The 544,119-nt window shown below is 48.1% G+C and overlaps 1 protein-coding gene across 5 annotated transcripts; it reads left to right on the forward strand.

Annotated features, from left to right (window-relative positions):
• The first annotated feature begins 68,293 nt into the window (after positions 1 to 68,293).
• Tnr (tenascin R) lies at positions 68,294 to 458,047 on the forward strand. Of its 5 annotated transcripts, XM_047521320.1 has the most exons (24): positions 68,296 to 68,818; positions 270,978 to 271,074; positions 372,952 to 373,074; positions 375,154 to 375,712; positions 378,021 to 378,497; positions 384,600 to 384,863; positions 387,135 to 387,250; positions 389,688 to 389,838; positions 394,505 to 394,774; positions 400,405 to 400,590; positions 412,390 to 412,479; positions 413,557 to 413,820; positions 414,374 to 414,643; positions 416,011 to 416,130; positions 417,287 to 417,433; positions 420,151 to 420,270; positions 423,122 to 423,265; positions 424,122 to 424,252; positions 425,100 to 425,232; positions 440,423 to 440,574; positions 441,932 to 442,028; positions 445,575 to 445,736; positions 449,724 to 449,887; positions 450,710 to 458,047. In XM_047521320.1, exons 4-24 carry the CDS (start codon positions 375,214 to 375,216, stop codon positions 450,827 to 450,829), a joined length of 4,077 nt encoding a protein of 1,358 aa, XP_047377276.1. In that variant the 5' UTR covers positions 68,296 to 68,818; positions 270,978 to 271,074; positions 372,952 to 373,074; positions 375,154 to 375,213; the 3' UTR covers positions 450,830 to 458,047. The 5 variants fall into 5 exon arrangements, with proteins under 5 accessions (XP_047377278.1, XP_047377277.1, XP_047377276.1 ...); XM_047521319.1 differs by lacking the exon at positions 372,952 to 373,074; XM_047521321.1 differs by lacking the exons at positions 372,952 to 373,074; positions 384,600 to 384,863 and having other exon boundaries at positions 68,295 to 68,818.
• The last annotated feature ends 86,072 nt before the right edge of the window (positions 458,048 to 544,119 follow it).

The raw sequence follows: 544,119 nt of genomic DNA on the forward strand, positions 1-544,119 counted from the left end.
AAAAAATTTCTTTACATTTCCATTTTTCAAAGAGTATTTTTAAATTAAAAATGAATGTGGAATTTTATTAATGCCTTTTATCATCTATTGAGATTATTGGTTCCCTAAAATCTATACATGCAAATATTTGCATTACTTCATTTCTCATTCTAGTCACTTTCTGTTTTCAAAATGAACCTGACATGGTCATAATAAGCATGGAAGATGTGTGTGGTGGATTAAATATACAATTATTTTATTTCATTGAAATGCTCTTGAAAGCCATACTGATATGCAATTGAAGGTTCCTCTTTTTGTTATACTTATGTCCAGCTTTAATATAATTATGCCTTCTTTGTGAAATAAGTGGGAAACTTTTATATCTTCTTAAATCCCTTGAAGAGTTAAAATAACAAAGAGTTACTGGTTTACAAATATTTTATAGAATTCACCTGATCCTAGGGACTTTTGGGGAAGGTAGGTTCTTTTTATTTTCTTCAGTTATTGAGCTAACCTGGGCTTACTTTTTTTTTTTTTTTTTAAACAATTTTAGTAGTTTGTTTCTCTTGCAAATAATCCTTTTGACCTAGACTTTCAAATTTAGTGGTAATCATTGTATATGATCATAAACATTTTTATAATCTTTAAAATTTCTTACATAGCTGCAGTTATATACTTATTTTCATCCTTGATTATATATGCCAAAACATTGTCCTTTTAAAGTTTATTCACTCTGTTTTAAATAAGTCATTATTTTCAATTATTTATTTTTGTTTGTTTGTTTTTTGGGGTACCTGGAATTGAACTCAGTGGCACTGAACAACTGAACCACATGTGCAGTCCTATATTGTATTTTATTTAGAGACAGTGTCTCACTGAGTTGCTTAGTGCCTTGCTTTTGCTGAGGCAGACTTTGAACTCCCAATTATCCTGCCTCAGTCTCCCCAACCTGCTGGTATCACAGGCGTGTGCCACTGCACCTGGCACCCAATTATCTCTGTTATCTATTTAAAAATTATTTTTGCCTTCTTTGGTCTTATAGCTCCTTTACTTATACTAATTTTAATTAGATTTTTTCTTAGTTCACCCTATCATTTTCAATTTCTGTTCATTTCTATTTTTATTAATTCAGGTAAAATGTTCACACAGTGAAATGAAAAGATCTTTGGGGTGAAACTTAATAGGTCTGATAATGCATAAAGTCATGTAAGATACAGAACATTTCCCTCCTACCACAATCTGGTCAATCTGCACATGCACAATGACTGTTCTGATTTTTCTTGCCTCACAATACCCTTGCTTGTTCTTGCATTTCATATACATGGAATTTTGTGTCTCACTTTTACTCATCATGTTGGTGAGATTACTTTATGTAGTGGTGGTTTCTTAATTCTCATGGCTGTGTCATATTTCACCATAATTGTGCACAACGTATCGTCTTCCTTCTGATGGACTTTTGGACTATGTCCAGATTTTGTTAATTATGAATGAGGTTATTACAAAATTGTTTTGCAAATCAGTTTTTGGACATGTACTTATATTCTCTTGGGTGAGATTTCTAAAGTGTAGGATGGGTGCAAGTTTCATGTTATAAGAAATTGACAAGCCATTTTCCAAAATGGTAGAAGCATTTTTTAAAAAAATATCTTTTAGTTGTAGATGGACACAATATCTTTATTTGTTTTTATTTGGTGCTGAGGATCCAACCCAGTACCCTGCATGTTAGAAGCAAGGGCACTGAGCTACAGCCCAACCCCTGGATGAAGCCTTTTTGATTTGCAGAAGGAATATATAAAAATTCTAGTTCTTCCCACATTTGATGATGTCAGCATTATTAATTTTAGCCATTTTAATTGTTGGTGTCTCCTTATGACTTTAATCTTGATTTCTATATTGACTGTGATATCAAATGTGTTTTCATCATTGACCATTTATATGTTTTGTTTTACAGATGCCTCTTCAAATCATTTACTCAATTTTTATATTAAGAAGCTCCTCTTTATTATTGATTTGTAGTAATTTTTTTCTGTAGTTTGTATGCAAGTCTTTTGTCAGAAAGAAAATACTTAGCTTCTTATGGCTTGCCTTTTCATTTCTTTTAATATATCTTTGGATGGCAAGATTTTAAAATCTTAATGATACCTAATTTATTAACATGGTTTTTGTTTAATTGTTTTTCTTTTCTTTCTTTTTTCTTTTATTACTGAGTTGTTTTCCTAGCAAAAGTTTGCAAAGATGTATTCTCATGAATTCATTTAGAAAATTTATGTTTTTCACATTTACAGTTAGACCTCCAATATTACTTTTTGTATTTGGCTTGAAGTAGGAATTGAGTTTATTTTTTCATTTGTTTGTGTAGATCTGGTACTATTTGTTGATCAGCCTTTCCTTTTAATTTCTGATACTTTTATTGATAAAGTGTCTATTTTTCTTTTCTCTCTTTTATTCCATTGATCAAATTTTTCTTTTTTTTTTTTTTTTTTTTTTTTTTTTTGTGGTACTGGGGATCGAACTCAGGGCCTTGTGCTTGCAAGGCAAGCACTCTACCAGCTGAACTATCTCCCCAGCCCTCAAATTTTTCTTTGAACCGATTCCACAGTCTTAATTACTGTACCTCATTGTTAATTTTTTTTGCATGAGCAAAATAATTTATTATTAGTAAAGCTGTGATTCATCTGTTCAATATGTACATATTTGATTTCTTATTGATTTATTCTTAGGAACAAAAAGAATCATAACATCATTGTTAATTCTTAAGAATGTCATTGATATTTTATTTTGATAGGATTTACATTGAATATGTATATTCCTTTTGGGAGTATGGCCATTTTAACAGTATTAAATTCTGCTGTACATGAATATGGGAGGTCTTTCCATCTTTTTTCTGTTTTTTTTTTGCAAGTTCTTTCTTCAGTGTTCTGTAGTTTCTGTTGTAGATGCCTTTCATTTCCTTGATTATATTTGTTCCTAAGGTTTTTAAAGGCTATTGTGAATGGGATTGTTTTCCTAATTTCTTTCTCAGCAGATTCATTATTGTTGTATAAGAGAACTGTTGATTTTTGCATGTTTGATTTTTGTAACCTGCTATTTTGCCAAATTTTTTTTAGCTTTAGCAGTCTTTTGGTGGATCTACTAAGTATTGGGTCATATCAACTTCAAACAGTAATAGTGTGACTTCTTTGTTTCCTATTTTTATGCCTTTTATTTCCTTCTCTTGCTTAATTGCTCTGGATAGAATTTCTAGAACTATGCTGAATAGGAGTGGTGAGAGTGGGCATCCTTGTCATTTCCAGATATTAAAGGAAAAGCTTTCAGTTTTCCCCCATCCACTGTGATGCTGACTTTGTGTTTGTAGAGTTTTTGATGTTGAGGTAGGTTCCTTCTATCCCTGCTTTCTTCAGTGTTTTGTCATGAATGGGTGCTGAATTTTTGTAGAAGATTTTCTCTGCATCTATTGACAAAGTGATTTTTTGACTTTAATTCTATTTATGTGATGCATTAAAATTTTTGATATGTGTTGTTAAACCATTCTTGCATTGCTGGGATTAAATCAACTTGGTCATGATGTACCCATCTTCTTAATATATTGTTGAACACAATTTGCTAATATTTTATTAATGATTTTAGCACCTAAATTTATTAGGAATATTGGTCTTTAGTTTTCTTTCCTTGTTGTCTCCTTCTCTGGTTTTGGTATGAAGTGATACTAGCTTTGTAGAATGAATCTGGAAGTGTTCCATTCCTTTCTGTTTCCTGGATTAATTTGAGGAGCATTGGCATTAGTTCTTCTTTAAATGTCTAATAGACTTCAGTTAAGAATCTATCTGGTCCTGAGCTTTTCTTTGTTGGAAGGTTTTTTATTATGACTTCTGTCTAACTTGTGGTTATTGATCTGTTTAGGTTTTCTATGTCCTCTTGATTCAATTTTGGCAGATTGTATGTGTCTAGAAATCCATCCAGTTCATCTAGATTTTCCAATTTATTGGAGTATATGTTTTCAAAATAATCTTTAATGATCCTCTTGATTTCCATGGTCTGTGGTGATTTTTCCTTTTTCATCTCTAATTTTATTAATTTGGTTCTTCTCTCTTTTTCTTTTGGTTGTTTGACTAAGGGCTTATCAATTTTATCTTTTCAAAGAACCAACTCTTCATTTCATTGATCCTTTGTATTTTTTTAAATTCTCAATTTTGTTGATTTTGGTTCTAACATTATTTACTTCCTTCTACTAATTTTGGAGTTGGTTTGTTCTTGTTTTTCAAGGACTATGAGATTCATCGTTATGTTGTTTATTTGGGGATTTTTCTGGTTTTCTTTTGTAGGCATTCATAGCTACAACTTTCATCTTGGAACCACTCTTGTAGTGTCCTGGTTCTGGTATGTTGTATCACTATTCTCATTTGATTCTAAGAATTTTTTAAATCCTCTCCTGATTTCTTCTATTATCTATTCATCATTCAAAAGTATATTGTTCAATCTCCATGTGCTTATATAGTTTCAGTAGGGTTTTTTCTATTGATTTCTAATAATATTCCAGTATGATTTGATAAGATGCAAGGAATTAGCATATTTTTTGTGTTTTTGTTTTATTTTATATTTTGTTTTTGCTCAGAGTTTCTTTGTGGCCTAAAATATGACCTGTTTTTGAGTAGGTTCCATCAGTCACTGAGAAAAAGTTATTTTTAAATGTTTCTATCTCCTTATTGAATTTCTCATTCATACCCTGTACTGCCTTCCTAATTCACTCAGTTCACTCAGTCATTTTTCTGTATTCTCTTGGAATTTACACATCCGCAGCCCTGTTTTGTATTTTTTATTTAGAGACAGGATCTCACAAGTTGCTTAGTGCCTCACTGTTGCTGAGGCTGGCTTTGAACGCGTAATCCTCCTGCCTCAGCCTCCTGAGTCACTGGGATTACAGGTGTGCACCTCCGTGCCTGGCCATTTGTTCATTTTTATAATAATTCTTTTAAATTCTTTATCTGATGTTTCACCTACTTCCATTTCTTTGGAGTCAGCTACTGGTGAAATATGAACTTGAAGACACATTGGTTGATATATATATATCATATATATTCACATACACACACATTTCTTGTACTTATAGTGTTGGGTTTTATGCTTCTGTTGGGATAGATTTTTCTTGTGCTATCACGTATGGCCCTTTTTAGCACACAGCCATCTCTCGCTAAAGAGTGATCTAGAGTGAGACCCCTCATAGATGATGTATTCACAGGCTTTGTTCTGATCCTCTGTTTTGCTGTAGGCATGGATGTCCATGAGTGGGCCCTGAGTTCCCACCCTGCACAGCCTTCCTACTTGGGATCTGGTTGTCAGTTTGGGGGCTTTGTCCCTTCTATTCTTTGTATTAAAGTATAGCTGAAGCTTGGATGTGGTTAATTTATGTGTGGAGCAAGGTGCACTGTCTTTTGGCTGGGTGTGGTTCAGCAGCAGAATCTCTACCCTGTGAACTTGTACAGTCCCTGGAGGTTCCCAGCACCTCACAGAAATTGGGGAAACAATAAGAACAAAAACTGAGGCAAACAACCTACAACATTAAAATAATCACCCTGTGCCTACTATGACATCTACAACACTCATTTCCACCCAAATAGGAATTGTGGGGTAAGCAATCGTAAATGGCAAAAATAATAGGTAAGTAAGTAAAGAGAGAAAGAATAGGAGCATTTGACTGTTAATGGGAGAAGAAAGGGGAGAAAAAGAAAGATAAAAACAAAACAAAACAGAAATAAACAAAACAAATACCCTAATCCTCAAAAGAAAAGGAAAAATAACTATTGTAATTAACGCTAAAAAGGAGTAAAAGGAAGACACATGTATATGCATATCTCCACAAACCAGTTAACACACCAAGAATCACCCTCCAAAAAAAGAGATTCTTAATGAAAAATGAAAGAATTTACTCCATTGAGGTGGTCAAAACAGTCAGCAAAGATCCATGGTCACTGCCTGGGCCTAACTGTACTTCTTCGTTTCTTTGTGGGCTCTGTGCGGAGGGGGTGGGGAGTGGATTTCAGCAGAATGAGGTAGGATGGGATGGGAGTACTGTCGCTTGGAGTTCATGCTGCACAGACCAGATTAAAGCACTCCCAGGGTGGGGCTGCCGCTGGGTTTTATGAGGGGTGTTCCCGTGGCTGGGGCTTAAGTCTGATCAAGCTTTAGGGACTGTGTTGGGGCATCTGCCCTGGAGAGATTGGATCGGCACACTTCTAAGACCAGGCCATTGCCAACCTCTGCTGGGAGCCTGGATCTCAGGCTCCCCGAAAGACTTCTACTCACGGGGCTGGTAGCAAACTGCACATTCTGCTGCTCTCGACTAGTCTTCCTAGGCTTAGTCCCTGAGTGTACCACACCCACCTGTTGAGTGTCCTGCCCCTCTTCAGCTGGTCGCTTGAGCTTCCAGACTGAGAGGGAAAGTGAGTTGCTCTCCTCTCCACTTATCTGACCTGAATCTCCCCGGGTACAGTTTTCTCTGTGCTCTTATCACTCATGCTCTGCTAGGTGCACCCAAGACCTCACAGTAGGCTCTGGCCAGGACAGTCTGGCCACGTCTGCGAGGATCTCCTGGGCTCTGCAGTAGCAGCTGCGGTGCTCTCAGGATGGCTCCTCCTCAGCTCTGTGTGGCCACTTGAGAAACCGCATCTTCAAACACGGGTTTCTCTCTGTGGCCCGTTTTGTCCTGTGTCTCTCTCTGTCATTCCTCCCCTCCACTTCTGCTGCTGACACCACCAGCAGCCATGACACTGCCCCAGCCGGCTTGGCTCTTCTGTGCTCTTTCTGATCCTTGTTCAATGCACGTGAATGTCTGGGTCTCTCTGTCTGTCCAAAATCGAATTTCACCCACCTCGCTAAGCAGCAGGGCTCCGACTGCTGGACCCCTGAGCCACAGAGCGAATGTAATGCAGTCCTCCGCCAACCCGCCATCTTGAATCTCTGAGTTTCTTATGTTTTTGATGCCAGAAAGTAATTACTTAAAACTTTCATTTTGCAGGGTTATATTTTATTTATTTATTTTTTTGCTGCTAATATAGATAATGTTTTGGTATCGTGATAAATTCAATTATTAGCTTATTGGCTTTTTCTGTAGTTTTCCAGGATTTTCTACCTAAATAAGGTCCTCTATAAGTTAAGACCATTTAATTTCCTCCTTTTGCATTTGTATGGTTTTTCTTTGCTTTGCTTTGCTTTCCCCCATTGGATAGACCCTCAGGTAGGAGTTTGAATATATGCAACGGGAATGAAATGCATGCGGGTTTCCATTGTTACCATTACGTATGGCATCAGCTGCAGGTTTCTCAGAATCCTTGCCTCTGACTTAGGAAGGTCCCTTCTATTTCTATGTTGTCCTGTGTTTTTAAAAGGATGTTGCAGAATGTTGTCAAAGGAGCTGCCTGCCTCTGTTGAGCTGATCAAATTTTTTTATCTTTTATTCTGTTAATAAGTACAATTTACATAAATTAATTTTAAAAAAGTTTTAGTTTTTGACTGACACATATATTTGCATGTATTTTATGAGGTATAAAGTGATTCGTGTGTATATTGGTTAGTGTTGAACTCCAAATAATTAGCATATCCATCACCTAAAAGTCTTATCATTTCTTTATAATGAATACATCCCAAATCCTCTTTTCTATTTGGAGATATAAAATACATTACGGTTAATTATATTCACCCTTTTGTGTCATAGAAAGCCAGAATTTTTTGTTCTTATCAAACTGTAATATTCTACCTATTGACTGACCTTTCTCTGTCCTCATGGACTTATTTTTAAAATATTAAATCTACCTTCTATTTCTAGAATAATCCTTACTTCATCATGATGTATTTTTCCTTTTGTGTATTTCTGTGCTTGACTTGATAATATTTTGTTAAACATTTTTGCATTCGTTTTTATGAGAATATTTGTGTGTAGTTTCCATAGAATTTCATTGTCATACTTTGGAATTAGGGTGATACTGGCCTAACATAATAAGTTTAGAAATATTCCCCTTTCTCTGATATTTTGAAATAGATTATGTAAGATTAGTATTTTTTTTTCCGTAAGTGTTTGATAGAATTATTCATTAAAACAATATGAACTTGGAGTTTCCTTTATTTCAAAATTTTTTATTACAAATTCAATTTCTTGAATAGATATAAGGCTATCCAGATTTCCTCTTTCTTTCTTATGTGAGCGTTCATATTTAATAATTTTTAAGGAATTTTTCATTTCATCTAAGTGTTCATATTCATTGGTATGAAGTTCATATTTCCACATGGTACTTATAGTGTCTGTAGCGTTGGTGTTACGTTGGTTTCCTTTATTGGTCATCTATTGCTGCATAATAAATTACCCCAGAACTTAGGAGCTTAATACAATAGGAATTACCATCTCACCATCTCTGTGGTCAGGCCCCTCAGTCTTTTCCCACGTGGTTGCAGTTAGGATGTCAGCAGGACTGCAGCTACCCACCATGGTTCACATGTTGGAAATTTAACCCCCAATGCAAAAGTGTTGGGGAGTAGAAACCAGTAAAAGGTAATCAGTTAGAGAGCTGGGCCCTCATGAATGGATTAATGTCACCGTGGAAGGGGGATAGTTATCACAAGAGTGGGTTTGTTAGAAGTTTGGCCCCCTCTTGCTCTCTCATGTGTTCTTAAACTTCCACCATGAGATGATACAACCCAAAGGCCTTCAGATGCAATCCCTCTGTCTTAGATTTCTCAGGCTCTACAACTGTAAGAAACAAGTATCTTTTCTTTACCAATTACCCAGCCTGTGGTACTTTGTTATAGCAACACACAATAGACTAAAGCACCCCCTCCCAAAACTCCCCAAGTTCCACTCCATTATAGCATCCAGAGCTTCAAAGTTCAGGAACTCATGATCTAAGTCAGCTCTAGGTTCAGATGGAACTACTTAGCTAAGATCCTTGAGTGCAGTTCTCTCCTTATGAAGACCTCCAACTAAAAAGATAAGTTGTCTCCCATCCTCCCTATGCCTTAATCACACACACATGCAATGGTGAGACAGTAGACATAGACAACTACTGTAAAATTCTCCAAACAGGGGGACAGGAGAGGCACAAGGAGGGCATTGTCCACAGGAATCCCCAAATCCAGCCAGGTAAGTGCATGAAGTTCCGTGATCAGGACATGGTCCTACCTGTTTTGAGACTTACGTTCTTTGGTTCTCAACTCTTTCCTCTGAGCTCTTGGTCCTACTTCTGAGTCTTCTTTCTTTTTTTTCCCATGAAAGGTAGCCTGTGGTTGCAGCTGAATAGTCTCTTTCATCTTTTTCCTGCCAGTAAAATTTTGAGGGTCCAAAAGTCTTCGTTCACTTTCTACTCTATCCTTTCAGCCCAAGATGGGAGTTTCCATTTATATAATTCCTTTACAAACCTCTGGATCTCCTGGGAATCTTATGGAGATCAAGTCTATTTGGTAAAAGCTACACCCACAAATCTCTTTGAAATAAACCCTTCTCTATCTTGTGAGTTTGCTGAGAGACACACCTGTAAGCTTCTTAGAAGCCCTATGAATTGATTCAGAGAATCTGTGAGGAACACCCTTGAAAACTTTAGAGGGTTTTTTTTTCCTCTCTGACTAGATGGTACACTGATGTAGCACGTTTGATCTTCCTGAGATTTTAACAAAGGATTTACAGCCATACCCTCGGCTTCATCTTCCTACGATGCTTCCCAGCAGTGCCCTGGATGCGATTTTTGCTCAGAAGCCATTTCTCTATGTTAGCATCCTTTGCAGTCTAAAGAGCCTGAGAACTTTCGAAGCTCCTTCATGTCTAACAGCCTTTCCTTAGCATCTCTCTCTCCTTACACTTTACTATAAATACTCAAAGCACTTTGCCTGTTCAACTTGACTACCCCATTCCACTGAGTACATCTTTTCTTTCCACATTACTTGAAGTGACAGTGTTGCTAAACTTTCTGCCTCTACATGACGAAGACCTTCTTTCCTCCAATTTCCAACAATGAACAAATCGCAAGAAATCGTTATTTTTGTAGTTATAAGAGGTTGGATGTTGGCCACTTAAATGCAGTTCATCCTGAAGATAACCTGTTTCTTTAGTTTTGTGAATGAGAGGGATCACTGACAGTCTCTATTTGGTACATTGTGTATAATCTTCCTCCTTTTTGCCTTTAGGAACGTCCCCTTGCTTCAACCTCTTGAATATGCCCAGAGGTTTCTTTGGCATTCATGTCCCCATTTCAGTGTTATGCTCAACTAAGACTCGATCTCGCTTCAGTTTAAATTTCTTGGTGTTTCTCTCAGTTAATGATTTTCCGTGATAGAACTACGCAAATATTGCTGTGGACTTATGCTGTCTAGGACATTCACCTGATTCTTCAGCCCTGACACTGATTGGAAAGTTAACACTTGAATTGCTGGAAACTCCCTTTTAAAATTCATTTTGAAGTAAACACTGGAATAACTTGTTCTGAAAGTAGAAAATTAGAATAGCTAATCTATCACGCCGTGCTTAATTAATTTCCCTTATTATGTCTTCTCGTGCCTGTGATTTCAAGGTTTCTCTGGGCAACCTTGGGAAATTCACACTAAAAAATTCAACCTGTTGTATCTGTAGCTTCCTTAAATTTGTGAGGTGTGTTGCCCACCTCCTCCCACCGCCCCACTTATCCTTCAGGTGAGTCTTCTGGTTGTGGAGTGCTGGTTGGTCCCTCTCTTAGTTTTCCAGCACTGATATGGATTTATTTTAAAATTCCTTTTGTTACTTTAGTGATTATGCAAGAGGAGCGAGGCAGTACTCTGAATTCAGTTATTGTTTATTGAGCACTTAATATGTGCCAACTCCTTTCCCAAGAGCTCTTCATCTACCAGACCATTAATCAACTTGTGAGGAAGGCTTCACTATGATTTTATAGATGAGGAAACCAAGGTCCATGGTGGATTAATTAGCTCATCCAAGTTCACGCTGCTCTGAGTGCTGGTGGGGGCTTGGGAGCCCAGTCAGTCTGGTTCTGGAGAAATGTTTGTGGGCACGTGCTCACTTCTTCTCCATCCACATGCTTCCTCTCGGTGTGGGTTGCTGAAGGCTGGCATGGAGCTGGGAACCTACTTGGTACATAAGGAGAAAGAGAAAGTTCTTAGGGATGGGAGAAAAGATTTCCACCACACTGAGAGCAGGTGAGGCTCCAGAGCAGGACTGGAGGTATGACCTGGCTTCCGAAACACTCAAGGATGACCATATTTCTAGAGGCAGCGTGCGGGACATGTCTCCTCTCCACTTTTCAGCCCTTTACAATAGACTTACAGAACACTTTTTTCTTTAAAGATTATATTTTTTTAATTTTAATTTTTTTCTTTAAGGGTTCTATTGCCAATGCTTAATGAAAAGCAAGAAGAAAAGGTATGATTTTTTCCCCCCACATAACATACTTATGAGAATTATAAAAGATTCTAGAAACTTCCAGAATTCTTGCAGGAAAACTCCTCTATTTCTGATTATTTTCATCTTTTAGTAGCTGGATGATCTAATGGCCTTTTTAGTTCCTGAGGGTAGAACTCATGAAAAACTAAAATTTCAGGAGTATAATTTTTCCAGGCAAATCTTACTTGATTTCCCAATATATAAATACTTCAAGGCAGCATTTTGGAGATACAGATTTATTTAGCAAATATATACTTATACATTTTCCTAATTATTACAAAGTCAGTTGAAGGGAATACTGAATCTACTTTGAAGAATACAAAAATTGAAAGTCAAGATTGTGGCTGACATTTGTAGTCTTATATAAGTCTCAATATCCAATTTACTTCTATAATCTGTTTTGAATATACAATATCAAGAAAATCCTCATCCAAACAGATAAGCAGCTTACCTTGCAATTTCAAGATTCTCTTCAATCAAACTGATGAGAGCATTTGAGAGGATTGTAGGACATTTTTTGTTTCAAAGTTGAATTGCCAACAATATCTACCAACTAGCTCACTTCCTTATCATAAATATCTGTCAGTCAACAAGCATCCCATGCTTACAATAAATGCTAAGTCTATCCATTTTATGACAGTAATATGATGAAATATATTCTGATATTGCTTGATATTGTGTGTTAGTTATAGCTCAAGACAGGCTGAATAAATATGCCTGAACCTTGTTCATGGTTCTGCACAAGGGCCTAGAGGAGAGTGTACTGTCTTGCAGGCATAAAATAGATGTTTGTTGAATGAATGAATGAATGAACAAATGAACCAACCTTGCCTGGTATCTCCTTAAGCATTGGGTTATATCTACATTTTTATTTTTGATCTTTGATTTTTCACTTGTGCATGTTTGAATTTTCAAAAAGATCAGTGAAGAGCTACATGCACCATAATCAATGACTCATTTACAAGAATTTCAAATATATCTGCAGATCTGGCAGTAGAAGCTTTTCTCTAAGGTCTTCCTTGAAAAGATTTGCAAGGCGGTCTGAAGTTAACCCATTAGTGGTTGTCTTTGGTATATCAAATTAAGCATGAAACATTGTGTTGATTCTTATTATAGTTTTGAAAATTATATGAGAAACTTGAATCAAAACATTGATGGAGCCCAGTGTGGTGGTGCAGGCCTGTAATCCTAGCAGCTTGGGAGGCTGGGGTCAGAGGATCACAAGTTCAAGGACAGCCTTAGTAATTTAGCAAGGCCCTAACTAACTTAGTGAGGATACTGTGTCTCAAAAAATAAAAAAGGCTGGGTTATAGCTCAGTGGTTAAGTACCTTTGGGTTCAATTCCTAGTATAAACAAACAAACAAACAAACATTTGTGGAACTCCAAATCCATCATGAGATCAAGTGCTCTGGGTTCCAAGGCAGGCAGATGGAATCCACTCTGGAAGTTTCTACAGACTACTTTCTCCAGAAAGGTCCATTCTCATCAAGACAGGGGGCACTCAAAGGGCAGTCACAAGGGTCATTCAGGTACCTCATAGTTTGAAACATTTGTCCCCGCCCACAAAACCAAGTTACATGACTGATTTTTAAAAACCTTTCTGTGCAAGGTACTACATAAAAACTTTATATTTATTGACTCATTCAGGACACACAACAACCCTATTCGGGAGCTGTTAGCTTATTACCATTCCCATTTTACAGTTGAAGGAACTGAAAGAAGTCAAACAGCTGGGAGATGACAGAGCAGGGATTTGACGTTCCCTACTAATCCACGCCAAAGCCTGTAGCCAGGACTTCTGCCCTACACTGGGAGATAATGGTGGCTTCTGGAAGCCACCTTGCTGAGAAATGTAGCCTCAGACTGACTTTTATATTTTTTTCCTTTATTTTGATCTCAATCATAATGATACAAGAATGTCCGTAAGTATATATTGGTTCATATGATATTGGTAAATTCAGGGCTGCATTTTATTTCCAAACAATCATATCTCAACCTTGAGCAAAACTGTTAGCACATCAATCTCAAATGGCAGTTCTAATGAGTTGTTATTTAAAAATTCTCTAAAGGTATCTTATTTCCTTAAAGAAAAGATGAGTACTGCAGATTTTACTTAATGCAAATCTGTCACACAGAGATCCAGAACTCTGTCCTGGCAGTAGATGAGATGACTCTGCTCTTCCAACAGTTTTTCCCTGCGAACATCTTAGAAATCTTGTTCACGCAGAGTGGCCTCACCCAGTTGGGCCTTGGACTGGCTCAGGGCCAATAGGAGCGTGGAGTTCCAACCCCACAGTGCGGCTGGCTTCTAACTCCATCATATGATTCCAGTATTTTTAAGATTTTGATCAAAACAAAACTACAAAATAAAAATCACATAGAGAACTAAGAATACACCCTTGGGCCGTCCCAGCCCCAGAGGTCCTTGGATTCTGGTGCTCCTCCTGTCTCGCTCCCCCCCGGGGGACAGGCCCAGCTCCAGGGATGGGAGGTGAGCCCTTCTTAATGCACGCTGCTCCTCGCCTCTCCTGGCAGGGCGGCCACCTCGGCCCCAGGCTGGCGTGCAGGCCAGCCTCCTCCAGGCCAACCCTGCCATCTCCAGGCCCAAGTGTCAGTCTCTGCAGCTGCACGGGCCAGGCAGGTGTCTCCAGGCACCACCCCACACCAAGGAACAGATGAGCTTTTGACTTGGTGCCTCTGCTGGATCACCCTGTGGGCCCTGATCCGCATACCTGCAGCCCCCCCGGCCTCCACGGCACCTTTGACCAATGACCGCCGTTGTTCATGCTGCCCTCCATCCTTGGCTCCCCAGGAGCAGGATCCTTCGGCTCCCTCAGCTTTTCCTGGTGTGTGATTCTGGTCTCCAGGGAGGACTGAGCAGAGTGCAGGGAAAGCAAAGCAGTCCCCCTGCCCTCCCCAGCCCTGAGGAGTCCCTGCTTGTCACCAGTCTCATCGTTCTGTCCGTCCGTCCCTGTCCCTGACCCTGGACCCCACTCTCCATCCTGGCCCAGGCTCTCCTCTGGCCTCTGCCACCTGGCTCGGTCTCAGCTCTGACAGGCAGCCTCCCGCAGGGCGCCAGCCTCTGACTCCTGTGGCCAGGTCCCTGAGCCCCTCTTCCAGCCTAGGACCCTGCTGTCCTGCTGGAATGGTCTTCCTTCCTCTTCCCTAACCATTGTGAATCCTTATTTTGTTTGGTTTTTCTCTGAAATCACACCAAGTTGTCATGTGGGGAAATGCTCCTTATTTCTGTCACCTATCATGAACTATTTAGATCATTTCTATGAGAGTGATTCTCAAATCCTTCAAATATAAATATCACCTTTTCCTGCTTTAAAAAACTTCATAATGGACATTTTGGCACAAAAGAAGGAGAATAGAACAGGAAGTCTCCTTGCCTGCTTGTTGCTGGGCTTGCCAGTCTTTGCCAAGCGTTTTCTTTTTCAACATAATTAAAACATCAAAACGGTTGTGCAAACCGCCAACATAATAGATGCATGACCTCGTCTGTGCTCAGTCCCTGCTCAGATGGTCTTGGGTGCCTCCGCAATGCCCTGGTTTATTGGTTCGAGGATCCAGTCAAGGACCAGACGCTGCAGTTGGTTGGTTGATCTGTCTCTTTAAACCTGTTGACGTCCCCCACCCGTTTTTAAGTACCACCTATTTGTTGAGGACGTTGTCCTTTCTCCCACATTCTGGATTTGGCTGATTACACTTTTCAGGTTTCGTTCGCTGTGTTCTTCAAGACCTCATTCTTCAGAAACACTTTTTCAAATCAAAACTTCCATAGTTTTCCTCTGCCCTAAGCCTGGCCCACAGCTTGCACACATTCTGGCTCTTTTGTGTGTGTGTCCACTGAGAAGATTCAGAATGACAAAGATTCACTGCGAATCCACGATGTTATGCAGCAATCTAGAAATGAGTCTCACTGATCACCGCAGCATGGCCTCTCTCCAAAAACGCAGTGTCAACCCATGCACGATGCCTGGTTTTTAGTCTTCAATATCTGTGGAAAAATCCAGGTCCCTGAAGTCACTTAATGCTTCCTCTCTGCCATCAGTGGCCACTAGCCATGGGACAGGTCAGTAACCACTGCTGCAAAAGGACAATTACTGAGAACAATTCCATGTGCTGCTTTTCTGAGGGGCCTTTGCCTTAACAGGAGAAAAGATTTCAAGCCCCGAGGAGGGGGTGTGTTTTGGGTCATTCGGTAAAGCCAGTGGGATTCTTATGATTTCTTAGCTGCTCTTTCTCTGTGATGGATTTAAGCAGTCGTGTGTTGGAGCTGCTGGCAGGGGCTCATTGAGAGCTCACGGTTAAATTTTCACAATATTTTATATGGGTAGCTTGAAAGAGGGCATTGTGGGAGCATTTCCACTGGGGAAATCAGCCAATGCTCTTAGTAACCCCAGACCCGCACTCCAGGACACAAGTTTAAAAATGTTTATTAGTATGTGGCTGGATTCAGGCACTAAATATGGAAATCGTATGAAGAAATCCAAAGTGCGTTCTTCCCTCCCTGCCCTTCCAACACTCTTTTCAGCATCAATAGAAAATAAATTGCTTTGTTGTTGGCATGAGAAAGAGCTGGAAGCTGGAACCTTCTCTTTACAAACTCACCCTGCCAAACCTATCAGAAGAGCCATAACTTGGGAAATTTTCCCTTCCCGTCGTTTCACTGAATGGTTCCAGTGTTTCCCACTGGGAAGCTGTGAGCTGGGTTGTCTGTTCTGTGCTGGTCAGCCCCCTCCTTACTGGGTGAAGGACCCTCAGCTCTTGTTTGACTGTGAGGAGGGAGGCCACGCCCAGGCTCTGGGGGAAGATGGGCTGGCTTGCCCTTCCCCTTCATAGCTGCTTCCTCTTGAGCTGTCCTTCTCCTGCATGGGGACCCTGACAGCTTGTCCCAGCCTTGTGTACCACTGATGATGTAATGCATAGCATGGGTGTCCCCCACCCTTGCTCAACATCAGGAGCAATTTCTCTTAATTCTTTTTAAGGACAAATCTTATCAATAGTTCATCCCATGAACCAGGGCTCATCTGGAGGTTGCTACATGCAGGTCCCACATCTGGAAATCCTTCCACAGACATCCAGCCTTCTGGGAGAGTTAGGAGGAGGCCATGCAGGTGGAACTTCCAAACAGGGGTGTCTGGAATATTGATCCCCTCGGGTTATGGGACATCTAGCTTCCTGTGCCTGTCACCTCTGGCTTAGAGCAAGCTCCAGCAAGACTCCAGTGAGCCCTGTGTTCTACACCAATATTGCCAATTTATCTTTGGGCCTATTCTAGAAATGAGTGGGGGACACTGAGGAAAGCTGGGTGTGAGAAAGTGTTGTTAGTGTCCAGGAAGTTGTTGCTCCTATTTTTTCTGGAGGACAGATGGAGTGTCTGGCAGGCAGCCACGATGGGACTCATTTCTACCTATTCCAGTCAGGGTTGCCTTCTTTGGATAGGAAGAGGGAAACTTGTGTGGATTTTCTGCTCATTTTTCTCAGAAGTTTGAGGAAGCAGGCTGAAAGGTTTCCCTGGAAGGATACTGCAGGTGTGCAGGGGGCAGGTTGTCAGCATCTACGCTGGTCTAGAGCAGTAACAGGGGAGCTAGTACCCGAGTGAGGCTCAGTCCAGCTGCTGTTCATCTTGCACTTATTTTCCACAGTCCCAAGAAATCATCCTTAACACTCATCATGAGGAATTTTGGAAAAGCCACAGGAGCAGCTCAGAACCATGTTGCTCAGAGATGCAATTTTGGGTGGGAGTAAGAGGTGAGGTAGATGACAGGAGGGGCTGGGGGCTTTGGTGGAGTCAAATGGTCCAAGTGAGTGAGTCTAAAGATCCCAGCTGTAAGAAGGAACTTGATGGACAGAGATGTCATGTCCCCGCATGGGTTTCTTCCGTAGGAAGAGCCCTGTGGATGTTTTGCCCTGGCTCCAGTGAGCTCTTTACTTAGTTGGTGTGTGCATGAGCACACTTTGTACTGCCTTTTGAAATGCCTGTCAGAAGAAATGTATGTTCTAGAATGGACTACAGAAAAGACTTGTTTTTGCAAAACAGCGTGGGATCAAGGTCATTCCATAAAAGAAATCTGGCTTTTCTCTTTTGATGAAATTTAGCAATTTATCTTAAGAAAGTTATTGAAAAGCTAATTCATTTATTTGCATAATGATAAAATGTGCCAGAATTTCTCCTCTTTGCTATTATTGATGAATAGAGACACACAAAACCCCAGTAAAAAGACATAAAAATCACCCAGGCATCCTCTGGATCTCTTTATGAACCAGTCAGCCTCACCAAATGAAAGAGGCACTTCTCTAAACACATATCTACAAAAGCTCGTGTCACCAACAGCTGCCTGTTTAAATGTGCTGGGCCACATGCTTCTTCCCTCTTGCGTGGTGTTGGCTGTCAAGTTATCTTCACATGTGGGAACACACTGTCCCCCCACCCCCCAGCGGTCTCCTTTACTCCATAAACAGGACACCTTGCTTCCAGAAATGGAAGAAGTTCCTGAAAACCTACTGGATGTGGGGGTTGGAGAAAGGGAGAAATCCTAGATAACTTACCCATTGCTGGCCTCAGGGTCTAGGAAGGTCACTGTGTGAGACAGGAGAAACCCCAAAGCACAGCATCCTGCAAATGTACAACCCTGTGGTGCAGGGCAAGGACTCCGGACACTGAGTCTCCGGTAGGCTTTCCCGCTTGGCCGTGCTTCACACGGTTTCATCCATAGTTTCTGGGAGAACTAAACTCGCCCTGTGAGGCTCCCTGGGCCTTCATCACAAGAACCTTTCCCTTCAATCTGCACCTTTCACTCTAACAGGTGGAAGGCGTGGCTGGAGCTGCTTTCCTGAGTCCTAGTCCTCCTCCTTGACTTGTGGAACCCACCACAGTCTTGGGGACCCCTGACACAGATCCTCAGATGCAAAATTTGGAGGAAAGGTACAGAGTGTGAAAAAGCTTGGGTGTCTAAAAGACCCTGAATTGCACGGGAAAGCCCAGGGGTGACAGTGCAGTAGAGCTAGATATGGAGCAGGTTCTTGGTAGTATGTCCACAAAGTTCCTCATGAGAAAATAGATCGGACGCTAACTTGGTCCTGCGAGGAAGGAAAGGATGAATCCATCAGCGAATCCGGGGACTGGCTCTTGTTCAAGACCCCCAGGCCACACTAGGAGTAGATCCTGACACAGATGTGACCTGACTCCACCTCGCCTTTGTGAGTGACCTTGAGCTAGAAAGAGGAAATGCACGGTGTGAGGGAAGACTGCAAAGGGAAAGGACTCCTATGCCAGGTCCCAACAGCTCGCTGACCACCTTCAAAGAACCTTCAGACTAAAGAACTAGGCTTCCGCTTTAGAGATAAAACAAGGAGATAATTCCCACTCTCGTCAATAAAGTCAGGTGAAGGAGTCTCCTGTTTCAGACGCCTATAGACAACACAAACAAAAAGAACACGGGGCCAAGGATTGTCCTCTGTTAGCGAGAAACAGAAGGAAAAAAACCACAAAGATATGGCCTGAGCCCCAAACTTCAGGTTCTCTTTGAATGTCTCCAGAATGATTTCCTGTTTTTCTCCACAATTGTTTTGAATATGACCACGGTTTGCTTCTTCTAGGGTGGATAGATTATTTTCCTTGCCAGAGTGTATGGCTATAAAGGCGGTGAAAAAAAAATTGCTTGATTTCTATGTTCTGAACCCGGGGAATTCCAATCTATTTCTCTGGTGGCAGGGATACTCATTTTACTGGAACTTACATTTAAAGAGCTCTGCAAAACCTTTCCCCTTACCCAGAAACCTTACAATCCATAAGCATGAGTCTGATTTTTGTTACTATAATAAAATACTGAGGCAGGCTAACCTTATAAAGAAAAGAAGTTTATTTAGCCCTCTGTTTTGGAAGTTCACATGCACAGGACTGGCCGGTGTCATTGAGGAGATGGGATCCCCCAGGGCCAGGTCTGCATAATTTCTAAGGTTCTGCCATCACGGGGCAACTCTGCACAGCTCTCAAAACCCATCTCATCAGCACGGCACCACGTGCTGCAGCCCAGGGCTAACTTTCCATTGTCCCAGGAGTGTGTGTGACTGTGACTCAGGCTTGGGGACGCTACACAGCTTCTGCTGCACAGCTGCTGAGCCTGAGGGAGGGGAGGGAGCAGTCCTAGCTTGGACCCTTTGGTCCTAGCTTGGACTCCGGGAGGTGGTTTTTGATTGTGCTGTGAGAGTTTGAAAGTCGGAGATCCCTGGTGGTCTCCAAAGGTCAAGTGAGGCAGAGGGTCTTGGGGAAAGGCTTGAGGGCCTCCCAGAAGAGGGTTAAAGGGAGGCCATGGCTGATGGAACTAAGAAATCCGTCCTGAACTCCCAACACCCAGGACTCCAGCTTCCGGTAGCTCAGTTACTCTCTCTCTCTTTCTTCCTCTAGTGGGCAGATGTCATGGAAAAGAGGGAGGAGGAAAGCAAACAGTAAGCTTGGAATGCAGAGGACGACGACCAGAATGCTGGGGTCCTGGGCAGGGCCGCATGCGTGGGGAAGGGGACCCGGGACGGTCAGCAGCTTTTTCCGTTCATGGAGGGAGCAGCCCGTGGCACCTTGTCAGGGCAGCCCTGGGCAAGGAAGGCAGGACCCGGGTGCCTGGAGAACTGGGGTACACCAGACCGCTGCCTTTGGGGCCTTCCTTCCTATGGTGGTGGCTACGTCCTCGCAGAGAGGGACCTTCGCTTCCCAGCGCCCATCACTGGAGAACCCCAGAGGGAGGTTCTGGTGCCCTGGTTCCTGCTGTGCTGGGTGAGCCACAGGGCCTCTCGGCGCCTGCTCTGGGGCACCAGGACTGCTGACGGGGCCCCGTGCTCGGTGCTGTGGGACGGCCTCCCTGACAGCGAGGCTCGGCACACGCCCGAGTCACTCCTAGATTACAGAAGAAATCACCCAGGAAGGAGGCGGGCGGAAGGCGAAGGACCCTGAGCTCAGCTTCTGGGCTCTTGTCATCAGACTGTGTCCCTCTCCACATGCATATGTTGACGTTCTAACCCCCGGGACCCCAGAATGTGACTGGATTTAGCAATAGGGTCTTTAAGGAGTAATTAAGTTAAAATGAGGTCATTAGAGTGGGCTCTGACGCAGTACGACTGGCGTCCCTGTGAGAAGAGGGCATTTGGATGCAGGCTCACACGGGAGGGAGAGCAGGGAGGCCACTGAGGTGGCTGCTTACAGACCAAGGAGAGAGGCCTCAGAAGAAACCAGCCCTGCCTACCCCAACCTCTGACTTCCAGCCTCCAGGACCTGAGAAGGTCCACCCGTCCCAGGTGCCTGGCCATGGCAGCCCTGGGAGTGAGTTCAGGCGGTGGGAGTCTGAGGGGCTTCACCACCCACCCATCATGGCTCTGCCCGGAGCCTTTTCCACCGCCATGACCTTGCCTTCTCCCAGCCTCCTGCTATTTCCTTTTTCTCACTTCTGGAGTCTTTTTCTTCCCAGTGTTTCTACTTTCAGATTGGAGTATACAAGTTCTGACTCAGAGATGCAGAGAACAGATTTATTCTTTATGAGTCAGAATAAATGGGGGAATAAAAAAAAAAAAGAGGAGGAGGAGAAAAGCAAGAAAAAAGAAAAGGAAGGCATACGTTAAACTGATAGCTACAGAAAATTTTTTTCTGACTGTTGCCAGGGGCCCTGGAAAGCTGAATGGAGTGAGGAGAGGGTGGGAAATGAATATGTAGAATGGGGGAAGGGCAGCGACTCCCGAGTGCTAAGTAGAACATTCGCAGAGGGCTGCTTAAAGCCTTCCCGTCCAATGCGCCTGCATCCGAACTGCCTGAAGGACTCCCAGGAGACAGTCTGCTGCCTTGGCCTTCCTGCCGCTTAGCCTGCGTACAGGAGCGCTGTCTGCGGTTTGGAACTGGGAGTTTGGAGGAGCCATGCTGGGCCGAGCCGGTGGAGAGACTCCAGCCAACATGGCGGGCCTTACGCTGCCTCCCTGCCTCTCTTCTCTCTCTGACCATCATCTTCCTTCGATGTGCTCTTGGTGTATCTGAGGAGGGCACAGGAGGGCCGTCTGATTTGGCTCACCCAAGTGCAAGGGCTCCATTCTGCTATGTCTCCATCAAGTGGGAGCAGGAAGAATAAGGTGGCAAGTTCAGCATGGCCTGCTGTGTCCGCAGTGGGCTCTGCTGGAGGCCAGCTGCTCTGGGGACTCCAACTCTGCACCGTTCCCCACCAGGGCAGGGTGGCCGCAGGACGCTGATTTGAGATGAACGTCCACTTGGGTCTCGCTGAGCCCACTTCTGTACTCCTCTACTTCTAGCAGCGCCCCACAGCCCACCTGCCTGAATTGTCCTTCTTAGCACTTAACATCACCTGACGTGTCCTGTGTGATGGGGTTTTGTCCGTGTTTGTGGGATCTGGGCTGCTTCCTCTGGAAAAGAGGCTGCACGAGGGCAGGTCTGGGTTTTTCTTACTGCTACATCCCTACTCTGCGCCCGGGGCCTGTGGTTCCGAGATTTCTCAGATGGACCAGTGAACTGCCGGAGCTGAGGCAGGTTATTATTCGGGTTATTATTTTGTTCACCAACTTTACTGATGGGTAACCCGAGCGAAGTATGAAATCCTGAAAAAATACATTGGGGACTCTGTAAAAGTACATTTGGGGACTCTGTTTCTCCATGATACCACTCCCTACATTTTTATGTATGTGAAATCATATTAATTATAACAATAGCAACACCTGCTTTTGTGTTTAAAAATTCAAGGGATTTTTACCAGTGTGTACCATTAACTGCAGTCCTCGTGCTGTGCATAGGTCTTGGGACTCACTCCTCTTACGGGGCTGAAAGTTCGTACCTTTGACCCACTTCCCCTCATTCGGCTCATTTCCCCACCCCCAGGACCACTGTCCCACTCTCTGTATGAATCTACCTATTTATTTATAAAATTCCACAGGTAAGTGAGATCACGCAGCATCTTTCCTTCAGCATCTTTCATTTCACATAATGTCCCTTACGTTCATTCCTATTGTTGCAGACGAGGCCTTCTCTTCTAACACGGAATTACGTACGTAAACAGTTGAGTGGAGAAAGAAATGGTGATTACCTATCTATTATCTATCATGCCTCCACCTCTATCTGTTAATGAATGCTTAGGTTTTTTCCTTATTTTTGCTCCTGTGAATAATCCCACAACGAACATGGGAGCATCGATGTCTTCATGGGGTAGTGCTTTCATAAACACCCAGAAGAGTTTCTGAGTCATAAGGCGGTTCTGTTTTTAAAAAGTTTTAGCGATGCTCATATTATTTTCCACAATGACTGCACCAATCTACATTTCTACGGACAGTGTACAAGAGTTCCGTCGTTTTTTTCTTTCCCCATATTCTTGCCGATACTTGTTGTCTTTTATCTTCCTTTTTATGGTTTTTGTTTGGTGCTGGGGATTGATCCCAGGGTTGCGTTACCACTGAGCTATGCCACCAGTCTTTTTTATTTTTGAGACAGGGTCTTACTAAATTACCTTGGGCCTTGTTAAGTTGCTGAGGCTGGTCTTGAACTTGAGATCCTCCTGCCTCAGCCTCCAGAGTTGCTTGGATTACAAGTATACAACACCACACCTGTTTGTCTTTCACCTTTTTCATAAGAGCCATTTTCTTAGTTATAATGAGAGAGATGTAGAAGGGCGGAGGCAGCCAGGGCAAGGCGGCCATGCGGAGGTCAAGGCAGGGCCAGAACAAAGGAGCTGGAGAGGGCCCTCTGATGAGGTCCACTTCCTGCTTCATGAAAGCACTTGGGGACACATTGGGGGACCCAATCAGACAGACACTTGGTACTCATGCTCCTAAGTGGGGAATTCAATAAAAAAACTAAAACAGACATGTGGACAGAGGGGCACCACTCAGCAATAGTGAGAAGCGTGTGGATGGGAGGAGATAAGGAGAGGAGGAACTTCCAGAGACCCTAAAAAGAGCAGGCCCAAACTGCCCCACCAGATTCCTGGCTCTGGGGCCCCTTCTCTCCAGAGAAGTCTGTCTCAGTCACTTTTACAATGAACCTACTTCTTGCCTGCTATCTCTGTCCTATTCTCCAATTCTTTGCTAAACAGAGACATTGAACCCAGCACCCCTAGATGGTAACAATAAGGTGATAGCTCATAGTGATTTTGATTTGCTTTTCCCTGGTGTTGAGTGATGTTGAGAACTGTCTCATATAGCCATCTGCCATTTTATGTCTTTGGAGAAATGTCTACTCAGGTCCTTTGTTCATTTTTTTTTTTTTTTTTTTTTGCGGTGCTGGGGATTGAATCCAGGGCTTTGTGCTTGAGAGGCAAGCACTCTACCAACTCCTTTGTTCATTTTTTGATGAAGATATTTATTTGTTGCTGTTGAGTAGTGTAAGCTCCTTTTATATTTTGGATATTAACTCCTTATCTGATAAATGGTTCACAGATATTTTCTTCTCATCTGTCCGCTGCCTTTCCATTTTGCTGATTGTTTCCTTTGCTGTGAAGAAACCTTTTAGTGTGATGAGTTTTGTTGTTTACATTTGCTTTTGTGGCCTGTGGTTTGGGTATCATATCCAAAAAAATTATTGCCAAGGACAAAATCAAGGAACTTTTCCCCTGTGTTTTCTTCCAGAAGTTTCACCATTCAGATCTTTAGTTCAGGTCTTTAATCTATTGTCAGTTTACTTTTTGGGCCTGGTGTAAGTAAGATTAGGGTCTGTTTTCATTCTTTTGTGTGGATGGTCAGTTTCTTCAATACAATTTATGGAAGGGACTGTATTTTCCCCATTGTGTAGTCTCAGTGTTCTTGCTGAAAATTAGCTGATGGTATATGCTTGAGTCTATTTCTTGGCCCTCTATTCTGTTCCATTGGTCAATGTGTCTGTTTTTATGCCAGTACCATATTGTCCTGTTTCATACTGCTGTGTAATAGAATTTGAAATCAGGAGTTGTGGTGGTTTTTTTTTTTTTTCTTTTCTCAGGATTTTTTGGGTTATCTTGGGGTCCTTCATGGTTCCATATAAATTTCAGGATTGTTTCTTTCTATTCATTTCTATGAAAAATGTCATTGGAATTTTAATTGAGATTTCATTGGATCTATCATTTTGAGTACTATGGACATTTGAACAACATCGATTTTTCCAATCTATGGACATGGGATGCCTTTCCATTTATTTGTGTCTTCTTCAAATTTTTTCATCAATGTTTTCTAGTTTTCAGTATGTAGGTCTTTCACTTCCTTGGGTAAATTTATTTACAGGTATTTTTGAATGCTATCATAAATGAGATTGTTTCCTTGGTTTCTTTTTCAGACAGACAGTTATTGGTGTGACCGGGAGTGTTACTTATGCTTGTGGATCTGTATTCTTTTACACTGGCTACACCTCGAGTCTCAGAGGTTCCAAGGAAGTGAATATACATGAAATCCAAACGAGAGAACAGGAAGTATTAATTTCTGAGCCCTGATTTTAGGGTATGAATAGGGAAGAATTCACGGAACTGGAGACTTGAGCTGAGTTTGGAAGGCTGGGTGGGACTTGGAAAAGCAGAGAGGAGGAAAGGAGACATTCTGGGGTCATGGAACAGCATGAGCACCACATGGAGACTCAGTGAGTGTGGTGTGTTTGGTGCAAGTGAGGACTGAGGAGACAGATAGGGGCATGCTGAGAACAGACATCTGTGAGAGGGAATAATTGGGGCCAGATTGTGGGAGGCTGTATCAGGCTAAGAATTTGGTCCTTAAGTGATTGGTAACAGAGAGCCCTTAAAATCTGAGGGTACAGAAGCGACAATAGCAAAGTGATAATTCAGCAGCCTGGACGTGCAGCTTAAGATAAACCAAAGGAGAAAGAGGCTGAGTTTCTGGACCCCACCCTCGATGAGGACCACTCCTACCATGAGCCACCTGCACTTCTAGGAGGGAGGCGGCAGAGTGGCCTTAGCTAATCAAGTTGGAACGAAAAGGGAAGTGAGAGGGGATAGACAAAGAAGGAATAGGAGAACACAGAAACTGACCCAATTTGGTAGCCAGGAAGAGCCGGGAGAACGAAAAGAGACAATGGCAAAATGACTGGAGATCTCAATCCGAGTGAGTGGTAAGTGGTGCTGTGTCATCGGTAGAAACCGACGTCTCTAGGTGGGATTGATTGGGAGGGTAAGTAATAAAATCCCCAAGAGACATTTTGAGTTTTAACTTGATTTTGGAACATCCGAGGGTAAGGGTCCTCTAGGCAGTAGGAGGTGAAATGCTCAGGAAAAAGATCAAGTCTGAAAAGGAGCGCTGGGCAGCGTTCACGTGGGCGAGGAGCGATCGCCGAGAGGAGGCGAGCTCTCTAGGTGTGAAAGTCTGAACACCACCCCAAAGGTTTTCCAAGAGGAGGGCTTTAAAAACGATTTAGTGAAGCAGATCCGGTATAGCGCACACAGACAAGGTTCCGCAGAAGGACCCAGTGAAACGCCAGGCTCTTTTGAAAGTTGCAACCCTCGTCGAATCTTCTAGGCTGGAATCTGCATCCCCATGAGAGGGTTGATAGAGAAGAGCCAGACTTCCAGGCCTGGGGGTGTGTGTGAACAGCATTCTCCCCAAGACCAGGGGATGGAGAGGGATGCCCAGCGTCTTAACTCAGGGCAGGGGACAGGGAAGCATCAGAACCAGCTGGGAGGTGGCTTCCAAGAACCAAGTATGCTCTGCAGAACTTAATGCACCCCTTCTATGAAGACCGCTCACAGTGAGCCACAGTTGCCAACCTGGAGGGGCATCTGTGTGGCATGCTGGGACAAGGAGGCAATCGGCAGCCACTGAGGCCTGAGGCCCGAGGGTTAGTGGTGGGGAAGGTGGAGAAGGAAGAGCCCATTAGAGAGAACAGAGATGGAGGGAAGGGCTCAAGGACACAGAAGAAAACCAGGTGGGTCCAGAGGCAAGGAAGCGGGTGTCCCAGGGGACGTGGGGCTGAGTGCTGGTGCAGAGGGCAGGAGGGGGAGGCCTGGCAGGATGAGGAAGGCCACGCTGGGGAGGGGCACCCACCTCCAAGTTCACGTTTTTGAACAGGAAATGCATTATAAATAATTTAGGAATTGGCTCTGCAGGAGTCGGTCTCAAAGAGGGTTAAAGTATCTCACTGGAAAGTGGTTAGTTTAATGACCATGAGTAGCTATGTTCTTAATAAGCAAGGAAAAAAAATCAATGGGACAAAAATGAACTATTTTCCATTCACTGATTTTGTTGCCCTCCAGAGCCGCGGCCTCCCCCTCAGTTACTTCTTACACGTTTCGAACTCCCCGCGGGCAGTCCTGCAATGCTGAGGGCACCTCTGAGACACCAACGGCCAGGGCTTTTCCCCAGAGGAGGCTCCAGTTGGTCCCAAGGGCAAACGGACCCCTGTTTGCCCCCAGGCTGCCTCAGCATTTGAGAGGAGGAGGCGGCTCTCCCAGTGGACCTCTGACCCCAGCCTCTGGCTCGCTGCTCCTCACCGTCTCCCTGTCTTCTGTCGCCTCAGTTGTGCACAGTTCTTCTCCCAGGCACCTACCCAGTGGGTGCGGCTGGTCTCACTGCCCGCTCTCCTCTGGGTCCTCGCTGTACCCTGCAGCAGTCATTTCCTCGTTTGTGCACCTATTTCCTTGCCTGTGGCTCTCAGTGTCTCTGCCAGACTTTTCTCCTTCTTTCTGAGCTCTTTTTTATTTTATTTCTGGGGTCTTGAGCTCCCATTTTCTTGAACAAATCAAGTTCTGACTTTCTTTATCATCCTTCCTCTCTACCCACAAACATCTCTTCTCCATGTTTCAGAGGGCAAGGAGACTCTGGTATATTGATTTCAAAATGTCCTCAAGTCTTTTCTTCCCAGTATCCGCTCTGGCAGTGTAACATCGTGGGTCTTCCAACCAGGTGGCATCTCCCCGGCTCCTGGAGTCTGCAGTGGCTTTGTGACTTGCTCAGACCAGAGCAGCCAGGAGGAATGGTAGTGTACTAGTTCTCGCCGCAGCTTCAGGATCTGCTGCTTCTGCTCTTTCTCAGGACACTGCCTCTGCCTTCAGAACAGGCCCAGGCCAGGCTGCTGGAAGATGGGACACACAGAGCGGAGAGCTGGGAAGCCCTGGCAGGCCCCGACCAGCTCCACAGTCGATGGCAGATGCTTGAGCCAACCTACGGGTGTCCGTCACGCCAGGTGGGAATGTAGAATTGCTCAACCCCCATGCAGACTTGGGACAAAAATGAAAGGCAGTTGCCACGGTTTATTTTATGAGCCAACTGGCTAGGCCATGGCACCTAGGTACTTGGCCAAACACATCTGGATGCTGCTGTGAAGGTATTTTTCTGTAAATCAATAGACTGGTAAAGCAGATGACCTTCCATAATGAGGGTGAGCCTTAAGGAGCAGACCCGTGCCTCTCAAGGAGGGGACATTCTGCCAGCTGGCTGCCTTGGACCTGCATCAGCATCAGCTCTGTGCTGGGTCTCCAGCCTGCCAGCCTCCACAACTGCATGAACCAACCCCTGAAAATCTCCCTCTCTCTCTCTACACACACACACACACTCACACACACACTATTGTTTCTGCCTCTCTGGAGAACTCCAATGAACACAAAAATGGTTCAAGCCACTCGAGTGGTTTGTTATGTGGCAGTAGCTAACCGAGAGACCTTCCCTTTGTGGGGTGAATGTGGTCCCCAGCCACCTCCTTTTCCTCCTTAGAGGTCTGGCTGTCTCATGTCTCTTCTTCCCCACAGGCCTCCCGCACGTGTCCTTGCTTAGAGGCGAGGACACCAGCCCTTCACAACTTCTGCATTCCTTCATTTCTCCTTTCATGGCTGACTTTGGTGAAGAAATGGGGGCTGCTTCTGTCGGGTTCTCACTCAGATCTCCCAAAGTGCTCCCCCAACGATGTGTCTCTGAAAAGGTGTCCAAGGGCCACTTTCTCAGAAGATCAACCAGGCTCTCTTCTAGAGGTGGGGCTGAAGGCTCCTGGCTGGACACTCCCCTGGCCTCCCCTGCACGGTCCTCTCCTCTCTCTGTCCTTCCTCCCAGCCACGCCTCGCTCTCCTCTGACCACTCCATTCCCTCTGCTTGTGCCATGGCATCTTCAACTTTCCATCACGTGCTTCCTCTGGCAATTTATTTTAGGCAAGTGACTCACAAACACGTTCTGAAGCCCTGGCCTTGAATCCCATCCTGTAATCTCGACGGTGTAATGGGTCCTCCGCTTCCTGGCTGCCATCTCGGCCTCGGCACTTCTGGGGACGAGCTTGCCCCGCTTCGTGGTCTGCACCAGGCTTGCCACCCTCTCCTGCTCCGTCCAGCTGGCGGTCTCTGAGTGCTGTCCTCCTTAGACCCCGGATGCAAACCTTTGGGCAGCGTCTCACATGGTTCCCTCTTCCTCCATCAGTGCAGCGGTCCCTCCCACTTTCTTAACCACCATGGAAGCCACCAGCACGGCTCCTCCATCCAGACCCTTCAGCAGCGATCACCACGCCCTCTGCCCATTCTCCCAGAACACCCCTTTCACCATGTAGCACCCCAGAGTTTCCTGGGCTCCTGTTCCCTTCTCCACCTGATTTTCCAGCACACTACCCTGAGAGCTAAGCCAGTGGGTCCTGAACCTGGGGGTGGGATAGTAAGCAGACCCAGCTCTTCCTTCATACGGGTGGCGCCAGGACTGGAGATTCCTTCCCACTAGACCATCCCGGGGAGCAGCGGCCCACCAGGAGGACCATGGTGGCAATCGCTGATCTCAGAGCCCTGCCCCTTCCTCATGTGCTCCTCTGACGAGGCTGCCATCCCTGGGACCCCGTGTGGGCCCCACCTGGGGCTCTTTCCTATCTTCCAAATGTACTGCGTCTGGACGCTTTTCCTGTCCTCAAGGTCTGGCTCAGATCCCACTGGCAACCACTGCCCACCCTGGGAACTTGCAGTGCCTCCAACCAGACGCCCTTCCGTTCCGTGCTGTGTGATTTATCATCACAGCCTGGGCCCCGAACACTGCCGCTGTGGAATGAGCTCTTTTTACGGACGGTCACACCGTCCCATGGCGTCGGCTGCCTCTCTTCTGCCTCATAGTGACCCAGACGGGAAACTTGTCTGTTTTCTTTGATTCGTGATGTGTGAGTTTAAAGCTGACTTTACGCTGATCTGGAATGAGGATGTGAAGAGGTTATTTAGACTGCAGGAAATCCACAACTTCAAATTAAACAGGTATTTATGTCCTGGAAACTCGCTGACCACCTGCCCCCAAGACTTTGTTGAAGGCTTCTTGGCTCCGTATAATGCCCAGCCTTGCCTCTCACTCTGGTTGGGCACCTGGACCTTCACCCCTTCCTACTCTGTCTGTACAGAGCCAGTGGAAGGTGCTAGAGGAAGGTTCACCCCTTTCCTTGGCTCACCATATTCCTCAGAAGCTCAGAAGAACTCGGAGCTGCCATTTAATCAGACGCGCGCGCCCTCCTCAGGACCCTGCTGCAGTGACAGTCTTCAGACTCCTCCCCATCCGGCAGTTTTGTCCGAGAGACTCGGGCTGTACTCTGCTCCTTCTGGTTCCTTCTCTGCTGCCCCTTCCTGGTCAATCCAGCCTGGCGGCCATGATGGCTCTGAGAGATGTCTGTGGCCTGAATTCCCTACTGCCACCAACTGCGAGAGTGCTCTCAAGTTCAAAACTTCTGTGCACGCTGGAAACTTGGCCTCCTGCCCTTGGACCCAGTGCCTTTCTAATGCCAGCTTGCTGGTAGAAGCTGCTCAGCCAGATTCAAGGGCTGCAGGCTGGGAGCAGTGTGGTCCCTGCCGCTGGTACCTGACTTGCTCACGTCCTTGGCAATGGGCTCAGGGCCTGAGCTCACTCCTGCGTCTCAGGAAGTGACTTTCCTTCAGACATGGTGAGCATGGCTCTTTGCAGGTACAGGTCTTTTGAAGTATTCCTATGACAGAAGCCTACATTTGTCTTATGTTTAAAAATGATCATTTACTTGGGTGAGTTTGTTTTAAAACTTCACACTGCCTTTTTGAAGGCAAGTGGCAGTTTAACTAATTGTTCAGGATACCACACTAGTGAGAGAGCATGAGCCAGTGGGGTCTGTTATTTTCCCTGCCTGAGGTGACCCCGGATTCTGGTCTTTAAGCATTTCTGAGCAGCTTAAATATAGCAACGTGCTGGTGACTTTGCAAAGTAGAGGCTCAGCAAAATGGACAGTGGAGACTGAGCTGTAGCTGAGCCTTCAAGCCACGTGGACTCGGGCCAGAGCACACAGATGGGAGCCAGCACGGGGTCTCGGCCCTCCTCCCCTGCCTCAGCTCGCATGCTACAGGGGACTCCAGACAGACGACAGGCCACATGCACAGCCAGCCTGCTCTCTCCCCTTGCTCTCCACCCGTGATTGCTCAGGTGTGGCTCGATAGCCCATGACTCGTTTTACCTTTTAGAGCCCTTGAGACTCTTCATGGATCTAACAAAGGATCATCTCTGGAGTGGGCTAAGGCACACACTGGGGCTTTTCTCTGTCTCTTCAACGACATCCTCTTAGATGATGAATGGAGAGAAGAGGTCTCTGAAGTCAGGGACGTGCCATCTAGTCGAGGGTGGACCAACAGCTGGATCCTTCTGTTGGAGTTGTTGGTCAAGTACAGCACCAGCACCTGGGCCCACAAGCGGAGCTGGAAATGTGCTGTGCCCGAGAAGCTCAGGAGTGCCTGGGACACAGGTGTGCAAGGTGATGGGGGTGAGCGCTCCGTAGGTGTTTCTAGGCAGATTTTGCAGGAGCAGTGACCTTTCACTTTTAAGGATGACGGGAGTTTTGCTAGCAGAGGGGGTGGTTCTACCGCAGAAATAACACGCGCGCTTTGTGGAAGCGTGCTGACCAGCAGTGGCTCCTGTGGAGGAGAGAAGAAAGGGAGACGGGCTGGGCTGGGGCTCAGTAGCGGAGTGTTGCCTCGCACCTGTGAGGCACTGGGTTTGATCCTCAGCACCGCATATAAATAAATAACTAAAATAAAGACATTGTGTCCATCTACAACTAAAATAAATATTTTTTAAAAGGTTAAGAAAAGGAGACTGGAAAATGCCATTCGAGGATTTGCTCTTGGTGTGGGCGGGGGAAAGGACTGAAAGTCAGATTCTTATTTTAGAAAGAAAATCGAGAAAAGGGAGGAGAAGATGGACTGGTGGGTACGGGGTGAGACTGAGATTAGAGACCAGGAGGGAGGCCATTATGGTCTCCCAGGCACACGGCAGAGGAGGGGAGGGACACGTGGGAAAGACGTCCATGGACCAGAGCCTCAGGCTTTGTTGAGAGAGGGAGGGAGCACTGGCCTGGGGTCCAGTTCAGTTGGCCGGGAGCCAGAGCGAGGCTTAGAGGGCGGGGAGAGCACAGGCGTTGAGGGAGCACGTTGGGAGTGTAGAGGGGTTCCCCAGGGCTGGGGGCTTCAGCTGGAAGGGAAGCTGCAGGGAGGAGTGGGAGGCCCATCCTGGAGGGTTTCGTATGCTGGTTGAGGAAGTGTGACGTTCATCCTGCAGGCTCCCAAGTGCCACTGAAGTGTTACGCAGAAGAAAAAAATGTGAATGGATTTGTGTTTCTGAATTATCACTCGGCTTATCACAATGGCGAAGGAGACTGCCCAGGAGGAGGTGCAGGTGAGGAGGGTCGAGGACGGAGCCTTGTGACAGAGCCTCATCTCAAGTGCGACCTGGGGGACTTGGAGAGGGAAACCATGAGGAAACTATCGACCTTCTGAAGTGGGTGGTGCTGAAAAGGAGCAGGGTGGGTGGCCAAGGCCTCGTGGGCAGGAGGACTAGAGCACGGGTCCGGTGGGAATGGAGGTGGCTGGGTCAGGGTTTCAACTTAGTGGTTTGGCTTCTTTCTCTGTGAAGAGGATACACAGAACCTTAGAACCAGCCATTCAGTTAGTTGCCTTGCCAGGGAGGCGACAGGAAGGGCTTAGCCATAGTGAAGGCCTGTGGGGTGCTGGTGGGGGAGAACCCGAGTCTCCTGCAGGGGACTCAGTGGCTTCTGTGCAGAGCTTCCTCCCACCCCAGAGGCCCATGTGGACACACTTGCTGTGTTCATGTCTCATCCTGGGAAGACTTTGGAGTATAGCAAAGAAGGACCACAGTGAGACCCCGTAGATTCCCTTAAACAGAGAGGGGACTGAGGCGTGGGGAGCGATGGGCACCACAGGAGGGCTGGGACCGGTCTCCAGGCTGGCACTGCTCCTGAGTGGCAGGTGCTCTGGCTTTGTTGCCTTTGGTCCTCGCTCCCTGTTGGCTGGTGTGTCCCCACAGCTCCCCAGATTCACTGTGCAGTGACAATGACGTCATGGGCTCTGTTTATATTTAATGGCTCCTTGAAATTCTGGTCCCATCCCAACTTACAGAGCTATTTCTGCTGAGTGCTTAATCAGTAGGTTCAAGATGTACGCTGGGCCACGCACAGGGAGGAATCCTGCCTTTCACACGGGATGGGGACTTTTCCGGCCCACACCAGCCCGCTGGTACCTTCCTCCCTTTGGTTCAGTAGCAGATGTTCACCAGGAACGCACTCTGCACCCGGGAGTGGTGCTAAAAGGTGCGCCTTCCTTCACCTGTCCTTTAAGACCTGAGAGCCCAGACTGGAAAAGCAGCAGCACTGCTCTTAGAAACAGCTCCGGCCAGGCCCCAGCCTCTGTCTTTTGGATTGTCACAGCCTGCCGTGCTCAGAGTACGGCTTCATGGGTTCCTGGGCACGACTCTTAGCTAAAATAAGTGTGCACATGTGCACACACATACACACACAGCATGTATGTGCACACACACAGCATGTATTTATGTGCACACATACAGAGCATGTATTTATGTGCACACACATACACAGCATGTATTTATGTGCACACACACACACAGCATGTATTTATGTGCACACATACACACAGCATGTATTTATGTGCACACACACAGCATGTATTTATGTGCACACATACACACAGCATGTATTTATGTGCACACATACACACAGCATGTATTTATGTGCACACATACACACAGCATGTATTTATGTGCACACATACACACAGCATGTATTTATGTGCACACATACACACAGCATGTATTTATGTGCACACATACACACAGCATGTATTTATGTGCACACATACAAACAGCATGTATTTATGTGCACACATACACACAGCATGTATTTATGTGCACACATACACACAGCATGTATTTATGTGCACACATACACACACAGCATGTATTTATGTGCACACATACACACAGCATGTATTTATGTGCACACATACACACACAGCATGTATTTATGTGCACACATACACACAGCATGTATTTATGTGCACACATACACACAGCATGTATTTATGTGCACACATACACACAGCATGTATTTATGTGCACACATACACACACAGCATGTATTTATGTGCACACATACACACAGCATGTATTTATGTGCACACACACAGAGCATGTATTTATGTGCACACACGCACATTATGTATTTATGTGCACACACACACAGCATGTATTTATGTGCACACACACACAGCATGTATTTATGTGCACACACACACACAGCATGTATTTATGTGCACACATACACACACAGCATGTATTTATGTGCACACATACACACAGCATGTATTTATGTGCACACACACAGAGCATGTATTTATGTGCACACACGCACATTATGTATTTATGTGCACACACACACAGCATGTATTTATGTGCACACACACACAGCATGTATTTATGTGCACACACACACACAGCATGTATTTATGTGCACACATACACACACAGCATGTATTTATGTGCACACATACACACAGCATGTATTTATGTGCACACATACACACAGCATGTATTTATGTGCACACACACAGAGCATGTATTTATGTGCACACACGCACATTATGTATTTATGTGCACACACACAGCATGTATTTATGTGCACACATACACACAGCATGTATTTATGTGCACACATACACACACAGCATGTATTTATGTGCACACATATACACACAGCATGTATTTATGTGCACACATACACACAGCATGTATTTATGTGCACACACACAGCATGTATTTATGTGCACACATACACACACAGCATGTATTTATGTGCACACATACAGCATGTATTTATGTGCACACATACACACACAGCATGTATTTATGCGCACACATATACACACAGCATGTATTTATGTGCACACATACACACAGCATGTATTTATGTGCACACACACAGCATGTATTTATGTGCACACATACAAGCAGCATGTATTTATGTGCACACATACAAGCAGCATGTATTTATGTGCACACATACACACAGCATGTATTTATGTGCACACATACACACAGCATGTATTTATGTGCACACATACACACACAGCATGTATTTATGTGCACACATACACACAGCATGTATTTATGTGCACACACACAGAGCATGTATTTATGTGCACACACGCACATTATGTATTTATGTGCACACACACACAGCATGTATTTATGTGCACACACACACAGCATGTATTTATGTGCACACACACACACAGCATGTATTTATGTGCACACATACACACACAGCATGTAATTATGTGCACACATACACACAGCATGTATTTATGTGCACACACAGAGCATGTATTTATGTGCACACACGCACATTATGTATTTATGTGCACACACACACAGCATGTATTTATGTGCACACACACACAGCATGTATTTATGTGCACACATACACACAGCATGTATTTATGTGCACACACACAGAGCATGTATTTATGTGCACACACACACATTATGTATTTATGTGCACACACACACAGCATGTATTTATGTGCACACACACACAGCATGTATTTATGTGCACACATACACACAGCATGTATTTATGTGCACACACACAGCATGTATTTATGTGCACACATACACACAGCATGTATTTATGTGCACACATACACACAGCATGTATTTATGTGCACACATACACACACAGCATGTATTTATGTGCACACATACACACAGCATGTATTTATGTGCACACATACACACAGCATGTATTTATGTGCACACATACACACAGCATGTATTTATGTGCACACATACACACACAGCATGTATTTATGTGCACACATACACACAGCATGTATTTATGTGCACACATACACACAGCATGTATTTATGTGCACACATACACACAGCATGTATTTATGTGCACACATACACACACAGCATGTATTTATGTGCACACACACACACAGCATGTATTTATGTGCACACATACACACACAGCATGTATTTATGTGCACACATACACACAGCATGAATTTATGTGCACACACACAGAGCATGTATTTATGTGCACACACGCACATTATGTATTTATGTGCACACACACACAGCATGTATTTATGTGCACACACACAGCATGTATTTATGTGCACACACACACACAGCATGTATTTATGTGCACACACACACACGGCATGTATTTTGGATGTCTTTTTCTTTTCACCTAAAGTGAAGAGAACTAGAGAAACAAATCCTCTTGCTTAATGAGTGGTGGAGGGAGACACCACGGGTATGATGCCAGGTGGGTTTGTCACATGATCTGGGATCACCCTGGAAAGCAGGCGCCTTGGTCTTCGGAGGCAGAGATCAAGGTTGACTTCCACCTTCACCGTCACCGTCTGTGGGGCGGGGAGAGCCGCGTCGTCTTGCCGAGCTAGCGCTGACTGAGTGGCGACCAGCCCTGCACTCCCGTCATTGCATTTGCCCCCAGAAGGACACAGGCGTCACATCATTAGCTACACTGACCCCGCTGGGCAGCGGTGGGGCTGAGAGCAGCAGCGCTCCCCCTGCAAAGCCACAGTGAGCACTGGCTGGGGAGATGCAGGCCAGCTACCCTGCGGGGGCTGGAGGATGGGGTGCAGAAGCCGGAACCCGGGCAGCGGATCAGCTCCAACATCCTGGACGCTGTGCCCCAAGGCCATGAGGGGAAACGAGGGGCACAGGGAAATAGGCCAGATGTTGCCTGTTCATACGTTTTGTCCAGCTTTGTGCCCTGCAGGAGGGTGGCCTGGCCTGGCGATGGCAGGGCAGATCAGTAATCAGCTTTCGCACGCGCTCTGCCTCTTCAGCATGAAGGACTGGTTGGCAGCTGTGACTTCGGAGCCAAACCACCTGAGTTTGTAGCCCATATCTGCCACTTTCTTTCTGGGTAGATATGGGCAAGTTTCTTAACTTTTTGGGTCTCGGTTTGCTCATCAGTGGAATGGGGAGAGTAATTTCCCAGCCTCATTGACTGATGGCACGGACACCATGAAACAGGACACACCAGGCTTAGCACAGAGCGAGGCAGGCGTTGAGCACTATGTACGGCTTCGTTAAAACCCTGAGCCCCAGGGAGTCTGGCATCATTTACTCAGACCGTCTTTGGCGGGGCCTGTGTAGTTATCCAGCTCCATTTTAGGTTTGTGTGGGATACAGATTAATTTAAAAACACATGTGCCTCCCTCAATAACTTTGTTTTCTTGGAGCAAATTATATACAGGAAACTATAAAAGAGAAGCAAGAACATCTTCCAGCATCTGAGGCAATTTCCTCGATTGCTTTCCAATTCTCTGAGCCCATTCATTTTGCATTTTCTGGGACCCAGTCACAGCAGCGCATGAAGAAATCTTGGGGTTGACCTTCAACCAGGATCCTCTCTCTTCGAGGAGCTTTCTGAATGGAGATTTTCTTTGTCAACACTATTGTTTTGTCATTGACTTTGACCAGTAACTGCATAAAGACATCCAGTTAGGTTCTAAAATATGTTCAGTGAAGGTCCTCTCCCTCCCTGTCCAGCTCATTTCTTCTTAGGAACACAGAGGACATCCTGTGCTTGAGGTCCTTCTAGAGTACTTGGTCTTTACCTCACTTCCTCTTTTCTCAGGAAGCAAAACAAACAAGTATACCACGACCTTGGGCATTTGTGCCCCTCGAATCTTGCCTGTGAACCTACCTCCCAGGGAGCTCGTTCCCCAACAGGTCTGTTTCTCATTAATCAGTCATTTGAGCACTTGGTGAACACCTGTGCTGTACCAGGTATGTGCCAAGTGATGGACGGCAGAGAGGTAGAAGATAGTATTTGCAGTCTCCTGGGGAAACAGACATGGCGACAGACACAGAGAGGATGGCAGGTGCTGTACAAGAATGCTACCGGAAACTGTGTGGGGACAAGCTGTGGAATGAGATCAGGGATTTATGGAAGGCTTCCTGGAAGAGCTGATGCATGAGCTTAATTTCAAGATGAGCAGTAGTTTGATAGCTGAGTAAGGAAGTATCACCGGAAGTAAGGTGCAAATATGAAATGCTAGCATGATAAGAGCCCAGTGTGGCTGAAACCAAGAGTGTGTAGTGGGAGGATCAGGGGACAAGCTGGAGAGATGCACCAATACCAGGTCACAAAGATGGAGGTCGCTTGTGCCCAGAAAAAGAGTATGAATTTTTTTTTTCTAAAAGACATGGAGGGTTTTAAGCAGGACATGAAAGTGCTTTGTTATTACTTGGGTGTTTAAAGTATCACCATAGTTAACTAAACCCCTGAGAGTCGGTGTTGTTGACCTTTACCCACACGGTCCCTCCCAAGAGGACCTTGAGAGTCTCCACTAACAGTTAGCCCAGCTACCCTGGTAGCCCTGCACATGAACTGCATCATGTCTGAATTTGCAGTCCGTGCATCCTGGACCCCTTCAGGGTGCCTCAATTTGCAATGAGGACAAGCAGATTCTCTGTACTGGGACACACTCGAGATATCGTCATCTCTGTTATCAAGTCATCATGAAAAATAAATGACATTAATTGAGCACTAATACATGCTAGCCACGATTCCTAGTGCTTTACATAATTTTCTCATTTAGTCTTCACTAAATCCCAATAGGTAAACAACAATAGGTAATTATTGCTCTCAGTTGCCTGTGAGGAAATATATAAATACATGCAGTTGCACAGATATGATTGCTTTCTTATCTGTAGCCCGGAGGCCTGGTCTTTCACATTCATGCAGGTCCTGGTTGACAACAAGACTAGCTCCAAACAGGAGCAGGAGCATTTGTATTCCAGGCGGTATCTCTTGAGACAGAAGGGGACAGTACAGGTCAAACCAAACAAAAATAAATAAAAGAGATTTCAGGGTTTTAAATGCACTTGTTAGTAAAAAGGAATCCCCTGCAGAAGGAAGCAGCACGGACTACAACTCCCATTTTAATGAGAGTCTACTCTGTCAGGCCCAGTTTCACTACTTGTGTTCTTCCTAACGGTTCCTAAGAACCCTGCATAGTCCCGTTTTTGGTTAAAGACACCAAGACTCTGCATGATTAAGGCTGTGGAGACAAGATTCAAGTGCTCAGTCTAAAGCCGGTCAAAGCTTGATCAGCGCATCCCAGGGCTCTGGGTGGGACCAGTGGCAGCCGGAGCTGGGAGCTGTGCGTGTCAGCCTGTTCCTCCTGGCTTCAGGGGCCCCTGCAGGAGTGCTTCAGAAGGTTTAGTCACTTAATGGAAGAGCCATTCATTCGTGCACCATAGGACTGCCCTTAGTGAGAGGGGAGGAAGGGAGGAGCTTCGGTCCCTGGAGGGGCCTTTGCCCATGAGTGGACCCTGCAACCTGACAGGTTCTGGGCCCGTGGGGTGGCGCACATCAAGGCCAGCCCTTGCCGGCTGCCCTCTCGCGTGCCTTCTCTAGAGCACAGAGGTTGTCGTTTTTCTCTTCATCTGCTGTTCTTAGTCGAGTACTGTTTTTCTCCTCTCAGGAGAAGCTCTCGGGCCCTCCCTCCTCTGTCTGTGCTTCTGTCCTGCTCCTAGCCACTCTGGCCATTGTTAGCTCTTCTTTCCTCATGGAGACGAATCCGTCATTATTTATAAATGGGACAAAGACAGGTGATGGCAGAGCTGATGGTGGCCCGCCACAGGGCTTGGCGCCCTTGCTGTGAAGCAGGTAAAAACTAGGAGTCAGAAGTAGCAGAAGGAAATTCTCACAGCTGCCAAATTTCCTGATTTTTCCGGGTGGACTTCCTTCCTTCCTTGCCTTAGGCAAAATGACTGTTCGTTCCCTTCTGAGGATTTACTGCATTTTCTCTGAAGCGCCCCGGGGAGTATACACACCAGCCCTCTCCTCAACTCGGGTGCTGCAATTAGAAGGCACTAAATATTTTTAGCGGGCTTAGTCATGTCACTGTGCTCTGGCTCAGCACCATCCTCTGGCTAGGATGTAAAAACAAGGTCTAAGTGTAGTGCTGTGCCAAGATTTTCCACAGGCGCTATTCTCAAGGGCACGCGGGCACTTTGAATTGTCCCAACACATTACCAGGTGCCTACGGTGCTCCTGGAGCTGGGTGGAAAGTGCAGAGTACAGATAAACAAGGCGGAGGTGCCTCCCTCACGAGTTGACAGACACCAGCAGACAGATCGCTTCACCAAGTGTGGCAGAGGCCTCGGTGGGCTGGGGATCCGGTGGCTGGTAGGGAGGGTTGTGGAAGGTGACTGGGGACGCTGTATTTTAAGAGGCACACTGGGTGATTTAAGGCTCACTGAAGTTTGAGGACTGCTCAAATGGTTAGGAAAGAATTATCACTCAATTTTGATTATTTTCATGTAAGAATTATACAGATGTTCTTCATTTGAGGCGATGGATGTTTAAGCTTCCAAATACTCCCCAGATGTGCGCGTAGGGCTGGTTACTACTCCACGCTTGCTGTGTTCGGGCAGGAGCAGCAGGCTCTGCCTCCCCTCTCAGTCATTCCACCCATGAGCGCAGGACATGTGTGTTCCCAACCTGTTTTGCAGCGGGCAGTTGTCGAGGTTAAGTGCCATGACCATCAAGGCCCCTAACTAATGCCCCGCTGTGGCCCTGGCTGGGGCACATGTCTTTGAGAGTCCCTGAGGTATCTGTCAGGTGGAACCCCAGGACAACCAGGCCTCTCTTCCCTGATCCCTACAGAGGATGAGCCATGGGCCTGTGGCAGCCTGTGAGAAGGAGGGGCAGCAGGGACGGGCAAGGCTGCTGGGGCCTGGCGTGTGGCGGCAGCAGGCTGGGAAGGAGATCCAGTGACCCTCGGCTCTGCTCCCAAGGCTGTTTGTTGTCTTCTCTCTCTGTTTACATTCCACCTTGTAATTAAGCAATCAGCTTTTTCACAGTGATTATTCACAGTCTCAACTGGCAAAAGTCACTTGATCTTTGGCTCCATACCTTCTAGTCAAGAATGTCGCTCAACACGTGCTAATTACTAGTATCCCTGCCGCCCTGCTTGGCATGTTCCCTCTGGAGCCAGGCCAAGCCACGTGACCTCAGTAGCAGCTGTCCCACTTGTCCTGACTGGAGTGACTGGTCCCTAGATTTTCTCTCCAGGAGAAGAGTCTGGGTGGATTTGGTCCAGGTCTGCCAAGACCATAGCTTTGGGGGTGGGGACAGCTGCCCGGGTGTGCATTCTCTGGGGAAGGCACCTTGCAACCCCAGAGTGTGGAATGAAGCCAGCTGGAGAGGCGGTCTGCCCCCTCGGGCGCTCACTGGCAGGTCTTCGCAGAGCTTAGTCTGTTGCCTGAGACGTTTTAAATGGCAGCAGACAAAGCACTAGAGGATACGCCGTGCCAAGTGAGGGCACCTGGGGGTAGACTCCATCAGCACCGTCCACCCTGACATTTATGTGGCAGCTGAACAAACAGCCTGCGAGCCCACAGCCTGGAGTCTCTCACCTGCTTATTGAATAACTGCAAGGTGGAGGGTTTAAAACACACACACACACACACACACACACACACACACACACACACGTCTATGGTAAGGGGATATAGTGCAAACACTCTGTGGCTCCAAAAGCTACTCTTTCTTCTCAGGTCCATCTGTCTGTCCTCTTTCTGTCCCTCATCTTTGCCTCGCCCTCCTCCTGGCAGGGCTTCCATCTCTGGGTTTCCCTCCCTCCTCCCTTTATAATCATACTTTGACACTCCCTCAATCCTTTTGTGATCTGGGCAGGAGCTCAATTTGATTTCGTTGTCACACACAGGGTGCACTGTGAGCAAGGAAAAGTGTTCAAACAACTCTGTCCTGGGTGCTCACCGTCTGGCTTTCCCAAGCTCCCTGAGGGCACACTTTCTTGTCGTTCTTCATATCTTCTTCCTCCCCTACCCTGTCATTGGATTTCGTATGTGCCATTTAATTAGCAAAGAGGCGATGCAGAAGCAAACTAGATTTCTGGTTCTGTGCTACTTGGAACCAGAATTTATCCTCTCTAAAAGGAGATGATCGATTTGAGCCTCCAAGTAATTCCCAGGGCTCTGTTGTGTCTGAGGCTTGTGGGCCATTGAGTGACTAAGGTGGCCATGGGACATGGCACCCTCCTGTTCTATGTGTGCCTGTCTCTTAGCTCACGTGAACAAGTGCTATAGCCTGCTGACATCTTCTGCTGGGGTCTTGGGTCCACCGTTACCAAGCCTCTTCCACACACCCATCTGAACCCATCCCTGATGAGCAAGAGGAGAGGAAAAGGAAGAGGGGAGGGCGGGGTGAGAGGAGGGGGCATGAGTGAGTCACAGTGTTTTAGAAGAGGACACAGTCCACGAGGTCAGAGCAGAGCCCAGAGACACTGTCGGCTAATGTTTATTAAGTACTCCTTGCCAAGCACACTGGTCAGTGCTGGGGATATGATGGAGGCCAAAAAAGTCCTGGGGATGGCTCTCATGAAGGTATCTCCTAATTCAGAGCAGAGCTGTCTTTCACGTGCACACAGACCACATGGGCATCTTGTGCAATGCAGTCTGACTCAGTAGTTCTGGTAGGACTGAGATTCTGCATCTCTAATAAGCTCCCGGTACTGGGCTATTGGTCCATGGATCGTGTGTTGTGTGACCAGGGCCTGAGAAGCAGTGAGTCAGAAGGGACCACAAATCCAGGAGAGGGGCCAACCCAAACTAGCCTAGCAGGCAAGTTGGACAGGAGAACAGTATGCGATAGAAGGAAGGGCAGGCTTTTGAGGAATCAAGGAGGTGTCAGATGGAAATGGAAAGGTAGAGATGGACAGTGATGGGAAAAGAGACTCGTAGTAGAGCAGTCATGATTGCAGGGTGTGAATTCTGCAAGTGCAGGCCCAGGGGCTGAAGTGGCTCTCAGTCCAGAACAGGCTCCCCGGAGGAGCCAGGCCAGCACGGATAGGCCACCACTGGGTGCAACCCAAGGAACTGGGCGACAGAAATGGTGAGGCCCTCTGAATTTTGTCCTACCATATTGGAAGAGGAAAGAGAGATAGAACATGAGCAATTCAATAATGCCTCAGCTCATATGTGCTAATAGTAGGTGATTAATGAAACATACCAATCATAGAGAGAAATGGCTTGTTCTTCTATTTTCAAGAAAATCCTGTATCTCAAGCAGGTGAATCAAGGCTAGCCAGTTCATAAAGAACCCCTTAAATGAAGAGATAAAAATGGTTTGTATTCAGCCTGATAATACACAGAAACTATGTAGATAGATAAGGGTACTCGAGAACAGCTGTTCCTGTGCAACCCAAAGGGTCTCCCTGTAGTTTAAATCTGCCCAGAGGAATAAGGCTCTCCGGAGTTCCTGTTGTCATCACTACCACCTCTGGCAGCGGGTGGTTGAGCCAGTAGTGGTTCCCGGGAAAGGGTGGACCTGAGATTGGTTCGGTATGAATCTCCCCTTCCCCTCTCTGCTCCTCCCGCCTCCGCCTTCAGTGAGGGGCACGCAGTGGATAACGCCATGATGAGATGCGGAGCCCTGTGCCTGGCTCTCAATAATCAGAGCAGTCCATGCAACCAAGAGCAGGGTCAGTGGCTCAGAGGCTCTGTCACCTGAACTCTTGCTGTGAGAAGGCACGTTGTGACGGCAGGGAAAGGAGAGGTGCCATCTGTTTATGTCCCTGCCTGACTGGCGCTGCCTTGCAGAGCCCTTCACTCCGTCTCTCCCTGGCCTCGCAGGTGGATTTCCTCAAGGTCCCTTGATCCCATCAGTGTACGACACTGTGATTAGAGAAGGCGCAGCGGGCAGGAAGGGAAAGGGCCAGGGTTTACTGTGCAGGTGGAGAGGCACACGGCCATTTCAGAGGCTCCTGAATCAGGTCTCGCCTGGAGGGGGAAGTAAGCAGGCCTGCTTCTGTCCATCTTGAAAGAGAGCTGAACATGACAGAGACTGGGGAGAAAGAAGTGGGGGACTCTGCAGGAATGCAGCCTGCTGGGCACTGCAACAGACCTCCAGGGCCTAGGGGTCTTGAAAGACAGGGAGGACTTCCATGGCCCTTGGATATCCAAGTGTGTTCCCACATAGAAGCTGCACGAGGCACTTCCTTCTCATGCTGGATTCCTCCAACCTGTGCCCTTTGGGGATGACTAGGGGTCCTTCCATTTGCAGGACTGATGACATCCCTACCTCCCAGGATGTATGCTCCCAGGTGTGGGCAAGGATTCCCCATGGGACCCACGGTAGTAGGTCTGGTCCCAGGTACCATCCTGATGTGCCTTCTGCTCCAGCTGCTGAGCTGGGTCATAGATCCCAGTGGAGGACTCTCTGGGATCAGGTGCTAATAGCCACTGAGGAGAGTCCTTTTAGCCATTGCTACTAACTCCAGGACGGAAGTCAATCAACAGGTGCAGGATTCCTTATGCCAATGCACCAGGCTTTAGGTAGGAATCATGGGGCCACGGAAAAACATGAGACCTTGTTCTTATGTGAGCACCTCAAGGAATATTTAGTCTACCTGAAAAGTCCAAACATGTCCTCTGAGAGGCAAAATGTAACCTGTCAAAGATCCTGAGCCACACAAGGGCCAGATGCTGTCAGCAGACAAGCTCCCGAGTTGGCATTGGCGCTGGTTTGCAGAATGTGGATTACCCTTGGGATGACCATGCTTTACTTGTGTAAATCAGCTTCCATGCTCCTGGGAGACTGGACAGAATTGCTTTGAACAAGCCTGCAATTCCATGGACTGTAGAAGTTCAAAGCCTTTTCCCAGGTTTTTACTAATCTCTGAAATAACTAGACTTGTGCGAAGATGACATTTACACTGTCTGACTGCCTTTGCCTTTTCAATTCCACTTTCTTGAGTGATATCTGTCTCCTCTCCATGTTGACCCCAACTTGAAACACAAATCTTTTTAAAAAATGTTTTAATTTCATTTGTTCTAATTCGTTGTACATGGAACAAATCTTTTTAAAGGCTTTTCCCCAACCAAAAACTTTTACTCATATTAAGAACTGGGCTTTCAGACTATTGTACTGAAGATCCTGGGGAAGGCACAGACTTCTGCCATCTCTGGCTCTCTCCTCTTCCCTCTCCTTCCCAAATCTCACTCCTAGACTCTGGAGGCTCCCTTCCATTTTGCAAATGACCTTGCCCTCCTTAACAGTGTGGTGCCATTTGGCCTTCGGGGATTGGTGAGAAGGCTCTCCTTCCTATGGTAGACGCTCACCAGAGTATGTTCTCCATTAACAACTCTCTGAAGGGAAATTAGGCATCGCCTGTTATGGTGATATGAACTTCACTTTGCTGCCATGAACTTGGATGGACTTTGGGAACCTTCCTGTTTACAAACAAGGAACCTGGAACAGTGAAGTGAACGAGGTGGTCAGGTGTACAGTGCACTGGAGAGATCTTGGGGGCAGGCAGAATTAGTCTGAACCTCTCCTCTGCAACTTGCTGGTGCTTGACCTCAGGTAAATTACTTGATCTTTTTGAGCCTCAGTTTGCTCCTCTGTGATTACTACCTAGCCATAAAATCAGGAAGAATAGATAAGAAAATGCATGTGAGAGTGTCTAGCATAGTGCCCAGCATAGAAAAGGAGACTGGTCCCTTATTTGACCCAGGATCCCAGGTGGACATGTCTCCTGTAGGTCTGACCATCATAACAAGCAGGGTCAGCCAGTAAAACAACCAGTTGGAGATACATTTTTGGCAATTTATCACAAGGAATTAGCTTACCCACTTGTGGAGACTGACTAGCAAGTATGAAATGTCTAGGGAAGACCATCAGGAAGGGCAGCTGAAGCCCTCAGGTAGGGATCAGAGCTGGAGTCCACACGCAGAAATTCTTTTCCAGGAAGCCTCAGCTGTGCTCTTGAGGCTTCCTGACTCGTTGATTCAGGTTCCTCCAGTGTATCTAGGATAATCCTCCTTAATGTCAACTGATTATGGACTTCAATCACATCTACAAAATACTTTCACTGAAACACCTAGACTAGTGCTTGGTTGAATAACTGGAAACTGCATTCTGGCCAAATTGATGCATAAAACTAACCATTATGCCCACCAGGCTAGGGGCTCTCTGTGGGCAGGGCCATGATTCTATCCCCATGACTCCATCTGTGCATTCATGAAGTCGGGCTCCCAGTCGCCACCAGGCAGACACTCAGCCACTCTTCATTAAGTGAAAGCTCACCAGTGGAGGCCAGATCCTGGAGTCCCTTGAGGGGCCTTCTAAGAAGGCAGGGTTTTCATGGCATTGGGAGCCATTGCGGCATCTTGAGCAGGGGAGTAGAAGGGATGCATGGCTCTTTCCTCTGCTGGAGCCCGTGCCAGCCCACAGCTTCTGTCTGAGAAAGGGAGGGAAGGAGTCGGATCCCCACATTCCCTGTGGGTGGATGGCTCCTGCTCAGGGAGACATTTCTCTTGAGTTCTCTCTAAAGGGTAGAGACACCCTTGGGAATGTGTTCCAGACAGGCTGCTAAATTTAATCTTCTGCCTTTTTTTATAAGAGCAAAGCCAAACCATGATATTTTACCCTACAAGTATGCCCAGGCTCTTGGGGAAAGTGAGTCCCCACTCTAGTGGAGGCAGAGGGGACCCTCTCAGGAACGTGATCCTGGAGGGCTCCTTTCTGGTGGCTACTACTCTGGAGAAGGGCAGCTGATGACTTGAACAGGGCAGCTAGTACAGGCACTTGCAGAGCAGATGCCAGGCTACCTGGAGTCCCTGCCCTGAGTCTCCTCTCCCAGTGACATTAGTCATGCTGTAGTGAACATGAGGCCAGGGCTTTTCACACTGTGATCAGAAAACAAAGAAGAAGGCGCCTAATTTATGGGGACAGATCTACCCACCCAGCCACCTCTTTGCAGATTCCACAGGCTCAAAACCTCAGTAAAACTCCTGCTAGTCGTTCTGACTGCACTGGACAGCCAGGGGGCTGCAGGAGAATGGCCCCACGTGTTCCTGGTACTCTTCAGACAGGTGGAGCTTGCCTACCCAGGAGGGCGCTGGCCAAATGGTAACGGTAATAGGAATGCAGAAAATGTATGGATTTCTTCTGTCCATGACCCAGCGAGTGAACCCTCCCATGCTCCCTCCCCACCAAGACATAAGCTTTTCCTCTGAGAGGATTTAATATTGCTTTCAATCACATCATTATTAGAATTCTTAATGAGATTTAGGGAGGTCTTCTGCTGCTCTCAGAATTTCTTGAGGTTTGAAGGTTTCCTGCTGGGTCCCAAGACCCATAGGATGGAGCCTCATAGGCCTTCCAACATGAGATCCTGCTGATCCCTAGGACCTGGGAAGGCCTGAGGGGCAGGCCAGCTCATCCCATGGCCCCGGGCTGCTCAAACTAACTGAACTTAGTTCCAATCCATTCCACCAACATTTAATAACCCCTCCCAAGCCATGGCCTGCGTGTCAGAGGAGTCGAATGTGACTTTCTTTTCTCGAGGACCACTGTGGATCTGAGGAGGCAGAAACAGGCGGTGAAGATGGGGTGGTGCCGAGTGGGCCTGGAGGAAGGGCACCAAACCCACTCTGGAGGGGATAGGCTGTCCAGAGGTGGAAACCCCTGGACCGAGTCTTGAATGGAAAGCAAGGGTTTTCAGGTAAAGAGGAGATGAAGTGAGTAGAGGAGAGAGGGACAAGCAGAGCAGAGGAAAGGGGTGTGCAAGGTCACACACTGCAGCAGAACGGGATGGGCTGCAAACCACACCAGGCCGTGCTGCCAGAAAGCAGAGCGTGAGGCCGCGTGGCCAGCACCCTGGCCGCCTCTGGGAGGGAGCGCAGTTCAGACGTGTCTTCTCAGACACGTCTTTGCTGTGCAGAGGACAACGTGGAAGAGAGCAGGACCAGAGGCCCTTAGAGACCAGCCCTGCTGTCTGGTGAGCGATGTGTGCCCCTGACCCAGGAGAGGAGAGGACAGGTGAAGACCCACCTGAGAGAACTCGTCAGGCCCTGAAGTTTTGCAATTTCCTTAAACCGTTTGAATTGGTATCCCTGATATTGTGAAATTCTTCTTCATAGGTGGCCTCCGTCTATCTCACTCAGTGCAAGTTCATTCCCCAGTACAGTGTTGCTTCTGTCCTGAGGATGCCACCTCTCCATAGCTTCAGGGGAGTCTGGAGGGAAGACCCACAGACACAACCTCAGTTTTTCCCTGTTGCGTCCGATGCTTGGCTCAGATTTGCTGTGACTCTAATAGAAAGTATGGCCTGTTGCTGGTGAAGGGCCTTCAGGGGCTGGGGATCCCTTCAAGGTCTGGGGACTCCTCTCCCAGGCCTCTTGCCCAGTTTGGCTTCTTGCCCTTTGCTCCCTCCTATTAGCTCAGTCAGCGTCAAGAGGGAGACGTAGTCAGATGACTGTCTGTGCCTAACTGAGGTGCAGAAGCCACAGTTCACAGGTCTGCCAAAGTCCCCAGGCATGATGTAGGCCATACTCTTGCCCTGGCTGGGCATCTGTTTGCTCACCTGTCAGCAGAGTTAATAATACAACTCTCTTGCTGCGTGATTCTTGCCGGAACCTGCCGGATCTGAGAAGGTGCCTCTGGAAGGCTCTGGGACAAAGTAGGGTGAGTCACAAGGCATGGGTTTCTGGGGCAGCAGGCAGGGCTTGACCACTTTCAGGTTTTCCCCCAAAGCTGCCCTCTCATGCTTGGGGGCTCTGGAGCTGAAGACGGGAATGTACAAGCAAAACACCGGGACCCTCTGCGGTGACCCTCATCGCCAGGCAAGAGAAAGAATGAGAAATATGCTTTGATCCTGCCCATGTCAAGCCCTGAGAATGAGGCCACAGAACTCTAGGTTCATCTTTTCTCTACCTCAGGAGGTTGTACTGTGTTGCTGTAACAGAATACCCAAGACTTGGTCATTTATAAAGAACAGAGATTTCTTTTTTACCATTCTGGAGACGGGTGTGTCCAAGGCTGAGAGGGCACATCTGGCAAGGGCCTCTCACTGTTAGGTAGCCAGGGCTTTAGAATTTCTATGCCTATTCCTGTCCGAGCTCTCTGCTTCCTTCTCTGTTATATCTTGGGACTACATGTGGAATCTCATTTGGAGACAGAGTTTCTCAGTTCTTAAATTTTGAAAACTTCTGGGCAGAATAGTCTCTAAGATAGCTTCCCTGTTTCCTCTGTGACTCTCTGAGCCAGGTCTCATCCCTGATCCAGCGTGCTCACAACCACGCCTCCTCGGCAGGTGGTGACCAAGTCTCTGCCAGGTAGTTTCTCCTGGGGTTGGGACAGTCTGCTCAGACCTGTTGCCTTCTCTTGTTCAGGAGCGTGTCCCCAGTACAGATGGAGTGTGGACTGACTTCTTCATCTTGGCCTTGGAGGTTGCAGGCGATCAGTAATAGGGATGGGGCAGCTCATGCCAAGCAGAAAGACTTCCAGAAGGCCCATCCCCAAGACACTTGACTTGGACACTGCAGCCCATTGACCCCTGGTCCCTACAGGGGAGACGAGTAGCCCCTGGGGAGGGGGACTATGCTAGGATGATGTCTTTGAGCCCCAAGATGAAGCTCCAGCACCACACAGTTACTAGTGAGCCGTCTGGGTGCCTGTTAGGACAGTTTTCCTGCTAGCACAGAGAGGCCCAGACAGGGACTACGGTGGGTAGTCCAGGTGTCCGTTCAGCCCATTGTTCACTGGGATCTGGAATCTTTAACCTTTTGCCACTTTCTTTCCTCTCATTTAAAAGCAGAGGGCCTTGTAATAAGGCCAAGATCTCATGACCTCCTCAGTTTTTGGCGGTGGCAGGTGGTAAGGGGATTATGTGATTTCCGAGGGATCGCTCTCCACCTCCAGTGCAGTGTCCTCAGTCTTTCTTCCTTTTACAAAGCAAGGTGGTATTTAGAGGGTGGAGGGAACCATATGGTGCTGGAAAAAGATGGATCGGTGGAGTGGGTGTGGGACCCAAGAGTGAAGACATCAGGCCGGGTTGTCCACGGCTGCACTGGATGTCTGAGTGCCCACTAGAGGCCACCCCCACCACCCCCATCACCATGGCCACCAGAATGGAAGTGATCTCCACGTGTGCTCTGACTCTGGATGCATCTTTCATGTTTTGTGCTCGAGATTCAAAGTCCTGAGAGAAGACATGTGATTGGCAGAGCTTACTTGCACGTCTGGTCCCTGACCATACGTGTTGTAAATGAAGTTTCTGGACCCCCTAACTTCCATAGTGAGAGGTGGCTGACAAGGAGGAGAGCTAAAAATGACCCTTCTTTCAAGATTCCATAAAATAAGGAAAAAGCCAAGTACACATAAGTAATCTGGGGCATGTAGCAGAAAGTGCTAGCTAATTAACAGCACCTGGATGCAGAGCTAGCAGGTGTTTCCCAGCCCCTTGCCACTGGCGTGGCCATGTTCTAACCAGGGAACATGAGTGGAGCAATTCCATTCCCCAAGGGTCACTTTTATGCATGTTCCTGCAAATGCTCTTCCATGATCCTCCCCCGGCTGCCCGGCTGCTGTGACCCTACAGGTGGAAGATGCCTGATCCTCAAGACACAAGGGACTTGGGGGTCTAAACTACATCCTGGAAGAGAGGTGCCTGTCTAGACTGTTGAATGAAGAAAGAAATACACTTACTACATTAAAGCACTGTAATTTTGAAGTTCACCTGTTTCTGACTGGCGTTACCGTGAATGAATATAGGGTGCCGTAGGAAGCTGGGCAGTAAAACAGTGGACACATCTCTACTTCCCAGAGAGGCAAATCCATGGGGAGGTTGGGATCAGACTGGAGAGGGTCCTGAATGCCTAACCATCCGGTGGGGAACACAAAAGTCAGATCTTTTTTCTCTTTGTCATCATGAAACCAGTCAGAACGAGGAAACTGAGAGAAGGAGATTATCTCCTTGGTCTTTTGGTTTGTTTTTGTTTTGTTGCTGAAGCAAATTCTTATAAGTAAAAACTGAGTGGGGATGAGCAGGCAGAGCACAGAGATTTTCAGGCAGCGAGCTGCTTTCCGTGATGCTAGCACTGCGGGGTGGATCCTGTCACCATGCATCTGTCCACACCTGGAGGATGGACAGCACCAGGTAAGCCCTGATGGAAGCTGTGGACTCGGTGAGAATGATGGGTGGCTGCAGGTCCAGCAGTTGTGACCAGGCCGCATGGAGATGCCGGTGATGGGCTGGGCTGGGCATGTGTCCGGTCAGGGGGTTAGTGAGAAATCTCTGCTCAATTTTCCTGTGAATCTAAAGTGACCAAAAAGTAAAACTGAAGGGCAAATGATGGGCCTTCCTCAGCATCCATTTTTCATTCTTTCCAGTTTTGCACAGGTTACTGTTGGGTTCCAAATTCACCCAAGACAAACATACTTCTTGAAGACAGGAGCCATGTCTCAACACTTGGCTTCCCTTAAGCCAGAGCCCAGCGTTGGATGGATAGAGCGAGCTCTCTGGTTTTGTTGAGGGAGAGATTTACCTCAACTCCTTCCATTCCTGCCCCTGCAGGACCTGTGAGGTCATTCTTTCCCCTCCGAGTGAAGGATGAGGACCAAGAGTCCTCAGGCCAGATCCATGACCTTCCTGTGCAAGGCCCCTGCATCCACTGGGGTTATGGGAGGGATAGTCTGAGTTTGGTCCCATCATTATAATTCTTCTGCTTCCCTAGAGCTCTTGACGCCTCGTGATGACCTTCATTCATGTCCAGACTCCCTCCTCACACCAGCAGGCTCCAGTCTCTGCAACTCAAGTCAAGGGCAGCTCACAGGTGTCTGTGATTCACGCAAGTCAAGAGGTTTATTGTGGCCTCAAACATTTTGCTGTGGTAGAAAGGAGGCTGGCACTTGTTGGATGTCAGAGCTTCCTTATTAAAAATAAGTGAATACATAGAACTTGACGCGGCCAGTTGTGTCCTGCTGGGGATGGTTTTGGAAAAGCCAGAAGGCTGCCTGCATGGAACCCTCTTCATCTGATCCCAGAGAGTGTGGGCCTTTCTGATTGGATCAAGGCTCTGACTCTGACTTTCCAACAAGGTTTATGGCTACAATAAAAACATTCGGAGTTCTTAAAATGATCAGGTGTGGAGAAAAATCTGGAGCCCTGGGGTTTCCTTCCGTCTCTGCTTGGTGTTCCTTGGACCTGCGGCCGCCTGTCCTGTGTGCCCTCAGACCCTGCTGTTAGGCTTCACTTTCACACCTGGGAAAATACATTTTAGGCAAAAACAGAGTTTGCATGAAGTGAAGTAGGATTTCCAGCTGCGGCTTTCCCTGCACCTGCGCTGGGAGGTCGGGTGACGGAGTCTGAGGGTCCTGCACCACAGTCGGAGCACCAAACCCACAGGTGACAGACTGCAGAGAGCTGGGCTGAACCTAAGAACGGTGAGCCTCCCCAAGTGCACGGATGAAGGAGGAGAGTAGCCACGGCCTCCTGCTCCGGCTGCCTTCTTCCTCCCCAGGGCCTCATGCTTGAGCCTCAGGACGGGAGCTGGCCGACAGCCATTAGGAATGCCAAAGATTCCTGCACCCTCCAGCCAGCACCGAGGGCCCATCCTGGCAGCAGCCTAGTGGTGGCTGCTTTGGCAGCAGCTGTGCTGACGGGAATTGCAGGTTTGGGCAGAGATGCTGGCTCTATATGAAGCAGTCTGGTGACAGTGGCTGTGGCCCTTGGTGCCAGGGCCATGGTGGCTCTGCCTGTCCCTGGGAGTCATGATGCAGGAGATGGGAGGGCCCTTTTAGCTTTCTGATACCAACAGTGGCAGGAGCCTTGGGGACACCACGTGGTGACAGAAGTGGGCATCAGTGAAGATACCACGTTTTAAAAAGGCAGGCATTTGTGGCAATGTAGATGGGATACAGGACAGACATTCTCACTGAGAGGACAGGGAGACCTGAGAAAAACGTGCTGAAGGACAGGCTCCGTGTTTGTACCAACATGGCAGAGCCAGCTGGAGCCCCACCCATACCTTGAGGGAATGATTTTCTCTCTTTCCCTAGCCCTGGCTCTTCTTCTAAAATATTCTCTACGTTTTACTTTCCAAGACCAAAGGCATACTGGCATAATCCGTTCCCTACAGCTCAATTTGGGTTCATTCAGTGGAGTTCAACAGGTACTTACTGAGCAAAGAAGTCCTGTGCCTGGAACATGGAGACTACACATAAAAGGCAGATATCGTTGTTGCTCCAAAGAGGTTGATGATCCGCTGGGGCTGGAGGCAGAGCAAGCCAAGTACACCTGTGCCCACCACACGCACACACCTCTGAACACACATGCCCATAGACAGACACACCCACACCCACACACCTACACACACTCACACCCTTTTTAAAAGGTTATATGTCTTTAAAACACATTAGGAAAGGGAAGTGGTAAATGTGGAGGGTTCCACTCTCCCCAGAACCCCTCAGGGAGGCTCAAATAAGGCCCTCTTTTTGTTCCCACAGGAGAGGGGCAAGTGACAGACTACACTTCCTGTTTGTCCTGCCCTTTTCTCCTTGAAGTACAGCTCAAGGCTGTGTGAGGTTTGCCAATAGGCTAAGGCCATCAGATGATGTTGTGGGTTGAACTGTGTCCCTGTGCTACCCAGGACAGTGACCTTATAGGAAATGGGGTCTTTGCAGATTTTATGACTGAGTAAAGACGAGGTCACCCTGGATTAAGTGGGCCCTAACCCAATGACTGATGAATTTAAAAGCAGAGGGAAATCTGGATGCAGGCGGTAGGCCCTGGTGCAGACCCAAGTGCTGCAGTTCGCAGGCCAGAGAATGCCAAGGAGCACCCGCAGCCAGCGGCGGTGCCAGCCAGGAGAGGCGAGGAAGGAGCCTCCTCATGGCTTCAGGGGGCGAGCGACCCTGCGGACGCCTTGAGCTTGCTTTCTGTTCTCCGCAGCTGTGAGGCAATGCATTTCTGTCATTTCCAGGCTGCCCTTGTGTGGAACCCATTCCAGCAGCCATAGGAAATGAACTCAGATAGAATTCCCTTGCAGAATGGGAAAAAGATGGAGAAAGCAGGTACCATTTTCCACCCAGCTGGAGGAAGACGATGGGCACGGAGCCTCCCTTCCTCAGGGTCCCCCCTTGGCACGCTCCAGCACTGCTCTCTCGCCCTGCCCTCAGGACCGTCCGTGCTCTCCTTGTTCACTATTCTTTTGGTGATGCTTCACACATGCAGACATGGCACAGGGGATATGTCCTTCTCCAAGACTTGCAGCTGCTCATCACGTCAAGACTGATGTGTTCACTGTAGAGTAAGCACAGTGGAAGCCTTCAGCAAGCCAGCCATGGGGCCATGCCACCTTGGACCGAGGCGGTGGGTGCCTGCACATCACGTGTGGCACCTTTGGGATGACTCACCAGTGCCTATCGGAGGGCACGAGGACACTTCATATTTTCCAGTTGCCATGGGACACACACACACACACACACACACATGATTGCTATTGTCAGAGGCCCTAGGTTCCCTCCTCTGAGGGTCAGACGCTCTTGGCATGGGATTCTACCTGTATTACCTATGCTATGCTAGCTCTTAACTCCTCCAAAGCCCTGTGCCTCTTACTGTGCGACTATTCCATAAAGCAGAAGCGGTTAGTGACAGATTTGGAATGCAAGCTCTTTGGAGTAGAAGATTCTTTAAAACAGGCTCTGTTCTGTGGGTAGATATTCAGGTCACATATCTCTCCCGCTCTGCAAGCATATGAGCTGAGCAGATGCCCGAGGTAGAGCATGATTGAGAAGTGAGTGATCTTATTATTGGACTTAGTGACCTGGGAATGCATAGAAATGAAAAGAATATTTTTTTCATTTTTTCAAGACATAATTTCTATTTCCAGCCCCTCCTCAGGGATGGCACCACACTTATGTCCCCGATCACAGGACGTGTGGCCCTGTAGCACGCTTGTCTGAGGAAGCTCTTCCTGCTTCTTTCCACAGAATCCCAGAAGTGGAGAAGCAGAACATGGAGTCTGCCTCCTGAAGTCTGAGCAGGCCCCCACCCCCGGCTCAGCTCTGTTCAGATAGCTCATTTTCTCTCCTGGTCTCCCTAAATCCTGTTTATCCTGCTCTTTCTCTCGCCCACCTGTTGACTGGCATGTTCTTTGCACCTTGGATGTTTCCTCCACCGCCCACCTCTTCCTTGCCTGCACTACTATCTGCTCAGTTGTTCTTGATACCACATAATTTGGTTTTTGATTGTAAGGCATTAGAAGGATTTAAAGATGTCAGTTTATTGCTTTCTAGATTACAGTCAAACCCTCTTAATATCACTGTTGTCTCAGCCCAGTCCCCCATCTTGCCCAAGCTGCGGGAGCCTTGGGCCCTGCCACTTCCCTCTCGGCCTCTAGAGGCGCTCTCGGCACAGGCTATCAGGGCCTTCTCCACCCCGTACCAGTCCTGCTGGGCACTGGCTGCCCTGTGCTCACCTAGGCGCACATCCTAACAAGCTCTGCCTCAAGCTAAGGCCTGGCTCCTACCCCAGCTTCTGCAGGCTGGGGTTCTTTCCTCTTGTTGTTATTGAGTTTAAGATTAGAGATCCTGGGTATCCAAGGAAGACAGCAAAAGGTTCACATGGAATTTTTGAACTTTGGCTCAGTTCCTGTTTGGAGTGAAGAAATTGTGTGTGTGTGGTGGTTGGAAGGTGATGAGGGAGGGAAAGTTTTGTCTACATTCGGTGATTCAGGAGCACTGAGCTGTGGAGTCCATGAGCTGAAAGGCCTGGTCAAAGTGCTGCTATTTGAATATGGCTTTGTTTGAGTTTTATTTTAATGTCTCTGTCCCTCAGTATTCTCATCTATGATTGGGTGAATGCCTGTCTTAAAAAAGGCTTCTATGAAAAATAAAGGAAAAGAAATATATGCATACATGCATACATATGTGTATGTGTACAAATATATACATGTATAATAACTTAGATAATAATAACTGGTAAAACACAATACATGCTATTTATGACTATTATTGCATAGGAAACACAGCCTTAGAGATATGGGACCTCAGCCTCCATAACTTTTTGCTGTGTGAATATAGTCATATTTTGAATACTTTATTATGATCACTTACTTATTATGTATATTTTAATCATTATCATTTATTATCGATTGCTTGATACCTTTGAGCCAGTGCAACCTCACTGGGAATGAGGTTGAGAATTGCTGTTCTGTGTCCTTCATAAAGGTCAGATGAGATGTAAATGTACAGAGTAAAGTGATTCTCTGGGCGAAGAAGAAGCAGAGGAGCTCCCTGCAACTTCGCCAGCCAGCTGTGCGGCGCGCGGACACCTGACCACGTAAGTACTGCTCTTTCCTGCCACGCCTTTGCCCTTGTACTGTGGTCCTGACAGAGGCTCTCTCCTAGTCCCCTCAGTACCAGCCATCTACCAGCACTAGTGAACTACTAGTAAGACTGTGGTCAAGACTACTGCTTTTCTGTAGGGAATGAGGAGAGAGGCTGGTATCAAAACTTTCAACTAATTGTGCCCTTTGCTTAAATCATTTTACCAATAACTTTTACTGGTTGGGTTAAGACAACTGCCATGCAGGCAGCTCAAAAGTTCTGTAAGTTCCAAGGAGCACCAACATGCCAAATGAAGGATGCCAAGGCTAACTTTCTTGTGTTTTGTGGCTAGGTCTCAGGAATGACGCTGGGGCCACACTCCAGGATAAAGCTAGTTGGCCTCATGAGCAGATGCTCCCAGAAGACAGGGAGAGTGCTTTCATTACGAGGGGCCTGGGTTAGTGAGTTTGGCTGTTAGCAAGGGCCCTTTCCATGCAATGGGCAGTGACGGTCATTGCCTAAGCACAGGTTAACAGGTGAATAGGACGTATGTAGAGTACCGGAGGAAAAATGTCTTTAGTTCGTGAAACATGGTGGCTTAAAAATCTGGCTGATGGGCGAACAGGGGCACTTAGATCTTTCTGAAAGACCCCTGGACAGGAAGTGGATAAGAGACACGTCCAACTGGGTCAGGGTGGGGATGCCACTTCCCTCTTGGGACCTTGGCAGCTTCACCTGTAGCTGGACAACATGGGTTCTGAGGCTCTTTCCAGCTCCAACGTTCTACAAGTTCATTATTTCCTGTCTTCTAGATACCTCTGGCGAGCAGCCCAGACTAAAACGTTCTCTGTGAAGGATCCAGTTACCTACTTTCTTACCAGGGCTTTTCATTCATCTTCATTCTCTGGTACAGGATAAATATATGCTCTCAGCTACTTAGAAAACTCTGTTCCTCAATTTTTCTTCTTAAACATTTAAATAAATGAAGTCTGGCATGTGAAGTTCTTAGCACGATGTCTGGCTCGTAATAATGTATTCATAAGTGTGTGTAATATGCAGATTCTCCCAATAATGTCTTCCTCTAACTTTTTCTCTAAGTCTAAATATCTGTGTCATTTAAAAATATTTCTATTTTGTGAAATCCAGGTCTACTTTGCATGCTGTTTGCAAGAAAAAGGTTTTTGTTTTTTGTTTTTTGTTTTTTTTTATTACCCCAAGCACCTCCTATGTTCAAGTTCACTGCACCCTGGACCCCAGTCGCTTCAAAGTGCCCAGCACTGTATCAGATTCTGACTAAGTCAAGGCATCTGCCTTCAGAGAGCTGTCAACCCCAGGAGCAGGCATTTTCTGGAGATCCAGGCTTAGCTCAGTTTGGATGGGATGTGTGAATTTGGGACGTGGATACAGGCAGGGGCAGCTTACCTAGGAGGTCAAGGAGTTGACATCTTCCAACAGTGCTATTCCAGTAAGCGAATGCAACTCCATCACAGACGGGCTTGCACCTTTAGATCTGGGCTCCTCTCAGATTTGCAAAAGCAATTCGAGGTGGATCCCCAATGGTGTGTTAATAATGAGGACAGCGGGACATTCGCTGACTACTCCTGAGGACCTTCTCCCAAGATGCCTGCAGCCCCAGCCTCACTCCCCTCCCCCAGAGTGCATACTAAGGGACATGGTTGTTTTCAAGGGAGGAAATGCCAACTTAAGGGGCTATGAATGGATGATGGGGAAGGACAATTGGCCTTGGGGAGGGTGGCACGTCCCTGGTTGGACCAGGATTATAGCCTGTGCTCCATGAGCTTCGCAGAGACCCCGCAGATGATCTTGGGACAGGGCTGGGAAGAGCAGGAGTTGGACCTAACTCGGACCCAGCTGCGCTCTCTCTTAGTTCAGAAGATCCCATGGGGAGTCTTTGTATTTGTTCTAACTGGACAAAACTTTCTATTTACTAACAGAATGGTATGCAAAATGCTGGGCAGGGTGAACCCAGAGCTTTCACTTGGACAGCTTGACTAGAGAGGGACTGGGAACCACAGGGATAATGGTCCCCATGACAGAGGTCTCCCAGTGCTGGGCCTTCTACCTCTTGCTGTACCTAAATCTTGGACTCTTACCAATCTTACCACCTTCTCTCTAGAGAGAGGGAGGGGGAGGCGGGAGGAGAGATAAGTCTTTCCTGAAGAGTGACAGATTGAAGAAGATGGAAAGAGGTGCAGGATGTGAATATCGGCCTTAAAGAAAAGCCAAACATGGAGCCATAATGCCAGTGGGCGCTGATGATGGCTTTCCGAAAATTGGAAAAATGCTCCTTTGCCCACTCTGGTGCCTCTGGCAAAATTTGTTCCATATTTGTGGCACTTGAGCTAAAATAGTAGCCGACCCCTGCTTTAAAGGGTAATAACTTCCAACGCTGATCCAGATTGCTGTTGCCAGCAGGGACTCGGCGAGACAGATGCCCTGTGGCTGAAGGATTAGCAGGATTCCCCGTGTGCCAGCCTCAGGGAGGGAAGGAAGGGCAGAAGCAAGAAGAGAAAGGCTGGGGAAGCAGGCGATCAGATGCGGGAGTTCATGCAGCCTCTTCCTTCATTTGGAAGGATTTAATGAGCTGCCTCTGGATGTCAGTCATTGTTCTGGTCATCATCCTGTTCATCTTCACAATAACCCATGATGTGTTTTCTTTGTTTTATAAAGGAAAATTAAAAAAAAAAAAAAAAACCCAGGAGCTCAGAGTATATTTCTAAAGGTAGAAAAGAGAAGACTTAACTTCTGTTCTGCCTGATTCAAAACCTTGCTGCTTGCCATAGAGTATTCTACCAGGGAACTAAAAATGACTGGGATATAAAATGTGCTCTCCGGTGGCAATATTTATGGGATATGTGGGCTTGAACCAGGGACTGTTCTGGGCTGTGGGGGCGTGGCTCAGACGGAGGCCCTGGCTCCAGGGGAGCAAGTACAGAGGAAGGTCCAGCAGTGAGCAGGAGGAGGGCTAGGAAAGGCCAGCACAGCTCAGGGGTGTGGAGAAACACAAGACTGGGGCCACTGGGAGGTGGCCATTCTGGGGAGAGATCTCCCTGAGGGGTGACCTCCCAGTAGTGAGGGAGCAAGACCACGCATGTGCAGGCAGATGTTCAAACTCAGCAAACATCTGTGCAGTTCCTACCGTGCTTCAGACTGCTCTTGGAACTCCCAGCCGTCATTTCAGTTAATCAGTACAGGGCCCTGGGAGGGCGTCATCATCGTGACCCTTTTTGGGGGAGGGATTGGGATGTGGAGAGAGTGAGCAGGCAGAGGTGCTCAGTGGAGTAGTTTAGGAGGAGCTTAAACCCGGGTCCCTTGACCCCAGGTCCAGGTTCCTGACGATCTCCTTCATCACTGAGGCATTTTCTTGGCAGACCTGACAAGGCCCTCAAGAATCAAGGGCACAGAGTCCTATTAATGTTTAGCCAAGCAAGAGGCAGGGGGCAGGTGCTGAGCCCAGAAAGGACATTACTTATAAAGTCAGCACCAACCCAAGATGAGAACAAGGTTTTTTCTTTTTTTAAATATGTGTATTCAAAATTGTTTGCTGAGTAATAGCCTCAAGGGAGCACTCTGCCTGCCATGGATGCTTTCTAGTGCTTTCTATGAGTTCATGCACGTGAGGGCACAGCTGCCCTATGAGGAAGGAACCATTGTCATCTCCAGTTTACACATAAGAAAACTGAAAAGTACCCTCCCGGGACTTCAGAGCAGGAGTGCCAGACAAGGATTCCAACCAGGCACCCCTGCGCAGGGAAGCCACCAAAGCTACCACCATTCTCTTCCTCCCGCGGTGACTATGCCCTGAAAGGTGAGGCATGAGGGTCCTCACAAGTGGGAAAGAGGCAGCTCCCGGGACTCTGGCTGGGGAGTCGCAGAAGGTGGGAGATCATGTGACAACAACCTAGAATGGGCTCTGGCCCCTTCCGCCCCTGTTGGAGCCCATTTGTGCCACTCTAATAAAATACCTGAGATCGAGTAAGTTATAAATACAGTCACGTGCTGCAATATGGCAATGACAGACCACATATAGGAAGGTGGTCCCGTAAGATTACATCACTATCTTGTCTGTGTTAAGTATGCTCTATGATGATCACGCGGTGGTGAAATTGCCTAACAACACACTTCCCAGACTAGCCCTTCTATCAAGTGACATGGGATTGTATTAGAAACGGATTTCTCACTGCTCTGGAGGCTGGGAAGTCCAAAGTCCAGGAGCCATGCGTTCAGTGTCTCATGAGTCCTGGTCTCTGCTCTGTCCTCACATGGAGAAGACACAGAAGCTCAAAAGGGACTTTGCTAGTTCCTTCAAGCACTTGTATAAGGTCACTAATCCTATTCATAAGGGGCCTCCTCACCTCCTAAAGGGACAACCTTTTAATACTGTTGCACAGGAGATTAAGTCTCAACATGAATTTTGGAGGGAACACAGATGTTCCAACCATAGCAATCCCCTTGCACCACTGAGGAGGGATCTAGAATGCAAAGCAGCCAGAGAAGGGAAGGCGTGACTCTGGGGCCCAGGGTCTCCCACAGGGATTGCACTCAGAGGAAGGAGACCCTAAAACTGGGCTTCCATTTCTTATTCAGAGGCTGTGGAAATGAAAACCAGAGTTCCAAGAACAAAGTGAGTAAGAAACGAGTGGGGAGGAGACTGCCTAGCAGCCAGGGACAGGGAACTGGGCAGCGTAGGCTGCCGGCTTGACCCCCGGTTGCCCAGCCATGGTGGAGGGGAGGCCCTGGGCCCCCACAGGTGCCCTTGACTGTGACAGTAGGGGAGAAAAGCCAGCTCTGTCCCATCTCGTCTTTGGCTCCACTGAAGGGAGACATCTGCTTTGCTCTGGCTAATTCAGTGTGGGAAGCCTGGCTTGCTCTCTGGTGTAGATAACAATTCCCGCTGGCTGGCAGACAGGCTGGGGAGCCAGGGGCTCAGCTGCATCCCTCCCTGGCTAGCATTCCATCACCCAGCAGCCTCCTGCCCAGACGGGCTGCAGCTGGCCAGGCCCTATACACAGGAGCCTGAGGCTCCAAGCAGGGCTCCTACCTGAGAGAGAGATGCTGCAAACCTCATCGCACAGGCTCAGAGGGTAGCTTCCCAGAACAGGAGGACTCTGCTCGGAGCCCCCTAACCCAGTTGTGACCAGAAAGTCACCAAGGGAATTGGGAGGTCAGAGGTGGTGTCCTGGGCTAGATGTGCTGAAAACCAGAGGGTGAAGGGCAGGCTTGTCAAGGATGAGCACGGTTCCTGGGACGGCCATCCTGGTGCAGGTGGGCACTCCACAGAGCAGCACAGCTGAGCCCCGACAACCTTCATGACTGATCTCCACTCTGGGGCAGGTGCATCTCCCAAGGTCACCATCTTCTGCATGGATGCAGTAAGGCCACCTTATCATTCCCTGGGGATTTTTATTACATTCCCCAGGAAAAGTACTTGGGTCTCCATACTTGTCTTCTGCGGAATGACATGGAAAGAAATGTTCAAGTTTCTTTCCTGAAGGCCCAACCAATTCCCTGATCTTGCTGCTGCTCTCAAACTCCAGGCAACAAAGAAAACAAAGACTCTTAGGTTCCTATTTAGGTCTTCCTCACCCTGGGTGCAAGCACATACCTAAGGGACATTTAAATTCTCCTTAGAAGATTGACAAGTTGAACTAGCTTGACAAAAACCCAACGCAAATTAGCTTAAGTGAAAGGAGTGTTTATTGGTTCATGTAACGAGGAGTTCAGGGCTGGTTACATCTAGAACCTCAAAGCCTCTGGGCTCCTTTCCTCCCTGAATTGGGTTCTACTTCCTGCATCATTATTTGTAACTGTGGGTGGATTTCCCCATTAAGCCTGGAAAGGTGACTCTGGTCACCTGTTTCATGGTTCCTGTTTCTGCTTGGGATATGCACCCAGCCCCCAAACCCCTACTGTATCTAGAGGAATGAGGAACTTCCATGGCCAGGAAGCACCCAGGGCAGTGCCCAGGATGGAGGATGGGCAGGTTCGGGTTCTAGCAAAGAAGTATGGGGTGGGGAGCGTATTCAACAGGAAAAGTGTTAGCTCTCAGTCTAGCACAGTGGTGTTTCATCTTGTGGCACCAGAGCAGGAGGGAGATTTTCGGCAGGGGTCCCTTTTACCTATTTCACTAACATAACAGGTAGACCCTGGTTGGTCAGTGGGCTGACAAATCTTGGAACTGTCCAGCCATAAACCTTCTTTTCCAGCTCTGGCAACCTGCCCCCCCCCAAGGCTATTCTTCCTCTAGGGAACTTCTGTCCATCACTGTTCTTAAAACTTATTAGGGCTGCCTCCTTGGGTCCCCCAACTAGTGCCTTCTGTAACTCCAGCCTTCCTGTCCTGGTGGCAGTCAGCTGGCTCTCCAGAATTGTCCCCAGACATCAGCTCTATTATGTAATGAGGCCACCAACTCCTGCTGAGTCAGGTTGGCACAGAACCCAAGCCCAGCCCAGGCATGAGTGAGACAGGTCCTTCTCTATCTCCTTGTGAGGGTGAGCACTTGGGGTACATTATCCTCAGGGTCATCTTTAAGAATTCCTCCCCCTCCCTCCCAGAATATAAGTCCCAGGTCCAGAGTCCTCCCTTAGCAAATTTCTTAGTCATTTGGTCAATGCAATTTCACATTATCTGAGTTGAAAGGAAATGATGAGTCATTTATTCCAGCCAACCAGCTTAAATGTCCCTATGGCATCCTGACAAGTGATTGTCCTCCCTGAGTTGGACCATTTGGGGGAAGTTCCCATTATTAGACAACGCGGACTGTTGGCACTTTTGCTCTCTGCTGGTCTCTTTCTTAAAGGCCCTGAGAGCAACACCCTTATTTTAAATGTCAGGGAGTCTGTAGGCAGCTTCTTTAGGATGGCCGACATATTTGAGCCCTGATTATCTGTAAGGTAGGTGGAGGGAAGATGTGATCTCCCAGTCACTGCAGAGGCTCCGCTAGTCCACACTGGGTCAGAGACTGAGGTGTGGAAGGGGGCCCTGAGACTTCGTCCACCCTTGTCCTCTCTCCTCCGGGACAGGGCTAAGCTGTGTCATTCTTTAGTAGCTGCTGGGTCACCACACCTAACACTCCTGGACTCCCTGACTGCAGAATCCACTCTGGCCTCTCTACAGAATGTGGCAGTGAGTGGCCTATGGCAAGAGGAGTGTAGGCACAGAGTGGGCAGTTCAGAGCCACAGTGGGTAGAGCCACTTAAGACTGCACACGGCACCTAGCTTCCCCACCTTTGCTATGGGGAAAGAGTCAAGCCAGGAAAATCATCTCCCAAACAGTGTCTCCAACCTGGAAGAACCTGGGTTCTACCCACTTACTCTCTTAATGCTGCCCGCCTTCCATCTCACGGGGAAGCACTCTGCCCTGGCCCTTCCTCTTCCCTAACACTCTCCCTCTCCTGGATTCGCAGAGCCCCCCAGAGTACTGCTGAATGGTTCCCGAAGGCAAAGCCTGTCCTGGCTCCCTGTCTTCATAGGAGGAAGGGCTGCAGCTTATAACCCTACTACTATGGCTCAGTTAGCACCAACTTTGGGGAAGGTCAGAAACTGTGCAGAAGGGAAGGGAATAATATGGCTTGCTCGAAGGTTTCCCTGACTACGATGGCTTTGGATGGTGGTTAGCTATGTAGACCTTATCTGCTGCTCCTTCCTTCTCTGCTTGGTCAGAGTGCTATCTTATGTGGTCTTCCCACCAAACCTCTTCCTTGGAATGGTGCTATGACGTTGGCCTTGGGTAGCCTAGGAATTGAGGACTTCCCTTGGCTATTCTGGACTCACCATCTTCCAAAATGGAGGCCTAGGTCCCTTCCCTTTTCTGTCAAAAAACCATAGTTATACCTTTTGAGTTGCTGTGTCCAAGTTCAGCTTCTGGAAGGGTGGACACTAGGGCCTTCTGAAATACGAACCATGCTATAGATTTTCAATGGGAAACAACATGATGGTGACTGACCACACTGTGGCTTCTCATTCTTTGGGGGCAGCTGAATGCCCGAGGAAATACTGGATTTCTTCTAGCTGTGTGGATGTAGAGTAATGCCAATACAGCAGAGGGCTAGGGACTGGAGTGATCAAGGTCCAGGGCCAGTGATTACCAGCTTTCACAGAGTAAATTGTAACGGAGAAGTGGATCGGAAGACAAGGTACCAATAACTGACCTTGGCCCAATATTATTCTTACCTAATACATTTGGGTTAGGTAAAATACATATGGTTATGAACCAATCAATAAGTATTTTGTAGATATCTTCTGGGCTTTAAGCATTTTACCTCTAAGAACTAAGGAAGCATAAAACCTGATCCAGGGATTAAGAAAGCAGAGCTGAGATCCTGTCTTTAGTACTCTAAGTTTTCTCCCATTGATGGTTTCTAGCTACTAACAAGCAGGTCTAGAAAATGGGCTTTGGATCTACATTGCCAACCTCAGAACACAACCTGAGTTCCAGAGACATACTCCAATCACTGCTAGACATTTATGTTACAATACCTATTTGTACCTTCCCCAAACTTGACCTGTCCCAAACCAAATTCATCCACCAATCTTACCGTTATGGTTTGGATGTGAGGTGCCCCTGAAAGTGCACGTGTGAGTCAATGCAAGAAGATTTGGAGATATAGCCTTAACCTAACCAGAGAATTAATCCTTGTTGGGATTAACTGAGTGGTAACTGGAGGCAGGTGGGGTGTGGTTGGAGGAAGTGGTTCATTGGGGGTGTGGCTATGGGGTACATAATTTGTAGCTGAAGAGTGGTGTCACTCTCTGCTTCCTGATCACCATGTGAGCTGCTTTCCTCTGCCACACTCTTCCACCATGATTTCAGCTTCACCTTGAGCCCCAAGGAATGGAGTCTGCTGGCTGTGGATTGAGACCTCTGAAAACATGAGCCCCTAAATAAATTTTTCCTCCTCTGTAATTGTTCTGGCTGGGTCTTTTAGTTACAACAGTGAAATAGTTGACTAAAACACTCACTTTCCCACCACCCTTCCCAAACCCATTCATCTTCCAAAGCTTGACATCTTTCTACCTACAATCATTTTCTAATCTTCCTTTAATCAATGTCCCACTATTCTTCAGTGCAGTTCAGATCCCATGTTTTCCATGTATCTAATATCTGGGTGCAATGGGCCACAGTTTTTGGAAACTACATTCTTTAAGGTCCAGACGCATGTCACTTCCCGCGTGAAGGCCCCATAATCCTTACAGGCACGAGGATCTCCTCCTCCTCTGGGCTCCCATCCCTTTCTCTGAAACTTTTTGGCTCTTTACATGTTCTTTTCCTTTCAAAAGCAAGTCTCTACTATCTTTGTTGCTCTGAAACATTCCCACTTTCTAAGACATCTGGTAACTTTACGTCCAGCTGAAACAATCCTACCTCCTGAATTTCTCCTTTGCTGAACTGCCTGGTGCCTTCTTGGTGGTCTTCTCATCTGATGATGACGGATCACACATCCTGCTTCCTTGAAGATGACACATTCTCACTCACTTAGTGACTGCTATTGAAACACCCCACGTGCAGGTCCAAGTGATAAGAAAAGCCATCTTACTGGCTTCCCAAAAGTGGATAACGTAAGAGTCAAAGACATTTGCTTTTGATATTTTTGATTTGAGTCCTTGGATCCTTACTAGATGTGTGACCTTGAGCAAGCACTTACCTTGTCTGGGCCTCGGTTTACCCAGCTGTAAATGGGATGGCAATGTTAGCCTTGAAAACTTCATGCTGTGCTCTCTCCAACCTCTGTGAGTTTGCACACTCACGCCGGTGGCTCCGCTCTCTCCCCCGCGAGAGAACATCTCATTCCTCAGGCCTCCGCTTAGGTGCCAGCTCGCTGGGCAGCCCACCAGGCCTAAGACGCGGGTTAGGTGCTTTTCCCTGTGCTCACTTACTCCAGGACCTCCGCTCTGTCTCCACACTTGGCTCTGAGCTATAGTGGTCTGTTTCTTCCCTCTTCTCCCCACTTTGAAGACAGGAACCAGGATTTGTTAGCTGTTCCATTCCACCTTGGCTCTGCCCTATCCACTTTTTTTTTTTTATTATTGTATACAAATGGGATACATGTTGATGTTGTTTCTCTATTTGTACATGGAGTCAAGGCATACCATTTGTGTAATCATACATTTACATAGGCAATGAGGTTTGATTATTTTTTCCCTTCCCCCCCACCCCTCCCACCCCTCTTTTCCCTCTATACAGTCCTTCTTTCCTTCATTCTTACCGCTCTCCTTATCCCTAACCCTAAACCTAACCCTAAACCTAATGCTAACCCCTCCTACCCCCCATTATATGTCCTCATCCGCTTATCAGCGAGATCATTCGTCCTTTAGTTTTTTGAGATTGGCTTATCTCACTTAGCATGATATTCTCCAATTTCATCCATTTGCCTGCAAATGCCATACTTTTATCATTCTTCATTGCGGAGTAATATTCCATTGTATATATATGCCACAGTTTCTTTATCCATTCATCAACTGAAGGGCATCTAGGTTGGTTCCACAATCTGGCTATGGTGAATTGAGCAGCAATGAACATTGATGTGGCTGTATCTCTGTAGTATGCTGATTTTAAGTCCTTTGGGTATAGGCCAAGGAGTGGGATAGCTGGGTCAAATGGTGTTTCCATTCCAAGCTTTCTGAGGAATCTCCACACTGCTTTCCAGAGTGGTTGCACTAATTTGCAACCCCACCAGCAATGTATGAGTGTTCCTTTTTCACCACATCCTCAACAACAACTATTGTTGCTTGTGTTCTTGATAATTCTAATTGGGGAAATGGGCTAAGGAAATGAACAGACACTTCACAGAAGAAGATGTACAAGTAATCAACAGATATATGAAAAAATGTTCAACATCCCTAGTAATAAGAGAAATGCAAATCAAAACTACCCTAAGATTTCATCTCACCTATCCACTTTTGATTCAAAGAAAGTAAAAATAAAGTGAGCCTCATTAGGCAAGGAAGTTGCAATTCATATTAGTTAGGAAGTGCCAGTACCTCACTGAGTGCTTATAATCTCACATGTGACAGTGAGGCTATAGGTTCCCAGCTCCACTGTGTACTGCGTTAGGCACCGGCAGCGATCTGGTATTGATAAAGTAACTGAGTGATATATTATCTGACCTGATGCCAAATTCGAATAGTTTCCAATATCATGGAATTTGTGATCAGTTTTGTGAAGGTAGAGCTACCCAAATCTCCAAGAGAATTAGTTTTCTTAGGGGATTCTCATTGTAAGAGCGATTCTGACAGTTTGTGTGGCACCATTAGTTGTAAATAATTAAAAAAAAAAATCTCAGCCACACATAAATTCATTATAAAAATCTAGGCACTTAATCATAAAAGGAACAATCACTATGGTGTTATTGTTACCTTCTGTTTATTTTAGACATTGCCACTTCTGAAATGACATTTATTGCACATGGTGGCTCTCAGAAAGTTCCAAGTTCAGATGTCCCATGTTCCAATGCCATCCCTGATATGCACCAGCTGTGTGATGATGGGCACATTATTCCTTCACTCTGTTCCTCAATTTCCTAGTCTATCAAATGCAGTAATAGCATTTATATTAGGATGATCATATGAGTTAAATGAGCTAATACAGTCAAAGGCTTATGGTACTGCCTAGCACCTGGTATACATACTCTATAAATGTTAGCTGTTTTATTTACCCAGGGTGAATCAAACAGAAGAAGGGTGTTTGGACAAGATTACCTTGAAATTTCCTACCAGTCTGAAGTTCTGTGTCTCTATTTCACTTCGATCCATCCACATCCCTATTCAGTAGGGAGGGGGCAGCACTATCCACATTTTACAAACAGTGGAACTGAGCCATAGAGAAACAGAGTGTCCAGCAAACGAGTGGCAGTATGAAACTAGGGCTCGAGTTTGCAGATGCAAGTACTAGGACACCTTCCAGGAGGCTGCGAGACTCTGCACTTCAAAGCGAGCGAGCCTGTGAGCAGTGACCCCTTGAGGCTCCTTGTCAGCCAAGGTTCTCCATGGATGCCCAACAGGGTCACTTCCATTTCTACCTCTGAGATGATCTAAGGATATTTTTTTCTTACTAGCTCTCAAAAAAGTCATATTACGGAGTTGGACACAGTGCAGGCTGGAGACGTTCTCCTTGGCCTCCTACGTTCCCCGCCAGCCTGGGTTGGGTTGGGTATACATATTCCTCACCTGACTCTTTGGAGGATTCCTTCTGCTGAGCCAGGAACTTAAGCCACTTGAGAAACTCACAATCACCTTATCCCAAAACGTTCTGTCCCCAACTGAGCCCCACCCCTTCCCAATCCACACTTTACTCCTCCTGCCAAAGGATCTGCAAAAGCTCCAGGTCCCCTCCCACCCTCTGCCTACCCGGCTTGGCCAGAGGGAAGACTCTGCCCTCTCCTGGACCCTGGCTGTGTGGAGGCAGTCCTCGGGAGTTTGTGGGTGCGGGAGTCTTCCCGAGCTTGAATCCAGACTGTTGAAGAGGACTCAGGATGTTTTTCCTTTCTGTCCACTAGGGGGCTACTGGCAGAGGAATGGGAAAAAACGGAGGCTTAAAAAAATACGCTGCTGAAATTTCAGCAAGAGGGGAAAAGAGAGAGCGCGTGAGAGAGAGACAGCAGAGCAGTTCCAGGCTTCCTCTTCTCGTTCACGTCAGAGGCAGGAACCGACTGTGCTAAGGCTGTTGGCTCAACACGCAGACAGACAGGAGCAGACCCACGAGGGGGCGAGCAGGGGTCCTCCCCGCGCCGACGATTACCACTGGAGGAGCAAGCCGCCTGACTTTTTTGCTCTTATCTGGGCTGCCTCTTCTTCCACTCGCAGCCCTGCCGGCTTGGATTTCGTTCCTTTCTTGGAGCCTCCTCTCTTCCTCTCGGAAGGAGAAGGAGGAAGGGAAGAGAAGCGAGAGAGGTGGGCTCTCTAGGTGAGCGCATCAGCTGGCTCCAGCCCGAACCCACAGGAATCCTCTTCCCAGGAAGCTCCTCTGCTCCTGCCGGCACCCCGGCCCGGGTGAGTCCGGAGCACTCCGCTCCTTCCTTTCCTCGCTAGCGTGATTTCAGCACCAAGGAGAGCAACGAGGTGCATTTTGGTTTCTGTGTGTCGTCTGTGTGTTCCTGCAAGGCGTTTGGCACTAAGGTTACATTTAGCTCTCTTCTGCCAGTGGAGCTGGGTTCTGCGTAGGGAACAGAAAGGCGCAAAACTATGTCGCCCGAATTGAGGGGGGACGTGGACCTGGGCCTTGCGGATGTGCATGAGCGTTTGTGTGTGTGTACTGTTGCATAAGACAGGTGAGGGCTCAGCTAAATTGCCGGTGGTTTCTGCGTCTCGCGCAAGGCTGTTCTTTTTGTATGGAGATGAGAGAGGGTTTGGGGAATTAGTCGTGCACCTTTTTTTTTTTTTTAACTCTTTCCCGACAAGCCCTCCCTCCACTGGAGGAAAGTATTGCAAAGGAAGCCTGGGGGGTTGGGAGTGGAGGTAGAGTTCAAAGTTATGCTCCTCTGAGGGAGCTTGAAAGAGGTGGTTTTAAAAATGTCAGTTTCCCCAGAATTCTCTGAGATCTTGCTGTGGAGAGCGCCCAACGTGACCTTTTACTTTCTCTCCTGAAGCAAATTCTTGGCAGGTGGGCAGGTGCAACAGGTTAGCCACAGCTTGGGCGGTCTGGGGGCAGAGGGCTCTCTGACTTCCTGATAGAAGGGGAGAGGTTGTGCCTTGAGCCTTGGGGAGTTTGGCTAATGTGGCTCCTACCACGTCACAAGGATCCGGGAGGTACCTTCCACTTTTCTGTCATTCTTGGCTATGTGCAGTTGGAAAGAGGACAAAAGTCTGTTCTGTCCTGTTTTCTGGGGCATTTGGCAGTGAAAAATAACCCCAAAGGAAGGTTTGTCTGCACATGTTCAGAGAAACAGAAGTGAACTCAGACTGGCCCCTGACTCAGGAGGACTTGAAGTGGTGCCCTGTGTTCCCCCAGCACTGAGGTTCCACAAACAGGAGCTCCTCATTGCAGCTACTTCTGCAAAGTATTGCTGTACATCTCCTGCTTCCTGCCTCCTCCTCCCGTGACTGTTCAGCCCATTCCCCATATCTGTCTTGCTTTTCCCTTGGACATACTATGTGCATGTGCCCCACTGGTTTCAGATCTGCCCAAGCCCCCTTGGGCGGAGCTATTCAACAAGTGGTGTTGGGTATTTTCTTCAACTGCCCAAATCTCCATGCAATCAGTATCTCAAGGGGTAAAGAGATGTGGCTTTTTCTAGGATCAAGCTTTGCCTTGATTTGGTCTCTTAATTTAAGTTTCTTCTGGCCATTTTTTCCAAGTATACCGAGGCACAGGAGATGTGGCCAGTAGTGGTTCACTCTTTCCAACCCTGAGTGAACCTTGTGGTGTGGTTCTTTGTTCTCTTTTCAATTCAGCTCCCTGGGTCCTTCCTCCAAGGTGAAGAAAATACTTCCTGCCTTTGGTTAGGGACCCTTCTGGGTGAGAGACATCTTCTGAGATGGTACCCTTTTTCTTTTTCACTATGCTTAGCATCAGATACAGACACTTCAGTGTCTCCTTAGAATGGCAGGTAGTAGAATATAGTGAAGAAAAGAGTGACATCAGAGGTTGTAATGGTGGGGAAAAAAAGATGGAAATAGAGAATCAGAAACCAACACTGACTCATTCATATTTCAACTCTCCCAAATCCTTCCGTCCTTGAAATCCCACAGTTTGAATAAGTGAGTGGATGGATTTCTGTATGACATGTCCCTGAAGGTTTAAAAAACTCATGCCCTTGCAGTGGACCCTGTCCAAAGCCACCATTTATTACTCAAGTCCCCACACTTAGTGGCCATTATCTCATTAATGCCCTTAAATTCTCTGTGAAAGAAGTGCTCAGTGACATTATCAGGCCCATTTTTTTAAAAGGAGAGACATAGATGTTTAAAGTGCAGGGCCAGAGGGTAGCAAAAGCGGAAATAGAACTTCTGGTCTACTCGTATCGCATCACCTGTAAAATGTAGACCGACTCATGTGTTGGGGGCAGGGATGGAGTGCTTCCCGCAGACAGATTAGTAACCGAACTCTTCCAGTGAGCTCTATGTGGAGCAATGACCTCTGAAGAATGGGAATCAGCCAGGAGTCTCAAGGCGCCATTGACCTGCAAGTCTTGGCCAAGAAGATGACCAGAAGCCAGTGACGATCACTCTGCATTTCTATAACCATGAGCCCTGGGTCCACATCAGGCACCCGACTGCCACACTCACTTTGTCTCAGAAATCCCAGTTGAAGGCACTATTCCCAGGGCACATTGCCATACAAGTATGGGTTTTAGGCATTTGATGACTTCTCTCCTATGAACCTTCTCCAGGACCACCTTCACTGAACCCTTGTGGCTCAGAATGTGGAGAGGATGAATAAGGAGAAGGAAAAATAGAAACCCACCCACCATACAAAACCTCCCCTCCCCCATCAACTCTACCCCTCCTGTCAGGCCAGGGTTCTAGTGAGAAAGTCACTGTATTCTCAAATCTGTTCCTCCTGCACTGAACAGAGGAGATCCCGCTGGTCTGCCTCTGAGATCCAGAGAGATGAAAGATGGTGGGGAAAGGTGGAATGATGAAGAAAGTCAGCACCCTGCCCTATTCTCCATGACCATAGGAACTTTAAGATAATGGGTATAATTCACACACAGTAAAATGCACAGATCTTAAGTATTCGGATTAGTAAGTTTTGACAATTGTGAGTACTCATTTAACCCCAACCCCAATGAGTCATGCCGAAGTTCCCTCATTCCTCTCTCCAGCCAATATTTCTCTCCTCCAACCCCATCACTTTCTGACTTTTATCAGCATAACTTAGTCTGCCCCACTATGTAGTAGGAATGTCTTGCTGAATGTATTACACAACAAATGCATCATGTGAACCCAAGACTTTTAAGAGAATATCTGACACAACTGTTACTAGGTGGATAGCAGAAAGAGTGAGAAGGGGTGCATTCTGCATCCCAGCTTGAGGTCATGATGTTGGAAAGTCAAGTCATTTCAACTGTGTGTACAGAAGCCAACGATCAAGTCCATACAGGATCTATGGCAGATCCCTGCCTGTGAGCTGACCTGAGTTGTTTGATGGTACAGTTCCTGAAAATGATGTTGAAATTTATACTTAAAATGTGTAATGCTGTATTTAGGTGATTGGTCATGAATCACCTTATTTGAGCTCCAGGAGAGAGAGCTGAGGAAAGAGTACCAGCTGAACTTGGTAGAGAGAAAGAGAAGAGAGCTCACTGTGGTAGTGCTTATGCTATGAAATCCAGCTCCATCTAAGGATCATGGCTGAGTTCAAAGTGACTTTAGAACCAGAAACACTTGTTGAGACTCATGGCCCTGGATCATAGCTCTATCCAAGAACGTCCCTGTTCAACCTGCTTCCATGCCTGGGCTGTGCACTCAGGTACAAAGTACTCCTTTCTATTTTACCATTAAGAAGCAATGGAGTTATCAGAACATTTTTATGACTTTGTTGAATATACAGATGTGTGCATGTGTGTGTGTTTGCACATGTGCTATCGGAAGACACACACACCCAACCCACCATGCCATCTTGCCTGTCTGATTCTTTTCTGTTCTACCTCTAGTTTAAGGACCACTGGATTGAGATGGAACATTTCTTGCACAATTTGAACATGGGCTCCTCAACTGAAAAATCAGTTTCTGGCAGATCAATCCACAAATCAGAGTCTTGTTCTCAAAATGTGTCCAGATAGAACACAGCTATTTGCAGGTTCAATGGGTACTGAGATTTTACTATAGCACTTTCTTCCAGGGTCTTGCCCCTTTCTGGGTTCACCTTCTGCAGAGACTGTACTGAGCCAGCTTTTGTATGAGTAATCTCTCCCACTGGGATCCCATGAAGTAGAGTACAGGTTGCTAAGCCATCAGCTCAGTGCAAGTGAGAAGACAAAGCAACGATTTCCTAACACAGGCGGAAGACTGTGCAGGGATACAAACCCAGATGATGCTCATCAAGCCCACCATAGTAAATGACTTGAAAGAAGGACAGGGACACACCTTTGCCTCATCTTGATTCTGAGCTGTGTTAATGCAAATGAGATTCCCTATCTAACTCAAGTTTCATCTTCGTAAGAGAGAATCTTATGGAGGAGACTCATTACATCTTTACCTTGGAACAGAACTTTGGGCTTGAACTTAGTGAGTAAATGAGTACGTCCATTGGCAGGGGGAATCAACCGCTCTGCTCTATTCTCTTTCCCTCTTTTTTCTTATTTTTCGTCTTAGCCATTTTTGAGTGTGTAGTTCAGGGGCAATGAGTGCATTCACATGGTGTGCAGCCATCACCACCACCCATATCCGGAACATTTTCACCTTCCCAAAGTGACACTCTGTCCCTTTAGATAATAGCTCCCCATTTCCTCCTTCCCTCAGCCCCTGGCCACCACCATTTTGCTCTCTTTCTGAATCTAACTATCCACTTTCCTTATACAAGTAGAACCCTCCAGAATTGGTCATATCTGGATCATTTCACACAGCATAGCATCTTCTGGGTCCATCCATGGAATAGCCTGGGTCAGAATTCTCTTCCTTTCCATTGCTGAAGAACATTCCATTGTATGAATATACCACATTTGGTTTATCCATTCGTCTGTTGATGACACTTGAGTTGTTTTCTATTCCTGTCCTTCAATTCTGGCCAATTGCATCTGCTTTACTCTCTAACCAAATCGGAAGGGCAACTCTGGTTAGCATTGGCTTGAGTTGAAATTGTTCCCATTCCCTATGAAACCCAAGCAGGTGTCTTCCCGGAGGCAACCTGGAGAGGATTCATGGGGCCTGTGCACATGAATGGCTGGGTCTGTGTCCGATGCTCAGGCTGTCGTTAATGTGTACAGCACAGACCATTCAAGGGAACTGGGATCCTCTACTATCCTCTATTCCCCTATGACTTGCCCCAATCTTATCCCAGGGAGGTGCCAGCACTCAGGGGGAGGCACAACTCTCACTCTTGATGGACCTGACCTAGGTGGTGACTGACAAGGCGAAACTCCAGCATGAAGAAAGGGGGTCAGGACAAAGGAGGGAGCCGCCTTGTTACAGTTCACTGAGAGCTTCCAGCCCTGATCTCTTGGGGACCTCTATGCTTACAGCAGGGCACTGCCAGCCTCACCTGACTTGGCTTCTTCAATGGCATCTTGTGCTCTGGCTGTAGATGATTCAGTAAAAGGTTATTATCCAGACCCAGGAGGAACTCACAGGTGTTTTAATCTGGATGTGCCCCAACATTCTGCACAGTACAAGACTGACAAAGGAGAAGAAGCCTGGAATGTGGATCCAGGAGGGCGTCAACCAGGGCGGCTAATATTTGACAACAGCTTAGCAACATCTCTGAGTTGGAATTTAATCTTTGATTCTGGTCCACCTAAAAATTCCCATTCCTGGGCCCTGGCAGCTTGAATCCTTTATTGCTCAATGAAAATCTCAGCCAACCTCCCCCCAGTGCTAACTCAGAGTGCTAGCCCAGGGCTCAGTGCAGAGAATGCACTTAAAAATGTTTGCTGATTAAAACACATAAAATAAAATAATTAAAAAGTTTGCTGTTATTACCATTAACAGTTTCATTAAATACTCTGTATCATTTAGTGCCTAAAACACTATGACATATACTATTATCTTCACTTTACGGATGGGGAAACTGAGGCATAGTGGTGCTCAGTAACTAGCTCCGCATTTTACAGCTAGGAATGATAGTGCAGAGACTTAAGCCCGGGTTCAAAGCCTGTCTTCACCGCTTCCTTGTCTTGTCTTTCTTTCTTTCTTTGCTCCTTGTGTGGTGCTGGAGATGGAGCCCAGGGTCTTGCCCACTCCAGGCAGGTGTCCACTGAGCCACACCTGCAGCCCTTAACTACTTTCTTATGTTGTTTTTGTCACTCACTTAGCAATTAATGATGGTGTCCTCGTGGTTCATCTCAAACACCTTTATATGAATTTTGTCTTTCATTATTGCTCAGCTTTACATGTGAAAAGATCTTGCCTCTCTGCCAGATTACCTGGCCCCTAGGGCTGGGAGAGTCCATCAGGGGTCTGGAACGTAGTAGGGCCCCATGAAAGGTTTCGGAGTAGCTGCTGGCTCTGCTTGACCAAGTACAAGTATCTCCTCGCTCGTTTTTCTTTTCAGTAATAATAACAGCAGCTGTGGTTTATGGAGTGTTCAGTGTGTGCTGGGCTCTAGACCAGGCCCTGTGATGGAGGATGGTCACATAATAGTAAAAGCAGCTCTCATGGTTTTTTGGAGGTTTCTCTGAGAGCCGCCATGCTGGTGTTGTAGGTAGTTATGGTTCGTTTATCTAATACCCGGAAGGCAGGGATGGCAAAGACAACCAATCACGTGAGTCACGGACTGGTCAGGCCCACACTTCAGCCAACACAACCCCTCTTCCCTAGGAAGACCACAGAACACATAGATGACAAACACAAAACTCCCAGGAGGCTCAGAGAGGTTAGCTAGCTTGGCCAATGCCACACAACTGGCGGCATCAGAACAGGCTTGAACCAAGGCCCAAGCTCTTCCCTTTCTCTCTCTCTCTCTCTCTCTCTCTCTCTCTCTTTCTCTCTTTCTCTTTCTCTTTCTCTCTCTCTCTCATGTCTCATGTCATCTCCTTCCCTGGGTCCATGTGCACTGAACCTGCAGGACAAAGGAGCAAGAAGCAGGACCTGGGGGTTGTTGCCAGGAAGTTTGGTTTCAAGTTCCTACTCAACCAGCTACTGACACTGTGACCTTTAATCTGAGATGCCTCGTCAGAAGTGCCCCCCGACTCCAAAAGCCTAGAGATTATCATGCCGTCCCTAAGTTCTCATGAGAATTGAATGGGGCACAAGTACTAAGTGCATAGGATGGTGCTGGCATGCATCATGTCCTTATGAACGACTGTACCAGCCCCGGGTACCTGGCACTTTAACAAGCTAGCAGTGAGCAGGGCTGACCTGGATTTGATATTCTCCTCAAGTGCTAATGGGTTGGGCTGGCCCTTGTTTTACATCACCTTGATTTCATGAGCATGTGTTGGGCTATTTTTTCTTCTACTCTTTTAGCACCAAGAGCCTGGCAGGCTGATATTTAAAAATATCTGAAAGATGCCTCTTGCCAATTAATTACCTAGAAATTGTACCGGACTAAAATTAATTTGAACCTTAAGGAGACACCATGTTTTTGAGCCCCATTCCACACTCAGCTGGAGACTAGAAACATTTGGATTCCTCCCCTCCTATTTTCCCCTCCCTCTAGGTTCTTCTGCCATTCTGAGTTTTATTTATGAAACATTTTCCCTTCGTTTATAATTATGTTTTCCATAAGAAGAACATCCAACAGCCACCTCCCGGCTGGGCTTGAGTAATTGTTTGAATTTTTTGAAGATGTGCAATTCCAAAGCCTTGAGTTTATATAGATTACCTTGAATTTATCTCTGTGCGTGTCGGGAGAGACACCATGGCCTGCCTGGCGAAGCAATGGAACCCCTCCCGGCCTCCAAGCCCCAGTGTCTGTGTGCATAGACTGTTTATCTAAACGGATTTCTGTAAAGCACACGCCTTAATAAACCAGAGTTTGCCAGCCTATCCTGTTTAAGCGCCCTGATGTCCCCTGTGAGCTTGTCAATACCAAGGTCAGTAGCAGCGACCAGGCCAGGGACAGGTGTGGGGAGCCGATCAGCTGACAGCCTGTGCCCTGCGCCTCCTCTTGACAGCAGCCAGCTGTGCGTGGGGCAGAGGGTAGCACCCAGCTGGACAGCAGTGTCTGCGGGCGCAGGCGGGCAGGGTGGCCATCTGGGCAGAGGGACAGGGCCCTGCACAGCAGAGGACAGCCTTGCAAATGGCCGTGCTGAGAAGGGCAGGGGCTACCGCTGTCTGCAAGGGGCTGTCTCCTCACAGTGACCCCAGATGTGCCACAGAGAGATGGGACTTATAAACCCAGCCATAAAGGCTCCTATTCACAGCCGTAGATATTTATAGAGATATAAATGGAGTTTAATGCTGGTGAAACTCATTGTAAAAGCAAAAGACTTCATCTGTGTCTATACTTCAATGCAGATCTGTGCAGGGCTTGCTGCCTTTCTGTGGCCAGGAGTGTGTGTGTCCATGCACCCTGGTGCCTGCCCAGCTGGCTACACGGTGACAGCCAGCGAGGTCTCCTGGAGCCTTCCAGGGAGGGCTCCAGCCCTGCTCCACTCCCCTGGTCTCCCAGGGCAGCTTATGAGCAGTTAGGAAAGGAGGAAAGGCCAGAACACTGCTAACATCAAGCGCTTCCAACAGTCGGGAGTCTGGCTTGAAATAAAACCATCTGAGGAAGGTGAGCTTTGCATCTGCCTCGGAAGCTGCCAGTTCCTGCTCCTCATAGCTCCAGACGTGCCGCGATGGCAAAGCCCGCCTGACCGGCCCCCAAGCCTTCGTGTCTCCTCGGGCTTTGCATGCTCACTGCCCATGCTGGGCGACAGAAACACTGTGAAACTCTGCCCCACAGGAGTTTGAATCCTGTCTCTGCCACCTGCTGGCTGAGTGGCCTTGGGGAAACCTCTTGACTTCTCTGAGCTTCAGTTTCCCCATGCTTGGAATGTGGTAAATAGCTCCTGCCTCTCAGAGTTTCTAGGTGTTAAATAAGCTGTCATTTCTGTATCAAGGCTCGTAAGTGCCCTTAGGTAGCACACAGAGGGTCTTCAGTTCATAGAGTTATCACCCGGGGGGAATGTCCACTGCAGAAGAGGTGCATTCAGAGGGCAGAGGGCCCTTGCTTTGACATGCATTGTCTCCACAGGCCAGGGAGGCCCAGGTGGCCTGAGCCAGCTGCAGGAGCAAGTGTGTCCTCCAGGCAGGCAGTGGGTGTGGCCTGCCCTCCTCTCACAGTGTCCTCTGGGCAAAAGGCCTGGGCAGCAGCTCTGTGAAAGTTGGTCTGACCAAATAAGAGAGCTCTTATCTCGTTGGAGTTGCCCTTGTAGTTGGGCCTGTGTCCTTATAACTGGCTGCTTGAAAAGATAAGAGGCAGCAAGGAGACCACCTGGGGCACTGATTCCCTGGGGAGTGAGTCTTCCAGCAACTAGGGATGCCCTTCGGGACTTGACCCTGGGAAGGTCAGTCAATCATGCAGACAGCGTGGCGTTCACACTGGGGCACCCTCCACCTAAGGGAGGGGCCAGGTGGAATACTCTGGAGGAGAGGAAAGGGTGCTATTGATCTGGACCCTGATGGGCACTGAGCGGGGTGGGGAGGAGGCCACTATCACTCAATCTCTTATTAAAGATGGTCCAAGGCTGAGCGCCCGACTTATTAAAATGCAAAGTAAGACTGAGCATGCCTCCTGCCCTCCCCCGCCCTCTTTTTCATTTGTATTTTATCAGCTTAATGTAGCAAGAATGAAGGGCCCAGGCAGCTCTCCTCAGGGACTGGAGGTGAAGGGAAGAAAACCCTTGAGAGGCCAGGGGTTTCTGTGACAGCGACTTCCCTCCTGGGGCAGGGCCTCCTGGGCCCCAGCAGCACCGGTTCAGTGGCCAGAGGCCCAGGAGACAGCGAGCCGTGCGACTCTGCAAGCAGTGACCCCGTGTGATGGCAGCCATGGGAACCCGCCTGACACCCCAACTCTGTGATGTGGGGAAATCCAGGACGGACACTCGGCTCCTGCCTCTGGAGACTCTCTGCCCCCTTCTTTCTAAGTTCTTAAGGTCGAATGTCATTAAGGGCGTATTCACTGGTGGCGGAGCCTGCCTGCGGGGAAGTAGCTTGTTCATGTCTGATGTTTTGCATCTCATGCTGGAGTCGGGCTCAGCATCCAGCCGGAGCAGGCCCTGCCGGAGGTGGGAGGGGGCTGTGGAAATGGCTGCCCAAGATCTGCTCTGAGGATACTTGGGGTCTCCAGGGCTCTGTGTCACCTGCTGGATCCAAAGCTAGCACCCCGCCTATTGCTCAGCAGCATAGCAACTGCTAATACCTACCTGTGGAAAGCTCTTCTCGGGCACCCTCCGAGTCCTTCACTCTCAGAAACTAGCCAGATGTTCAGTCTCCTTTTGAGTGAACTGCTGCTATTATCCCCATCCTACCGATGGGAAAACTCAGGTACAGGGTTTGCCAATTTTTCTGAAGGCACAAAAGGCAGAGGCAACTTCCGAACCCAGGCCCTGTGCACTCACTGTGCTGTCTGAGCAACACTCGGAATCCTTCCAGCTTCCCTTTCTGGACAGTGTAAGGACAGCTGGAGAACCCACCCCACAAAACATGGCTTGAATCCCAAAGGGGGCGTTGAGAGCAGAACCAGAGAAGTCGCTGTTCATGGCTGGTGCTCAGGGGGAGGGGGCGTGCTCCCCCTCCCTCCCCCTCCTCCGGGGGTCCCTGGGTTTATTGGAAAGCTTCACCTAACTCCTTCAAGACCAGAGAAGAACCAGGTCCAGAGCGGGCGCGCTTTCCTGACTGTATTTCCCTTTGTCCAGTCTGGCAAGGTGGTGTCAGTTTTCATCTGCCATGGTCGCCTCAGCCACTTTGTGGCTTCCCACGACGGGGATTATCTGCGCTGCAGTTGTAACTACCCATTCACTTGTGGGCCACTTCTTCCAACTCTGATCAACCCTCGCACCAGATGAAATTCCCGTAACGGACTCTCAAAGGACGGGTCCAGCAGGCGGGCGTCGGGCAGGTGTGGGGCAGGCAGGGCTGAGAAGCTCGCTTTGCTCTGCTGTGGCGTCCTGTCCGGCTCTGAGGCCGTCAGTGGAGCATCAGTGGCAGCCACTGGAGGGGTCTGGGCGGGAGCAGGTGGTGCTGGCGGCGGGGGGCAGAGGTCAGGTCAGTGGCAGCCCCGGCACACAGCTGCCCTCTGGTCAGAGATGCGGTCAGCGGCAGCAGAATAGTCACAGAGGAAGTGCGAGGGCAGCTCAGTGCTTCTGAGCCACGCACGACGCCCCAAGAGGCAGACACCCCAGAGCAGATGCAGGGGTGGGGCCCCGAGAACCCAATGCAGGCAGGAAGAAGGCTGGTGTTCAGTTTTTGCCTGGGGTGGTGGGTGGGGATACTTTGGGAGAGGCCGTCACAGCTCTGGGTGAGTTGATTCAGGGCTGAGTTCATCCCCGGCTGGGAGCATCTGCCTACACGCAGGAGGGTACTGAGTGAGGGCAAAGGAGCCAGTGAACTTGAGTCTGGCCCTGCCTAGCTGTGCCCTTATACTGAAGCCACTTAACCTCTCTGAGCCTCCATTTCCTGGGCTCTGACTTTGCGATGATGATGCCTCATAAGGAATTTTGAGACTATTGAATAAGGCAGCCTGGGTGCTCCGTAAATGTTGCTGCTCTTCCCCAGCAGAAATACTAATTCACATTTCTGCTGTATTTCTGACTTTTCAAATTCTAATTAAAGCAACACATTTGATTCATACAACCCTTTCTGAAGGTCTGTCAGGAATTGCACCCACGTTATGGAATGGGAGGACAACTACCGAGTCCCAGTGACTTATCCAAGGAGGCACAGGTGGGAAGTCACAGAACTGGGACAAGCCCCATGGCCTTGTGCCTTTCCACTTAACCGTGTGCAGCCCCCTTGTGCTGTGATTGGGCAGGTCAAGGAAGTCGGGTCAGGAAGACCCACTGCCCGGATGTCTCTGCAGACGCTGGGCAGGGCCTGGGGGTCTCAGAGGCTTTCTCCAGACTTCCAAGTCTTTATTTCCACAGTGTGTTCTGGGGCAGCTCCTTCCGGGGATGGGTGTTGACCGCTACCGAGGTCAAGTTTCCTGTGGGCCAGAGAGCCTCAGAAGCTTTGCCGCTCCCCAGCCTGAGTCACTTGGGGCAGCCACCATGTAGGAACTAGTCACCCTTATTCCGTCACTATAGAGAACACAGAGTCCAAGTCCTGCAGACAGGAGCCTGAGGCGTCACCCCACAGAGGGCCACTCCAGCCAACTCATCTAAAGCAGCCCCCTGTACTCCCCCAGTTTGTTTTGTTTATCACATTTATCACCAGCCAGCCTAGCAGGTATTTATTTGATTTCCTCCTTATTGTCTGTTTCCTCTCAATAGAACCTAAGTTCTGAGACTAGGATTTTACCTGTCTTATGCACAGCTGCGTTCCCAGCCTGGAACACTGTTGGTGGTCAATAAATATTGGTTGGGCGAAATGAATGAGCGGCTCTTCATCCAGTGTGCTCTGTTTCAACAAGCTGTTACTAAAGACCTACCCTGAGCCAGTCGTTTTGCTAATGGCTGGATGTGGAGTTCAGCGGGCTGGGGCTCCTGTCTTTGAGGCTCTCCCAAAGAGAGAGGTTGGAGCAGAGAAAAAGTTAGAAATACAGGTAGCCAACCTCACAGCATGAAGAGCTAACACCTGGGGACCAGCTGTGTGGGGGGAGGCAGGGAAGGGCTGCTCAAGCTGCTTGGGGATCCCATTATGCTCCGCAGAGGGACTGACATGGGCCGTGGTCAGGGTTCACAGGGCTCTGCTAACCAGAGAAGGGGAAGCAGGCAGAAGGACCAGCATGTGCCAAGGCTCAGAGTCCTGCAGAAAGCATGCGGGAAGCCGGAACCAGCCCTGGGTGGCGAATGAGGCTGAGCAAAGAGACGGGAAGTTGGTCTCCCTCTTTGGACACCCATGGGACAGCTGCCAACCGCTGGGAGGACTGTAGGTATGACATCTTGCTCTAGGTTGTAGGATGCAAGTTGCCACCTCTTTCTTCAGAGAAGCAAAGGAGCAATTTAACCAAGTTGTATTCACTCTCAAGATACTTGCTCACACTGGCCACATCTTTACTGTCATATGCCTAAGCCGGAGAGTGATGGTGAGGACTTGGGGTGCAGAGATGGCCCTGCGGAGGCCTTGCTGGGAACTGGGGGCCGCTATTTTGTTCTTACTTCAGCAACACAGGGCCAGCTCTCAGCTGCCCACGAGCCCTCTAACTCCTGCCGTAAAAATGACACACTCTGATTGATAACAGAGGCTGAAGGCGAGATTGTTCAGTGAGAGCAGCGGGGAAGAGAGAGACCCCGAGACCAGAAACCCTGAATGTTCATTCTGTTTCCTCTAACCGTGGCTTGTTTCAGAGAATCGTCCATTCTGTCTATTCAACTCCTCTTCTGGAAGGAAGATGTGGCTGGGAGGCTCCCAGGCCAGTGGCTCCATCCAGGAAAATGCTTCTCTATTGATTTGTGTGTCAGCAATTCAAATGGGGGTATTTATACTGCGGCTGAGCACCTAATAAAAATTTAAATTATTGTTAAAAAAAAAAACGGAAGGAAGGGAAAAAAAAAAAAAACTCATCAAGAAACAAGCTCCTGAGCAGAGGAAAAGACAGCCAGACTCATAATATGAGGGCCTTGGGAAGGGAGCCGGAGGGCGGGGATTGTGAGGTTGGCCAACATGGGCGCCAGGCTCTTGAATTTCTCCCTGTAAATACTTCTCCCTCCAATCTGGACAGGTCTCCCAGGCTCTGCAGCTCTGACTTCAGCCCCTGGCTTCACCACCCATTGGCTGTGAGCTGGGGTAGATAACAGGCATTTCTGTCTGACCCTCCTGTGCCATAGAGAGGAGGAAGCAGGAGCATCTGAAATGAACCCACTCGTGCAAAGCTGTTGGACAGAGTCCAGCCCTTAGTAGGTGCTCAACAAAAAAGCTTTCTTCCCCATCCTCCATTACAGGGTCCCATGGTTAGGTCCTTCCTACAGGTCCTTCCATACCCCGTAACCTATGGAAATCTGACTGCAGCTGCTACTTGAAAGGCCTGAGCACTTAATCACACCTGTGTATAAATGATGGATAAGGAATTAATAGGTTAGGTGTGGCACTCATGGAAAGCAGAAGGAGAGAAATGAAGGAAGCTTAAATGGCAGAATGTCAGGACCCAGGCAAAGCCTCTAGGGATATTTTGGGCGATAGGACCCTGCAATACCTTCAGTCATGCCCACTGGGAGACCAGCTCCTGGTCTCCTGTAAGGACAGGTGATACAGAAGGTCAGGAAAGCAAGGGGTGGGGCCTTCAAACTTTAAAGCCAGCATCAGAGGACAGCCCTCTTCCATGGCCACTTCCCTGGCCTTGACCGACGCTAACCTACCTTCCCCACAATACTGAGATCAGCTTCCTGCTGGCACCACTGGCTAGTCCTCCAATTCCAGTGATTGCACAGTCGATGGCCTCCTTCCAGCCACCTGCTGCCTTGCGCCTGCCTCGCTGTCCAGACCTGGTTTCTGTCACCCTTCATTGCTGTCGATCCCTTGCAGAACCTCTCCGGACTCTTTCCTGTGCTCACCTGGCAGAACTCCTACCTGGTTCAGCGGGGCTGGCCTCTCCATGCACATGTCTGAACAACCGTGGGGCAGAACAAAGAGCTGCACTCCCCACTCTGCTCACAGGAATGGCCACGGGCCCAGTGAACACCCGAGGCAGCCGGGCAGTCGCCACCCTCAGCAGCAAGCGACCTCGCCACTTTCCACCACTCCGTCCCTCCTCTCTGCAAGGACCGCCTGCCCTCCCTTTGCAGCCTCCTCTCAGCTGACCCTGTGCCTGTCCTCTCCGGCCCCCCCCTCTGTTCAGAGAGGTCAAGGCCAGCCCTCCCGCTGTGCGCCCCACGTGGCGGCTTCCCGGGTGCTCCCCTCTCGAGTCTTCAGTCTCCCTTGTGGGTTCATTCCTGTAAGCACGAGGCACGCAGATGTGCCCCGAGATCTCCTCCCTTAGAAAGCAAAAGCCTTCCTGCTTCTACTCTCTTCCAGTTTCTACCCCACTTCTTATTTCTTTGTCTTCAGCAAAACTTACTGAACATGTCGTCGTCCCACTTTCTGACACCCATTCTCCTTCCACCCAATCTGGCATCCATCTTCACCATCCCAAAAGCCTGCTCTTGTCAAGGTCTCCAGTGTCTTCACGTTGCCAAGTCGTGGTCACTTCTCTGTGTCTTCATACTTGACCTCTCAGCTTTATCAGGCAGTGGTTTCTTTCTGTACATCATGGTCTTCCCCTGGCTTTGGTGGCATTCCCACCAAGGGTTTTCTTCTCTCTCAAAGGCTGCTACTTTGTGATTCCTCTCACTGTCCTCAATCTTTGAAGATTGGAAGCTCTGGAATTCGGTCATGAGCCTCTTTCTCTTCTCTGCTCTCACTTTCTCGCTCTCGGGTGAATTTGTATCATTAATACACCAGCGACTATCGCGCCTGTGTCACTAGCTCTGGCTTCTCTCTGGGACCCAGCCTGGAGAGTTCATTGTCCACCTGGCATCTCTACTTTGATATTTAATGAGGGCCTCCAACGTAATGTGTCCCAAGAGAACTCTGGATCTGTTGATGTCCTAAACTGCCCTCTCCCAGTCTCTTCTTTCTCCATAAAAGGTACCACGTCTACCAGGTGGCTCAAGCAACAAAAATGAGAAAGAGCCAAATCTTTCCTCTACTGTTACCACCTCAGGCCCCAGTTGGGCTACTGCAAAAGCTCCCCAAGTTGCCTCAACTTTCACTTGTCTCCTTGAGTCAATCTATAACCAAAATTAAAGTGATCTATTGAAAAATTAACTCGAGTTACACTGTTTGGCTTCCTTTATGATAGTCTTCACCCTTAGGATAAAACTCAAAATCTTGCATGATTTAACTTCTACATATGTCTTAGACCTCATCTTCTACCTCTTTCTGCTCATAAACTATTACACTTCTGTTGGTTTATTAAAAATGACAATCTCAGGTATCTGAGAACCTTTATGATATGTTTCCTAGAAATATTAGGATTTATAATATCTGTGTCAGAGAAATCTTAGGAAGCATATAATTCAACTCCCACAACTTATGAACAAGGAGATTGAGACCAGAGAAGGGAAGTCTGAAGGTCAGTCAAGTCTCTAGATGACCAACTCTGTGTTCTTTCCACTAACATGTACAGGATGACCCTCACCTTCTGAATGTCCCATCAGCATCTCACCTTTTGAGTTTCGGGGTCCATCTTGGTAGAGAGATAGGTCTTGGATGGGGTTCATTCTCTGTTGTCATTTTAATTGGGTCTACCTGGTTGACTCTCTGCATTGCATTGTAGTTGAGAGTCCTTGAAAATCACTATGGAGAGTTTGGGATATTAAACAGAAATCTAATGAATCCAAAGTTTCTGGGAAATATTTAATTCCTTAGAAAGAGAGTCACTGTATTTTGTCCCCAGGTGAAATGTTAAGTAGACAGTAAGTCCAGTTGACATGAGAGTCCTCGTGTGGTTCGTTGGGGGGAGTGGGGTGCTTGTGATAGCCTGGCGCCATCTTTCTCTGGAACCACCAAGGAGCAGTCTGTGGAAAGGATCTTCCTATCCATGTAGCGTTGATCTGTGGCCTCTTCCTGCCCTTGTCTGTGCTTGACTGTCACTCCTTACATGCCACATTGGGGCTCACTCAAGCTGATTTCCCCAGCCCCGCCCACCTCCTCCTCTCTGTTGATTTTCCTATAATCAAGGATTATTTGTGTATCAGGTTCACTTCACTGAAAAACAACCATTGCCTTGAAGGATTTTACATCATTTTATCACGTAAAATTATTTTGGAAAAATAATCATATTTTTAAAAATACCCAGCCTTTGTGATAATTTGGGGTCACATTTTTTCTCTGCTTTTCCTTTTATATTCTATATCTTTGGTCTGGCTGCGGGCTTTTAAAGTCCACACCTCAAATGCAGATCTTTTCGATCTGCATTTGCTGATCTCCTATCAACAAAGAGGATGTTGGCTTAGTCACATCATATTCTGCTTTGTATACGTACTTTCTCTGACCACAGGTAGGGAGGCTAGGATGTCCTCTGTGAAAACCCTCTGAACTGCGTCTTCTGACTCTTATGTACAGCATGTACTTTAGGAGACGGGGGAGGAGTGTCTGGGTGTGATTTTACTTGCATGTTGGGCTCAGGCCCAACCTGCAGAAAATCTTTCCAATCCGTTTTTTACTTGAAAATATAACAAGCAACAAGCTGGACTTCATCCCACATCTCCAAAGAGCCCACAGATTGTACAACTACTCCTTATTTCCTGGCCTCTTAGAACCTTGCAGGATGTAACAGAATAGGTACCAGATCATCGGTTCAATGAAGACGAGCCGGTGGGGGTTGGGTTTGTCTCTTACTCTTACGTGGGTGATCCTTGAGGGGTTCTCTAAGGTGGTGTTTCAGCACACCCAACAGCACTGGTAACTTTATGTGCTCTTCTTTTACCATGTTTACTATCATTGAAATAATCCATTGTTGGTGTCATTTATTTACCTGCTCTGTGGAAGAAGTGCTGAAATCCTCGGGATGGTTCCTAAGCACACTAAACTCTGTCCTTGTTGCTTTTTTTATGGATTGGCACTGCAGAAGCCACCTCCCATCACCCCACTTCCATTGGCATGATACATTCTTAAATGCAGAAGCAGGAGCCACTTGATGACTTCTCAATGACAGGTGCCCCTGTCCCGGGAACTGTCCTGGGTCCTGAACCTCCTACGGCAACCAAGGTCTCTGAGCTCACGAAACATTCCTTCTGAGGAAGACGTGCTACACATCCTTGGCCAAGCTCTGTTGACTTTGTCTCCTTGTGTGGTGTCTCCAACTTGTCATTTCTCTCCTTCTCTAACCTTCTGGCACTTGGTTCCAATCATCCTCCTCTTTCTCTTCCATTATCAAAACGAGTCCCTCATTATCTTCCTGGCAGCCTCTCTTGCTACCTTCTCTTGCCCCTCTTCTTTCACGTTTTGACCCTCTATTCTCTTTAGAATGAACAGTTCCTGTGATTACTGTTGATGAAGAAACGGATGTCACTGAGCCATCATGGGTGCTGATGTGGCTGTGTGTTGGGGTAGCCTGTAGGATGGTGCAAGTGGTTGTTGTAGAGACCCCTCGTGTTGCCATCAGGAACATTGCTGAGGTTTCATGGTGGTGACTGTAACGCTCCTGAGACTAGGGCAGCTGAAGTTGCTGATGGGTCACGGTGCTGTGGAAGAGCCCCATGCATGGCTGGCAGGCCCTTATGGGATGTCCCAGTTTCAGAGAGTGGGACATCTGGAACCAAAGAGTCAGCAGATGCAGTGCCTGTAAGGGCTGTGCTCTACTTGGTGGGTGGTGGCTTCTCACTGTGTCTTCACATGTTGGACGGGGGTCTGTGGTCTCCTTCCAGTCATTCCCCATGCTTGTAGCAGAGGTCTCGTCTACACATGCATCTGATCTTGTCCCCCTCCTGCTTGAATCTTTAAGCACTTCCCATCGATCTTAGAACATAAACAAAAATCCTTCGGGGGGCTGTGCCGGTGCTGGCCCCTGCCTCTGTCCAGCTTCACCCCACCTCACTTCCTGGGCTGCCGCCATGCTGGGCTCCTCTAAGAGGCTCGCAAGCCACCAGGTCCTGTTCCATCTGTGTTCCTTCCTTTTTGCCCATCCCCTCCTTCTGTCTCCTCTCTCCACACCTTTTCCCCTTTGCCTAACACTCAACTGCACATCTCAGCTAGGTGCCCCCTTCTCCAGGAAGCAATCCTGGATCCCAGACCCTGTTATACTCTCAGAGTATCTGCTGGGTTTTTCTTTACCATTTGAAATTTTTAATTGCAACATGTAACACATATATAGAAGTGTATGTAAAGCACAGATGTCAAATGTAGTCCATATAATAAATCAAATTCCCTGTCACCACCTCCCAGGTCAAGCAACAGGACATCAGTAGGACTCCACACACACCCTGGGTATCTTCCTGATCACAAAGCTCTCCCTCCTCCAGAGATAATGGCTTTCCTGGCTTCACGGTAATGATTTCCTCAGTTTTGAGGATTTAGAATTTACCAGTTTAAATATCTGTGAGGACCCTTGTGGGGACCCCTTTTTAGGAGGAGGCTGCAAATTGGGCTTCAGGATGTCTAGTGCATATAGGACCATGTTCAAAAGTGTCTGTCACTTTCCTCCTAAAGACTTCAAAGAAGAAAGGTGATAGAGGTACATGAAAGAACAACTGTGCTCCTTTGTGCGTCTATTTATGTATCTAACTGTTCATTTATTTAGCGATCCATCCAACCATGAATATTATACAAATGTGCATCTGCTAAGATACACCAGAAAGTGGAGCACTGTGGAAGAACAGTGGGGAAATAGTCACTGTCCCCTAAGAAGCATAAGCATTGGCCTCCACTTGTGACCTGCAGGAATAAACCTTGTCAGCCACTCGGACGAGAAGATGGTGAGAAAATAAACTGGGTCTCAGGGATTTGATTCATGAGGGAGGAGAAAGCGTGATAGGATCATGGAAACCCATGAATTATTCACAATCCCAACTGGGAGAGGGGAAGGAGGAGGAGGAGGGGTGACCAGGAAGCAGACATCAAGCAAATGAAGCTCTCTGCGTGGGAGGGGCACAGGGCGAGGTGGGAGGGAGCAGCCTCACAGGGGACAAAAGCAGAGTGGCCCAGGAGGAAAGCCAGCACGTCCCGTGGCCAGGTGAACGGAGCACCCCTGGTGGGAGACAGTGGCTCGCAGCCCTCCGGTGGGTAAACTGAGGGAGTGTCCCTACATCTCAAAGCCGGTTCCAGCTGGAGTAGCAGCCTGGCAGCTCCTGATTGAGTTTAAAAATAAACCCTGGTGCTGGGCTCACTGCTGTCCTGTGATTGCAAGAGAGGAAAACACGTCGCCTGGGGAGGCAGCCTGGTGGGCGGTGTGGGCGTGTGGGGCTGGCAGAGCTGAGAGTGGCTTCAGAGAGGGGTACCGAGGGGCTGTGGCCGCCACACTGTTGATCTCTGCCCGCGTTGTGTTGGCTGCATTCGGGTGTGTGGGGAGCACAGGAAGGCTGGGGAGAAAAGACCGGGCTTGCTCCTCAACAGGAAGGAGAGTCTTGGGTTGGCTAAACAGAGGCGCAGAGGGGAGAGGAGCCAGGCGTCAGGAGTGAGTAGAACGAGCAGAAGAAGAGAGGAGCCCACGGTACCTCAGGAACAGGACCTCAGCCGAGCTGCCTCAAGGGAGTCAGCTGGGAGAGAGCAGGTGGAGGTGGGCCAGGGGCCAGCAAGAGTAACGGCGACATCTGCACCTGTTCATTCTTACCTCACCTGGGGACTCTTCCAAGTGCTTTTCATGCACAAGCGTGGTGCAGTCTCCTAATGGTCACCCGGTTTTGATAAGAAAACTAGAGAAGGTTAAGAAACTGCCTGTGTGCTCACGGCTGGTGATAGCAGCTGTAAACCCAGATCTGAACGCTGCAGTCCAGACCCTAACCATTGCATCACCCTGCCTCAGGGCTGTGGCCTCTGCTGTGGTGCATACCTTCCGAAGGGCGAGCTGCAGGACCTCTCTGCTGGGCAATAGCCTGAGCTCCTCACTTCTGGGGACACACTCAAGCACAGCCCGAGAAGTGAGCCCAACCTGGGCAGAGCCACTGCCTCTCCTGGGGTTTGGGGCACACGGTCCCTGGGCTGGTGTCCCCTCCATGTCCTCCCGTTCTGGCCTTTTCTTTGGCCTTTTTCTTCAGGTTTGCGTAGCAGGAGCCAGAGGCAAGGAGGGGCAAGGGAAGGGAGGAGAGTGGAGAGAGAAATACAAGGGAGAGAGAAGCTAGGAAATGAAGTCCAGAAAGGCCTGGAAGGCCACCTGCCATATCCACCGCAGCTCCTGGGACCTCATCGGCAGCTGCGCATTCCCCAAGCGTGGAGCAGAGGCGGGAGCAAAGTCCTTCTAGTACAATTCAGAGAAGCAGCTGATCAGCAAGGGTCCCCTGGTCTGACCTCCTGAGATGAGACAGGAAGTGGCAACCACAAACCCTGTTGAAGGCGTGACCTCACATCCTGTCCAAAAGAAGCCCTGACCTCAGGAGGCTTGAATTCTAGACCCACCCGTCTTGGCCATGAAGGCCTGCGCAACCTTGGGCTGCTCATATCATCTGCCTGAGCTTGTTGAAATGAAGTGGCCGCATGACAGATCCCCAGGCCTTCCAGCTCCTGCAGTGGCGGAGTCTGTCTGACCCTCGGGGTGCGGGGGTCTCGGCTTACGGTTTATTTACAGTTGAGGACAGTGTTATGAGGCTCATGGAGGAGAGACTCTGCCCTGCTCCAGACCAAGTCGGTCCCTCGCCTGCCCAGCTGGGAAGCTCTGCCTGTGACGCACACGCACTGCGGGTTCCTCCCACCTGTTTTTGCCTCCCCGTGGCTTTGACCTCCTTGCACCCCTGTCCAGGTCTCCAGTTCCTCCAAAGGCTTCAAAGGCTCCATGGCAGTTCCTTGATGCCTGCAGTCCTCCCTCGGGTTTATGGGGATAAGCAGGATACTGTTTTCTAATTACTTAGTGTTCCTCAGAGCGCAAGCGCTGTGAGTCAGGATAAAGGACTCCTAATCTAGTTGCTTTCAGAGATTATCCATCCAGAAACATAAATGAGCATTCCGAGGAGAGGGAAGGCTGGAGCGTGCAGGCAGAGCGGCCAGGCCAGGCTGGCTGGGGAGGCCAGTCACTGCGCTGGAAGCCGCCTGCAGACAGCCTCTGCTCTACCTGGCCTTCTGTTTGACCCTGATCTCTTGGCCTCAGGTTTCAGCTTTCCCCATTCCAGACTCATGTCCCTCTCTTGCCAAATGTTTTATTAACTCATTCAGTGACTGTCCAGAAGGGACTGATTGCAGCCAACTGCAGTAGGAACCTGGTGCTTCCAGGAGGACCGTCTTCCGGTCAGCACCTGAGCGGTGGGTTCTAGAAGGGGGCGGAGTTTGCTCTCAGCCTGGGCCTGCCCTGGAGACACTGTCTCCTGGGAACCCACTGTCCCGATTGTGTGGGCGTGGTGAGAGGGCACCCCTGAGGTCAGCCTGCATGAAGACAGAGAAACCCTGACCTCTCTGCTTTTGGTTTTGACACCTGACAAAAAGGTCATTGTTTAGGTTTCATACCCGGGGAATGTGACAGAGGCAGTGAGGAAAGCAGATGTCTCCTGACCCCATGTAGGCAGTGTGGGCCTGTGACCCCAGGTGACACACTTCAGGGCATTGATTTCCTAATTTGGAATTATTTTCAGGAGGAGAAAAAGTCTGAGCTAAAAATTTTAATATATTTTTTCCTTTGTTCAATGTTCACTCAATAATTGCTTAATTTTTCCAGGTCATTCTTAAGCAACAGGATGGGGACAAATTATTGTTAGACTTCTACTAATTACTGTTAGCGCCCTTATGAAATAGATGGGTTCGTGATTCCCAGTTTTGATGTTAGTGCACTATGGTTCCACATACTGGTAGGGTTCACTGTGACATGTTCACGCATGCGCATGACATAACTTGCTCCAATTTTGTCCCCAGTACTTCCCTTTCCCTCCCTCCATCTGGCCCACTTCCTGTACTCTCTGGTCTCCCTTCTATTTATTTACACATACGTACTTTTTCATTGTTGTATTATAATTACGTGGAGGTGGAATTGGTTGTGGTTTATTCATACAAGCATAGAGCACGGTCTGGTAGACTTCACTCTTCAGTTCTTTCTCTCTCCTTCTCTTCTGCCCTGTCCCTAGATCTCCTACCTGCATTCTGCTGATCTTCCTCCTATTTTTGTGAGATACCTCTTTTTTAATTCCTTTTTTCTCTCTAGGTTCCACGCATGAGGGAAAACATTTGACCCTTGACTTTTTGGGTCTGGCTTACTTCACTCAGCATGATGTTGTCCAGTTTCATTCATTTACTAGCAAGTGACATAATTTCATTCTTCTTTGTGACTGAGTAGAACTCCATTGTGTATACATACCACATATTTTTTTTATCCATTCGTCTGTTGATGGTCACCTGGACTGGTTTCATAACTTGTCTTTTGTGAATTGTGCTGTTATCAACATAAACATGCAGTGTACTACTGCTGTAGTACACTGATTTCAGTTCTTCTGGGTAAATACTGAGGAGCGGTCTAGTTGGGTCATGTGGTGATTCCATGCCTAGTCTTTTGAGGAGACTTCTTCATACTGATTTCCACAGTGATGGTAGTGATTGACAAGCCCGCCAACAAGGTATACGTGTTCCTTTCTCCTCACATTCTTGCCAGCATTTACTATTATTTATGTTCCTGATGACTGTCGTTCTGACTGGTGTGAGATGAAATCCTAGTGTAGTTTTGATTTGCATTTCCCTGATTGCTAATGATGTTGAACAGTTTTTCATGTATTTGTTGGCCATTTGCATTTCTTCTTTTGAGAAATGTCTGTTTAGTTCATTTGCTCATTTATTGATTGGGGCTTTTTTTGGTGTTAAGTTTTTTTGAGTTCTTTATATATTCTGGATATCCATCCATTTTGCAGAACAGGAAGTAGAGAATTTAAATAACCAATCCAAAATCCTATAGTCAGTTTTTCTCGTGAGATGTCGGGATATAAACTTAGCTCCTCTGTCTCCAAGTTAAATGCCCTAAGAAACGTTTCAGTCTCTCAAGGAGGTGACAGATAAAGGGGATGTAGCGAGGCCACAGACCATGGCACAAAGAAGAGCAGGACATGTACTGTGGATGAGGTGTGAGTAAGGACAAAGAGAGTCATGGGGAGGGATCCAGAAGCTTCCTTGGAGGGATTGACATTTGAGCCAGACTTGGAAGAATGGAGAACATTTTCTTTGGTGGGGGGAGAAGTGGAGGTCCTGCTGGGTGGGAGGAAGGGTGGGGCCAGATTACAGAGGAGGGTGAGTTGGAGTGTGGTTACAAACAGCCCAACTATGGTGCTCACCCTGGCTATGTGTTAGCCACCTGGACAGCCATTGAAATTACCAACCGTTGGGCTCCACATCCAGTTATTTTGGTTTAATTGGCCCTAGTTATTGGTCTTGTCATTTGGATCTTCCAAAAGCTCCCCCAGAGGTTCTGCTGTGCAGCTTGGGTTGAGACCCACTTGCAGAGGGGCAGGACTGGGGGGTTCCTAACTGGGGCTATCACAAGGACCCAGGTTAACTAAGCAGACCCTGGATACAGTGAGAAAAGCAAGGGAGAGATGGGGAGAGTCCTTTCAGAAGCAGTGCCTCTGGTACTGAGTGACAGCAGTGGTCAAGTTGTCATGACAGCAGGGCCAGGGTAAAGACGGTGGGGGGGCAGTTTGGGTTTTGAACATGGCGAGTTCGAGGGGTATAGTCATTGGGCCGTCCTGCAGGAATGCCAGCAATCACGTGAGCTAGAAGCTGAGTAGAAAGGGTAGCAGGACTGGGAGGAGGCCGTGATAGGACTCGTGTGTGCAAGTGGCAGTTGAGCTGAGCGGGTGCATGAGACCTGGAGACAGAGGAGGAAGAAAGCGAAGGCTCAGGTGGAGGCACCTAGTTTAGGAGGCAGAAGGACAAAGAGAAGCTCAGATGCGATTCCTAAATGGAGAATTATTCCATTTGCATAAGCCAAGGCTCACATCTGGGGGCGGGCGATGGGCAACGGTCATTTTTCACGGGCCTGGCTGCCTGCAACTGGACATTGATCAGCTGAGTCAATAGCTCCGTGCTCAGACACGTGGCCCGGCAGATGTGTGCGCAGGAAGCAAGGCAGCCGTGCCCCGGCTCTCCCTTGCCAGAAATGCGGTCTGTTTAGCTCATTTTGCCACCGTCCTTGGCTCCAGCACCACAGAGAGGATGAATCCCGACTCACATGGGTCATGAATTCACTCAGCACAAAGAAGACCTTCATGCTGAGCCGTCCCGTGGATGCATTCTGTCCTCCTGGGAGAAGCAATTCAGTCACCCCCACTGTTTGAAGAAGACCCTGTGATAATTTTCCTAGGACATCTTGGTCCATCCAATGGGACCAGCATCATCCCACGGGACCAGTTGAGCCCTGGGAGGAAACCTGCAGATTTCCCTCAGACCCCTCCTTCAAGTGTCCGCCTCCTGGAGGAGGGCAGCAGGTGGGAGCACCTCAGCATTAGGGGTCCTGGGCTTGGGAACAGGGCCCGGCATTCTTGGCAGATGGTCAGGCATCTTCATGGAGGACAGAGGAGAAGAGGGTCCAATCAAGCCTAGGACTTTCAGTTTACCTGCCTTTGGGAGAAGCTGCAGAAGTAGAGGGGAAAGAAGAAATCTCTGAGTTCCTAGGTTGTAGAGGTAGCTGACCACGTCAGAGCTAGGACAAAACTGAAGGTCGCCTTCCTGTCCATCCCATGGACCCACCAGTTCTGTCCTGAGGTCCCTTGTGGGACTGCCTCCTCCCACTGCTGACCAGGGAGAGGGGGCCGAGAGAGGGATAACAGGAAGGTGGGCAGGTGGTCCCAGAAGGCATCCCCAGCCCGAGTCAGGCTCTCACCACCTCGCACATTGCGAGTGCCTGGCTGTCTCCCTTTATTGGCTCCCGAGGCGCCCGGCTCAGGCAGAGTAATTACAGTTGAGGCCCTGATGAATTGGGGGCCAGTAATTAAAGCGCCTATTGATTTTCTACTTAGGAGTTCCCTGTAGCTGGAAACAAAAGTGGGGAGGGGAGAGAGAGGAACAGCCCGAGAAGGTATTTCAAATCAGGGATGGCTCCTGTGCATTCACTGGGCCTCGTGCCTTGCAGCCTCTGCAGGGGCTGCGGGGTAATCGTTTATCACTGGCCCATCTATCTAGAATTTGAGAATCGATCCGCTGGTCAATATGCTCCTGGGACACAGTGCCAGCTGGGATGGAGGAAGGAGGACCCTTCTGCAAAGGGTTCACACTTAGATCTCCACACCATGAATCTGCCTTGTTTTGCTGCTTCGTTTGGCTTATTTTAATTATGTATTGAAGCAATTGGCTTGTTTATTTCATCTGCTGTCATCAGGCAACAATGGGCTTTCCTTCAGTAGAAATTTGGCTTCAGAGGCCAGACAGCAGGAAGTCTGGGCATCATGGGAAAAAGGTGGCAGAAGGAGAAGGGCTGAGACCCTGAGCGGGAGCTGGGGAGAGGGTGGCACGGAGGGCACTGGAGGTGGACCCGAGCCAGGGGGCACCAGGAGGGGTTTGAAAGAACAGGAGGGAGATGAAAGCAAGGAGGGAGGAAAGAGACAAAGGGAAGGGACAAAGGAAAGATCAGGGACCGCATGAGGGAGGGAGGTGAATGAAACAGGAAGAGGGCTTTGGAGGAAAGGGCGGACTTGAGTCTTATTTAAAGATTGCTTAAGTTATTCTGGTGCATTTAACTCTTAATTCACCTCCCTTTCACTGAGTTAATGTGGAGTGTGAAAGAAGGACCAATGAGAAGGCCCTAACTGGCAATTTTATTTGAGTCAGCTCCCAGAGCTCTGCCTTCACTCCTGCTGGGTCACTTGATCAGAGATGACTCCTTTGTTTCTTGAGCAATGCGGCTGTTCTGGGCTCTTCTGGAAGCCTTTCCCTCTGCCTGCCTGCTTCACGGCTGCAGCTGGTTTGGTTGCTTAATGACGATGAAGTTAGATTAGGATCTGGTTTGGTAATGATTGAAGCTAGGCAAAGAGAAACATTTTAGCATAATGCATGTTGAAACACAATTACCCATTATACCAGTCAGGGCAGACAATGGGGTGGCAGGGCGCAGCGAGCTGGGAAGTAAGTGGGCTGTTACTTGTTATAAGTTGGAAATAAAAAAATTTCCGTAGAAATACAGAGTGGATTTATTCAGCTTATTCAACCTAATTGCACAATGCACTTGCATCTGAAAAAAAAAAATCTTCTGCAAGTATACCCAGTAAATGGCAGAAAGGAGGCTGGGGTGGGACTGCGGCTTACATGTTAAGTGACTGCTGAGCATATGTGACTGCTGAGCATATGTGACAGCATGTGGCCTTGCCTGGTCCTGCACTCACAGCGCTTGAAGGACCACAGGGCATAACTCCTATGTGTACCCCCATCTGCTGGTTCAGATCCCAATGGCACCCTTGTCTACAAAATGAAGTTCACCTCCCAAGACTTGCAGGAAAGGCCTTCCTTGCTTGGCCATGGCTCCGCTTCAGCACCGTCTGTCCCCTTGTGTCCCCTTTGCTGCATCTACCAGAGTCCTGTGTTCCCTGTCTTGATGAATGGCACCACCAGCTTCCCCATACACACCATGAGCTTTGCCATTAGGCTCCAGGTCAGTGGGCTCCGGGTCAGTGGGCTCAGGGTCAGTGGGCTCAGAGTCAGTGGTCCTGTTGCCTTGTGACTCCTGGATCCTGCTTCTTCCTTCCCATCTCTGCAGCCATAGTCTGAGCCCCTCCAGGCCACCTCTTGCCTGGGCTCTGGAAGTACTGCAATGGCCTCCTGGCTGGCTTCCTGCTGTCCACTCTATATTTAGGGCCATTTATATAAAACCAACATTTGATAATGTTATTCCCAATTCTTAAATGGCTCCTAACTGCCTGCAGAATGAGCGAGGTGGGGTGAGATGCCTAAGTTTTCTAGACCTGAGAGTTTGCAGCTGCAGGACTGGAGATGGTGCTGCTGGCTTCGTGGGCGGCTGTGAGGAGAGAGAGAGCTGCCATGGGTTCATTGCTCAGCAGGCGCCTGGGCACAGGGACGGCCCGCGGTGCCGGGAGGAGCAGTGGTGGGGGCTGACGGGGAGGGGAGGTCTGTGGTCTTCAGAGGAGCCTCGACGATCTGAGCCCAAATTTCCACCCGCAGCTCCTACCTTTCTGCTCAGCTCCAGACTCACATGCACAATGGCCCCGGCGTTCCCACCTGGATCCCTAGTGGACGTCACAGATTCAACATGTCCAAGACTGAAATCCTTGTATTCTACCTCCCAAGCATGCCCCACCCACAGTTTTTATAACTCAATGAATACAATTGTTTCCTTTTTGTTTTTATATAAGTTCATATCAGACACCTCGGCTGCTCTCGTTTCCTGCTGGTTCCACATCCAACCCATCCGTAAGTCCTGTTTTCTACATCCGTGGATTCCGTCCAGAATCCAGCCCCTCATGCCTGGCCACTGCTGCCGTCCTGGTGACCACAGGCCTCTCCCCGCCTTGCTCGGCCTCCCGCTCAGGACTGTTCTCTCACGCAGACGGGGAACCTCCTCCCGCCGCCCCTTCCGCGCGCCAGTTCCTGCCCTTCTCCCTCTGACTCCTGTGGCACCCCTGCTCCTCCTTCCTGCCCCACTGTCTTCACCTCCACCCACTCTGCTCTAGACGTCTGACTCCTTCCTGTCCCCCAGCAGGCTCAGCTGGCTCCTCCCTGGGCCTGTGGCTGGCATTCCAGGGCCCGAAGCACTCTCCCCAGAGGGCACAGGCCTCAACCCTCGGCCCCACACGTCTTTGTTCAGCCATGTGTCCTACTACAGCCGTCCCCGGCTCATCCACCGGGTTGCTTTCCACGATTTCAGCTACCGGTGTTCAACCATGGTCCAAAAATACTTGAGAGAGAGTTTCAGGAGTAAACAGTTCATAAGTTTTAAATCATGTGCCATTCCGAGGGGGTGATGCAATCTCGCACCATCCCCCTCCCTCCTCCCCAGGATGTAAATCACACCTTTGTCAGGTGTCTCTGCACTGTATACTCTTCCCACCCGTTAGTCAATTGGTAGCCACCTTGAGCCTCAGATCAAATGTTGTAGTTTGCAGGGCTGGTGTTGGAGTAACCTTTATTTTACTTATAACGGCCCCCAAGTGGAAGATTAGCCATGCTGACAATCTTATTGTAGTATATTGTTGTAATTTTTCTATTTTATTATTATTGTTGTTCATCTCTTATTGTGCCTAATTTATGAATTAAACTTTTCCACAGGTGTGTGTGTATAGGAAAAGCATTATATAGAGAATTTGATTCTATACCGTTTCAGGCATTCACTGGGGGTCTTGAAAGATCAGGGGGACGACTAAAGTGCTTGCCCTGATGGTCTTATATCAGATTGCAACCGCCAGTCCTCCCAGTCGTCTTACCTGGCTCTTTTCTTCCACAGCACTTACCACCTCTGACATACTATTTGGTCTACTTATTCATTGTGTTTATTACTTATCTCCTTCCTTTAGAGCAGGGGTTTCATGAGGGCATTGATTTTGACTGCCATGTTCATGTTTTGTTCAGCTTCTGGAATATTACCTAGAACACAGTGGATGGTTAACGATCTTGCTAGAGGAGTCAATTGCCACTCATACCATCTGCCAACCCCGTGTTTCATCCCAGGGAGCCCTCCTTGGTGCATACTGGGACGTTTGTTTCAATATCCTAGTCCTCTACTGGACTGTAGGCTTCCATTTCCCCTCTAGGGATGTTTCACAGTGCCAGACAAATATTTGTTCACATATTACTGATCGATTGGCGTAAATAACTTGAATAACCAAAGATACAAGCAGAATTTCCTTCCTTAAAGTTCCTCCAAAATGGACTGAGGCCCCGTTTGTCTGAAATGGCTGATTGGCCACTGAAATGCTTCCTTCTTAAGGCCGGAAGTGCGTCCCCTGTATCATCTCCCCTCGGTGGTTCATTTGACTCACATCACAGCCACTGATCTTGAAGATTGGGGGACAGGAATGTCGAGAGGCAGATGTCCATCTCTGAGGTTAGAGACACATTCTTTTGCTCTGTGTTGTGAATCCTCTTGGCATCCTTGCCCAGGATGTGAGTGATGGAGAAGTGGAGGAGGACAAGGTTAATAACGTGATCAAGGCGGCAGATAGTCCCTTTGATGGAAAGCAGAACAAGAGGGAGCAGCAGCAAAATAGGTCTGTGGAGCTCAAGGCCAGCTCAGGCCTCACGCCCTGGTGAAGTGATGATGCTTTATTAGGCAGGAAATGAGGAGACACTGAAGGTTCTGGAGGAGAAAAGCAACATGCCAGGAGGCAAGCTTTAAGAAAATTCATTTGGCAATGAGAAAAAAGGTAAATGGAAACAAGACAGTGGAGACCCCGAGACCCAACTATTGCAGTCATAAGTGGTTAGAGCCTAAACTCGAAGAGTAGTACTGGAAGGAAATGGGCACAGACGTGAATCTGCTGAAGCCAATAATCAGCTATAGGGCTGGGTAGCTGGTAGGACATAGGAGGGTGCCATACTGAGCCTCATCCTGTGTTAGTCCACACGCTCCCCCGGGCTGATCTCAGCCATTCCTGTGGCTAAGCTGCAATCCACATTGCCACAATTCCCAAATATGTCACTGGCACCTCCATGGCTCCTTGACCTGGAGATAGATACTTCCTTAGCTGTTTTCCTGGGAGACCTTGAGGGACCTCAGGCTCAGCAGGCACAGGACCAAACTCCCCATCCAGTCCTTCATCTCATGCACACCATATCTCAGAAAAGGCTCCACTGGCCAGCCAGGACCTAGAAGTCACCCCTGTCCCCTCCCTCTCCATCTCCACTGACTCACAAGCCCTCCATTCCTGTAGCCTGTGCCTACTTCTTTCCCTCTCCTCTGTCGTCCTGGTTATGGTAGCCATTTTTTCCTTCCTAGACAATTATAGCAACTTCCTCCATGGTCTCCCAGTGGCTCCTCTGGCCCCCCTCCAGCCATTCACTGTAATGATGTTTACTTTATTTGTAACAGAACCCGAGTGATCTTTGAGTGATGCAAGCCTAATCACACTTTTTCTTATGAAAATCCACCAACAGCTTCTCATTGTTCTTAGAATAATCCACAAAATCCTTACATGGCTTCAAAGCCCTTCCCCTGAACCTCAACCCACATCTATTCCACCTTCACTCTGCATTTTAGAGTGAGTAGTTCAGACCTTGGTCTCAACTGGTGACCCACGGGTTCTGAAGGTGAAATAACATCTGAACACGGAGCAAAGTGCCTAGCACACAGGTCGTGCTAAAGATACTGTTGAATGAAGCCGTGGGGTGCTCAGTGGGATGTAAGGTGGCAGGGGCCAAGAAGGGCTGAGCAGAAGCCATCAGGATTGGCATGGGAACAGAGAGCAAGTCTCTGTACCATAGCGCAATGTCCAGAGCAAAAGAGATGTCACTGAGCAAGTGAGCCTGGGTGACTTGGCCTGCTAAGGGAGCCAGCACTCTGGCTGGCCTCTGCGTCTACTGAAGGTGACAATAGAAATTTTTCAATTTCAACTCTGTCTGGCAAAGTTATTTCTTTCTGCAAGAAATGTACTTACTTTTTTGCCTTTGGAAATTGCACTGGAGCAACTAACTTCAGGAACCTAACTAATTCATGAGTTTCTGGGGGATTTTTAGAGGCTTTAAGCTCATTTGAACTTTGGTCATCGGTGTTTGAAGCAAAGGTGGAAAGTGCCTCCTTGACGGCAATTTGAACTAATTGTGGATTTGTGTGTGTGTGTGTGTGTGTGTGTGTGTGTGTGTGTGTAGGTGAGGGAAGGAGTCTGATTTTGGTTGTTACAAAGAAGCTACATTACATGGGGAAAGTGCCTTCATTTGCTTCCAGTGGGGTAATGCTGGCCACACCCACATGGCAGCGTTGTCATGGTTACATGAGATAGCACACATAGAGGACCCACCGCCCCATGCCTGACACATGGTGGATGCTTCCTTCCAATTACATAACCGTGAGCCCCAAGATGTGTGGAAAAACAAATGACAGAATGTACTCTTGCAAGATGTTCAACAAAGTTACTTTCTTGCTTTACAAAATGCAATGATTTACATTTTACTCATAAAAATTGAGAATACAACAGCAACAAAAACCAATGAATTAAAGGCTTTAGTCAACCCAGACCTTACTTTCTGTTCTCACCCCATAGTTTTTGACAAGGAATGCCTTGGTTTGGAGAAAGGGAGGAAGTTCTAGACGTGAGATCATTATCCTTATCTCCTTAACCCTGGGAGGCCAAGGGAACTGGTGAAGGTCCTGGTGTGGCATCTGGACAGAAAGGGAGGTGACCACCTGGAGGACAAAGCAGTTGTCCCCAAGAGCCCAGGGCAGACCTGTGCTACAACTCTGCCTGAAATGGGCTTTCTGAGTTGCTGGGTCTCTGTAAATGGAAACTTCTAAGTTATGCTGTGCTAAGCCTTTCCCAGCCTTTATGCACTGAACAAGATGGAAAATTATACCTGTTTTTCTTTTAAAGGAAAAAAAAAAAAAAAACACACGTGGGGCTCTTTGTACCTGTTCTTAGTCATTAAAAATGTGTTTCTGAAATGCTAAATTTACAGTTAAGTGCACAGTTAATTCATTACATAGCACTATTTTTTTTCTTTATACAACACCAAACTGAAGCAAACCCAACCAATTACTTGAAGTCTCAGAGATATCACAAAAGGAATGACTTAATTTAGTAAATAATTTTAAATAATTATTTACTGAAAGAGAGTTTGCCGAGGGCCCCAGGAGAATGCTTGCTATCGGCCTCCTAATAAACCTTCCATGTAATTCCCGATTAATTACTTACGCAAGCAACATTTTATTTACTTTGAACTAGTTGGGTTTTAAAGAGGTTGTAAAATATCAATGAGGATACCCAGCAAAACTTCTTGGTCTTTTTCAGGTCTCTGAAAGACAGGGTAGGGGTGGGCTCCAACTGTCCCCTGGTAGGCTGGCCACCCAAACTACCTCTGGGCATCTAGTCTGTATGGAAAGTGCTTTTTCATGCATTAGGGATTGTCTACCATTCCACAGTAGGGACAAGCGCTGCGTGTGGTTTTGTTGTTTTTTCGTGTGCTATAAGGTGTCAAACACACATCAGGCTCTCAAATAAGTATCAGATAAGTGGAAATACATAGCAATGTCAGAAGCAGCATTTTAAAAAATATAAACAGTTGTCAGATATAGAATAGGAATCAACACAGCATTCAGAGGATATTAAGAAAATGCAAGATAATTAAAGTATTTTGTAAATAGAGGAAAAATGGCAAAATGAGCCAGTGATTTCAACTCATTTGGAATTGCAACCAGGAATTTTGATAGTGTTCCTAGAGCACTCTAAAGCATACATTTATTTTTTAAATTAGGGTGAACTAAAAGAGTGTTCTAAGAATTTTATGAAAACCAGAAATACCTTGAATTACCAGAGAAGTCTCATTTTAGGGTCATTACTCTGATTTTTAAGCATCTTTACAGCCCAGATGATGGGCGGGTACAGTACAAGTGAAGTCAAGCCAACGGGGTCTCACAGCTCATGTGGTCTCTGATCTGTGCAAGCAGAAAAGAACAGAAACAAGGCCCAAGTCTCTGCCGTAGACAGCTGCCCATCCCCAGGGCAGAAAGCCAAAATAGGGTCCTGAGGATAATCTTTAACAACAGACCTAGTTTGCTTGGAAAAGTGTTTGGGGGTTTCTACCCATTTTCTGGTCTTATTTAAAGGGCTGTTTATGTAGAGGACAGGTCGAATTGCCTGGTATGGCTGCAGGTGCCAGAACCTGGACCAATGAGTAGAAGTGTCATGGAGGAGAGTTATCCATGCAGGGTAAGAAAAAAGTTTCCAGTGCACCTGCCGGAAGTGGCTCCCTCGGAGTGATGGTATGGTCCCATCTACTGTGTTCAAGTGAGGACTGGCATCTACAGGGCAGAGTGAAAGACCCCAGCCAGGGGAGGATGATTGGCTAGAGAACTTAGTCCTTACCACACAACCTGAAGATGTCTTATTGCCATCTTGTCCCTTGTCCCTAGATACCCTCTGCTGTCAGGCTTGCTAATGTCTTTCTCAATGGGTGGAGCCCAATACTGAACATGGCTTCCCAAATTCAGACCAGGGAATTGAGAAGACCACGACCCCCTTTGATTTGGACGCCATGACTTATTAATAAAGCCCAGCCCATATCAGTCTTCCTGTGCCCTCGGACCTGATGTATGCCTTTCTGATGTTTGTTCCAAACTTAAAGTTAATCAAATCCCTGTGACTTCCTTATTGGACTTGCTATCCACATAGATCTCTGACATGCTCACCTTATAGAATGGATTTCTTTCAAAAATCAAAACTTTATGTGTTACATTTTATCTCATTGGTTTCAAATGATAATGTTATTGACTTGGTGAGGGCAGTGTAGGTGATTTTGAAAGTCGACGCTACTGTCCAGGCGGTAGACACTATACTTTGGTTAGCATGTCTTGGTTTGATAAGCTTGTCCCCTGCGTCTGATCCAAGCCCAGATGGGGCCTTGACAAGTCTCGGGTAATCCCCTTAGGGATTTCCTCCAAGTAATATAATCATAGGCCAAAGAGGTGGAGAAACCCCAGTGGATAGCTAATTCTACTTCTATAGATGAAGAAATCTAGATTTGCAAAATTAACAATCTCAGGACAACGTTGTTCAGTCAGCCTCTATTGGTTAATATTCTGACAGCTCTTTCCATCTTTTCCATGAAACATTATTTTCAAAGTCTTGCTGGAATCAAAATACATTGTACCTATGCACTTGATAAGGATAGATTATAACACGGCATTTATCTAGGACCAGTCTAAATAGTTTAGGCAAACACACACCTCACACACACCCCATTGACCTGACGTCTCTTTTTGTCTTATGTTGGCTTGAATTCGTCAACTTTTTCTTTCTCAAGGCTCATAACTGGATCTTTCTCTTTCTAGAATTTAGATCAATGTTCAATTAGAGAATTGCATCCCACTTTTTTAAATCCTATAAAAAAACATAGATTCCAGATCAAAGTGGTTTGCTAATTCCCTTTCTTTCTTTTTCACTGTTGGCAAACAAGAATGTAAAGATCAGAATATATTTTAAAGTTTGCCCTAGAATCTGGGGTCCACAATGGCTGAATTCAAGGTTTTATTATGCCCACCCCCAAGATTTCCCAGAGCCAGCTTGTTCCTCTCTAGGTAGCAACTTTCTCTCTGCTGAGTGGCCTCAGCAGCAGGCCATGTGAAGAGCAGCTGACAGACACCGGGAGAGAGGTCTGTGACCACTGTAGCTGCCCTGTGGTAGACTAGGGTGCTCCTTGCCTGGCTCGGGGTGAGCTCCCACGTTTGACCATCTTCTGAGGAGGAGACCCTGGATTCTTGCTGCAGTCCTCCCCCATGATCTGCTTTGTATTTTTGTCTTTACAAAACACCCTTCTGTCTCCTCCCTGCCTTCCCTGGCCCAGACACTGTATGGGAACCTAAAGGGATTTATCCAAAGGAAGGAAGAGCCTTGATAAGCCTCTGTAGGCGTCTGTGAAGGCACACAGCCTCTGAATGACAGGTTTGCATGTAAACAGCCACAACTCATGAAAATAGTTTTTAATCTACTTGAAAGGCATATTCTCAGAAGGAAATCAAGTTCCCTCCAGGTGTGCGGATGCTCTTTGAAAGAGAATCTGCTGCAGCAAAGAGACAAGTCATTATGAGAAGCTGCTCTGTGGACCCTCTGCCTTCCCTGCCAGGCTCTCCCCTCCCATTGGTGCTTGAGCTGGGGAATGGGGGAGCCCAGAGTTAGAGGAATAATGCTCCCTCCTGGCAGATCAGGGTCACAGGCCGTGAGTGAGTGGGCACTGAGGGGTATTCCCCACAGTCTGTGTAATGTCCTTTCCTGTCTTTCCTCAAGTCTGAACTCTAGGCAGACAGCCTCCCCAGACTTTGTCAGCCTGTCTGCTTAGGCCACCAAGTCACCCCTGCCAGCTCCTGCAGTTCTTTAAAGAATCAGCTTAAATTCCAGCAGCTTTTGCACTGGGGGCAAAGACTAACCCTGGCTAGATTCTTCCTGTTACCACCTGTTATAGCACAAAGGACTTTTTATTGAGTTACATTTTTCATTATGGTAAAATTTATATAATAAAATTTGTCATTTTAACCACTTTTAAGTGTAGAGTATAATGTAACATATACCTGATGGGAAATTCACATCACTGTGTGAACATCCATACCAGTCGGCTCCAGAAATTTTTCATCATATCCATTGTATCCATTGAATAATTCCCTGTTCCCTGCCACTAAAGTTTAATTATGCAAACAGTAGAAGAATATATTGTGAAAAGTAAAATAATACAAATAACGTAAAATCATATTTGACAGCCACACCCAATTCCAATTCCTCTCTTGGAGTTAATGACTACATCTATAGGTATTTGTATCTATATGCTTGAATTTAAGGTTTGGATGAAGTTTCCACACACACCATATCACAATTGTACGGACTGTATGTATACTTGCTATTTTTACTCAGTCAAGTCTCAAAGATCAGTGCATATCAGTACCTAGAAAACAACCTTATTATTCGAAGTGTTGAATGGCATCTGTTCAGAGTTACACCATAGTTATCCACTCCCCAACTGAGTGGTTTTTAGATTTTTTCATTACCACAGTGAGCCTGAGAATTAAACAAATATATGTGGGTTTCAAGAGTAGATACTCAGAAACAATCACAAGTTTGCAGTAGAAGCCACTGGATTACCTTCCAAAAGGGCTGTATCAGTCATATTCTGACCAACAGTGTAAAAAAGTATCTGCTTTCCCATTCCTCAATACATGAGACTAATAATGGTTGTATTTATCAAATGGCTACTTCCTGCTGGACACCGTTCTGAATCCTTAATGTGTATGAAATCATGTAATGCTCACAAGAACCCAGAGGCAGGTATTAATATTATTGCCTCTTTACAGTTCTTTGCAAGTTTAGAATCTTGTTCTGGGATGTATCCCAGGGCTAGAACTGGGACTCACCCTGACTTTGTTATTCATTTTTATTAACATATATTAATTGTCCAAAGCAGTGGGATTCACGCTGATATTTCCTATTTGCTTGCAGAGTGCATCGACCTTGCCCCCCCATTCTCCTACCTCCCAACCCCCTTCTTTCTGGCGCTTTTCCCAGTCCCAAATGGTCCCTCTTTGACTTTCAGGTTGACCTTTATAGTTCTGAGTTTCCACGTGGGAGAGAACACGCGTCCTTGTCTTTCTGTGTCTGACTTATTTCTCTTAACGTGGTGCCCTCCCGTTCCACAGCTTTTCAGCCTGACCTTGGCACTCAGGCCCTTTCAACCCTGTGCTGTTTTGTCTGATTGCTCCCCATCTGGTGGGGCAGACATGGGGTGTCCTGGGTGTCTTAACTGGTATTTCTTTGGTTGCTAGTTACTAAGGAGCATCTTTTCATATGTTTGTCTGTGTTTTCTCTTCCTTTTCTGGGTGAATTACCTCTGCATATCTTTTGCTTATTTTTCTCTTGGATGGTTTATTGATTTGTAGTTTAAGACATTGTTCTGAACTAACTTCTCTTGTGACAGATCATTATTTATACCTTAATAAATATGATCAGTCCAGTCAAATATTAACTGAGTCTGGACCCTACCCTATTAGGGAAGTACAGGGTATATAAAATTTGAACATTTTTGTAGATGTTCAAGATATTTTGTATAAATACTCCATGAGTAATCTTTTAATGGAATGATACCTCTGAACCAAGCACTGTACAAAGTTTAAGAAAAATTACTAAGGTTCGTTAATAACACAAAGGAACATCACAGATCACAGAGGGTTACTGGAGAACTTATTCAAAACAAAAAGCTATTAACCTTTACAGTAAATTGATATATAATGAACACATTACTAATTGTTTTCAACTACTGTTGCCAACAGCCTTCTGCTAAAAATATGTAGACTATCAATTAACCAACATAAGAATCTGCCAATGTAAATATTTTTAAAGTTTATATGTTATTAGTCTTTCAGAGAAGAAACTACCTTCAGAGAATATTTCTTTCTTCCTTCCTTTCTTTCTTCCTTCCTAAGAATTTTTCTTGGAACACTAAAATATGGTGCTCTGTACAGAGCAGATGCTCAAAATTCTGGATGGATATTTTGGATCACTATATTTAAGCAGGAAGCTGTCTATGGTAGCAAACTGAAAACCCTAGAAATAATTGTGCTTTTTAAATGAAGGCAGAGCCAAAGGGGTTTCTGTGTTTTGAGCACAATTTTATCCTGAACAGGAAGAAATCTACATCTTCATTTGGTCTTGATCCAGAACAGCCCTGAAATGCAGAACGTTTAATGGCTCCAGATGTTTCTCTATGTATGTTGGGCAGGTGCCTCCACATTAAACCCCAAATCTCATAGAACTTGCAGTCACAGACATTCAGAGAGAAATGGCTTCTTCTTGGGACTCTGGGTGACCACTAGGAGTACACACACACACACACCCGCTGTGTTTGTAGAAAGGATGATCCACGTGCATTTCTACCTCTTTGCCAACCAGATCCTGTCCCTCCATATCAGCTCTCCTGCCCCTTGTCTACCAAGAGGGTGAATTCAGGTTGCTGGGTCACCTGCCAAGGATGTCCTTCTTTCTGTCTGTGAGTCTGGAAACTAGAAGACATTCATGGATCCTAAACTCAGTGTTTCTAAGGTTCTCTGGCTTTAGATTACAAAGAACGCTGGCTGTGTGGCGACCCAGAGATAGCTTGTCAGTCTAGGGATAGCTTGGGGCACTGTGCAGCCTTCTTTGGGGGTGGGCAAAGGTCAGGAGCCACGTCTCTTATTTGCATATAGTCACTAGATTTTTCTCAACAAATGCACCCTCCCGAATGCAGTGGGATGCCTGCTTGAGACCCCTTAGCATATACAGAGGATACAGTAGCCACAGAGTGTCTTGGAGTCATCCTTCAGAAAGAGTCCCTGGACAATGAGTAACCTGACTTGCCATTTATGGAAGACAAAAATAATTAAGGGACAGGACTGCTTAATGAGTGTGTCGGTAAATACATATTGATTTACGATCTCTTGTGCTACGGAGAGCTCTCTGCACTCTACTCTAAATTGACCACCACATACATGTGTTCTGAGGTCTCTGGTCTGGAGCTGGGAGGTGTGGTTGAGCTCTCTGTGTTGGTGCTTCTTATACTTCAGTGTGCGTTCAGATCAGCTGAGGAGCCTATTAAATGCAGATCCTGGACCCTGCCTTTCTAACCAGCTCTGCTGCCAAGACTCTGGGGTTGTCAAAAGCCTACACTCTCTCCATAGCTGGAATTTCTCCTTGGCAGCATTGTTAATTCAACTGAAGTAATACGGATTGAGTGTCACATACCTGGGTTCTAGTTCTGCCACTTAATAATGGGTAACATTAGGGAAGTCACCTGTAGAAGCCACTGGCAGTTTTCTGATTGCTTGTCCCTAATCTCTGAGCACCCAGGTCCTGTCCTGTGGGGATGTGAGGAGTGAAGCAGGCCCTCCGGATGGGACTGCAGAGTGGGGCTCCTTGGATGAAGGTGCTGCTGGGCTGGGTCCTCCTTTGGATGGGGTTTGGGTTTGCATGCTTTATGTGTTTGGTTTGTAGAAGGCACTTTTGAGGTTCCTACATTCTTCAAGGCCAGGGTGGGAGAAAGAGGTGGGCAGGGCAGGTAGAGCTGAGACCCAACCTGGCGGCGAGGAGGGGAGAACGGGAGCAGGAGAGGCAGGCGCCCAGTAAGAGGGGGGAGACCCGGGGAAGGAAGAGGGAAAGGATGAGGGGACCCACAGAGGCGGGAAGCAGTACATGTTGTTAGTCGAGAGGAATAACTAGGGCGTGAGCCACGTTTGGCAGCAGGGATGACTCGAGAGAGCGGTGAATTCCACATGGGGCCTCGTCAGAGACGTGGAGCGAGAGGAATTGCAGAGGGCAGAGGAATCAAAGGTGCATCTCAGAGGAAGGTGTAAATGGCCAGGGGCTGAAGATGGGTATTTATTTGGGTGGCAGGCCTGAGAAATCAGGCTTGGGCAGAGGACAAAGCCTTTGAGACAAAGTGTTGTGAGGACTGAATTTTCAGGTGTCAATGAGGAGGAAATATGGGGCTGAGAGTCTGGTGGGTCATGAAGAATGCTGAAGAGAGAAAATAGCCCTTTAGGGTCAGCAGAGGAGTGACAAATGGGATCCAAGCAGACCCCCGATTCCACCTCTACAGCCAGCTCGCATGCCACCCTGCCCTGATTTTCTCCAAGCCCCGCTCTTGCAAGCCCAACGCGGGTGTCCATGTTAATGGTGGCAGCTGGACACGGGTTTGGCAGGCAGCAGGCACAGTGCTCCCTCCTCAAGGCACCAAAATCTCCTGGGAGATGAGTCCAGTGGGGAGAGCACCACTGTGTGCAAAGGAAGTTGGGGGCACTTTGTCCCGTACTTCCCTCAAGAAGGTTCCAGCACCTTGGTGTTGGAAAGGGCTGAGTGGCCCAAGGCGGTGACCTCGCTCCTGAGCTTGGTCCTGCTGCTGGAGTCATGTGAAAACATTCTTCCTAGAACTCCAGTTGTGGGTGGCATGGAGGGCCAAGGCCCCCGGCAGGGCTCTGAACCCCCTGGCTGCGTTAACTCCAACCCACACTCCCACGCGCTGCTCTCAGCCGGGATGCAGTGTGTTCCCGGGAAGGGGACCTCTGAGAGACACCTTCGGCCAAAGGACTTCTCCACAACCTTGCGGGACCCTTGAGACACCTGTAGACTTTGCAGCTATCCAGACGCTTCCGTTCCATCCTCTTCCCTGGGGTCAGGCATGCAGGGGGCGGGACGCTGCCCCAGCTCCCTCCCGTCGCCTCCCTCACAGACATTTCCCCTGATGGAAATCTTGCATGTTTAATCTTCTCAGAGGACCCAGACGAACAGCAGTGGGGACCCACAGGGCAGAGCAGGTGCGTTTGTTTCAGCCAGTGGTAATAAAGGTCAGCAAAGGAGGGGATTCTTGGCAACTGTACAGGCGGAAGAGCAGGGGTTGAGCTCGGCTGGAGGAGGAGGTATTAGCGAAGATGACCCCGAGAGCCACCCACTGTCACGCTCTTCCCGTGAGCCTCTTGCAACTGATTTCTACAGCCCGTGCCCAGTGGCTACTTGAGGCCTTTCTTTCTCTGGCCGCCTTCTGCTGTCCAGCTCACATCCCAACCCCAGCAGCTCTCCCGCCTTTCCAGAATGCTCAGCTATCGTCACTGTCGTCTCTCCTGTCTCACCCGCTCCCCACCGTCCTCCCCTGCATCAACGGCAAGTCTCCAACTTGGTTCACGTCAGTTCTTGACCTATTCACACTTGGACAAATGCGACTACAAATGGCAAGAGGAAAAAAAAAAAAACCACCCATGACGTCACTTCCGGTTCCTAGCCACAAACCTCAAGTTACCCTCGTTCTGCTCTGCGACCCCCTGCATCCCCCAGTCCACTGGCTCTCCTGGGGTACTACCAGGCTGTTCTCGCCGCTCTCTTCTCGGACCTCCCCTCTCCTTGGTACTATCTGATGTTCCCCCTTCCACCGTTTTCTCCTTGGTCCTGGTGATTCCATGCTTCCTGTCACTTAGACCAAAACCTTGAAGTCAGCCTTGGTTCCTGTCTTTTTCCTCACATCCTACGTCAAGCCATCAGCAAACCTGGTGGGGTCTGTCTTCCGAATAGCTCCAGGATCCAGCCACTCCCGGCAACATCCGTCTCCACCAGCCTCCACTTGGACTACTGGGAGACCCGGTCAGCCTTCCCACGCCTCGTCCTGCCTCCTGCCCTGGCCCAGTCTTAGCATGACAGCCTGAGGAATCCAGTTAGATGGGTCATTTCTTTGCTGAAAACCTTCCAATGACCTTCTGGCTCACTTAGTTGTTGCAGGAATAGGCCCTCCAGCTCGGCCTCCCCTCTCGGCCGACCTGAGCTCCGCAGCTGGCCTGGTTGGCTCTCTCCACTCCACCTCACCCGTCCCTCCTTCTTGACCACAGTCCCTGCTGTGCTGACCCCTGCTGTCCCTCAGACAAGGGCCTCAGGACTTTGTACTGGCTGTGCCCCTCTAGTGCTGATCCCTCACCTCCTCAGGTCTCCTCTTCAGTGTCCCCTTCTTGATTTGGGCCCTGACCCCAGGGTCCAATGGTAAACCCTCTCCACCATCCCACGGGCTCTGTCCTTCTTGGGCTTTTCTCCTTATTCAGCACTTACCACCACCTGGCTTGAGACTCTTCTTCCCAAACTAGAATATAGACACCACCAGGTAACTCCCCTGTCCAGGAAGGAGGTGCTCAGCAAAAAGGTATTCAAACTATTGAGTGAATGAGTCTCATAGGAAGGCATGGAGCCCAGCTACCAGGAAGAGACTACAGACTGATTTAGACTGCTGTGGAAAATCCTCGGGAGAGTGTTTTCATGGGAAAGGCAAGAAACATTGGAACAGGGAGCCAGAGAGCTCCCAGTGGTGGGAAGGCAGGACTGACCCCAGTCAGAACTCCTTCCATGACTATGAAACTCGCTCTCTAAGCTTCAGTCCCGTTATCTGCAAAATGAGCTTTGGAGCCACCTACCAGAGAGTGGGCTGGCACGAGGCCCAGCCGGTGGTGGGTGCTCACGGGGGTTAGCGGGGCCTGAATGACAACAGCGGGGATGATTCTTTCTGTCCACCCATCCCTGGCCTCACCAAGTGGAACTAAGGGTGAATATCAAACTCCATTTTCTCCTTAAAAAATTAATTCGGTCGTGCAAAGCATTGCAGGTGAGGCCCAGCGTCCTTTTGGTGGAGATGATCATGGGATTTGAAACCAATTGTAGTAGAGAATCAGAGGATGGGGCTGGGGAGAGGTGGAAGGCTTCGCAGCCTGGGCTGGGCTGCGGTTTTCCAGCCTCTGTCTGTAGCCAGAGGAAGAAGCAAGGTAAAGGGGACACAGTGGTGATGTTCCTGTATTCACAACACTGACGTGTGGCTCCAGTAGGAAATGAGAGGAGATTATGCAGGCAGGGAATTGAGTCTGTCATGAGCTTCAAGAAAGAAAGGAAAAAAGATGTAGAAAGGAGCTGTTTGTTGCTCTTTGTTCAGGTTTTTATCTCAAGAGTCTGTTTATAAAAATGTTCTCTCTTGCCCAGCCTCCTCTCTCCAGCCTGGTCGCTCTCCCCCTCACCTCCTCCCTACTGGCTCTTGTTTGAGTTAAAGCTCTTTCCTTGATTAAATAATGAATAAAAGCTCTTCCCGAGCCTGGCTCTCCTGGTCCTAGGGAGAAATTACAGATATATGTACATACATATACATGCAAAACAGCCCAAGATAAAGAGGCTCAAGATAAACAGGCTTCTGCTTGTTTTTTCTTTTAAAGAAATGTCATTCATAAATGACACTTAGACACACAGCAAATTTAAGCCAGGGCAAACCAGCCTAAGTGCAGCTAAGCAGCGTGACTTAATAAAGCTCTTATTTAGAAGCATTTGTTTTTATTTAAAATTATGGAATTTATTTTTTTTTAATGGATTGGAGCTGTCTCTCCGGGGATCACTAGATCAGGCAGGTACATGAGCTGTCTACACAGGGAAAGGTTATCAGTTCACTGCCAGCATTTCTACTTGGCCTTCTTCCTTGAGGCCCATCGATTAGGGCAAACCTGTTTACTGAGCAGCATCTGCATAGCTGCTCTATCTCCAGTCTAGGAGAACGGCTGGAAAGTCCTCCCCATATCCAGCCCCTCTGATTGTGTGCTACAGCTGGAGAGGGGCAATGGTAGTCCCGGTCGTCCTACCCGTGCCTGCTGGGCTTACCTTGTCATCTGTTCCAGATTTGGAGAATTCCTTTCCTCTCCTCACTCATAAACATTGACATATGGAATTTTGAAAGGAAATTTTACAAAGATACTAAAGGAAGGCAAAATAATTTCTTAATGACATAAAATGAATGAACCTGTACAGATTCCTGAGCCCTAGTTCACACATTTAGCTATAGATTAGTCAACTGTGTTTATGTGTTCATACAGGATCCTGTAACCAAAGACTTTAAAGAGCAGAATTGTGAAATATAAGACTTACTCCTCAACAGACAGTGGCTAACATCCATCCATCCACCATCCATCCACCATCTACCATCCATCCATCCATCCATCCATCCTCCATCCATCTACCATCTATCCCACCTACCATCCACCCATCCACCTTCCATCTATCCATCCATCCATCTATCCACCATCCAATTACCATCCATCCACCTACCATTAATCTACCACCCATCCACCTACCATCTATCCATCCATCCATTCAATTATTATTGGTGGACAGTATTGTCTGGTCACATAGATGTAACTAAAAGCAGTGCCACCTCCAGCCTTGAGGAGCCTGTAGGCCCAGGGGAAAGCCAGGTATTCATCTGTAATCACCCTAATGCACAAACAATAGTGAACTGAAGAAAGTGTTCTAAAGGGAAGGAACTTGATTTAGTGAGAATGTATGACTACAATGGGGACCAGGAAAGACGTCCCTGAGAGAACAGTACTGAAAATGTGGTCAAGAGGATGAGTAGGGAAAAATTGGGGTAGCATTCTAGAAAGAGGAGCTTAGGGAGAATTTGAGGACCAGCGAGAAAGCCAATGGTCTGAATCTCAGAGGCAGGACAGAGCGAGAGAGACAGAGAGGAGACATGAGCCTGGAAGAATAGAGTTAAGCCATGCTGGTTGTCTACTGCTGTGTAACAAATTTCCCCAGGCCTTAGAAGCTGAAAGCAAGTGCTGATGATCTCATTGTTGTGTGGGTCAGGAGCTGGGAGAGCCTAGCTGAGTCGTTCTGATTCAGAATCTCTCTTAAGTTGTAGTCAAGACATTGGTGAAAATCTTAATGATTCGAAGGCTCATCTGGGACTGCAGGCTCTGCTCTCAGGCAGCTCACTTTGGGCTGTGGACAGGAGGCCTCAGTCCTCACCATGTGGACCTCTCCATGGAACTCTGAGAGTTCTCATGATGTGACAACTGGCTTCCCCCAGACCATGAGATCCAAGAGAAAGAGAGCAAGAAGGAAGCCATGCTGGTGCTTATGCCCTGACTCCAATGTCACACACTCACTTCTACCTCATTGTATTTGTTTGAGGTAAACCTCTAAGTACAGTCCACACTCTAGGGGAGAGGAATTAGACTCCACCTTTTGAAGGGAGGAATAGCAAAAGTTTGTGGATGTATTTTAAACCACTACACAAGCTATGAAGGACTTTGGTTCCCTATGAAGATGTATTAGTTTGGTAGGACTGCTGTAACAAAATACTACAGACTGAGTGGCTTAAACCGAGGAAATCAATTGGCTCAATTTTAGCAGCTAGAAGCCTGAGATAAAGGTATCAGCTGACCTCTTTCCTTGGCTTGAACATGGCCGCCTTCTCCCTGGTCTTCATCTTCTCTCTACCCATCTGTGTCCTGAGGCCCTCCTCTTATAGAAATCCCAATCATATTGGACTAGGGCCACCTGAATGACCTCATTTTGCCTTATTTACCTTTTTAAAGACCCAGTCTCCAAATGCAGCCACATTCTGAAGTACTGGGGGCAGGGGAACATCACTTCAACATGTGAATTTGAGGGGACAACTGAGTTTATACATTTTGATTTTTATTCTTAGAACAACAGAAAACTATTGAAGTCACCTAGGCACAGGGTGTTGGAACTATTGGATTTGGATTTAGAAAGTCCTCTGGTGTAATAGAAGGATCTGATGAGGGAGGGGGCAAGATGTCATCCGACTGGAAATCCTTATGGTGCTTCAGGTGAGAGAGCAGGGGCATTGGGTGAAGGTGGTGGCACTAGAGACCAAGGGAAGTTGGTGGACTCGAGGGACACTTAGAAGGCATATCGTTAGGACTTTGGGCAAATTGAACATGGAGGGCAGGAACAAGGGCGGTGACACTTGGGTGTTCGGGCTTGTACCCCAGAGGCTGGTGACGCTAATGCAGAGATAAAGGATAATGCAAGAGATTCAAGTTTGCAGGTGGCGGTGGGAGGATTGTGAATTGAATGTGCAGTGCTGAGGAACCCAAGATGTCCCTTGGAGACATCTACCAAATAGAGCTGTCCCTTGGAGTACTGTCTAGCACTCCATCCTAAGACCGAGAGGAAGTCGGGACCACAAATACAAGTGAGTGAGACACTGGCAGAGAGGCAGTATCTGAAGAGAGGATGTGGGTGAGATCAGACGGCACCGGAGATGAGGAAGAAGAGAAAGGGGCCCAAGGCTGAACCCCAAGGAACTCTTGGGCTTACAAAAGTTGGATTTTCAAACTTCATTGTTCTGTTTTTCTATGTATGTTCAATTTAAAAGCATTACCTAGTTAAGTCTTGAGAGAACTTAATGTCACACGTATGAGAATAAGTTAAGGGCAGGAGAATCATCCATGAGGCAGGCCCACAGTTTTATTGCACAAGAGTATTTCTTTTGCACTTCTCCCCAAGAACCAGTCAATGGGAGGATGCTGGCTTCACCATTGTGTGTGGGTGTGGGTGTGAGATAGGAGTGAGATGAAATCAAAGCATTCTTTGTCCTTCGACATGGCAAATATTTGAAGAGTCACCTATGGAATGCAAGGAAGAACTTGGTCTCTGCCTCGTCTCCCGCCTCTCTTCTGGATGACCCAGAAGGAATGACCCAGAAAAGGGGGGTGCTGTGGGTGATAAGGCAGAGATGGGCTCCAGGGAGACCCCAGAGGAGGAGGGAAAACAATTACGATGGGAATGAGATTTCCATTTTTCTCTTCTCCTGGGACCATTTCAAGTATCCTTGGATAAGCACCTTTGCTGTGTGTGACAAGGGGAGGGTCTGTGGAAATGGGTCTCCAGGTCTTGGTCAACGGAAAACAGATCACTCAGAGCAGGACTTCCGTCGGGGGCATCCCAGCCTAGGATGATTAATTTGATGCCACATGTGACCACGTGCCTTCTGTGTGTCTAACACTGAGTGTTACAGGTTATGAGGCAGACAGCTAGATGGAGGAGGATGTCGATGGGAGACTATTGGGGAAGTGTAGCAACTCTGGCCTCAGAGATTTCTGTCGAGATAATAGAGAACAAGCTGAGACTGTGCACGATAATTGTGCAGTATTTAGGATGGTGTGTGCTTTGGGAAAATGGTCTTTTTTAAAGACTTGGCTCTCATTTATTCTAACATCCTGCATGATGTATTGTTTATCATGTGTAGTTTATTGTCTGAGTGCCATCCCTGAATTATACAGTTGTGTATTGTAAACACTTTGAATGGTCCTTGCACCTAGTAGATGCTCAATAAACATTTGGTGAGTGAATAAATGAATGAGCATTCTTCTTAATTCCATGAAGCAGGACTAATGTGTGTCTCCCTGCAAGTGGTGATGTCTCTCCAGGGCCTCATCTGTGCACAGAAAAACATATAATTAAAAAGCATCATTTTCCTGTTTGTCTCTATGTGTCCGCACACATGGGAGGAGAGATTCTGGGGCTGATGAGGTTCCTGATGCTTTTCCCAGGTCTTGCCCTGTCCTATGAGCCCCCTCAAGGCAGTGTCTCCTCCAGGCACCTCCTTGTGCATACACCTGCTACCCCTCGGCTGGCTTCCTTTCCTCCCTGTGCTCTGGGACACGAGCCCACTTGTTTATAGTTGCAAAATTAAAGGCTCTGTTCTTCAAGCGTGCATACTGCAAGCCCTAAGCAGATGGGAAGAGATGAAGGGCACCTGTTGGCAGGGCAGGTTCCTTGTGCAGATACATTTGGATGAATGTGACAAGTGCCAGGTCAAAGGGACACTGCACTCAGGCTCACTTCCCAGATGGCCCCTCTCTTCCCTCTGGAGAACAAGCCAGGACCATGTGTAGCTGCCCAAGGCCACATGCCAGGCATCGCTGGGGCCAGGAGCCTGGCCCTTTGCGAGCCCCAGCTGTCCCGACCCCTCCTTGCCTCTCTGTCCAGCCCCTGCTCCTGCAGGCCTCTGCCTGAGGCTCCTGGCACCTAATAGCATTTCCCCTCTCGGGCCCCTGACACCCAGGGACTCATTTCTCCCCTTCGTTGCTTTCCCCGCCTCTGGTAGTAACGTGTTTGGTGGCGAGGTATGTCAAGGGGCCCCGACTGCTTTCCCAATGCCCAAGTACAAAATCGAACCTAATTAAGTATGAAAATTAATTGTATCTGAAATAATTTCTGAGGGATCATAGGGATAAATGTGCATAGATTTCTCAGAGAAGTCCCCTTAGAGGAGGGGAGACCTGGCTGAAGTCTTGGGAAAGCATTTGGGCAGTCCTGGGGGTGCGAGGAACAGCCGGAATATCACATGGTGGGTTTAGCAGCTGCGGGGAGGATGAGCTTGGAGAGAGCCGTTCATGTTGGAGAAGAGAGAAAAATAAAAAACTCAATTACTCTCCACGGCCGCAGCCTGCTTGTCTGTCAGCTAAGCTAGCAGGCTTCCCCGGATCTGAGCATTGAAACCGACAAAGAGATTAATAAACCGAGTTCGCGGCTGGAAAGGACAGGACCTCCGGAGGACTCGCTGCTGCGTGAGGCTCTGAGCTGCGTGGGGCAGGGGCGGGACTGGACGTTACTGATGCGTGATGCGTCGGGTCGGAAGACCCTTTCACTTTTCGGTGGGCCTCTGTGCCTCAGTGTCTCTTCTATGACATGGAGAGAACGATACAGCCCCCCAGGCTGGCTGTGGGAGTTAAATAAGCTCATACTTGGGGCGCTCTTAGAACTGGGCCCCACACACAGCAAGCTCCTGGTGCTCGACCCTGACCCCTTCTTCCCTCTGCTCCCCCGCCCCCTCCTCTTCTTATTATAACAACACGCGATCGCTCAGCCCCTGACACCCACTCTCCAGGGTTTCTTCCCCGCTGCCCGTTTCTCCTGCTCTGGGCCCTCTTCCTCTGCGCTCCTCTGGATGACAGGGTGGGCCAGGATAGATGGGGACCCTGCCCTCATCCATGGAGAGTGTGTGCCCTGCCAATCACTTGCTGCAGGGATGTTTAATTGACACCTGAAACCCAGACACCACGCCCTACCCAACCCCCGGAAACGCACCACTGAGCCTCCCCGTCTTCACCACGGCACCCCGAGTCCCCAGGTCACTCAGGTCTGAGGACTCTCCTGATCCCCTGTCTCCCTCACACCTCACACCCAGTCCAACCGTCAGCCGTTGGCCCCCTGCCTCCTGGACCTGGCTGGACTGCTCGGCTTTTCTCTGTCCTCACAACTGCCACCCTAGCCTCAGCACCTGGGGCCAGAGCCTCCTGACGGTTCCTTTCTCCTGTGTTCCACTTGGGCACTCCACAGGACCCAGGGGACCTTCAACTAATTACATCAGATCGAGCCCAGTGACTTCTCACAGCAAAATGAAATGCAAATGGTTTCCCTTGGAGTGAGAGCCGCTGCACCCGGCCCGCCGCCTCTCCTGCCTCACCTCCCACCCCACACCTTCCACCCGCTGCCCGCGGCAGCCACAGCGGTCCTCGCCTTTCCTCAAACCCACTGGCTCTTCCTCCCCCAGGACCACAAGCTGTGGCTCCTGAAGGTCTCACGGCACGCTGCTTATCTCTATTCATGACTCAGTATGACTGTCCCCTCCTCAAGAGGACTTTCCTGGTCACCTCAACTAACAGCTGAAACCCAGGTTTTTACTACATGACTATTATCTTGATTCTTGGTTTTAGCTGTGTGACCTGGAGCTTACTTATCAGCCACTCTCAGCCTTGATTTATTGGTCTCCATTAAGTAGCAATACCACTTACTGTGCTGAATTTTGCAAAAATTACGTGAAATAAAAAATGTGTGGAAAACAGTGTGCCTTGCCCATGATGGACCTCCAACAAATATTACTTATTTTTACCAGCAGTGAACCTCTGAGTAGTGATGGACACCAAGGCCCCAGGTGTTGGAGAGAAGGAATAGCGGGGGAGAAACCCTCTGCTCCGAGAGTGAACCAAAGCTGAGTGACAGCGAGATCACAGCCACAGTGTCCCCACACCCCGGCTGGCCGTGCCGTTGCAATGCTGCTGTTGGCAGTGCTGTTAAAATGTACATAAATACCGCGCGGTCTAACGGGAGCAGTGTGGAATCTGATGAAGGCGATGAGAGGCAGGGTTACTGATGTCCGTCTGAGGCCTCTGCGGGACCCAGGCCAGGGCTGGAACCAGGATCCAGAAGCTGCATCAGGCCAATCGATCCCCTATCACCCCAGGAAGTCGTGCGTTCAGGGGAGCCGCGGCCTGACCAGCCACGGCCTGCATCACCGAGAGCTGCGGCGGGCCCTGTGCTCCCAGCAACCCACAGGCCTCCCATCTGAGGGCACTTGGCACACAGCACCTACGCTGATGAACACATGGAGGTAAATCCCGGGTAGGCAAAGGTAACTGGCAGCTACCTGGTGTCCCTAGGGAAACAGGAATTCTTGGTGACGTGTTTTAGCAAAAGGGAGGTGGTGGGAAGCTTTGGGGCACTCTCTGGCGTTGCTCTGGGTGGCAAGTCTGTAGTGAGGAAGCCAGGCAAAGACTCCAGGCCCAGGTCCTGGGCTTCACCCTCCCCATCTGAGAAAAGGTCCCTGACATGGTACCAGAGGGACGTGGGAACCCTGAGTCCACAAGCTGTCTTTTTCTGAGTGAGCTTGTCCTGCAGCGTTTGTTGAATGGACGAACAGCTTGAACGACACCATCCGGGGCTCCTGTCACCAGATGTGCGTAGGCCTTGGAGCGTGGGAAAACCTGTCCGAGAGGAGCAGAAAGGCCAGAGTGCAGTGACCCGTGACCCAGATGAGGCACAGGACGAGGGGTCCTGGGGAGAAGCAGTGGAAACCTGCCCAGGCCCCTGCCACCCACATGTCACCAGACAGCAAGCCCTCGCGTTGTTAGGTTCCGCCAGCTTTAAGGAAGGTTGGTGGCAAAGACAAGGCCCCTTTGGCCCTTCAGTTCAGTGCCATTTCCTTGAGCCCTACTTGGTCCCACCTCCCTCTGCTCCCTGGGCTACATCAGTGAACAAAACCCAAGGAAACGTGGACTTGCAAGGAGCAGAGGGTTTGGGGTCTCCAGCAGATTCGCCCTTTCTCTTATCCATTTACCCAGCTAATGTCCACAGCAACTTCCTGGGCCCTCCCGACAGAAGGGAAGAGCGAGCCTCAGGAAGCTCCCACCGCCTTTCCTCCAGACTGCTTCTCACAGGCAGGGCTGACTCCGAAGAGGGCCTTCTCCAGGTTGGCCATGCTAACGCAAAGCCTGTGAACCGAGGGCCCTTGCCTGCCGCAGTTGACCCGGGACCAGCTCCTCCTCGTCCCCAGCCCAGGACGCTCTGGAACCTCAGCGCCCAGCAGAGCGCAGCTTGGAGAAGGCATCTAGGGGCCTAGTTACGGAAATGTCAAAAGGTACTCATTAAAAGTCGGTTTCCTCTCCGAGAGATGCCTGTTCTCCTTCTTGTTAGTGGAAGAAGCTGGGGGAGAGGAGCTTGCACTGTGGCCCATCTAATTTAATTTATAACTTATGTCACTGCAGCAATTAGTATGTATTGTTTACGTTCCTTCTTAACACTTCCCGAGTCCCTGGGTGTCTGAGATGGCTGGTCTATTCACGCCTGGCTTGGTGGAAGATTTGAGCGTGTTCTGGGGGAGGGGAGGTTGGGGGGCACTGACAGCAGAGGAGGGGAGGCTGGGCCGTCTTCAGCCGGAGCCATATGGGATGCGTCTCGTCTCCTGCAACAGGGATCCTGACAGGAGCAGCTGCCTCCCACTGTCTGTGGCCGGTGTTTTCCCAGTGCAGAGTGGCAGGCGCTGCACAGTGGTCCTCTGGTGTCTTCCAAGAAGAGAGGAAGGAGCTCAGGAGCAGATCCGGAGCACGGGGAGCCTCAGCACCCCACACCTCTTGTTGGTTTGGGGGTTAGCCATCATCTGCTGAGGCCTACATGGTTTCGAGAGGGGAGGGAAGAGGCAAGCTGGAAGTTGCTGTGAATGACACACAGGAAAGGCAGGCATGTTTTTCTGGAACGGTTGCTCTTTCTGTTACAGCCTGCTTCCTTCCTGTGGTGGTAAGGAATTGACGGGACTGATGTAGCCTGAGCTCTCAGAAAAATAGGCACTTATAAGACTGTGGTGCAGGGATGCAGGTGTTGGCGGGGACAGAGTGGGTGGATGGGCCCTCGAAGGATGCAGAGGGAACCAACTTGGCTCTAGAGACACGTGGGGGAAGGAGGGAGGGGCTCGTCCGTGGAAAGGGTGCTGCTGCTGCCTTTCCTCCTCTGGTCAGGGCTGAGGAGGAGCGAGGGGGAGCTGTGCGGGGGCAGAGGAAAGTGAGGCCAGAGCTGGCAGAGCTGAGCCAAGGAGGCCTCCTCAGCCGTAGCCCGTGCATAGCCTGTACAGAGACTGGCTGAGCCCAGGTGTAGCTCTGCTCCAAAGTCCCACCCACCTGACTGGGAAAGGATGGAGAATCCCTGGTGGGAGGTGAAGGAAATGAGGTTTTGGCCTGAAACTGTGTAGATGGCCTTTAAATTAATGTTTGGCATGTGTGTTACTAGTGTTTTCTATGACTCTTCTTAATGACGCCGTGTTTATCTTATGTTTTAGAAATTCCCAGGTGTCCTGGGGAAGCAAGAGTAATAAGTGCTATTCCGTGAAAATAATTCCCCAGTGGATTCCATAAATACCTAAGTGAACAGAAAAACAAACTTCTGATTTTTTTTCTTCCTATGGAAAAACAATGTGTATATATGTGTGCGTGTGTGTCTATGTGTGTGCACACGCGTGTCTGCATGGTTATCGCTGAGAGCCAGGCACACGGTGGGAGCGAGCTTCTTGCAGAAGGGGCCACAGAACCAGTGCTCCTGCTGCTGGCTGGTGAGCCTCCTGCGAGGCCACGTTTCCCTTTCCTTCAGGTCCAGGTGAAATTTCTGAGCATTGGGTGAAACCACCCTACAGAGGATTAAAGAAAAAAGAGTTAACAGGAAAAAAGAATCAGGTTTACTTGAGTAAAAGGGAATAAAAGACACATTAGCCATTTCCTGGTGGAATACCTGGGGGATTTTAGAGGGCAGCGGTTTGGGAGAGGGGACCTGGGAGAGGTGGGTACAGGCTGATAAATGGTGTTTGCTGTCACTTGGATGTACTTGACGTGAAGGTCCTGGGCATGGGTTTGGTTGTTTTCTTCCCTTTAGAGGCGACGAACTGAACTCAGCCACACAGACTCTTGTATTTCATGCTTCTCATGCCCAAGGATACGCATTTGAGAGACTCTCGGTCAGAGTGCAAAGTCTTCAGCAGAGGCTGAGCTGTGAGCTGAACTGTACTCCCCACAGTGGGAGGAACTGGCCCCCTGGTTACCAGGAGGAGGGAACTGACCTCAGTGCGGCCCGTACTTCAGTTTCAACAAGCACTGTTGGAACACACGCTGAGGTGAATCATGTTGAAGACGGTCCTGGGCCGAACCTGTGAGTTATCACAAGACAGCCGTCAGCGAGTTTCCAGCCCTCTCCTGGACCCCTTGGAAAAAGCAAGTTTGAAGTCAACTGAAGATCAGTTACTGAGGTGCAGAGAGAATGAAAATTCCCCAGAAATGATTCAGAGAGCAAAGTGAAGAGAACCGGAGACCCCAGACTTCCTGGGAGAAGGGGCACCCAGAAATGTGAAAAGCCTGAGAGCCGAAGGAGAAGGAAGAAGCAGATGGAGCATCACCTCGGGGAAGAGCACATCTCCTTGACGAGACAGGGAATGGGGAAGGGCAGGCCCGTGTCTGCACCCCTGCACTCCCACTGATTCCGTTTGTCCCAGAGCACCGAGCCCCGTGGTGCGTGGTGTCCAGATGCGCAGTCAGTAGAAGGGCTTCCTCGGAGCTCTGAGCCTTTGACGGCGTCGTGGACACTGTGGCCTCCATAGAGGACATGCTTGCCGGCGTTTTCCCAACGTATGACTAAAGAACTTTTTTTTTTTTTTTCTCCATGGAGTGTTTGATGAACACACGATGGAAATGTTGAAGATGCTTCATTCATATTGGGTCCTCTGGGACTACAGCAGTGTGGTGTCCCAGGAAAAGGGTGCAAAGAGGAATGGAAATCCTGTAGACCCAGCCTATACCATCCACTCACTATCTGTGTGACTTTAGATGAGTTATACAACCTCTCTGGTCTTCAGTTTCCTCATATGTTACACAGTGATGGTGTAAATTATACTGATTCTGTTTTAGGCTTTAGTGTTCTAACTGGTTCTCTTTGAATTGTGTAACCAAGGATATATTATGGGATGCATGGATGAAAGCCATTCGTCACTTAACTAATTTTCTGTTGCCCTCACTAACTATAAGGTCTGCATCTATTTTGTGCACTCTTGTACCTGGAGCACCTGACACAGGACTGGCGATGTTCTGGAAGCTTAAAATAGTTTGTGGACTGAATGATATTTGGCCTGCCACTCTGTCATGTCTGCCAGAGAGGAAGGTGGAGTGCTAACGTATCAGCCTCGCCTTCCTCCAGAGACTGAGTCAGTCTGGTGCACACGCCAGCACCAAGGTGCCCCAGAGCCCCCCAGGATGCCTGGGCCAGGCAATGGGGTGCCCAGGGGCCACAGCCCGTCTGGGTCCTGCATCTACATAGACTGCAGGGTGTTCTGGAAGGGGTTAGCGGCTCCCCTCTCCAGGAGTGGGTGGCTCCTTTCCCACAGTGAGGACCGGCCCCCCGCGCCCTCCTGCTGCTTCGGGAACATGAAGCCCACGATCTGCCTTCTCACGGGACAGGGACACAGCAGACGTGGTGGCTGGCAGAGAGAATCTATTTCTTTCACTAAATTAATCCCTGTTGGAAGCTGATCCGGGGTTTCCTCACACCCTCCCCACACACCCTCATGTGCCCGTCCCTCTCTCCTCCCGTGTCCTGTGTCCTGTCCCTCCTCTGCTGCGGCAGGTGTTTGGGCTGAGGCAGGAGCCAGCCAGTCAGGGGTCGGCATGGAAGCCACCCAGGTCTCTGTATGATCGTTCAGCCTGGGCTGGAGAAGGAAGATGGGGCACATCTGTGGACATTGCCTGGAGAGGGACGTGTAGAGGGGACGGCTAGGAGGGCCCACTGCCAGGGTGGCCCTTCATGGAGAAGGGTGGAGGCCAACCACTCCGGCAGGAAAACCCTTCCAGGAAGCGTAGTTCTGGCGTGGACCACGGGCCAGCCGGGTCCCTGTCAGTCTCTGTTTGATCAGCATTGGTGACACATCGTCCCTTGCTGCCTGTAAGGAAATGGGCATTAGGCTTGCCTTTCTAGGACAAGCCTCCATCATCTTGCTTGATTAACCTCCGTGGGCTCGTTGATCTCTCGAGGGAGTGAACACATCGTGCACACACACGGGCATTTGTACCCTCTAAGGAGGGGACGCGAAGCTTGTTCTAAGCAGTTCCTTGGGACCCTTCGACGCCTTCTGAAGTCGCTCAAGTTGACAGACTGAGGAGAGGGGGACAGGGAGCGCGGCCAGGACCCCCAGGCGCTGCCGCTGAGTGCTGGGCCTTGCCCAGAGGCCGCCACTGTTTCCGCAGGAGTGTCTGGAGCTGCCCGAGTCTCGCGCCACCAGGGTGGCCCATTTGTGGGCATCCTCCACGCCTCCAGCTGTGTGCAGCACTTCTCGGGCAGCGTGACCTTGGACTTCAGGCTTAGCCTTCAGAAGGGGGCAGTCGCGTGGCCCCACAGGTGGGGGCAGCACACCCTCGTGCCCATCCTGTGTCACAAGAGTCGAGAGGGGGGTTCCTTGTGGCCCCAGAAGTCCGAGCAATCAGCGAGGGAGGGAGGCAGGCTGGGCTGGGAAAGGGCAGGCTCCTGCTCTGGGGCCCAACGGTCCTCTGTCACCATTCTGGGGTGGGGTCTGAGCCACGAGGGCAGCCTTTGCTGAGCCCACCAGCCCATCCTACAGGGTCAAAGTGGTGAGAGTCTAGGGTGGGCTGTGCCTTCTGGTGTGACCAAAGCTAAAGTAGAAGCTGAGGGGAAAGCAAGTCCGTTTCCTTGAGAGAACCGGAGGTGAATTTAGATGTGGGTCACTCTGCCTGGGACAGTGACTCACCTCTCGGTTCCTGTGTCCTTGTCTAGAGCAGAGGATCCTTGTCCCTGCTCCAGGGTGTCCTCAAGAGGACTTAGGAACTTATGGATGGAAGGACCTGAGCCCTGGGGAGGTTTGCCGTCCTGAGAGCTGTGATTATAATATTCATAATCACAAGTGAGCATTGGCAGTTAGTAATTAATACAGTTTTACTCTTTCAGTGTGTTCTTATGATTGTTGCTCTGGGCTCAATTCCAGCATCACGAGCCTGGTTTAGCAAACATGGGGATTTAAGATACTGGATGCCTGCATTTTCCTCAGGAAAAATGTTGGAGTCTCACCTACTCAGGAGCCATGTCCAAGGACACAGTGGTGTTCACGGAGTGTCGCCCACTACACGCAAGGTCCCGCTCTCAGGGTTTCCGTGTCCTGCGCCCGAGCAGTGGCCCTCTTCAGGGTGGGTGGGTGGAGGAACCGTCCCTCCTCCACTCAGACCTCACCAGACACGAGAGCAGGCTGCCAGCTCAGGTGGGGATAGCCGCAGAGCAAGCTGCCTGTCCCTTTCCACCTTCCGCCTCACGCCACAGCCGTGCCCCCGGCTGCTCCTGCCTCTTCCCCCTGCAGTGGTTCGCATCTGTGATTCTGCCCTGGCGTTTCTGCATCTTGCTCGGCAGAATGTCCTCTCCTGCTGGCGTGCAGTTGGGACCCTAGCCACCGAGGAAACCACTGCTAGGCCGCTGGCATCAGTGTGGGAGGAAAACAGAACCCATGCCCTGGAGGGCAGAGTGGAGGAGCACCCGACTGAGTCTAGCCAACCCCCTGCTCCCCAGATGTATGAAAAGGTCCTGGGGCACGGGCGGCACCTCCCTGGGGGCCAAGGCCCTCCCTCTCTGCAGCAGGCCTGGCTTGCGCTGGGAGCTCCCCCAGCCTCCTTGTTTCTTGGGTCCTGCTGGCATTCCCTGCCTTCCGGGTGCTTCTCCAGAGTCTCTTTTGACACTGAGGGAAAACAGGTTCAGGTTGGTCCTCTGACTACATAGGGTCACACTCAGGATTGGTAGCACGGGGATCCATCCAGTGTCATGGTTCAGGGTCTGTGCCCTTCTGATGCCTGAGTGGGCTCCTCACATAATGACCACGCAGAGTAGGGATTCCTGGCCATCCCGCCTGGCCTGCTCTCTTCCCTGTGGCTGTCTCTCCCTCCTGTGTTTCCACAGACCTCTCTCCCTGCTTCAAGCCGTCTGCGACTGTTTTTCTTCTATTTCCCCCATTTGGCCCTCCCGAGTCATGGGGTTGTCAGCGGCCACCCAGGCCCTCTCCTGTGACTCTGTCCACACCTCTGGCTCCCGGTGCCCACCTGCACACCCTCGCCCTCCTCACCCTCCTCTGCCACTTCTCCTTTGTTTGCCCCTCTTGTTCACTTAGTGACCCCTTTTATGAGATCAGGGCCCAACCAAGAGCGTCCCTGTCTGTCTCTGCCTCCCCACCCACCCCTCCGCCTTCTCTGAGTCTCTCAGCTGCAGATGGGAACCATGTTCAATCCAAGCCTTGTTCCTCGCCAAAGAATAACAATGAACTTGGGAACCACAGGGGCACAAGAAAGAACATCTCTGTTTTTCAAGAGACATCCCAGTCTCTGGGACAAAATGACTTCTCTGGCTTTCTTTATAAACTCCCTGGCTGGGGAGAGCCCTGCATGCAGATGCACCAGTTGGCCGGTGGTGCGTTCGGTGGGAGGCCCACACCCCTCCGGGCTAGTGCCTCCTATCGGAGCCAAGAGGTAGTTACATGGTCACGAGGCAGCTCTGTCTTCCCTCAGTGCCCTCAGCAGACCAAAGCGTGTGCTTGGAGGCCCCATGGACTGCGTGGTGTCCAGCGACCATAGGTGTTATGTCATTGATACCCACATCACCAGGCAGGTGAAACTCTACTGATCCAAGCTGAGCTGGAAGCAGCCTGCCTCCTTCCTCCCCCCCTGCAGGCTTCCCTGCTCCTCCACGCTGTCTTCTGGTACGAAGGTGATCACAGAGAGCCACAGGGCCTCCTGGTCCTCTGTCCTCCCTGGGCCTTTGCACGGGTGGCCCAGTGTGGGACCTACTCACACTTACCCTCTTGCAAGCGACCGTTGACTACTGCAGCTCATGTCAATCCCTCCTTCCCTCAGTGCCCCTCAAGCCGCCTCTGTCTTAGTCTATCCCTGCTGGTGACGGTGGGTGACATCATCTCATCATCATAGCTGGGGACGGCACTTCACAACAGAATGGACATGCACTGGCCTCTGCCTGGCTGTAGTGTGGGCATCTTGAAGACACAGATCACGTGTTCCAACAGCATTGTCTCCTTCATCTCCCGCAGCTGGTCTCGCCTGGGCATCCAGCCGCGCTCAGGTCCCAGCGGGCCTGCACCTGGCTGGACATGTGCAGTCTCTCACCGGGACCAACTGTCTGATCCAGCAGCCTCTCCTGCAGGGCGGGGAGGACATGAGATGTCTAGACTCCTGGGAGGGGAGCCCAGGCATAGAAGCCGAGATCATCCAAACAAGAGTGCAAACGCCCTCCCTTATCGTACCCTGCCCCTGAGGTTGTACTTGATCGGTACCCAAACAGCCAGAATTAGCTGGAAAATTCTCTTTGCTTAAGAGCCTCTGTAAATCAGAAGCTGCTTTTTGGGAACTGCTTTCCTGCTTCTGGCAGAAGAATGGGCTGCCGGACAGGCACAGCTGCAGGGGACAGGTGGGGCCCTGTTACTCTCTGGAGCCAGAGGGGGCACAGCCGGCCACCCCAACCCACCCACCCTGCAGCACCCACCTGTGCACTGAAGCGCCGAGGGTCTTGCCTGAAGAGGGACCCCTCGTCTCTGCCTCCTGGAAAGGTCACGGCCGCGCCCGCTCTCCTCCCCACATCGCCGTGGCCCTCCCCCTTGGTCCTCTGTCTCTCCCCAGCCCTGTGGCTTTAGGCCAGTTTTTTGTGTTTCTAGTTGGTTGTCAGTGTCTCCCTGGCCCCTGGACCTGTCTAGTTGCCTGATGCCCTGTGAGCCAGGTACAGCTCCCGGGCTGCCTCTGGGTCAGCAGAGGTGTGCCAGGTGCCAGGTACAAGGAAGCAAAGAGCAGGGAGACGGGATGTGGCAGCACCGTGTTCTCTGAGGAAAGCAGCCACACCCACAGACTGGTCCTGTGCACAGGAGGGCATGAGATGGACAGAGGGTTTTCACACCAGGCCCAAACCAGGTGGTACATAAGAATAACCTGGGGCAGGAGATGATGCAAACCCAGAGCCCTGCCCTTGGAGTTGAATTTGGTGGGTCCTGGATGGGGCAATGGAATCTGTGTGTTCAACGCATCCTGTCCCCACCTTTACCCCACCCACAGTCCCAACCACGCAGGCCAGAGTTGGGAACAGAATCATTACGTTCTACCGACCACACTCCCCACGGGGCCCCTCACTCATGTCCCCCTCCTTCATCCCTAGCCTTGCCCTTCTAGGATGGCTGAGGATAAGAAACAGGAAATTTTGTGTACAAGGCTGGGGTTGGGAAATAATTGAAAGGATCGCTATGATATCTCCCAATCACAGGTGCCAGGAGCTAACTCTTAAGTCTTATAATTGATGCCCATTAGGAATAGCTTTTCCTTTATGATCTTCTAGAAAAGAATGAACCTTTGAGAGCGCCTAATGCACTTCTCGGTGGGAAAGCATCCATTTCCGCTGGCACTTACTCCTAGCCCGCCAGCTTCTCCCTCCTCTTTCTCTGTCATTCTTGATCTTCCTCCTTCTACTTAATAAAAAATACCTTTCATTTCTGTGGCCCTCTACAGTTTTCAAACCTCTTTCCTATACATTATTCTGTCCCAACAAGAATCCAGTGAAACGTGCAGAGGTTTTTAATTCCCAGCTAACAGGTAAAGTTCAAAATGTTAATGACTTGGCTAAGGTCACCATGCCAGGAAATGGGGGCGGGGGGTGCTGCTTTCCTAATTTGAGCCTTGCCTACTGCTCTGCCTGTCCAGGGAGGGACCTCCTCTCTGACCCCCTCCCGCCCAGCAACCTGCCTCCGCTTTTCCTCCTGGGATCCTGTTGTCAGACAAACAATTGTTAAAAGGTTGCCCGGTCCCACCCCCAGGGCGATGTGGGATGAAAGGCCTCCACCCTGGTGGCCTGGCAAGAGGAAGGAGCTTGTGCTCTGACACTGAGTCCCCTCTCGGGGATGTGCTTTCGCCTCCTGCAGCTGCTGCAAGATAGCCAGAGGGCCACTGTGCTTCACCTGACTAAAGAGAGGTGGTGGCCCCGGGACAGAGAGCAGTGGAGGGAAATTTGGGTAGAGTCGTGGGAGGTGGAAATGCAGGGCAGACCTCCTTGGGTCACTGGCCTGGGACACACCCCCCAGCTTTGCATCCCAGCTAATATGCCCTCTGCCCTCTGGCAGCTAAGGAATGGCAGAGCTCCTGCATCTGACCCACCTTTTACTGCTTCTGTCAATCTCCCCTCACGCTCCTCTGGCCACGACTGAGGCCCAGGAGCCCCGGGTAACCCTGTGGCTCCCCACCACTAACCAGCTCCGAGCCCAGGAGAGCCCTGGCCTTCTTTCCGGCGCCAGTATTCCGCAGCTCTATGGTGGCTAAGGATGCTGGGAAAATACCGGTACGAGCATGAGCAGCAGGGTCCAGGTCCAGGGCAGACCTACGTAGAGCAGGGTCCCCTCAGATCACATCTCCTGGCAATGATGTCGGCACCGTGAGGAAGCCACCCAGCAGCAGCCGCGGCACAGACCCATGGCTAGGCCATGCACAGGTTTGCAGTCGGAGGAGTGGCTGACTAAGTACAGGAGGGAGGGAGAAATGGGCTCCTTCCACTTTCTGGCAGTTTTCCTCTTTTTAATCTTTTTTGCTTGTTGCTAATGAGTCCTCTGGGCTTTTCTGGTTGTGATCTCACCAGCCGTCTCCTCAGTCCTATCAGGAGAGCAGCCCTGTTTCAGTCCCGAGGAAAGCAGTCCTGCTAGCTGCCCCAGCACCCGCACACAGAGCCGGGTCTGCACGGACCGCCCCACTTGCTGGTCCTGACACCCACCAGGTTACTGCCGGTTAGCTATGTGATGATCTCCATGTCCCAGCTTTTCTCTGATGTCAGCAAGAGTGCAGAGAATGCCCGCAAGGCCTCAGTTGGTCAAGTCCAGCGGAGGAGGTGAGGTGGCTGCAGAAACAGCCCACTCCCTCCAGGAGCTGATGTTCAAGAGGCTCGGCTTCCCTCTCCTGAGACAAAAGGTAGCTCAAACCCGCCCACCTGCTTTGCAGGTTTGCCTCGGGGATTAACTCAGACAATTGGTGGCTGAGCCCTGGTGAGATATCAAGTGCCTGGGAACTGCTAAATCACAGCTTTCTTGCCCTAATCTCATCACCTGCCATTAAAGATCAGACTATGAAAGGCACACACTTGTAAAGCTCAGCACAGTGCCTGTCGCTGTGCTGCAATGAGACTCAAAATAGTTCTCCCTCCTCGGCAGTTACTATGGCACTGTGCCTTACCAGGATTGATACCCCCCACACCGCACCCCGAAGCCAGCCCCCACCTCACCTGTGTGACACTCCTCAGAATGCAAGCTAACAGCTGTGGCCCCGTCCCACCAGGAAGCAGGCTCTTGGACCTCAGGAGGAGAGTGGTGGCTGGGTAAGCGCAAGCCCCTATTGTGCACAGGAGGGACCTGGTGCTCGGGTGGACTTTGAGCTCCACGTGCATTTCTGTGCCAGGGATTCCATCCGTGTGGCCGATGTCTGTGGGAGTGTGTTTCTGCTGTGGAGCCAGAGTGACACCGGCACACCTGTACTAGTTCACACATGTGAGCACTCACAAGCCACCTGGTCGCATGGCATGCTTGTGTGAGTGCACTTGTGTGGCTGAGGGGAGTTAGAAATGCCACATTTGTAACAAACTGCTCTCGGTTGGCAGTGGGGGTCTACGAGGGTGAAGGGGTGCACTTGCTCTGGTTGGCAGTGCCAAGCGGCGCCACCCTCTGTGAGCAGGTTCAGTACCGTGGCTTGTAGCGCTCGGCAGCTATCTATACAGCTTTAGACGTGCACAAGGCCCCGTTCGCTCAGGCATTGCTAACAAGCCAGCGGCGACAAGCCGACGTGCACAATGGGACTGAGTGAGGAGCTGAAAAGAGAGGCCCTTTGTCTGCCTGGCGGCCCTGCAACTCGCCAGCCTTCCGCTTCTCTTGCAAACTGAAGGCCGCCTCTCCACCCTGTGCCCAGAATCCCACCCCCAAAGGAAACACAGACTCCGCAGTCACCTCGAAACTCCAGCACCCCCCCAAATCCTGCTCCCCTTCTTCCTAGCTCTCTTTTCTTCCTTTCTGGCTCCCACAGAATTAGATTAGTCACATTCTTAATTAACTGTGCTGGTAAGAGCTCTATTAGGTATTAAATGTTTGTCACAATCCAATTAAAAAATCCATCACAGCAGGACAGGTTTTCTGAGGCCCAGCAGATTGATGCTGGGCACCCAGCGCTTTCCTCTCTGTCAGGGAGTGGGGAAGAAGAGCAAGACCCAGGAGGCAGGGAGAGCTGGGGAGGGTTTCTCAGAAGGCCACCTGACCTGGCCTGGGGACATTACTGTCTGAGCATCCCTAATACCTGGAGAAGTCACTCTACCTTTGGGACAGAGCATCCTGGATTGCCTCAAACGGCTTCAGTTTAGAAAAGGCGGTGCTATGAGATCACTGTTTCCCTTAGTCCCATAGGGTGATGGATAGGGCCAGTGTGTGTGTGTGTGTGTGTGTGTGTGTGTGTGTGCGCGCGCATGCGTATGCACGTGAGTGAACGTGCACCTGAGTGTGCACATGTTCATGTGCATGTGGGGGTGAGCTGAGGTGGGCTGGGCTGGGGAAGGGCCAGATGGACAGCTTAAGCCTGGCGGTAGGTTTTTGGGCTCAAACATAAGGAATGCAACTTGGTGGTGCTGGGCTCTCTCCAGGGTTCAGCTCTAGGCCAGCGACTCTGCTAAGACCTCTTCCATTCGGAACTTTCTCTGCCGTTTTAAAGAGACTTGCTCTGGAGGAAGCCATCTCTTGGTGAAAGGAAGAGTCAATGGGCACTCGCCCCTGGATCCCAGCCTTTTTTCCTACACTGCCTCGGCCCTTTCTTCTTTTCCTTTACCTTTTTCCAGGTGGGATGCCCTGGCCTTTGTATCTGCTTCCTGGCCAGGCTGGACACACACAGAATTTGTTCAATGGACACCCAGTTTTAGACCCCAACTCATCACAGCACCAGACCCATCTCCCCGCTTCTTCAGTGACCAGAATGGAGAGAGGAGAGGAGACACTCAGCATTGCTGGCCCCCCGAGAGGGTGACAGCCAGCATGTGGCCTTAGTAAATTCCCCGTCACCTCCCAGGTTGGATCGTAATTACCAGTTACTCTCCACTATCGCTGCTTCAAGTCTCCCGATGTGCTTTTGAGTTCCTTGTTCTTTGGGTGCAGCTTTTGTGGCTCTGTCAACAGTAATAGCCACTTAATGTTTGCTTTCTTATCACGATTGTCATGCCAAAAATATCTTTTACTTTCAGTTCTTTTGAATTCTACCCTCCATATCAGCACATCTTAAAATTTGACCTTCCAGGGAAGACTGTCTGCATCTGTCTGCCAACGGGAAGTGTTTGCTTGCTGGGATTGGGAGGTCCTGAGGGGCAGGAAGCATGGCTTGTTCATCTGTCTGTCTTCGGCACAGGGCACCAGGCTGAGGCTCATGGAGACATTTCTGAGCATTTGCTGAGTGACGAAATGAATGAGCTCACATTAAGACTCCCTTTCTTTATTCTTCTGGGGCCCCAAATAGGCTTGCCCCTTTGCTTCCACTAAAGCAAACTCTTTAATGTTTATCCAGCACCTGCTCATTCTTCTGGATGCTTCTGCTTGCTCTCTCAGGGTCACCTTGTGTATCTGAGCCTATAAACCCCTGAAGGGCAAAACCCCTGTCTGTTTACCGGCCTCCCCGCAAGATATGAAGCCATGTTAATTCTTTTGACAAATTAACATCCTTGGTGCTGGCCCTTCATTCCTTCCTCAGCTCTGTCCATCCAGTGCTCACTCCAGTGTAGCCGAGCCCAGGACGGGGAGGCAGGACGGAAAGGTCATTCTGCCTTTCTTTCCAAGAGCTTGCAATCAGGCTGAGGAGACAAACCATTCAGAGAAAATCTGAGCGGCAAAATCAAGGCAGATTTAATTAGGGCCTCCTGGTGAAGGATGCAGATGTGCCTTCTTTAGGGACTCAGAGATAGGCAAGGGCCATGGGACGCCTCGCAGCCCTAGCAGGCCTAGGAAGAGGCCTGGGCCGTGCAGCAGCGGCATTTCCAAGCAGAGAGCAGAGCGTGAGATGTGCAGACCTGGACTCAGCAGTCAGCACTGATTGAGGGGAGAGGGATGCCTGGAGCTTAGCAGGAAGCAGCATCTCAGCAGGCTTTGCAGAATTGAAAGGGGCACATGAATGCCAGCTGATGACAATGACAAATCAGAACAACCCTGTGGGATGCACCTGCTTCCTCCTCCTCAGCAAGCTCCCAGCTCTCGGGAGCCCCAGGGCCGCTTGGCACGGGAGTGGCTTGGAAGTTTCTCAGGGGCTGAGGAAAGGAGCTGTGGGGTGTCTTCTGGCCTGGTTAGGATGCACCCCTGAGAAGGCACAGGCTTGGGACCTGGGTGTGAACTGCCTTTGCTGAGAGGCCTGTGGATTCTGTCTCTGGATGGGGAGTGAGGGTTGTCAGTCAAAGGACGTCAAATGACACAGATAGTTTGGGAGACAGGATTGTCCCACCCTCTACTCCCTACTGTTAAAAAAAATAAAATGACTGAAGTCAGCCCATCTCTTTTCCTACCCCAGGACCAGTGTCTGGGTTGTCCAGCAGTCAGGTGGCTGCTGAGTGAGGACGTGGTCTCCACGAGAAGCTCCTCCTTGTGCGTGGGCTGCAGGTGGACGAGGCCAGGGAACGTACACTGGCTGCCCAGGTCGGCAGGCAGGGAGCGGTGTTGGCTCCTGTGTGTCACGTGGGATACTTCATTTGACCTCCCAAGATGTCTGCGGGAAGGGTTTGTCTTCTCCACTTTACTCAAGAAGGAATTGAGACTGAGGAGAGTAGCCTGCCCAAAATTGCTCTGCTGTGGAGCACAAACTTGAATCTGCCCATCCATCTCTTCGTTTGCGAATGTGTGTTGGGGGTCCAGGAGGTGGCAGCCAGTGCGCGGCACTAAAGCCTGTGCCCTTCGCTGGAAGATCAGTGCTTCCTGCCCCTCCCCACCGCGCATAGAGTGGCAACTCACAGGCCCCTCTGCACCCAAGGAGGTCACATGTCCAGGGGGCTGTCCAAGAATGATTTTGTTACTACCAAGTGTGATTTCCTGGGTCCAGGTGGCCAGGACCCGACGGTGGGCTTGCTTCACCCCCTTGTGGGGTTGCTAGACTAAGCTAAAACAAATAAAGGACATGCAGTTAATTCGAAGTTGATGAACAACAAAAATTACTTGGTATAAGTCTATCCCGTGCAATCTTTGGGACATACTTATACTAAAATTTTTATTGTTTATCTGAGAGTAAAAGTTAACTGAGTGTCCTGTATTTTATTTGACAACCTTCTCCCCTTGCCACCTCTAACTGTCACAATGCTGAGTGAAGGGTGATGTCCATGCCCATTGGGGGTTCTAGCAAGGTGGGTTCTCTCAAGGGGCCCACTCTCTCACTCCCCTCACACGGTCAGCTTTCCACAAGGCAGCAAATCCGCAAGTCTGCCTCAGTGTCGGCTCCCGCGTGGGCCTTGCTCCTGAGCACAGAGGAAGCGCTCGGTGCCCTCCCCCCAAGATGGCCACTGGCTCCTCAAAACTCAAACCGGTTGTGTCCAAAGCTGACCCCCACCTTTCCCCAGAACTGCCTCCTGCTCTGAATGGGCTCACCTGAGCTACACACTTCCGTCATTCCCTTCCTTCATAGCCCACAGCTGGCGGTACCCACACTGTCTTCACAGTTCAGGTCCTGCCCCACTCTCCTCCTCTCTGTGCCTGACCCGGGCTCCAGCCATCCTCTGCCCTCACCTGAATTTATCTTCATGGCTTTGAGGTCTTTCTCCTAATCCAGCCGTCACGGAGCACTCTTAAGTGATCATCCCAAGACATACACCCGATTCTGCACTTGCCTGTGTTTAGACCGTCGCTGGCTTCCCACGGGTTGCAGGGCAGTAGCTTTCAAACCCTTAGCTGAGCCCACAGGTCTCTGATGACTTGCCAGCTCAGCCCTTCCTCTGTCCCTCTGAAACCACAGGCACTTTCCTGAACTTCTGACGCTATTAACTTTACCCTTCAAAATTCAGCCATTGTCTTCTCTCCCAGGGATGCTTCCTGGCTCTGAGTTTCATGGATGGTCCTCTCTGTCACCTGCCACACTCTGGCCTGCTGGTTCAATCACTTAACGCTATCACACTGCCGTATGTGACTTTTCCTTCCCATGTGGGTGGAGCTGGGTTTAACATGAGGTAGTTCCCCAATAAATGATAGCTGAAGAAGTAAATGAATGATTACAAGGTTGGAGGTTTATTTCCTTACCAACCCTCTGAGCCCACAACTTGCCAACCTGGGGCGGAAATGCTTCTTTTCACTCTGGTTGCTCAGATTCTGCCACCACCCCTCGCAAAGTCCTGCTCCGGGAGACAGTGGGAGCAGAAGTTCACCAGCTTTCCCACACTCAGTCTTCATGTCCTGGATCTGAGGCTCCCAAGGGACTGGATCTCATGTTATTGAAATCCCCAAATTGACTTTGACAGCTCTCAGGGGTTAATGAAGCAGCCAGCCTTATGCCCCTGGAGACAGGAAATATTGCGGTGGCAGAGGTCACAGTATCAGTGAAATGAATTTCATGACCTCAATCTGGTGCCCATGCAGACATTTTCCTGGACTCTAAAACCTCAGAGTGGCCCAATGCTGCTGGCTGACTGTGGGGGGAGAGGAGAGAGGATAAAGGGGCTGGGAGAGGGGAGCTTGGCTCCCTGTGGGCTCTGAGGGGGAGACCCAGAGCCCCACGCCCCTGCAGTTCTCCCTACATCCAAGTGCAGGATGGGGTGCTAGGAGGGTCTCTGCTCCCCAGCTGCCGATGCTCAGTAGCCATAAAGGTGAGAGACAGAGAGGTCGTTGTTTTCTGAGAACATAAAATGAATGACTTGGATTGCTGTTTGTTAAGGGAGCCGCCCCTTCATCCTCACCTGCCAGGCCAGCTCCAAGACCCCACATTCGAGGCCTCCCCCTCTCCTGTGCAGGTTACACCTGCTGGACACCCTGGCTCAGCGGGTGGCTGCTAACAGTCGCACTCGCACGAGGACTTCCTTCAAACATTTAACTCAGGTTTCTGCTGGGAAAACATTCACTTTGGTAATTACACGCCTAAGACTGGACCATGTACAGTTGTACTAAAAAATGGTTAGCCGTTAATCCCCAGCCTGTGGTGGCCGGTGGAGCAGGAACAGTCACCCCGCAGGGTTGACCACTGCACAACTGCCCTGCTTCCCCTGGGAGTGCGATCAGACAGGCTTTGGGGTTTGCACCCACTGGTTCATTCAGCTACCTGCCTGAGTCCCGGGCTCTGTGCTTGGCAGTGGGCCTTTCTAGGGAATGGCTGCTGTCTCCACGGAAGGGCGGGATGCAGGGAGAGCCTGCGGCAGCAGGGATCATGGTGGTCACTGCATTTTATATTTCACATGCTTCACTATCACCGTCTCTTCAGCTCTCACAGCCTCTGGTGAGATAATTAATTACCACTTACAGTTGCCTGCTGGGAGAACATGGGGAAACTGAGGCAGATGTTTTGCTGCAGGCTTCTGTCTAAGGAGGGGATCCTGGAGGCTGTTGGGAAGCTCAGCCCTGGGGACCATCTCCACTGTACAGGCCCACCCCCCAGAACTGAGCGAGCGCCGCTGCCTTCCCAGGGTGGCAGCGCACAGCCCGCCAAGGAGGCAGGCGCCGGGGAGATGGCAGATTTGGGTAAGCAGACCTGACTTCAGATTTCAACCCCGGCTCTTGCCATCTGTTGGTTACTGGCTTTTTTTCAGTCTCAGTAGTTTGCTTTTATAAGAGAGAGGACACACCTTCTTGTAGGTCATTAGGAAGAATATATGATAATTCTGACATGATGCCCCGCACAGGAGGTGATCAATACTTGGCGATTCTTATGCCTATTACTGCAGGGTTCAGTGTCAGGCCCCAACTCATTTTGTGAAGGCAGGTGGCAGCATCCGTGGCTATCAGGACTTGCTTCTCCCCATGGCCCCCTTGCTTCCTCCAGTCAAATCATCTTCCTCTCTCCAGCATGGACTTGTGAGCCAGGACCCAACTGGCAAGTTTCAGAGTAGCCGTGGTCAGGGACAGCTCCTGAGTAGCTTGGGTTCAGGCCATAGGATTGGAACATCAGGCCCTAAAGAAGCTCTAGGAGTCAGGTAGCATCATCCAGCACCTTAACTTTACACAGAACCCTCGGAGGGGCAATGCAGCTTTCCAGGGTTGTGGGGGAGGGGAGGAAAACTGCCATAATTACTTCAAAGCTCTGTCCCACCCCGAGAAGACCAGCTGGCTAGTGTTAAGATGAAGCAGTTGATGTTTCTGCTGTGTGAATATCAGCCGTGTCGTTTGCTCTTCAGTGGGGAAGATTGTAGAGCCACCTGCTCAGCTACTGTTGTCCCATTGACCACTTACTCCATCTTTCCATCTGGAAGTTTCATTCATCTTCACTGAGCAAACCCACCAGGGCTGCTGTCCTTGGGCCCTCACTGGGAGTTGCCCCTTCTGTCCCATTTTCCTTTCTTTTTTTTTTTTTTTTTTTTTTTTTGCAGTGCTGGGGATTGAACCCAGGGCCTTATGCTTGCGAGGTGAGCACTCTACCAACTGAGCTATATCCCCAGCCCCCATTTTCCTTTCTTTGATAGTCTAGGATGTGCGTGCTTCCCATCAACCCCGCGCTCCAACCTTTCCTGTCTTGGCTTGGCGGTCTGTGCCAACCACCTGTGCACAGCTGTGTTTTGAGTACTATCAATAAGCAGGGGCCATAGGCCTACGCTCACCTGAATCTTTGTTGCCGGTTCATGCAGATGTTGACACGTTTGCACGCCCTTCAGCACCTGCTCATGGAGACCGCGCTGTGTTCTTTTCCAAACAGGCTTTTCATCCCCCTGCCACTTGAAAGGCGGGAGCTGGGCCCGGAGACCACATGCCAAGCAGCACAGTGTGGAGCTGCTGCTTCCCTCCTGCAGTCTAGAACCCTCCAGAGTTCTCCCTGCCTGCAGGTTCTTTGGCCCTCTTATCATGTCCCCCTGGTTCACAGTGAACTTGGAGTTGGCAGTGGCCCTCGTGGATTTTCTGCCTGTGCTGCTGACCAGGCATCCACCTGCCTCCTTCACTTGAGCAGTTGGCCACGTCTTCCTTGTATTGTAGCACATTAGCAGTCCCGGCAGCCTCTGCCTGCCCGGCGGGTGTAACCAGTAGGTCTCCCCTGCTATATATGGCGGAGGGTCTCCTCTTCTTTGAGTTTTTCTTTGGAATGAACCCTGGCAAGGACCTGCCCTGATTGGCACTGGAGCCTCACTTACAATCTGAGACAGAAGGGAGAAGACAGTGTCCCTGAGTGAAGGGCCAGAGCCCAGGCCACCAGGGTGGCCGCGTGGGGAGGGGGCACAGAAGAGGCCTCCTGGATTTTAATGTCCTTGACTGCTAGGCCCAGGCAGTGTGGAGCCCCGTGATTTCCAAAGATAACAGTATGTGCCATATTTTGAGCTAAGCCAATGCCTTTCCATGAATTAGCCCACGTGAGTCTTATAAAAACTCAGTGAAACAGAAATCAGACCCACGTCCTGGATGAGAAAAGTGAGGGTTAGAGGTGTTAGTGGCCCGGCTGGGATTCAAACACAGTTCTATCTGAAACCAGACCTCAAATCTTGGTCACTGTACTTGGGACACTAAGCGTTGGCTCTGTTGATGTGACCTGCATCCCAAGCAGCCAAGCAAGGTGAGATCCCAAGGGGCAGGAACATCCTGCAGGAAGCTGGTCATAGGCCTTCTTGGCCTCCCCTACCTGCCCCTCACACCCAGATCATGGCAAGTCTTGTGGAATTGGTGGAATAATTGCTTCCTTGGGTCCAGAAGACAGACACAGATGTCCTCCAGGCCCTTGTTTAACATCACAGTGAGAGTGGATGCTCGACCCTGCCTGCCGTATGGGTCTGCATGAGACTTAAACTCAACTGGTCAGTGACATGCTGTTGACCCCCGACCAGATGCTTGTACAACACCGAACCCTGACCATTGCAGAAGCAGCATCGGGCCTACTGGGGAACAGGACTTAGAGGGAACAGCAGGAGAGGGAGGTGGGACAGTAAATTATCAGGAGGCAAATGGTGAGAAGGTGCAGCTCGGAGCTGGGAAAGAGTTCACCATATTTGTGGATGAGCCGAGACTAGGGTAGGGAGGGCGAGAGGGTGGGTGGGTTGTGACAGGAGGGTGGAGCAATGGGGGAGATCATAGAGGGGGCAGGAAAGAAGACACACAGCAGAGGGTTTTGAAGACTGGCAGGGCGGTGTGCTAGCACACGGTGTTATTAAATACCGTGTTGCATTATCATGGCTATTCTTGCACAAATCTGGATCGCTGACATCTGCTCTAATATTCAACAGCCTGAATCTGCCTCTCCTCCTTGACCACCTGAGGCTTCTGGTTCTAACTCCTGATCCCTTCTTACTAAAACATGGAGACAGGCAAGTGTCAGGGCCCATGTCTTTCTGGACATTCACCTTTGGAACTAAGTGGAGTCAGGGTCTGGGGATGGAAGCAGGAATGTCCCCTCCCAAGCCTGTCAAAAGAGTAGCTTTTCCTGGCTGTAAATCCATGAGCAACGAGAGCATCGCTCCAGGCCAGAGAGCAGCTGTGGAGAAAATTCCTCCTGCCCTGGGGAAAGACAGGGCTGGAGCAGTCAGAGGGGCAAGAGTGGCAGGGTGGAGAGGCCCAGAGGGGGAGAGGTGCTAGGAGGGAGGAAAGGAGGGAGAAAGGATGGGTAGTTGCAGAAAAGGAGAACAGAGCAAGAAAAATCGAGTCAGAGGAGAGAAAGTTCTTGCAGGGAGAAGGGAGAAAAGCACGTGCAGTCAGGGCTGCTGCTTAATCTCTTTAAATTTCTCTTCATTGATCAGGGATTTGCAGCCAGATCCCTCGCTGCGGGAAGACATTTGCTTTACTCCCACTCTGCTGTCAAACAGACAGAGGCCTCTCCTTGCGGGGAGCTGGGGGCCAGCGTGAAATGGGATCTGGAGCAGTTCTAGAAACGCTGGCTGGGTCAGCCTTCCTGCCCCTCCCAGGGATGGAGCCACCTCAACGCCCCCCCACTACGCGGGCTCCCTGTTTCCTGCTCTGTTGCACCACCAGCCCTGGGGACTGAAAGCAGCCTGCTCCCAAGAGCCCCAGGGCCAGGGATTCAGACGGGGGACGGCAGAAGGGCTCATCTCTTTTCTAGGTGAGGGTAACCGGGACCGGGGTCAGGCCCGAAGCTTCTCTAGTCAGGTCCAGCACTCAGCAAGGGGACACCCAACCATGGTCTGGGGTCACCACCTTGCTGCTGTTTGGCTCCCTGGGCTCCTCCTGAAGTGTGCTGGAGCACAGGAGTGAGGAGCTGAGAGTTGGTGGATGTGCACGTGGCTGCAGAAGGAGGGAGGAGGCACCACATGCAGGACCCCGAGCTGGGTGGCTGGCCACTCGCACCTGACTGTCCTCACTGGAATTGTGCCCCTTGCCCCCAGGGCCTGCACCTTCCAGAGCCTCCTGGCTCTGCTTTTCTGCCGCCGCCCCCAGCCCCAAGACCCTGCTGAGTCAGCAGAGGGGAGCGGAGGTCCCTGTTGACTGATCACTGGGCACTCCATTCTTTGTCCCTTGATTTTGTTTGGGCTTGCTGTCTGGTCTACCATCCGACAGGAGCTCTGTGGCTCCAAGGGACTGTGCCCTCTGGGGTCTTTCTCACCACTTCTCTCTCCCTCCCCCCTATCTACAATGACACTGGGCACTTTTTTGAGTAAGTACTGAGTGGACAGACTGTCACTGGTGGAAGGTCTTTTGGATCCTCCTCACTCGCTCCTTGCTGCGAGCCTGGGAGGTATGTGGGTGCTTTGCTGATGGAGAAACTGAGGCACAGACAGGATTTAGCTGCAATGACATTAAAGAGCCCTTCCATCCCTGGCGTGATTCTCTGCTGGCTGGGTGGGTGACCTTGCCACAGGCCCAGGGTGATGAGGTCCCCAGGGACTGCTCCTGGAGCTGTTCCCAGCTCCTGCGCTGGTTGGGGCATGGCAGGGACTGATTAAACAGCTCATGACAAATGGCAGAGCTATTGATTTGTTTCCCTCTGCTCCTGGCCCCCTTCCTTCCTGTCCACCTGAGTCCGTCGGAAGGCCTGTTCTTGTCCCTTGCAGCCCTTTGTCAGAGCCTCGGGCTTGTTCCACACTCTTATTTGAGAGGCATGGAAACTGGGTCCTGAGAGGAGGTGAGGGGGTTCAAAGTCACTCAGGTCTCCTGCACACACTATGCATCTGGGTCTGAGGTCATCAATTTTCTGGCATTTATCCCAGGTCTACCTCCAAAATTTATATCCATGAATAATTCGCTTAAAGAACAATTAAGAGCCATAATAAAGGGGAAAAAAATTAAAGCCACAAAGGACCCTATGTGCAAGTCCAGCTTTTTTTTCTAACAACTTTGGCCCTGCCGCCACCCATCACCTGGAGTTATTCCCAGTTCCTGGCCCTGCAGCTGCGTGGCTTCTGCAACTGTGGTCTCTGCATGGCACCCAGGTCTTGATGACCAAAGGAACCCCTTCCTGGCCAGGCACAGTGGGGCATGCCTATAATCTCGGCTCCTGGGGAGGCTGAGGCAGGAGGATCACAAGTTTAGAGTTAATCTCAACAATTTAGCAAGACCCTGTCTCAAAATAAAAAGTTAAATGGGCTGTGGATATAGCTTAGTGGTACAGCCGCCCTGGGTTCCATCTCCTGTATCCAAAAGTGAGAAAAGAAAAGAAAGAACAAAACGGCACCATGAGCAGTCTTGATAGTCGATACACTTCAGCTCACTTGTCCCTCATCATCTTTGTGAGAAGGAAGGGCAGGGATCTTGGTCTATGTGATTGATGGAATTCGGGGGAGGCAGTGCTGGCCTGGGCTCTGAGGCTTCTGGTAAAGCTGGACTCCTGAGGCCCAGTCGTGAAGAACCCAGCCAGCCTTCCTGGGCTCCTATAAGGGATCATTCTGCAGGTGGAAAGTGTGACTTAGGTTGGGAATCCCTTGCTGGACATTTGCCACTTTCCCCCGGTTCTGCTCTGTTCAGTGGTACCTGGGAAAGTCCCGTGAAGCACGACACTTTGACGCTTCCTCCACTCTGGCTGTTTCCCAAAACAGGCTCCAGGGACTGGCAAGAGAGTGAAGGAGAAATTCTATCTTCTAGTATTGACTTAGGAGAGAAGAGAATTCCCCGTTTGCAAACCTCTGTTTCAAGGAATCAATGGAATGTGTTTATCACGAAGCGTCTGACCCCGCCAAAGGTTTGTGGCACAGACGGTTGAAGGAGGGAAGGAAAAAGGCATTGCCAGATCTTGGGTGTTGGTGCCGGGAAGTCCTAGCCACTGGGGCCACCTGAGAAGGTTGTCTACCTGGAGCTGGTTTCCACCAGCTGCTCACGGGTGTCCTGTTCTAGCCAGGCCTCTGTAGCCCGCCTTACCGAAGCTCCACAATGGGGTGACGGGGTTGGGGTGTGACTTGGCCTTGGCACAGGTCACTCTAGACCCTCTGACATTCCACAGGGAGCACAGGCTGAGTGTCGCAGCTGCGGGGCCAGCCCGGCCCCCCAGGGACTGAGTTCCTAACCTCCCAGCCCCTCGTGTCCTCAGGACAATGTGAGTGAATGGACTCTGGTGACCCTACTCACCTGCTCTGCCTCAGTTCTCCTTCCTGTAATGTCAGGGAAGTAGAGCTTGCTTCCCGCCCTGACCTGGCCCACACCCAAGGACAGCTAGGAGCCCGGCCTAGCAGGGCAGAGGGTGGACTATCAGAAGCTTAGTCCCACCTGCCTGGGGGCCGCTGGCCTGAGAATTTGGGTTGAGGGTGTGGCAGCTGTGGCTCCCATCCTTGGGGTGTGGGCCTCCCTCACTTCACCAGGCACTGGCAGAGGGGCACCTTGGGATTGGGGCTGTGGCATAGCCCTGTGCCGCCCGAGTGGCACCCTGAGTATTGCCGGGGCGCCTCAGTGACCCTGCCCTGCTGCAGCTGCTGGGCTCTCCTGCCCTCGTTAACCTGGCCCCTCCTGGGGACCTGGGAGCACGCCTCTGTGGGGAAGGCTGCAGCCCTCTGCTGCGGGGCGCCCACCGCCTCAGGCAGCTCTTCCCTTCCCATCCATCCGTCTCTTCATGGCATCTCTCCTTCATCCCACCCTGCCTCCTCGCCTCTTCCCCACCTCCTTCCTCAGACCTCTCCATCAGCCTCTCCGTCTCTCTTGCACTCCAGATCACAACAAACAACCACAGAATCACATGTCACAAGTGCATAACCACGCCCACGTCATTCCCACCCCGCCCCGCACACCCACCGCACGCACGCACACACACACCACGTGCCAAGCTGGACCTCGCGCAACCACAGCCAGCACAACCACACTCACCACACCCCCACCCCGTGCGGTCCTCACCGCTCACCTCTCCAGCTCCTGGTACCACTGACGTGACCGACAGCTCTGTCGTGATGAGCTGTCATGCTATGGGGACCAGTAGTTACAACCCCCCGTGTGACCCTCCTACCCTCAGCCTGGGATAATTGGGAACAGGAGAGAGCACGGGCGCTGGAGCGCGTCAGAGTCAATGCCAAGCCTGTCTGGATACATGTGGCTTCGGCTTCAAGACTGAACCAAGTCCTGGAGCTGGGCTGCTCTGGCTGACTTGATGGAGTGACAAGGTTTGTACTGAGGGGTCGCTGGTTCTGACCCAGCTCCTGCCAGCAGGAACTGATAGCTGGCAGCCGGTGACAGCCCTGTGAGCTGGCAGGGGTTCCCCTGCCCTCCCACCATACAGGTGAGGTCACTGAGGTTGTGAGCAGCCAGTCGGGGCTGACGCAGGGCTGATGCAGAGAGCTGCAGAGCTGGTGGAAGTTGGGGAGAATGGGAAAAGGTGCCCCCCAAACATGCACACACACTGTCCGTCCTCTCTCTCTCCCCATGTGACACAGACTTTTTAAAAGGTGCCCTGTCTGGCTTGGTGCTTCAGTGTGGCTCAGTCCCTTCCTCTGGGAGGTCCCCTCCTGCACAGAGCCCCCAGCTTGCTGCACCCAGCACGGCTCAGCCTGGGGCCTGAGCCTGTGGGCAGAACCACTGGTGGAACCCTCCAAAGGCCTCTGAATAGGTATCCCCGGGCCGACTCCCCACCTGTCCTTTCAGTGACAGCTCAGAACCAAAGGGCGGCAAACCCAGATCTCTCTGTTCCTGTCCCTTCACAGGCCAGAGCCTTGACCTGCACTCAGTGAAGGACCAGAGCAACTCGCTCATAAAAGTCCATGCTAATGGCAGCAGCAATCGCATCCTCGATAGCAGCTGAATCTCAAGGACTCCTTCCCAGGGTTCTGAGTGCCTTTGCACATACCCTGCTCCATCAGCCTTCAGAGAGACCGTGACCTGGACAATTCCTGCAGCACTCACCAGCGCCATTTGTTTTGAGGGGAGCCCAGCATGGAGGCAGGAGAATGGAGTGAGGAGTCCGGCAGAGCTGGGTTTGCCAGTTGCTGTTACTACTAAGTGACAGCTTATAACCTCTCTGAGCCCCAGGTTATTTGCAAAATGAGGATAATGCTAACTACCTTATTGCAAAAATCAATTTTATTTTTGCCTTGGATGAATAAGAAAACACGGAACCCAAACAAGGAATTATCTTTCTGGATTATAGCAAAGATCTAACGAGAAGTATTTAAGAGACAGAATTTTGCTTTTGATCTACTTCCTGGAACATCTGGGGTATTTGTAACAATCCACAAGCCACAATCCCTGCCCTGCAAGGGTTTAGGAGTGACACAGTCCAAACACACCATAACCCTAAGTCTGTCATCAGCATCGAAACAGAGGCTTGTGGTAAAAGGAGGAAGAAGTCACACTCTCTTGGAGGAAGAAGGAACCCAGTTGCAGATGGAGGAGATTCACTGAGATAAATTTTAAGAGTGAAAGATGGAGGCTGGGTGGGAGGAAGGAGGTAGCAATTCCAAGAAGAAGAAGACGCAGAGGTGATACATGTGGGCCTTCTTTGGACCTTGGGAGGCACACAGCACGTTATGTCCTCATTGTAGAGACCTGGAAATGGTGTGGCCCCGTGAAGTCAGGAGGCTCACGGGAGAGAGTGGTCTTCCATCTCAAGTTGGCAGCAAGGGGCAGCATCCTGCCCTAGTTCAGGGAGGCCACGTAGACCCCTTTTTTCCAAGGCACCGTGGGATTCCTTCAGTTCTGTGTTCTCAAATTCTTTGTTATCCATTGCAAAACCTCTTCTAGATGCTTTCTTGACACCTGGGACTTCCTTTTTTTAATTTTTTTTTTATTTTTACAGACTGCATTTTGATTCATTGAATACAAATGGGGTACAACTTTTCATTTCTATGGTTGTGCACAATGTAGATTCACACCATTCATGTAATCATACATATACAGAGGCTAATGATGTCTGTCTCATTCTACTATCTTTCCTTACCTCATCCTCTCCCAGCCCACTTTCCTCTGCACTATCTAAAGTTCCTTCATTCTTCTCCTCCCCTGGTCACCGGCCTCGTTATATATAGTCATCTACTTATCAGAGAAAACATTTGACCTTTGGTTCTTTTGGGCTATTTCACTTAGCATGACATTTTCCAACTTCATCCATTTACCAGCAAATGTCATAATTTTATTCTTCTTTATGTCTGAGTAATATTCCATTGTGTATATATACCACAGTTTCTTTATCCATTCATCAATTGAAGGGCATCTAGGTCGGTTCCACAATCTAGCTGTTGTGAATTGAGCTGCTATGAACATTGATGTGGCTGCATCACTGTAGTCTGCTGATTTTAAGTCCTTTGAGTATAAACCGAGGAGTGGGATAGCTGGGTCAAATGGTGGGTCCATTCCAAGTTTTCCGAGAAATCTCCATACTGCTTTCCAGAGTGGCTGCACCAATTTACAACTCCACCAGTAATGTATCAGTATGCCTTTTTCCCCACATCCTTGCCAACACTTATTATCACTTGTGTTCTTGATAATAGCCATTCCAATTAGAGTTAGATGAAATCTTAGGGTGGTTTTAATTTGCATTTCTCTAATTACTAGGGATGATGAGCACTTTTTCATATATTTGTTGATCACCTGTATATCTTCTTCTGTGAGGTATCTGCCCAGTTTCTTAGCCCATTTATTGATTGGGTTCTTTGTATTTTTGGTGTAAAGTTTTTTAAGTTCTTTATAAACTTTGGAGATTAGTGCTCTGTCTGAAGCGTGTGTGGAAAAGATTTTTCTCCCACTCTGTAGGCTCTCTTTTCACATTATTGATTGTTTTCCTTTGCTGAGAGAAAGCTTTTTAGTTTGAATCTATCCCTTTTATTGATTCTTGCATTTATTTCTTGCTCTATGGGGGTCTTGTTAAGGAAGTCTGCTCCTAAGCCAACATGATGAAGATTCGGGCCTACTTTTTCTTCTATTTGGTCCAGGGTCTCCGGTCTAATTCCTAGATCCTTGATCCATTTTGAGGTGAGTTTTGTATAGGGTGAGAGATAAAGGCTTAATTTCATTTTACTGCATATGAATTTCCAGTTTTCCCAGCACCATTTGTTGAAGAGGCTATCTTTTCTCCATTGTAAGTTTTTGGCACCGTCGTCTAGTATGAGGTTACTGTACTTATGTGGGTATGTCTTTGTGTCTTCTATCCTGTACCATTGGTCTACCTGTCTATTTTGGTGCCAATACTATTGCTCTATAGTAGAGTATAAGGTCTGGTTTTGTGATATCTCCTGCATCATTCTTCCCGCCCAGGATTGTTTTGACTATTCTGGGTCTTTTGTTCTTCCAGATGAAATTCATGATTGCTTTTTCTATTTCTATGAGAAATGTCATAGGGATTTTAATTGGAATTACATTAAATCTGTATAGCTCCTTTGGAAGTATGGTCATTTTGATAATATTAATTCTGTCTATCCAAGTAAATGGGAGGTCATTCCATCTTCTAAGGTCTTCCTCAATTTCTTTCTTTAATGTTCTGTAGTTTTCATTGTAGAGGTCTTTCACCTCTTTGGTGAGATTTATTCCCAAGTATTTTATTTATTTATTTTTTTGAGGCTATTGTGAACAGAGTTGTTTTCCTCATTTCCCTTTCAGATGTTTCATCACTTATGAATAAAAATGCTTTCAATTTATGCATGTTATTTTTATATCCTGCTATTTTGCTGAATTCATTGATGAGGTCTACAAGTTTTCTGGAGGAGTTTTTTGGATCCTGTAAATAGAGAATCATGTCATCAGCAAATAGTGACAGCTTAAGTTCCTCTTTTCCTATTCGTATCCCTTTAATTTCTTTAGTCTGTCTAATTGCTCTGGCTAGTATTTCAAGTACGATGTTGAATAGAAGTGGTGAAAGAGGGCATCCCTGTCTTGTTCTGTTTTTAAAGGGAATTCTTTTGGTTTTTCTCCATTAAGAATGATGTTGACCATGGGCTTAGCATAAATAGCCTTCATAATGTTGAGGTACATTCCTACTATCCCTATTTTTTCTAGTGTTTTGAGCATGAAAGGGTATTGTATTTTGTCAAACACTTTCTCTGCATCAATTGAAATAATCATATGATTCTTAACCTTAAGTCTATGGATATGATGAATTACATTTATTGATTTCTGGATGTTGAACCAACCTTGCATTCCTGGGATGAACCCCACTTGATCGTGGTGCACTATCTTCTTAATATGTTTTTGTATATGATTTGCCAGGATTTTGTGTGTGTGGAAAAGATTTTTCTCCCACTCTATAGGCTCTCTTTTCACATTATTGATTGTTTCCTTTGCTGAGAAAAAGCTTTTTATTTTATGTTTTTGTATACGATTTTGTTAAGGATTTTTGCATCCATATTCATCAGAGATATTGGTCTAAAATTTTCTTTCCTTGATGTGTCTTTATCTGGTTTGGGTATGAGGGTGATACTAGCTTCATAGAATGAGTTTGGAAGGGTTCCTTCCTTTTCTATTTCCTGGAATACTTTGAGAAGTATTAGAATGAGTTCTTCTTTGAAGGTCTTGTAGCACTTGACTGAGAATTCATCTGGTTCTGGCCTTTTCTTGGCTGGTAGGCTTTTGATGGCTTCTTCTATTTCATTGCTTGAAATTTATCTGTTTAAATTGTGTATGTACTCCTGGTTCAGTTTGGGAGGATCATATGTCTCTAGAAATTTGTCGATGTCTTTGATATTTTATATTTTGTTGGAGTATAGATTTTCAAAGTAGCTTCTCATTATATTACGTATTTCAGTGGTGTCTGTCATGATATTTCCTTTTTCATCACGAATATTAGTAATTTGACTTTTCTCTCTCCTTCTCTTTGTTAGTGTGGCTAATGCCTGGGACTTTCTGTAGCTAAAACCAGCATCTTGCATTTGAAGAGTCCTACTTGAAAACCTCTTTCACATATACACACCAAATTGGGTGTATCAGGGCCATCAAAGGCAGTAAGAAAGAATCTGATGGCGTTTGCAGAAATATTCTAATACAGGGAAGGAACAAAAAGGAACATAGCCATGTTTTGGAACATTAAACCAGTGTGCCTGAAGATAGCACTCAGATTCCCCCAAGATAGGGCAAAGTCAACTTCTCAAGTAACGATTCATATATGGAAGTAGAGAAAAAAATTCCCATTAAAAATACACTCAATGACTCCAAATTTATTGATTTTATTAATTGTACTAAAATTTATATCAACACAAAACTAGATGTACATTCCTAGTATTTGGAAATCTTTTGTAATTAAAACAAAAGTGACTGCATCAATTAAGTCAAAACTGCCAAATACCCGACATTCAAGTTAATAGTATCCATTGAAGGCAATATGTTGTCATTTTACTCAGAATAAATCTTACAAAGGAGGGACGAGTCCGACTGTTGAGTGACATAGTGTCAATTCTTTTAGCTTTGAGATTGGGGTGCTATACAGCACCCCAGTGTTTCCAACCTGTCTTTTAATGGAAACTCAAGATACAGAAAGTTGAATTTATTGCATCCCCTAAATCATGGCAAAGTGTCCTCATTTGTCAGTTCATGGCAACTCGCTCTGTTATCCATCTTCTTCTTCTCCTTTGCCCTCCCCCAGTCCCTGCCTTCCCAGTGCCTCCTGTCCCATACACACCAGCTAAATGTGTCCCCTTGGACATCTGCTTCTTTAGATTTTGTTTAGTGAACTGAATAGTGTGCTGTTGAGCAGTGCGTTTGAGTTGGCGGGAATGACGCTGAGCAGTACAATCCATTGTCCCCACTGTTCTGGTCGACTACCCTGTTTCTGAGAACTGGCCCTGTTGCTGAATGAGCTCCCAGTCGGGCAGGTGCTTCATGCAAGGCACTCCCCACCTGCTCATCATCTCCTAGGGTCCTTTCCCAGGGGTGACACCTAGGATGATTCCAATTTCAGTCGCCACAAATTAAATTGTGGCAAATGTCCTCCTAGATCGGGTGCAGGTGTCTCCAGTGTGGTCCCCAGAGAGGCTGGGTGGTTGTAACATCCCTAGCTGCAGGAAATTTCCATTGTTCTCCAGAGTGGCCTCTTTCCACTTTGGGCAGCAATACATGGTTCTTCTCACTCCTCTCCAGCCCCCACAGTGCTGGTTGGAAACTGTTTGCCAACTTGCTACGTGTAAAGTATTGCCTCACTGTTTCCATTGGCTTTTTTCTTTTTTCAAATCAATGATGAAGTTGACCATCTCTTCATCTCTTTAGCCAGTTTTGCTCTCTGCTGCTATAGATTCTCTACGCCTAGCTTTTCTATTAGTTATCCTTTCTGTTTCTAGGAGTTCTTTTATAACACAGGTAGCAATTTCTTATTGCTTTCAAACATGAAAAATTCATTGCCTGTTATGACCAGTTTGTGAATTTTGCCTATGATGGCCACCAGTGAATGAGAATTTTAAAGTTGGATGTGTTTTTTCATCTTATTCTTTGCTCTATTCAAGTCTTGTTTTAAAAGTATTTTTCCAATTCGAAGTGACAAATATGTTCACATATATACATATAGCTCTCTATGTATCTCTATACACATAAATCTGTTAGCTTAAGGCAAGAGGTCTGCTCTAGGTTTTAGTATGCAGCCTTGATCAGGTTAGGAAAGTTCTATTCTCAGTTTTTTGAAAGCTGTTTTAAAATCATAAGTAGATTTATGCCTCATCAAATACATCTCTGAGTCTATTAAAATATTACTGTGATTATTCTTTCATCCACGAACACCATGATTTAGAACTGATTTATGAAGTTAAAATGCCCTTTCTTCCCAGGATGACTTTTATGTGGTTATCCTGTTTTGAATGTTTCAATTCACTGTTATATTCCGCTAGTTAACAGCTTTTCCAGAACTTTTGTTTCCAGGCATATGAAGTGCAGCGAACCTGTGGTTTTTGTCCCTGCACGGTCCTTACCCAGTTTTAGGCTCCCAATATTATTGGCCTCATGAACCAAGTAGGCATCTCTTTCTGTTTTCTGGAACAATTCACATATGTAGGGATTATCTATTACTCAAACATTTACCAGCATGTACCTTTATAAGTTATCAGAGCTAGGATTCTTCAGAAGTTTCTCTATTACTTTTTCCATTTCTGTAATAAATATTTTATATATATCCATGTATGTGTGTGTGTATATATACATATCTATGTATCAGAATTTATCCATTTTACCTAGTTTTTTCCCCAATCTTATTGAAACATGCTCATAATTTTCTTACATTATTAAAACAAAAACAAAAACAAAAACAAAAACCTCTGTTGTGCCTGAATTTCTTCTATCAGAGCAAACAATCTTTTGCTCCTCTCTAGATCTGATCCTCCCTATCTGCAACCTTTTCCTTCCCTTGCCCCAAGATGACCCTTCCCCTCAGAGGACATGCTGAGCCCTCTGCCCAGGTGACACTTTTTTTCAATGGCTGTGTCTCTTGGCCCTTTAGTTGTGGTGCTGGAAGAAGAGTTAAGAGTTGGGCAGGCAGGGGCAGTAACAGGGAGGGAGGGACTCTCTGCTGTTGTGGCCACACTGGTTTTTCCTTCCCCTGTCACTGAGGCCAACTTCACTGCCCAGGTTATTTGAGCAATAGTACAGGTCACTTCAGAGTACTTGGTTATGAGGTGGCCAACTTGATCGTCCAGGTTATGCTTTTATTAACTACTTTTTAAAGATTGATATCAAAATGAAAAACAAAATTTAAAAATTCCCTAAGCTTCTGCTGGTCCCAATTTGAAAGGCTCTACTTGACTTCCTGTTTTGCTCTATTTGTTTTCAATATTAATCCTTTGTCATCTTAACACATATTTGCGTGGGGACATCGCAATGTCTTACCAAATTTAAAAAATACATGAGCAACATCTTCCAAAACATGCACAGAGATGGAGGCGGGAGCAGGGAGATGTGAGGGGCACCAAATGGAGAAGCTTCTAGACACACGTGCACGTAGAGTGGGCAGTGAGGTGGAGAGAGCCTCAGGGTACGCTGAACACCAAAGCCATCTAGAGGTGGGGGCAACCAGGGTGCAGGGGGCCAGCAGCCTCAGGAGAGGGCGTGGAAGGAGCCTCTCTCCTGTGGAGCTGGGGCTGGCTGTGGAGAGCTCACGCCAGGTAGGGGTGCAAGCTCACCTCAGGGCGCTCGGCCCTGTCCTGAGCCCATTCCCTGTATGGGGCCCTGCGCACTGTGCATAAGACAGGTAACGTCCACCCCTGCAGAGCTGATGGCGTATGGCGGGGAGTGGACGTTGCGTAACACAGTATGGTGACATCACAGTTTCTGATGACCTTCAGTCAGGACTGAATCCTGAGAAGGCAATAGCAGACCAGTGTGATTAAACCTGACAGCACAGGGGCCCTTCAAACAGGGAGTGAAGGGAAGTGCCCCATGGGGGCTGCTGAGCTGTGACCTGAAGGTGCAGAAGGACAGCCTGGGAAGGAACTTGGGCTGCAGAAGGAGCAGCAAATCAATACCCCTGAGACGGGAGCTGTCGGGAGCAGAAGGAGGCCAGAGTGGCAGGCGAAGGGGTGAGGGCGAGTCTAAGAAAGGCCTTGGGTTCAGACAGTGCAGTGGGAGCCTGGGAGGCTCCGGGAGGAGCGTGGCCTGGCAGGCTGCATCCTCTGCCTTCAGGAGGAACCAAGGTCACGGGTCAGGTGGGCAGCCGGGTGCATGCTGCCGGTGGCCGGTGCAGGAGCTGCTGGGTGTTGCCATGCGGGGAGGCGATGGCAGACTGGGGCTGCGTCCTGGAGGCAGGGCTGACTCCAGGTAAGTCCTGGGGCCCAGGAGAGGCGGCTGGGAAGATGAGGACGTGTGTTCTGAGATGGACACACCAAGGCAGAGGAGGCTGGGGACCAGGCGGGCTAACTCCTGGGTTAGTGGTCAGGAGGGAAAGAAGACCCAAAGGAAGGAAAGAGGTCTTGAATTATTATTATGGGGAGAAGAGTGAACTCACTGCCACAGGAGGACAGGAGTGCGCAGACCAGTGTGAGAAGGGGTAGCTGGCGGCCAGACCCCCGCACCCAGAAGGAGCCGACTGTCGGGGAGGCTGCAGCCCCTCTCAGCGACAGGGAAAGAAAGGGAGGACATTTGGAATGGTGAGAACGGAATTGGCTCATCTCGGTCTCTCACACAGATGCCAGGCCATTTGGTAGGCAAGCGATGGGATGGCATGGGGCAGGGAAGTCCCTCGAAGTTACTTGAAGCTGAGTAACCCAGGCTGCGTTCCCATAATCGGTCTCCGCTCTACCCAGCTGGCGTCACACTGCAGCCTCCGCCCTGGCGAGGCAGCCCGTTTGCACAAAGCGGAACCCTATTCCCCTTAAACGTGTGTGGGTGCTTCCTGTGGACAGCAGCAGGCCGGCCTGAGGTATAAACAGCCCAGGCACCGTGCGGGGTCTCGGGGACGCGGACTCTCCTAGGGAGGGTGACAGCTAAGCGGAGCCCTAGAGCCAGGCAGGAGGCACTGCCCACCACGGCCAGCACGTGCCAGCGGATGGCCCTGGGGTGAGGCGCCCGGCCTGGAGAAGGCTCTGTGGAGAAGAGAACAGAAGGCTGGTCGGCTCTCGTGTCCAGGCGCAGGAGAGGGAGGTCCCGAGAGGGGACCCGGAGCTAAAGCTCACCTCACCGGGCACCTGGCGGAGGCAAGGACAAGGGCCAGGCGGTGAAGGCTGGCAACCGGGGCCCCGGAGCAGAAACCGAGCCCACGGCTCCTGATCTGGCGTCGCCAGGGGCTACTTTGGCCTCATTCCCGCCCACGCCCTGGACCCCGGGGCTCCCAGGTAAGGAGGCCCCACGGCCACGCGCGCCTGCGCGGTGAGCACCCGCCTGGCCGGACCGTGGCTCTCGGGAGCACAGCGCGGAGTGGACGCCTGCTAGGCCCGCTGCCATCCCATCGCAGCCACCGCGTAATTGGCATTTCACACACTGCCTGTCAGCTCCTGCTGCCGCCAAGCGCTTGCGAGTGTTCCGCTGCGACTCCTTGGTCGGGCAGAACCGTGTCCCTGCGTCCCCTCCCGCCCCCTCTGCTCCGCTCTCCCCAGGCCGGGGGCTTTCTTTTTTTAAGCACAAGATAGTGATAAACATATTTTCGATTTCTGTAACAAAGAAAGGCATTATGTGGCGGAAAGAAGTGCTCTTAAAGAACTAAATAAATCCCTACCTCTTAAGTTCTCCGTCTCTCCATCCCCCAGGAAAGCGCCCTGAAGGATTCCGGCGCGTGTGCGTGGAGACCGCGTCAACTCGTTCCTGGGGTACAAGTTTTAAAGAAAACACGAAGCTCCCGTTTTTGCATATGCCAAACATTTCCACCCAGGGCAAAATCATTTGCTGTTTTAAACAAATTGATTTTTCTGGAGGATGCTGTAAAATATTATTGCAGGCAAAGCCAGCCTGGGGCAAAATCGTGGGAACTGTGTGAAGCTTGTCTGTGGCTCATGGCTCCAGTCTCCTGTTCAGCCGCTGGCCTCCCTGGCACCTGTCCCATGCAGCCTGCTGAGGCCTAGAAGCAGAGACCTGCTAGCCTGGAGCCAACTCACACTAACCAAGTGCGTGACCTTGAGCAAGGTCCCTTCTCCTCTTTAGGACATAATATGTTGTGCTGGATCAGGCAGGATAAAGCACAAAGTTCAGGGCATGAGGCAGGTGATGTAAATGGGTGAAATAGATCTGAAGAGAAGGCACCAGGGAGCGGTGGGGACTGGGGCAGCACAAAGAAACCCTCCCATGACCAAGGGGCATAGGCCACTGTGCTCCAGCAGGTTTCTATGAGGCAGCTCAAGCCCACTGTTGCTAGAACTTGCCATTTTTAAGAGATCTGAAATTTTTGAATTTTATGTGAAAATTTTGTGTTTTTAACTTCAGCTCAAATGTATCTGCAGGTCTAATTTGGCCTTCAGGTGGTCAGCTTGTGCTCTCTGGACGGGATTATTCCTATGGGCCTGCTGGTTCTGGTAGCTGGTAGAAGATTAAGGTCCTATTCTTTCTGTCCCTCTTCTGAGTGCTTTTCTTTAGTGGGGAGGCACTGGGGTAGAGTGCAGGGGTGCTGTACCATGGAACTGTACCCCCAGACCTTTGATTTTAAGACAGGGTCTTGCTAAGTTACTGAGATTTGAACTTGCAACCCTTCTGCCTCAGCCTCCTCAAAAGCTGGTATTACAGGGTGGACTGCCATGCCCGGCTCTTCTGAGTGTTTTGATAGCAGCCTCTTAAAGACAGGAAGTCAGAAAAGTGACTCTCTAGCAGCGGAGCTGCAGGCTCATGCTGGGCCTTTGGGGAAATGACTTGCAGCAAGAACTCTAACTGGCTCTGTCCCTGCCTCCCCGACAGTTTATGCCATCCTGGCAGCTTGGTGTCTGCCCACACGGAGGGCTGGCATTCGTACAGTTGAGCTTCTCATAAAGTGAGTCAGGGAGTAAAATCTAGGTGCCAGGTTGGTCTTGCACCAGAATAATGCTTAATGAGGCGGGAGACCCTTTGGTAGCACGTGGCGTGGCGACTTTGTAGAGATCTGAGCTGTGAGGGAAGAGGGAAGACCGTGGGAAGTCTTTGATCCCGTAATTGTAGCATTATTTACCTCCCTGTCTCAAACTTGTTGCTGTCATTTTCTTCTTGAATGCCCCCACAGGCCAGAGCGTTAGACTCTTGGTTCCCCGTGCTGGCACTCTTGAGGGCTGGTGGAACCTTTGGAGATGGGGCCTTGTGGGAGGTCCGTGGGCCCTTGGGGCACACCCATGGCAGGGGTAGAATACTGGCCCCTTCCCCCTGTGCTGCCTTCCCATGTCATGAGCAGTTCTGCTGTGCCACATGCTCCCCCCATGATGTGCAATCTCACCACAGGCCCTATGCAACAGGGTCAACTGATCTGGACTGAAACTTCCCAAACCATGAGCTAAAATAAACCTTTTATCTTTATAAGTTGATTATCTCAGTTACTTTTGTTATAGTGATGGAAAGCTGACAAATACACACATAAGCCTTTTAATAGACTACCAAAAACTCAGGTTTTTGACTCAGTATGTGGGCACTGAGAAAAATTTGTCCTTGTCCAAAGCTTTTGTTATGATCCATAGTGAAGGCAAATAGTTGTCAGGTTTATTGACTTTCACAACAAAATACCAGCTTTGTCTTATCTGCAGGGCTGATAACTAAAATATATGAGTCTTCATTAAACATTCTCATATTTTCCAGTATTCAGTACTAAAGCAACTGTTTTTTAGTTCCAGACAAAAGCTTTGTTGAAATAACTGATGGATGTTAAGTGAGATCAAAGTGTATGCCAATCATTTATTGCTTAATGTTTATTAAATTCTCTTCTTGACTCTTGCTGGCTGTTCAGAAAGCTATATTCCTGGACCACATTAACTTCATTCCCTGCAGAAATATCTTTACTGAGTCATGTTGGTTATCTTGCCCATGACTTTTATAGAGGCCATTTTAAGAATCAGCCAAATGAAGAACATTTCCACATTTTCTCTAAAAACTGTTGTGGAAGATATTGTCCATTATGTTGCTCAATGTTCCTGATACAATGATCCACGTTATAAATTCCTCGTAGAATCTAATACCAGGAAAATGTTTGCTTCTTTTGGCAAAATGGAATATGCTCCCTCCTAGTGATCACAAGGCTTCAGGAGAAGCTCAGGATGTGCCATTTCCACTTTCCTCTTTCTCCTTGGCTACTGGGAATCTTAAAGCCAGTCTCATGCTGGTGATGTCCTAATACAGAACAACCATGTCTTTCTGCTTCATTTTCTTGGTCTTGACCTGCTGTTTTCCTGCATGTGTGTTTTATTATGTATTTGTTCAAACAGTTTGGGAAGTAAGTAGCACACAGTGATCTTTCACATGGTGTCATTTTATCATTGTTTTGAAGTTACTTCGTCTGTATGTATCTCTTTAATTTTCTCAGCTGAAATTGTAATTTCTTTTTAAAAATTTTTAATCATACATAACACAGAGCTCTATACCCAGTTAGCACTCAGTAAATACTTGCTAATTTGTTCACTTCACCATTGACTAATGGCTCATTCCCCAGACACTGAAAGAAGGAAATAGTCTAAATCGTGAGAAGAGTGAAAGTTTATTCTTAATCATGAAGTGAGAGGAAGGGCATTTTCACGAACCCTCTTCCTCTGTAAATGAACAGGGTGTCTCACACGGACAGCAGACATGCGGGGTGCCCAGCCACATCCTGGTGCTGTCAGGGACTCCTAAGGGGCAAGGGCATGTCATGACCAGACAATGGCTTGCACTGGTTTTCAGATTCCTGTAATTGCAAGATACACTGAGTATTTGTTTTGGGGAAGACAGAGGTGACGGGGAATTGTCCAGTCTGGGGGCTTACACTGAAAGAAAACCAATTGCAGGGCCACAGTTTACAAAATGGCCCCCTGCCCTCGCCGTTAGGGCCACCCCTTCCTCGGAGGTGCTCAGTTTGTGCAACTGGGTGAGGGTGCTAAAGCATGGTGATGATAGAGAAGCAAGCCCTGGCCTGTCCTTACGCAGCTCGTCTCTGTCAGCTCGCCCCCTGGTGGTTGGACCCCTAAGCCCAGCACCTCCATGTTTTTGCCCACAGTCATGACCTGGCCAGACTGAGGTGTGGCAGCCCACACAGGGATGCCGAAGTGTGTACCTGCGAGCAGTTGGGAATTTTGACAAGGTGGCACTGATTAAATTGGCAATAAATGGAGTCTGGCTCCCTCAGAGCTGAACAGTCTGCACTGCCAAGGGAGGAATGACGCTGTTGGCCGACATGTCTGTTAATGTGCATTTAACCAAATTGTTTACTGACCCTCCGGGGAAATGGGAGTACTTAGTAGCTAGCACCTCCTATATATACCTAAAGTAGCAATTATCTAGCATGCATACTCCTGTTAATACACCAGGTAACCGGTACCTAGGTGCTTCAGCTGTTCTAGTCAAAATATTCTTGGGGAAATTGCAAATCCTGGTCACAATTTATTTCAAAGCATGCTTAGTAATGTAGCATGCATCTGTGAAGTGTTACTTAATCCTGAATGTTCTCTGTGCATAATTATATTTTAATTTGCACATGATTGCTGACTTTCATATCACTTAAACAATCAGGGTGCACCAAATGACTGGCTGTTGTCTTATAACATTTTGTTTTCCCCTTTGGAACTGTTGGAAAGAGACTGTCCCATCCCACGACCATCTGCAATACCGCATGTGTATTGCTGAATATTGAAGAGATATTATGAGTATTGGATTTGGCATCACTTTGGTGGTCATATTTTCATTCTGCAGTTTTCATTGCCAACTGGAAAGAAAATGAAAAGGAGGCAATGATTAAGAAGTTCTTGGGCTTTGCGGAATGGCCTTTGCATTTCTGGATCCTTCTCTCGCCATCTTGTATTTTGTTTCCCTCCTGTAATAGTAGCAGTAGCATCTGACCTTTGTAAAGGGTGCATATTTTAAAGGCATTTTCCAATAAAGAACTACGTGTGGTCTTCCCTTTGACCCTGTGAGGTGGCCGGGCAGGTCACTGTCCATTGGAGAAAGCAGGGTCAGAGTTGGTGACTTGTGGACAAAGCGTCACTGCTACTCAGTGATGGCTTCAAAGGTAAGCACCTCCGATTCTTCCTTCCCAGCGTGTGGCCTCTCAGTCATGCTGCCTGCTAACCAGAGGCTGGTGGCAAAGGGGCTCAGCCCAGCTTAGAGGAGCAGGGGTGTGACTCCCGGATGTCAGAGTGGTTATGGAGGTGGACCTGAGAGGCCCACCTCTATCTCAAAAGAGGCCCAGTACAGGCGTAGGCCAGAATACGCACCTGCCTCTCCTGGGCCCTGGGCGCATCATCACCCACTAGAATGCAAGAAGCACCTTAGACCCTTCCCCTCGCCCCTCACCCTCTCACAGAGTTCTGTTGATGTTTCTTCTAGGAGTTTCAAAGCCACCCTGACCCCTCCTTCCAGTCGTCATTGTCTGTTTCACACTCCTCCTTTCTGATAGGCTGTTGCAACATGGTAGCCAGTCTCCAAGTCTGTCCCTCCAGCCCCATCCTGGCTGCCAACCTGGATCCTTCCTCCACTGCACTACAGGTGCAGGGTAGAAGTGGACATGAGCCTGCCACTCACCACCGAGCCACTGCAGAGACTCTTCATTGCTTAGAAGAAGTCAGAGCGATCTCATGCCCCAACCTCGGGCTGCTTCTGCAGAGGAAGTCCCTGAGACTCCCTGCATGTCCCCTGGAGCGTCAAGGATCCAGAGAGCTGCCTGCGGTTTTGCTTTCGAGGTTCGCACACTATTCCCCACCACAAAGACGCGTGTGTGCACACGATGCTGTTTCACTTTTCACACACTCGGCCCTCTTCTGTGGGTTGGGAGCAAGGCGGGAGAGGCGGGTTCTTTTAGACTTGGTTCATAGGCCCTCTGCTCTGAGTTCCCCTTTCTCCCTCTGGGCTAAGTGAGAGACTGCTTCCCTTTGAGGCCAGAGTATTCTTGACAGTTGACATAGCCCTGGATTTGGATTATTTCATCTGCTTTCTGTCTCCTCTGATTATGACCTACTGGATAGCAGCAACAGGGTTTTATTAATCTTCATAGCATTAGTTTAACAGTTCCTAATACATATTAGGTTCTCAATAAATGTCTCTTGAGCAGAAGTGAATTGAGCATGAAAATTCCATTTTCTCCCTACAGTGATAGACTCCAGCACCTTGGATAGCTCATTTCTTGGACCTGGGCTATGAGGCCTTCCTACTCAATAACTGACTAACCCATCTTCCCTCCTGGTTTCATTCAATTGTTCTCAGCACAACCCCTGAGCCTTCAGCAAGCCATCTGGAACCTGGCTTCAGAAGCAAAGGGCTACATTAGTGGAAATTATTTTTTTTTACTTCAATGTTGGGTTGAGAAAGACTTTTTATAAATCCTAGCTGAGAAACAAAATGTCTAAGGAGAGTCACTGCATGACTGAGCAACCTCCTGCTCCTACCCGGAGGGTGGGAAAGCTTCCTGGTCCTGATGTGATGTCCTACCCCACAGTACCACCTCCACAGCGAAAGATGGAGAACATGTCAACCCTCCTGTTAGTGGCCTCCCTGTGACAACACTTATGAGCGTTTATTTTTTGTTCCCACCTGGAGACTTCTCCTGATCAACTTATTTATGTTTATCTTGTAGATAATGCAAAGTAAACCAGCAAAATGACATCCATTCCCCCTCCCTCCTTCCTCCCCGCCACCAGCTGTCAGTGTGAGAAGCTTGAAATTAACCTTGTAGTTGACTACCTGCATTACACAACACCTCGAAGCTTGGACTTTGAGTACTGATCTCATTTTCAAAAGCATCCTTTCCCCTACTATATTTTCATTTGACTGATTTCCCCAAAATTCATGGATTTTATTTTCCTATATAGTATATCTCTATCAGCTGCTTTGAGTTCTTTGGATATCAGGATAAAATACCAATATACAAATACATGTCACAATAATAACATATAAGTTATATGAATTAAAACACACTTAAGTTAGAAAACAGCATGGTGTGGACATTCTGCATCCAATCCCATAGTCTCCCCTTTTCCAGCTCCACCTGAGTCACCCGTGTGACTCACACAAGCCACTTCCACTTGACGGAGCGTGGGATGACTCCTTCCACTCTAGGCAGCTAATGCTCATCTTCTGGTTAGGTACTTAATGGTGATCCCAGCAGTTACAACACACAGTTGACCAGGTACAGCGGGCAGAATGGTTAATATCTAAGGTGAAGCCTTCAAGGAATGGCTGAAAGCTTTGTCTGGTGCAGGAGACAAAATCATACAATTTCAGATCCCTTTGAGCCCCAGGGTAACCAAAGGGGATGGCAGAAACTGGACCTGGGTCCTTCCACATAGTGAAGAGCCACTAAGCTCATAATAAAGTCCTTTGAAGTAGGTAGTACAAAGTAACCTTTTAGAACAAGGGTTCTTAATTAGACGAGGAGGCAAACTTGAAATCAAGCACTGCCAAGAATCTCTGGCTGGCATTGGTGCTGGGGACAGTGGTGCCAGCACCTGGCTTAACAACCAAGTCCCCTTAAATTCTGCCTCCCAGGCAGATGTCCAAATATTTGTGAGTCTTGTTGCCCATACAGCTCACAGAGAGCATTCCAGAAGGGTGCCTGGTGCCCACAGGAAAGGAGAGGCTGTATAGGAGCAGGAAGAAGGCAGCGGGGAGACAGGAGCTCTTGTTCCATGCTGCACAACTCGACTGAGTTGAAGCTAAGTTAAGGGTAAAATCTTCAGGCTCTCTCTTTGAAGAAAATTATCTCTGAAATTACCTACTTTGCCATATCACCTCCCAAATAGGCAAGAAGCTTTATTCCACTGATTTTTCTCACTCAGTCAACAAATAATGATTGAGTATACACCATCTACCAGGCACTGGTCTAGCCCCTGGAGACACAGCAGCGATGAGAAAGAGTCCTCGCAATCACTGGGAGCTCCATTCTTGTCAGGTCCTCTGGAGGAAAATAGGCAAGGTGAGGGGATGGGGGTTAAGTTAAATGATGGTGGAAAACCCCTAAAGAGGACACACTTGAACAGAGGTGGGAAAGCGAGCTATGTCAGTAACTAGAGGGCACATTCCCAGGGTGGGAGTGAACTGCAGGCTGATGCAGAACCTGCCCAAGACCCTGGGTGAAGTTGGAATGTTATCTGGGACGAGATCATGAGAGGTTGTATGGGTCAGCATGAGGCCCTCGTCTTTGTATGAGCTGGAAAGCATCTGGGGTGTCTGAGTTGAGTGACATGATCCGACTTGGGGTTTAAAAGAATCCCTCTGGCTGCTCTACAGGGACCAGACCACTGGGAGGCAAAGGTGGAAAAGCCACTCAGCTTCCGGGAGAGATGCCGGTGGCTCTGAGCAGGGATGTGTGGTAGAACTGGAGAAGCGATCCGCTTTGAAGATCAAGTTGGTAGAATTTTCTGTATGACCAGAGGTGGGTGTTGAAAGAAACAGAGAAGCCAAGAATGATTCCAAGAGTTTTGGTTTGAACATCATGAAGAGAATATTTCATTGAATAAAACTCTGTGTTCTCCTAAGAGAGAATAAGAAAAACAAAATCAGGAAACTTTGATAATAATTTTGATTCTTCTCTTTGGAAAGAATATTCTGGATACAAATAAATTAGGGGTTGCTTAGTTAAATTATTCCGTGGGGCATAATTGAACTCTGCAGGTGTGTGATTTGTTGGAATTTGGGCTTGGTGACCATGCATTTCTGAGTCACCCAATTGATCAGGGAAGGGATCCTGCTAAACTGAGGAAGATGGTTGGTGACGCTCTGGTATCAGATGGAAGACTTTGCTCTCCTAACTTTCCCTTCCCCTAGCATTCTGGTGTGTGGGCCTTGGTGACCCCCATCTCACTAGGTTCAATACCAGTTTGACTTCTTCCCTGACCCTGCTGCTGAGATCCAGAGCTGGATACTTTAATACTGGGGCTTGGCCTGAAACCTTGTGCTCCAAAGATCATTCACCAGAGAGCCACCTGAAGGAGAGCTGATCCATGTGGATCTGTGGGTCCTAATAACATGAATGAGAGAGAGTTAGCCATTTTCCCCAGGAAGGAGGCTGGATGGCCACTGCAAGTTATGCAGGGATGGTCCTAGTACCTCATCCAAGATGGTCACGATTGATGATTTTTAGTGAGACTCCTTTTGTAATTTATTCTCCTGATCAGCTAAACAAGAGCAAATCCATGAGGCTTCTCTTCCAATAGGATTCTGCATAAAGTGTTCTTGCTGTTTCTACCTCATCCTGTGTCTTGGCATCAGAGCATTAGAGACATTACCAGAAGGTCCACAGTCCCTGTTCCACAGGAGTCTGACTTTCAGGCTGACTGCTTGAGCTGAGTTTCTGCAGAGAAGAGCAATGAGGTGCTCATGTGAAGCCTGCAGGTGACGGAGGAACCTGGAAACTCCACAAGGCCCTTCCACGGTTCCCTAGAGGTGGGGGTGGGGGAAGAAGCTTGTCACCTCCGGGGACTGATGCTCATTTTTCCCATTATACTCATCATCTCCTCTGCAGAGCAGGTCTGATGATGACCATGAGGCCACATGTACAGATAAGAAGTCTGAGCCAAGAAATCTAATCCAAAGGCACAGCTGAGACAAGCTTCAGACAATGAAAAGGAGCCCAGACATTAGATTTGACATTTCTCCTTAGTGGAAGATTTCTTCTTGGAGCCACAGAGCAGTTCCTCCAACACTTAATTATTCAGGCACTGATTCACTGATACCTGGATTATTTTGGTCCATAAAGATGAACCCGTCATGAAAATATGAACATATTACTTCTCACTTGTTGTCTCCCAGGCATGATCAATCAGGCTGTGGATTACTCAGGACTTCTCTATGTTTTTCTTTTGCTTCTCTCTGTCTCTTGATAATTTTATTCCAAAGTCTTATCTGCCTCCATGACAGAGTGAGCATGAGTAGGAAGATTTTATGTATTTGTGAGTTAGAAATATGATTAGGTTGGGAAAAAAAACAGTGGCTTAAAAATGATATTGAATTCTCTTTAAGTTTTAATTATCCATGTTATCTCTACTTTCATTATTATGGATTCCTGAATGTCAGCAGTAATGGCTGCACGGATGACAACTGCACCCCATAATAAGAATGTCTGCTCTGTAATTGTATTCCAGCATGCTATTTATCAGGGATGCTAGAGAGTAACGAAATTAAGCAAATGACAACCCCAGAGCACCATCTTGAATTCTCAGCCATCTTTTTATTATCTTCTGATTTCTTAAATATAGGATTCATAGGGACTACTCTTCCTTACAAATTTTCAGAATCAAATCTCTAAGAGCCATGATGGAACAGTACTATCACTCTCTTCATTATTGGTATAAATGGAGGTGGTTTTTAAATCATACCAGTGCATGTTAGTTGGGAGGTAGCAGAAGGAACTCACTTTTGGTAAGTCTGACATCTTGTGATTGTTTGATCCAGACTTTGACCTGAGGCATCAGGTGAACACATGGCATGGGACCTACAATCATCCAGCATGGCTTTGTTGAAGCTCATGAGGTTCAGTGTTCTGAGATGCCACTTCAGAGATTGACACAGGAAAGAGCACTGTGGGTCCAAGAGCCAGGAGCCAGGCTCCAGTAAGGATTCTGCACAAAAGTTAGAAATCAGGCAGAAGATGATATAGTCATTGCCTGGGAATCCTATCCATGGGTGACTCAAAATGGAGTTGGGGACATGTCCTCAGTCTTAAAAGAGGAACTACGAAAAGCAGGAGAATCAGGTAGTCAGCAACGAGTCAAAGGGCAGGCCTGTGACCTGGGGCCTAGGAAAGAGGACAGGACTCTCAGGGATCACCATGACTCAGGTGTTGCTGGGCATACCAAGCACCTGTGCACTTCAATCCCAGTCACCATCTGTAAGTGTTGGCTGCTATTATTATCACCACTACCGTTACTTTTACGTGACCATCCTTGGAATGCCAGATCCTGATTCTGACAACAGAGGAGGTAATGGTTAATACTGGACACCATCATCTCAGTTCTGCAAGATGGCCAATCCTAAGCCACCTGCTAATGGTGAGAGTGCTTAGAGACTGTTTTTCACATCTTTGGATTAATCTTGAACTGGAATAAGGCTGATCCATCAGACAAAAGGAATAATAGGTACAATTTGGGACCTGGATAGAGAGGAAATGAGGGGTAGGCTGGCACCCATGGTATAGCCTGAGAGTTTCCTAAATTGGTAACTCTGGGGCAGTAACATGCAATAAATAGCTCTCAAAAACTGAGCACGCATGATTTCTGTGTGGGGACACATAAATCCTCTTGGATTGAAATTGATTTTTTTTGTATTTCTAAAATAAACACTCAGGAATCCAAATGTGGATAATGGGAACGCTCTTCTCAGTAACCTATGGGTCTCTATGGACTGCAGTGATCCAAAATGAATCTGATCTATCATTTGACTGACAGTCTTTAGAGCAGGGTGGGACGCAGCCTCACACAGGAGCACGGATACTGGCACGGTTGCCGAGGTCTCCCGTAATTAATCCAGTTTCTATAGAATTAATTTAGTCTGAAGCACAGTTTCCAATTCCATCTGTATTGGTGTGTCTGGATTTGGGGGGATTTTTATTAAAAATTCTGAAATCAGTGCAATACAAGAGAATTACCTCCTTGCCACTCCATGTCTCTTGCCAAGTACTTGATAAAATGTGTTCTACAAATGTAGATCTGGAGTCTTGATAAGAAAACTCACTCTTGCTGAATATTGGACTTATCTGTCTGATATTGCAGGCAAATGTAAAAACCAGGACAAATTTCAACTGGAGAATTTTCAAACTTCTAGAGATTATCCCTCACCCTGGGGCAAAGTTTAAGGGGAGAAATCAGAGGCCCTTCAGCTTGCTCACAGACGGTGGAACTAGCCGGGCTGCTCAAGCTGAACCACATCCAGATACGTCCAGTTCTGATGGAGCCTGTGAAGTCCAGGCTGGCCCCTGCGTTGGACCCGCGTGTTGGGTCTGCTTGTAGGATGATCCCCCACATACCTCGAATGGCAGGGGTGTGTGATGTGGCACAGGCCTCTCGTTTTCTGGGATACATTTTATTCATTCTCTTGCAAACTAGGGCTCCTGTCCCTGCTGCCCATGGCCAGTCTCACTGGCACCTCTGAGAGCGAAAGAGGGGCTGGGTAGGAAGCAGTGGCAATAGGACATTGGTGCAGGGCCATCTGCCATTGAGGAAAGCTGGGGAAACCTAGAATAACCAAGGCAAGCTCTTTTGAGTTTGTTTGTTTTGAGCAGTTTGGTAATAAGTACAGCACCATATAAAATTATAACTTGTCATGAAAAGAAAAAACCAAGTAGTTTATCAGAAAAAGGACATCAGGGGCTTGGGGATATAGCTCAGTTGGTAGAGTGCCTGCCTCACATGTGCGAGGCCCTGGGTTCAATCCCCAGCACCAAAAAAAAAAAAAAAAAAAAAAAAAAATAGGACATCAATTGGGAAGAGGGAAGTTGGGACTGACTGCTGTCACTTACTGTGGTCTGAGTCTAGAAGTGTTGCCCCAGAAACTCATATGTTAGGAAATGCAGCAATGTTCAGAAGTGAAAAATCAGATTATGAGAACTATAACCTCATTGATTATAACCATTTGATTAATAGACTTGAATGGGCTACATAGTAACTACAGGCAGGTGGGCATGACTGGAAGAGGTAGGTCACTGGGGGTGTACCCTTGGGGACTGTATCTTGTCCCTGGCTTCCCTTCCCTTCCCTTCCCTTCCCTTCCCTTCCCTTCCCTTCCCTTCTCTCTCTCTCCCACGCCCGCCCCCATCTCTCTGCCATGAGCAGCTTTCTTGCACCAGAGCCTTCTTCCATCATGATGTTCTGCCTTACGTCAGGCCCAGAGCAATGGAGTTAGCTGACTATGAAACCATGAGCTAACATAAACTTTTCCTTCTCTAAGTTGTTCTGTTGCGTATTTTGATCACGCAATGAGAAGCTTACAAACACAGTGCTGTAGTGTAAGTCAGTCCTTATCCATTCTGTGCCTCAGTTTCTGCAGCTGTGATGTAGGATGATGGAGACAGGGACGTCTAGGGGCCATAGTAACACCCTTCCCTCTTTGGTATTTTAAGCCCATGCGTCCTGTGCTATGGCGCTGGTTAATAAGTCCCGACCGACACCACATTCTCACTCCAATGACTTACATTTCTTCGGTGCGTTCCATTTTTCACACACACTCGAGTTATTGAGATAAACCACTTACCTGAGAGAGTCAGATGATCATTTAGCCAAGAAAACAAAACGGGAAAGAAGATGAAGGCCCATCAGCAGGATGGATGGCTTCACACACAAGGCGAAGAGGCCCACAGGTGAGCCAGAGGGCAAGCTGATGGGGAAGCAGGATAAGAGGCAGCTCCAGGCTGGATGGATGGATGCAGGCAGGAAGGCAGAGCCGGCGACAAGCAGAGTAAGCGCCTCACCCGCACCGGCATCATCTCACACACAGAGGCCATCGTTCAAGGGAGCGGAAGGGCAGAAACATGCAGCTCTGTCCCTGATAGAAACCTCAAACAGTTTTCAAAAGCAAAGCAAAGGATTGATGACCCCCGAGCGCCCCGGCGGGAATTACTGGGGCAGGTGGTTTAGGTGCATTAGTCTACTTCCTCGTCAAAATGGCCTCAGGGGCTCTGCTTAGTGGTAGTATGTCCAGCTCCATGAATGAGAACAGCAGGTCAGGGAGGGCCGCTCGGCTGGTAACAGCCAGTGCCGGCTGAACTCGGGCTCTCTGTCACCTGGGTCCCCAGCCCCTCACTGCCCCATGCTGCAGCCAGAGCCCCTTGGGGTCTGTGGAAGGTTAGCTTGGGTTTCTCTCCTGCAGGCTTCCTCTTCCCATCCCCTCCTCCCCAACTCAGACCATCCCGTGGAGGAGCGCCTCCAGCCGCCTGGCTGCACTCTCCACTCTTCCCCCTGCCCCTTTTCTGGCCCCGAGTTTCATTTGTAATACCGCATGTGCTCAGTGGCCATCCCTCCACCTCTTCCCTAATTTTTATGGCATTTGTGATTAAATCAACTCAGAGGCTGTGAGAAGTTTGGTAATTAAATAATTTAGGTAACAGAATATTTAATTAATTGTAATTACATATGCCATCTTGAAAGCCATTTCAATTTTAATTTTAGCACAAGCTGGAGTGTACAAAACGTGTTCTTCCTTTGCCACCAGAACTTCTCTTTCCTTCTTGCCCACCATTCCTTGACCCTTGGAATCTCACCCCCTTGGTCGAAGCCCGGGCTGTCGAAGGTGCCAGGACACCTTGGCGCCGTGTGCTAGGGGCGGTGGAAACAGAACAGCCTAAGACCTCAGCCTGCAAAGGAGCCTGTGGTCTGAGACAATCCCAAGCCAGTGAAACACGAGAGGACCAAGAGCCCCACAGCTGATAACTACAGGCGGCGTGGACTGAAGGGGATGGAGGTGGATCTCATCCTGATAAGCAGGAGCAGGTTCCGAGGAAGAGCAGGTTGGGGTGTGTAAGGACTGATCTGTGTTTCTTCTCTGTTTATCCCCTTCTTTATTTATCGATTCATTTACTCAAAAAAGACTTTGGAGCACCTTTTGGATGCCAGGCAGTGGCCACTAAAACGTCTATCCTGGACCCTCAGAGCTTGGAAAGGACAGTAGAGCAGTCCCTGCCCTTGGTGCTACTGCAGGCACCGCTACCATCATGGCGGGCAGCGGGCCCTCTACTTGTCTCACTGAGCGAGGGAGTGCCCTGCCTCCAGGAACAGGGCTCAGATCACACCCACGCCAGCCCCTCTGCATCCACCAGCATCCCACTGGGCACTGGTGTTGCAGAGCTCCGGCAGGTTCCCTGCAGCTCCTCTGTCCCGAGTGCTCGGACCCACCGTCGCCTCCTGGTTGACATGAGACTCATCTCCAAGCTGCACTCTGAGTTTGCTCTGGGGATCTGTATTTTCAGGCTTCTTTTGCCCTCATCGGGAGGCATTCTAGCTTTACTCTGAAAGGGGCCCTGCACAGCCGCTGTTCCCTGCTGTTTGTGTTTCACTTGCTCATTCATTTGTTCAATAAACGCGTGTTAAACAGCTTCTGTGCGTTGGGCACTGTGGAGCGTAAGTGGATACGTGATTTTGTTCTCAGCACCCCTGTTACAGGTAAATGGAGTTCACTAGACACAATACTACGACTCAGGGTAAGCTAAATTTTACAGTGCAGGAAGACGGAGGGTGTGTCTCCCTCAGTCTGGGGACCCGCACCAAGTCTTGAGAAGAGTATGCCATTTTTATAAAGCAGAGGAGACAGGGTCTAAGTTGCTAAAGTCGTTGCTAAACTGCTGAGGCTGGCCTCCAACTGGTGATCCTCCTGCCTCAGCTTCCCAAGTTGCTGGGATTACATTGTGCCCTGTGACTATTTGATCCTTTTAGGAAAGGGCTGTCATGTCCTCATGGAAAGGCAGCATTGTATAGGGAGAAAGTTCTAATTAAGGGTGAGAAGTGGGCTGGGGATATAGCTCAGTTGGTAGAGTGCTTGTCTTGCAAGCACAAGGCCCTGGGTTCAGTTCTGGATTTGCTCTGAGGTTGAATTCTAGCCTTGCCATGTACTATGGTCATGGGGGCAGGGACACAAATTTCCCAACTCATCTTCGTCACCGGTAAAATAGGTACGGTAAGACTTCCCAGGCAGTGCCTCTTGGGACTAAATGAGATGAGACCTACAGGAATAAAGAGACACTTAGTGGAAGTTAATACCAATATTACTTTTGTTTTTAGTGCTGAACCTTTCTGTAGACGGGTGTTTACAAATATGAAGAGTTGCCGGGTCTCTCTGGTATTTTTCTATCTCGGAGAGTTTTGTGGTTCAGCCTCGTCCCAACCACCTGGACCCCAGATTCCAAGTAAAATGGAATAATCTGGTGTTGAAATGAGTTTGTGTTGGAGCAGGGGTGACCTCAGTGATCCTGTGGGTGTCCCACTTCATCACACGCCAAAGTCCCAGAGGCCTCAGTTTTGGGCAGCAGGGGTCCTGGCGAGCCTTGGGAGGACTCCACTCTGCTCACACCACCTCGGTAATGAGCTTGAGGAGCTGTTAGCCAAGCTGTTTTTCTTTTGTTTGCAAAGTTTTGACCAAGCTCTCTTGATGCTGAAGCAGCAGAGTATGGTCATGAACAGGCCACTCTACAAGAGCTGGGTGGCTCTGTCCTTGGAGGTCCAGGCTAAGATCTCCCAGGGAGCTCAGATGCCTTCTCCAAGTCCTCTGGGGCATTGTATGGTATTCACCCTCCACCCCCACTTTCTTCAATGGTTAATGAAGAATCACATATTGATATTGTTAGTGGTGGGGGATGTTAATACAGGCCTCCTGACTTTTCTAGACTTCAACATGACTTGACAATTTTGTTTTAATCAAAAAGCATCATATGTTTTTAGAATATGTAAAATAGTGTAGAGAGATGTAAAGAAAGAGTGAATACCCTCTGATCCCTCTACCTTCACCCATGTCCACAGTTTAGGGTGTGTGTCCTTCCCTGGCACTCTGTGTTCACGCAGCACAGCATTAGTACATTCACACATACACAAACATGAACACACTCTCTTGTGTGCAAGTGGGATTATTCCCACACATTACCCTGCAATTTGCCCTCAGTCTGTGGATCTATAGGAGTAACCCATTTCAAAATAGCCACATAATGTCCATTGTAAAGATGTGTTCAAATTTAGTTAGCTGTTCTCTGAATGATGAGTGTCTACATTGCTTCTTGTTTTTATCCTAACAAACAGTGCTGGGAGACATATTCTTACCTATGTATTTCATGTGTGTGTACACAGACCTGTATACACCTAGGTACACTTCAGCACTGAGGTGTCATAATAAGTGTTTGCTGATCAGACTTCTGCATTTTTAATTTTATACGAGTTTTATGTCATTTCCACAAAGATTGCACCTCAATATTGGAAGGTACCCTTTGCTCCCATCCCCAGTCCTGGGTAGCATTGATTTTTTTTAAACGGATGAACCAGAAATTAGTTCACCTCCTTGCCCCACCCCTTCACTCCAGTGTGGCCTGATGACCACTCTCTGGGTGCCAAGGGACCATGGCCATCCCTGCCCCTTGGTGCTGAGAGTTCAGCCCGTTTTCTGCTAACTGTCCAGCTTCCCTCGTTTTGCCAGCAGAACTCAGCTGTGTTCTTAGGTAGTTTTAGGAGCACAAGTAAATTTAGTGTGAAATGGCCCTGACGGCTACAAAAGACTGTGTTTTATTCATTAAAAGAAGGCCTAACGGTGAAGCTAAGTACCGTGGTAGGAAAGGGATTCCCCAACCACCTGAGAGGCATATTTGAAATAGAGGCCAGAATCCTCCTAATCTGCCAAACCTTCCTATTTCCAAACATGAAAGAAGAAGAAAAGGAGAGAGGGAGGGGACGAGAGTCTCATCTGACCCTTGCAGGTTGCCTTTGGAGCATGCCTTACTAACCCCCAGGTCTGCTGTGCGGCGACCACTTAATAGTCATTGCTGTTGTCATTATCAAATAACAACAGCACAATTGTTTCCAACTTGTCATTTGCTGCTGATAGATACTTTCTCAATAAACTGCAATGTCTTTGCTTTTTGTTTTGTTTTTTTGATACTGGGGATGGAACCCAGGGGTGTTCTCCCACTGAGTTACATCTCCAGCCCTTTCTGTTTTTCGATTTCAACACAGGATTTTGCTAAGTTGCAGAGGCTGGCTTGTGATCCTCCTGCCTCAGCCTCTTAAGTTAACGGAATTACATGTATGTGCTGCCACACCTCACTCATAAGCCGCCCTTTCAGGAAAGTTTCCTTTAAAAGGCTTTATTTGTTTGCAGTCTCTAGGGACAGGACCAGAGTCCCTCTTTTCTACAGGTCTTAAGAAAAGACTCTTCTCTCTAAAGCTGAATGGGAACTTGCTGCTCTTCAGATCTGTCCTCCGACTCCAGGGCATCAAAGCCACCTTTCACCTCTGATCTTTTCTGAGTCTGCCAAATGAAAGGTCCTTGTTCCCAGACTTGGGCATGCAGCTCAGCAGCTGTGGTAAGAAGACCTCCAAGCCCCGGAAAGTTCTTTGTGCCCTCAGGGGTGGCCTGTGCCACCAGAAAGTCCCTGCCCAGGATTCAGCATGTGTCTGAGGTCCAGCCTGAAGGACTAAGGCTAACTTATTTGCATAAAGGGGAGCCACGCCTCAACTCTGGTCCGGTTTAGTTTTTCTAGGTGTCATGTGTGGATTTCTCTTCACTTTCCCTACCAATGATTGCATCTGCCCTATTCTCATTGGGAACACCCAAGAATAAAAGTGACCCTCAAGCACCCCAGGGCTGTTTGTTATCATTCGGTTCTTTCCTCTAGTCTATTTCCAACCTGTGAAGCTCTCGGTTTCCAAATCTCCCCTTTGGCCTTTTGACGGGTGTTGGCATTGGTCTTTCATTGCTGACCCTGAGTCTCCCTAGGCCCCTTAGAACTATCTGGTTCCATGCCTCTGACACTCAGTGCCTGGCCCCAGCCTGGAGACTGGAGGCTTGGCTAGGCCAGTCCCTGCTGTCCCCACACTCCCTTGATGCCATCTCTCCACAGCAGGGTAAAGGGCGCTGACCCCTTCACTACCTGCCAGCCCCCACGGACCTTTCCTCCGTATTTCCGCACTTCTTGTGTTCATGGCTGAACAGCACATCGGCTTGACATTCCCGCCTGCTCCTGGGAGCCTGGTTTAGGGCTGTAGGCCTGTTGTCATTTCCAGTGATTAGAAAAGTCTGACACACCCAGTTTCCCCAGGGGAATCTGTCATAGAAACATCCCAGGCTGGAACTGCAAGATGTCGTCAGTGCCTGGTCCCACTGATCATATGTTAACGCAAAGGATGACGCGATCGATCGGGGAGTCAGGAGGAGAGGCGGGCGTCGCCCTCTGCAGGCTGAGGCCCTGTGCACTGCAGGCAGCTGGGCCTCCGCCTGCCCCTGCCCGCCAGCTCGAGGGTGCTATCGAAAATCCAATCTGATCCACTCCAGCTGGGCTATTACACTCTGGTCCTGATAGGATCATACTCTCAAAGCACAGGATAAAATTAAATTTGAGAGAAAATGAGATTTCTTTTGTTTTGTACCAAGTCCCATAGATAAGTGTTCTTCACAACTTGACCTTGATGGCCGCAGGAAGCCCCTTTGTAGCCCAGGGGGATCTGATAGACAAATTGAATGAGTTGGTGGTTCCTTCATTTTGCTGCTTGACACCACCTGGGGACAGTGGACCTTTTTTTCCGTCTCTTCCAAAGCCAGTGTCCCTGCCTGGGTTTCTCCAGCTCCCAGCTAGAGCCCACTCACCAGAGTCAGAATGTAACGGTGGTGGGAAAAAAAAAAAAAAAAAAAAAGGCTAACTAACTCTTTACCTCGTCCTAACATGACTCCAGGAACCTGGGGGAGAGGTCCGGACTCCACACACAGCCTGCTCCCGGGAGGGCGGTAAGCCTGGCACAGGATTTTCTTGCTGACTTGAGGCAGGATTTCTCGGTATGCTTTGCAGACAAAGCTGCATGGGAACTGGCTGGGAGGCTGGTGAAGGGTTTATTTTTAGTTCCCTGCCCAGAATTATTAAGCCGGAATCTCTGCCCTGGCTTCCAAGGAAATAGCCTTTTAACCTGCCTTCTACAAGTTTATTATTATTTTTTAAAATTTGTTCTTTTTATGTATACATGACAGTGGAATGTATTTTGACATATTACACATACATGGAGTATAACTTCCCATTCTTGTGGTTGTACAGGATGTGGAGTTACACTGGAAACACATGAAGGTTATATCAATTCATTCCACTGTCTTGGCTATTCCCATCCTCCTCCCTTCCCTTCATTCCCCTTTGTCTAATCCAATGAACTTCTACTCACCCCTCCATTATTGTGTGTTAGCATCCACAAATCAGAGAGAACATTTGGCCTTTGGTTTTTGGGGATTGCCTTATTTCACTTAGCATGATAGTTTCCAGTTCCATCCTTTTACCTACAAATGCCATAATTTCATTTTTCTTTATGGTTAATATCCCATTGTGTATATATACCCCATTTTCTTTATCCATTCATCTGTTGAAGGGCACCTTGGCACCTAGGTTGGCTCTATAGCTTAGCTATTGTGAATTGAGCTGCTATAACCATTGGGGTGGCTGTGTCACTATAATATGCTGATTTTAAGTCCTTTGGGTATAGACCAAGGAGTGGGATAACTGGGTCAAATGGTGGTTCCATTCCAAGTTTTCTAAGGAATCTCCATACCGCTTTCCCAAGCAGTTGCGCCAATTTGCAGTCCCACCAGCAATGTATGCATATACATTTTTCCCACATCCTCACCAACATTTATTGTTACACGTATTCTTGATAATTGCCATTCTGATTAGAGTGAGATGAAATCTCTGCCGTTTTAATTTGCATTTCTCTAGTTGCTAGAGATGTTGAACATTTTTTCATATATTTGTTGACATCATGTTGCTTCTTCCGTGAAGTATCTGTTCAGTTCCTTTGCCCATTTATTGATTAGGTTATTTGACTTTTTTGGTGTTAAGTGTTTTGAGTTCTTTGTATAGTCTGGAGATTAATGCTCTATCTGAGGTCCTTGTGGCAAACAGATTTTCTCCCATTCTATAGGCTCTCTCTTCATGATCTTGATTGTTTCCTTTGCTGTGAAGAAGCTTTTTTTTTTTTTTATGAACCCAGGGCCTTGTACTTGCGAGGCAAGTACTCTACCAACTGAGCTATATCCCCAGCCTGTGAAGAAGTTTTTTAGTTTGAATTCATCACATTTATTGATTCTTCTAAGGCACAATTTGAGAGCCAATGGTGACAGGTTCAGAGGTATTTCCCCCAGTGGTCCCAGTCCTTTTGACCACCATGTGCCCGTTGGCTTATCTCTGGGGCAACAGAGACTGCTGGCTCTTTTGGCCTCCATAGACCTCTAGCTACTCCCAATGGCTTCTATGATAAGGGCCAAGGGCTTTGTGGAAAGCTGCAGTTTCCTCTCAGGACATCATTTGAGGCTGGCTCCAATAGAAAAATAATTGAATCTTTCCAGAGAACACATCTGGATGTTTCAAAATGTTAGGAGAACCCCAGCTTTACTCAGTACAGAACTGGTCATACTCATGTGGGGGCAGTAATGATCAAATTATAATTGCAACAATTTATCCAAGGGCTAGCAGATTCTAGTCCGGGGCAGACTAGTCGTAGCCAAAATTTCACCTGCTCTTCACAGTGATCTACATAGTGGTATCATTATGCCCTTTTCACGTGGCTCAAAATCACAGACCCAGTAACTGATGCAGTGTGAGCCTAGTCTGTCTGAATCTAGAAGCTCTTTTCTAGGGAGGTGTAAACTCACAGAGGTGCGGCCCATTTCCATCCACTGTTCTGATTTTCCCACCCACCCTGTGAGGCAGACAGAGCAGATTTCATAAATGAAAAAGTCAAAGCTTGGAAGAATTCATCATACTGGGCGGAGCACTAGGAAGAAACACAGGGAGAGCTGAACTCTAGGCAGTGGCTCTCAATCCAGGGCTTGTTCCTTCATGGTTCTGCTCTGTCCTCCTGCCACGTCCATCTCAAGTTAGCCTCAGGAGGCAGCAGTGCTATTGCTTTAGATTAACAAGCATGTGACCTTCCTAGGGCTAGCCTACAAATCACTGCAGACACTGTGGCTTAAAACAACACAATTTTATTTTCTCCCAGTTCTGGAGGCCAGAAGACCAAAATCAAAGTGACAGCAGGACCTGGCTAAAGTCTGTGTGAGGGCTCTAGAGAAGAACCTTTGCTTGTTCTTCCAGCTTCTGGTGGCTACAGGTGTCCTTGGCTAGTGGTCACCTAACTCCAGTCTCTCCCTCTATATTCGCTTGGCCTTCTTCTCCTCTGTGTCAGTGGTCTCTCTGCTTCTCTTGACATTGGCTTTAGATCCTAGGTAATCTCATCTCAAGACCCTGAACTTAAGTTACATCTGCAAAGACTTTATCCTGAATAAGGTCACATCGACATATTCTGGAGGTTAGGGCATGAATACATTTTTAGCCCCCCCCCCTTCAGTCCACTATCACAGTTTACTAGTTTTGAAGACATAATACTCTAGAAAGTATAAACATATTAAGCCCATTAGAAAATATCTGCATAGGCTTGGGGTGTAGCTTAGTGGTCCAGCACTTGCCTAGCATGCACCAGGTCCTGGTTTCCATCCCCAGCACTGAGAAAGAAAGAAAAGAAAGAAAGAAAAGAAGGAAAGGAAGAAAGAAAGAAAACACATTCAATTCATTTACATATCTCTCCAAGTTGTTTTCTTCCCAGATACCAATTGAGGGCTGCCATGGGGTGAGACCAGGGACAGGGAGGAATTCTGTTGGAGCAAATCTTCAGGTTAGGGCATTCTGAGTAGGTGGCTCTGGAAAGTGAGAGGTCCCCTAGAAGGCAGAGAGCAGAGGCTAGCTCTCAAGGAGGGGGCAGCAGAAAGGGAGCTGGAAGAGCTGGAACACTCTGGAAGCAGCAGCTTTGTAGACATGGCCTGCCGGGGGGCAGTCATAGCTATTGAAGCTGACTTGTGGGTTTGGGGAATGTAGGAGCGAGAGCATATGAACATCACCCCCATCTTCCTGTTTGGCTTCAGCTCACTTGAGCCTGTGGGGAGACGTTCATGGACTAGGCTGGGGGTTGAGCTAGAAGCCCCAGAAACCCTTGCTGACCACCACAGGAGCCAGGCTCTCTGCTGATGGGGGAGCAGCCTCCTTCTCCCTTGCTCTGCTGCTGCTGTTCCAGTGACCGGCTCAGGTGGAAGGAGGGGTAGCCCTCTCAGAGCTGCAGAAACATTCTCCAGGGGAAAGCAGGGGGGCTGCGACTCTCCTGGGAGGCTCTGCTCTGAGTTGCTTCCACTTCTATAGAACTGCAGAGCACACAGGCCTGGCTGAACCAGTCTGGCACAGGGGCCTCTGGGAATTCCGCTACACTAATTCCCACAAGGAGAGGGGGGCAGCTTACAGGCCAAGGAAACCCTTTTTCCCAGAGGCTGCTGGCAGAGCCATTGCGAGCCCGTGCTGGGGAGCACCCCCTCCTTCTCTCCAGAGCTGGGACCTTCTGTGTCCCTTCACACATTCCCTCTGGTGGGGCCTGACCCTGGTTAGTACAGTTCCTGCCCCCCTGATGCTGTGCTTCTCTGGTTCTTGAGAAGGGGTGTTTTATAGTCCAAACAGGCAGAGGGATCACCCTGTGGTTTTTCACAGTTGTGGATTATGGGAGAAGAACAACAATAATAAAATCATGAAAATGATCATCAGAGCTGACCTGGGAATCGTAGAATCCGTGAATGTGGCCGGTGGAGGCTCTTGGGAGTTTTCCCAGCAAATGGAGGGCCCTTTCCTCAAAGCCTGTAGCATCAATGCTTCTGGCCCAGCTTAGGGCAGGATTCCAGCAGTGCTGCTGAGCCTCTCCTCGTGCAAGGCTGCCCCCAAACAGAGGCTCATGGGAAACTAGAGGCAGGGGATGCTCACCTGGAGACTAGTCCCCACTTAGGGGCACCACCCTGTGGTGGGCCCGTCCTGGAGCAGGACACGCTTGTCTTTGAACTCCCTTTTCTTTGTCCTTTACTCTCTCCAGCTGCCTCCTGGTGGCTTCCCACGCCCTGTACCAGGAGCCCACTCTCCCTGTAGCTCTCTCTACAGGTTACCTAGAACCACAGTAGCAAAGAACCATAAATGAGTGACTTAAAGAACAGAATTGCGTTGATGGACGGTTTTGGAGACTTGAAGTGTAAAATCAAGGCACCGGCAGGGCCATGCTCCCCTAAACCTGTAGCGGAGTCTTTCCTCCCCTCTTTCTGGCTTCTGGTGGCTTTCAGGAACTCCCGGGCGTTCCTTGGCTTACAGTCATCATCTCTGCTGCCTCCAGTCTCTGTCTCTGTCATTACATGGCATTCTTCCTGGGCGTGTCTGTATCCGTGTCTTTTCTTCTTATAAGGACAACAGTTGTCTTGGGTTATGGGACCATTTACTCCAATAGGACCTCATCTTAACTAGTGATATCTGCAAAGACCCTATTTTAAAATAAGGTCACATTTGGAAGCTCCAAGAGGAACATGGATTGATAGGGAGGGCACTTGGTCACCTCACTACCCACTCTCATTCATTTTCAGAAAAGTATTGTCTAATCTCATCTCACTCTAATGTGAGGACTGACAAGTCTGGATAAAAGTCTAGGTATATAAGAGGTACTAGCATGTAAGCCAGAGGGAGGAGGGCCTTGGGTGGACAGAAAAGATCAAATATGAACGAATCTCAATGGTAGAACTCTATGCACGAGGGACACTTGAACACCAGACCACGCCAAATGGGTATATGCCAACTCTTCCTCATCTCACCAAGGGGTTCCCGCTAACATTTTTATATAGGTGACAATAAATATCAGGGCATACTTGAGAAGAATAAAAGTCAAAAGAGCAAAGTAGTACAGAAGAAAGAGATCCTTGACTTGTATTGAGACACCGAGGCCCAAACCTGGATGTGCCTCTAGTAAGAGTAGGTGGGCCCTGGAGCCTGTCAGTGAGCCTCAGGCTCCTTGGTAATATGAAGGGACAGGCCTGGAAGATGCTAAGTCAACTCCTCCTGGACATCTTATAACCATAAATGTGGACAAACTTTATCATGATCTTCAAGTTCACTCTAACACCTGCTGCTCCTCCCTGCTACCTCTTCTTCATGTGCAAGGTACTGTGAACACCGAGGTTGGAGCCTCAGCAGGAGGGTTGCTTCACAGCATTAGGAAAACCTTGAAGGCTACATTCTAGGTTGAAAAGTCTTCCCTGAAAGTCTGATTTATTCGTCCAGGGACTATGTCAGTATACTAGACATACTCAGTAGTGGTGAGTTAGGCAGGGAAGATCCTTGTCCACACAGCTTACAATCGACCAGGAAAATCTACCACATAGACAAGCCACCAACAGGAGTAGTTTGTGATGCCTTGAGATCCAAGATGAGGAACACTGTTATGGGTTGGACTGTGTCCTCCAACAAAGATCTGTGTGAGTCCTGACCCACAGGACCTCGGAATGCAATCTTATTTGGAAATAGGGCCCCTGCAGATGTAATTAGTTAAGGGGGAAGTCACAATGGAGTAAGGTGAGCCCTTAATACAATATGTCTTGTGTCCTTATGAGACAGCCCTGCGGGGACAGAGACACCCAGGGAGCACCATGGAAGATGAAGCAAGCTGGCGTTAGGCCTCTGTAAACCCAGAGGCTGGGAGGAGGAAGCAGCCTTCTCCTAACAGGCTTCATAGGGAGCATGGCCCTGCTAACATTTTCATGTTTTTACTTCTAGCCTCCAAAGCTGTTCGACAAGGCACTGGGGTTGTTTTAAGCTGCTCAGTTTGTGGTACTTTGTTACAGCAACCTTGGGAAATCTAACACAGGCACCCAACACACTCTAGAGGGTCTCAGGAAGGCTTCCCAGAGGAAGAGTGCCTGGACCGCGGCCTCAGGGACGTGCCGGGGCTGACAGGCGAACACGCTAGTCAGCCCTGCATCACTGACCAACGCCCAAGGTGATCAACTCCTCAAGAGGACGGTTTTATTTCGGCTCACGGTTCTAGAGGTCTAGTTCATGATTGGTCAGCCCTGTTGCTTTGGGCCTGTGGTGGAACAACACCTCCCAGTTGCAAGCATGTGGCAGCAAAGTTGTTCCCTTCATGGCTTGGAGGTGACAGAGAGAGGAAGAGGAAGGAGCCGAGGGCCATAATCCCCTCCAGGGCACCCCTAGTCACCCAACTTCCTCCAATGGACCCACCCCGTAAAGGTTCCACCACCGCTCAAGAACACCAAGCTGGGAACTGAGTTTTCAACACAAGGACTTTTCATGGATATTTAAGATCCAAACTCTAGCAAAGGGTGTGTGTGGCATGTGGGGATGTGGTTAGAGGGTGTTGTAGGGAAACGAGGTGGCATAGACAAGGGCCTCAGGAAAGAAGCCTGGTGAAATGGGGGTCAGTGGGGTGTCCCATGGGGCTCGATGGGGAGCAAAGAGTAATGAGCTAGGCAGTGATCAGGAGCCAGATCTCCTGCTCCAGTTTAGGTGGTTCTCCTGAACTCAATGCCACCCTCTCTGGCTCTACCACGCACCTGCACACGCCTGATTCATACCACAGAGGAAGAGTGTTGCAGGGATTCCGGGAGGGATGGAAGCTGGTCAGGAGTCTGCCTACCATGCTCCTCCAAGGTTCAGACTCCAAGACTCGTTTATTCCCCAAATATTTATTTAGTGTTCAAAGTTCTACTGGAGGTATGTAAGATCCAGAGATGTATAACAACGACACCTAATATTTACCCAAGTTGTCTTATGCACAAAGCACCAGGGCTTTTCATACCTTCACGCAGTGTATGACATTATTAGCCCTACTCCACAGAGGACACCAGGTCCAGAGAGGCTGGACACCTCGCCCAAAGTGCTTCAGCCAGGAAACTGTGGAGCTAGAATTTGAACCAGGGCCAACCTACCCAGGTCCTTAACCTCTGTGAAATACACATCTTTGCTCCTGAGATGATAGGAAATGGGACAACTCTAACTTAAAGATTGTTGAAGCTTGAGGGTTTCTAAGTACTTAAAGCAGTAATCAGATGGTCTGGACACAGGGTGGGGAGTGAAAAGCGGGGAGCAGAAAGTTCTGAAGGAGGAGGGCTAATCTGAGCAGACATGAAAGCTTGAGAACTAAGAATGTTAATAAGAGCGTGTCTAGTTGTGCTGACGTCTCCCATCCTGTGCCAGCGGCTTCTCCAGAGACCCTACGAAGTAGCTGCTACCATCAATCCATTTGATAATTAAAGCAAAGGCACAGGAAAGCTGAGGACAATTTACATAGAGTAAGAGCAGAGACCAGAGGGAGCTTTCCTCCATGACCTCAGGGCTGGGACTGGAGTCACGGAGCAGCTACATTTGGTGGGGATCTCAGATCCATGGAGGGAGGCGAGAAGGGCCAGACAGGTCCAGACAGTGGCAAGTGGGGGATTCAAGCTAAGGGCTTGGATTTAGTGAAGAGCCATGAGGAAGCATCAGAAGATGCTAAACAGGAAGATGAACCTGGCAGTGGAATTCATCAGTGAGGACAGATGTAGGGAGATGGGCAGGGGGCCTGTCCCAGGGCACTGTGTTCATCAGTTGGTCAATAGAGTGTAGCCAGTCCCTGCCATGTGCCAGAACAGAGGGGTCAGCTGGAAAGGAGAGGCCTCTGCTTTCCTGCAGGTGACAGTGGAGGACAATGACAATGAGGATATGAACCAGGGCAAGAGCCATGACAAAGGGAGGTGGTGGAGTAATAGCATTTTGTGTTTCGAATCAAGAGGACTTGGCCATCAGGTCACTCAGAAACAGGCTTGTGGGTTAGGGGCCACCCCGCCCAGAAACTAAGCACCACAGGAGACTGAAAATATCAGCTTAGCTTATGAAGCGAGCTGCAATTGAGAAGGGTTCCCTTTTTCCTCTTCCCACACACTCAAGCTCATCTGAGGTTGAATTTCCAGCTCAAAGCACATCCCACATGCCTGCCCACCCCAGCCTGGGGTGCCTGGCATGAGCGTGGCAACTCTGTACAGGAGGCCAGTGCCAGGCACGTGTGACTGCACAGGCCGAGGGTCGTGAGCATGTCCTGCGCCCTCAGAGCCTTCTCACCACGGCTCTGCCTGGCTGTACAGACAGGGCTCCTTCAACTTCTCTGCTTCCCTCCTCTCCCCTGCCACCAGCCTTTGCACGGTGCTCTGCTTGTCGGCCGCTCTGCTGGAGGCTGGGTACGGGGACAGGAGAGGTGCTAGAACTCAGGAGTGATTTTGGCCCAGGGGCTCCTCAGGATAGAAGTCAGGCCAGGAAGGGTTTGAACTTAGTGGGTCCAGTTCTGCCCCTGATTCCTCACGCCTGGGTGTTGGGCGTCCTCTGACCACTTCTCTCCGCCTATTCCAAGCCTGTCAGGCTTTGGGGTTCGCCCAGAAGATGCTCTGTACTGGGGTTGGAGACAGCCGAGAGCACCCCTCTCCTGAAAGTGCACCCTTGCTACTGAGCCTCCTGTGCTCTCATCCGCGACACTGTCTCTCCTATAAACCAGGGAAGGCTCTGCGCCAGGACTTACCTCTGGGCCCTGAACTCACTTCTTGGACTTCCTTGCCCACAAAGTCAAATGGAGAGTTACCAGCCAACATGGCTCTGCCTGAATGAGATTGCCCATTATTGCAACAGTGACACAGCACGTTACCTTCCATTGAATTCCCTCCTTCCATTTCATTGGTGAGGTGGGCTTCATGTTCCCACTTTGTAGTTGGCTGAGTTTCAGTTCAGTGATCTGCACCAGAGCTGGGGTCAGCACGCCATCCCAATGGACTCCATGTCTGTGCTCTTTGACTGGTGATTTGCTTTGATTATTACATTTTTTTTCCTCCAGGGGAAGAGCAGGGACACATTCTTGACCATTACCGATCACCTGGCCATCATGACTTGGGCAGCACTCCTTCAACCTGGGCTAGTGTTGGGTTTGGGGAGCAAATGTCACAACATGGCTGGGCTCTACTTCCTCACATATGAGAGATGGTGAGTTTGGATTGAGTCATTTTCCCAGACTCAAGTTCCATGGTCAATGTTGGCTCCCTCTCCTCTGATCCAAAGCAAGCCGTAGACAGGGCTTAAAATTTCCCCAACTTGACCAGTGCTTGATAGACTGATGAACCCTCTTAGCTCTGTTCTACCCAGTACATCAGGAGGCTTATCTGTGTGACTTCTTGCATCCTAAAATTAAAAAGGTCCTGTAGTAAAGTCTCTCTATGATATATCTATTCCTCTGGGCCCAAATCCTGGAGGCAACCTCTGCTGGGAGTCTCATAAAGTTTTAGGTGTTATAAGTTGATAAAGCCTCTATTAAATACTAGATGCTCCCTGTGGCACTTGGTGTAGCAAAGGACAATGTCCTCATGGTCAAGGATCATGTCTGCCTTCCACTAGGAAATGAGATAGCCAAGGAGGAGTGTGGGGGAAGAAACTGTGATAGAGGAGGGGTCCCGAGGACAGGGCCTCTGAAAAATGCCCTCCCAGCACCCCAGGGAGCCCCTTTCCTGGGGGCCACTTGCTCACTAGTTGCAGAAGTTGCCCTGCCAGCCCTTAACCCCTCTGGGCAACAGGGCCAGCAAGGAACAGCTGCACACTAATGAACAGTCAGATGGAAAACCAAATGGGCACGTTGGGTTAGTGGCCAACCACATCCTCAGCTTCCTGAAAGGGTCAACACCTGCATGCCAGGCATCCCGAGGCAGGCAGGGTGATCAGTGGCTCTGCCGAAGTAAACCTCGAAGAGCCCTTACATCCATGTCGGGGTGTCCCAGGAGGTGGTGGGCAGGACCGGGGTCCTCAACAGATGGCAGAGCTGGTGCATTGCAGCCAACCAGCCTGGGCTTCCAGCTCCTGTGCCCGTCAGTGGCCCTCTGGCTTTCCATGGCATGCTCTTCAGCAGAGCAGGGCCCACCCTGGGGCTGAGGGGGTGTCTGCCAGCAGGGTGGGCAGGAGACAATAAATGGTATCCTCTGAGCCAGTGTGGATGGGGCCTCCCCGTGTGAACAGAACTGCAGTTTAATGGCATGGAACAAAAGCAGCTGAGCAGCTGCCAATAGGCATCCAGAGGAGGCCAGGAGCCGCAGTAAACGACGGGGAGAGGGCAAGACAAGCAGCCTTGCCCAGCTGATTTGTAGTGTCTGCATTGACGCCACATTTGTATTCTGTTTCTCTGAATAGGAGGTGGGTTCTAATGATATCACTTTAAATCTCAAGGCCAGAGATATAATCGCATGCCATTACTCCTTAATTACATGGTAACTACTATGCCATTACTTTCTAACTCTAGTCTAATTGCAACTCACTTCTGATTAGTGGGCAATAAACATTCACAAACAGGGTTCGAGATCTATTTTCATAAAATTTACTCTGCTTTAGTGAAGGAATGCAAACATGCCAATTGGGGACCGCAGGGACTCGGCCCCAATAATTGCCACAAGCAGGGTTGGTTGAGCTTGAATGACCCTCTGGATTAAATCATCAGAGATTTGGGGGAAATGTAGGTAGCTCTACCTGGGGATAATGCAGGAAGGCAAGGGGTGGTGTCCCTAGTGTTGAGTTAGGGTTCTAACCCTAATTTACTGGCCCCATATGATCTTGGTCAAGCATTAAACCTTTCTGGGTATCAGTTTCCTACTCTAAAATCAGTAACATAATAAAAACTGTTCTGTGAAGTAAAGATTAAAATAGATTATGTAAGTGAAAAAACTGTGAAATAAGAAAATGTTGCATGGTTATTATTACTATTATTCCCAGGGAGAGGAACATCCTTTGATAGTGACAGAATATAACACTGCTCTCTCAAAGCCTCTCTCCAGTGCTTCTCAGACTTTGGTGTGCATACAAATCCCCTGTGGCCTGAGATTTGGATTCGCTAAGTCTGGGGCAGGGCTGCTGGGGATGCTGGTGCTGCTGGTCCACAGACCACTCAGACTAGAAGACTGGAGGTCATCAAGGACCTGGCTGTGGAGCATGACGGGACCATAGGGCAGAATGATCACACGGTCTCCAAATTGCCCCCACCCCTTGAGGGGAGCCAGGACCTCCACTGGCTCACCCTCCTGCAGATGGCCACAAGAGACATAAAAGTACCTGCCATATCCTCAGTTTCAGAGTCCAATGCATAAAAGGGTCAGTCTCCTGGGGAGGGGATGCAGGACAATTCCGAGGAAATGATGCTTGTGTCAGATGATTGGTAAAGTTGTTCCTGCATCAGAAAACTCTCAGGAACTGTGACATCATGGTGGTCCTGGACGGGGCACCAGGCAGGCTACTGCAGCCTCAAAATCCACAGGGTGCCTGGACCATGGAGGGGCTCGATTAGTGCCTGATAGAAGACGGATGAATGGAAGGAAGTGAGAAAGGAAGAAAGGAGGGAGGAAAGAAACAGGTTCCTTTTGGAGACTGTGGGAGGACTCAGCATTGCCTCTGTCACCATTGTTAGTGGCCAGCACTGAGCAGACCACAGGATGAGAGACAGGTGAAGCTGGAGGGCATCTTGGAGTCATCGTCCAAAAAGCTAAGACAAAGTGTCATTCCTGCAGCCACACGGGATGGGCAGAAACCCAGACCCCAGATTCCCCAGTCCTCAGTGCTCCCCTTGCTAAACACATAGAAGGTGCCACGCGGAGCCTCTTCTGTGTTAAGCACCTGCTCGCACCCAAGGCACGGCTGCCGGAGCTGAGCTGGGTCCCCAGGGATTGCACCTGTCCTTGACTTTTTGCTGAATTTCTCCATTCCCTCAGCTCCAAACGCCACCCATTTGATTTCCAAGAGAAGCCATTTTCTTCTTCTGCCCTATCCTGCAACCGGGAGAGCTACGCCAGAACCCCAAGCCTTCCAAGTCATGCTTCAGAGCGGTGGGGCCCCTTTCACCTGCCTGCCCCGCCCAGGACGCCTGGCATCACTTGTCAGCATCTGGGAGATGTGGGTGCCGGGAGAGAGCCGGGGACAGTTTCCAGGAAGCATGAGGTGCATCCTACGCGCTGTAGTTCATCTTGGGGGTCCAGACCCGCCACAGTAGGTGGAGACCTCATGGGCAGGGCAGGCGCTGAGGGCTGGAGAAGGCGTGATTTCATGGTGAACACAGGGGCACGTCAGGGCGAAGGCAAGGCAGCCTCTCAGATTTGTGACTCTCAGAGGACACGGTTGAACAAAAGTTTTGGAATTCCCAAATGCCTTCCAGGATGGCACGAGGAGAGGTGACTGACCCATGCACCTCTGGAGGGCCCTTGGTCCCACATAGGAAGAGCAGAGCTGATCTCTTCAAGTCATTTTTCAAAATTACCTTAATCTAGGACCTATAATATATACCTTAGTTGAACAAATTTAATATGCACCTATCTTGCAGCATTGCTTTCGAAACTCCAAGCATTGAGAATGGAAAGTCACTAAATATCCTTTTAGCAAAGACTCCAGTGAGATTTCTAACTACTATGTGGAGTAAAATCTAAATATACATGAATGTGGGATATTTTAGAAGCCTAATTGGAGGGTGCACACTATGTTTGTGATGGAGACTATAAATAAAGGTGTTTAAACTTCCAGCTTTGTTCCTCTTCTCCCCTGAGTCCTGCTAAACATGCCATGCTTGGGAAGGCCAGCCTGTCTTCATACCCCTGTCTGCACACCAGCTCCCACCTGCACCAGTGGATGCTGAATTTCAGGGGGCTCAGGAGACGGTGCAGAGTGACTTGGTAACAGGGCTGTCCTCACCCTGTTTTCAGTCTGTTTGCCTTTTGGTTGTTGGGGATTGGACCCAGGGCATTGGGCATGCTGGATCACTGAGCTGCACCCCAGCCCTTGCTGGGCTTGGAGCTCGCCTGCTTGGGCATCCATCATATGGAGGAGATCCATGGTTCTATGACCTCAGAGCCCAGACCCTCTGGGTGCAGCATCCCTGGCTCTGGTCACTGCAAAACTTGGTGTACTAAATGTCCCTAAGGCATCTCAAGGCCTGCAGACCAAGACTAACCTCTTCCTTCCCAACCCAGTGTGTGAAGGCTGAACTCGGAGCAGGGTTATTTGCTGTCCATTCATCAGCCCAAGCCTGATGTCCAGGTTCAACACTCCTCTCTAGGGAAGCTCAGAGGGAAAAAAAGGAGAACAGAAGGTCCCAGCCTCTCCTCTCCCTTCAGCTGGGAGACATACACCAAGGGAAAATAGAATCTGGCTGTAGTCTTTTAGGCTCTGGTCAGGCCAGCCACCTCCAAGATGAGAGGTTCATAATTTGATTAGCACACTCAGCCCTCATCAGCCCTGCTGTCCTTTCTTTATCTCCACTAATGTCATTAAGCCATTTCCTTTCTGTCTTTGCTTCTGATTCTCAGGAAGGAAGCTATTTCACCGCTGCTCACCAGCCCCGTTAGTTGGTGGGTTTCTCTGAAGCGTCCAGATGGCCCCATAGCAACCACCTTCCAGGCTGCCCCAGGGGAAGGGACCCCTGTGGCTCTTTCTTCCTCAGTACTGCTCCCACCACCTTTCCACCACCCATCTGCCTTGCACTCAGCAGAGGCCACCACTGTGCACGTGATCCCCAGGACTGGGTGGCCTCTGTGTGCTCACCCAGGGGAGGGAGGAGGCAAAGTTGTCCCCAAGGAACCCTCATGACAGATGTCCCTTCCCAGGGGCAGCAAATGCTATGGAGGAGTTTTTGGAGAAGGGCTTGGTTTTAGGAGGCCCCAGGGGACAGCAGGGCCATCAAGGGAACTATCTAGATCCCTGCTGGAGTGAGCACCTGTGGTGTGTGCTAAAAAGGGTCAGGATTTGGGGGATACTGCAGAGGGTTTTTAAGTGCTTTGACTTTTTAAACTAATTTGAGATGTTGATGAGAAGCTTCAGAAAGGATGAAAGAATAATCAAGGAATAAAGTCACGAAGAAGAAGATGCCTAGGAGGTGGTAAGAAAACAAAGCCTTTGCCAAGAACATTGTAAGAGAGGACACAGCAGAGAGGAAGGGGAGGGAAGCCCTCTGGAGCTCTGCCTGGGGTGCTGGGCTCCCCCCAACCACACGGCAGCTCCCACTCAGCTCCACCTCCACCCTGCTTGTTTCCACCCTGTGGGCGCCATATTGTCTTCCCACTCCCAACCCTTCCCAGCATGCTCCATGTCAACAATGATAGGGTTCACATGGAGAATGCTCAGTCCTTTAGTGAGACAAACCACAAAATGAATATGTAAGCAAGATGTCAGAGCTGAGCTTATTGAGTGCCTGCTATGTCCATCATCCCCAATAATGATAGAATCAGGCAAGGTGGACACTGGGGCCCCAATTTATAGAGAAGGAAGCTGAGGTTTAGTAGGGTGCTGGAACCACATACCCGGGCAGGGCAAGGATCAACCTCTACAAGGCACACACCTTCTCAGAATACCATAAGCTGACAGAGGTTGCACACTTCTTGAGCAGAGAAGATGTCGTGTTTATCTCTATAGCAGGCAGTGAATAAAGATCTGATAGAGATCACACATGCAGGCTGGATTGTGAGCCAGCTTCATCCACCTTGCTGAGGATGCTTGCCCCCAGAAGGGAAGGGCAGCCGCTTGGCAGGATGAACGAGCACAGGCCTGGCCTGAAGTTCCAAAGGCGAGGTAGAGGGTCATCTGGACGAAAGGTAGCAGAACAACACACTCAACGCCTAGGCAAAGAGGTGAGCAACTAGGCTGAGTATGGGGCCCAGAACCAGAGGACAGGAGGACACCTCTCCGAACCTGAGGTCAGTTGTCAATGGAGGGACCAGACAGGGGTACAGGTCAGCTGGCTCTGAGGCTGAGGGGATATGCACCCCAACTTGTAGAATTTGCCAATCTCTGTGGTGTAAATTCTCCACCATGGCCAATTTCAAGCTAGCAAGGTGTTGGTAACTGGCCCACAGAATTGCCCCAAATGTGACATTCGGCTTTCCCCATTTGAACCAGGCAAGTCCTAAGGCAAGAGCTTGGACCTTGCCCAGCAAAACCCACACCCCAGAGGCTCCGAGGTCTGATGAAGATCCCATGAAATTCAAGGGATTGTGGCCTCGCTTTGGGACACATTTTTGAAGGACAGCTCTTATCTGAACCATGCCCTGAGGAGTCCCTGCAAAGCCTTCTGGAAAACACCCTCTGTTTCTGACTCTCATAAGACACACCTCCAGGTATCTGAACCAAATGCCTCCAAAGAATTCAAATTCGCAAAGAATTCGCTCATTGACCAAACATGAGTTTCAGAGTTCCAGGCACGGTGCTGGGCCCAGAGAGCCTCGGTCAATGGCAGGTATCTAGAAGGAAGGGGCTGTGCTCATACTTTAGTTCCTAGCACAGTGCTGGGCACACAAAACGCGTTTGTGCATTTATCGAGAAAATGGAATCGAGATCACTGATTTGAAACAAAGTCTGAAAGAAAGTCAACATATCTTCAGGGAACTTGGAAGAGTTTCTATTCCCATACTATCTGATTCTCTTCTCAGTTTTTCTCTCATCCCATAAGTGGTTTGAGAGTCTAAAGACAACTCAGAAAGCTTAAGGGTACATTTGTCAAGGTTAGACGGTCCTCAATCCTTTTTAAAACAGCTAGATTGTTTTCTGCATTAAGAAAGGTGCGCGCTTTTTTTTTCCCCCTCAGGAAACAAAAATCTATCAGTGCCAGCAGTTAAGTATTTGGGGGGACAGAAAATCCAGTGGGCCCAGGCTTTGGATGACAGAGCAGGGCCTGACCCTCTGACCGCTGCCTGTCCCGGCAGGGCATTTCTGGAAGAAGGACACGCCACAACCTGCATTTCCTCACTGTCCAGAGAGTTCCTATAAAATTCAGCAGAAATGCACACTGGGGACAGATCCTAGCAAAACCACATGGGTCACTTAGAGGGCCACCGTTGCTGGGACACCTTTTGGCCCAGGGAAGTGCACAAAAAAGCAAGGGGCGGGGAGCTGTACTCACTTGCATGCCGGAAACGTGGGGGAGTGCTCTGTGGGACTGTGAAAGGCGCGGTGGCAGGTGAGGGAGACCAAGACAGTGTTCCCACCCCGAACCCAACCTGTGGGCTGCTTCTCCAAAATAAACATTAGAGTCTTCAGAGTCCTTCGGGGGAAGACCCCGAAGCAGTTTCCTAAATGATTAAGAACCACGTGACCCGATCGCAGGAACATCTCGTCTAAAGCGCCCTGAGGGAGGGCGGGGAGTTGATAGCAACAGGATGCATTTCCAATCGTAGCCTGTCTGTTCTTTGTCCCTCCTGCCCCGTGATTTACACTCCATCTACAACACTTTATTTTTCTTCCGTATCTCTTTACAGGATTAATCATGTTGTGCCACATTACTTTCTGTCTCTCTGAGCGTCCCGGTGGCAGAGACTCTGCCTCTGTGGGTCCCCAGGGCCTGCAGTCATCCACACTGTATTGACAGTGTTCCGTATCTGCCTGTTCAGTTAGCGAACCTATTAATTAATTCCTTAATGGGTCAGAATGAGGAGAAAGGAGGAGAAGGAGATCAAGAAAGAGCAGGATTGAAGGAAATGGAAACCTGGATAGGTCCCTGGAGACCTTAGAGAAAGACCCACACAGATATCATGCCACAGCAACAAGACAAAAAAGAACATCCCCACACAGCCACAGGCTTGGGAGCGGGGCAGACACAAGGGGCTTTCTTCCCACAGGAAGAACCAGGTTAAGGTAGTCTGTGACTTTTTAAGTTAAAACAAAAACAAAAGACAAAACTACCACTGAAGATCTAAGCCAAGGGGAAGGGGAAGAAAAGGATTTTTGTAGAAACTTCAAGGGGTGACTTTTAAAGGAAAAGGTGGTCAAAAGCAGGAACAGGGACAGATTAGGTTTCCTGGCCAGCAAAGAACACCAAGCACACCGGGCAATCGAGCTGCATAATGTTCTCCACATAAAGGATACACTTGCTTTGTGCCTGGGGCCCACCATGGTGTCCCTTCCCCGTGTCTTCCTGCCACATGTGTTGCAGTGACAGACCCTCCGAGGGTCTACAGAAGTTGGAGGGGATGATCTCTGCGATGGGTCAAGTGGAAAAGCAGCGCAGACTCAGGAGGAGGGCCTCATTAGAAGGGATGATTCCCGGGGGTAAAGAGGCTGTCGCCGTGGGGAGCCTGCTGTCACCAAGGATCTGCAGGCATCCCGAGGCTTAGGCAGAGATTTTCGGTACAGGGATGAGTAAGCAAGGCCAGAAGAACCCAGGGTGGGGAGGAGGGGTGAGGCTGCCACGATGGGATCATAGACCAAATAACATTGACCCCAAGGCCAGCTGCCTCTCAAGAGGGCTTTTAAAGTGAAGCTGGGTGCCGACCACAGCTCAAAGTTTGGTCGAAGGCATTTTTCTTCTGTGGATCAGTGGGAAGGAGGTTTGGGGCCACTCACTTAGGAAACAGCAAATGGGATCTGGGGAGCCTTCTGGCCTCATCCTGGGTCAATAATGTGCACATCCATGGGTCTTATCCAAGTCACACCGGGAGCCGTGTTCTTTGTAGTCTGCCATTCCCAGAACACGGGAGGCTAGGGGATCTCCTAACCTTGGCAGTCCTCCAGGGTCTCGGGGCTCAGCTAAAATTTCGCAGTGCCAGGCGTGAGAAGCTGTGTTCATGCATTCCTGACAGTCCGCAGAGACCAGGGGAGGTTTGTTCTGAGATTGGTTTTTCGTGGGGTGGTTGGCTCTGTTTTGTTTGTCTGTTTGTCAGGAATCAGGCCCCTGCTTGTGTTCAGAATCGTTTGACTTCAGTCTATCTTTCTTTGTGCCCAGCTGTATTTAATTAGGTATTGCCTATGTGTCCAAATTCCAGCAGATATGTAATCCCAGTATTATGTTCCCATTAGCAAGACTGTGTCGTGGGACAATCTGTCAGGCTCTCTTAGTTGATTGACTGTTTATAAGATCATTTAAATTCCTTTTGCTTTATCTCTGTCCCCATCAAAGGAAACTTCTGATTATGATTTGGCTTCCCATGTAGTTTGACTACAGGGAGAGAATGCGCTAATCAGGCAGCTGTTAGAACTCTGGTGGTAGGACAATGACTTCTTATTGTAACCCAGTCAGTTGGCCCTCAGACATCTACTTCTGTCTCAGGTACATCTCAGGTAATACGATCCATCACCTGGCCAATCACAGAAGCTTGTCTCTAAGCCTACAAAGTGAAGGTCAAATCCACCAGTGTAGGGACTTCTATAGGGTTCTCCTTGAATTGAATGCCTGTGTGACACTACTACCTTGTCCAGTTACCGTTCCATGATACGTTCAGGTCTCTTCAACCAAAGACTGTCAAAAAGGTGCATCTTCTGCTGGACCTGGTGGCACTCGCCTATAATCCCAGTAGCTCAGGAGGCTGAGGCAGGAGGATCTTGAGTTCAAAGCCAGCCTCAGCAAAAGAGAGGTGCCAAGCAACTCAATGAGACCCTGTCTCTAAATAAAATACAAAATAGGGCTGGGGATGTGGCTCAGGGGTTGAGAGCCCCTGAGTTCAATTCCTGGTACCAAAAAAAAAAAAAAAAAGAAAAGAAAAAAAACCCCACAAAACAAAACAAAAGGTGCATCTTCCAAATCACTTTGACTTGGCAAACACAGAAAAATGAGAGCAAATATGAACCCCATTCTAAGCATCTGTTTTTCCCTTCTTTAATTGATTGGTCACTGTTTCCTCCTGGTCCCCACTCTTGGTGCATGATGTGCTCTAGCAGAAGACGTGTGTCTTGGTTTGGGTTTTGTATTTATGCCAGCCACGTTGGGTTTCAGGTGTCGGTCGAGGGCTTCCTTTCTTTGCTTGGCACCGTGTGAAAGCTCCATCGGTGATGCTGTATGTGCAGCTGGTGTGTGCTCCTTCCTGCTTCGTGGTGAGCATGTGCCCTGCTCACCATATCCCCTCCCCAGGACACTCAGAGAACCACCACCTCCCTTCCCAGCTGGCAGCACATCGAGGAGTGGCCCCACCAGAGCCTCTCCAGACCCAAGGAAGGGTTTCTTGGGACTCATGCCCACGGAGTTGCGTGTGCCCAGGCTGTGTGCCCTCAAGGTGACCGAGGATAGCCAAACTCCTCATGGAATGGCTGCACCAACCTACACTCCACCTGCAGCCCAAGCTCCCCGCAGTCCATGTCCCACCCCCTTGGGTGTCCCAGCTTTCTGATCGTTGCTACTGCAGGCTTCACTTGGGGTCTTGTTTCATTCTGCACATTTCTGATTACTGTGTCATTGGAACAGCTCTTATGTCCTTGGAAGACTTTGGGTTGAATCTTCTCTGTTTCCTATTCTTGCCCTTTGCACAGTTTTCTGTAGGATTTGCTGGGTTGTTATTGTTGTTGATTTACAGGAGCTCCATTCATTCTATGTATCAATCCCTTGTCGGTTTTAGACATTGACATTACAACTAGATTTTTCTCCAATACCGTCTGTCAGTTATATCCACATTGTCTATAAATCTTTAACTCTCCGTTGGTCCAATTCTGCCTTTGGGCCTTATGTTTTATGTTTTCTAGGTTTTGTTTAAGAGTGCTCCCCTACCCCAAGGTCAAAAAGTTATGCTCTTAAATTTTCTCCAGTTAACCTGCTAACCTTTACAGTTACTTCTTTATCCCTATTTCTGCCTTTGTCTATGATGTGCATTTGAGGAATCCAATTCTGGTTTTCTCCAGAAAGCTCTCTCCAATAAATGTGGAAGTCAGATAAGTACAAAAAACTCTGTGGTTTGCTCAACACCATCCTCTAGGTCGCCCCTGTCCTTCCCCCACTGATTCATAGTGCCACATTTATCATATATTACTTTTCCAAAGCAGTGTGTATCATCAGAAAGCTTACTGATTGGACTCACTTGTTCCAGAGTAACAGGACTTCAGAAGATTTCTTGAAAATTGTAACGACAAAGACCTGTAAAAACTGCTGTGCTTCCAGGGTGAGTTGCAATCTAAGAAACACTTGTGCAGAGAGCAAAGCTCCTTGACTTTTCTAGTGAGGCACAGTGACTTCAGGTCTGAGCACCTCCTCAGCCTTCTTCTGACTGCAGAATTGACCAAGCTCAGCAACCCCTAAGTCAGCAAAGTGGTTGCAGTGGAATCAAAACTTTGTTGATTCCTTTAAATGCATGACCTCATTAACACTTAAAAAAATCTTCCTGAAGCAGTTGGCACCATATCAGTTTTACAGATCAGGAAGATGAGATGCAAAGAGGTTAAATAAATGGACCCCAGCCTGCCGGGCAGATGAAGGAGAGGGCTGGGTTTGAACGCTGGTGTACTTAACTCCATTCTAATGGCCCTGCCTTCTTTGTGTGCACCCCACATTGATTTTTATTGCTTTGGGCATTCTGTTGACTGAGTTCTGACTATTGCAAGACATAGTGCTTGGCGCAAAAAGGACTTATCATGGGGTCTCTCCTTAAGGAGTGCATACCTAGTCTTGCCTGGAAGACCAGACATATCTATACATGGGTACGACATGGGCTAGGACAGTAGGACCACCTTAGAGGATAGCTGAGCTCTGCAGTTGCTTGGAACTGGGAGAGGTTTTTCCAAACTTTCCCTTTCCCCAGAGGAACCCATCCCATCAGCTTTCTGTGGATGTTGTAGTAGCAGATTTGGATGTTGACTGTTGGGCTACGTGGGTGCTTTGTAAGGTTGTAGTTTCAGGGATTCCTTCTAGGAGTTTAGGACTTCAGGACACAGCCTCCATCTGGCACGAAATGTCCTTCTCACTTGAGCCACATGCAAGTTTTAGCATCTGACCCACAATTTCAATGCCACTCATTCTTAACAATCCTCCACTATCAGCAAAGGAATACTCAGGCCAGAGACGACAAACACCAGAGGTGCAGAAAGGAAGGCAGAGGAAGAAAAGGGCTAAGGGGGCATTTCATTCACAGAACAAACCAGCTAAGTTTTCAGGTGTAAAAAATGTCACAGGTTGGGTTCCCCCAGAGAGAGACGACGCTGGGACAAGGATGCCTGCCAAAGTAGCTTAAGAGAAGCTAGTCAGGGAGGGTGGAGGAGGACAGGGAGGGGAAAGAAGCCAAAAGCAGGCGACATTTCAGGCAAAGCCCTGGTCTCGGCCAGACCAGCACAGGGCGAGTCAGAGTGTGTGCACGCTGCAGACATTGCTGCAGGACAGTCACCTCTTGCCATCCTTGGGGGTTGGCTCAGGACACAGGAAGAGGGTGTGGCGCAGTGTAAACTCAATCAGCTCCGTGGTCTGAGGGCTCTCTGCAGAAGGGGCAGGGAGAAGTCAAGGCTCACAGACGCCTGGGAAGCTGGGGCCTGGGCAGAGCACCGGCAGGGCCACTGTGAACCAGGGTCTGCAACACATGGTCGGTCTAGCTCAGGAATCCTGCTGGGCTACACCACTCCTCGGGTTCCTAGGCACCCCTCAGGGTACAGATGAGAAAGCGAGGCACAGAGACGTTAGACGATTTGCCCAGAGTCATGTAAACCGATTTGTCACAGAGGTTGAATTTCAAGTTCCTAAATTTAGGTCCAGATCCCTTGCGACTACTCTTGGCCACCTCACTTCCTCCTGATGACCACAGCCACAGAGCCTGGACGACCACCATGCCAGCTCTGCAGATCGTACCTCTCATTTCATTCGCATCATGCTCTCCCAAATCCGGCTTCTCTGAGCTCAGCATCTGTCCCTGCAGGCCGCAGCCAGCCCACTGAGCCCCCCTCAGTGGCAAACAGACTTCTCTCCCTGACAGAGGGCCCGGCAGTCATCTGGAAGACTTATCTGGGCAGTTAAGGAAACCTTGGCGCCTGAAGAAGCCACTCAGAAGATGACAGGTCTGAATAGTCTGACAAATTTTTATTGCCCCCAAATTTCCAGTCCTGTAAGTCATGAAATAAATCTCAGCCCACATCAAATAAATTATTGTCTGTTTAAGAACGAAAGAGTAGATGAAGCACAGAGCGCACAATCTGCTTCTGCCTCCGCTCTCCCTCAGCTCAAGAGGGGATATGTTGATCCAGAGCTTTGCCTAACCCTTCCCAACACTAAATCTCTCCCGCCAACTCCTCTGACAGATAGCAGGGCCCAACTGCAGAGAGCCACCAAGGGGTTAAGCTTGCTTTTGAAGAATTGTGTGGACACCCAGGCAGGGAGGAAAGAAAGTCTGAAAGATGAGGGAGCTGTCATGCTTGCTCATTGGGCAGATGAGATGACCAGCAATTCCTTAGAGCACTAAAGATTTATCAGCAAAAGGGAAAAAAAAATCAATTGGGCAGATAATCTTCAAAGAGTAGGAAGGAGAAAAAATAATGCAAGGGACAGGGAATGGGGAAAGAAATGCTAAGACTGAAAGGGGGAGGTCTTCTCTGGTTTCCCAGGGCTCAGACTGTGCTTCCTTCATCCTTGCATGTAACAGACTGAATTATAATTGCCAATTTGCTTGTCTGTTTCCCTGACCACAATGCCATGTCCCCAAGGGTGAACTCTTCTTCGTTCACCCTCAGTATATGCCAGGCCCGGTACAACGTGCAGTACACAGTAGATGCTTGTTAAATGACTTGTTAAATGACTAAGTAAATGCACAAATGCACACAAGCGCACAAATGTTAAATGACTAAGTAAATGCATCCAGGCACAGTGCTAGACACCTGACGCCCCTGAGCCATACAAATGTCTCAACAATGAGATAGATACTATCAAATCCATTTTGCAGGTAGGAAAATGGAAATTCAGAAAGGCTAAATAACTTTCCTGAGGCTAGACAGTGAATAAGTGGAAGAGCTGGAATTCAAACCAAGGTCTAGCTGACTTTAAAGTCTTTGACTTTTATTAGATTGAGTATTTATTTATAGATAATTTTTTAGGCTATTGGGCCTGGCTGCCTGATGTGAAAACGAGTCATCATCCCTCCCGCACTGACGGTCTTCTGTCACCCCCTTGCCTACACTTCCTCTACCTGGTACACTGGAGAAAGGAAAAAAAGACGAAATCTGAGCGGTCCATTAATTAGACGTGCCAGGCTCCTCTCTGGGTGTTCCATTTGCATGAGCGGCCCCCTCCACTCTGGGCTGCCAACTCCTTGGGGGCAAAAGCCACATTTGTGCTTCTCTGGCCACTCATCCCCAGGCACCTGCAGGTAAGATTCGGGTCACAAGCAGTCATGACACGCTGGTCCCTGCTGCAGTGGAGGGTGACAGAATGAGGGCGCCCGGGGACCTGGGGGCTGTAGCACGTTGAGGGAAGGGGCACAAGAACTTTTCGGAAGGTCTACCAGTAATAGAATCAATCCATCAGTGGTGCCCAGAGCAACCTGGTTCTTGAAGGACACTTGAGATTCGCACACAGGGAGAGCAGGGCATCGAGGTAGATCCTGGAAAAACTGGAGCACGGTGGAGCCAGCCTGTCTGCCTCTAAGTCCCTTCCCTTCTCTCTGGGCAGCCAGAGAGCATCGGCTAAGGAGGTTTTCTTCCCTACTGCCCAGTTGTACCACTGTGACCTTGGGTGACCTTCCCCAGCTGACATCTTCCCAACTGAAAGAGGAGGGCTGAGGCCAGACCCACTTCTCCCACCCAGAGCCCTGGGAAGCCCATTGCATTTGAGACCTCCCATGTAACTGCTACTTCTCAGGGCTAGTCGCTCCCTGGAAAAGGAGAAATCTATGATGAGAGTCAGAAATGCTGAATTAAGCTTATTATTAAAAATACACTCAATGCTGGCCTGCTGAAGGGCCATCCATTCCGGCTGGGCTGAAGGGCTGGCATGTGATTAATGCCGCTGGGGGGAGGGTGGGCCCGCCTCCCCTGCTCCTCCTCTGGATGCTGCTTGAAGAATCCATTAAGAGAGCAGAAAGGGAGGGGCAGAGCTACCCCTGTCCCAATCTCCCCATTTCTAGCCCTCTCCCATTGGCTTCCCTAAACAAGAAGGTCAAGTTTGATCGGGGTCTGCTGGATCCTCACCTGGGTATGGGAGAGAATTAATACTGGTTTGCCTCTCCCAAAACTGCATAGGAAGGGTTAAATGATTTTGATTCTATTTGCCTGGAAATAAAATAATGAAAATAGGGCCCCTCTTCCTCGGCTGATGGAGCTGGAAACTTCTCTCCAGGGATCCCCGATGGAGCTTGCCATCTAGCCATGTGGGCAGGAGATAAACTTCAGCCTGATGTGGTGAGTGCAGGACACGGGATGCAACAGGAGGCCCAAGTAAGGGCTGACCTGCCCTTACTTGGGGTTGGTCAGAGGATCCCTGCAACACACCATTCACAGAAGCCTGGAGTGATCCCTGCAGACCACCATGCAGCCAGAACCGGGATTCAACCCGAGACACAGGGCACGCAGGCAATGGCTATTACTTAACAAGGATCACTCTTCGGACCCTATAATTTTCCATCTGAATTCATCAAAGCATCATTTTTCACATTCTCTAAAAATCAAACACTCCTTGCCTCTGCTGGTATCTATTTAATTATTGCTACAGTGATTGCTGAGATGTACGAGGATTTATTGGCCCCCTCCCAGCTCGAAAAAATCTTCATTAATGACTCAGGCCGTCTCTTCAAGTTTTTACACATTCGTACAGTTGTATTTCCTTTGGGAGCCAGAGACCGGGCTTGAAGCAAACTCATTTTATTGATTTCTCAGGTCGGATCATCTGACACCTAACACCAAAGCAAGAGCCCAGTTATCTCGGTGCTTTATGTATGGGAAGCAGGAAAGGCTAGAAAAAAGGTCTCTGTCGCTAGAGCAAGATTTATACTCCAGGGCCAGGTCTACAGCATATAGCTGGTGGAGTTTGGGTAAATCACTTTTGTTACCTGCTGCACTAAAACAGATGAAAACACACATTTACTGACACTAACTTCTATTTCTCAGTTATTTCTTGTCTTTTCGGAACTAGTGCACATGATTTTTTACCATTATTTATTTCATCATTTATGTATTTATTTATTCTTCCCTTAGTCTAGGGATAAAAAACTTACAAAAGAGAAAGGGAAGACTGTCTAAAAATAGATGAGGGGAAAAATGAGTGCCCTAAAGTGAGTGCAAGATTTCTGCTGTTGATTAGAAATAGGCTGTGTGTTGGGTCTCGGTTTTCCAGCAGCCAAATGAAGTCATGGAATCTGAAAGGAGCAAGTGTCCAAATTGTTCCGGGAAGAAAACAAGCGATTTTTCCTCCTCCTGAGAACGGACAGAGGTCTCATTCTTGTGACCCTAATAAAGGACGTTGGGGGATGTAGGAACTGACACCCTCAACAACTTCCAAGGGTTATGATGCCAGAAATTTCTTCGGGCTGTTACTTGTATTATTGCCCAATGCGGGGAAAGAACATGGTGTCAGCAGGGAATTTGGGAACAGATCCCCTACAGATGGGGATCAAAACCATGCACCCTGAGTATGCGTCTCTGCTTTAGGCTCCATCTGTTGGCGCAGTTGATATTATTCAGACAAGGCATCCTCAAGTGTAGCCCTAACTGATAGCATCCGTATCTCCTGGGAATTAAAACGCCAAATTTTGAGGTCCAACCAGGCCTGCTGAATCAGAAACTCTGGATGTGGAGCCAGGAACCTGTGTTTTAACAAGGCCCCGTGTGAGAGGCCAGGGGTGGGGGAGCAGAGACTAGAAGGCATGTCCTGCTGACAGTTACGGAACACTATTTCTTGTCTTGAGCCTCTAATTAGAGATGGGCAACAGGTAGTTGGAGGATGTATTCTCTTGGCAGGAGGCCGGGGAGCAAAGGCTCACCTGATGAGCTAACACGGATCTGTGAACTTTGAAACCATACTCAGAGGAGAGTCTGGCCGGCATCTTCACTCCCCAGGGGGTCCTCTGGCCTCCCTACCCTGGTAGCTGGAAGTGGGGCTGGTGGCCGCTCCGAAGACCCCCTCCCGGCCTTGTGTGCCTTTCTTCACAGCTTCCTTTAAACTGCACGTGTGTGTTTCTCCTCCATATTCCCTCTTTCTTCCTCACAGAGCTTCCCAGATCCCAAATGCCATGATTCGTCCACTAGACAGGAATAGAATTCACCTGAGCCCTACAGCTGAAAGGACTGAGGGGACGCTGGCAGGGGGCCTCCTGCTTCACAGGTCAGGAGCCAGTGGAGAGCGGCGAGCTTCCCCCACGTGCTGCTGCCTAGCTCCATGCCTGGCCCAAGAACAGGTGGCCGCCGGTCCTCAGTTGGATCTGTGTGTTGGCGGCGTGCGGCGTCCCGTGACTCTCACGTGCCTATGGCATGTTTTCCCCAGGGACATCCTATAAGTGTTCGTACCCCATTCTCAGAACAAGAAACTCAAGTGTGGGGGGTTCCATGTTTACCAAAGTCACACAGCGTTAGCCTTTTACATCCATAACCAGGACCAAGTCCTTAACTCTGCCACAGTACTTTTTACCAGGGTGCTTAAAGTCATGCTGGTCACACACTGGGATCCCCAGAGATCTACAGACATCCAGTAATGATGTAAATAAGGACCATCACCACCCGCGGTCAACTTAAGGTCACAAAAGTCGGCTTCTTAAGTGCCTGGGACAACCTCTACACACACTGCACCTCGGAGTAAGGCTGACCATGCGACCCTACACACATCCCACTCTTTAAAAGCAAATTCAGACAGAGTGGCTTTTACCAGATTCCTCTGACAAATAGAGCTACCAGAGAAGCACAATCAGCTGCACAAACTGAAGATGAAGAACAAAGGCATTTCCACATCTTCCCGTGTCTACATTTGGAGACGGATTTCTGCTCGCATACAAATGTGGGTAAATGTGTAGAAGCCGCATGGCATTTCTATTATAAGCAAGGCGGTTTGGTCTCCTCAGCAAAATTAATCTAAACCAATGCCTCGTAAGGTAGCAGAAAGAAATCAGCAAATCGTCTGATTGAGAAAAATGCAAGAAACGGTTTTCAGTAGAAACTACAAAACACAGACCAGAGTTTCCTTTGTTGATGAGTTTTTAATCCAGAACCTGATTCTGAAAGAATGTCTTGCTCTCTTTTGGTTCTTTGGTTTTTGTTTGTTTGTTGTGCTGTGACCTTCACAAAAGCAAAGCTGCTGAGAGGGCATGAGGAACCTTGATTATGACAGTCACCCCTGGCCTGTGGTGGCCCGGGCCTGTAAGCCCAGCTACTCAGGAGTCTAGGCAGGGCAACTTGGAGAGACCACAGGACTCAAAATAAAAATGAAAAGGGCTGGGAGGTGACTCAGTGGCAAAGTGCCCCTGGGTTCAATCCCCAGTACCAGGGAAAGAAAGGAAGGGAGGGAGGGAGGGAGGGAAGGGAGGAAGGAAGGGAGGGAAGGAAGGAAGGAAGGAAGGGAGGGAGGGAGGGAAGGAAGGAAGGAAGGAAGGAGGAAAGGGAGGGAGGGAGGGAGGGAGGGAAGGAAGGAAGAGAGGGAGGGAAGGAAGGAAGGAAGGAAGGAAGGAAGGAAGGAAGGAAGGAAGAGAGGGAGGGAGGGAGGGAGGAAGAAAGGAAGGAAGGAAGGAAGAGAGGGAGGGAGGGAAGGAAGGAAGGGAGGGAGAGAGGGAAGGAAGGAAGGAAAGAAGGAAAGAAGAGAGGGAGGGAGGGAAGGAAGGGAGGGAGGGAGGGAAGTAAGGAAGGAAGGAAGGAACAAAGGAAGGAAGGAAGGAAGAGAGGGAGGGAGGGAAGGAAGGAAGGGAGGGAGGGAGGGAAGTAAGGAAGGAAGGAAGGAAGGAAGGAAGGAAGGAAAGAAGAGAGGGAGGGAGGGAGGGAAAGAGAAAGAAAGAAGGGAGCAGGCAGGCAAGCAGGACTCTCCTTCAGGCAGACTTTAGTTCCACACCAGGGAGTCCAGCTTGGGAAGTGAAGCCGAGACAGAATTTCTGCTCCTACTCACCCCCCTGCAGGTACCTTTGCCCAGGACACAGTCAATGTGTACACGGCAGCCCTGTCTTTCTGTGCAACCTCTGTGTCTACTGAGCCTGCAGGTCCATTCTATCCACATGATCCATATCTGGTGGTATAGTTCACATAAGACGCGAACAGAAGCCTTGCTTTCTGCTAAACCAAGTCACCTTTCTATCAGACTAGATGCGGGTTGTCAAGAATGGCATGAAGATAGAACTGTCCCACTCGTGCAATGGAGAATTACTTCTTCCAACTCTCATTTTATGAGCGATCTCCCTAGCGGAGTCCAGACTGATCTTACCGATGGAAACAGCTAACATATTTAATGCTTGTATATGCCAGCCATTATCCAGAATACCACATGTAGGAACCCACCTTATCCTCCTAGCTTTTCTTTAAGGTGGTTCTCATTACTCCATGGTACAGAAGTAGGACTTCTCTGAAACATGTAAGAGTCAAGTAACTGCTCCAGGTCACAGCTAGTAAGTGGTCAAGCTGAGGTTCCAGCCTGAGTCCAGTTCCAGAGCCTATGCCAACTAACCACTCTGAGCCCTTTTAAAAATGCCAGCACAGGTAGGTATGTTCTCAAATACAAGTCCCACGGGGCTAGTAACACTCTGGGCCACCCTCCTTCCTCCCAGGAGCCCCCTGCAGGCCACCTTCCCTACTAAGGGGCTGCCCCTACCTGTGCTGTGGCCTCCAGGAATCCCAGTCCCCCTGGCTATCTGGGAAGTGCATTTTCTGGATTTCAATAGGTCTGAAAGTGATAAGAACTGTGTGCGGTGGCAGGGAAGCCACGAACCAGGACTTCCAGGAAGCTGGGCCCCAGCCGGCCTTCCTCCTCCGCTCTGGCCCCCAGGAGCTGCAGGCGTCCTGCAGGTCTCCGACCTGGCCTGCTCTGGGGCTGACGCTGCTCCCTCCTGCACGCAGGTGGCCCAGCTCCCGGGCTGATGCAGGCCCTTCAGAGTCCTGCGAGCGAGACCCCATTAATCCCGCCGCCGGCGCTGCTCCGTGGCACGTGTGAATTACTCCGTTGCTCAGCGGCCCTGATCCTCAAGACCCCCTCTTCCCCTTTCCCAGGAGAGCTCTAATGGCCTCTTTCCGTTGCCATGGCAACATGAACACAGCTCTGGTGCCCTGGATGTACCTGAGGTGAAAGCAAAGAGCCCGCCTGCTCCATGGGCCACCCCGCATGGGCGTGGTCAGTTGAGAAAGGCGCTTCCTGGCCGCTGACCCCGAAGCCTGGGCGACAGCTCCCCTCCGCCTCCTCCCCATCAGCTGTACGCACTGGCTGGTGCTGGTGGAGTCTGCAGCCACTGCTCCATCCTGCCTCTCCATCCCTGAGCTGGGACCGCAGAGACTGCTTAGCTGGACCTTGGGTTGCAGGGCCGATGTCTTGTAGGCCCTGCAGGCTCGTGAGCACCCTCCCAACGTCTGCCTTCATGGAGCTTACAGTTCATTAGAGCATTGCAGAAAACATGGGGACGTGGGGGCCTTGAGATTTGTCACAGAATAGTTGACATAGCCACTGAGCAGAGGGCTGCCTAAACTAATGGAGACCGACCCAGGCCCTGGGTTTGAGTGTTTTCCCTTGAGGAGAGAGACACACACGCTTGACCACAATCTCCGCACCTGTGTCATAGAGGACCCATATTCTGTCCTAAAACCTAATTGTAGAGTCCACACTTCCAATACACATCGGGATTCATTTGGGTCCATGACTTTAGGCTTTTGTCATCTTTTTGAATTTGTATTTGAACAGTCACCCTGCTCTGTTTTTATCTATGCCTCACATTTCTATAGCATCTGTATATCCCAAGAGTATTTATTCTGTGCCCATTTCCAAGGCCTTGAAAACATAGAAAACCTGCTTGCCACAACCATAACTGTACAGCATTGGCACGGATCATTCAGTGCTTAATACACTCTTTGTGTCCCATGAAAAACAGTACCATGAATCATGGTGAGTTGATTCGTTTTTATTTTTGCAATGATATAACCAATGAGATGAAGAACTTGACCAAGTCACTTAACCTGTTTGGACTTTAGTTTTTTTTTGTTTCGGTTTTTGTTTTATATCTATTTATTTCTGAAATTTTTTCTTTTTTAAAATTTTTGTTTGTTCTGATTAGTTATACATGATAGTAGAATGCATTTATGTACTTCCATAGATTATACATAGGGGTTGGGGAGATAGCTCAGTGGGTAGAGTGCTTGCCTCATTAAAAAAAAAAAAAAAGATAGGTTACATATTAATGGGGTAAATTTCTCATTTTTCTGTTTATGCATGTTGTAGGGTCACATGGGTCATGCAGTCACATGCAGTCATCTATGTACATAAGGTAATAGTGTCTGTTTCATTCCACTGTCCTTCCTCCCCATCACCCTGCCCTCCCTTCACTCTACCTAATCTAAATTTCGATAGATGCTCTGTAAGTAGTAATTAAGTTGAACTGAAATAAGGAGTTGAAGGCACCAAAGTCTGCGTGTCCCACAGAGGACGCCTTCACTGGAAACAACCTAGAGGAGTAAGTCACGCCCCAAGAGTCAGTAGTCCCAATTCTCTTGGCACTCATTCTTTTCCCAATGCCATCACTGTCCTTCAGGGCCCAGCCCCTTGCTTTGGAGGTCACTGTGTCAACACTGAGGTAGGGCTGACTGAGGCTGACTGCCCTCCCCAGCCCACTCCCCATCTCCTGCCAGGACACCCCTCAACAAGTCTTACCTCAAACACACAGGCCTCTTCCCCCTCCAAGACCATCCCCAGGTACAGACACGTCGGACACGTGTGAATGGGCCCCAGTGTCTCCAAAGTAAGGGAATCCTCAAGAGAGTCAGTGCTCGGGTACAGGCTGAGCGTGCAGCGCGGCCGAGGGCAGCTGCGTGTCTGGAGACGACACTGGCATTCACGGCTTCAGCTCCTGAATGCCCCTCTATCCGCAGCGTCCAGAGCCCTCCAGATGGGAGGCCCCGGGCCAGCTTTCCCATTACACAAGCCTCTGGACGCTGTGCAAGGACACGTGGGGAACAAAGTCACTACTGACCTCCCAGAGGAAACACTGCTCCCCCACAGGGTCCACCCAGGGCTCCACACCGGTGCTGCTTCCCTCGGGCTTGTGCCCTGGGATTGTGGGCCGCTCATCCCACCCCGCCCGCTCAGGGGCCTCCTACCTCAGGGATAATCTCTCTCGTGGTTCCTTGCCTCTCGGGATGTCTGAGAGGATTTAATGAGATAATGTTTGTAAATCGTTTTGAGCTCCTCAGAAGAATGAATGGTGCTATATAAATGCAAAGCATCATTATTACAGTGATCACAGGAGCGTGGCTCTAGTTAAAGGCAAGGAGGGGGACCTTGATTCCATTCTAATCGCCTCTTTCCCAGAGCTGATAACGCTCCGAAATATGCTCCCCTTTTCCAAATGAAATTCTCCACTTTTATAATCGGCTCAGAGGTGAAATGTTTGGGGAAAATTTTAGAAATTTCCCTTTAGTCTCTTTGGAGAAGGAAGAGCCTTAAGTAAGTACACTTTGCCTGCTTACAAAAGAGCTGTTTTGACCAAAATCATTCAAAAAGGCTGAGCTTTATGACTTCAAATTTAGCTGGTCTTTAGTCCCCACTGAGATAATGGAGCAGTGTTGAATCTGAAAGGGGAACATGGGCTTGGCAAGGTTCTGATGTTGGAAGCCACCGTCGGAGGGCTGCGAAACACAGGCTGATTTTTCCGTATAACAAAACCATTTCCTTCTAGAGGAATTAGTCCACTGACTCTTCCCACACTGGAAAACAAGGTTTGTTATTTCAACAATAATCCATTCTGCCAATTGAGAAAGATCATCAATGTTCAGAAGAACCTCAAAATTCTTTTCCTTTTATAGAGTTAGTCCCCAAGAAGCAGAAAAGAGCCCTGTCAAGCAGGGGTCTCAAACTGAAATGATGCTGGGAGCCAAGCAGTGGGCCAGGCATCAAGACTACTGAGCATGGCCCCCACACCGGGGAGCTGCGGGAAGCGGGAGTGTCCCCAGGAACTGGAAAACCCCCCCACCGAAAGGCTTCCACCCTTAGCCCCTGCTAGCTCTTGCCAGGTAGCAACTTAGGCCCAGGTTTTCTTCCAGTCTTTCAAGGGAAGTCAAAAATCAATAATTCTATATACCCTCTCCCGATTATCAATGTAACTCATAAATTATTTTTCTTTTTTTAAAATGCTATGCAGCCAGAGAAAATGCCTGGCCCATGGGATATTGTTTTTGACCTTAGTTTTAAATTAATGTGAATTTTTCTAATGAAGTTAGAGTGTGGGGAAAAAAATAGATTTTTCTCTATTAGTCCAATAGAGTCTAAGAATAGCAGAAGAATCATGGAATTCTGACGGCTCCTCCTCATTATTGTGTTCTCCTTCCTCCACCACAAGTTGCTTAATTTCTCTGTGCCTCAGCCTCCTCATTTATAAAATTAGCATAATAACAGCACCCACCTTATAGGGGTGTTGCGAGCGATAAAAGAGAATATATACGTAAGAAGCCAAGATACCAGCGTGAGATGAACACTCAGTAAATTCTGTCCATCATGACTGTTGGCTCTCCTCTTTAACTGTCTACACCAGGGCCTGGGCATGGAGTCCACACTGCCTTGCTTGCTTCAGTCCAATTCTGTCTGATAATCTTGTGGGCCTATTATATAATAGTCCCACCTTATCTGAGGAGGATATGTTCCAAGACCCCCAGTGGATGCTGGAAAACATGGATAATCCTACATATGCTATGTTCTGTTTCTACCATAGGGTTTAGCAAACTCAGCATACAATTTTTTTTTTTAAGTGGAGAACTTCAACTTTTTTATTTAAAGGAAGCACTTTACATCTTCTCTTTGTCTTATTCAGATTGCCAGTATCACTTCTCTTGTGCTTTGGGTCCATTATTAAGCAAAACCAGGGTTACCTGACACAAGCACTGTAATACCATGCCAGTTGAGCTGATAACTGAGATGGCAACTAAGTGACTAATGGGAGGGCAACATATACTGTATGTATACACTGAACACAGGATGATTCATGTACCAGGCAGGACAGAGTCAGTGAATTGGAGATTTCATCATGCTACTCAGAACACATGAAATTCAACATATTTTCATGGGGGGCTGGGGCTGTAGCTCAGTGGCAGAGCACTTGCCTAGCAGGTGTGAGGCACTGGGTTCAGTCCTCAGCACCACATAAAAAAGTAAACAAAGGCATTCTGTCCATCTACAACTACAATTTTTTTTTTAAGTATTTGGATTGTTTATTTGGAGAATTTTTCATTTCATATTTTTGGACTGAGTTTGAGCTCAGATAACTGAAATTGTGTGAAATGAAACTGTGGATAAGGGGAGACTACCATAAACTTGAAAAAAAAAAAAAAAAGATGGGAAAGACCATTGAAAGTCAGCACTTCTGAGGACCAGGGAACAGGAATAACTGCAAAACCAACTGAGTCGATGCAAAACTGTCCTAATTTTACTCTCATAGCTTCTAAAAGGAACCTGAGAAGTTCTTCTTCTCCATCCATCTGTTTCTAGAAGGGAATCTTTGGTCTGCACTCCAGCAGAGGGGCAGGAGAAAAACTGAAGTAGGGCTTACTCCAGGTTCCAGTTTCGATATATGCTTAGGCACGTGAGAGACTCTTTCTGTATTTGCTCTATATGTAAAATATAGAAGACTTGGCCTTGACAGCCTCTCAGCTCCTTCCACCTTTAACTTTCTGAGTCTGTGTCTTCTCCTTATACCTTCTCCCAGTGACACATTCCCTAACAATATTAGGCAATCACCAATTATCTACTGTCAATAATGATTCCTGCCCCAAGAGTATTTTCATCTCACTTGGAAGACTAATATCGTAAACTTGAAACAGAAAACAAGACAAAGCATGATTAAGTGCAGAAGCAGGAGATACATAGAAATGCTGTGGGAGTTGGAAAGGGAAGCAGACCAGCCTTACAGTGACGAGGACGAGACTGAAGGGCGGTGGCCAAGAAAGGAAAGGGGAGGGGGAGGGGATCCAGGAGGAAAAACAGCAGGAACAGACTCCAAGACTAGGAAGTATTTAAAAATAGCCAGGAAGCCCTTTGCCTTGCTCTGTACTGACTGACAGACACACAGAGTAGGAGAAACACAGTCCAAGAGGCGGAATTTCCATAGGCCCCAGGATCACATTTCCAGTGTCCACCAGGGAGACCTTGGAAAGCTACGTTCTCTAACTGGTTTGCTGGTCTTTTCTCTGTGCCTTTAGAAAGTGTGCCATGGGGCTCAAGGAACAGAACAAAATCCATCCCAGGACACAGGCCTCTCCTTAGCGCTCAAGTAGCAGGCACCGAGGCGTGTGGGGAGAGAGGCCCCTCTCCCGCCGCCCTCCTGAGATCCACCCGGCGGCTTTATGGGTGAATAATTACTCCAGAAATAAAGTCTAATAAAAGGAATTCAGCCCTGCTGCCAGCCCTGAGTTCTGGAGTCGTCCATGTGAAATATTCCGCCCGGGCCTCGGCTGTTCGGGAGGACGCTGGCGTGTGGAGGCGAACTCGGCAGCATCTCTCTATCTCAGAGGAAACAAATGGTCCCGGGCCCTGCTTGCCATGCAGGCCGCCCACACGCATCCCCTCTGCAGACAAGAACTGAGGCCGAGGCTGCCGAGCACTCTGGGCTGGCCTTGGACAGGATCTGTGAGGGACGGGCTCTTTTGAAATGTGATTTTATTGATTTTGGTTCTGTGGTGAGGGAAGCTCATGGTGATGAGGGAATCAAGGGGCTGACAAGTTCCTGAGGCCTGTGACTCCTGAAGGGGTCTGACGGAGGGTCTGACGGAGGGCCTGCGTTGCTCTCAGCAAGCTATTTTTGCAGGAATTAGCCGTAAAGCCACTTGGCAGCTCTCACGAGGGCCCCACATGAGGGGTCTCCATGTTTCACTGATTTGGGGGTGCACCCCATTCACAGGGGTTGGTCAGGATGGCTCTATATTCTCCCCAACTTCTCTGCCTCTCCATTGACTGACTTCCTGTGAGGCCTGCTTTACAGTGTGAGCAGAATGCAGGCAGGCTGGAGGCTCAGGGCTGGCTTTACTACCCATTACCTCTATCAGCATCCTCCATTCGAGCCTCGCAAAGGGACTGTAGGGCGAGCTCACTAACTTCAAGTAGGCTGCTCTCTCTGCAAAGTCAGCTCCGAGGTGAGGCCCCTCCAGCCAGATTGCTACCCTAATCTCTTCCCGTAGAGAATTCTACTGCCATCTATTCTCTCTAGGAGAAAGCAACAGGTGGCATCAGCGAATCCCTAGTCAGAGAGGCAGGAGAGATACCTGCCTCCTTTCCCATGGCCAAGGACAACATGGATGTCTCTCCCAGCGCTGTGGTAGATAGCCACCAAACAACAGCGTTTCGTCGCAGTCAGAGGCTCCTGGAAAAGACACATTCGCCCTTGAAGTGCTCGTTTAGCTACTAACAAGGAGCAGGCAAGAGGGGAGGAGAGAGGGGGGCTTTAAAAGTCACTGTCCACCCTGGAACCTAGAGGAAAAAGCTTTCCCCATCCAGGAAACCAGCACTGAGGGAGCAAGGGCTGGGCCCGCCTGGTGCTCCAGCCCTGAGCTGTGACCTTGGGGCAGTGATTTCACCTTGGGAAGTGCAATCATATCATCTGTAACTCACAGGAGGCTCTCCACTGGGTGATGACTAATCACACAGTGGAACAAGTGGCCGACCTCAGAGAAGTGTCGCGAGGTGCGCGTTGGGAGGCCAAGGGAGAGTAGACACCATTTACTAGGCAACAGCAACAGCGGGGACATGAGAAGCAGGGCTCCTGTGGGCTCCTACGGCCCAGGAGGCCATGGTCAGGCTCCCCAGGACGAGGGCCATCTACACACAGCATCACCCGTGGGTCACTGTTAGTAACGCACAATCCCACCTAGGGAGCTCCTGGGCTGTCCCTCGTGTGACCTGGCTGGGGAAACACTGGCCAGTCCAGGCCTGGAGAGGAATCCCAGCAGCGAAGCGTGGGGGACATACCCCCAGGAGCATCTCCCAGGCTGGTGTTCAAGCCCCGGGGGCGGTGGGGCCAGAGGCTCCGGCCTGCTCCTGAGCTCCCGGTGCCAACAGGGGACCACAGCAAGCCCGGCCCTCTCTCAGTTTCTTGCTTCTGTTGTCTTCCCTGAGGCAAATCCAGGAGGCAGAGGCCTTGTGATTTCAGTCTTATCTTGGGGCTTCTGCGGGGCACTGAGGGCCATGGGGAGGGATTAGTGGAATGGCTCTGTCTTCAGTTGCAAACAACTGTGGCAGTGGGGCACTGGAGTTGGGGACAGAGGTGGGCATGCAGGACTGGAGAGTTGGAAGCAGGGCTGAGGACCGGCACTACACCAGGCAGTGACACTGTGCTTAGGGGCTGCCTCCTAGACCTCACAGGAAGAATCGTCCGTGAGCCGAAGGGCCTGGAGACGGTGACCCGTCCACAGGATCTGGGAATGTGGGAGGTGGCTGGGGAGGTGGGGCGTCAGAAGGGGGCCTTCCAGGTAGCTCCTGGCAGGGAGCTGTCACAGCTCCAGGGGCAAAAAGAAAACCGGGGGCAGTTTTCTCTCCCCTATGCAGTGTCTGCAAAACACATCTCCCTTTGCACACTTTAATGAGTTGATTTTAAAAACCCAGTAAACAAAAGAAGAACACTCCCCTTCGTCATAGGCCTTACTTACTATTCATGTTTTCTTTTTAAAACTGGGTGTTGGGGGTCAGGGGGGCACCTTGCAGAAACTTCTCTTAGTAGACTACGTTCACTCCTGGACTTAGAGGACTTTAAGGGATTTTTCACCACTCTGGCACGAGGGAATCGGTGGCAGGGTATTTTCTTTGTCTTTTCTGGATTGGGTTGGAAGGCAGGGGCTGGCATCCTCTTAGCTCTAGTGTCAATCTAAAAAAGAGAATCCCATCTAGAGGAGCTGGACACCAAGAGTCAATGATTCCACGAGGCCATTCGTTCACTCATCCTCTCATTCATCATTCAGCAATGTTTTCTGAGCACCTACTGCATACCAAGCCTTGAAACTATAAGAATGAGCTAACCATGGTTCTTTTATGACATGGAAAATATGACAGATCAAAGACCCAGGGTAACTGCTGAAAGGAAGGCTACTAGGGGATGCAAAGGGAAGGGGCTATAGCCACAGTGTCCAGGGATCAGCAGCTGGGGGTCAGAGCACAGCCACAGAGTGACCAGAGCGTGACAGTAAGGAACTCTGTGGGCAGGCAGTCTCCACCAGGAGTGTCTGCCCAAGGTGCAGGACCCCAGCAGAATTCAGTATCCAGGGTCTGAACCCCAGATATAGGACAGTTACTAAAAAGGCTGTCATTGGACACAGAGGAAATAACCTGAGAACCCAGTTACCATTTTGGAGTTCCAACATGGGGGAGGGCAGGGTTCCGTGAAGTTGGCAGAGGTTCATCAACTGAAGCACAGAGAAGGGCAGTTCAGTGGGAAGGGACAACTTGGTACCACAGTCCTGAGTGTCGTGTTGGAATGGTTTTCAATCCCTCCTACTGCAGTTGAACCTGGTCTCAGAGCCTGAGAGTAGGGTTTCATTTGCACATGAAAGACAAATACCTTCAGCTGGGATGGAGAAGAGCTGCAGAAACTGGGAGCCAGGCCCTAAGACAAGAGGTGGAATAACAAATATGATAACTGTATGATAACAGTAACTGCTCCAACTAATTATTAAGCACTATTATGAACTGAGTATTTGCTAATCATTTCACATAAATTATCTCTTATAAATCTTACAGTTATATCATCTGTAAGATGATATTATTATCCTCATTTTATAAGTGAAGAAACTGAGTCTTCGAGAGGTTGAGTGATTTGCCCTGACCAGTCAGGATAATCCATGTTAGGCTGCAGTAACAATACCCCCCAAGTCTTGGTAGCTTGGAGCAACTGTTTATTCCTCATCACATTGAAAGCAGGCCAGCAGGGGTCTCTGCTTATCCAAGTCACTTAGATTCCCAGGCTAAATCAACACTGACATGTGCTTCCTCAATTGCTAGAGTAGAGGGAAGGGAATGTGGTGAATTTTGCACTAGCTTTTAATGTTCTCGCTTCCATTTCTCTTCCTGCCATGTTCCTTGGCCAAAGCAAGTCTGCTGGCCACACCAATTCCCAAGGGGGCAGAAAAGTCCAATTCTACCATGTAGAACTGAAGTATTTGTCAACAGCCCTTTCGCTGGCCACCCAGTTTCAGGGAACTGATAGGTGGGGAAGCCTCGCTTCAAACGCACATCGGGCGACTCCAGAGTCTGCTCAGTCCTGGAATAGAGGTCAGCCAGCGGACAGTGCCTCATTTCCTTCATGCCTACCCACGATCCTCACAGCCCCTTCCTTCCCCTTCTCAGGCACTGGGTTAGGAGACAGGCACTGGGTGATTGATGGCTCCCAGCAATCGTTGGGGAGAGATTTTCTACCAGCATGTGCTGAAAGCCATGACTGGAAGCCTGCTCATCATAGCAATTGAAGCACTAGTTTCTGCAGGGTTTGGAGCACCAGGGTCTCAAGGGCTTGTTAATCCCACAGCAGTCCTGGGAGGGTTCATTGCTGCTGTTATTTATACCTTTTTCTGAGCTCATCCAGCAAGGGGAGTCCGCTGGGATTATGTTCCAGGGACACAGAGCCCTGGCTGCCATCCAAGTGAGGGCTGCAGAGGACTTTCCTTCCCTGCTGGCTCCCGGGCTGTGTTCATCCAGAGGCGTGAATGGATGAAGGTTCAGTCGTGGGGTCCGGCAGAGATGCGCGCATCAGAGAGGAAGCGGCCAGCGGGTCTGCAGTCTGGGGACTCTGCTGGCTTCCTCCTAGCCCACTCTACAGGCTAGCTTCTCTGTGATCTCCCCTCCCCAGTCCAGTGTGACTGACTGACTGACCTTCCTTGGAACTGCTGTCCTCCTGCAGTCCGTCCTCGCACCTCTCGTTTGTCACCTGGTGTTACAGTCTCTTTTTCTTTGACATGCCCTGTATCCGCAACTCACATGAATTCCCAGAGCACCGATTATGACCGATGCTCCGTGGGGAGGCTCAGCCCAGCACACATACAAGTTGTTCCATGGCCTTTGCCATGGCTCCTGCCGTGACCCTGTTGGCTTTCACCCACACTCCAGCCCGCGGGGGAGATGGCTCATCCAACATGGTCCTCCTCCTTGACTTAGCCCACGCACTCCTTTGGCCTCAAATGCCCTTTCTGTCCTTCTTGCCAGGTCTAAGTCTCAGCCGAGCGGACCCCTCCCTCCTGTGCCAACACTGTCCCTTGCACAGAGCTCTATCATAGAACTAATTACATTTCAGTGAGTTGTTTACCCGCCTGTCTTTCCCACTGACAGAGCTCCTTGAGAACAGGAACACGTCTCTTGTTTTGTGCTCCTCTGCCTTCTCAATGCCTGCTCAGCCCAGGACTGGGGTCAGATGCACGAGGCTTTTGCTGGCAGCACGAAACCTAAGGGGGCACCAAAAAGACCATTGTCGAGACAATTCCTATTAAATACAATGTTTTCAAAAGTCAAAATTAAAGCAAAATCTATTTTGAACAAAATTTTGTTTTATTATTTCTTAAAATTCAGTGTATAAAATATGAGGTCATGATACATATTTGTTTGTTTATAGACATACATATTTAAATGATTACTACAAATCTGTTAGTGAACACACCCATCTCATTCCCAGTTACCCGATGTGTGTGTGTGTGTGTGTGTGTGTGGTAAGAGCACCTGAAATCTACTCAGAGTTTTCAATACATAATATTATTAACTATAGTCCTCAAAATTTTAAATAAAGATGAAACCAGGAACAGTGCTGTGTTGAGTTATCCTGGAGCCTGAGGCAAAGAGGAAAATCAGAAATACCGATTCTGTCTTTATTTCAAGTTTTTAAACTTTGTTCATTTGGAAGTTTTTTTGCAGTAATTTTATGCATCAAGTTTTGCATTGATTCTTTGTTTTTAAGAATGTTGCCTAGATTGTGGGAGGTGCTGCATACACATCGCCGAGTGGGTGAGTCAGGGAGAAAGGGCGGCCTGAGAGGGCACAGGTGAATGGATGGAAACGTGTTCCAGAGCCAGGCTCCAATCCATCCAGCGACCCAAAACTTCCATGTTCACTTTTGGAATTACCCATGTGTCCCTGCCAACTCCTTTTACATTCTATTATCTGCCTTTTGGTGAAAGTTCTCTAAATTCCTTCCCAAGTTTAGAGAAAAAGAAGAAAAGTGGAACAGGGCCCCTAGCTCAGGCCTGTTAAATGCACTGTGCTCCCGTATTTGAGCTGTGTATCATGGCACCAGGATTTGAGGTTCCCACAGGCATAGATTTGGGTTTGGTTGGGTCCACAGACAGAGTGCCAACCTTTCCTGCCCTGCCCCTGGTTGTCACTGTGTAAACAGAAAGCCTGGTCACTGGGAGCGCTGATTAAGAAAGCAGCTACTACAGCCCACCCTCTTCACCAACAGGAGTGCAGGGAGGGCACCCCGGGCATGGGCTGTCATTTTTTCGAAGAGTTCTGATGTCCTTGTACATCACTGTTGCCCAGAAGTCGGCCAGGCAGCTACTCTGGAGCTACTCTTGTCCCAGTTGAGACACTGAGGTGGGTTATTGTGGGCCCAGAAAACAGGAGCTTGGGTTTGGGCCCAGCTTACTCTCTCCTGAGCTGTGGTGCTGACCAAGCTGCTGAGCCATGCTGAGCTCCCATTAGTTCATGTGTTATCTACTAAATTGTGGTTTTCAGCTACTGGTGTGGAAGCTGTGGTGTGGTGAGCAGGTCTCTCTCGGGAACCCCTGAAGGACCCGTGAGGGAGATGAAGGTAGCGTGACCTCCCTCTTCAAGGCAGCTCCACTTTGGTCGGTTATTAGATTCCCAAGAACATTTCCACTGCTTAAAAGGGGAAAGAGGCCATTTGACTTGAACCCCTAACTCATATAGCTAGCCCTCCTCAGACATGCAGGACAAGCCAAATCCCTTTCCATACTGTAACCCTCCAGATAACTGGAATGTGGTTGTCCCCTCCTGGCCACCTCCAGTCAGTTCAGCTCATCGCCCCTATTCTTGAGCTCTTCTCTTTGCGACTTAGAGGTGATCCCCTGACTGCGGACCTGGCTGCCATGTTCGCTTTTCCTCTCTTAATGGTCACTCCAGAATGCAATACAACATCTGACCCAGGCTGGTCAGACCAGAGGAGGAAGAACAACTTTCTTTTCCTGGTTCAGCGATTGCCAGCCCTCTGTGCATTAAAACTACCTGGGCAACTTTTGGGGGAAAAAAAAAATTCTTTTCCCAGTTTCATCCTTGAATTATTTAATTAGCAATTCTGAGGATGGAGTACAGGCTATGATTTGTTTTTTAATGTCCAAATAATCCTTCTGTGTGGCCAGAATTAAGAGGCACTACCTTTGACACTAGGTCTTTGATTTTTGTTTTAATTGGCCATTGATTCACTATTTGGTTGCTGGGCCAACATGAAGACAGAAGGAAGCACCCCACGCAAGTACTTGCTGGACACTAAGCACACAATTCCATTTCATCCTCATCTGCAAGGCAGGGCTTTTGCCTCTGTGTTAGAAAGGAGAAGACTGAGGCTCAAAGAGATCAAGTAAAGCACTCCAGCTTCCCAAGGGACCAGGTTCCCATTCGGACCCAGACGGGCCTCCGAAGCCCATCTTCCTTTCGTGCCACTCTGCATCCCTGAATTCAATTACTCCAACCCTAATTTATTAAGAATCAGGACCTACCATATGTCCGACGTGCTAGGCCAGTAACTGTTGTGAGCAGAAGTCTGCCAAGCTGTGCTAGGACACGAAGCATTTCTGTTTTCATTCAATGATTTGTTTATGGGTACATTTTCTTGAAGGAAAAATCATGTCGACGTAATGCAGTCTTTGTAGAGAAATAAGTCTTTGGTATTTGGTTGTAAAATAAATGTCAGAATAAAATGTTAGAGAAAATAAAGAGCTGTATATGAAATCACTTCCCACAGAGCCATAGAATACTGAAGGACTGTTGTTGCTGGTGTTTCATTATTTAAAGCAAATTTGGTATGCAAGGCGAGAGCTGCTGTACCTTGGCCATGATGGATCCCCAGAACTATGGTCCCTTTGGCAGGACTGTGGAGTGGCTTTCATGTTATTTCTATCACAAGAGTTATTTCATCCTTTGGTGATCATCCCAAGCAGGTGAGTTCCAGCCCCTGAGTGACGTGACAGCATCCAGTGTCTCTGACTCCTTCAGCAAGCTTCCAGAGCATACTCTAATGAAGATGGGCAACTTTTTGACCTCAGATGGACTAGGCAGGGCTATTTAGTGGTCCAGACAAGAGAAGAGAAGAGAAAGAACAAAAGTGAAACAGAGAATGGAGGAATAAAAAGATTCTTAAAGGTGTGCATGGGATACCCACCATTTTTAGATGAGATTCCCCTGGTCACAAATACCCTGCTACCCATTTCTCTACCAGGATGACATTGACCTGTCTTTCAGATGGCATCCTAGAAAGCCCTTTCTTCAGGGCTTCACTGATCACCTAAGATTGGGCCAAAGTCCTTCCCATATCCTCCTTTGTCACAGCGCACGTGATGCCTCATTACCCATCCATTCTTTTAGACCAAAGCCTAAGTGTGCACCAGGTGAGTCACAGCGTGTCCACTCTGTTGCACAGCTGAGCATGTAGGGTGTCCAGCTCCTGAACCCTGAGCAGCTCAGCCTGTTTATCCAACTATGAGGTGAAAGTACTCTTTATGCAAACCCAGGAAAGGTGAGAGAACTGTTCTAGACTCTTCCTTAATTAATGATGGGAAGGAAGGAAGAGAGAGAGAGAGAGAGAGAGAGAGAGAGAGAGAGAAGGGAAGAGGAAACGAGGGAAGGAAGAGATGCAGGCTGCCCAGGAGGGACTAGGTTTTCTGTATGGAGACCATTGCCACGATTTCCTGCAAGCAGCTCAGGCCTGGATCATTTGACATCTAGGGAACCCCACCTTTAAGGCAGAATGACCCGTGGAAAGAGCATGAACTGTGGAGTCAGAGAAGTTTGAGTGTGGACCCAAGTTCTGAGACTTAGGCTCTTGAGACCTCATTCAAGGTCTTTAACTTCTCTGTGCCTCAACTTTCTGGTCCATAAAATGGGAATAATAATAGTTTTGTTTTTAGACTGTTATATAATCAATGATATAATGCTTTCACAACACTTTTTTTTTTAAATTTTGTTGTTGTTGTTGTACATGGATAGAATGCCTTTTTTATTTGTTTATTTTATGTGGTGCTAAGGATCAAACCCAGTGCCTCACACATGCCAAGCAAGTGTCCTACCACTGAGCCCCAGTCCCAGCCCTTCACAACACTCTTGACACATGACAACGCAACGTTTTCCCTAAACCTTTGTGATTTTCTTTCAGATCCTCTTCGGGAAGCACTCTTGGAACAAATGGCAGCTCTGCTCAGTGCTGGGTTTGAGATCAAACCCTGATTCTGTGTTTATTGTTTATATGACCCTAGACAAATCATCCCTCTGTGCCTCTGCTTTTTGTTTTGTTTTGATTTTTTTTTTTCTATAAAATAATTGCACTTACTTTATCAGGCTTTGTTAAGAGGGTTGAGAGAGTGGAGAACCCTCGAGTTCACTTGTATTATCCATATTATCCAGCAGGAGCTGGCTGAGCTGGCCTGTGAGCCCACGCCGTGTGAGACGCCCCTGCCCGGCCGCTCTGTGCCGGTGGAGGAGACACCCCCCCATCATGGAGCTGTGCACCCACAGGGGGTGGGAGACGCAGGGAGGTTCATTTGCAGTTAATATATATTCAGCTGCACTAATTAGTACAAGCCCTAAAGCCCAAAAATAAATTAAGCTGGTCTTTTGAAAAATGAGCCTGTAGGCTAGTAAGAATGTTGACAACTTCTTTTTATTATTATTGTTCTAATTATTAAAAGAATGAAAGTGTTGATATGAAACAAGGTTATCTGTGAAACAAAAAATCGCAGGCCCCCATGTCCTGAGTCACAAAGGGGTTTTGGCATAGAAAAGCGAGTATTTATTACTGTTTGTGGCCTTTAGAATCTGCTCTGCAGTTGACTTTCCATGCACCTCCATTCAGACGCTGCCAGTTGCCTGTATTAGTTTTCTGAGGGTGAATGGCTTAAAAAACAGGAACCTAATGTCTCACAGTTCTGGAGGCCAAGAGTCCAAAGTCAGGCTGTCAGTCACCCACCATCTCTGATGCCTCTGGGGGAGAATCCTCGCGCCTCTCGCTGAGCTTCTGGTGTGTGCCTGTGAGTGCCGGCATCCTCCAGCTCGTAAATGTAGCTCTGGTCACATGGCTGCTTCTCCCTGTCTTCGTATCATCTGCCCTCTCCGTGTGCATCTGTCTCTGTGTCCAAATGCCCCCTTCTTACAGGGACAACGGTCACATTGGATTAGGGCCTACCCGAAGGACCTCGTTTTCATTCGATTACCTCTGTAAAGACCCTGTGTCCAAACAAGGTCACATTCTGAAGTCCAGGGGCTCAGGACTTCTACACACCTTTTTTTGAGAGACACAATTTACCCAAGGACATGAATAATAATCATACCACCTTACAAAGTGTGTGTGATCGTCCTGTTTTCACATGATTATAGCCTGTGGGGTCAAGAATGGTGTCTGGTCACAGAGTTGACCTTTGGAGAAATCCTACGTCTCTGGGCCCAGATGAGACCCCTCTCTCCTTGCCTCTGGGTGCTTGCTGGCTCTGGCACGTCACAGTGCCATGGGACACGGCTCCTCCACTTTACCACAGCACGGTTTGTATGGATTTGATGACTTGATTCCCTGATTTTTGTACCAGTGATCTCCACTGGAGACGCCCCTGTGTCTGTTCTCCTGGGCATTCACCGTTTCTCCGGATTGTGGCGACTGCCTTCCCCTCTGCTGTGCCTTCCTAGCTAGCCATCGCCCACCCTGGCCTCTCTCTGAACTCTGTGCCCTCCTCTAGGGGACTTCCTGCAGCCCCTCACTCTGCAGCCCTCTCTGGGGTGCTCTGAATGGGGGCAGGAGGGGGAATTCTCATGGTCTTGGCAACGAGGGAGAAGCTTCTGACCCAGGTTTCTTCTCTGCTGGCACCTGACGCTGGTGTCATGAGAGTCTTAGGAGCGCTTGTCACTGTGCGGGGTCAACTCCCAGCTCTTCTGCTGGCTGGGTGCAGCCTCTGCTCCCACAGGCCCTGGCTTTCCCAGGCTCCAGAACCCGCCGGCCCCCGCTTGGCTTCTCTTCCCAGGCTGCTCTGGCAGACTCCGGCTCTCGCATCATGGTCAGTTTCTGGTTCTATTCAGGCAGATGGGGTCTTCCTGGCCTTCAGAGTGGCCCAACCTGGCAGGGCAGTGGTGCAGGAGGGGGCTCCTCAGTTTCTCTCTGTCACCCCGTCCTGCTGCCCTCCAGGCAGCTGTAACAGAATATCTGAGACCAGATGATTCATAATGAGCAGGAATTTATTTCCCACAGTTCTGGAGGCCAGGAAGTCCAAGATCGACACACTGGTGTCTGGCGAGGTCCCCTCGCTGCATCATAACATGACAGAAAGCAGTGACTGAAAAGCAGAAGGGGAGAGAGGGTGGGCAAAGGGCCGAGCTTCCCCTTTTATAGCAAACCCACTCCCGCTCCATGAACTCACTCCCATGGTGACGAGTCAACCTATTCCTGGGGACAGAGCCCTGTGGTCTAATCACTTCTTGACGTTCCCTCCACCCAGGTCTGTCACAGTCCGATTTCAACATGAATTTTGGAGGGAACAAACTCTCGCACTGTAGACTTTCCATCCCTGGCTCTGCACGACTCCTAGAGACACAGGTCTCCAGGCCAGTGGTTCACACAGGAGCAAAGGCCCCTCTGACCAATAGGTGGGGTTCTCTGTCACCCCTTCCCCCAGATACTCAGCCTCAAGGTGGCCCATGGAGCCTGTCCATTGTCACACAAAAGCACCGTTGCTCCTGCAGGCTCCCGCAAGCTGAGGAGAGGTTCTTTCCCCTCCACTTGATGGGAAAGCTGACTCGACAGCCCTGCTGTCCTCTTCTCCTGGACCTTGTGGTAGAAAGTCCACGCGGAGTCCTCCTGCCTTTCCTCTTGCCAGTCACAGCTGCCTTTTGACATTAAAGTAGCAGCAATACCACAGGAACCGCAGAGAATCCTGGACCCTGCAGTAGCCAAGACTTGACTTAAAGAACTCAGAGTCTAGAAGCTGAGTCTTGGTTCTCAAGAGGTTCTTTGGTGTCCTGTGCAATTGGCCTCAGCCAGTTAGTCTGGTTTCACAGGTGAAAGAGTTGGAAGGTAAAAAAGAATTGCCTATAAAGGAAAAGCCTTGATGGAATGTCCCAGAATACTGCTCTATTTTTATTTTGTCTTTAAAACTTTGCAGCCAAGAAGCTGGTTGCCTCCCAGAATTGGTGAGTTTAGTTGTTGGCGCGACCTTTGAACGAGTCCTGGGCTCTGTCCTGTAGGGATTGAAGGGTTCTGCTGTAGTCCAGAACCTGAGACAACACCTCCAATTCTGGATCCCCCATCCAAACAGGTGCTGGGGAGGCCAGGTGTAGGTAGGGATGGGTTAGCATGAACTTGTCATGACTAGAACAAGATGAGGAACAGTGACCTTTTCCTTTATGAGCAGGAGCCACCAACACCATAAACCTGATCATCTGTCCGATCTTTGCCATTTTTAAAAAATGTAGAAACACAACCCAAGAAAAATGAGAAAAATTGCCTCAAAGATTCCAAAGCTTCACTGTGGCGAAGCCAAGGCAGGGAGCGTTGGGCACGAGGAGCTCCGTAGGGATCGAATCTCCCACCACGGTTCCCTCCCTGCACCCCGCTGCCAGGAGGATTCCTTACACTTCCCAACCGACAGATTGTTTTTCAACTATAAATATCCAGCTGGAGGAGGAGCTGGACAAGTGCAATGCTTGACCCCAAGAAACCCCCATCCATCTGCTCATGGCTGCCCAAGATAGAATTTCTGACGAGCTGGGACCCGTTTCTTTGCCAAGAGACTTTAGCTGCGTGCCAAGGAAGGATCAGTTCTCTGCTCCAAGGGGGCCCGTCTGAGGGCGGGGATTACGGTGCAGGCTGCTCTTGGTGCATCAGCCGCCCGCCATCGAAGGCCCCTGCTCTGGAGGAAGAGATGGCACGGGCTGGTGGCGAGGATGCAGAGTCCAGCCTTCAGGTGGGGTCACGCCTCTCCTGCAGCAGTGGTCTTGCAGGGCTGGGTGAACCCCCACACCGGGCAGGGATTTCTGTGGGCTTTTACAAGGCAGCTGTCGGCTCAGGCTCACGCCACTGAGCTTTGGTCCTGATGGCTGGGCTGGCAGGGTTCCCATTTGGAAACGGGGAAGGACTTACCTCAATCACAGCCGCGCACCTTTCCCTCAGTTTTTGTTTTCAAAGCTGAGACTTCCTGAGGATTTGAAACCCTTTGTTCTTCTTGTAAGCATATAGGGGACCTCCCTCCCTCACAGCAGAGAGGCAGCAGTGAGACTTTAAAGAGGCCCACATGCCGCTAAGGGGTGGGGGGCCGCACTGATGTAGGCTCTCCTGGTTTTCAGGCACACACACCGGTCTCCCCTTATGCGGATAAGATTCGGTCAAAATATGATGGATAATTTTGAAGGTAAAAAAAGTTACAAAGGGTTTCCTTGAAGGTGGGCAAAGAGTCCCATAAGCTCTCCCAGGTTGAATGCTATGGAAGGCGGGCTGATTCCTTGTGCACCGGTGATTATAATGTAGTAAGACTGCTATTCTTATGTGGCTCATTAACTAGCCCTAAAGATAATTCCAAGAGAAGTTCAAAGGATATTTCAAGCAGAGGGAGAATCAGCCGAGGCATTACTTTGAATGACAGCCTTCCCTTGGATCTCTGGGAAAAGTTAATCACATTTCATATGCAAATAGACACCCCCCAGGTACAGTGTCTGACTTCATTCATTTATTCAAATGGTATTTCTGAGCTCTTACCCAGTGTGCCAGGTGCCATGGGGCACACAGGAAAGGTAGGCCTCCATCTCCAGCCCCTGCCGTCTTTGGGGAGAAGTCAGGTTGCTACAACACACAACATTTAACTGACATGGCAAGACAGAATTGTCAAAATAATTGGCCACACCTCAAATAAGAGTGTCAAGCTGTCTCGCATCAGCTGCCAGAGCCACCTCCCACCTTCTCTCCCCTAGCCGCTGCCTGCCTGAATCAATGTCTGGATGTCAGGCGGAAGAGTTCTTGGGGTCCACTCTGCAGGCGGGCGCCTTGATGGTAGAGTCTTCTTCTCAGTCCCTTGCCTTGCTCTCCTTTCCTCATGCTGTTTGGACCCCAGTATCTTTTAATGTGTCTGTGTTGCCATGGGGACAAATAGGAAGGGGAAGGGAAAGGAGAAAAGGGAGTGAGAGGGAGAAGAACGGAAGGATCAAGGGCGAAACCTGCCCCAAATAAGAATCCAAGTCGGGCTTCCCAAGGAGGAAGGACTGGAGCCAAGGAGACACGAGGGTGCTCCTGGCCCTCTCCTCCTCGTTCTGAGGACCTGGATCCCGGCCCCTGCCTCTCTGCCTCCTGCCCCATGTCCTTGTCATTTCACACTCCACTACTCCAAACTGACTTCGTCTCTACTTTCTTAAAACCCTCAGTGGGTTATTTCTGATGCTGGATGAAGCTCCAGTTCCTGACCTTGACTTGGCATTCATCCCAACTAGCGTTCCTTTCTCTTGGTCCAGGGATCCTCTCCGGAGCCCTCTGCTTCCACCTTGGTGGTCTGCTTGTGGCCACTGGGTGTACCCAGCCTGCCCCTGCTCAGCCGTCCTCACCTCTTCCTGCTGAACCGCCCATGGTCCAGCTGCTCCCTGCCAAGCTCACCAGCAAACTCTTTGTCCACCGTTGGATCCCCGTCACCCCTCCCTGCTGTCTGCAGCCCTGACAAGATGCCTGAGTCGTGGAATGATGGCTCCAAATTTAATAACCCTTCAATGCAGGAAGAGGGGGGTGGGGCAACCAGGGAAGGAGGGAGAGAAGACCCGTCATCCTCTGGCACTGAATAAAGGGGCCTCGTGTCACGGCACAAGGAAGGATCCTCAGGCAGCTTCTGTCGCTCAGTTGAAGTATCTGGATAAACAGTGGTGGCGGGCGTGCTTCCTGGCGCTTGCTGGCCCCTCCGTGGTCTGGCCGGCTGAGGCAGGGCCTCTCATGATGGCAGGGGTTCCTGGCAGGAGAGGAGAGGGGGCTTTTGCCCAGACAGGCCCCAGCTCCCCTGGGTCCCACCACCCTGCCACCTGGCTCGGGCACCAGGACCTGCACAATCCTTTCTCTCTCGGCCACAAGGGTGATGCAGTAACTGCCAGGCTGCCTCTCATTTAAATCCCTCTCAATGGAAAAGTGCAGAAGAGGTGAGGAAATCCCGGCAGGATTTTGTTTGTTCCTTTCTGGCCGGGCTCCGGGACCTCCTCAGGAGGCCGCTGGGGCAGAGCAAGGCGAGGCAGCTCCGCTCTGGGTCCGCAGGCAGCGTGTCCTCCTTCCCCGCTGCCCAGGCAATGCCTGCCTGTCTCGGCGGGCCATCCACTGGGCCACTTACGCTGTTTTGCTTCCTGTCTCTTCTGTTTTATGGCCCTTTCCATCCCGAGCGTCTGTCCTGTTGCTATTCAGCCTGTTTATATCCCCTGCAGCGCCTCGCCTCCCCGGCCTTCTTGATCTCCCTATCAATCTCGCTTACCTTCTCTGCCGGCCCTTCATCTTGCCATTATCTAGTTATCCATGGAGGTAAGCTGCCCCCGCCCTCTCTCCCTCAGCTTCTACTGAGTCCACTCCAGCTTCCCCTGCCTGGCCTGCTCGCCCTCACCCCACCTCCTGCCTTTGACAAGTGACCCCGATTAGACTCACCTAGAGGCCAAGGCGTACTCGACCAGACACGCGGCCATAGATGGGAAGCCGAGGTCCGTTGGTGACTAAGAGCGATGCTAAGGCCTGACCCGCACCGGCAGCAGTCAGATCTTCACTCTGTCTTCTTTTCCTGCTTCCACAACTTTCCAAGGCAATGTACCCTTGTACTACAGAGGAGGAAGCTGGGGCTCAGGAGGCGAAGTGACTGGCTCAAGGTCACACAGTTGGCATGTGGAATATTGACAACCTACTCTTTGTTATCTGCATGAGCGATGGCATGGATAATCTTCCCCTACAGGAAAATGTAAAACTCATTTCTAACGAACTCTGGGACACAGCATTGGGGGCAGTCGCTGCTGGTGTTGCTCTACTGAGGCTGGTAGTCAAATTCAGGGCAAGAAAGGCCGATGTGTGGGACAGTGTTGTGCCATCGATTCTGAAAACGCCGTGTCTGCATGTGGTCCTGCACTGAGGTGGTCATGTGCCTACAGAGGGCAGAGCCTGCATGGTGGCTGCCAGCCCCCTCCCCAGTCCCTGGGTCTCCACCCCTCCTCCTCCCCAGCCTTTCAAACCGTATCTACTCCCTCAGCATCTGTGTGGACTAAGGCCATGTGGGGTGGTGGCAGAGGCCCCGTGAGGATCAAAGGAACGGCAGCCCAGGATCCCAGCATGGCCTGGTGTAAATCACAGAAAGGGTAATTGAGTGTCCCCTGTGTGTTGGGAAGCAGGTCCCAGAATGGAACTATCATGGGGTCAGGTGGAAATAAGGGAGAGCATCTTCAGGCCAGTTGGTCAAGAAAAAAAAAAAGACTTCTCCCAGACTTGATAAACCCCTAAAAGAAGAATCCCAAGACAGAGAAAAGCAGCAGAAAACCGACGTGGCACCCTGCAGAGGGAGCTGTCCAATTCTTTGAAGGCCATTGTCCCCAGCTCCTCCCTGGAGCCTTCTTGACTCTGGAGGAGGATGGGCCCCTCACTCATAGACTTTACCTATGCTTAGCCCTCTGCGGGAACTCCCTCTCCTTGCCACTTAGAAGGCTGTGGGGTCCCTCACTGCACCCCCCAGGTGTGGGGATGAGTTGAGACCCCCAGGGACATGCTTGAGAAAGAGTGGAGGGCCGTTCCTTCCTAGTTGGACCCAGAGCCTCTAGGATTGAGCACCCAGTTACTCTCCATCCAGGGAGGTGATGTGCGCTGTGACAGCCCCACAGTGCAGGGGAAATGGGGGCATCGGGGGCATTGGGGGCACCTGGGATGGGAGCCTGGCAGGGAGTCTAAGAAGGCTTTGTGCAGAGGTGGCATGTCCGCCAGGTCTTATAGAAGAGGTAAGGGAAGGGGCGATCATTGCAAAGGACAGGACAGTGCACGAAGTGTTCACCGCGGGGTGACAAGCTGGGGATGGTGAAGCGGGTGAGGGAAGCCTTCAGCATGGGAGAATCCAACTTCCCTGCTGCACATTCTGGAGGGGCGGTGGCCGTGTCTCCGAAGCTGCTGGCCGCGCTTGCTCAGCTCTGGCTGGTCCTCAGAGAGAGGCTAATTGTGAGTGGTAGGATGGCAGAGGCCACGGCTGCTTTCTGACACTCAGCCGCCATCATGGTGAGGCTGAAGATGGAGGACCAGAGCCAGGACACCTGTGTGAATTCCTACAGCACTTCCTCCTCTGCCCCCATCGTCTCCAACCCTCTCCATCACCTCTTCGAGAAAAAACAGGTGGGGGATGCCAAGTCAGCTGAGACCCCCGCCCAGAGCAGTAGGCCCTGTCACAGAAAAGGAATCTCTCTTCAGATTCTCTCCAGTGACGTCCTGCCGCTGCACTCGGTGGCCAGCTGTGCCAGCACAGCCACCCTGCCTCCGCAGGGCCGGGAATAAAGGAAAACGCTTAGCATTAAATTTCATGTAAATCAGACTTTATTTGCACTGGTGACAGGTTATTACCTTCTGCAGGGAACGAGGGGGAGAAACGGCTGCCGGCTGGAGACGCAGCCCCCGGCGAGGAGCTTCCAAAAGCAGCCAGTGGCCGGGCAGACCCAGGCACCTGCTCTCTCCACCCCTTCCTTTCCCTCTCCTGAGAGGTCTTCCCGCAGCATCTGCAGATTCCATACGGGCTCGAATCATCCTCCTGTTCTACAGGAGCGGGCGGCTCTTTCCTCTGACCGCCCCGAGCACATCCTCCCCGGCCCTCCGTGCCCTGAGCCTCAGACTCCCTCCCGCCCCGGGTGTGCCAGGCACCTCTGCTCACCTCCTTAAACTTGATTTGTCCTCAAATCAAGTCTGCAGTCCAGACTCTCCGTGAGGTCTTCCCTGGCCAGCCAGCTGTGCCGCTCTCTTCCTCCTTTAAGTTTGGGTCATCTAACTCTCTCCCACAATGCACCCGATTCTGCTGATACTCTCCCAACAGCTGTCAACACATTTATTGAGAATCTATGGGCTTAAAATGAGGGTTAGCTTCTTCCCCAGGTGCATCAATTAGCTCCTCCTCCAGGATGTGACAAACTGAGGGTGGAGATGAGCACCCAAGCAGGTTTGTGTCCATTCACCATGGCTGGCACAAGGCCTCGCACAAAATAGATTCTCAATAAATGTCTTGGCTCTTCATGGGAGTGTATCAGTCAGGCCATGCTAGTTTATGTTCCAGTAACAAATACGCCCCCCAACTCACATTGCTTAAAAACGAAAGTGTTTGCTTTGTGTGTATGTGTGTGTGTGTTTTATCTTGTTCATGCCATGTGTCCATTGCAAGTCAGCCAGCAGACTATTTTAGTCACCCATAGATCCAAGCTAATAGAAAAGCTACTGGCTTGAATTGCTTGGGAAGGCCTCATATTAGCAATGGAATGAGTTTTGACCTAGAAGTGACCCAGATCACCTCTATCACAAGCCACATCACCCCAACAAACACGAGGGGATGAGAAAGTGCAATCCTACTGTGGTAGTCAGTTCTTCATCCCTGTGCCCAAGATAGCTGACCTGAATAACTTAGAGGAAGAAAAGTTTATTCTGGGTTCACAGTTTCAGAGGTCTCAGTTCATGGTCAGCCTACTCCACTGCCCTGGGCCTGAGGTGATGGTGGAACATCATGGCAGAAGGATATGGTGGAGGAGAGCTCACAGCAGCCAGAGAGCAGAGAGAGTGAGAGAGGAGCCAGCGGCAAAAGAAATTAACCACCAAGAGTAGGTCCCCAGTGAGCTACTTCCTCCACGCCCCAACTGCCTACAGTGCCACCCAGTTAGCCATTCAAATTATTAGTCCACAAAATGGATTAATCTACTGATTAGGTTGCATCTCATAATCTCATTATCTCACCTCCGAACACTTCTGCATTAACACAGGAGCTCTGGGGGATGCCTCACATCCAAACCATAACACCTACCAGGTGTCCAGAAGTCAGGGAGTGAGAACGACTTGTTAGAACATTAGCCAGTAGCACCGACAGTTTCTCCAATGTGCTCAGCTACTGAATTTGATCTTGTCCAGCACGGAATCCCTGATGCCTGGCACGGTGCTTGACACACAGTACATACTCAGTAAGCACCAAGGCTGCAGCCAGCCTCGTGCCAGCCTCTGTCCTGGTGCAGAGCTGTGTCTTCGCTGGCCGTTGACCTGCCTTCTGTGCCTCTGTGGACCATCGGCCCTGCAGGAAGCAGTCTGCCTTCTCTGCTCCTCACGCAAGGGTCATGTCGCTCAGGCACATAACCTTCTGCACTTCGGAGAGGCAGGACAAGAGGCCACCATCTACTGTTGAGACTGTTTATCACTAAGCAAGCACACACTTTTTGAAAAGTATGTGTGTGTGCACGCTCACACGCGCTTGTGCACACAGGTAGCAGCGGGAGGGGCGGCAGAAGGCAGTTCCCCGCCTCCCCAACTCACATCTCCCCCGGGGGTTCCTCCGTGTCGTCCTTGCTGTGACGCTGGTGGTGGGAGTCGGGAGAAGGACCCGGGAGGTGGAGTACCCTCTTCCTCCTGGCCATCCTGCCTGCTTCCCCACGTGACCGGCTCCTGCTTTCTTATTCTCCCTTCCCTCTCGTGACCCTCCTTTTCTTCGCTTCTCCTTCTGTCTTCACTATTTTGATTGCTTTATCCCTTTCCCCAAACCACAGTGGCACACAGGAAATGAGGAAGGGAAGGGATGTGGCCCCAGCTGGGGAGCGAGGGGAAGGCTTGGGGATGTGAGAACAGGACCAGGGTCTGGATGGGGAGGGGTCAACATTTAGAGCCACGGTCATGGATTGAGGGTCCTTGCCATGGTCGCATGTGGATAGACCTGACCAGGTTGGGACCCCTGGTTGAGGAAGTCAGGAGCAGAAACCATGCTAGGCACGCTCTTCGCCCCTACTTTTCAAGGCCTGAGAGGAAAAGCAACTGGGATCTGATCTCATGGTTCATATTCGAGGGAAGTCCTCATGGTCATGCATCCCACAGCCAGCGAAGGGCTAGGAGGCTGGGCCTTCTGTGGATCATATCCAAGGATTAGTTTGGGATTTTCTAGCATCTCTCATCAAGGACTGCAGTTCAGAAAGGCAAAGCTGGTCCAGCAGCGTTGCTGCTTCCAGAGCCTCCAGCGCTGGGTGCTTGCCAAGCTCACCATCTGTACCCTGCGGCCAGCGGCGTGCACTGCCAGCTCCGGCGTCAACTCCCGCCCTCGCCCCTCCGCTCCCAGCCTGGGCTGGGTGTCTGCCAGCCCCCAGACTGCATCATACAATCAGATAAGCTTTGCCAGGTTTATGGCTGGTAATTTATGGCTTTCTTTAGCAACATCTATCACGCTGTACAGTCGTTAATCCCAGAGTCTTTGCCCACTTTGCAGAAAATAGCTTGCAATTCCTTACAATGTAGCATTTGCTAACTCACCTGTCGGGCTGTCAGGCTGGGTGGGTGTGACAAGCCACTCTCTAGTTACTCCTTTCCATCTTACTTTGCTTAGGTGAGCCAGGCCTTCTCAGAAAACAGCAGCAAGGATCTTCATTATCCACCTACCATCCTGCTCTCCCAGTCCCTCCAGCAGCTGCCCAGAAAGGGAGGAGGGGCACGAGGGGAGGGCGGGCTCCCATCCCAGCAAGAGCAGCATCTTCCACTGCTACAAAAGAGATCAGATCCCAGGCACACAAACTTCTCCCCCTTTTGAAAAGTCAGAGAAGAGGGGCCGCAGTGTAGCCAGGGGAACACACTCCCCCGACATTGCAGGGCTCACTAAGAACCTCTCTGGCCAGTCCCTGCCTAGGCACGCTGGCCAGATGATCGCTCTGGAGCACCAAAGATTGCCAACAAGCATATGCAAGATGATCTATAAATGCATTTGGCTCCAGGATGAATCACAAGGTATTTTACTGTCAACCTTGTAACTTAAGCTATTAAAATTAAGCCTCTTATCTTAAGGCATGCCTACCTGGGCCAAAGACAAGGTCGCTTGGGAAATTCTAAATCACAGTGAGGGAGGTCAGGTCAGGTGAAAAGCTCTGGACTGCAGTCATAGAGAACCCAGAGAGTACATGGATAGTTCTAGGTTCTAGAGAAAGAGAGAAGTGCGGCAGTCGTACGGAAGAGAACATACCAAAATGGTCCAACGATTACGTCAAATGTTGGGAGCCACAGATAAAGATATCAATTTAGATAGAGACCTGCATCCTCTAAGAATCGTATATAATAAGTAGCATTATATGGTACATACGTAACTTCCAGTGTAGTGTTTTTCTATAGTTTCTAAGTTTTCTATAAATAGCATAGTGCATTTTTTGCACTATGCTGAGGGGCGAGGCCCATTATGACCACTGAAGCGACTCACCTCCCTGGCCCTCCCTCTCCTGGTACCTTATCAGGAGGCCGACAAGAGGGGTAGAATCCAGCCATTGCTTTTCTTTGGCCCATTCTCTGCATTATAATGTACCTGAAATTCTTCTGCTTTCACTTGCATTGTTTGGACAGTAAATTTGGAAATGGGCCTCACAGTGAGCAGCTAACATGTTGTCCACTGCAGACACCTTGTTCTCTGCAGAATCCTCACTGCCCAGTGTGGGTGATCAAGGCACGTGTGAATGAAGGAATGAAGTGCTGCTGGATGCTCCTCACGCCAACTGAGGCAGCTGGGTCAGGCTGATGTCACTTTGCTGACCCTAGAGTGGGTCATCTGCCTCAGGGCGATGGGTGGTACCCACCCGTGGTCCTGGGTCTTGTCCAGTGGGGGTGTGGATGGTATGGACACAGAGCAGACTGCTGGAAGCGAGGGCCCTCTTCACACTGGGGCTGCAGGTGGAGTGTCACCCAGGGGATTTGCAGGTCACCATAGGGCATGTGCTTCCTTCTTTGCTTTGTGGGAGGTTCTGTTTTCAAAGGAAAACAGTATTCAGTGGCCGGTGCGTAGGTTCTCACAGGAGGGTCCCCTGGACTCTGGGAAAATGGGAAGGTCTGGCTGAAAAGAGGGTGAAGCGTGCATCGAGGGGGTCCATGGAGAGGGCAGAGCAGAAGGCTCTCAGCCTACGGTGCCATAGGCTGAGGCACTTGCCATCTTTCTACCACATTTGCTAAGTGTGCGACCTTGAGGGACTCACTGGACCTCTCTAGACGGCAGTTTCTCCATCTGTCAAATGGAGATGGAGACACTCAGCCTGGTGCACAAGGGAGGAGTAAAGATCAGCTCCAGCATCATCCTCTCACAGAGGTGGAAAAGGAAACGGGGCTCAGAGAAGGCATAAAAGAGCAAGAAGGAGAGGAGTGTGTGGTTAGGGGGAGAATGTTCTGCAGGGAAGCAACCCTATGCCCCCAAAACTTCCCCGATGGAGTGGGGGTCATGATCTCCGTGGTGGGTTTTATGTGAGAAGCTAAAGAAACTTTGAGGTAGACGTTTTTTCCATGGGTCATCCAGGTGGTCAGTGGAGCCACCCAGAATAATGACCAGGTCCAAGTAAAGAGGAGAAGTGCTCAAATTCCAAGTGAGGGTGACTCCGGAGGACAGTGAATGACATCCATGAGACAGAACGTCCACATGAGCCTCAGGAATGCCAGCACCGTCCCTGGGTCCCACTGGATAAGAGAAGTGGGAGGAGGAGTCTCCACTGGAAACACCAAAGGATTCTGTGTCATTTGAGGAAAGAGACGTCTCAGTTTTAAAGTGGTGAGAGAAAACAATGAAGAATTAGGAGATATTGGGGGTAGGCTTTGGGTTTTCTCTTAACACAAAAGCCTAGTATGCAATTTGTTTTTAGAGTTTAAAAAGAAAAATAGAAAAAAAGAAGAGGAGATGGGACAGAAGAAGAAGGGGAAAATGTAAGAAAGAAGAGGGAAAGAGAGAGGAGGGGAGGAAGAGAGGAGGAGAAGATCAAGTCAAGCTTGAGGTTTGGAAAGGCACCCAGACTGAGATGTGCAGGGGACCTTTAATTATCAATCTTAGTATCCTAGCCCTTTGGGACATGGTCAGTCATGACACTGAATGAAGCAATAAAATCCATTCATTTCAGTATGTCCACCCTGCATGCCCACATGCACCCCCTGTCCAAATGAGGCAGCAGCTCCCTCTTTAAGCTGCATACAAAGCCCAGCCCCCTGCCTCTTTTTCCTCCCCACCCAATGCCCTCAATCACCATTTTAATCAGAGTTTAAGGGGTGAGGAGGATGGGAAGTTGTGCAAATGACCCTGACCCTCAGTCTGAAATTGAGGTGCTTTTGTAAAGTTCACCCTGGGCCCCTGGAGACATTCACAGAGATCGCAAATCAGCAGTTTGACCTTCTTCAAGGGTCAATGACAAAAGACGAAAGAAGCAAAGTTTAAGGGCCAGGAAGGTATGTGTGCAGATCTGCATGAAACTTACCACCTGAATCCCAAGGATTCCTATTTTTAGTACCAGTAGACAGCGTTTTCATCCTTTACATATGGAAGGTGGGGGCAGGTAGAACGCATAAGGCTGGAAGGGGGACCCATGCTGGCGGCTCAGACGTACATCCGCTGTCTCTGGCGAGGTTTAGAGGGTGGCCTGGCAGTGGAACCTTGGTAACCTGGAGAAGCACCTCATCTTTCTGGCCTTGCTGTTCATCATCTCTAAACCTACCTGCCTAATAAGAATCAAATGAGCCAGGGTTTGTGGAAGTGTTTTGCAAACTGTAAAGTTCTTTGTAAGTGCAAAATATCATTAGAGTAAGTGCTTAATAAGTACTTGTTGAATGAGTGAATAAATGGAGCTCGGTCACCGTGTGCTATTAATTTTGATGACATATTGATATCACTAGCAAGCATTTAATCGATCGCTGACAATTCTATGAGTACCGGTCAAAACAAAACTGCAAAACCCACAAATTTCATCACTGAGTGATGTATGGTTTTATACTAGTTTTCTGTGTCACATTTGTCTCTGTCTTGTCCCCACATTTATACTGTAAGCTGCTTGAAAACAGATTCAGTCATATACAACTTGCCCAGCATCAGCTAGGCTAAATTGTAGACTTCAGTGAATATTTGGCAATTGACTCTTTGTATCTGTCAGGGACAGACCCGGGGGTTCTTTGAGTGTGCTTAAGCATGGGCTAGACACCTGCTGGGGCCTGGAAGGAAGAAAGTAGGAGATCTGCTTTGAGGAAACTTTGTTTTTTAGAGCATTGTAATTATACATGGTTTTGGGGTTCACTTTGACAAAATTATACGTACAAGGAGGTTGATTTAAAACCCATCCCTCCTCCCCCAGTTCTCCCTCCTCTACTCTACTGTCTTTCCTTACACACCTTTTATTTATTTTTTATTGGTTCTTTCTTCATATAAAGGTGAAACTCCCTTTGGTGCCTTTATATATGAATGTGACGTGATTCTGTTAGATCCATCCCATATTTCTTCCCCTTGCCCTTCCTTCCTCCCTCCCTACCTCTTGTTCTCCTACTTCCACTCCACTGAACTTCCCTGTATCTTATGATATCTGATCCCTTCTTCTTTTCCTTATTTTGCTCTAGCTTCCACAGATGAGAAAAAATATTCAAACTTTGATTTTATGAATCCAGTTTATTCCATTTAGCATGATTTTATCACTTCCATCCATTTACTGGCAAATGCCATTATTTCATTTTTTTTTTTTTTTCTGAGACAGGGTCTCCATAAGTTGCTTTGGGTCTTGCTAAGTTGCTGAGGCTGGCTTTGAACTTGAGATCCTCCTGCCTCAGCCCCACAATTTCACTCTTTATGGTTGAGTAAAACTCCATTGTGTATATATGCCATATTTTCTTGATCCATTCATCTAATGATGGGCATTTGAGTTGATTCCATAATTTGGCTATTGTATGCTGCTGTAAACACTGTAGTGGTTGTATCACTATAGTAAACTGATTTGATTTCCTTTGGATAAACACCATGGAGTGGGTTATCAGGAACATATGGTGGTTCCATTTATAGTGTTTTGAGGAATTTCCACACTGCTTTCCAAAGTGGCTATACTAATTTGCAGTCCCCCCCACAATGAATGAATGCACCTTTTCCCCCACATCGTCACCAGCACTTATTATTATTCATGTTCTTCAACTGCCATTCAACTGGAGTGAGATGGAATCTTAGTGTAGTTTTGATTTGCATTTCCCTGATTGCTAGAGTTGTTGAAGTTTTTTCATGTATTTGTTGGCCATTTGTCTTTCTTCTTTGGAGAAATTTCTGTTTAGTTCCTTTGCCCCTTTATCGATTGGGTTATTTGTCTTTTTTTGGCATTGAGTTTTTTGAGTTCTTTATATATTCTAGATATTAATCCCTTGTCAGATGAGTTGCTGGCAAAGATTTTTTTTCCCATGATGTAGGCTCTCTCTTCACTCTTTAAATCATTTCCTTTGCTGGGCAGACGCTTTTTAATTTGATGGCATCCCACTTATTGATTCCTGGTTTTATTTCTTGAGCTTTGATTAAGAGTCTTGTTGAGGAAGTTGGTGCCGGCATCTGTATGATGGAGTGGTGACCCTATGTCTTCTTCTAACAGTTGCAAGGTTTCTGATCTACTTCCTAAATCTTTGATCAATTTTGATTTGATTGTTATGCAAGGTGAAAGGGATCTAATTTCATTATTCTACATGTGGCTACTCAGTTTTCCCAGCACCATTTGTTAAAAAGACTGTCCTTTCTCCCATATGTATTTTTGGCACCTGTCAAGTATCAGATGGCTGTTAAGTATGTGGGTTTGTCTCTGTGTCTCCTGTTCTACTTCATTTGTCTTCATGTCTACTTTGATGCTAACACCATGCTGTGTTTGCTACTATAGCTCTGCAGTATAATTGAGATTGGGTATTATGATGTCTCCTGCATCACTTTTCTTATTCAGAATTGCTTTGGGTATTCTGGGTCTCTTATTCTTCCAAATGAATTTAAGGACTATTTTTTTCTAGTTCTGTGAAGAATGTTATTGATATTTCGACTGGGATTACATCAAATCTGTAATTACTTTTAGTAGTATGACTATTTTGGCAACATATAATTCTGTCTGTCCAAGATGTCTTTCCATCTTCTAAGGTCTTATTCAATTTCTTTCTTCAGTGTTCTAGAGTTTTCATTTTAGAGAAATTTCATCTCCTTGGTTAGATTAATACCCAGGGTTTTGTTATTGTCGTTGTTGTTTTGGTATTGTGAAAGGGATAGTTTTTCGGATTTCTCTCTCAGCTGAATAGATGATGGAGCATAGAAAAGTTATTGACTTATAAGTGTTGATCCAGTGTCCTGCTACTTTGCTAAATTTATTTATCAGCTCTAGGAGTATTCTTGTAGCATTTTTTGGGTCTTCTAGATATAGGATCATGATGTCAGTGATAATTTGACTTCTTTTCTATTTATGTCCCTTTAATTTTCCTTTCTTGCCTTATTGCTCTGGCCAGAGTTTTGAGATTTTGAAAGTGGAGATTCTTGTCTTATTCCTGATTTTAGAGGAAAATCTTTTAGATTTTCTCCAGTCAGTATGATATTGGCTTTGGGTTTGATGTATATAGCCTTTATAACATTGAAGTAAGTTCTTTCCATCCCTAGTTTTTCCAGCATTTTTAACAAGAAAGGTTGCTGCATCTTATCAAAGACTTCAAAAGACAGGGTTCTTGTTCTTAATTCTATGTAAGTGTTGAATCACATCCATCGAGTTGCATATGTTGAACCAACCTTAAGTCCCAGGAACGAAGCCCACTTGGTCAGCGTGTATTACGTTCTTAATATGTTTTTGAATGTGGTTTGCTAATATTTTATTAAGGATTTTTGCATCTGTGCCCATCAGGGAAATTGGTCTGTAGTTTTCTTTCCTACATATGTCTGTCTGGTTTTGGCATTAGGGTTACACTGACTTCATGGAGTGTACTTGGGGGTGCTCTGGAGGGACACTTGTGCACTATCTGCAGAAACCGTCACCTCTCATGCAAAATAATTAAATATGAGGATAAGGTGTTTCCATGGTAGGTGGATTGACCTGCAAATTTCCTCTGGTGCTTTGCTGTCCCTGGAGAGGGTTAACCAGTTGCCTCTCTGTGCCCTCTCTCATCTCCCCGCCCCCACCAACTCCTGTGTTTCTTCTCCTTCCTGGTCAGCCAAGGGCTCTCCCTTGGCAGTTCCTGGCCAAGAAGTAGAAGGAAAGTGCTTAAACTGGGAAGAAAGCCTCTTACTAGAAAATAATAATAATAATAATAATAAGTTGAATAGACAGAGCAAGAGAGAGGTAAACTTTATAAGGAACTTTCACTTCATCTCAGCAACAAAATGAGGGCAGACTCTTTCTTGCCAACATGGCCTGCAGCTGGAACGTGCAGTCACTCTTCCCCCATGGCACGAGGGAAGTCCTCTGGCTTCCTTCAAGTCTCAAGTCCCCAGTGAGAGTGTTCCTGTGAGCTCCAGCCCATGAGCCTTGCTCTTGTCTACACTGGGCCTGTGAGGGGAAACAAGTGACTTACAGAGACCCCAGCGATTGACCCAGGACTGCATGGGAAGCAGGGGACTGGACGCACTGATCACAGGCTCCAGATACTCAGCGAAGTTAAACCAAGGGGCCATGGAGAGGGAAGGCACGTTCAGTGGCACGAGCAGGCAGGGCCAAAGGGCACCCTGGAGACTGGCGGACGGAGACAGCGAGAGGGTCAGACCTGAGCATGCTTGCGAGGTGAAGGATCCTCTCCACGGGAGGACGGAGCTATTAAGAGGAGGTATTGATTGCTGAGCAATGCCCACCAAGCTTGGAGCGTGGACCCAGAGCTCTTTAAACAATTACACGAAACAGGTAGGAACCAGCTCTTAACAAGGAAAAGAAAACCCAGAGGTCAGGCTTGTTTGTTTAAAGAGAGAACAGCAGTGATTCATCATCATACTTCAGACAGCTAAATAAATATTTACTAAATGAAGGCAGCAGCACACTAAAGGGACCTGCGAGCCGTCCTTGAGATGCGCCTGTCCGCAGCCGCACTTGCGGGGGTACTTGGCTCCAGGACCCCAGGAGCTTGGCCTGGAGGGGATATGTCAGCTGCAGGTACTGATGTCACCTTGAGCAAGGTCACACAAGAACCCTGAGAGCTTTTTGGCAAGCTCACGCTATTGTAAATACACCTGCTAACCTGTAATCATGCCTGGCTTAGGGGCATGCAGGCAACAGGAACATTGAAGTAAGGGATATCCAAACTGCATTTTAATCATTATTTTCTCCAGCCACTTTTTTCTTGACTTTGTTGTCCTCGTTGTTAAACCACAGGCATTAGCAGACATGAAGAAACCCAGAAAGAATATCCATTCTGCTTCATTCACAAGAAAGCAGCAAAGACTCCTGGGATGAGCAGAGGGAAGGGCCTTAGAACACCCCTCATTCCACGGCCATTTGGCAGTAGAGGCAAAGGGTTCCCAGGGCTCCTCAATGGCACCTGGGGGCCCCCTTTCTGCCGCTTAGACGGAGGAGCTCTTGATGTGCTGTAAGCACCAGATGGCGTTGCTTTTCGAGAGGCTGCACTAGCCTCCTGATGGTTCTGTCCTTGGTCTCCTGCTGTGGTTCTGGGCCTTTCCTAACAGCCTCGCGACTTGACTGTGCAGAGGAACATCTAAGATTTCCCCCTAATACATTATGGGAAGAGCACCTGGGCTCCTACGGTCCTGTGTGAGAGAAGACTTCTCGGGGCTGCTTGGGTTGTCCAGGTCCCAAGACCTCAGCCTCGATGCGGAAACCTCTCAGCTGGTCACTGGCATGTGGGCCTAGGATACCCATCCTTCCCCCGATTACCCGTTCCCATAGGGAATTCTGCTTAAATATTGTTCCAGACATAATGGAACATAGCTGCACACAGAGATGATTTGGGGGAGAACTGAGGTTTTAAATTTTTCATGCTACAGCTTGATCAGGAAGAGTAATAAGAGGCTACCAACTATGAGCATCTAAAAGATGGTAAGAGATGGCGAGGCTAGCTGAGGGAAACCAGATGGAAAATAAAAACTCACGTAAAGGTCTGGGGCTGATGGCAGACATAGGGACCACATTTCAGTAGAGGACGTAGCTGCAGCCATGATTGGATGCCTCCTGTTTCTATTCCCTAAAGACAACTTGGAAAAATAACAGCTTAGGGACTAAGTTATCAGAGTGTTTTCTCCTTGTGAACAAAAAAATGTATATACATGATGTTTAAGTGAGTAAGATGATGGAGGAATGGAATAGACCCAGGTGTAATGTTGATTGAATCTGGGGAACAGGAACATGGGTATGCCTCATTCAACTGCTCTCTGGTCCCATAGGCCTTTAATCAGGGCCTTAGTGTCACTCAAAGATTTCCCAGAGACAGTAGCACTCATGTTTATGAAGAAAAGTTGGGAAGAGTGTTGGAAGAGGTAGATTCCTGTTTTCTATTGCTATAACAAAATATCTGAGGCTGGGTATTTTATAAAGAAAGGAACACACAGCTTTAGAGATCAAAAGACTCAGATTGTCCTACCCCACCTCTTTGACCTCTGGCAAGAGCCCCTTAAATCTACTACAACATGGTAGAGAAGGAGAAAAGAAACCAGCCATGTGCAGAAGGGATCACATGATGGGACAGAAAGCCAGAGATTCAGGGACCAGACTTGTTTTTTATAACCACTGCCTCCCCAAGATCAGCACTAATCCCCTCTCTTTCCCAGTGACCCAGCTTCCCACCTATGGTTCACCAGTTCCCAACCCTGGGGACCAAGCTTCTAGCACATGACCCTTTGGGGACACACTTAGATCATATCCAGACCATACAAATCCCTTTGGGACTGAATTCTCTTTATTCCTGGAGATCTCAGGAACTCTGGAGACGGGAGTATAACAGCCTGGGGGCTGCGACACCCAGTGTCAGGAGTGGGTTCTCCTTAAGTACATATGCAATGGCTGCCGCTGAGGCTGGTTGTGTGTTGGACACGCTGCTCTGGAAACCAGGGCCTCTGATGGAAGCCACAAACACTGCTGTTCATGCTCATGCCTCTCGCCCTGCCCACCCTGGTCTGTCATTGTTAACAAGTAGCAAAATCGATTCATTTGGATTCTATCTCCTTTTCATTTCCCATGTGCACCCCATTTTGGGGTTGCTAATAAACCACATCTCAGGGTAAAAGACTGGCAGCCGGGGGGAGACTAAAAATGCAAGCCCAGAGCTAATGAATTAATTGGATTTTGATGTACTAAGAGTCTGTAATGAACTCCTGATTATTCAGGGATATGTTCCCAACCTAATGCAGTCTTCTTTATTTTCTTCCTGCTCTGCTTGAGGCTGAGTCATTTGGAACTTGTGTAAAATCAACAAGAATTTTTGTGGAAACAAAACCAAATAGCAGACCACGGTTTAATCTTCTTTCCTACTAAAAGCCTTTCTGTTATTCTTCCGATTGTCCATCCCCTTTGGAGGGCCAGGTGTGCATCTAATTTATATTCACTCACACCCATTCAGTAATATCTTCTGCCTAACAACTTAGGAACAGGTCAACCAATAGAGTTCATTTTTTAGTAGTTTCATAATACTCCATTGAAGGATATACCAGAGTTCATTTAATCCACCTCTTCTTATGGGACAGTTGGATAATTTCCCATTTTTCAGTATCCCTAACAGTACTTTGGTGGGAATCCTTATCAGTAAACCTGTACTTCCTTGATGGCTTTGGAGGGTCAAGTCCTAGAAGGAAACGCTGGGTCAACGTGGATGTGTATTTTCAGGGGTTTTGAGACACAGCAAGCAATCACACTCCAGAAAGACAAGAGTGTGTGGGAGCTGTTTCCCTGCACCCCCCTGGGTACTTCCTGGGAGAAGCTTTCCCAGGGTCAGAAGTCACTCCCTGGCTGGTGCAGCTGCTCCCAGGGGTGGCATTACTATTGGGTGCCTTCACCCTCAGTTACAGTTTCCAAGCCCGAGCCCTTTCAGATCCAATACTGTATATTTATAAAGGTCAATCTACTGCTTTCATCTTCCGCCGGTCTGTCTGACCTCATTTGTAGACTCTCCACTTCCACTCAGCCATGTCACCCCTGGCAGGGGGTGGGGGATGGAGTGGGGAGGGCAAGAATAAAAAGACAGGAGCTCCAGAAAGAACCAGCACCTTCTTGCTCCTTCTGAGACTGATAGCACCCTCAGAAACAGAAGGGCCAGCTTGGCAGGACCGCCCTGTTCTGATTTGTAAAAAGAAAAAGAAAAAAAAAAAGCAAAACTTTTGTGATTCTCTCAAGATCCAGAATTTTTTGTGGGTCAGAACCATCTAAAGCAACAGCTTTCAAACTAGAAAGGTGATCCCAGTTCTTAGCCTTGAATGTTACATCACATCAACTCAGTGACCAGGTCTCCCTGCCTTCCCGCCAGTCTTGACTTGACTGAGATCAAGAGAAGATAGATTGGGAAACAAGGCAGCGAGGAAACGAGGGATGGATGTCCTTCCAAGGCCAGCTAGTTTCCAGGGTCTGATTCAGAATGACAAGAAATTGGGAGTGTTCAGGAGGGACCCAATCTCCATCCAAACTCCCTCCCGGAAAGCCAACTTAAGTCAGCACTTAACCTTGGTGGGTTCCCTAAGCCCCTCCTTCAAATCCCACCCTTAGGCCCTTCCAACCTGGAAATTCTGGAGCTGTCCTGGGATGTTATCTAAAGTCAACAGCGAATGTACAACCAATATGAAATGCCTTTTAAATATTCTGGGCCTCAAGGTACCCTTTGATATATTAATTATGTAATTTCCTGATTAAATGGATTAATAAAGAACCACTACTCAAGAGATTTTCTGCAGCTCTTGACAAGAGAGGCTTCTCTCCCGTCCCATAAAGCACCGTGGGCCCAAGGAAGCATCAGAGGAAGGCTGGCAAGGGTGTCTCTGGTGGAACCAGATGCCCACCTCCACCTGCCTGCAGTGGTGAGGAGGCTGTGGACAGGGAGGTAGGGGAGACACGGGAGGATTCAGGGGCTCTGCTGGGGAAGATGCAGGTGCATTTCACATTTCCAGCTGCCAGGTGCTGGAAGGTCAGGGGCCCGGGGAGCAGAGCTGGCTTCTGCTGTTTGGCTGGTTGATGCGCACACGTCTCCTGGAGAGCACGTTTAGGGCAGTGACTGCACGTCCGCTAATCTTAGTCTAATTCGACAACGGGTTCTCTGTTGGAAAGGCTCACTGATTTTGAGCTGAAGGAGGGTTCAGCACACACCAGTCTTGACAGAAACAGCAGAAGGCAAACAAGCCTAATTCCTGCACAGGGTTTGGTGAACTTTGGAAAAGGCTGACACAGCCTGAGAGAAGCACTTTGCTAAAACCCAGGGATGCAAGAGGAGGCCTTTATCACCAAGCCAAAGTGCCAGAAGGGGCCCCTTGCTCACGGTTGATTAGAAAATAACAGACAGCAGACAGCTCCTGTGGACGGTACCCGCACTCCTGGCTCTACCTTCCTGCACGTGAACAGCCGTGCATTTCCCAGCAGAAGCCTCCACACTGCTCGCTGCCAAAACCCAGCAACAAATTTGGAACTTGAGCCAAAAGAGCTTAGTATGTGTGTCAACACTGTACAGAGCTTTGTGACGCTGCCCGTGTCCAGTGGATGGATACTCTCTCTTCCTTAGGGGCTGGGGCTCTCAGAGTGGGCTTGGAGGGGGCTCCCCAAGGAGGAATGGTGTACCTGTCATTTCTTTTGTCCTCAAGACTAATAACTGGTGTGTCTCCTAATACCTGGTGATGGGTTATTGAGGAGCAGTGAAGAGACAGACCATTCGGAAGAACTGAGGTACCTAGGTGGGAAACTGTGAGCTCGCTAAGTACTGGAGGGTCTTGAGAGAAAATGGTACAAGCGGTTTCTGTATCCCAAGAATCTTCAAGCATGTTGAAGCTTTGGTAATTGTGACCTGTGTCCTCTGCTCACCCTTTGCTATTTGCTTGGCGTTTTTTTTTTTCTTTTTTGGTCTGTTCCTCTCTCTTTTTCCTCTGGTGAGTCTGTCTAGGGGAGGGCAAGCCCTTGCCCTTCAGTTAATTCTGTGAAAATGGATTTTGAAGAAAAGAAAAGGGAGAGCCGTGTGGGACGAATCTGAGGCTTGTGCCTATGTCAGGGCTCCTTGCGAGACAAATCTGCAGACACCCAAGAGAGCCTTTCGTGCCTGATCCGGGGCCTCGTCTGGCTGACTGAGATGGGGTGACAGGATTGATCGTGCTTCCTGTTTGGGCAAACAGCTGATTCCATCGACGTCTTCATGGAACTGGGCCAGCGTTTGATTGAATTAACCAACCCTAGAGGCTGTTGGTTTTTTGCTTTTGCTTTTGTTTATTTCCTCATAGGCACGGAATGCCTCAGGTTATCATTAGATGTTTTACTTCTGGTGTTTGGGGCCTGGCAGAGAAAAAGCAAAATTGACTCCTCATGACAGCAGCTAAAAACTGGCAGCTCCACATAGCCAGCCAAGTCCCTCTGTCCCTTGTCAGACAGTCTGTACCGGGAGGGAGACGAGCCAGCGGCTGCTTCTCCTGAGCCCGGCAGCTCTGCTTGGGCCATGCTGCTCGGCAGGGTCCACCCGGGACTTGTATTTCTGTGAGAATTCCTTGAGAGTGTTGTGCGCTCTCTTCTGCTTAGTCATTCAGCCATAACCTTTCCATTTAGAATCCTGCCCTGCTGATGGCTCAGCTCCCTAGTTCAATATTTTACATTTATCTCTATTGAATTCCAGTTGCCTTCTGTTAGAAGAGGCACTTAAATTATCTGAGCCTTGCTCCATAGGCTCAGACTCCAAGTCCAGGACAAATCTGTTTAGCACTTAGGGATCATTGGCTCTATGAGGGGCTGGGGAGTATAAATGGGTCTGAATTGGGCATCTCTTAATGATGGTGAAGGCAACAGACTTGGGGAGAGAACATGGGAGACACTGAATTTATAAAATCTCAATCAGGCTTCCTCAGTATTGGAGGAAAATGGACCAGAAAAATTATTTAGAGAGTGAGAAAATAAATATAGTTCTCTAGCCTGCAGGAAAGGAGCCCTAGTGTATTGTGAGCCCCTGCTAGATAGGAACACCCTCAGACACATGGAAATATCACGCAGCCTTGTTTGCTCTTTGGTCAAGGGGATTTGCAATACTATCTCATCGGCTCTCTTGCTGCCTTCCACCAGCCATGGCAGGAAGGCCCGACTCTCTTCCTGTTTCAGGACTGGGAGTCTGGTTTGGGAAAGGGAGGGCTTATGATATGTTGGGAGTGGTCCCCAGCTTCGTTCATCTACTCTAATATTCTTGCTAACGGTTCATGGCCACTGGTAAGCAGACTAAGGGGCCTAGGTGTCAGGGAATCTCCAAATAAGGGGCCCCATGTTGCAACATTTTTCGTAATGAGCCATTATAGAAAAGACCGAGTTCCCGTGTGGGAAGAAATAAATGAGTGATGGATAGTTCCAGCTAACTTCCTTCCCTAGATACACCCCCAACATATTGCAGTTCAATTTTGTAGACTTTTTAAGGTCTAAATGCAACAGTTTAATGGCTTCTATGAATAAGAGGTGCTGATTTTCAGGCCTAAACTGAAACCATGTGTATCTCTAACAACATAAAATCCTACCAGTCTTGGGACCAGAGACCTCAAGGAGACTAAAAATTCTCTTGCATCCATGAATCCAGGTTTCCTTCTGGTTCTGACATCCTTTGCCTCCACGCAGGTGAAGGGAAGAGAAAGAAGCCCACCCTAAGGGGTGGGCTGGTGCAGGTGGAGGTTCGTGGAGGGAGATGACCCTGCTGCTTCCCCACTGTTTGTCCGTTGGGCCCCCTTCATTCCCATTAGAAGGAGACCAGGGGTGGTCATTTCTGATGAGAAGGAGAGAAGGAGATGGTGTCCTTTAATAACATGGAGCTACCCAGAGCACTCACATATTTGAAGACCAGGTGCAAAAGATGGAGAAACACATAACAAATACATAGACCATCGCCAGCCTGAAGAATCCTGCCAGGAAGGCAGAAGCTCAGAGCGAGCAGAGGCTTCAGAAAAGTGTCAGGGACAACAGAAGCACGTTTAGTCACTGTGTTCTGAATCAGAGGAACGAGGAAGACAGCTCAGTGCTTGGGGGATCTGTGCAGGGCGGAAGATGAGATGAGGAAGGAGAACCACTCAAATATTTTGTTTCTTTACCAACAGGCAAGATCTTTCAACAGGAGATGATAGAATCAATATTGTTAAAATACTCTTGACACTGAAGCTGGATAAACAAAATGTAAATGGTCACCTGGAGGCCTTAAAAGTTTCCAAACCTGACAAGTTGCATGCCAGGATTTAAAGACACTTAAAAACATTCACAAAAACACAATTTAGAATGATTAGGGGAAAGTGCCCCAAAGACTACAGATGAGAAAAATCTGGATGTTTCTAGAAGGAAAGTGGATTCCAGATTTGCAAGCTGGTGAGTGTGATGCTGACCTTAGAAATCCCAGGATGAGTTGTTATCCCCATGGACTCTGGGGTCCTGGAAGGGGGGCAACAATCACCAGAAGCTGCATGGGTTTAATGAGAACAAGGCTTAAGGGGAAACCCTATTTCCATTTTTGATCAGATTGCTAGATATGTAAATCAGCCAAGCACTATAGACACAGCAAGACCCCTGACCAAGCTCATCTTGTCCTGTTAAGTAGTATCATGGTGGATCACATCAATGTTAGGAGGACATTTTGCAGGGTACTGAAGGGCCTCATCTTTGGTTCTGTCCTCTCTATTTTATTAAGGATTTAGCTGAAGATGCATGCTTATGAAATGTATGGCTAGGATAGCAGAACCAGAACGCAAAATATTCCCGCAGACTATGGGAATGGCTAAAAATTATAAGGCGAAATGCAACAGGGATAGAATTAAGGTCGTGTATATAGACTTAAAAGGAATTAGTTGTGTGGGTACAGACTGGGGCATCTGGATCAAGAGTAATTCGTATGAAAAATACTCAGGGGTTACTCTTTGACTAAAATATCAATAGAAGATTAGAGTGTGTGTGACATTTTCTACAATCTCAGGCCACTGGTGGAGGCAGTCATGTTCCTAAAGAGCCAAAACGTCTCCAAGGAATGCAGAGAGTCACAAGGTATCTCCATTCCTCGTTATGAGAGGAGCTAGGTGGTGGCTCTGGAGCCACAGGTGACAAGTTCTCCTGTGTGTACAACTTGGAAGGGCACGTGCACCTTGCACAAGCAGATCTGAACAATAATGCTCCCGGCGGCTTTCACTGCAATGACTGAGAACAGAAATGACCTGAATGTCCATCCACACGGTGGCTAAAGAAGATGTGGTATGTTCATAAATCTCACTAACATAACTGTAATGGAAAAGGGAAATTGAATGTCTGCAGTTGAAGAGCATTTATTCATGTCTAAAGCCATGTACCATAATGCCACTTATTTTTCAATGATGCAAACATATAAAGTCAAATACTAAAGAAATTCATGAGAGTGAAAACAGCCGACACCGGGGTAGTGGTGACTTCTCAGTGGAAAAGAAGGGTGCGACCGTGTGCGATAGGAAATGGACCCTTACCTCAGCTCACCCAAGTGTCATTTTTCGAGCTGGGATGTTGTTTGTGAGGTTTATCTCAATCTGTATACCATTTTCTATGTTTAAAATACCTGTAACACATGGAAGGTGTTGAGATAACACAAAATCGACCGCTGGGTAGTGAACCGTTCAGCAACGCTTAGTACAGGGACAACGTGGTGCCGCCACCACCTCTAATTCCAAACATTCCTGTCTCTCCAAATCAAGCCACATGCCCATTAAGCAGGCTCTCCCCCTCCCCTATGGAAGGGTTCTTGTTTATTATTTATTTTTGTATAGGGATAACTTTTCACTGATAGATTTTATTTGTTAGAGGAGTTTTAGGTTCACAGAAAAATCTCCTGAAAGGTGCAAAGATCTTCCGTATGTCCCCTCCCTGTGTCCAGGCACAGCTTCCCCCATTATCACCATCCCCTGCCAGAGTGGCACATTTGTTACAACTGGTGGCCTTACGTTAACAGGTCATTATCGCCCAGAGTCCACAGTTGGCATTGTGGTTGGTGCTTGGTGTTGTACACCCTGTGGGTTTGGGCAAATAAAAAATGGCATGTATCCACAGTGATGGTACCACACAGCATAGTTTCTCTGCCCTGAAATTCCTCTGGGCTCTGCCATAATGGTTTTTTAAGGAGGAGTGTACTTTTTTTTTTAAGACTTTAGAAGGAAAGGGGATACATGATAACTATCTTTAAACATTTTTAATATTTCCTGTGGAAGAGAAATTCAACGTTTATCCTGTAATGTTCCCAAGGGATCAGTGAGTGGATATTGGAAGAAGGAGGAATTAGGTTTAACATAAGGAAGTTTCCTAACGAGATTGGAGCGCATGTCACAGTAGTTCAGAAAATGTCTTTGAGTTAGAGAGAGTTGGGTTAAAGTTTGCTTAATGCAGAATGAGAGTACTGACCTAATAGAACAAGAAATAATTTCAATGGAATATATTTCATTATAGGGTAGTGAATATCACAGAATCAGGGCTACATCAATACAAAGTGCTGTGAATATAAAAGTCAGGGAAGAGCTATCCATACACAGAATGGGTGTTTTATAACAAGACACTGAGCTTCTCAGTGCTGTGAGCCTTGCTGTGGGTGTTGAGCTGCCTGCGGTGCAGGAGGAGGGGATTCTGCCTCAAAACCGAGGCTATGGCCCCCGTGCTCTGCGGTCCTCATGTGTCCTCACATAGGCAAGTCTTTGTTTGAGACCTTGAAGAGTCATATCGTTGGGTGCTTCTAAGTGCAAGGTGTATTAGTGCCTATTACCATGAATAATATCGCCCCAGATTTAGTGACTTAAAACAACACTTGTCTTTTATCTCATGGTTTCTTAGGAGTCTGGGCACAGTTTGGTCAGTCCTCTGGCTCAAGGTCTCATCTGAAAGCTGCAAAGTGTTGACCAGGGCTGAAGTCACTTCTCAAAACTCAGCTGGGGAAAGGCCGGCTTCCAATCTTAAGTGATTGCCAGCAGAATGGCATTCTATTCTGGCAATAGTTGGTGGGAGACTGTGCTCAGTTCTGTGTCACATGAGCCTTCCCAGTCTGACTTCTAGCTGCATCCCAACCAGCAGGGTAAGAAGACCAAGACGTCACGACCTTATGCAACATAATTGTGGAAGTGACATTCCATCACTCTTGCCGTGTGCTGTTGGCCAGAAGCAAGCCACAGAGCCTGCCCACACTCCAGGGATGAGACTGCACAGGGCATGAGGCCCAGGAAGCAGGATCATGGGGGGCCATTTCTGAGTCCTTTTTCCATGGTAAGGGGACTGTGTCGGGGAAACAGGAGCGCCACCGCGTCCCTGCCATACGCGAGAGGCAATGGGGGCCAGACGCGCTTGGGTAAATGCAAGCAGAGCACAGTGAGCCGAGAAGGCGCAAAGGAGGAGGGCTGGGGAGGCCGATGGCTAACTGACCAGCAAAGCAGCGGCCAGGGCAGGTGAGCGCAGGGGGACACCCAGGCTGATTGGGCAGACATTACGGGCAATGGAGCCCTGACGGGCGTGAGAACAGGCTGTGCCTGAAAGTCTTGCTAGAAAAGGCCCTGTTTTCACAGAGCTTTAGAGAGAGAGAGACTTTACCAGAATGTGTTTGGGTGAAGGAGCATTTAGAAAAAGAGAAAAGGTGCCTGCCAAGAGCAGGCCTGCTCTGTACCCGGTGGTCAACCAGACCTCTGTCCCTGGAGTACGCTTCCTTCTCCGGGGCGGTTATTAACTTTTGTGCTGTTGCTCAAGGCTGCCTGCCCACTGATCTGGGTGTGTTTGGCTTGGCGCCTTGTGGGCCCTCTCACAGGGAGTGAAGGCTGAAGACGCTGGATGGCACCCTTGGTGGCCGGAGCCTGCCTTCGGGATGGCCCTGGGTTGCCCTATGTTGCATCAAGAGTATGGGTCTTCTTATCTAGGTTGTACTCACAAAAGGGCCCAGAAATGGTAGTTGCAGCCCCGGCTAGTTCCCAGTTGGATCCATATATTTTCAAATCTTTCTATATTATTGTTCTGTGCTAAGTGTCCAGGGCTGGGGCAGGGCGTGGGAGCCTATGGACTTCGCTTTGAACAGGGTCTAGATAGTCTCCAAATGGTACACCTGGATTCATGTAAAGCTGGTGGTGTGGTGGGTGTGACGGTGGGAGACTCACAACTCAGGGTTAGAAGGAACCCTCTAGCGGAGTCCCCCGACTCAAGGCTAGGTCAGAGAAGGCCTGCATCAGCTACTTAAGATGCTTCACAGTTTATGCCTCTAGTTTTGATTAAGAGCAAAGGAACGTTTAAGTCTCTGGACAAGGAAGGTCCCATTGTAAGTTCGGGAAGTGGGTACAGTAGCTTGGACTTAAGAGCAAATAGCCTTGGCCATTTTTCCCCTAGGTGACCAGTTCAGAGGGTGTTTCCATGACCCTTCCCTCGTTAGAGCTCATTCTTGCCTCTAGTGTCTCCGTCTACAGTCCAAACCCAAGGAGATGGCTTTTCCCCTGACTCTTCAGTAATGGGTGAGTCGGCGCCAGTGTGCTTATGAGTCAGACAGTATGGTGGACTGAAGTTCACCCAGCATACCAGAGCAGAGGGCAGCATGGGCTGCTGACCTGACATCTGCAGGAACTGGAGTAATTCAAATATTTGAGATCCTCCCTTCCAGGTGCATCCACGGGGAAGGATGCCAAGGAGAAAGAAAGCGGTGACTGCGGAGCACCTTTCCTCCGAGCCAGGCAGACTCTCTCCATGCGGGTCTCGTCTGCCATCTCTCACCCCTCTGCTCTGTGTTTGCAGCACTCTCTCGAGTTTGCAGCACTAATGGTTGCTTAACTGAAAAGAATCAAGTCAGCATCTGTCAGTCCTGCTGTAGGCTCAGGAAATGGGTCCATGTGCAGCAGGAAGGAGCTGGATTCTGCCCAGCCCAGCCCAGCTGCTAGGTGGCTTGGTTTATCCGAACACTCCGATCCATAGTCTTCACCTACAGACAGGGTTGGATAGAACGATCCCTAAGGCTCAATGAACGCCAGCCCTCTGTGGTTCATGGTTGGACAGGCATGGGAAGGGGAGAAGCTTAGGTTTCATAGTGAAGGAAAGAACTGCCCAGCATCTCAGCCCCCACCCCAGGTGTGAACAAGCTCAGAGATGGGGGCCAGAGGAAGCATGGAGCCAGGCGCCTGTCCCCAGCACAGCCAGCAGCACCCCCTCGGCCGTGCCCAGAGCCCTCACCAACGATACTGCACAGCCCCAGCTCTTGACAAACACAGTTCTGCTCGAGGAGGCACACGGCAACCAGCAACGGGAGAAATAATTACCAAATAGCCTGAAATAATTACAACTTCCAAACAAATAAAACACTATGCTATCTGTCAGTCCCCCGAAACACACACACATATAAAATTACAAGTGGGAGCTCTTTGCCTGAACTCTAATGAGCACCAGCCTCAAAATACACCTTGATTTTAAAAGGTCCTAAGTGCACAGGGGGTATCTGTTTGACTTTTGACCCGCAGAACACCCTCGTGTGTCCCTGAGAGGTCCTGTGAGCCTATCCTTGTGCCTCAGGACACACCTCGAGTTTAGAGATGGAAATGCTTCCCCTGAACGGGAAACTGCCATGTCACTGACTGGAGGTCCCTCCTGCACCACTGGGTCTGGCCCTGCGGGGCCCCCTCACCACCAGGCAAGCCCGCAGGCCAGCGCAGGCCGAACAGATCCGCAGGTCTGCAAAGGGTCCTGAGAATGCCAAGTCCCTGGGTGTTTGACCAGAGAGGAAATGTGCCTGATTCCACCATCCGACAGGAGAAGGGAGGTGGCTTCTCTCTGGCCATCTTTCTTCAGCTCCCAGGTCACCAGATCCCTCCTTGGTGGGACACCGAGGGCTTCCAATGATGGGTTTGTTCTGCCCACAGTTTTTCCATTAGTGCATTTTGAATCCTGTTTTTCTCAGAAATGGGTAACTATTCCATGTGTGTGTGTTAATATGCACACAAACAGGTGTGTGTGCACAAGCCCATATATATATATATATATATATATGATGTAGCTACATGCATGTGTGTGTTTCCGTGAGCGTGTGTGTGTGTGTGTGTGTGTGTGTGCGTGCGTGTGTGTCTGCCTTAGCTGTGCTGAGATTATTTAAAATGCAGTCCAGTCAGCTGGCAGAGTGATTCTTAGACTCATTTCACGTTGATGCATTTTTCTTTCTGAATTAAAAATGCCATAGAACCGAAGAGCCACTCTCGTCTTAATTACCCCAGAAATGCTGCTAATTAGAAACAAGGGAAGGAGCGTTAGGGATTTGCCTCGGAATCAAAGGCAGCATTATTTTCCAATGGACATTAAAAGACTCGCGAAGAGGCTAAGATGATGTGGTAGCCGGAGCTGTGAAGTGCGCCCAGGGCCCAGCGCTGAGGTCACCGGAAGGGGACGTTAAACGTCTTGGAGGACGTCCTTCTCAGATGCTGGGATTCTGCCTGCGGCCATCACGCTGTCACTGTGATCCTGCCGACTGGGGAACAGAGTGGGATCAGGAATTCTCCAGGGAATGGAGTGTGGCCGTGTGTTGGCTGGCGCCTGGGCCTCTGGCCACCTCGCCCCTCGGCGGGCAGTGGCCGTGGACACAACCCAGCCACTTTGCACGCGGCTCTTCCTTCCCGCCCTGCCCCTTTCCCACCTTGTATTTCCCCTGATTCTTTGGCCTCAAACTCAGTGTGTGCTTGAGGAAACGGCAAGAGGCTGCCGGCCACCGGAAGCCCATGGCCAGGTCTCTTCTCTGTGAGGCAGGGCGCCTGTGTCTGTGGAAGGCTGAACTTGGGGATGGACAGGTGCCTTGGGCCGGGCGGGGGGCCTTGAGGCTTTGTTAGGAAGGTCTCTCATGTTTAATTCAGATTTCAAGTCTGCAGAGACCGCGGGGGCCACCTCCAGCCACCAGGGGGGCACCAGGATCCTGTTCATCTGTTCAGTTTCAAATGCTTCAATTCCTGAAGCCGAGAATTAAATCTGGAGACTTAAGGATGAGATCTTCAAGCCGCAGGATGAGACCCAAAGAGTCAGAATGGGAGCAATTCAGGAATGGGAGAGAGAAAGGCAGGGACAGATATGGTGGGAAGGCAGGGAAGTAAGGAACAGGCGTCTCTGTATCTAAACATTAGGAGCCCTGAATGGATAGTGTACCAGAGATGTGTTGCAAACATGTGCTGTATTTCCCCTTGCCTTAGGTGGCTTCTGTCAGTCCATAAAAAGGTGGTTTGGAATCCTGGCTGTGTGATGGTGGATAAGTCACTCAACCTCTCTGAATTCCCGTTTCCTTATCTGCACACTATTTCCTGTCCTGACTTCCTCAGTACTTTTATGAAGATCAAACATGATACTGTGTGTGGCAGAACTTTGTAAACTGGACAGTACTGTATGAGCAGAAGACATTTTAGCTGTGCCTCAGCACTATACAAATAGGCCATAGCATTCAAAACAGTCAAGCGTGCGGTAAAAAGAACCAGGGGCTTGTGATCACATGAGATCCTGGCTCTCTAGTCAGGTCAAAGTTATCAGAAAAAATGCTTCTCCACCTCTCCTCAAGGATGGGACGAGAGGGGAGCGTTTTTAAGGTCAAGGTGCTATGTAAATTAGATTTTTTTCTATGGTTTTCTAATTGCTGGCACTGAATTTAGAAAGTCAAACAATCCTTTAAATCTCTTCATGAGAACAGCAATTTCCCAGCTTGCTCCTCTCCAACCCTGTTCTTCACCAATAATAGCTTTTAGCCATTTATTTTAGTATTTATGAAAATAATTTAGATAATATATTTAGAATGCTATTACATGAACGGGTTTCTGGTTTTCAGATTCAGAGCCTCCTGTTGATTTACGTGCACTCCCTACCCCCGCCCCTCCCCTCCCCGGCCTTCCCACGGAGTGTATCATAATTGCTGTTAAATCAACATCTAGTACTGACTTTATTTTGCCTTCGTATTATTCACAACAAAACTGTGTCGGGCACAGGCATCCTGTGTCTTCTCTTGGCTGTCCATAGGGTTTGGGGTTTCGCCTACTATTTTTGGTTGTGACTGATCATAATATCACCGAGCTCTTTGACGGTCCGTAAAACATGCAAACAGCTGGGGGCCTCAAGCGATGCCTCGTCTTTGTTTGTGGGAGGTTTTCCTCCCAGAGCTCGGTCTTCCTGCCCTGTCAACCGGGTTTCTAGCTCTGCGGCCCCCAGTTCTTCCTTTCCCTCTGTGTCCTGGACCCAGTGCCTTCCTCCTATTTGGCCCGCTCTCTTGTTTCAAGGCACATATCCTCCACTAGCGCCTGCGAAATGGTGCCTCAGAGGTAAACTTTTTGAGGCTGACACCTTGAATATCTGGAATCGCCATTGTCCCTCCCTCATGCTTATGTAGTAGTAGTTTGGCTGGGTATAAAATTTTACTGCTCCATTGACTTTAAGAATCTAGCTTTGTTTCTGGAACTCTGAGGCCATTCTGATTCTCAATATTTTGTATGTCAACTCTCTTTCTTTAATCTGGCAGTTTCTAAAGAGATCTTCAGATCTTTTGTCACTCGCCTTCTGAAATTCCATGATGGTATACCTAGATGTGGTCCTTCTTTTTGTTTAGGGTGTTGTCTAGTAAGCCTTTTCAATCTGGAAAAGTCATGTCCTTCTGTAGAAGAGAAGTTTCTTCTTTATTTCTTTAATAATGTCCACTCCTCTATTTTCTTTGAATTCTCTTTCTCAGACTCCTATTAGTTGGAATTCCGTCTTCTAGGGATGGATCACCTAAATTTCTTATCTTTTCTTCCCTACTTTCTATCTTTGGGTACTACTTTCTGGGAGATTTTCTCACTTTAACTTTCATACATTCTGTTGTTGTAAAGATTTTTTTGGTATCTTAATCTTTAATACCCAAGAGCTCTTTCTTGTTTTCCAAATGTCCCTTTGTGAATAAGATCCCATTTGGCTATTTCATGAAATACTGATCTCACTTCAGTCTTTTCCTGTTCCCTGCATTTCTGTTCTGACTCTCACCTGCTTCTTTGTTTTAATCTTTTCCATGCTAGAGACCTTACATGTCTGCTGACACTTTTCTGTTCATACCTTAAATGTGAACGAGGCTCCAAATGGCTGATTAGAAGCACACAGTGAGACTGTGGCAGGAAGAGGAATTGGCAGATCATTTCTCCAGGGAAAGTTTCCCAGGCTCCTTCTCCAGGGGGAGGGTATTATCTGTCTGCCTGCAGGGGGAAGGTCTGGGTGGGGGGAGAGTCTCAAGGCTCAGTATGCAAATTCACTGCATCCTGCAGTTTTCGGTCCTTCCCTTCGCATCTGCTGTCACTGCAACAGGTGTCCATAGGTCTGGAGTCAATCTGACTCAGTGTCTCTAGAGAGGAAGCCTCAGGTCACCCACAGAGGTGCAGGTAGGACAGCTCTCTGGCTAGAGAGGGGAAGAGGGGACTCCAGGGAGTCGGGTGGCTGCATATGCAGATTTCACTGGTCTTCCTGTTTGCTGGCCATCTGTCCTCCATTCTTCAGAGGCATCTGCATCTCTCATCCCTGAGTCTTTCCTGCGTCTCCAGTGAGATGACTATTTCTTGGCTTCTCCTGTGGGTGCTTCCTTTGCTCTTCTAATTGGTGACCTATAACCACCTTGCAAAATTTTGCTACCACCTCTTCTCTGCCAGAGTTGCCTCCTTTATGCATTGAGAGCGTTGTTTCTAATAGAGAGTGCATGGGCTTTCTACTGCACTGCACAAAAACCACCAAAAACCTAGCATCTTAAAACAATGCAAATGCATTAGCTTACTTTTTGTGGGTCAGGAGTACAGTGTTTTAGCTGTGTCCTTTCTCAGAATCCCATCAGGCTGAAAATGTGCACTTGGCCAGCTGGGTCCTCATCTGGAGGCTTGGCCACAGAAAGATCCACTTCCAAGTACTTCAGGTGGTTGGCAAAAATCACTTGTTTGAAATTATAGAAATGAGGTTGCCATGGTCTTGCTGGTTGTTGAGTTTTGGGGTCATTGTCACAAGACCACCCCTACTCAGCAATGGAGAACCTCTCTTATGTCAAATCTTTCATGCATCACATCTCTCTGACTTCCCTCTCTGCACCCAGTCAAAGAAAACTGCTTTCAAAGAGGTCATGTGATTAGGACAGGCCCTTATAATGGTGAGGTAAGTTCCTTCTATCCCTAGTTTTCCAGCATTTTTAACAAGAAAGGTTGCTGCATCTTATCAAAGACTTCAAAAGACAGCGTTCTTGTTCTTAATTCTATGTAAGTGTTGAATTACATTCATTGAGTTGCATATGTTGAACCAACCTTAAGTCCCTGGAATGAAGCCCACTTGGTCAGTGTGTATTATGTTCTTAATGTTTTTGAATGCAGTTTGCTAATTTTTTATTGAGGATTTTTGTGTCTGTGTTCATCAGGGAAATTGGTCTGTGGTTTTCTTTCCTACATGTGTCTGTCTGGTTTTGGTATCAGGGTTGCACTTACTTCATAGAATGTATTTGGGAGTGCTCTGGGGGGACCCTTGGGCACTGTCTGCAGATGCCATCAAAGATACATTCTTAGGCTGGTTCATTTCCATTGTTAACATTCATTTTAGACATCACAACAAACTTGATATTCAACTTTTCAATGGGAGTGATGGTTGTGGTCCAGAAAGAAGAGATTTACTCCTCCCTCACCCAAATGAATGTGAAGTATCTAAGAATCCAGGAGACCCTGAGTGGGCTCACATGTTCCCTTCCAAAGCCATAGCCCATGGGCAGCCTGGGGGCCGCTCTGTGCTGTTCTTAGGTCCTGATCCACCCAATCAGGGGGACTCATTGCTCCTGGCATGGGCACAGGTGTCTGGTACTGACCACTGCATGAAGATACTACTGATGAGAAGCAGTACCTTGGCACAGGGACACGGTGATTTTTCCTGGCTTGGCAGATCCCAGTGCTAGTTGTTATGTTCAGTGATGAATCACTAATTTCCAGAAACCTTGACTGAAACCTGAAGGCGGGAGATAAATGTGAGGAGGGGTGTTGCTCTGAGCATTCCAGCAGATAAATGATCAGTCATGACTAAAAGATGGCTTCACATTTTCTGAGTGTAATCAAGTGAGATGTGACCAATATTCTGTAGTTCATTAGCCCCGAGTCTCCTGACCTGCTCTGCCAAGCTCTCCCTCATGGAGAGAGGCTCCCTGTCCATTCTACTTTGAATTTTCCCCCCCTTGGAGGAAAACTGGTGGGAGAGCCACAAGCAGATAACCAGTAGAAACCCGCTTTCTAAAGGTCACACATGATTTGGTCTTAAAATAAAAAGGAGAGAAGAGAGAACAGGTGGAGGCAGGAACAGGGAGAAAGATTGACATGGGAAAATTGTCTGATGTTAGTATCTTTCTCATGTGGGCATATTTCTTATTATAGCCAACTGGGCACCAGTGAACCAATAACTCATGTGCAAACCTGGGAGAAATTCATGGAGGAACTTCCTCTTGCTGATACCAGATCCAGTGGCAGCAGAAATATCTTGCTCTATGTACCGTTTGGCCTCCATTCCCAGCAAGTCCCTGGGCGTTTGCTTTCGAAAATCTCTTTTATTCATCCTCCTGTGAAGAGCAGTGGAGAGCAGAGGTTCTGAAGCCGCAGCCCGGGAAGATGAGAGCTCAGGGCCTGGAGTGGGAGGCTGCCCCCAGGGGCCAGTTGTGTGGCCCGCCACAGTGAGGGCTGGGTTGTGGTCTTGCCAGGGTGGGATTTCAGTAGCTTCCCACCAGGTCTTTGCCCACCTAATCCACCTTTCCCACAGCTGCCATTAGCTTCCCCAAACCCAAGCCTAAGCATGTAAAAATCCCTGGGGGACCTGAACTGCCTATAGACCCAGCCCAAGGCCAAATTTCTGAGCATGACATTCGCTCTTCCCTGTGACAAGGCTTGACCACTGTTGCTCCAGGCTGCGATGTCCACACGCCTACACTGACCCCGCACCTGCCCCTCACTGGCTTCCCCCGCACACACGTGCTGGTGTCTTTGCACATGCCGTGTCCCCACCCAGAGGACCCTTCCTTCCTTTGTGTAAATGTCGCAGAGCATGGCACTTGTCCCACGAGCACCAACCCCGGGCTCCTTCTCTGAACACCTTTCCTTACCACCGGCTCCTCTTGGATCTTTCCCTCCTCAAGGCACACGAAAATCTGCACAGTGAGCTGCCGATTAACTAAGGAGAAGTTGAAGGTCACATAGAGTCAAGTTTGTGGGTAAGGGTTGGCAGACTCGTAGCCTCCCCCAAGGAGTAGCTGCAGCCTCACATAAATGAAGGTGGGAACAAGAGGCGGACATGCCGGCCAGTCTGATGTGTGGGCACAGAGAGGCTGGCGTTGGAGATGCTGGTGGCTGTGGCTGGGCTCCTGGGTAGCACTCTGCTGGTGACAGGGCAGTCCCCTGGGAGACGGAGCACCTTGCAATGCATGAGGCAGCTGATGCTGAGCTGCATCTGTTTGGACAGCAGCAGCTCTTAAACGGCAGTTCTGAAGTAGGAATGAGCTAGGAACCCAAAGTCTAGCATGCGAAGGAGGAAGGCAGAGCAGTGCCAATTGCTTATTCAAGTCAACAGTTCTCACCTGGAAGCAGAACAGACTGTGGCTGATTGGAGGAGCCTCTGTCCCTGGCTGGCAGCTGAGACCCTCGTCCCACTCAGCTCACGCCACCTGGGAATCACTTGCTTCCCCGGTGCCTGCACCCCGTACCTACCATGGGGAAGTCCGCAGACTTCTGAAGAGGCCAGGGAACGTCTTCCTGTTCAGAGCATCCTCGGTGCACTGTGGTGACACGAGGCGATCTGACAACTCACAACACGTCCTGCAGACCCAGGACAGGATGAAAGGCCACGCGTGCTTTGAAGCTCCTCCTAAAAGGCAGTCTGAGTTTGGGGACTGTGTGGGGTCACTTTAGATTTCTCCAACTTTGAATTCTGAGAAGCAGCTGCTCCCATGACCTCTCTGCCTTTAGTCCAGGTTGGAGGAAAGTTCCAGATCCCACTAACTGTGTCCTGAGCTTCAAAGGGACAGAGGAAAGTCAGGGAATCTGAAAGGTGAGCGATGGCTGGGAATTCTTCTCCTGCCTTTCTGGAATCTCTGCCTGCGGCCTTCTGTGTCCCCATTCCCTCAGTCCGTCACACGCACCACACTGAACCTCATCCCAGGGTGGAAGTTGCTTCTTGGGTCCATCTTTTCCATTACCCAGGAAGCGCTGTTGTCAAAGGACCAAGTCTTCCTCTCTGAGCTCTCAGCCCAGCACAGTGCTTGGCACATAATGAGCAGTGCCGCCATTTGAAAAGTGGCCATGGCTTCCTTCTCTTCTGTCCTGTGGTTGTTCTGCCCCCTTTGTAATCTGTTTCCCCCTTTTCTTCCTCTCCTTCCTTCTTACACCCCAGCACCAGTTACACTGAAGAAGGCTTGGGGGGCACTGACAACAAACCAAACTGCTACCCCAAAGAGAGGGCTCAGTGCCGGAATGTTCCAACTCACTCCCAGGAGGCCAGACCTGCTCCTCCTCGCTCACTCCTGCATCCTTCTCGGCCATGTCCCTCCTTCACAACACACAGGACCTTCTCTGACACGTCATCGTCCCTGCCAGTCCTCAGAACTCTCAGAACCCATCCTGCAAGGGGCAAGACGGCAGACTGGTTAAGAACCTTCTCTCTGATTCTGTTGGAATCCTGGCTCTGCCACTTAATAGCTGTGTGAACTCTGGTCATTTAATCAAACTCTCTGTGCCTCGGTTTACTTATCTACATAAAGAGAACGCTAATAGCAGTACTTCTTTCATGGAGTTGCTTTTAAAGATTAAATAAATTAGTGCATACAGCAGTGTGAGGCACTTGGGGCTCTATGCTTGCTATTATTTTTAATATCTTGAGGTAAATGCAAATAACCTCAAGCAAATATTTCAGGCAAATAACCTCAATACTCACAACTTCAGTCTCTCCATTTCCACCAAGTCTTCCTCCTCAGTTCATAGTTTTAAATGCCTCCTGCCCTGAATAAAGCTTCTTTCTACTCTGCCTTACACTGCTTCTCTCTCTGGCTTCCTTCTCTTCGCAGCCAATGTTCTTCAGGGAATCTCTGCACTGACAGTCTCCACCTCCTCACCTCCCTTCCTGCCTCTGTCCCTAGCAATCTTCAGCTTCCACCATGCCCTAAATCTGCTCTCCCTAAGGTCACGGACAACCTCTCTGTTGCTGCTTCTCATTGCCTGCCACTCTTGACCCTACGGACCGCTCACTTTTTCTAGAAATGTTCCCTTCATTTCTGGGACACCATTCTTTTCTGGTTGTACCAGTCAGCTTTTGCTATGTGACACATAACAATAAGTAACAATCCCCAAACCCCAGGGGCCTACAATAATACTTTCCCTTACATGCAAATTCCACGTCCACAGTGGGCTGGATCTACCTCTGATCCACACACCTTCTTCATTAGGGGATCCAGACAAAGAAACAAGGTCTGTGGCACAGGGAAGGGCTAAGGCAGGGCCACGTGGTGTCCCCTGACACTCCAGCTTGGGTCTAGCAGGCATCCCCTTTGCTCACCTTCCACTGGCCAAAGCAAGTCACATGGCCAAGCCTGACTTCAAGAGATGGAAGCAGTGTGCTCCTCCTGCGTGCAGTGAGCAGGGACGTGCACTGATCTGCCAGGAAAGACAGCAAAAGACAGGAAAATGACACCACGCTGCTTTCTCTTCCACCTTTCCAATAGCTCATCCTGGCTACCGTCATTGGACCTTCATTTCCGCCCATTTCCTAAACACCAGTGCTCTGCAGAGCTTTCCGCTTCGCATGCGCTCTGCGGGTAAGCCTGGCCATGCCCTCAACTCAGATGAGAACCTAGATTCTTACGACTTTCACATCTCCTGCTCGACCACCACGGAACACGCTATCAAGTTCCTTGAACTTAACCTGTCCAAAGCTCAACTCATCTTCTTGCCTTGCTATTCCCTAATCTCCTTCATGGTTAATGACGATGTTATTAGTCCAGATGTCTGAATTAGAATCCCAAGGGGACTTAATTACTCCTCCCCCATCTCATCCCAACCAGTGAATCAAATAGTATTCATTCTTCCTTTAAAATAAACCTCCAGTCTCTTCTCCACTCTGTTTACTCTGCTCTTACCTGGTTTTGGGCTTTTGCTGTCTGTGTTCACCAGTTTTCCATCACTGAACCAAAGGCCAGACACAATCAATGTGTAAAGAGAAAGGGGTTATTTTGGCTCACTGTTCTGGAGATTGCAGTCCATGAACAGTGGACCCCTTGCTTTGGGTCTTTGATCAGGCAGCACATCACGCTGAGTGCGGCGGGAGCAAAACCTCTCACCTCATGGGTGGGAAGTGAAAAAGAGCAAGAAAGAGACCAGGGAATATAGATGATGGGTCCCCAGAGCAGAGAATGACTCATCTTTGAAACTGCCTAGGATCTGACACAGCACACGCATACTGAATTCTCAAGAATGTTTGTTGAGGTAAAGAATAAGCAAATGAATGACATAATCCAGTTGATCTATGTCACCTTAGCACAATGGCCAGATTTGCTAGTCATCAGTTTTTCTTCTCGGTTGCTTGCTGCCCCTGGGGGACATGCTCTCCTTCTTATGCTGGACAACTGACTTCTTGCCATCATGTTAAAAGTATTCCCGCTGCAACCCTGATAGCCTGAATTGACAGGTCTAGCCTCAAAGGGCTCCATAGCACACCTGGCTTTCCCAGATCTGGCCTCTCCAACTTATCGGGCTCCTTTGGCTACAGTGTCCTCTCCAGCTTTCCTCAGTGACTCCCACTGGCCAGCTCTGGCCCTTCTTTCCACTCTCACTGGAGTTCCCCAAACCTGGCTTATCTCCTCACTCTTTCTGCCTTCGTTTTGATTTTCTCAGTTTCCATTCCTCTCCATCTCTGCCATGACCCACTATTACCTTTGCAGGGTCTGGTGCAAATTGGAAGTGTAGAGGCCCTTGTTTAAACTTTATTAAGAATTTCAAAATAACAACAGCAAAGCAATAACCCAAGCACAGGGGATCCTTCAGAGCACAGGACCCGGGAGACACATGGCTTGCATGCCTGTGAAGCTGGCTGGACCCTGTCTGCCAGTTTCAGGCTGCAGTTACACAGAGGCTCAAACGAGGAATTTGCCAATGCTTCAAAAAATTGTGTTAGCAAGGGGGAAGAAAAGTACATTTTTGCCTACATTAGGGCAAAGCATTGGAAAGAATTTGGTGGAATATGTTAATTCTGAATCAGGGCTTTGGTCAAGGTGGTTAGTAAAAAAAGAGTTTTGAAAATGACATACATGTGCATAAAGTTAATATTTGATTGTTTGATGAGGGTTTGAATCCATGACATGTAGAAGTTGTTTTTCTAAGAATAAGCTGCCTCATCAGAAGCATCTGGTAATTATGATGAAGCTGCTTGTGATGTTTGCATCTAATCAGATCAGGGTGACTGGGGTAAGGCCACAGCCTGGAGGTGTGGCTGCAGAATCCTTCATCCTCTGTGGTGTCCGCCGGGTGGTCAAAGGACAGGCAGTGGCTCAGATCAGAAGGCTTCATCCCAGCAGGGGCGGGAGAGAGCAGTTATGGGGGCCACCCCGGCAGCCTCAGAACTGCTAAGCGCCTCAGCCACACAGCGCCCCCTTCTGACCCACTGTGAGTTTACAGTAAAATAAAGCCTTTACATTTCCTACACCAGCAGAGATGGACAGAGTCCCTGTGGAGAGATGGGGCCGAGAGAAGGAGGGCCTGGGGAAGGGTTGGAAAAATTCTTTTTCTTCTTTTGGTCCTCTTTCCTCCTTTCCATCAGCCTAGCGATTAAGGCAAATGAGCAGGGTACTTCGTCTCTGGGATTTGCGGTTTGCCAAGCTGAGCAGCACATGCCCTTGGGTGTCCCAGTCTCACTCAAGTCCTGGGAGATGCTTCTGGTGAGCCTTGCATTTGTAGAGTGCCATCCGGTTTACAACCGTTATCTCACTTCCGTCTCCACAACAGCCTTGTTTTGTATATTTAAGGCTGAACCACATGAACTTGCCATTTCCGCAGGCCAAGTGCAGAATCGGCAATTTCATATGGCTGAGTCACACTGGTGGTGGTGGTGGTGTCCCCATTCTTGCAAGGCAAATACTGAAGCCTAGGCCCCGGAGCCAGGCATGGGGTTCAGAGTCCAGGTAGGACTGGAACTCAGAGGGATGCTGGCTCTTTGTCCACATTGGGCATGCCCTCCGTGCGATTCACGCAGGTTGGGAAGCTCATGTTAATGTGCTTTAACTCTTTTCTTTTTTTCAGCCCCAGATTCAGTAATGGCTCTCTGTACAAACTCATTCATTTTTAATCAGTTGACTGTAATGATTTGTTACAAATGATCTTTAATTCTCAGCTGCAGTTAATCAGGACTGAAAGGCACTTTTCCTGTTATTTTATTTGGATAGGACTCTTAGTGAAGTACTTGCCTGCCATTACTTAATCACTTATTTGTTTTCCCTCTGCACACAATTTCTAGCAGCACGCAGCATTATTTAATGTGGGCATTTTCCCTTTAGCGAGTGAATTGAGTTCTCCAAGCTGTAGGGGCAGGGGCTGCCCTGGGGAGCCCTGAGGTGCTACTTTGGTTTGATACTTACTGACCCTCTTCTGGCAGCCAAGCACAAGGCCGGATGCTCAGGACGAGCTGACATTACACTGTTGCCACAAAACTTGGAAAAGGAGATTATGAGAGTAGGTGGTGTGGGGTGGGGACGGGAGGGCCTGCTACTCATCCGTCCTGCAGGTCAGGAAGCCTTCCTGGAGTTGCTGAATCCCGGAAGAGGAACAGTAACCAGGCAGACATTTCCAGGCAGATGGAACAACAGAGGTGAAAGCGCGGAGAGAGCGGGTCCGGGAGCGGAAAGAGGCAGGTGGCAAGAGGGGTCGGGGCAAGCGGGGAGACGTGGGGAGAGGGTGTGGAGAGGAGGCTGGGAAGGAAGTGGCACCCCTCGTCACAGGCCCTGGGCACGCCTTAAACCTTGCACGCTGTAGGAAGGGGGATCACCTGAGCAAATTTGCTTTCAAAAAATCCTTGTGGGAGCAGCATGGAGAATGGAAGTGGGCTGAGTGGAGACAAGAAGCCTGGAGAGAAGGCGGAAGTGGAGGTGATGAGACAGGTTGGAGATGATGCCTCCCCACCCCCGGAAATCGAGTAGCTCTTGGGAGGAGGCGGAGGTGGGTGTGACCTGAGTGGTGGGCGGGGCACAGGCCTAAGGAGCAAAGGTGCCAAACAGGTGTTCTGCCACAGTCCTCCAGGGCCTCCAGGTGCTCGTCTGCTCCCAAAGAAATGGACCGTCTAGCTCTAGGCCAGGGTTGTGTGGGCGTCGCTGGGCTGCCAGGCCCGGCCATCCCTTAGCGTCAGCTTCCTGAGTTGACACCTGGGATCTGTCCCCTTTGTGTGGTTCTTATCACGATCCTGAACAATGAAAGCGAGTTGAAGACTTTTCCTCCCCGCTCGCTACCCCAGGTTCTGGGAAGTCTGACCCTCCTGGGAGTCGGGCAGGCCTTTTCAGGCAGAGGTTCGAATCCAACCCAGTGCTAACGATTCTAGAAGGCTCCCTCCCAGAGTCGTTTTGCCTGGGGATGTGCTCAGGGTGCCTCAGGAGCCAGTCCCTGTGCTCAGCAGCAGAGGGAGCAAGGCCTTCCTGGGGTTTGTCTGCCGAAGGCCACACAGCTCCTGGACGCAGGGGTCACGCGGCACGTCTGTTATCAGGGCGCTGCTTGTCAGATTGATCAGAGGCAGGACGCTGATGAGAGAATTGCCATGCCAACGGGGTGGTCTGACCACAAAAGCAAAAACCAAAATCCAAACACAATACCGGCCCCCTCCCCACTCCACATCCAAGACCGAGTTGCCAGCTGGTGCCTTTTGGTTTTCTAGCGAAGTGTGAAGGAGATTTCATTTGTCCTCTTTACCTCTCTTTTTGAAGAACTCATTGCATTCCCTCTGCCTTCTGATGCTCACCGCAGTCCTTAAGTCCTTCTCCTTGGTGTCCCAGACCAATAACTGAGGCGACTCGCCCATGCTATACCGTTAGTGAATTATGAGTGTTTAAGACACAAACATCTCTAGGAAGAGCAAACAGTATGGTGGAGATAAGAATCCAATGGCAGAAACGTGAGTTCTGGAAACGGGGACTTGGAGGTTTGGGAAAGATCCTCCAATCAGGCTGCATAAGCCACTTACTGCCATTATCAGGATAGGTCTTCTTGGTTCTGACACATTTCCAGAAGGACTTGCGAGGTCCCTTCAGAACTCCAGTGATGCAAAGCCAAGAGGGCCTGCCGGGGAGCCGACAGGTCTCAGCGCTCTGGTTCTCTCTGCCCCAGCTGATCTTTCCCGTTCCAATCCCTGGCACCTCATCTTCCTGTTTCCTCTCCCTAGGAGCCTCCTCAGACTCCTTGCTTGGCTTTCCAGGGAGCTGACACCTCCATTAAACCCTTGATGCCAAAGCCTGAAAACCTCTCCACCAGGGACTGTGCCTTCCCCAGGGTCTGTGAGCTTCTGCCAAGGACAGGAGCCTTCTCTCCCTCATGTCTTCATCCTCAGCGAGTTTCCATCTCACACACTCAGTTATCAGTACACAAGTGATGTTTTGCTTTGTTTTATTAACTTTTTCCTCTCCTGGGAAGAGGTACAGGCAGATGCCTGCAACTTGGAGGCATTTCGTTTCAGAGCGTGCCCCTGGTCTTTCACGAGGGTCTGTCACATCCATCAGGCTCTCACTGACCAAGAACACTAGGACGGAAAGGTCACTATTAGTGCCTTTGAGGATCTCACAACATCGGTTCAAAAATCAATGTAAGAAGGTGAGAATATGGAAAGCACTATTTCCTCCCACACAATGGGGGCCTTGTCCTGAAAACCACCACTTGGGAACTGGCCATCTCTGACAAGATTGAAACCCCAGTTTCCAGGAGGCTCCCAAGCTTCTGCCTCAGGTCCTTGAGCGTGAATCCAACACCTGGGAGGTCAGAATCTCTGTGGGTCAAAGGAGAAGCTGAGGGAGTGGAGCTTCCTACCTTGGGGTATTTGGAAGTGTGTGTGTGTAAGGGGTAATTTGGTCATGCCAACATATGAGGTAGGAGGGTAGGTGGAGGCCAGAGATGGAGGACAACCTATAATACCCGTTGGTCAACCAACTCACCCACAAAACATGGGCTAGATGACAACCTTGGATCCTACCAGGACTCCAAGAATTTGAGGATTTAGATAGAATCTTTAAAGACCCAGATGTTGACGAAAGGAAATAAGATTTCATTTTCCAGGCTTTCTTCTTGCTAACACAGTCAGCTCTCCTCTACACGGGATGAAACTCCTCTACCTCGTTATTTTAAAACAGACTGTAGGAGAAATATCTTTAACTTTATTTTACCCCAGAGTACTTTTTGACCTGGACACAGGTCCTGCAAAGATTGAGACTCAACTCAAAGCTTGTAGCCCAAGGGATGGTGGCCTTGTTAGTTAAACTGTAAGTAGTACAACACTGTACTTCTTCTTCCCAATTCCCATAAGGCCAGCATCTGAGCAGAGAAACTTTGTACACCTCAGACTGGTCATGGCCCAATGGACCACTTTTACATTGTTTGGCCTTATACCCAACTTCTCGAACTCTCTGTTTCTGTTTGCATCAAGCTCTTGACCGCTGGCTTTTCCTCCCATATTTTGTCCTAACCCAGATCACTGAGATATTCTACTTCTCCAGATTTTGACCCTGGGGAGTATCACCCACAAAAGAACCATTCCATTTAAAATGACAATCATGTCCCCACTAGATTTGTACTTGACCCTTGGTCGAATTCACTTCCTTTTTGACTATGATGTGAAAAATGCTGACTCTTTTTGAGGGGAGAAGAAAGGGACCCGGCATTTGTTGATACTGCTGTGGTCAAGGGCCTGGACTTTCTGTGAAGTGCTCTGCTGAATCCTCACTAAAAAAACTTCAAGGAAGCTACCATTATCATCCCCCAATGTGGTTTGAATGTGCCCCCAAAAGTTCATGCATTGAAAATTCCAAGATTCTATTTCTTGGAATTCCTATGCTAATGGCATTTGGAGGAGGGACCTGCTCTCTTTTCAGCTCACAGCCCCCAGAAGCAGGTCCTTGTCTTCACACATGACCAGGCCCCTCACAAAGGAGCGAGGCCAGGTGCGTGTCTGTGCCTTCTGCCCAGAGTCCTGTGTTCCCATCCTCGTGCTCACTGATGGGAAGCAACAGGGGTTTTGGCCCACAGCCCAAGCCAACCCTGTGGAGAGTGCTTCATCAAATGCTTGGGAAGTTTATCTTTTATCACGCTAGCAATTGATCCCCCCTTAATTGCAGATCCAAGGGAGATGATGATATCAAGCAAATTAAAATTGAACTTGTTCTGAGAAGACAAGGATTCCTGGGCCGGTCATCAAGCTGCGCCCTTCGGTCAGGCCCTTTGAGAGGAACTGAATCTTCAAGGAGGGGCTGATAGCTGCCCTCAGAAAAAGTTTACTCGGCTAAGGTCACATCTTTGCCAGTCCAGGACTAGATAAGCCTTGTGCCCCAAGGGCTACGGAAAGGAGAGAAGACAGACTCCCCCATGTCCCATTCTGGGAAAGGCCAGACTTTACATAAGGTGAAGCGGGGACCTGGGTTCACCTCCATCCGAAGCTTTCTCTTTCCCTTTCCGGCTTCGTGTTTGGCTTCTTTCTCTGAGGAGAAATGTCTTCAGATAGGAAATTACCCTGGTGATTGATGGCTGGCACATGCAATTAGACCCCAGCTAATGCTCTCCAAGGGGTGCCCTTCCAGTGTGGCGGCCCAGGTTTGGTGATCACTTAAGGACCAGGGGCTTCCCGGTTATAAAGCATTTGTCTCTGTCAGGCTTTGGCCACCAGAACTTCCTGCTTCCTTCAGAGGCAGAGAGGCTGTGGGCACAGAGGTGAGAAGGGAAGGTGGGGCAGGGAGGAGGCAGAGTAGAGGCTCCGAAGGATCCCCAGCAAGGGAGGGAGACCTCCAAACAGGGGCCGCCAGGTTGGCCAAGGACACGCTGTCGTGACGTAGGACTCCCAGGGTGAATCTGGAACATGAACTGAGGCAGCGGTCACTTCAGTGACCAAAATTCCACAGTATTTGCTAATCTTCTTAGCGCTTAGAACATAATTCTTGAATTGCATTACTGCGGTGGCTTTGGAAAGACGAACAAAGAAAAATAGCCCAGACCTTGCCCTTGAAGTATTTGCCCTTAAGCTGGGAGGTCAAATTCACCCATCTCATTCCCAGGCCCCAGTGGATGACTGCCCCACCCAGCACATACAGTGGGACATGAAATATTGACTCCTCTGTGGAACAGAAGGAAGGACAAAGGAGGCCATCTGGTTCCTGCCTGCCTGAGCTCTTATCTCAGCACTGCCACTTAGAAGCTGGATGACCTTGAGCAAGTTATTTCATCTCTTTGTGGCTCAGTTTCTCAACTGTGAAACGGGGTCTGGTCTGTCTCAGTCCATTTTCTATTTCTGTAACAAGATACCTAAGACCAGATAATTTGTAAAGAATAAAGTTTATTCTGGAGGCTGGGAGGTCCAAGGGTGTCATGCCAGCCTCTGATATGCATCTGATGAGTCATATAACATGGTGGAGGGTATCATAGCGAGACAGAGCAAACAGGGTCTTTCTTCCTTTTCTGATGAAGCGGCCCCGCCCTCATGACCTCATCTAATCCTAATGACCTCCTGAAGGTCCCTCCTCCAAATGCCATTAGCATAGGAATTCCAAGAAATAGAATCTTGGAATTTTCAACACATGAACTTTTGGGGGCACATTCAAACCACTTCGGAGGATAATAAGGGTACCTTCCTTGAAGTTTTTGAGTGAGGATTCAGCAGAGCACTTCACAGAAAGCCCAGGCCCTTGACCACAGCAGTATCAACGAATGCCGGGTCCCTTTCTTCTCCCCACAAAAAGAGTCAGTATTTTTCACATCACGGACCCCTTTTCCAAGCTAGTGAAGCTATGAATCCTTTCTCAGAATAATAGCATAAACATAAAAATAAAATACACAGGTTTACAGAGAAAACTATATTTTATTGAAATACAGTTATCAAAATACTCAAAAACCAAATTTGTGGTATAGTAATATATGTGCTTCTTTATTAACACAGTAAATAACAAGATCTGCTGGCAGGCCTAATAACTACTGTAATTTCAAAGTAGTAATAAGCTTAAACAATATTTCAACATATCTGCAACAACTGTAATGAGATATAAAATCTGTGATTTCTATTGGTGACAAAATTATAGCTACTGTTCATACTACTGTGACTTGTTGCCTACATTCAAAATTAGAGAAACAGCTAAAATTTCTTTGGAAGTTGGGTGAAAATAAAGACAGGACTTTTTGTCCAGCTGAACTCATGGACTCTTTGTAGACCCTGGCCTAAAAGTTGTTGCTATGAAACTAGGTAAAGTAGGTTGCAACCATGATTTCTAGGTTTTCAAAATAACATTTATTTTGTCATTACTAATGCAAAAATGTAAACATTGTAGAAAACTTAAGAAACATGGATTAAGGGGGAAAAGACAAAGGAAATTAAAAAAAAAAAAAAAGAACAAGCAACCTGTCATCCAGAGAGCCGCTGCTAACACGAGAATAGTTAAGATGTGGCGCTCATTGCTAATTCATTTTTCACACACGGAATCTGCTCCATTTAGGATTATTGGATTGTGGTTTCACTCAGAGGGATGTTCAGGCACAGGGAATACTGATCAGGGAACTCGGCAAAGAACCAGCCCCATGCACCGGAAATACAAGCCAGAAATGTCACAAAGCCCAGCCGTGGGAAGGGGTTCCTGCTCTTCACAGATCTGCCAGCCCAGGCAGGGCAGGGACAGCCTTCCAGCCCACTGATCCAAACTGTCCCACAGATTGCATGTCTCCTTAGACCTGAAGAACAACTTCTAGTCTGCACTATGAATTGTGGGAAGTGGAAATGGGCCGCTTGCGAGGGAAACTTGCTGACTTCTCCAGCCCTGCTGTGTATTCAGATCAGGTCCCTGGCGCAGGGAGGAGAGTGCGAGGACTCACCTAGGGATGACGATGAGGTGGCCCTGGATCTGGGAGGCACTAGACAGTTTCCGCACACATGCGCCTGTGTATGTAGCAGAGACAGACCCTTCTTTTCCAGAGCGATTCCCTCTGTGACTGTAGCTCCCTCTGCAATGAGCAGATGGTTCTGGGCTGCCCCACATGGACTCCAGGACTGGCAGTGCAGACTGGCCTGTCTAGTCACTGCTACAGAACATCAGTGGAGAAGCCACTGTGAGAGTTCAGAAAATGACAGCGGCCAGGCCCTGGTTCCCACCCACCACCCAGATCCTGGAGCCCTCAGACAGCGGCCAGCCTAAGGGCCCTGGCCTGCTGAGCCCACTTGTGCGTGGGAGGGTGCAGAGCCACCCTCCTCAGGTCAGGGATCTCCTGTCCCTCCCAGGCCACCTCCAGGAGACCCAGTGACATCACCCTAGCCATGTTGGAAAGCATCTCCCTCTTCTCCACAACGCTGTCAAGAGAGCCTTCTTCTGACCTCCAAGCAAGACCTTCCTGGAGGGGAGGGGTCTGCTAATGAAACGCGGTTGGCAGGGACCCAAACGTGACAGTGTGCTTTCCTGGAGGAGCCCTGCAGCCCCAAGTTGGCACACCCTGCTTCCTCGCAGCCCGGTTAGAGAGCACAGGCCCAGAAACCAGGCCAGCAAAGATCCCGAGCACAAGGCAGAGCACATTTCAGCATTTTTAATCAAACAACGAGGAAAGGGCAGTCTGTTCATTTTGATTCTCCACTGGGTGGTTCAATTAAACGTGAGATTCTAGGAAAACGTGAACCCCCCTGACCATATTTTCCATTAGTAATAATAATAAAAGATAATTATTGAGCCTGTCCGTCAGATATTCCAGACAAGTGTACCTCTACTTAATTAACTGCTAATTGAGATATGAAAGAACTGTGATGTCTTTCCCACAGCCTGGCTTTATTAAGCCTCAGGAAAAGCTTTCTCAGAGAAAAACAAACCTAACGAGGGAAGCCTGAGCCCCTCCCTGGGTGAGGTGAGAAGGACCACTCTGAGGAGGGGTCACCTAACTGTGTCATCTGGGTGTTATATGAGGACACGGAGGGGACGAGGCCGGGGGAAGAGAGTTCTCCAGAGCTAAGCCTCTGATGTGTGCTCACTAAGTCTTCACGGCAATCCAGGGAACGGCATCCCCATTTCACAGATTAGAAAACGACGCTTGGGGGCTGGGGAGATAGCTCAGTTGGTAGAGTGCTTGCCTTGTAAGCACAAGGCCCTGGGTTCGATCCCCAGCACCAAAAAAAAAAAAAAAAAAAAGAAAACGACGCTTGGCTGGATTAAGTAGATGTCTTTTCTAAAGGCACGAGGCTGGTAAGAGAGAGGGCTGGAGCCTCCCCTGTGCATTCCACGTGTTGTTCCAGCAGATACCAGACACAGAAATGGCTTCCATGTCTCTACCATTACTGACAAAGCAAAAAAGCATCCGTGGTAGCTGATCTGCTTGCGTGCCAGCATCCACAACCTCGGGGGACCCTCCCACATTAAACCAGAGAACCCGTGCAAACAACAGAACATTGCAGACATGATGAAGTTAGCCACGAAGCCATGGAGGCTTTAGCCTGGCTGTCTCCCAGATTGCTCATGCAGGGAGAGCCAGCACCACCTTGGAAGGAAGCTCAAGCAGCCTCGCAGAGGCCCACGTGGGAGAAAGGGAAGTCTCTTTCAATCACCAGCATCACATAAGTGAACCCTCTTTGGAAGCCAATCCTTCATCCCAGCAGGCCTTCAGGTGACTGCAACCCACAACATCTTCACTGAAACCTCATCAAGGACCTGAGCCAGAACCACCCAGATAAGCCATTTCTCGATTCCTGACCCACAGAAACTATGCAATAATAAATGGTCATTTTAAGCCACTGAATTTGGGGATAATTTGTTATGCATCAATAGATAACAAATTGAGAATTCATGAACTTTTCACAGCCTGCTAATTGCAAAGTCCTGCCAATACCAGGGGGTCAGAGAGATTCTTCTGGGAAACATTCACACTTGTATGCCTGAAAACTTGAGTCTAAGATAACAGTCGTTCAGGGTCCCTCCCAGGAGGAGCCCTAGTGAGTTTAGGAGCGAATGTGGGTCAGAAAGCCAATGGCTGTCCAGGTTTCCCAGGTTCTCATTAAGATGACTGAGCACAACTTTTTGATTCTTTAGTCTGGTCCATTGTTCAGCAACCAACTGCTGTGAGAATTGAGAAAAAATGAATTGATCATATTTTCTGGTATTGGGTAATTTTGTCTAGAGCTGGTCAGCATCCTTGGAATCAAATAGCTATTACTGGGACATCTCCAGCTGTCCTCAGTACACAAACTCACGCCATCCAAGCACCGAGGTTTAAAGTGAATACCAAAACGAGCTGTTGCTGTGAAGTCTGAAATCCCAGCAGTGTTTGTCTGCTGTCTCACCTGGTCTGGCAGGGGCCTTTTTTTCTGCCCATGATTCACCTAAGTCAAAGGGGAAAACCCACAAGGCTTTGGAGAAAATCTGTGACTGAAGTCAGCAGGGCTCCTTGGACTGTACTCCGTGGACTGCCCAGATCCTCAGTCCTGCCTGGGCAGTCAGGGTCGAGAGCTCATGCCACCAAGTCCCAGCCAAGCCCTGCGAGTGGCTGAACTCGGCCCCAGTATAAGAGGGGTCAGCATTTGATGAGGAAGAAATATGCATTGCACATTTTCTGGATGTATTTTCTAGAATTTTTTTTTTTTGAAGACGAGCTGTTACAAGTTGATCCTAGAAGATGTTGGGTGCTAGAGAGGGAACCTGCTAGCGAGGGAGGGTTTCTGAGGGTGTGCAGGAGGAACACACCAATTTGCCGAAGTCGACTGAGTCAGGCCCCCATGTCCTTGCTGGTGTCTCTCATGGGGCCATGGCCTCGCTCTCAGGGGCCTCTCCAGGCCTGGAGGCCGACAGCATGAGGCAGCACGGGCCCTACGGCGGGCATTTCTCTCAGCTAAGGGTTTCACTCTGGACGCGATACCACAGGACTTCTCTTCAATTTCTGTCCTAATCGTCCCTTGCCTTGTCTCCAGTGTGAAAATCTGCTCTGAGATAAGGCCTTTGTGTGATACAGTAGGGCCGTCCGACTTGTTAATCAAATTAAGCGGGTGTATCGGTGAGGCAATATGTTATATCACAAGGGCCATTATGTTGGGCTCGTGATGAGCTTCGCTCTAAAAAGGCAAGTGTGATTATGACTTCGGAGGGTTGGCACATGCTTCCCAGATTCAGCTGGCGACTGCTCAGCCCTCAGCTGGAAACCAGTTTGTGTGTGTGTGTAACCAGGGCCAGTTCTGAGAGACAGGAGCTCTGTGAGGGCAGAGGCTGTGTCCTCTTCTGTAAGTCCCCAGTGCCTGGCATGGGCACTGCCAAGTGACTGGCAAACTAAATGAGCTCCCATACCCGTGATCGACCTGTCTGTAGGTGGGTGGGAGTGACGGAAGCCGGCGAGGATGCTCCATGCTGCCAACGTGGATTGGGGGAGTGTGACGAGGTCAGGAAGGAGAGGAAACGGCTAAAGCCACGCAACAGAGAAGAAAGATAGCGTCCCTGGAAAGCCCGGGATGCATGATCTTGGAGTAAAAGTATGTGTCTGTATGCTTCAATAAGCTGGAGCCATGGTGCTCACGCATTAAGTCATCAAGTTGCAGAGCATTTCAGTTAAAACTACAAACAGAACACCCCACGTATCTGTGATCTATGGCTCATTAGGTTTAAACAAGCGAAGGCGAGCCTGTCTATTGTGGGTGCTAGGACACCCCCCAAGAGACACTTGATTCCACGGCTGCTGAGAGTGTTGTCAGCTCACAGCTGACAGCTGAGTCCCATTCCAGGAATTGCCTTTGGTCACAAAGAACTCATTTACCCAAAGAGGCACCCACCCAAAGACTGGTCTATATGCCACCCAAAGGCCTGGATTCCTTCTCACTGCCCAACAGAGACCCTCCAGCTGGCTTGGCTTCCTGTGCTCCCCCACAGGTATTGGGACCCACCAGAGTGTGCTGGTGACTCTTTTGTGCACATATTAAGTTTTGGTCTTCCACGGGGTGAAAGGATACATACCAGTTCTATTCAAATGCTACCTAAGGGACCAAGAGGGGGAGAAAAGATTAGGTTTTGGGGTATCTATCTTCCTATGATTGATTCCCTTATTACAAAATGCATGTATCACTTAATTTCAAGAATATTGAAGTAAGAAATTTAAAATGTACCCACAAACATGTCAGTAAAATGAATGAATGTATGACCTCCCTCTTGTTGGAGACATAGATAACAAATAGCAGGTTGAAGGTATGTGTTCAGCGTGTAATGAACTCAACTGAAGGGGACTTTGCCAACATTTTGGATAATGTTTGACTTAATTGGTCCAAAAGAGATTGGGTCAACTTTCTGAGAATGAGGTCAGCACCTCACAAGTAGGATAAGAAAAAAGTTAATAGGTGGAAGAAAACAGGAGAGGGTGTTTTAATTCTATGGAACAGTAGAGATTGTCTAATATCAGAGCTATCTGCCTTCAAACTAAGCAAAAAATTTTTGCATCTACAATCCAAATTGAACTGTCTGAAGGACTTCTAAAATTTTCTGAGCAGAAAGATTTGAATTGGAAGAGGAAAGTCCCTGGCATTTGTATGACCCACAACATTTCTGTGTCTCAGGTACCAGCAAACCCATCCGTGACCAACCACTGCCTTCCCAATGACAAGCCCCAGAATGCTTTGCACTCCTTTTCTCTCCAGGGAGCACAGGCTGATAAGCTGGATAAGTTCCCAGAGACTGACTCTTTCGTCCCTCCAGAACTGATGGTCTTTCCACTGCCTCCAATTCTGAGGTTCCACGTGGCTCTCTAGGGAAAGCGAATTCATTCAGCAGTGATTCAGATGAACAAGTCCACACCTTAGCCAAATGCTTGCCCCTCAGATGCCAACCGATTTTTGCAAATGCATCCTCTTTAGGTGCCTCTAAATGAGATCCCTGAGGCTCAGTGTCCCATGTGGAGAAGGCTTGGCAGGGTTTGTAGAAAGAAGACCTTGAAGGCATAATTATCGAGCTACTGACTGTGCTGACAGGTCCCTGTTGTGTCAGGGAGGCCTGGTCCCAGTTCTGCACAGGAATCCTGATTGAGAAGACTGACAAGTTCCCACTTGTGAGAGATGTCCCTTCTTCTGGTGGTGGGGTTCACACTGAGAGAATGACTCTTTGTTCTGCATTCATTTGTTTGTTGCAACTTTAAGGAATGTTTCTGTGCTGAATTGTACGTGGGACAGAATTAAATCAGGGAGCAAGACAAAGACCCTGACCTTGAGGAGAGTCCAGAAAGACCCTGAGAGCCCAAGTGAAAATGTCCCAAATTAGGAGGTTGACAATAATGGTGGCCTTCACCATGTAGGAATGGTCCGTGTGCTGAGGATGCTGAGGACCTTTGTAAAGAGGTGCAGGTTTGTGGGGAGGGGTTTGACAGGAGGCTTCCTGGAGGACGTTCAAGCATTTTTCAGAATCAGAGCATCAAAGAGCTTAGATTGGTTACATAAAACATATTCTGGATTTATTTATAATCATTCCATACATTCGTATCTTAAACAGTTGTCATTTTATTGCAAAGTATTAGAATGAATGGGAAAAAATATGACATAATCAAAAACTCTGCAGAGAATAAAATAATGAACAGCCATTTTCTTTGCTTTAGAGATCAATCCCGGACTCCTTCAAACTTATTTAGGAGGAGATGAGGTGTTTGGAATGGAAAGGGAAACCGAGCTTCCTTGTTTCGCGGTCATAAATGTATGCTTTATTCCTGTTTCAGGCGTCTGGATTGTCCCGCCGCACGAAGGGCAGATCTCTTCTGCAGTTAGGAATAAAGAGCAAGCCGGAGAGGCAACACTGAGACTCCATCACAAAAGGTACCTTTTGCTTTGAACCTCGTGTCATTCCTCACTCAGATGGCCAGTTCCAGGCTTTCACGGGTAACTGCATATTCCCTGGGATCTGAGGCCCTTTGTCACTGAAACAACAGCCTGGGGAATAGTCTCCCTGAACAGAGGTAGCCAATCCATGCAGTCTCTGAAAATGCGGAGAAAGTGGGTACTAAGGTTTTTGGCATCTCATAAAATATTTCTGAAATCCATTTCATGATGCACTTGGTAATAAAAGTGCGCTACTGTGCTCTGTCCCTCCGCGAGGCTAGACTTGATTCCCAGCCCACCCGCGCCTGCACCAAGGCCGCATGAATCAGTGCTAAATTATTCACCAGCCTGACGCTAAAATTTCTGGAGTTCCAAAACCCCTAATAAAGTATTATGAAAAAATATCCATCTCTTTATCTCTATCCATAACTATTTATATGACTGGGGGAAAAAACCTGTCGTTTTATTTCTTTTAATTTAAAAGCTTTCCTAATTCCTTTTTCCTACCACATATATATGTCTAAAGAATTTTCAGTTTGAAATAATAAACTCTAAAAAATGGTCCACAGGAGAAGGTGCTGAGGATTCAGACTTGACAGCACAATGAATATTTTGCTCCCGTAAAAACTTTCCAAGACACTTATTGACTTGGGAACTTTTCAAACAGGCGTGGCCCTTTTTTGTTGTACAAAATGACAGTAACATACCCGCAAGCCTTCCCTCTGTTTATACCATGGCTAACATTTGTTGGGGAAGAACTCGTTTCCTTCCTGAGACTCATCGCGTCCCCCCACGCCCTCCCTGTCCATCCTGGTATTCTACAGACAGTCAAATCTTTTCTGAAGCCCGGCATGTGAATCCATTCAGAATGTCCTCAGCAGCAGCCTGCCTCACTTGGAGGCCCTTGACTGCAAAGTACCCCAGGCCATTTGTAACACCTTTGAACATTCAAGGTCACAAGAGAGGACATCACACTCAGCTGACTGTCAACCATTCATGTTTAAGGGTGAATTGGTTAATTTTGTGCTTCTGGGCTATCAGTTGGTTGGGATCGAGTTCTCTGCAGCCGGAGCTGGAACGGGATGGACCAGCTAGGCAGCAGCTGTGGCACCTGTCACAAGCATCACTGAAATACATTAAGATAGAGATATTTTCACTTATCAGCACTGTGCTCAGAGAAAGTGCTTATATAGATGAAGGCACGTTTGACAAACTGCTTGGATGGGGGATTAAACTCCCCACTCAAAGAACTTGTTCAAATAAAAACACTCCGTCTGTAAACTTCTAAGACTTCTAAGTAAGGGTTCAAGGTGAGCATGAGATCTGGGATGCTGTCACCCTCTTCTAAACAGATGTTAAATAAATATTGAAAGAATATTGGTTTAAATGTGAGATGAGTTATTAGCAGACAAGAGCCCCATGTATTTTCATCTAGCCCTGCTGTCTAAGGCTCCAGTGGAGGGGTTGGAGGGATGAAGAGGGAGCCCAGGTCCCTGTGTGACTCTGGGAGAAGGCAGGCAAAGGGAGAGGGAAGATTATTGGCGCTGGGTCCCCGTCACACCTGGAGACAGCTTCACTCCCGCAGTGAGGACCCTGCCCTTGGCCTTACCTTTGGAAAACAACCTGCAGGTTGAAGTAGAGAATGGTCATGGCCAATAAAAGGAGCCTGCTCTTTCCTAAATCACCAGAAAGCCATACCCATACCGGGACAAGAGCCAGTTCAGCCTAGGGCTGGCAGGAGTTCCTGGGCCCCGGGAGAGTCCCACCAGGGTGGACGTGAGGGGTCTCCCCTGAGGCAGCTAACAGAGTCCTGCTGGCCTCCTGAGTCTTTTCACCTGTGTAGGACCAACCTCACGGGAGGGCAGGCCTTGTCCAGAGAGGCTTTCCCTCACATGCACTTAGAAGTGGCTTTTAACTAACAAGCTTGGTGCTGGAATGGCAGAGGTTACCAAACAGGAAGGCAGCCAGGGTGCCCCTGGTCCTTTGTGCAAACCAAGGCGTGCCCACCAGGCGGGTACAAGCTGCCAGGCTTGGCTGGCTCCTGTCTTACCTCCAACCCTCATGCATTCACAGGCAGCTTATTTTAAGAGCTGATTAGATGAGCCCTTAATAACATTAGAACTTAAATGGCCCCAGATAGGCTTTCAGCTTCTTGCCAAATTGAGATAAATGTGATATTTGGGGAACTGAGCTCTCAGTTTCGTGGCTAGCCTGGACTGCAGACGGATTCTGAGGCACTCTACCTTCTCCTGCAGCCGAAAGCTGGGTTTAGGTACCCCTACCAGGTCCCTCATCTGAGGGTCCATGATTCTGTGTGTAGAATCACCTCCGTGATCACATATTTTCAAGGAAAGCTAAGTTGGGGACAAGAGGCTTCAAACAGAATTCTTTCATTTAATACTATCTATATGGAAAACTTCTCCCCTGTGCCCAGCACCCTCTGGGAACTTTCAGTTCAGGCAACTACCTTTACTGATCAACCACTGTTTAGCCATTCAATTCAATGCTAATGTTGTTCATACCAGACTTTGGCCAAGGAGAGCATAAAATGATCAGATATATGAACATTTCATTGCACAATACATCCAGGGTCCTCTGTAACTCTTACGGGAGGGTTCATTTCTAAGAAGGACAAACTCATTTATCAAGTAAATAGTTACAGCCTTCCATTTGAATTCCTTCTGTAAATTTTAGAAAAAGGTAAAAACAGACTTGGAAAAGGGAATTTTTAAAAAGTGAATATAAACAAACAGTTCAATGCTGAGCAAATGTATCCCTACAAACAAACCCAAATTGAGTTGTCCTCTCTTCCTGCCTTTCCTCAACCAAACCAGGCATCTAGGTGTCCCTAGAAAAATCTTGAGACTCCCAAAACCATGGTTTGCTCTTTTGGATGTGGGTGGTCATTCAAGAAGTGTCCTTGGGCTTAAACTTCCTTTTGAAAAGCTTAATAAATGTAGATGTTCTTTCGGTCTTTCAGGTGAAACTAGACCTTGGGTTTATACCTGACCTTGCATGGGGTGGGGAAAGACCACCTGCCCTGTTCTCCTGAAAGGAAGCTGAGGCTCCCAGGAGCCAAGCTAGGAGAGGACAGGGACCTGGGCCTGGGCAGACCTGTGAGCCACCTGCCCCTGCTGCTCTGGTCCCCACTTGTCCCAGCCTCTGGGGACCACTGAGGGGTTTTAGGAGGACTTAAACTGTGGCTGGGATCAGAAACTACAGTAGGTCGTGAATGTCCGGTTTTGCAGAAGTTGGGGAAGCACAGCTCTGAAGTCACCGGGTTTAGATCTATTCCAAACTCCCACCAGTGAGGCTCACGTGGCTGTGCCACCTGGAGGGGAAAAGTGGGGGCGCAGGGGACTTGGCAGAGCCTGTGTGCTCAGCCCTGCGCCCTCCAGAGTGCCTTCCACCTGGTCGGATGTACTCTCGTGAGGAGCGGATTATCTACGAGGTCGCGGCTCCCTAGCACTGAGTTTGTGTCTTCTCTGGACATCTGTGGTTTGCATGTGGAGACGCGGTGGCAGTGGGCAGGTCAGTTGGCAGTTTGGTTGCAGCTCCTCCTTCCTCTATCACGTCCCCACATCAGCCTCTGGTCCATTCATGGCCCTCCGCTGTCCCTTTCCTCGCTTCTATTTTCTCTCAGTTCCCTTTCTTCTGCTTATAGACAAGATTTGTCTCCATTGAAACAAACAAGCGAAACAGCTGTCCCTTGATTTCCTGGCTATGGATCACCTTCTCTTATCCTGAACTCTGTGGAATATTCTACATTCACTTCTCACATGTATTCACCCTTTAATCCTACAGAAAATGGTGCATCCTACCCACCCTGGCCACAAACCCCATGTCATTGGGCAGATGTTTATTGAGCACATGCTATGTGCCATGCCCTATCTAGATCCTTACCACAAGTAGGACACACTCTTCCCAGAAAGGCAAGCATGCCTACCCCTGCCCCAAAGTACAACATGGTAGAAAGTGGGGTGATGGGCTATGTGCTGCAGCATGCACAGGGACCAGCAAGGCAAGTAAAGGAGTCCCCCAGGACGGATGGTTGAACTTGAACTCTGTTCAAGAAGAGAAGAACGGGCGGGTGCAGCATGAGAAGGGGGAGCTGATAAGAAGCTGATCTGACAGTCCAGCTGAGACCTGATGCAGCCTGGACCAAACTGCAGCCCCAGGGGTGGAGAAGGGGCTCCCGCCTTGCCTGCGCCCCACCCACCCAGATGGAAGTTCTCCCTGCTGCATGCCGGCAGAGCTTTCCCTACTGCGCTTACTCAGCTCTTCTTCAGCATTGGTTGATTTCTCTAATGTTCCTTATCAAATTGTATCTTTGTTTCCCCTTCCTCAAATTATAGACCTTGCTCATCGCAAGAGCTGAAAAAAAGGTTGTTTAGTTGAATTGAATTTTCAAGAGCTTCAAACCATGAATAATTGAGGAATCAGCCATGTATAAGTGCTCATCATTTACATAATTGTGTAAACAAGCTGATAAAAAAATTTGTAGTATTCCCATTATTTTTATTATCCCAGAATGCCCTGCGAACCCCCTGGTTCTCCAGGTTTCCAGGAAATAGTAGACACATCTTCTCCCATAGCCACAAGTGGCAGAGGAAGCGCTGGGTTCTCACCTCCCTGGGAAAGGAAGCGGTTGATGGGAGGGAGCAGATGACAGCCTTGGTGGAGTTGAGAGTCGCGTTCGAACGTTGAGAAAGACGCTCTCTGAAGAGATGGAGCGGCAGAGCCACTGCCTGGTGGGCTGTGCAGAGTCCCGAAGGTCAACGTGCAGAAACAAATTGATTAAGCCGAGGACTTGCTGAAAGCACTTTCCAACGTGCATTTGATCACAGGCGGGACCTGTAGTTACGGTGAAAAAGCTCATGCAAAATGCCCCTTTGGTATTCATCAAAGCAAATTTAAATTGTCTGGATTCTTCCCCAAATGAAAGTGTCTACAATAGAGTTAACGAATGTCCTAAGGAGTTAGCCGAGGCCTCCAATTTTATGACTGAGTTTCTTTATGTGTGGACCCTGCTGGCCCGAAACAGCTTCTATTTTGGCATCTTTTTATAACCCTGAGGAAAACCCCTCTCCTCTCTTCTCTTCTCTTCTCTTCTCTTCTCTTCTCTTCTCGTGTGTGTGTGTGTGTGTGTGTGTGTGTGTGTGTGTGTGTGTGTGTATCTCCAATCCAAACCATTCTGACTGTGAGTCGGCCCTGTCTATGGTGGCACCCCACTTATCAAACACAACCCCTGCTTCTGGGAGGCCAGGAGTCAGGCCCGGACTGTGTGGGACATGCTCAATCAGAGCCTGAGTATCACTGACCTGGGACATTCAGGCAGCAGGAAGCAAAGGAGAAGCAGAGTGAGGTGGAAAGAAGCAAAGCAAGACAGACGCGGACGGAGCAGCAGCTGTGAAATCCAGAGGCCATACAGGAGAGGGACACATCACACTTCGCCTCTCAGGAAACTTAGGAGGGTAATTTTAAACCCAGGAAACTAGCAAAATAGCAGAGTATGGTGATGAAATACAGCATGAGTAGTTTACGGGACTGGAGGCCTAAATAGGACGCAGACCGCAGGACTCGGGAACGGCAGAGGCACAGAGTCCTGCTGGGAGCGGTTGTGGGTATGGAGTCGAGTTTTGAAAAGAAGGGTGAAAATTTGCTGACAAACCACACAAGTTTTACCTCAGGCACAGGGAAGAGAGGGCAGCAGGTCAAGGGAACACCGCTCCTGGGCTTGTGGAGAAGACCACCGGAGGGAAGAAAGAGGAGAGGAGAGGAAGAGAGGAGGTTGCTGACGGGCGGCGGCTGACAGCCACACAGCTGACTCTGGTCCCCCTGGGCACCTGCCCCACCCCTGCGACTGCCTTGGCCCAAGGCAAGACCCACAGTCGGAGGCAGGAAGTGCTCCTGTGGTCCCAGCCACCCCGAGACCTGGACTGGAACCAGGCTGGTTTGTTGTCTCTGAACCACACAGTGAGGCATCTTTTCCCTCAGGTCTGCTTGAGAGGGGTGCGGTTCACACTGGAAACCTCATGCCTTCCAGAATGATCTACTAAAATAAATATTTATTTCTAACTGACACATGCTGACTTTACACACTGAGGGGATACGGGTGGCATCTCAATATGCGTGTACAATGTGTCATGATCAGAATAGGGTAATCGGTGTGTCTATCACCTCGGACATTTACCATTTCTTTGTGTTGGGAGCATTCAAAACCCTCTCTGCTAGCTATTTTGAAACAGTCAATCACTGTCAGTTATAGTTACCCCATTAGGAGTTATTCCTCCCTCCCGACTGCACCCCTGTACCCAGTGACTTCCTCCCTCCATCCCACCCCGCTCCCCATTCTCCCCAAGCTCTGGTAACCAGGGGACAAGTGGTGTCTGTCTTTTTGTGCCTGACTTACTACATTTAATGCAGCCACACTGACCTTTGACAACAATTGGGTGTAAAGAACCCTCAGAATTTCCAGAACAAGTGAGATGGCTTCATTAGCTGAAGGCCCTGGAAGCCTCTGCAAGAGATGGAGGAGGTGCTAAATTAAGGACAATATACTAGATGCATTTCCAGAAAGTTCTATAGAGAACAGGAAATGACCAATGAAATCTCTTTTGATTGACAACTGTGAAATCTCCCTGTCCTGAAAATTCTTCCCCCAACCCACCCTCAACCTCACCCAAATTTGAAGAAAAAATTCTAAGAAAAGAGAAGAAACAAATAATACTGGGTCTGTCACATTGCCTGAAATGCTACCATTTGAGAGACAATCGTGTCCGCCATATTTCCCTCCTGGGAGGCAGGTGGCCCCTGAGGCAGCTCTTTATCCACGTGAGAACGCTAATTATTTTAGTATATTATTTCCTTTCTAAGAGGCATGGGAGGAAGAAAGTGCAGAAAGAGTCGGGGAGATTATGATAGAGCAGCACATAGGCTCTGCCAGGCAGGCAGGGCTGAGGGTAGGGAGGGTCTGGAGGGCTGAGGAGCGGAGAGAGAGAGGGAGGGAGGAAAGCGGGGTGGAGAGAAGTTAGACTCCAGCTCCGCCTCCTCTGCAGCGTGGCCGGAGGAGCGCTGACAACAGCTCCCACATTAACGTGGGCATATTCGTGGGCCAGCTGAGAAGCCTCAGCTTGCTGGAGAGGGCACAATAGGGACAGGAACTGAGCAGGGTGGGGCCTGCCAGGTGGCAGGCTGAATAGATGGGTGGGTGTGCAACGAAGTTAAGTCCAGCTGCGGCAAAACCACGGCAAGTTTTTCATTAGGTGCAGGAAAGAGAGGGCCTAGAGATCAGCCCAGTGTGGAACAACTGTGGCCACGGGCCAAGGGGAGGCCCGGATTTCAGGCTGAGTCAGCAGAGAACAATAAAGCCGCGGAATGATTGAAGAACTGTAATGTTGGGAACTCTGATAATCTGATCCCAGAATCACAGACTCATCAAATGTTCCATCTAGGACTTCAGAGATCATTCCAGTCCAGGGGAAAACAGGCAGGACCTGAGAGGTCAGGATTTGTTGAGTGCTTCTTATATGCTAAGTACTGTTTAGACCACTTTATATGTCTTAACTCAATTACTCCTGCCAACAGTCAGTCATAGTAGGTACTGTTATTATCTCCATTTTACAGACAGGAGATTGTGGTACAGAAAAGTTAAATATTTGTCTGAGTTCCAACTATTTAGGAAGTGGCAGAGCTGAGACTTGAACCTAAGCAGTTTGAGTTTGGGGCTGTGTCATGTAAATAAAGCCAACCTGGAATGACTGGTGGAAGATCACATAGACCCCCAATAAGGGAAGCAGGCCATCTTTTGTCATTTGAATCCCGTCACCCTTAGGTTCGAGAGTAAGCTTCATTCATGAATGCTGAAGACCTGTCCGGAGAGGTTGCAGCAGATCTGGTGGCAAAGACTCCTAAACTAGTGTGAGCTGAAGGTTGTCCAAAAGGGAGGCCGGTTACCATGGGGAGCAGCCAGTCTCTCCCTAACCAAGGCATTGTCATGGATTGCAATGTGCTGTGGCTGAAGAAGGGGGATCACGGAGATGACGGATCAGGACTGAAGGAGCAGGTGTATCTTGCCTTGAGGAGGAGGAGCTCGAGGTGACAAAATGGTAAAGAGTGGACCGATGAGATCTGAATAGGGATCAATGCAACAGCAACAGACCATGAGCGTAAAGGTAAAGGAGGAGCGGGATGCGCGTTTGGTCATTCAGTCACCCATGACCACTAGGCCAGCTTTGTCAGGCGCTGAGGGGTCTTGGAATGAAACACAGTCTAGTCCATCATGAGCTTAGATTTTAATAGAAACAGGGCTATCGTAAACACTGTCCCTTCCCCAAACACTGCACCAGAATATCAGAAATGCTGGTGTTCCTCTCAAGGACAGGCCTTGAACTGTCCTGAAGAAGACAGAACGCTCAGAGTCAGGCGGCTGTGACAGAGGCCTCTGCAGACAAGCTGTGCCTCAGACGAGGATCATTACTGTTTGGCTGTGACAGGAGAAGTGGGGATGGAGGAGTCCGAGCACTGTAAGTAAGAGTAGCGATGGCAATGGTGAAATTCCCCTGGATGGTGGCAGATCTTTTGTAGTTAACATTATCATAGGTGATGTGTTAAAGGAAAGAGGGGACTTCCAACACTAATGGAGATGTTGGAGTACATGTCTAGTGTATAATAGGGATGCCTGGAGCTGGATCAAAGGTGGCCGGGGTCTTGCATTGTAGAGGGGTGGATAAAGATGTGGGAATTGTTATGGGAGCAATTATGACTGTAACTGAGGTGATAATAAAGATAATGGACCTGTAATTGAAAAGCTGATGGCTGTAAAGGAGAAGGTGAGGGCAACTGACATGTAGAGGGGGTGATAAGGGAGGTAATGGCGGCTGTGCGAGAGGTAATGGAGTTATAATGTAGATGATGCGAGAGGTAATGGAGTTATAATGCGGTGATGACTACGGAGTAGGGGAGGAGAGGATCACCTTAATGGAAGCCAGAGGGACTGTGCGATGCAGGTGAGAGTGGTATGCAGAGCATTCATCACAACAGCTGGCGCTGTGGGTGACCAGGAAAACAATGAATAGCTACACCCAAGGTTCTCATTACGGCAGGCACCCTAATGGACCCCGGAATAAGATAATGATGCTAATGGAAAAGATGAGGATTGCATGAACGTCAAGGGCCTTGTGACGGTATTTAGAGGTATAGAGGGAGAGACCAGAGGAGGAGTGGGGGTTCAGGGTAGACCCATGTGGACATGGATGGAAGGCCCAGGGCTGAGGGGCTGAGGGACGTTTAGTAGACATGGCCCTGCGGGTTGCTTGTTTATGCAGCTGCTCTTGCCTGTGCAGGGCATGTGTCATGCATGAGGCTAGTCCAGGAGGAGCAGATCTGATGGAGCAACAATTTGAGTTTATAACCTTAAGTTTCCTTACACAGGCGTGACAACACACTAGCCCATTTATAGCACTTCCGTGAGCAAATGTGCAAACAAAACAGCTGGGAAATTTGTGAGTTTCTGGGGAAAAAAATGAATGAATGGTTATTTCCTTCTGTCAGTCTATCTATCACTATTCATTCATCCGTCCATACACACCACTAATGCTCCTTCAAAACGGGGAAGAGGGGGCTTGTTTCCAGGACTCGCTGTTCAGTTCTTGAGTGCCTTAGTCGGGGATAGGGCCCATGGCAGCTTGGGCTGCCTGCTGTGCTGGACTCTGAGAGGGATCCTAGGGAGCTGGCATATAAACTGGCAGACAATCCCAGACCCAGGCTGGGCATCCAGGAGGATGGGCAAGACCCAGAGCTTACGAGGGGATCAGACCCAGCCAAACAGGGTCACCATCTGCACAGGAGATGTGTATGAAGCACAGGTGTTCTGTGCCCCAGGAACCTGAACAACCACACTCAGACTAAACACATCGAAACTCCTGAGAAAGCTTTGACAAAAATCCCGATTCCTAGGTCCCATCTCATGGAGAGCCTGGTTCTGTTGGCTTGTGGCTGGGTCTGTGAATCTGTATTTTTGAAACTACCCATGAATCTTTCTATTTTTCCACTGTCAATCTGCATTCCTTATAAGGAGCTTAGGGAAGAGGTGGGGCGAGCGGAGTTTGCGGGAGTAGCCAAATCAAACTGTAGAGCAAGTCTGCCGATGACAGGGTCTCACTGTCTTCCGCCCGCACCCTCACTGCACCCGGGGTGCTCTGTCTCCAGGGAAGGGCTACACAACCAATAGCGATGGAGTCCTCCAGCCAGAACTTGGCAAATGCCAAATGGCAAAATCAGCCTGGACCCTGTCACTCCAGAGCAGGAGGACAGGAAGTGACGTGTGTCTGGGCGGAGGGGAAGTGAGGTGGAGGAGTAGGGAGGAAAATGTCCAGAAAGAGATCTTAGGGGCTCCAGCTGTGGGGCTGGAGGTGCGGAGAGGTGGGCCGGGCCCCACTCCCAGGGTTCACACTTAACCGTTTGTTCTTCAAGTTCTCAAGGATTCAAAAGTGGCAAAATCATAGAGGTATTCAATGTATGTTTGGGAAGTACACATTATTTCTGTCCTTAGATGACGTGTGAGTGATGCACATGTCTCAACCAACAAAGTTAGCAAGAGGGTGTAATTATGAAACAGTGCATTAAATAAAAGGTGCTTTTACAATTACCGAATGAGTATTTGTCAACAGCCCTATGTTTTAATGCTAACTGTTCCTTCCGACTTGCACTGTTAAAGAGATCAGCAGCTTACTGAGAGAGTCTAGTAGACATCATGGTTACATCAGAAGCGAAGTCCTGGGTCTCAGAGAGACCAAAACCCAGAGATTAATCCTGTGTGCCCATTGGGGAGTCTTGGAGTTCAGCCTCTACTGATCCTCTTGGTAATGACTCGAGCAAGCGATGGAGGGTGTGTTGGAGAGGGACTTCACGAGGAGCCACTTCCCCCTCTCTCCCTGGTCATGACTCTAATCGGCAAGTGGACCACACAGGCCTTTCAAAAGGATGCCTGGCTTTCCCAGGGACACTGACCCACTCTTGAGCAGCACCGCCTTCGTCCACGCCAGGCTGTCATTTGTGAGCTGCTAATCGCTCATTAGCCTCCCAGGTACCTCATGGAAGCCGGGACCTTTCCTTGGTTTGCGAGGGTGGTTCACTGGGTCCCCTTTAATAAAATTACAACTTCAGGAAACAAATCATTTATATCAAATACAACCCCATGGCTTCCTCTTATGTTAATCATTTCAGGCAGGTGCTATTAGGTAATTCAATCACTGGGCTACGCAAGGCTGCCACTGAATTAATGAGGAATGAACTCGAATTCTGAATAAGAGATTTTCTGAATAAATGGCTCTGAATAAAAACGTGGGAGCCAAGCCTATAATCACAGCAGATGACAACATTATAAAATTGCATATTAAATACACTCCTAGCATCCATCTATTCCCAGCCCACAAACTCTTTGTGAGCCAAAAGACCATATTGTGGCCACCAGCAATAGCTTCCTGCATTCACCGAGTTTTTATTATTTCCTAATGCTTTTCCAGGTGAGATGAATACATTTGGAAGCCCTTATCCCAACTTCGAATAAAGTTTAGTTTATCCCCAAGGTGTGTTTACAGCCCCATTCAGACTCTGAAATTTTCTCCCCTTGGTCTGGTCCACAAGCACGCAGCCTCCTTCCCCTCCAGGACCTCCCCTCAAAGCCACCAGAGTGATGTTTCCAAAACTCAGATCTGACCGCCTCACATGCCTGCGTTTTCTCTATCCCTGCTGCCTTAGCAAGTCAGACACAGCCATCTGGGACCAGGCCTTGGTCCATCTTTCCAGGCTCATCCCTCATTAGTCTCTTAGAGGAATGTGCCCTATATTCCAGCCACACCAGTCCAGAATGTTCTGTGCTCTCTCCTAGCACCTGCTCTTCCCCCCGCGAGGCTGCCCACTCTCTTCTTCTAGTGCATCAAAAACACCGCCTCCTGCTCATATCCCAACTCCCCCTTTCCACTGTTTCTAGACTGAGTGGGGCACCTCTCCTCCTGCTTCCTTAGCTCCTGGGGGCAGAGCTCAGTTGATGAATAGAGCTCTCAACACCAGCTGTCGGAGCCCAAGTCTTCCATCGGACTAGACTGACAATGCCCCAAGAGTGAGACCGCAAAGCGCTTCACCTGTCTCCAGTGCCGAACTTATGCTAGACACGTGAAACGTATTTGACAAATGAATGAACCCAGGGTGGAATAAATGAAATCGTGGCTGCATAAATAAGTGATCCCAATAGCAAGAGTCATGCTAATTCCAGCGGCCACACGCCCATTCTCCAACGCTAGGCAGAAGAACTTGAAGTTCCTTCAAAACCTCACATTCCACAGTGAAGACTTGGTCAGGAAGGAATGGGTCTCCTGACAGCATTACCACTTCCTCCTCCTCCCACCCGTCAGTGAATGGGTACGGAAAAGTAGCCTGGGCAGCCTGGGTGCGAACGCCTCCCTGCGGCAGGAAGCCACTGTTAGCACAAGCCACGTGGCGGGGTGCCCCGGCGGCCTTCCCTAGGCCCAGGCTTTCTGCTCCACAGGAAATTCCTCTTGCTCTGCACCCTGCGTTTGGTTTCCACAGAGCTGGTCACCTGGCATTTGTCATGCTGTGCTTCATCAGAGATTTAATCAGGTCTGGGTTTTAACAATGTGCTGGTCATGCTCACTTAACTCAAAACCCAGCCTGTGCAGGCAACAGTGGGTCCTGCTCACTCAGTCTGGTGCTTTGGCGTTTAAAACTTCAGGGTTTCTTGTCAAGAACACTGTGCATCTGCACCATCCCCTCAGACATGGTTCTGGTTGAAACTGTCCAGGTCTGGAGATAAAGTCTCTATCAAGGAAGCAGCTGTATAATCGTTTTCTATTATGTCATAACAAATAGCCACAGATATTGTGGCTGAAAGCAGCATAAAGGCATTATCTAGTTTGTAAGGGGCAGTGAGACATGGGTCTGCTCAAGATGTGGCAGGGCTGGTTCCTTCCCGATGCTCTGGAGAGGACCGTCTCCCTGCCTTTGTCAGCTTCTGTGGTTGCCCAGGCTCCCTGGCTCCTGCCCTGTTTCCATGTTCAAAGTCAGCCAATGCTGATGGAGTCCTCCTCACCTGACATCAGCCAAGGCTGATGGAGTCCTCCTCACGTGACATCAGCCAAGGCTGATGGAGTCCTCCTTACGTGACATCAGCCAGGCCTCTCTTCTGCCTTCTGCTTTTCAGGACCTGTGGGACTACACTGGGATTACCCAGACAATCCAGAATGATCTCCCTAGTGCAGAGGCAGTTAATTAGCAACCTTTAATTCCCCTTTGCCACATAAGGTAGGGTATTTGCAGATCCCAGGCATTAAAACATGGCCATCTTTGGTTGGCCGTTGTTTTTGCCTGCTATAGTCTGTCTGGCTCAGGACATCTGAAAGGCATCCTTTGTATAACTCCACTGAGTTCTGCAAGGGCCTCCCACTAGCACTATCACAGTTACCTGGGGATTTTTAGAAATACAGCCTTTCATGCCCCATCCCAGACCTTCAGAGTCAGACTCTACAGTTTCACAGACTCCCATGAGCTTAGGTTAAGCACAGTAAGTTTGAGAAGCCCTTGTCTCTGAAGGGGCAGGGAAAGAGCTCAGATGCTGGTGTTGAACAGTGATCTTAACTGGAAACGCAAGTGTAATGATGGGTGATGTGGAAGAATCTTGAGGAACCCAATAAATAGCACCCCTCTTCCTTATCAGAGCTCTGAACAAAGAGGGACATAAGAGAAGAAGCTGTCCAGGTGGGGACCAAGGTCTCCCCTTGCTAAACTCTTTGGTAATATGAGTTTTACCTGTAGCTCTGACATTGAAACTCCCACTGAGGGGGCTTCTTTGCACCCAGTCAGGGCTGCACCAGACTGCAACCCCTGCGGCAGAGCAGATTTCATGTGGAAGGATTTCAGGTGCATCGTAGAGCACATGTCCTCTGCAGGCCGGGCCCCTCCAAGGAAGGACGAGAAGGAGGCTGGGTTATATGTGCCTGGCCCCTCCCTCCAGACTCAGCAACCAGGTAGATCACTGGAGAGTGAGAAGATAACTAGACCGGAGCGTTACAGCTACAGAGCTGCCTCCACGTGGGTGGGGGGGAGTGACTGTAGGGGAAACCAGCAGTTCCCTGATAAATACCGCCCCATCCCAGAGGAGTGGGGAGGAAATCAGGACAGATAGACAGGGAAGAATCCAGTTACAAGGGTTATGGTGTGCTCCAGCAGGTCCAGATCCTGGCAACCCACCAAAACATCTCAAGAACTTGTTACAGAATGTGGTTCCCTAGACCCCTACCCAGGGGATTCAGGTTCAGTAGATTTAAGGTTGGGCCTGGGAATGGAGCAGACCTGACATTCTATAGCACCTAAATGAAGAACAAGCTAATGTCTTTGTCCCTTTGGTCATTTAGGCAGGACTTTATCTAAAGCAGAGAAAGTGTTAGGCAAGACTCTTGTTTACCAGTTGTGGAAACCCACTTGAGGTGGCTTACCTCAAGGGGGATGTTTTGCAGGACCTCCAGATATCTTCAGAACACAGGTCAGCCTGCAGCAGGGACTGGTCCCAGGAAGTAGGTTTCCTGGAGCCGGCAGTGTGCTCTCCCGTCTGTCATTTCTGCTTCTCTCCACAGCCAGCGCCACCTTCTGTCTGTCTTCAGGCCTGTGGGGAGCAGCATGTGACTCTGCACAACTCCTGAGGTCACTGGGTCCCTGGAGACAGATCAGCACTCTCATCGTCCCCATTCTAAATTCCCAGGACAGAGAATCTGAGTGACAAGTCAGGTCAGCTGCTCCCACCAGGTTCAGGGGCTATGGGTCACAGGATCAGCCCTCCTTCTCTTTAAAATTAATGCCCAATAGTTGTGTGATAATTTGAGGCCTGTATACAAATGTCTGATGATCAAATCAGGTAGCTCACGTTTCCCTCTCCTTAAACATTTATTCTTTGTTCAGGGATCCTTCAAACTCCTCTCATCATTCTTTATAAAATCTACGCTTAGTTGCTATAATCCAGTCACCCCCAGACCTCATTTCTCCCGACTGGATCTGGCGCCCATTTCCCATCCTCTCTCTGCCCCTCCTCAGCCTCTGTGAGACCAACTCCTTCAGTTTCCATGTGTGAGAGAGATCACGCGGTGATTGCTCTCTACCTCCGGTCAGAGGGAGGACGCGTCTCACAAGTCATCACGTCTGGTGGAGATCCAAAGAGTCTACCAGAAGCTGCTATCCCATTTCCATATTTTAAAAATATCTTTTCCCCAAAAATCAGAAAATAAAAGAGAAAACCTTATGACTCTGAGAGTCTGATACAGGTTTGTCGATATGGTTAATCTATGCTTGGAATCCATCTCCTTGGAACAGCTATCGTGGCGAAATCCTGGCGATCAGGCCTCCTCTCCTGTTTACTTGACCTGGTCAGGGCTGCTGACTTCTTTAGAGAGGATGCTTCCGCTTCAGTGGGCCTGTTCCTCCCAGAGAGTGCAGGGCCCGGCCAAGGGCTTCCTTCTAGGGTGAAGAGGGTTCTTCTCCACACAGCCTTCCCTAGGAGTGAATGCCGAATCCCCTTGTGTTGGAATCACTTTTCATGAATGTCCACCTTCCAGACCACAGGTTCTTCCTCCAGAGTCAAGGTCACGTCTCCCTCCTCCTCTAGCTGTAGCACCTGAGGTGATGCGTGACCCTGAGCGCTGCCCATGCGTGGTTCTCACTTAAGAATAAATGAGAGGCGTCGTTCTTCTAAGTGTTCTGGTACCATGCTTAGTGAGGAGCCCTCGAGGACCAGGGACAATGCCAGGAAAGAGCCCCCACGTTCAGAGTCGCTGTGCGGAGAGTCAGTGATCACCACACTAGGGATCCCAGGAAGGAAGGCACCCCAGAGATGTGGCTGTGTGACTGCATGTCCAGGAGTTAAGACAGGTGGCCCACAGCTCACAGATTAAACTCCGCTAAAGACCTCCCTCTTTCCATCAGCGACCCTGTCTTTATCTCAGTTTGCTCAGACCCCTGCGTCTCACTACCGGATACACCTGAGTGCCAGCAATCAGGAGAGCTCCTTCTCAGAGGGACACTCAGGCAGAGGGCACGGAGACCCTTTATGAATGTTTAATTGCAGTAAGATAAAACCTAAGACTCCACAATGTATCACTCCATTTTACAATCAATATCACAAGGCTCAAATATCTTTATCTTGATGATGTTTTATTCTAAAAATGTATTTTTCCAACTCCTAAAATGGTAAAAAAATAGCTTTGGCATGACAGTCGCCTGACATAAACGAAAACACAATTTAATGAAATGCTATTTTATGAATTTAAACTGAAGCAAATATTTGACGTTTTATTTAAATTAATTTGCTGTTCATGCTCTGCTGTTTCGATAGCGGGCGAGCTTTGTTTTATTATGTTTACTGCACTGGGCTCTGAGACTTGCTGGTGCAGAAACAGAAGCTGAGGGATCTGGGGAGACCAGATTCGGAGGGTCCCGCAGGCCCACACTGTGCTTTCATTGGCAGAAAAAATTGGCAGTATTTGGGCATGACGTTGTTTAACAAAACGAAACCTGCGGTGACATCCCAGGCCAGCCTGGGATGTCCACCTCCATGCTGACAGCTTTTGTCATATCAACACCCCAATTTCTTTTACTAATCTGAAACCAGTCTCGTCCATTCTATATAAATTCTAAACTGTGTAATTTTTCTTTTTTTTTTGTATAGTATAAAAAACCCTTCCTAAACTTTCTAGGGAAATGATCTGCCAGGTGTAGGATGCGATGACATAGCCCAACCCCCATCCTTGAGGAAAACATTCTTAGACCCCAGTGGATGTCTGAAAGCTCAGAGAATAGCGAACCCTGTATACACTGTATGTTTCCCCTACAAGCCCTGAAGCATTACATGCAGTACCAGAGTCAGTCTGTCCTTCCATGTTTATGCACTGTTGTCTCCGTCACATCACTATTCTTGCTCTTTGGAGCCATTATTAAGCAAATGAAGATTACTTGGACTCAAACACTGTGATATCACAATAGTTGAACTGGTAGCCAAGATAGCTACCAAGTTACTAAAAGGCAGGTAGCATACGGAGCACGGATACTCTGGACAAGGGTGATTCACATCCTGGACAAGGTGGAGACGGCAGCATGGAATTTCCTCATGCAACTCAGAATGGTGTACAGTAGGACTTCTGAATTGTTTCTGAAATTCTTCCCTTAATATTTCCAGACTGCAATCGACCATGGGTAACTAAAATGGAAAATAAAACCTGAGAAAAGGGAGGACCACTTGACTATCACTTCAGAGGGAAACTGGGGTACAGATATGTTCATTAATTTACTATCTGGCCCCTAAAGAAAAGTGTGCCAACCCATGGATTTATAGAATAAACTTGAGAAAAACAATTTGTTTTTATTTGAAATTCCAGTTTGCTATAGTTTGATCTGGAATGTTGTCCAAGGGCCCACGTGCTGACGTCTTGGTCCCCAGTCCATGGTGCTATTGGCAGGTGGTGGAACCTATAAAAGGTAGGGTCTAGTAGGAAATTTTGGGTCGTTGGGGTCATGCCTTTGAAGGGGATTTTGGAGTCCAGTCCCTCCCTTTATCCCTCTTTGGCTCTCCAGCCATTAGGTGAGCAGTTTCACTCCACCATGGGCCCCTACCATAATCTGCTGCCTTGTCACCAGCCCAAAAGCAACAGGGACAATTAATCATAGGTGGCAAGCTCCAAAACTGTGAGCCAAAATGGCCTTTTTTTTCTTTATAGGTAGATTGTCTCACGTATTTGTTAAAGGTCTGGAAAGCTGACACACAGATACTAATACGATTTCCTTTTATAGTTTCCTGAATCAGTAATTTGTAGGTCCAAGTAAGAGTTTTCTGACAGTTTATAGCAACATAAACTGTATCTGATTGTAGTCATTGCTTGCTTTATGTGACCACTAACCTGGAACAATGGCCCCTCTCCTGGAAGAGGATCTGGATCAACAGTCAGGGTACTGATGACCTCAGGACAGAGGCTGAGAGCTGATTCTGGGTCATGATCAAAATGATACATCAATTTTACACATGTGGATGGCAACTCGAGGTCTTTTCTCTTTGGTTTTTTTGTTTGTTTTGTTTTGCATTTTTGCTTTTGGGAACAGGTCTTCACAACTCTAAGAGAGAGTGCACTTAAAAGATGAAGATACCATTTATAGAAAAAAAAAATAAAGAACCTGGACTCAGAAGAAGAAAACCTAAATACGTTTTCTAAAAATTTTTTACAAACTGCCTTTTGATTCAGGGTACACAAACGGGGTACAGCATTTCGTTTCTATGGTTGTGCACAATATAGATTCATACATTTTTAAAAGAAAGAACTCTCTCCCGTCACGTCCCTCCCTGCTCCCCCACACACCATAAAGTCTGTCTCCACCATTTGGACAGCTTTCGTTCTGTTCACAGGGAAAAGGGGGAATTTAAAAACACAGTACAAGCTGGCTCCTGGACCCGCCTTCCTACGCTTCCCGAAACACTGTCTTCACGGTGGTCAGAGTTTAAATCAGCATCAGAAAGTGTGAATTGTTGGCACCTTGGATTACTATCCAGCCGAGTCACCAAGGTGGCTGGGAATGACCCCTTCCTGGGGACCATCCTCTCTCCTGGCTTCTTCTCCACCCCAAGGTCAGTCAGGTGAGGCACTTTGGAAGTGCCGTGAACAAATCTTAGAAAGGGAGTGGAAGGAAGCCGGGGGGGGGGGGGGGGGGGGGGGGGGGGGGGGGGGGGGGGGAGTGCTTCAGAGCCCAGGTGACTGTGAAATAACAAGAGGAGATAAGAGCCCACGCGGTCAGGAGGCAAGGCAGGGGGACCAGAGGCAGAGGAACCCAGAGGAAGGCATTTTTCTCAAAGATAACCTGGGAACAGGCTTTATCACGGAGAGACCATTTTCTCTCCCATCTCGAAATTCAAAGAGAAAAGGATCAGTTCAACAGCAAAGTTCAGCTTAAGTAACCCTACCAGGTAATTGAAAAAAGCTTTCAGGTGTTTGGTTAAAAAGAGTTTATACCGTTATCAAATAAAAACACCCCTGGTGGAAAAAGAGGCCATACTTCCTGGGCAGGTTCGGAGAAAATAGGTATTGGAGAAGAGGAAAAATTACCCCCACAAAGCAGTGGCTCCTGATTTTTCAATAGGAGATGAGAAAATTCAATAAATTCTGTGGAGAATGTCTATTTAGTTGTAAGGTACAGTGCCGGCCTTCAAGGAATTCCTAATCTACTTCTGGGGCAAGGACTGACTCACATCGTTAGAAAACAGGATAGATGGTTTCTGTTCATAATCATTCTGTAGGAGTTAGAGAAGAGGGGTGCCAGCGAGTGGTTTGGAGTGTGCATCTGTGTTAATTATCTATCGCTGGAAGCACAGCACCCTAAACTAAGCGTCTGGAAACAACAGTGCCGAGGGCCAGGAATCAGAAAACAGTCGGTCGGTTCGACCTCAGGATCTCTGTGAGGCTGCAGCGAGCTCTTATCTGGGCTTCCGTCATCTCAAGGCACAACCAGAAGAGGACCCACCGCCCTGCTCCCTCACACGGCCGACGGAAGGCCTCAGCTCCTCGCCACGTGATGTGGGCCTCTGCACTAGGCTGCCTCCCAACATGGCAAACTAGGTTCTGCCAGAGCTAGCAAATAGGGAGATGCCCCAGGCAAAAGCCCCAGTCAACAGCCAACCTGGGAAATGACGTCCCCTAGCTCCTGCCATATTCTCTTCGTTAGAAATGAGTCAATAAACCCAGTCCACACTCTAGGGGAGGAATTACACACATTTGAATATCGAGCTGAAATAATCAGGGGCTCATCTAACGTCTACCTACCACTCAGGCAACAGTGTTGTACCTGGGAGGGGTCACAAACCGTAGTCACAGGGCTGCCATGTCTTTTGGTAAATAAAGCTCCATTGGACCACAGCCACATCAGTTGGTTACTTATGTCTATGGCTGCTTTGTGATCCAGTAGTAGAGTTGAGTAGTTGTGGCAGAGGTTGAATGCTCCCAACATTACAGTGTTCACCTCCCGAACCTTTACAAGCAAGGTTTTGCTGAGCCCGGCTCTGGAGCACAGCTTTGCAAAATTTATGTCTTTAAGATCAACTGGAGATATTGTTAAAAAGTGGATTCTGACTCAGTCGACCTGCAGGTCCTGACCTCGGGCTTTATAATAAACTTGTAGGCAATGCCGATGCTGCTGGGCTGCAGACCACATTTTGAGCGGCAAAGCTCCAGTGGACGTGAGAGATGGGAAGGTCTTGGGTAGGTGTGGAGGGCCTTCCGAGCAGAGGGAAGTAACAGGGAAGAGTGGAGAAAGGAGAAGGCATGGCTTCAGAGCCGAGTAAATGAGAAGGTGAGTTGTCCGGAGTAGAGCAGAACAGGGGGCCTCCTGAGCCCCAAGAAGAGCCGTGGAGGAGCGCAACACTTAGCCTTTTGGCAATGGAGAAGCCAAGAGAGGGAACAGTGTGGTTTTCATCCTTCTTACTTCCTGATATGTGGTCTTAAAAGGGGGAGAGGGAATGAAACTATCAACAATTGTTTACACAACAAAAACACTAGAAAAAAGAAAGAAATAGATAAATTCCAAAGACATTTATTTAGTGTCCACTTTGCTTCCTTGTTGTGCTAGGTTCTGGAAATGCAACAGGAATAGTCAGTCCCTTACCTCTCAGGCTGGTGATGGACAAAGTCAAATAAATGCATTAGAAGGGATGCATCTCAGTAAGTATTGCCCGGAAAACAGAGAAGCGATTGCGTTTTGAAGGATAAGTAGGAGTTCACTGTGCTGAATGGGTAGAGAAAGACTTTGAGGCTGAGGAACAGAGGCGTGAGAGCAAGCGGGTCAGGTACGTAGGCCTAAGACACTGGCTGTGTGCCCGAGGCACGGGAAGAGAAGGGGTCAGGCACCCTGCTCGACAGGCAGGCAGTGCAGGGCCGCCCACAGCCCCGGAGGCTGCAGGGAGTCTCGGAGGTCATCAGGTGATGATGGCAGATAACCCAGGTAGCATCTCTGGCACATGTGTGTGCTCAGGTATGGCTAGTTGTGGTTCAACTTTAGAAATGTTGCAACGTGGAGGGTTTCGTCTCTAGAGAGAGGGCACAACGAGGGAAGCCGGTGCCGGCTGGGAAACTCATTTTTGGAATCCTTAAAATCAGGAGTCCCAGACAACCCGTGGAAATTCGTGGGGCACGGTGGGAACATCGTGTCTCCTTCTCCCCTGCTGGGGTCCCACATGCTGGCCCTGCCCCTTCCAGGGGCACACCTGCCACTGCAGAGGAAGCAGCTGCCAGCCTCCATAGCCGTCTCCATCCACAGAGCACGGGCGGGGCTTTGCCAACATTGAGCGTTGGACCCAGACAGAACCCACATGCATCCTGCTCCGACCTTTGTCACCCTGGGTACCATGGGGGCAGTGTGGGCCTCCCATCCCCATGGTGACAGGCCCATATGTGTTGCTAGGGTCTGTTTACTTGTCTGTCTCCCCTCCATCACGTTGACCTGCCTTTAAGCTCTTCAGGGGCAAGGACTGTGACCAGTTCATTCCTGGCACCAAATCCAGCCCTGGCCCAGGTTGTCACCTAGAAAATATGTGTCACACGAGTGAATGACTGAAAATGGAGCTATTGATATTTCCTACCTCTCTGTTTGTTGCGAGGATCCTATTAGTTTGCCTGGGCTAAAATAGCAAATTACCACTGGGTACTTTTAAAAAAACAGATATTTATTTTCCATAGTTCTGGAGCCAGAAACCCAAGCTTGAGGTGTGGGCAGGGCAGAGCTGGCATCCCGAGGTCTCTCCCCTGGGCTCGCGGAGGCTATTCCTTACTGCCTCCCTCATGGCCTCTCCTTCTTGTTCCTGCACCCCTCTCCATGCGTCCTGATCTCCTCTTCCTATAAGGATGCCAGTCAGACCTGGATTAGGGTCACCCTAGTGTCCTCATTTAACTTAATTATTTCTTAAGGGTTTTATCTTTTTTTTAAAAAAAAAAAAGAGATCACATTTTTTAAAAGTCCTGGGGATTAGGACTCCAATATCTCTTTCTTAGTGGGGGGTGCAGGGCAATCCATTCCACAGCCAGGATCAAATGAGCTGAGCCAAGAGCTTGCTTAGAACATGGCCTAGAATGTAGTGCCACGGAAGCCCTCCCAGTGACCAAGGCAGCCTGGACGGAGCACGGAGGGAGCACAATGTCTCTGGACAGCATCGCGTGGGACACTCCTTTTAGAAAGTATTTCTGTGGCATGCTCAGAAGTCGGAAGGAGAGCTGTGTGGCTCAGCGTTCCTGCTGGGGACCCTCGCTCCAGGCAGTGTGGCACCCCTCATCCCTATCCCTGTCCCCCCCACTTGGTGGATAACTACTGGGTCCATCATTTACGGAGCACGTTTATCTGTTGTTTCTTTTCTGCTCTTCACAAAAATGGCCTTGGGTAGGAATTGTGATTTTATAAATGGGGAAAAGTGGGTCCAGAGAGATTGAGTAAAGTGCTAAACTCACACAGCAGTCCAGTGACAGAGCCAGGCTTCCAACCAGGCACTTCCCTGCAGCACACCACCACTGAAGAGGTGCTGGTCCCCAGTCACGTGTTGTCTTCGCTGGATCTGAGCCCCTGCTCCTGCCCAGGGATGCTGAGCTCTCTGGTTCCTAGGCAGAGATTCTGACTGGCCAGCTACCCTGGAAATGGGCCTGCGGCTCCCCAGGTGGAGGGGATGAGGGTGAGAGCGCAGGGCGCTGGGTCCCCGCTGTTCTGCACTGCGCGGGGTGGGGCTCTGCTGCCTCGGCTGCCTGTCACCCCACACACCAACCTGCTTTGCACTCTGCCCTGACTAGACCTTCCCTCGTGGGGACGAGGGAATGTGTTCCTCAACGGGGAGGCAAGGGTGCGACTGGCTCACTGGCCTCCAGAGGGACTAGCCTGCCGGGCGAGAGGGCACACCATGCCAGGCCCTGGCCAGGGAGCTGGTGGGAAAGGGCACCTGAGTCACAGAGCAGACAGAGGGTGGGGTGTGGCTGAGCGGCAGTGAGCACAGTGTTGACACTGTCCGCATTGCTGACCTGCTCCCCGGCGAGGTGACGGAGCCTGCCACCGTCCTGGAGCCTGGGCGTCAACACCTATAAAACGGACGCTAACAGTAGCCACCTTGTAGTGCCGGGAGGAACACGGAGATCATGCGGGCAAGTGCCTGGCATGGAGCCTGGAACGGGCAGCCACGCATCAACACTGACTGAAAGCAAAATGACAACTGGAGTCACAGCAATATCGAGCCACCCAACCAAGGGGGCAGTTCTCACCCTAGGACGTGGAATTCAAAGATCTGTTCCCTCCAGGGCCCTTCATCACCGACAAAGCAAGTACGAATGTTTAGAGAGTCCTGGGCACAGGCCCGCCCAGTACAGCCGGCCAGCACCCATGGGAAGGCGGTCCCTGGCCCTTAGATAAGGCCTTTGGAGGCCGGAAGCGCTTTGTGAGCGTGTCACCTTGACATCCCTCCAGAAAGGCATTTCCCAGGGCTCAGCCTTGCCTGCATCCGATTCCCCGTAGGCTGGCACAAGTGAAAATCTCTTCCTCTCGCCTCCTTCTTCCTGCTGGTCTCCTCCTCCTCCGGGGATCTGTTACAGGAGTTTTATTCCCCTTAATTTACTCTGTGCAAATTGCTCAGCTTGAATGCTATGCTTCCGCGGCTCCGTGAATGGAGCGCTCGGGATGGCAGCGCCTCCCTCTCTGGGCTTGGGCGCTGGTTCTGCCGGAGACACTGCCCTGCAGAAGGGAAGGCAGGCCTGCCGCCCGGCCCACAGTGCCCCGCGAGATGCCTAGTGGTGCAGTCCTCACTGGCACAGGGATTTCCAGGTGCAGCGCAAAGGCGTCCCTCTCGGCTCCTGGACATGAAAAGCGCAGGAGGAGGCATCGAACCTTCCCTCTGTCCAGCGCTTCTCCCATTTACCAAGTCCTCTCATATATATTACCTCATTTATAGGTAATATATGATAATATAATACTCTAAAAAGACGTCGCTTCTCTCCACAGGAATAGTGCTATTACCGTCCATACTGAGAGGGAACTCGGTTCCCCACTCTGGCCCCGAGGTGTAAGCCTGGCCTTTGGTGTGGGTTCCTGAGGACCTACTGCTATTGGAACACAGCCTTGCAGATGCCCCTCTCCTGGGCCTCTCTCCGTAGCCTCCCCTTCCTTCAGCCACGGGCCCAACGGCTCTGAGCAGTCACCCTCAGCCATGCCACAGAGCCTGTTCCCTAGGACCCTGTGTCCACCGGCACAGAGCTGCAGCAGGGAGCCTTGCTTTCTCCGCTCTTGCAGGTGGCAGCTGGGGAGCTGGGGTGGGGTGAGCACATGGCTGGCTGCATTTCCAGACTTGTGTCTGGCGCTCGGCATCAGGGATGACTGTAGAAACTCCTCAAAAATCACGAAGGATTTCCTTGGTTCATCAAGTTGGTCCAACCCGCCCTGCGGGCCGGTCATCTTACCAAGGGGCACGTGATCGACTCCTCCCTGCCTTTTGCTCTCTCCCACCCTCCAGCTCTGTACCCTGGCTGATGGATATAGAAGTCCCCCTGAAATCCAACAACCTTGCCCTCACGTGGGCCTCTGCACACGCTATTCTCTGGCAACCCTCTCACCTCCTCTTTTGTTGTGCTGTGTGTGTGTGTGTGTGTGTGTGTGTGTGTAGTCAATGGGTCTTTTATTTTATTTATTTATATGTGGTGCTTTTATTCATTGCTTTCAACTGGTTTTTCTGGAGATGGACTCTGAGCCAGGGAATGGCGTGTGAGGCTTATTGGATGTGAGGCTCTTGGAAGAAGGACCTATAAGGAGGGAGGAAGACAAGACCGGGTGGCGAGAGAGGCAGACTCTTAAAATGGTTTTAATCGAGGCCTCTTGGGCCTGGATGGTGCATCAGAATTGCGACAGATGGGAGCCAGGGGCCAAGCCTTTGTGGCCCTGAAATCATCTGGGAAGGGAGCCCTGAGTGGGGATGTTCCCTGTGCCCCAGGCAGTGCCCAGTGCGGGCCACCCTGCAAGCCATCGGCACCTCTTCCCTGCATGGGTGACCCATGCGCCTGCACGGAGGAGGGTCTGGGCAGAACCCTTCAGGTGTGTAGTCAGCTTTCCGTTGCTGCGCCCAGAACACTTGACGCAAATAACTTGAGGGAAGAAGGGTTAGGTTTAGCTCACCGCTTCGGAGATTTCAGCCCGTGGTCAGTTAGCTCCATTGCTCTGGACCCGAGGTGAGGCAGAATACTGTGGTGGCAGGGAGTGGCAGAAGCTCACAGAAGCTGGGGAGCAGAGAGAGAGGGAAGGAGGGACAGGAACGCCCTTCCTAGGCACACTCTGGTGGCCCACTTCCTCCATCTGAGCTCCACCGCCTACATTTCCCTCCAACTCTCAACAGTGCCATCAGGTCATTACTCCATCAGTGGGGTTAATCCACTGATGAGGTCGGACCCCCGTGATCCGATCACTCCCCACAGGCCCCCTCTGAGCATGCTGCACTGGAAACCAAGACCTCAGACAAGAGGACTGTGGGGGACATTCTAAATCCAACCATAACACTACAGTCTCTACTACAGCCGCAGTTCCCAAACTATCCTGTACGTCAGGATGACGAGGAAGCTACTTGAAATCCTGATGCTCAGGTCATACCCACATCATTTAAATCAGACCTCCACCTGAGCCTTCTAATCGAGTTCATCTGAGGCCATCAGAGGCCTCAGGGATTGTGAAATGTCCCCAGGTGGTCCGGTGTTTGCAGAGTTTGGGACACACGGCTCTGTACTTCAGGCACTGATGGAGAAACTGCTTCCACTGAGGAGCTCTCCCTGGCTGCCCAGGAGTGTGCTGTGCCGCTCTGCCTCTGTGGTACCCTGTACCCACTGCACGTCACGGCACTACCACACTGAACAGAGTCACTCATTGTCTTGCGTCATCAGCTGACCTCTTTGGAGAGACTGTTGCCACTACGGCCTCATCAGGTGACTTCAGTGTTGAATGTATGAATTATAAATATGAATACAAGAGTGAGTAGGTCGCATACCAAGTGAATGACTTTTAGGCAGAATAGACGATAGAAAGAGAGAAGGGAGCCAAAGAGAAGGAAGGTTGAAGGTAAGGAAAAGGAAGGGAAGGGGCCGGGACTTCCACCAACTCCCAGTTCTCAGCTGGATATAGTTGTTTTTTACTGTCGTGTAGCAAATTCTCACAGAACTAGTGGCTTAGCATGATACCCATGTATCATCTCCTAGTGTCTGTGGGTCAGAGGTCTGGGCCACCTGCTAAGGGTCTCAGGGTCACAGTCCATGTTCTGGCTGGGCAGAGGGCTCATCTGCAGCTCAGGGTTCTCGCCAAACTCATTGGGCTGTTGACAGGATTTAGTTCCTTGTGGTTGAAAGACCAAGGTTGCTGTTTTCCTGTTGACCAGGGGCCCATCTCAGCTCCTGAAATCTGCCTTCGGGTCAAGCCATGTGGCCACACCCACAGGCCATTCACACCACCACCATTTATTCCCTTTTAAAATTATTTTATGCGCTTGGGCTGTTTGCCTTTTAACCAGCAGTCTTAGACACTTCACCCTCTTGCCTGAGTCGGTCAGGCCCTAGGATAATCCTCCTTTGAATAACTCAAATCATCTACTAGCAACCTTAACTACATCTGCAAAACCCCTTCTGCCACACAAGGCAACGTGGGAGCTCTATCCTAGCACGTCCCCGTGTCCCCACCATGGTCCAGGACCGGGGACTACACTGGTGCACACACTGGGGGCAGGAATGCTGGGCCACCTTGAACTCTGCGGAACGCACTTCTGTGCAGCCCACGGCCGTCCACCAGGCCTGCTTCTCTTCCACGCCCACTCGAGCTGGACGTGACTTCCTTGCCAAGACCACTGCTGAAAGGGGAAAACCGGCCAAAGCTGGGCCGTGGTTCTGCTGCTCTCCTCTTCCGTCCGGCCCACACAAACAGGGACCTGAGCACCTGGTTTTCAAGCTTTTCCGGGGCATGCTGCGTTCCTTGCCCTGCTACCTCCCTGCATGGAGCCTGCTTTCCCTCATTTATTTTCAGCCCTGAAGCTGAGCTCAGAGGCAGCATCTGGTTCTGCTTTTAAAACAGAGCTCTGGCTGAGCTGGGTAGAGAAGCACAGGAGTCAAATGCACACTTGTCCCCAAGGTCTCTCAGCGACAGCGAGCTTCTGTTCCTCTTGCCCGCACAGCCTCCTCCCAGCATCCTCTGTCCTCAACGCACAACTTCTGTTCACCCGGGCCTGTTCCTGGGTCCTGGGGTTACTGGGTCTACAGCTAGGTCGCAGCCGCTGGGCTCTCGCAGGCCCCAAATCCACTTAGAAATTCCACAGCCATACAGGAAAGTAGAAACCAAGAATGTGCTTCATAAGGTCTGAGCTCCTCTCTTTAGCACTCTCTCCTGGCAAGTCCGGGGCCTGCCTGAAACTCCCTGGGCTCACTATTCCTTATCCTGAGGCTCAAGTGACGAGCATGTCATCAGAAAAGGCAGCCTTTGAGCTCCATGAGGCCTATTGTTCTCAATGGACTATTGTTCCCAATTTGGCTCAAGTCCCAGGAAAACTGAGGTGTCATGGAACAAGAATTTCCATCCTAGATTGGGGTGAGCTGGAGCGACTCATGATGGCAAGTCACACGTATGGTGGTGTTATGGGGCGCTACTTGAGAACAGACCAATCACCACTGAGAAGTCCAAATTTGAGAGTCTTTATTAAGCCGGCCGACTGACTGTCTCACACAATGCCCCAAAAAATGACTATTGAGAGGACAGGCCCGACCACAGGGTAGTAGGGGTTCTTATACCAAAAATCACATTAATCATTAAGTGTCTGTTGCTATGATTCGAAGTTACAAACTAACATCATGAGATCATCAACAGAGGGGGAAGTGGGTCAGAATGACCCTTACCTAGGAACAAACTAAAGAATGGTTGCTAACATCCACACAATCACCATTCACATGGTACATTGGTTAAGAGCAATGGAGATCAAAAGAGAGCAATTTTCACTACATAGGAGTTGCCATTGTATATTTTTAAACATGTCACACTAAGTAACTGATGATGGGCACAGAGGCGGGGTGTTCCCACGGGAGAAGCTTATTTCCTACATAACATGGAGTCTCAGAGCAAAATGGAGTCTGTTTGGTCATTTCCCTTAGAGTCTGGCCTAGAACATTCTCATGGAGTCAAATCTGCCAGCCCATCACAGTGGAAGCCCTCGGGGAGAGACTGATGGCCAGGCCCACGGGCATCACACTGTCTGGGACACTCACTTTCAAATATTCTATTGAATTGCATCTTAACTTGTGCCGCTTTGTCAAACCAGTTTAATCTTGTTCTAAAATCATGGCCACAGTAGCTATGAAGTAGATCAACTGGAGTGGAGGCAGGGGAGAAGGCAGAGAGGTGGGAAGGAAGATGACATCCTTCCTGCAAAGAGAAGTCACAAGGAATTTCAGGTTCTTCCTTCACCCTAACCCGACAGCTAAATTACCCTCCTCCAAGAGGACCTGGAAGGCCCGAGAGCCCGAACACTGGAGCGTCCTCTGGCTGGAGGGGAGTGGTTTGCTTGATTAGCAGTTTCCCCCACAGAAGAGCCTAGTCCCAAGGAAAGTCCACCGAGCACAGGACAGAGACATGGTGAGCAAGCCACACCCACTGGGCCTGGGGAGGGACAGGATGGAGGGGTCCTGGGGAGCAGCGGGTGAGGGAAGTGAACAGAGCAACAGATACAAGACACCCCCAGGTCTTCAGCTCATCAGTGAAGCGGAGGGAACAAAGACGGTGGGTGGGAGCAGAGGGGAGCCAGGAGAGCCTGGCAGGCCTGTGCAGAGACCCAGTTTGCCATCCCACGCTTGACGCGCACAGCCCTTGGAGCTATGCTGGGCCCATATTAAATATTCAAAAATGTCAGTTATTGTTATTGTAATTATTATTATTACTTGTGAGGCATGCTTTTCCTTTGTTCTTTTTAATTGGAGGGGAGGACAGTGCCACTTCCAATTTCTACTGCAAAGAAAGATCTTTCCTGCCTCTTCTGTATCTATTTGGAAAGGAAAGATCCATGACATAAACAAAACGGGGGTTAGGGATGTGGCTGGCTGGCAAAGAGCTTGCCTGGCACGCAGAAGGCCTGGGGTCCCATCCCCAGCTCTGCAAAAAGAAAAATGAAAGAGAAGAGCCAGCAAGTAAGCTTGGATGGAAGTGTCCACACGGCGATGGCCAGAGGAAGCCAGAGCCCGAGGCAGGCACCTTGTGGCATGCTGACACTCGTAGGTTTTGCTTCTGGTTAAGGTTTCCTCTGCTGTTTTCTTTTTAATTACGATCAAATGACCTTGTTACACAAAGTGTTTCTCTGAATATGGGTAACAGAGGCTGAGCTACCAGAGGTAGTGCTATCATCACACAGCTATGTTGAAATGGTACCCATCACTGGCCTCCCTACACCAGGTAAGCCCTTCACCTAAGTTTCCACTCAGAGTGTGGCGTTAGACAGTCTGGTCTGAGTCTCTTCTCCTGCACTCTCTGCAGGCTCCCCAGCACCTACTCCCTCCCTCGGTGGGATGTTCTCTGCTACCAAATCTCTTGACTGCTTAGCTTCAAACTAGGGCAGGGAGCTCCCTGCCTGCAGGAGGAAGGAAAAGATTAGAAGTAGGATTGAAAGAAAGCATAAATTAGAGTAACGTGAGCTGTGGAAACGAATAGAACCCCCAAACGGAAGCCTCTCTGCGCTACCATAACCGCCCAGGATGGGAGATCCTCATCAGCAGGCAGTCTTCCCACTGAGGTGGTCCAGGGCCGGAGGTTCCTTCCTCCATCTTTATCTCCACCATCCCTCATCCTTAGAATCCTCCACTTACAGCTGACAGAGAGGGAAGAAAGGAGGGAAGGCACCTGCGTGCCTCCCGTGGCCTGGGAGTGACGCACATCACCCAGGCTCGCGTCGCGTCAACGACAAGCTGCCTCAGAGCTGAGAGGCTGGGGAAAGGGTGACACAGCTGCAACTTCACACTATGCAAATGGATGCTCGAGGTTTTGGTGGATAATTAGCTATTTCTGTTACAAGGCGCTTTACAAGACTCTAGCAGGCCATGTTTGGTGATTAGTGCTTAATGTGGCCACTGAAGGGTCCGAGGGCCTGCTAATGACACGGATGAGGGTCTGCAGCAGAGAACATGCCTGAGCCCTAGGGAGGCCTTGTTTTCTTGCAGGGAGTGGAAACCAATTCCACAAAGATGGCACTACATAATGGCACAACAGCAGCCGCCCTAGGCATCGGGACCCAGGCTCCCAACCTTCCCAAAACCCAAATGCCTATGTGATCACTGCTCACAGTGAAGTGTTCTTGTGCAGCTACAGGTTCATCCACCAGATGCACAACTGGAAGCCATTGTTGTTTTCTGGCTACCTGGGTACCCTAACTGTCATGCTCCAGTAAGAATATCAGATTATCTGAGCTAGTTAATTCAAAATCCATTCTTTTTGGTCCCTTGCCTTTCGAATTAATGGAATTTGTCATAATTGATGGTGAGAGAGGGAAACAGGCAGACAGAAGAGCATCCCATCCCTGGAGTTAGTGGCTTCTGCTCTCATGCACTGAAACCCAGGGGAAGAGGAGGGGAGAGGAAAGGAGGAGCCATATAAAAGTATGTGTTCCAGAAAATTAGATTTTAAGTACTACATTTTTTTCCCCCTGAAGGACTCTTAAAAGGAACCAAGGAGGAACAGAACAATGCCTAAGAAACTGTGCAATTATTAGCACAATTATGGAATTCAGAAAAGGGTGAGTTTTGTCACCCCATGGTGGACAGTTTTCCTTGGTTGGAATCTCCCTTCCAAAGCCCTCGGCCTGGGTGAGCGAGACCTGGAGTCCAGGAGGCAGCCGAGGGCAGTGGCCCTGCCATTGACTAGCAGGATAAAGGGGGACGTGTTCTTCAGCCCCTCGGTGCCTCAGTTTCCCTGTCTGTTAAGGTCTGGCAGCACCTACCTCACAGGCTCATAAGGATCAAAAGTGTTGGCATTTGTTAAATGTTTAGAGTGGAATCTGTACATAGCTCTCTACAGATGCTATGACGTTTTCACAAGGTTGGGATAAAACATTGCTGTCCCCATTTAATAGCTAGGAAACTTCAAGGGGGTTCATTCAAACTCCTGGCCTCCATTTCTTGTTTGTACAATGAGGCTCATTTTATGGCCTTGCAGACTATCTCACAGGTGGCAGAGGACCTGAGGCTGTGAATGTGGACGTGGCCTGCCTGGTGCCTGGCACAGAATCAGCAGTTAATCAATGCTAAGTGCTACCTTGAGCTGAATGTTTTACGAATTCCCAGCTCCCAGCAAGACAGAAAATGAGAGATTGCTGTAAACAGTGCCAGGGAAGCGCCTGTATGGCGGCCCCAAGTCACCGAGAACCGTGTGTGCCAGCCAGTAGTTCAATATTACTTATTTCGCAGAGTAAGGAGCCATGTGCGTGCCGAGTTCCCACCCAGGTTGTTAGAGAGACATATGTAGCACATCCACACAGATTGGCAGGGTGGGGAAACAAGGAGGAGTTGGGGAATACCTGGTGAAAGGTATTTAAATGAGCTGGATGAACTTGGCTCCCGCAGGCCTCAGTAGCATGTATACCAGAGTGTTAAAATAGCACAGAGACACAGCTACCGCTTTTGAGAATTTGTGTGAATCAGGCACTCAGAGTATAAGAGTGGTGAGCCTTTCTATTTTAATAACAGGAAAACACACAAGAACATCGACTTTTCTATATAGAAAAACAATGCAGGCTTTCTAACATTGATTCCAAAATGCCTTCAAGAGAGGATGTTAACATCAGCCAGCAGGATGTTTAAAGATTCTCCCTGAATTACAATCCGGGATCTGTGAGTGGCTCAGTGACAGGAAGTACGGAAGTGACAGAGTGTAATATTCAGAGCCTGGATTCTGCTCCTCTTCCTGAGTTCAAAAAAGAGAGTTTGGGAGAGTGTGAAGTGGAGTGACTGCCCACGTAAGAGGCCTCAAGCAGATCCGGGTTCGTGGGAGCCTCAGGGGCAACTCTGATGCTCTGGCGGTCACTCTCACAAGAGTCCAGTTAGCTGACCTGCAATGTCGTGGAATGTGTGGTGAGGGGTGGCTGATGGATGGACGGTTCCCACGCTTGGTCCTGTCAAGTCTAGTTAGAGAGGCTGAATGAACACTTGGGAAAGTCTTGTGGACCTTAAGTATCCCCGGTGGGTTGAGCAGAGCATCATAGAGGGAAATTCAGAGCATCTCAATGAGGAGGAGACTGTTGGGGAGCATCCTCAGTTGTGCCCTCAATGATATTTTGCTCTCCCAATAAGTATCCATTCCTGGATGACAGAGATCATCTTTTAATCTTGGTGTCCTAAGAACTCCTTGGTTGGTTCCTTCTTTCCTTTCTCCCTTCCTTCCTTCAATCAACAGTCGCTGAGTCCTTGCTGTGAGCCAGGCATCGTGCAGCGACAGGGTCACTGCCCTTGAGGAGCTTTCAAAGTCTCCTCAACGTCACCTGCTCTGTGAGGTGCTGCTCCCTCCTCGGGCTACCAGGCTCTTTGCACTAATTAGCATGACACATGGTGTATCTGCCTCTCTTCTGCTCGGAACTGTGAATTCTGGACAGCAGGGAAGACAACTCATCTCTTCATCCCTTCCTGGCCCAGGTTGTGTCCCAATGCCATAAATGGACACTGGATAAGCAACCCAGTGAACACCAAGGTGAGGAGGCAATGAACAGAGCCACGTAGCCGCACCTACTGGCATGAGCGAAATGAGTAGACACGCCTGCAGAACTGAATAGAAACAGGTCGCCATGCCTCACCCATGCCAAAGACAGTCAGGACTCTCCTGAGGCAAAATATTTTAGACACAGAGAGTAGTGTGCATGCCCTTCCTCCAACAGGTCTATCCTTGGGAAAGAGTCTAGAATTTTCTTTTGTCTGGTATCATTAAGCCATTGTCCAGACTCCCTCAGGATGCCTGGGTTTTTAATGGCCAAAATGGAACAGATCCGTGCACGTCACCCTTAACAACAGAGAGCAAATGGATCACCCACGTACTTGAGGAGCCACAGGACATTTTAGCATTCAGCACACAGCCAGATGTAAAAAGACAGAAGTGACAAACAGCAGCAGGAGCCCAGCGTCAGGTGCCAGCATGTTCTACAGGTCTGCTCTGGCCACCGCCCCAGCCACTGCCCTGCACAAACACATCCCCCCCAGGAGGCTGGGTGTGCTCTGGCCAAAAAGCTCTACCTTGTGTCACCCCTAAGCAAATACAAAATCAATGCTTCCCTCTCAGGGCCGACCTTTCCTGACCACTGGGCCACCGCAGAGCTGCACGGTCACTGTCAGACTCTGCCCGGGAAATGGTGCCGCGACTATGAATCAGCTCCCGCCTCTGATTAACATTCAGACAGAGGCCTTGGTGATGAATATTTTAATATAATGTTGACTGTTTACCCACATGAATGGAAAGAACTTGCATCTGCCAGTGCCACCTGTGCCCGTAGAACTACAGCCCAAGCAGTCTCGTCCCCAGAGAGCCCAGCTGCGTGAGGAGAGGGGTCAGGCAGGAAGGAGGGCAGGCCGAGCAAGCAGAAGAAAGGAGCCAGACAGGGGGCAACGGCCAGCAGCAGGAGGAACCAGGGAGAGGGAGCCCAAGGCGAGAGACATGGGAAGGGGCACAAGACAGAATCAGAGGGGAGGGGAAGGAAACAGGGAGGTCAGAGGATAATGAAGAAAACAGGTCTGGAGGACAAACATGGAGAGGAGAGGTTGCAGGGATCCCTGGGACTAGAGCAGACCTCGGGGTTGGTGTCAGGGGGAGGGAGGAACAGTGTCTAACTTGGGCACAGGGAGCCTTTCTGAGCCGTGGCGTCTCCTTCAAGTTGGTAGAACTATGTGTGGCCACATGGCCACATGGACTCTCTGGAGGATGGCTTAAGCTCTCATCCGGCTGCCCAGCCACTGGCCCTACCCAGCCACCACATCTGCAGCAGGGAGGGAGGGAGGCCGACCTGGACCCCAACTAGGGGTTGGGAAGGGTTGTTCACAGCCTGAGCTCAGAATATTTTCACTTTGGAAGGTTCTGGAAGGAGCTGTCCTGCTGGAAAGGGAGCCACCACTCCCTCTGTTGAGAGTGTTAAAGGTCAGAGGAGGTCCTCTTGGGAGTGAGGTCCCATGAGGTAGGAAAGTGGAGCAGGCATCCACTTTCCACCTGGATGCCAGGTGGAACAGCATCCGGGTCTCTTCCGATGGCCTATGCACACAGCCCTCACCTCTGAGGGGCACCCGCCTGTTCTATTAGCTAACAGATGGCCCCAGAAGTCTCTCCCTCAGGAGATGGACCTCCTAAGACTGCCTTGGGTGTTCTGGTTCTTTGTCACCTTTCTGTGCTCTTTCCTCCTCCCTCCCTTTCTTGGGGGGGGGGAAAAAAAAAACCCTAATCGTAAGTGAGGTTTGGATGTCGAACAGAAAGTGACTTTAGTACACATTTGATTTCTACCAGACCCCTTTCTGGGCAGATCTCTAGGTTTCCTGGAACCCCAAGCTGCTTGGAGACATTGTCAAGGGCTCGTAGGGTGTTCCCGAGAGAAATGTGCCAGTCCCGCCTCCCTCTCTGTCTCCCGGCTTTGCTCTCTGAGGGACCACCCACCCATCTCTTGCTCCCCATCCCCTCTGGGTTCATCCCACACCCCGACGGCCACTCACTACCTGGAATTGACAAGAGGCCTAAGAGTATTAATCATACCTTTGCAGGCCCATATGGAGAAACAGATTTTGTTTTTAATTTTTTATTATGGAAAGTTTCAAAAATACATAAAAATAGAAAGAGTTGTCAATGAACCCAGAGTACCAATCACTCAGCTATAAAAATCATAGACCCTGTATCTCTCTGGTTCCATCCAGACCTCCCACTCCCCACATGCCCCACAGAGAATTTTTCTGAAGCAATTCTAACTTGCCATGCCATTTCCTCCACAAGTATTCATGGGTATAATTTTCCCTGAGTCACTGACCCTCCAAACCTTCTCAGGCCCCTGAACCATTGCAGACCTTGGCACTTTCCTACCTTCAAGGATGTGAATTCTGTGGCCCTCATTTTTAGGAATGCATATCCTATCATCTTGCCCAAACTGTCCATCTCAAAAAAGCATCGTTAGAAATGTCAGGACCCAGTTCATGGAAAGCTCATCTCAGGCCTCGGGCCATTTCTTGTCTTCGTTCCCAGAAGACATCATTTTGTAAGCAAGTCAGCCTATCAGCAAACACACCTGCGTGCCAGATGTGTGCATCTGTATGTGAGCAACTGGCGCTCCATCTGCACAACTGCCTAAACAAGGGAGACATGCAATCTGATCATCAAGCGACTCTGGTAATGTAGTAGCACATGCACTATTCAGAAGCGACAGACCAGGCACACTTGGGCATTCTGCAGAGAAAAAAAATCTAAAATATAAATGCTCTTTTTTTAAAACCTCTAAAAATTTGATGAGATTTGTTTGTTCACTGAGCAGGAAAACAAAGTTGGTTATAGAATGGTTACTAGGGGGCCTGAATTTGGGCCCCTTACCTGGTTGCCATCAATGTTCCTCAGCCCACAATGAGTGGCCTTCCTTTCTGAAACTTTTAAATAATTCATGCAACCAACCATTGAGAAGTTTACCATTTAAAAGTCTGACTCTGGAAATCTAGACGTAATTGCATGGATGCCTGGGCTTTGGTGGAAAGTGCATTATTTAAACTCAGAAGGCCTGGATGCTTCCACTAACTTGTGTGATCCTGAGACAATTACTTTACAGCTCTGGGGTTCTGTTTTCTCATCTGTGAAAATGAATAAATCATCACGGTTCATCTCCCTCACTGGAAAGCAGGTAAGGAAGTCAGGAGGTGAAATGCCAGAGGGACACTGTGAAAGGAAGAGGAAATAAATTAATACTGGAATTTATTATGCTTATAAGAGACCTAGATGTCATGGAATGAAAACGTATAGCTCTTTTGGTTGAAGGTGTAAAGTGCATCTGTGTGTATATGTGTGTACGTATTTGGCATTTCAACTTTTGAGAAACACAGCTATGATGGACATAGAATCCTTTTAAAAATACCAGACTCTGAACAGCAAGAGATATTAAAAACTAAACATAGTCAGACATGAGTGACACTCAGCCCACCATTGCCATTCCACCATCAGTGTCCTCAATATCAAGTAATTAACAAGAAAGGCTTGATCCTCAATGCTCTCAGGCATCTCAGGGAGGGAGGGAGGTTACCTGGTCTCCCCAGGAAGACTCCGTCTCCACTTCCAGCTTGGCCTTTCCTGAGTAAATGCCTATCCGCCGTCCAGCTTGTTCCTAGCCGTCATGATTTACATGGGGTTTTGAATGACTGCACTCTGCACCATTCCTAGAGGTGACTATGGACCCCCTAATTCTTCCCCAGCAGGATTCCAGTTATGACACAATCTAACTTCCCCCTGTGGAGAGGAGCAGGCACCTTTTGCATGAGATGGCAGAGTGTCTGGGGACCACATGAATTATCGCCCTGTGTGAACAGGAAGGGCAGGACGCTGAGCTGGAATTCAAGCATTCTGTGTTCTGTTCCTGCCTCGTCCCAGGGGAACTTAGATTAAGTGTTTTAGAGGGGTGGTTCAGTGTGCCCACTGTGTCAGTGGGGTTATCATATCACCTCACCATTCTTACAGTGTTGACAGGGTGTCTAAAATATTGTGAAGTTTCCAACAAATAAGTTAATGAGGTCCTTAATGAACTGAAGTTCTAAGGTTGGGACACATTCACCACTATCTACCCTGAGATAGACTTTAAATTCACTTATAAGTTCAAATCCATTAACTTGATCATCCCTCTGTCCTCAAGATTCCTATTCCTTTATGTTGAACTCTAAATTCTTTGAAGGTTTTTTTCCCCAAAGTGTATGTATCCTTCCTTTCTCACTATGTTTCTCAACTAGTCAGCTTTCCATTACTGTGACAAAATAGCCAAGATTATACTATTACAAGGAGAAAAGGTTTGTCCCTCAGTTACAGAGGTTTCAGTCCATGGTCACTTGGCCCCATTGCCTTTGGCAGGGGAGTGCATGGTGAAGGAGGCTGCTCATCTCATGATGGCCAGAAAGCAGAGAGAGAGAAAAGAAGGGACCAGGGTTCCTATATGTCCTTCAACGACACACCCACACTGATCTAACTTCCTCCTAAGGGTTCCACCCTCTTCCAATAGCACTGTGGGGTTGGGGACCAACCTTTCAATGCACCAGCCTTTGGGGGACATTGCAGCCTCAGACTATAGCATTCACCTCCGTCACAACTCTTCAACATTCTGGGACTCCGAAACCATCCTCTCTCATTCCCTGTCCCTCACTTGATATGCCAGCTTTCCATGGTGGCAAGAGGATTCTGAGAATTTCATCTTCTTGCTTTCCTCTGAGTGACATGGACACCAGCCCAGGTTAGAACTTTGGTGGTGGCTGGGGATCAATCATGAGTGCTCTGACCCGAGAGCCTTTCTTGGAGAGGTGAAGAATTGGAAGCTAGGCCCTCTAGCAAGTCAACCCGGCTTACCACCAAAGGCCGTGCAGGACCGCTGAGGAGCCCCTGCCCAGTTCTCCTTAAATCAATTTCCCAGTCCAGCAGAGAAACGGGGCAGGGTTGTATTGAATCTATTCCCCTCCAATGCCCCTCACTGCACTCCCAAATCACATCTGGCTTCCAGCTCTCTTCCAGCCAGCATTTAATCCTCGGCGGCGATCCTTTTAAGAAATTTAATTTCATCCTCCACTCTTTGCTCCCCATCTAACTTTGCCCATTTTAAAAAAAAAAATACTCCTGGGAATTTCCAGATTCTGACATCACATAAAAACTTCTTTGTTCTGCAAAGTACTTGTTCCCCGTGCCTAATCCATCCATCCCCCATACCCTTCCCAGCGATGCCTGCATTTTCCTGGGGATTATAGATCTCTCATTTGCTCGCTGCTTCTCACAATAGCCTGGAAGTGCAGCCTTTTAAAAATCAATCTGCCTCTCTGCTTCCTTGCCCCTCACCTGACGGTTTGCACAGAACAGCCATCTGTGCCCTGAAGTCTCCAGAAGATATTATTAGCTATTATTTTCGGAATCACCCCTAAGCCTTCTAGGAAATGGCTGGGTGCTCTCACCCAAGGCCACACCCGCTGCCCGCAGCAGCCCTCACCCTCATGCATGAGACGGGAATGGTAAACTCAAAACCCCAGGTACCATCAGAGAGCTGGAGCTGCAGGCCCGGGATTCCGTAATGACTACAGCAGCAGCAATTCACATGGGTATTAAAAAAGGAAGTGCTGCGGGTGTGGTGTCACGGGCCTGTGATCCCAGTGTCTCAGGAGGCTGAGGCAGGGGGATCGCCAGTTTGAAACCAGCCTCAGCAAATTAGCAAGGCCCTAAGCAACTCAGTGAGACCCGGTCTCTAAATAAGATATAAAAATGGGCTGGGGATGTGGCTTAGTGGTTAAGTGCCCCTGGGTTCGATCCCCAGTTTAAAAAAAAAAAAAAAAAAAAAAGGAGTGCTGTCTTTTCTTACCTGGATCTTGTCATGCACCAAGCACAGTTGCTGGCTGGTTTGCCTAAACCATAAGCCACACGATCTTTGATAGGAAGTGTGGTCGTCATCCCCAGTTTTCAGATGAAGTTGAGACCTGAGGTCTTGGGGCACCTGGCTGAGGTCACACGATCAGGAATGAGAGGAGTCTCGGGTAAGCTCAGGCGGTCTGACTGCAAGGCCCACGTACATATGCACTACACTACACTGCCTTCCTAAAAGGTCACTTTGAAGTAACTGAAGCCGAGGGATGTCCTGCAGAACTCAGAATAAGAAATTGGTCCTGGGCAGCAGCTGGAGCCAGGGACTTGAAGGCCATCTGTAGGGGTAGGGGCCTCACTGCTTCAGGTCACTTGCTGATAAGGGAAGACCCTGAGGGTGCCAGGTTCTAACCAGCCTGATCTTGATCTCTTTCCGGGAGGGACTGATTGGTGAGGGGGAAAGACACAAAAACCATGTAGCCCTGAGGGTAGGGTGGAAAGAAAGGCAAAGAGCAGTTCCCAGAAGGAAGAAGGCAGGCAGTGCCCCAAAGATGCTGGAAGGTCATCATCCGGGTGTGCGGGTGTGCGCCAGAGTGACCTTGAAGAGATTCAGACACCTGGCTGAACCGGGGTTCCTCATCTGAGGGATGTCGATGACGGTATGAGCCTCTCAGAACTGTAGTAAGGACAAATAAGAAATTATATGCAAAATGCTTGGCATGGTGCCTGACACATGGTAAATACCCAATAAATGTTAGCTATTACTATTATTAAGTCTGAGCCATAGTAAGCTCACAGTGCCGGGCTCAATTTCACTCCTTATAAATAAACATTATTACACTAAATCCCTCAGCACAGAAAATTCTCATGGCCCATTCCTTTACTATCTTGGAAAAGTTGGGGGGGAAAGCCCTGGTGCATCCAGAAGAATCTGCTCTGGGTTTGTCATGGCCCCAACAGGCATGGGGGGAGAGCTGCAGGTGCCTTTGGACTCGCCCTGAGCCCAGGCCTCGCATCTCGCTGCAGACCAGAGATTCAAGGGCTCCGACGTCGGTGTGAGTCCTATCTCTGGCTGCACCCTCCCTCTGCTTCCTTCTCACCAGCGTCCCGTGTCTTCTTTGGCTTATTGCTCAGCCTCTGAAATGGACAAGGTTGGGATGATCTGGCAGCCACGGCTATGGGGGAAAGGAAAAGGATTCTTTGCTACTTATGTCTTTGCTCTCAAGCTGTTGATGGCCAGGGGAACGTCCAGTGCTGTCGAGGCCTCTCCTGCCTGCTTCCCGCCCCCTCCAACTCAGCAAGTCGGCCATTAGAGAATGTCTTGGTTGGCAGGTGGGGGATGAAGGAGGGAAGCAGACTCTTGGAGCCCTAAATGCCAAATGCATCAGTCTAATTTATTCAGACAGGTTTTCATCTGGGTATTTTCTATACTATCAAACTCTGTATCCTTCAGTGAAGACATTTGTCTTAGCTGAATAAAATCTCTTAATGGTTTAATAAAAAGCACTTAACTCAGTTTTCCTAGTTTTATGAGTGCCCTGAGGTCCTTTAGGAGAGCAAACATCTTTGCTGGGATCATTGAGGGAAACATAATTATTTTCTGCCTTCTGATAGATTATTTCTGAAAGGAACAGTTCCAGATGCTCGTCATATGCTCACAAACTCTCTGAAGCTCCATCAAAGGACAGAGTATGCTCAGCAATGAGCGCAGTGGTATCCCTCCTTCCTTCCACCGCTGACCTGCGGTCCCTTCAAAGGCATCTCTACATCTTTATTCCTTGCTTTGCTGAAACAGCATCAGGGCCATTATCATCACCAATTTGTTCTGTTCAGAATAAATGGAGAAAAGAGTCTGGAGGTTGGTTAGAACCAAGTGCCAGGAGCAAAAGGGCAAGCAGGAAATTAGGTCAGCAGAAATTCCATGAGGACAAACCAGTTGAGGCAAGGCAAGGAAGACTAAATGGAAAGGATCGGGGAAGAGTCGGAGAGAGGAGGGAAAACCAGGGCCCGCAGAGGTAGCACACAGGAAAGGGGAGGCCAAGGAGAGGGAGGAGAGGCCGGGCAGGAAAGCATTCAGGGGAGAAACCGAGGACAGGGAGGAACCGGACAGGACGTGTGAGCAGGAGACACACAGTGGACATCACAGAAAGGGGAGGAGGCCAAAGCAGAAGGAAGGGTTGGGGGGGACCGTAGCACATTCAGGGTTTACAGATGGTTGAAGGGGAGAGTGTGTTAACTAGAGGGAGCTTTGGGATCGTTTTCATTTTTGCCAGTAAGTGAACAAAGGCTCAGAGAAGTTAAGGGACGGTTCATCCATCTGTCATCCATTAATTCAATCGGACAAATTCATGTTGAACTTCTTCTACATGCACTTGACTAAGACAGACAAGGTCCCCGAGCTCCAGGAGCTCAAGGCCAGTGGGAGCAGCACAGGGTGAGGGCTGGGGGCTGCAGAAGAGCCCCTGCAGCCAAGCATGCGCGGCACAGGCAGAGACAGGGGTCGGGGGAAGGTGCCAGGCAGCCCAAAGGCCTCAGGGGGTCAGTGGCAGAGCCCAGACCGCAAGCCCAATCTCCTGGTTCCAGCCTCCCAACCTGGCTGCCCAGGGGGTTAGTTTGTCCCCAAACTCCAACACCCTGGCATCCCTCATCTGAGTATAGGGGCACAATTCCAAGAGCAGCCCTTTCCCGTCTGTCATGGAGTCCCTCACAGTTCTCTTTGGGATAGAATCCAAACTCTAAGCACCAGGCCCTACTCCTTCTGCCTCTGTTGCTTGCCATTTGCCCACCTCCCTGTTGTATGCTGGCCGTCTGGATGGACCATGGAGAGAAAGGTAGGTCTCTCTCTGCGAGGCTGTGCTCCCTGAACCTGCCCCATCCACTCTCACAGTGCCTTGACATATATTTGAACCCACCAAGACAGCCAGGCGCCTCTCCTCCTAAGAGGCTCTCCCGCTAGCCTTCCATCTGAGCCCTGCAGATCGGGGGTCCCTAACCCGCGCGCTCAGAGGGGTCATCACGCTGGATGTTTTAACCATCTCTTGACTTGTCTGCTCCCCCAGTGCCCTGCAAGGTCTTCGAAGGCAGGGACTGTAGCCTGTTCACCCACCTGTTGACCCCTAGGGCTCACATAGTTCCTTGGTTACAAAAAGAGTTCATAAGTGCTTGGGGAGCTGACTTGAAATGAGTCCCCGATGAGTTAAATTGCAAGCAATCCTTCATTCAGTTCCAAGCAATTGGCCAACATCCCTTCCCACTTGAGAGAAGACAAATTTTGATCTGCAAAATGGAATGGCCAACTTCCCCAGGACAGACTCTCAGGGGAGATCTCCACAGGGAGGCTATGGTCCAGGGAGGGTGGTGGTGCCAGTCCCACAATTTATAGAACCTCAGAGAAGTTTCAGTGAGTTCAGGTCCTATCAGCACTCACAAAGGAAGCAGAGGGATCTTAACTCCTTCGATTACTGCGTCATTCCCAGCTGGTTAATTTATTCATACCTTCAACTAATAATTGTAAAGCACCGTGCTAGATTTTCACCTTTAGGCTGTGTCTTGTTGTGCATTTATTTCCACAGGCATGAGGTGCCGAATGTTACTGTCCTTTGCTGAGTAAACTTTAATCAGCATTCTCCTCATTAGCCTAGGGTAGCATAGAAGCTTATGGTTCATGCAATTCATTTTATCTTTTTAAATTTAATAAGACACAAGTTGGATGGTCATTAAGGGTCTCCTGTTGTGCGTGCAAAAGCCCAAAACAAACATGGATAAAATTAACTGTGGTTCATTATGTTCAGCAAGAAAAGTTCCATCCCTTCCTGTCATCACAGTAAGGGCCGCGAGGACCAGGCCTGGGAAGAACTGTTTGCACTTTCTCTCATGTTCTACATCCATTGATGTAACTAATGGGACAGTTAAATAGTAGTTCTGGTTAATTCAGTCATGCTAGAATCTGCTTTAGCTCACCACAGCACAACCTAGCAGACTACATTCACATCATTTTATTAAACATCATTTATTTATATGCTGGACCTGTTCTTATGCCTGGTGCTAGCACCTGGAGAAGAAAATTCTGCTCTTAAAGAACTCAGCCTAGGTACCAGAGGATGGTGACAAACTGGCCCCTTTCTGTTGGTGTGTCTTGTGGCACACCTGGCGTGGGGCATGGCCAGGGAGGCGGCTGCACCGGGCAGGCCTGACAGAGGCAGTGGCCCCTCCCTGCACATTGGTGGGTTGGCTCTGAGGCAGAGGAATGCCAGCCAGAACAGACGTCGCCACCGTTCCCGCAGTGGGCACTGGGACAGGGCTTTTGGGCAGAAAAGTATGCTTGTTCCTCGAGAAAAATTCTGGGTCAGTCTCACTTCCAAGATTCCGGTCTGGTTCCCGGAGTAAGGGTTTGAACTGAGAGATTATCTGGAATGCTCTGGTGCTCCCCAGCTCCACCACTGTCCTCTTCCCCAGGGCCACTCAGGAGGACAAGCCTGATCTCTGCTGGACCTGCACCTCCCTGTGCTCGGGGAGCATGCCCAGTAGCTCCTATCATCCAAAGGCTGGGGAAGGGCTCAGCCTTCCCTCCAAGCTACGGAGACGGCGACTCCTGGTCCACACCTGGAACCCGCTCTGAGTCGGGTTCAGTGAGAGATGGGAGCGCACTGAAATCCGTCTACCATCTTATCCCTGAATCAGTCTTAGGGTAAGAGTTTCCCAGGCTCCAGGCTCCCCTCAACCTGTAGCACCAGCGCAGGTGGCAGAGGTGTTAACAGTGGCCTCTACTGTCCAGATGTGGTATTGCCACGTGCTACAATCCTGCCTAGAAATTTTCATATTCATCCCTTCATTTATTCATTCATTCCTTTCAGCCGGCAATTTTTCAACAAAGACTAATGTTAACTCTGTAAGGCTGGGACCGTGAGACTCAAAGCGGGGAGGAGGAACGCCCCTCCCCTTTCCCTAGCCCCATTTTTCCCTCTTACTGGTCCAGGTCACATAGCTTGAACTTTGCAAATTTCTCTATCCTTGTGCTAAAACATACCAGTCTAAAGAAATTAAACAAGTACTCTTTGGTAGCCCTTAACACTGTAGCAGAAATTAATTTATTCTATCAAAAGAAGCTTCCATAGAGTCAATAAATACAGAACCCTGTGAGTTTGGATTCATGGAAGGAAGAAATGGTCTAGGATATACCTCTAACGTGAAGTAGTGCCATGAAACTCAAAGAGCGGTAAGAAAGAATTTAGCACATTACGCATCTGGAGAAATGAGGAGGTCAGAGAACAAGCAGTATGACAAGGGCTTTGGGAGTTAGTTCTGAGTTCAAATTCAGCCTTTCTCATTTACTACCATTTGATTTCAGGTGAGCTTTTTATTTTTATTTTTTCTTTTTAATTACCAAGTAATAATTGTGCACTTTTCTGGAGTACAGTGATACATACACATACATACATATATTTATAATCATACATACACACACCATGAGCACTGATCAAATCAGGGCAATTAGCAGTTCCATGTCTTATCATTTCTGTACGTGTGGAGCCTTAGAGCTCCTCTCTTCTAGTTCCTCAGGAAAGGTGCAACGGTCTGTTGGGAATCATTTGGGTGAGCTTCTTATCCTCCCTAAGCTGCCCTCTAAATCCTCATGCAGGGTTGTGGGAATCCAGACCAGGCACGGTGCTCAGCACAGCCTGCATCTCTGTGATGTCACTCAGACTCTGGGCTGAGTCCAGCCCTTCTCTTGCTCATTGCACTCTGGCCTGTCGCGGTGCTGCCTTCCCAACCACGCAGACCTTCTCAATGACACAGCCTTCGGGGATGTCCAAACCTCTGACTCTGCAGCTGGAGAAGGAGCCAAGGATCAGCACAGAGCCAGTAGGAATCCTGGGGCCATGGTCAGTTCTGGGGTTGCTGTGAGGAAGCTGAGGGAGAGGTTCCATGGAGATTCCTCCAGAGCTTAAGGCACTCGGGCAGATGAGTCCCTGTGGCCAAGCCTGCCTGTTCTCTCTCTGCTCCTTCTCCTACCTGACCTTGTACCTTCTCTAGAAATTTCACTAGAATCCTATTCCTAGAGATTTTAGATCTATTTGTCAATGGCTGTGCATCTTCCAAAATTAGCATGCTTTAGCTCGGCTCAGCAGTGACTGGAAAATTCAGCTACCCAAAGCAGCTGGAAGGGTTTTCAAAGGAATCTACCAGCTACAAAGTACATCAGAAGATATCTTAGTCTGTTTCGTGTTGTTATATCAAAACACCTGAGGCTGGTACTTCACAAAGGAAAGAGGTTAATTTGGTCCATGATTCTGATAACCAGAATTAGATTAGGAAAGTCTAAACAGCATGGCACCAACACTGGCCATTGGGCAACATTCTGGAGAAGTGGAAAGGGAAATGGCTGCATGCAGAGGGGTCAAGCATAAGAGGAGGCCACACTTTCTAACTCAACTGGTCCTGTGGGAAGTGATTCATCCTTTCCTTCCATGACTTAAACCCTTTCTACTAGGCCCCACATCTTATAGATCCACCACCCAACACCATTCCATTGGAGACTAATAAGCTTCCTACACATGGAATTCAAACCACATCCAGACTGCAGCAGAAAGACAGTCAGCTCTCAGAAACCCACATCTCAGATTCTCCCTCTGTGAGTCAGTAAGCCACAGTGACCAAGTGGCAATGTCACTGCAGCTTAGTGGTAAAGATGGGATGTGAGGTGGTCTCAGGCCATGCCCAGTGGGCACTGGTGGGCTCCTGGAGAGCTTAGTGTTCAGGGGACCTACTTTCAGGAACTAGGTGATGGGATTATATTCATTGGAGATTATAATCTCTACCCATTTAGAGAACCCCCATGGGAGCAGCCTGATCATTTTAATATGGACAGATGGAAGCGAGGCGGGCTCCCCTGGGGATGCTCCTCGTCTGTGGGGGACCTCCTCAAGAGGGGCGCCTGGGAGGGATCTGCCCACCTCTTGAACCACTATCTAAAAAGCAATCCAATGCTTAAGAAGTACACAATTAGACAGAGAAACAGAAGCATAAAGAGCTAAGCGATTCGCCTGAGGCCAAACCAGGAGCCAGCGTTCAGATTGGATTCCATTCCTTCTTTCTGTTGGGCTCTTCTTTCTTGCTTGATTCATCTGGCTGAGTCCTGTGCACTCCACTCCCCCTGATTCCTATTCATCTCTTGCTCTCCTACTAATGCTGCTCCATGTGAACAATATGGGCACTGGTCTAGGAAGTTGGTGCCGCTGTCTCACCCGAAAACTGTGTGAGGCAAGCCTGTATGTATTATACATTTGGAGATTTCCATTACCCACCCTACAGAGAGGTGGCATAAAGTGGCAAATCCAAGAGGGCAGTGACATCTAACCCTTAATGGTTTATTTTTAGTTCAAGAATGAAATACGTGCCCCTCTATTGGCAGCACATTTAATCCCTCTGTTTTGCTTTGTGACCACTCATCTCGGGTAGTTTGCATTCCTTGAATCCCCAGCAAGTGACAGCACAGGCATCAAGCCACCCAGGAGCATGCCGGGTGGCAGAGGGAGGCAGCTGGAGACAGAACACTTGCTCTGCAGAAAGCCACACTTGCATGACCTGTCCCCATCACCAGGGGTGATCAATCAAGAGGCTGACGGACTGCAGGAGGGAGTGACAAACTGGGGAGATGGTGGGAACAGGGGACTGGCAAAGCTTCCCTCCTCCAACCTTTCCCTTGTGCAAGAACTAAGTACATGTCGTCTGCGTGCGCCCCAATTAGAGCATCCCTCAACTACTTTTCTTCCAAATACTTCCCTCGCTTTCTTCAGACCCTCCATCTGAGCCCGAGCTGGCCTTCCTGGATTCCCTAAGCTGGCAGTATCTCTCTGGGTCTGATATTTGTATGACTTCCAGAGTGTTGGGCTTGTCCGTTTTCATTAGACGGCGCACTCCGAGGGCCTGGGAGCTGGGTCCCCGCGCGTTGGCAAAGCACTGTGTGCGCCTGGCCTTTTATAAACAATGCAAACAGACAAGAAATTGGCTAATGCCTGAGATAAGCAGTTGACACAGAAATCCACATGTAGATGGCATCCTAATGAGAGGTAAAAGCACAGCTCTCCACGTGGGGTTACAGAACGCAAGCTCTTCAAAAAGATAAATGTTACAACCCAGAAAATTTCATCAGCAAAAATATTCTAAGCAGGTTCCCCTGAGTCTGTGCGGAACATATGAAAATGGCATATCTCCTTTTACTCGGGAGCTAGAAAAGAAAATGTTATTAGTGGGAATGACATATGTGAGCTTCACTGTGAATAAATATACAGTGTCTATATATATTATATGCATAATAATAACACCTCCAATCTATATGGTGCTTTTCTTCCCAGGAACTAAAAATGATCCATGGTTATTATTATCTCATTTATCCTTGCAGATTTTTTCACTTATATTTTGCTAGTTTATTACCAAAATATAGAAACATTTAAAAGCCATTCTTTGGGCTCTTCTTTTCCATGCGGTTCTACCTTTCCATTATATTCTCCTTAAAATGCAGTTAGAGGAAGGAACTGTAATTCTATTACAGATCCTGGAATTTATTCACAGGTCTAGATAGCAGGTGCCTCTCTGGTGCTGTTATGGGTCTCTAAAGACCAGTAGTTATGAGTTTGCTGCCCCTGCCCCCATTCTCAGCTTCCAGAGTTCAAATTCCCAAAGGGTCACCATTTAGGGGTTGGGGAATATGTCAGGTAATGTGTTTTTATTGCCTTACAGAGGACAGGTTGCACACAAAGCTATTATTACTCACTAATGCTTTTGCAAAAATCACTTAGCAGATAAATTAATCCACTTTCCAGCAAGCCCAGCAGAGGCTGCTGAGTAGAGACTCCTGGGGTTTTATTCTGTGTGGGTTTTCGTTGGGAAACGTGGCTTCGAGAGGATGAGGATGTGCAGAATGTGAAGAAGCAGGGCACAGAGGATGCCCATCCCAGGCAGGCCTCGGAGGGCCCCACGAAGCAGGAGGACAATGGACTGTGGACAGGTGCTCAGAGGAATGAGAAGTCAAGACAGGGAAGTGAAATAAGGAGCAAGAAGCCCCCAAAGACAAGTTCCCCCCAAACTGGACAGCTCCTGAGTTAGGAAAGCACTTGGCCATGCAGGTCCCCTCAGCCCTCTGGACAGTCTCAGGAGGTGGACTTGAACAAAACCATTGTGCGGATGTGCGGACTGATGCTCAGAGACTGTGGTTGTCCTGAGATCACCTCGTCCTATACACATGGCACACGCCTGGCTGCTTCCAGGCTACAGGAGACGGGCCTGTGGTCAGCAAAGACCCTCGCCTGTTCCCCATGTGGAATCCACAGGCTGCCAAGTGCAGGCCTCTCGTGCCTGCGGTCATGGCAGAGGAACGCACCGCACTCCCTGGTTCTCCCAGTAGGGCTGTATGTGGTCCTGTTGTCTGGCTCTCCTTCTCACCACCGGCATCTTTACACCGTTGACTTTAATGTTTCCCTTTTACTGCGGAGATAGCACGCTCCTTAAATATCATTTTATTATAGGACCATTGAAGTTTGAAGGCACAGCCAGATGCTCTGGAAAAACTGCCAATTTTAGTCCCTGGATGATTTCAAATTCCTCTTTATTTCTTGGATTCTCCTTCTTGTATTTGCTGATTGATACTATATAAGTTGGGTGGGAGTGAGATTTCTTCTCTGATCTGGGGTAGCAACAGGAATATTTGGGGGCTCTGGATTCTATTTGAAGAGTCATAAGGGAGAGCTTCCTGAAGAAGGTAATCTGGATTTTGAAAGATGAACATAAATTCACCAGCTCATAAATAGAAGAGCCGTGTAGGCCGCGGGCGCCCAGGGCGTGGCACCTGCAGACGCTGCAAGCAGCTCCCTGGGACCGCGAGCATTTTGCATGTAGCAGGACTTGGGGTCCTAGGAAACAAGCCAGAGAAGGAGACCAAGGTTCCGACTGTCAGACTTTCATTCTGCCCTTCTCACCCCACAGTGAGTACATCCACCACGCTCAACATCATTTCATGAAACGCCCGAACCAGCTCACCAGTACCCGCTGCCTCTCCAAGCCCCTGCGAGAGGAGAGAGTAAGCAGGAACGTGCCAGATCCTTAAGACTGCACTTGGGCAGAGGCTGGGAGACCTGTGGCGTCTCCGAGGGCAGGCAGATCAGGTGGAAGACTGGGGAAGAGTCTAGATGAGTCCATGGGAAAGGGAAAGGAGGGATCAGGGGACACCAAGGTGGTACAGGGGACCTGGATCCTGGTTACCTGTCCCGCCACTGTGTGAGCGGATGACTACCCCATCTCAAACTCATGAGCTTAGAAACCAGCCCTCTGCACAACTGCTGGGCTCTGTTCTATGCACTTGGAAATAGAGCTGACTTAATCCTGGGGACAGTCCATGCAGTAGGCACTGTGTCCTTTCCCCGTCACAGGTGGAAGCTGAAGCACAGGGAGGCCACCATCTGTGGGGAGTCGGGCCCCGTGTCTGTGCTCCTGACCTCTGTGTGAAGCTGCCTGGGTTCGTTCACACGGTCAGCCCACACAGCTCCATTCCGCCTGTGGCCATGGCCAGTCCCCTGCTCCAGCGTCGAGGGTGTTCCCTGGTAGCAATGTCAGCACTTCAGGCCTCCAAAGACAGAGCTCTCCACCACGACCACCAGCCCATGCTGCCTTCGAGCAGGTTCCAACCATTCTCCTTGACCTCAGCCAGGGCTCACTTGGCTGTGGACTCCCCTCTCATGCTGTGGGGTCACCTTCATCTCCCATAGAATGAGGTCAGAGCCCACTGCTCCAACCCCACGTTCTGTACCTCATGTTCATTTGCTAGGACTGCCATGACAAATTGCTACAGATGGCAACTTAAACAACAGGAATGTGTTTTCTCACTGTCCAGAGTCCAGAAGTCCAAGGTCAAGGTGCTCACAGGGCTAGTTTCCTCCAGGCCTCTTGCAGCTGGCCGCCCTCCTGCTGCTTTTCGCCTGGTTGTTCCTCTGCACACAACGACCCCTGGCGTCTCTGTGTGTCCTGATCTCTCCCTCTTAGCACAATACCAGTCAGTTTGTTTCAGGACCCACCCAACGACCTCATTTTAGCTTAATCACCTCTTTATAGACCTCGATTCCAATATGGTTGCATTCTGAGAGACTGGAGGTTAGGATATAAACTTGGAGGAGGCGCAATCCCAATCCCATCCACGACAGGTCTCTTCTCTCCATCGTCTCCACCTACTTGGCTCATGGTGCCACTTTTTCCCAAAGACACATGTCTGGAAAGAACCCACATCATGGAAACACAGCGAATTAAACTGAAATGTGTTCACTCATAACATGGCTGTTTCTAAAAACGGGGAATTTTTGTATGCGTGATTCCTAAAATGCCATCCCTCAGCCTCGCTTCCACAGACCGGCCAGTGCTCTCAGAGCTCAAGGGGAGGCCGCGGGGACAGAAGCATAGAGGCTAGCCATGAATCTCCTCGTTTTAATGCTCTTCATTAGAACCAGCATTTCATTACAAAGACCTGCCAAAGTGGATATTAGACAGAAATGCATGTTAAGCTGCCGTTGATCTTCCTGGGTGGATTGCACATTAAAGAGTGCGCTCTCTCCCTGTTAGCTGCTCACACATAAAAGGGAAGAGAAATCAAAGGGAAAGCGCTCCTGCCTTATCCCCTCCACATCACTATGGCTACCCAGTGGGACTGAGCTCTCCCTTCCCAGCCCGCCTAGACCTTCAGGCCTCCCTCTCTCTGCCCACCCACTGGCCTTCCTCCAGTGGGACACTTCTCCAACCTGGAGCTTCCACTGTAGCCTGTGGTGTGGTCTCCACGATGTCTTCCCCAGCCCCAGGGTGGTGTTGGTTCAGACGCCCGGGCGTCTCTGGTGATGGGCATGTGTGTGTCGCCATGTGGACAAGAACAGAAAGCAGAAGCTTCACGGAATCAGGAGGAAATGCATTTGGCAGCTGAAGAGGCTGCATGAAGAAGTTGTGTCTGGGGTTGACCAGCCTGAGATGGAGTCGTGGCGTGTCTTCAGACAGCTGGTCAGCCCACGTTCGCTGGGGTTCCCGCTGCTGAAACAGAACAATTCAAGAGGAGTGAGTGCGCTAAACTGCTAAGGGCTAATCCTGCCCGAACGATTTCCTCCAGGACCACCGCCTATTACAAGCATGGCCTCCCCCGTCTCTGCCACCTTCTCTCCCTCTGCTACGGATACTTTTCTGCCTAGCCCTTATCCTAACTGCTGCCTTGGTGTAGCCTTCTAGAGCCGACTGCCCTGGCCCCTCAGGCACAGAGATGGGCTGTGAGGCAGACCGCCCAGGATTTGGAAGGGCAGGTGAGGCCTAATTCATCTTCAACTAAGCCAGCAGTGCTAAACCAGAGAATGGAGCACCAAGGGGAATTCAGACCTCTGGACGCCCCCACTGTGCAGGGCAGCACCCTCTCGGACCCAGCGGCTTCTCCAGGGCTTGCGTATCATCACACAGCACAGATCATCAATATGGCAACAAGCGCAGACTGGCAGGATTGCTAGACCTGTCAGGGACCCCAAACAAAGATCTTACAAACATTGATGCAACAAATACAAAGATGGGCAGGGAGGACAGAAATGAGTTCGTTACTCAGAACGATCCATCAACCACAGTCTCGTGGTGACTCAGAAGACACTTCTGCTTTACTAATCGCAGTGTATTTATTGCCCTTCCATCTAGTGATCATCGCTACCTGTCGTTTTCCCTCTGAAGGCTTTCTGTGTTCACTGCTCCATCCTGCTCACTTACCCTGCAGCAGCTGATGTCCTCCCCCACCGTCCCCTGCTGGGACCACTGCAGTAGTCTCCAGGCTGGTCTTTGTGCTTTCAGCCTCAGTATCTTTTCACTCAGGTCCTTACGCTGGTAACGGGGAAACTCGTCTCCAGTCTAGAACGTAGGTTTCCCATCTGTAAGACCATTAGACATACTCCACTTCCTCCAGAATCATCCTCAAGCTCCTTCCTCTGCCTTCCAAGATCCCTCACAGCCTGCTTCCAGACTAACACTCCTCTGTCATCTCCCAATCCCCCTGTTGCCAAGAAGCTCCCAGTCTAGTCACAGGAAGCCACACAACCTCCTTCCACCCAACTGTGTAGCTCCTCCATTCCTCACGTGTCTTTCCCCACTCTCTGGGAAGCCCGACCCACGTGCCAACCTCAGCCCCCTGCTTGGGAGGTAAACGTCCTCTCACTCTTTAAGGTCCCATTGAAACCCCTCCTCTTCTCTGAAACTTTACTGGCCCAATCACACGTCAGTCGCCCTTTGAATTCTGTCCTCGCGACACAACTCTCCACAGACAGAAGCCACCTTGTTTGCTGTTGGGGCCCCCAGAACATCCAGCAGAGGGCCAGGAGCACATCTCCAGTCCAGCTCTCCATGGCCCCCCACTTGCTGGCCATCTCCCACCAGCAGCTGTGTGGGCCCAGCAGACCCAACAAGCCCACCAGCAAGCTCAGGGTCTTCCTCACCATCTTCCTGGATTCTCTGTCTTGGTTAGTGGCAGTCCCCAAATTGAAGATCTTTTGAGTCCTCCCTCAGGCCTCTCACCTGCCCCTTGTACTTCTTAGATATCTGCTGAGTCTCTGCCCTCCTCCCCAAGCCCCTGCAACTGCCTACCTCTGACCTTCATTGACTGTCCCCACAAACTACTGCAATGGCCTTCCAACCAGTTACTCTGTCCTGGTCTCCACAAGGCCAGCTTCCACCAGCTGCCAGCTTCGAGGTCCCTCTGTGGATGAGAACCCTTCAATGATTCCCTTTTCCTGCCCCTAAATAAATAAATACAAAAGCCACCACCCTTAGCATGGACCATCCACCATCACCGACCACCATGTGGCCTCCTGTCTCCCTGCTCCGGCTCCACCCCATCCTCCAGCCACAGGGAAGCTCTTGAGGTCCCTAAGCACACCGTGCAAATCCCCACACCATGGCTTTGCTCCCGCAGACCCCTGCCCACAGCACCCTTCCCTTGGTTACGCTGCTCAGACTTCAGGCTAAACATAGCTCTGCTCCGGGAACCCTCGGGACTTCTCCCCATCCTCAGACTGCATTCATTTCATCCCCTCTGGGTTTCCACCGTGTCCTCAGCACGTCACTGAGGCTGTACCTACCACAGCATCCTATACTTCTTGGGGTCAGATGCCATGCTACACAGGATAAGCACTCCATGTTGACTAAGTGAACAGGTTTCTTTAAGGGAATGTCAAAGGTAAGGGAAACGAAACAATAAGGTCATATGCCAAACTCTTTGTATGCATCATCTCAGTGAAATCACAGGAAATCCAGGGGGCAAGTCGTCTTCTTCCCATCCACAGACAGTTGAGGAAATGAAATCTCATAGAGGGTGACTGATCTCCCCAAGGACTGAGCAGGGATCCGGACCCCCACCTGCACCTCGGTCTCCTGCGCGTGCCCCGCGGCAGGCCCCTCCCTCACAAAGCCCCGGCCAGCTCCCGCACCCTCCCCTCGGAGGAGCCCCTGAGGGAAGGTGTTTCCCGCCCCGCCCAGACCACGCCCCTCCCAGACCAAGACGCCCTGTGCCGCTCCAGTTGCTCCTCTCCTCTGCAGCTCCTCCTCGGGCTCTGCACCCCGCCAGGCCTGGGGCTGAGCACAGGCTTTCTCCGGTGCCATATCACATTGCACACCTCTATCTAATTTGCTGTTCCCTCTCTCCCTAAGGACACATTTACGTTAGTACTTTCCAGGCAAGATTCTCTCTACGAAGCAGGCATGAATCCATCTTTCCCTGGCATTCACATTATAGGAAATGCAGTGCTTTAGATATTAACGAGTAATTTTCTTTGCCCGGTGCAGTTCAAAATTCAATAAATGCTGCTTAAGCCTAATTCTCCCACTCATAGGTCAGAGAGCTGCCTTGTGGAGGTGGAGAGAAAATCCCCACGTATTTCCTTGCCCTCCTTCTGCCTCACACCCCTGTTCCCTTGGATATCACTGACAGTCACTAAAAGCATGTGAGCTACAATGTCAAGTCTCATGGTCCAAACTGGCCTCATGTCACACCCCCGAAGCATGGCTCTCTCCCTCTGTCTCTGCAGAAGCCCAGCCAGCATCTCCCCGGTGGGTTGAAGTTCCATGGTTAGAAATTCATTCCTCTGAGTTAAGTATTGCTCAGTTCTTCTGTCCTCTTTCAGTCTGGAAATCCATGAAGTCATTTACACCTTAACTTCATTTAGTTCATTGTTTTATTTGGCAAACCAGGTCAACCTGTCATTTGAACTTGGATTTGAACGGCTTAAGGAAAATGGAGCAGAAGACAAACTGTTCTTTGCCACTCTTCCAAGACTGGCCTTTGCTGGTGGGGTTGTCAAGGGGTGCAGGGTGGAGAGAGCAAGAGGCTACCTCTGGTCTCCTGCTGGGAGAGAGGGGACATCACCCTGGGGCAGCCATGCCTGCTCAGCTCTGATTGCAGGACTCCTAGGGCACTAAGGAATGGAAGTCCAGTCTGCTCTCTGCAAGGAATAATAATCCAGTAAAATCTCAATTAAAGCCAACTCATAAATCACATTTAATGTTGCCCTGACGGGTCGAATCTAATATGCCAGACCTATTAATCTTTTGACAGACCCTGGAATCCTAGCCTCCCTCTTCTGAGGAATCAGGGGTTAAGGCCTAATTTCTCCCACACCTGATACAAATTAATTAGACCCCAGAGAGCAGGGGACAGGGAGGTTTGGGACTGTGTCGCGTCCTAAACCTGGAGTTTGGCAGCTTGGTACTACTGGGAGTCCGAGAGGAGAAGGGAGCCCAGATTCGTGAGCAGGTTAGTCTGTCTGCTGGTGTGGAACCTGCCAAGTGGGGGTTGCTAAGGTGCAGAGGTAATTGCAGGAACTGGAAGTACAATCTGGTAGGTTAAACGACTTTTCCACAGGTTCTAACAATGGCAGGTGGTCCTTCCAATGAGCAGGAGACCTCAGGGACCTGGGGGAAGAGACAAGATTAACTGACATAAGGAGATCAGTGGTATGGAATCCCACATAGAGAGCTAGCAGACACTGTGGCCAGGCCAGGAAAATTCAGTCATGGGTGGCAAAGTCCAGTAAGTGGACAGAGATTCGGACCCAGGACTTCAGACTCTTACAGGAGCGTGGGTCCCAGCCTGGGAAGACCAGGGCGGCACACACAGATCAGCTGGGCAGATGAAAGGAGCATGTGTTTATCTAGTTGAGACAGCAGGCCAAGTGACAACTGGGGAAAGTGAGCTCTATAGACCTGGAGTTGGGGTGGGGAGTCTTCCCTAAAGCCTCAGGGGACTCTGAGGACCAAGTTGGTGTCATCAGAAAGAATGATTAGGATGTAAGGTTTGAAACCAGAGCTGGCCATTCGATGGCTAGCTACATGGCCCTGAACCAGGCGCGTCACCTCTGGAGCCTCACATTCCCTACCTTTCTCTAAAGGGAGGTTCATAATATTTAGTTGCAAGATTGTTGTGAGGGTTAAAGTGGAGGCTACTATCAGTAGTCAGGGTCGTGCCTCCATATGGGAAGAAGGGTTTTAATTGGCAGAAGCTGCAGTGCCACATTGGAAAGGCCACTTCTGCAGGGCGAGTCCATGTGACCAGAGGCAAAACTGAGGTCAGGGTTGCAGAGCCAGGGCCCCAGTTGGTAAAACAGCATTGGTCTGGGGTATGAAGCGTGAGGACCAAGTGAGAGCTAGCTGTCTCAAGCTACCCTGCAGCACCTCGGGGACCCAGCAAGGGTTCCATCAGCCAGCGAGTGCTCACAGGGGAGTGAGCTTAGGGACCAGCACGAGCAGGGTTCTTGGCGACTTCTTCGCCCTCTCCTCCCTCCCTCCTTCCCCACATCTTTCCTTCCTATTTTCTTTCCACGAATATTTCTGGATCCCCTGATATGGGCCAGGCATCAGTCTGGAAGCTAGGAAGCTGCAGGGCTGCAGAGGCTGGTCAACGGGCCCCACAACTCCAAAGAGAAAGCATGCGCCTTCTCACTTTTGAAAGGCCTCATAAAAAAATCTCTTGAGGACACTTAAGTGTGATCAATGCACTTTAAAATATACTTCGGCATCTGTCATCAAGTCTCATTTTATGCCCCCGACTGGCACGACGTAATCACTGGCACTTATCACGCACTTACAATGTGCCAGGCGCCAAGCAAAATTTTGCAAGGTTGTTTATCTCAACTGCCACACCGAGGGACTTCAGTAAATGGTCTTTCTCCCCAGTTTGTAGGTCAAGACACTGAGGTTAAAAGAAGCAAAAGAACCTGCCCAAGATCATAGAGTAACTAAGTAGGGAGCTGGGATTTCAATCAAGGCCAACTGAGCTTTGAATGGCTGTGTGCCCTTTACCCAGGGCCAGCAGGGACCCTGCTCATCCATCCACGATGCCCCTCTGCCACCTGCACCTGGGCCTGGAGGACTTTGATGATTCTCCCATCAGTGTGAGAGCACGGAAAGCAATAACTGGGTGTGAGCGGTGTCTTCCCAGGACCCCAGACTCCGTGCCTCTGGGGCAGGTGCAGGGCAGGACAGTGCTGGTCAGGGCTAATGGCCCTCTCCCCTGTCCCCTCCAAGAGAAGCAAAGCCCCCAGGGGGCAACGCGTACTCTCCACAAGCAAACCCGTGGCTGGGCTTCTCAGGCCTTGCTTTTGAATAATTGTCTTCATTTGCAGCGCTCTTTCCATGGTACCAGAACAGAAAAAAAAAAAAAAAATTAAATAAAGTCAATTTATAGGGAAGGAGACAATGAAAAGCAAATTTTCTCTTTTATAATGAGCACTTTCCGGTGATTGTTAATACAGCGTGACATGAAAGGTCCTGCAAGCTCCGCTTTTCCACTCTGGAGCATGACCTCAGCTCATGCAAAGCGTGTTCCACTTGGTCTTTCTTTTGATAATGTTACCCTCCCTCTGCCTAGGGATGGGCCAAGGCACCAGGGCCCCGCCAGGTGCACACGCCTGTGTTCCGGCTTCCCGTCTGTCCAGCACCACCTTCTCACGTTCCTCTCTGCCCGCCCCTCCAGTCCCCTTGGTCAATACTCTCCTTCCTCGGGGCTGGCAGTGTCCTCTAGCTTGGTGCCATCTACTCTCTTAAAGGGCTTCTTGCTCTTCTTCAACACCGTTCACATTCCACTCAATACTTAATTCTGGACATTGGATTTGGAAGCCCTGCAGCTGCTAGGACAAAGGTTAGCCTGCCTCTGTTTAACCTGGTGGGCAAAGTGGACTTGCCCCTGGTTCAGAAGTGCCGAGTTCAGTGCAGTGGGGATTGGACTGTCATCAAATGCTTCGCCGGATGAGTCCCCTGTGAGTGCAAGGCTTTCTACTAAGTGCTGGGTAGAAGAGACTTGGATTTGGATTTTTAAGGACAGTGATCAGACCCGTGGGACTCAAGGGACCTACTTCTTGGGACTAACAAGCCTGCAGGATAGCCGCACAGTGGGGTTCAGATTTGAGAGCCTCGAGACAGGTCAGACCAGAGAGGAAACCAGAGTCACTGCTGGCCTCCCTCTGCCGCCCGCACTCCTGGTTATGTTCCCGGCTCCACGGGAAATCTTGTTCGGGGGTCATCTCTCTGGCAACCTGCTCGTTTCTTCTTTGCAGTGGAACCCCAACTTGATGTCAGTTCAGGAGGAAACTGAGTCCTCCTCCAGCCCCGGGTCGGCAGACCTGATGCGCCTGAACCAGTGACAGCGTCTCTGTTCTCCTTTGCGAGTCTTTGTCACAGACATGGTCACATGGCGCACTTCTGGCCCATAGGTACTGATGCGGTTTCAGAATATTTTCTCTTTTGAAAAGAAGGGACAGTGCCTTTTACCCCACTTACAAACCTTGATGATACTACGTAAAGTGGTGAAAACTGGATTTGTGGCAAGTATTTTGGGATCAGGAGGAGTCTAGCTTTTGAACAAAGGCCACGTAAAGAGAAAGTCAACACAGGAAGACAAAACTAACCTTATTCTTTGATAATTCATTGGGCTTTGCCCAAACTTTGTCCTTTGATAAGTGTATATATTGGAAGCATGGTAAAGGCAGAGAGGCAGAGGTTGCTAGCAGGAACACACAAGCTGGCCACAGTGGCCCACACCTGTGATCCCAATGGCTCTCAAGGCTGAGGCAGGAGGACCCCAAGTTCAAGACAAATCTGGGCAACATAGCAAGACCCTGTCTCAAAATACAAAGTAAAAGGGCCGAGGAGGTAGCTCATTGGTAGAGCACCCTGGGTTCAATCCCCGCACCACACACACACACACCCACACACACACACACACACACAAAACAAGCATACTTAATAGAGTCGTAAATTAAAACTGGGAAGGGACCAAAATCTCTAAAAAGCAGAGAGGAGCCAGGAGCTCCTGTTAGAACCTTCACATAAGTGATGGACCTATAAGACCCCCTGCTGTCTCCAGGCTTCTTGCCTGGGGCTCCAGATTCTCCGTAAGTGGAAAAAACGTGCCCCTTCTCAGGCAGAGTCTCCAGGGGTACTTTGGAGAGAGCCGCTCTTCAGCCCAGCTCCTGGCTGCTCCATAGTTACTGTGGCCTGTTCCCTTCTCTAACAAGAGTATAACAACACGATTCTATGTGCTATAGGAACAATTTCCAAAGTGTGGCTTATCACTGCATCAGAAAGGATAAAGCCCAGTTTTCTGGCAAGACAAACTGGGAACTGGAAACACCCCGGCACACGGGCTGCCCCCAGCCTCCCAGCCCATGGCCTTCACTGCTGAGCTCTGGCCAGCTGTTGGTCTTGTCCTTATTTGGGGGCAGGGGTGGTGATGGACACTCTGATCCTTGGTAGGGATGGCATGGATTTGCAAATCTTCAAACTCACCCTGTCCGTATGAATTAATTAAGTTTCAAGGCCACCTAAATTAAGTTTTAGGACATTCCCACATTTAATCATCATTACAATGCCCGAACCAGTTCCCAGTGAACCCAAATATTGAGACTGCTTGTTTTACTGCAGACTCCAAATACACAAAATTAGCAAGATCAACTCCCAGAGTGTCAGCTGCTGCCAAATAAGAGCTTGGAGAAGTCCTGTGTATGTTATTAAATTGTGCATAATGATGGTGTGTGTCTAGAACCAGCTTTCACGGGTGAATACGTCTTTATCTCACAGGCTGTGACAGCGTGTCTGAAAAGGAGTACATTTTGATTCTAGTCCTTCCCCGTTATCAGCTTGCGGTAAGCACACAGAGCTCGCGGCGGCTGTCATGGCGGCGGCCTAGCCTCGACGTCTCCCTCAGTGTGGAAGTTGCTCCTGTGTCTTCAGCGGAGTCGGCATCAGATCAGACTTGTCTTGTTCATGACCTTCCACATGCACCATGTCAGGAACCGAGTATCCCATGCAACCTCATCAACCAAGCAATGGGATCAGGTCAATAATGAATCTAGAAAGGAGGGGGAGCAGACACATTTTCTAGGAGAAAGTGACAAGGACACTGGACATGCTGCGACTACCTACAGGTGCCAGACCTGGGATCAGGGCTTTCTAGTGTGATCCCATTTAATTCTCAGAATGACTCTGTGCTGTTGGTAGATTAGCCCCATATTTCAGATCTAGAAGCTGAGGCTCTCAGAACAGGGAAAGGAGCTTTCCAAGGTCACGCTGCCATTGAAGTGATAGAGTCAAGGTCAAACCAGTGCTCAGCTCAATCCTGACTCCTCACTCTGCCTCAAACACCTGCCTGAACAGGGTAGAGAAGGAAAATCAAAGGAGGGCAAAGAAATGGACCAGGGTGCAAGGGAGGAAAAAAGCAAAATAACTGGCAGAAATCAGAGTCTATCAGAAGGAGACAGTTAAAAATTCACAAGGGTAGAAGTAAAACGTCTCATTGAAAAGGAAATTAACATATTGACAGAAAAGCATGAGCCGAAGCCATAAACACCCCAAAAAATGAAAAAAATAAGATTTCCCAAGAGATGTTGCAGAAAGAAATCAAAACAAATGATGGAAATAAAGGAGGGTGAGGGTGGAAAGGAAAATACAAGATAGATGTAGAAAATTCTTTCTCTTATTTCTTGGAAAGTTCCTTATAGCTCATTTGAGTGGAGAATCAAGGAAAGAAGCTCTGGTCAAACCACAATTTGGCTTTGACATTAATGATCTCTAATCTTTGGGGAAGTGAATCTAATATTTAAAATTGTAGAAAGCCTCTCACCTCTCGGAGTGATTCCTTAAATGGAAAGCTGAGCCAGAGAGGCGAACATTTTCTTGGAAGCAAAAGCTGTCCCTCCTGTGAGGAAAATTACATCCTCCTGGACACCGGGTGCTATAAATCTCAGTCCCAGCAAATTGTAACCACTGACTGCTACCAACCCCAACTAGAGGTCAGCCGCTAAAAGAGACCCCAGATCATGATTCTCCAAAGTTGTAGACCCCTGCCGTGTGGAAATCATTTCCTGGGGCTCCTGGGTTGCTCCTCCCATCCATCTGGGACCGAGAGAGAGTGATTCTTGAGGTTGAGTGATTTTTCTCTGAAGCGGAGACAACAAACTGGAGAGCAGAGACCACTCCTCCTCCTGGGAACATCTCTGTGGCTTCAGCCGTGGAAGGGCATCCATGTGCGTGCAAGGCCTGTGTGTGCATGTGTCTAGCACGTGTGCACAGCCCGTGTGCATGTGTGTGTGCGTGTACGTGCGTGTCTGTGTAAGCACTGCCCCTCACTCCACACCCTGCACGCACAGCAGCAAGGCCTCTGGAGAAGGGTCGCTGGACAGTCAGTGTGACTAGCGGAAGCACTGAATGTAGGAAGCCCACCTGGAGCATGTGGGAGCCGACTTCCCTCTTCCTTCCTCCTCCCCCATGGACAAGTGACTGAGCCTTTCCAAACCTCGACTGGCACATCCATCGAGTGGGATGACCATCCCTGCCCCATTGCTGTCAGGATCCAATGACAGAACGTGTGGAAACCCACGAGTTCTCACTGCTGCGCAGGCAAAGGGGAAGTCATCCGTGATGATCAAAATGTTAATATATCCACGAGGGACGAGTGTGTGTCTCCTTGAGATCTAAAGGCTGGCTGAGGGAGAACGGCACAGAATCAGAAAAGTTTTCTAATATCCCTGTGTCTCTTCCTTCTCAGGGGGGCAAGGAAGAGCCCAGGAGAGTTACGCTCTGGCCGAGGCCAGTGGGTCTCTTGGACCGGCTCTGATGCCCAGGGGCAAGGTGCTGGCGGAGGGCAGCCTGAGTCCTGGACTCCCACATGGCACAGGTCTCCCAGTCCCAGGAGCCCGGAGCAAGGCCAACCCTCCCTGCTCCTGCCTCCTCCCACCTTCCCCTGAAAGGCAGAAGTGCCTGCCCAGCTGAAGGGAAAAGCCAGATTAACCTTTCTGACATTACAGCAAATGTTAACCGTCCACCTTGCCTTTCATAATGCCAACGCAGGCACCAGTCCGTCACTGTCTGTTAGAAATACAGAGGATGTATGTCAAAACTCACCCTCACATGCTGAATCGGAAAAGAGCAGTTATTACTGCAAACTCTATATACATTATTTATCAAATGAACTCTCTGCAGTAGGAATACAATTCATTTCTACTCTCTCGCACTCTTGTTCTTTCATTTCAATAGGAGATGAAAGAAACCATTTATAGAATCTTCCTGGGCATTACTCATGCACCAGCATCCCCGGCTGGGCTTGAAGTCAGAGCTGTCTAGTGCAGGAGGGAGTGGGCTGTTTGGAGCGGGAGAGAAGCAGCCCCGTCTGCCGGGCTTCCTCTGGCGCTCCCCCCAAGGTCCCGCCAGCTCCGTGGCCCACCCTCGGGAGCCGGGAACGACCGGTCTCCCTGCCTCTGGCTCTCCAGGCACACTCCAGGTGGGAGAAGCTGGGATGGCCGTAAAGCAAATGACTTCTTCACACATTTTTTCTTTTTGTAACATCAGCTTTAACAAATTATTACAAGGTGAGGAAGGTGATCCCAGTAGATCCGATGGGGGTCAAGGTCAATTCCCACCTGGCTCCACGTTAAGAACAGAAGAAATCAATCTTACTCAGCTTGGACTGATGAAATGAAGACTCCTCATGTTCACACTCAGGTTGGCTCAGAGTTAGGAGATTCGCCTGGTGGACATGGTGCAGGAGTGATGCTGGACGGAGTGATGATGGCTATGGAGGGGAGACGGTGGTGCTGGTGGTGACAGTGGAGGTGATGGTGATGAGGTGACAGTGGTGTCGGTTATGATCATGCAGGAGGTGATGGTGATGGTGGTGACAGTGGAGGTGATGGTGATGAGGTGACAGTGGTGTCGGTTATGATCATGCAGGAGGTGATGGTGTGCTAGGTGTGGCAGTGGAGGAGATGGAGGTAACGATGGTGTTGGTTATGATCGTGCAGGAGGTGATGGTGTGCTAGGTGTGGCAGTGGAGGAGATGGAGGTGACAATGGTGTTGGTTATGATCATGCAGGAGGTGATGGTGTGCTAGGTGTGGCAGTGGAGGAGATGGAGGTGACAATGGTGTTGGTTATGATCATGCAGGAGGTGATGGTGGTGTTAGTGGTGACAGAGGAGGAGATGGGGGTGGTGATGGAGGTGACAGCCATGGTATTGGTATTGATGATGGTGGGAGGGCATGTTTCGGTGGCCCTGTCAGTGTGCTGGTGGAGGTGATGGTGATGGCCGCAGTTGTATATTAAGGTATGGCTTCACAGTGTATTCTTTGGATCAGGAGAAATTTCCTTGGGAACTAGGCCAGGTCTTTGGGAAGCAGGCTCACTGCTGCTCGTCAGTTAAGATCTTCATAAGCTCCTCTTCCAATTCATGTGACTCGAGAGTGAAGGTCACAAAACCAAAGTTCCTTTCTGAGGGACTGACTTGCTGTGGGTAGCCTAAGTGTGTTCTTGACTTAGGGACTGAGTGTCCCACCCCCTCTCTCCCAAAGCAAAACCCTGTGTCCTTTGGATCTGGGTCCAGCTCCAATGCACACCTCTGGCCCGTGGTGACTCCCCTCCTCAAAGCCCACTGATGGGCTGGGGTTGTAGCTCAGGAGCAGAGAGCTTGCCTGGCACGCACCAAGCCCTGGGTTCAATCCAGTACTGAATCTAGTACTGGAAGAAAAAGTAAGCCCACTCACTGGGCACGGGGCTTAGCTTGTTGTTACCTTAATATTATGTATTTTAGCTTTCTGTGCTTGATCCCCGCAACCAGATCATAAGATTCTTGAAAATGGGGTGCATGTCTTCCCGTCTTTTCTTTCTTAAGTCCCACACCCTGTAAATGAATGTGTCTTAAGCTGGATGGATGCATGCATGGCTGGGTGAATCTATAGCATTATCATTTTCTCCCCCAAACACATGATGTAATGGTGCATAGGGTAGTTGTGAAAGGCAGGCGAGGAGGGTCTCCTGGGCCTCGCGAGGAAGCGGGAATGGAGTTACCACGTCACTGCTGCAAGACCAGCCGGCAGGACTGAGCTCTGCGCCAGGCTGCAGCGCCACTGCCTTCCACCATCTTCACAGTGCTCTACCGGGTGGGCGCTGACCTCCACAGACGGAAAACAGGATCCGAGATTTTCAATAATTTACATTATAACCTCATGACCAAAAGTTCTAACTGGATTCAGAAAGATGTGGGTTCAGATGATATCTGTCTCTTAAAAAGCAGTTGCATGACTTTTATTAAATCAGTTCTTGTCTCTGGACCTTCACTTTCCCATCTGAAAATTGGGGAAATAATAGTTATACAAGAAAGGAATAAATAAGGAAAGTCTGTCTTTCTAATATACAAATAATAATCATAAATTTATAGTTAATATAATATTATTATAAAACTTATACACTCATGTGCTTACACATCTGTGCTCCTTGCTCAAGATAAAAAAAAAAGAGTGTCCAAAACACAGTAGCTCTTTTTAGTCTCTGTTTTTCTGTTTAAGAGTTTCTAGCCCCCACCCCACTCTGTGGTACTCAGGATTGAACCCAGGGGTGCTTAACCACTGAGCCACATCCCCAGTCCTGCATGTTTTATTTTGAGACAGGGTCTCACTGAGTTGCTTAGGGCCTCCCTGAGTTGCTGAGGCTGGTTTTGAACTCAAGATCCTCCTGCCTCAGCCTCCTGAGTCCCTGGGATTACAGGCGTGTGCCACTTTGCACAGCAGGCTTCTAACTTTTAAGTGGTGGGAACAGATTAGATTACAACTGGGTTGTAAAGACCACGAGTCCAGCCAGGGCATGGGGGTGGTGAACCAAGTCCAGCTTCAGGAGTGAGGAAGTCACGTGGCCACGTGGACAACACATCAGACGTGTATGCGGGCTTAGTCAGCTGGCTCACGAGGCCTCAGCTCGGTCTCCCCAGCAGTCCACCTGCACAGAGCTTGTGCCTGCAGCCCAGGAGGCCACTGACCGCCAAGCCCTGCCTGGGGTGTGGAGCCCTTCAGGATGCCCTCTTGGCCTGGGCACTCCTGCAGGAGACGACCTCCCGGGCCCCTGCCCTCCAGCAGCCCACCTGGACTGATCTGGGGGTACATTTCTGCTCTACCCAAGGGTTAAATATTAATTTAACTCTGATCGCACTGACAGGGAAAAAGTTAATAGAAGTTTTATTTTTAATATATGAGGAACCTTAACAGGAATTAAGCTTAATGCCTCAGAAATGGGAAGGACTGCTCACAATTTATCTCCCAGAATCTGTAGACTTTAACGGGGAGCTAAAGAAATGAAAGATGTATTATTCCAGCAGCTAGAGGCAGGATTGAAATGCCCCCCACAGCAATTGGGAGAAATCCCAAATAGTCTGCCAACCCAAGAAATTGACTCATAAATTGTCCAAATCCTCAGTTTCCCCTTATTACCTTGACCTCCAGTTTTCTTTTCCATCCAGAAAATAGATCATTTCAAATTTTTAAAGATATAATAGAGCTTGTCACTTAGAATCATAGAATTTTAGAGCTGATTTCTTCCAGCTATAATAATTTATGATACTAAGCGATGTGGAGGAAAGTTTATAACAGAAAATTGTGCTGAACCCAGGCCATACATTTTGTTTTAGACATGGCTTTTGGCTGTTTTCAAAAGCTACTAACTTATAAAAATCTCTCATGCAAAACATTCTTCAGTACCCTTAGACCCAACTCCCCGAAATGTTCGGTGTTAGACTACATTCCAATAAGGAAACCATCAACTACTTTACTCGGGAATTCTTTCACCTGATATTTATTAAGCATTTACTATGTGCCAAGCACTATTGCAGGCATTTAAGGAGGCAGCAGGGAAAGAAAGACTTGGAAGTCCTTGACTGTATGGAACTTGCATTCTAGCCTGGGGAGAGAAAATAGTAATGAAATAAATAACTTATATAGCATACTAGAAAGTGACCGAGAAGAAAGACAAAGGGAGAAGAGAAGGCTACGGGAGAGTCCATTTTAAACAGGGCGCCCAGGAAGGGCCTTACAGAGAAAGGAGGCTGAGTGAAAACAGAAGTGAGGGAAGGAGCTAAGTGACAATCCAGGGACAGAGCACCTGGGCAGAGGGACCTGGAGCTGCAGAGACTGAGGGGGAACCTGCCGGGAGTATTGGAGAATCATCAGGAAAGCTAGCAGGCTGGTCTGGGTGAGCCAGGTGAGCCAGGTGATCGCACGCGACGAAGCAGGAGGTCAGAGGTGGCTACAGGCCTTAGTGCTGGTGCACATGGGTGACCACACACTGGTGGCCCAGGACATCCCTGGGGGAGACCTACCATCCTGGAAGAAAAGCTATCAGTGTCCCTGATTGCTCTCAACACGCCCCTTGGGATGATAGATTATATGATCGCCCTCCTCTGGGGCCTCCTGGAATCTGGCCTTGACCCTGAGCATGTTGGGAGCCATGAGAGTTGGAACAGAGTATGGGGACCTGCTTCCCTGTGCCGTGGTTCTCTGGCTGCTCCATCTGGAAGAGGCTGGCAAGGAGCCCAGGTGGGAGTAGGGAAGTAACCTCAGAGAGCTCTGCCAAGCTCAGGTGGTTGCCTCTGTCCCCATCACCTCTCTCTCCTACTTGGTCTGACTGGTGACGTCCAAGCACACAGTTGGCTTTTCCAGGGTCTGATGTAAGTATCTCCTCCTGAGTCCTCCCTGCCACAGTCTGAGACCTCACAAAATTAAAAAGCTCCCTGATTGACTGGCTTTCTGGCTTTTGTTTATTTTTGTCATTGTGTTTTCAAGCCTACTTTGATGTTTACACACTATATTCAGTTATTAGTCAGGGTGCTGACTTCTGCTAGAGAGTGAGGATCTTTCTTTTGAACAGGGAAACTCTAATCCATTGCAGCCCCGAAGAGGCTTCACTCTGTACAGTTACTCAGTTTCCATTTAAAATGCACATTAATCCTAAAAAACGTAAGGTTGACCCTGTGCTGGTTATCAGTGCAACAAAGCACCCACACTGGGTGGTACACAGTAACAGCCAAGCCATTTTGCCCATGGACTCTGTGGGTCAGGAATTTGGACAAAGCACAGCAGGTCCATGGGACTCTGGTAGCAGAATGACCGGAGGCCAGATGAGCCAGGGCTGGAGGACCCATTTCCAAGATGGCTTCACCCCTGCTGGCCTGTCCCCTGTGCTGGGCTCACTCGTGGGCTGGACTCCCTGGGGATGCCAGCCACAGTCCCTGCACAGGACCTCCCTCTCCAGCACGGTGGTTTCTGTGGTGGTTCCGTGTTCCAGGGAACGGGAAAGGTGCTTCATGGCTCGTGACTGAGCCTCTGAAGTCAGTGACATCATTCCCTAGGCCCCGGGACCGAAGCATCACAGGCCTGCCCAGATTCACAGGAGGGGACACGGACTCCACCTCTCGGAGAGAGGGGTACGGAAGGATTCGCAGCCACGACCTTAAAGCTGCCAGTTCTCACTGCGCTGGTAAAGGACCCAAGGCTCAGAGAAGGATGGCTACTCATCCAAAATCTCCGCCTGAACACGTCGGGACCGCGCGCCCTGTTGGCCCACACGACACGTATCTTTCCTCGAACTCAGAACGCCTGTTTGGGAGGCAGAGGGTGCCTCCCTCTGTCACCCTGGGCTCAGCCCAGAGTTTGGCACTCTGTGAGCGAAGGAATTAGTGAATGCAGCATGGCCAGCAGCTCCGGAATGTTCCCCAACTTCTTCTTATGACCTGAAAGAGGGACCCCGACTCCGGGAGTTCACACAGTGGGGCAACAGGCATGGGAGACACGGGGTGAGGGGAGTCGCTTCGTGAAGGGCTCCGTCTGCTGAACCCTTTTAACTTAAAGACGCGTTCCCACGTTCCCAGCCCGTGTGGGAGACCCACTGGGAGATGGACGAAGGGCACCTGTTGGGTGGCTCGAGCACATCTTCTTCCCCATGGGGAAAACAAGAAGCCTGAGAACAGGGAAGACAGGGCCTTCTCTGGCCCTGCCCATCCTCCCAGCTAACAGCCTGCCTTTTTATAAAGGCGAAAGATGCCTTCCATGACAACAGTTGCATCCTTGATGAAAAAGCTGCCAAGCAGAGGTCTGAGCCCACATCCGGGCCTCACCGCAAAGATGCTGTGCGTCCCAGGAGAGTTCACCTCCCCTCTCTGAGCCTCAGCCTTGTCCACTACTTGAGAGTCTGTGGCTGATCACTGTCCTCCCGCATCAACGTTCCAGGGGCTGGACTGTACCTTGCTCTCGCCTGCAGCCTTCGCTCCTGCCCCATCACCGAGCCTGGCTCTACTTCATTTGCAAAGTACTTCACGGATCTGGCTGGGCCAGGGATTACTGGTAGTGTGGCCCATTCTTGCAACTTTTCTGTAAGTTTGGAGTCATGTCCGTCCTTTGTGCTCTCTCCGCTCCCTCCGAGCTGGCACGAGCCACGGTGCTCTCGCCTGGGCTAGTGCCCTTTTCTCCTGCCTGTCCTCTCTGCTTGGTTTTCAGCTCTTGCTTTCCTGCTGCAGAGTCCACATAGAAGCCAGGGTCATCTTTGCTGGTCGGCTTTCTACTTGTTTTTACTTTGTTTATTTTGGTAAAATACTCATAGCAAATGTGTCATCTTGAGGGTTTCCAAGTGAATGATCCACTAGTATTTGAAACATTCCCCTGGCTGGGAAACCATCCCCCTCCGCCCCATCTCTGGACTTCCTCACGGGGCCACGCTGAGTCTACTCGTGACGCTGACACGCCCTGTTTGTGGCTGGCTTATCTCACTCAGCTCAGGGGCTTCACGGTTCATGTCATAGCACACGTCAGATGTCCATCCTTTTCAGGAGTGAGCAATACTCCGTTGTCGGCAGGTAACATCGGCTCCTCCGCTCACCGTTAGTGGACGATGGGATTTCTCCCGCCTTCTAGCTATTGTGGATGATACTGCAAGGAGTGGTGGCCTGTGGGGCCATCTTTCAAAACGCCAGTCGGTTTCTGTGACTCTTCACTCCACTGAAGCTCACTGAAGCTTACCTCTCCCTTGTCCCCCAGGCCCACCCCTCTCACACCCCTCCCGCTCGCCAGGCTCCAGCCACGTCAGCCTCTGGCCATTCCTCGGACGCACCAAGCACCTCCTCATGAGGACCTTTGAACTTATTCTTCCCTCTGCTGGAAAGCTCTTCCTCCCAGCCAGAGCACGGCCAGCTCCTTCTCTCCACCCAGGTCTCTGCCGAACCCTCTCCGCCCCAGAGGACCTCCCTGGCCCTGAGCTGCAGGAACCACTTGCAGCCACAAGGGGCTGTTCTTCTAGGCCCAGCCCTGCCAATAGGTAACTCGGCTGCTGTCCCTTCCTGGGACGCTATGAAGCAGGCTGCCTTGTTCTGCTGAATCACCGAGCCCAGGACAGTGCCTGGCACACAGGAGGCTCTCTGAGTGAATCAAGTCCGAATATCTGATTTAACGGTCCAGAGCAGAGTGTAACAGGACAGAGGGTCTCAAGACCTGAGAGGAGCCGGTAGCAGGGAGGCACAGGATGCCTGGTGTTGACTCCTGTTCCTCCCTCGCCTCAGTTCAGCTCTGGCTTCCTCTTTCCTTGACCGCTGCTTTGGTCACCTCTAGTGGGATCCAGGGATCCAGTGTCGGGCATGGCAGGTACACTGACCCAAGAACATCCAAGGCACAGGTCCACTCTGATGGTGTCAGGCTTTGTGTTCTCAGAGAGCTGGGATGGCAGGTGAGACCTGGTGGGCTCGGCTGGAGCGAGTCTTTATAGAGGTGCACCTGAGTCACCGCACCACATAATATATATAAAGAGAGAGCCCATTTGTCTGTGTCTTGCCAACGTTCAAAACCCGGAGTCATTTTTCAGGCTTGGCTTGAGTTCTCCTTCATCAAGAAGAGCTACGGCCCTGCCAGCCTGCGAACAGAGCGCTCTACCTGCTGCTGAGATAGGCGGGCTCCGGAACAGGCCACGGGACGCTGGCCGTCATCGGACGCCCGGCTGTTCTGCAGGTCCCTCCCGGGCTGGAGTGGCCCATCCGTGTCTCCTCCATCCTGGTGCCACCATGAGGAAATCTCCCACTGGGGAGGCGAATTGAGGGTCCCCTGCTGGGAGCCTCATGACGTGGCAGACAGGCTTCCAGATCACTCCTTGAGGAGGCTTTAAAAAAAAAAAAAAAACTCTTTGGGGCTCAGTTTCCCCAAGTGCAAGAGCAAGTAATCCAACCAGACCTATGTGGCCCTGTCTAGCTTGGGGACCTTTAGCCTTTGAGCTCTGTGGTCAGGTACAAGAAAAGCGTGCAAGAGAAACGTGAGGGCGGGCAGGGCCCAACCTGCTGTCACCCCTCATTCTGCCTCGCACGGGCCTTTAGTCGGGGTCCCCTTCAGGACTCAGCTAAGAGTGAATTTGTCTTTGCGGCAGAGGGGCGGGGAAGAACAGGAGCGAAGCCCCTCTTCCCCCTCCCCCTAAAATGAGCAGTCCCCAGCCTGCGGGATGCCACGGGCCCCTCTGCTTGCTCCTGTGCTGAGCTGCCAGACCCCATGCTGCACACGGCTTCTCAGGACTCCTGCATGCTCGGGGGTCCCTTCAGAAAGAGCAGCTGCCGCGGAGGCTCTGTCCCACACAGTCCACTCAGTCAGCGTCCTTGTTTCCACTAGGGATGGCATCGTTTATTCACCCATCAAGTAGAATGTGCTGGGCCTTCACTTTGTGCCGGGCTCTGTAGCTGCAGCAAGAAGAGTCGGGGAAGCAGGGTGAACCCGCCACCCTGCTGTGATCCACACCAGAGGCAGCCTGTCCCACAGGTGCTCTGGGGCCCCAGGGCAGAGAACTTAATCCAGAGCTGGGAGGGTGCTTCTGTGATCAGGCAGGTCTCCAGGGAGGAGATGGCATTGGAGCTGTGACTTGAGGGGTTATAAATGTCTCCAGTTTTGTCCTCATTAAAGCTTAAGAGGGACATGCAACTGCAAGGGACTCTGGGGGAGATGTCGCACCGGGGGTCGGGGAGAGGAGAGAGTGTCTGATGGAGGCGGGACAGAGAAAGGGGCCTCAGGAAGCCCCACAAGGACCAGCTGCAGCTGGAGGTCGTGAATCTCTTGCAGCACCAAGTGACAGGTTGAGATCATCTTTTCCCTGCACTGCTACATAAGGCAAAGGGCCCCAGCGATGGAGTGTGGCGCTTGTCCAGGAGAAGCTCTCAATGAACCAGAGAGGGAGGGCGGTCAGTGACGCCCGTGGAGAAGGACGAGAAACCAGGAGGGCGGGGCTGGGGAGCCGGTGCTGGGGGACGAGCAGGCAGCCAAGCGGCTGCGGGTGGAGCTGACCCACGTGGCAGACCACCTGGGACTCGGCAGGTTACAAAGGAGGCGGCCCTGAGGAGCGAGGCTCAGCCTCACAGAGCCCTTTGAGCAGGTCAGAAAGGATCTCCTAGAACATTTCATTCCGTTCAATTAGACCAAGCATGCGAACCCCGAGGCGGGGCCCCTTTTCCTCTGACGTGCCAGGAAGCCTCAGTGTCTCCTTATCACCCCACTGGCTTCTGCCCCCTGCTCTGCTTAATCCTCACAAATGCCCTTTGGGACGGGTGGCAGCGTGGTGCCCAGCCTTCAGGAACATTCATTTAGCCACTGGCCTGGCACAAGATGTAAATTCCCTTGACTCGTCTGCAGAACTACCCCATAGATTCAAGAATCTAGCACATGCAGAGGAGAAAGGGAAAGAAGGGGAGCAAAGACGGGCCTCAAGACCCCTGCAGGACCAGCTGAGATACGGGGTACGCGGTGCCCGGCTCTGGCAGGGGCGGTTGGTGTGCATGCATAGTGTATTTGTGTGTGTGTGTGCATGCACGTAGTGTGTGCACCCGCGTGCGTGTGTGCTTGTATGTGTGTGTGTGTGGGAGAAGGAAGGGGTGGCAGAGCCCCCTGGGAAATGGAAGTTTTGCCAGCTGGTTCAGTTGAGGTCTGCTGATGTCGCCCATTCTGGTTGCTTTGGCAGGCAGCAATTTCCAGTGTTTTCTACGACTCTAAGTGGTCTCCCCTGCTGCAGATGAAAGGCAGTTCAGGGTGTTTGCAGAGCTGCCCGTGATCCACTGTCACTTAAATGTGTCAGCAGCAGCAATACCAGCAGGCCGGTCTTTGTTCAGAGGCCAGGACCCCACAGATAAATAATCCTGTTAGATTGGAGTCAGGTGGTTCCTGACCCACAAGGACTGCTGTGTGCCCGTGCAGCCTCCACGGTTCCTAGACTACCCTCTGTGTGGCTGTAGTGACACAGGCCGCTCTTGGCATGGAGAAAAGCAGGACAGTCCAGGGCTGCACCCCACTTCCTCAGCCTCCCTGCCTCCTTAGCCTCCCCACCTCCTCAGCCTCCCCACCTGCCTGCCGTACAGGAACTCTGAGTTCAAAGAGAACATCGGCACGGGAGCCCCCCATTGCTTCTGCTGATACAAAGCTGAACCAGCACACCTAGGTCTCAGTGTGTCCCATGTGACCTTCCACTTTGGCCTGGTCAGAGGTGGACAGGGAGAGCATAGTGGACCACCAACTACCAGACTGGGAGGCCAGGAAGACACCTGAACACTCCTGAGAGCAGGATGTTCAACTCAGACGAGGTGGCCTCTTTCAGGAAGGCCAGGTGAGGTCCCAGGAGCTCTGCTGTGGCCGCCGACCTCCCCGTTCCCAGCAGAGGAAGGGGAATCTAGGAGACTGCTTTCCTGTCCCAGTGGAGAGCAATGAGCAGCTAACAGTGACAGTAACAGCAGTGACAGCCAGTAACACGGAGTGAGCCCTTACTACACACCCAGCATGTGCTGAAAGGCTTCTCCGGGATTATCCCCTTAAACCCCCGTAACAACCTTAAGTGATGGGTCATACCTGGGCCAGCGTTACAAGTGCTGGAATGCAAAGTGGCCGTGTTAACACGCCTCCCTGACCACAGGTAGCCAAGGCCTCTGTTGCACCAGAAACCACTCTGCCTGCAGGTAGGGAGGACGCAAAGTTGGGAATACATAGCAGCCAATGGACAAGAAGCAGAGAGGACCCAGAAATCATGTCTCCAAGCAGGCACTGCCGAAGCCGCGGCAGGGGCAACGGGCCTGAAGTCCTGGTGCTTTGGATTCCCCAAAGGACTGAGGCCTCTCGACTTGCTGTTTCAGAGAGAAAATGTTTCCGAAGTTCCAAAAGCCCAATTATTGATTGGAAGTCGAAGGAACTGAAAGCGACAGCCATAAACTGGGAAGAAGGCAGAATGTAAGAGCCATGCCTCTCCCGCCGGATCCCCGGCAAAAGAAGAGGGGATGAACAGGGGAGAGAAATGGACAGTCCACAGAGGAGCAGAGAGGACCGGGGAAAGGAGGGAACCAGTCTCGGCCATTCCCGAGAAGGAAGCGGGGCTGCCCCTCCCCTACTCTGTGCCCACCCCACCTGCCCCAGACGCCGCCACAGCTAGGAGATAACACATCCGCATCCCAGATGAGGGTCCTGGGCTATCCCAGGAAGCAGCTGGGAAGGTTTCGAGCCTCTGGAACACACACACTAAAACATTTGCGTACGCACAAACAGAGCACATGCCCGGGGCACCTGCATCCTGGGGTGGCAGGCCTGCTCTTCATGGCTTCCCGTCCCCAACTCACCAGGACCACCAGGTCCCTCGCTCTGGGCACCAAAAAGAGAATTTTTTTTTTTTTTTTTGCTTTTTTAAAATTATTATACAAATAATTCAGATTCATTGCAAAAAAATTAGAAAATATAGCTAAATACAAGGAATAATTAAAATCCCACCATCCAGAGAAAGCCTCTATAAATAACTTAAGTGTATGTACATATCTATCCAGAGATCTGCACGTATGATTTATATCTTTACAGCAATACCATTTCCATCAGTTTTAAAACCAGAGAGAAAAGGACAAGAGCCTTAAATTAGACTGTGCCACCAAAACTACAAGGCAGCCCTTATGTCAGAAATTTATGGCCTCGGGAAGCTCTCATAAAGGAAGAATAGCAGCCATTTTGTGGATGGGAAAATGGGCCTCGGGGGAAGAAGTGACAGAGCCAGCTTCTGACCCAAGGATCTGGTGCAGAGCCAGGCCAGACCTGCTTGCAGCCCCAAGGCAGCCTTCCCCTAGTGCCCACCTCGGGCTGCTGGCTGAGACCTCATCCTCCCTCTGCAGTGCAGAGCCGGGACTCCATGTTAAGTGTGTGCAAGGCTAGGAGCTCTCCTCGCAGGAACAGAGAGACGTGCATCAGGGGCAGGAGGGCAAACTGATCCCTAAGAAAGAGAGACACAACTCTCCAGACCTAGAGACTCGGGGATCCGTATCCAAACCACAGTCTTAGTTATTGGTGAACAATTTAAAAGCCAGACGCGCTGGAACCATGTGTTCCCCATAACAGTTCACATGAAATTATATAGTCCAGAACACGCCAGAAGCAGTAGCTTATTTCAAACAGGGGCACGGGGAGATGCGGACGTGGACTATGAACACCTGAGGAGAGAGGACACCTAATGGCAACAGAGCCTACAATCACAGGTGGCGCGGGAATCACAAGCCCCAGTCCTGAGGACAACAGATCGCATCTCTGGTATACAGCTTGGTAGCTGTTGGCTCTCCATTTCCTACGAGAGAGCTCGAAGCAGGAGATGTAGTTATTTCTTCTTTAAATATATTCTGCAATTACCCGTCGCCATGACTAAATGTTATTATCCATCTGTTGTCTGTTCAGGGACCCATAATGAGCAACCCTTAGCAGGTCCCCGCCGACCCCTGTAGCGTAGGGCTGCGGCAAGCATACACACACCTATAAGTTGTTGAGAATTTATTGTTGAAAATCTTTACTCAGAGAAACTGAGAAATGAAAAACTCCTCGAATAGGTTTACAACTTCTGCGCGGAAACTTTTGATGAATTCTCACTGCAAGCAGAATAGAATCTCCGCTCTGGTTTGGCCTCTCAGGCCTTAAATATCTGCTCACTCTGCAACGTGGGGCCAGGCTTCTGCCTCACTCTCTGTGCTTCAGCAGGCTGGTCTCCAGCCATGGAGAGGGCCCAGTCCCTTCCCAGCACCGCTGCTCTCCCTCCCCCTGCGTCATTTCTTCCTCTGCTTGACTCTCATTCTTCAGCTCCTAGTTTAGATGGCTCCTCCTTAGAGCAGGACCGGGCTCCAAAACTTAAGTAACATCCGCCGACTGACATGGATTCTTCGCTGCCTTCTTTCATTTCCTCCAGGTCTTGGTTACCAGTTAGCGTGGTTTGGTTGTGGGTTTGCACACCAGGCTGCTGTCCCTCCCACGGGGCAGGACTACAGAAACGTCCATATCACCTGCCACTGTAATGCTGGCAGCAGGGATGCTGCTGGCCATCTCTCTGTGGGATGAGTTTTTGGTTATTTCGTGGCTGTGGTGTGTGAAGGAGGGGACTGAGTCAGGATCTGTGACCCGCGTGAAAGGATCAGAAAGGGCTCTGCTCAGAGGTTAAGGAGCAGGTGCCCAGGGTGGCCAGCCGCACCGCCTCGGCTCCCAGGGCACCTCTTATGTGTACCTCTCTCTTAGCATTCGCCCACGTTCTCCTGGGCTGACCCAGATCCCTGGATCTTCTAAGGCCCCATTAAGTCTCACTTCCTCCTTAGAGGGGTCTCAGATTTCACCCAGCTGGGCAGCCACAGCCTTGTAATGCCACCTTGACTGTACTGTCTCTGTCAGAGGCCTTAGCTTTGCACTCTGGTGTTACTTTCCTATCAGGTTCTATGTGTTTGGATTTGAGTCTCTAAGTCTGGCCAACTTCTAGGCTTGGAGGTTGGCTGGGCCTCCTTAGCTGGAGAGACAGAGTTAATGGACACAGACCCCCCCAGTCCATGGCCACATGGGGCTTAAGCTTCCCCCGGGGTTTGTGGTTTCAAATTCATGTCAACTACAAGCCCAGTCCTCTCTCAGTTTCCTCTGCAGATGGCTTCTGCCAAAATCAACCCCTGCACAGAGCATTTGTAGGGACAAGAGAATTTTGCAAAGAAGGACACCTCAAACCAGGGACCCACTCTTCCACACTCGTTTCTTCTCAAGTCCTTCTAACAACTACCTCATGGTCCTTTCTTATGGGCCTTCCTTTCTTTTTCCTGTCCTTTCTTTCCCTTCTCCCATCTTTCTTGGGAACAAAATGATTCTGCTCGGCCCTGGTAGAGAAATGTAGTGCTCATGCGTGGACACTGAAGGATTTACTAGGAGATACTCGCCGCACCCCAGCTTCTTAGCAAAGTGATTCAAAAGCTCCTCATCCCATACCATAATCTCTTTTCACGTTCTCCTTAGCGCGTTGGAGTTATACCTCGTGTTGGGGCTCATTTTGACATAATTGTGCATGCATGGGGTAGGATTTGTTCCGCTGAGGTCCCAGGGCTTCCTCTCGCCCTTCCCTTCGCCCCCGCCTGGTTCCCCTCCTCTGTCTACTGGCCTTCCTTCAATTTACTTGTAGCTTTTTAATCAGTGCTTCATAGATATGCATAAAGGTAAATGTCACTGTGCCGTACTCATACACCTGCGTGGCATCATTGGGTAGACCGAGTCCCACCATCCTCCCTTCTCCTGCCCCTCCTCCCTCTCCTCAATCCCCTTCTTCTTCTCTACTGACCTCCCTTCTATTTTCATGGGTTCCCCACCCCCTACACTTTTCTTTTTCCTAGCTCTAGATTCCACATATTAGAGAAAACACTAGACCCTTGACTCTCTGAGTCTGGTTTATTTCACTTCGCATGAGATTCTCCATTCATTTACCAGCAAATGCCCTAATTTCATTCCTCTTCATAACTGAATAAAACTCCATTGTGTGTGTGTGTGTGTGAGAGAGACATCTTCTTTATCCATTCATCTCTTGATGGGCACCTGGGCTGGTTCCGTGACATGGCCCGTGACCACTGTGAAGAGCACTGCTATTAACCTTGGCGTAGCTGCATCACTCTGGTATGCTGTAGTCTTCTCTTTACAATAAATACCAAGGAGGGAGAGAGCTGGGTCATATGGTGGCTCCATTCCTAGTCTTTGGGAGAATCTCCACACTGCTTTCCAAAGTGGTCTAATTTGCAGTCACACCAACAATGCATGGAGTGTGCCTTTTCCCCACACCCTTGCCAGCATTTATTGTAACTCGTATTCTTGATGATTGCAACTCTAACTGGAGTGAGATGAAATCTCACTGTAGTTTTGATTTGCATTCCTTGATGGCTAGGGATACTCAACATTTTTTTCATATATTTGTTGGCTATTTGTATTTCTTCTCTTGAGAAGTGTCTTTTTAGGTTTTTGGTTTTTTTTTTTTTTTTTTTTTTTGCCCATTTTTTAACGAGGACTTGACAGAGATAGTGAATCCTAGGCCAGTGTTCATGCCCCTGATCTTTCTGTTGTGCCAGAGAACATGCCCTTTTCCAAAACTCTAAGGGAGCGCCAGTCAGAGACAGGAAACCCACCATTCGAATTAAAATAAGATGGCCATAAAGTGACATACGAATACCTAGTTGTAAATGCTGACAGGACTTAATCAAGCGAAAGGGCACTGCTTTTCTATTGCGGCATAATGCGAAGGCATTTTATTAGTCTGGCAATTGGCAAAAAAGTCAAATGACTTTATGGAGGCTTTTTCCAAATTACATTTATTAATGCATGTAATATTATTGAAAAATAGACATCCGAGTAAATGTTCCATTGAGCTACAAGCTGCCTGCAGGGAGGCCTTATAAATACCCCGGGAGCCTATGTCACTATCTTTACAACTCTCTGCCCACTTCATACGGCCTTCTGAAACCCAACTACAGCCAACGCCTGGGAAGGTGTGGGGATTTCACGGCGAGTACACAGCACAGACAAATTTCCAGAGCCTGGAAAGGCATCCGTTGTCTCTAAGCGCAATAACCAGTTTTGGAGTTCTTTCAGGACTACGTTATCCCACACCCCTTACTTCTTTCTGATATGTTACTATTTGCTTTTAGAAACCTGTTCTGGTTGATTTGAATAAATGTGGTCGGCGGCCCTTGCAGGACTCTTCATATTTATTATACTTCAATGCTTGGAAACAGAGTCGCTAACGGCAGAGGCAGGCCGGGCGGATGTGGGCGACAGCGTCCTTCTCTCCCTCTGGTGGTTCCGTGTGCCTGTCTCGACAGACACGCGCATCGAGTCGGGGCCCGGAGATCCCCGCCTTCTCCCCTGGCCTCTCGAGCTGGCCCCAAGGTCTCCCCTCCCTCTCCATGTTCCAACGACCCGGTCAGCAGGGTTTCAGAGCCCTGGCATCGGCAGGGACGCCTCTGCACCTTGCTCTGGGTCTCCAGCCTGTCCTTGGGCAGGAACCCAGGGCCACTCTGCTTCCATCTCGCTTCTGCTTGTGTCTAGCCACCTCCATGGCTCCAAGCCTAACCGACAGGCATTGTCCTGCCCAGATGTATGGAGCTGGTGTCCATGTCGGGCTGGCTGCTTTTCACAGTGGATTCTACAAATTGGTTGACGATAGAGACGGGAGGGGGGAGCCAAAGGAAGAATAAGACATAAACATGGAGGCCCAGGAGGCAAACAAACCGCCTGCCCCGCCTGCCGGCCGCCTTCCTCCAGAGCGCCCACGTGGGAGGGGATGAGCCACAGCAGTGCCGAGCTGGAGAAGCCCGTCTCCCGCAGATGCCAGCTTTGCCCCCTCTGTTCCCATGCAGCTAGATCCGGGCTGGGAAGGCTTCCAAACGCAAAATACATCACGCTTCTCTGTCGCTTTTTAACTCTGGGTTTAGTGATTCACACGCCTCTTTCTCGCGGCCTGGCCCCCACTGCCTCGGGTTTTAGACTTTTTGAAAGCCGTTCCTCCGACTCTTCTCTCAGCAACAGCATATTGTATCAGGAGGGTCTGAGCTACAGGGAAATTGTCAAGCTGGCCAGAAATTGTCACCTGGGAAGGGAGAAGAAAGCACAGCGCTACCCAGGACAGCTTCAGCCCTAGGTAGAAGGGTACAGTGATCTCTCTATGCAGCCAGAGGGGCAGCCTGGAGCCCCACACCCCACTCCTCCACCGTTCCCCTGAGCTGCATGCCTACAGTCTTTAAACTGCTTCAATTTTGAGAAGCATGTATATGTAACACGCTCACACACACACATGCGTGTAAACAGTGTGCAAAATCCATCTATTATATTTTTTAATCAAAAAGCATCTTTCATTTTTCATCGTGGTAGCCCCTCTTCTCTTCCTGCGCAATTACACGTGTTCTAAATAGACAAACAGCCCAGAGGTAGAATGAGGTCACATTCCCCCAGAAAACCAGAACAAACAAACAAACACACCCCGAGGTCACTCCGCAGAGCTTCTGCGCACTCGCTTCCAGCCTGTGTTAGCGCCAACCATTGACCAGGCGCCACTTTAATTGCCGGGGACAGAGAGACGAATCAGACATTCGCACTCCCTGTCATCCTCAGCTCATGACCTCACTTCTTATTCTTTGAGAAACGGAAGCCATCAGAAGAGGACTCTGTCCACCCCAGGTCCCCATCTACCGACCAGTCCCGCGCTCTGCCTTCCCTCACCACTAGTCTCTTATCGCAAACCAGCCCCCCTCATGGACTCCTGGGTCCTGTCCCCTGTCATCGACCCAAGGACCTCAGTCCAGCAAACACCCTCTCTGTTCTGCTCTGAAGTCGCGTTTGACGTCCACAGTGCCGAATCCAGGGTCAGTTCCCAGCCTCGTCGGACTGGGCGCATTCCCTGCTCTCGGCCAAACGAACCCTCCGGTCTCCAGGGGCGGGGTCTTCGCTGGTGTCCGCAAAGCCGCGCAGGGCTCCTCCCGCCCACAGGGCTCCTTTTCACTTCTTCTCATTGGCTCCCCGTCATTTTCAAATCCCCAGATGTTGGTGTGCCCAGGCGATCAGTTCTGAGAACCCTCTTTTCCTCCTCTGTGCTCGGCCCACCCATTTCCGTGGATGTTCACTGATGATTCCCAATTCATATCTCCAACCCCGATCCTCCCTTGGGTTCCTGGTTCACGTGTCCAGCATTCCCCTCAAGACGACCTCCTGGCGTGCTAACGGCCCTCTCCAATTCCATGTCCCCTCTGGGGCCTTGAATGATCCCTGTTCCAAACCTGGTCCTGACCTTTCCCATCAGTGAACGCAATGCCGATGTTGGACTGGCACAGGTCGAACGCCCGGTTGCCATCTCTCTCGCCTTTCTTTCTCTCGCCTGTTGCGTTCAATCCTCCAGTTCGTGTTATTAATCCTGGCCTCAAAATGTATCCCGAATATGACCGTGACTTCCTGGTTCAAGCCACACCATCCCTCGCCAGTCCCACTGCAGCGCCCTCCTGGATGGTCTTCCTGCTTCCATCGTGTGCACCCCACCCCTGCCCTGACCCGCCATTTCTCACAAGCAGCTGGATTGAGACTTCAGAACTGTAAGGTGAATCTGGTCACTCCTCTGCTCATAACCCTCCATAAGTTTCCGAGAAAAACTTGAGTCCTCACCCTGACTTTCAAGGACCTACACAGTTGCCCCTGCCCTAGGGCGACACTCTGGCCTTATCTTGGGTCACTCTCTTGCTTACTTGCCTCCTGACTGTTCTTGGACTATCCCAAACATAATCCTACCTCAGGGCCTTTGCACTTGCTGTTTTGTCTATTTGGAACTTATCTCCTCCAGATGACTCCTGGCTTATTCCTTCACTTTCCTTAAGACTGCTTAAATATTTTACATCAGAGATATTCCTAGACTGCCTAGTATTGCTTTACTGTCCATATTTGCTCTATTCTAATTTTCTTTAGAGTACTTACCTTTATCTGACATATTTACATGTCTTTTTTTCTTTCTTCTACCGTGAGAATGTACGTTCCTTGGGAACTATTTTATTCATTGAAATATCCCCATTGCCTCCATAATATATGTTGAGTGAATGGAATTAAAAGCTCAGTGCTTGGCTTTAATGAGCTCACAGTCTAGCAGAGAAAACAGGGATATAAAAATACATCCAGAAGGCAACGTAGAAAGTGCAGTGACAAAGAGTAGGCTGGGGGACAGAGAAAACCCGCTTCAGCCAGGGGGTCACAGAGAGCTTCCCGGAAAAGGGGGGTGTCAGAGCCTTAAAACTAAGGAGGAGCCAGGTGGGGTGCGTGGGGCGGGGGAGAGGAGGTCCCGGAGGTCGTGGAGAGCCACCCAGGGCATCTTGGGCAAAAGAGGGAGGAAAGCGAACGTGGAAAGTCCACACTGCGGTGTAGGAAGCAGAGCAGGGACCAGGAGGCTGGGAGCAGGAAGGGGACAAGGCCGCAGGCCTAAGCAGAGTCACCTCAGAGCACCTTCCCTGCGGGTGGGTACCCTGGAATACCGACGGCAGGGCTCGGTCCCAGGTTGTAAGAAGTGTTGTGCACGCAGGAACTCGGTGAGCTTGCTCTGAGTTGACACGGGTCCCGTGGTGACCGCTGGGCAAGGGGCAGGGAGGCCACAGCTACGGTGGGCAGGAGGAGGGAGGACGACGGGAAGGGGGAGAGCGGTGCTCCCGGGACATTACGCCCACACAAGGCGCGGCTCCCTGGAGTCTTCCCTCCTTCCCGCGCCTCCTCGCACCTGCCGTGGAAATGGATGTGTGTCGCCTCACAGGCTGCCAGAACCTTCCTGGGGAACCAGCATGCGGACGGATTCTGAAAATACGATCTGGCTGCATCGGGAGAGCTTCGCGGGCTGGTTCCCTGGAACCGCACGCTGAGACGCTTAGCAAGAAAATTTAACGGAAGACACACGGCAAATGTCCTGGGGCCTCGCGACTGAAGGGCAGAGGAGCGAGTGAACAGCAGCGCACTGAGGGCTGAGCTCCGAGAGCTGGAGACGGGTCACCCCCACCGCCTTACTGACCTCCAGGGGAGCAGCGATGGCTTCCCTCACCGCCGCGTAAAGCCGGGTGCTCGCGGATTGGTGGGTGAATTGCCCCACATTTCTTCTTTCTGAATATTTTTGAGCTGATTACTTGGGCTCCGAATGAGCACTCTAAATTTAGACCCAAACTCTTTCATGTTTCCAAGGGAACTGTAAATGACTTTGTGAATGTACACACGACAGCCAGCACCCGTGCCTGACGGAGCCCCCGCTCCCGCTCGGTGACACAGGCCCCTCATAAATCGCTGCCCCGCCCAGGCTCCTGGACAGTAGCTGACAGCCTCGGACAGATTGCCTGGGCTTCCCCACACGCCACTGCATAGGACTCCCTGCGACTCAAGAGACCGTGCCCTCGGCGGCTGCGACTCAGAGGTCCCCGAAGTCCCATGTCCTGCCCGCTAAGGGTTTGTTGATGGAGAAGAGTCAAGAATGCTGCGTCGCCTGTGGTCGGCCCTTTAACGTGGTGGAGCTGAGGCTGCCCGCCAGGCATCACGTCCCACCGGGTAGGGAAGATGGAAGAGTAAACGCTCCAGCCGAGGAGAGGGGAGCCTGAGGCAGATCTTTGCTAAGCGGCCAGTGTACCCGTGGGGCCGCCTTCAGCTGTGGAAACAGACTAGAAACAGCAAGGGCGACACAGCAGACCTCCCCTCTCTCCTGGATAGGAATCGAGGTGTGCTCAGGTCAGGGCTGGTGTCCTGGACACAGTGTTACCTTGACCTCGGGCTCCTCCTCTCTGTTCCCATCTGTGGTTTCCAGACTCAAAGTCACTGTGTCGGACAAGATGGCTTCCAGAGCTCAGGCCTCAGGCTCATGCTCCACCAACAGGAGGAGGAGAGTGGAAGGGCAAAGGGGGCGATCCTCGGCTGTCAGCTGCTCATATGGACTTTCTCAGCACAGAGGTCCTACCTTCACCACCAAACAGGAAAGGCTGGGAAACGTCCACTTTAGTTGGGTGTCATGTGGCCCCAAGTAACATGGTGTGCCCACCACCTAGAGAGCAGAGGAGTGCGGCAGTCTCGGCTCCGGTTGGCTGAAATCAGGAGCAGTAGAGGGCCTGAGGCCCCTGGGGAGACGCCGTAGCAAATACTCAGCCAGAGGATCAAGCCCTCAAAGGGTGGAGGAATGAGAGAGGGAAAGGAAAAGAGGCCTAGGAGAGAAAGAAGGAAACGAGAGGAGGGAGGGAAGGAAGGAGAGAAGAAAAGAGAACGGAAGGAGAGAAGGAGAAGCAGGGAAAGGAAAGGGCAGCGAGGGTGTTTCAGGGACCTGCGTTTCCACCGTCGGGTGACCTTTGCTCCCTGGGCGGATTTTGGATTCTCTTCCAGGAGAGGGTTTTCTCCTGCACCTCCCCAGGTGTGAGACCCCCTGCTTCTGCTCGTAACCACAGGTGCCTCAGCCCCACTCTTGCCTAGAAAACAGGACCACCAGACCCCTCTGCCTCTGGGCTTCCTTTGACCATCACCTTTCATGAGCTCGACCTCAGAGCTCTTTACCACAGGCTCAGATGCACCTTGAGGGTGGATGACCCCCTCCAGACCAGCCGCTGTGGATGTCCCTCCTCCTGTGACATGCAACCTCTGCTTTAACCCCCAGGCAGAAACCTGTCCCACCTCCACCCGCCCTAGGAGGAGGCTCACCCAAGATGCCTTCTTGGATCTTGGCAGTTGGGGAACCCATACCTCAAGACTTGGTAGAAGACCCACGTGTGGTCACCTGTGTCAGGAGCCTGCACAGAGAGAGGATGGGCCATCAGCAAGAGGAGTGTGGATCCCTCTGGGAGAGCTGAGGCCTGGCAGGTCCTCACCTGTCACCTATAGGATAATCACCTCCCACAGAGGCAGACATTTGTTGTCCTCAGCTTTTGGTCCTGGACTTTAGGAACCAGAGGGTGACCACTGGGGCCACCACCCATCTTTAATTGTGCTAGAAGCATTGGTTTCTCCTCCTCTGCCTGACTCCACTGCAAGAGAAACCCCATCGCCAGAGCAAGCTTCCCAGCCACTTGGGAATGATCACTTGCCACTGCGATGATTTTTATTCTGGACCTTTCTAGAACTTAAACCACTAAGTGGTTGCCAGCTCAGTCCCCACCGGAAGGAAGAGAAGAGGAGAGGGAGGGTGTGGCCTGCAGCCTCTCTTTAGCTTAAGCTTGGGTAGAACAGAGACTATTTCTTAATCTTTTCTATATTATCATCAACACCAAACAGCTCTCTACGCAGGGAGGGTGCTTAATCATTCTTGTTAGATGAATATATGAGCAGAGGTTTATTGTTTCTCAGCACCCTGTAGTTGAGACACAAACCTAAACACATTTTAATAACAAATTTATGTGGAAAAACTTCCAAGGAAAAAGTTCAGGTCCTGATGTTTCTACCAATTGATTTATTCTTCCCTAAAGGTCCGCTTGATACAGTGTCCAAGTGAAAAGTCAGTTTGGAAAAAGTCCAATGCTGAATGTCACATGGGTGACCGTGCAGAATGCAGGCGGCTCCCGGCCTGCGGGAACTGGGAAGGACCCCATACCTGGGGTGGGTGCTCTGCTGGGGAAAAGCCGGCCCTGAGGCCAGACCCCTCCCCGCCCCTTCGCACTAGGCCAACCAAGGATGCCCGCGTGGGACCTCAGAGAGACCGCAAAACACTTGGCAGAAAATTAAAACGAAACGTGCCTTATCAAACAAAATGACGTTTTCTTACTACAAATATGAAAGAGACCATTATTACAGTAATAATTTTCCTCTAAGTAATGACATTACACTGGGCCTTCTTTTCTATTTGGTAGGTACAAACAAATCTTATCTAAAGATAATGAAATGGGGAAGTAGAGGAAAAATCTTGAAGAATTCCAAAGAAAACCACCATTCTCGTCAGATGTAAAGGAAAAGTGACTGACACACTGAAGAGAAGAGCCTGGGCCGAGGAACCCGGAGACCTACATTCCGTCTTAGCTCTGCTGCTGAGTCGGGACTGTTTCCTCGCTTGCAGAGTAAAAAGATCTCAGGGGACCCCACATTCCACTCTCTGATTCCATGACTGAGTCTGTGCCCCTGGAGGTACAGTTCTATCCTTATGCTCATTAGAGGAGACTGAAGCAAGAGGGTCGTCCAAAAGGCGGCTACTGGGTCCAGGGTTCACCCAAGTCGCCAAATCCAGCTAGAATCTGCTCTTTTCCCCACTACATGGATGCCTCCACCCAACCCCATATATATACGTAAAATCTCTGCATCTCTGCATATATATATAATCCTTATCTTCATCTACACATCTTTTCTAAAGCTATATTTACATCTATATCTATATCTATCTTGATGATTCACAAATCACATTTGCATATTAAGGGCTCTGAAATTTCTTATGTTAAAAAAAAATTCATTGAGTTCTGTTTAATTCCAAGATTCTTTAACTTATGTGACACAAGGAACCCCCTTGAAATACTTTTTCTCTCTTTGCGTCACTTCTATTAACAACCTTCATCAAAGAATGTTCTAGAATACCATGAAAGAGTGTTGCTGAGGTTTTAGCTATAAAAATATTTCATGAATGAGGATTTCTGAAGGATGAGAATCTTGGATCCTAGATTCAGCTTTCTGCTTTATTTAGACCAATATAAATATGACTAGATGGCTAAAATCTAAAGGAGTTTAAAGGAAGTTGATAAATAGAGAAATCAGAAGGCACTGTATCCCCAGGTATCCAACTATTTGTTTAAATAATTGAGGACAAATGATAGACAGCAGAGTCAAGTCAAGTTGAGGGCCTACAATAAACTAAGTAGAGAGCATTTCCACTTTCATAAAATGAGAACGGGATAGTAGGAAAGAAAAACTTGAAATTTAAGGATAAGAGATTTGTATCCAAGTTCAAATTCAACCAATGACTGAAACTCAATTCCCTTTTATGTGACTGATATATAGCATTGGGCCTGGTAGATGCTCAAAAATTACATGTTGATTTGAACAAATGTACAGTCTCGAGCAATTTACTTCACCTCCCTGAGCCTGTTTCCTCACATGTAAAATGCAGATAATAATCATCATTTCCACTTCCAGGGCTGCTCAGGAAATTCAATCAGATGATGTATTTGTGAGCAAGTTTTAATCTTAACTTAGCCTGATGTAAATGTTGGCGGCAGCAAGTCCTGTCATCGCCAACAATAACAAACCTGGTGGGTTTGAAAGCTGGCCACACTAGTTCCCGTCAGTTCTCACGGCCATGTCTCCTCCAGGGATGCTGGTCAGCAGCAGATGGGCAGGACACGTGTGCCCCTCTAATGTAGGAAGAGGAACTGGGACGAGGGACAATGCTTGGCCAAATTAGCTTCTAGCACCAAGGAAAGAGCCCCTCAGGAAGCCTGTAGATGCAACTCATCGGTTCCTGTTGACCCACAGTAGCTGGAAATTGTTTACTGCATTCACTGAATTACACATTTTGAGGTTTGTTGACAGAGGTAGGATGTTGTCCTTCATTGTCCCCTTGACATTCCTCACAGCTCCATAAAAGCTAGGATTTCTATTAAATCCAGACACCAACCCTGATCGAGCTGTAGTGCATTTCTTGGTACTGAGCAGAGGTGCCAGGGAAACACAGCTTCAAAACAAAAAAGAAAGCAAGAAAACGTGGTGCCAATACCCCACACACCTGCGGTGACACTCGGTGCTTCTTCCTGAAGTGTCCTCTAGAGCTGCCTTCTCCAGCCAGTGGCCACCAGCTGCACAGGACAGGTGAGCCCTTGAGAGGTGGCTGGGATGCTCTGAGTACAAGACACGTACCAGATTTCAATGGCAGCATGATAAAGAAGCAAAAAGGACATAGGTAATTTTTATATGGAATCTATGTCAGCATAAAATAGGTTATCAAAATTCATTTCATCTGTTTATTTTTGTCTGCTTAATGTGGCTACCGGAAGATTTAAAATCGCGCCTGTGGCCCACATTCTGTGGCTTGCATTGTGGCTTTATTGGACAGGGCTGCTCTAAAGCAGTGATTTTCAAATTGTGGGTTGCAGTATATTCATGAATCATGAAGCCAATTACATGGATCACAACCTATATTTTTTTGAAGGAGGATAGAATAAATAGATTGGGTTAGAATGGGTGGTATTTAGGGAAGGTAAACACTGTTCTGTGAAACTTTGGGTTTCAATTATATATATATTTATGTATCGGATAATTGCAGATGTTTTGGATAGCACATTATGGAGAGAAGTGTCTTTTCAGTCGGTAGAGAAAAAGTGCTTGGCCCCTCTCCTGAATTACCCTTGATAAGACAATACTTCCTCAAGCCAGAGGGCCCAGGCAAACCGCAAAGGCTGTGATTCCTATCTGACTGGGGAGACGCAGAGATGAGTCGGGTCGTTGCCCTAACTTTCAAGTTCTGCCCTGGAAACTCTGCAGCCCGTCCTGATGGCGCAGGAGAGAGAAGCAGCTTCTCTGCCTACAAATCCATCTGTGAGCCGTGGCAGCACCCAGGCCAGCGTGGAGAGCAGCTGCGGCACCAACCCTGTCCCCACCCAGTAGCTACTGGGGCCCTGGATGGGGGCATGGGAGCAAACACAGCCCCACGTCCAGGCGCCCAGGGGTGAGAAGCCAAGCCCCTTAGGCAAATCAGACCTGGAGTAGCTAACCGCTTCCACGGGGATGAGATGCACTTCCTGCTTCAGCACATTCCCGCGTGGCAGGAGATGTTCCTCCCCAGAACGTACAGGAGTCCAAGCTCCAAACACTCGTTCCTCTACGTAGCTAAATTACAAAAATACAGCCGCTGCGCGTTCCTAGGAGCTGAGCCCCACAGGCGCCCCAGGCAGCCTCCTTTGGCGGGTCACAGGCCCAGCTCCAGGTTGACCTAGGACCCACAGACAGCAGGGTGGTAGACCGTGGCTGACTAACCCCGGCTCTAGAGGAGGCAGGGGCTGAGGCTCACCCGGGGCGGTGGTCCTGACCTTCTGGTGATGCCAGACCATAGAAGCTGTGGAGGCCACAGCTCCTGGGCGGTCACAGCGCTCATGCTCAACCCTGGAGTGGGCAGCGCTGATTTGACCAAATTCACGGCTTAGGGAAGAAGGGCTGGAGGGTCTCAGTGTTCCCAGGCCCCAGTCTGAGACGCTCAAGAAACTTGCTAGTCCAAGTTCAGTGGCAGAGGGCGGAGGGCAGAGAAAGGGGATGCAAACACCTCCCGTTGTCCCTAGCTGCCACCTTCTCACCGGAGGCTCTTTTCATAGCCTGTGAGGACATGCGTCGGGGACTGACCCCACCTGCTGTCCCATGCCCTGCTCAGGAGCTTCCCAGGATACTCGTATCAAGCACCCTGACAGTGAGAGCTCGTTCAGCTTGAGCCCCAGAGCACCTCAGAGGACACCTGTCTGGCTGCCACTTTTCTTAGAGCGCTTGCTTTGTGCTGGGCCCTGTGTTCAATGCTTAGCACCTAGTGTATGTTAAAGGGTGGGCTGAGCCACCTTGAGACCAGGGCTATTACTACTCCCAAACTACAGGAAACCAGGGCTCAGAAACCACCACTGTACACAGTTGCACAGCTAGCACACTGGACTAGACTCCAGGCCCAAAGGATTCCCCAGCCCCACACCCGGCACCCTCTCGTCTCCCACTTCAGTATTCTTAAAACAAGATCCCAGAAAATGCTTTGACCAGCCCAAAGTAAAATCCACAACGTGAGCCCTGAGGTCTGACTGAGAATCACTCCAAGTCTCTCCAGGGGGCATGAACCCATCCTCCCCTGGACACAGGGGGTCTATGGGTGCAAAACCCCAGGGTCTGAGTCGCCCTCCAGTGGTCTGAATTGGTATTTCTTGCTTGGTCTCCACGACCCTGAAACTCTGAGCTTAGCGGGCATCTCAGCAGCAGCACCTGCTTCACTCCCACTTGCCCATGGTCCTTCCCACCTGCTTAGGAGGCTGCTGCTGCTCTGGTGGAATCCGGAGGTGCTAGGTAAAGAAAGGGGCAGGAACTTCCCAACCCTCTTCCGCCACGTCCACTCAGTCCCTGGCTCCAGACTCTCCCATCCCTACTGAAGTCTCTCTTCGGCAGAGCTTCAGGTCACCTGCTGAGGGCGTGCTCACCCGATCAGTCAGAAATGACAGTCCAGGAGGGGCAGGTGCCCTCTTCTCCTGGAGGACGTCCTCTAACAGACCTGTTCATTGTTCTGAAGGGAACCAAACCAAAATGTCTGCCGGACGGTCATGGGTTGGGACACGATTCCACACGCGAGTCCATGCAGAGAACGCTGGGGAAGCCTGTCACCCTGTCCACACTTGCCAGGCCCCACCCTGACAGCCTAGTTGGAATCTGCCCAGCCCCGACCCCTGTGTGGCTGTCCCTGGCTTCGGTCTGGACTTCTCGACCTGAAGCCTGGTCGCTGACACAGACCTGCCCTCCAGGCCTGGTCCAGAGCAGGCAGAGCCGTTCTCCGCCCTACTTCCCCCAAAACAGCAAGCCTGAGGTACTTGGTGGTTTAGAGTATCGATTCCAAACAGGGCGCAATCTCAATAATGGAAATAAGCCCAGCGGGGGGAAAATACGCCAAAATCAATGACCTTCACTGGGTTAGGGTATTAAAATATAACCTTTGTGCATGCAGTTGCTCTTTTATAATGAATATGTATTGTTTTTCTAATCAGAAATGAGAACAATCTCTATAAAGACAAAGCCTTGCTAGTTCAGTGTTAGGCCACTGATGAGGGCTCTGCCTCCTGAGGCCTGCGGGATTTGGCTTGTGCACGTGCATCTTGACCCCTGGAAGGCTTGGGATCCCTGTGCTGGCTCTGTCGATGTGCCTCCTCTCCTGGTGCTTTGGATGCTAGTGCCTCTACTCCAAGGGATCCTGGTTATACCCCAGATATGCTACATTATCTGACTGAGGCCATTTTCTGTTGTTATAACAAAATACCTGATACTGGGTAATTTATAAAGAATAAGAGTTTTTTAAAGGCTCACAGTTTTGGAGGTTGAAAAGTCGGAGAACATGGAACAGGCACGTGCTGGGTAGCTGATGGACCTTGTTGCAGCAGCAGCAGCAGCAGAATCACACAACAGAGGGTACCACAGGGCAAGCCCCACCCAGCAAGGGCACTAGCTTGGGTCTCTCTTCCTCCCCCTGTAAAGCCACCAAGGCCTTCATGAGAGCCCCACCCTCAGGACCTTGCCGGAGCCTAGCTACCTCCCAAAGGTCCCATGCCATGTGAATGTGAAAATGAAGTTCCCCAACAACGGCAGTGGGACCGTTGGGAGGTGGCCTGGACCCTGCTGTTTCCCCCAAGGCCTCACACCAGTCGCCAAAGCTCGGCAAGTAGCTCCGGCCCCTGGGACTCTGGCTCCTCAGAGTTGGGCTTCAGGGATCCCACATCCCTGAGCCATCAAGGGGCAACTGCCAGAGGGGTGAGGTCTCGGTTTACATTCTCGTCCTCCCCACTCTGGGAGGTAGAGTTGCCTATTCCCTGAGGGTGGTTGATCACCTGCATGAAAAATCAATGGTACTTCTCTATACTTGTGGGCCACGCCAAATGTCCCCAAGGGACTGGTCACTCAGCATCACCCTAGCATCCTCAGTTCTGCTCGACTCAACCATTAATCTAGCAGCCAAGTGGGTCACTGTCATCCTGCACTCCCTTGATGCTGGGGCTGAGAAAGCTGAGGAGGAGCAAGGACGCCATCGTGGACGTCCCACAGGGACCTCCGACCAAGTGGAAATGGAGAACACGTGCTTCTTTATGTTTCGGCCATTAACACTGCTGATGCCTTCCGGTCGATTACGTGCTACTTCATGGTTTATAAAATGCCTGATTCTCACTGTGAGTAAACTCCCAATTCACAGATTAGGAAACAGACTCAGGAATGGTCGCATGGCTGCTTCCTCTCGTGCCGCCAGTGAAGGGGGCGGCAGGAGGCGCCTCGGAGCCAGAGTGCTCCCACCAGCCAGTCACCCTTCTCCAAAATCTCCCTGAGGGCGCCCCCTGGAGAGAACCATCCCTGGCCAGGCCCACAGCCAACAACCTCCACCAAGTTCAAGGACAAAGAAGGCCACAGATCACTCCTTCACGTCTGAGAACAAGCAAGTCAATCTTTGGGGGACTGACAGGGCCCGAGTAATCAGAGGAGCCAGCTTCTCAGAGAAGATGGACATGTGGTGGGTAAGACAATTAGGGGGTGTGGACAACCTGACAGGTACCAAGGCCAATAACAAGACACGAGGTGACAGGCAACCACAATCAACAGGGAAGCGAGGGGGGAAGCCTGTAATCCTGGAGCTATCAGGGAGAGACGCTGGAAATGGTAGGCAGGTGCTTAGTACCCTAACAATAAACTGCTGATGGACAGCACAGGGTGTTCTGACCCTCGCTGTCACCTATACACGCCAGGCCATCAATTCAGAGATGAGCATTTCAGAAACTTTGGAAGCAGGAAACACAAACTTGTGAAAGAGGCAGGATGCCTGAGTGGGCAAGGCTGGCTGGAACCACTCACTTGTGCTTGCCCAGGTGTGTGTATTATTTAGAGGTGGGCTTGCTACATTCCAGGCTCTGGCTGGTTGACAGACTCAGCCCTCCAGACAGTTTCTCTGGGCTGGGGAGGCAGGGAAGGGGCAAAACTGCAGATAACTGCAGGGATATGTGGAATAACAAATTTTGCAGAAAATTAAAAGGGAAATAATTATCACAAATTCTTTCTTACAAGAAGCCTTCCCAACCGAGTACATTCCTAGAGAAGATTTTGGAGTGAGGTATTTGAATCTTAGAACCCTCATCTAAAGGCTTTGTGATGTTTAGACAAATCACTTAACCTCTCTGTACCTCAACTTTTTTATCCGTAAAATGGAGATGATAACAATGGCTTATAGGGTGGGGTTGTGACTCCGTATATAGTTCTCTCCTAGCATGGATGAGGTCCTAGGTTCTATCGCCAGTACTGGGGGAAAAAAGTAATGATGATGACTTGTATGATTGACATGAGGATTAAATGAGTTAATATTTACTGCCTCCATGTGCTTGGAGTATGTATGCGTCAGTCCAAGAAGCCTTTCCTTTCCCTCATCATGCAGCCCCCATGCATACCCAAGAGCAGGAAGCACGAACTCTGAATCTGTGATTCTGATAGATGTAACCTGAAGGGATAGGCACCTTCCTTCCTAATAAAATAAATGTCACTGGTTTGGGCAAACCCAGCCATCAGTCCAATGTCTTCAGTCTTTCAGGAAAAGCCCAGTGATCTTGTTATTTTGGAGAAAAGCAATAAATATTCATTGTTGACTTAATCCTGTGGACTCACCTTGCAACTCAAAAGTTTGGATCATTCCAGACTCATTTGTGGGTCCAGGACCCACAAATATTCCAGAACCATGGAAGGCCGTGGCACGGCCCTCCTCGTTATTGTCTTGGGAAACAGCTCTTCTACTTGGGGCAATTCATTTAGTGAATCAGGTCGAGTCTTGCTCAGCAGGGAGCAGTGCTATTATAATGATTTGGGGCAGGAATTTTGTTTGATTATGCAAACTAGGATCCATCGGAGGGATTACGTTTCCCACTGCGAACTCCCAGGAGAGGGTCGGTTTTGAGTATTTGCTGGGGAAATCTGAGGGCCTCGTGGAGCACATTCCTCCAGCCCTGCAGGAGGAGCGTGGCTGAGTCACTCCATGGAGAGAAACTGCAGGCCTCCTCTGCCCGACAGGCCTGGGTCCCCACTTGCTCCCTTCTCACCCTCAGCTGCCAGGCCCTGCCCCACCCCAGCTCTGTGGCCAGGGTCAGTGCTGGCCAGTTTGCCCGCCCTTGCCCCGGCCAGCTGCCATTCAAGTCCCCTGAGTATCCTGAGAATGGAGAAGGTAGAAGTCTGATTTTTTTTTTTATTGATTTAGAGAACACATTCTTGCAGAGAAATAAAAACAAATAAATAAAACTGTGCCTTTACTTGTTTATTTATTTATTTAATGTCACTGTATTTTTCTGGTGTCCCTGTGAGGAAAACAAATGAACGGCAATGTGAACTAGATTCCTTTTTTCCCCCCATAAATTTCTCAGAAGGAGCAGAGATTACCCCCAGAAAACTCCATTTCTTTGGTAACAACTTTATGGCTTGTTATTGGGAGGAATGAGCCTCGCCCTCACTCATCTGTAAAGTGGAGCTGCGTTCCCACCTCACCTAGGGCCCAGAACGAGTGGAGGGATCCCCTGGGGTGATGTTTGGGAAAGCATCCTGGAAACACTAATGAGCTCAACAAATGCCAGGCTCCGCGACTCTGGCTCGCGGTGGTGCTTTTCCAAAGGGGAAAGGTAGAAAGATCAACGTGAGAGAAAATGCTGGAACCTTTTACAGACCGTGAATCTTACTCTGCTGCAGCAGGAAGCCACACTGAACCGTGTCCACTGTTAGGTCCGTGGAAGGCTGTTGTTGAAATGAAAATGTCATGGTTATTTATGGTTTAAGGCCTACTTGTTTCCAGATAGATTCTCCGAAGGCATTAATTTATTGCCAATACTGTGTCTTGTATTACTTTGGCATTTGACTAACTGAGGGGATGAGGAAGCACAGACAAAAGAGAATTTTAAGTAGAACAGGGGACAGGAGGAAATGTCTAGAGTCACAGCCCATCCTGGAGACCATGTGGGTGCCTGAGGGACGACACGGACAGCCACAGTGGGTCAGCGGGGGCCCTGGATCCAGGTGGTCTGCAGCTAGTGGACGCTGACCTCTTACCACCCTTAAACTCTAGAAGAGGCAAGAAGAGGGTAAGAAGTTACCAGAAGCTGGAAAGAGAGTCAGTCAGATGGAGATGAGAAAGCAGTACCTTCTCCTGAGGGGCACAGACAGCCAAGTGACCTCCCAGAGACGGGGCAGGGACCTCACGGTCCTCGTGCTGGGCTCCAGCTGGGGCTCCCCTTCGGTGGGATGAGAAGGGCCCGGGAAAAGACCAGGGAGGAGAGGGCTGGAGGGGGGACCCGGAGGGCAAGGCAGAGCTCCAGGACTGGGCCGAGAAGAGGCCAGAAGGCGGGAGCCGGGAAGGGGGACACCTAGCAGGGAACTGGACGTCAGGAAAAAGCCCCGAGCCACGTGGACACCCTGCATCCTCGCGGTGGGCACATTCAGATCACACCTGAACTTCCGGAACAGGGAGACGCGCTGGGCTCCCGAGGCCTCAGCGCCCTGCCGCGCTCACTCGGCACCGTCTGTATTCTTAATTTGTCAGAAAGGCAGCTGCGCGTGACTGAATGGTCAATTCCTGTCTTTATTCAGATTGAAGACATTTAAAAGTCCAATATTTTACAATACATATCCTGAATTTAGCAGTTAATAAAACAGCATTTGAATTCCATTGGTGCCCCCTTTTAACAATAATGAACAAAGATGATGCAGTCTAACTTAATGGACAGCAAAATGCATTTTATCAAGAAAGAGAGAGAGGAAAGGAATTTAAGAAATTATGTACCCTGAAAAACCACTCTCGGAAGTAATGAGGAAGGCTAATCTGGGCCTTGCCAACTAAATAACTGAAAAATAAGATAAACGGTGGAACAAAAAAAAAAAAATTTCTTTTCTCTCCCACATTGGAATTTGTCTTGGGGTCAATGGCAGCTGCCGATGTCAAAGAGTCTTGCAGAAAACTAATGATGGTTCAAAGGCCCACAGGACCCAGAGCAAATATCTCAAGGTGCCAGTCAAGCCACCCCAATATTTGAGTTCCTTCACCCTGAACACAAGCAGCCCTGCCCTGCCACCCAGGAACCCCACCCTTCCACCAGCAAGACCTTCCTCAGTCTCTGCCCCGCCCACATCCTCTGCCTTCTCAGGGTCTCCTCCTCTCAAAATCTTTCTCAGTCTTCAAGATCCAGCTCAAAGACCTCCTTTTCCATTGACCTTTCTCTTAAGTCCTGCCGCTGAATGGTTCCTTCTGCTGGATCCCAGGAGGATTCCCCATACCTCTGACATGGTAGGCATCACCGTCTGCCATTTCTTCTGGGTACGGGAGTGACTTTCTCCCAGGCCCTCAGAGACTTTGCCAGCCTGCCCCGACATTTCAAATGGAGCCTCGCCCAGCCCCCAGCATGCAATCTGGATACCCAAATTTAATGAAAGCAAGCCGTGCTCTGTATGCCACTACCGTCAGAGCTACCTCAAACTTCAGGTAGAAAATAATTACAGTATTTCACGCACTAGAAGGATCGTTCGCCTGCTTGTAGTCTCTGGGCCAGGGTGGTGCCTCTTCACGCTCTGAAAGACATCATTTACACAACGAAGTAAATAACTCCTTTAGACCACTAGAGCCGAAACCTAATAAGTTGCCACCTCCAACCTACCAGCCATCTGAAGAAATTAATGGATATCTAATATGAAGTCAATTATCTGGTTCCTGCTAGAAGGATTGACTCCAATATAGTTACATCATATAATTGGAAACAGCATGAATTTGATATCCGAGTCTGTCATTAGGTATTTTTAGAGCAGATGAATGTATCTGGTATTCTGGATATGGGTGAATATAATTTGAAGGCAATTACTCCTGAGGTTGTTTCTCAAGAGTTTCAAAGTTCTAAAAATTAAGTGATCCATCCCTATATCCACAGTTCTAAGAGGTTCTCAGCCCATGTTTTGTAGATCAGCATGGCTCCAGGTTAGCCCCAAGACCCACTAATCCATAGATAGCAATGCCAATGTGACCAGCCCACAAGGTTTGTGTGTGTTATTTTCATAATCTAGTTTTAATGGGCTTTAAGCCTTCATGAAGACTAAAGAAGGTCCCTGCAGAGGCCAGACTTTCTTGCATTTGGCCTTGGCCTCTGCTTACACTGCACTTTGTCCTCTCTCACCATCCACTGCCCACAACACTAGCCACCTTCTAGCACCATCCCTCTGTCTGGACTCTGACTCTTGAGGAAGTCTTCTCTGGTCACTTCTCTCACACCTTTAGAGTGTCTACTAAACTTTAAATGAGTGCTCTTCAGATTAATACATACAAATGAACTGTCTTGCCTTGGCCTTCTGATTCACATGCATTAGTTTAGTCATCTCAACTAGATTATAAGTCCCAGGAGGACAGAGGCCACTCTTTATATCCAGACCCAATATTTCAGCCTGTTCTAAGGGTTCTCTTAGGTAGGAAATGGAAACCATCCATTTGGGCTGCAGTCTGGCTGGCAATCTTTCTTGCAAAGGAACTTTCTTTGCGGTTTATTAAATGTAAAGAAGGAAAGATGAAAGGTGAAATGACTCTTCAAGAAGAATAATTGAACGGCGAATGGCGACATGCTGTTCTCCAAGCTCAAGAAACACAGATGAAAAATAGACTCTAATGATAGCAAAAGGTCAGACTCTGGGAACAATTTCTGACCAAAATGGTGAAGATTAATTAGGAATCCATTATTTATGTCCTACCTCCTTCCAAAGGATAGAGGCATCAGAGGGAGGGAGGCTGTGGCATCCACTGAGTTAAGAGTGGGAGCTATGACTCGGGACCTAGATGGGTTCTCACTTACTGGGTGTAATTGGGCAAATCCTCCCCCATGCACCAAGCCTCATCTACAAGGAGGAATAATCCAATCAACCATTGTGAGCATTAAATGGGGCCCTATATATGTAACTGTCAAATGCTCTACTGATGTTAAGAATTCTCTGGAGTCTCTAAAAATTGGATCAATTCTCACCTAAATGGGATTTCTATTTACCAAAAAGCAAGAGGAAACTTAGATCATATATCATAATGTTTTGGAAGCAAAATTACAAGACAGACTTTCTGTTAGCCATAATTGCCCCCAAAGAAATAGGTGATCCCAGCGACCACATTCACAGAGCCTCGCCTGTGGCGTTGTACACTGAGGCTGGAATCTGGGTGACCCACGTGTACTTCCCAGCATGAGATTTTCATGACTCACTTGTGTCCTTCCCTTGACTGATATTTAAGACCCCATTTTGCAGATGAGAGGTCAGGTCAATCAGAGCTACCCAGAGAGAACAAGACAGCCAGGGGACAAGGCCAGCAGCCAGGTCCCGCGTCCCTCCGTGGCTTCTCTAATCCATACTGATGTGAAGCCGCATCTGCCTCGCCGCTTGTGCCAGACAATGCACGCAGAACCCTCAAGTCCCCGCCAGAGCCCTTCCTGCGAACGCCCGCCCACACGGGGGCACAGCAGAGTGCACGTGATTCGCAGGGTCCACAGCCCAGCCCGGCGGAAGGTGACGCCCCGCTCCGCAGCCCCCACCCTGCTCCCTGGCTGCGTGTTCTGGGCCAGCCGCGGAGTCCTGTCTGCTGGGAGTGTTCTGCCCTCGGGTTCTTTTCAGAAATCTGACAGGTCCAATAAAGGCCCGGTGCTGACGGAGCCCGGCGGGCACTGCCGTCTCCCCGCGGCCCAGCACGGCCGGCTGACACAATGGGGCCGGCGTGATCGCGTTACACCCCGTCTTTCATAATCACCCTCTTTCTCCGAGTGACAGAGCATCCCAACGGCAGGGAGGGAACTATTTTTAAACTAATTCTAACTTAAAAAAAAAAAAAAAAAAGCATATCGAAAAAACGTCTGCAGATTCGGTTCTGGCTTATAAATCACCCCTAGAGATTGCGGGGACGAAGGTTGACGGAGGCTGGAAGATCCAAAGAGAGCACTGGCCGCCCACCTGCCCGGATCATCTCCCGCGCCCCCTGGAAACTCACGCTCACCGGTCAGCGGTTCTCCCTCAGGTCCCTCTGCCCCATCTGTCTCTTCCATCCCCTTGCTGACTTGGGAAACAGAAGAAGGGGAGAGAGGCCAGGGGCCTGGTGTCAATGGCCGCCTCTGGCTGTCCTCCTCTCCTCCTCTCTCCTCCCTCCCTCCCAGTGCCCTGGCCTTCTGAGACCCTTCCCCTCCGGCTGTGAAAGGTGATGCTCACAGAAGACTTTTCTCTACCTTCAAAAGGCTCTCAGTGTGAAGAAATAAAGGCAGAAGGGTGCAGGTGGGGGAAGGGAAGGGAAAGGGAAGCCTCCCTAAGAGGGAGTGAACACCTCATTAACTCCACACTGAATCAGCCTCGTGGCCCATCCTGTTATCCACCTCTTACAAATTGCCCAGAGACACCTCTGGTGCTGGCCATGATAATTATATTGATAAGGAAGCCGAAATGAGGAAATGAATCAATGGAACCACACGGATTTCTCGAGTATCCATCTATCGAATTACCGCAACTCTTGCACTCTCATTTGGAGGGTCATTAGCTATCTGTCTTGCTCACGACTCTCAGTGCGACACTGAACCCTGGGTGTGCTCTCTCTCCCTCAGGTTTACGTTTCCTCCCTACCTGTAGAACGTCGCTGGCTTCTCTCACCAGCCTGGTGCTTGTCCATAGCTCCTTCTCCATCTTCTCTTTCCCTCCTTCTCTGATTTTTCCCTCCTCTCCCCTGTCTTAGCCTGAGTGACTGTAATAAAATATCATACACCTGGCTGTTAATAAACAATAAAAATTTATTTCTTACCATTTTGGAGTCTGGGAAGTCTGAACTCAAAGCATAGGTAGATAATTGATGTTGGTCTGCTCTCTGGTTCTTGGTGCCCTCTAGCTGCAGGCCCATAGTGACAGAAGCAAGGGATCGCTCTAGGGCCTCTTTTATAAGGCCCTAATCCTATTCACGAGAATGCCCTGTATCCTTGTCACCTCCTGAAGTCTCCACCTCCATATATGAATTAGCAGGGGACACACCCCATCAGTCCACGGCACCCCTTCTCCCACCACTACTTTATTCTTTGGTCCATTTTGCTTCTTGTCCTGGAGACTGACTAGTCCTGTGGAATGACAGGTCTGATGGACAGGAAGACAGTAGAGGGAGGAAAGGAGTTTCTAAGTCACTTTTGGAATCAGAGGTTTGCATCTGGCTTCAGTGTGCACCTGCCACCTTCCACTACAGACACAGCATGGACACACGCATCTAATGCAGCATTCCAGGCATGCTGCAGCCAGAGGCCAGTTCTTCCTGGGACAATTTATAAAAATCTGCCCACCACCCTCACTGGAAAATGCAAAAGCAAATGACCTCAAAGAACAGTCAGTGTTCTTTGCAACAGCAGAGAACTAGGAGGCAGAGGGAAAGAATGAAGGCAGGGGAGGAAGCTTTCGGGGACATGGACAGAAGTCCACTTTAAAATAATTAAGTGACATAAGCATAGCCAAACCTGGCATGTTTGTCAAGTAGACATTTAGTAAGCCTTGGTTTCCCTCCCTCCTCCTTCGGCAGCTGCAGCCAGAACATCCATCCGCTCATCCAGCCCTCTTTCTCTGCCTTCCTGAGAGAGGCAGAGAGATGGGGCTGCAGTGAACCACGGCAATGGCTGTGGCTGAGCTGAGGGGGACACCCCCTGGGATCAGAGAGGCAGAGGGAGCCCGTGCCAGGCCCTGGTTTTCAGTAACTGCTGGCTCAGTAGAGAACTTCCTGGCAAAGGGCAAGTTTAAAAGATGTCCCCCAACTCCTCTGGTCTTAGAGGAGACCAAGGTTTACTGGCTTAGAATTGCTCCTGAGTCTTAGGACAGGGAGAAGTTGTGCATTTTTAAATCAAAAGCCATCAGACAAGCCTTCTCTCAAGGGGGAGAGACTGAAGCAATTTCTGGGGAACTAGACTGGATTGGTGGAGAAAACATTAAGCTAAAAGTCATGGCTGTCAGGAAGCCCTAAATCTGAACCCCAGAGAGGAGAATGTTGATATGTCAGAGTGTTGATTCTCGGTCTGTCCTGAGAACGGTGTGTGGCCACTAATTAAAGCTGGCTGCGAACCAACAGTGAGGAACACAGACTGGCCAGCGAGATCCGGCTCAGTCCTGACTGCTGCTCATTAACTGTGCAATCTTGGTCAAGTTCCTTGGCCTTTCCTGAAGCTCATTTTCTTCATCTTAAATAATGGAAGTAAAAAGAGGACCTACCACCCTTGCCAATGGCCACAGGGCCCCACTCCTACTGACTATCTGTGGCTGGTCCAATTGATTGACATCCCCTTCTGGTTGGTTGATGCCCCATTCTGACTGGTTGTTGCCCAAATCATCCCAGAACCATAAATATCCAGACTCCCAAATATCACTCCTCCCTACCCTATAGGATTTCTATGACGAATGAGGCAAAGAAACACAAAGAACAAGTTTAGTTGGGTCCAATTATTTTGGGTATTTGTTATGGCTTGAATTACACACCGAAGCTGCTTTTGGGTTGAAGTCCTGGCCCCTAGGACCTCTGCAGATTGGAGGAGGTGGGACCCCTAATGCAGTATGGCCGGCGAGCTTCTAAGAAGGTGACTGTGTGAGGACACAAGGGGAACACACGGAGCATAGAGGGAAGGCTGCTGCCCTGCATCCACAAGGCTAGGGTTGCCCGGGCTTCCCGGGCATCCTCAGAAACTCGAAAAGAGGCAGGAATTGAGTGTCCTTCAGAGCCTTCTGAGAAAACTGACCTGCCGACACCTGGATTGTGCACTTGCCGTCTCCAGCACTGTGACAGGATAAAGCTCTGCGGTTTCAGGCCACCCGCTGTGGTGATTTGTTATGGCAGCCCTAGGAAATTAATGCAGTATTGTTGTGGGTAGATTCCAGCAGTCCACCAAGACTGTGAATTTATGAAGTATCAACAAAGAAAAGACTGCAGCATTCATTTTAGTCCCATTTAGTCTCCTCCGATGCTTGAAAACCCCCTTCAGCATTCTCACCAAATCGTGTTTCAGCTTGTGCCTGAACACCTCCAGTGACCAGGAGCTCACTACCCATCATGACCACCGGAGTGCTCACTACCAGGACAGATAGTCTCATATTGGACCAAAATCTCTTCCCGTGTTCATTTCCCCAATGGACGGAAGCTACTTCGCTGGGACCTCGTGCTATGTAAATGTCTAAACCCTTAGCATTTCACAACCGTTCAGATACTTATGTTCTTGCACATGTCAGAGTTTTAGCAGATGCAGTTTCTTCCATATAGAATGAACTTCTGCTGTCTTTACTAAAGAGTAATTCCTTAAGGTCTATTTCAGGATTTATCTTCTGATAGAAGGGGTTATGCTGTGTGTGTGTGTGTGTGTGTGTGTGTGTGTGTGTGTAGGTGGGGAAGCAATCCCAAAAATCTGTGCTTCAAAAACGAGAGGATTTTCTCCCCAATCTGCACATTCACCATGACTCAGCAGAACTCTGTTCACTGTAGTCCTTTGGGGACCCAGACTGCCAAACCAGCCGCCATCTTGAACACTGAGTTGCCATGGAGGAAGGTCTGGAGGATGTCCCCTCAGCAACACAATGCATCTGCCCAGAAGGGACACACATCACTGCCTCTCACAACCTACTGGCCAGAACTAGTGACATGGTCTCACCTAACCCAAAGGGAGCTGGAAAATGTTGTCTTACTGTGTGCCTAGAAAGCCACACCAGAAATACTTGCAAACAGCACTGACGTCTACCCACCCGTCCCTGTGTCGCTTTCCCTGCTGCCCCGTAGGACTGCGTGTTTACCTGCAGGCCTCTCTAGGCACTTCTAGTACTTATTACTCACGGTCATTATCACATTGCATCGTCATTATGTTCACTTACATTTTTATCTCTTCCTTGAGACCTAGCGTTTCTCAAGGACTGCAAGGAGGTCACAATAAATGTTTGAATGTGTGGATGCATTTGAGAACAGCGACCATATATCATCCACAGTCAAAGTCAAAGTCCTTCTGGTGGCTTATGGGGCCATTCACAATCTAGACCCCACCACTTCTCTTACCTCATCTCCCAGCATCAGCTCCTCACCTGGCCCCAGACATAGCATCACTCAGACTCACAGGTCTGCTCCTGACACTTGCCGTTCCCCGTGGCTGGGTTGCATATTCACTGTCATTTGCTCTGCCCACGACCCTGCTTCTGATGGAGCTCCACTTAGCTATCATCTTAGCAGAGAAGCTTCTCCAACGCCCTCTCTAAAGAATCACATGACCCACCTATCCCTGTTAACTCCCCGGCTGGTCCACTGATCTCTTATTCTTCTCCACAGCAATTACCTCTTTCTGATGCAAACCCACACATTATCACACTAAACAGCATAAAATATGTAATGTGCTATAGTATATATTATACACATAATTATTTTTGTTATTTATTTACTGTTCCACCATCCCCACACACTCTTGAATGACCCAAGGGCCAGGATATAGTATGTACTTAATTTTAAAAAGTTCAATGAATGAGTGATACAGGAATGAATAACCTCCTGAGTCTTTTCATCTCTGGACCAAAATATTAAATTCCTCCCTCTCATATGACACAATTTTGAGCCCTTTTAACACCCTAGCCACCCAGACGTGATTGATGATCAGCAGTGCAAAGCAGAGCAAACCCTCGTCTATCCTGGTTTCTATATTTCAATTAATAAAGCCTATATTTAAATAAGAATCTAGAGGTTACTGTTAACTGACTCATAGCCAGTTTAATTATTGAATGAAATCTCAAGTGTTTTTCACATACAAAACTGTGCCTCCCCCTCTTTCTATAATCTTGTTGCTGTTGTTTTGGATCAAAGTGTGGGACTTAACCTTGCTTTCCCTCTTGATTTCCCTGGCACTTGTCTTTCTTTTCATTTATAACATCATTATTTATTTATTAAGTATCTACTATGTGCAGAAGTCTGCATTAAGTACTACAGCGTATTGTGTGATAATTCCCATTAAAAAAAAGAGTTCAGTAATACCAACATGGATCAGATAAACAAACTTTAACCCAGCAGGAGAGATAGCAAGGCCCCTTCAGTGTGTAATGACTGAGGGCAGAGACGTTCCTGAAAAGGCTTCAATAACAAGGGCAGAAGTGACTCTCTGGGGAAGTAATGCCTGGAACACGGGAATCAGGAAGGCAAGTCGAGCTGGGATGACGGGAGGCTTGGGAAGAGCTTCAGTTGTGAAGGTGGTTGGTTCGGACACGACCCTCCACTGTCCCCAGGTAGATTTACCTCCCCCAATGTGAACGATGACTCACCATCTCCTGCAACACTCAGGACCTCACTGTGTTTGGACAAGGTTATGGGAAGGAGCAGGCTTTTCTGATGCCACCCAATAAATAAAACGTTTCATGTGTTCTAGCAATTTCAGGGCAGTTCTTGAATAGAAGAACCAGAACAATTATCTACCTGTCTGCAAACCATATTGATTTTAATTTATAAGAATCGTACAGATAATAACTCAATCATCACTCCATCCCTCAAGGTAGGTATTATCTCTATAGATCAGAAAACTGAGGCACAAAGAGGGCAAGGGGTCTTCCCACAGTTTGAAAGTGAAGGGACTGAGGCCCGAACCTGGGCACCTGGCTAGGGAGTCGGTGATCTCCACTGGTCTGGTCTTCTGCTTCATCTGCATATTGGAAACAGGGCAGACGACAGTCCAATATACAACATATGGGCTGAATAAGAAGACAGGTTTTGTGGTCGTCAGTGATATATGTTACCCCTCGTTCAGTCATCCCTCAGACATTGTTCAGAGCTGAAATTGAGGAGAACAGTGCATGACTGGGGGTTAATGGAGAGGGACCAAACGAATTGGAGACTGAACCAACCTTCTGCCCACTCCTAATTCATCTGTTTGTTCAACCTTTCATGTTGAACAAACAACCTTTCATGCCCATCCATTCATTCAGCAACTTCACACTGGGCACTTTCCCTGCCCTGGACACAGTCACATGCTGCAGATAAGACTCAGGCTGGCCAGGCGAGGTGGCACATGCCTGTCATCCCAACTTGGAAGGCTGAGGCAGGAGGATCACCAGTTCAAAGCAGCCTCAGCAAAGGCAAGATGCTAAGCAATCAGTGAGACCCTGTCTCTAAATGAAATACAAGATAGGGCTGGGGATATGGCTCAGTGGTCGAGTGCCCTTGAGTTCAACCTCTACCCCCCCCTCAAAAAAAAAAGACTCAGGCTGGCCCCAGTTGCCCTGGCAATCCAGGGGGGGACACGCAAGCCAAGGAGGCCATGGTCTTGCACCGTCAGTGCTATCAGAATGGGGCTCATGGAGTAGTGGGGGTCAATTCAGCCTGCATTGGGGGAACAGAGGAGGGGACAGAAGGGAATAGGCGAGAGGAGAATGTTTTGTGAAGGAAGGAACACTGAAGGAGGCCCAAGCAGAATGTCCTAATCTCAGCATTTCTGGGAAGATTCTAGAAGTGACACAATTTCCCTCAGAGACAAGATAGGGTTGACTCCCTTTTCGAGAAAGGTGCTGGCACACAGAGCCCGGTTTGGGGGTCAGTACAGCGGGCCTGCAAACCTTAACCTGTCCAGGCAGAAATCGCTCCACTGCTAGTTGAGTACATGGTGAAGGGCCGGGGTACGCCGCCCCGGGGTGAGTGAGAGACCAGCACGGTCTGCACACAGCACACCTCCCGTGACTCTGAGCTACCTTTTGTTGCCTTCTCTTCAGACTCACAGTCACTCTCACTTGGTTCCCAAGTCCTTAATCTTAGTAGCTCTCAACCTTAAGAATGGAAAGTGTGTAAGTCTCTTTTATTTTTTACACAGGAAATAAAAAGGGAACACAGTTTTTGTAAAATAGATTTTCATTACTGTGAATTTATTGTACTCCATGGTTCCCGGTGACGAGGTAACGAACAGAGGAGGCAATTTATTATTTTAGCAATTTCAGCAGGACCTTGGAAGAAAGGCACCCTGTGGTCACAGAGCCCTGGAACTATACTAATGAGATGATTAAAAGAAAGTTGGGCTCACACAGTCCCAGATAATCACAAATGTACCCAAGGATAATTAACAATTACAATTACCTGGAACTGTATTATTTGCCTGGTTGGTTACACAAAAGTCAACTGGTACTGAATAGGTGAGTTTAAAGGAGTTGTAAGTTCTCTGAAGTGGCTGGTGGGGCCCTTTCCTGATACGGATCTCGGGGGACTGTGGGAGTTCAGCTAGGGCTCTCTGGTCCCCTGCACCTAGTTCTCATCCAGAATGAAAGGTCTGAGCTCTCCTAAGAGGGCAGTCTATCCACACAGCCCCACTCCCATCCCTGGTGTGTCTTCTAGAAGCAACTTTCCTGCCATGCAGGCCAGAGTCCTTGACTTCTAGGCCTGAACAGCCCATGCAAAAGCAGTGTCCCTCTTCAGAGATCCAGTCCTCCAAGGAACAAAGTCCTGGGCCTTTCTGGCCTTGGCAGCCACTGTCCCTTCCCAGTGCCTACTAGAAGCTTTGTCTACCCATACCTCAGCTTTGTAGGGCTCAGGAAAGCCATGGCACCATGCGGGCCTCAGAGGTTGCATTGGTCCTTGGATTCTCTTACAGATTCCCACAACTCCATGCCGTGTGCTGCAGGCTGGTCTTGAACGAGCTCTGGCTGAAAGGATGGGGGCAGATGGGGAGACAGTGGTCCTGAAGAACATGCTCATTGGTGTCAACCTGATCCTTCTGGGCTCCATGCTCAAGCCCTCAGAGTGTCAGCTGGAGGTGACCACGGAAAGAGTCCAGAGGCAGGCACTGGAGGAGGAGGGAGGCCTTGGCAACTACAGTACGTCCAGCAAAGAGCAGCCCATGGTCTTCAACCACGTGTACAACATCAACGTGCCCCTGGACAGCCTCTGCTCCTCGGGGCTGGAGGCCTCGGCCGAGCAGGAGGTGAGTGCGGAAGACGAGACTCTGGCAGAGTACACAGGCCAGACCTCGGACCACGAGAGCCAGGTCACCTTCACCCACAGGATCAACCTCCCCAAAAAGGCCTGCCCGTGTGCCGGCTCGACCCAGGTGCTGCAGGAGCTGCTGAGCCGGATCGAGATGCTGGAGAGGGAGGTGTCCGTGCTGCGGGACCAGTGTGCCAGCAACTGCTGTCAAGAAAGTGCGGCCACAGGTAGAGTCGGGCCCGGCGGGGAGGGAGGGGGCTGAGCGGAGAGGGAGGTGGAGTGAGGGAGCAAAATCCTGCATCTTAAAAAAGTGCCCTCATCCGCGGCTGGCCTGCGAGTGTGTGAGATCTGAACGCCCGTCCCCGGGGACGCAGCCCAGGGATGCCCGACACTGCTCAGCCAGTTTGAAATACATTAACCTGATTTGGGGGGGATGAGTCAGGTAATGGTACAGCGGCGCGGCGCAGCAACGCGGACGGAAGGCAGGGAATTTGATGTCTGTCTTCATTCATCTTTGGTCTTCACAGGCTGTTGGATTGATATCTATTCTTGCTCACCTGAGGGACTGGAGAAGGCAGGCGCTCTGCTCACCCGATCGCAGCCTTTCTCCCTCCGGAGTAAATGAGAGTCATTAAGGTCTCAGAGGACCTGTCCGCCTCTTCCCCAGCCAGATGGAGCCTTGCTCCCTCCACAAGCACGCACGCCTGCGTGCCCCATGCACTCACACACTCACACCCAGAGCGAATCCCACCCTCGGAGGGTTGATGTGTGCCTCACTGCCCACCTCCAACTAGCAACACTGACCAGTTGCCGTCTGCACCTCTCTGTCAAGCCTGATTAAGTATCCAGAGCCAGACTTCTGGAATTCAAATCCCACCTCTGCTGCTTCCAAGCTTGTGACCAAAATAAGTCACGGAGCCTATGCCTTCCTTTCCTCATCTACAGATGACGGACTAGAACACGGGGCTATTCAGTATCACAGCACCTGGCTTCTGGTAGGCACCACAGAAGCGGAGCTGTTATGGGCTCCACCCCACTCAGCCTGCGCCCATCTGTTCTCTCCTCCCTCAGGGTACCCCAGACCCATGCAGGGTCTGAGCAGGGGCATCTGTCACCTTCTCTTGGGTGCCAGTGTCCACCTCTAGGGTCCCGTATCTCAAGGCCTCTTGGGGATGAGAATGGAATGCAGTCTAAGCAGAGGATGCTCTGCAGTCCCCCAGGGCTATCACACACATTCTCCCTGGGTCACAGAGAGGCCGGGGACAGTCTTTGAGAAGTGAAGTGTTTGGTGGGTTTTCCTCAGGTCCTTCTCCTCCCCCGCCACCAACACGAGGGACAAACAACCTGAAGACTAGAAGAGGGAGCTCCATTGTTCAGTCTCCTGTTCTTTAGGAGAACGGATGACTCCTTCACCCACCCTTCAGTGGAGTAGAGAGCAGGGGAGTGTCACAGGGTCTCTTCCCTGCTCAAGAAGCAGGGCAGCTCCTGTAAGTGGTCTTTTTACCGGGATCCCCGACAGAAAATCCCTTGTATGGGAAAGATCATACAAGGAAGAACCGCTGGGCAGTGCCAGTATAGTATTTTTCAAGCCACAAGGGCTGCGTGAAGCAGCAGAGTGAACTTCCTAGACTTCACATCCTCAGGGTCAAGTGCAGACAAGGATGCCAAGCAGGTACTCAGTGTGTGTTTGCTTAATGAGTTTGTTTAGACAGATCAATTAACCACTGTAGCTATATCATTGGAAGGGTCAGGACAGAGATATGCAAAGAATGCAAAGGATCACAGCAAAGGAAGAGTGGGGCTGAGGCCCCACTCTGAAAGCCTTTGAAGCAACCTGGTGCTGAGCTTTGATGGATGGACCTTCAGTGGATGGCAGGAAGGACGGGTTTTAACACACGACCCTCCTCTGCATGACTGACCCAGTGCTCAACCTACACCCTCCACTCCCCACGGATCCCTCTCAGTCGCCACAGTCAATAACTGAGTCAGCAGTTATTGACACAGGACTGTCCTGAGTCTGTGGGAACCCCTGGGCCTGCCCAGAGAGAGAATGAGAGGCCTGGAACTTACATGCCTTTGGAGTCATCCCTCCACCTCACTGCAATGTGACCCTGCAGGGTGGGACACAAGTCAGTCTCCCTGGGACTTTGCTTGATAGCACAACTTAACTTGGGTACCCTCCCTTCTGATCTGTTGCTCTCCCCTACCAGGTTTTTCCAGGACACACTTTTCCAATAAGTGACCTTTACATGAATCTTCACCTAACATCCACCTCTAGGGACCCCAATCTGAGGCACCCTGAAGGTCAGCTCCAGGGGGGGATCAGAGTTCCTTTGTCTTGGCCCCCAGCATGGTGCTGGGCACAGACATCACAACAGCTGAAAAGAGCTATTAAAGTGTAGGGAACTGTGTCGGGCTTAACTCTCAGCAACACAAATCCCATCAGAGACGAGCAGAGGTTAATGCCTGTCCCTCCCCAGTGCCATTTGTAGGAGGGCCACTGCTGCCCCGTGACCTTCTCCTTGACCATTCCAGGACAACTGGACTACATTCCTCACTGCAGTGGCCATGGTAACTTTAGCCTGGAGTCCTGCGGCTGCATCTGCAACGAAGGCTGGTTTGGCAAGAACTGCTCAGAACCCTACTGCCCGCTGGGCTGCTCCAGCCGGGGCGTGTGCGTGGACGGCCAGTGCATCTGCGACAGCGAGTACAGCGGGGACGACTGCTCCGAGCTCCGCTGCCCCACAGACTGCAGCTCCCGGGGGCTGTGCGTGGACGGGGAGTGCGTCTGCGAAGAGCCCTACACGGGCGAGGACTGCCGGGAGCTGAGGTGCCCCGGCGACTGCTCAGGGAAGGGGACCTGTGCCAACGGTACCTGTTTGTGCCAGGAGGGCTACGTGGGCGAGGACTGCGGCCAGCGGCGGTGTCTGAATGCCTGCAGCGGGCGAGGGCACTGCCAGGAGGGGCTGTGCGTCTGTGAAGAGGGCTACCGGGGCCCCGACTGCTCGGCAGGTAGGACGGGGCGCTCGGTGGGAGGTGTGGCGGCCTGTCCTCGGGGAGTCTGGGAGGAGGGCCGGGAGGGCGGGGAGTTCCAGGTTGGTTGGGTTGCAGTCATCTGCTTTCCAAGATGGCTGGTTCTTGGAGTCAATAACTGTGAAGCAGATTAAAAGGGGACTCAGGAAAGGTCAAGTTCAGGCTGAGAGCCAGATCTTTCTCCCCGACTCTATCAAAGGCAACGTACAGACAGGGATGACACCCCACTCCTCCTGAGGCACAAGAGGAGGCCATTAGTCTGTTTTCCATCACTGATTACATGAACCCACAGGCTGGTTGAATTACAAAGAGAAGAGGCTTATTTTGGCTCACATTTCTGGAGGCCCAAGGTCAAGGGGCCACGTCAGTCAAGGGCCTTCTTGTTGGCAGAGTCCAGGGGCAGTGCAGAGCATGACCCAGCAAGAGACAGGGAGCACATGTGTGTCTCCTGTCCCAAAGCCACCAGGATTCCGTCCTGGGGGGCTCCACTACCCTAACCACCTCCTGAAACCCCCTCCTCTGGACACCACAGTCGGGTTGTTTCCACTCTCTTCACTCATACTAGGAACAAATTCCACCTGGTGGCGCCTTAGGGGACACACTCAGACCACACCAACTCACGGCAGACCAAGCATGCACCAGCTTACCCCTCAGTCCCAGGCCTGATGCCAGGGTCCCCGGACGCCTCCTTTAACAGTGCTACTCGGGGTGAGGCCAGTCTGTGAGGCTCTCTGCTCCCCTTGGAGCTTACAGATGGCAGGGGTCATTGATTCATGAAATCACCTAGGGCCGACAAGCAGAAAAATGCAGGCAAGGAATTAAATGTAAACAGGAATAAAATCCTACGGGCATCGAGCAATGAGCATTCTGATGATTAGCACAGAATATTAAAAAGACGGAGCTCATTTTGTTGCAGGTGACTACAGCACAAATAGGGACCAACCCCGAATATAATCCATCCCACAGAGACTGATGTACGGCATCTGAAAATGGAGCTCTAAATCCAATAGCGAGAAAGATTTGACTATTTCGTTAGGGTTGATTTTTTTTTAATATATTTTGCCCCAAATCAGGTTATTTTTATTATGTCCCTTTTGCTCATCCTCCTCTGATTAATCAGTGACTATTGCTGAGACTTGCATTTGTGCTTTAAACAACATGGGTTAGTCATTGATCCTGTTCATTTAAAGCTCAGGATACCCACTGGGAAATTTTAAAAATACAATTGACAACAAACAAACATTTTCCCACCTTCTGATTGAGAAATTCCAGGAGTTTTCTAAAGGAGAAATCCTGGGAAACCAGCTTTGCCAGACTCCTGCTCCTCAGCATCCTCAATGACACTGGCCTCTGTGGCAGACCAGCTTCCTGTGCACGTGACTTCAAGTGAAACTCCTTTGCAAGATCAATGGCAATCATGAAAGATTAAAAAAAAAAAAAAACAATAATCCAATGCCTAGGAAAGAAAATTTTTTCTATATTTTTTCTGCATTCACTTATTTCATTTAGTCTTTTGTTTACTGAACTGGAATGTCTTTCTAAAAATATGGTCATTATACCAATTATTCCTAAGCAAAATTCAAACAGAAGCTAAGCCTCATTGTTTCTGAATCCAGAGTCACCAGGCAGTTTCTGGGCAGCAAGGATAAAGCATAACTTAGTTCCCAACCCAGAGGAAGAGGTTCTGCTAAGCCCCATTGGGAGGGTACGTTTGGGCCATCGCTGTGTTGATGGCATTCTGTCCCATTCACCTCTTGATAGACTCAGTGTTTGTATGTCTGCACCTGCCCTCATTCCTGACTGTCTTTCTACAGGGTTGGGTCCATTCACAAACAAAAGCTTGATCTGATCCAGGGTCCAAACTGCACTGGAGATGAGCCCTCCTGGTCACCTCAGGGAAGACTCAGTAGCTGTCAGGATAACTATGACTTGGTTGAGTCTAAACTATACATACACATTACCTCTATGCTGCTTGAAGACCTCTGTAGGCCCAGATAAATCACTTTTCAGGTTCCCAAAGCACGTGAGAAAGGACAGTTGCATAATCCCCATCTGTTTCTATAGCAACCCTGGAGCCACCTCTCATTGCATGTGGTACGGCTCTTAATGCCTGCCTTTAAAACCACATGCCACAGGTCTCTGCCAGAGAGGTATCTAGGTCAGTACTTAAGGGCTACCCAGCTCGCTCTTTGTGAAAAGGCTGTGGGCTTGACATTCTGGCCAGGTGTACAAACCGCAGTCCCGCTCCTACCACCTCGAGGAGCAGAGAAGGAGGACAAGGGCTGAGAAGGTGGAAACGTGAAGAGGCACAGGGTAGACGCCCTTCGCGGTCACCCTTTTCTCTTTGGCAAGGGCAAAGAGGAGAGCTGCCCATGGTGGGTTTCGTTCTGAGGCTCCTTCAGTCCCCAGAGTTTGAACACAACTGGATAGTGGGTGGCAAGGCCACTACATTTGACTCCTCACCTTGACTTTTGCTCATGGTGCATCATGGGACAGAATCTCAAGCTCTCTGCCTCTATCTCTGCCCCTGTGTAGATAATAGAACCAACAATTCATGAATATGAGTACTTAAGACTTGCCTGGGATGGAAGCTACTCCTGGTTTCTCATTTGACAGATTTAAAAGCAATAGTCCAGAGAGACAAGAAGATTTTCCCAGAGCCAGACAGCTCATTAATGGCAGAATAAGAATGAGAACCCTGGTCTGCTACCAACTTCCAGCACTCTTTAATCCGCTCTGAGATGCTAAATAGACAGAGTTGAGAAATAGCAATTTTAAAGCCACATCCACAAAGAAGTAACATTTCAATATAAAAGTTGAGCCCTTTCAAATGATTAGAAATTAAGGGGCTGGAGTTGGGGCGAAGCAGTACCTGGGACCATGTAGCTACATCTGACCCCCGTAATGGCGGGCAGTGCAGGAGCTGGTCAGTGAGCTGTCCTGATCTCCTTGGGAGCAAGCAGGAACCAGGGAGCAAGCTCTCGAAATCATCCAGAAGGCTGTTCCCCAGACTTCAGTCAGAACTGTGGAGATTTGTCAATGTCAGTCCCTGCCTCTGTCAGGACTGCAGCCAGCCCGACCTTTGGCACCTGAACCCCTTGCTCTTTGGAGCCGGACACATCATGAGCTGGTTCCTGCTTCTCTCACAGTCAAAAAAGGAAGCAACCTGGGCGCTTTGCAGAAAAGCAGCCCTATGCCCCAAGCCACCGCTTCTTTCTTTGTAGCAGCCTGCTCTTCCCTAAGTTTCAAAGTTGGAACTCCAAAGTAAGACTTAGAATCCTTTTCCCCACCATAAATGTATTGACTCAAGGCGTGAGTACCCTTTATAATTTGTTGTTTTATAATTCCATGTAGTCTTACTTAGTGATGATTGCTGGCTGCCCAGCTGTGCAGCTACTGCTAACTTACAGGGCAAGTAGTGATGTTCTCCCCCACCAAGCCACTGCTCACAGGGGTGCTTCTACCCTGAATGACGCCCCCGTGCTTCCTCCATCAAAAGCCAAGGCAGTGTTCACCCCCAGGCACAGGCCTCAGGCTAGGGTGCTGAGATAAAAACTTCTGCCCCTCTTGTTCCCTTAAAAATTTTAAGACGATCTGCTAAGATCACCCTTCACTGTCACTATTAGCTGCATTTTCTAGAAGAACCAAAAAGGAATACACTGACTTGTCCCACAGGCCCTAAGAATTGTTGGTGACTTAAAATTTGGAATGGCCTTTTTTGTGCCTATGACAAAAAGTGCCCTGCAAAAGAAACTTGGGGACAGCATGCTGAGTCACAAGGGACACACACCAAATAACTTTTAAAAAGGGATTTTCTTAGCTCTAGGATGAGCGCCAGTCTGGAGAGCACATCATACACGACTGTCTGGATTGTTTCTCACGTAGTTTTACTTGGAGGGACTGTGTGTCAGGAACAGTCTACATTCTACTCCTTAAATCACAGGAGAAAGAACTCCAAACTTGGAGATTTGGGTTGGACAATCAGTTCTGCTATATACAGTCTAACTCCCTGACTTGACACATGCCTTGACCCAGGCCTTAGATTCCTGCTTTGTAAAGTTGAAATAATTATAGCTCCTCGAATGACTCCACAGGTCTGCTGTCAAAGGATTTTTAAAACTGTGGTTAGATGGCGTGTGCGGCCTGTTTTCTAGGATGGGAACTGCCATGTATGTGTAAACTGGAATTGCACATTGGCTCAGAGGTTCTGGAGTCATTCCGGCCGGGTTCAAATCTTAGCTTCTGTGTTTATCCACTGTGCGGCCCAGTGTCCTCCTCTACAATATAGGAGTAATAATAACACCTATTCTGTGGTGTTGGTAAGAGATCAAAATGAGATAATCCAGCGAGCAGTGAGCATTGTGCCTGGCGTGTAATAAAGGCTCAGTGTGACCCTGCTGATACTGACAGGTTCTAGTCAGGCCTTCCCTGAGCCCAGGAGCCATTCCATACAGGCTGCGCTGAAGGTCTTAGTCCAGTTCCCAGCTTTAATAACATTAGAATTAGAAAAGATACAAGTTTGTGAAATATCATTCGAAGGTTTAATTGTTTAAATGTCGCTTACACTTCTTCAGTACATTTTTTTAAATAATTTTTAAATTTTTGTTTCAGTTCAGTCGGAGGAAACTCTGCTCTCTAGACTGTTTTATACAATGAATAGTTTTGAGCAAAAGCAATCAAAGCCAATATCCAGCACTGCAGATAAATGCTGCTAATTTCTCTCCTGTGAGTCTGGGTCAAAGGGCTCCTCCCTTCTGCCCTGGCTGAGGATTTGAGGTTTCACATGTGAGTACAGGGAGGCAGGTATGAAAAGCAGCGGTCCTAAGCCTCTGGCTTGTAAAGGTGAAAGGTTGAAATTACCCTGAGGAGAAATTCCAAACCAGTGGCAATTCTTAAACCAATCAAACCCTTTACTACATATAAATGTATAGGTTAATTATGACCATTTAAGAATTGGCCTGATCTTTGATTTAATCTATGAGCAGGTCCAATTACAGACACACTGGAGTTATCCCCTAATTAGTCTTAAAGGTTCAATTATTTGATGCCCACACTTCTGGTGAATCTTCACTTCCCAAGGGAACCAGACTTGAAAGGCTATTTCAATGTGGTTTAACCTTTGGTGACTCTAAGTAGCATTTGAGAAGTCAGACAAGAGAGAAAAGCACAGCTCTCAAGAATGCTTCTTGATCCTCACCTCCAAGGTCAAGGCTAATGAAAATTAGTTTAACAAGTTACATTTCTCCCAAAACTTTCTTCTTTTAAAATGAAAAAAAAATGTTATGAGAAGGAGCCACTAAATGTCTTTATCAGACCATGGTATAGAGGACTTCGTGGGCGGGGGGGTCTTATAATTTGCAAGATAACAGGAATGAAGTCTTTATTCCCATTTGCACAGTCAGATGTTGGCTCTCAGGGCAATCTGATGACAGTAACTTATTAAAGGACCGACCTTTTGGCCAGCAGTGTGTTGTGAAGTATCTAACAACTGGATCTCTGACGAAAAAACCCTAAAGCTCTGATCTGCAGCATTTGCCAATTTCCATGGCAAAATCACTCCCTGTGGGGCTAGTTTCAAACTACCAACATGATGTCACTCAACCCAGAGCTGGGAATGCAACGGGACACAATCATATGGTATCTCTACCAGAGCAGTGGAACACACAAAATTTACTTCGAGGGCATAGAAAAGAGTAATATGTAGTGAAATGACTGGAAAGTGATGTTTTGAATATTGATGACCTTTGTTTTTAATCTCATTTACTTAAGTTTTTCAAGTTTCATATATCATAATGGTTATATCAAACAATCTTGTGAAATTCCTGAAAGTTTGATGCAATCATCAAACTTTCACAAGCGAGTAAGAAGCCAACCCCAGAACACTACTAACTCACAGCCTTTTGGAGGTTGGGTAACTAAGTGCAGGAAAGAGGCGAACCCGTGACAAATCACTCAGTCCACTGAGCCTGCGAACGCATGGAGATGGCGCGGCGGGGGGTGAGAGGTGAGGAGGAAAGTTGATCCCAGGATGGGGCAGGCAATCCTCTGAGCTCACGCTGTCTGTGTGTTGCCTCCCGGTAGTTGCCCCTCCAGAGGACTTGCGAGTGGCTGGTATCAGCGACAGGTCCATTGAGCTGGAATGGGACGGGCCGATGGCAGTGACGGAATATGTGATCTCTTACCAGCCGACGGCCCGGGGGGGCCTCCAGCTCCAGCAGCGGGTGCCTGGAGATTGGAGTGGTGTCACCATCACGGAGCTGGAGCCAGGTCTCACCTACAACATCAGCGTCTACGCTGTCATTAGCAACATCCCCAGCCTTCCCATCACTGCCAAGGTGGCCACCCGTACGTACCATTCCCCCGTCCTGCTTCATTTTTCTGTTCTCCTACATGAGATCATGGGCATTCATGATAGTGGTCTCTTTTCTGAATCCTCCAGGATGGCCTGCAATCATCTGCTCTAGAGGGGAAGGGCTTCAGACATGACCCACTTTGAAAAGGGTCTATCTTTCAATGGTCACTTTCTATTAAGAGAATTTCCAAATTCAGGCAGCTTCCATAAATTATAAAACCAAAAGAACAAAAAGTACTTAATTATTGAGTACTGACTTGTTATAAGCTAGACTCAAATTGGAAGTCATGTACCCAATGAGACTTACAAAGACTTTGAATATAGTTAAGGATCCAAAACCATGAAATAGGAAGTATAATAAGCAAGTTGCTAATAAATCATATGTTCCAGAGGATAAGTGTATAACAGAGAAAAAAAAAACTTACTTAAAACCACAGTGACAATATCCACTTCTCATACAGAGGTGGCATAATTTCTTTATGACGTTAGCAAAACATCTTTGCATGAGTGTGCAGGCAGTGCTGGGATTGAAGCCAGAACCTCACGCATGCTGGGCAAGCACTCTACCACTGAGCCACATCCCTGGCCCTTTTTAATTTTTTTATTTTGAAACTGGGTGTCTCCAAGCTGCCAAACCTGACCTAGAACTTGCAATCCTCCTGCCTCAGCCTCCCAAGTCGCTAAGATGGCAGGCAGGTGCTACCACGTCGGGTGTAACGCGGTATCTTCATGGTTCACTTTAGTTGTGAAAGTTAAGGATCTAGGACGTGTTCTGGGAAGAAATGCCACTAAGTTCCAGAGAAGAAAAAGGTCAAGGTATGAAGAGGTGGCCTTGAAGGCTTCGTGGAAGCCCAAGAACTGGCGCAGAGCTTGGAAAGGGACTAGCAGAGGGCACAAGACTTCAGAAGTCATCTGCCCCCTTGTTTTTCAGGGGACCAAAGTCCTGTGATAACCCTGGACTCCCACAAATGCTGACTGTTAAAATGCCTATAATTATCTGTTTATATTTGACCTTTTTTCCCCTAATTCCTCTGGTGCCTGTGAACTAGTTTTAAATATCTGCAGTGCTCCGTGGAGGCAGGTCACCATCTGCTGCCTTTCCCACCTGGCTCCGGGATGAGTCACCATCCCGGGTGCCTGGCTGGCTCTGATCCACGTGCACATGCACTGATGAGGTTTCCGTCTCCTGTGGTGTTTATTGTGCCAATTCGGGGCATCCCCACAGGCAAGCTCCCAGGTGACAAGGACAAAATCATGTGAACTCACCTGACGTGCCTTCAAGTGGGTTCAGAATCAGCCCCACCTATCAACCAGGAAGCATGAGGAAGCTTCCCGATGGGAGGGATGAGAATCTGTCAGTTTTCCAAAGGGAATAGCCCAGCAGAGGCGAAGCTAAAATGGGAAGGAGCCCTGGAGAATTGAGAGAAGTCGTGCTGTCCTGTCCCAGGGCTGGTAACGGAACTCCATTTGGACCAGCATATTTCACCTCACTGAACCTGTGCATGTATGTGTGTATGTGTGGTTGGGGGAAAGGGTTTCGGGGGAGGGAGATTACGAGAGATTCAAAAGTAAGACCAGCGAGGCAGGAGGGAGTGAGGAAGAGGAGAGAATAAGGAAGGAGCAGCTGGAGGAAATTTGGAGAAAGCGAAACAAGAGCAAAATCCCCAGCAGCTGCTCTTGTCCTGTGTGTGCGCCTTTGTTCTGCTGTGTACACGGAATGAAAATTCAGACTGTCCTAAATTCAGGGATTTGAGCTCCCTAAAATACTTTCAGTGCACATCAGATGGTCAGGAGAAGAACCGCAGGCTTTCTTCTGAAGCTGGCTGGCTCCTCAGCTTTCACCAAACCTTCTCTGCCTCCCTTCCCTGTGAGCGAGATGGGAGCCCTCGTCTTAGCCACGATACTGCCTCCCAGAAATCCTGCACAGCTTCCAAAGATAGCGTTTGAGTTCTCTGAAAAAAGGCTTTTTCTTCCATTCCAAGATTTACCACATTAGTAAGGAAAGGAAAACATGGCTTTTATATTTAACATTAACAGTTTCTATTATGTAATAGAAAGCACAGAAACAGTTCTGCGTTCGTTAAGTGTGTCCCATGTTGCACCAACACTGAGCCCCAGGGCACACTGTGTCAGCAGTAGGATGGGGGTCCTGCCACGGGCCACCATACCCACATGGAGGGCACTCACTAGACGAGAGCCAGGCACTGCTCCCTGTCCCTGCCAGGGACAGCCGTGACATTGTCACCCGCGTCGCTGTGTTCCAGATCTCTCCACTCCTCGAGGGCTGCGATTCAAGACCATCACGGAGACCACCGTGGAGGTGCAGTGGGAGCCCTTCTCCTTCTCCTTCGATGGGTGGGAGATCAGCTTCATCCCGAAGGTAACGCCAGCGGCCAGGCTGCCCAGCAGCCTCCCTTTGCTCGTGCCTCACCTGGGGATCGGGGCAGCAATCGCTCCTCTCACCCCGACCGGAGGACCCATGAGCACAGCGTCGCATCTGTATAGCAGGGGACCCGGAAAGCAGCTCCGGCTTTCTGCTGAGATAGTTCCAGGGTTTGGAGAGTCCCCGATGCTGGTGACTGTGACAACTGGTCTCTCAAAAAGTTGGGGCCCAATGGAACCAGCTTCTGGTTCCACAGCTTCTTTTCGTACAGACAGATGGACTAACAGCTCACGGGGCTTGCATCCCCAAAGGTTAGAGACATCACAGAAATGCCCTGGGTCTCTGAGTTATTTGAAATGAATTTGTAATCTATTAATTGGAAACATTTTCTTTAAGTAAAATACATGTTTAGCCTGTGAGTTTAAAATACCCTAAGATTCCTCTCCTATTTAAAGCAGCATTTACTTGATGAATCCAACTTGCCAGAGGTGCCTGCCCAGCTGTTCCTGATCACCACTCAAGAGAGGGCAAAGTTCAGCCATACTCCCTCCCTCTGTCCTTATCCTTCAACAGCAAAGAGCATTTTTCGATCATTCATCAGACTTAATGGTCAATGACACATACTAGACTATTTTGCCAGTCTTTTCTTTTAATTTTTTGAATTTTTTAATTTTTTTACAGACTGCATTTTGGTTCAATGTACACAAATGGGGTACATCGTTTCATTTCATTGGTTTTACACGATGTAGATTCACACCATTCGTGTAATCATACATGTACGTAGGGCAATGATATCTGTCTCATCCACCATTTTTCATACCCCCCTCACTCTCATTTCCTTCTACATAATCTAAAGTTCCTCCATTCTTCTCTCACTCCCCACCCCCTACCCCCATTATATATCATCATCCACTTATCAGGGAAAACATTCAGCCTTTGGTTTTTGAGGATTCACTTATTCCACTTAGCATGATATTCTCCAATGCCATTCTTTTACCACGAAGTTCTTAGAGTAGTGGACTATTGGAGCTACAAAGGATCTTCAAGTTCACAGAGTTAAGACCCCTCATTTTACATTTAGTTTAGCTTAGTTTACAGAGACCAAGACTCAGAGAACCTAGGTGACATAATTCCTAGTTGGTGCCAGGCTTATGACAAAACCTTAGTCTCAGTTTCCTGCTCCAGGGCTCTGTCGACTAAGCCCAGATGCCTTGTGTAGATGTAGTCATATCATGGCAAGCTAAATGCTCCTAACCAGACATTCTCTGCAGATATATTATTGTATAAATTATCTGAGTTAAAATGGTCAATAATGAATGGAAGGCAACTGGGTTTTAAAAGAAAGCAGAAAGAATCCTATTACTCAGCTCCTCAAGCAAGAAAAGAAAATTGTGCCAGGTTCTTCTGTTTTACATACAATATATGAAACTAAATAAAAGAGGAGCTGGTCAGGACATGCCAAATCAAATACATGGCAACAGAGAATAACTTCTCCAGCCTCTATAAGCTGAAGTCACCAACTGTGGAAGGATTTAACACATTGATTTATAAAAATATGGCTATCAGTTACATGTAGGGAACTCCAGATGACATAAATTGAGAGAAAGAATAGGAAAGATGAGGAGTGCCTCAAACGGGCCGTCTTGTCTCCTCTGTTTCCAAGGGCACACAGGGAAAACCTGATTAATAGGTAGGTAGATGATAGATAGATAGACAGATAGATACTGGATCCTGGACCCAACATCTTCAAGTGACTTTCTCACTTTCTCGCCCACCTATTTGTCTTCTACCATTCTCTTTTGTATTTTTCTGTGTTTCATGTTTCCTTTTTCTTTTCTTTGTACTTCATAGTTATGCCACTGAGTCTTAACTCATCTGGGTGAAGGGGAAACACGACATTGATGGATTTTCACCCCTTGTAACACCATGAGAAATTCCAGATATAGCTAAATAATAGCTGCAGCTCATTAAAAAATCTGGGGATATCTTAGTTTGAAATATGCTGTGGGTGTTTTATGAAGACGTTTACACATATCTACATACAACTGTACTCTTCTGCATAGCCAAACGCAGGCTCATACCACTAAATGCAAAAAAAAAAAAAAAAAAAAAAAAAAATCCAACGGATGTTAACTGTAACCGTGGAGCATTTAGTCTTTGGCAAGAGCCAACCTGCATCACCTCATGACTAATTTTTATTGACAAACTTAAAAACTCAGGAGAGGCCAAAGAAATGTTCTTGAAAATTGGCTCTCATGGAGCCTCCTGGGAGTTGTTCCTAGCCCCAGACACTCATCTGTCAGCCTGGGGAAAATAGAAACAGCCCCCGTTTTTACTTTCCAGTTCACAAGTCAGTGTTCCGTAACTTTCTCTCATTAGAGTTCACACCTGGTGACTTTTCTCTTGTCTTTCTCTGCTTCTTCCCGCTCTCCAGAACAATGAGGGAGGAGTGATTGCCCAGCTCCCAAGTGATGTCACCTCCTTTAACCAGACTGGGCTGAAGCCCGGGGAGGAATACATTGTCAATGTGGTGGCCCTGAAGGAACAAGCCCGCAGCCCCCCGACCTCAGCCAGCGTCTCCACTGGTGAGTGCTCCAGTCATAGGCCACTCAGGAAAAAGAGCCACAGAATGGCCCAAGAAGTAGAGAGGGAAGAGCTTCTAGGGTTCCCCCCAGAGCTGATGCCATCTGAGGACCTGGAGATGGACCTACTCTACCAGATCCTTTGCCCATAATATTCCTTTTGCTCCTCTTTGCAAGCATAGAAGTCTGGAAGCATGTTCCATGGGGGGAACTCTCTGTCAGGATCCTCAGGGTAATTTTTCTGATCTTTGTTACTCACCAAGATACCTCATATGTCATTTCCTTAATGTCATGAGTTTTGGGACCAAAAGCTCATGACAAAGACTCTTCTTACCTAGTATAAGAAGAAAGTCAGCCAAACCTTCTCAAGAAGGTTTGGAGAAAGTCAGCCAGACCTTCTCAGACCTCAATCTGATGAGCAATAATATCCTTCATTGAGTCAGTATGAGAATTAAATTAGATAAGGCATAAAAAGTGATTAGCACTGTGCCAATAATGTTACTAGAGAACTAATCCAGAGTCCTAACTCAGCAAATCAGGTCTGACCAGTCACCCAAAAGTCAATCAGAAAAAGTAATGGTGAGAAGTAGGAAAGGAACTTTAATTAGCATGGCCATCCTGAGAAGACAAAGAAGACAAGCATTTTCAGCCCTGTCTTTGGGGATACTAACATGAGCTTCAAACTATGTAGACAAGGGGGGCCAGAAATATGCACACTCAAGCAGGCTTGGTCAAACTTGTCTGGTTGATCATTATGTCAGGATCGATCAGCCAAAGACTTGTTGTTGCTATCGCCTATGAGGTGGTTTCAACTGATCAGAGATATTTATTGACCATATCTGTTATTCCTGGTATCCAAGCAGACTCAGAGCAAAGGAGACAAATGCAAAATGGGAAAAGATATGCCAGGTTTTTCACAGTTGCAGGTCCAAGTGAAGAGTCAATGTTTTCAGTAAAAGTTGCCACCCCCCTTGTTAAAATGAAAGTGAGTATTTAACACTTAGTATATAAATATACACCCAGAAAACATGTTTGGAAGTAAAAGTAGTAGTAGGCCAACCATTTAAAAACAGTAAGTAGAGTTGGGCCACTGTTCAACGTGACAGCATGCATTCTTATTAGCTCATTCCCACGGTTCATCTCATTCAAAGTTATTATATTTTCAGGATTGATTTGTTAACCGTATCATATATGCCTCATTGTTTCCTTAACTAACAAAGGGTGTTCAACTTCGAGGCCATAAATTAGCAATTATGATGCATATGGGTGTGCCTTTACACAATTTTTTTTTCCTCAAAAGTTTAAAATAGGATGTGGTATCATTTTCTGGGTCTCATTTTATTGCTAGGAGAGCCATGAACCACATTAAGCAGTTTTCCTTGTCCGTAACAAAAACTCAGATAGATGAACATTGGTGAAGTTTTATTTTTCATAAACAGAAACTGTCACCCTAGTAAAACAGGATTAGGTCCAGGACAAAAGGTCAAAATGACCAGGAACTGCAACGCTGTGTAATGAGATCGTGTCAATAGGAGATTCATACTTTGCTTTTTGGAACCGCAGAGTGTCAGGTGCTGAGGTTCGTACTCTGGGAAGCACTGATTTAAAACTACCCTGGCATCAGCCTGTGCTCCAATTGTGCCCTAGGGTTCCGCCGCCAGTGCCTTGCGGCCAGGACCAGGTGGAGATCCACACCGCTAATTACTTCCTCTGAGATGCCGCCAACCGGGGCAGCTCCACTTTGATCTGTTTTGTTTTGAACAGCCATTTAAATTTTTCTGTTAAAAAAAAAAAAAAAGAAAAGAAAAGAAAAGCCTTTCAAATCACTGTTCTAATCCAAATATGTTTCAGAAGAAACCCCAGGGTCAAAAATCCAAAAGTGCTCCGCAGGAATCTCCAGAAGTCCAAGAGCGCCACTCAGTTCCCCAGGGTTACACTGGAACCTGAGGCCTTGACATTTGATACCAAGTGCAGATTCTTTACTTCTGATTAGGATTTTTTCTTGGTCCCCAAGCCAGTCCTGTGATTTCATGTTAAAAAAGCATTAGTAGAAGACAAAAGATGGTTCACAAAGGAAGAGAGAACACTACAATTGAATATTAGTCTTCCAAAGTATTGAGAGTACTTAAAGAAGGGAGTCTGACCCTGTCTTAGTCTGATATTTAAACCACATTTTGCCATATTTCTTGGTCTGGAAGTCCTTTAAGAATAAAATTATAACGTGGATGTAGAAATTCCCAGTAAAGTTAGGCAGATCTTTTTCGATCAAGAAAAAAGTTCTAATGTTAATATTTTGGCATCATGTACAGAGTCGTGAAAAAAATTAAAAATGAAAAATGCGTATTCCAGTTCACACTTTGAGTAGAACTTGTGTTTGTTTAGAAATTAGGATGAAAGTGAAAGCAAGCTGATCCTTACTTGATTGGAAAGAGACATTACTACTAAGTGACCAACCAAAGGGCAGAATCCAAGGATGACAACAGAAAAGATGACCAGCTCCCAATCCTGTCTGCAGATTTTAGGAAATGATTATTTGATCATCTCCTTCTGTGAAGGTCTGACCTATACCAGCCCCTTCCTGGGAAGCTGAGTCCTCCTGTACTCAGCCTGGCTTCTTCTGGACAGGCCATTTAGCAAACGAAAACCTAGGGCCTTCTGCAGCTAGAGTCCTCTGTGCTACATCATCACACCCCAATATGCTCAATCCTTTATGATTAGGGATTTTTTGTCTCTAAGAATTGAAGGACGAAAGCCCTATGTGGTCATCTGAGTCTCCCTGATACCTTTTATTTTTTCCTCCAAGGTCCAGCTCACTGAAATGTTTCCCCCTCTCTCATGGATGAAGAGGCTCCCCTGTTCATGTCATCTGCCTGAAACTCATTGACCAAGCGTCTCCTGAGTTCTAGGCCTTATGCTTACACTGTGGCAAGGAGGCCGTTCCCCCATCTCATAATTAAATTAAATGAAGTTAAAAAGGCCCAGGTTACCTAAAACCATCAAGTGCAGCATGCTGAAAAGAAATAGTCGGGATGTTCTGTTAAGTCACATGACTACCATATGAAAGACAGGTCTTTACCTGATCTCCAAACCAGGTGGCACCAAAGTGGTCTGGTGATTTTCATTCTGGCTGGTGCTAGAAATCCTAAAGTTACTTAATAGGAAACAGCAATGGGCTAGATCCCGAGAGAGGGTGGGGTGTCCATGGGAAGGCCCAACTTTGAAAAGTTGAGGGACTCAGTGACAGCTGAGAGAGAAAACCCATTCTGGAATCAGAGTAGCAGGTGGAACAGTGTGGGTTGGTTGAAAAACAAGTCTCACCAAAGACACTCCAGAAAACATACTTGAACTAGCTGAAGAGAATTTTCTGGAAGGACATTGAGTGTCTCATAGAAACCCAGGGTCGAATACACATCAGGGGCTCATGAAAGACTCCAATCACAGAATGGAATGGCAGGAAGTTATTCTTTCTAGCTTTCTAGAAGTTCCACATGGTCACACATCCCTGCTTCTCTGTAGACCTGCTCTCCCCGCTCCCCGGTTCTCCCTCTTCAGTCCTCTCCTCTCCTCTTCTCGTCCCTGCCCCACACCATCAGATGTCTCCCTTTCTGTATGACCGACAATGTCCACACCAGCCCTGGTTCTACATGGTCCAACACAGGCTAATTAAAGAACCAGAGTCAATTTGGTGCCACTTCCAAATCCTTGGGGAATATTAACGTTAATCATATCAAACCAGAGCAGTGTGGTCACAGGGAAAATGCTTCAACTTTTTGCAGGTAATAAGTAATTCTCAGGGAAGAGCTGTTAGCCCTGCAGACATCCCGTGAGGAGTTGAGAAGTAATTTTCTGATCCCCTAGTTCTACCTTCCCCCACCCGCTCCCAGTATCTTCAGTATGAACAGTGCCCAGTGGGTGCTGGAGCCATGGATGCTGGGCCCTGGAGGAGAGCAGCCTGTTCTCCCAGCCTTCCCCTCAGCTGCACGGTACCAGAGGCCAGGGCTCATGAAGGACATTTGCTAGAAACCTTGAGGACCTAGGTGTGCCTGCAGTGTCCTTCCTTCTCAGAAACAGGCAAGCCCTGGAGGAAAAGCAAAATGGCCCAAAGAACTGTGTCTTCCCAGAGGCATGTTTCCTGTGCACAAAGGCAAGCAACTGTTGGGTTTGGGACAGTCTCAGCCACTGGGTATCTGGTGTGAATGCAGCTGAACAGGGACAGCTTTTGAATATGTGCAATGACCCCTTTGACAGCTAAGTCCACGTCTCAGATGTTTGGATAGGGTGGAAGTTCCATAGACCTTTCCTAGGGCTCCCTGAAGCTGAGAGCAGGGCGACAGGCACATACCTGAAACTTGGTCCTCAGGTCCCTGTCCCATTACCTACAGAAGGAAATGGGTCTGAGTCTCTCAGGTCAGGAAGTGTCCTTCCCATTCCCAGACTGGGAAATGCTAGCCCCAGAAGCTACAGCCTGGTGAAGGGAGAATTGGACCAAGCCTCAGAACTGAGTCCCAGTGCCAGCTCCCTACTGCCAAAGTGTGTGTCCTCACTTTCCCCATCTGTAAAATGGGATGCTAACACCATGCCCTCTTAGAGCATGTAACACAAGGAGAGAGCTGATGCTGAAGGCTCATGCCCAACTGACGTCTTGTCCTATTTGGTCCTTCTCCTTCAGTCATCGACGGGCCCACGCAGATCCTGGTTCGCGATGTCTCTGACACTGTGGCCTTTGTGGAGTGGACCCCACCTCGCGCTAAAGTCGATTTCATTCTCTTGAGATATGGCTTGGTGGGGGGTGAAGGTGGGAGGACCACCTTCCGGCTACAGCCTCCCCTCAGCCAGTACTCGGTGCAAGCACTGCGGCCCGGCGCCCGCTACACGGTGTCGGTCAGCGCCGTCCGAGGGGCCAACGAGAGCACGTCCACCACCACCCAGTTTACCACGGGTAAGGCTGCCGTGGGGAGAGGAGCGCCGGGGGAGGGGTCGAGTCGGCGGGTGGTGCCTCACAGGAGCCGCAGGAGAGGGAGAGCTGGGCACCCAGGACATCACGGGAGGAGAGGCCTGGGGGCATCCTATGGATGTCAACCTCACAGGACAAAGGAAAAGCCGGGCACCAGCCTGAGCAGGCCAGGTGCTCATCCCAGCTCTGATAGCCAGTCCGGGGACTGTGTCCTTTCCTCCAATGAGCCCTCGGGTTTGTAAAATGACAGGTTTGTCATGAAGACATTGAAGCATCCATAGCGCCAGCCTACATGACAGTTTGGGCCGTGTTCAGGAAAGGTGCGTCTTCCTCAGGATGCCGCATGGCCGTTTGTGGGTCTTGTCGTCATTCTCTAAATCTACAATGGCCACGCTGCCGAGACGAAGCACCTTGGCGCTGTTCATGCCGGCCCGACCCACCACAGGCAGACTGCAGAGCTGGGCCTCGTCCTGCCCAGGAAGCACCAGCGATAAGGCCAGCGCGAGGCCCGACTCCATGGACAGCTGAAAGCCCTTGTGATGCCTCCCGACTGCCCTGGTGACTGCAGCCCTCCCAAGGCTGTTAGCATCAGAGAGCTTCTCCAGCAACCAGGAGGGGCCAGACCTCAGGTGACGTGCTCCGTGACTCTCAGTGCCCATCAGTCAGGCCAATTGTGGACAAGTAGGATGGATCCCATTCCAAGGGATGGGCTTCCTGGCACCCTGGCTTGATCCACAAGGGCCTGAGATCAGCTTAGACACTGAGTCTAGTTAATCAGGACTGGTACTGGCCTCTTTGCCTTAAAGATCACATGTCCAGGTTCTCTGCTGCCTCCACATTGTCCCGGGGATTCCAAAAAATTGATAACATCTGTAGGCTGTAAGAACCGGTATCTTCTGACATAGTAGAAGAATCATTGATTCAAGCATCCCACCTGGGGTTGTGGCCTAAGAGCCTGTCACAGGTGGAGCAAGTCCAGGGGCTTCCAGGAGGCTCAATATCTAGCACCCCCTGCTCCACCTGGGCTTACGCCATTGATAAATAAGGCAAAAGGGTAAGAGAGATGAACACCAAAGCATGCCCTACATTGGCGCATGCAGCCCAGGGTGACTGCTGGCTTATTGCAAGATGACCAGCACTGTGGACCTGGGCTAGTCTGTCCATGTGGCAGAAATGGGGGACTACTTGGGTGAGGACTTAGAGCATGGAAGAATGGGAAGTGATCTGATCCGCGGGGCAGCCTGTCCCACAAGAGAGGGAAGAGATGGACAGCATCCAGGCTGTACTGCAAAGCTGGCCATTAAGTCCATCCTCCCCAGTGAGAAAAAGAAGCCAGGAATCTTACAACGGGCTCCTTCCACAGAGAAGATTTTGCTTCTTAAAAGGAAGCAAATGTCGACACGGGCGAACTGCAGAAGTCAGAATTTGAATCTGCAAGAGAGCTTTCAGGTCGTCCTCAAACACACTCCACTCACCCAGGGAACAGTGGCTGAGTGTTCTCCCCGGAAAAAGGAGTCAAATTCTAGCCATTTCTCTTCCCTTCTTCTCCCTCATTTAACCAAAAATGTTCCTGGCAGAGTGTGAGGAAAGATGGCCTGTGACATCAGTTTGAAAATTCAAGGTCAACCCCGCCACACACACAAACAGCACCTGCTCAGATGGGGCATCCGGCCTGGCCCCTGAGTGCTGCACTCTTTTCAATTTCAGGAGTTTGTGTTTGAAAAGTGGTTTCTTTGTGCTCTGCTCTGATAAGGAGTTTGAAGACGCAAAACAGGAGAAGAGGGCTCTCGAGTAGCGTGGTGAAAAGCAAATTCTTGATGTTCAGGTCGACACAACGGAAGCAGGATTGGCCGGTGGCCCAGGAACATTCCAATCAAGACAATTACATCCCCCCTCCTCCGAGGCCCCGGGTTTCAGTTCCCTGCCGCTGCCTCGCTCCATCCTCCTATTCCATTGCCTGTGGATTGGCAGCTGTAAGGTGCCTGCCTTCTCTGTGCAGCCGCAGCCTGTCCACCTGTGGGTCCAACCCACACCCCTCTGCTCCAGAGGTGGGGGAGGGGAGGAGAGGGCTGGAAGACACAAATGGCTTCTTCACAGACAGACTCTCGAAGCCTGGGGTTGGCCTGTGCCAGCTGAATGATGAGAGGCTACCGGACCCTCGCGGCAGGGCCCTTCGTCATTCCAGAACTCCGCTTAAATTCAAATTAACCAAAGTGCTTTTCCAGGTGATGGCTTCGACACTAGGAGCGCACTAATTGCACAGGCAATTAAAACAGAGATTTGCTTCCTGCATGGCGAGTGGAATATTTGCCTGGGTCTTAGAGCCTGCTCTGGAAAAGAGCCTGGTAGCAGCAGCCCAAGGCCGGGGTGGCGGAGAAGCCAACCCATCCCAGGAAGTCTGGAAGCCAGCCTCTGAATCCCCACCCTCAGCAGCCTGGCCTTTCACTGCCCGCAAGGGGGTGCCACTGTGCCTGGACTCTTGCTGTCGCTATAGGAAACGTCTTTGAGCATAAGCCTCAAGCCACAGAATTTGGCCACCAGTGCACTTGACCAGCTCCCAGAGGTCTCCTTAATGCTGATAGGGGTTGCATTGTGTCCCCTGAAAAGTTCTTGAAACCCTAGTGCATATAAATGTGACCTTATTTGGAAATAGGTTCTAGGCAAATTAAGATAAGGTCATTAAGGTTGGTCCTATTCCAATATGACAACGTCCTTATAAAAAGGGGAACTTTGAACAGAGACAGACATGCTCACAAAGAAAACGCCACAGGAAAATGAGGGCAGAGATAGAAACAGAAGCACCAAAGATGGCTAGCAGCTCATTAGAAGTCAGGAGAGACCCGCCACTCTCCCACAGCCCTCTAAGGAAGCAACCCTGCCAATACCTTGATTGTAGACTTTTAGATGATAATTTTCTGTAAAGATATCCAATTTGGGGTACCATGATGGCAGCCCTGGAAAACTAATATGAACACCAGAAAGGTTCAAGCCCCACCTGCCGCTCAGTGATTCCACTCTGGGGTTCTCATGGAAATTCTTTCCCAAGTTCAACCTGAATGGCCCTTGCCTCCCCAGCCAAGATTCTGGCTGCAGATGGCAGAGGATGTGGGCACATTCTGCCCCTGCGACACCAACTGTCCTCAGCCAAAGCTGCTCGTCTCCCTGCACAACCCCAAGCATGGCCCAAGCCCCAGAGCTAAACAGTTGACAAGACTTTTGCAGAGGCTTTGCATCAGCCAACAGAACAGAGCGCCGACCGTGTTCACTCAGTCACTCGTTGTGTACCTATTGAACATCTGTTGGGCGCCAGGCACTGTGGTAGGCACTAAGGGTAGAGAACAAACTAGACAAGACCTGGGTCACGTGCATGACATCCTCATGGGGGAAGCTGGCCAGCGAAAAGGAAAGAAATACACAAGATCATTGTCACTGTGAGCCGCAGGATGAGAAGTGTAATGGATGAGATGGTGGCATCCGCTGGACCGAGCAGTTTGGAAAGGCCTCTGAGGAAGTGACATTGTAACTAACATCTCAATGACCTAAGTCAGGCGGGGTCTGGAGATCATTCCGGCAGAGGCAGCAGCCAGTGCACGGGCCCTGAGGTAGGGATTAGCTTGATGTGTTTCAAGAGTAGGAAAAGGCAGAGCAGCTGGAGCACAGGAGTAGGGTGGACGCGAGGAGTAGGCCAGGGCGAGGCGTGCAGAGCAGGCAGGCCGGGTCAGCCAGAGCCCCGCAGGGAGGGCCCGGAGCTCCTAATGGGGGCAGCAGCGAGGGCTCACGCCAGAGAGTGAGGTGACCTAGCCTGTGTTTGAGGGTTCACAGCCACAAGTCCCTCCACAGTCCCCATTGTCCATCTGCCTTTGCCTTGCTCAGGCCTGCCAGTGCCTCAGAAACCAGCTCCTTCCCACCTAGCAGGGTGCCCCTCAGCCGCCCCTCCTGGAAGCCAGGCCTCCAGACCCTGAGGCAGCCTAAGTTCACCTCAGCCCAGCTCTGCGCTTCCCCTTCCAAGCTCACGTTCCAGACCCCTTAGGGTCGTTGTCATCGGAAGCATCTAGTCCCTTCAGAGAAAACGCTGCCCCGTCCACAGGGCATAGGCCCTAAGAAGAAAAATCCCAGAACCGTTGGCAGCGAGTCCACTCTGTGTCTATAGAAGAGGACATTTCCAAGACACAGGTTTTTCAGCCATGAAGAGCTCTAGGTGCAGGTCTCCCCCTGAACCCTAGCCTGGTTGTTCTTGCTCCAGTTCAGTTCAGGTGGCACTTCCAGGCCCGGCCCAGGCGAGCGCCCCATGGCACTCAGGGCTGTGATGTCAGGCGCGTGCCTCCACAGGCTCCTCCGCCCAACGGCTCGAGAAATAGCACGCACGACACATCAGGAATCCTCAGCGCCCCATGCTAAAGTACTTAGAGTGAAAAACAGTTCTCAGAGAAACAAGCTGCAGAGACATAAATCTGCTAAAAGATTCGCCCAATTTACATCGCTAAACAGAACACTTCTCACACCCGAGCCTCTGCTTTTGGGTGGATGTGCAGCATTCTCCCCTTTGCAAGAAGGATCTGGGATCCTTGCCTTGCTTTTGCAGATCACAGCGGGCCCATGGGAGGTCTGCTTGGAGCGAGGGACTGGTTTGCTCCAAAGTTAAGATTGAGTCTCAGAGAGGAGAACCTTTAAGCTGCAGTTTTTCAGGGTCACACCTAGTTGTTCATGTCGTTCCTCCTCAAAGGAGTCTGACAAGACAAGATGGTCAGTTCTCAGGGAGTGAAGCAGTTTCTTGGGGCTGTGGGAGAGACACCAATACTGACACTCCCTTCATTGCATTGGAATTCTTGGAAGCCCCGAGCAAGCGTTGGGGTGCAATACTGTTGGAACTCAGGGAGAACTTCAGAGGCAACAGGAAGCCAGCCCCGAGTCTGCACGCCTATTTTCGCACCAGGCACCAGGCAACCCACCTCACATGTATTGTCTAATCCGTACAGCAACCTGGAATGACGGCATTCTTTGCTTCTTTTATAGAAGTGGCCAAGTCCCAGTGAGACTGAGAGACTTGTCCGTGGCCCCATTACTGAGGTGTCAGAGCTGGAAATCAAACTGAAGCTTGCCTCCAAAGCCGTATTCTTTCCAGTACCTCAATTCCCCGTCTGCATTTTAATTTCCGACCCGTAAGCCTTTCGGCTATTTCCATAGCAGTAAACTCCAGGAGGACAGCTTGAAGTCAACCCTCCTGTCTGCTTGATGGTCAAATTTGATTTTGTTCTCTTCTATTTTAATCATATGGGAATTATCCCTGATTTTCTCCTACTAGGGTTCCCTTTGTTTTGGAGTCTGTGATATTAGTTGGCTCCTTTTCAAGTTTCTAGAACACCCCAGGAACCCTTGGCTGGGCGTGGGGAATAGCAAAGTGTATTGCTGTCTAACTCCCAAGTAAAACCCTCCAACCAGACCAAGGGATTTGCTGGGGGGCAGACCAAAAAGCTAGGGGCAGAAGCAGGGTTCACTCAGATGTGAGGCAGAGGGTCAGGAAGCGTAGACTCTCACCCCAAAGATTTTTAAAATTCAAGGTGCGCCACAAATGCACATTATCAGGTGTGATGTTGTTGGTGTCTGTCTATTTTTAGAGATTGATGCCCCCAAGAATTTACGAGTCGGTTCCCGCACAGCAACCAGCCTTGACCTTGAGTGGGATAACAGCGAGGCAGAAGTTCAAGAGTACAAGGTTGTGTACAGCACACTGGCGGGGGAGCAATACCATGAGGTGCTGGTCCCCAAGGGCATTGGTCCAACCACCAGGGCCACCCTCACAGGTAAGTGCTGTCTCTCGGGGGCACAATGGTTGCTCAGCTGTCTCTCAGGTCCCTCTCCCCACAACCAACCCAACAACAAATGCTCCTGATTTAATCTGTTTAATCTGGTCCTATGAAGTACCTCTGCCACTTTCCACCGCCGACATCACCTAGTCCGAGCTACTCCCGTCCCGTCCCTGAACCTCTGCACTAGCCTCCTCAAGTTAGCTTCAGGTCTGTCTAATCGTCAAAACAGCACTTTCTTGGTGATGCTGTCTCACCGTGCGCGCGTTCCAGGGACTGCCCCTTGCGCTCAGGGTGAACTCAAACCCTTAGCCGGCCGGCCAGCCCTGCCCAGCCCCTGCTCCGCAGCCCCACCTCCTCCCCGTCCCCTGCAGCTCTCTGTGCTCCGGCCCACAGGCCTGGGAATTCCTCAGACAGGCTGTGCTCCCGCCCTGTTCTCTCCACGCTGTTCACGACGGCTTCCTCTCCACCCCCAGCTGACATGTCACTTTGCAAGGAGCCCGCGTGGTTCCCAAGGGAGGTCAGATCATGCTGTCCGACTCGCCTCTCCGCACAGCTCAAGTTGCCTCTGACACTTGGGCATCCACGTCACAGTGGATCTTCACCCTGGGCCTGACGCTCCAGGGAAGCTAGACCACGCTTGCTTTGCTCCTCATTGAGTCCCCAGGGTCCAGGACAGTGTCTAGAATAGACCAGGCCCTAGATCAGTGTTTCTTGAAGGGATGGACGAATGAAACTGGACGCAGACTGCGAGAGGACAATGCCGAGCTGACAGCCTGGCATCCTCACATACCCTGTAAAAACTTTTGGGTTTATTCTTGAGGGCGGTGAGGAACCGTTGAGGGATTTTTAAATGAGGTGATGTAATTATTATTTGTATACAGAGGAGGTCAAGGGCAGAGGCCGGTCAGGAGGCTGTGGCTGGGTTTAACAAGAGCAGTGGTGCAGAGGGCTAAGGCAGTGGCCAGCGCCCACTACACCTGACTGGAGACCGTGCTGACCTCAGGGACACGAGACCCAGACAGCGCTCCTGTGTGGCCCTTCAGCACACCTATGCCAGACCTCCGCCCAGGGTGGGCGACTACAAATGCAGGGCCGGGGTCCTGAGGAAGGCGTTGCTGTGCAGAGAGGTGCAGGCCAGGAGCCCCGTGTGCTCACCGTCTGTTTGACCCGTCTTGGCCTCTTGCAGAAGCACTTGCCATCTCCCCAGACAAGGGATCCCCAGCAAAGAGTAAACAAGGGCGGCCGTGTAATCAAAGCTGTCTTCCTCCTGAGCTGAAATCCCAGACCTCCTTGCCAAGTGAAGCCAGTTAAAGTAAATATAAAAATGCCTTTTCCAGACAGGTGTGCTCCTGAGTATACAGCAGGAGACAGGAGGGTCTGCTGACCAAGCAGGTGTGCAGGGTGAGTCAGACAGGAAGGACGGAGCAGCTGGTGTAGGGGCCCCGCCAGGGCTGGAGACATTCACAACACTTAAGCTGGACCAAGGTCTGGATGATAGAGGAGGGAAGGCGACTACTCTACCTACGCCACAGCCTATTTGGCAATTAGCAGTTTTACACAAATGACGGCCGGTTGTCTGAATGGCCATGCCACGAAGTCAAGCGGGATGTGGACAACCCAGTCACGTCCCAGCTGTTATTTCCCCTTCAGGAAAATGAGAGTCTGCACTCATGATCATCTGTCTTATTCCAGGCACCTTCACTTAGTTACAGCTTCTTTCATCCTCACAGGGGCCTCATGTGGCAGGTATTGCTAGCAACCCCATTTTATAGATGAGGAAATGGAGGCTCCTGGAATCTGGAAATTTGCCCAGGTTTGCAGAGCTAGCAAGGGCTGCAGCTGTGATTCGAAGACGGTTCTTGAGTCCCAGTCTGGAGGTTCTCCTCCCACGGCTGCTGCTTCCTACTAGAGAAGCCAGATGTAAGGCATGGTCCACATTCATTCCACAGACTGTAAGGGATGGGGAAGTTGTTACTGTGTGGTGGCTTAGATAGGTTAGCGTGTTTGCTGGAGTTGGGCTTATGACAAAATCACACACACACACACACACCCATCACACAATTATCCCAGGGAGCTCACAGCCGGGTGATTTATGAAAACAAGTCACTTTATGTGATTTAAGGAAGGATTATAGTTATGGAAGGAAATCAAGTAAAGGACAGGAGTAGTTGCTGAGTCTCCAGCTACCGGGGTGCCTTGCTGTCTTGTGGGAGTTTCAGGGGGAAGAAAAGAAAGGGCCCTGAAGGAGAGAAGCAGGCAAGGGAGCAGCTTGATCTGAGTTCCAAAGAGCTGAGCTTCCTCCCTCACTGCCCTACTCGGACCCTGAAGAGGAAAGCTTTCAGCCTCCGAGGCCTGCTGAGACCTGAGGCCGATGCCTGGGTGACATGCTCAGAGTCCAGCCTTTGGACTTGAATCCAGGCTCACCCCTTCCTGTGGGATTTGGGCCACCAGCAAGAGCTCTCGGCCTGTGTTTCTCCCTCTGTAAAGCAGGGCTGCCACCACCCACCTCCGAGGGTCACTGTGAGTCTTCCCTGAGGTCACACAGAGCTGCTCACACAGAGCACTCAGTAGCCATTGGAAAATTTGTATTGTTCTTCACCCGCACAAAGCTCAGACCGGGCAGCCTGGTCATCCCTGGGCACACAGGCAGCCCCCTCTCTTCCCACAGTTGATCTCAACCCTTACCACAGTGGCACCTGGATTGCAGAGGCGTTATCTCTGAGGCCAGCACTGGCCCCTTTGCTGTGGGATCCAGTCCCTTCCCGACTCCGTGACTCTGAATTGTTCCCACACAGCCTAGTCCCCACCTCACAGACCTCGCCCTTCGCCACACAGGGCCCAGGGCTGGCCGGCAACACCAGACGTCTTTCCCATCCTTCTCTGTGAGCCATGCCCAGAGAATTCCCTCTGGAGCATGAATTTGTTTCTGAACAACAGACTCCGTGTCTGCGATGATTTTTCCTCTGCTCTGCTGGCTTCTATGTCTTTCATGATAGACCTGTTCTGGCCCAGCCTCTTAGGGGGGTGACAGCTGCTTGGCCCGTGTACCATACCTGGAGTCCCAAAGGGTCCCTGAGTGCTCATCAAGGCACCTTCAGGTTAGAAGCTGGCACTATGCAGTGGGAACCGGGGACACCACTCTGATTCCTGGGTAGCAGCCCAAAACAAGTAGCCAACACGGAAAACTAGTGACAGAGGAAGGAGACAGAGAACGAGTCAAGAAGGGAGGTTCTGGGCCCCTGACTGGAAGGTGGTCCAGAAGCAGCGTCTCCCTGGGACTCGGACTAGTACGACTTGCCAACACTACCCTGGTCACTCTGCCTGCTGTGACTCCTCTGATGGGTCATCGGAGAGGCACGTGTGGCCACCACATTCTCCTGGAAGGCAGAGGGGTGTGTCCTCAGCACCTGTGCTCTCTCCCCCGACCTCCCTCATGCACAGAGGCCACCCTCCAGGGTCCCCAGGACCAAACGGACAAGAGAAAGGAGCTGGCCTCATGAGACCTCACGAGACCCCTGCCAGCAGCCACCTCCCCACAGGACACCTCTGCCTGCAGCCATAGCTGTTCATCAGAAAAGTCACCTACGGGCTCAGGATAGCCAGGGCCTCAGTCCTGACGACATCATGACCCAGCCCCAGACTGCAAGGAAACAGACTCATGGCCACTCACACGTGACACACTCATTCACACATGCACATACACACTCACATTCACACCACACACACACACACACACACACACACACACACACTCACTCTCATTCCATACTCATACACACACACAAATCACTCAGGCACGGGCACACCCACACTCACACCCCACACGCACTGACACACACACATAAGTGTGCCATGCACATGCATTCACATGTCAGGTGCACACATATATGCTGGTGTGTGCAAGCATGTTTTCATCAGGCTTTATCACCTTCCAGGCCTCCGGTTGCCGATCTCCATGTTTGTCACGCAGGCCCTGGTGGGGTGAGTGGTGAGACGCTGAGATCCTCGAGGTGCAGTGGCAGAAGACCACACTAGTCCACGAGAGGATCTTCTAGAAGGAACTCCCGGTCCCCTTGCCAGCCAGGCCCTCAGGGTCCCCTGCTCCCCATCTGCACTCCCTCATGGTCAGTGCACAAATGCCACATCTGCACCAGGTCCTCAGTGCCCTGCGGTGTCTCCTGAGAGGGTCAGGGTGCTGGGCCTGAGACCAGGGCCAGTGTGCTCAGTCATCTCTGGATGAGGTCACAGTGACCCCAAGTGGTCACTATGGTGAGGCACCCTCAAAAAACAAGGTCACTTCTGGGGGTTAAGGGGCAGAAAGGTGAGAGTGGGCTAGAGACCGAAGCAGGAGAGGAAGGAAGGGCAGAGGCACCCACACACCTCGTCGAGTCGGGACACCGGGAGCCTGTGCCTTCTAGTGTTGACAGCCTGGGGAAAACAGGCCCAGGGGAAAAGCCAGTGGCCTGTCTCCACTTCTGCTTTGGCTTCTTCAGCAGGGAGCACTTGTTTACAGAAAGATCCACAAAGAGGGTGTTCCTGCAGGACAGGGGTGACGAGCCATGAGCCTCACTAATTTCACTGGCAGCAGGAAAGTTCCCTCCGAGAACACTGTTTAATGTTATTCTTCTTTGTAAATATGGTTTTAAAATCAGGGTGGAGTTGACAGCTCTTCTTGATACTTGAACATCATTCACACCCAAAGAGCAGAGGGATGTCCTCAAAAGCCAGCCTCATTCAGGGAAACCTGCTGAAGTACCTTCTTATCTAAGAAGCGTGGGGGCTTAGCTCTCCATTTAATCAAGAAGTGGATCTTTGCCTATCAGTTGTGATTTCAGGGGCTCTCAGAAGATCCTTCATCTTCAAGTATCTCTCCATCTCTGAAATCTCTGGTTTCCAAATTCCACCACTGGAAAATGTGCTTGTGGTGGCACCTGACACTAGATTCATGAATAATTTTAATAGATCTGCTTTGGCACACGCTGTTCCCTCTGCCTGGAATGCCCTCCCCGAGCCAACTGGCTGCAAGACTCTTCAAAACCCAGCATAGAGGGCTAGGGTTGGGGCTCAGTGGTAGAGGACTTGGTAGCATGTGTGAGGAACTGGGTTCGATTCTCAGCACCACATATAAATAAGTAAAATAAATGTCCTTTGACAACTAAAAAAAATATTTTTAAAAAAATCCCAGTGTAGACACTCTCTCTGGAAATCTCCCTACACCCCGGGCACCAGCTGCTTCTGCACCATGTTTATTTTTCCACTACACTTCATCCTGAAAAACAAAATTTAGGTCCTTTAGCCCAAAGACCTAAGACAGCAGTGAAGAGACAGACGTGAAAACTAACAATAACCATTGGAAACGCAATTGAAACTAAGAAATTATGAAAACATAATTGCAACTTCTTTCAGGACAGGGTTCTGTTTTTCCCTCTCTGTAGGCAGGATCTGGTGCACCCAGGCCAACTCAATCCCTGTCCCCAGAGAGGTGGACTTGAGCTCGAGCCGAGGATTTGGAGATGGAAGGTCCATGTCTTCATGCTCACCCGAACCCAACCAAGGCTGCGGCATCTCACTCACGCTTTCGCTGGGCAAGGGTCAGCGATGACAGCTTCTCAGCCTCCTCCTCCCCATCACCCTGCTCTCCCCACTAGCAGCAGCCAGCATGGGGAGGAGGTTTCCTAAACAGGAGGGGAGGCCTTCTGCCTCGTGTCACCCTAGGCCTTGTGTGCAGGTGAGCTTTGCTCCTCCGCATTGCTCTCTGGCCCTAATTTACCTATTACTGCTGACCGTGGTCCGTTCTGATCACCAGAGCATTCCGTATTTCCTTCCCTCCACAGAGCTTTCAGGTCCTACTCAAGACCGTTCTTGGACTCCAGCCTGTACTGATCGCATACCCCTCTGCGGTGGCTCTTAGCAGCCCACAGTGTGTGACCACACCACTCTCAAATTCCAAGTTGCTTTGTCTATCCCCAGTGCCATCTTGTGAGATTCTTGTGGAAAGGGACCAGAAAGAACAAGGGACTTGCGTTCTAAACCTAGCTTTCTCCAATACCAGCTTTGTGATCTTGATCAGGAATAGGTTTTTTGGAACCTCTTGGTGCATGAGCTAAACCCTCCCAGCAGAGCTACAGGGAAATTAAATAAGATAATGTGTGTGATCTACAAGAAGTTGCAATTTTAACAGTGCTTGTGGTCATTAGACACCCAAAATTTCTTCATTTTTTACCCCTTCATCCCTCCTTCCCTTTCTTCTTCATGATTCTTCTGGATTGCCTTTTGCATGTAGCTCAGTGCTTGGCATATCATGGGTGCTCAGTCAATAATTAATTTGCTTTTTCAGTACAGATTCCTTTTGATTCCCCAAAGGGGAACGACCCTTCAGCTTGCTGGTATCCCCAGCCCACAAAGGACGACCTCAATAATATTTGTCAAGCAGATGACCTGTGTGCTTTAGGGGTTCAGAGAAGATCAGGAGGATGTGTGGGGAGAGTTGGGAAAGTGTCCACCTCCAAGCTGAACACAGGAAGGTCTATAAGGGGTGGTGTGTGACGGGATCCTATGGGACAAATTTTCTGAGCTTTTGTTGAGAAAGAGAAGAGAGCCATTTATGTGCTGCCATGTGCAGGAGTTGAATGGAAGGGTAAAAGGAGTGTTGATGGGGAGCTCAGTGGTCTTGAGGTAAGAACTCCCTAGGAGTCCCCGGAGCGCTGGTAGAGAGGTATCCCAGGTGTGCCTCCCATACACATCGTCTTTTCCAGCAGAACTGCATCCTACCTACTGGCAAAGAGCAACAATTCACTTCTAGCGCAGGAAGAAAGCTGCTGAAAATCAAAGGCAGGCAGCAGGCATAAACCTAGACGTGAGTCCCTCTCCCTGTCCCCTAGGCAGGAGACCTGGGAAGCAAGTGCTTTAAATTCTGCTCTGCCATTTTCTGGGAGAAGATGATTCTGTTGTAAATTATTGAACGTTTCATTTAAGCTTCATAAATAAGGAACTCGGATGGAAGCATTACATGTTAGATCCGTTTGGCAACATATAATTCCTGTCTTTCTCCCTCAATCTGTCACCCTTCATCTACGTCGGAGAATTTCTACCTCATTATAGGCAATTGAAGGTCTCAATCAGTTGCCTGAGAAGAGTAGTTTATGTCCCAAAGGTAATCTAACTTCTTCAACCAAGGATGTCCCTAGGACTCACTGCACATATTGACAGAAGTAAGCGTGTGCTTTAAACAGATCTGGGGTGTTGCAGTCACCACTCCATCTAGAGACAGGTGCTCCCTGAGCTAAGGCAAGCTCCACACTGACCCCCATTGACTCTGAATCTTCGGTTTCCATCAGAGTCAACAAGTTATGCCTCAGCAACCCCAAAACTACAGGTGTACCAAGGACCAACCTGTGCCTGCCTAGGGTACTTTACATAGTTCATGAAACCACCTACACCACAGGACTCAAAATCCCAGAGTAGTTTCCTGAGCTAGGCAATAATAACCTTGGCTACTGTCACTACAGGCCAGGTGCTTAATCCTCACCTAGACAGACATTGGTATCATTCCCATTCTACAGAAATTGAGACCCAAAGATGTTAAGAATCAGTTACACCTGTGGAAGGTGCAGACCTCCACATGAAACAGTGTGCCAGACTTCAACTTGACCTCACCTGACGTTAAAGAAAGAACTAAGGGTTAGGATATGGGTGTAACTGGTTCAGGAAGGAAGAAAAGGGAGCTCATCCTAATGCCTGCCAGACTGTATTCCTTCCATTCCTTCCAGGGAATGTGGCCAGTAAGACCAGGTGGTTTCTTCCACACTCACCATGGAGGTGGGATGGTGTAGCCTGTACCAAAGCTGTTGTCAAGGGGCCTGGTCACCATGAAACCTTCCCCTTGACTAAACCAAGCCATTTGTTAAAGGAGGATTGTTCAAAGCAGTTCCTATGAAATTTGCATTACCTCAGGAATCTCAGGGCAGACACAGATGCCCTGGGAATCCACTGAGTCTGGCAGTGGGAGATGATGGGTGTTGGGGTGCTTCCCAATTCTCCCAAAAGCCCTGAACTCTCAAGCCAGAAGTCTGGGAGTCATCATCTCTAGCTCATCATAGCCTTCTCTGTGCCTCAATTTCTCTTTATAAAAGATGGTATACTGAGTTGAATATCATTCTCTGAAAATGCATGTCCACCAGAACCCGGAAATGTGACCTCATTTGGAAATATGGTCTTTGGAGACATAATCTAATTAACATGAGATCATACTGGATTAGTGCAAGCCCTAAATCCAATGTGACTGGTGTTCTTATCAGAAGAGAAGTCACAGACACACAGAGAGAATGCCACAGGACCCAGAGGCGGAGGGTGTGGTGATTCAGAGGTACTCCAGGCCATGCCGAGCATTGCCATCAACTACCAAAAACCAGGGAGAGGCAAGGGAGTGGCCCCATAGAGCCTTCAGAGGACCATGGCCCTGCTGGCCCTTGATTTCACCCTTCTAGACTCCAGAACTGTGAGAGAGTGACTTTCTTTAGTTTTAAATAACCAGTTTGCATGAATTTATTGCAAGAGCCTCAGGAAACTAATACAGATGAAGAAAACAGGCCTCCCACCTTCCTCTCAAGGAAGTGGTGAGAATCCAGAACACATTCAACACTTTTTAAATTTGCCTTAATTAGTTATACATGACAGTATGATTTCTCATTTTTCTGGTTGTACATGATGTAAAAACCCCTCTAACAGTATATTATATATGCACATTGGATAATAATGTCTGATTCATTCTACTATCCTTCCTACTCCCTCCCTTCACTCCCCTCTACCACATCTAAAGTACCTCTATTCTTCCCTAGCCCCTCCCCCGTTTATTGTGAATTAGCATCCACATGTCAGAGAAAACTTTCAACCTTTGTTTTTTTGGAATTGGCTTATTTCACTTATCATGATATTCTCCAGCTCCATCCATTTACCTGCAAATGCCATAATTTCATTCTTTCTTAAGGCTGAGTAATAGTCCAGTGTGTGTGTGTGTGTGTGTGTGTGTGTGTGTGTGTGGTGTGTGTGTGTATGGGGTGTGTGGGGTGTGTGTGTGTGTGTGTGTGTGTGTGTGTGTGTATATATATATATATATATATATATATATATATGCGTGTGACCACACCTCTGAAGGTCATTGACAAGGGTAACCTCATTGCCTTTCCAAGAGCAGCAGCAAAAAGGAAGCTTTACACTAGAATTGACTTGGTATGGATTTCCTGAACAGTAGGATTTACTAGGTAAAATTAGGAGCAGACTCAAGGAGAACAAAACATACACACACGTACACACACACACACACACACACACACACACACATATCACATTTTTTAATCCATTTATCTGTTGAAGGACACCTAGGTTGGTTCCATAGTTTTGCTATTGTGAGTTGAGGTGCTATAAACATTGATGTGGCTGCGTCATTGTAGTATGTTGATTTTAAGTCCTTTGGATATAAACCGAGATAGCTGGGTCAAATGGTGGTTCTATTCTAAGTTTTCTGAAGAATCTCCATACCACTTTCCATAATTGTTGCACCAATTTGTATTTCTACCAGCAATGTATGACTGTACCTTTTTCCTCCACATCCTTGCCAACATTTATTGTTGTTTGTATTTTTGATAATTGCCACTCTGACTAGGATGAGATGAAATCTAAGTTTTGATTTGCATTTCTCTAACTGCTAAAGATGTTGAACATTTATCATAAATTTGTTGACCAATTGCATTTCTTCTGTGAAGTGTCTGTTCAATTCCTTAGCCCATTTATTGTTTGGGTTATTTGGTTTTTTGGTGTTAAGTTTTTTGAGTTCTTTATATATCCTGGAGATTAATGCTCTATCTGAAGTGCATGTGGTAAAGATTTTCTCCCATTCTATAGGCTCTCTCTTCATGTTATTGGTTGTTTCCTTTTCTAAGAAACTTTTTAGTTTGAATCCATCCCATTTTTTGATTCTTGATTTTATTTCTTTCACTTTAGGAGTCTTGTTAAGGAGGTCAGATCCTAAGCCAACATGGTGAAGATTTGGACCTTCTTTTTCTTCTATTAGGCACAGGGTTTCTGGTCTAGTGCCGAAGTCTTTGATTCACTTTGAGTTGAGTTTTGCTCAGGGTGAGAGATAGGGGTTTAATTTCATTTTGTTACATGTGTATTTCCAATTTTCCCAGAAGAGGCTCTTTTCTCCAGTGAATGTTTTTGGTGCCTTTGTCTAGTATGAGACAACTGTATTTATGTGGGTATGTCTCTGTGCCTTCTATTCTTTACCATTGGTCTATATGTCTGTTTTGGTGCCAATATCATGCTGTTTTTTACAGAATGACATTCAATTCTGAAAAGCATCAATGTTATACAAACACAGGATAGCATTATAATAATCCATGGTTCTGGGGAGCCCACATAAGGTCTCACAAAAAGCCAAGCAGGACTTAGAGTGACCCTTAGAGATTCCAGGGGTGATAATTAGATTCTGTTGTTTTTTTCTAGAATCACAATCATAATAAATGAGAATGAATCTGACCCTATTGTGGTCAGATGGAATAATGGTCTGCAAAGATGTCCACGTTCTAATCTCTATCTAGCACTTGTGAACATGTCATCGTACATGGCAAGACGGGCTTTATGGATATGAGTGAATTAAAGGTCTTGAGATGAGTAATTTATCCTGTACTAACCAGATGGATGCAGGGAGGTTGGAGTCAGTGCAGATGTGACAGTGGAAACCGAGATCAGAGGGAGGGAGAGAGAGAGAGAGAGATTTGATCATGCTTAGCTGCTGGCTTTGAAGACAGATCAAGGGGACATGAGCCAAGGAATGCAGGCAGCCTCCTCACACTGAGAAAGGCAGACAGATGGCTCCACCCCAAGAGCCTCCAGAAGGAGCGCAGCCCTGCTGAACCCCGTGAGTCTTCAGCTCTCCTGGATCATGAGATCATAAATGTGCAAATTTGTGGTAATTTGTCAGTAGAAAACGAATACACCAGTCAAAACAGTTGGTCTGAAAATGAATGTGGAAGAGAGTAGGAAGAGACCCCAGGGAATTCTAGGAGCCTGTCCACAGTCCTTCATAACAAAGCCCAGAAAGATGGACTGAGAGGCACATGTTGGACAGTTCCAGCATTTCCTTCACCCTCTTGGAGTTACCAGAAGTCATTCTAAAATGGAATCTATAGCTTTAAGTACTCTGGGTCTGCCTCACTGACATTGGTGGGGAGCCCTCCACAACTGGCTTCTGCATGCCCTTCCCTTAAAGTCCTGACAGGTCTGTGTTCAGAGAAAAAGTCCATCTACTGTTGCTATCTAGAAGGCACCCAGGAGTCCCTGACCTCAGCTCCTATCTATAAAAAGTACAGTGTAGTTCTCATGTACAAGGTTCAAGAAATGCTTCAAGGCCCATGTCCATATCCTCCCTCCTGATTGCCTACTCTCCCCCAATTTACACTTTAAGCAAGAAACCCCTTCACCAGTTCTAGCCAATCTTGAGACTCTAAGTACAGAGGGAGACCTTCTACAGGTGACCACACCTCTGAAGGTCATTGACAAGGGCAGCCTCATTGCCTTTCCAAGACCAGCAGCAAGAAGGAAGCTGTACACTAGAATTGACTTGGTATGGATTTCCTGAACAGTAGGACTTACTAGGTAAAATTAGGGGCAGACTCAAGGAAAACAAAGCATAAAATCTGAACAGACATCTGAGATCATCTTCCCTCCTTCCCCCTTCCCACACCCCACCCCCAACCCACACACAGTAATGTTTGTTTCTGCATCTTCTGATAGATCTGGTACCCGGCACCGAGTATGGAGTTGGAATATCTGCCATCATGAACTCACAACAAAGCGTGCCAGCCACCATGAATGCAAGGACGGGTGAGTAGGGAAATGCAGCTGAGGGAGACTAGGTAGCACTGCAAGCCCAAGAGCCATGAAGGCATCTTCCAGCCCCCAGAGAACAGGGCCCTGGTGACAGCTATCAGCCTAGTGACAACAGCCACTCAAGGTCCAATTCTAACCTCTGACATGCATGACAGACTCCCTCTCTCCCCCGTAGAGATGTGTGCTTGGTCCTCCTGACCTGAAGGGCTGCCCCAAGCCATGCAGAGCAGAGGTGGGAAACCCCAGCTAGGTTGGCACCACAGTCTCCATTTCTATCTAGAAACCCCACAACGAGCAGAGGAGTCCATCTTCAGTCTGCACCAAAACACAGCCCTCAGAGAGGTCACTGGCGTGAAGGTCTAAACTTGGAAATAAAATTCAAAGGCAGTAGAAAAATCCACTTGAGACCCTTGCTGCTCAGGAACCAGCAGTTTTGCTTCCAAAGCCTGAATAAATTTCACAGTCATTCCAGTAGCTTAGACACAAAACTGCCTGGGCAGGACTGGGCTGGGGATTTCAGACCAATCCCTGTTCCCAAGGTTCGATGAGCATAGACAACCTCACTAAAGAAGCCCGAGGACAAGGGTGTCCAGGAGTACTCAGATCTAGTTACCAGGACACCCTTGGTTAGTCAAGTCAAAGTGACCTCAGGGCCAGGATGGGAGAGCCACAGGAAACGACCGATGCCAGGAATGGTGTATCCCTCCTGGGCAGTGGCTCCTGGTGGCCCTACAGAGAGGCCATCAGTGTTGACCCACTGAGAAAGGCAGAGTGAAAATTAATATAAAGAACTTAAAAATCAGCAGCCAGCTTTGTCCCAGAGGTGGTTGTATTCCAGTGGTGTCAGAGCTAATAATGCCTTTCTGCAGATTGTCCATCTCTTTGCCAAGACACTGGCCATCTTTCAAAAAGAAACTGCTTAACAAAATGTGTAACAAGTATCAGCAATGACTAGCTAAGGCTCATGCTTGGCAAGCCTGCTGATAGCTTGGAAACACACAGGGTAGTCCAGAGAATGCTGGTCATCCTGAGGAACCTGTGTAAAATAAGCCACTTCATGTTGATCCACAGAACTTGACAGTCCCCGAGACCTCATGGTGACAGCCTCCTCAGAGACCTCCATCTCCCTCATCTGGACCAAGGCCAGTGGCCCCATTGACCACTACCGAATTACCTTCACCCCATCCTCTGGGATTGCCTCAGAAATCACAGTGCCCAAGGACAGAACCTCGCACACACTGACGGATCTGGAGCCTGGCGCAGAGTACATCATCTCCATCACCGCCGAGAGGGGTCGGCAGCAGAGCTCGGAGTCCACAGTGGATGCCTTCACAGGTACCAGGGCGGCAGAAGGCCCACGGAGTTCTGGGAGAGTGTCTCTTAGTGCAAGAAGGGCATCCAGGCAATCCATTCTTCAAAGCCCCATTTCCTTCAGAGAAGGGAGAAAAAAATATATGGGTTGAAAAAGACAACGAGGAAAAACTAACAAGTCTATCAAGAAAGGATGGTTAGGAATGAAGGGGAGGGTTGGGCAGAGATGCCACAGGCCTGAAAATTTGTGTCTGGTTTTCTATTAGTCTGGGCAAAGTAGCTGCTTCTTTCCATTCTCTCCTGCCCGCACTCCATCAGTGGGCATTCTGAGGATCCATGGGATCACTTTAAATCCCTTCCAGGATGAAGATTCCAAATCCTGGACCAGTATCAAAGGGTTTTCTGGTCTTATCAGACTTAACTCTTCAGTATCTGGTTTGGGAAGAGGAGGGGGACAGTACTGGAGTGTGAGGAGGTAGAGCCTCTGGGCCCGTGTGAAGGAGAGGAGCAGAGCTTTCTAGCCCAGTGGCCCTGCCCAGCGTGCGTTTCAGATCCATCCACCTTCTGTGTTTTGCAGGCTTTCGCCCTATCTCCCATTTGCACTTTTCTCACGTGACTTCCTCTAGTGTCAACATCACCTGGAGTGACCCATCTCCCCCAGCAGACAGACTCATTCTGAACTATAGCCCCCGGGATGAAGAGGAAGAGATGATGGAGGTCTCCTTGGATGCCACCAAGAGACACGCTGTCCTGAAGGGTCTGCAGCCAGCCACTGAGTATATCGTGAACCTGGTGGCCGTCCATGGCACAGTGACCTCTGAGCCCATCGTGGGCTCCATAACCACAGGTGAGGCTGAAAGATTGGACAGCAGTTGGTGAGAGGGCTTTTCACAGTAACCCTTGATGATTCAATAAAATTTCAAAAGAGTCAGGGTCAGCCTCTATGGCTACAGGGGGTCTGTGAGCTGTGCTGGGACAGTTACTTCTTCCAGTGTTGCATTAGATGATAAGATCATGGGAAACTCCCATTTGGAAGGTAGGATAGAAATAATTTCTCAAGGCAGTCAAGACTTGAATGCATTGGTCTACAGATCTACCACTGTAGTAGAAAGCCTGGGAGAAAGCTGGTCTCCCCAAGGAACCTCTAGAGTGAAGAGACAGCTGTTCCTGGTCAGGAGACCCACCTCTGGACTGCCCAGCAAGGCCACTGGTGCAGATAATGTTCCTCAGAAGCACTCCGAATGGGTATGCTACCATGAAGTGGTGACCTGGCACTCAGAGAATAGGGTGACTTGTACATTGTTTGGGAACACAGGCTCTGAGATCAGTTGGCTCATTTCCACCTTATCACTTCCAAATACAATTTCAAATATGAGGTGTATGTGGGTAAGAACATGTGTGCTCTGGTAGTTTCCTACATACTAACAAGAACTCACAAACTGGACAAGTAGATTAAACACTCAGCTGATTTGACCTTGAAATTTCTTAACAGTCAAAAAAAAAAAAAAGTATCCAGCATAAATGAAATACAAGTTAGGAAAGTGGATTTGTTCTGGGCTTCTGCTCTAAAGTCGCTTTACAGTCAATAGAAGTTTTTCCAAATAGAACCAAAGGTGTCTGCTAAAAAATAAGAGATAAGAGCAAGTTGGGTTTTTCCAAGAGAAGTTTACCCCAGAGAAAATAACTATGTTATTCTGAATTCAACACATACCATATAGACTTAAAAGAAAGTTCTAGTTGGCCTTTAGATGGGTAGTTTTTGCTGCACAGGTACAGACCTTGCCAGCTTGGCTTTGTGTTGTTAAAAGTCTCCCTTGACCCAGGCACAGTGACACATGCCTGTAATCCCAGTGACTCAGGAGGCTTAGACAGGAGGATCACAAGTTCAAAGCCCGCCTCAGCAAAAGCAAGGCCTAAGCAACTCAGTGAGACCCTGTCTGGGGATGTGGCTCAGTGATCAAGTGCCCGTGAGCTCAATCCCTGGTACCCCAATAAATAAATAAATAAAAGGTTCTCCATGAGCACCACTTTGGCTGCATCTCCTAGGTTTCAGGTGAGACGTCAGACTGACCATGTGTGAAGGCTGCCCCATTATATAGCAGGGTTTTCTCTGCCTCTGGGACACATGGGCTCTTGGTCAACATAAAACTAGGAACAGAAGTTCCTTTTTCACACCATGCTGTCTAATTCCCACTACCACCTGGCTCTTTGTAGGAATTGATCCTCCCAAAGACATCACAATTAGCAATGTGACCAAGGACTCGGTGATGGTCTCCTGGAGCCCTCCTGTTGCATCTTTTGATTACTACCGAGTATCATATAGACCTACCCAAGGTAATAAAATAATTTGATTTCTCAAAGATGAACCAGAGTTGGGGGTTGGGGGATGAGAGAAGAATGGAAGGACTTTAGATTACGTAGAGGGAAATGAGGAGGGGGCATGAAAGATGGTGGAATGAGACAGACATCATTGCCCTATGTACATGTATGATTACATGAATGGTGTGAATCTACATCATGCACAACCATAGAAACGAAAAGTTGTACCCCAATTGTGTACAATGAATCAAAATGCAGTCTGTAAAAATAAATAAATAAAAATAAATTTTAAAAAAGACTAACCGGGTTTGGAGCTGGGTGGAGATTATTATGGGACAACTATTGTATCCCAGAGGACAGGGAGCCCTGCCTGCCTTCTTCCCCTTCTCCGTGGCATGCTCCCTCAAAATGAGAATACGTCAGTGAGGAACAGCCCAGAACCCTGTATTTGGCAACTCCTCTCAAAATGGGAGCGAGTGCGTTCACCCAGACACCAGGCCCTTTGCCAGAAGAGGAAGCTGCTCACCAGTATCTACATTCTACAATGCGACAAAAGAGCACTAAAGGAATCCTCCAAGAGCCAGAGCACTTTCCAGAGAGGGTAAAGCCCAAGACTAGAATCTCAGGTCAGCTAAAGACCCAGCGAAGCCCGATGCAGCCATGGAGGATCCACAGTGATGAGGTCCTGTTCCTGCTGCTGCAGCCAGGGTGCAAGTCGGAGGAAGTCGGCCCGCCCTGGCCTGCACCCTGCCATTCCTTGCTGGTGCAGGAGGCCCTGGTGATGAGGTGGAGGGCGTGCCCTGTGTGGCACAACAGCTTTCCAGGGTACCCTGCCTCTGGGCCGCACAGACCACTCTTTGCAGCTGTGTGCCCTAAACTGATTTAATGTCATTGCCTCGAAGAGGACTAGGCTGTTAGAGCACCAACCAATAAATAGCTTATTTCTCTTTGCTCCAAGAAGCCCATAAAATGAAGGGGTGGGACAAGCATGCAAGTCCTCTTTGAACTTCACATTTCCAGTCCATGAACCGCTCATCTCCCCCTCCTCACGCCCAGTGCTGGGTCCCAGATCCATCTGTGCTTCATGACCCAGTGCCCCACGTAGACCATGCCTCTGATCTCATTGAGAGAAAGCAGCAAGGTTTTAATGGTGGATTCTGCTCTTCCTTAGTAGGACGGCTGGACAGTTCAGTGGTGCCCAACACTGTGACAGAATTCACCATCTCCAGGCTGAACCCAGCTACCGAATATGAAATCAGCCTCAACAGTGTGCGGGGCAGGGAGGAGAGCGAGCGCATCTGCACTCTGGTGCACACAGGTAGGCGCGCCTCCCGGATGGCGGTGGACCTGCATCAGACTCCAGAGCCCAAGAGTGATGTCATGCAAGCTCACACGGAGAACATTGGTTCTGGGGTCTGAGGTGCCATCTTCAGGCCTCCCCCCTGTCACAGGAGGGACAATTGTGATTTCTCTTCCCCTTGATATTCTTGTCCAATAATAGGAACTTAGAGTCTCCCTGTCGGAGTCTTATTGGTTGAGATTAGGAATTTTCCTGGAACTTCCAAACTGAATAATGCCTTTTCAAAGACATACGATGTAGGTGAATTCCAGAACAGACAATGAATCATCCCATCTGAATTTTAAAAAGACTCAGAGAAGGAAATTTCACCTCAGAGAAGAAAACTGTTGTCATTCCAGGGACAGAAATTTGGGGTCATGAGATTCTTCATCATGTATGACCAGAAACCACCAAGCGGCCGCCTTTGCTCCTGGGAGAAGCGCCACCAGTGGGCTTGACTCCCTTACCCATGGTGAAGGCAGTGGAGGGGATGCGGCTCCACGAGGCATCCTGGGCCACCTGCAGGGACACTGTGTGGTCTCTGTTCTCGGTCGGATCCTTCAGTGGGATCCAGGTGCCTCCTGCATCCTCAGTCAGCTTCTGTGTAATGAGCTAGAGGAAGGGAGCCACAGCTTGCAATGTGGGAAAGTGGCCAAGGGAAGTCCCAATCCCATGTCTTCCTCCTAAAAAAATGAGCCCAGTGGATGAGCAAGGCTCCTCAGGTAGCTCCTCTGCCCACCTTCTCTGACCCCTCAGAGAGGGTGCTATGCAGATCAGCAAAGGTTTGCTATAGAAGTCACTAGAAGGCACAGCCCAAGTTTTCTTTCCTCAACTTCCAGACCACCTCCTAGTTAACACAGTACATGGGAAAACATGCAGATGGCCTCATTAAGAGAACACCTGGGTTTCCTGAGGGTGCTTCATTTCCCTTGAGAACGGCGTTTCCTGAATGAGGAAAATGTGCCTTGGAATTCCTTACTGCTTTTTTAGATATCCTCACAAGCTCAGAAACAGCATCTCTTGTTTGGCAATGGTAAAATGTGTGTGTGTGTGTGTGTGTGTGTGTGTGTGTGTATCACAAATGTAAAAATTTGTTCATCATCACAAGACAGCACAGAATATTCTACTCTTTCCTAGTCTCCTTCCAAGTCTATGACTACAGAAAACCCAGCCATGTTTTTTACTTCAGTCTTTCCATGAATCACTGAAGTATCTGGTCAATAAATGTTGACCAGAAATAACATCCAATGAGTCAAAAGAAGCCCCTTTCCACCTTCCTGAAAATTCTAGAAAATTATGTTACAGAAATTCAACTTTTTCTCATTGAAAACAATAAAATGGATTTCGAGAGCCTCCTCCCCTGAAGGTAAAAGAGAGTGGGAGCTTGGGTCAAAAGCTCATTCTTGGGTCCTGGCCATAAGCCACAGGTACCTCTAAAGCAGATATGCAGTGGTACACTTGGCCAAGCCACCCTTCTTCTAGGTTGGGCAGAGTTATTGGGCAGCGTCCAGTGATTGGATTGTCCTCGGAAGTGTCATCGTTGGTGGCTGGTGGTTTGTTGCTGTGTTAACTTGAGGCCTGTGATCTTACAACTTGTAGAAACAGTGCTCTTGCGGGGTGTGGTGCTATCTCATGGGTGTCATGCACGTCAAGGAGAAGTCAAGCCAACGGAAGTCTAATAAGGGCTACGTTGGAAAAACTCTTTGAAGCCACCAAGTATAGATAAAATTCAAAATTTTAAATCATAAAAATATTCTCTGGCTGTTGCTTTGTGATGAGGGACATAAGGAAACAAAACCAAATTATTCAATTAGAAAACAGGTAAATGAGTAGCAGATTTTGGTTCCCCCAGTAAATTGTATGATCTTTAGGTTGAGCCAATACCTTAACTGTTTTAATAACATCCATTTCTAAAATAAATCCCAATTTTATCCAACCTGATGGAAGGGAAGCAAAGTAATAAGGCAAAGGCTTATACGGTGTGAACCAAGTAAGAATAAGGAGCTGGTCATGTGACAGCTCTGTGCCCCCACAGACTCCCTAACTCGCTAAGCCCGCAAGAATCCCCTTGGCTCCCAGGACGACAAACCATGCCCTGGATCCATCCAGAGTGAGCCCTGGGAGTAGTGAAGCAGGAATTCAATAATCAGCTATGACTTTGGAGGCACCCGAGTCCCCTGCAGTCAGCCGCAGTGCTCACCGAGAACCCTTGAAGTTCTCGGAGTGGGCGACACCCCTGCACCTCCGCCACACTTCCTGACGTCCATCAACAGAGCTCTTTCCGCAAGGCACACCCTAACATTGATGAAGAGCAAGTAGACTGGGAAGCAGGATTATCTCATTCATCAGAGAACCGTAACAATTTCTATATGTTCCCAGTTTCTCCATCTAGATCTAAAAAGGCAACAAGAATGCATTGAAATTCCCCCTGGCACCTGCCACGTTGTTCTGCACTTCAGAGACTCCTGAATGGATTAAAAAGAGGAGCTCAGGGCAACAGCGGGGGCAATACATTGTTGAGAGAAAGGGAAAAAGGAGACGAGAAGGGGCTGGTGAAGTCAGAGGGAAGACAGGAAGAGGTCTCCTCTCACTTCACTCGCCCGCAGCACAGCCGCAGGTTGCGTCAGGGACAGACGTGTGGTTGTACTTCCAGCCTGCAGCTCTTACCTGTACTGATCTCTCCTGTTCCGTTCCAGCCATGGATAACCCTGTGGATCTGATTGCCACCAACATCACCCCCACGGAAGCCCTGCTGCAGTGGAAGGCTCCAGCGGGTGATGTGGAGAACTACGTCATTGTCCTCACACACTTCACAGGTAAGGGTCTTGGGGCCCCTGCTTCAGGCCAGGGTGGTCGGGATCGGGGGCAGAAGACCAGGATGGAAGTGTAGAAACAAAGCATTTTGTGAGTTTGAGCGACACATTGGACAATGTCCTGCTTCAGTTGTACCATCCAGGCCTCGGGATAGCCCCAAACTCTGCCAGCTGCCAACTGCAGGTACTGCGGGAGTCAAGTCTGGAAGGTGCAGGAAGGGCAAATGTACAAATGAAGAAGAAACACTAGAACAACAGCTCAGACTAAGCTGAGCCTTGCCCCAAGCTCTAGAGACAAGAGGGCGGAATTTTCTAGATATTGACAGAGCAAGAAAAACACTGAAATTAGAGGTCTAAGCCTGGAGCAGATAATAAGTGGTAGCAGGTGACAGGGGATCCAGAACTGCTAAGCTTTCCTGCTGCTGTGGTCTTCCCTGCCCATATCCAGCCCACGAGTCTGAACCAACACGAAATCTTAACTTTATATGTCATCGTCACCATGATTGTTCATCTTACGTTATTTGACAGTGACTAGAGAAACCCAGAGCAAAATTTCATGGTGTACTTCAAGTCTCCGCCTTGAGAAAATTGTTTCCCTGCCTAAATTAAACATGTGATCTCAGAATTGTTGTGGGTTATACTCAGGAATCTAGCAAATGAAGACTCCAGAAAACAGAAGGCAGGCAGATGCCTTGATTTTCAAAGATGGCATAGAAAGCCAGTTCTGTAAACTGCAAAGAACTAAACTTATTGTCAGAGCTTGGAAAAGTAAAAACTAAAACAGACTCTTCAACAGAATGGAAAGGGAATTAGTGAATGCTACATAGCAACACAGGTGCACTAGGAATAAGTTTTGTCAAAGCCATTTTACACCCTGGCTTTTTATTGGCAAGTCTGCCAGCACATTTGTGTTTCAGCAAGGCATTCGACAGCCCTGCATATCATTTGGTCCTTCATTAAAATGGAAAAATACATGGTGCCTCATATTTGGAGTGAAAGGACTCCATCAAAGAATGGATATTGCTGCTGTGACCGAGTCCTACTGACCCCTCTGAGTCCATCTTGACACCCTCTGGCCCTCCCGGTCATGACCTGGCGTTCCTTAACTCTCCCTGCGCTTTCTAGAGACCCCATACATCTGCACATGCTTTTTTTATTTCCTCCAGGAAATTTTCTCCTCACAGTTCTGCCTAGAAAATCCATCCTTTGAATCTTAGTTTCAACACTGTCTGTTCCATCAAAGCTTTCCTGGTTGCCCTAGGCAGTTGAATACACCTGTTCATAAATACAAAGCACACGTCTCCATCATGGCGATTAATTTCCATTCGCTCCGCAAATGCTTTTGATACCCTCTCATGGGCCACAAGTTCTTCAAGGCTAGAAAAGATTCAGAATCATGGCATGAGTTCTTGTTCTCATGGAACTCATATCTAATGATGGTGCAGAAAAATAGTCACAACTTCCCACGAGCAGCATCATGGTAGAGGCCAGCACCCAGCATGGCGGGTCACATCTGATGGGTGCTAAAGGGAAGAAAGGAGGAAGCTAAGAAGGTGAAGAGAAGAAGAAAGGAATTCCAAGAAAAAGAGCAGCCTGTCTGCATTTGCAGAGGTGCGGGAGAGGACAAGGAGTTTGAGGAAGTGCCATAGTTTGGTGTGATTGGAACAGCGGAATATTGAAGGGAAGGTATTAAAAAGAGAGTTGTTATGTATGTTCTTCCAATTTTTAAACTTGTCTGTATGCCTGTCCATGCCTTCAGACCACAATAAACTTAAAACATCAGGCCCTACCTAGTTTGAAGATGTGCCTGATAAACTTGGTCCAATGCTGAATGATTTAATATTATTCTAATTGCCTAATGGAGGGCTTGGCCCAGATCTAATTAACAGTTTTATCAACAGCTTGAATGAATTCAGAGAGGACATACTTACTAAATTTGTGTATACAACAAAACTGTGATTGATTGAATCCAAATTGAAAAATATTTTAATCGATGGAAAGGTGGTCCAAAACTTCAACAGCAAGGTTAAATGCAGAACTCTGTCCACCGGTCCAAAGAGCAACTAGGCAAGGCAGACAGGGTGACAAAAAACAAGGTCTTGGATTGGCAATAGGCTCGGCATGTGACCATAGCACATGGTGGTCCTGAAACCCACAGATTAATATGAACAGCAGAAATAGAGGCAGAGCCTGGCCTGTTTGTTTCATTGGTCAGTGAATTTTAATGATTATTCTCGATTTTCTTATAAGCTTTGCATTCAGCAGGGACACTGCTAAACTTTGACTTGTCCAGAGAAAAACAGCCAGGATTGTGAGACTTTTGGAACTGCACAGGAATGTGACAGGAGGTGGAGGTTGGATTTTTGTTAGTCAGAGGAGAGAGCACTTGATTGGGAAAGGTGGTGGGGAGGAAAGGTCACATTGACAAAGGATTCGACTCATTTTTTGTGACTCCATAGATCTGGGTATAAGACATAGAAAGAATTTGTCCTCCATATAAGGTTTCATGTTTGTTTGGTTGGTTGTTTGAGTTGGGTTTTTTTTGTTGTTGTTTATTTGTTGTTTGTTTGGGAAATCCCACCTTCTTTCCTACCTTTGGATGCTGGGTGAAGGGTTCCTGTGGAAGCCTTGGGAGCCATCTTGAAATCATGACCTAGAAGGAATATTTTTCTCAGGATATAATAGGCTATGAGAGGGGATTCTTCTTAAGAACAAGACACCAAGCTTGATAACCTATAGAGGAGTTTTTTGAAACTTCTGTAGTACTAAATTCTTGTGAAGCGTTTAGATTTGGTAGTTCTTTCGTAAGTTGAGTAGTCTTACTTAGTCCTCATCCACATTCATCTGATTTCAGGTGCTGGGGAGACCATCTTGGTTGATGGAGTCAGTGAGGAATTCCAGCTCATCGACCTGCTTCCTAGCACCCACTATACCGTCACCATGTACGCCACCAGTGGGCCTCTCACCAGCGGTACCATCAGCACCAACTTCTCCACCCGTGAGTACATGGTCACCTCCACGCCTGGACTCTGTGGATCCTGACAATGGCCATTTCCTTATGGTGGCCTCAGTGACAGTCTGCAGACTTTGGGCAGTGCAGCTCTGAGCTGTTATTTTGACCAAGTTGTGTGGTCCCAACACAGTGAGAGTGAGTGCATCTCTCCACCAACACACACATCTGGTTTCCTGCTCCTACCCTGTGCGTGTAGCAGCAGTAGAACTAAGCCAGGAGAAGTCAGTACTGGAAATGCATGTGACAGATATTAAAGAGCCGTGGGCCCAGTGTGGTGGGGACACACCTATAATCCCAGCTACTGGGAGGTTGAGGCAGAAGGATCACAAGTTTGAGGCCAACCTCAGAAACTTAGTGAAATCCTGTCTCAAAATAAAATTAAGAAGTCCTGGGATGTAGCTCAGTGGTAGAGTGCTCACCTAACATATGTGAGGCCCTGGGTTCGATCCTCAGGACCACCACCAAAAACAAAAAACCTATATATGGGGAGAGTTGCTGAGTAGGGCCAAGACCAGAACAGTAGACCAAGGTAAAAGGTGGGAACATTGTAAGTTCCAACATGAACTCACATGGTAGTTGAACAGGATCATGGTCCCAGGCTTAGGGGGTCAGATGGGAAGCTGTCACTCCCGGCCCAGAGGCCTATGTGAGCTAGTAGGGAGTCACTACGAGAATGAACGATTATCTTCTGACCTGCGAGTGCCCTTAAGCTCTCCTCCAAGCCAGAACTCAGGGCAGCATGGGAGCAACCCACAGAGGTGGGCAAAGAGACTTCGTGCCTGAAATCAAGCAGGGAGGAGCTGGGGAGACAGGCAGCCCCGGGCATTTTCCCTCTTTGCAGTCCTGGACCCTCCCGCAAACCTGACTGCCAGTGAAGTCACCAGACAGAGCGCGCTGATCTCCTGGCAGCCTCCCAGGGCGGAGATCGAGAATTATGTCCTGACGTACAGATCCGCCGATGGAAGCCGCAAGGTAAGAATTTGCTGAAAAGGGGAAAGAGCGCTTCTCCTTTGCAAGGCTGACCAGTGGAATGAGAGGGACAGAAGGAAGCAATTATCAGGAAGGGGCTAGGTTTCCTGTGCGGGGGGACACAGCCTGCTGTTGAGAGAGCGCTCAGCAGGGTGACCTGGGCGTGGTCCTGGCTGGGTTGCTCCTCGCACACGGGCTGAGGCAGCACCAGGAACGCTCTCCCAGCCTCCCAGTCTTCTCTAAAGAATCCACTCCTGCGACCTCACTGGGTGCGGTGGAGCTTTCTGTATTAGGACCCAAACTTTGGAAACTTCCAACTTCTCGGCTTTAGAATAATGGTTGGCTTACACGGCAAGTGGAGTGGGCTCTTGTGCCTTGTGAGCATTACAAAGGCAACACCTACAAAGCCCACCGTGAAAGGGTGATGAATGTCTGTCTTATGTCATCAGTTGAAACAATCCACTAGAGCACTGCTTTTCAAATTTTTGTTCACAGTGGGATTTTTAAAAGCGCAGTCATGCAGGAGACAGATACACAGAATAGACGGCAGCAGCACTAGCCTATTTGATGGGAGCAGGGAGGCCTAGGATCCTGTTTGCTTATCGCTTCTGCAGTCTGTGGGCCACTGGGTTCAATAATCCAGGTAGCCAGATCTATCCCAGTGTGCGTGACTGAGGTAGGAGCCGGCCTCTCTGCTTATCGGCTCGCTCTCTCCTTCTGGTGGGATGGAGAGGGCAGCAGCGGCCGCTGCAGTGCTGACTAGCTGGCCGTAGGTTCGGACTTCCCTTTCCCTCTTCCCCTGTCGCAAGCCAGTCCCTCCCTTCCACTCCCTTCCTCTGGCTTCGAGCAGGAGCTGATTGTGGATGCGGAGGACACCTGGATCCGGCTGGAGGGGCTGTCGGAGAGCACGGACTACACAGTGCTCCTGCAGGCGGCCCAGGATGCCTCGAGGAGCAGCCTCACCTCGGCTGCCTTCACCACAGGTGAGGGAGTCACGGCCACTTTGATGACGTCTCCCCTGCGTGACTTTGGCTCCTCAGCAGCCTCTGCTGAGACTTGCCCTGGGAGGAGCCTGGCGCAGAAACTCAGCTGCCTCCTCCTTCCTCCCACCTTCCCAAGGCCCTGCTAGGAAGCAGCCCGCCACCAGGGCACTCACAGGACACCCACGTCCCTGGTCCACCCGGACCAGCCAGTGCACCCTGTGAAGACGTCAGGCTCCTTCTCGTTCCATTATCTGCATGTTTTTCCAGACAGCTTTCCTCCCTCCTCCTCCCTGGGCTGTTCTTAGACTCAGCCGGGGTCAGTACCGGGCTAAACCGTCGATTTAGATGGACAGCCTCCTGCCCCTGGCAGAGCCCTTCTGCATCCACAAGGTTTCAGCTCAGTCCTTAAAACAGCTGGCAAGGAAGGTCTTATCCCTGTGCTCACTGGGCCATAATGAAAGGCGGTACCTGGAAGTGCAAGACCTGTGTGGCAGGTAAGTGGCCGGGTCAGAACCCGGAGCAGCCTCTACTTCTGCATCCGGCTGTCCCTGCCGCCCGCCCCATTTCAGTCAGCAGAAGGAACTTGTATCTACAAGAGGAACAGCCTACTAGCTACCCTTCAGCACCATCTGCCTGTCTTACTGCATCGCATGTCTGAGCCAATCAATCCTCACACCCACCTGTGTGGTATAGATATACAGTCTGGGTGGGTGACAAATAGTCCTTTCTGTAAGCTCCCGCGACGCCTCTCTAGTTTGCAATGTGGGCTGCGCAGACCAGGCTGAATCCCCTCCCTGCCCCACCTTCTGGGGTTGTGGTGTGCTCCTCGGTGGCCTTTCACCCCTAGTCCCATGGCTGCCTGCTTTCCCAGAGTACTGGGGCGCCTGGATCCCTGCCCACACCCCAGAGCCTGTCCCTCCATCCCCAGAGAGGGGACAGGAACTTCCCCAGCCCCACTCTGGTGCCTTCCCCTCAATATACTCTTTCCAAAGGACAAAGCAGTACCCTGATGAAATGCTCCAAGTCCACCCATGGCTCTGTGGGAGCGAGGCCAGGAGCGAGTCCTCTTTGTCCTTCCTTTTCATACCGTTCAATACTTCACCAAGTGTCTTCAGTGAGCACATCAATCAGAAAAACAAATATTTTAATTAAAAAATAAACTGTGGTCATACAACCAAAACATGAATCCAAGATGAGTCTTTACCAAGTGGAACTTAGATGACACTTGATCTCTTTTCAGGGACTGAAATCAATTATGCCGTTTCAAAGGTGCCTTAGCTGGAAACGAGGGTGCTGCCCTCTTCTTGTTTAAGTCCCTCCCTGCACACTCACAGGTTAATTAAAGGCTCCTCCATGGTTCCCTTCCTCAAGCTGCCACTTAAAGACCTGTGGGATGGAGTTTTCCACTGAATTAAGAATTTCTTTCTCATAAAAAGAACGCGGATGACAGACACTTAAATGGAGCTCCCAATTTGCATATTTATGAGGTTAAACTAATCATCTCAGCCCCCAAATGCATGGGTTTCAGTGCTTGCTCATTGTGGGATGAGCTTTTCATTCCTATCCCGGGAGGCCACAGCCAGCTCCAGCGAGCAGCAGACGCCATGCCTGGAGCTGCCGTGGTGTCTGCAGCTCTGCCCTGCTGCAGACCCAGCTGGGCCGTAGAAGCACACCTCTCGGATGCAGTGACCGAGGCATGTGCAGGAGTTTGGGTTGGTGTTCCAGATCCAGCTAGGGGCTCAGTAGGATCAGATAAGCCAAGGGTTCACAGCTTACAAGGAAATGTGCAGAGGGGCCAGGGCAGTGACTTTACTTGGTGGACAGTGCAGGGGACTGGAAAGAGGTACTTAGGTGTGTGTGTGAGTGGGGGTGGGGGTGTCTACATGTATGTTTGCAAGACTCCAGTTGACACTGGGCTCCTGGGGCATGAGCAACATCAACACAGAAAGAAAACTACAGAGCCCAATTTCCTATGCAATGAGCTGCTTGCTTTATGTGGAGTTGGGGGACCCAGCACTACCACCATCGTATGTAGCAAAAGCGTTATCCAAGTTGGGAAGATTTTACAGTTTTAGTAGAAAGGGTAAATTCAAATGTAGGTGGCTGATGAGTACCAAACCCTGTGGCTTTGTCTTGGAAATTTATCAGAACCCACTAAAACAACTGGTTACAGAATGGAAAATTCTTGGGCAGAAATAATGCATTAGAAAGTACCTTCATAAAGCCCAGCATATGACAGACCTAATCGATGTTGACTGAATTAAATCCCAGCAGCAAAGTACAAAAGAGGGGGTCTCTGGTGAAACAAAGCTGAAGGATGAGGAGAAGATCAGTGCCCTTCACAGGGATGGCACATTGGCCTGCAAAGTCTAATGCCCCAAGACCTAATTTTGGGCTCTGTCTACAGCCGTAATGCAAATTTTCCTAAATAAATAACACTAGGCTACATAGTCATTTGCATGTTAATATTAATGAAGGCTCTTTGCCTGTGCCAGTCCCTTCTGCTCCCTTTTTCTGCCCCTGCCAAGAGTAAATTTTATTAAGGAGGAAGAGAATACAAGGGTCTCAGCTTCCTGAGAGTAGGATGGGTATGGTTCCAAGAAGAGAAAGAAGCAAAACCAAAAAGCACATTATCTTCACTTACATGCAAATTGGAGTCCTGCCAGCCTGGACCTCACAGGTGTGAACTACCCCTGCCCAGCAAGTCTGGAACATGGGCGCCTACGTGAAGGCAAACCAGGGCGATGGATCTAGAGGCTGGTTTCTTTTCAGCAGTTACACGCTTTCTGACTTCATCATTAGTACCAGAGTCTCCTCGTAACTGCATGGTATTCTGAGGGTGGGCTGACCCCGTTCATCGTTCTGGGTGTTTCTATGCCTTCTCTGATGGAACAGTGGCCTTCATCCACTGACAATGCTTCGCCTTGTCCTGGATGGACCAAGATCAATTCAAAAGATGCCTGCCCAATGACCTGGAAAGAATTGATATCCCACAAAGCAAAAATAAAAGTAGAAAAGAGAAGAGCTGGTTTCAAAACCTCAAGCAGCTCCTTTGATCAAGATGTTTTCCTTTGCTGTGCTGATGCCACATAACGTAAGCCCATTTCATTCTTTCCATCATGTTAATAGCTTCCTGTCCTCTTGTCTCTGGTGTTTGCACAGGACTCTGGGGGGAATTAAATACAAGTAGTATGGAAGAGAAAAAAGTATGGATACATTATTTATAATTTATTGTCGCCTGAAATTTCATCCAAGGTCTGCTTGTCTTTTGGAGACATGAATATAAATGAGGAAACAAATATTCCCGGCGGAGCAACAGGGACTTGGTGCAATGATCTTCTGAGAGGCAGGTTTCATTGTCTCTTTTAATACTATAAAAAGCAAACAAGCCTCTCACTAAAGCTCATCCTCAGAGACAGTGAGCACTGTAAAATAGGTTGCCTTGACTTTGAGGTTAAGCGAAGACAATCATTTGCAGAGGTACCCAGAGACGGGTAAGAAGTTTTCTCTCCTAACCTTTGCTCCAGTCCTGCTGTCCCCGCTCCACACTGAGCTGCTCCACGGGCTGGAAAACCCGGAGAGAGGTCTACTCCAGCACTCGCTTCGGTTTTTGAGGTTGAGAAAATTAATGAAGATTACCAAATTGTACGCTCTGGAACAATAGATGGTGGGTCGTGGAAGTCCACATGCCTAGCACAGATTTCAGTTGGACAGAAACGCCTGCCACCAGTCTCCCCGCTGCCTGCCTTGGGTACCCCGCCTGTCCTCTCACCAAAGGAGGAGCTAGCAGGTTCTCTCTGTGGCACTACTTAAAAACAGCTTGAGTTCTTGCTTCTTTGAGACAAGCAAACCCCTAAAATGACAGGTCCCCCTTCTCCTTTCTTTAAGAACTGGCTGTGGAGAAGGAGGTTCACAAACCACACCACGTCCAAATGAGTGAATGTCAGATCAGAGGTTTGCCTCATCCGCACTGCCTGGCTTGTTGCCTGCCCCCGAGGTTGGCCTTCAGTAAGGCCCTCTCTGGTTCACTGGCTGTTCCCTTTACCCCATCAGCTCCCCTTTCACATCTAACCATCCTAATGTGTTCACATGTGTTTTTGAAACTTGTACCAGCAAAACAGTTTTGAGTCTAAATATTTTAAATGCATTTAAATGGCCCTGGGTTGCACGAGTCAGTCCCTAGTCTCACATTGTTGACTCAGCACTGTTTTCTAGAGGCTTCTATGTTGTTAGACAAATACAGAGTTAGGTTTCCCCTTCCAGCTGCTGCGAAATGCTGAGTACCCATCACATTCAACCTCTCCCCTCTCCCAAAGAGGTACATCCAACCTTCTTCAACCTCCCACCACCCTGAGTGTTGCTGTGGTAAGTGCTTATGGATCACAGAGGCAACGCCTTTGGGTTAGGACCTCAGAAGGGAAATTGCTGGGTCAAGGAATGCGTTTGCATAACTAAGCATTGCTCTCTGGCTACATTCCCAGGAGCCAGTAGGGGCACCTGTTCCCCAGTAGCCTACACCATTCTCCATGACCTGACCTGGTCCCACTGTGTCATTTTTGACAGTCTCATAGGTATAATTGATATATCATTGTTCTATTTTAATTTCTGTAAATAATAATGAGTTTGAATTTAAACAGCTCTCCATATGCTTGTTAGCCTTTTGATTTTCCTATTTCTGTAAATTACCCGATCATCTAGTTTGTGCATTTTTCCTATCAGGGTTCTGATAGTGTTCGCGATTATGATTTCAGCTGTGGAAGTCTTAAGAAGTTTTTCAATATAATCTATTCACTTTCTGATTTATCTTTTTATATTTAGTCTATTTTGTATGTAGTATTAAGTAGGGATATCATTTCATTTTTATTTCTAGAGAGAACCAGTTTTACTAACATGATATACTAATAACCCATCTTGTGGATGAATTGATTTGGGTTCTTTATTGTGTATTAAGTTCCCACATGTACACAAATTTGTCTCTGATCTCTGAATTCCCTATTTTATTTTATGGCCTGTTTATCTGTCCCTTTTCAAAGACCCCATTATCTTTTTATGTCTATAGCTTATTATCTTCGTATCTTCATATAAGGTGGAATAAGTTTACACAATTTTCTTTTTCAAGGTTGACTTGGCTATTTGATAGTGTTTATTTTTCCATAGGTATCACCTTAGTTTATCAAATTTAGTTTATGAAGTTCTTCAAAAGGAGTTTCGACTTGAGTTTAGATTGGAATTGTGATGGATTATAAATTAAAATTTGGAGAGGACTGACAAGTATAATACTAAGTCATCCCCTCTAAATGCATATAATGTATCTTCACTTACCCAAATCATCCTTATATGTTTTTAAGAGTCAAAAAAATTTCCATGTTGCATTCTTTATGTTCTTGGCTAATTTCTGAACATTTTATAATTTGTATTGATTTGTGACTTTATCTAATTTCTTAGAAAATATTTGCTAGTTAGTAATTGCTGATGTGGAAAAATATTGATTTTTATATATTGATCTAGTATCTAGCAACACCACTGAACTCTCGTTACTTCTAATTATCTATTGTTTCTGTTAACATTTTGGGGTCAATATTTGTGTCATCTACACATAAGGACAGTTTTATTTCTATACTTCTAATCTTTTCATCTTTTATTTGTTTTTCTTTCTTTATCACATAAACTAGGACTTCCAAAACTACATTAAATAATAACAATGGTATATTACTTAACCTTGACATATTTTCTTTCTTAAGGAGAATGCAATTAAAGCTTTATCCTGACTAATCTTTGCTAAATCTTTTCTAAACTTCTTTTAGATGGAAAAGAAGCTATTTTTTCCTAAAATAATGAAAATCTATACTCAGCTAATATTAAATAAACAAGAACATTATTTGCTTAGATTTGAGGTGTAAAACATTTGTCATGGTGTAGAATTGTATTCTATTCCAAGTTAAAAGCCTTTGTAATTAACTTTATCAAATGACAAATTTTATAGCTCTTGAATTTATACCTTTATATAATTATTACTCATGTACTAAAGAACTGTAAGGAATCTCCAACCAGTGAAAATTCTCTTTAAATAGAACTCTATCATACATGTAGTTTTTTTCAGATTGATTGAATATGAGTTTTCCTTGTATGCTTAGATTAAGCTAGCTATTATATTAGACTTTCTTTTACATCTATGATCATAAATAAAATTGGCTTGTATCTTTTTTTCTTGTGCATACCTCCTTATTGGGTTTTGAAATCCATGTTTCTCTAACTTCATTGAAAAATACAATAAAAAAGCTGAGTAGCTTTCAATCTTCTTCCATTTCTTCATTCTCCTCTCATCGTTGTGGTCCTCTTCCTCTTCCTCCTCCTCCCCTTCCTCCTCCTCCTCCTCCTCCTCCTCTTCCTCCTCCCTCTTCTTTTAATAAGTTGTTTAGGACAGAATATTTGACTTCCACTTCCCACTCACACATTTTGAAAATTAAATATCTATCCAACCATCTGTGGTGGCACACATATGTAATCCCATCCGGCTCCAGAGGCTGATGCAGGCGGTTCAGGAGTTCAAAGCCAGCCTCAGCAACTTAATAACATCCTAAGCAACTTAGCAAGACCCTGTTTATTAAAAATAAACTTTATTAAAAATAAAGTTCCATTTATGGTACCTAAATAGATAAATAAAATAAATAAAAGTTAAAAATTATCTTATTCATGAATTCTCGCACCAGTTTTGACCCTTTGTAAGTTTCTAGAAATTTACTCATTTCATCTGGATTTTAGAATTCAGTAGACAAAATTCTTCAAAAGGCTTTATGATTTTAATCTTTACTGCATCTCTCCCTCTGTCCCTCTTTCTTTTATTTTTCATCTCCTCTATGTCTTAATCAGTCTTGCCAGTGATGGATTAGATAATAGATCTAACAACCCCATTCATGTTTTTCTTTATCACTATTTGTTTTTTTAATGTATCACTAGAGCGTATCTTCTATAAACATCCAAGCACCTGAGCATACTCTTAAATCCCTCTGGATTCCTAGCTTCCTACCCCTTCGACTCCACCCTCACAAACCCTGTCTAGATTTTGGGTTTGGGCTCTGGGTTGCTATGGATAGTCTTCCTCTTTTTCTAGTCTTTGGTTAAAGCCCCCCACCTTTTTTTGTACCAGGAATTGAAACCAGGGGCACTTAACCACTGAGCAACATCCCCAGCCCTTTTTATTTTTTTTATTTTCAGACAAGTTCTCACTAACTTACTTAGGGCCTCACTAACTTGCTTAGGGCCTCACTAACTTGCTAAGGCTGGCTTTGAACTGGCGATGTTCCTGCCTCAGACTCCTGGTCCTCTGGGATTTCAGGTGTACGCCACTGCGCCTGGCAACTAAAACCTTTTATTTGAGAGAAAAATAAGACATTTCCCCAAGTAGTTAATCACCTTCACTTATCATAGCTCCAGAATTTGTCACTGCTAATTTGTGCACTTACTCTAAGTCTTCGGTAGCTGGTTTTGTAAAGCAAATTTCCTGAAATCTCACATTCTGAAGAAGGTTGTTTTGGAATCAGACCTTCATGACTGAATTACAAGTTGATCAGATATGGAAATATCAGGCACAAATATTTGCTTCCAACATATTTTTAAAATATTCTCCCACTGTCCTGTCAGGTGCAGTGTTGCCTTTGAGAAGCCTAATGTCAATCAGATTTTTGTTCTGCGGAAGAGCTGCTCTTTCCTTCTAGAAACTTTTAGAACAGTTTTCTTTCTTTCTGACAGTCAGACACTTCATTCTATGTCTTAGAATTCATTTATCATTTTATCTCCAATTTGACACTCTATGAGCCCTGAAAATCTACGGTGCTTTATCTTTACTTCTGACTCATTTATCTTCATTAGTTATTTAGGCATTTCCTCTGCTTTTATTGTCTTTTTAGGGCTCCTATTTCCTAGATGTTAGAGCATATGAACGCTCTTCCAAACCTCCAAATCTCTTGACTTGGTTTTGCTTTTGATGTTTTCTTTCTCTTTATTCCCTCCTTTATCTTCTCACACGCTTCTTCAATTGGATCTTCCAATTCATTTCTTTGTAGTTAGCTATATTTAAAGCCTACTTTCACCTTACCTACAATATTCTTACTTTAAATTATTGTTGTATTGTCCACACCTTACGCTCCCGCTAAAGTTGTTTTTTTTCTGCTCGTCCTTATATTATTAATGTCTTTCTTTTTTATTATTATTTATTTATTTTATTTTTTACAGACTGCATTTTGATTCATTGTACACAAATGGGATACATCATTTCGTTTCTCTGGTTGTACATGATATAGATTCATGTCCTTAAATTGTCAGGCTTAATTAAAATTCTGTTCTAAAAACTCTGCACCAGATGATCAACATCACGTGGCTTGTGGACTTTCTTCCATGGCAATTCTACTCTTCAGTGAGTGAATACTCTGTCCTTTGGAATCGTGTTTCTTTGGGGTTATCAGCTCCATTTTCTGGCAATGTGTAGAGTTGAGAAGGAACAAATCCATGTGAATGGACAGGTAATGACTTCGATATGGCAATATGGAAGAGAAAGCAAGAACAGAACTGCAAAACTTTCTTCCTACTTGTCCTCATCCTCCTTTTTTTTTTTTCTTTTCCGGTACTGTTTAGTCTGTGTGGTTGGTGGAGGGGTTGTTTTGTTTTTTTTTGTTTTGTTTTGTTTTTTTCAGGGTAACTCTGCCTGACCGAATGAATTAGGAAATGTAACCTCTTCTATTTTCTGGAAAAGATTGCATAAAATTGGTGATATTTCTTCTTTAAATTATCAGTAGAATTCACCAATGAAAACATCTGGGCCTGGAGCTTACTTTTATAGAGGCTTGAACTACAAATCCAAATTTTAAAAAGAGTTACCATCCTCTTCCGGTTATTTCATTTCATCTTGAGTGATCTTTGGGAGATGGTAATTTTAAGAAATTGGTCCATTTCATCTAGATTGTCGAATTTATTTGTATAGCGTTGTCTGTACTAGTCAGTAGGAAAGGGATGCATGATCCCCCTTTAGGGAGGCAGTGAATCATGTAGAACAGAAATACAATCTCTGATAGTTGTAAGAGAACAATGTGAATATTAGAGAAGGACCTCATACATCAAGGATTTGATCTTGTCCGTTTTAAATTATGTTGTCCCAAATGTTTTCAGAACATCTAACTGTAAGTCCCCGTTTCATGACCATAAGGGAGACATGTAATCCTCACAAGGATTTATACATCTAACACAGGTTGGTTGAGAACCTACTTTGGGTCAGACACTGCTCTGGGTGCTGAGGACAGAGTGCTGAACGAGATAAGGCAGATGACTCCATGACAGTCCTCATGAAACTCATATTCAAGGGGATAAGGCAGTGTGGAATAGATGAAAGAAAAGGAAATGAGGCAAATCCAAGTAGTGATATTATTTTTTAATAGAGTAATGGAATAGGGAAAGATGTGAACAGCTAACTAACTTGTAGGACAACTCCCACAATAGGAAGCCTTTCCTGATTGCCACTTACCACATCCTCTCCCAATTCCGGACCCTGATATCAACAAGGGTTTTCCTAAAATGGATCTCTCTGAGCTGAAGCACATGAGCCAGGATTTGACAAATACGCGTGAATCACACGGAACAGCATTCCAAGCCTGTGGAAGGTTGTTACTGTACCCTGAGGGAGGAATACCTTTGGCATGTTCAATTCATTAAGAGAAAACTGGCGAGGCTGAAGAGTCTCAAGAGAGGGTGGAGACCAGTCTGAGCATGCAGGGCTTCTAGGCCCTGGTAAGGGTTTTGTACTTTATTCTAGTTGGAAGGAAGAAGCCATTGCAGAGAGAGAGAATGAGATAAGATCACATTGGCTTTGTGAAAAGATCACTCTGGTTAAAGAAGGAAAACAGGTACCAAACCTGAAGATCAGAGAGGCAGTACCATGACCCCACCCTCTCCTGGCCATATGGAATCAGGATACACAGAGCAGAGCCAAGTTTGCAAAGCCCATCTGTGATCAACCTAATCTGCCACAAAACTGGGTCTTCCGATGTAAGTGAATCCGAAGAAAAAGACAAGTTATGTCAGAACGTTCCTCCACTGTCAGGATGCATTCAGGGGACCTCTAGAAGATTCTGAAGTCCTACGGCACTTGCTGGAGGGTAGGAGGCAGGGGATCTCCAGAGCTCTGGACCTTACTCAGCAGCTCAGCATAGGATGGACACAGCAAAGCTGTCCACTGCTCAGTTGATTCGCTACTCCCATTACCTCCTTAAAAGCTTTGACCCCTCTCACCCGGGGTTCCCACCTCTCCCTCGGGGTTCCCACCTCTCCCTCCTGAACGGAGTCCTCTATCCAGTCTCACCCCGTGTAAGTCCTTCTCCCCACTGCACTGAGAATGCTCTTTCTGTAAAACGAGCTTAAAGTTCATCAGACACTCTTCATCCTGTTACCTACTGCAGAGACTCCTTGAATGAATGGCACGCTTTGTCCCTGCTGACCTTCCCTGGGGTACTCTGCATCCACACAGCCCAGCTCTTGCCTGGTCTCCTGCTGCATCTTCAGTTTTCCCAATGGGCTGTGCGTTCACACAGGCCTGGAGCACCCTCCTCCCCCAATGCAGGACTACCTTCCACATCAGATACCCTTTCTGATTAGCACTCGGCAAGCCCCGCCCCTGCCAGACCCCTGCTTCTCACCTCTGGTAGCCCCTGCCTGCAGGCCACGCCCACAACGATGCTCTGCTACTACACCTCTTGCTTACCTCTGTCCCAGAGTGCCTGGGACTCAAGATATTAGTCTGTTTCTCCCACCAGAGTGTGAGTGACCTGAAAGGTGGAACTATGCCTTTTTCCCTTCATATTCCCATCTCAGCCCAGTATGTACAACCTAAGGGATACTGCCTGTGTGTTTGTTGAATTTTCTTATTTAAGAGAAGAAACACGTAAGTGTATGAGCTGGAAGAAGCTGTGAGGCCAAGGTAGTGAATTCGGTTCCCCCAGGCTGACCTGGTTAACCTTGCCCTGTCCTTGGGCTCCAACTGCCCCCAAGAGTCTAGGAAACTACTTGACAAATGTGGGTCATTAATTTTAACATGGGGGACCAGGTGAGAGCCAACCAGAAACTCACTTCTAGAGAAAAAAAAAAAAAAATCAAAGTGCTGGGCGACAGAGGTCACTTAGCTTCTGTGGAGCAACACACTTTATGACAGAGAAAACCTGGTGAGGCTCTTCTAGGGGAAGATGCTGATGTCACAATTTCAGTCCTGAAGAGGAGGCCAGGAGAGTGGGCACTGGGTCGGTGCTGTCCCCAGGTGTTCAATCTGACCATCTTAAAGCCTGCACCCAAGGACACAAAAGGAGTAAGGCAGGGACAGAGAGCGCCTCCTCTTCCACTCGGTGGCGGGGCCACCTGATTGCACCGAGTGTCACGTAGATGACCGCTTTCCGCTCAGCATTCAGCCTCTGCTGCCCAACACAAACCAAAATCTGAACAATTCTTCCAGCGAGTGCCCTGGTCCTGTTGATCTCACAATTACGTCTAGAAACACTTAACCACGAGACATTTCAGTGCACCCGCCATTTGGTGCTGCTTCCTCTTAACTTGGTGATCACCACAGCCTGTGCAAAAAATTTAAAAAAAACAATATTTCTTTGTCAGATCAGGCTCTAGTTATTGGACCAAAGGGAAGAAAAGTCTCCCAGATCCACTCTCAGTACTAAAATTTCTACCTTTAGAAAAATTACTAGGATAATATACATGGGGGTTAAAGGTGAATTTCTGATGTTGTTCAATGGAGTGGCATCCAGAGAGCTAGAAATGATGGAAATTGGCCCTGACAGTCTCCTACGATGGATGAAGCCTCAGCACATGCTATGGAATCAGCAGAAAGGGAGTTACTGTGTTCTCGATTATTAGCTAACCCAAAGTCCAGTGGCCCCCTGAGCAGATGAAGTGGTAAGATCCGGGACAGGAGGCTCAAACATAAGACTAAACAGAACCTCTCATCCCCTGTCCTTGCCACCACACCCAGTCTAGATCTTGGGACCAGCAGCCCATTTACCTCCTGAGTACGAGAGTGGGAAAGAAAGGGTGAGAGAAAATGAGGAGGCACTCCATTATCCACCAGGACAGACAGATCCAGGCGGGAAGAGCAGGTCACCAGCGCTCTGTCTGCTTTCCAACCCCACCTCTTGGCCTCTGAGAAGAAAACGTACGACACTAACAGTGGATTTCAAACCTCGCTTCTCTTCAGACTCATCAGGAGCTTTGGAAAGGCTCTGATGCAGGACCTACCCTTAGCGTGCTGGTGTAGTAAGTCTGTGACGGAACACAGAATCTGAACTTTAATGAAGTCCCCAATTTGAGAAACTGCTAGTGAAGTGTCTCTTATCTGGTGAAAAGGAATGACAATCTGATCAAGGACTGTGTGAGCACGAGGCAGCTCATGGGCAGCGTGGAAGGCTGGGCAGGGTTGGAGAGATGGTTTCACGGTCAGCTTTCATGGGTCTTCCCAAATTCCCAGGTGTGGAAACCCAGGTTGCTGCTCCTGACAGTTTGTAAAAGCAAAACGCTTGTTCCACTATTGCCGCAGACTAACCCACAGTAAATCAAACCTCTAAACAACCAGAGGGCCTCACAATTTGTCAAGGATAAGGCCAGTGCACCCGGTAGCTAAGCATCAGACTCACATGTATTTGGTGAGTGCCCCCACTGACCACTTAACACAAGGGTCTCAGAAGAGAGAAGGCACAGGCGGTCCTTCCTCTCCAGGGCCACAATCTGGAGCCCTTAATCCCATCCAATCTTTGGCAACCCTTGGACACTTTTATCTTGGGACCAGCTCCCTAGGGCATACACCTACTGGGAAAGAGATTTTATTCCTGTTTCGAACTTGGAAAAAACTAATCCAAATGGGCGCGATGGCACATGCCTATAATCCCAGTGACTTGGGAGGCTGAAGCAGAAGGATCACAAGTTCAAAACCAGCCTCAGCAATTTAGCAAGGTCCTAACCAACTTAGTGGGACCCTGTCATAAAATGAAAAATAAAAAGGTCTGGGGATGTGACTCAGTGGTTAAGTGCTCCCAGGTTAAATCCACAGTATCAAAAGAAGAAGAACAAGAAGTAGAAGAACAAGAAGAAGAAGAAGCAACTGAAAGAAGCTGAGCTGCCTTCATGATGAAACCTTCCTTCCTGGGAAGGGACTATTATTGCATAAGGCAGGTGTAAACTGAAGGCCAAGAACAGCACGTGTTGATTTTCTAAAATGAGAAATTCTGTCAGTGAGATATGAGGGGAGAGGGAAGGACAGACGTGCCAGTTGCTGCAGAGACCAGACCAAACCTGGAAGCCTGGAAAGCAATAGCAGTGCTCCCAAGGCAAGAGAGAGAGGGGACAGCAACCACTTGTACCTGTCCCCACCAGTGGAATTGTAGCCTGGAGAAATGGGTGGGATGGAGAACTTCACAGAATCCTGACACACTGGAGATGGATGCTAACAGGTTTCCTACAGCTATTAAGGAAATCGGTTTCAAGGAGTAAAGATTTAATTTGAGCATACAATCTGTTGGGGTAACTTCAGCCTTTGAGGTTTGTATGATTGTGGATCCTTTGCTGCATGGACAGATGTTCAGTTCCTGTGAATTATAGCATTCCCCCTATTTCCTGTTTCAGTAGCATCTAAAGGGTGCTTGTCCTGGGAGACCCCAGGACAAGTCTGTAAACTTGAGTCCAAGTGACCTGAGTAAGCCATGTGACTGTTCTGAGTGCACTTTCCTTGTCTGTAAAGTGAGTCTCTCGCCTCTACCCCTCTGCCTTCCTCTCAATGTTCTCACGAGAACTAAATGGAAATTGGAAGACAACTGGCCATGCATGCAAAACAGCACATGTACAATCTCCAGAAACAGAGTGCTATTCCCTGGCATGGCCACGCCCGAAGGTGGCAGGGGGATGCCCTGCACAGTGCTGTGACAGCACACTGTGGGCAGTAAACTCAGGCAGCCCTTGTGCTAGGCGTGAATGCATCTCCAAAGGGGCCTTGATGCCGTCCACCAAATTCCAGCACCCTTCCTAATGATCTTCCTGATAATCTGATATGGGGCTTTAGATGACGGGGGTTTGGGTGAGGTTACTGTGTCACCTTCCTTCTGTGTAACGCTGTCTGTTGCTCTGACCCACCACCTGGCTTTCCAGGTGGACTGATGTCACACCTGCATGGTACTAGTTCTGCCACTAGGGAGCACTGTAGTAACTGACCCCTGAAGCCCGCCCCAGCCTCTCCAGGGCTGCTACAGTTCAAGGAAGCCCCTCACTGGCCCAGAAGATCGCTGTATTTACAGAGCACCCAAACCACCATTTCTCACACAGCAAGCTGTGCCTTTAACTTGCTCTGTGAGCCCAGAAAGCTCCTCCAGTGGGCTTTCAGCTTCTTGACTTGCCAGCTAAGCACTAAAATTTTGTTCTAAAGCTAAACTCTCCAAGACACATGATTTAAACTTCTCTTTCAGCTAATTAGATATTGTTCTACAAATTGGGCTGTTCTGGCTGAAAGATGAGCTGCAATTTACTTTCCCTGCCCTCTCCTTAAACTTAAACTGAACTGTAAAACATGGCCATTTGATTGTTTAGTACAATCAGGAGATTATTTTGTGCAAGGAATAGATATCCATCTTTTTGCTAATGTGAGCTTGTTTGGGTATTCCTTAATGGCTGCTACGAAAATGAGGGACGCTTTGCTTAGATCCTTTCTGCCCTTTCAAAAGGTGGACCCTACATGATTTATTGGCCCGTGCATCTGCAATATTCTCCCAAGTAACCAATCACAGACCGCATTAACACAGCTCCACTCTGCAAGGGGGAAGCCTTCACTGCCCCCATTTTACTGATGAAAAATTTGATCTCAAGGAAGTCAGGCCATTTGCCTCCAACCAAACAGCTGGGTGTATAGAGAGGCCAGATTATGAAACCAACACTTTCATCCTCAGATTCCTTAAATCTCTTGTCTGAAGAATCCAGTATCAGATGAAGAAGAGGAATGCAAACGACCCAGAGCCGCGTGCCCACACAGTTGGAATCCGTTGAGGATTTCTTACAGCTCTGGATAAAATACCAACCATGAGGTCCTTTCAAGCCTTCTGGGATCCAAGGGGCTCTTGTACAGGGTGGGAGAAAGGATCTTTTCTGGAAATTGCCTTTTATTGTGCAGGGGGCCGAGTATTCGCTCATCCTCAAGACTGTGCCCAGCATTTGATGAACGGAGACACGCTCAGTGGCGTTTACACCATCTTCCTCAATGGGGAGCGAAGCCAGAAGTTGCCGGTGTACTGCGACATGAGCACCGACGGGGGCGGCTGGATCGTGAGTACATGCAGCTGCTCTCCTTGTGTGCAAACGTCCTTGGTGTCGCAATCTGACCAGCTCAGCATCGGTGGGCCGAGCATCACCATCCTGTGTCCATCCTTTCACCCGCACCTCCCTGTCCCTCTCTGGGCCTCCCTTGCCTCCAGAGCCCTCCTTCTGTAGCGCCATGGTAGATTTAGCCAGGCAGAGGTGAGGATAAGCATCTCCAGGCTGCATGGCTTGGTAGAGGAAGGGCCAAGATGACTGCCTTCCCTCCTGCTCCTCCTGCAGGGAGAGTGGATGCAGGAGGGTGCCGGGGAGAGGGCTCAGGGCCAGAGCCGGAGAACCTGCCTCCTGGGCGCTGCAGCTGTAATGAGGCAGCGAGGAGGAGCCCCTCTCAGAAGAGAAGTCTCACTGGCCAGACAGTTAGCTTCCTTCTCTTGGAGGGTCACCCGTGGGAGAGCATTTGAGGGGCAGAACTTGGATAGCCACCCCCAGCAGCAAGGGCCATCCCTGTCCTCATCCTTCTCTGGACGCTGGTTCTCTCCTAGAGCTGTCACAGCTTTCGGGGTGCAGCGCCACATAATGTCACCACCCCCTCTAACAGGCCAATGCAGAGCTAAAGAAAAGGGGAGACCTCCTAACGGCCACCTCTCCAGGCAGGCCACCGTGCAGATGGAGTAGCTGCCTGCCCCCCACCCCCTGCACGTCCCCCACCAGCACTGCAGACGCGCGGTGCCGGATTCCTCCCGGCGCAAAATGGGTAGTTTTTGAATAGAGTGAAATGGTGACGAGGCGAGTAGCAGCCACTCTTGGGAGGCATTTTCTTTTATGTTTCTGACATATTTGTGCCTCCTTCTTAAAGCGTAATTGGAAATTGAAGCCCGGGCTGATGTATCGGAGGTTAAATGAAATTAGCACTTAAACAGCTTTGGGTGTGAATGATATGCAGTTGCTTGGGCTGCAAGGCGATGATGACAGTTACCAGATGATTTGAAGCTGCTTCTGTTCCTTTGGAGAGAAGTGCTTTCTACGACACTCTGTGATACAAAAGACTAATTTGAGAGCCAGACCTATTTCCCCTGACTCTTTGGAAGCTTGATATGTGTCCTGAATCCTTTCCACATTGTAAAGGGTGCAAATTAGCGTCAATGTCACCCAGGAGCTTACCCACCAGGGGCCTCTGCACTGCCCGAGAAGGGCTCTGAGCATTCCCGACGGAACCGGCTGTGTCCACCCTGAGCTCTGTTCCCGAACCTTCCTTGCTGGGCATCTTCATCATTGTCCATACAGAACCTGGTTATGTCAGTTTATTCAATTGTATTCATGGTTTCCGGGTCATCTCCCCCACCTGCTTCCCCCTTTCTCGTCGCAGGTATTCCAGAGGCGACAGAATGGCCAAACTGACTTCTTCCGGAAGTGGGCTGACTACCGTGCGGGCTTTGGGAGCCTGGAGGATGAGTTTTGGCTGGGTAAGGCCCGCTCTGTGCTTCCCCTTGGTGTGCAACCCTGGTCTGTCCAGCCCACTCCTTTCCGTGTCCATCTGGAATCATGCGAAACCCCGCGTCACCGAGCGGCTGACGGCCTGCGGGTTGCTTTCAGAACCCTGTGCCCTGTTTGGCTCCTCTATGGATCTGTTCTATCTTGTTGTGGTGTCTTCCTCTTAGCTCTGTCTCTTCCCACGCTCGTTAATTGTCTCTTATGTGGGTGGGTCTCAACATGAGGCAGCTACAAAGGGAGGGAGCCGCCAGGCAAGGGAAGGGGCCCAGGGAGCAACGGGCAGGCTGGCCCTCTCAGAAGCCAGGCGACCCGCGAGGGAAATGAGGCTGGTCACTCTGCTCGGCTCCTTGGAGTATGTCATTACCTGACTGGGAAGGAAGGGGAAATAATGAAAGTGGCATGAGAGGTGAGCGGCGGTTCCCTGGAGGTCTGACTCAGCAGGAGGTTTAGATGGAGAGGCAGCCCAGCCTGAGAAGGTGAAGAATCGGGAGCCAGGCAGGGGACCCAGTGCTGACCTAGCCTCACCATCTCCCAGGATGCCCAGGTAGCAGCCCCTGAGCTATAGGGCCTCCCCATTGCCCTCAGGACCTCCAGAAGGATCTTGCTCACTCCCCACATCTGAGCAAGGGCCAAGCCCTCAGAGAACCCTTTTCAGTGACTCCTCATCACACCCACGTGAGGGCCAAACAGCTCATCCACAGAACAAGGCCTCCCTCAGCTCCCTGGGGATCCACTCTCCACCACCACCTACCTCAGCTGCCCTTCCTGACCCAACACCAAACTCCAGATGGCTCAGAGAATCACTGAGGTGCCTCTGCAAAAACACTCTTGGTCATGTGCACCTGGCTGTCCATCCACCTGTATGCAAAGTCCAGCTAACCACCTCTTCCTCCATAGGACCTGTCCTGACCATTTCCTCACGGGTCACCTGTGGGAAAATTGGCCCTCCTCCCTCTGTTGTGGCCCAAATCACAGCGTCCACATCCCTTTCTGTCCCTCTTGCCTGCACTGTGTAAGGTTTGCTCTGGGCTGGGCCCACATCATATCCATCTCCCAGCACCATTGCCTATGGCAGTGCCTGGGGACAGTAGGTGCCCACAGTGCAGATGTCAATCATCAGTGACAACCATTTAATGAATATCTATTAGATAACCAAATCTGTGTTTGCCAATATAGGTATATTTTAAAAAAAAGTAAAAAACCATATAAACACGTTGAGAAAGAAGTCTAACAGGAAAATGTTACTTTTTTGTGATACCAGAGATTGAACCCATGGCATCCTACCACTGAGCAACATCCCCAGCCCTTTTTATTTTTTGAGACACGCCTCACTTAATTGCTGAGGCTGACCTCAAAATCCCAGTCTCCAGAGCTGCTGGGATTACAGGTGTGCGCCATTGTACCCCGCCAAACTGTGCTTACCCTGATAGCGTTTGTAAGTACCTGGGAGGCAAGCGCGATGCACGTGAATCAATGTATCCATAAGCAGATAGGACTTAGGTGTCCCAGGCCAAACCAGTTTCATGGTTTTTGTCATATCCGTGAAATATATAAACTATCGGGCACTCAAATTTTCTATGTATTGCTTTTTTATTTGGTCAAATCTATTTGTTAAAAAAGAAAAAAAAACTTTATAGTATTGCCAAAAAAGGAAAGCTGGCTCTCATGTGTCATAAGTAAAAGAAAAGCTCAAAAGTAAATGCAAAGAAGAGAAAACAATACTATTAATTGAGAGTTCCATTCAGGGACTTCAGGCCCACCGTGGTTGCTGGTGGTGACACAAAAATGGAGATGGGAAAGTGTAGGGGGTTGAACCACAAAGCACTTGAGCCAAACTGAGACTGGGAGTTGAGGTCAAGGGTCAAGGTCAGGGCCAGGGTCAGGACTGAGACAGAATTTAGAATTACCTTTTCCCTGCAGTTCAAGGTTACATCATGCCTGTTTCAGTCAGCTTTTTCACTACTGTGACTGAACAATCTGACCAGAACAATTGCAGGGGAGGAAAAGTTTATTTGGGGGCCGTGGGTCAGCGACTCAGCAAACAGCATCACATAGCCTTCCACTCGCAATCCATGTAAAGCTTTAAATCTCAAACAGGATAAAGAAGCCAAAAGATCTGGGTGACCCTCAATCATTTCATCTCGCTGGACTTAAGCTTCCCCTTCCACAAAACGAGGAGGACGGCCGGAGGAAGCTCTGCTCCCCCGCCTCTGCCGCACTCGGGCAGCTCTCAGATGTCCTGGCAAAGCCAGATGATCCCAGTTCAGTGGGCAGATAGAAATCAGAGCTCAGAGGTCAACGGCAAGGCAAGGCGAGGGCTTCCAGTGTTGGGTAAAGAGGTCAGAATCAGACTGTCCCAGGACAAAAGGGCAAGAAAATACATATGAGAAAATATCACCATGTGGGACCTGGACTCCACCCAAATCCTGGACCTCCAGGGCTTTGCACCTTCCAAGAATCCATGAACCCGAGGCCTGGGGTGCTGAGAGGACAAGGAGATGGTATGTGAATGGGGGTAACCATCCAGGGGACCAGCAAAGAGACAGCGTGCAAGATACAGCAGGTCAAGTAGACAGAAAGGAACTGGAGTCAGGAGATGCAGATCAAGACAGATGCTCCTGAACTTAGGATGGGGGTTAAGTCCAGACCAATTCATCACGAGTTGAAAATATTGTCAAGTGGGAAATGCATTTACTACATCAAAGATCCCAGCTTAGCAGCACAGAACCCAGGAGAGCATGGTCGTTTCCCGCTGTAATCGGCTGGTGGTCACTGAGCGCTGCCACCCAGCACCAAGGGAGATAGAGCATAGCACTAACCCAGCTGAAGACCAAAATCCAAAGCGCAGCTTCTGCTGTGTGTGTACAGCTCTCTGCTGGGTGTGTACAGCTCTCTGCTGGGTGTGTACAGCTCTCTGCTGGGTGTGTACAGCTCTCACGCCGCCCAAAGTCAGGCGATCGTAAGTTGAATCACTGTAAGTCGGGTACTACCTGTATTCCCTGACCTGGTTCTGGTGGTCTCCGGAGGCCTGGAGGAAGGAGGGACAGCGTGATGAAGGATGGCTGGAGCCCCTTCTGCAGACTGTGGGACGCGTGAGGATGTCAGGACACCTGAGCAGCATTTCTGCCTCTTGCTGCTGCTCGCCCCACAGGGCCCCCACCGGGCAAGGCCTCGCGTCCTTTTCTTTCCATACCATGACTTGTCATAGAAGGAGGCGAGGGACAGGCCAGGATTCCTGAGGCTTCGGGCTAATCAGTTATGGGGTCAGCACTGGATGTCAGCACCCTGTGCTGCCTGGTAGCGTTCATCAGCAGCACTGGGCCGGCCTCTTTGTAGGAGGAAATTCCGTCTGGGTGGACGGTTGGATAACAGCCTGAGAAGGGCTGAGGGAGAAGCAGTCTGGACGCCCACCTGCTCCTCCCTGTCACATCTGTATCAAGGTCACAGACCCATTTCCGCTTCCATGGCCGAAGCTGCCTGTGGTCCGGCTCACTGTGCTCTCCCCGCCTCCTCCACAGGGCTGGACAACATTCACAGGATCACGTCCCAGGGCCGCTACGAGCTGCGTGTGGATATGCGAGATGGGCAGGAGGCGGCCTTCGCCTACTACGACAAGTTCTCCGTGGAGGACGGCAGGAGCCTGTACAAGCTCCGCCTAGGGAGCTACAACGGCACTGCAGGTACCGTGGCCCCGGGGGCCCTGCGCATGCAGCGGGAAGGCCCCGGTTCCAGGTTGATCTGCATGGGGAAGTAACAGCACCCCCGAACTCGTGAATTCTCTGCTAGCCAGAGAGGAGGGCCAGACACCAGAGAGTCACTGGCTCTGGTCCCAGCCCTCCCGACCCCTTCGGTGACCTGAAGTCAATTTGTCAGAACTTTGGTTTCCTCATCTGCAAAATCATAATAAGATGTCCATCCCACATCACAGAGTAGACAGAAAAAAAATCAGTAAATGCCATGAAAGTGCCTTTAAAATTTTTTATTAAGAAGTCCAGGGTGGGAGGGAAGGCTTGCTCTCCTTAGCTACGTTAGCCTGTGTGGACCCTGACCCAGGGACAGCAGAAGCAGCCCTCTCCTGGGCAGGATCTCCCAGCAGTGATGGAAGAAAAACTTTGAGTAACAAAAATAATACAGGTTCCCTCCACTCCCTGAATTGCCCTCTCACCCCACCAAGGAGCAAAGGATGGTCCAGTCTGTAAGTGTTCCTTGGTGGCCACGAACATTGCTTTCCTTCCTCCAAGAGAGCCACATGCAACTTCGGGTTTTCTGGGTAGATTTTTATGGCATTTTTACTGAGCAGACACCCCTCCATGAGCTCGGTGGCATTAATAGTTCTATCAAGACACAGCATCAGTCTGCTTCTCAGGCTCTGCCAGTCTGTTCCTTATTTCCTGTTATAACATATTTCATAAAGCCTGTCGTGCCAGATATTCTACTGTCTGGGACATGGAGTTACTGGCTCTCATTAGCTCCAATTTCTGGGCTAAACGTTGGTGTTTAATTTTAGCAACATTTTATTATCTCTCGGAATTAAGAAGAGCATCAAGGCGTTGCCCTTCCAATAACTGCATCAGCTCAGTGATTCTCCTCTTCAGCCAGGTATTAAAACTCCAAAGAGAGGAGTTTGTCGTTGTTCATATTCGAGATCATTCGCAATGGCAGTCAGACAAGCCCCAGCCAAAGGTCTCATTTGCCACACTTTGAGCATAAAATAGCCATTGAAATGGACATATCAAAGAAAATGTCAGACTAGATCATTTCAGAACTAACCAGAAGCGATTCACTCCCTCGGGTTAGAATTGTGCCCGTGGAAAGACCATTCTAATTCTCCTAGTGGAAGAACGGCAAGCCCTGCCACTTCCTACCTGTCCCCCCTCCTCCCTCCTCTTCTGCACACTGTGCTTCACCTGTCTAGCTGGGCCCTCCCCCTGCTGCCTCTGGCCAACTCTGTCTCCCTGCTGGGCCCCCAGACACAGAACCGGTGGACTCCCTCCCACTCTCCTGTGTCAGAGGCAAATCCTGCCAGCAGCTCTGCTGCTTGTTATAATTGATTAGGATTCGTTCCTTGCCATCAAGAGTCAGCTCACCTTGAAGAGAGGAAGTCCTGGCAGCTCCACAGGGGGCTTCCTCCTAGACCGAGGGGCGTTCCAGGGGAAGAGGCTGTGTCCCTCTTCCTGGCATTTCTAATATTGCTCAATTCCCTTGACCGTAACCTTCAGGGTTGCTGGATTTTATTGGCCCTACTGGCAACAAGCCGTGCGGAGGCCTCCAGTCAAGTTCAGCCCTTTCTCCTGCTTACCCATTTCCCAAGGAACCAACTTCCCAGTCTGTAGGTAGGGCTCCACTTGAATAAGAACTGGGAATTCCAAACCAGGTATCAAGAAGAGCTTGTTGAGCAACCCCTAAAAGTTGCCTGTGCACGTGTGGATACTCCAAAGAAGCACAGAACTAAACATCCAGTCAAAACAGAAGCAATTGTGGGGTGCCTCACCACACCCAAAGGGCAGCCCCTTCCTATTTAAGGGGTGCTCAGAGAGGCAGCTGAGGAAGACTCGTGATGGCTACTGCATCTCATGGGGATGCCCGTGGTGAGGGAAACGCCCCTGGATGAAAAGCCACAGAAGGAGCCGCTGAGGGGGAGGGGGAGGCTGCAACAGGCCACGGCGCAGAGCGTGAGTCCAGGGGGATTAGAGAGAGATGGGCGGAGGAGATGCCAGAGCCTCCACAGCCCCCACACCGAGGGAGCAAACTGCATCTTAGCAAGGTGGACAGCGGGGAGCCCTTCCAAGTCCTGCTGGCGTGACAGAAGGGCGATCTAGGAAGGTCACTGGGTCAGCCCTACACAGGGTATCTTAAATTTGAGCAAAGAAGAGCGAGCAGCTGGTGTCTGCAGCAGGAACCCTGATAGGAGGTGATGGGGGGCCTGGCTCACGTTGGGGCTGAGAGAAAGGCGTCAGTCTACCAGTGGATCAGGAGGGAAGAGCCCAGACTGGCTGGTGCCCGACAGGCGAGGAGCATGTATGAGGCAGAAACGGGGCGGGAGACAGACTTGGGGAGGATGTAAAGACCAACGTCAGCAGCGGGCCTAAGATGGCAACAGGCAGCATCGGAGCAGACGCTGGAGAGAACCAGTCCAGGAGAGTGACGGGGTGAATTCTAGACTGCAGAGGGATAAGCAGAGTGAGCAGATGCACTAAAGTATGGTCACAGGGCAGGAGGACTGGCCCAGGGAAGTTGAAGATAAAGGATGTGAGTGCGACAGGATAAGAGGACATGAAAATGTTAGAAAACAGAAGGGAAAGGAAGCACCCTCCTCTGCCTTTTCCAGGACTGGGAAGAGAGGACAGAGAATAAAGTTATAGGTGGTGGGATTAGCTCCACGTGATGCGAAATCCGAATCCTGGGCTGGAAGTGTAGTCCGGTAGAGAACTCACCCAGCATGCACAAGGTCCAGGGTTCAATCCCCAGCACTGCAAAACAAACAAGCAAACAAACAAACAAATAAAATAACTAAATAAGAATCCTTGGAGAAGATGAAGTGGATGGAATAGAGACAATGACAGCTGCCTTAGGGGCTCCCCCAGCCCCTGAGGTCAGGCTTCCCTATAAAAGAAGATCCACTAGCCCAGAGTTCATGTGTGGGGGGATGCTTTGCAGGCAGTGAGCAGCCACTGCAGGTGCAACTCAGAAGCCACAGAATCAGAACCAATCCTCGCAGCAGAAAGCAGCCTCAGATGCAGCTAAAGTCACTTTCATTCCATCAACAGACTGAGTCCCCCCCTCAACATCCCTAGCTGCAAATCCTCCCCAAAATCCTCCCAGTCACTACAAACAAATGACAATCTGACCCCTCAGCTCAAACCTTCAATTCACAGGATCCCGCTGCACAACATCCCCAATGAGAGAGCACCCATCCCCTGTTCACCTGAAAACAGAAATCTCGCTGCAGCTCTAAGCTCTTGTGAACAGCTCAGATGTTTAGATAATTCTCCCTCTTATGTTCAGCCAAAATGTGCCTCTTTACAGTCTACTCATCCATATACTTCCACAGAACTATTTAACGTTTCATTTTCTCAATAGTCCATCAGATATTTGGCAGTGGTGATCATGGACCTGTCTCCCCCTTGAGTCTGCTCTTCCCAAGATACAGCCCATGGTCCCACCCACCTCTCTTTTGACACGGTCCTGATTTTTCCATATTCCTGTTTCCTCTAATATCAACTCTGGTTTGCAGCACCAAGTTCTGAACGTGGGTTTGGGGCATGGTCGGATCAGGTGAGCCTGGCAAAAGCCAGACTGAACCTACACAAGGGAGACCCAGAAAGATCCAATCACATGGCTCGTCACTGTCTCCTCTAGAGTCAGAAGGAACCACAATTGCTCTGAGTCCCAGTGTAGAGTCCCTGGGCCTGGAGGAAACAGGTGGGGTGTGGAGAAGGGCTGGGCAGATGGAGTTCTCAGCAAAAGGTCAGGGGAAGAGGAAATGGGCTGGAGAGAGCAGCATGGAGGTCGTCACCCTGGGGTCAGGTGGAGGGAGAGCTGAGCAGAGCCAGGCGAGGGACCGAGTAGAAAGGGAGAGGCACGTGCGGGTTCTGCAGGTGGGGACCAGCTCTCCTGGAGTGGATATCTGACATCTAAGAGGGGCAAATGGGTGTTCTTTCTTGCAGGAGACTCCCTCAGCTATCACCAGGGACGCCCCTTCTCCACAGAGGATCGAGACAATGATGTGGCAGTTACCAACTGCGCCATGTCATACAAGGGAGCTTGGTGGTACAAGAACTGCCACCGGACCAACCTCAACGGGAAGTATGGAGAGTCCAGGCACAGTCAGGTGGGCACCGCTTGGCTCTCGTCAGGGGTGGTCCAGCACATGGAACCTGGGCCCTTAGCTCTGTCTTAAATGCCTGTGTGAGTCCAGCATTTTCCTGTTACAAAAGAGACACTTAGAGTCTTGAGAAAGGACTGCCATGAAGAGAAAAGTAATGCTGAGAATGGGACAGAACCAGGACAGGTGGAGGACAGGGAGGGCAGGAAAGCAGCCACACCAGAGTAACACCACCCAGAGGCCAGAGGCCCAGACCCTCCCAGTTCACTTCCTCATGGGGGGAACCTGCCAATTCTGACCCAAGAAGGGACAGATCAGAAATGCCAGAGTGAGCTGGGCCATGTCCCCCAAAGGCTGCATATCCACCAACGGTGCTGGGTGGGAGGGAGACAGCTGGACTAGCTGGGATTTCCCAGGATGGACATTAGAGGCCACATCTGGAGAAGCCCCTTGGTTCTTGGCAAACCCAGATGTTTAGACACCCACCCCAGCCTCTCATCGGGAGTGAGCAGTCACTCTTTCCAAAATGCCTCCACGCTGTCAGGATTTTAAAATTCACCACCATCTACTCACGCATGCAACTCCTGAAAGCCGAAGCACGATAAGGAATAATCTGTGACACGTTCCCAGGGAAGACCAGGCCAGCGGGGGTGGACAGGGAAAGCTGGACGGAGAGTCCGCGCCTTCGGCTTTATTGGCAATGCAGCCACCTAGCTGCTTGCTAACTGAAAACAGTTAAATCCACACCTTGGACCCCCTGAGTCCATCATTCCCCTTCTTCTTGTCAAAGGAAGAGTGACCTGACCTGCTTCTCTTTCTCATGCCCAGGGGATCAACTGGTACCATTGGAAAGGCCACGAGTTCTCCATCCCCTTCGTGGAAATGAAGATGCGGCCCTACAACCACCGTCTCACGGCGGGGAGGAAACGGCGGGCCTTACGGTTCTGAGCAGTGGGCAGTTAATCTTTCTGTCATTTGTTTGTATTTTATATATGCCACAAGGGGGGAGGGTCATAACGATGTGCTTTGCAACATATTGAGAGATTTGAAGGAGGCAGGGGCGTAGCGGGAATCAGCCGACGACCATCATTGCTTCTGCTGCCTCGGAGCCTGGCCCGGGCCGGTCTGCACTGGGCCTCCCAACCAGTCATCCCCAACCCTCCCTCCTTTCCCACCAAGGAGGAAAAGCGGGAAGTTTGCTGGAAAGACCACCTCCAAGGTCACCCGGAGCGCAGATGACTGCAGTGACAGGTCCCCTTCTTGCTCTCCTGCTCCTGAGATACCCTCCACTTTCCAGGTAGCCTTGATCTGGCCCGGCCTTCCACGGTCAGGTGATCACACTGACCCAGAAGAAGCCTCAGCAAGGGAGCTTGGCCAGCAACTCCCCTTCAGAGGGCAGAGGCCAACCACACCCTGACCCGCCCGCCCGAGTCCCTGGGAACAGGCCGAGGACCTCCCCTCTGCCACGCTGACTTTCTGAGAGCAGCGGCCTCTCCCGACCCGCAGTCTCCTTAGACCCGCAGTCCACCCACCCAACCGCTGCTCTGGAACCAGTCCCCATGGCACTGCCGGCTCCTGGCCCTGGATGATGTGGTGGTTGTGTCCCCATGGGCCTCAGCCACTGTCCCCACCCTCAGGTCTGCCAGTCTGTGGTTGCTTGGTGGCAGGAAGGAGAGGTGGTTTTGTCTAGCTTCGGGTTGGGCTCTGAGGAAAGCAGAAATGGAACCAGGACACCTGCTCTAGAGATGACGGGTTCCATGGGAACCAGTCCGCCCAGCTCCACTCTCTCCATTTCCAGTCCGATTTATCATGGACTTTTCTTTAAAAAAAAAAAAAAAATTGCAAACAGAAGGCCTTATTTCTGTCTTCTGCCAAGCTCTCCTTGGTGTCGGTGACTTAATACGAGTCAGCAGAAGAGGTTATATGACCAGTCAGCCATTCATCCCCCTGCAGGGAGTCCTGGGAGAAGGCGGAATGTCTGTTTAAGGAAGTGTTATTTTATTTTATTTTATTTTATTTTATTTTATTTTATTTTATTTTATTTTATTTTATTTATTTTACTTTATTTTATTCTTGTGGGAAACAGAAATGACCCCTTAATGAGTTACGATCATGGGAAGTCTTTCTCCATCTTTTTTTGTCATACATTAACAGTGCCAGAGGAAATAGCGTCCAGAAACCTCAAGGTGGGAGGGAGGGTCGGCCTGTTTCCAGGAAGAGAGGTGCTGCCTCCACCCCATGGCTGGAGTTTTAACCCAAGAGAGCTGGAGGCTCTGGGAGCCATGCCCTTTCAACTTCCCCTCCACATCAAAAGCCAGCGGCCACCTTCCCTCCCAAAGCCATGTCCAATCCAGAGCTGCCCTCTCCCTTTCCTCTTCCATTCCTTAAGGTTCCTATTCTGGTTTTGGCAAGGCCCGCACTTGTCAAATGGGGACATATACCTTTGCCAACCAGTTACTGGACCAGCCTGAGAGCTGGCGACTTTCCGATAGAAACATCCTCGCTCTGACCAAGCTTTAATGACCTCGAAGGGACAGTCCCTTCTGGTGTTAGGAGGATGAAGTCAGCCTGCCATTTATTATAGCCTCTCCCTCTTGCAGGCTCCAACAAGGCCTTGTCCACGGCTGGGCTGAGGCCCAAAAATGTAGGTGGTGTTTTCATTTTTCAATCCACCATGGGATTCGGAAGGAAGAAGAGAAGCTTGTCAGTTTAATGAGATTCAGCCAGAGCAGGACAGCCATGGAGAGTGGGACACTCAGAGACAGGCCGTCCTTTGCCGTGTCACTAGCTGCATGACCTTGGGTCGGGTGTTTCACCTCTCTCAGCCTCAGTTTCCTCGACTGTCGAAGGAGAGACTAGAAAAATTTCTAACTTCTCTTTCAGTCTTCGGTCAATAGTGCTAGTCTAGGGCCCGAAAACCCTGGAGATTGGTGAGAGCGCAGTGAGGTAAGGAGAATCTGCCAGAGCCCTGGGGAGGGAGGGGAGAGCAGAAGGAAGGAAGGCAGGCAGGTAAGAAGGCAGGAAGGGAGCGGGATGGGTTCAGAAGTCTGAAGTCTGCGTGCGTGCGCGCACACACACACACACACACACACACACACACACACAGTCTGCAGAGAAGACCATGCCAAGAAAAGGGCTGAGCTGAGTCTGAGCCGAGCCGGGACCGGGCAGCCCACCCCATCAAGGGAACTGCACTGGAACAAGGGTGCGTGTCATCAGTTCAGAGGCAGCCGAGAGACACCCACGGAAACCAAGACCTGCCTGTCATTGGAACCATTTTACGCCATGGAACGTTTTTATAAATAGCATCAGCAACATTGCCTAGATTCATTTTAAAGAATTTTAAAGCAAGAAAGGGACTTCAAAGATCAGCTTACCCAACCCTCCATAAAAGGAGTTATAGATTCCTTTTGTTCAGAAGAGTGATCTCCTCATGAGTTTTTACCATTTTTAGGGGACTCTGTTCCACTGTCTTCCCAAGACCTGTGGTCAACTTGGCTCAAAGCTTCTTAACTCCACTCACTTAACTTCTTTGCTGAGCTTCTTACTAAGAAGCTGCTTTGGAGCTACTTAACTGATTAATTCCTCAGCATCCTGTTCCTCCAAGCACCTGATTCTCCCAGAGAAGGACGCAGAAAGCAGCACAGTAGCCTGCAGCTTCCCACAGGAGCAGGAATAGAAGTGGACCCTCCCCGGAAGGCAGTTAACCCCAGAGAAGTCAGAATGAACTCCTTCACCAGAACGCAGGAAACCACCCCTGCAAAAGCCAAGCACAGCTCCCGGTGACGGCGGAAAACTCACTCCCCAGAGTAGGGGTATAAAGATTGCTTCCAACATGTCCAACTCACGTTTTTCCAGAGTTGCTTCTAGAAGGTGAAGAGGTCAACAGCGAAGCAGGATTCCAGGGATGACAACCCTGTGGAAAGGTGCCAACCTCAGACCAGATCAGACAGGCGGAGAGGGCTCGCTGAGAGTGACCACAAGGTGGCGCTCCTCCTGAAACTGGAGTGAGGCTTTCTGGGGACAGCAGGGTCCTCCTGGTTTCCACAACTCATAGTGGGACTGATCTGTAGGGAAGGTTGGTTTGTAAAAGCTCGATGACAAAACAGCAGCAAAGAACTGGAGAACAGGCTTCTACAGACACCCCACCCTGCCCCTCACCCTCCAACCAAGGTGCAGGGACCCCTGCTTCCTTCCACCTGGAACCAGTAGGCTCCCTGCAGGCTGAAAACTGCTATTTCGAAGGCAAACATGAAAAATCAAGGTTGCCAATGAGCTCGATGCCCAGTCAAACAACCCTGAACACTCTTTATTCTTAAAATCTAGCTCCAGAACAGAGTTACAGATTAAGGAACAGAAGGATCTTTTCAAAAGCTGTTTTCAAAGCATCCGTCGAGAAAGCACTGATGAGCTCCTCTCAGTCCTTTTCTCTGGAAAAGAAAACTGAGCTGGAAGAACACCAGATGCACCAAGCTCAGGGGCTTCAAAGAGCGACCTGGATTTGGGGCATGGACAGTTCTTCTTTTTGTGTGTGTGTGTTTGCTTTTTGGCTTCCACCTAGAATTTCATATGATTTTCTACTTACTTTCTTGTCACCGGACCCCTATTCAGTTGAACTCCTTCGTTCCATTTATTTCCCTCCAAAGCAGGGAGAGGGGACTCTCTTTCCACCTCTATTGAACATCTCTCCATCTGCTCTTAAAACTTTGAAAAAAACTGAAAGATTCAAACTCAGTTCAATTTCTCTCACCCCACAGGAGGTGGATAATTTGTTCTCACTTGCCTTGAAGTGATCAAAACTATAAGAAGAGTCTTGGGGACCCTTTGGAGGCTGGGATGGACCTATGAAGCGTGGGGCCCAGCCTCTCGTTCAGACTCCAGGAGCTGCATCTTCACCTAAGATCCCAGGGTGACTGGCAGGTGTCACCCTGTGGGGGAAGGTGAGCCGGGAGGCTGTGTGACTTGTCGCCTCTCTCTAGCTGCACCACAGGTCCTTGAGTGCATTTCTGAAGATCTTTGGCTAATTGCTTCCCCAAACCTTTACTTCTCCCACAACTCAGTTTCCTTTGAATAATACTTTGGAATTTTGATACAACTGGGCCAAATGAGAACTCACAGGCCAAATGAAAACCTCCAAAATCAAGTGGGGAAAACGAGTTTAGGATCCTTTAAGAGGGTATGTTGGTGTGGATTCAGGTGGAATTAGAAAACCCCAGCTCATTCTAACCGTATCTCCACTGGATTTATTTAAGTCAGTTCTGTGCTTTTCGGGCTCTGAGAAACAGCTAGGAAGAAGAAAAAAATTAAAAAGCAAATAAAAGAAGCAGATGGATCATTGGAGATTAAAATTAAGACTTCTCAGATGGTCCCACATTAAAAATGCAGAGTCCGGGCCTGAGTGGCCATGACCAAGGTGCCAGCATTGGCTTCCCCAGTCCTGACCCCATCTCCAATCAGATCTCCTCTCAGGTCACCCACCTCCCTCAAGAAAAAGCCAAGGCATCAGAGGCCTTGCTGCCCAGAGCTCAGGAGGCTCGCTCGCCCGGTCCTGCCTGCACCCCACTTTCCTTCCCCAGCGATCACAGCCTGAACTTCATCTCCAGCATTTCTGATTTATTTTCCAAGGTCACTCCCTGCCTGAAACATGACTTCATCACACCTGCAGCACTTCATTGTCCAAATGTCCTTGGCACACCGCACAGTCTTTGGACAGTGTTGCATTTTCTCCAAACAGGAAATCCTCCCTCCTTCTCCAGGCTTAATAAGGCTATTGCAGAGCATCCAAATAGCACAGCTCTTGTTCCTCAGGCAAACTTGGCCCCTCTATTAACTTAATAAAACAGCTCCCTATTGTCTGGGCGGTGAGGCTGGCTAAGGCTCAGTTGCCAGTTCAGAACATTTAACCCTCGCATCCTCATAGAGCTGGCTCTCCGAGGCACTGGCTTGGGCTCTCTGGCGCCATGGTCTGAGGTCGGAAAGTGCAAGGTCCTTCTCTGAGAAGAAAGCACGTGCCCAGGAGGCCTGGAGCACCAAGCCTCAGAGAGGGTTTGGATCCAGATGCATGGCCAGCAGGACAGTGCACGGAAGACCACTCTCCCCTTCCTGTCACTGTTCTAGCAGCTTCCAGGGAAGCCAGGGCTGCTGTCTGCCATCCTGGCATCCAACACTCACGCACTCCACCCTGCCTTCTAGACCAGCATTGGAAACACACGTTCAGAGCCAGGGGGTCTCTGGAAATCACCTAACCAAACCCTCTCACTTCACACTCAAGTAAACTGAGGCCAGGTTAGGCAGCTGGCCCAAGGGACTCAGCCAGTTAGTAACCAGGTTGAGGCGGAGCACGGCAGAGAGTTGTTAATCTGTCTCTCCTCAAATAGACAGAGAGAATTGCATTTATCATTCACCTACTCTTCTCCAGACCCTGTGCAGAGGCCTTTGCATATGTTACTCTATTAAATCCTCCCCACACCCTGAGTCAGGGTTCAGTGTTTTACAGACAAGAGAAGGGAGGACAGAAAGGTTAAATGATGTGTCCAAAATCACAGCTCCCAGGGGAGCCCAAATCAGACCCTCTCCATCCACTCAGAAAGCCCTGGGTTTCCCTTCATGAAGCTGCTGCCTCCCATACATATCCAGCCAAGTGGCCGCCATCTTGGGCTTCACCCGTGCTCTCACAAAGACGCGTCTGAGGCCACAGCCTGTCTCTTTCTTTTGAGAAAGGGCAATTCTTGTGTTGCTTTTGACACGTGTTCCAGAGCCTCCAGCATGGGACAAGTAAGAAATACGTGGCCGCACTGTCCTTTCCTTCTTGAATGGGGCAGGGTGAGAGGGCCCACAGCAGGCTTGGAGGAGAGGGTAAACGTGATCCGCCCAGCCTCTTGCTCTCCCAGCTCAGGAAGAGTTGGGCGTTCCAGATCCACTCTTCTCAAACTGGAGCAGGCAAGGTGGCAGGTTGGAGGAACCAGACTGAACGCACTGCCTGTTCCTGGAATGTCAGCTTTACTCTAGAATTCGGGAGAAAGGGTTCGACAATGACTGTGTTCAAACCAGTGCAGATAACAGCAAAGGCAGGAATCGTGAATTTTTTGATCCAGATCAGTAACTTGCAGGTGGATTTGAATTAGCTCCTCCCTGACTCCCAGGGGTGCCAACGCCTTCAGGGACCCCCAGGGGAGCACCACAGAAGACATTTTTGAGGAATGAGTGTAGAGGAAGGCAGGAGATACATTAATTTTATTTATCCCCTGGTCTCTCTCCTATTCCTTACCTGCCGCATGGCCCCAGGGGGTGGGGAGCCCCAGACAGCAGTTGGCTGCAATCTCAGCTCCTTTGCTACCTTGGGGGATTTAGAAGGAAGGCAGTACTTAGTAACTCAGTGGTTCCCGCTGCCAGGCCAGAACTCCAGAACGGGACCCCCTTCCCTTAGCTGAAAGATGTTGATATAAAAAGGAGCAGGTCTTCCTGAGAGCTGCTTCCTGTGGCCCCCGTTCCAGCTGTGAGGTTGGGGGGCAGCGTGGTTGTTGCTCCCCCACCATGGTTCCTGCAAAGACGCCAGCCATTCCCCGTTAGAGGTACCCCAAGGCCCACAGACTCAGGGCCTGTTCTGAACACCTGGGCTCCCCCACATCGTTTACACACGTGCATCCAATTATTCCAATCAAACACCTGCCAGGCCCATAGGAATTCCCAGGCGCCCTACCCAAGTCACAGTGACTTTGAGGGGCTCCGGGCAGACAAACCCACCCTGGGCATCTCTAGATTGTTGCTCTGAGAACTCATAAACACCAACTCCTCTGGTCCTTCTGATTTTGAGTTTGTCATTTTTAACCTTTAACAGCCTTTTCAGGTAAAAATAACAAAGACCGACTTTGTAGCTACAATGTACTTGAAAAAGCACTTACTTAAAGACGGGAACGAGGGACAAGGAAAGAAGAAAACAGAGTGCATGCTCCTCGGCGTTGCACACTTCAATGAACTCAAATCAAAACCCCCAGAGGAGGGCAGAGGGAAGGACCACCGGCCCTGTCCTTCCATGGCACTGTAGCTCAAAGACTGGAGTCTCTGCTTGTTAACCATTGTTAACTAGTATTTTTAGTCCTGGTTGCTTTTAGCCTCTGTATAGTTCCTTTTTTAAACACATTTTCTATGCGTTAATAAAAGATCCTGAAGGAACGGTGAGCGTGCGTCTTCTGATTCCACAGGAACTCCCTCTGGCCCAGGGCCCCTACCTCTCCTCCTCGGCGTCTCCAGCCCCCTTCCACCCAGCTGTCCCCTCTGCAGCAGCGGGTGGGGGACCCTTTCTCACCCCGTGGACACTTCCCTGCTCCTCCCCACTCCTGGCTCCTGTTCTCTAGCGATGGCCTTGCCGCCTCCTTATCCTCCCACCACTCCTCCTCCTCTCCTCTCTCCTTCTCTCCCTCTCTTTCCCGGCCCCCTTTGCTCTATCTCCTATCAGCTTCCATCCCACTCTTTGGTTTTCCATCAGAAAAGGCCGTTGGCAAGTGGGAGGCTCTGTGGCCCCAGAATCGCCCGTCTCCTCTGTGGTTTTGAAGAGTCACCCATCTCCTCTGTGGTTTTGAGTCCTTGATCAGCCACAGCAAAGAGACTCACAGTCTCCCTCCCGCCTCTCTTCTCCCTCAACCCTGGATTGCCCAGTGCCAGCCTGATCTCCAAATCTCTAGTGCCACCTACGGGTACCAGCTGAGAATATGAGACAGACCCAGCTTGCTCCCCGCCAACCCTCCCTCAGTGCCCTTACACCAGGGGCCCCGGCTGGTCCAGCTCATCCACCGTCAGCCACTCAGATGGTGGCCCTCGTGACCACCTCCTCTCAGGCTTGGGGGAACGTTTTTCTTTTCTCTTCCTTGTGGTGCGCAGTGGAGGATCAACTCTCCTCTCCAGGTTGCATCAGGTTAGACCCCAGCCAGGGAACAGGCCCAAGAGGAGGGTGAGGAAGGAAGTTGCCATCCAGGACATTTCCACAAGCAGGAAGTGTCGCCATGACTGGGCAGTAGCAGGCTGACCAAGTGTGGTGAATCCAGACAGGGCTCCTCCCCTGCCGGAGCAGAGAGGGCGTGTGGGAGCCTGTCCCGGGGACGTCAACCGGGTCAGGTCTTATGACAGTGGAAGTTAGCCAAGCAGGAAAGGTGGAGAGGGAACCAGGTGAGCAGAAGTCCAAGGGCGTGAAGCAGCATGGCCTGCGGGCCTGGGGCCAGGGTGCTCCAGTGTCCTGTCACCAGCTCCCTGGGACCCTGTGAGGGAGCATGACAGCAGGCCCCCCACAGAAGTCAGGATGAGTCCCGCCTGGAATCCCAAGGCAAAAAAAGGCCTTTCTCCGGGTTTCTTGTTAAAATGGAGAAATGGTGAGTATTTTAAAGACAAGCCAAATTCCAGCCCTGGAAATAAACCAAAAAATAAAAAAATAAAAAGGTCATCCTTCCTACGTTTTTCTGGGTCCCTACAAGCTCCTTCACAGCCCTGGGGCCATGTGAGAAACAGAGACAAAACCCCAGCTCCCAGCCCCAGGAGAGCCTGCCAGGGCAAGTGCCCACAGGCGAGGGGCGGACATAGCCCTCTCTGTGCCCTACGTCCTCTTTCTTTCCCCATTTCCTAAACAAACAGATTTCTGGAATGTCAAAGAGGAAGGCTCCTGTGAAACAGCCACATTTCCTGGTCCCGTTTTAAGCAAGCCACACCTCAGGTAACGGTCCCAGAGGAGGGACAATTACAATACTGAGACACACACCTGCACCTGACTCTTGTCCAGCACGTTATCTGGAAAATAAAAGTGGAAACCAAAGGAATCTAGTGGAACATAAAGGAACATCAGTAATTAGTATTTCTTCTGAGATGGCTGGATGCTAGCCTTATGTTCTAACTTAAATGAGCATAATTCACCCATTGCTGAAGACCTCTGGGTGCGTTTACAACCATCTGAACACAGATTTAATTATTGCTGTGTTGTGGGAACTAAGAACCGCCATGGGTAAAATTAAGAGTGGATTATTAAGCAAGAGAAATGTTAGCAGCATTAGTAATCAGTGCAATTACCCAGTAGCGCCTGTCTCCCATCCTGCCCCCACTGGCCCTGGGGACCCGTGCTTCCTCAGTCTGCTTTGGCAGTCAGCAGTAAGACATCACCACAAAATGAGAGCCCTCTGGGCCTGTACCTTTCCTCTCACGTGACACATGCAATATATCCCATTGCCCGGGCTCTCAAGGAATGAAAAAGTGTGTCGGGCCCGTAAACCCACACCACCTGCCTCTTGTTCCCCTTTGTTTATCCACATTCAATGAGCACCTGCTGTGTATCAGATCCAACGCTGCCTCTGGTTCACAAGATCAAAGGTTTCCCATCTTCCTGGAAGAGATCTGGTTTCTGGTTGGCTTTTGCTTTGTTTTGTTTTGTTGTTTTGTGTGTGTGTTTTCAGAGAAAGATATTCTTTTATTTATTCATTCTCTCATCACACATTTATCAAATTCATATTGGTTAGGTACCAGGGACTTTGATGCTCATTCGTATTAGAATTCTCCAGAGAAACAGAACCAACAAGAGAGAGAGAGAAGAAAGAAGGAGGAACGGGCTCACCGTTGGGGAAGCTGAGGAGTCCCACCATCTGCCCTATGGAGACCCGGGAGAGTCCCTGATGTCATTCGGTCCAAATCTGAAGACCTGAGGATGAGGGGAGCTGTATTGTAAATCCCAGTCTAGGGGCAGGAGAAGGCCGTCCTCCCAGCCCAACAGGCAGGCAAGAAGAAACTGGAGCAAGTCCCTCCTTCCTTAGCTTTTCTGGTGTGGTCACATCCCCAGCAAACTGAATGATACCCACTCACACAGGGGAAGGAGATCTACTTGACTCGGGTGCCCAATTCAGACGCCAGCCGCATCCAGCAACACGCTCACAGAACCACTCAGAGGAATTCCGCTGATCCTGAATCAAGTTGACATGTCACCTTAGCTGACTCGCTTGACAGGGCAGCAGAGGAAACAGGACTCACTCCTCTCCTGCCGGTTCTCCTGCTATTGAAGCCAGACTCCGACAAGGAGCCAACACCGCAGAACCCAGCGGCCAGACACTCATTCTCCCCGCCTCTTCCCTTTCCCATCCACTGGTGCCAACGCCCCACTCCTCCATCTAGCTCTTCCACACGTATGTGAGTAAGGCCCCTGCTTCAAAGCTTGTAAAATAGAGTAGAATTTCCAAATGTCTGTCGATGTGTTCATGAGGAACTAGAAAGAGATATACACAGTGCAAGATACACAGTTAATTAGATGAGTGTTGTCATTTCAATATTGAATTTTTTTGAAACTCAGACACATTACAAACACTTCAAACACTAAGAAAAGTGGCAATTAAAAAGCTTCTCGCATCCAAAAACTAACAGAACCTCCTCGGAGGACTGATTACCATGGAATCCTCCTGGGAAAAGGGGAGCATCCCAAAAGGTGCTGGCACTTTGAGATGCTGCTGCCTTTTAATGCTTTAAATAAAAATGACTGGCGTCAGGTTTATCTCCGAACATTCCTTCACGGCCGCGGGAATGCTTTGTCTCCTCTTCACCACAAACAATAAGCTCTTTACAGGTTTCTGGGAAGCAAGTATAAATTACAAGAAACGCAGTAGCACTTATGAAAATTCAATATGCTGGCTGTCCAGGAAATCTACAGATCCGAGAAAACAGAGCTGGGAGGCACGTGTATATTATGTCAGGGTGTCGGCAAGACCTGGCTTGATTTGTGACTCACACGCTCACTTTTTATGACTTTTTTTTTTCCATAAATAAAACTCACAGAGTAATAACCAAAACTCGTATTTATAACGCCAGCCACACTGAAATGACCAGCAACGATGACAACCAGGGCCAATACTGAAGGCAGCTCAGGGGACTCAAGGACCAGGAAGATGGAGAGGTGGTTGAAGAAGTCAGGGTGAAGCCACCTGCCCTCCCAGGCCAGCCCCAGCCCCAGACCCAGCACATACCCTTGAAAGCTTTTCCAAAAGTCTTGGAAATTTAAATGGAAACCCACTCTCCCATTCATCCTTCTTGTTTTCCTTTAAAAAAAAACTTTCAAGGCCCGAATTCCACTCAGTTTGCTGCCCACACTGGCTACAGAGCAGGGTTTCGGTGCAGCAGGGTTGTGGACACTTTGGTCCATACCTCTCTGCTGGGAAGCAGTCCTGTGCTCGTGGAATGCTCAGTACCACTCCTGTCTGGCCTCTAGCCCCTGCACCCCAGAAGGATCAGCACCCCCAACAAGTTAGAACCAAGAAAAATGTCTCCAGACATTGCCAAACGTTCCCCTGGAGGGGCAGAATCACCTCCAGTTGAGAATCGCTGTTATGAGAGATTTGTCATAAAAAGGTGGCTTCGCTCCAGACTAGACTGCATGGAAACAACATTTTCCAATGCTTTCATCAGTCCATTTCCATCAAAAGCACAAAAGAATTCCCCCAGTGAGGCACGGTTGCAAATTTTTTTTTATTAAACCTTTTGATATGGTTTACAAGGTTTTTAAAGTAAGAATCTGTGTTTTATTTTGGTTTTTTCCTTTTACTATGGGGAGGGTACAGTGGATATTTTTATGGTGTAAGATTGGACTCTGAGATAGGGAATAGAATTTATAAGATGGTGCTTGCAGAAAAGGTGTTTGATTTACAAGGAGGGGTTCAATTTGTCATGGCTTTCCAGGAATCAATTAGGTTTCAAATCAAGAGTCACTTGTCTATTAGACCTTCGACTCTGTTGCTTCTCCCGATGGACAATAACAAATGATAATGATTGTTTATGATCCCCAAATACCTCACCCTCTCTTTTGTCCTCAAGTTTTCTTGTGAAAAAAATGGAGGGTAAATTAGTCACCAAGATAGAAGGAAGGAAAGTGTGTGTGTGTGTGTGTGTGTGTGTGTGTGTGGGGTTGCCTTGTGTGTTTGTTTGTTTGTTTGTTTTTTCCTAAAATTCTACCTAAGAATGAGACCCAGGTGCAGGAATTTGGTCAACTGAGCAAGGAAGGCCAGTATCTCCTGCACCTTCTCAAAGTCACAGAGGGCTCTGTGACTTGAGGGAAAGCAAACGGTGGACCACACCTCCACCCAGAAAAGCTTTTCACTGTCACAAGAATAGAAACAGGACAAAAGAGGGAAATAAATGACTGCCCACAAAAGAAATCTACTGATCCTCAGTGGAAGGCAGCTACTTACACCCCTGCTGATCCTCCTCACCCACTGGAGCCCACAGAAGTGGAGGGGGCACCTTTTCATTTGCAGTTTTTCCAAGAAATTTACAAGGTTGATTTTTCTTTCCTATTGATCCAATCACAACTTCTGGGCTTGGTGGTCCAGTTTTGTGTTTAAGAAAGTATAATAACTATGGTAGATCTCTGTAACACTGTTGGTTACGAAGGTCATCTGGGTCCCAGAGATGGTCGCCACAGGAGGATGATCGGTGTGTCAGTGGTCATTTGCTTCCTGTGGCTAAACAGATGAGTCTGGTTCAGTCTCTCAGGATAATCTGATGAGGCCCCTACCTCCGGTGGTATGTAGTCGCAGAGCTCAGAGCAAAGAGGAAAATCGGGGTCCACATCCTGTTGCTGGAGCAAAAATGCTATTCTCCAGCATGATCTCTGTCGCAACTGTCTTCTTTTAGATCGAGAGACACTGAAGGAGCTCCTTCCTATTAGGGTCTGGCTGCATCCCATTAAGATTTCCAAAACCCTTGATTTCTCCTCCAAGACCAGGGCACCCTGAAGAGGCAGGACCTCCAGCTTGGCAGAGCAAAGGGCTGGGGGAAGCTGGGAGTGGCAGGCATGGGTGAGAAGAGAACCCCATCTTTGAGTCTCTGAAGGCAGAGCCTGAATTTTCTCTTTCTGTTCCTAATATGTAGCCCAGATCTCTGTATGGACTCAAAATAGAATTGATGTAAACTGAATTGAATGGATCACATCTTATGCCTATGCTAGGTACTCAGTCAACAGCTGTAGTTACACTACCATTTAGGATAGATCCCTAAAATATTCAGGAAGGGCATATTCGAGAATAGCAGCAAAAAGAACCGAGGCTGTGGTCAGGCCGCTTCTGCCCCTTACTGGTGATATGCCCTAGAGGAAGTCCTTCCGCCTTCCTGAAGTTTAGCATCCTTATCTGTAAAATGGGAACAAGGACAACTATCCCCCCACTTCACAGACTGCTGTGAGGGGCAAACTTTAAAATGTGCAGAAAATGCTTTGTGGCAGGCATCTGTCACAACTGGGAATGTGATCACTTGGTTGAAATTAAAAGATTTTGAAAACTAGCTTCAAATCTCAAATGCCTTCACAGTAGGGTGATGGCCTGAAATCTCACTAACCTGGTTACCTAAAGCAGCTTACCTCCTAAAGTAAATGCTCTGGGAGAAGTTAAGGGCATCCACTTGCTAAGGGGGCTGTGGGCTCTGAGCTCCGGGAGAGCAGGAAGGCAGGGTGGGTGAGGGGCGCAGATGAGCCCTGAGTCCTTCCGGAAGTGCACACCCTGTATCTATCAAAACCACTCCCAGGAGGCCACACTGGGATGTCTCAACCCAGCCTTGCCCTCAAACGGCACAAGCTGCACATAGGACAGAGTGTCTGCTTCTGCTCCTCAGAATGGACCCAAAGCTTTCCGCTGGGATTAGCTCCTGCCCTGTCCCCGTCCCCAGCCCGCTCCACGAGGGGGACCCAAGAGCTGGCACTGGTCCTCCCCCATTCCCTGCTCCAGCGCTCTGGGTGCAGAATAGCTTGTCACACTCCAGCCCCAGCCCTGATCCCATCTGGTGCCATAAAGGGTCACAGGGTTTATAGTTACCTCAGTGCCACTCACCTGTCCGGAGTGCCGACCTGGAAAAAGAAAAGGAACAGAAACTATCACATGCACACTCCCTCCTCCTGGCACCAGACGGTACCGACAAACGTGCAGTCCGCCGAGTCTCACTTCACTCTGGGGGTGTCCTGCGACCTGAGACAGATGTGCAGTTCTCCCCAGCCAGGCAGAGTCACACAAGGAAACTAAGAGGACACCTGTGCAGAGCCCCTGCCAAGGACAGTCCCGTCTGGACAGAAGGGAAGCCCACATCCTTCAGTGCAGCTTCTCCCTGAGCCAACTGCTCCAGGCCCACCGCTCTCCGTCCTTCCTTCCTATTGGCTTATTCCTGCAGCCATTCATTCACTCATTCAACGGAGATGTGGGGAACCCACTCCACCTTCCAGTTCTGTGTGGGGAATGGATGGAAAGCCAGTGTGGCAGGGACACCGACAGGTAAGGGGAATTACGCAGATGGAGCCCAGAAGGAGGGTCAGACCTGCTCAGCCCCGGAAGCCCTGTGAGAATCCTGATCATTTTGCAATGGTGGGGAGCACAGGAGGATCCCAAGCAGGAGAGTGAGATGAGCGTAACTGCACTTGAAGTCTTGGCTTCCGTTGTCGGGGAAGAGGTGAGTAGATGCACATGGTAATGGAGAAAGTCAGGAGCAGGTCAGATGAGAGATTAAGGTCACTTGGACTCAGGGGACCTTAGTGCCACTGGGGAGATAGAGATGTTCAGGAGATGGTGAAGGGGTAAATGCACAGGGATAAGGAGATACATGGATAGCACGTGGGATCCTGGATAGCATGGGTGCCACCCAGAGACAAAGGTAGAGACAAAAGGTGAGAACAGAAGGCGGGAACTTTATTTCGAACACCAGCTGTAGACCCTTCAAGATATCCAAGCAGGAGTGGCAGCTGTGTGTATGGGACTGAAGTTCAAAGGAAAGGCCCAAGCAAGAGACACATGCGGGACCATCTTCGTGGACTTGGGACTTGTGGAGTTGAAAGGCCTCATCCTTAGAAAGGCCCCATGCTTGGGTTAATGCTCTGCTGGCATCAGCTTCAAATTTTTGGGCAGTCCCTTGTTTCTTAGTTACAAATTTCCTTCCAAAGACTGCTTTAGCTGCATCCCATTTTCATTCTCATTCAACTGAATGAGTTTTCATTCTCATTCAACTGAAAGTTCTTTCCAATTTCCCTTGTGGTTTTTCTCTCTTTAAATTATTGGTTATTAAAGAGAGTGTTAACTCCCTCGAATCTGCAAATTTCGCAAATTTCCTTGTTATTGATTTACACTATAGACAGAGAATACATCTTGCATTATTTAAATCCTCTTAAGCGTAGTAAGGCTTGTTTATGGTCTAATACGTGGTCTGTCATGGAGAATGCGTCATGTGCACTTGAGATAAAAGAGTATTCTGCTACTTTAGTGTGGAATGTTCTAGATGCCTGTCAGGCCTAGTTTGTTTATAATGTTTTTGCATCTTCTATTTCCTTGTTGATCTTCTTTCTTTTATTCTATCCATCATTAAAAATAGAATACTGAACTCTATAATAATTTTTTAATTGTCTACTTCTCCCTTCAATTCTGTTAGTTTTACCTCATGTATTTTGGTCTCTTCTATTAAGTGCATATATGTTTATAATTGTTCTATTTTTTTTTATTTTATTTTATTTATTTATTTTTTTTTACGTTTACATAGGGTAATGATGTTTATTATATTTTTCCCCTCCCCCCCACCCCTCTCACCCCTCCCACCCCTCCCACCCCTCCCACCCCTCTTTTCCCTCTACACAGTCCTTCTTTCCTTCATTCTTACCGCTCTCCTTAGCCTAACTCTAAACCTAACCCTAAACCTAATGCTAGCCCGTCCCACCCCCCATTATATGTCCTCATCCGCTTATCAGCGAGATCATTCGTCCTTTAGTTTTTTGAGATTGGCTTATCTCACTTAGCATGATATTCTCCAATTTCGACCATTTGCCTACAAATGCCATAATGTTATCATTCTTCATTGCGGAGTAATATTCCATTGTATAAATATGCCACAGTTTCTTTATCCATTCATCAACTGATGGGCATCTAGGTTGGTTCCACAATCTGGCTATGGTGAATTGAGCAGCAATGAACATTGATGTGGCTGTATCTCTGTAGTATGCTGATTTTAAGTCCTTTGGGTATAGGCCAAGGAGTGGGATAGCTGGGTCAAATGGTGTTTCCATTCCAAGCTTTCTGAGGAATCTCCACACTGCTTTCCAGAGTGGCTGCACTAATTTGCAACCCCACCAGCAATGTACGAGTGTTCCTTTTTCACCACATCCTCGCCAACACCTATTGTTGCTTGTATTCTTGATAATCGCCATTCTAATTGGGGTAAGATGAAATCTTAGGGTAGTTTTGATTTGCATTTCCCTTATTACTAGGGATGTTGAACATTTTTTCATATGTCTGGTGATTACTTGTACATCTTCTTCTGTGAAGTGTCTGTTCATTTCCTTAGCCCATTTGTTGATTGGATTATTTGTATTCTTTGTGTAGAGTTTTTTGAGTTCTTTATAGATTCTGGAAATTAGCGCTCTATCTGAGGTATGGTTGGCAAAGATATTCTCCCACTCTGTAGGCTCTCTCTTCACATTTCTGATAGTTTCCTTTGCTGAGAGAAAGCTTTTTAGTTTGAATCTATCCCAGTTGTTGATTCTTGCTTTTATTTCTTGTGCTATGGGAGTCCTGTTAAGGAAATCTGATCCTGAGCCAACAAGTTGAAGATTTGGACCTACTTTTTCTTCTATAAGATGCAGGGTCTCTGGTCTGATTCCGAGGTCCTTGATCCATTTTGAGTTGAATTTTGTGTAGGGTGAGAGATAGGGGTTTAATTTCATTCTATTGCATATAGTTTTCCAGTTTTCCCAGCACCATTTGTTGAAGAGGCTATCTTTTCTCCATTGCATATTGTTGGAACCTTTGTCTAGTATGAGAAAATTGTATTTATTTGGGTTTGTGTCCATGTCCTCTATTCTGTACTATTGATCTACCTGTCTATTTTGGTACCAATACCATGCCGTTTTTGTTACTATTGCTTTGTAGTAGAGTTGAAGATCTGGCATTGCAATACCCCCTGCTTCGCTCTTGCTACTGAGGATTGCTTTAGCTATTCTAGGTTTTTTATTCTTCCAGATGAATTTCATAATTGCTTGCTCTATTTCTGCAAGGTACATCATTGGGATTTTAATTGGAATTGCATTGAATCTGTATAGCACTTTAGGTAGTATAGCCATTTTGACGATATTAATTCTGCCTATCCAGGAACATGGGAGATCTTTCCATCTTCTAAGGTTTTCTTGAATTTCTTTCTTTAGTGTTCTGTAGTTCTCATTGTAGAGGTCTTTCACCTCTTTTGTGAGATTGATTCCCAAGTATTTTATTTTTTTCGATGCTATTGTGAATGGGGTAGTTTTCCTAATTTCTCTTTCTGAAGATTCATCACTTATGTATAAAAATGCATTGGATTTATGAGCATTGATCTTGTAACCTGCTACTTTACTGAATTCACTTATGAGTTCTAAAAGTTTTCTGGTGGAATTTCCAGGTTCCTCTAAATATATAATCATGTCATCAGCGAACAGGGATAGTTTGAGTTCTTCTTTTCCTATTCGTATCCCTTTAATTTCTTTGGTTTGTCTGATTGCTCTGGCTAGAGTCTCAAGGACGATGTTGAATAGAAGCGGTGAAAGAGGGCATCCCTGCCTTGTTCCAGTTTTTAGGGGGAACGCTTTCAGTTTTTCACCATTTAGAATGATATTAGCCATGGGCTTAGCGTAGATGGCCTTTATAATGTTTAGGAATGTTCCCACTACCCCAATTTTTTCTAGTGTTTTGAGCATGAAGGGATGCTGTATTTTATCAAATGCTTTTTCTGCATCTATTGAAATAATCATGTGATTCTTAACTTTAAGTCTGTTGATATGGTGAATGACATTTATTGATTTCCGAATGTTGAACCAACCTTGCATCCCTGGGATAAAACCCACTTGATCGTGGTGCACTATCTTTTTAATATATATTTGTATGCGATTTGCTAAAATTTTGTTGAGAATTTTTGCATCGATGTTCATTAAGGATATTGGTCTGAAATTTTCTTTCCTTGATGTGTCTCTGTCTGGTTTAGGTATCAGGGTGATATTGGCTTCATAGAACGAGTTTGGTAGGGTTCCCTCCTCTTCTATTTCATGGAATAGTTTGAGGAGTATTGGAATGAGCTCTTCTTTAAAGGTTTTGTAGAACTCGGCTGAGAACCCATCTGGTCCTGGACTTTTCTTTGTTGGTAGGCTTTTGATGACCTCTTCTATTTCATTGCTTGAAATTGGTTTATTTAAGTTGTGTATGTCCTCCTCGTTCAGTTTAGGTAGTTCATATGTCTCTAGAAATTTGTTGATGTCTTCGAGGTTTTCTGTTTTGTTGGAGTATAGATTTTCGAAATAGCTTCTAATTATGTTTTGTATTTCACTCGTGTCTGTTGTGATGTTTCCTTGTTCATTCCGAATTTTAGTAATTTGAGTTTTCTCCCTCTTTCTCTTTGTTAGTGTGGCTAAGGGTTTATCAATTTTATTTATTTTTTCAAAGAACCAACTATTTATTTTGTTAATTTTTCCGATTGTTTCTTTTGTTTCGATTTCGTTGATTTCGGCTCTGATTTTAACTATTTCCTGTCTTCTACTACTTTTGGTATTGGTCTGCTCTTCTTTTTCTAGTGCTTTGAGCTGTAGTGTTAAGTCGTTTATTTGTTGATTTCTACTTCTTTTTTTGAATGCACCCCATGAAATAAATCTTCCTCTAAGTACTGCTTTCATAGTGTCCCAGAGATTTTGATATGATGTGTCTTTGTTCTCGTTTACTTCTAAGAATTTTTTTATTTCCCTCCTGATGTCTTCTGTTATCCATTCATCATATAATAGTGTATTATTTAGTCTCCAGGTATTGGAGAAGTTTCTGTTTTTTATTCTGTCATTTATTTCTAATTTCAATCCATTATGATCTGATAGAGTACAAGGTAGTATCTCTATCTTCTTGTATTTACTAACAGTAGCTCTGTGGCATAAAATATGGTCTATTTTAGAGAAGGATCCATGTGCTGCTGAGAAGAAAGTGTATTCATTCTTTGTTGGATGGTATATTCTATATATGTCCGTTAAGTCTAAATTGCTGTTGTGTTGTTGAGATCTATAGTTTCTTTATTCAATTTTTGTTTGGACGATCTATCCAGTGGTGAGAGAGGTGTGTTAAAATCGCCTAGTATTATTGTGTTGTAGTCTATTTGATTTCTGGAATTGAGAAGGATTTGTTTGACGTACGTGGATGAGCCAATGTTCGGGGCATAGATATTTATGATTGTTATGTCTTGCTGATTTATGCTTCCCTTAAGCAGCATGTAATGTCCTTCTTTATCCCTTCTGACTAGTTTTGGTTTGAAGTCCACATTATCTGAGATGAGGATGGATACTCCAGCTTTTTTGCTGTGTCCGTGTGCATGGTATGTTTTTCCCCATCCTTTCACCTTTAGTCTATGGGTGTCTCTTTCTATGAGATGAGTCTCTTGCAGGCAGCATATTGTTGGATTTTTCTTTTTAATCCAATCTGCCAGTCTGTGTCTTTTGATTGATGAATTCAGGCCATTAACATTCAGGGTTATTATTGTGAAATGATTTGTATTCCCAGTCAATTGACTCATATTTGTTTTTGACATGATTTGGTTTCTCCTTTATTTGGCTATTCCTTTAGGCTAGCGCCTCCTGTTGCTGATTTGCATCGTTGTTTTTCATCTCTTCCTCATGGAATATTTTGCTGAGAATGTTCTGTAATGCTGGCTTTCTTTTTGTAAATTCCTTTAGCTTTTGTTTATCATGGAAGGATCTTATTTCATCGTCAAATTTGAAGGTAAGTTTTGCTGGGTATAAGATTCTTGGTTGGCATCCATTTTCTTTCAGGGCTTGGTATATGTTGTTCCAGGCCCTTCTAGCTTTTAGGGTCTGGATTGAAAAATCTGCTGATATTCTTATTGGTTTCCCTCTGAATGTAATTTGATTCTTTTCTCTCGCGGCCTTTAAAATTCTGTCTTTATTTTGTATGTTAGGTATTTTCATAATAATGTGCCTTGGTGTGGGTCTGTTGTAATTTTGTATGTTTGGAGTTCTATAAGCCTCTTGTACTTGGTTTTCCATTTCATTCTTCAGATTTGGGAAATTTTCTGTTATTATTTCATTGAATAGATTGTTCATTCCTTTGGTTTGTTTCTCTAAGCCTTCCTCAATCCCAATAATTCTCAAATTTGGCCTTTTCATGATATCCCATAGTTCTTGGAGATTCTGTTCATGATTTCTTACCATCTTCTCTGTTTGTTCAACTTTGTTTTCAAGGTTAAATATTTTGTCTTCAATGTCTGAGGTTCTGTCTTCCAGGTGTTCTATCCTATTGGTTATGCTTTCTATGGAGTTTTTAACTTGGTTTATTGTTTCCTTCATTTCAAGGATTTCAGTTTGGTTTTTTTTCAGCATCTCTAACTCTTTATTGAAATGATCTCTTGCTTCCCGTATTTGGTCTTTTAACTGTTGATTGGTGCGATCATTTAATGCCTGCATTTGCTCTTTCATCTCCTCCTTCAATGCCTGCATTTGCTCTTTCATCTCCTCATTAGCTTCCCTGATCGTTTTAATTACGTACATTCTGAACTCCCTTTCTGACATTTCTTCTGCTGTGCTGTCATTGGGTTTTATTGATGTAGTATCTAGGTTTGTTTTTCTTCCCTTGTTTTCTCATAATGGTCAGTTGTCAGTGGGACCCTGAGATATTGCAGTTTTCCACTATTGGCTTATAGTGTCCCAGTAGATTTCCAGTGTATCACCTCCCAGTCTTCAGTAGCCTGATGTCTTGGAGGAATCTGATAAAGCAGCTCATTCGAAGAATACTGCCCCTAGCCCCCTACTGGTTCCACGATTTGGAACTGGCTCTGTGCGGAAATGCTCTCACTGTGGGCCTGCACCGTGCAGCTGGCCGTGTGGGAAGAGCCCACTGCCGGAGTGTGGAAGACTACCTTGGGAAGACTCAAGCTGCCCTGCCCGGCTCCGATAAGCCACCTCTATCTGGGCCTGCCACCCGGGCCGAGCTTTACCCAGTGGGCAGACTCACCCGTGGCTCCACTTCAGTCCGAGTCTCTCAATGCCTCCCCTTCTTAACTCCTGCGATCTGGAGCGAATGGGGGTGCAGTCTCCCTCTAGGCCGCCATCTTGGATCGCCCCAATTGTTCTATTTTTTGACACATTGTTTCTTTGATCATGGCAAAATATCTTTGTCTCCAATAGTAATTCTTGCCTCAAAGTCTACTTTGTCTAACATTAATAAAGACACTTCAGCTCTCTTTTGATTACTCTTTGCATGGTATAGCTTTGGCCATCCTTTAATTTCAACCTATTTTTGTCTGTGAATCTCAAATATGTCTCACAGACAACACAGTTGTATCATGTTTTTTATGCGTTCCGATTTCCACCTTTTGAATCAACCATTTAAACCCTTCATGGTGAATGTAATTACTGGCAGGTCGGCTTGACCGAGGCCATTTTGTTATTTTCTGTGTATCACTGATTTTTTGTTCCTCTCTTCCTCCTTTAGTGACTTCTTTGGTGTTAAACGGCTATCTCCTGCTATACTAGTTTAACTCACTGGCTTCTTTATGTTTCTGAGTTATTTTCTTCATGGCAGCCCTGGGGGTGACAACTAGTAGCTGGGGCACTCCAACTTTAAGAGGTTGAGGGAAAAGAGCATGAGAAGGAGAAGCCGGTGAAGGAAGAAGAAAACCCAGGAGAGTTGATGTCCTAAAAGCCAAGTAAATAAAGGTCCAAGGAAGAGGGAATGCCTAATGCCACTGTGTTGACACTCACTACCTTGACAAGGTAGAAGTGGAGGTCAAAGAGCTGGTGTGGTTGTGGTGGTGTGGACACCTGGAGAGTGAGCCACATCCCATAGGACTGCGGGGTCTATGCTCAGGGGAACCTAAACGAGTCAGGTCACAGAAGGAAAAAGCACTTCAGATTCCCCACCTCCTCCAACAGATCAAACCAAAATGGAAGAAATTATGCCTGTATCTAGAGGGTGGGATGGATTCAGAGGATGTTTCTGAGTTCTCTCTGCCTGGTTTGCAAAGCAGTCATGTGGACCTCAAGTCTTTTAGGCCTTTCATTTCATGGTGTCTAATAGTTTGAGGACACTGTTCCGAAGGCTTTGTAAATATACAGTTGGGTTGGCCACGTATCCAGCTAGGGAACTAGAAGCCAGGAAATCCCAGACTGCCTATTCACTCAAGGAAACCCTAATACCGTGGCGTCTACCTAAGACAGGATTTTTCTTTTATAGCTTTCATTACAGACACTCTCATACTTTTCCAATTTTTTATGTAAAGTTCAGAGGCAATCAACAACATTTGAATCCCTTCCGATTTCTAATGAAAAGAACAAATTAATCTCAGTCTCCCAAGCGGGGATTGAGACCAAATGAAACACACTTAATTTTCCTTCCCTTCAGGGAAGGGTTTTCAATGGACCAGAAGTGGGAAAATACATATGTAAGAGACTACTTGCCTCTCGGACATCCTTTCCCTTTTCTCCTCCTTAATTCCCTAATTTCATTCTGACATCCAGACCTTCCTTGAGACAGTGTTTTTCCGCCTTGGCACCACTGACATTCTGAGTCAGATAGCTCTTGGTTGGGAACCGGAAAGGACAGACTCTCCTGTGCAGTGCGGTCTTACAGGATTTTTAGGCCATCCCTGTCTGCTACCAGCCAGATGCCCATAGCCCACCTCTCTCCCCCAAGTTGTAATGACCAAAAAGTCCCCTGAGGACAAGTCAAACCTCCTTAAAGAATACTCTCTAGGGACAGGGCCCTGTTGCTCAGGTCTAAGCCAATCAGCACAAACCCATCCTGTCCCCCAGCCCCGTTACCGGCTCGGTGGTGAACATGTATCCCAATTCAGTCCAAGAATATTACCACAAATGTTTTTTGTTGGCTTCAAGGAATTGAAATTGATGCCTTCTGAATTTTGTGGGTGCAGATGAATCCCCTGGGACTAGTGCATCCATTTTCCCTCCATGAAAAGGACAGAATGAAGTCGACGCCACCTGAGGCTAAGCAGACACTGAGAGAAACCAGGTTCAGGTTACAGGGTTAAGTGCTGAATGGAATCTGACCTGGGTTTAGGAATGTGTCCCCTTTTGTGTTGACGCTAGTTTCAGTTTGAAACTTTTAAAAGAAATACTTTAGACGTGTTAAGTAGAGTCTAAACAAAAAGCAACTTGCAAATCTAGGATTCTGAGAGCTTTTCTCTGAATGGGCAGCAGGATTTATGGATGAAAACCAGGAGTGAGTTTCAGAAACAGCCTGATTGGTTACCAGCCAGGGCCTTATTTGAAGAAACTTCAATCGGTTGGCTACCTATCACTGAGGAGGCAGCTGGGCTGCTGTGATTGGCTGATATGAAACCCCTACCGAAGTGTACTTCTAAGTTAGGTATTCAGTTAGCTTAAGTACTAAGTGAGGTTACAGTTAGTTATGTAAGGGCTTGAAGTACAGCAGCATCTTCAGGCCAAATTTAGTACAATTTAGCAATACAAGGGCTGGGGAGATAGCTCAGTCGGTAGAGTGCCTGCCTTGCAAGCACAAAGCCCTGGGTTCGATCCCTAGCACCACAAAAAAAAAAAAAAAAAAAAAAAAAAAAAAAAAAATTTAGCAATACAAAATGCATCTTAAAATTCAGCAAGTAGATTTATGACATTTAGACCAGAAAAATTTTGACCCAGTTAAAAAAAATAATTTAAGAAAAGTTGAACATAGCCTCTTTCCATCTTTGCTCTCACTACATCTATCCCCAAAGTCATGACAGTGACTCAAATAGTTACTCAACAGTTACTCAAATAGGTAATGTCAAAACAGCTCCATCGTGTCAGTCCCATCAAATGCTCTGATTACCAGATCAGCCAGCGTGTGTCTGAGAGTCAAGAAAGAAAGGTGACGGAACACCTGGGATGCAGGTGTTTTTACCATTGCCTTGTTGGCCTTGGGGACATCACCCCGCCAGGGCAGCAGTTGTCAAACCATGATCCACAGATCTGCAGGAATCCATGAGAACTTTTCAGGAAACCCACAAAATCCAAACTATGTTTATAATAATATTAACATGACTTTCCATTGCCTGGGCATTTGCATTGGTGGTGGGCAGAAGTTGCAGGGGCCTTCATGCAAATCAAGGCAATGAAAACAAACTCTGCTCTTAACAATTAGATTCTTCACTCACAGTAAAAGAGAAAAAAAAAATGCTAGTTTCACTTAAGGCGGTCCTAGAAGGAAAAGTAAGAATGATGAATTTGCTTGCATCTTGACCCTGAGCGCGTCTCTTGTTCCCGTTCATCCTGTGCGGCTGTGTGGAAAGAAGCTTTAAGCACTTCAGTCGCTGGTCCTCTGCGGTGATCTCAGGAAAGGCACTGCCATGGCCGGAGTCCCCAGCTGTGTCCGCTGCTCCCGTGAAATACCATTTTTATTTGAAAGAACAACGGACAGACCAACTATGATTTTTGAGGCTGGGTATCTGGCAGGCACTTCCTCAAAAAAGAGCCGGGTGAAGCTAACATTCCAGGGAAAGCAATCCAGAGTATCTGTAGCCAGTGATTCAATTTGAGTTCTCAAGAGAAAATTAGAATGTGGAAAACTTGTCTGTCACAGTAAGCTTGACGGCTTCCTATTACTTAAGAACTTTTCTGATGAGATCAGTGGTGATGTTAAAAAATGGGTTTTTTTGTTATTGTATAATAAAATATGTCAAATTTAGAAGATCTGCCTTACTCATTAAGCCATTTCCGGCTAGGTTTCTTGTCACTTTCTTTTTGATTTTAGGAGTCATTTTTATAAATTTTACATGGGAAAAATCTGTCAGTTACGTGCATATCAAATAATTTATTGTACTTTTTGCTTGATTTTCCACCTTCCTTATGTTACCATTTTTTTTTTTTTTTTTTTGGATACTGAGGTTTGAACCCAGGGCGCTCTACCACTGAGCTACAATGTTCAACCCTTCAAAAAAAACATTTCTAAATTTTGAAACAGAGTCTCTCTCAATTGCCCAGGCTGGCCTTGAGCTTGTGATTCTCCTACTCTAGTCTCCCAAGTAGCTGGGATTACAGACATTCACCACCACACCGCTCAGCTTCATAGTTTTTAATCTACCTGGAATTTTTATTACACAGGATTACATGAAATGGCTTATATTTGACAGTCTTTGACCTACAAAATGGCAATTCCATACAGTGCAACACAGTACGTGATGTAAGGTGGAGAGTTCCTCACTCCTTCCCATGTGAATAGAACATCTTCCCCTTAGGATGCATTTGCAAGTCTGTCCTTGCCCACTGATCTCCAAGGTCGCCTCTCTAAGGTAGTTCTTTTTGTCAATCCCAGCCCCAAATACCACGGTATCTCACTTATTATGTTTAAAAATAGTTCTCAATATTTGTATAGCAAGACCTCCAATTTTGTTCTTGTTTTAAAGAGTCTGTCTGGTCTTTTCTTAATTCTTTTCACCTCCGAATAAGTTTTCCAATCAGTTGTCAAATTCCATCAAAACACCCCCTCCCACACACACACAGAAAACCATTGGAATTTTTATTGGAATTTTAATAAATCTCTACATCAATTTGGAAGACTAAGCCTCTTCACAGTATTGGGTCCTCCAATCAATGAACACAGTACATTTCTCAACTTATTCTGTCTTCTTTTATGTCTCTTAACAAAGGACTATAATTTCCTTCTAGGAGATTTCACATACTTTTATCAGATTTGCTGCCAGGTATTTTGAAGGTCTGAGATTTGACTTTTACATTACTTACAAGCTAATAGTTCTCCCGTTCTTGCTCCGTGAACGTAGCAGAAGATAGACTTCCGCAGAGATGAGCCCCTATTACTCATGGCACGTACATGTGCATTGGTTTTTCCTCAACCCAAGCCCCATGGAGAGCTGGTAGACACCGCGTTCAGGGTGGGTTTGCTTTGCTACTGAGGGATGATAATCTTGAGGCACTATTGTTCTATGGCAAGCAATAAGTGGTCTGCCCTTCCCCAGAGGAAGACGCTATCTCACCCTGCCTTCCGGATTGACCAATGCAAAAACAGCCCCAAACTCTGGCCCACACAGTTATCAGATTCTTGGCACACCCACCAAAAAATACAGGGATAAAAAAGGCTCATGGCTAGGATCTCTCAACAGTACTTCACACAGTCTTGTCAATTATTAACTTCGTCATTTTTTTATTTTATAATTATTGCTGATACTTTGCATTATTGCTGAACTTTGCATATTAATTCTCTATCTAGCAACGTTACTAATTCTAATCCTTTAGTCCTAGGATACCATGAAATTCTCCACATACAAAACACATACTCTTGAATGATAAAGTGTTGTTTCTTTTGTTCTAAACCTTCTATCTTTTTATCTATTCTTTTTTTTTTTTTTTTTTTACTGCTTTATTTCTTTGGCTAAAATCACTGGGGTAGTGTTAAGAGAAGTGTTGAGAAATGTCATACTTATCTCACTCTTTACCTCAAGGAGAGAGCTTTCCAAGTTTCACCATTATGCAAGATGCTTTCTCTACCCTCTCTCCTTATTTTTTAAGATACCCCTTTTTATATTAAATAATTCCTTTCTACTCCCAGGTTGCTAAAATTTATAATATGTAAATAACATTTTCTGCATCTATTGAGATTATTAAATAGTTTCCTTCCATTCATCTAGTAATGCTAAAATAAGTTTTCTATATTTAAATCGTGCATTTGTGAGTATACAGTAGATGCTTGTCAGCCTGGCATGGTGGTTGCACAACCTGTAATCCCAGCTACTCAGGAGCCTGAGGCAGGAGGATTGCAAGTTCAAGGCCATCCTGGGCAACTTAGCAAGACCCTTGCCTCAAAACAAAAATTCACAAGACTGGGGATGTAGCTCAGTGGTAGAGCATCCCTGGGTTCAATCCCCAGTATCACAAGAAAAAAATATTTTTAAAATTTGTGTTCTTAAGATAAAACCAACTTCACCATGACATACTATCGTTTTTTGTATTGTTGAATTTGATTACCTTTTTTTTTAACTTACACTGACTTTTTAACTATAAAATTCTCTCCAAGCACAGTTTTAGCTTCATGTCACACATGTTGATTTGCAGGTTTTTAAAAATTACTCTTTGGTTAAAAATGTTTTCTAAATTCCATAGGCATTTCTTCTTGACCAAGGGTTATTTTGAAGTGTACTTTTAAATTAGAACTAAATGATTGCTCTTTTAGTTATCATTTTATCTTTAATCTCCATCTTAATTGAATTGCACTCAGAAGACTTCATCTATATTTTTTAGTCTTTTAAATTTTATTTAGGCTTGCTTTATGACTCAGAATATAATCAATTTTGGAAAATATTCTGTATATTTTGAAAAAACTGCAAATGCTGCCCTGGTCAAGGCAATGACAAACGTCTATTAAGTAAAATATTTCTATCAGGTTATCAAATATTCTATATTCCAATTTATGATGTTATCTACTTCAATTACCAAGAAAGGAATATTCAAATGACCCACTATGATTATGGGTATGTCTATTTCTCCTTGAAGTTCTATAAATTTTTGCTTGAATATTTAGAAGTCTTATTATTAAGGAACACACAATTTTAAATAATTTTCTGTGTGAACTGAACTTTTTATTTTTATGAAGTGAACCCCTTTGATCTCCAGTCAGGACTCTGGATTTTTGATCTGAAATAACTGCAACAGATTCTTTTTGGTTAGATTTTGCCTAATGTATATTCTTTATTCTTTTTTTCTTTCACCCTTTTTATATTATTATATTTTGGATGTTTCTTTTATTATCATTGGATTTTCTATTTTATCCTCACAACACAATTTTCTTCTTATTTGGTGTACTATTTTTTTATTAACAGACTTTATTTTTTAGAACACCTTTAGATTTAACGATGTTACAAAGATAATACAGACAGTTCCCACATATCACACCCATTACTCCTACTGTTAGCATCTAACACGAATGTATTACATTTGTGCCAGGGAATGAACTCAAGACCCAGCCCTTTTTATTTTTTATTTTAACACAGGATCTCACTAAGTTGTCAGGCTGGCCTTAAACTTGTGATCCTCCTGCCTTAGCCTCCCTGGTTGCTGAGTTTACAGGCATGCCCCACCACCCTAGGACTAGATGCAATATTGTTAACCAAAGTCAGTTTCCTGTTTTTGCCTAGCATACTTGATCTCAACAGGATCTCATCCAGGTCACCATATGACATTTGGTCATCTGGTCTCCTTTGGCTTCTCTTGGCTGTGATGATTTCTTAGATTTTCCTTGTTTTTGATGACCTTAACAGCTTTGACGATTACAGGTCAGCCATTTTATAGAACGCCTACCAACTGGGATTTCTCTGGAGTTGGTCTCATGGTTAGACTGTGGTCGTTTGGTTGGGTTGGAATACCATTTTAATCATGTCACATCAAGTGTACATATATCCACAGGACTTATTCCTGAGGACCTCGCTCGCTTGGCTGAGACTGTGTTGATCATGTTTGTCCTTCATTAAGTTATTCTTTCCTCCCTCTATCATACTATATTCTTTGGAAGGAAGTTACTCTGTGCAGTGGAGATTACATATCACCCCTGAAGGCAGAGTAGAAATAATTTGGAATTTTTCTGCATGAGAAAATTATCTCTTATCTTCCATTTATTTATTCATTGAGTAAATAATTTATTTACAAATTTGCATCCTCAAGGGTATTTGTTTTATATTTTGGGTTATAAACCAATACTACTTTGCTGCTTTTTTGCTCAAATTGGTCCAGCTTGAGCATGGGAGCATTTTCATTTGGCTCCCTACAGCCATCGGATCTACCTACATCATTGCAGTGGGTTTTTGTTTGTTTGTATTTAATTTTGAACACTTGCTTGTTTGTTTTGTACACTTGAAACACTTTCTGATAATACAAGATGTTCCGGGCTCGTCTGGTCTCTCATGGTCAGATCTCAGAACCAGAAGTTTCTTCAAAGACTCTGGCTTCTGTTGCTGGACGAAGGGATTACAAACCAAAACCCGGGTGTTAGACATGCTCATTGTTACTGGGGTGTCACTTTTTTTAGAGTCTTTCAGCTGTCAGAGCAAATGAATGTATACTCACCTGCACATAACCATTTTACCTACTAGGCTAGACATGAGCTTCTAGTAATGTCTCCAACTCTCATCCATCTCCATTTGGATCATTCTGGCCTCCTGTCCATGTTATCTGTAAATTCCAACTTCAACAGTGAGAAACCCACTCCCCTCATCTATCATCCATTTACTTAGTTATTCAACTCCAGTATACTTGCATGTCAGTGTCAAAATTGTTAGCCTATAACCAGGTGGGAAGAAATTTTACCAACTAGAATCCAGTGCTCATGTTTAGTTACTTTTGCCTCTTTCCCACCCACTTCCAGTTAGGTCTTTCAAAATACATTTGTGATGTAGTTAGATTCTTTTGTCATAGTTTACATTCTTTCCTGGGATCCCCAAGTCTCCTAAATTATATGTTTTAATTTGCATGCATTGAGATTCATTACAAAGGTCTGAGTTTTGGAAAAAGCATAAGGTCATGGACCCACCATCCTGGTATCACTGCCCTAAAACATCCCCTGGGCTTCATCTATTCATTCCTTACTTTCTCCTCCTGATTCCCTGGCAACCACTGATCTTTTCACTGTCTCTCTAGTTCTGCCTATTCCATAATTTCATATAATTATAATTGAATGTTAACTAAACTTTTAAGACTGGCCTCTTTGATTTAGCAACATGTACTTATGGCATCTTGACATCCAATCAGGGCTAGATGGCATGTTTCTATTCAGGAGTGATTGATACTTGCTATGGTTTAGATGTGAGGTGTCCCCCAAAAGCTCACACATGAGACAATGCAAAAAGGTTCAGAAATGATTGGGTTGGAAGTCTTAACCCAATCAATGGATTAATCCTCTGGTAGGGATTAACTGAGTGGTGACTGACTTCGGTCAGTAGATAGGGTGTGGCTGGAGGAGGTGGGAATTGGGGTGTGGCTTTGGGGTATGTATTTTGTATCTGGAGAGTGGAGACTCTGTCTCTCTCTGCTTCCTGATGATGCAAGCTGCTTCCCTCTGCCACACTCTGCAGCCATGATGTTCTGCCTCACCTCAAGCCCTTAGGAATGGAGCCGGCCTTCTATGGATTAGGACCTCTGAAACCGTGAACCCTCAAACAAACCTTTCCTCCTCTATAATTGTGCTAGTCAGATCATTTAGTCACAGTAGCAAAAAAGCTGACTAAAACCATACTCCATGGCACGGATGAACTGGTTTGCTTATGCACGCAACTATTGATGGACACCTTGGTTGCTTCCAACATGAGTGATCGTAAAGAACACTCTTACAAACATTTGTGTGAAGGTTTTTGTGTAGAATCATGTTTTCAGCTCCACTGGGAGTACATGTGGGAAGGTGCTTGCTGAACGACGTGGTAAGACTGTGCTCATTGTGTAAGGAACTCCCAAGCTCCTCCAGGGTGGCGGTGCCATTTACATCTCCAGGGAAGGAGCCACCTTCTTCCTCTGAATCGTAGCCAGTATTTTTTCATTCTTAGGGTTTCTACTTTTGTTTTGATTTTGGTCATTCCAGTAGGGGTGTGCTAGTTATTCTTTTCCCATTTAATGAAATTGCTGATATATTTCTACATTTATTCATCCTTTTTATTTTGTGCTTTCTTCTTATTCCACTTGATCTGTTTCTTTTTCTCTCATTTTATGCCTTTTTTTAAAAAAATTAAATGTGGATTTTTTTGTCCTCTTGTTTCTTTCTTCCACTAGTTGAGCAATTATATACTACTTCCTGTTCTTTCAGTGACTACCATAGAAATTACCATAGATATAACAATTTATCAAAGTCTACGTTTAAATAACACTTTATTCTTTGTACAATACACAGCCTTCAAAACACTTTAATACATTTATGCTCTGCCAGACTCACATGCAGTAAATTCATTTACTTTTATCTTGTTTTTTAAGGAAAAAAACCACAAGGTTTTATTGGTATCGTCTTATGTAATCACTGACTCTTTCTCTACTTTTCTCACCCCATTGCCCTCTGGGATGGTGAGGCTGCCAACTCCTTTTGCTTGAAAACCATTCCTTGGAATTTCCTTTAGAGAGAGTCTTCATGGACGCAAATTTTTGGTTTTCTGACAATGTCTTTATTTTGGTCTTATTCTTGAAATAGACTCTGCCCAGGTACAGAATCCTAGATTAGTAGTTATTTTCTTCTCAGAACATTAAGCTTTGATTCCAGAATTTTTTGTTGCTATTGAAACAAAACAGGGGGCTGTTGATATCGCTCAGTTGGTAGAGTACTTGCCTTGCATGCACAAGGCCCTGGGTTCAATCCCCAGCACCCAAAAACAAAAAGCAAAAAAAAAAAAAAAAAAACCCAAAAATCCACTTTCTGTCTGAGTGTTTCTTTAACAATGATCTGGTTTCCCACCCCACTCTGGTTGCTTTTAAGGGTTTTCTTTGTTGTTGATGTCCTAGAGTTTCATTACAATGTACCCAGATGTACACAGCTCTATTTATTTTTCTTAGGATTTTTGAAGTGTACATTTTAGACTATAACAGTTATCAAAAAAAACTCAGCTATTATGTCTTCACTTTCCCACCCTCCCCTGAATGCAAGTGGAGTGTTGGTTTGCTCTTCCGTCTTGTGCTCCTTGTCTCTGGGTGTCGCTTTATTTCCTATTGTGTTGTGTCTCTGTGCTGCATTCTGGATAATATATCTGACCACCTTCTAGTTCACTCATTCTCTCTTTACCTCCATCTAATCTGATGTTAAACCTATCCATTGTTTTTTTTGTTAATTTTGTTATTCTAATTTTCATTCCTAGAAACTGTATTTGGTTCTTCAAATCTGCTTAGGCCCTCATTATAATTTTATGTTCTCCACAGACATTTTAAGCTTGTCTTTTATTTCTTTAAACATGGTAATCATATTTATTTTGGATTATGAACTTGGTAATTATAATATCTAAAGTCTGTGCAGATCTGATTCTCCTGTCTACAGCTCTAGCAATTTTTAATTATCATTTGCTCTTTTTCCTTTCCCTTGTAAGAAGCCTTTACATCCTTGGATGAAAGTGCATTGCTTCAGAGGGGATTTGAGCTGACTTTCACCATAAGCATGGGCTGTTGCCATTGTGGGGACACTTAAAAGTCCACCTTGAAGTTTCTTGGACCACCCAAGCCACATGAATTTGACTGACATGAAAGTCAGATTAAGATTTTAATTATCAGAAGAGCAGCTTTCATTTTGTTTTTAGACAGTTTTGCCTTGTGCTTCAGCAACCTGCCCTGAAATCTGCTGTGTGTGGAAAGGATAAAGTGAAGTTCAGCCCTGGGGCACGTTTACACTCAGGGCATGATCCACTGGGGTGCAGAATTTGGGAACAGGCCCGGACTTGGCTTTCTTTCACCTGTGTGTGTGTGTGCATGTGTGTGTGTGTGTGTGTGTGTGTCTGTCTGTCTGTCTGTCTATCTATCTGACACACACATGTTTATACTAAAAAATAATGAAAAGAAAAAAACAGAAAAAGAAATATGAAAATCAATGAATCAATGATCAAGTTCATCTCTTTCAGCAGCAGTGTTGGGATAAACAGTTTCAGAAATTTGCTTACTTTTCTAGCTCAGATGTTGGACTGTATAAATCCTTCCCACTTCATTGTGCCATTTCTTCAGTGTCTTCAAGGCTTTTTAAAATGTGCATTAACTAGATTTTCACTGTTATGGCAGGAAGAGTGTGCCAAGCACCTAGCCACAGTATTACCAGAAACAGAGCCGCAACTTTTCTGAATATGCAGGTTTATAGAAAGGAGAATCAGCGTGAAGTTCTGCTAAACAGAACAAAAGAGATCTGTGGCTTGAATTTTCAGAGGGAATATAAAGAGATATGATGATAATTTCCTTGATACACACACACACATATGGTATTCACATACAAATACATACGTATCATAGCAGAAGTTTCTGGCTGGTGGAGATGAGAGGTCCAATATCCGTCTATGAGGCCCAGCCAAACTTACTCTTCTCTAAGGAGACATATTTCATTAATTTGGTAAATATTTATATATTGTAGACATAGTAGTGAAAAAACAAATCCCTGTCCCTGTTGACTATGAATATGATAAATTTATAATATAGAAACAACTATCACATGGAGATTCATGTCAGTGCCTCTCTAGTCCCACGTGCTGAGGCAGAGGTGAGCAAGGCAGTTGAGCATCAGTTTCCTGGGGCCAACTCAGCAGGCGAGCAAAATAATAGAGCAGAAAGGTTTGACTTTTCCTGTAACAGCCAGCGCTCCACAGATGAGCCATTATTTTTCTTTCCTCTGAGTTAAAGCTCTGCCCTTCCCACGGTGGGCATAATTGGGAGCAGCAAGGGTACTTTGTGTCCATTTGCATGACAAACCGACCACAGATGGTCATGTCTGAGCTCCTTACTTTGAAAAAGGTTTTCTTTCTTCCTTTGTGGTCTATGTGAAATCTCCCTGTAAGGCCTCACCTGTAAACTTGCAGAGTGGATAGAAGGTTGAATATGCTTTTTAGTGAGTTGGAATTGCCCCCCAAAATTAAGTTTATTTCAGGATTAGGAGGTCCTGGCCCTAGTTCCAAGTCCCAGCAATCTGTTTCTATCAGAATACAGTAGCAGAAACCAAGTACCAAGATGTGGTCCGCTAGCTCAGGGTGAGGTTGCTACCTTCTCCCTTGCACATGATCTCAGGTTCACACCCAGAGACCCCAGAGACAAGAGGAGGGGAGCTTCTTCCCTGGGGTCTTGCATTCAGAGTCCTGTGATCTCAGAAGACAGCAGAGCAGGCCAGAGAGGCACGCGTCCTGGGATCACCGGCTGAGATGACTAGGAGGAACGAAGGGAGCAGAAGGCGGTCTTTGCCCAGGGTGTCCCTGCACAGCCCTCCCTCTGCTCCAGGGGATGGAGATGTTTGTCCCTTTGTTGACTCTTTTCAAGGGAATTAACATACTGAATATTTTGAGAAGTTATGTGAGAAAGACAGCTACTTTTCTTAATCAGATCGTTGCCCAAATTTCCAAAGTCATTTGGTAATGGAGCTCTTTTTTCTGTCCTCAGGACACATAGTATTCTGTGGAAATACTTTGGGACCGGTGCCATGAAGGAAACAGGTGGTCATTACGCTTGTGTTAGAGCAGATGATTATAGATGCCCTATTTCCCCTTTCCGAACATGTTGTGATCTAAATTGGTTGGATGATTGTGGTTTTTGTTCGCTGTTCTGGTGTCAGGATTCTTGGTTGCAAGTCAAGTGATTGAGGCAGAAAGAGAATTATTAAAGGATATTGTGTTGCTCACAGAGGCTCCAGGAAGGTCAGAATCAAGCTTAAACAGATTTAGCTTCATCCTTAACCCCACCAAGATGGTGTCAGTATAGCCCGGACTTTTTAGGATTTCTGTCTTCCAAGTTAAAATCCTGGATGGACCTGGTTCATGATTCATTGGTTATATGCCTGTGGTGTGGATGTGAGGATGGCTAGCTGGGGAGGATGGAGCTTCTAGAGAGAGAAGACCCGGCTCTCCGCCAAAGCAGAGACGGTCTCAAAGACAAAATGAGAAGGGGATGGAGCCGTAGCCAAAGACAGTGCCACGTGCCCTCTTTCCCCAAACACTTTTCCTCCCCCAACTTCCTAACTTCCTACTAAGTTCTGCTTTGCTCACAATCCTCCGCAACACACACAATCCCACCCCTTCTAATAGACATCTTGCAGTAGTGTGAAAGGTGTCAGAAATAAATCCACGCACAGCCAAGACTCTCCAGCAAGCTTCAGTGGCCGTGAGCCACGCCCGCTCAAACCTGGCTGGGAGGGTGTTGTGAAGTTGACAGTGTTTTTCCCCCAGAGTTCCTGGGATTCCCCGAGCATGCTCAGGGAACTTCTTAACTGCCAGGAAAAATGAAAGAGCTAGGGAACATCCTGCTGGTGTAGGGCATTCTGTCCAACTCAGCCACACACAGGAGGGGTGGATCCTCCTGTGAAGTGCTCCAACAGCTGCCTGGTTACGCTGTGCTATGCCTAGAGCCCGACAGAAGACAGAAGCATAGCAGAGCACAGATGGGACCTGGGCTCAAAGGAGCAAAGTTCCCAGAGTGCAATGCGGGGCCTGACATCACCCAACCAGAGCCATCCAGACAACCCTCTGCTGGCATCAGATCTGCTATCTTGCTGCCGCCATTACTCTGCCCCGCCACACACACACACCATTTTACAACCCGGATGGTTAGCCCTGAACCTCCTCGCCAGCCACTGGTCCATTGTTCCATTGTTATTAGCCCAAGAAATTCCACTACGTAAGAATAGCTCCCCTGCCATTCTTTATCTTGCTTTCTCCTCTTCTCTCTCTCTCTCTCTCTCTCTCTCTCTCACACACACACACACACCCTGCGGGTAGACACTCTGCCTGTCCGCTAAATAAAATCTCTTGCGTGAGTTGTGCGAGTGGTTTCTGGGTGCTTTCACCCTCCGATCTGGGAGGCGGGGCTCCAGGACAAAGAGGCGCCCACATCACTGAGGTCCAACAGCTCTACGGTGCAAACACCCCAGTGAAAGAAAGCCAGAGAGAAGAACACTCCCCACTGCCTCGGGGAGAGAAGGCAGCCGGAGGCCGGTGACCAGCTGGAACAGGGCACAGCCTTCCTGCTCGGCTGTCCATCTGACTGACAGAGCTGCTGGCAGGGTCCCTGATTACAACTGCCACCCCCGGCCCAGAGTGACTCCAGGAGACCAACTGGAACACTTGAGATGCAGGGACAAAACCTAAAGAGAGGACCCAGAAATATTTGAGGAGAGAAACTCCTGGAAGCAAAGGGATCCTGTGAAGGAGGATGGGTTCTGGGCATTCGTATTTGGGCATTACTGTGACTCTGACTTAATTTCATAACCACAGCTGGGTAAGAGCGGAACCTGCTACTGGCAAGGGTTGAGGTGGCTTAAATTTTGACGCACCGTTTGAACCCCCAGCAAGTCACGAGATTTTCTTTACAGGTGTATCCCGATTCTTAATCCCTTTACAGGGAGTGTGATATTGTAAAATAGATATTTGGTCTTTGGGTCTGTGTCCTGACATACAACTCCTAAAACTTCTGGAACCTCTGGAATGATAAGTGTTTTTTGTATACTACTGACATCACTGGGGTTTGGGAACCCCTGGACAGTTTCTAGAAGAGGGCTGGTCACCTGGCAAACCAAGGTATATTTTCCACCCAGTCCATAGACTCTGGGGTGGAGGGAAGGGCTGAAGATTGAGTCGATCACCAATGACGTACTCAATCGCGCCTGCAGGATGAAATCTCCATAAGAACCCAAAGGACCAGGTCCAAGGAAGCTCCGGAGAGCCGAGTCATGGAGTGCCTTCTACACATCTCTTCCAGGGGCTGTTCTGTACTTTGCAATATCCTTGGTAATAAAATGAGTTACCCTAAGTAAAGTGTTTTCTGAGTTCTGTGAACTGCTCTAGTAATTAATTAACCCCAAAGTGGAGGTCATGGAAACTCTGATTGATAACCAGTTGGTCAGCACCTGGGGTTTGTGACTGGCATCTGAAGTGGGGAACAGTTCTGTGTGTCCGAGTCCTCACCCTGTGCCTCTGATGCGATCTTCAGGTAGAGAACATCAGGATTGAATTGAACTATAAGACAGTGGTTCTTCTGGAGAATCCAGTGCAGAATTGCTTGGTTGTGTGGGGGGCGTTTTTGATGACCTGAGAGGCTGTGCCGTATTGGGTATGAAAATAGGAAAAACCGTTGTTTTTTCCCTCTCCTTTAGAGAAGGAGCACTATCACAAATGCCAAACACAACTTCCAGAAGGATCTGCCTCTTTACCCTCTCTTTGCACTTGTGACCCCACTACTCTTTCTGAAAGCAGACCTGTAGGTTAAGAGTTCACAAACCAGACTGGGACTCAGTGGTGGAGACTTGCTGAACACCTGTGAGGCACTGGGTTTGATCCTTAGCACCACATAAAAATAAATGGATAAAATAAAGGCATTGTGTCCATCTACAACTAAAAAATATTTTGAAAAAGAAAAACCGAGTTCACAGCCCACACAGCTCTGGAGAATCTGAAGTCACCTGCAAATCAGACAAAGGACAGAGTAATGGACACATTTCCTGGGAGACCCCATCCTCCCTTATTTGTCCAAGGTATGGCTGATCTGGATAGAAGGCCCAGAAGAATGTTCCTGAGCCTTTTTGACCTTGTACCAGTGCTATTTGGGCTCAAAGACCATCCCTCTGCTGTAAGCACCTTGGGAGTACAATCCACATCTGTGCCATCCTCTTCTCTCTTGGGAAAGGGTAAATATTTGAATGATAGATGACGGACAGAGATAGATAGATGGTAGATGGATGATAGACAAACAGATGGTAGGCAGATGAGAGATGTTAGGAGCAGCAATGCAGTACCACTTGAGGTTCCAGTGACAGATCAATGCCTCCTACTCATGTTACAGGGAAGCGCTTGCTTTTGCTTTTCCAGGTGGAAAGTTCTTGGCTTATGTTGAGAAAGTACTGGAAGGTCAAGGTAATTCAGCATACTCTTCCCCTGGTCCATTTCAGTTCTTCATCCCATTTAAAGTTTCACAATTTTTAGAAAACATAAAAATAACTAATCTAAAGAATGTGATAATAAGATTAGCCAAGGTCCATGAATTCCTAAAATTGTTCTCACAAAGTCATTATGGAAAGCCAATGTTGTGTGTCTAAGAGGTCTCCTGGGTGGAAACAGTTTCCTCCTGATGTGACTTGGAGCATGAAGGGAACTTTAGCATGGGTCAGGGTCATGGGCATCAAGAAACAGCTGGTTTCAGCTGACTGATTCCTGGATGGCATGTGCACAGCAATCTGCCTGCTGAATACCTCCTGCTCCAGCGACAGTGCTTGGACTCAGTTCACCAACACCTTCCTTACAGGGAAAACCAGTGCCCCGGTAGCTCTCACTTCACATGACCTCCCTGTAGCTCTTGTCACCTCCCATTCCCCTTCTTCAGCATCACTTCTTCTACAGCTTCTAGATGCCATGTCCTCCCATTTTAAATTATTACTAAGTGGCTCCTCTGTCTCCTTACAGTTTCCCTGGCCCTGCTCACCTCTGACCTGTTGGTGTCCCCTGGTGGCTGTCCTTGGTCCCCTTCCAGCTCCCTCTGCTCCCTCTGACAATCACTCCAAATCTCCATCTCCCACCCTACGACCACCACTTACCAGATGACCTCCGCAAGGGCCCTAAATCCCTGGTGCCCTGAGGCATTCATCGTTTAGTATTGATGAATGTCTCTCCTACGCACCTAGGATGAGAGTAGCCATCACCTCTGGGAGACCATTGAGCAAATAGCCAAGAAAATAGGTTCTTGTAGAACTTAATTCTCTTAAGCCTCTTAATTGAGGCTGACTGGTGCTGGGCTCAGAGAGGCAGCTGTCTAGTAGCCACCTCCACTGGGCTGTTTCACAAGTATCTCAAAAACCATGCTGCAGGCATGACCTTTCCTCTTAATTCTTCTTCTCCAATCTTGACAAAGACTATCACTATATTACTACCTCCTGATTTTTCTCATTATTGGACACAACCTATTGATTTTCTACTGTGGAAGAGGAAGACAACTGATTCTCTCTCACATATACTCCTGTTCCCAAAACACATCCCTCCTCCTATGCTCCACTTGGTAGCATAAATATTCCATGTTTATATTATTGTGACTATGTAAACATGTTTTATAACTAAGCAATATGATATACTATAATGACTTTTCCTATACTGCACAACTTTCTTTTTCTCCTGGAGTTAACAGTTGTCTTGTTTATTTGCTTAGATTTTTATTGCCATGTTTTTAGTTTTTTTTTTTTTTTTTTTTTTTTTCTGTGTACTTATTAGTAATGCAGCTGATTGGAAGATCTGAGTCCATTGGGTAGACTACTTCATTGTTGGTATTTCAAACACAAATTCTCCACCAATTGTGCAAGCATTGCCCCCCAGAAGTATTAGGAATCCTATCAATTTCTTATCAAGTTCATTTTCTTAAAGAAATCATCCTGAAGCCTTCTGGCCTCCTCCATTCTGAGCCTCCTGATTTCCAAGCATGTTATAAAACCGCCATCTTGGTAACTCTGTTTACCGTCTTCAGGGGGTTTCAACTAACCTCTCTCTGGTACTGGAGGCTGTGTTTCCACTATCACAGTTTCTCTTCCATGGTATTAATCCACGTTCTGTTGGAGTATGTCTTTCATTACCTTCCTGAAAAGGATAGATTTTAGAAAACTCATGTTTGCATGTCTGTATTTTACCCTCAATAGGCATTTGGCTGATAAATAATTCTAAGTCATATCAGGATTTCGAAACCATCTTTCCCCTGTCTTCCTACTTCCAGTGCTGCTAAAAGTCTGATGTCATTCTGAATCTTGACCACTGGTATGACATCTTTTACTGCGCCTTCTCTCAAAAATTGTAGGTTTTCATATTTGTTCTGATAATTCTGAAATTTCACAGTGATGAAACTGTGTGTGATTTTTTTTTTTTCATTCCTTGTACAAGGCTCTAGTGATTCTCATGTTCCTTTGGTTCCAGGAAATTTTCTCACATATTTATTGATAACACTCCTTCTCATCATTTTATCTGATCTCTAGTCCTGGAATTCATTTTATTTGCATGTTAAACAATTTTCAGTCTTTCTCTCCCATTTCTTCTTTGTTTTCATATTCTCACTTCTGAAAGAATTCATTAATTTTGTCTTCCAAAGCTTCTATTGAAATTTTCACCTCTTTTTCTCATCTTTAATTTATAAGAGCTTTCTTCCTATTCTCTGGGTGCTATTTCTATAGCATCATATCCCTGTTCTCAGGATGCATTGCCCTTTCTTACCTCTCTAGGGATATTAATAATAGCATTTTATTTAAATTTTCTTTTCCTTTGGAGTCTCTGTTTCTTCCAAGTTGCTTGTTTCTGTTTGCTTTTGTCTCCATCTTTCATTTTTGCGGCTTTTCCCAGATTTCTCACAATCCTTGATGTTGTAAGAAGTTGACTGAAAGTGTTTTGTTTATGGGTGTACTTGTCTTCATTTAGTATGCTTGACTCCATGGGGAAGCCTGATGTCAGTATCTTTAGGCCATTTTTCCTGAATTCCTATTTCCAGGGAAGCCTCTTCCAATCCCTCCTGAGTGTAAAGGTACAGTTGAAGGAGATGAAGAAGAGAGGTTTCTCAATCTTGATATGTGAACTTTCACTAAGTCACCATATTTTCAGTATTATATCACCACACTCAATTTTAATGGTATCTAATTTATCCTTTCAAGAGAATAATCCTCAATTCTTCTGTCAAGGTGAAAGTGGGAAGCCATCTTCCCATACAGTTGGAGATATGATTAGGAGTCCAAGTCTTCCTTTAAAACAATTTGGACTAATCCTCTTGTTTTATATCCTCAATTACCTCTAACTCCAGAGTGTCCATTAACTCTGACTCCCGAAATTTTGTGGGAATGATCTCTAGACCAATTAGTTCCCTACTTAATTTTTCTCATTCCTTACTTAAGATTAGAATTCCACTTTCCCCAGTCTACTAAATCAAATTCCACCTTCTGTCTACTTGCATAGCTTCTAAAAATTTTGTTAGCATTGGTTTTTCTCCTCCTGTTTATTCCTATGGCTTCTATCTTTATAAAAATCCAATTATCATCCTTTTGATAAGAGTTTTGTGGGGTGGAGATATAGTTCAAGTGTTCACTTTTTCTTCCTTAAATAACAGCACCTTAGCCTGTTAATTACCTCTCTTACTAGGTTTCCAAACACTACTTGCAAATTCGTATTCCCCAAATATGCTACATTTTCTCTTTCTCTCTCTCTCTCTCTCTCTCTCTCTCTCTCTCTCTCTACACACACACACACACACACACACACACATTTTTATATGCTACTCTGCATGCCCAGATTGTCCTTCTTACTTCCACCATCCCCATCTCCACTGGAGAAAATTTCACCTCCTCTGGGTCACTTCCAGACCCCCCTTTGAGATGCCATATTCTCTCAATACCACCCTAACACAGCACATATCTTCCTGGGTAATAAATGCTTGTTTACCTTTCTGCCTTTGCTTAATATAAAGACACACTTACCTTACAGCTCTTCCACCAGGGCTCCTTTCTCCAGGGATGCCTCTGACAGAAGGAGAAGTTTTTTTCTCTAAGTGAGAAACCAGAGACTGTATGAGATGCTCCCCTAAGACAATATTCCAGACTAAGAGAAAATTTCAGTCAAGACCATAAAAAGTATAATTATTATTATTATTGTTGTTGTTGTAAAATAGTTTTCTAGATTAATCCTCAAAGTTACATCAGATATTGACTGCCCTAGAAATTATGCATAGTGTTTTGTATAGACAAAGCATTTTGGCTTCCATCAATTAATCTGATAATTTACCATCATTAGCTAGCTAATTAAATTTGAAACTGAACCTCAAGAGGAGAAAGACCAATTTGAAAATATTACTCCAGGCAGATGTCCATGGGCTCAGCTCCTCCTTTCTTGACCTTCCATAAAAAAATAATAGGCTGAGGGATGGAACTGGGCCAAGCAAGAATCCCATGGGCTCTTCCTCCTCATTATGCAGTCCAAGCCTGGTGCAGTCTCTCTCCAAAACTCCAACAAACAGCCATGAAAGAGTTCTCCCAGGTGTCATATCCATCAGAATCACAACATGCTATGTCCAGTCAGAAATAAGAGAATGCACACAAAACGGAGATCTCCTCTGGCCGTTTCTCTTGCAATAAAAATGGAGATGAAATGCCTGTATCTATAAACCAAGCTACTATTGCAATGTTTAGAGGACAGTTAAGAAGTGGTGGCAAGGGACTCAGTGATTGCAACTCCCCCAAGCTCATATATTGAAATCCTAACCCTGATGTGATAAGATTAGGAGGCAGAACCTCTTGGAGGGAAACAGTTGGAACCCTCATAAAAGGGGTGAGTGTCTTTACAAAAAGGACCCAGAGGGCTCTCACCCTCTTCCCACCGTGTGAGGGAGGATATGATGAGGAGACAGCAGTTGCAGCCTGAAGAGGGCCCACGCCAGAATCCAACAAGGCAAGAACCCTGGTTTTGTACTTTCCAACCTCCAGAAATGTGAAAAATAAATTTCTGATGTGCTCAAATGACAGACCTAGGGCAGCTACTGGCTACTGCTGTTTCCACCATAGACATAAACAAAAAGTGTCTTCATGCTTTCTCTCTGATGATGGCAGCCAAGATTGCATAGAAGGATACAGGGGGAAACGTGGAAAGAGAATTTTTGCAGCTTGAAAATAACCTTTAAACAGTAAAAAGTTTGTATTATTTCAAAGAAGAATCTAAAATTTGAGTTTACATGACACATGTTGGAAAATTTTCCCAGTCACTCTCACCTGGCTAGTTATATGTGTAAAAGATTAAAAATAATTAAAAAGAAGCCAGTTAAAATAAATCAATGAAGTTCTGTTGTAACACGTATATTATTATCTTCGTTTTCATGAGCCACTCAGGCTGATACTTTGGCAGAGCCACCCACCTGTCTTGTCCAGGGGAACAGGGAGGATGCTCACAAGAGAACAGATGATCGCCCTTTACCAAACCCTGCTCAGGGAACTAATGCTCGTACTAAGACAGCACAGTTGGGTTCCTACACTTATGGCTCCTCTGTGCATCAGAAACGAGAGCTTGCATGTGAAGCCTATGGAGTTCTGCACTTCTCAGCGCACAGGAAAATGGAGAGAATGAACCTGGTGTGCGTGATAGCCCCACACATGCACTGAAATGCTGGAAATGCTCTCCTGGAATGTTAGCCACAAAAGCAGTTTGATGACCCCCCGCTTTACTTATCATAAAAGTTGCTTTCATAATCCCTTAAGGAACTCCTCCACCCTAAACTCTAACCAACCTGGCTTTCCACATTGCCCTTAGGAGCAAAGAAAGGTACAGACGTCCCAGGCTGCAGTGATTTTCCTGGGAACATGGGAAGACTTTGGATTCTTACTTCATACTGCTAGCAATGGAACCTGGTGTGTCATTCTTATTATATATCACATCCTATTCATAAACAAAACAATAATAATGATCATTTTCACAAATTTTCAGGCTTTATTTTTCACTTTGTGAAATAAGCATTTTATTATCTCCATTTTCACACAATGAAGCTGAGGCAAAATAACTTTTGCAAGATCACAGAGCTAGCTGGTGATGTAGTTGAAATTCCTGGTTGTTTGATGCCATTTAGGACCAAGTGAATCTCAGCTGCTCTGCGTGTATTGGGATGCTTCTAGCCACGAAAAGAGAAACCCCAGCTAAAGTTCTGGAGGAGGAGCTTGGTTGATCCAGTCCTTCAATGACAAGATCAAGGTTTCCTCAACATACCAAGTGTCTTCCCCTCCTCATCCAAGATAATGCCAAAGCTTCAGGCCTCAACTCACCTACAGAACACAAAGTCTGAAGGCAGAAAAGGGAATATCTCTGTCATGTTCCCTGTTTGAAAGCAAAGACAACTTCCCCTCATGTGTCATTGGCCACAGTTTCATCACATACTCTTACCTCAACAATCACTTGACAGACTTTTTATTAACCTAGTCAAGATTCAGTTTTCCTAGGCTTCAAAAAGGCCCAGACTCTGCTGAAGATTATAAATTTTCAGAGGAAAGTAAATAAAATCCATCAGCAAAAAAAAAAAAAAAAAAAAAGATAAACACCAGTATTGCCACCCAATGATTGTCACTCCCACCAATATGGCAGACCATTTATATTTTCCTTCTTTTTTTAAATTTTTGTTATTTATTTATTAACTTGATACTGGGAATTTAATCCAGAGGCTTTACCACTGAGCTACATTGCCAACAATGTATTATTTATAGACAGATTCTCACTAAGCTGCTTAGGGCCTCACTAAGTTGAGGCTGGCCTTGAATTTGCAATCCTCCTGTCTCAGCCTCCCAAGTTGCTGGGATCATAGGCATGCTTCACCAAGCCCAGCTTAGACTATTTATTTTCTAAAACATTTTGCTATCAAGAAATAAAGGAAAGCATCTGATAATTATATCATCACAATTGATAAGAAAGGTGAGTAGAGTATGAGAACAAAGTCCAATTCAAATGCTCAAATATATGTGGTGCTGGGTACATAACACTTTGGGGGGAACTCAAATGACAGAAGATGAAGAGAACTGACTTATAATGTCAGTCCCTCCACACACACTAATAAACTGGGTGATCTCAACCGACCTAAACTTTATTCCATTTTTATACTGGGTAGCAATGCCTGTTTTACAGAATTTTTTTGTAACATCAAATGGCTTAAGAAATTATTTTTTCCATGAAACTCAATTCATTGTCCCATTGAATAAATTGGAAGTTCTGGTTTTAAAGCATTTCAAGTGTTCATATTACTGGTTCTCCCTACCATTTCATTTCTTGCCCCAGTTCTCAGACAAACCTGAGACCTGTGTTGTAGATCCTTTATTTCTTGTACCTGGCCCTAAACCAAGGACCAGGATATCTTTCAGTCAACATCCAAGTCTGCATCTTCAGACTGCACTACACTGTACAAGTGTCCCCATTATCAGTCTTTGCATTTTTGAAAAGCTAAGTGACGAGGGAGGGGCATCAAGAATCACAGTGACAGTATGTCTTCTGAACAAAGCTTGGAAACCCAGAAGCCAGAGAAGGGCTCACAGTGCTCTAGCCCCCTTAGTTCCTTTGCAATTTAAGGGATTCTTCATTAAATGCCTTCACTCTCACAGAATTCTTTGTTGCCTTTCTCCATTGCTCATGCCCTCCTCTAAGCACATCCTTTGCACTGAAATTCACTCCCTGGTTTTGATTTGGCTCTGTCTCTCTTGCCTCTTCACTGATAGATTCATCCTACTGAGAGCCTGCATTTCCCTGTTTTGTTTTGTTTTGTTTTATTCTTATTTACTACAATAGTTAATGTCAATGATTACCTTCATTGCTATAATACAGGAAGTGCTGCTTGCCTGTGAGAGAGCATTACAATTGAATGGTAAGAGACATAAAGATCCTCTAGAACCTTAGATCTCAGGGGTTTTCAAGATGGCAGAATAGAGGAAGTTGCTTTCCTGGCTGCTTCATGGCATGAAACCAAGAAAGTAGACAGGCAGCTCCTCAGCAAGTGAGGTACTGGAAACTTTCAGGAACACTATAAGTCCACAGGGTAGAAACTCTACTGCCTCAGATTCATAGTGTTAGATGGGTAGACAAACAAACAACATGAAAAATCAAGGGGAAAAAATGCACCAAACAAACCATGATACTTTAGTAACAGAATCCATCAACACCACAGTGGAAGAAATGTCAGAGAAGGAGTTTAGAATGTACATAGTTAAATTGATCTTCAAAGTAAAGGACAGTATAAGGAGTGAAATCAGAGAAAATATAGGAAATTAAAAACCACTTCAATAAAGAAATAGAGATTCTGAAAAAAAAACAGAACCTTGAGATGAAGAAATCAATAAACTAAATTTTAAAATCAATTGAAAGCATCACCAACAGAATAGATCACTTGGAAGACAGTGTTTCAGGCAATGAAGACAAAATATATAATCTTGAAAACAAGGCAGACCATGGAGAAAAGATGTTAAGAGACATGAACAGAACTTCCAAGAACTATGGAGTAACCTGTAAAGACCAAATTAAGATTTATTGGGATAGATGAAGGCTCAGAAATACAAATTAAATGAATCATTTCTTTTCAGTGAAATAATATCAGAAAATTTCCAAAATCTAAAAAACGAAATGGAAAATCAAATACAGGAGGCTTACAGGACTCCAAATATACAAAATTACAACAGATCCATTCAAATGCACATTATTATGAAAATACCTAACTTACACAATAAGTATAGGATTTAAAAGTCTGTCAGAGAAAAATGGCAGGTAACATTTAGAGAGAAACCAATCTGGATCCTAGCTAATCACTCAACCCAGACCCAAAGATAGGAAGTCTTAGAATAATATATAGCAAACTCTGGAAGAAAATGAATGCCAGCCAAGAATTATACCCAGAAAAATTAAGCTTCAGAATTGACAATGAAATAAACATCTTCCATAAACAAAACTTAACTAGAAAGCCTACACCAAAACACATACTCAATAAGATATTTTATGAAGAAGAAATGAAAAATAAAAGTGAAAACTAGCAAAGGTAGGAAGTACACTAAAAGAACAGGGAATCAATAGAGAACCAAATTCAAATTAAAAACCGAACTAAATAAAAATTATAGGGAATAAAAATTATATCTCAATAACAACCTTAAATGTAAATGGTCTAAACTCATCAATCAAAAGACACAGACTGGCAGACTGGATTGAAAAACAAGACCCAACAATATGCTGTCTCTAAGAGACTCATCTTATAGGCAAAGACATCCACAGACTGAAGGTGAACAGATGGGAAAAAACATACCACTCACATGGATCATGTAAACAAGGATGGGCTTCTCTCCTCATATCAGATAAAGTGAACTTCAAGCCAAAGTTAACCAGAAGGGACAAATAGGCCATTTCATACTGTGTAAGGGAATTATACATCAATGAGACCCAACAATTATAAATATTTATGCCCCAAACAATGGAGCATCTACACACATCATTCAAGCCTTTCTCAATTTCAAGAAGCAAATAGACCACAACACAATAATACTGGGTAAGTTTAACACACCTCTCTCACCACTGGTTAGATCCTCCAAACAAAAACTAAATAAAGAAGCTATAGAACTAAAGAATGCAATTAATTAATTGAGACTTAACAGACATATATAGAATATTTCATTCATAAATGACTGAATATACTTTTTTCTCAGCAGCACATGACTCCTTCTCTAAAACATACCATATCTTAGGCCAAAAAGCAACTCTTAGCAAATACAAATAAATTGAGATAATACTTGGCATCTTATCAGATCGTAATGGAATGAAATTAGAAATTAAAGATAAAATAAAAAATAGGAGCTACCCTAACACCTGTAGACTCAATAATATGCTATTGAATGACCAATGGATAGCAGAAGATATCATGGATGAAATTAAAAAATTACTTAAGAGGCAAATGAGAATAGTGATACAACATATCAAAATTTCGGGGACACTAGGAAGGCAGTGCTAAAAGGAAACTTGAAATAAATAACCTAACATTATATCTCAAAGCCCTAGAAAAAGAAAAACAAACACAAAAAGCAGTAGAAGACAGGAAATAATTAAAATAAGAGCTGAAATCAATGAAATTGAAAGAAAAGAAACAATCAAAAAATTGACAAAACAAAAAATTGGTTCTTTGAAAAAATAAATTAAATTGATAAACCCTTAGCCCAGCAAACAAAGAGAAAGAGAGCAAAAACTTGAATTACTAAAATTCATGATGAAAAAGGAAACATCACACTGGATACTACTGAAATACAGAAAATAATCAGAAACTGGATTGAAAATTTATACTCTAATAAAATAGAAAATCTTCATCAGGCATGGTGGCACACACCTGTATTCCAGTAGCTTGGGAGGCTGATGCAGGAGGATCACGAGTTCAAAGTCAGCCTCAGCAACTTAGCAAGGCCCTAAGCAACTCAGTGAGATCATGTCTCTAAATAAAATACAAAACAGGGCTAAGGATGTGGCTCAGTGATTGAATGCCCCAGGATTCACTCCCCAGTACCAAAAATAAAAGTAGAAAATCTTGAAGACATCATAAAATTTCTAAAGACATATGACCTATGCAAATTGAACCAGAAAGACATATAAAATCCAAACAGATCAGTTTTTAGGAATGAAATTGAAGATGCCATCAAAAGCCTACCAAGAAAGAAAAGCCCAGGGCTGGGGTGGTAGCTTGCCTAGCATGTGTGAAGAGCTGGGTTCAATTAGCACCACATACAAATAAATAAAATAAAGGTCCATTGACAACTAAAATAAATAAATAATTTTTTTAATAAAAGGAGATAAAGAAAAGCCCAGGACCAGAGAGATTCTCAGCTGAGTTCTACCAGACCTTCAAAGAAGAAATAGCACCAACTCTCCTCAAATTATTCCATGAAATAGAAAAGGAGGGAACCCTTCCAAACTCATTCTGTGAAGCTAGTGTCACCTTGATATTAAAACCAGACAGAGACACATCAGGGAAAGAAAACTTCAGAACAATATCCCTGATGAATATAGATGCAAAAATTCTTAATAAAATACTGGCAAATTGCATACAAAAACATATCAAAAAGATTGTGCACTGTGATTGAGTGGGGTTCATCCCAGGGATGTAAGGTTGGTTCGACATATGGAAATCAATAAACATAATTCATCACATTAATAAACTTAAAGACAAGAATCACATGGTTATCTCCACAGATGTAGAAAAAGTGTTTGACAGAGTACAGCATCCATTTATGTTCAAAACACTAGAAAAACTAGGGATAGTAGGAACAAACCTCAACATTGTAAAAGCAATATATGCTAAATCCAAGGCCAACATCATCCTAAATGGAGAAAAATTTAAAACATTCCCTCTAAAACCTGGAACAAGACAAGGATGCCCTCCTTCACCACTCCTATTTAACTTAGTCCTAGAAGCACTAGATAGAGAAATTAGAAGAAATTAAAAAGAATACAAATAGGAAAAGAAGAACTCAAACTATCCCTATTTGCTGATGACATGAGTCTATATTTATAAGACCCAAAAAAACTCCACCAGGAAACTCCTAGAACTCATAAATGAATTCAGTAAAGTAGCAGCATATAAAATCAACACTCACAAATGTAATGCATTTTTATTCATAAGTGATGAACCCTCTGAAAGAGAAAGTGGAAAAACTACTCCATTCACAATAGCCTCAAAAAAAAAACTTGGGAATCAATCTAACAGAAGAGGTGAAAGGCCTCTACAATGAGAACTACAGAACACTAAAAAAAGAAATTAAAGAAAACCTTAGAAGATGGAAAGATCTCCCATGTTCTTAGATAAGCAGCATTAATATTGTCAAAATGCCCATACTACCAAAAGTGCTATACAGATTTAATGCATTTCCTATTATGTTTTCCATGACATTCTTCATAGAAATAGAAAAATCAGTCATGAAGTTCATTTGGAAAAATAAGAGACCCAGAATAGCCAAAGCAATCCTTAGTAAGAAAGATGACGCATAAGTCATCACAATACCAGACCTTAAACTATACTACAGAGCCATAGTAACAAAACCAGCATGGTATTGGCACCAAAACATACATGAAGACCAATGGTACAGAATAGAAGACACAGAGACAAACCCACATAAATACAGTTATCTTATACTAGACAAAAGCGCCATAAACATAAATTGGAGAAAAGATAGCCTCCTCAACAAATGGTGTCAGGAAAACTGGATATCCATATGTAATAAAATAAAATTAGACCCCTGTCTCTCACCCTGCACAAATACACTGAGTTGCTTAGCACCTTGCTAAGGCTGACTTTGAACTTGTGATCCTCCTGCCTCAGCCTCCTAAGCTGCTGGAATTACAGGTGTAGTTGCCACCATGCCTGGTGAAGATTTTCTATTTTATTAGAGTATAAATTTTCAATCTAGTTTCTGATTATTGTCTGTATTTCAGTAGTGGCCATTGTGATGTTTCCTTTTTCATCAAGGACCTAGGCATTAGACCAGAGTCCCTGCACCTACTAGAAAAAGTAGGCCCAAATCTCCATCATGTTGACTGAATTCCTCAACAAGACTCCAAAAGCACAAGAAGTAAAATCAAGAATCAATAAATGGTATTGTACCAAACTAAAAAGATTTCTTCACAGCAAAGGAAACAATCACGAATGTAAAAAGAGAGCCTACGGTATGGGAGAAAATCTTTACCACATGCACCTCAGATAGAGCAATAATCTCCAGAATACATGAAGAACTCAAAAATCTTAACACCAAAAAAACAAATAACGCAATCACTAAATGGGCAAAGGAACTGAACAGGCATTTCACAGAAGAAGAAATACAAACGATCAACAAATGTATGAAAAAAATATTCAACATCAGTAGCAATTAGAGAAATGCAAATTTAAACTACACTGAGATTCCATCTCATTTCAGTTAGAATGGCAATTATCAAGAAACAAGTAACAATAAATGTTGGCAAGGATGTAGGGAAAAGGACACACTCATACATTGCTGGTGGGATTGCAAATTTGTGCAAGCACTCTGGAAAGCAGTATGGAGATTACTCAGAAAACTTGGAGTGGAACCACCATTTGACCCAGTTATCCCACTTCTTGGCATACACCCAAAGGACTTGAAATCAGCATACTATAGTGACACAGCCACATCAATATTTATAGCAGCTCAATTCACAATAGCTAAACTATGGAACCAACCTTGGTGCCCTTCAACAGATGAATGGATAAAGAAAATCTGGTATATACACACAACGGAATATTACTCAGTCATAAAGAAGAATGAAATTATGGCATTCGCTTATAAATGAATGGAACTGTAGAATAGCATGCTAAGTGAAATAAACCAATCCCCCAAAACCAAAGGCTGAATGCTCTCTCTGATGTCAAGCGGGTGCTGACTCATAATAGACAAGATGGGGGAGTAGAGGTTCACTTGATGGACCAAGGGAATGGGAAAAAGGGAGGAGGCTGGGAATGGAAAAGACAGTAGAATGAATCAGACATACTTTCCTATGTTCATATATGAATACACAACCAGTGAACTCCACATCATGTACAATCACAAGAATGGGAGGTTATACTCCACGTATGAATGCCATGTCAAAATATATTTTACTATCACATATAACTGAATGGAACAAATTTTTAAAAGTAGAGCCTTATGTTTCAAGGGGAGGTACAGAGACCAGGAGCATTGACATCATCTAAAAGCTTGTCAGAAATGCCAAATCTCAGGAGCAAACCTCCCGAGCAAGAATTCACATTTTGGCAAAATCCTCAGGCAACTCTTATGCATTTTGAAGTTTGAGAACTGCTGATCTAGACCTACCCCTTCATTTCATAGAGAAGTTAAGTGACTTCTCTATGTTCTCATAGCAAATGAGTGCTTGGGTGGACTAGATCCAGGTCTCTTGATCACTCAATCTGCACATTGCCTTGTAAATTGATTGGCTTTTATCCTTAGCTGTTCATGCAGATTTCATTGCCATGTAAGGCGTTTGGTGCTGGCAGAAAGGAAGGTGAGTTTTCAAATCCACTTCGCTTACCAACTACCACCTATTGTTCTTACAACATGCCACCATGTTTTTCTGCACATATTTTCTTCTCTGTGGTTTCTTGATTTAGTTACAACCCAGTGGCCCCCAAGGAATGAAGTGAGTAGGTTGCTTCTGTGTCTTTCTGCTCGCCATTTGTCCTTCTCTTCCTCCCTCAGTGTCCCTCAGCCCATGATCAACTAGACTCTGCTCATTTATTTAGAATTCCTCTATCTACATTTATAAGTGAAAACAGCCTAAGGCTTTGGTTTACTTTAATTCTTGATTAAAATCTTGAGATTAAAATTATGGTTGCTTCATAAAATGAATCAGGGAATTCAATAATTGATTTTAGAAACTATGGACCTCCTAAGTGAGGGATACCGAGAGTTGTAATCTATGACTCATCCGTATTTTGAACATTTTTACAAAGTTAATCATTTTGCAGGATCTTAACTTCCTAAGAATAAAAGCAGAAAAATGTTTTATTAGATAAAATATACTGCCATGTTTCAACCTTTGAGATTTCTAGTGACTCTTGAGCAGATGGGAGCAAGAAAGAGGGTAGAGAAGGTGAAATACCCACGAGACCTTTCATTCCATCTGCTACTGCCCGTCCTGAGCACGCGGCTCCCTGCGTGGGCAGTGCTGTCCCTCTCTCCCCATCGCCCCCACCATGAGCCCTCCATCCATGTAGCTTTTCTCTACAACTTTATCTTGTAGCAAACAGCTAAGGAAACCTAGCCTAAGAGCCCTGGAATCCACTGCAGTGCTTCTTGGGATTTTCCATTTCGGTGTCCTAAAGCAGGGGGAGGACTTGGACAGCTCATGGTCACACTCAGGCCATCTGACAAGGCACACATGGGAACATCTTCTGGTGACCCTGAGGCCCTGATCAGGAAAGATGTGGTCATGACTCATGTTCTCCAGCAAGTGTTAGGAGGAAGAAGACAGCCCACCGCTTATTAGCAAGTGTCCCTGTTGCCCTTGTCCCCACACACTGTCTTTCCCATAAAATTATTTCCTAACCCCAGGAACAGCCTACATTTGAAAGTTCTTGGGAAACAAAAAAAACAAAAAACAAAAAAACCCACTAATATTATCACTAGCACCCTCTGCCTCAACTTACCTTGAGGAGTCTCCCCTATAGAAAGCAGCTAAAGAATATACTGAAGTGTCAAGATTCTTAAAACTTACTGCTCAGGACAAATGTTTCCCTATTCTGATTATTAGGTCAAGAAGGTAATTGCCTCTGTAATGTGGCTTGGAGACACTGATAAACAAGAAGTCTGCCTACCGGGAACCTTCCCTCGCCCTGACCTGAAATTCTACCACCAAGGCACTGATGGAAGGCTCCTCTTCCTTTCTGTGTTCCAGGGAGGGACGGGACACAGGAAATGCATCTGAACCCAAGTGTCCATCCCAACGTCTGCCCTGGACTAACCTTGCTGTGAACTTTTCACTTATGTTCAGCAGTGTAGAAAGGGCCCCAGCTGAGCCCTGGGGACTCTGGGGAGGTGGGTGGAAAGGGAGGGTAGCCACCACAGAGAGGGAGCATCTCTAACCCGGAGAAGACCCTCCCAGTGCGATGCTCTGTGAAATCAGGAAGAAGCCAAGTTTGCCATGACCACTGCTTTGTCTCTCGGACTCCTCCAGCTCCAAGAATTTCTTTCCCTTGGAGGTTTCTCTTTTCTCTTTCCATCTTCTTATCCAGCCGACTTCTTCCAGTTACCTGGAGCGTGAGTTGGAGAAGATGGAGAACAGGTTGAGAGAACAACGTGGACATCACCATGGTGGTTAAGAGAGAGACGATGGGGACCCAAACTAGAGGAGTGGCTGTGGGAATGAAGAGGTGGGAGTAGGATCGAGAGGGACACGGGAGCCCAGAGAACCCATATTTGGGGGTAGAGTAAGTGGGGAGAAGGGAAGGAAGAGGCACACTCAGGATGGCCCTCGAGTTCTCACTTAAGTGATTCCTACATGAAGGGGCACAAGCCCAGCTGAGAAGACAGAGGGGGGAAGTTTGGTGGGGAAGACAGTGAGTTCAGCTGAGCTGTTCAAGGTTTGAGGGGCCTGAGTGGAAGCCTGATGTAAATTTTTAGCAAGTCATTCAACAGAAGAATCTGAAATATCCAGCAAAAACTTGCCAGGTGGGGACAGTTTAAAACATAACAGTGGATGCCCTGACTCAGAAAGAGTATGTAGATTGAGACTCGATGGAACTGAGCCAATGGTGTGACCACAGTGTAAAATACAAGAAGACAGCAGGTGTTCATCCCCAAGAAACCTATAAGATGATGATAAAGATGAAGACAACCAGGAGAACGTGGCTGCTGCCCAAAAGCTTAGCCCTCAAGATAGTCACTAACTTGCATCACAAGCAGGAGAGGTGCAGAAAACACAAGACCTTAAACATCTCATGTATATGGTATTTAGGAAATCACTGGTAACTCTGACTTGACCCTTTTAATGGAATCAGGGAGTCAGAAGCCAAACTGAGTGAGTTTAAACAAAACAAGAAGAGAAAAAATTGAGCACCATCTAAAGAGTTCATATGACAGAGACAAGAGAGGTTTGTTGAGAACTGGAAGAAGATGTGAATTCAAGGGAAGCTTTTAACGCTGGAGAAACTTGAGTAAGTTAAGAGACTTAGAGAAGAAAGGGTAGAAGAGGCAGGATAGGAAAGGGATAGATGATGTAATGAAGTCCCAGAAAAGGCAGGAAGCAATGGAATGAAGAAGGTGGGTGAAGAAATTAAACTTGAAAGAGAGAAACACCTCAGAGTCTGAACAAGAGGGTTACTATAACATTTAAAATGCATTTGCTTGTGAGCAATGTAAAATACAAACCCAGAGGAGCATAAACAATAAGGACACGTTATTTTACACATCAGGAAGCTCAAGAATGGGAGGGACACAGTAGGAGCTGGCTAATTCCGAGGCCTACCAATGTCATCTAGGACTTGGGTCCTTTCCACGACTTCTGCTCTGGTATCCCCAATGCGTCGCTTACGCCATCGCAGTCGGAAGATCACTGCCGTCGCTCCAGTCTACACAGAGGATGACATCCAGAGACCAGGCATGACGAGCTCTGTGGTGGGCTCCGTTTTGTCAAGGAGAAAACCTTTCCTGGAGTTCCCCAACTAACCCAAATTCAATAACCAGGATTTCTCCACATGCCTGAGCCAGGTACTGGCAAAGAAAGGAGGTAGTCAGGAATGAGCTGGACTAACTATGGTACAGCCACTCGGGTAGGCCACCCCGCTTCCCTGAAGAGCATGGCCACCAGATACCTGAATTAGAGTCCTGTTTCCAAGGAAGGGCAGGTGGGTATGGCTGTCGGGTAGGTAACCAAAGTGTTGGCCACCATTGGCCTAAATGTGCAAAAACTTATATTAAAGAGTGAAATTGTGTTTAATTTTTAAATTTCCTTGATTGTCCATTGAGAGTGAAGGATTAGAGGTTGAGTATGAGGTTTGAAGAAATAGATACACAGTGAAAGTCATTATAGGAAATAAGAGGAAAGAGTCAACTGAAGACAAAAGGTTGGGAGTAGTACCAAGGGACAAGCTGAGATGGAGGCCATAAAATTCTCACACACCTGTAACCCATATGGCCATATTTATTTTCCCATGATATTCCCCTACTCAGGCGCAGGAACAAAGAAGAGAGAGAAGAACAGCACCACTGATTCTAACTTAGGATTTTACCCCATGCCCTGTGGGAAGCAGAAAAGACTCAAAGATGCTTGTGAAAGAGTGGTTTGGGGACTGGGGTTGTGGTTCAGTGGTAGAGTGCTTGCCTAGCACGTGTGAGGCACTGAGTTCAATTCTCAGCACCACATAAAAAAATTAATAAAGATTGTGAGCATCTATAACTAAAAATATTAAAATAAAAAAAAAGAGTGGTTTGGATCTCTATGTAACTCCTGGGATCCAGATTATGTAGAGAGAAAGAGGAGTCGTAAAGATGCTGATAGAATGTGAGAAAATGGAGCAACCAAGAGTCAGGAAATGTCTATGAGGCCAAAGGGTAATGAGAGAAATAACGTGAGGAGGGTCAAACATTGTGACAGAAAGTAGGACACAGGGAGAGCCACCCAAGCAGAGGCTGGATGAAGGGGAGAGAAACAAAGGCTTTGGAGTCAACAATGTCCAGGAGTTTAGAGACAGGGTCGTTGGATTGATTGTCTGAAAAATATTAAAATTTTGTAGAATTTGTCTGAAATGAGTGAAGGTAATGGCTGACGTTAATGATCCCAAAATCAGCAGTGAAAGCAGGAAATTAACCAAGAAATAGGCAGATGTCAGGGACCAAGAAGAGGGGGGGAAAAAAAACATGACAAAAGTAGGTGGTGTGACTTAGAAGGGAAAAGGGCTTCTACCTGAAGACTGATGAGTGCTGATCTGGACCAGGAGGTGGATCAGGAGATGCTTTTCTCCCAGACAGGTGCTGGGCCATCGTGGGAATCAGCCTCTAAGTGTGAGGACAGCAGAAGAGAGAAAACCTAGAGAGCCAGGCCTCAGGTTTAAAAAGAGGGTTGTGAGGGTTGTGGGTCTTCTGAAGCCTCCTTGGGGACATAGAGGAGTGTGTGTCAACCATGAAGGAAAGCCATCAGTCACCACAACCCCCAGAGAATCACCTGACTCAAGCTTAGTGTGTTTCAGAAAGTACACGAGTCCTCCATCTCCAGAGGGAGGATTTCAATGTGACCATGACTTCTACGCTTGATAAAACATTAACAGTGTCATTACTAATGCAAGGAAAGCTCCTTATGCCAGAGTAAATAAAAAAATAAAGGTGTGAGTTTAGATATGAGACAATGTGACTCTGAGCAGGAATTCACGGTTCCGCTAAGCTGGCGCCTGCTCACCCACTCCGTCTTCATTTGCATTTCTGGTTTCTTTTCTCATTATGGTCACTATTTACTTGAAGATGATAGAATCCCAGCTCAGGGTGGAGTACAATTAGCATATAAACAAGATTTTAAAAGAACTAGAACAGAGAAGGACTTTGCTGTCTGCTAAGCCCTGGAGATTTGACCCCAAAATAATGAAGAGATAGTACACTTGGGAAATCCCCAGCCAACCCCCAAAATGTTCACACCTTCCCTTGAGGGACCTAAGTATGTCACCATTAAACTCAGCTGAAGTTACCATCAGGTCTTTCATTTGGTTTTAATACTTTAAATAAAGACTCAGCTCATGCGTGGCACTTGAAGGAAACGTGATATCATGGAAAGTGAAGACCTTAGGCCTTACTCAGACCTGGGTCTGCATACCAGTCACCGGGCCAAGCTCTGTTTGCCTTGGCAAGTGACTGGAACTCTGAGTAGTAATAGCAGAAGTCACCATTTAAGGTAAGTCAGCAACATATCCAGAACGTCCCAACTCTACCAGTCCCCTGGGGCCAGCCTCACCCGGTAGAGTAGTCTGAGCCCAGCCTGGCAGACTAAGTTGGAGAAATCTGGTGCTTTTTCCAGTGTGTCTAAGACAGGCGCCAATATTCCTCAAATTCCTGCTGTTCACTCATTTCCTACCTCCTCTTCCATCTTCCTCCTGAGTTGCCCTCTCTCCTCTCCCACTAAAGGCCAAATATGGCTCCTTCTCCTTAGGCCTTCACGGGCGCGTGTGTGTGTGTGTGGGCACATGTACTTTCTGTCCTTTACACAAACACTGCTAGCAACTTCAGAAGGTAGCTAAGAAATACCCTGTAATAGGAAGACTACTGACTCCACAGCAAAGAAAGTCACTTGACTTCCGGTTTCCATCTCCACAGATTTGAGAAACAGTCTCGTAGATCTATTTATTCGTGTAAATGCATTCATGAAGGATCTGTGGTGCCTGCACTGCTGTGAGCCCAGCGGATTCCACCCCAGAAAGGGCAGACCTGGCCCTGCTCCAAGGAACTTCAGGTGCAACGCCAGGAAGACAGACGACATGGAAAGAAACCGTTCAATAAGGTGTAAGGTTTGGGGAGTAATAGCAGGGATCACGAAGAAAATGAAGTGTGCTCCAGGGATGCAGCAGGATGGCGGTGGAGTGGGCCACGTCGATTTCAAGTCCCCTCTGAAAAGTGACCTTTGTGCAAGACGTGAGTGAACTGAGGAAGTAGACCATATGGAGACATGGAGGAAGAACATTCCAGAAGAGGCGAAAGCACGTGTGAAGGTCCTGAGGAAGAAATGGGCATGGCGACTTAAGGAAGGGTAAGGGGGCAGTGTGGCCAGAGTGACAAGGGAAGGGCGCAATTGGAGAGATGTGCAGGGGCCACAGTGTGGAAGCCACAGACCGCAGTCCACATGCTGTCAAAAGGCTTCGAGCAGTCGCCATGGCTGCTGCGTGGAGAACAGACTCTGGAGGAGAGGCGTGGGAGCTGGTCAGAAGGCCGTGCAATCGTCCAGATGAGTGGCAGTAGACAGAGGCTGAAGCTGGTTGGGGAGAAGGGACAAGGCAGGGCATGTGTTTTAAAAGTAAAATACCCTACTGCAATTATTATTCAAATAAAGTCTTCAGCTCGGACACTTTTTAAACTAATTAGAAGAGCTGAGCAGGGGACTTCATCTACGCCCCTGGAGTCACTGTCCAGCTTTCCAACATCACCAAGGACAGTGAGACCCAAAGCACCAGGACAGCTCTAGGGTCAGGGATGCATGGGTTTTACTGGCTCCAAAAGATCTCTCCGTGCCAACAGCGCACCACGGCTGCCTCCACTTCTCTGCCTAGGAGGACAGATCAGGGAATTTCTCAGTCGTATAGTTCTCTGTTGGGTTGTCCTCGTCACCATCTTGGAGGACATCTTAAGTGTTCCCACCTGTTCCTTGAGGAACAACGTAGCTAAGCTTTTTGTAGCCTGGTGCATATTGTCTGATAGGCAGAGCTGGTTTCTAGGGAAGAGGAACTACAGTCAATTTGTGCGAGGAACCCAGGTTCTTCCTGGAAGGAAGTAACCCGGACTCCTACATGTTTTTTCCAGATTTCGAATTAGGAAAACAGGAATATCCCTGGGCCAGATTTTGTTGCCAGGAAAATATTCCAAAGTCCCCCAAAATAGAAAGGACAAAAGGACACCCTGCTAGGGGCCCAGGGTCCTCACTGGAGCCTGAGGTGGGCAGGGCGGACCAGTTCTGGGATAGGGTGTGGTCAGGCAGCAAGAGCCTGGCAGTGAAGCCACCGGGATTCACGTTCATGCTTTGGGGACAATGCTTCAGAGCGAGAATGTGAACCTAGAGAGTTGGAGCCCCGGAGCCCAGCATGGTGGTCCTCAGTGGTAGTGAAGAGCCTAGAACCAAGAAGACATGGCGGGATCCCTGAGGAGTTCTCAACAGTGACACCATGTGGCAGTCAGTAAAACAAGAAGTACTGGACCCATCAGACCTGCCTTGTCACCTACTGTGTTATACAGCAAGCCAGGCTCCCTTTGGACTGACCCCTATTGTTCGCAGACAATGGAAGAGGGAAGGGCCTCAGATGAGATCCCAGACTTCCTGCCAGTACAGACAGACGGGGACCCTCTGATTCACTGCTGAAACGAGGAACGGCGTGTATTATTTGGTGATGGCCATGTATCTGGTCTGGTAGATGGCATGCCACTTACATGAAAAGTAGCATATGTACCTTACACATATGGAGAGGGCATATTGAAAACCTGGCACCAGTGGCTTGTGCTGGTAGAACAGTGATTGTTTTTATTTACTTTTTTAATTGTATGGATTTTCAAGTATTCTGCAATTTTTTTCATGCATTGCTTTTTCAACAGAAAAATGGTAGATAAAATAGGAAAGAGGAATATTTAGTCCATACCCCTCACCCTGCCAAACACACACCAGGAACCTAATAACCAGTAATGAATTCCATACATTTTGTGGCTCCTGTGATGGCCATAGGTGGCGGTCCTTGACCAGTGAGCAGCCAACCTGCAGCCCCTCAGCAGAGACCAGACAGGTGTCCTCTCAGTGGAAGTGAGCTCCCCACCCCAGAACAGGACGAGTGACAGAAAGGACCCTCCCGGCCCTGTGACTGACCCGGGCTCCCTCCGTAGTTCCGGTGGCACTGAAGAGGCGACCACCCAGGGACACTGGGGGATTCCCCACCTGGCCCGGGCCGCAGGTGTGCAGTGCGGAGGGTTTCACTTCAGCTTCCCGGCAGCACACCCTCACAACAGCAGAGACCCTCTCTCACGGGACCTGTGTGCCGTAGCCTGTCCTCTCGGGATCATCTGTGTCACGTGGCAGGAGTTGAAGGCTGCAGGTTACACAAAGGAGAGAGCTGTGACTCTGCCTTCAAATCTCCAGTCCAGAGGGGACCCAGAGACGGAAGGACTCCTGACGCAGGTGGAAGACACCAAGTATAAAACAGGGGTGGGCGGATATGCTCCAGGCCGACCTCTTCCCACTCCAACCAGAATGACCTCTTCCAGGCCAGACCTGGCTCTACCCCTCCCGTGAGTCTCTCCCCACCATGTGCACCTCCTCTGCAAAGGGTCAGTCCTCATCCAGCTTGCCCCAAGGCCCTTGCAACCTCCTCTGACCACCTTCTGCCTATTCTCCATGCATTATTGGAAGGATTTTTCAGAAATCCATGTTTTCTCCTCCCTTCCTGGAAAACAGTCATCCACACCACGTTCTGCGCAAAGTCTTAATTCCTTCATGTGGCATTCAGTGCCCCTCCCAAGGGAGCATAATCTGTCATTCCCTGTTGAGTTCTCTCTCTCATTTATTTTTCATTCCTCCCTCCAGCACTCAGGAAGCCCTAGCCACCCGCTACCCACGCCACACGTGCTCGCTGTCTCTCACACCCCACTCTAACAAGCCCAGACTTATCAACATTCCTCAAATACAACAGCCCGGAATCTTCTCTTTCCTAATATCTGATAGTCAGAATTCTATTCACTTTCATGACCTTTTAGATGAAGCTTGAGGAGAGTCTGGAACAGCGCCCTCTTCAGACTCGACCCTGGAAGCGCTTGCGAGCATCCCCCTGAACGCACTCATCCCATCAGCCTTTGCCACTGTCAACCTCAGCCTTGAGCTGCCAGGAAACAAATGTCACATGTCATTCCCTTGTGTGTCCTCCACAGTGTGGGATGCGGCACGCAGCAGACACTTTGTTGCTCATCAAGTCAAGGAGCAAGTCATTTATCTTGTTTTCAATACAAAGGAAGCATCAGGGCTGAGACTGGCCCACAGCTTCCAGATAACTATGAAGTATTAATTGATCCAACGATTGATATCCTGATGTAAATCTTTATAATTTAATTTTGCTCAGAGAATGCACTTACATTGATGTCTCCTTCCTTCCCTTTCTCTCTCTCTCTCTCTCTCTCTCTCTCTCTCTCTCCCTACACACACACACACACACACACACACAAACACACACATATTCATTTTTTCATCACCATAACAAAATATGAGACAGGTGAACTTATAAAGAAAAGAGGTTTATGTTGCTAATGGTTTTGGAGGCTGCCAATCCAAATGGTATTATGGAGGTTCTGATGAGTGTTCCCCCTAAGCGTCCCCTTGTGGTGGGCTGCACGGTAGTTGCCCCTTAACTGCAGGGCATACATATCCAGGCCCCAGCAGATCCCCAGTGGAAACGGAGGAGTGTACTGAACCTATACACGATAGGCTTTTTCACATACCCACATACCCAGGATTAAGTTGAATTTATAATTAGGCTCAATAAGAGATTAACAATAATTGGTTTTAAAAAAAGAACAATTATAATAATATATTGCAATAAAAGTTACTTAAAACATATGGATTGGTTATTTCTGGGATTTCCCATTCAATCCCTTCAGACGGTGGTAGACTGTGGGTGGATAACTGAGACCAGGGAAAGCAAAACTGCAGAGAAGGGGACGACTGTGTCTGTCCTACATATCCCGAGGGTCCTGCTGCCCTGGAGCCTCAGCCAACCAGAAAACTACAGCACTCTTGCCAGCGTCAAGGCCTGGCCCCGGGTGCTGCGGTACGGCAGCTCAGGTAGGAACACACCTTCCCAATCTCCGCTGCTTCTTCCATGTGGAGGGACATCCTTTAGTGTGACACCCTTGATCTTTCCCAACCCTGCTATGGTTTGGACTTGGTTTGTCCTCGAAGATCCCATGTGTTGGAGGCTTGGGCCTCAGCATGTCATCGCTTAGGTGGTAGACGTCCAAGAGGTGAGGCATCGCGGGAGGTCAGTCAAGGGCAGACCCTCAGACAGGTCTGTCTCTGGCTTCTTGTCCTTATAGTGATATACTTATTCACTCTCACACACACTCCCAACATCGCCCTCCACCGTGAAGTGAGGCAGCTAACGGGGAGCCCTTGCCAGAGCCTCCACAATGCCATTGGATTGTCAGCCTCCAAAAATAAGCTAAGTAAAACTCTTTTTGATAAGTTAACCTGCCTCAGGTACTTTGTTGTGAAAAGCTGACCAACACAAGCACTTATCCCCTGGTTGGTGAGTTAGATGGAGGAACCAGTCACCACCCAGTCCCTTCTTCCTCCCCCTCTTCTGGGAAAGCCTTAGAGCAGGCAAAGTGTGCAGCGGGTTGTCAGGAGAGGCAAGCACACTCAACTCTGTGCTCAGCAGTAGGATCATTTATTTTTCACTGTGAGTTGCATCTTCTAACGTAGCCTCTAGCAATAATAAAGGTGATTTTTTTTTTCTCCATCTGTACTGTTTTGTTTCCTGTTGAGAACTGTGAGCAGGGAAGAGGCCCCCAGGCCTGCAGGCATCTTGACTTCACAGCTGAAATAGACCCGTCTCAGGAACGCTCAAAGTGGCCCCTTGGAAACTAAGTACCTGGGACGATGAAGCTCAAGTGGCCTCGAGTTGCCACACGCAATCCTTCTTGGCACGGAGGAGGATTATTACGCTTCTTCTACCTTGGAGGAGGTTATGAGGCACAAATACGAAGATATATGTGAGTCGGGTGCCGTGGCTACACCTGTAATCCCAGCAACACAGGAGGCTCAGACAGGAGGATCACAAATTTGAGACCAGCCAGGGCAATTTAGTGAGATCCCATCTCAAAATAAAAAATAAAAAGTGTTTGGCGAGCCCCTGGGTTCGATTCCCAGTCCTGGCAGTGGAAGAGGAGAATGGGTGTGGAATTTTGTTTTGTGCGCCAGCACATGGAAAGGCCAGCTGGAAGTCCCGTGGCTGTCCTAATCCCGCTGATGTGGGATCCGGAGCGCACCCCGCCAGGCTCCACCCGAAGGTGTCCCAGAGCCCTCAGGAGCTGTCTCGTAGGAGAGCTGTTGGGATCCATCACCACTGGGCAGTCGGGTGCCCCAACACACGGAGGGGAAGGTGACAGAAGCAGGGATGCTCCCACCCCGTGTTCTGTGGCGTTCACATGGACGCTGAGGTTCCTCTCTCCCAGGGCTTGCCAGGGCTTGGGGCCAGGACTGGGAAGATCTGCACCACGGCCACTGCTTCACCTCATCAATCCCCCGCCACACACTCCGCCTAAGGTCTGAGGCCTGTTTCCAGGCTGGGTTTGCCATGCTGACCTCCTGTTCCCGTGGGACCAGGAGCCTCTAGGGATCCTGCATCCCTGCTGAGCTCACTGGACAATTTGCCAGAGGTGCCCAGAAATGTCGGAATCCCAGGGGTGGATTGAAAATAGTGATGGGCACAGCCGCGCCCGAGCCCTGGGTAGAGAGGGCCTCCAATCCCACCCCTCTCTGGCCAGCCCACTTCCAAACTGACCCAGAGCCCCTCCCCGCCTCCCCTCTGTTCCTCTGTGTCTGTTTGTCTGTCTACCTTTCTCTTCCTCTTGCCCTCTGTCCCTCCCTCCTTTACTTGTCCAAGAAGAGGCAGTGGGATAAGAGGGGTGGACTATAGGGGGAGGCCCCAGCAACAACCAGCCCTGGAATAGTTTTCCCCTTTCTTCAAGCACATAAGACATTTTATATCTTCCTAATCCTCAGAGAACATCGGGAGCTTCGTTTTGACCCTGTATTTGTGTATACTTACCTCCCTTGGGAAGATAGGAAACTTTCCAGGCTTCCATCATAGGCCGACACAATTTCTAAGGGTGAGGCCAGAAGGAGGAAGAGCAAGTGAGATGGTTGGTGCATCTGCAGCTGCTAGTGAGAAACTGCTTCCCACGAGGCTGCAGGAATCCCACCTCAGGCTTCTGCCTCCCACTCATGGAAAATTCTCTGCACCAAAGTCTCCTCCTGTCGCCAACTTGAGCCAGCTGTGTTCCTCCTCCTCAGGGAGGAGAGTGCTCCAGGGAGGGGAGCAGAGGAGGAAGACAGGGAAGAAGGATATTGAGAACACGAAAAGAGTCAAGGAGGGTTTTGTTTGCTTCCAAAAAAGGACTGAACCTGCAGAGCCTAGGAGTTCCCCTCCGCAGGCCGGAAGCGCGGAGGACTCAGCCAAGGAGCCTGTGAACCTGGCACTGGTTGCCCCGGCTCTGGAGGCAGAGGCCTCTGACACCTTAACGTCACACGTGGCAAGTGCTGGGACTGCAAATTCCTAGGGAACAAGGCTTAGGAGCCAAGGAGCCTCACTCTGGGAGGGCCGAGCTCACACCAGGAGACACTTCTAAAGGACACTGTGCAGGGGTGAGCCTGAAGCACCGTGGGAGCCCAAGGGGCCCCAGGCCTGGAGCCTTGGTGTGAGGCCAGAGTCACACTGTCTCCCAGTGCCCTTCCCAGCTGTCTTCCCCACCTGGACAAAAACGAAATGTTAAATAATAGAAGCCGGAGTGAGTATTAGCCCACAAACCAGGCCGAATAAGAAACGCTCCTAACTTATTTTCTTCTGTTGTGATCTGACTCGATACCGCTCCCCCTGGTCCCGTGGGAAATCTGACCCAGACGTCCCGCAGCCCCCCTCGGCCGTGCACAGCGCCCTGCCAGTGCTCCTGCCGCCCAAGTACTCGGCGAGGCCCTGCAGCCTTGCCTCTGCTCCGAGCCCTCGGCCTCTAACCTCGCTGTGACTGCACCTCAGATGGAGACTGTGAGTCCCAGGACCCCGGGGCACGTGTGCCCTACCCCGTCCAAACTCTGCGCAGCACCCCAGGCATTATCAGTGTCAAGGCAGGGGTTTCTACTCTTCGAGGGACTCAGAGACCACAGAGAAAAAGGAACCCCCGCCCTCCCCTCCCTTGCCTTTCCCTCCAAGACCCCATCCTGCCCACCTCCTTCCTCCGAGATGCTTAGCACTGTATCTGCAATGAGTTTAGGGCGGTGACCCCAAACTGGAAGCTATAACGTCGCAGATATGATTTATTTAGCTAACCCAGTATTTAAGTTTTTAAGTAAGTTGCCACATTGGGAGATGATACTTAAAATGTGGATCCTGGTTTTTCTCCAAAAATCAAAAAAACCCATGGAAAACGAGGCTCTTTTGATGGAATCTGAGCTATCCATTCATTCAGCAAATATTTACTGAGCGCTTGTGTGCCCGGTGATAATCCTGGAGGCCCTGGAGATGTAATGGTCCACTAGACAGACAAGGTTCCTGTTTACATGAAGCTCACATTCATTCCATTTTATGTTGGACATAGAGGCAGACACGCCTGGGAGGCCAGGGGAGACGCTTAGCCACACGGAAACCAGTAATAAACAGGGTAATAAACAAGATCCTTCCGGATGGTGATGAGGAACAAGAAGGAAACTCAGCAGAGGCTGGGGGAGAGAGAAGGGAGAGCTGTGTAGCCTGGGAGCTCGGGGAAGCTTCTCGCTGGATCATTTGGGCTGAGACCTGAATGACAAGAAAGATCCAGAGCATGAGGACCCAGGGGCAGATTTACCAGGCCCAAGCACCAAAAGCCACAGGACAGTTACAGACTGGACTCCTAGGGGGAATGGCCAAGAGGCTAATGGGACCAGGTGGCTAACTTCAGAGTTGGGGTCGGGGACTTGAATTCAGGGGGGAAGGGCCACTTGGGAGAGGCTGCTCCTGCAGAGAAGTGCGACGCAGCAGGCTGGGGGCTTAGAGAGATGGGACCAACTAGGGACTCTACCACCATGAAGGCAGACGCTGGGCAGTGGGCTCTGGAGCGTGGACGGCTGGTCTGTGTGCTCAGCTCCCTGTTCAGGGTTATAATTTTCTCGTGGTCACCTTAGTTCCTCAGTGAAACCCCTCAAGTACCTATCACCCGAATTAGCTGCTAGAGTGGGGAGAAGTCCAGGCTGTGGTCTCCTTGGGGAGCGAGACCACTGGCGCTCCAGGGAAGCAGTTCTCCAGCCTGGAGGTGGTGGCAGAGCAGCCGGAGTCCAGCCTGACCCAGAAGGTCCAGGTGGCACGTGGAGCCTGTGGGCCCTCCCGGGAACTTTCAGAAACACCCATGGAAGGGGCAGGATTCCTAAGACATGCAGAGAGGCTCGGACCCAGGTGGAAAGCCAGTGGAAGAAGGGGTGGCCCCAGTGGCGGGGGACACAGAGCATGTTCGGAAGAGGAGAGCTGGGTCACTGAACAAAAAACAAAGGCTCCTTTCATGAGCTTCCTTTGCTGAGTTGTTTCAAAGCTGTGATAATCAAGTTCCTGAAAACATTTCCTAGCAGAGACTCAGGTCCCCTCTTCTACTTGGCTACACTGCTCTTCCTGTAGCACCAGGAAGGAAGGTCCTCATGTGACCAAGCTTGCTTAAAGGACTTGACAGAGGCTCCCTGGTGCAAAGCCAAGGGTGAGATTCAAGGGAAGGGCAGGAGAGCTCAGCTCAGGTACAGCCCTGGAGATGCTGGGAAGAAACCAGTGGACGACTCTCCCAAGCCCCGCGAGAGCCTGTTCATTCAACTCAAAGGGCACTGTCCCAGCTCCAGAGATTCCTGCTCTCATGGAGTTATAATCTAGCAGGTAATGACAGATAATAAATAATCAAATGTAACAAAGTCTTTCATAGGTTATGGTAGAATGCTTTAGAAAAATAATACAGAGCAAGGCAAAAATCAGGAGTAATTGGGAAGAGGGCCAGTTGCAGTTTTAATACAGAATTAGAATAAGGTGACCTTTGAGGATAAATTCAAAGAGGTGAGGAAGAACACTTTGGGCAAAGGGAACAGCCAGTGCAAAGGCCCTGAGGTGAGAGTGTGCCTCACTGTTCCAGGAACAGTAAGGAGAAGCTGGAGATGAAGTGAGTAGGTACCAGGAGCCACGTCCCTCAGGGTCCCATAAACACTGCCAGAACTTGTAATCTGTCTGCCAGAACAGAAATTCCAGCGGCTCTCTTACTGCAGGGCCGCACCTTTCATCTCTGCCTTCACACGACCTGGATATTACCTGCACCCAGTAAATACCTGCCGAATGAGTCACTGCAGGGGAAATGCACACACCCCAGGGCCCCGCAGGCTTGTCCAGGCCAGGCCTCAGCGGGGACCCTGTGTCCCTCCCCCACTGCCACACTCGCTCCAGCCCTGCAAGTGGCCTGATGTAATACAAGCCTTGGTGTGATCGCCACTGGAAGGTGTGTCCACCCACCTGCCGGGAGACATGGCAGGTCTCCAGAGAGCATGTTATCCGAGTCCTTGGGGAAAAGGGCTGGGATGCAGGTCAGCGTGGCCAAGTCTACCCTGGGGCTGCACTGACTCCACTCCTGTGGCTCCTGCCGCCCCCTCTCCTGCCTCCCGGCCACCATTCGGACAGCAGCACTGTGAGGTGTAAGCAAGGGGGGCTGCCACTCACTCTGTCCCAAGACAGCTGTCGGCATTCTGAACTCACCTGAGGCCTGACCCTGATGGCCAGCGACTGCAAGAGAGGATTCCCGAGCCGCCCCCTGCCCCGCTCCTCCCTGCCCGCTCCCGACAGGGCCCTGCTTCGCTCATCCTGAGAGCCCAGGCCCCACATTCCTGGGACTGGCAGGGGTGGGGGGGTCAGCTCAGAACAGAATAGTCCCCTTTTTTACAAGGTATTTTTTAATTTATTTTTAACTGATGCATAAAAATCATACAAGTTAACGGGGCACCGCGTGGAGCTTGAATCCACGTGTACCTTGCGTACTGTTCAAAACAGGTCAAACACCCATCTTCCCAAACACCCATCCCCTTCCCATGGTGAGGCGTTCAGACCCTCTCCTCTGGGTTCCTGAAATACACAGACACCAGAACCCAGGGCGCCTACGCCCTCCCCTCCCCTTCCCTCCACCCCCTGACTCCCCCAGCCTCAGCTGACAGGACCGTCTCTACCAGAAGAAGAGCACAGGGGCTCCTTGAGCCCAGGGCCATCATACCCGGGGACTAGAGAGGGCGGAAGGAGGAACCTTGCCATGAAACGTTGCGAGTGCTTTTTAACTTATCAGCCCCCCAAAGGTTTTAGTTGATTTCAGAATCACATTTCCCTCTTCCCTCCCCATCTTAACCCTGCACTTGCACCCTCCCACAGTTACCCCTTCCTGGGGCAGTCGCTGACCCACAGGACCAAGAGAGAGCCAGCCCCTGCCACCCTGCAAGGCCAAGGGCCCGTGAACCCAGAGACAGAGGACAACGAACCACAGAAGCGAGGACAAACGTGCTCTGGAAAGGTAAGCACGTGGGACAACTGCCACTCACAGGTCCATGGGCTCACTCTGCTCCTTCAGACATACATCTGCTTGGCTCAAACCCTTTTATGTCCTGGGAACAAAGCCTAACGCCTGCCTGGAGTTCTGAATACTGCGAGGGAACCTCTATCTTCTTCTCGCCTCTGGCTCCCACCCCTGCCCTCTCTGAATTCCTGTTCTCTGCTCTCCATAATCCTGCACCTTCTTCACCCAGCTCTCTCCGGCCTAAAAGCAATCATTTCTACAAGCGCTGCACGTTAGCGGAATTTTTATTGATGGTTTGTAGGTCGTGAGGGATGGGGTACCTTTTCTCCCCACACAGGAGCAACCTGACGTCTGACGCTGGCGGTTCCCTCTCTTGAACATTCTCCAGGGATTTCTACTGGCTGAGCCTCGCCGAGCCACACGTGGCTCCTCTCCCGCTCTCCCCAGGAACCCGCCCCTACGCCGCACATCTGACGCCACCTAGGTGTGCGAGGAACCAGAGTCCTTCAGCACCTTTGGAAAGGCAGCTTTCAGACAGCTGCTCTCCAGGGTGGTCCTTTCCTTCCCGTCGCCCACGTCGCCCTGACTGTCATTCTAATTCGTTAGAAAGCAGAGGAGCTCTTCGGTTTTCCTCTCTGCCTCACTCCCTGATCTACGCCATGCTGTGCGCCCTGGTCCTTGGGGCTGTAAGCCTCCAGTTACATCCGTCATTCATCCATCGTTAATGTGATGAATATCCTGCCTCCCCCACCCCCTGAACAGCTTTGGCACCACTGAATCCTATAAGTAGTCCCAAATGTTACTGCTGAACAACTCCTAGAGCCTCTGCCACCTCCACGTAACCAAGGCGGTTTAACCTGGGTGGGGAACCCCTGGGAGCTAGACACAACCGCAAGCTCTCTGCATCATCTCTGCTTCTGCTGAGGCGGGGACTGGTAGCTTACAGCCCCTCCACCCCCTGCCCATGAAAAGGTTTTAACCCCTGTCAGTTCACTGAACAGGACCACACTGAGCCCTGTGTCGACATCACAGCCCGAGGTGGCAACCCCATTACTGTTTAATTGACAATTGAGGGAATAGGAGAAATCATTGTGGAAAGATCTAAATTTTCAAGAATATCTGCTCTGGGAGTTGTGAAAAATCAACAGGAATTAAGAGCAGCAAAAATAAAATCTTTTTTTGTTTTTTTTTTGATAGAGACACCGTTTTTAAAAATGTGATTCAATAAGCTAATGCCTAAGAGCTAATGCCTTTCACAAGCATCGACAAAGTAATTCTGAAACGGAGACTTTGACTCCTCTATTTCACATTCTGAAGAGTCTGGCTTTATGATTTTAAAATATTAACCATAAAAACAAGATGAATCAGATACATAGATTTATTGTGTCCATTGGAGAAGGACTTAGCTCACATAAAACAATTGCGACAAATGAACCCAAAGTTAAGGATGGATGGAAGCCCAGAGCCAATTAAAACTAAATGGGAAAGAGATTTAAGTCTGAAAATTGAAGATAAGGGTTGGCAATTATCCCGTCATCTAACCAAACACACAACTGCTGCTGTGGATGACTTGATGTATTTTTAATTATCATATCAAGCATTTGACTCTAGTTAGAAAAATGAAATTGACCATAAAAAAAATTCAGCACTTTCCCCAATAATTCAGAAGGAGAAATATTCCTTTCTGCCCACACAGTGTCTCCACACAGAGACACAGCGAGGCACTGCCATTAGAAATGTATCATAAATTATAAAGAAAGAACCCTCGCCATCTCCTGATCTGTGTTTACCTCACATTAATTCTCAATTGAATGTGGAAATGTTTAGTTTTGCCTCATTTGCATTGGTAATGGTCTTTCACCAGATTAAAAGAAAACAGACAAGGAAGAAGGACCCGAAAACATGGCGAGTAACCTGCCAACGGGAGAGAGCACCATTTTCAGGCTCCAGACAGGAGGGTCCCTGCCCCTGACCCGCGTGCTGGAAGGTCACTCCTCACAGCATAGACACTGGCACCTCTTGAAGGTCCTGTGAACACCTTTGTCACTTGGAGTCTGGTGCTCGGTGTGGACTCCAAATATCCACCCAGGTTTCTTCGGGCCCCAGGGAGCCAGACCACACCTCCTGCCCATGCTCTTAAAATGGAAGACAGCTGCCATCAGAATCCCATGAAGCTTTGTTGGTTTTGTCCTGCAGACCCTGAACCTTGGGGAGAAGGTGGGCGCACACAGGTGTGAGAGAAAACACAAATCCAGGTGTCCAGCCCTTCCTTTCGGCGAGATACCATGCTTCCTGCATGCTGAACTTCTGCGTCCTAGAAAGTGCCAGGTGTCTGTTTTCTTCCTTCTCTTTATATTCTAATTTGAGTTCCCGGAAATATTCACAAGTTGTCACAGCCTTTGCAACAGATGCGGAGAGCAGCTGAGGAACATTTTGCAATGTTAAACAATCATGCAACCCTAACTCCTATGTGTGAGTGAAACATGATGCCTAATTTTCATTGGTAGCTAGAAAAACATTGAACACTAAAACTATTTATAAACTAGTTTTATTTTTATAAGAGCTTAAAACATGTAATTAAAGTTTCAAAAAATTAAACTGAAATTCAACTTTATACAACATTTTTATTTAAAATATTTGCATTCAGTACTCCCAAGAAGATAAAATAGACAGACCTACTTATTCTCCCATTAACTACAACTAAAAATCTTTGGAATTGTATTGGAAAGAAAGACAAAAAGACATTGAAAGGTAGAGAGAAGAAGGCAGACTTGTCAGAAACATCAAAATCCAAGGAGCAGAAGTACCAAGTTCCCTGGACTAAAAACTGTCATACATAACAGTTATTCAGAATAGTGGGTTTATTGTGGCATGTGCACACATGCACATAACATGATTTGATCAGTTTCATTCCCTGGTACCACCCTTTGCCCTCCCTCCTCCCTCTCCTGGTCCATGGTCCCAACTCTAACAGTTTCCCTTCTATTTCCATGAGATCCACCTCCCCACCCCTTTTTTCTCTAGTTTCCACATTTGAGAGAACACATATGACATTTGCCTTTCTAATTCTGACTCATTTTTTTTAACCTAACAATCACCAGTTCCTTCCATTTTCCTGTAAATGACATAATTTTGTTCTTCCTTATGGCTAAATAAAAGTTCATGGTGTGTATATACCATATTTTCTTGATCCATTCATTTATTAACAGACACCTAGGCTGGTTCTGGGTTTTCTTTACGCCCTATATATCCCAACTTGGAGCTGAACAAACCAACAACACAGAAACATCAATAGGTAAAGACAAAGACCTTGACAAAAGTTCCTCTCTCTCCAGTCAGTGAACCAGGAAAGGAGCAGCTTAGTAAGACAGAATTTCAGAATTTTTTTATACAATAACCACTCTACTCCTACCAAAGACCACAGGGAAAAATACACCTGTGGTCCCACTCCTCCATCCCCTTGAGAGACTAGAATGAGGTGCCCAACTCACCCACTGGGGTGGAATTGGAGAAGGTCAAGTAAAGACCTGGACTTTCAACCTCACTGGCCAGTAATAAGTCCACACACCCCAGCATGAGGTCACTGGAGACCACCATGTGAGCCTGGACTTCCACCCCATCTAGGAGTCACAAGGAGCCTCTCTTCCTCTCCACTGGGGTGGTGACAGTAGGTAGGTGCCTAGTGGAGAGTCTCGACTTCCACCATCTCCCAGCAGTAACAAGGTCACCCGTGTTGTAAAGTCAGTGGGGCTGGAATTCCTCTTCCACCTGTCAGTAATGAGGAGCAGCCCCCTCGAGTACCAGTTGTCAAGAGGACAAGTGAAGAATCTAGACTCCTACGTCACCTGGCAGCAGTGAAATGATCTCTCCCTTTTCTACCATGGCACCATGGTGGTACCAACAAAGCAACAAAAACAGAAAGTTCAAAAGAGAATACTGAGTCTCGGGACAAACTATGAAAATGTTCAAGTTTCAATTGAATACCACTAAAAGTATCCCTCATCATACCAACAACCAGGAAGATCTCAAGCTGAATGAAAAAAAAAAAATCAGCAGATGCCTACATTGGAATGAAAACGATGTAGAATAACCTGATACAGGTCTGAAAGCAGCCACGATAAGCATGCTTCAGTGAGCAATGGTGAACACACATGAAACAAATAAAAATGGAGAAAGCCTCAGCAAAGAAAGCAACAAGATGAAAATGAGTCACATTACAATTGTAGAATTCAAAAATACAATCACCAAAATAAAAAGCTCAGGAAAGAGCCAAACAGAAAGCCAGAAGGTAGAACAGTAGAAATCACCCAACCTGAATAACAGAGAGAAAATAGTCTACCAAAAAAAAATAAAAATAAAAATAGACAGTGTCCCAAGGACCTGTGGAACTCAAACAAAAGATGTATTTTTATCAATGACATTGGAGAGGAGAAAGAAGGTGGGGCTGAGGAAGTACTCAAAGAACGAATTTGGCAAGAGACATAAACCTACACATGAAAGAATATGAGCAACCCCCACACCCAAAGGAATCCACTTCAAGTCACATAATAATTAAGCTTTTGAAAACAAAAAACAAAAATCTCTTGAAAGAAGCCAGGAAAAAAGTTAGTAAATACAATAGGCTTTCCTTTTCCCATTGAATTTCTAAATAGTTGAAGCAAAAATTATAATACTCCTTGATATGGCTCTAAACGTGTGTAAGAGAAATAGCTACAGCAATTATACTATAACTGGGGAACAGTTAAGGGTTATAAGGGAGGTGAGGCAGCTTCGTTTCACTCACTTTACTTAGTAAGCTGTGCAAACAGCAGTCCACCCTTGTCTGTAGGGAATATGTTCCAAGACCCCCAGTAAATACCTGAGATGGCAGAAAGTACCAAACCCTATACATTTCATGATTTTCCCACACATACATACATACTAAAGTTTAATTTCTAAGCAAAGAACAAAAAGAGATTAACAGTAATGACTAATGATGGAATAGAACAATTACAACGATATACTATAAACAGTTATGCAAATGTGGTCTTTCTCTCAAAATGTCACACCATGCCCACCCTTTTCTTCTTGTGAGATGATGCAGAACTGAGGTCAGGTGAATGACGCAGGCATGGTGGTGTAGTGTTGGGCTACTGTTGGCCTTCTCGGGGTTCACAGAGGGAGGATCATCTGCTTCAGGTGATCCTGGATCACTGAGCCAACAACGGGATTTTAAGAACAGACAGTGTCACTAGTTGGTGATCCTTGGTAACTAAAGGGTTTTTTGCAGAAGCCTCTTGGAAGAACACTGTAATAGGGAGTTGCTATCTCTTTGTAGCTCACCAAAGTATTGCTGCAGAGGCCTTAATCTCTGGTCATCACAGGGTTGACTTTAATGATACATTCCATCCAAGGATGGCGTTCCATAATTTTGTCACTTAATGTGTATGCAATTCAAAACACACCAGCAAATTTCAATAATATTCCCATTTCTGTTTCTGCTTCAGATTCTTCTTCATCTTCTTCTTCCTCTATAGATGACCCAACGAATTCTCCAATTCCTCATTTGTTAACCCTTCTTAATGACCTTCAACATGTTCTTCCATTTTATTAAGTGTGTTAGCAAACCCAGTGTCAACTTGTCCTGTTGCGTGGATGATTTTTCCTCAACTCCCCATCAATCCCTAGGAAGCCTCTAGAATCATTCTGTAAGACCACCCAGCCAGCGTTACAGTCTCTGATTCTCATTCTCCCATTGTAGCTCTGATGAGCGTTAATGAGTCAGCAATGGTGGATGATTTCCAGAGCTGCATTATGTCCAGATTAGAGTCTGTATCAAATGCAGTCAAATACCAGGGTGGAATATGTGGCCTTACAAACCAAATAATGCCCTAGTTATGAGCCTAAAGCAATGAGGTTGTACTTGGAGGTAAAAATACAACCTCGATATATTCATTTTCATAGCCAACAGGTTCAGAATGGCATTGTCTATTATTCATAGGAATTGAAATTCCAACCCTTCCTCTTCCAAGTGTTTTTTCACTTGTAGGATGAAGGACTGGTGGAGCCATTTGTAAACAAGATGTCTGTCACAAGGTGTCTGACTCTGTTGCTGTAACATAGGAAGATCATTTTTGCTTTTGTCTTTAAGAGTGTGTGGGTTCATTGAACACTTGCTTTAGTTTTTAAGAGTGTGTGGCTTTATCATGCCCTACCATGTCGTCACATGGTGCTGGCATTTATGTGTCCCTCCATATTTTATGCCCTGATGCCTCCTTTGCACTTTTATGAATGTGGATTTTATTGGGAATCTTCTTTTAAAAGGGTTCAGTTTCATCACTATCAATGATATGCTCTGGATGGTGTCCTTTCCCCTTGATCAACTTCAACTCTGCCAGAAATGTAGCAGCAGCTTCTTCACTAGCAGACACAGCCTCTCCCGTATATATTTTCAGTCCAAACATCTTCCTGAATCCATGTAATCATCCCTCTCTTGCATTAAATGACTTGGTGTCCCTAATTTCAGGGGGTCCCCTACTGAAGTCTTCATACAGGCTCAGTGCATTCTGGTGCAACACATTCCCATCGGTTGGAATGGATTTTCTGTTCTTGTCTTCTAAGAACAGAATACTTTTCTCATCTCAACAAAGCATTTATCATGGTCTGTGGCCTTAATTTTGCAGTGTGAGGTACAGAAGAAAATCTAGTATGGATTTCTTTTTACCTTCTTTACAATTTCACTGATAGAAGAGTTGTTCTTACTATAGATTTTAGTAAGCTCAGCATATGATTTTTTTTCTTTCCTTATTAAGCCAATAATTTTCACCTGTTTACTTGAAGGAAGCACTTTATGGCTTCTCTCTGCCAGAATCACTGCAGTTGCACTTTGGGGACATGATTAAGTAAAATAAAGATTACCTGAGCACAAGTGCTGCAATACTGGAACAATCTGATAGCCTACAAAGTCACTGACAGGAGGGTAGCACTTGCAGCATGGATACACTACATCAAGGGATTCTTCATAACCTGGACAGAACAAATTAGGATGTTGTCAGAGAATGTATGTCACAGGATTCCGGATAAACATTTAAAACTTCATTGTATAGACTAGCAGTGAATATGTAACTGCCTTAATTAAAAATACAATAGCATTTACAGTTCCCCCCCGCCAAAACAAAAGATACTTTGGTGTAAACTGACAAAACATGTACAAGACTTAGTGCTTAACACTATAGAACACTGATGAAAGTAATCAGAGCTAAATAAACAGACTTACCATATTCATGGTTTAGAAGACTCAAAATAGTAAAGAAAAAATAAGTTTATTTTCCCCCAAGTATTTATATAGATGTAACAAATATTCTTTCAAAAATCCTAGATACACTTTTCAAAAATATACCCAAAATTATCCTAAACTTTATATATAGAAAGGCAAAGGACTTGAATAACTAAAAGAATAAAGTAGGAGAAATCAATTCAGCTGATTCTAACACTTACTGTGCAGCTGATGTAGCGAGTCTGGATTGGTGGAGAAGTAGATACATAGACCAATGGAACAGAATGGAGGGCCTGTGTTATAGGCACATGCCAGCTCGCCCTCCTGATTTTTGACATAGATGTGAAGGCAATTCAACAGAGGAAATGCACCTTTTTAATAAATGGTGCTGAAGCAACACAGGAAAAAAATCATTCTAAATCATGTACCTTACATAAAAATTAACTCAAAATGAATCACGGACTTAAAAGTTAAACAGAACTATGAACTTTTTTTTAAAAAAATAGGAAAAAGTCTTTGTGATCTAGGTCTAAGCAAAGAGTTCTTAGACTTGATACCAAAAACACCATCCAAAAACAGAAAAAAAAAGATAAATTTTCAAAGATTAAGGAGTGAGCGTGGGAGGTAAAGAGAGAGAGACAGAGAGAGTATCTATAAAAGGGCAACTTTCAGGATCTTTATGGTGATGAAAATGTTCTTTATCTTGATTGCATCGATGTCAACATCCTGGTTGTGAAAATTAAACTACAGTTCTGTAAAATGTTACAACTGGAAGAAACCAGGTAAAGGGTATATGGGATCTCTCTGTTTTATTCCTCGTGACTGCATGATTATTAAAAGAGATCAACTTAAAATTTGCATTCATTATTAATCATTTGTATTTCTTTTTGATCAGTATATAATTGTAATTGCTCTGGGAAAACTTGTTAATAAGATCCATAAGCATAATGTTAAAATTCACTTTTTAACAATTATTTCCATTTCTATCTTTGACATAAATACACTCAAATACTCTTCTGATGATGTCATTCTATGGCTCTTTAGAGGACTCTGAGGTCAAATTCTACAGCTTGGCACGCAGGCCTTCTTTTTCTGCATGCCTGCTTATCGGTCCAATCCACCCTCCAGCCCTGCCCGCCTATACACTCTTCCCTCCCCTTCTGACTATGATCCTTGATGGGCCTTACTGCTTCATGCTTCTCTGCTGGGTCACCCTGCCCCACAAACACCCAAAAAAGCACCTTTATATCACTCAAGGTTCAGCTAGGGCTGAGGATGTAGCTCAGGGTGCACAAAGCCCTGCATTCCACCCCAGCATTACCCAACAAGCAAACAAACAAAAAACCCTAGCAGTTCTTGCCAGCTCCTCCCGGAGGCCCAGCTCAGAGCCAAGCACCCTCTCTCTGCGGCCGCACTGTATGTTTTACACGGGTCTTGGACCTTCCACTCAGTTGTTTGTGTGCCTTGTTTCCTCTTCTGATCCATGGTGCTTTGAGGGTACACTGTACATCACCCACCTTTGGGTCTCCAGAGCTTCAAATGGTGCCTGACACCCTGGAGGTGGTCTATACATGTGAAATGGCTCAGCATCTAGCTTAAGTGATTCCTGGGTTTTGTTGACTTCTTTGTTCCCTCTTCTCCTCATCCTTCCCCCATACCATTCATTTCTTACTCTCCTGAAGTCCCTTAGACTTTTCCACAAGACTAATGTGGAGTAAACTGATCATCTTTCAGTCAGCTGTGTTCACACTGGCCAAAGCGCTCCTCAAGCATGGGCAGGTCACTTTTCAGACGTTCTCTAGACCCATCAGAAAACTCAGGGTTGATTGTTGAATGAATGCATGACCATGCTGCATCCCAGATATGACACACTGTAAGTTATGTATTACTTTGCTCCAGGACCTTTAAGAGAGAAAGACAAAGAGACACACAAAAGCCAGATAACTCACAGGAAGAGCCTCATGTAGCAGGAGCACACACAGAAAAGAGCGAATACGTGATTGGAATCACAAACATCATTTGTGCAGCTCTGGAGTTTGATGTTAGGTCCTGCAAATTGTTCTTTGTGACTGATGGAAAGAGGGAGGGTGTGAAATCTTCACATCATTTCTAAATGCTAGAGAGGAATCCCAGTGTGTGTCTTATTTTACACATATAGGAGAAAATAGAGACACAAAGACAAGTCAGAACTATCAAAAGGCACATTTCAGTTTTATGCATAGACCCAGTCTTGAAGAAGTTACAATCTACTTTTAATTGCACACATTCCAAATGTTTGCCTTTAATAAAATTTGGATGGTTTAATGTGGTAAGAAGGGAGTAGGTGGGGAAAGGTGTGGGCTTTGGCTGCAGAGGGCCTGGGTTCAAGCCCTGGCTCTACCCCTTGTGGTGGGAGGAGTCTGCCAACTCTGCATCTACTTCCTTCACTCTAGTACGTGACACCAGAGCATCTCCCTGCGGGACAGGGTGAGAATTAAAGATGGCATACGCCAGTTAGAGACAGCGATGCCTGGTGTATAGTAGGTCAATAAATTATAACTGCCTTTTCCTCATCAAAGGCACCCAGCTCTGGATGATGAACTTCAAAACACTGTCATGTGAATTATTTTTCTTACTGAAATCATATTAGAAGTCAAAGTTATAACACTAGGTGAATACTTAAGAAAAGTATGATGTGCATTAAAAGATGCTCTGCTAGACACCCTGCAGGGCTCTTGATAAATACTCGTGGACTGACAAATGGGCTGTCAGAGAATAAAACCATATAGATGGAAAGAGATAGCAACGTTAAAAGGTAATTTGGAACCCAAACCGCAAAATGATGATACTTCAATAAGTGTTTTGGATTTTGATCATAATAGTAGAGGAAACTGGAAATCATTTGAAAAAAATGCAGTTTTCTTTTACGACCACAAGTTTATATGAACCCCTGTCAGCATAGTGGCACCAAGAGGATGGCATTGCACTGCAGATGCTTCAATTGGAGCAACAGTATTCCCAGTGTCAGGGGACACGTGTACACATGACATTTGCAGGAGAGCCGGCGGCCCTGTGTGACTGAAGAACCTGCTGGAACGCTTCCCAGAAAGCATGGTCCTGAAGACGAGGTTCACCTCACCAATATCCATCTCGCTTCCAGGGACTGTGCCGGGCTCTGGACACAGAGATGAATGGGTCGTGTCCAGAGGTGGACAGATGAATCAGCAACAGCAGACAGAGTGACAGGCTGCACCGGAAGTGGGCGCACGGACTCATGAAGGTGCACGCGGCTCTGTTTTCCTACAGGATTAAGGAGGTCTTTCTCAGAAGTAGTAAAAATTGATCTGGACCTTAAAAGATAAGAAGTTCACCACGCCAACAGAAGGTAAGGGTAGTTCACACAGGGAACACCTTAAACAAAGACTCAGATAATGGGATGAGAACAGGAGCTATGGTAGTTTAAGGCATCTACAACTATATATATATATACATATGGTAACTTATAAGGAGAGTATAAATGTATCTTAATATCCTTGTGTAATTGGCATCAAATAATTATTGTACTTGGTAGGTGATGCACCATAAACTTTCACTCCCTAATCTGTGAGCTCATCAGATTCACCTAATGATTTTCCATTCAATACCTGAAATTTGGGTGAGTTATAGTTCATTAAATGGCCCTCAGTCATTGGCACTTGCTCCTCATAAGTCCTTATGAAGACCCTGGGGAGGGATGGGAAGGAAGAGGGGCTGAAAGATAGAAGGACAACTTTCCAGCATGGACATCTCAAAGACAAGCAAAATAACCCAACATCCTGGAAGAAGCAATATTTTAGAATCATCAGAAAATGATAGAAGTGCAAGTAGAACACGAATCAACCATGCATGTTCATGAAACCGAAGACATAGCTTCCTTCTCCCATCAAGATGAAAACTAAAAACAAAGAGCATGTGACGGTTTGCAGAGGAATCTACACACTCAGGGTTTTTTGTCCCTACAGATTCCTGTACTTACGCTGCCAAAATAGCCAGCAGGGTGCTAAGTGATCTCAGTGTGTTTTCCCACTGGACTTGAGAGACCAGGTAAGTAAGACCAAAGAATAGAGTGAAATATCCATTGTGCTCCTAAAATAATGCTCTTTAGGCATCACTGAAGTGGCCCTGCGGTGGAGTTTAACCACCACTCCACCTGTCAGCTACTCAGTCATGCCCCATACCCACCAGGTGTGGTTACTTTATCTTTTCCCAAGTCACATAATTTCTCAGGCCTTCTAATTACTCTTCTGTAAAATGAAGAAATGGACCAGATAACCTCCTAAACAGTCTCATTCTGACTGTTCATAATTCTGGCTTTCCTCTCCCCCCGACATCTAGTTGTCTCCAGCCTCTATCTGTGCTAAGAACCAACCGTCTTGGGCTACAGAAATCTAACTACTAGTCCCTGAGGCACCAAAGTGGTTCTTGACCCGCACGGCTGTTGGGCTCTTAGCTGATCTTGGTGTGCTAGATGTGCAGACACCAAGACCAGGGCTGCCACGCCCAAGCGATAGCTTGACAATCAAGCTCATTTGCCCTCTGTGGTTTCACTTCCTCCCCGGAAACAGAGCTCAGGGCTACAGATGGGGCCTAAGATGACAATACTTCTGAGATAAGTTCTGAAGCCGGCAAGGCTCCCCTTGCTGAGAGACCCCGGAACACAACACAGAGCCTCTTCTGCGCGTGGGCCAGGCAGAGGCACGGTTGGAGCGCACTCCACCCTGGCCCTCCTACTTCTGGGTGAAATTGATGTGAAGTGCACCTGAATGTGCAGCGCACCCTGGAGAAGTGTTGGGAGGGCCCCCAGCAGTGGTTTCAGCCTCTGGGGAACCCTCCCACTGGGTGGGGACAGAAGAGTCCCTCGAGTGTTCCAGCTGGTGGGTACCAGGTGCGAGAAGCACAGCTGCGTGAACACCCCTCCAGGAGGACAGTGGCCCTGGTCAGAGCCTCCAGCTCAGCAGACTGGGCACAGCCCTCTCCTCAGCGAGAACCCTGCGCGCTAACATGTAAGGCACCAATTGCAAGGCTGCCACCTGGGCTTGGGTCCTGTTGTTTGTCACCTCTATGACTTGAGCTCTCCAAACCTCAGGCTCCTCATCTATAAAATCACGCTAACAACAGAATCTAGTCATAAGGGTCATTGTAAAGCAATGAGATGCAGGACCTGGCACGCAGTGCTGGGCTGAGCCTTCGTAGGGTCCAAGAGAAAAAGAGAACCCTGTGGTAATGATCCAGTCTTTATTTAACTTTTTGGTATTTGGTTCACTATGAAATTTTTGCATTAATTTTGATTTTTAAATTTGCATTAGGCTGGGGTTGTAGCTCGGTGTCAGAGTGCTTGCCTACCATACATGAGATCCTGTGTTCAATCCCAGCACTGAGAAAAATTGCATTACTATTGATTACTGGGGAGGTTTTGTGCACCCCTAAAATTTTGCATGTTTGCCTAAGAACTCAGTAAATGACAGGTGCTATCATTTTACCTTCACCACACAATGCTGGCCCAGAGCAGCCTATCTATTGCACACTAATTTAGAGCAGAAACTATGACATAGGCCCTTTATCCTAAAACTGCCAAGCACATAAGATGCTCCGATAGGTGGTTGTCCCTGGATTGCTTATGTCTGCAGTAGACAAGTTACCACTCTACATTCCTCCAAGTGTTTCATGCGTTTGAAGGTTTTGTTTCATGATCCTCGAGGGCAGGGATATCATCGGGCATTCATCCTGTGCCACATCTGACACAAAGCTTGGGGGCATGGAATCAAGAAATTGGCCAGGGCCTTTGAGTTCACCTAATTCCACCAGCTCACTTTACAAAGAAATCATTTGAGGCCCAGAGAGGTTGCATAATGCAGCCAAGCAGATGCCAGGCATCCTGGGCTCTTCCCATTCTAGAATTTGTTGATTTTTTTTTCCTCTCTCCTCCCCTTCAGTATCTAGTACAAGGTTCTCCATGCAGGAAGAATTCAATAAATAAGACAGATCGTTGATTTCTGGAACTAGAGTCATCTTTGCTTTTAGGGGACATAGGAAGGCATTACCTGGAAAGTGTATGTGTGTCTACCAGCTGTCTGCATGCTCCAACTCAGTGTGGCTAGGTGGTCAAGAAAATTCTGGATTTAAAGCCAGACAGCTCTGAGTTCAAGTCCTGCCTTCCCTCTTTTGTAGCTATATAACCTTGAATAAAATCAAGTTTTGAATTTTTTTTTTTTTGGGGGTGCTGGGGATGGAACCCAGGGCTTTGTGCTTCCAAGGCAAGCACTCTACCTACTGAGCTATCTCCCCAGCCCAAGTTTTGAATTTTTAAAAAATATTTTTTGTTGTAGATGGACACAATGCCTTTATTTTATTTATTTACTTTTATGTGGTGCTGAAGATCAAAACCAGTGCCTCGCGTGTGCTAAGTGGGTGCATTACCACTGAGTTACAACCCCAGCCCCAAGTTTTTAATTTTATTTCAATCAAATTCACATGAAATTTTAATTTAATTTCAATGATAAATTGAAATCATGAACGTAATAGTAGTACCTACCACAATTATGAGAAATTACACAAAACAAATCATATAAAAAGATAGCAGACTACCTAACACACAGTAAATTATCAATTAATCTTTGAAATTATCACTGTTCTAAAAGTAAGTCCTAATGATTAGGGGACTCCAAAGGCAGATGGATCAAGCTCTCTGTATGATTCTATGATATGCCTACATTTTTGTACTGTGGTGAATACAGATTGGGAACGGAGAGAAAAACTATCAGCCAAGCATGTATGCTTAATAGATTCAGATATGACACGTCTTTTCCATGAAGCTTCATAACACCTCTTACTAGAATTAGTCTGTGAGATCTTGGCTCCATAAAATCATGACAGAGAACCCCAGCATTCTATCTCCTGGAATTTTACAGATCCCCCCAAAGCACCAGGAGCCCATATCAGGGGACTGTCAAAAGGGACCTGTCAGTCACAGATTCAAAAATGCCTAACCATAATTCCATCTTAGGATCCACTTGAAGAAAAAACAAACTGTATTAGTAAGGATGCAAGTGATAAGCAGAAGCCCCCCAAAATTTAATAAGGCCTCCAGGAACACGGCCAGCAGAAAGCTGTGCTCTGCACGCAGAGAAGCAGCTCAGAGAAACCAGTCTCACAGTGGACTTCATCCACCACCTCACCTTTTATTCTCTTCTGCCCTCAGCACAAAGTAAATCCCCAGGCCCACGACCCACAGGGAGATGGGAGGCAGAAGTCTGTGTGAAAAGCACCCAGTGTTCTAGGACTTAGAACTTGGGGAGGAGAACTATTCCTGGATATTCCAAGTTTCCAATCAAAAATGGTGATATCTTACATTTTTGCAGTATCTTTTCTCCAAAATCTTCAAATCACTTCACCTAACCCAGCATTAACATCCCAGAGAGGCAGCTAAGAGCTCTTTGGGGTCGCAAAATTTTAAAGAGCACTTAACGTTCAAAGGATGTTGGTAAGAAAAATGGGAGAAAATTATAAATAAGATCTCTTTTAATCCTCATTTAAACCATCGATTGGCAACCTGAAAATTTCTTAAAATTCAAGCTTTTCCAAAAGTAATGTGGCATTCTAAATTGAATCCACGAAGGAAAAAACAAAGGTCATTCGTGAATTAACTGGTGAAATCCAGAGAGTCCTTGTTAAGAGTATCATAGATCAGTGCTGATTTCTTTGCTTTGACAAATGTACCATTGGTACATTGGCTGTTCCTTAAGGGAAGCTGAAGGGAAGGTAGACAGGATCCCTAAGATACCTTTGCAGCTTTTCTGTAAATTTAGAAAATTATTCCAGAGTTTAGCTTTAAAATAGCAAAAATGGAATATACTGAAGTTGTTGTGGGGATTGCGTTTGCTTGTTTTTATTGTTTTTGATTTGCCAAAGAACCTTTACTTGGTGGGTAGGGGTGACGGATATCATTTTCTCTCCCCAGTACCAAGAATATTAAAAAAACAAAGATCTCCGGCCTCTTACCAGAGGTCAAGCAAAAGATGGAGCCCGCTCCTTTGCCCTCGAGGCGCTGTGCCGGGAAGGCAGAGAGCTGGGAACCAGCCCCCAGTGTGTGAAGCAGAGGTACCCCTCGTGGTCAAGCGCTGCTGGGGGGAAGAACAGGGATGGAGTTGCAGCGCACTGGACACCTGCCAGGCCCCGGCATTTCCCGTTGCTCCTTCTCAGGACATCCTCATGGGTCACTCCGTCACGCCCCGGGAGGCTCCTGCAGAATGTCTGCAAGCCCCCTGGGAGGTACACCTACTCCTCTGTCTTCTCAGGCAGGCCCCTGTGTTCTGGCCTCCTAGCTGGAGCTGCTGGGTGGTGCAGACCCTGGGCAGTGAGAAGCAGGCTCTGTGCCCTGCTTTTAGAAGGCAGTTTGCACCCTGCTGGACTCCCGCCAAGGGCCCTAGTAGCTGAGGTGTCCATACGCCACTTTTTAAAGAACAGCCCATCCATCACTCTGCTGGGACAGGGAGAGTGAAGAACCTGCCTCATGCTTACTGGTTCACCTTCCAGTTGAAGGTAAGAGGGAAACCACGAGCCAGGAGCTGAGGGAGGGTCCCAGCCCTGGCTCCACCCAGAGGCTCGTTTCTAGAGCAACCCTTGCTTCCCTTGACTTCGGACAACTTTACGTCCACACTGGCTCACTGTATTTTTTTTTTTTTTCCTGGTACTGGGGATTGAATCCAGGGATACTGAACCACTGAGCCACATCCCCAGCACTTTTTATTTTTCATTTTGAGACAGGGTCTCACTAAGTTGTTTAGGGCTTTGCTAAGTTGCTGAGACTGGTCTCAAACATGTGATCCTCCTGCCTCAGCCTTCCGAGTCGCTGGGATTACAAGTATGCAGCCCCATGCCTAGCTCACATCAATCAGACTTTGTCATTTCATGACAGTATAGAGTCCATCTGTTCTTCCCAACTTGGTCTGGTTTTGCAGATTGAGATTATTTGGCAAAAAATATCAAGTTTCTATGTCCTACTTCCATAGGTTGTAAAATTTCTTGAATAATCTCCATTCCAAATATTCTGTAATTGTTCTTAGAAATCATCCAAATGTCCCCAGAATTTTAAAATATTTCAGCATGTATGTCATCTATTCTCTCCCAGAGAGCTTCGTCTACCTGAAGGTGGCCACATATTCTGTGCTAGACTACAGGATTCCTTTAAAAGTGATCATAGTACCCACTGGGTACGTGGGTCTCATCAAAGACATCTGTCATGCTTTTGGGCCACTTAGCATCTGAACCCTGTTTCCATGTTTGGGGAAGGCCTCTCGCAGCAAGGCAGAGCTGATCTCCCTCTGGAGAGGCTGGTGATGACAGTCACCCTTGCAATTAGGTCGGGGGACTGGTCATGAGCTAGGCTCCCCCAACCAAATGCCCCTAAACTAGACTTTAAATCCGAAACTAGCAAAACGAAACAGCGGGAGTCACGCAGAATCCATGCTGGCAGTGGGGACAGCTCCATCCAGCTCACTGATGCACAGTGGGGAAAGATTCAGAGGTAGTTTCCAGCACTTACCAGCATGGCCTGAGGACACCCTGAAGCAGCTGCACCCAGCAGGAGTGACACTGTTTTCACCAGGCAAGGTCTCCGGCACAATCTGAGTACTGTTCTTGGCTCTGTGGCCATTGAACTTGGCCCTTTGACCTTTCTGGGAAGTCTTAGAGCCAGGATCGGCTTCCCATGCATGAATCCATGCAGTCAAAAAGGGTCCCAGGCTCTTGGGGTCTCTTGGCTGTGTGCTCTGCTATTGCCATCTTGAAATTCTTTAGATTTTTTTGAAACAAGGGACCTCACACTTCCATGTTGCTTGGGCTCTGAAAATCATAGTGCCAATTGTGCCTAGAGCTAGCCAGTATGCTTTGGATTCAGGAATTCTTGACCTTCAACCATCATGATGTCGGTAGCCTGGAAAACCTGTGCCTCCTGGGAGGGATGTCTTTAAGTGCACTGAGTGACATACAAAAGAAACTCATGATATTGAAATATGGCTAACGTTTTTTGAAGAAACGAATATGTGATGGCAGAACACGGGTGCCTTTTTGTGTTAGTGAAGTAAGAAAATCTAGTGGCAAAACGAATGCCTTCTGTCACTTAGACGTAATAGCAAGCTTTGGCAATATTTGGAATGCCTGCAACAACCGAAATGTGACCTAAAAATATCTATGATTGCCAAAAATGATAGTCACAGGCAAGTAGTTTATTAACCTAAGGAAATGCTGAGTTCAGTGGAAGACTATTGAGAAGAAGAGAATCTATCTTAGTTATAAAATCTCTAAATTTTAAATAGGAAAAGCAACTTAAGAGCCTGGACTTAAATAAATTCCTTTTCCACTTAGGCCAGAGTTGTCATTTTGTGGTTTGCAACCAAGAACTCTGTGGCATGCAGATACCCAATGTGAGCCAGTAGCCAAGACCATCCCTAAGCATGTCATGGTCCTCCACAGAAAATGAGCAAACCCAATAGTCCTAGTGGCTCCAGGTGGCCCTGTCCTCAGCCATCAGGACCGTAGAGGAAAAAGATCAATGATGAGACTCCCAGACACTCCCTGGAAAACACAGGACGAGCACTGTGCGTGTGGCAGATGGCCCAGGAAGTGCATCCCTTCCAGCCGGGGCAGTCAGCTGTCAATCACGACCCTTCTCGCTGCACAGCAAGTCTACCCTTGCTCCAAAGCTCAGAACAGAAAATATTAAAATTTTAACAGAAATTTTAACAGCAAGTATTCCCCTTCCTCAACTTCCCAAATTCCAATCCAGCATTCTTTTATTCTTTATTCCAGCCCAGATCATTTCTAAGCTATTTCAACATGGGTTAATTTTTTGCATGTCTTGCAGGAAATTTGATCAGCATATCCCTCCCCAGGTACCCTTCTCCTCCTTCCAGTTCTCTTTTTGGGAGAGGAAGACTCAAGAGCCCTTTGGACAAAGGAAATGTCTATCACTTGAAAAGTCTGCATTTAGTGACATTAGAAACAATCCCTTTGCAGACATCTTGACTTCTCAAAGCTGTTTCTCATTAATTTCACCTGAGTTCTAGGCATCTTTCACTGTATCTATTACATAGATGAGGAAACAGAAGATCAGAGAGGTTGTGACTTGCTCAATGTCACAAGGCAAAGAAACAAAGCTGGAAGAGAATCCCAGGTTCTTGCCTGCCTAACTCAATGCCTTTTCCCTGGCCTCACCTCTGCCCCAAGCAGATCCTAATAAAGGAAGGCTGCATGGGAAAGGGAAGTCCATTCAAGCCGATGGTCTATAAACCAAGCAAAACACCCCAAATTCTGGAAAGCAGATGTCCACTAAGAGAAAAGAAACTCAAAAAGAAAAATAGATCACCCAATCCTCTGGCTCCTACTTGGCCCAATTCAAGCCCCCACGTATGTTAGGATTCATTTGGCTGGTGACCAGGCAGTCCGTCCCCTTCCTGCCTGGGAGTTCCACTCACAACAACAGCACCAGCAGGAAAAGGGCTTCATGAACATAAAAATAAACAAACTTTCTATTTTTAGCAGAGCTGCAGCTGTGAGAATTCCATTCTTTTAGCTGCAGCATTCCAAGGAAGCAGAGACCAGGGCAGAGGGGTTGGGGACAAGGAGAGCAGGGGCAGTTGTCCAGGGAGCCAAATTTCCCATCGCTGAACCTAATTACATGCAGGCCACAGAAACCAATGTCCAGCCTGGAAGTCTCTGGAGTCGGCAGGTCTGGAGAAACTGGAGTTTGTCCACCAGGAAGCCAGCCCTGGATTGGGCTAGTTTCTGGCCATATATAGAAGTAAGTAATCCTTTTAGACAATCCTTTACCCACATGGTTTCGAAAGCCACTGAAAACCCAGTTATTTTGCTTCTCCATCAGAGGAGTGGAGGAGAAGCTGGTAGATGTCTGCCCTCTTTGCTTAGGTTCTAGCTGGAAGCCGTGTGGTTCTCACAGGGACACAGATCCCGCATCTTTCAGGCTGACAGGCTGGCCACAGAATTCTTGATGAACCAGTAGCGGTCTTTCCCACTCAGCCCTTGCTGACAGCTGGAGCATCAAGAACCTAAGAAAGGACAGCGTGACACTGGAGAGGGGGATCTATGGGGCTGCAGTTCCTTCTTTTTTTTGGTCTGGAATAGGATTGGATGCTGTGAGAACAGGGCTCCGAGGCCCCACCAAGGACGGGGGAGAGGTCCTTTCTTAAGGCGCACCTGACCTGGACCAGTGCCTCTCCAGCCTTGCCCTGCCTTGCCCTGACCCCAGCCACTTTGGTGACTTTCCTCTCCCCGCTCCCTCCTTTTCACACACAGTCCAGCTATACTGCAGCCCTTCATCAGGGGCAGAACTGCAGACCCCAAAGCAGTCCTGAGGAAAAAGAGAGCGGCCTGCTTCGTGTGTCCACGCTCAGAGTTCCTAAAGCTCCCCAGCTCTGGCCCTGTGGCCAAGGTTCTTGATTCGAAGACATTTGCCAAGTAACATCCTGTCTGCCAGACCCTGTCCTGGACCATGAGGGCTTGCAGTGCAGTGCAGGGCAGGCTCCACGCGGGGCGAGCTGAGGCCTGTGGGAAGGCAGAGGACTTGCCCTACCTCAGCCTCAGAGCTTTCCAGGGGAGGCACTGGCTGAGCCGAGAGCCAGGAAGGTGCAGGGCTGAGAGTTTCTCCTCAAGTGCTCTCCACCTAAGGGCAGCTCAGCGGCACCAAAATACACAAGATCTTACCCGCGGCACTTCAGGGTCTGTTGGTTTCCACCCCAGTACCATCTACCAGGTGACCCAGAAAGATGTACTAGGTCAATCAATAGCCAGTGAGTCGCAAGAGAGTATCCGCAGTTAACAAGGCAGGTCCTGGAATCTTGGGGTCAGGAGAGGTCATATAGTCTACTCTATCATCCTGCCAGGTACAGCAATCCTTCCACGTCAGGTGGTCATCTGGCCTCTGTGAATCACTCCAATGAGGAGAACTCAGCACTGATGAAGGCGACTTGTTAGTGCTCATTACTCAGTCTTCCAAGTAGAAGCTGGAGTAGGTAGTGCTCTTTTATGCACAGGAGACTGGACTCCAGTCTCCCCCTCTCTCGCCAGTGCAATAAATTCTGCAGAATACCACTAGCTGTACCTTCTCTGAGAGTGGTCAGTTCATTATCCAAAATCTGTAGTGACCTCGACTACCTACGTGCAAACTCTACTCTTCTGAAAATAAGATTGACCCAAAGAAAAATAAATATATCCACAAATAAAAAATTTTAAAAAGAATGACCCATACACAGTTATCTTTGATTCCCAGGATTATGAATCATACTTTTTTTTCTCCACCACGGTTTTGAGTCTTTCCCCAGTTTTCCACATTGAGAGACAGAAGTCAAACAATTAATGTGACTTGCCAAAAAAGCCCTATCCTGTTTATTCCTCCTGCACAACTTTGTTCATGCTGTGCTCAAAGACCACCGGCTCTCTTTCCTCGTCTTCAACTGCTGCTGTAGATTCTGGCCAACTGACCTTTATCAGGAAGGTTTCTGTCCGTGCTCCAGCCCTTACTGTCCTTCAATCCAAATTACAAAATTCAGCAGTTTACTGTAATACAATGCTGATCATTTCGAGGGTTAGCCTCACAATAGATTCTAAATTTCCTAAGAGCTATATCATATCACATCATGTCATATTATATCATATCATTTGTCCTACGTAGCTCAGGGTAGAGGTTACTGTAGTTTCCTCACAAATATTTGCTAGTGGCTGACAAATGAAATTCCATGGGTCCTATTTATTAGCCCGGTAGCTACGTCATGGTTCTAATGCTATTTCACAAGTCATCTGCTACTACACTTCTCAATCTGTGGGGCACACATCCCCAGGAGTATATGGCAATATGTATCAAGTGAATGAAACCACAGCATATTAGCTAATGCCCTCCTAAAGCAACAATCCTCTGTCCTTTAGGAATATTTTGGTAGGAAAATTTGCACAGTGGTCTTGTGCCTTACACTTTCCAAGCGATATCAATAGTCCACTTGAGTCCATCAGTCTGGTCTCTGCTTCTACGCTTTTAGATGGCCATCTCCATATTTCACCAGAAGATGCTCCTGGACCGCATCATTTACCCTGCGTGGTGCAAGTAGAGACCACTGGTCTGGGAGCAGAACACCCAGATTCTAGTTCAGTTCTTTTTTTTTTTTTTTTTTTTTTGGGGTGCTGGGGATCGAACCCAGGGCCTTGTGCTTGCAAGGCAAGCACTCTACCGACTAAGCTATCTCCCCGGCCCCTCTAGTCCAGTTCTGCAACTACATGGGCAATGGCCTCTACAAGCCCCAGCTGCTCATGACCTGCCCCATGTTAAGTAATGCCCAGGAAACACCCCCGCAAACTGAAAATTTACAAAGCACCAGGTATCACTGTTATCCTTATCACTCCAGAATCAACTGTCCCACAGATACCCCAAACCTGCCCACATGACCAAGGTGGACAACAGTGGCACTCTGAACTCAGGGACTTCTGGGCTGAAGCCTGACTCTAGTGTAAGTCCATGAAATAAGACTCTCATTTATTTTTATCTCTCTAATATCTTGCGTGATACTGGGAACATATACATCCTGAATAAATATTTCTATTTTTTTAACTCTCTCCCTGCCACTTACCTGAGCTTTAGCAAATTTTTAAATGTTCCAAATCTCAGTTTCCACATGTGTTAGATGGGTATGCTAATAATAACTCACAGTGCCGTTAGATTTCAAAAGAAATGTGCACGAGCTGCGTCACACAGTGCCTGGAACACAGAAAGCAGCGAGTCCAGAGAGTGAGTGTGTTTGCACACTTGGGCAATGAAGGCTCCATCAGGGTCTTCTGATGTCTTTCTCGGCCCTTCCTTTTACCTGCTACCAAACAGCCAGCCTAGGGACAGGAAGTCTGTTCGTGGCAACGCTGGCTGGCCTTCTGAGTCAGTGAAGTAGTTAAGGAAGCAAATTTCAAAGCCACAGTTACTCCATGGGCCCTGGGGGCGAGAGCAATGAAGGACTGATGCTTCATGAAAACTCCTGCCAGAGTGGATGTGCCAGGCAGGGCCAGCTGAGGGTTCCCGGGAGTCGGTCAGGGGAGAAGCGCTAGTCCGTGTAGGTGCCTTAGGAAACCCACACTCCGGGCTCACTGCATAAGCCCGTGAGTACACCCTCCCACAAGAGGAGGCAGACAACCAGGGAAACCACACGGACAGGCAAACGAGAACTCTCTGGAGCTCTCCTCCCACTCTGAGACCCCCGTCACAAAAAAAGAGAGTCCAGAGGCCCACCATTTACATCCAGACCAACGCTGAATCCAACAAAGGCCCCGAACAGTAGTGCCAGCCAGTTTACGACTGTCAGCCACGGTCCCATAAAGACAGCTTTAAAGACACAACTCTGGGGGGTTGTGAGCCAGAAATAAAATGAGAACTGGGCCCCTTAGTGCCCCAGAGGCATAAACAAAGGGACTTGAAGCCACCACCCCGCCCTCACCGCCATACTAGAGGAGGTAGGATTTGGGGTGCTATCTCTAGAACCCATAGGATCTCTACAGGAACTTTGGTAGGGGAGGAGCAGGGGAATTATTAGAGGAGACAGTCAAGTTTGTCCCAATGCCAAGAGTTGGAGTCCATAAGAATAACATTTTTCCTGGCACCCCGGATACAACATTGAAGACATTCTGGATATCACATTAAAAAGAGCCCCAAGGGGCTGGGGTGGTGGCTCAGTGGTGGAGCACTTGCCTAGCACTTGTGAGGTACTTGGTTCAATTCTCAGCACCACATAAAAATAAACAAATAAAGGTTTAAAAAAAAAGAATGCTTAAAAAAAAAAAGAGCCCCCAAGAAAAGTATATTGTTGCTTCTCTTTTTAAAGGAGCTTTCACAATTACATTAGTTTATGTCAGAATTAGGTAATTTAGGAGGGAAGTTCTGCCAGAAATCTAACTGCAAGAGATAGATACAATAACTGATGTGAAGACAGACATTCAAAATCTGAAAGAAGTCAAAAAGCCAAAATGAGGAAGAGGTAACTAACACATTTTAAATGGGTCATGAGACTTCGGTGAAAAGAACAAGGTTTTGCTGCCTTCCTCAGGCACAGGCCACAGAGACTGTAGAACGGGAGGGAGTGTAATACTGCCTGCTGGCCCGAGTCCCGCTCCACGGAGGCCAGGGCTCCTGCCCGCCAGGTGCACGCTGTGTGAGTGCTAGTGGAGTCTCCCTGGACCCCAACCCCAGAAAGGATGTCTCAGCCTCCCACGGGCCTCCCTCAGGCCTCTGCCATTCACAGTCTGTCCAAAACCTTCGGAATCCATTTCTGTTGCCAGCCTGCGCCGCCTCTGGGGGATAATCACCCCGCAAACTCATCGCCTGCCTGTGAAGTGGTGTGTCTGTGGGCCTGTCCTAAGCTTGCCTCCCTGTGCCGTCTCCGGAGCTGGTGAACAAGTCTGTGCTCATCTTCCTCACACCATTTATGGTCTCATGGTTTCCTTCCTTCCTTGCCGATCAGCAGCCCCCCGACTCCTGGTCCTCTGGGCTGCTGTTCCAGGGCTTTCTCCCTCCCTGCTCAGACGTGCGAGGCCCTCACAGCGTTGCAGGCAAGGATACACCACAGCTTTAGATGAGAGAGGAGAGTGTTCTCAATACGGTATGTTCACACCTGGAGAAGGTGCTTCTTTTTGTGCGGCAGTGTCTCCGTGGAACCACGTCATCTAAGACACTTCTAGACCTGGAATTTGGAAACTGATGGGCAAACTTCTCCCACAGGCAGATTGCACAGGTAGATCCAAGCTGGCCAGTACGGCAACCAACCTGTCTGAAACAGGGCATTACTGAGAAAGAGGAGCAAGCGCCGTCGGTGTGGGCCGTGGGAGCAGGCCAAAGTTCGACACTTAATGCCCTGCTGATTTTCACAACGCCCGCCCGAGGGAAGTGACACCTCCCGTCTGAAACACACTGACATGATACCAAGACACATCAGGTGTGCAAGTTAGTGGGGGGTGGTCACCCAGAAAAGGGCTTCGCATTTCCGGTCTCAGGTCACAGAGCTGCTGTTTTAGGCCTTCCTTTTCTTAATTAGATGTAAATGTTCCGTTTCACTCCATTTGGCACCCACTAACCTCTTGACCACCTTCAAATATCTGTACTGAAAACAAGAAAAATAATGAGGATGAAGCAAACTGGAACAGCGCTGAGATCGCCCGCGGCCAGTCAGGAGTTGGTAGTCGTTGAATGAAATAAGAGGTGGGTGCTCGGACCTGCCTTCTCCCAGGCAGGCATCGTCTACCCTGGACGAGCACACTGGCCGGATGCCCACTCCTCTCCTTCTGCCATAATTGTATCTTCTTAATCGCATCAATACCTCAACAGACCTTGCAGTCTTGGCCGTCCAGGGTCAGCAAAGCCACCATCTTGCCTTCCAATAAGTCCCTGACTTGTCTGCCACAGAAGCTACTGGTTCTCCGCATTGGGCTTTTCTCCTTAGGAACTGAAACACCACAGAAATACCACCTTGTGGATAGGCCTTGGTTTTCCTTCTTCACTCAGCCATATCCACGAAGCCCCGAGAACAAGTCAACTGCCTCAGTTTCTCTCATTTTTCTCCCTGCTTTTCTCTTAAAAGTCACCCCTGATAACTGTCTCCTCAGCCAGAACCAGTCTGTAATGTTGGTAAGCAAAGTACTTTTCGCATCCTTCCCTATATGAGCGTTATTCCAGACCTGCACGTTAACCCTACCCAAGAGTTCCTTCAGAGAGGGCCACGTCTTCCTCTGCTGGATGAGACGGAGGGGAAATCAGGGGTGGGAAAAACCTGGACTCAAATCTGGGCTCCATCACTCATGAGCTGTGACCTTGAGAGAGTCACCTGCCTTCTTCCAAACCTCAGTTTCCCATGTGTAAAAGGTTAATATCATATGCCATACATTTGTAATGTCAGAGCGAATGACACATCAGCCGTGCGGCTCCACGTGGAAGGAGCCATCGTTTCTGGAACCCTCAGCGCAGCATTTGTGGCCTTCCTGTCAAACCCCAAGCCTGTCTTTCTCAACTATCAGACCCTACTCTCCAGCTTTGGGATTCAGGAGTTTCAGAGGAACCAACTCTAAGTAGCTAGATGGTAACAGGCACAGTGTCACTACAGACGGAGCTTTCCCAGCCTGGTAAAAACACCTGTTGAGGGACCAGCTCTCCCAAGCGGCTGTTTCAGTCCACGTCTAGACAACGTCTTCCCTAAGAACCTCTGTATCTTCTTTCAAAGCCCAAATTTCCACTCCCTGCAATCCCATCTAACTAC

Source organism: Sciurus carolinensis, chromosome 12, assembly GCF_902686445.1.
Source record: "Sciurus carolinensis chromosome 12, mSciCar1.2, whole genome shotgun sequence".
NCBI lineage: Eukaryota > Metazoa > Chordata > Mammalia > Rodentia > Sciuridae > Sciurus > Sciurus carolinensis.

What these genes read in the sequence shown, in the direction of transcription:
- Tnr (XM_047521320.1), top strand. Translation starts at nt 375,214, where the DNA reads ATGGGGGCAGATGGGGAGACAGTGGTCCTGAAGAACATGCTCATTGGT. An exon ending in AGATCAGCTTCATCCCGAAG is followed by an intron (nt 387,251 to 389,687) that starts GTAACGCCAGCG and finishes CCCGCTCTCCAG; the next exon opens with AACAATGAGGGAGGAGTGAT. An exon ending in CACCATGAATGCAAGGACGG is followed by an intron (nt 412,480 to 413,556) that starts GTGAGTAGGGAA and finishes GTTGATCCACAG; the next exon opens with AACTTGACAGTCCCCGAGAC.